This window comes from Cardiocondyla obscurior, linkage group LG25 (genome assembly GCF_019399895.1).
Source record: "Cardiocondyla obscurior isolate alpha-2009 linkage group LG25, Cobs3.1, whole genome shotgun sequence".
NCBI classification, from domain to species: Eukaryota; Metazoa; Arthropoda; class Insecta; order Hymenoptera; family Formicidae; genus Cardiocondyla; species Cardiocondyla obscurior.
The window spans coordinates 2,606,829-3,083,904 of record NC_091888.1 but is presented as its reverse complement, the minus strand read 5'-3'; the positions used below and the strand labels follow the sequence as shown (position 1 = coordinate 3,083,904).

The 477,076-nt window shown below is 38.3% G+C and overlaps 11 protein-coding genes and 2 pseudogenes across 13 annotated transcripts; 8 read left to right on the top strand and 5 right to left on the bottom strand.

Moving 5' to 3' along the window:
* Nucleotides 1-60,748: 60,748 nt before the first annotated feature.
* On the bottom strand, nt 60,749-358,668 carry LOC139111866 (fatty acid synthase-like). Of its 3 annotated transcripts, none has more exons than XM_070672436.1 (19): nt 358,256-358,656; nt 325,172-325,425; nt 285,806-286,037; nt 265,161-265,579; nt 264,740-265,033; nt 244,686-244,893; nt 215,668-215,828; nt 191,824-192,141; nt 191,271-191,758; nt 188,491-188,795; nt 163,176-163,574; nt 146,505-147,499; nt 146,175-146,425; nt 140,411-141,110; nt 121,332-122,160; nt 96,001-96,476; nt 77,899-78,153; nt 76,235-76,486; nt 60,759-63,225 (listed from the first exon to the last, which is right to left on the bottom strand). In XM_070672436.1, exons 1-19 carry the CDS (start codon nt 358,416-358,418, stop codon nt 63,121-63,123), a joined length of 7,104 nt encoding a protein of 2,367 aa, XP_070528537.1. In that variant the 5' UTR covers nt 358,419-358,656; the 3' UTR covers nt 60,759-63,120. The 3 variants fall into 3 exon arrangements, with proteins under 3 accessions (XP_070528538.1, XP_070528537.1, XP_070528536.1); XM_070672435.1 differs by having other exon boundaries at nt 60,760-63,225; nt 146,505-147,529; nt 358,256-358,654; XM_070672437.1 differs by lacking the exons at nt 264,740-265,033; nt 265,161-265,579; nt 285,806-286,037 and having other exon boundaries at nt 60,749-63,225; nt 146,505-147,529; nt 358,256-358,668.
* Nucleotides 82,996-85,199, top strand: LOC139111867 (uncharacterized). The gene has a single exon (XM_070672438.1). It carries the CDS (start codon nt 83,148-83,150, stop codon nt 84,081-84,083), a length of 936 nt encoding a protein of 311 aa, XP_070528539.1. The 5' UTR covers nt 82,996-83,147; the 3' UTR covers nt 84,084-85,199.
* LOC139111704 (uncharacterized) lies at nt 159,909-161,757 on the top strand (annotated as a pseudogene).
* LOC139111703 (uncharacterized) lies at nt 327,495-328,769 on the top strand. Its single transcript, XM_070672176.1, has 3 exons — nt 327,495-327,684; nt 327,933-328,168; nt 328,225-328,769. The coding sequence occupies exons 1-3, from the start codon at nt 327,495-327,497 to the stop codon at nt 328,675-328,677; spliced, it is 879 nt and encodes a 292-aa protein (XP_070528277.1). The 3' UTR covers nt 328,678-328,769.
* Nucleotides 358,669-363,477: 4,809 nt separating the features above from the next.
* Nucleotides 363,478-365,255, top strand: LOC139111739 (putative nuclease HARBI1). The gene is made up of 5 exons (XM_070672209.1): nt 363,478-364,258; nt 364,345-364,430; nt 364,602-364,724; nt 364,779-365,061; nt 365,137-365,255. Exons 1-5 carry the CDS (start codon nt 363,970-363,972, stop codon nt 365,253-365,255), a joined length of 900 nt encoding a protein of 299 aa, XP_070528310.1. The 5' UTR covers nt 363,478-363,969.
* Nucleotides 365,256-376,394: 11,139 nt separating this feature from the next.
* On the bottom strand, nt 376,395-377,597 carry LOC139111738 (uncharacterized). The gene is made up of 2 exons (XM_070672208.1): nt 376,763-377,597; nt 376,395-376,639 (listed from the first exon to the last, which is right to left on the bottom strand). Exons 1-2 carry the CDS (start codon nt 377,595-377,597, stop codon nt 376,395-376,397), a joined length of 1,080 nt encoding a protein of 359 aa, XP_070528309.1.
* Nucleotides 377,598-384,751: 7,154 nt separating this feature from the next.
* On the top strand, nt 384,752-385,153 carry LOC139111737 (uncharacterized). The gene has a single exon (XM_070672207.1). The coding sequence runs from the start codon at nt 384,752-384,754 to the stop codon at nt 385,151-385,153; it is 402 nt and encodes a 133-aa protein (XP_070528308.1).
* Nucleotides 385,154-402,130: 16,977 nt separating this feature from the next.
* LOC139111736 (uncharacterized) lies at nt 402,131-402,745 on the bottom strand. The gene has a single exon (XM_070672206.1). The coding sequence runs from the start codon at nt 402,743-402,745 to the stop codon at nt 402,131-402,133; it is 615 nt and encodes a 204-aa protein (XP_070528307.1).
* Nucleotides 402,746-402,748: 3 nt separating this feature from the next.
* LOC139111735 (uncharacterized) lies at nt 402,749-403,330 on the bottom strand. The gene has a single exon (XM_070672205.1). It carries the CDS (start codon nt 403,328-403,330, stop codon nt 402,749-402,751), a length of 582 nt encoding a protein of 193 aa, XP_070528306.1.
* A 52,985-nt stretch (nt 403,331-456,315) lies between these two features.
* LOC139111826 (E3 ubiquitin-protein ligase HUWE1-like) lies at nt 456,316-459,275 on the top strand. The gene is made up of 4 exons (XM_070672355.1): nt 456,316-456,874; nt 456,975-457,034; nt 457,107-457,411; nt 457,519-459,275. Exons 1-4 carry the CDS (start codon nt 456,766-456,768, stop codon nt 457,555-457,557), a joined length of 513 nt encoding a protein of 170 aa, XP_070528456.1. The 5' UTR covers nt 456,316-456,765; the 3' UTR covers nt 457,558-459,275.
* Nucleotides 457,655-459,514, top strand: LOC139111734 (E3 ubiquitin-protein ligase HUWE1-like). Its single transcript, XM_070672203.1, has 6 exons — nt 457,655-457,660; nt 457,729-457,774; nt 457,868-458,076; nt 458,919-458,955; nt 459,187-459,374; nt 459,494-459,514. Exons 1-6 carry the CDS (start codon nt 457,655-457,657, stop codon nt 459,512-459,514), a joined length of 507 nt encoding a protein of 168 aa, XP_070528304.1.
* Nucleotides 459,515-459,526: 12 nt separating this feature from the next.
* Nucleotides 459,527-461,747, bottom strand: LOC139111733 (uncharacterized). The gene is made up of 4 exons (XM_070672202.1): nt 461,673-461,747; nt 460,935-461,465; nt 460,616-460,836; nt 459,527-460,547 (listed from the first exon to the last, which is right to left on the bottom strand). The coding sequence occupies exons 1-4, from the start codon at nt 461,745-461,747 to the stop codon at nt 459,527-459,529; spliced, it is 1,848 nt and encodes a 615-aa protein (XP_070528303.1).
* Nucleotides 461,748-463,077: 1,330 nt separating this feature from the next.
* LOC139111732 (E3 ubiquitin-protein ligase SMURF2-like) lies at nt 463,078-465,904 on the top strand (annotated as a pseudogene).
* The last annotated feature ends 11,172 nt before the right edge of the window (nt 465,905-477,076 follow it).

The window sequence follows — 477,076 nt, the reverse complement described above, 5'->3', positions numbered from 1 at the left end:
TCTGACCACGTGACGTCGTGCGGTGACGTCAGCAGATGCTCACGTGACCATTTTTAGCGTCCTACCCTTTCCAGGGGCGAAGATATTGACAAAAACGAAAAAAATTTTTTAAAATCTGACCACGTGACGTCGTGCGGTGACGTCAGCAGATGCCCACGTGACCATTTTTAGGGTCCTACCCTCTCCAGAGGCGCAGATATTGACGAAAACGAAAAAGAAATTTTTGAAAATCTGACCACGTGACGTCGTGCGGTGACGTCAGCAGATGCCCACGTGACCATTTTTAGCGTCCTACCGTCTTTAGGGGCGAAGATATTGACGAAAAACAAAAAAAATTTTTTAATCTGACCATGACGTCGTGCGGTGACGTCAGCAGATGCTCACGTGACTATTTTTAGCGTCCTATTTTCTTCTGGGGCGGAGATATTGACGAAAAAAAAAAAAAAAGTTTTGAAAATTTGACCACGTGACGTCGTGCGGTGACGTCAGCAGATGCCAACGATGACCATTTTAGCGTCCTATTCCCTCCAGGGCAAAGATATTGACAAAAACAAAAAAAAATTTTGAAAATCTGACCACGAGATCGTGCGGTGACGTCAGCAGATGCTTTCGTGACTATTTTTAGCGTCCTACCCCTTCTCCAGGGCGAGGAGATATTAACAAAAACAAAAAAATTTTGAAAATTTGACCACGTGACGTCGTGCGGTGACGTCAGCAGATGCTCACGTGACCATTTATAACGTCCTACTTTCTCCATGGGCGAATATTGACAAAAACCAAATTTGAAATCTCAGCCACGTGACGTCGTGCGGTGACGTCAGCAGATGCCCGTGATTATTTTTAGCGTCCTACCCTCTCAAGGGCGGAAATATTGACAAAAACAAAAAGAAAATCTGACCACGTGACGTCGTGCGGTGACGTCAGCAGATGTACGTGATTATTTTTGCGTTTTACCCCCTCTCCAAGGGCGGAGATATTGACAAAAAGCGAAAAGAAATTTTGAAAATCTGACCACGTGACGTCGTGCGGTGACGTCAGCAGATGCCCACGTGACCATTTTAGCGTCCTACCCCCTTTAGGGCAAAGATATTGACAAAAACAAAAATTTTTAATCTGACCACGTGACGTCGTGCGGTGACGTCAGCAGATGCTCACGTGACCATTTTTAGCGTCCTACCCCTTCCAGGGGCGCAGATATTGACGAAAAACGAAAGAGAAATTATTGAAAATCTGACCACGTGACGTCGTGCGGCGACGTCAGCAGATGCCCACGTGACCTTTTAGCGTCCTACCCCCTCCAGGGCGGAAATATTGACGAAAAATTTTTTGAAAATCTGACCACGTGACGTCGTGTGACGTCAGCAGATGCCCACGTGACCATTTTTAGCGTCCTACCTTTACAGGAACGGAAATATTGACGAAAAACGAAAAAAAATTTTTTGAAAATCTGACCACGTGACGTCGTGCGGTGACGTCAGCAGATGCTCACGTGACCATTTTAGCGTCCTACTCCCTCAGGAGCGGAAATATTGACAAAAACAAAAAAGAAATTTTTGAAAATCTGACCACGTGACGTCGTGCGGTGACGTCAGCAGATGCCCACGTGACCATTTATAACGTTTTACCCCTCCAGGGCGAAGATATTGACGAAAAACGAAAAAAAAAATTTTGAAAATCTGACCACGTGACGTCGTGCGGTGACGTCAGCAGATGCCCACGTGATTATTTTTAGCGTCCTACCCCTCCAGTACGGAGATATTGACAAAAACGAAAAAAAATTTTGAAAATCTGCCACACGTGACGTCGTGCGGTGACGTCAGCAGATGCCCACGTGACCATTTTAGCGTCCTACCCATTCCAGGGGCGAAGATATTGACGAAAAACGAAAAAAATTTTGAAAATCTGACCACGTGACGTCGTGCGGTGACGTCAGCAGATGTTCACGATTTTTGCGTCCTACCCATTCCAGGGGCGAAGATATTGACGAAAAACGAAAAATTTTTGAAATCTGACCACGTGACGTCGTGCGGTGACGTCAGCAGATGCCCACGTGACCATTTTAGCGTCCTACCCTTTCCCGAAGCGAAGATATTGACGAAAAACAAAAAAATATTTTTGAAAATCTGACCACGTGACGTCGTGCGGTGACGTCAGCAGATGCGTACGTGACCATTTTTAGCGTCTTACCCTCTTTAGAGGCAAATATATTGACGAAAAACAAAAAAAAAATTTTTGAAAATCTGACCACGTGACGTCGTGCGGTGACGTCAGCAGATGCCCACGTGACCATTTTTAGCGTCCTACCTTCTCCAAAGCGGAGATATTGACAAAAAACAAAAAAGTTTTGAAAATCTGACCACGTGACGTCGTGCGGTGACGTCAGCAGATGCCCACGTGACCATTTTTGCGTCCTACTTCCTCAGGAGCGAAGATATTGACGAAAAACGAAAAAAATTTTTTAATCTGATTACGTGACGTGCGGTGACGTCAGCAGATGCTCACGTGACTATTTTTAGCGTTCTACTTTCTCCAGAAGCGGAGATATTAACAAAGAACAAAAAAAAAATTTTTGAAAATTTGACCACGTGACGTCGTGCGGTGACGTCAGCAGATGTTCACGTGACCATTTTTAGCGTCCTACCCTCTCCAGGGGCGGAGATATTGACGAAAAACGCAAAAGAAATTTTTGAAAATCTGACCACGTGACGTCGTGCGGTGACGTCAGCAGATGCCCACGTGACCATTTTTAGCGTCCTACCTCTTCCAGGGGCGAAGATATTGACGAAAAACGAAAAAAAAATTTTTGAAAATCTGACCACGTGACGTCGTGCGGTGACGTCAGCAGATGCTCACGTGACCATTTTTAGCGTCCTACCCCTTTCAAGGGCGAAGATATTGACGAAAAACGAAGAGAAATTTTTGAAATTCTGACCACGTGACGTCGTGCGGTGACGTCAGCAGATGCCACGTGACCATTTTAGCGTCCTACCCTTTCCAGTAGCGGAGATATTGACGAAAAACAAAAAAAATTTTAAAAATTTGACCGTGACGTCGTGCAGTGACGTCAGCAGATGCCACGTAACCATTTTAGCGTCCTATTTCCTTCAGGGGCGAAGATATTGACGAAAAACAAAAAAAAAATTTTTGAAAATTTGACCACGTGACGTCGTGCGGTGACGTCAGCAGATGCTGTGACTATTTTCAGCGTCCTACTTTCTCCAAAAACGGAGATATTGACGAAAAACAAAAAGAAATTTTTGAAAATCTGACCACGTGACGTCGTGCGGTGACGTCAGCAGATGCCCACGTAATTATTTTTAGTGTCCTACCTTCTCCAGGGGCGGAAATATTGACGAAAAACAAAAAAAAGTTTTTAAAAATTTGATCACGTGACGTGCGGTGACGTCAGCAGATGCCCATGTGATTATTTTAACGTTCTACCCCTCAGGGGCGAAAGATATTGACAAAAACAAAAAAAAATTTTTTGAATATCTGACCACGTGACGTCGTGCGGTGACGTCAGCAGATGCCCACGTGACCATTTTTAGCGTTCTACCCCTTCCAGGGGCGAAGATATTGACGAAAAACGAAAAAAAAATTTTTGAAAATCTGACCACGTGACGTCGTTCGGTGACGTTAGCAGATGCTCACGTGACCATTTTTAGCGTCCTACCCTTTCCAGGGGCGAAGATATTGAAAAAAACGAAAGAAAAATTTTTTAAAATCTGACCACGTGTCGTCGTGCGGTGACGTCAGCAGATGCCCACGTGACCATTTTAGCGTCCTACCCTCTCCAGAGGCGAAGATATTGACGAAAAACGAAAAAGAAATTTTTGAAAATCTGACCACGTGTCGTCGTGCGGTAACGTCAGCAGATGCCCACGTGACCATTTTTAGCGTCCTACCGTCTTTAGGGGCAAAGATATTGACGAAAAACAAAAAAAAATTTTTTTAAATCTGACCACGACGTCGTGCGGTGACGTCAGCAGATGCCCGTGACCATTTTAGCGTCCTACTCCCTTCTGGGGCGGAGATATTGACGAAAAAAAAAGTTTTTGAAAATTTGATCACGCGACGTCGTGCGGTGACGTCAGCAGATGCCAACGTGACCATTTTTAGCGTCCTATTCCCTCCAGGGGCAAAGATATTGACAAAAAACAAAAATAAAATTTTTGAAAATCTGATTACGAGACGTCGTGCGGTGACGTCAGCAGATGCTCACGTGACTATTTTTAGCGTCCTACCTTCTCCAGGGGCGGAGATATTAACAAAGAACAAAAAAAAAATTTTTGAAAATTTGACCACGTGACGTCGTGCGGTGACGTCAGCAGATGCTCACGTGACCATTTATAACGTCCTACTTTCTCCATGGGCGGAGATATTGACAAAAAACAAAAAAAAAATATTTGAAAATCTGACCACGTGACGTCGTGCGGTGACGTCAGCAGATGCCCACGTGATTATTTTTAGCGTCCTACCCCCTCCAAGGGCGGAAATGTTGACAAAAAGCGAAAAAGAAATTTTTGAAAATCTGACCACGTGACGTCGTGCGGTGACGTCAGCAGATGCCCACGTGATTATTTTTGCGTTTTACCCTCCAGGGCGGAGATATTGACAAAAACAAAAAAAGAAATCTGACCACGTGACGTCGTGCGGTGACGTCAGCAGATGCCCACGTGACCATTTTTAGCGTCCTACCTTTAGGGGCAAATATATTGACAAAAACAAAAAAAAAAATTTTTTTAATCTGACCACGTGACGTCGTGCGGTGACGTCAGCAGATGCCCACGTGACCATTTTTAGCGTCCTACCTCTCCAGGGGCGAGATATTGACGAAAAACGAAAAAGAAATTTTGAAAATCTGACCACGTGACGTCGTGCGGCGACGTCAGCAGATGCCCACGTGACCATTTCAAGTCCTACCCCTCCAGGAGCGGAGATATTGACGAAAAACAGAAAAAAAATTTTTGAAAATCTGACCACGTGACGTCGTGCGGTGACGTCAGCAGATGCCCACGTGATTATTTTAGCGTCCTACCCTTTACAGGAACGGAAATATTGACGAAAAACGAAAAAATTTTTTGAAAATCTGACCACGTGACGTCGTGCGGTGACGTCAGCAGATGCTCACGTGACCATTTTTAGCGTCCTACTCCCTTCCAGGGCGAAGATATTGACGAAAAACAAAAAAGAAATTTTTGAAAATCTGACCACGTGACGTCGTGCGGTGACGTCAGCAGATGCCCACGTGACCATTTTTAGCGTCCTACTCCATGGGCGGAATATTGACAAAAACAAAAAAAAAAAATTTTGAAAATCTGACCACGTGACGTCGTGCGGTGACGTCAGCAGATGCCACGTGACCATTTTGGCGTCCTACCCCCTCCAAGTACGGAGATATTGACAAAAACGAAAAAAAATTTTTGAAAATCTGACCACGTGACGTCGTGCGGTGACGTCAGCAGATGTTCACGTGACCATTTTAGCGTCCTACCCTTCCAGGGGCGAAGATATTGACGAAAAACGAAAAAAAATTTTTGAAAATCTGACCACGTGACGTCGTGCGGTGACGTCAGCAGATGTTCACGTGACCATTTTTAGCGTCCTACCCATTCCAGGGGCGAAGAGATATTGACGAAAAACAAAAAAAAATTTAAAATCTGACCACGTGACGTCGTGCGGTGACGTCAGCAGATGTTCACGTGACCATTTTTAGCGTCCTACCCTTTCCCGAAGCGAATATATTGACGAAAAACAAAAAAATAGTTTTTGAAAATCTGACCACGTGACGTCGTTCGGTGACGTCAGCAGATGCCCACGTGACCATTTTTAGCGTCCTACCCCTTTAGGGGCAAAGATATTGACGAAAAACAAAAAAAAATTTTTAAAAATCTGTCCACGTGACGTCGTGCGGTGACGTCAGCAGATGCCCACGTGACCATTTTTAGCGTTTTACCTTCAAAGGCGGAGATATTGACAAAAAACAAAAATTTTGAAAATCTGACCACGTGACGTCGTGCGGTGACGTCAGCAGATGCCCACGTGACCATTTTTGCGTCTTACTTCCTCCAGGAGCGAAGATATTGACGAAAAACGAAAAAAAAATTTTTTATCTGATTACGTGACGTGCGGTGACGTCAGCAGATGCCCACGTGACCATTTTTAGCGTCTACTTTCCAAGAAGCGGAGATATTGACAAAAACAAAAAGAAATTTTTGAAAATCTGACCACGTGACGTCGTGCGGTGACGTCAGCAGATGCCCACGTGATTATTTTTAGCGTCCTACCCCCTCCAGGGGCGAAGATATTGACGAAAAACGAAAAAAAAATTTTTGAAAATCTGACCACGTGACGTCGTGCGGTGACGTCAGCAGATGCCCGTGACCATTTTTAGCGTCCTACCTTCTCCAGGGGCGGAAGATATGACGAAAAACGAAAAAAAAATTTTGAAAATTTGACCACGTGACGTCGTGCGGTGACGTCAGCAGATGCCCACGTGACCATTTTTAGCGTCCTACTCCCTTCAGGGGCGAAGATATTGACAAAAACAAAAAAAAATTTTTGAAAATCTGACCACGTGACGTCGTGCGGTGACGTCAGCAGATGCCCACGTGACCATTTTAGCGTCCTACTCCCTCCAGGGGCGGAAATATTGAAAAAACAAAAAAAAAAATTTTGAAAATCTGACCACGTGACGTCGTGCGGTGACGTCAGCAGATGCCCGTGACCATTTTTAGCGTCCTACCCTTTACAGGGCGAAGATATTGACGAAAAACGAGAAAAAAATTTTTGAAAATCTGACCACGTGACGTCGTGCGGTGACGTCAGCAGATGCCCACGTGACCATTTTTAGCGTCCTACTCCCTTCAGGAGCGGAAATATTGACAAAAAACAAAAAAGAAATTTTTGAAAATCTGACCACGTGACGTCGTGCGGTGACGTCAGCAGATGCCCACGTGACCATTTTAGCGTCCTACCCCTCCATGGGCGGAGATATTGACGAAAAACGAAAAAAAAAATTTTGAAAATCTGACCACGTGACGTCGTGCGGTGACGTCAGCAGATGCCCACGTGATTATTTTTAGCGTCCTACCCCCTTCTGGGGCGGAGATATTGACGAAAAACAAAAAAGAAATATTTGAAAATCTGACCACGTGACGTTGTGCGGTGACGTCAGCAGATGTCCACGTGACCATTTTTAGCGTTTTACCCCTTTCAGGGGCGAAGATATTGACGAAAAACCAAAAAGAAAATTTTTGAAAATCTGACCACGTGACGTCGTGCGGTGACGTCAGCAGATGCCCACGTGACCATTTTTAGCGTCCTACCCCTTCCAGGGGCGAAGATATTGACGAAAAACGAAAAAAAAATTTTTGAAAATCTGACCACGTGACGTCGTGCGGTGACGTCAGCAGATGCCCATGTGACCATTTTTAGCGTCCTACCCTTTCCCATGCGAAGATATTGACGAAAAACGAAAAAAAAATTTTTGAAAATCTGACCACGTGACGTCGTGCGGTGACGTCAGCAGATGCCCTCGTGACCATTTTTAGCGTCCTACCCCTCCAGGGGCAAATATATTGACGAAAAACAAAAAAAATTTTTGAAAATCTGACCACGTGACGTCGTGCGGTGACGTCAGCAGATGCCCACGTGATTATTTTTAGCGTTTTACCTTCTCAAGGGCGGAGATATTGACAAAAAACAAAAAAAATTTTTGAAAATCTGACCACGTGACGTCGTGCGGTGACGTCAGCAGATGCCCACGTGACCATTTTTAGCGTCCTACCCCCTTTAGGGGCAAATATATTGACAAAAAACAAAAAAAAAATTTTTTTTAATCTGTCCACGTGACGTCGTGCGGTGACGTCAGCAGATGCTCACGTGACCATTTTTAGCGTCCTACCCCCTCCAGGGGCGCAGATATTGACGAAAAACGAAAGAGAAATTATTGAAAATCTGACCACGTGACGTCGTGCGGCGACGTCAGCAGATGCCCACGTGACCTTTTTCAGCGTCCTACCCCCTACAGGAGCGGAAATATTGACGAAAAACAAAAAAAAAATTTTTGAAAATCTGACCACGTGACGTCGTGCGGTGACGTCAGCAGATGCCCACGTGATTATTTTTAGCGTCCTACCCTTTACAGGAACGGAAATATTGACGAAAAACGAAAAAAAAATTTTTGAAAATCTGACCACGTGACGTCGTGCGGTGACGTCAACAGATGCTCACGTGACCATTTTTAGCGTCCTACTCCCTTCAGGAGCGGAAATATTGACAAAAAACAAAAAAGAAATTTTTGAAAATCTGACCACGTGACGTCGTGCGGTGACGTCAGCAGATGCCCACGTGACCATTTATAACGTTTTACTCCCTCCATGGGCGGAGATATTGACAAAAAACAAAAAAAAAAATTTTTGAAAATCTGACCACGTGACGTCGTGCGGTGACGTCAGCAGATGCCCACGTGATTATTTTTAGCGTCCTACCCCCTCCAAGTACGGAGATGTTGACAAAAAGCGAAAAAGAAATTTTTGAAAATCTGACCACGTGACGTCGTGCGGTGACGTCAGCAGATGTTCACGTGACCATTTTTAGCGTCCTACCCATTCCAGGGGCGAAGATATTGACGATAAACGAAAAAAAAATTTTTGAAAATCTGACCACGTGACGTCGTGCGGTGACGTCAGCAGATGTTCACGTGACCATTTTTAGCGTCCTACCCATTCCAGGGGCGAAGATATTGACGAAAAACGAAAAAAAATTTTTGAAAATCTGACCACGTTACGTCGTGCGGTGACGTCAGCGAATGCCCACGTGACCATTTTTAGCGTCCTACCCTTTCCCGAAGCGAATATATTGACGAAAAACAAAAAAATAGTTTTTGAAAATCTGACCACGTGACGTCGTTCGGTGACGTCAGCAGATGCCCACGTGACCATTTTTAGCGTCCTACCCCCTTTAGGGGCAAATATATTGACGAAAAACAAAAAAAAATTTTTTAAAATCTGTCCACGTGACGTCGTGCGGTGACGTCAGCAGATGCCCACGTGACCATTTTTAGCGTTTTACCTTCTCCAAAGGCGGAGATATTGACAAAAAACAAAAAAAAAATTTTTGAAAATTTGACCACGTGACGTCGTGCGGTGACGTCAGCAGATGCCCACGTGACCATTTTTTGCGTTTTACTTCCTCCAGGAGCGAAGATATTGACGAAAAACGAAAAAAAAATTTAATTTAATCTGATTACGTGACGTGCGGTGGCGTCAGCAGATGCTCACGTGACTATTTTTAGCGTTCTACTTTCTCCAGAAGCGGAGATATTAACAAAGAACAAAAAAGAAATTTTTGAAAATTTGACCACGTGACGTCGTGCGGTGACGTCCGCAGATGTTCACGTGATTATTTTTAGCGTCCTACCCCCTCCAGGGGCGCAGATATTGACGAAAAACGAAAGAGAAATTTTTGAAAATCTGACCACGTGACGTCGTGCGGTGACGTCAGCAGATGTTTACGTGACCATTTTTAGCGTCCTACCCTTTCCAGGGGCGAAGATATTGACGAAAAACGAAAAAAAAATTTTTGAAAATTTGACCACGTGACGTCGTGCGGTGACGTCAGCAGATGCCCACGTGACCATTTTTAGCGTCCTACTCCTTTCAAAAACGAAAATATTGACGAAAAACGAAAGAGAAATTTTTGAAATTCTGACCACGTGACGTCGTGCAGTGACGTCAGCAGATGCCCACGTAACCATTTTTAGCGTCCTACCCTTTCCAGTAGCGAAGATATTGACGAAAAACGAAAAAAAAATTTTTAAAAATTTGACCACGTGACGTCGTGCAGTGACGTCAGCAGATGCCCACGTAACCATTTTTAGCGTCTTATTTCCTTCAGAAGCGAAGATATTGACGAAAAACAAAAAAAAAATTTTTGAAAATTTGATCACGTGATGTCGTGCGGTGACGTCAGCAGATGCTTACGTGATTATTTTCAGCGTCCTACTTTCTCCAAAAACGGAGATATTGACGAAAAACAAAAAGAAGTTTTTGAAAATCTGACCACGAGACGTCGTGCGGTGACGTCAGCAGATGCTCACGTGACTATTTTTAGCGTCCTACCTTCTCCTGGGGCGGAAATATTAACGAAAAACAAAAAAGAAGTTTTTAAAAATTTGATCACGTGACGTGCGGTGACGTCAGCAGATGCCCATGTGATTATTTTTAACGTTCTATCCCCTTTAGGGGCGAAGATATTGACAAAAAACAAAAAAAAAATTTTTGAATATCTGCCCTTGTGACGTCGTGCGGTGACGTCAGCAGATTCCCACGTGACCATTTTTAGCGTTCTACCCCCTCCAGGGGCGATGATATTGACGAAAAACGAAAAAAAAATTTTTGAAAATCTGACCACGTGACGTCGTGCGGTGACGTTAGCAGATGCTCACGTGACCATTTTTAGCGTCCTACCCTTTCCAGGGGCGAAGATATTGAAAAAAACGAAAGAAAAATTTTTTAAAATCTGACCACGTGTCGTCGTGCGGTAACGTCAGCAGATGCCCACGTGACCATTTTTAGGGTCCTACCCTCTCCAGAGGCGCAGATATTGACGAAAAACGAAAAAGAAATTTTTGAAAATCTGACCACGTGACGTCGTGCGGTGACGTCAGCAGATGCCCACGTGACCATTTTTAGCGTCCTACCGTCTTTAGGGGCAAAGATATTGACGAAAAACAAAAAAAAAATTTTTTTTAATCTGACCGCGTGACGTCGTGCGGTGACGTCAGCAGATGCTCACGTGACTATTTTTAGCGTCCTATTTTCTTCTGGGGCGGAGATATTAACGAAAAAAAAAAAAAGTTATTGAAAATTTGATCACGCGACGTCGTGCGGTGACGTCAGCAGATGCCAACGTGACCATTTTTAGCGTCCTATTCCCTCCAGGGGCAAAGATATTGACAAAAAACAAAAATAAAATTTTTGAAAATCTGATTACGAGACGTCGTGCGGTGACGTCAGCAGATGCTCACGTGACTATTTTTAGCGTCCTACCTTCTCCAGGGGCGGAGATATTAACAAAGAACAAAAAAAAATTTTTGAAAATTTGACCACGTGACGTCGTGCGGTGACGTCAGCAGATGCTCACGTGACCATTTATAACGTCCTACTTTCTCCATGGGCGGAGATATTGACAAAAAGCGAAAAAAAAATTTTTGAAAATCTGACCACGTGACGTCGTGCGGTGACGTCAGCAGATGCCCACGTGATTATTTTTAGCGTTTTACCCCCTCCAAGGGCGGAAATGTTGACAAAAAGCGAAAAAGAAATTTTTGAAAATCTGACCACGTGACGTCGTGCGGTGACGTCAGCAGATGCCCACGTGATTATTTTTGGCGTTTTACCCCCTCCAAGGGCGGAGATGTTGACAAAAAGCGAAAAAGAAATTTTTGAAAATCTGACCACGTGACGTCGTGCGGTGACGTCAGCAGATGCCCACGTGACCATTTTTAGCGTCCTACCCCCTTTAGGGGCAAATATATTGACAAAAAACAAAAAAATTTTTTAATCTGTCCACGTGACGTCGTGCGGTGACGTCAGCAGATGCTCACGTGACCATTTTTAGCGTCCTACCCTCTCCAGGGGCGCAGATATTGACGAAAAACGAAAGAGAAATTATTGAAAATCTGACCACGTGACGTCGTGCGGCGACGTCAGCAGATGCCCACGTGACCATTTTCAGCGTCCTACCCCCTACAGGAGCGGAAATATTGACGAAAAACAAAAAAATTTTGAAAATCTGACCACGTGACGTCGTGCGGTGACGTCAGCAGATGCCCACGTGATTATTTTTAGCGTCCTACCCTTTACAGGAACGGAAATATTGACGAAAAACGAAAAAAAAATTTTTGAAAATCTGACCACGTGACGTCGTGCGGTGACGTCAACAGATGCTCACGTGACCATTTTTAGCGTCCTACTCCTTCAGGAGCGGAAATATTGACAAAAAACAAAAAAAATTTTTGAAAATCTGACCACGTGACGTCGTGCGGTGACGTCAGCAGATGCCCACGTGACCATTTATAACGTCCTACTCCCTCCATGGGCGGAGATATTGACAAAAAACAAAAGAAAAAATTTTTGAAAATCTGACCACGTGACGTCGTGCGGTGACGTCAGCAGATGCCCACGTGATTATTTTTAGCGTCCTACCCCCTCCAAGTACGGAGATGTTGACAAAAAGCGAAAAAGAAATTTTTGAAAATCTGACCACGTGACGTCGTGCGGTGACGTCAGCAGATGTTCACGTGACCATTTTTAGCGTCCTACCCATTCCAGGGGCGAAGATATTGACGATAAACGAAAAAAAAATTTTTGAAAATCTGACCACGTGACGTCGTGCGGTGACGTCAGCAGATGTTCACGTGACCATTTTTAGCGTCCTACCCATTCCAGGGGCGAAGATATTGACGAAAAACGAAAAAAAATTTTTGAAAATCTGACCACGTTACGTCGTGCGGTGACGTCAGCGAATGCCCACGTGACCATTTTTAGCGTCCTACCCTTTCCCGAAGCGAATATATTGACGAAAAACAAAAAAAGTTTTGAAAATCTGACCACGTGACGTCGTTCGGTGACGTCAGCAGATGCCCACGTGACCATTTTTAGCGTCCTACCCCCTTTAGGGGCAAATATATTGACGAAAAACAAAAAAAAATTTTTAAAAATCTGTCCACGTGACGTCGTGCGGTGACGTCAGCAGATGCCCACGTGACCATTTTTAGCGTTTTACCTTCTCCAAAGGCGGAGATATTGACAAAAAACAAAAAAAAAATTTTTGAAAATCTGACCACGTGACGTCGTGCGGTGACGTCAGCAGATGCCCACGTGACCATTTTTTGCGTCTTACTTCCTCCAGGAGCGAAGATATTGACGAAAAACGAAAAAAAAATTTAATTTAATCTGATTACGTGACGTGCGGTGGCGTCAGCAGATGCTCACGTGACTATTTTTAGCGTTCTACTTTCCCCAGAAGCGGAGATATTAACAAAGAACAAAAAAGAAATTTTTGAAAATTTGACCACGTGACGTCGTGCGGTGACGTCAGCAGATGTTCACGTGATTATTTTTAGCGTCCTACCCCCTCCAGGGGCGCAGATATTGACGAAAAACGAAAGAGAAATTTTTGAAAATCTGACCACGTGACGTCGTGCGGTGACGTCAGCAGATGCCCACGTGACCATTTTCAGCGTCCTACCCCCTACAAGAGCGGAAATAATGACGAAAAACGAAAAAAAAATTTTTGAAAATCTGACCACGTGACGTCGTGCGGTGACGTCAGCAGATGCTCACTTGACCATTTTTAGCGTCCTACTCCCTTCAGGAGCGGAAATATTGACAAAAAACAAAAAAGAAATTTTTGAAAATCTGACCACGTGACGTCGTGCGGTGACGTCAGCAGATGCCCACGTGACCATTTATAACGTCCTACTCCCTCCATGGGCGGAAATATTGACAAAAAACAAAAAAAAAAATTTTTGAAAATCTGACCACGTGACGTCGTGCGGTGACGTCAGCAGATGCCCACGTGATTATTTTTAGCGTCCTACCCTTTACAGGAACGGAAATATTGACGAAAAACGAAAAAAAAATTTTTGAAAATCTGACCACGTGACGTCGTGCGGTGACGTCAACAGATGCTCACGTGACCATTTTTAGCGTCCTACTCCCTTCAGGAGCGGAAATATTGACAAAAAACAAAAAAGAAATTTTTGAAAATCTGACCACGTGACGTCGTGCGGTGACGTCAGCAGATGCCCACGTGACCATTTATAACGTCCTACTCCCTCCATGGGCGGAGATATTGACAAAAAACAAAAAAAAAAATTTTTGAAAATCTGACCACGTGACGTCGTGCGGTGACGTCAGCAGATGCCCACGTGATTATTTTTAGCGTCCTACCCCCTTCAAGTACGGAGATGTTGACAAAAAGCGAAAAAAAAATTTTTGAAAATCTGACCACGTGACGTCGTGCGGTGACGTCAGCAGATGTTCACGTGACCATTTTTAGCGTCCTACCCATTCCAGGGGCGAAGATATTGACGATAAACGAAAAAAAAATTTTTGAAAATCTGACCACGTGACGTCGTGCGGTGACGTCAGCAGATGTTCACGTGACCATTTTTAGCGTCCTACCCATTCCAGGGGCGAAGATATTGACGAAAAACGAAAAAAAATTTTTGAAAATCTGACCACGTTACGTCGTGCGGTGACGTCAGCGAATGCCCACGTGACCATTTTTAGCGTCCTACCCTTTCCCGAAGCGAATATATTGACGAAAAACAAAAAAATAGTTTTTGAAAATCTGACCACGTGACGTCGTTCGGTGACGTCAGCAGATGCCCACGTGACCATTTTTAGCGTCCTACCCCCTTTAGGGGCAAATATATTGACGAAAAACAAAAAAAAATTTTTAAAAATCTGTCCACGTGACGTCGTGCGGTGACGTCAGCAGATGCCCACGTGACCATTTTTAGCGTTTTACCTTCTCCAAAGGCGGAGATATTGACAAAAAACAAAAAAAAAATTTTTGAAAATCTGACCACGTGACGTCGTGCGGTGACGTCAGCAGATGCCCACGTGACCATTTTTTGCGTCTTACTTCCTCCAGGAGCGAAGATATTGACGAAAAACAAAAAAGAAATTTTTGAAAATCTGACCACGTTACGTCGTGCGGTGACGTCAGCGAATGCCCACGTGACCATTTTTAGCGTCCTACCCTTTCCCGAAGCGAATATATTGACGAAAAACAAAAAAATAGTTTTTGAAAATCTGACCACGTGACGTCGTGCGGTGACGTCAGCAGATGTTCACGTGATTATTTTTAGCGTCCTACCCCCTCCAGGGGCGCAGATATTGACGAAAAACGAAAGAGAAATTTTTGAAAATCTGACCACGTGACGTCGTGCGGTGACGTCAGCAGATGCCCACGTGACCATTTTCCGCGTCCTACCCCCTACAGGAGCGGAAATAATGACGAAAAACGAAAAAAAAATTTTTGAAAATCTGACCACGTGACGTCGTGCGGTGACGTCAGCAGATGCTCACTTGACCATTTTTAGCGTCCTATCCCCTCCAGGGGCGCAAATATTGACGAAATACGAAAAAGAAATTTTTGAAAATCTGATCACGTGACGTCGTGCGGTGACGTCAGCAAATGTTCACGTGACCATTTTTAGCGTCCTACCCTCTCCAAGGGCAAAGATGTTGACAAAAAGCGAAAAAGAAATTTTTGAAATTCTGACCACGTGACGTCGTGCGGTGACGTCAGCAGATGCCCACGTGATTATTTTTAGCGTCCTACCCTTTACAGGAACGGAAATATTGACGAAAAACGAAAAAAAAATTTTTGAAAATCTGACCACGTGACGTCGTGCGGTGACGTCAGCAGATGCTCACGTGACCATTTTTAGCGTCCTACTCCCTCCAGGAGCGGAAATATTGACGAAAAACAAAAAAGAAATTTTTGAAAATCTGACCACGTGACGTCGTGCGGTGACGTCAGCAGATGCCCACGTGACCATTTATAACGTCCTACTCCCTCCATGGGCGGAGATATTGACAAAAAACAAAAAAAAATTTTTGAAAATCTGACCACGTGACGTCGTGCGGTGACGTCAGCAGATGCCCACGTGATTATTTTTAGCGTCCTACCTCCTCTAAGTACGGAGATGTTGACAAGAAGCGAAAAAGAAATTTTTGAAAATCTGACCACGTGACGTCGTGCGGTGACGTCAGCAGATGTTCACGTGACCATTTTTAGCGTCCTACCCATTCCAAGTACGGAGATGTTGACAAAAAACGAAAAAGAAATTTTTGAAAATCTGACCACGTGACGTCGTGCGGTGACGTCAGCAGATGCCCACGTGACCATTTTTTGCGTCTTACTTCCTCCAGGGGCGAAGATATTGACGAAAAACGAAAAAAAAATTTTATTTAATCTGATTACGTGACGTGCGGTGACGTCAGCAGATGCTCACGTGACTATTTTTAGCGTTCTACTTTCTCCAGAAGCGGAGATATTAACAAAGAACAAAAAAGAAATTTTTGAAAATTTGACCACGTGACGTCGTGCGGTGACGTCAGCAGATGCTCACGTGACCATTTTTAGCGTCCTACTCTTTCCAGGAGCGGAAATATTGACGAAAAACAAAAGAAAATTTTTGAAAATCTGACCACGTGACGTCGTGCGGTGACGTCAGCAGATGCCCACGTGACCATTTATAACGTCCTACTCCTCCATGGGCGGAGATATTGACAAAAACAAAAGAAAAATTTTGAAAATCTGACCACGTGACGTCGTGCGGTGACGTCAGCAGATGCCCACGTGATTATTTTTAGCGTCCTACCCCCTCCAAGTACGGAGATGTTGACAAGAAGCGAAAAAGAAATTTTTGAAAATCTGACCACGTGACGTCGTGCGGTGACGTCAGCAGATGCTCACGTGACCATTTATAACGTCCTACTCCCTCCATGGGCGGAGATATTGACAAAAAACAAAAAAAAAAATTTTTGAAAATCTGACCACGTGACGTCGTGCGGTGACGTCAGCAGATGCCCACGTGACCATTTTCAGCGTCCTACCCCCTACAGAAGCGGAAATATTGACGAAAAACGAAAAAAAAATTTTTGAAAATCTGACCACGTGACGTCGTGCGGTGACGTCAGCAGATGCTCACGTGATTATTTTCAGCGTCCTACCCTTTACAAGAGCGGAAATATTGACGAAAAACAAAAAAAAAATTTTTGAAAATCTGACCACGTGACGTCGTGCGGTGACGTCAGCAGATGCTCACGTGACAATTATCAGCGTTTTACCCTCTCCAGGGGCGAAGATATTGACGAAAAACGTAAAAGAAATTTTTGAAAATCTGATCACGTGATGTAGTGCGGCGACGTCAGCAGATGCCCACATGATTATTTTCAGCGTTCTATTTTCACCAGAGACGGAGATATTGACAAAAAACGAATAAAAAATCTTTGAAAATTTGACCACGTGACGTCGTGCAGTGACGTCAGCAGATGCCCACGTGACTATTTTTAGCGTCCTATTCCCTCCAGAGGCGAAAATATTGACGAAAAAAGAGAAAAAAATTTTTGAAAATCTGACCGCGTGACGTCGTGCGGTGACGTCAGCAGATGCCCACGTGACCATTTTTAGCGTCCTACCCCCTCCAAGGGCGCAGATATAGACGAAAAACAAAAGAGAAATTTTTTAAAATCTGACCACGTGACGTGTTGCGGTGACGTCAGCAGATGCCAACGTGACCATTTTTAGCGTCCTACCCCCTTTAGGGGCAAATATATTGACGAAAAACAAAAAAAAAATTTTTAAAAATCTGTCTACGTGACGTCGTGCGGTGACGTTAGCAGATGCTCACGTGACTATTTTTAACGTCCTACCTTCTCCTGGGGCGGAGATATAAACGAAAAACAAAAAAGAAGTTTTTGAAAATCTGACCACGTGACGTCGTGCGGTGACGTCAGCAGATGCCCACGTGATTATTTTTAGCGTCCTACCTCCTCTAAGTACGGAGATATTGACAAAAAGCGAAAAGAAATTTTGAAAATCTGACCACGTGACGTCGTGCGGTGACGTCAGCAGATGTTCACGTGACCATTTTTAGCGTCCTACCCATTCCAAGTACGGAGATGTTGACAAAAAACGAAAAAAAATTTTTGAAAATCTGACCACGTGACGTCGTGCGGTGACGTCAGCAGATGCCCACGTGACCATTTTTGCGTCTTACTTCCTCCAGGGGCGAAGATATTGACGAAAAACGAAAAAAATTTTTAAAATCTGATTACGTGACGTGCGGTGACGTCAGCAGATGCTCACGTGACTATTTTTAGCGTTCTACTTTCTCCAGAAGCGGAGATATTAACAAAGAACAAAAAAGAAATTTTTGAAAATTTGACCACGTGACGTCGTGCGGTGACGTCAGCAGATGCTCACGTGACCATTTTTAGCGTCCTACTCTTTCCAGGAGCGGAAATATTGACGAAAAACAAAAAAGAAATTTTTGAAAATCTGACCACGTGACGTCGTGCGGTGACGTCAGCAGATGCCCACGTGACCATTTATAACGTCCTACTCCCTCCATGGGCGGAGATATTGACAAAAAACAAAAGAAAAAATTTTTGAAAATCTGACCACGTGACGTCGTGCGGTGACGTCAGCAGATGCCCACGTGATTATTTTTAGCGTCCTACCCCTCAAGTACGGAGATGTTGACAAGAAGAAAAAAATTTTTGAAAATCTGACCACGTGACGTCGTGCGGTGACGTCAGCAGATGCTCACGTGACCATTTATAACGTCCTACTCCCTCCATGGGCGGAGATATTGACAAAAAACAAAAAAAAATTTTTGAAAATCTGACCACGTGACGTCGTGCGGTGACGTCAGCAGATGCCCACGTGACCATTTTCAGCGTCCTACCCCCTACAGAAGCGGAAATATTGACGAAAAACGAAAAAAAAATTTTTGAAAATCTGACCACGTGACGTCGTGCGGTGACGTCAGCAGATGCTCACGTGACTCTTTTCAGCGTCCTACCTCCTCCAGGGGCGGAGATAATAACGAAAAACAAAAAAAAAGTTTTTGAAAATTTGACCACGTGACGTCGTGCGGTGACGTCAGCAGATGCCCAAATGATCATTTTTAACGTTTTACTTTCTCCAGAGGCGAAAATATTGACAAAAAACGAAAAAAAAATTTTTGAAAATTTGATAGCGTGACGTCGTGCGGTGACGTCAGCAGATGCCCACGTGACCATTTTTAGCGTTCTACCTTTTCCAGGAGCAAAGATATTGACGAAAAAAAAAAAAAAATTTTTTAAATCTGACCACGTGACGTCGTGCGGTGACGTCAGCAGATGCCCACGTTACCATTTTTAGCGTCCTACCCCCTTTAGAGGCGAAAATATTGACGAAAAACGAAAAAAAAATTCTTGAATATCTGACCACGTGACGTCGTGCGGTGACGTCAGCAAATGTCCACGTGACCATTTTTAGCGTCCTACCCCCTCTCGAAGCGAAGATATTGACGAAAAACGCAAAAGAAATTTTTGAAAATCTGACCACGTGACGTCGTGCGGTGACGTCAGCAAATGCCCACGTGACCATTTTTAGCGTCCTACTTCCTCCAGGGGCGTAGATATTGACGAAAAACGAAAGGGAAATTTTTGAAAATCTGACCACGTGACGTCGTGCAGTGACGTCAGCAGATGCCCACGTGACCATTTTTAGCGTCCTACCCTTTCCAGGGGCGAAGATATTGACGAAAAACAAAAAAAAATTTTTGAAAATTTGACTACGTGACGTCGTGCAGTGACGTCAGCAGATGCCCACGTGACCATTTTTAGCGTCCTACCCCCTCCAGGGGCGAAGATATTGACGAAAAACGAAAAAAAAATTTTTTAAAATCTGACCACGTGACGTCGTGCGGTGACGTCAGCAGATGCCCACGTGACCATTTTTAGCGTCCTACTTTCTCCAGGGGCAAAGATGTTGACGAAAAACAAAAAAAAAGTTTTTGAAAATTTGACCACGTGACGTCGTGCGGTGACGTCAGCAGATGCCCAAATGATCATTTTTAACGTTTTACTTTCTCCAGAGGCGAAAATATTGACAAAAAACGAAAAAAAAATTTTGAAAATTTGATACGTGACGTCGTGCGGTGACGTCAGCAGATGCCCACGTGACCATTTTTAGCGTTCTACCTTTTCCAGGAGCAAAGATATTGACAAAAAAAAAAAAATTTTTAAATCTGACCACGTGACGTCGTGCGGTGACGTCAGCAGATGCCCACGTTACCATTTTTAGCGTCCTACCCCCTTTAGAGGCGAAAATATTGACGAAAAACGAAAAAAAAATTTTTGAATATCTGACCACGTGACGTCGTGCGGTGACGTCAGCAGATGTCCACGTGACCATTTTTAGCGTCCTACCCCTCCGAAGCGAAGATATTGACGAAAAACGAAAAAAAATTTTTGAAAATCTGACCACGTGACGTCGTGCGGTGACGTCAGCAGATGCCCACGTGACCATTTTTAGCGTCCTACTTCCTCCAGGGGCGAAGATATTGACGAAAAACAAAAAAAAATTTTTGAAAATTTGACCACGTGACGTCGTGCGGTGACGTCAGCAGATGCCCACGTGACCATTTTTAGCGTCCTACCCTTTCCAGGGGCGAAGATATTGACGAAAAACAAAAAAAAATTTTTGAAAATTTGATTACGTGACGTCGTGCGGTGACGTCAGCAGATGCCCACGTGACCATTTTTAGCGTCCTACTCCCTCCAGGGGCGAAGATATTGACGAAAAACGAAAAAGAAATTTTTGAAAATCTGACCACGTGACGTCGTGCGGTGACGTCAGCAGATGCCCACGTGATCATTTTTAGCGTCCTATTCTCTCCAAGGGCAAAAATATTGACGAAAAACAAAAAAAAGATTTTTGAAAATCTGACCACGTGACGTCGTGCGGTGACGTCAGCAGATGCCCACGTGATCATTTTTAGGTTTATCCTTTCAGAAGCAAAGAAATTGACAAAAAACGAAAAAAAAAATTTTGAATATTTGACCACGTGACGTCGTGCGGTGACGTCAGCAGATGCCCACGTAACCATTTTTAGCGTCCTATTTTCTCCAGGGGCGAAAATATTGACGAAAAACAAAAAAAAAATTTTTGAAAATCTGATCACGTGACGTTGTGCGGTGACGTCAGCAGATGCCCACGTGACCATTTTTAGCGTTCTACCTTCTCCAGGGGCGCAGATATTGACGAAAAACGAAAAAAAAATTTTTGAAAATTTGACCACGTGACGTCGTGCGGTGACGTCAGCAGATGCCCACGTGATTATTTTTAGCGTCCTACCCCCTTCCAGGGGCGGAGATATTAACGAAAAACAAAAAAGAAGTTTTTGAAAATTTGACCACGTGACGTCGTGCGGTGACGTCAGCAGATGCCCACGTGATCATTTTAAGCGTTCTACTTTCTCCAGAGGGCGAAAATATTGACAAAAAACGAAAAAAAAATTTTTGAAAATTTGACCACGTGACGTCGTGCGGTGACGTCAGCAGATGCCCACGTGACCATTTTTAGCGTTTTATTTTCTCCAGGGGCGAAGATATTGACGAAAAACAAAAAAAAAATTTTTGAAAATCTGACCACGTGACGTTGTGCGGTGACGTCAGCAGATGCCCACGTGACCATTTTTAGCGTTCTACCTTCTCCAGGGGCGCAGATATTAACGAAAAACGAAAAAAAAATTTTTGAAAATTTTACCACGTGACGTCGTGCGGTGACGTTAGCAGATGCCCACGTGACCATTTTTAGCGTCCTACCTCTTTCAGGGGCGAAGATATTGACAAAAAACGAAAAAAAAATTTTTGAAAATCTGACCACGTGACGTTGTGCGGTGACGTCAGCAGATGACCACGTGACCATTTTTAGCGTTCTACCTTCTCCAGGGGCGCAGATATTGACTAAAAACGAAAAAAAAATTTTTGAAAATTTTACCACGTGACGTCGTGCGGTGACGTTAGCAGATGCCCACGTGACCATTTTTAGCGTCCTACCTCTTTCAGGGGCATAGATGTTGACGAAAAACGAAAAAAAAATTTTTGAAAATCTGACCACGTGACGTCGTGCGGTGACGTCAGCAGATGTTCACGTGACCATTTTTAGCGTCTTACCCCCTTTAGAAGCGAAGATATTGACAAAAAACGAAAAAAAATTTTTGAATATCTGACCACGTGACGTCGTGCAGTGACGTCAGCAGATGCCCACGTGACCATTTTTAGCGTCCTACTTCCTCCAGGGGCGTAGATATTGACGAAAAACGAAAAAGAAATTTTTGAAAATCTGACCACGTGACGTCGTGCAGTGACGTCAGCAAATGCCCACGTGACCATTTTTAGCGTCCTACCCTTTCCAGGAACGAAGATATTGAGGAAAAACGAAAAAAAATTTTTGAAAATTTGACTACGTGACGTCGTGCAGTGGCGTCAGCAGATGCCCACGTGACCATTTTTAGCGTCCTACCCTCTCCAGGGGCGAAGATATTGACGAAAAACGAAAAAAAAATTTTTAAAAATCTGACCACGTGACGTCGTGCGGTGACGTCAGCAGATGCCCACGTGACCATTTTTAGCGTCCTACTTTCTCCAGGGGCAAAGATGTTGACGAAAAACAAAAAAAAAGTTTTTAAAAATCTGACCACGTGACGTCGTGCGGTGACGTCAGCAGATGCCCACGTGATCATTTTTAACGTTTTATCCTTTCCAGAAGCAAAGAAATTGACAAAAAACGAAAAAAAAAATTTTGAATATTTGACCACGTGACGTCGTGCGGTGACGTCAGCAGATGCCCACGTAACCATTTTTAGCGTCCTATTTTCTCCAGGGGCGAAGATATTGACGAAAAACAAATAAAAAATTTTTGAAAATCTGATCACGTGACGTTGTGCGGTGACGTCAGCAGATGCCCACGTGACCATTTTTAGCGTTCTACCTTCTCCAGGGGCGCAGATATTGACGAAAAACGAAAAAAAAATTTTTGAAAATCTGACCACGTGACGTCGTGCGGTGACGTCAGCAGATGCCCACGTGACTATTTTTAGCGTCCTACCCCCTCCAGGGGCGGAGATAATAACGAAAAACAAAAATGAAGTTTTTGAAAATCTGACCACGTGACGTCGTGCGGTGACGTCAGCAGATGCTCACGTGGTTATTTTCAGCGTTCTACCTTCACCAGAAGCAGAGATATTGACAAAAAAAAATAAAAAAATTTTTTTAATCTGGCAAAAAATATTCGTGCGGTTAAGTCAGCAGATGCCCACGTAACAATTTTCAGCGTTCCATTTCCACCAAATACAGAGATATTGACAAAAAACGATAAAAAAAATTTTCAAAATTTGGCAACGTATCATTGTGCGGTGACGTCAGCAGATGCTTACGTGACTATTTTCAGCGTTTTTCTTTCGTCAGAGGCAGAGATAGTTACAAAAAACAAATAAAGAATTTTTGAAAATCTGGCAAAGAATCATCGTGCGGTGACGTCAGCAGATGCCCACGTGACCATTTTCAACGTTCTACTTTCACCAGAAACAGAGATATTGACAAAAAACAAAAAAATTTTTGAAAATCTGGCAAAGAATCATCGTGCCGTGACGTCAACAGATGCCCACGCAACAATTTTCAGCGTTCTACCTTTACCAAATAGAGAGATATTGACAGAAAACGATAAAAAAACTTTTAAAAATTTAGCAACGTATCATTGTGCGGTGACGTCGAAACAAGCCCACGTGATTATTTTTAGCGTCCTACCCCTTCCAGGGGCGGAGATATTGACGAAAAACGAAAAAAAAATTTTTTTAAATATGACCACTTGACGTCGTGCGGTGACGTCAGCAGATGCCCACGTAACAATTTTCATCGTTCTACCTCCACCAAATACAGAGATATTGACAGAAAACGATAAAGGAACTTTTAAAAATTTAGCAACGTATCATTTGCGGTGACGTCAGCAGATGTCTACGTGACCATTTTCAGCGTTTTACTTTCACCAGAAGCAGAGATATTGACAAAAAACGAAAAAAGAATTTTTGAAAATTTGGCAAAAAATCATCGTGCGGTGACGTCAGCAGATGCCCACGTAACAATTTTCAGCGTTCTACCCCTTCCAAAGGCGAAGATATTGACAAAAAACAATAAAAAAAATTTTCAAAATCGGGCAACGTATCATTGTGCGGTGACGTCAGCAAATGTTCACGTGATTATTTTCAGCGTTCGACCCTCACCAAAAGCAGATATATTGACAAAAAACATAAAAAAATTTTTTGAAAATTTTGCAACGTATCATTGTGAGGTGACGTCAGCAGATCCCCACGTGTTTATTTTCAGCGTTCTACCCTTACCAAAAGCAGAGATATTGACAAAAAACAAAAAAAAAATTTTTTTTAATCTGGCAACGAATCTTCGTGTGGTGACGTCAGCAGATGCCCACGTGACCATTTTTAGCGTTCTACCCTTTCCAAAGGCGAAGATATTGACGAAAAACGAAAATGGAATTTTTGAAAATCTGATCACGTGACGTTGTGCGGTGACGTCAGCAGATGCCCACGTGACCATTTTTAGCGTCCTACTTTCTCCAGGAACGAAGATATTGACGAAAAACAAAAAAGAAATTTTTGAAACTTTGACCACGTGACGTCGTGCGGTGACGTCAGCAGATGCCCACGTGACCATTTTTAGCGTCTTACCCTTTCCAGGAGCGGAGATATTAACGAAAAACAAAAAAAAAGTTTTTGAAAATTTGACCACGTGACGTCGTGCGGTGACGTCAGCAGATGACCACGTGACCATTTTTAGCGTCCTACCCTTTCCAGGGGCAAAGATATTGACGAAAAACGAAAAAATAATTTTTTTAAATCTGACCCCGTGACGTCGTGCAGTGACGTCAGCAGATGCCCACGTGACCATTTTTAGCGTTCTACTCTTTCCAGGAGCAAAGATATTGACGAAAAACGAAAATAAAATTTTTGAAAATTTGACCACGTGACGTCGTGCGGTGACGTCAGCAAATGCCCACGTGACCATTTTTAGCGTCCTACCCTTTCCAGGAGCAAAGATATTGACGAAAAACGAAAAAAAAATTTTTGAAAATCTGACCACGTGACGTCGTGCGGTGACGTCAGCAGATGCCCACGTTACCATTTTTAGCGTCCTACCCTTTCCAGGAAAGATAATATTGACGAAAGACGAAAAAGAAATTTTTGAAAATCTGACCACGTGACGTCGTGCGGTGACGTCAGCAGATGCCCACGTGACCATTTCTAGCGTCCTACTTTCTCCAGAAGCGAAAATATTGACGAAAAACAAAAAAAAAGTTTTTGAAACTCTGATCACGTGACGTCGTGCGGTGACGTCAGCAGATGCCCACGTGACCATTTTTAGCGTCTTACCCTCTCCAGGGGCGGAGATATTAACGAAAAACAAAAAAGAAGTTTTTGAAAATTTGACCACGTGACGTCGTGCGGTGACGTCAGCAGATGACCACGTGATTATTTTTAGCGTCCTACCTTTTCCAGGGGCAAAAATATTGACGAAAAACAAAAGAATAATTTTTTTAAATCTGACCACGTGACGTCGTGCGGTGACGTCAGCAGATGCCCACGTGACCATTTTTAGCGTCTTACCCCCTCCAGGGGCGAAAATATTGACGAAAAACAAAAAAGAAATTTTTGAAAATATGATTATTTGACGTCGTGCGGTGACGTCAACAGATGCCCACGTAACAATTTTCAGCGTTCTACCTCCACCAGAAGCAGAGATATTGACAAAAAACGATAAAAAAATTTTTTTTAATCTAGCAACTTATCATTGTACGGTGACGTCATCAGATGCCCACGTGACCATTTTCAGCGTTCTACCTTCACCAGAAGCAAAGATATTAACAAAAAACGAAAAAAAAATTTTTGAAAATCTGGCAAAGATTCATCGTACGGTGACGTCAGCAAATGCCCACGTAACCATTTTCAGCGTTCTACCTTTACCAGAATCAGAGATATTGACAAAAAAAAAAATTTTGAAAATCTGGCAAAAAATCATCGTGCGGTGACGTCAAAACAAGCCCACGTGACCATTTTTAGCCTCCTACCCCCTCCAGGGGCGGAGATATTGACGAAAAACGAAAAAAAAATTTTTAAAAATATGACCACTTGACGTCGTGCGGTGACGTCAGCAGATGCCCACGTGACCATTTTTGGCGTCCTACCCCTTTCAGAGGCGAAGATATTGACAAAAAACGAAAAAAAAATTTTTTTTAATTTGACCACGTGACGTCGTGCGGTGACGTCAGCAGATGCCCACGTGACCATTTTTAGCGTTCTACCTCTTCCAGGAGCGAAGATATTGACAAAAAACGAAAAAAACATTTTTGAAAATTTGACTACGTGACGTTGTGCGGTGACGTCAGCAGATGCCCACGTGACCATTTTTAGCGTTCTACCCTTCCAAAGGCGAAGATATTGACAAAAACAATAAAAAATTTTTTAAATCGGGCAACGTATCATTGTGCGGTGACGTCAGCAGATCCCCACGTGTTTATTTTCAGCGTTCTACCCTCACCAAAAGCAGAGATATTGACAAAAAACAAAAAAAAAATTATTTTAAATCTGGCAACGAATCTTCGTGTAATGACGTCAGCAGATGCCCACGTGACCATTTTTAGCGTCCTACCCTCTCCAGGGGGAAAAGATATTGACGAAAAACAAAAAAGAAATTTTTGAAAATCTGACCACGTGACGTTGTGCGGTGACGTCAGCAAATGCCCACGTGACCATTTTTAGCGTCCTACCCACTCCAGAAACAAAAATATTGACAAAAAACAAAAAAAAAATTTTTGAAAATCTGACCACGTGACGTCGTGCGGTGACGTCAGCAGATGCCCACGTGACCATTTTTAGCGTCCTACCCTCTCCAGAGGGAAAAGATATTGACGAAAAACAAAAAAAAAATTTTTGAAAATCTGACCACGTGACGTCGTGCGGTGACGTCAGCAGATGCCCACGTGATTATTTTTAGCGTCTTACCTTTTCCACGAGCAAAGATATTGACAAAAAACGTAAAAGAAATTTTTGAAAATCTGACCACGTGACGTTGTGCGGTGACGTCAGGAGATGCCCACGTGACCATTTTTAGCGTCCTACCCACTTTAGGGGCAAAGATATTAACAAAAAACAAAGAAGAAATTTTTGAAAATTTGACCACGTGACGTCGTGCGGTGACGTCAGCAGATGCCCACGTGACCATTTTTAGCGTCCTACCCACTCCAGAAGCGGAGATATTGACAAAAAACAAAAAAAAAATTTTTGAAAATCTGACCACGTGACGTTGTGCGGTGACGTCAGCAGATGCCCACGTAATTATTTTTAGCGTCCTACCCCCTCCAGGGGCGATAATATTGACGAAAAACGAAAAAGAAATTTTTGAAAATCTGACCACGTGACGTCGTGCGGTGACGTCAGCAGATGCTCACGTGGTTATTTTCAGCGTTCTACCTTCACCAGAAGCAGAGATATTGACAAAAAAAAATAAGAAAATTTTTTTAATCTGGCAAAAAATATTCGTGCGGTGAAGTCAGCAGATGCCCACGTAACAATTTTCAGCGTTCCATTTCCACCAAATACAAAGATATTGACAAAAAACGATAAAAAAAATTTTCAAAATTTGGCAACGTATCATTGTGCGGTGACGTCAGCAGATGCTTACGTGACTATTTTCAGCGTTTTTCTTTCGTTAGAGGCAGAGATAGTTACAAAAAACAAATAAAGAATTTTTGAAAATCTGGCAAAGAATCATCGTGCGGTGACGTCAGCAGATGCCCACGTGACCATTTTCAACGTTCTACTTTCACCAGAAACAGAGATATTGACAAAAAACAAAAAAAAAATTCTTGAAAATCTGGCAAAAAATCATCGTGCCGTGACGTCAACAGATGCCCACGCAACAATTTTCAGCGTTCTACCTTTACCAAATAGAGAGATATTGACAGAAAACGATAAAAAAACTTTTAAAAATTTAGCAACGTATCATTGTGCGGTGACGTCAAAACAAGCCCACGTGATTATTTTTAGCGTCTTACTCCCTCCAGGGGCGGAGATATTGACGAAAAACGAAAAAAAAATTTTTTAAAATATGACCACTTGACGTCGTGCGGTGACGTCAGCAGATGCCCACGTAACAATTTTCATCGTTCTACCTCCACCAAATACAGAGATATTGACAGAAAACGATAAAGGAACTTTTAAAAATTTAGCAACGTATCATTTGCGGTGACGTCAGCAGATGTCTACGTGACCATTTTCAGCGTTTTACTTTCACCAGAAGCAGAGATATTGACAAAAAACGAAAAAAGAATTTTTGAAAATTTGGCAAAAAATCATCGTGCGGTGACGTCAGCAGATGCCCACGTAACAATTTTCAGCGTTCTATCTTCACCAGGAGCAGAGATATTGACAAAAAACAAAAAAAAAATTTTTGAAAATCTGGCAACGAATCTTCGTGTGGTGACGTCAGCAGATGCCCACGTAACAATTTTCAGCGTTCTTCCTCCACCAAAAGCAAAGATATTGACAGAAAACAATAATAAAATTTTTGAAAAGCTGGCAACGAATCTTTGTGCGGTGTCGTCAGCAGATGCCAACGTAACAATTTTCAGCGTTTTTCCTCCTTCAAAAGCTGAGATAATGACAAAAAACAATAAAAAAATTTTTCAAAATTCGGCAACGTATCATTGTGCGGTGACGTCAGCAGATGCCCACGTGACCATTTTCAGCGATCTACTTTCAGCAAAACCAAAGATTTTGACAAAAAACAAAAGAAAAATTGTTGAAAATCTGGCAACAAATCATCTTGCGTTTACGTCAGCAGATGCCCACGTAACCATTTTCAGCGTTCTACCTTCACCAGAAACAGAGATATTATCAAAAAACAAAAAAAAAATTTTTGAAAATCTGGCAAAGAATCATCGTGCGGTGACGTCAGCAGATGCCCACGTGACCATTTTTAGCGTTCTACCTCTTCCAGGAGCGAAGATATTGACAAAAAACGAAAAAAACATTTTTGAAAATTTGACTACGTGACGTTGTGCGGTGACGTCAGCAGATGCCCACGTGACCATTTTTAGCGTTCTACCCCTTCCAAAGGCGAAGATATTGACAAAAAACAATAAAAAAAATTTTCAAAATCGGGCAACGTATCATTGTGCGGTGACGTCAGCAGATCCCCACGTGTTTAATTTCAGCGTTCTACCCTCACCAAAAGCAGAGATATTGACAAAAAACAAAAAAAAAATTTTTTAAATCTGGCAACGAATCTTCGTGTGGTGACGTCAGCAGATGCCCACGTGACCATTTTTAGCGTTCTACCTTTTCCAAAGGCGAAGATATTGACGAAAAACGAAAATGTAATTTTTGAAAATCTGATCACGTGACGTTGTGCGGTGACGTCAGCAGATGCCCACGTGACCATTTTTAGCGTCTTACTTTCTCCAGGGGCGAAAATATTGACGAAAAACAAAAAAGAAGTTTTTGAAACTTTGACCACGTGACGTCGTGCGGTGACGTCAGCAGATGCCCACGTGACCATTTTTAGCGTCTTACCCTCTCCAGAAGCGGAGATATTAACGAAAAACAAAAAAAAAGTTTTTGAAAATTTGACCACGTGACGTCGTGCGGTGACGTCAGCAGATGACCACGTGATCATTTTTAGCGTCCTACCCTTTCCAGGGGCAAAGATATTGACGAAAAACGAAAAAATAATTTTTTTAAATCTGACCCCGTGACGTCGTGCAGTGACGTCAGCAGATGCCCACGTGACCATTTTTAGCGTCCTACCCTCTCCAGGGGCGAAGATATTGACGAAAAACGAAAAAAAAATTTTTGAAAATAGACCATTTGACGTCGTGCGGTGACGTCAACAGATGCTCACGTGACCATTTTCAGCGTCTTATCCTTTCCAGGAACAATAATATTGACGAAAAACAAAAAAAAAATTTTTGAAAATCTGACCATGTGACGTCGTGCGGTGACGTCAGCAGATGCCCACGTGACCCTTCTTAGCGTCCTATTTTCTCCAGGGGCGAAGATATTGACGAAAAACGAAAAAAAAGTTTTTGAAAATCTGATCACGTGACGTCGTGCGATGACGTCAGCAGATGCCCACGTGACCATTTTTAGCGTTTTATTTTTTCCAGAGGCGAAGATATTGACGAAAAACGTAAAAGAAATTTTTGAAAATCTGATCACGTGATGTAGTGCGGCGACGTCAGCAGATGCCCACGTGATTATTTTCAGCGTTCAATTTTCACCAGAGACGAAGATATTGACAAAAAACAAAAAAAAAATTTTTGAAAATTTGACCACGTGACGTCGTGCGGTGACGTCAGCAGATACCCACGTTACCATTTTCAGCGTCCTACCCCTTTTAGAGGCAAAGATATTGACAAGAAACAAAAAAGAAATTTTTGAAAATCTGATTACGTGACGTCGTGCGGTGACGTCAGCAGATTCCTACGTGACCATTTTTAGCGTCTTACCCCCTTCATGTTCGGAGATATTAACGAAAAACAAAAACGAATTTATTGAAAATCTGACTACGTGACGTTTTGCGGTGACGTCAGCAAATGCCCACGTGACCATTTTTAGCGTCCTACCTTTTCCAGAAACAAAAATATTGACAAAAAACAAAAAAAAAATTTTTGAAAATCTGACCACGTGACGTCGTGCGGTGACGTCAGCAGATGCCCACGTGACCATTTTTAGCGTCCTACCCTCTCCAGAGAGAAAAGATATTGACGAAAAACAAAAAAAAAATTTTTGAAAATCTGACCACGTGACGTCGTGCGATGACGTCAGCAGATGCTCACGTGACCATTTTTAGCGTTTTACCTTTTCCAAAAACGGAAATATTGACAAAAAACAAAAAAAAAATTTTCGAAAATCTGACCACGTGACGTCGTGCGGTGACGTCAGCAGATGCCCACGTGACTATTTTTAGCGTTTTACTTTTTCCAAAAGCGGAGATATTAACGAAAACCAAAAAAAAGTTTTTAAATATCTGACCACGTGACGTCGTGCGGTGACGTCAGCAGATGCCCACGTGACCATTTTTAGCGTCCTACTTACTTCAGGGGCGGAAATATTGACGAAAAACAAAAAAAAAATTTTTGAAAATCTGACCACTTGACGTCGTGCGGTGACGTCAGCAGATGCCCACGTGACAATTATCAGCGTTTTACTTTCTCCAGGGGCGAAGATATTGACGAAAAACGTAAAAGAAATTTTTGAAAATCTGATCACGTGATGTAGTGCGGCGACGTCAGCAGATGCCCACATGATTATTTTCAGCGTTCTATTTTCACCAGAGACGGAGATATTGACAAAAAACGAATAAAAAATCTTTGAAAATTTGACCACGTGACGTCGTGCAGTGACGTCAGCAGATGCCCACGTGACTATTTTTAGCGTCCTATTCCCTCCAGAGGCGAAAATATTGACGAAAAACGAGAAAAAAATTTTTGAAAATCTGACTGCGTGACGTCGTGCGGTGACGTCAGCAGATGTTTACGTGATTATTTTTAGCGTCTTACCTTCTCCACGAGCAAAGATATTGACAAAAAACAAAAAAAAAATTTTTGAAAATCTGACCACGTGACGTCGTGCGGTGACGTCAGCAGATGCCCACGTTATTATTTTTAGCGTCCTACCCTTTTCAGGGACGAAGATATTGACGAAGAACGAAAAAAAATTTTTGAAAATCTGATCACGTAACGTTGTGCGGTGACGTCAGCAGATGCCCACGTAACCATTTTCAGCGTCCTATTCTCTCCAAAAGCAAAGATATTGACGAAAAACAAAAAAGAAATTTTTAAATATCTGACCACGTGACGTTGTGCGATAACGTCAGCAGATGCCCACGTGACCATTATCAACGTCCTACCTCTTTCAAAAGCAAAAATATTGACAAAAGACAAAAAAAAAATTTTTGAAAATCTGATTACGTGACGTCGTGCGGTAACGTCAGCAGATGCCCACGTGACCATTTTTAGCGTCCTACCCTCTCCAGGGGGAAAAGATATTGACGAAAAACAAAAAAGAAATTTTTGAAAATCTGACCACGTGACGTTGTGCGGTGACGTCAGCAGATGCCCACGTGACCATTTTTAGCGTCCTACCTTTTCCAGAAACAAAAATATTGACAAAAAACAAAAAAAAAATTTTTGAAAATCTGACCACGTGACGTCGTGCGGTGACGTCAGCAGATGCCCACGTGACCATTTTTAGCGTCCTACCCTCTCCAGAAAGAAAAGATATTGACGAAAAACAAAAAAAAAATTTTTGAAAATCTGACCACGTGACGTCGTGCGATGACGTCAGCAGATGCTCACGTGACCATTTTTAGCGTCCTACCTTTTCCAAAAACGGAAATATTGACAAAAAACAAAAAAAAATTTTTTGAAAATCTGACCACGTGACGTCGTGCGGTGACGTCAGCAGATGCCCACGTGATTATTTTTAGCGTCTTACCTTTTTCACGAGCAAAGATATTGACAAAAAACGAAAAAGAAATTTTTGAAAATCTGACCACGTGACGTTGTGCGGTGACGTCAGGAGATGCCCACGTGACCATTTTTAGCGTCCTACCCACTTTAGGGGCAAAGATATTAACAAAAAACAAAAATGAAATTTTTGAAAATCTGACCACGTGACGTCGTGCGGTGACGTCAGCAGATGCCCACGTTATTATTTTTAGCGTTCTACCCTTTTCAGGGACGAAGATATTGACGAAAAACGAAAAAAAATTTTTGAAAATTTGATCACGTAACGTTGTGCGGTGACGTCAGCAGATGCCCACGTGACCATTTTTAGCGTTTTACCCCCTCCAAAGGCGAAGATATTGACAAAAAACGAAAAAAAAATTTTTGAAAATTTGACCACGTGACTTTGTGCAATGACGTCAGCAGATGCCCACGTGACCATTTTTAGCGTTTTACCTTCTCCAGGGGCGAAGATATTGACAAAAAACAAAAAAGAACTTTTTGAAAATTTGACCACGTGACGTCGTGCGATGACGTCAGCAAATGCCCACGTGACCATTTTTAGCGTCCTACCCCCTCCAGGGGCGAAGATATTGACAAAAAACGAAAAAAAAATTTTTGAAAATCTGACCACGTGACGTCGTGCGGTGACGTCAGCAGATGCCCACGTGATTATTTTTAGCGTCCTGCCCTCTCCAGGGGGAAAAGATATTGACGAAAAACAAAAAAAAAATTTTTGAAAATTTGACCACGTGACGTTGTGCGGTGACGTCAGCAGATGCCCATGTGACCATTTACAACGTTCTACCTTCTTCAAAAACAAAGATATTGACAAAAAACAAAAAAAAAATTTATAAAAATCTGATCACGTGACGTCGTGCGGTGACGTCAACAGATGCCCACGTGACTATATTCAGCGTTGTACTTTCACCAAAAGCAAAAATATTGACAAAAAACAAAAACAAAAATTTTAAAAATTTGGCAACGTATTATTGTGCGGTGACGTCAGCAGATGGTCACGTGACTATATTCAGCGTTGTACTTTCACCAAAAACAAAGATATTGACAAAAAACAAAAACAAAAATTTTAAAAATCTGGCAACGTATTATCGTGCGGTGACGTCAGCAGATGCCCACGTGACTATATTCAGCGTTCTACCCCCATCAGAAGCAATGATATTGACAAAAAACAAAAAAAATATTTTTAAAAATTTGGCAACGTAGCATCGTGCGGTGACGTCAGCAGATGCCCACGTGACCATTTTTAGCGTTCTACCCTCACCAGAAACAGAGATATTGACAAAGAACAAAAACAAAATTTTGAAAATTTGGCAACGTAGCATCGTGCGGTGTCGTCAGCAAATGCCCACGTAACAATTTTTAGCGTTCTATCTCCACATGGGGCGAAAATATTGACAAAAAACAAAAAATATAATTTTAAAAATCTGGCAAAGTAGCATCGTGCGGTGACGTCAGCAAATGCCCACGTAACAATTTTCAGCGTTCTACCTTCACCAGAAGCAAAGATATTGACAAAAAACAAAAAAAAAAATTTTGAAAATCTGGCAACGTATCATTGTGCGGTGACGTCAGCAGATTTTTACGTAATTATATTCAGCGTTGTACTTTCACCAAAAGCAAAGATATTGACAAAAAACAAAAACATAAATTTTAAAAATCTGGCAACGTATTATCGTGCGGTGACATCAGCAGATGCCCACGTGACTATTTTCAGCGTTCTATTTTCACCAAGAGCAAAGATATTGACAAAAAACGAAAAAAAAAATTTTTTAATTTTAACAACGTAGCATCGTGCGGTGACGTCAGCAGATGCCCACGTGACTATTTTCAGCGTTCTACTTCCACCAGGGGCAAAAATATTGACAAACAAAAAATAAGTTTTTGAAGTTTTAACAACGTAGCATCGTGCGGTGACGTCAGCAGATGCCTACGTGACAATTTTCAGCGTTCTACTATTACCAATGGCGGAGATATAGACAAAAAACAAAAAAAAATTTTTGAAATTCTAACAACGTAGAATCGTGCGGTGACGTCAGCAGATTTCGGTTGTCATTATCGCGAAATGTCTTGAAGTATATGCTAGAATTAATAGCGTACTCTTGCGATCTATTTTTATTCTTGCGCGCCCGTATAAACTCGAACGCGTGCAAGCGAAAGAACAAAGGTGCGCCTATAACTTTTTCTTAGCGACCACTCATGCGTTCTTTTTCAAACGCACGGGTTGCGAGCGGGATAGAGCATGAGAACGCCTCCCACCAAATTTTCCCCCGTCCTCTCGCTTCTCTCGGCGCTTCACGGCTCACGTACGCGCTCCGCGGTGTGGCCTGACGCACACCACGCTAGCTCACGCACGTTAGCTGCCGTCGCCGCAGAGCGTCAGGCCATTATTGCCGGTCAGTGTACAAAGAACCTTTTGTATTACAAGACATGTTAGATATTGCTGTTTATGAAAATTTTTTGTTACTTTATTTCATTATTTCTATATTATTATCAGATATCCATATACAAACTTTTGGAATTTCGTTTGTTCATAATTTAATTAATGTTTTTCTAGAACACTGTAAAAATTTATATGGCTTAGAGTTTTTTGTTTTTAATTTTCATATGTTATCTCATTTATGTGACGATGTTAATATATTTGGTTCTTTGGATAACTTTTCAGCATTTGCTTTTGAATCATATTTAGGTCATCTTAAAAAGTTAATAAAATCTCCAACAAACATTCTTCAACAAATTCAAAATCGTCTTGCAAAACTATTTGTAATACAAATTTACCTCGAAATAATATAGAAAAAATAGAACATGAACATGCGCTAGGTCTTCTCATAAACTCAAAGCTTTATAGTTGGAAAAAACAGTTTAAAAAAATATACTTTAACAATATAACTTTGACAGTTCATTCATACAATATTTCAAATTCTTATTGTAGCGTTGAAAAAGAAAAGATAGTAATTCAAATACATAATATAGTTACAACAAAAGATAAAATTTATATTATTGAAAAACAATTTCTCGAATATTTAGATTTATATTTTTATCCATGCAAATCATCAAATTTAAATATTTTTGTTATCAGAAACTTATCTTTGCTTAAAGTTTGGCCACTTCATACTAGTTTTTTTAGTAAATGCATTGTATATCCGTATAACAATACCTCGTTTGTTTCGTTGCCAATAATTCATAGTTTGAATAATAAACAATAAATACCAAAACTTTTGTATGAAACATATTTAATTTTTGTTAATTTTTCAAATATAATTATACTTTTTCTGTTTTTAACATAAAAATTAATTTTTTTACATTAGGCATACATGTAATTATTAATATGTGTAATACATAAAATAATAAATATTATTTTATTATAATTATATTAACAAAAATGTTATTATACTTACGAGAAATGTATGTAAGTATATTTTTACACATTAAAAAATAAATATTCTTTATAATGACAATATTTTGTTTTCTCTTTCTATTCCTCATAAATTATTAAACCGTCACAAATTCGTTACTACAAAGTAAAATAAACGGTTAGAAAATTACGTCTTTTTAACGTCTCAAAATGTCGTGATCGATCTGTGACATTAGTACGTCATTTGTCCGTCATTTTGACGTGATTCCATTGATCATTTTTGGTCATTCTCTGACCTATCTTTGACGTCGTTTTGACGTAGGTCTGTTAGCTGGGTAATTGATCACTGCGGATCACTAACCTCACACGTCAATCTCAAACTCACACGTCAATCAACAGAATCGATAACATCGATAAATCAACCAGCACCATCTAACGACGCGAAAACGAAAGGGACATTTTTCGAGACGTAAAAATGACGACGGAGTATCTTAATAATTTTATACTTGTAACCAAAATTAACATCGCGATATCTTTATTTATAGACCACGCAGCGAAATAATAAAAAGACTTTTATTATACAGGGTGTCCCAGTTGATGTAAAAAAGTTCTTAGTTGTAGGTTGGGCTTCCGAAAATAAGTAGAAAAGTTTTATACGGTTTTGTAAGTTAGGCGTTAATAACCGAGAAAATAACATTTAAAGATTTGACGCCCCCCGTGCAAGTAAGAACGCGCCGCTGAAAGCTACCGAGATGTTAGTGGACCTAGAGGTGTGGCTTATCTTACTCTATCCACAAAGAAATGAGTAATCTATGAATCTCTGTAAATAGAGTGGTGGTGTGGCCCATCCCACTCTATTTACAGAGATTCATAGATTACTCATTTCTTTGTGAATAGAGTAAGATAAGCCACACCTCTAGGTCCACTAACGTCTCGGTAGCTTCAAACGGCGCGTTTTTGCTCGCACGCGGGACGTCAAACCTTTAAATGTTATTTTCTCGGTTATTAACGTCTAACTTACAAAACCGTAGAGAACTTTTCTACTTATTTTCGGAAGCCCAACCTACAACTAAGAACATTTTTACATCAACTGGAACACCCTGTATAAGTCGACCATAATCTATACAATATGCCTATTAAGAAAGCGATTGGTTGAGCCGTTATTGAGATCCGGTAACCTACGGATTTCTCAAAACGTCGTCTCCCGTAATAAAGGCACGATAGTGCCTCGCTGCGCCTATACTTGGCGCGAAGCACTACCGTGCCTCTTGATATAGTGAGGAATATTAGTAGTTATTAAATCGCTACAGAATTCGCTACAAAAATCAGCCTAAAATCAAAATATGCCGTAGTTCTTTAATTGCTGCAGCGCTCGTATTTACGCGCGCCCGCCATTGTTGCGCGCGCAGATCTTCTTCACACAAAAAAATGAATTTTTGAAACAATGTAAATATGCAATGATCCAAATGATTTTTATCCTTAAAATAGCGCCGAGTATAAATATGTTTAAATGAAAAATAAATTATCCTTAGGAACAATTAAAAATATATTCTTCATTCAAAACTATTTTTATTTTATTTAAGAAAAAATATTTTTAACTCAAAATCAAATTTTATTTTATTTAAAAATAAAGTTGCATAGAAATAACTTCATATAATATATATATTCTATAAGTATTCTATATAAAATAGCTTTGTATCTACATAAAATAATCCTCTCTATAAAAAATTGGTTTTTATACATATAAAAAGATACATATATTCTATATAGAATCTATACAGAAGATATGTTCCCTTTTTTACAATATTGCAATGTATATACATACATGTTTATAATTTATGCCGAAAATTTATGTAACATTTACCATTTGGACCTGTTCGCACATGAGTTGGTAAGTGACTCTGTAGAGAGTTTTGTTTAATATAAACCCATTGCTCAGAAGGTGTAACTTTGTACGCTTGAACTAAAGTAGAGTATAATAAAGTTTCAAAATTTTTCAAAATAAAAGAAATACTTTTTGTATCATTTTCAAATAAAATAAACTTAATTTGACCAAATACAGGATATTCTTCAGTAAAATGAGATAATAATACCATTCCTATCTTATAATGAGTACCTAACACATCAGCCCATTTTAAAACATAAATTTTATTGATAAATTTATCGGGTAAAAGATGAATAAATTTGTCATAATTTTCAGCCAATTTAGTAGAAATAATTTTTCCAGTTTACTGTAAGTTTTGGTTCTAAGCCCTTTTGAGCAAGAAGACGGTGACAAAATTTTAATTGAGCTTTTTGAACTAATATCTCAAGCAAGTTTTTATAACAGCAATTGGCGCTAGCATATCGTATAGACGGTCTATGTTTTGCTTCAAAGCGCCAACATGACATAAACACTAAAGGTCCGATTTCTTCGCAACATTCATCATAATAAAGCATATTATGGTGTTTCGGTTTCAAAGTCTCATTAGAAAACAATTCCAAATATAATGAATGATGTTGAGTTATTATTCTTTTAAGAAATATCTTATCACTTACTCTTACAACAGGAGAAAAAAGAATATTAACAATTTCAACAATTACTTCATAAAAACGCCATAATAGCTTATCTTCAGTTGTAATGTAATCTCCGACCATAAGGCCAAAATGCCTTACAAAACACAGTGTCTCAGTAGCTGTAAATGAAAGATTTCCTTTTTTTAGATTTTTAATTTTAAGAACACTTGGTCTATTTGATGCTTTACAATAGCCATAATGAAATCCTTGTATTCTATTATTTAATTCGTCGATCGTAAAGCGCTTCAGTTCAATTAATTTTAGAATTAACAAGGACATGTCATACTTCCACGATCCTTCATCAAGATCATGCATTAAATCGTAGGCAATATTTTCAGTACAATGGAATGCCAAAAGGTCATTCCATATGCAATATGATTTTATACCTGTACTACTGAGGTCGTTTATGGCTACATCTGTAGCATAATTTTGTCGATTCCGTAAAAGAGACGGATTTGCTTTTGTTTGAGTATGAGACACAGTTTTGTGAACTTTACATCTTCGACAACAATAGTTTGCATTGAAAGAATTGCTAAATCCTAATACACTGTGTACAGCTTCATTATCACCTAAAAATATAGCAAGCGCAAAATAAACCTTTATTTCTGTAATGTCTACTATCACAGTAATTCTTTCCGTTTCAAGATAGTGTAATTTATGAAGAGTACGACAAAATAATTTATTATTTCCAAAATATTTATCTTGAGCATACGTTATTTGAGCTATAAAAATATTTTCGACCGCACCTCTGTCTTCAGGTGGTAAACAAGGTAAAAAATAATATAAAGCACCTATTTTATTAACGCCATTGTGAGGAGAACACGTATCTCCGGTTTCAAAATCATCATAATAACATCCAATAGGAAGCAGAAATTTTCCAGCAAATTTGGGCTTAATTTTTTCTTTCCATAATTTGGCTTGAATTAAATTTTCAATAACAGAGCCATCTGAGTTTTCTAATTTATTTATATAAGACATTATTTTATTAAAGACACCTGGCAATTCTAAAAATGCACGTAAAACTGTACGTATAGGAACAAATTGGCCATAAAGATTAATTGGCTCTATTGATGTAGATCCATATGAATGTTTTGAATTTAAAGATTGACCTATAATAAAAGATTCAGGTTTGATATAAGCACCGCATTTAGTAAATGTTTTAAATCTTAGATGTTCTGTTTCGAGACCGGAGTACATGTTTTTTAAACAATGAATTATTTGTTGTACTTCTTTAAGAATGTTATTTTTTTCAGTTGGATTTTGAATCGCATTAAGTATTTTTCTTTCTAGAATATCCAAATAACCATTACTGTCTACCATTTCAATCTGGTTTTCCACAATAAATTGAACATGCTGACGGGACATATTATCAATGCTATATAATTTAGCTAAAAATAAAATTGCACTATTTGTGACTGAAGTAATTAAATCAGATTGGGTAAAATTTAAAGATTCTTGTTTTGTATTAGTTATTTGGATATCGGAACATACATCAGCAGTTTTACTGTTATTTTCATCATGTAGAATATTTTCTACATTTTCATGCTTGAGACGTTTGGTGGCAGCAACCAAATAATTATGAGAAACCAAATGTCGTTTTAAAGAATGAAGTCGGCTAAATTTTCTAAAGCAATTAGGCTGAGCACATATAAGTTCACAAGTTAACAATTTATTTGAATGAAAAATTTTAATGTGAGCCACTAAAGCATCACATGTTTGAACAGAAGCATTGCAAACAAAACATATGAACATTATAAAAATATTTAACAAACTTAAATGACATATAAAAAGTAATAACCATACGTTATACGCAATATTTTATACTTACATTAATAATTCTATAAGTGAAAGATGAATATTATACCAGAGTATATTATTCTATTCACTATTCAAAAATAGTACCTGTATAAAAAAACAGAAATTTATTAGAAGTTTCTTGTATTTTATATACAAGAAATTAATATTAGTAGAAAATTATGTTATAAATAAAGCAAGATAAAGCAATAAATGTTTATATTCAATAATAGATACTATTTTTTCATAGTAGAAATATCGCAAAATAACTGTTTTTATATATATCATTATACAAACTAAAAGAAAATCGTTATCACATTTAATACTTTGGCAAAGAAATAAAACGCAATAGATAAAAACTATATTAGCTTTTATCGTTCATCAATTCAAGTTTTTTTAAAAAGCTTGTGACTTTCAGAATATTCATATCATCTGCAGTTGTGAAAGCATATAGAGCTTTTTGAATAAGTAACCATATGTGATCACATTGTGCAGTATAAGCAATGTCTAAAGCAAAAAACGCCTTGAAGCATATATCTAATGCGTGCTGAAAGTTTTCTAATTTATAACAGAAGTTATCAATTACAACGAGTATTTCATCTATTGCAACTACTTCCTTGCTAACATATAAAATATATGGTTGTGCAGAAGCAGATCGCCCAAAGTTATTATATGTATTTTCACATCTCTGCTTTATAAAGTTTAACACTTGGCCAGGAACCTGAAGTTATTAAAAATAATTTTTTTAATTATTTAACAGTAAATAAAGTGTGGCAAGAGCATACGCCTCACCACGAAAAGGGCTAACAACCGCCCTAGACGGCCGACGCCGTTTTCAAGATATACCGGCCGGAACAATGGAGGTTCGCCGGGCGACCACCGGCCCAACGATGGCGCGCGCCGTCGAGGTAAGAGTGGGAGCTCCCCCACTCTCATCTCGGCGGCTATATAAGCCGAGCTCACGGCAGAGCCAGTATCTTGTCTGATTCGAATCCTGATCCCGATCACATTCTCTAGCTCCGATAGGCTTCGAGCGCTCCCGAAGCCCTCTCTAGTACTCTTTGACTCGGGTGCTCCCGAGTCGTCCCCGGGCGCTCCCGGTGAGAGTCTTCCGCTGCTTTGGGCGCTCCCAAGGCAGAGTAACTTCAGGTTCCTGGAAACCTCGGGCGCTCCCAAGGCTCCACTACCGAGGCGACCGAATACCGCCGGCGCCCCCGGCTAGTCTGGGCCACCGAGATCCCCTGGACGGGCGCTCCCGTCCAGGCTATAGGATCTACCGTACGGCACACCGCCGACGACACCGCCGCGGTCGGGCGCTCCCGACTGCCGCTCTCCGGGTTATCCCGGACAACCTTCGGTTCTCTTGGACGGGCGCTCCCGTCTAAGCTTAGAACCTGCCGCACGACTCTTAGTCACCGGCATCGCCGCCGTCGGGCGCTTCCGACGGCCGCCATCTCCAGGGTACTTCGTGCCCACACGATCCCCCGGACGGGCGCTCCCGTCCGGCAACGGATCCGCCGCGCGACAGTCAGTCGCCGGCGCTGCCGCGGTCGGGCGCTCCCGACCGCTGCCCCTCAAGCCAGCCCGAGCAACCTCGGACTCGCCGACGGGCGCTCCCGTCGGCCTACACCGCAACTAGGAGCCCGAAACTATTGCGCTCTTACGAACCCTGGCTCCGGCAAGCCTAAATCCGGCAAACTACGCGACACCGAAGTCGCTACCGTTACAAAAGAATTTAGAAAGCTAACAGAATAATAGACCTTACTTTAACATGAGCGATAAACGCATCTCTGCTTTCTTTAATCGTAGGTTTAAATTTTTTTTTCTAAGATGCACCTGCCTACTAGGAGGTAAAAGCGAAGGAAGGCATTGCATAAGCAAAATATTTTTTGTTTCTACAAAAAAGAAACAAATATATCTCAATACATTAAATAAAAAACATAAAAATATGTTTGATATTAGTAATAGTTTAAAATTAAATAACATTAAAAAATATTACTTTTGTCAGTTGTTTTAAAATAAAGTTTCCATAACATTTTTCCTTCAGAATCTTTTACTAATTCAGGATTATTTTGTAAAATAAATTTAATTTTTTGAGAAAATAAATGCCAATTCGTAATTAAAGCATCCTCAAACCCTGGTTGACAAGATATTCTAAAGTCGATTTCAATCTGAATAATAAAATTAAACCGTTTAATGTGGAAATATTTGTTTACACTTATATGGTAAGATATAAGAAAAGTTTTTTTATAAAGTTAAAACTAAATTAATTTACAAAAAATTCTTACTAATTTATAACCTTCCTTGAGACGAAGAACAGTACACTCATTTAAATAAGTTTCAGCTTTAATATATTCTGCATTTTGTTGCTTAGCTAAAGCTCTTGAAGCTAACAATACACTTCGTCTATATTTAGATGTTATAGCCCATTTTTCTTGAACTTTGTACCATGGTTCATGTAAAGTTTTCAACCAGGTTAAAGCTGATTTTACTTTGTTTGTAAGTTCAATTTCACCAACTACAAAATATATATTGCAATACATTAAAAAACAAGTTAACAAAAGGATAACGTTACTTTATATATGTACATAAATATATATATATATATATATATATATATATATATATATATATATATATATATATATACAGGGTGTTCCACCTCATATTGACAAACTCTCAGAGTTAGATAGGTCTCGTGGATACAAGTCAATAAGTTCTTTGCCGTTTTACAAAATTCACGATAGTTATTGAGAAAAAAATTAATTTGTCTAGCGCAAAAGCGACAAGGAAGCTACGCGTGAGTGAGCGCGACAGACGAGGCGCCATTTGTCTGTCGCGCTCACACGCCCGCAGCTTCCTTGTCGCTCTTAAGTTACACATTTTAATTATTTTTTCAATAATGGTTGAGAATTGTACAAAATGGCATAGAACTTATTGACTTGTATCCACGAGACCTATCTAACTCTGAGAGTTTGTCAATATGGGGTGAGACACCCTGTATATTATAAAATAAATAAGAAACCTTTTTCAATAACAGATGGATTAGTCTTTTTAGAAATTTGAACTCTAGGAAGAAGATTTTTTTTCCTCATCCATTCTTTCAAATTTTTGGTTCTATCGAAAAGCTTTCCTCTTGCAAGACATTAATTATCTCCTTCTTCTTTTGGAGCAATATAGTAAACATTCTATAATATTAATACATTATTTATCAAAATGTTAATTACTTTAAACAATTAAACATTAACATACAAAATTAATAGAAAAGTGAAACAATTATTATGAGCATTGTACCTCTTCATTTTCAAACAAAGATAAAGTTTTATCTTTTAATATTGTTTGTTCATGTTTTTTGGGCCTGTAAATAAAAAGTAAAAAATAATAATATAAATAATATCTATTATGATTTTTAACTTCAAAGTAAAAAATACATAAACACAAGAACTAACTGGGTATTACGAAAAAGCAACCATTTTATTACGATATCGACAAGGGCTGTTCGATCTTCTTCATTCAAATATTTATTTCTTTTATAACTTTGAAGAACAGCTTTTCCTTCTAAACAATGTTCAAGAAGATTCTGTAAATCCTGAAAGTAACATAATCAAAATATTTCAACAATAGTAGCGACTAAATAAAAAATTTGCTATTTTAACGTGATTTAGATTTGTATCAGATATTAAAAAATGAATAAGTGATAAAGTGAATCTTGAATATCTATCAGATAAATGTTTTAAAAACTTCAATGATAAGAAAATGATTGTTAATATTAGTTTTTAATGTCGAATATGTATAAAAACAAAATTAATCAATTCTATATTGTTATTATTTTATACTATAAAAGCATATACAAAAAAGGTAACTTAAAAAGAATAATTTTAGTTAAGCAAAACTGAAATATTTAAATTTACAATTAAATACCCTTAAATTTACTCATTAAATTTTTTAACTCGTCATAAACATTAAATGCAGTTACTTTTTCCTTTGCCAGCATATTTGGATTTACCATTTTTTTGCTCTCAAAAAAAGTTAAATCATCTACTTTTTGTTCAATATGTCTTTCTTTTGTTTTTCGATTTTGTTCTTCGTTTTCTAAATTTGATTCTTGTTGTTCAATGTGTCTTTTTCTTGTTTGTTGATTTTGTTCTTCGTTTTCTAAATCTGATAGTGAGTTCAAATTCTAAAATAAAAAAATTAACACTCAATAAAAATAAAATTTTTAATGACATTTTAATTGACAGTTATACTTTCACAAAATTAATGAACATGATATCCAATACTTACAATATTATTTGAATCACAAGTATTAAAAACAAAGTCTTTTGACGTTGAAGGTTGTTCATGTAATTTGTTTGTGTTATTAAGAGTATCTAGTGCATGTAAAATGTGAGACATTGTTTCATCTTTGCTAAAAGAAATATTTTTCTAAAAAGAAATCAAAAAAACATTTGTGTCTCATTTACTCAAAATTTTAAAACATTAATTACTATTGAATCACTATATTAAACACTACAATTGATGTCAACTCGACAAGATATCTGTTCTGTGTAGCTAAACTGGCTAGTAATCTAAAAATTATTTTTTTATTTCGAAAATAAACAGAAAAGAACTAATGCAGCTACAACAAACAGATTTATTGTGAAATTATATCAATTACAATGTCTAATAATTAATAAGTTTTTATTTTATAGTTATTAAATTCATAAAAAATATCTCACCTCTATATCTGTTTCAATATTGTTGTTTTTCCATTTACTGTATTTTTTCCAAAATTTTAATTGCATTCCAAGAGGAAAATCTTTTAATATTTCTTTTGTATCTTGTTCATTTAAGTTTAAAAACAGATCAACATCTATTGCTTTATCTAAAATCATAGTATAACAAACAAAAATATTTTAATGATATATGGCACAATCTCACTGAGCAATTCTATGCATAGGTTATATTCATATTCAATGCAAATATTTTACTTACCTTTGAAAGTCTGCATAAGTTGTAAAACATTCCACGATTGTAATAATATCTCAATTAAAACATAATCACCTTCAGCATTTTCCATTTTTGTGTGATACGAGACACTGCACGACTACACGATTATACGGGCACCATAGCACGAGGCACGAGACACGAGGATACATATGTGACTGATAGAATAGTAACACATTAACGGAAAAACAAGTTGCAGATGGCGTGCTCTCAAAAGTATATTATTCTTGATACAAGAATAAATAGCTTTGGAATAAATGTGTCGCGTTTGTCATAACCACATAACAAGTTTCACTCAAGAAATAGTTCCTTAAGAATAAAATATATTTCACATAAACTTATGCGTTATTATAGCAAACGTAAATTGTGACCTAAAGTAAGTATTTTATATTTAAATTAAGGCAAATAGCATTCAAGAATAAAAATATACGTGAATCAAAGATTCATTTTTTTGTGTGTTGATATCCATTGGCTAATCAAGCCACATGATCTTTGGGGTCATGTGTGCGCCGTCCTTCTCAAGGTTTATTGGCTACAAGTCACGAAACTCTTGCGTACACGTGCGGACACGTGCGTACCATTGTGCCGGCTCACTTCTCGTTTCACATATATTTACCATCAGTGCGTATTATTTTTCACGGAAAGGTAAGCGCAAGATTTGTTTATATATATATATTTTTGTCGTTCGGTACATAACGGGACCGGTATACATATTGTATACGTTGATATACATTGATATACATCGACTTCTAGACGAAAGTTTTTAAATAATTTTTTATATGTATAATCAAAATACAATTATATGTACAAATTTTGTTTTTTTTATCTAGTGTTACTTATGAGTACCATTAAAAAATGTATTAAAAACTCGTCAAACATCGTATACATGTAGTAAAACGCAATATACATAGATTTAAAACGACCATAACCATTATATTTTATAATTAGTTATAATTTGTACATAATATATTCAAAATTATATTAAAAAAAAAAAATTTTTATACATTGTAACTTAATGGGACTAAAATACATTTTAAATATTTATTATATTGTTTTAATATGTAAAGGACAAATCATACTCATTAAATAAAAATGAAATCGATTCATGGTTTAATTTGAGCAAAAATTTATTTTTAAAGTCAAAATATTTATTAAACCGTAAATTTAAAATTAATTTTCCGGTCCCAATTTATACCAATACGTCGCAAATAACGGAACTCGCATGTGACGTTACATCGTATTAAAAATTATAAACTGTGTCGTAACGTCACATGCGAAGTCCGTTGTCTGCGACGTATTGGTAGAAATCAAGGCCGGAAAACAAAACTTTAAATCTCTTTTTCAGGAATCTCGATGCTGTAAATGAGCACGTAGTTGCGAGTGCACAAATAAACGCATACACTAGTTTTGTTTCGGTTAAAAAAATTTTAATTTCCAATCGTTTCGAGTTGTCATTTTGATTAAAACAAAGTGTAACAGTATGTTCATGTAGAGTTGACGGTAAAATGTTTGTATTAAACATTATGTATGCCGAATAGCTTGTGACGGCTTGAGATTTACATAATAAAAATGTTGTAGTCACGCAGATCGTATATTTTTACAATATCTGAGAGCATTTAAGTCACATTTGACCGGTACCGATATTTGTCGTTGCATCTAAGTAACGTGTCCCAGAATGTGACTATACGATGATGATTTAATTTATAAACTGTGTGCTAATGTCACATATTGGGACTCTTTACTTAGATGTAACGAGAAATATCGGTACCGGTTAAATATGACTTAAATATTTTACAAATATTTTCCGATTATTATTAAAATTTGCGATTTGCATGACTACATCATTTTCACTATGTAAAATTAAAATCGCCACAAGCTTTTCAACATATATAACGTTTTATAGAACCATTTTAGATTCAACACTACATGCTCATACGGTTACACTACGTTTACAATCAAAATGACATCTCGAAACATTTGACAAGTTAATTTTTTAGTCGCGAATACGAATTTAGTGTGTGTCTTAATACATGTATTTCGAACGACGTGCTTATTTACAGCGTTGATATTACTCAAAAAGCCGATTAATTAAGATCAGTTTTCCGGTCCTGATTTCTACTAATTCGTCGCAGATAATGGATCTTGTTTGTGACGTTACATCGTTTAAAACTTATAAACTGTATCGTAATGTAATTTACGAAGTTTATTGTCTGCGTCGTATTGGTAGAATTTAATATCAGAAAACAGAACTTGAAATATCTCTTTCAGAAATTTCAATGCTTTGAATGAGCACGTAGTTGAATCTGCACATGTTAACATCTACGCTAGTTTCGTATTCGTGATTAAAGAATTAACTTGCCAAACCATTCGAGGTGTCGTTTTAATTAAAAACGTAGTGTAAGCAAATAAGTTTGTAATATTGACGCTAAAATGTTTTTCTGAATAGATATATTAGTTGAGAGTGTCGTCATTATTTGTATTTTGCATTATAAGAGTGGTATGGTCATAATATTTTATCTGACTGGACCGGTCAAAAATTTTATTTATAGTAAAACTAGTGCAATAACTCTTTAGTTTACTAAAATTTAATGTCGGTCCCTATTTTATACTTTACATATATTATTTATGTTGGTACCGGTCTTTTTATTATACACACTATGTACTTAATTTCGGTTCTGGTATTATACATTGCATGTATTTAGATATACGGGTACCGGACTCCACATGTTACTTTATATGTGTGAGAAATACCGGGTCGGTCCTAGTAAGAGCCAAATTATCCATATGTATAATTAAAATAAAAATATATATTAATATTTAGCTTTTTTTTGTCTTTTGTTATTTATTAGTACCATTTTAAAATGCACAAAAAATGTATTAAACATGATATACATAAAGTAAAATGCAGTATACATAAGTTCTTTATAAACATGCACATTATATGTTTTAACTAGTTGCAATTTATATACACGGTATTAAATATTCTATAGAAAAAAAGAAATTTTTCATATATCGTAATATAATGGGACCGTAAAACTTTTAATCATTTTTTATAGTGACAAATATGGGTACCGGTCAATTAAAACATAAATTCTATAGAACTTCATAAAAATGTATGCTCTGTATAACGTCGAATATACAGGGTGTCCGGTTCGTTTTGTCACTCCCGAAATTTTGGGGTAGACAAGAATATTTTAAGACGAAAAGTCCTATACAATTATGCAAAATTCGTAACCGTTGATTTTATAAAAATTATTATGTCTCGGCGAATGAACGCTAAGAAATCTATGGGCTGGGCGCGGCGATGGCATTGTTTCGTTTTCTGCAGAAAGTAGCCGAGTCGAATAATACTGATTGGCGAGCGGGTTCGGCGAATGAGCTTTAAGCAACTTAGGGGCTGGCTGCGGCCGCGGCGGCGACGGTGTTTCTAAAGATATAATCTGAGTCAACTCAGAAAGAAACAATCACGTATTGAAGTCTTTGCGGCAAAGATGAAACGAATGCGCTCGCGATCATATGATACCGTGCCGACAAACAATTAAATGTTTCCGCGCTTCCGAAAGCACGATATTAACATTAACATATTATGCTGTCTTTAGGATTTCGGACATCAAATAAAACGTATTTTTAATATTAGGAAATTATTAATATTAAGATGTGCTATCATTTCCTCACTACCTAGCGGTAGATAGCATAGTGCGTTTTTTTTATCGTGGTATCCCCGGTAGGCCTAATCCACTGTCATTGTTTAATTTAAATTGTTTAAAGTGCCCTTTTTTTTGTTGCACGCAGAGTCGGGCCTTTCGAACAACGTCTTGCGTCGCTTGATGAACCATATGCGGCGTAATGGTAGCGAAGGCCGCAACGATGGCCTCGCGTACCTCGTTTACAGTGCCGTTTCGCTGAGGCTCAACTAAGTTTTTTATGTGTCCCCATAAAAAATAGTCCAGCGGAGTCAAATCTGGCGATCGTGGTGGCCAAATAATTGGACCACCACGACCGATCCACCTGTCGCGAAAGCGTGCGTCTAAAAGTCGGCGTACTCCTCGACTCCAATGAGCCGATGCCCCGTCATGCTGGTAAATCATGTTTCTCCTTGTTGTCAGCGGAATATTTTCAAGAAGAACAGGGAGCTCGGTGTCAAAAAAATATTTATAAAATTCGCCGGTTAAACGTGGCGGAAGAAAATATGGACCAATCTAATACAAATAAAAAAAAATTTTTGTTACAGAGTATTTAATAAAATAATTGTTTTTTTCCGTTTGTACTTGCCACATGATTATCAATGAGTCCCGCCCATACATTTTTATGGACCATCGATATTGAAAAGCTCCCTGTCTAATAACATGAGGATTTTCATCCGACCAGTAAAGGCGGTTCCTTAAATTAATTACGCCGTTTGGCGTAAACGTCGACTCGTCAGTCCAGAAGATAGAGTCTGGAAAAGATGCGTCTCTCCTGCTCTGTGCGAGGAACTCTGCAGTACGAACATTTTTTGATAATTATCATTCCTTCAAATTATCACGAATATAACAGTTAATAAAAATACTTTTACAGAAATACACCCGTGGTTCGAAATCTCTCGGTAAAAGTTGTTGCACACGCTGGTAATGAAACGGGTGCAACGCATTTTGCCGAAGAGTATGGTGTATCCTGTATCTCGACAAGTTTAGTTGATACGACGCGCGACGAATACTCATGTCCGGCTGATCTTCAAATAAATGAAGTATTCGTTCTTGATTTTCAATCGGAACACGTGCAGGTGCATTATTTATGTTATGCACAAAACACCCCGTTTGCCGTAATCTTTGTACAACCCGTAAAATTGTACGATTACACGGGTAATGTGCACGCCCGGGAAATTGTTCGGCGTAGATTTCGGCAGCACGATTCGCGTTTTCGCCGGCTCGTTCATACGCTATTATCATTTCCGTCAATTCTTCCGAGAATAGAGCTCATTCGCCGAACCCGCTCGCCAATCAGTATTATTCGACTCGGCTACTTTCTGCAGAAAACGAAACAATGCCATCGCCGCGCCCAGCCCATAGATTTCTTAGCGTTCATTCGCCGAGACATAATAATTTTTATAAAATCAACGGTTACGAATTTTGCATAATTGTATAGGACTTTTCGTCTTAAAATATTCTTGTCTACCCCAAAATTTCGGGAGTGACAAAACGAACCGGACACCCTGTATAACACAAAATTATCAAGTCTACATGTAAAGTAGAAATTTTAATAAAGTCCATAAAGATAAAGTTCAATTGCGTGGTACTGATATTTATCACAATATATCATACATCAGTTTTAGTATGTAACGTTACATCGTTCATAAAGGTAAAATATATTGTGTCATAACGTCACGTACGAAGCCTGATTTCTGTGACGAATTGTGTAACGAAAAACTGCGTTATCTCGCGGTTTCGGTGTCGGCTTACCGACCTGGCGATTTACCGATTCGCGAAAATTGGCGGTACCGACACCGTAATGAGTATTGCGTCGGCGCGGTTGGCCTGGCAACGGGCCCGTTCGCAAGTCTCAAGTTAGTCGCACGGAGACCGAGGTGCCGAACTCTGCCGACGGGACCGACGACGAGGTAGTGCGGAGGCTGTCGCCGACAGGGAAGACTTCTTCCATGGATTTTCCGCCCGTGAAGGGCTTGAGTGATTTCGCCGAGCGAGTCTCACATGAATTTTCCGCCCGGCGGGACTGACGACGAGGGAGAGCGACCGGCGAGCTGTTGAGAACGCGGTTATCACGTGCCGTACCGTGAGTGCCGTTTCGTGACGAAGGGCCAGGAGTCGCCCGGTATCGAAAAATTAATCATGTTTTAATAAACAGGTTCCGGCCAGGGGCTGGCAATCCTGAGCTACAGCTCTTTTGAGAAAATCGGCGAGGAGCTGCCGATCACCCACCGATCACGTGACCAGCACGGGGTGCCGGCGCGAGTACTGCATCAGCGCGGATTCAAGGACGGCGACGACGAATTCCGCCGCGCCGTGGGACCATACCGGCTCTCCGGGTGTATTCAGCCACCGAGGGAAAAAGCTGTAATCGGCGGAGTGTCGTGTTTATCACGACGTGGAACGTCGAGTTGCAGCCATCACGTGAAGACGGCGTGCGGCGAGTATTTGCGAGCGTGTTGCGTGGAGCCCCGGGGTGAAAGGGTCGAGTTTCGAGCAGGAATTCGCGAGTGTCGTGACACGTCCTGCGCGCGTGTTAGGAAAGTTCGGAAGCCGATCCGTTCTCGGTGGGGTACCGGGAAGTGGGCATTGTATCGCCGCGTGCCGGCAGCCCAAAGTATTTTTTTGCGTTCTTTTGCGTGCGCTGTGTATCTTTCTCGCGTTCCGTTGCGTATATCTTCCGTTGCGTTCCGTTGCGTATCTTTCTCGCGTTGCGTTGTGTATCTTTCTCGCGTTGCGTTGCGTATCTTTCTCGCGTTCCGTGTGCGTTGCGTTTACCCTATTGCGAACCGTATGCGTAATTTCTCTTCGCGTTCCGAATTTGATTTGTGCTAAATTATAGCCGGTGTGAAATTTCTTTTGTTTATTGCGTTTTTGGCAGAATCGCGGGTTCATCCCCGACTTCGATAATGAGCAATTTATGATTTATAAATCTTGATGTTATGGTTTTCAAATTTATTAAATAAATAGATTTAGCACAATATATAAAGTAACGTTATCCTTTTGTTAACTTGTTTTTTAATGTATTGCAATATATATTTTGTAGTTGGTGAAATTGAACTTACAAACAAAGTAAAATCAGCTTTAACCTGGTTGAAAACTTTACATGAACCATGGTACAAAGTTCAAGAAAAATGGGCTATAACATCTAAATATAGACGAAGTGTATTGTTAGCTTCAAGAGCTTTAGCTAAGCAACAAAATGCAGAATATATTAAAGCTGAAACTTATTTAAATGAGTGTACTGTTCTTCGTCTCAAGGAAGGTTATAAATTAGTAAGAATTTTTTGTAAATTAATTTAGTTTTAACTTTATAAAAAAACTTTTCTTATATCTTACCATATAAGTGTAAACAAATATTTCCACATTAAACGGTTTAATTTTATTATTCAGATTGAAATCGACTTTAGAATATCTTGTCAACCAGGGTTTGAGGATGCTTTAATTACGAATTGGCATTTATTTTCTCAAAAAATTAAATTTATTTTACAAAATAATCCTGAATTAGTAAAAGATTCTGAAGGAAAAATGTTATGGAAACTTTATTTTAAAACAACTGACAAAAGTAATATTTTTTAATGTTATTTAATTTTAAACTATTACTAATATCAAACATATTTTTATGTTTTTTATTTAATGTATTGAGATATATTTGTTTCTTTTTGTAGAAACAAAAATATTTTGCTTATGCAATGCCTTCCTTCGCTTTTACCTCCTAGTAGGCAGGTGCATCTTAGAAAAAAAAATTTAAACCTACGATTAAAGAAAGCAGAGATGCGTTTATCGCTCATGTTAAAGTAAGGTCTATTATTCTGTTAGCTTTCTAAATTCTTTTGTAACGGTAGCGACTTCGGTGTCGCGTAGTTTGCCGGATTTAGGCTTGCCGGAGCCAGGGTTCGTAAGAGCGCAATAGTTTCGGGCTCCTAGTTGCGGTGTAGGCCGACGGGAGCGCCCGTCGGCGAGTCCGAGGTTGCTCGGGCTGGCTTGAGGGGCAGCGGTCGGGAGCGCCCGACCGCGGCAGCGCCGGCGACTGACTGTCGCGCGGCGGATCCGTTGCCGGACGGGAGCGCCCGTCCGGGGGATCGTGTGGGCACGAAGTACCCTGGAGATGGCGGCCGTCGGAAGCGCCCGACGGCGGCGATGCCGGTGACTAAGAGTCGTGCGGCAGGTTCTAAGCTTAGACGGGAGCGCCCGTCCAAGAGAACCGAAGGTTGTCCGGGATAACCCGGAGAGCGGCAGTCGGGAGCGCCCGACCGCGGCGGTGTCGTCGGCGGTGTGCCGTACGGTAGATCCTATAGCCTGGACGGGAGCGCCCGTCCAGGGGATCTCGGTGGCCCAGACTAGCCGGGGGCGCCGGCGGTATTCGGTCGCCTCGGTAGTGGAGCCTTGGGAGCGCCCGAGGTTTCCAGGAACCTGAAGTTACTCTGCCTTGGGAGCGCCCAAAGCAGCGGAAGACTCTCACCGGGAGCGCCCGGGGACGACTCGGGAGCACCCGAGTCAAAGAGTACTAGAGAGGGCTTCGGGAGCGCTCGAAGCCTATCGGAGCTAGAGAATGTGATCGGGATCAGGATTCGAATCAGACAAGATACTGGCTCTGCCGTGAGCTCGGCTTATATAGCCGCCGAGATGAGAGTGGGGGAGCTCCCACTCTTACCTCGACGGCGCGCGCCATCGTTGGGCCGGTGGTCGCCCGGCGAACCTCCATTGTTCCGGCCGGTATATCTTGAAAACGGCGTCGGCCGTCTAGGGCGGTTGTTAGCCCTTTTCGTGGTGAGGCGTATGCTCTTGCCACACTTTATTTACTGTTAAATAATTAAAAAAATTATTTTTAATAACTTCAGGTTCCTGGCCAAGTGTTAAACTTTATAAAGCAGAGATGTGAAAATACATATAATAACTTTGGGCGATCTGCTTCTGCACAACCATATATTTTATATGTTAGCAAGGAAGTAGTTGCAATAGATGAAATACTCGTTGTAATTGATAACTTCTGTTATAAATTAGAAAACTTTCAGCACGCATTAGATATATGCTTCAAGGCGTTTTTTGCTTTAGACATTGCTTATACTGCACAATGTGATCACATATGGTTACTTATTCAAAAAGCTCTATATGCTTTCACAACTGCAGATGATATGAATATTCTGAAAGTCACAAGCTTTTTAAAAAAACTTGAATTGATGAACGATAAAAGCTAATATAGTTTTTATCTATTGCGTTTTATTTCTTTGCCAAAGTATTAAATGTGATAACGATTTTCTTTTAGTTTGTATAATGATATATATAAAAACAGTTATTTTGCGATATTTCTACTATGAAAAAATAGTATCTATTATTGAATATAAACATTTATTGCTTTATCTTGCTTTATTTATAACATAATTTTCTACTAATATTAATTTCTTGTATATAAAATACAAGAAACTTCTAATAAATTTCTGTTTTTTTATACAGGTACTATTTTTGAATAGTGAATAGAATAATATACTCTGGTATAATATTCATCTTTCACTTATAGAATTATTAATGTAAGTATAAAATATTGCGTATAACGTATGGTTATTACTTTTTATATGTCATTTAAGTTTGTTAAATATTTTTATAATGTTCATATGTTTTGTTTGCAATGCTTCTGTTCAAACATGTGATGCTTTAGTGGCTCACATTAAAATTTTTCATTCAAATAAATTGTTAACTTGTGAACTTATATGTGCTCAGCCTAATTGCTTTAGAAAATTTAGCCGACTTCATTCTTTAAAACGACATTTGGTTTCTCATAATTATTTGGTTGCTGCCACCAAACGTCTCAAGCATGAAAATGTAGAAAATATTCTACATGATGAAAATAACAGTAAAACTGCTGATGTATGTTCCGATATCCAAATAACTAATACAAAACAAGAATCTTTAAATTTTACCCAATCTGATTTAATTACTTCAGTCACAAATAGTGCAATTTTATTTTTAGCTAAATTATATAGCATTGATAATATGTCCCGTCAGCATGTTCAATTTATTGTGGAAAACCAGATTGAAATGGTAGACAGTAATGGTTATTTGGATATTCTAGAAAGAAAAATACTTAATGCGATTCAAAATCCAACTGAAAAAAATAACATTCTTAAAGAAGTACAACAAATAATTCATTGTTTAAAAAACATGTACTCCGGTCTCGAAACAGAACATCTAAGATTTAAAACATTTACTAAATGCGGTGCTTATATCAAACCTGAATCTTTTATTATAGGTCAATCTTTAAATTCAAAACATTCATATGGATCTACATCAATAGAGCCAATTAATCTTTATGGCCAATTTGTTCCTATACGTACAGTTTTACGTGCATTTTTAGAATTGCCAGGTGTCTTTAATAAAATAATGTCTTATATAAATAAATTAGAAAACTCAGATGGCTCTGTTATTGAAAATTTAATTCAAGCCAAATTATGGAAAGAAAAAATTAAGCCCAAATTTGCTGGAAAATTTCTGCTTCCTATTGGATGTTATTATGATGATTTTGAAACCGGAGATACGTGTTCTCCTCACAATGGCGTTAATAAAATAGGTGCTTTATATTATTTTTTACCTTGTTTACCACCTGAAGACAGAGGTGCGGTCGAAAATATTTTTATAGCTCAAATAACGTATGCTCAAGATAAATATTTTGGAAATAATAAATTATTTTGTCGTACTCTTCATAAATTACACTATCTTGAAACGGAAAGAATTACTGTGATAGTAGACATTACAGAAATAAAGGTTTATTTTGCGCTTGCTATATTTTTAGGTGATAATGAAGCTGTACACAGTGTATTAGGATTTAGCAATTCTTTCAATGCAAACTATTGTTGTCGAAGATGTAAAGTTCACAAAACTGTGTCTCATACTCAAACAAAAGCAAATCCGTCTCTTTTACGGAATCGACAAAATTATGCTACAGATGTAGCCATAAACGACCTCAGTAGTACAGGTATAAAATCATATTGCATATGGAATGACCTTTTGGCATTCCATTGTACTGAAAATATTGCCTACGATTTAATGCATGATCTTGATGAAGGATCGTGGAAGTATGACATGTCCTTGTTAATTCTAAAATTATTTGAACTGAAGCGCTTTACGATCGACGAATTAAATAATAGAATACAAGGATTTCATTATGGCTATTGTAAAGCATCAAAAAGACCAAGTGTTCTTAAAATTAAAAATCTGAAAAAAGGAAATCTTTCATTTACAGCTACTGAGACACTGTGTTTTGTGAGGCATTTTGGCCTTATGGTCGGAGATTACATTACAACTGTAGATAAGCAATTATGGCGTTTTTATGAAGTAATTGTTGAAATTGTTAATATTCTTTTTTCTCCTGTTGTAAGAGTAAGTGATAAGATATTTCTTAAAAGAATAATAACTCAACATCATTCATTATATTTGGAATTGTTTCCTAATGAGACTTTGAAACCGAAACACCATAATATGCTTTATTATGATGAATGTTGCGAAGAAATCGGACCTTTAGTGTTTATGTCATGTTGGCGTTTTGAAGCAAAACATAGACCGTCTATACGATATGCTAGCGCCAATTGCTGTTATAAAAACTTGCTTGAGATATTAGTTCAAAAAGCTCAATTAAAATTTTGTCACCGTCTTCTTGCTCAAAAGGGCTTAGAACCAAAACTTACAGTATCAACTGGAAAAATTATTTCTACTAAATTGGCTGAAAATTATGACAAATTTATTCATCTTTTACCCGATAAATTTATCAATAAAATTTATGTTTTAAAATGGGCTGATGTGTTAGGTACTCATTATAAGATAGGAATGGTATTATTATCTCATTTTACTGAAGAATATCCTGTATTTGGTCAAATTAAGTTTATTTTATTTGAAAATGATACAAAAAGTATTTCTTTTATTTTGAAAAATTTTGAAACTTTATTATACTCTACTTTAGTTCAAGCGTACAAAGTTACACCTTCTGAGCAATGGGTTTATATTAAACAAAACTCTCTACAGAGTCACTTACCAACTCATGTGCGAACAGGTCCAAATAGTAAATGTTACATAAATTTTCGGCATAAATTATAAACATGTATGTATATACATTGCAATATTGTAAAAAGGGGAACATATCTTTTATATAGATTCTATATAGAATATATGTATCTTTTTATATGTATAGAAACCAATTTTTTATAGAGAGGATTATTTTATGTAGATACAGAGCTATTTTATATAGAATACATACAGAATATATATATTATATGGAGTTATTTCTAGGCAACTTTATTCTTAAATAAAATAAAATTTGATTTTGAGTTAAAAATATTTTTTCTTAAATAAAATAAAAATAGTTTTGAATAAAGAATATATTTTTAATTGTTCTTAAGGATAATATTTTCTTCATTTAAACATATTTATATTCGGCGCTATTTTAAGGATAAAAAACATTTGGATCAATGCATATTTACATTGTTTCAAAAATTTATTTTTTTGTGTGAATATAAATATTATTTTAGATGATTTAAAATACTTTGACGTCGTTTTAGATTTTGTATATAACGTTTTATGTGGACTGTATGATTAAATGATAACCAGACAGACGGTCTGTGAATTACGGGAATAGGCTTAGCAATAATACATATAAAAATGATATGTGTACAAATGGTTTCATTAGGCATAAAAACCCATCTCCAGCGTGAGAAGTGAGAAAAGTAAAAAATCAATAAAAATACAAATAGGAAATGAACGTATTATCTTCAACTAACTTGTCTATTAGAATGTTTAGAACAAAGTTCAGTCTGCCTGTTCGAGACAGGCTGATTTTGTTTGAATTTCCTGCGCGGCCACGATCGCTGTCGGGTAACCAATCGTGTGCCAATGCGTGCGCCAATTGTGTAAGCGTTGGTGCGATGCTCGAGGCGTCTTGATTACGGAGGTTGATTAGCGATCGACGTTGTTGTTTGGTGTAGAGCGAAGAAAGATCGTTTAGTGTGTGCGCGAAGAAAGAGAACACGAAGCTCGGTTACGGCCATCTGGCTAAGAAGGAGGATAAGACCACGCTCACGTGGCTGATTTGTATAATAGCGTACAGTCTATTTGGCGGCGATAAGGTACCTGATTTTTCTTGTAATATTCGCGTTTCAGAGACATGTTAACTTTAAGTTTTTCTTTATCCTAGTGATCTTATTCATTGTTCAGATTTGTTTCTTTGATTTTGGCTTTTTCCACCTCCCATGCGGGAGTGGGTTTTTATGCCTCATAAATTCCTTATTTATTTGTCAAATGTGTATGCTTATTTCTCTTGTCTCTCCCATCCCTCATACACTACTGTTCAATACCGATGGCGCTTAATTTACAGTTCACAGAGCAAGTCGCAAGTATCCTGCATTCATCATATATGAAACATTGCCTCAAACAGATAAAGCGTATACGTGGTTATTGCACAGAAGCGGTGCTCGGACCGCGTTCTCCTCCTATTCTCTTTTTTGCATCAACCCGTGACTATCTGCCGCAACTTGGTGCACTCAAACCACACTGTTTTTCTCGATATTTCCTTTGCGTGTCGTCATTGAATCAACATTCTAACCGCGTCGTTCTGAATTTTTTACTAGCTAGTCGTTACCAAAAATCACAGGATTGTCACAATTGTATTACCAATGGCTTATGCAATCTCATGTTCGAAAGCTCTGACACATTCTTAGTACGTTTTTACTTGTACTTGATCAACTCATCTTGTATCAAGCCGATATCATCCTCGGCGATCAGCACTTTCTTTGTTTTGCTACTTGAAAAGCAACTTATATTTAATCGCCTTGGTGGCGCTAATATCCTGGAAGACTCAATAAATTTCTAATCACATGTTTCCAAAACAGACGTATAACAAATTATACGCACACTTTTACTACATTTTTTCTTGTTTCTAATTTTATTTCTATACTTAACATCTATTGATAAATATATTTATTTTATCGACAGTTTAGTTACTTGTTTAACTAACACAACACTTTCTTTGATCTTTTCATCTCTTCTCACTTATCTTTTTCCTGCCAATTTTTATCCCTCTCAATTACTTCTTTTTCTTATAATTTTCTCTTTTCTTTTATTCTCACTATTTTCTTTATCTTCCACCTTTTTTCTTTGTAAAAATTAATTTCTCCTTCCAATTTTCCTTTCATCCTCTCGTACTCTATTTTTCATGTTTCTATTACGTCCGGTGCGGCCGAATAAAATGCTAAAATCGAATCTTTTACTGTTTTTTTTATTTTTTTTTCTGTATAATATTGTTAAAACTACTGACGATTATACTTCTCCGTCCACGCAATTATTATCGACAGCTCAATCGGGATTATCATAGCCGCGACTATCATACTGTTGATAATTTTTCCGATTACTGTAATTATTATGCGGTCGGTAACCAGACAGTTTACATTTGATAATAGACAGTACCGCGTCCTCCATCACCGCCTTTGGGCAGAAAACAGTGGTTGCGCTCTCCGAGAAGCACAACCTCCAACCGCCCGTCCGCAACTTGTGGTGCGCCAGATAGAAATTTTTACGGGTCGCATGCTGGTGATTTAGCGGGTTACAGCATTTTCAGCGCTGCTGGAACACCCTCTCTCGGAATTTGCTGTACAAAAAGCACCCCCGTGAGTGGGAACATATATACAAAGGAGCGACGTAAATGTTACGAAAAAGTGAAAGGTTGCTAAACCCTCCCAAACTTGTACAAGCGTCAATAAAAAATTCTAAAAAAATGTCTTCTTATCTCTTTTTTTCTATTTTCTTTCGCTTCTTTAATTGCTTTTTGCCTTCTCTTTTGTAATCCAGTAATTTGTTAATAAATATAATTTTTACTCAATTTTTTTTTCTTTACTCTATTTCCTTTATTGAACGTTCCGGAACCTAACTAGATCAAACCAAATCCGCATAATAAATAAACATAAACCCGAAATTTCGGACATAACATCCCCTATATATAACCTTGCAAGTTCTCCTTCTTTTTCTTCTCTCACCTTACTTTCGTATCCTTTTTCTCTCCTGTTTTTGATTATTAATATTACAAACCCTTCTTTCCAGTCCTGTAGTCATCCCTGTTTTTTTCATATTCTTCTACTACATATCCCCCAAAGCCAATATCTTATCTCATTTTCTCATATTTTAATACTATATTTATTATTCCATTCCCCCATTCTCGTTACTTTTTCATCCTTCAATTTTCTCAAAACTTTTTTTATTTCTTCTTTACATATCCTACTGTTTCTATTCTTTGTTTTATTCTTCTCCTTCCATTCTTATCCTCCAACTCAGCCCCTCCAAAATTTTCCTAAAATACTTTTCTTATTTTTTCATCTCGATGTCCTCAACATTTTTTTCTCTCGTATAATTTATTATTTTTCACAATTTTTCTGTTAATTTTTTTTCTATTTTTATTTTTTTTTTGTTTTTTATCCTCATATATCCTGTTATATCATTTTATCTTTACCCTGTATTTTTTTTCTTTTCTCTCTCTTCAAACGTTTAGATTTCTCTTTTGCTTTCTGTTCTACTTATCTATAATTCTTATTTAATAACCCTGCCATATTTCTTTTATCATCATCTTTCTCCACCCTTTTCAGTGTCTCTACTATCATTTTGTAACTCCCTCCATTTTTTAATTTTTCCTTGCCTCTCTCTCTCTCTCTCTCTCTCTCTCTCTCTCTCTCTCTCTCTCTCTCTCTCTCTCTCTCTCTCTCTCTCTCTCTCTCTCTCTCTCTCTCTCTCTCTCTCTCTCTCTCTCTCCCTCTCCCTCTCCCTCTCCCTCTCCCTCTCCCTCTCCCTCTCCCTCTCCCTCTCCCTCTCCCTCTCCCTCTCCCTCTCCCTCCCTCTCCCTCTCCCTCTCCCTCTCCCTCTCCCTCTCCCTCTCCCTCTCCCTCTCCCTCTCCCTCTCCCTCTCCCTCTCCCTCTCCCTCTCCCTCTCCCTCTCCCTCTCCCTCCCTCTCCCTCTCCCTCTCCCTCTCCCTCTCCCTCTCCCTCTCCCTCTCCTCTCCCTCTCCCTCTCCCTCTCCCTCTCCCTCTCCCTCTCCCTCTCCTCTCCCTCTCCCTCTCCCTCTCCCTCTCCCTCTCCCTCTCCCTCTCTCCCTCTCCCTCTCCCTCTCCCTCTCCCTCTCCCTCTCTCTCTCTCTCTCTCTTTCTCTCTCTCTCTTAGTATTTTGTAAACATTATCGCTTCCTGTGCCCAAACCCTCTTAATTATTTTTACAGTTTTTTTATTTTCTTTTTTCTTCTATTAATATTGTTATCAAATAATAATTTGAATCCACCTAATCTTTTACCTTCAGCTCTGCTATTCTATTTTTTGTATCTTCGTTCTGTATTACATAATCTGTTACTGTCTCTCTTTTTTTTTGTATACATCTATTTTTCTTCTTTTTTGTCTTTCTTCACACTTTTGTTTAAAATTGAAAGACTTAACTTTTTTATAATGTTACATAACTTTATTTCTCTTTATTAATTTTACTGTCCCTTAGTTCTCATTTTTCTTTTTTTTTCTTTCTATTCTTTTCTCCTTTTTTTCTATTTTTGCATTGAAATTCTGCCTTTATCACCATCTTTGTCTTTTCTTCTTCTTTCTTTATCCATTCCTTTAATTAATTCAACTTCAAATTTGTATTTCTATTTACATTGACTTTCACTATTTTCTACCATTCTTCTTCCACGTTCACTTTTTTTGACGTCAGGTCTTACTCTTCTTCTGTTTTTTTTACAGTTTTTTTTTTATTGCCATAAGCATTCCCTCTATCGCACTTCTCTTTTTCTTTGCTTTTCTGCCATACATGTCCTTTTTAAGAGCCGCTTTGTCACTTTTTCTATCTTTTCTTTTTGCAATTATATTTTGCTTAGACACATTACGTACCACATTTTTAATTTTCCTAAAAATCTTTATCTTTAACCTCCACCCTGGCCACGTTTTAAAAACCAACCATGAATTTTTTTTTCTTTTTTCTATTTTTTTACTTTTTTTCTCACTTATTTTCTATTTCTCCCCTTTTTTTTAAAAAAAAACCTTACTGTTTTATTTGTTCCTTTTTTTTTTCTCATTTCTTTTCTTTATCTTTTTTCTTTTTCCGCTATTCCCGTAATTCAGTTTTTATCTTATCCTATACTTACAATTTGGTTTTTATCTGCATTTTTATATATTTCGTTTTTATTTTTTTTCCTTCTCTTCTCAATCTTTCAGCCTCCATTCTAATGCACAACTGTATCTTTTTCTTTCTTTCTATCAAACTATTTGATATCTATTTCTTTCTCTTTTTTATCTTTGTTTTTTTGGTAGGAATAAAAACTACTTCCGAACTGAATATAGAGATTTTAACTTCTTTAATTTAACAACGTTCTGTTTAAAAAACTTTTCGGACAGACTTTGTCTCAAATCTCTCACAATTCACAACGAATTGATACAATGGCTAAAACTTACTAACCGTTATTTCGTTGGATAAAGAGGAAGAGAGGTCTTGCCAAGACCTTTCACGCAACGCGTTTTATTTTTCCCTATTCATTCTAACTGCGAGCGAGCGCTGGGCGTGAGAGCTTCAGTCTACATAATTTCACATTTTTTTTCATATACTTCTACTTTTATTATTTCTTTTTCACTTTCATATTTTACCCGTACCATTCCTTTTCCCCTTTTATCCTTACTTTCTTCTCTCCTTTATTTTATCTTTGTTTATTTTTACATTTTTCTTTATTGTTTTTATCAAATCCTCTACTTAATTTCTCAGCTATTCTGATCCATCTTCCTCTATTCTAACTCACCTAATTATAATTCTTCTTTTCTCTCTTCACTTCTCTTCCTTTCTCTATCCAGCTCTAGCTTTTTTATTCTTTCCTCCAGCCTCTCTGATTCTTTTTTTCTTTTCCTCTTTACTTTTCCTGTCTTGCGATCTTGGAGATATCTATTTGTTAATTAACAAAAATATCAATATAAATAAAAACTATACTGTAAGTGAATGACTCAAATAATAAGTCACAATGGAATTATTAAGAAGTAAATGTGTAAGATGCGATAGGACACGATCTGCGATTACTGCGAAAACTCGGTGACGAGGACGTGAGTCAAGGGCTCAGCGGAGACCCAGCTAGAGAGTCAATTTTCCGACAACTATCAAAGCGAACGAATTTAGTCTGTATCCCATAACCAAATTTAATACAGAATACGCTGACAATACTGCCACTCGCAGAATCGTCTGACAACCAAATTTGTTGACTAATTTTTTACAAAAAAAATTATTTAAATAATTAAAATGACTTATTTTCGGCCTTTAAATAAAGTATCTGAAACCCCACAAGTTGATAGTAATAACTGTTTATCTGATAAAGCGCAGCTACCGCCAACTCTTTCTCTCGCGTAAGAACACACAGTAGATCTCGTTGAGCGTACATTTGACATGAAACGCTGCAACATTTAATGATATATTTTTAATAAAAAACTTTATTTTTTATTCTTATTTATTCGGCAAACAAAATTAGTTACATACATTTATATTAACAGAAATTGTTATATTGTATTTACTATATTACGTTATCTTTGTTATTTTGATCCTTCTTCATTAATAGTTGATATAACTTTGTCATGGTCCATTATTGTAATATGGTTTCCTTCCACATGATAAATTTCAACTTTACCTTCAGTTATCTAAAAATTTATTTTCTTGTTATCAAATATTTGTTATTTAAAAAATAATATTTTTATTAAACTGTATAAACTTGTTAATATAATATTATATTAACCTGGAATTCCGTTTTCAAAACGCGGCGTGGTAGAAGTACCATTAGTAAGAAAAAGAAATAGAGACTTATAGTGCTGAGATTGTGCAAAGAGGGATGAGAGAGTGAAGAGTTAAGAAATGTAGAGTAAAGGCAAAAAAGTAAAAATGAGGTTAAGTGTAAAAAAGGTGAATAAAGAAGAGAGTGAGAAAGAGAGGTGGGAGGGGGGAAAGAGAAGGTGTGAGGGAAAACAGCCGAGTAAAATAAAAAAAATATGGTAAATTGGAGGATTAGAAGGAAAAGAGCAGAAGAGGAGAAAGAAGAAAGAATAAGAAATAGGCGAAAAGGAGAGATAGATAAAAATGAGAGAAAAAGAAAAAGTAGAGAAAAGAAGGAAGATAGATGTTAGAATTTTCACTAATAGTTAGAATTGGGCCCTCCACGGGGCAGCACCTCGTGGCCAATCATTCCGGATTGATATCGACTTCCGCGTTCGATTGCCGCCTCCGATTCTTGAAGGCGATACCGGCTCGCGTGGGTCTTCCTGCCTAATCATCGTACAGAGTTTATCAAGTATGCTTCGTGTGCCTCACGTGTGCAGTTTTGATATTAATTCTCATTAACTTTTACTCATCGTGTGCAACTCATCGGCTTTGTCTCTTTGTGATCACACAACGGAACAATAGATTTGTTGACACTCAATTCGGTGTGCAACTCAAGAAAACTCACCGATTTTGCACACGGCTTAATGAGCCTCGTGCTAGTAGACCGGCAGCTTCTTCGAGTGCTCAGCCCGTATTAATTATCAAGAGACGCGGTAGTGTCTCGCGTCAAGTGTACGAAGTTTCGAGACTACCGCGTATATTTTACGCGAAAGACCGAGTTCTTGTCTGACGAGATTTTAAGATTTCTTTAATGGCTAAACCGTTTTTTTTTTTCTAACTTTGTTTATTCGAAAGATTGGGTTCGATTTTATTAATAAAAGTTTTTTTACTTTTTATCTATTTAGTCTAGGAGCTGAGTTATTGTATTTCAAATATTATATTGCCAATTTTCTTTTTCATTCTCGTCATCGTCGGCGTACTTTTCTTTTCTTTTCCGCGAGATAGCTGTATTGTTTTTTTTTATTCTGAAGCTTTGGTTATATTATATATAAATATGTATTGATTTTTTGTTTGCTCTGACGTTTTTGTTATATTATACATAAATATATTAAGAGACGCGCTATTGTTTTGCATCAATTGATTGATAAGTTCTGTATATTAATTAATCTTCTAAAATTAAGAAACAAATAAAACTAAAAATATAAAATTTAAAACAAAATGACTCAGTTTCCACAATAAATAGGAAAAAAAACTGTTACGTCCGAAGCCTAAAGTCAAGAGAGATTTAAGAAAATCGGAAGGTTACCGATGCAACAGGGCAAAAACTTTTTATTTCCGCTGATACAAAGGAAAGGACTGTATCGTTGCGGCAGAGGCGCACGTGCCAAGGTTTCGAATCTCGTGTCAACGCCTTAATAGGCGCTTTGACGCCTTTTCCGAAACGCGTGCGGTCTATGGCCCTTTAATAAAAGAATTTAATCTTATTTATTGGGATAGGGCCGCGCAAGTCTTAAGCAAATAAAAACCAGAGCCGGATTGTGTGTGAATGTAATTGATTTTATTGAAATGGTTTTACACTTTCACGGTAGACTATTGCTTAAATAAATGAATGTAATTTACAATTATATTTGTCTCTTGCTTTAAATAAAATATTGTATTATTGTAGATGTTTATGAATGTTCGCGGGTGTACAATTTTTCGGTATGAGTAACTTTACATATGGTTTTCTTGATGGATGTGTGAATGGCAGTGTGCGTGCAAAGTGTCGGCAGAGCGGGGGAAAATGGGAATAATGAGAGGTTCTAGGAAAAAAGGATGGAGGATGGGTTGACCCGAAGGGACAATTGCTTATCTCTGCTCTGTTGTTATAATGAATATGATAAAAGCCTGTCCAAAAACAATTTCTTTCAGGCTGTTCGATTGAAAATGAACATGACAAGCAAGGAAGCGATGTACGAAATTCGGGATTCCTTCCGCTTTGATAACCACACATATGAGGCACAGCGTAGTAATTGAGATTCACAATTGCAACATACTGGGGTTTTTCGGTTAGCGGGATATTGATAATTTTCTGTTTCACAAAAACGGGAACTCGGTGGATTGTTATCGGGAACGTAGGTAGAGAAGTTTTCTTCGGAGTGAGAAATAACGGTAGGTTGACGGGATATTAAAGTAAGAAAATATAAATCTGTAAACGGATAATAGTTTCCAGATTTTGAAGGAGGTTGAGAATTAGAAAGGAAAAGATGCAAATCAATTTCGAATGGGGGATAGATTAAGCCTTTGTCATTAGATTGAGAGGCCGTAGGAATGGATTCACAGCGTGGTGCCGTTTGAGTGATATCTGGTGTAGTGTAAGTAATTGTATTCGTTAATAAGCGCGAAGGAGTCAAATTAGATAAATTAAGATGTGTTGATGATCTAGATGGAACAGGTCGCAAATTTTCAGTTGGCTGTTGACGCGTTAAATTCATGAGATATGACACTATAATTTTCAGGGAAGTTTTATTAAATGTTGTGATGTCTTTCCTTTCTTTAAGATTTATGTTCTAACTCACATCTGTTGATGGTGGCTTGGAGTCTGGCGGTTTTTGTTGCAGCTTCCTCAGGGGTGAGGGGGGTAAGCTGAATAATGGTTTCGTATTTTTTATTCAAGTAAGTTGGTGAAGGCGTTGAGTCTCTGATCCACAAATGTTGCATGGAAATCTTCTATGAGATTTCTTCCTTCTACTTGTTTGTTCACGAGGAAATCGAGCAGAGTCACGACCTTAGTATTGTGATTCTAAATTCGGTAGTGTTTTCGCCCAAAAAGCGCGAGGCTTATATAGCCGAAAAAATCAAAGGGAGGGAGTATTGTCTCATCCTCTGATTTCCGCATTCTGTTTTAATTCTGATTCATTGTTCGGAATTTTTACGACACCAGTCGTCTTGACGTTCCTTAGCTGTTGCTGGGCACAATTTTTTATATATATATTATTTCCCCTGGTGATCGTTGCGGAACGCCTGTTTGTTTCGGCACCTCTATACGTTTTAGTTTTAGACAGATCCATCGTATGTCTTCATCTTAATATTTCTTATGGTAGAGACAAGGTTTCTGTATTCTTTATCTAGGGTAATAAAACCGAAAAAGGAGGTCACAGTGTCCATACCCTTGCAATGCAGGGGGATTTTTCTAAGTATCAGCGGTTGCGGGAGCCTTTGTCTCGTTTTACGACTTTCGACTGATTAGTCAAAAGCATGCTGCTCAAGGCGATAAATACACTAAGACCAATTTAAGTTTTACGACCGAATTATTAGCCGAAATGAGCTGTCCACTTCCGGATACTGGACGGGTTATCTCATAGAGTATGGGAAAAAATTTTTTCCCCCAGATTCCCTTTTAATAATTTTGATTGGTGACGCCTCCGTTTGCTATAGTGTATTATCTCAGTGTTCGTGGACCTTAGTTTTGGTCAAAGTTTTATTAAAGTAGTGTTCATTAAGGAAGCGATTACTCAAGGAATCGGCTTCCGACGTAAGAAAACAAAGGGATTTTTATAAATAAAATCGTACCCAATCTTTCAAATAAACCAGGTTAAAAAAAAAACAATTTAACCATTAAAGAGATTTCAAAATTTTGACAGATAACAACTAGGTTTCTAAAAAAAAGTGATATTTTGAAAAAACTAACTTTAAAAAAAAATGAAAAAAAAGCGTTAAATGTCCGAACTTTAAAAAAAAAAACAACAAAAAAATAGAAAAAAACTTAAAAACCAACAACCCCTACAAAAAAGAGGAAAAACGCAAAAAAAGGCAATAAAGGAATGTTAAAAGATTACATCATTGTTAATTATGCTACCGCCGCGGGGCAGCACCTCGTGGCCGATCGCCTCGGATCGATATCGATCCGTCGTTCGATTATCGCCTCCGATTCTCGAAGGCGTTGCCGGCTAGAGTGTCCCTTATTCATTCACGGTACAGAGTTTATCTCGTGTGCAACAAGAGTGCAGTGTGCTTTTCTCATTAATTTTGTCTTATTAGTTTGACTCATTTGCATTGTCTCAGCAAAATCGTCATCGCCGTGTGCAACTCAGAAAAACTCATCGACGGAATCATCTGGAAGAAATCATCAGGCAGCACGAGGCGTGTTGAACCTCGTGCTCATTTAGTCGTCAGCCTTCGCAGCCTAGTGACCCCTAGTAATTAATACAATTATACGTGGAGTATCATCTCATTGCAATCGCGGATCGAACAATCAATAGTCTGAACTCATAAAGTATCGTGAAACTCATCAGTGAACTCATACTGCGAATTTCTTTTATCTCGGCCACGTGAAAATCACTCCGTCTTTACGTGACTTGTTCGATAGCGAAGGACTTACACCCGCCCTCTCAACGATAAGAAAACCGGCAACGACCGCGTTGCTATGCTCGTGGCTAGTTTAACTCAATTCTAAATTCAATTCTCATTTATTCAGCTCACTCATTATACTCATTTTTATACAAAAAAAAAAATTGCTCAACTTTAAAGAATAAAAAGAAAAAATCTCAAAGAAAACAATAATATCAATAAAAAAGCGCCAAGTAAAAAAGTCAAAAAAAAACCTAAAAAATAAACCAAAAAATTTTTAAAAACGCCAAAAATAGAAAAGATAAAAAAATGAAAAAAAAACCAAAAAAGGTAGATTAAAATACAAAAAAAGTAAACTTAGGAATAAAAAGAAAAAATTGACTGCAAAATTCATAATGTCGACACAGAAACAAAAATAAAAAAAAACGCAACGTTAATTCTCTTTTTTTCTTTTCTTTTTAAAGTTTTTTTTTATTTTTTTATCTTTTTTGGTTTTTTATTTTATTTTTTTTGTCTTTTCTATTTTTGGCGTTTTTTTAAATTTTTGAGTATATTTTTTAGGTATTTTTTTCAACTCTCTTAACGCTTTTTTCACTAATAATTATTTCCTTTTTTTTTTGACTTTGTCTTTTTATTCTTTGAAGTTGAGCTATTCTTTTCTTCTTTTATTGCCTCTTTTTGCGTTTTTTCTCCTTTTTTGTAAAGGTTGTTGGTTTTTCAGTTTTGTTCTCTTTTTTGTTGTGTTTTTTAAAAATATATAATTATACGCGGTAGTAAAACATCATTATTGAAGCGAACAGACAATCAAGTAAATATTCATTTTAGACTGTAATCATTCATCTTACAAGTAAAGCTATGAAAGTGTCACTCTCCGATCTTTATGAAATTTGGATATGTTATAGTACATGAAAAACTATGGGACACGTATTTTTTTTTATCTACGGTAACTCATATTTTGAAGGTAAAATGACCCCTCAAAGATAGAGGGGTAAAATGGAAAAATTGCGATACCTTTGAGATCAGTAAAGCGATTTAAATGATTTTTGGTATAAAAGGATCTTTTGGTAAAAGACAACAATTGTTCTAGGTGTGTTGAAATTGGAAGTAAAAATTAGAGAGTAAACTGCCCCTAACTAACCTTCTTCTTGTTGCAAAAATCAGTTTTTATCTGATCAAAGTAAAATTTGACAAATTAATTGACAATTAAGTCATTTTTTTTAATGTACTGTGTAACGGTGTACCCGGCAATGCACCGGTCACACCATCAGCCGGACGCTGGACGTAAGACCGTCCGGCGGGGACCTGGGGCGCGGCGCGCTCCAAACATTTTCAAATTATTTATCAAACGCGAAATATAACGGCGGGATACCGACCACCGTTCCGCGGCTAAGTCTACGCGCGGGCTTAGCCAAATCCTTCCGAGCGCCGCCGAACGCGCTAACGACGCCGAGACTCGTCGTTTCCCGACCGTGCCGCAACTAGGACCTCAGCGCCACGTCAGGATCGTCACTATCTCCGCTGAGCCTCGGAAACCCGGTGTCATCGCTTTTTAAGTATAAAAAGGCAATACCGGAGCTCAGCGGGACCGTTCTTAATCCGCTCGTTTCAAAGCAGCATCTCCCGAACCGATCCTCGAGCCGACACTGGGGTAGAGAGCACTCTGTCTCAACCAGGAGATCCTGGGGCTCAATCTGATCAGAACTCCGAATTTCAGAACCGCCGGCACGGCCAGCTCGAGGGGTGGAGTAAACTCCGTCTCCTCCGAGAACTCTCGTACCTCGGCCACCGGCCTCTGCTATTCAAAAACTACAGAATGCTTTCGCACCGTCGACGACCACGGAGTGGAGTGATCTCCGTTTCAGTCGAGGGATCTCGGTTACGCGACACTGAGCAGGTGCATTTATCCCTGGTTTTGCGATCCGATACAATACGCCGCGATCGTCAATATTATTATTTGCGTGTTATTCAAACTAACCGTCGCGGCCTTTAACTCAAAATCGCGTCACCGACGATTACATTGTGATTCCACGTTTTCATGTATTGCTTGCGTCGATCGCACGTGACCGCCTCAACTCACGTGCACGATTAAACGCTCGTTATTGCAATCACGCCGTTACCGTATTGTTAAATCTTGCACTTTAACTATTCGCGTATCCGATTTGCGCTATATACATTTATACATCTTATTTATTTCGTATTTGTTTGATCGTCAATAAACGTCTATTTTGTTATCAAATACCAGTCTCGCTGTATAACCGGACCTCCTCTAATCGAATCCCGAAATCCCGACGAGCACACAGGGCATAGCTCGCTAAGAATTGATATTCGGTTAACCGGACAACGAGGTCGTTTCAATTGCATACATGGTAATTATTAAAAAAGTGCTTTATGCACAAAAATTGTTTGCACCAAGCACATCTTATTACTGCACACACATTGCAGGATACGCGCAAGATTTTTACAACAAGAAGGTCAGTTTAGGGGTAGTTTACCCCCTAATTTTCTGTTCCCATTCAACACAACTAGGACAATTGTTGTTTTCTATCAAAAAATACTTTTATACCAAAAGTTATTTAAATCACTTCACTGATCTCAATAATATCGCAATTTTTCCATTTTACCCCTCTATTTTTGGGGGGTTGTTTTACCCCCAAAATATATATTACCGCAAATAAAAAAAATACGTGTCCCTTAGTTTTTCATGTACTTTAACATATCCAAATTTCATAATGATCGGAGAGTGACACTTCCGTATGTTCACTTGTTAGTGTACTCAGTGCGAATCTCATTTCTTCGGATCACGTGCGCGATTACTCGGTCCTCATGTCACCTTCCTTCATTGAAAAGCTTAAGATCTCCTTTTCAATACGCACGATCTGTGTACGGTCACGTTAACACCTTCGCGGCGTAACAATATTTAAATTCGATACCTTAGATATATGCAAAGGCTGTTAGAGGAAAGGAAAACAAATAAAAAAGAAACCGGACGGGCAAAAACGGAGTAAAAAATAATTTAAAAAAAGAAGGAACACTGGGAGGTGAAAGGTGATTATAGACAGTTGTTGAAATTATTTAATTAATTAAATAATTAAATAGACTTAATTAAATAAGGATTCTCCGCAAGGCACTACTTTACGTCTAATAATTGTATCGATTATCTCGCATTTGATTCTCGCCTTCGATTTAAAAAATGCGATTTTGGCATGTCCCAGTCTCCTGCTTATCACTCTGTACACACTGTTTGGTAGTGCCGCATGTACGTTTTCTTTGTGCGTCTCTAGATTATTATCGCAAAGTATCATTGTCTCACTAATAATCCTACTCAAAACTCTGATTAAATCATCCGTAACAGATGTCTTTGTTCAACTTATTGTACAACTTTGATCGCGAGACGTGTCGAGCTTCGTGCTCAATTGTTCGAGTTTCCTTTTCGAACACGCTTGAATAGATTAATATAATGGCCCACATTCTGAGCTCACTTTTAGAGGCGCCTTTATAAAAGCGCCTCTAAAAGTGTGACCAATTTTAGAGGCGCGCTGCTAAAGTCGCCCGTATTCTAAGCACACATTTAGAGGCGCCTTTAAGATAGAGGTACATTTATGTGTACCATGTTATCTATCTTAATTATTTCGCGTTCAATGCCGCAAACTGTGTATTGTTGTGTTCTGTTGTTGCTGAAAATACGAAGCAAGGCTAAGAGCAAAGTAAGTATGTGTAAATGAAAGAAATATAATAATCGTTTAAGTGCTATAACTGATCGCTAACAGTTTTAATATTTTATATCGAATATTGTTAATAATGTTTATAATAATGTACATCGCGATATTGTAAAATAGTATTACAATCTTTTTTTATTACAAGTTATTTTCCGCGGAATCACGCGCTCGATGTACCGTGTTGTCTGACTGTTTTTTGAAAGTTTTTTTTACACGACTCGTCGTCTTTCCGAGTACGCGAGTATTAAACGTATTAAAAAAAAAACATCACGTGTTGGTCACGTAGATCGCCGATCGAACGAACGAAATAAATAAGGCTTTACATAAATGTACGCGGTGTCTAATTTATCCGCTTTGTACAATTTTATTTTTATAATTATTTCAGCACTTAAACGATTAAAAAAGATAAAAATCTGAAAAAATAATATGTAATTAAAACGTATTTTATGTTTCAGATGGCTAATAAACCAAAAAAAAGAGAAAAGTTTACGCAAGAGAAGAAATCAAAAATTTTAATATTTGTAAAAGATAACGCAACAATTATAGAGGATAAAAGTAGCAACGCCAAAACTCAAATTGCGAAAAAACAAAAATGGAAGGAGTTGGCGGAATTAATGACAGCAACAGGATCGGCAAAAAGTTGGGAGGAAATACGATCTGCCTATCGGCGTTGGAAAACGGCAGCAAAAAAATCAATAAGTGCTTACAAAAAGCACTTAAAGGGCACTGGCGGTGGACCATCCGTTGCAACGCCCTCAGAGACAGATTACGTCCTCTGCGATATCTGTCCTGAGGACTTTGAAATGGATAAAAATATCCACGACAGTGATGGCCAAGTAAGTTTTATAAAAAAATAATAAAATATGATATATAAATATATATTGCACTAATAATATGATAATATTTGTTACAAAGAAGCAGCGGTCAAACTATTACCGAAGAGTTTCGAGATGAGGAATTAATATTGGACCCTGCTACTGGGTAAAATACAATTAAAGATAAATTTTATAATTTTATTACTGTAAATAAAAGTTTTTATTATTTTATTATTATATTACTTGTTTCACATCTTTCATCCTTCTGGAGACGCTCAACAGTACGCAGTCATCGACATTGGTAACTGAAGAGCAGCCGGGTCCCTCCACCACCATCCCGGAGGAGACACCAACGAGGATAACAACACCGTCCTCGTTGGCTCTTAACTTACCGGCTGCCAAGAAAAAGAAGAAAGAGATGACTGCGTACGAAAAGGCATTGTTCGGACTCCAGAAGGAGAAGCACGATACGGCCATGGAGTACATGAAAATTGAACACGAAGCAAAGATAGAATTACTTTTGGCTGAAAAAAAAAACAAAAAAAAGAATTACATAAACTTCAAATAAAAGAATTAATGTTAAGAATTAAAAAATTTCAAAGCAAATATCTAGGTTTCAAAATTTATATAGCATGTACATAACAAATCTAATGCTTCATGGTCAACTTTCTTTCGTGCTTCCCCTTTAAAATTTTAATTATGTATTTTTGCTGCCACTTTACAGCACTGATAGGCAGATCGTATTTTCTCCCAACTTCTTGCCGATCATGTTGCTGTCATTAATTCGCCTAACTCCTTCTATTTTTGTTTTTTCGCAATTAGAGTTTTGGCGTTGCTACTTTTATCCTTCATAATTGTTGCGTTATCCTTTACAAATATTAAAATTTTTGATTTCTCCTCTTGCGTAAAGTTTATATTATAAAATATATTATAATGTTATTTTTTCAATTTATTTTATGTTTAGTTTTTTTTTGTATATATTTATAATGGAAATAAAATAAATTTAAGTATTAATTCAAAATTTAAAAATGTTTTTTATTTAAAACCAAATTTTTATTCGGGAAGTAAATGAAATACATGATTGCGAATACAGAGTTTTTCGGGATAGAATAAATCCGTTTGAACTTTACAATAAACGAAAATTTCGACATAGATACATTCGACATAGAAATTCTCGTTCATTGTAAAGTTTAAATGGATTTATTCTATCCCGAAAAACTCTTGGTTCGCAAGCACGTAATTCATTTACTTCCCGAACTTCTGCAACGTTATCAATCGCCTCGGCTAACTCCATGATTGATTTAGTTATGTATCATAATACACGTGCTAAATACCGAGTTTTTATTACACTCGCACAGCACTTTAATCACCTTTATATTTACGCGTATTTTTAAAATTGAAATTTTTTTTAATTGTTTTAATACGATTAATTTTACTACATGGAGTTTCGTTTACTCCTAAAAACTTCGCGTATATAGTTTTTTTGAACAAATTTAATTGATTAACGTTGCCATTAATTAGTTAAGTCGCAATATGGGTCCACCTGTCAAATCGCATGGGTGTCGCCATATTGGATTTTTGCTAAAAGTGCCGATAAATGTGCTACAGACCACATTTAGCGGCACTTTTAGCGAAAGCCTATAAATGTGCTATAAAAGTGGGTTCAGAATAGCTTTTTCGAGATAAAAGCGCACATTTAGGCTAAAAGTGACTGTCACTTTTAAAGGTGCCTCTAAATGTGAGCTCAGAATACGACTACTTTTATAAAACCAGAGCTCAGAATGTGGGCCAATCTCTCTAACCACTTACCTTTCTTAACAATAATTAATTAGTCGCACTCACTCTATCTCAATTTAACAAAAACTCATGCATACTCATAACACGTCGCGTGCGTTTTGCTCACACTATGCGAAGAACATTCCACCGGTTTTTTGAATCTGATAAAAGATGTAACCTATTTAAGACTGGACACTCGAGTTTCTGATTACTTAAATATTTTACAACAGAATAAAAATAAAGCTGACGCAAGAAAGAAAAAAAAGAAGCGGAAATTTGATAAGAAAGAATGAGGCATAAATCCGTTTAATATATGTAAAAGACGGATCGCCAAATGGGAACAAAAGAAACATAAGAGATGAGGCAAAGTTATTGAGCATAGTGAGCGACATAAAAGAGAAGATAAGTTAGGGGATAAAAAAGCTCAAAAATGATAACAGAGGGAATAAAAGTAGCTAGAAATGCTTAAAAGAAAGGAAGAGAAAAGAAAGTGACGAAGAAAAAAATGGACAGAATTAAAAAAAAGATAAGAAATAATCAGATAAGATTAGTAGGGTTGAAAATGAAAGAGAGGAAAAATTAGAAGTATAGAGAAAAGTAGTGAATATAGAAAAAATATTAAAAGAGAAAGAGAGACAGGAGAAGAAAAAAATGTAATATTAAAACGCTAAAAGTATGAGGAGCGAGATAAAACTGGATAGAGTGTTAGAAAATATATGAAAAGAAATAGAAGTAGAGGTGAAGATAAAGAAAATAAAAAGAATAAGGGTGGGAAAGATGGAAAAGGGAAAGATGGTGTTAGTGAAATTAGAAAGTGTCAAAGAGGAAGTAAATACAAAGTGTCCGCAACACAATAGAAATTATTTTGGAAATAATGTGGCTAATCAAAACAAATAGGAAAATTCTATACCATTTTGTAAAACTCTCAAACGTTATTAAGAGAGAAATTAAAATGTCTAGCATAAGAGAGACAAGGAAGCTGCGGGTGAGTGAGTGCAATAGGCGACGTCGCCATTCGTAGCTATTCGCCTGTTGCTCTCACTCATTGCAACTTTCTTGTTACTCTTACGCTAGACATTAAAATTTTTTTTTTAATACTAATCGAAAATTTTACAAAATGATATACAATATAATTTTCCTATTTGTCTCGACAAACTCTACTTATTCTCAAAATTATATCTATTGTGTTGCGGACACCCTGCATATTAGAAAACAAGAGTAAGTTAAATGAAACAAAAGTGTGGATGGAGAATCGAAGGAGCGGTTTAGCAAGGAAATGTTAAAAGAATATCAGAGAGAGAGAAAGGATAGGAAAGGCAAGATTAAAATGGAAAAGAGAAAAAAAATTAATTTTTTTAGGCAAACGGTGTGGAAGAGAGAACTAGAAAGAAATTTTTGGGATGTTAAAGAATGGTACGAAATGGTACCAAAGGAAGAATAGGTGGGAAAGGACAATGAATACAAGGTATAATGAAGAGTATGCGCTTATTAAAGGGTAGGGGGTATTGGGTTACTCGAACGAAGACTAAAATAAAGAGAGATGACAGAAATATGTGCAATTTAGACTGGAGGAAGAGATGTAAGCAAACAGGTACTGAAAGGAGGAAAATAGAAAGCAATGTTGGATGTGTGGAGGAGAGATTGAAACGTGGAAACACGTATGGGAAGAGTGTGGTAAGTAGAAAATAAAGGGTGGCTGGAAAGATTGAGTGAGGAAGATGATAGACGAGGAGGGGAAGGGAAAAGGATGAACAAAAAGATTGATGGAGTTTAGAATAGAGACAGAGAGGGCTGAAAAGAGGAAAGTGAAAGAGTAATAAATGGAGAAAATAAATAAACGAGTTAATGTAGAAAGAAAAAAAATGTGGTAGTGTAAATGAAAAATGAGGGCAAAGAGATGTGGGAGGTTCAGATGCGTGGAGATGGGGAATGAATTGAGAAGAAAATCGAGAAGACTTCAGAAGCGAAAGTTTGGGAAGAGAGCAAAAGAAGATTGGCGTGCACGATAGAATAGCAATAATTTTTTTAAATTGTATTTTGCAAAATAAAATGTTGAGCAAAAAAAGCAGAGAGGGTAGAGTCGAGTATAGCGAGTTGAGATAAATAAATACATGATAATTTGTAATGTATGTAAGAAAAGTTATAAATTTGTAACTCTATAGAGAAGAAATAAAAATTAATAATAATATTTTATTTACCTTGTGAAGACCATAATTCTTTTCAGTAAGGGAAACAATTGGAAATGTAGGTTTTAAAAACGTAATTGGTGATTTGATACGAGGTAAGGAAGATACATCATAATTTTGTATGGCAATGATATGATTGAAAACTGTATAATATATGTGTTTTTGATTTTCAGTAGTTAACAAATTTAATTTCATTGGAAAATAAGCATGAAATATTTTTAATTTTTCTTCCCATGTGATACATTTGTCCAATTCTATTACAAGCTGTAAACACAAAAATATTTATATTAGATATAGTTTATAAAATAAATAGTGTTTAGGATTCTTAGCTTTTATTTGTCATTTAAGTTTAGGTAATTCTAAAATATTTGGTTTGCTTTTTAATTTTATTGCCCTGCAAAGGTCAGTTCCTGTAAGACTCACATATGTGAGCATGTACGCATCTTTCCTGGAGCCGTACGTGTCTAATCTCGTATGACAACAGTAAAATATTTTCGGGAAGAACCGCTTCTCGAAGTTTCGATGCCTTTGTTTAAGATAAAGAATAGGACCACAGTTCCCTTGCTCAGCAATGGGTACCGCCAGTCTTAGCCTTGCGCGCTTACCACCTGCACCTCAAAGCCTATAACGCGCCTTGTGCTTTTACATATCTGATTGCGACTCGCAGTAGTCCTTACTATTTGCATTTTTAGCTCGTGCAAAGTTAATTAAATTAAATAATTATCTTTATCAAGACAGTGCAACCTCTCGTTTCTAAATTATAGTTTATCCTGTCTCTACCGCTTCCAGTCCTTTGCATAATCAAACATTCTTTTCTTATCAAATATACTAAATTAAAAATAATAAATGCGTTATATTAAAAAAAAGTGATATTACCACTCGTGAAACCATGAAACAAATTCTATTTGCATCCGCAAGAAAAGTGCTGTTTAAAAAATTCGAGAAGTATTATTTTTGTAGTAAATTTATCGCAACTGGAATCATATTCCTTTAACTCTTATTGACTAATGTTATTTGAGTCAAGACGTGTCTTATCTCTTCTAAGAACGAACAGTCCCAAAGATTAATAAACTATTTTTCGAACTTTTTTCTACGCAAAAGAACTGTTCCTTTGTTACTAGCAAAAGAAATGCTCTTGTGCTTTGCAGCGACTATGTTTCCGACTAATAATTCTCAGCTAGAACTTATGCCATACGCATGTTTTTTTCTTGCATTCAAATTAAAACTAACTTTATCACGTGCCGCGATATCTATCTGTAAGCCGCAAACTCACCTACGTCTGTATCTTAATCAAATTCAGATCTTTATTTTAACTCATTTTATTTGCTCGTGATCTTGAATATTATTACACATGTATATTGATTCACAATAAAAACTTTAAAATTTGCAAATATGAACTTCTGAGAATTATGTTACAAAAATTATAATTATGTTACACAAATCTTATATAATATTAAATTTTTGTATAATGTTCGATATATAACTTTGAATCTGAAAACTGTGAGTAGTCAATAAGAATTTGAGACAAAAAGTTATTATATTATTTTACAAAATTTGTAATTCTTATTGAGTAATAAATTAAAACGATTGAACGAACGAGCATCAAAGATGGGCAGATCAGGCGACGGCGAGTATTCTTTAGAAAAAAAGTAATTTTTGAATAACAATTTACTAACCTTGTTTCTTTCAATTGTCGTGTACATTTCCAGCAAACTAAGTAGTACTATATTTTGTAACTCTTCCAATGAAGAATAATTACAATATCGTTTAACACAAAATTTCATCTGATCAGGCGTACCATCTATTAATATTAACCGTCCTGAGAATTCCTTAGCTTCTAATAATCTTGCTAATTCGATAGCAATTAAACATCCAAATGAATAACCCACTATTAAAAATTTCTTTTCATCTTTCATCTTTTTCAACATGTGCTAAGCAAAAGAACATAATTGTATATATAAAATTATAATAATTTTAAGATTAATAATAATCATATATTAAATACTTTTCAACAAATGCTAAGTAACATAATTAATATTACAATTCTTTGATGACGTTAGATTAGTCAATTAAAATAATTTAATTGATTTAAGACACATTTTTATAATTTAATATGTCCGTTTTACTTCATATTTTGAGTTAACAATATAATGTTACAACAATACATCCTGCATTTAAACAAGATTTATTTTATTGAAATATCCAAAATTTTTTTAAAGAAAGTAAAAAAAGACATTAAATGTACGCATAGCGAATGTGTTGTATATATTAATTATTTTAATATGTAGATACAAAAAAAATTCTCTTTACAAAAATAGTGATATAAAATAAGTTTCAATTATAAAAAACCGTACAAAATTACTTGTATTAAAAAAAGTCTTCTCTTTAAAAATAGTATTAGAGAATAATAATATCAATTTCTAATTGTTAATAAAATAATAAAATTAAAAAACGCTAAACTGACATATAAAAAATTTGCGTGCTTTGAATGTATTCAACTACTTATTCACACCAAAAGATACTCACAGAGGGAAGTCATTTCACTGTTATTGTGCTGTTTTGTAGCGTACGTATTGAAATATTGAATAAAATCAAAGTTAATTTATAATCTAAAGTGATATAAGATACCCCAAATATGATACTAATAAACAGTTCCTAAAAGAGTACGTGACTCTAATAGAAGTAAATATTAGATACTTAGAATATTGATAAGGTAAAGACCCAGGGAAAGTCCCTTTATCCGACGGACAGAACAATGGCACAGCTAAGGCCTCAGTCTCTGGTGAAACGCATCCGAATGCAGAGCTCATAAGCACTGTCATAAAGAAGTGTATTGTATGTTACCCAACAAGTTACTAAATAAAGAATTAATAATCAGTATTAATTTAACTGTGAAGTTATTAATTCATTTACACCAACTAAACCACGTACCACGTATTTGAAAAACTTAACAAAACGAACTACTGATTAAGCGACAGACGGCAGGATTCCTCATCTATAGTTATGTAGACGACATAGCCATAGAGGTGATCGAAAAATTTTGTATGATTTTTGGGGAGCTCGTAGAAAAAGTGCTCAAAATCATGTAAAACTGATGCCAGGTTAAAAAACTAACGATTAACCCCAATAAAACTTTAGCAATAATGTTCACCAAAAAATACAAGCCCGAACCCATTAAGTCACAAAAACTATGGGAAGTAGAGCTAAAATTCCTTTTCTCACAAGGAAGGTTAGGCAACCCGAAAATTCAAAAAAATATGAAACTTTGTGTGCATGTAGAGTAGTTTATCCGTAAGACAAAACTATTTTTTGTTTGTGCTAAATTTCACTTTAAAAAAGTGAAACCACCCCTTACAAATAGAAGGGTTATTTGCTTTTTTCGATATAACTCGAAAACTATTTAAGATATCAAAAAAAGTTTTATACAAAAGTTTTACAGTAAAAACAACTAAACTTTACTGCAGTGACAGAATTAGATAAACAACATTTTTTAACAAAATTGTTTATAAAATTACAAAAAAAAAATTTTTTTTTTAATTCTATTATTGCAGTTAAACGGAGGTGTTTTTACCATAAAACTTTTGTATAAAACTTTTTTGATATCTTCAATAGTTTCCGAGTTGTATGGAGGAAAGTGAAAAACCTCTTCATATGAAAATACTTTATTTCCGTAAGAATTATTTTTAAGCCGCAGCTAAAAATTTTTTAATTTATTTGTTACTCTACATGCGTAAAGCTTATTATTATAAAAACAAAAATTTAATCAGGGTAATACGCTCAATAATAATAATAAGATTTCCATCAAAAAAAGTTAGAAAATCTTTAAATATTCAACATTGTGAAACTTTGTGTGCAATAATTCATCTTTAATATGAAACTTTTTTGTTCGTGCTCCAATTCGAGTGACTGATTATGAAATTGAAAGTAAATGTGAACTTTGCTTGATCTGTCGAATGACGAGAAATAACAACAAAAATGAAATGGAGTCAGGTTGTGTCAATAACCTTGTTAAACTTTCCGATTAACTTGATGCGGATGTTTCTGATTTTTGACACTTAAAATATTAATGAGGAAATTTGTATAAAAGTGTAACAATGTTTGAATTATAATTTCTATAAATTTGCATTGTTTTTCATTTATTTAAACAGATTATTTGTACGTACTTGAAACGTTTACATTTACTGTTTGTACATACGTTTCATAATTATACATTTGTAACGCGGTAATTTTATCGGTGGAAAGCTCGCCGGGAACCGGGGTACGAGTAAGAAGTGAGACGTAATTAAACGTGAAAAAGAAGTAAACTATACTTTATTATAAACTTAAAGATAAATGGTAACACAAAATAAACCTGTAACACAAAGTAAATCTAATGCTAAAGTTGCGCAGAAAACAAACAAAATACTATTAGTCGCTCGGCGGAACAGTACATGACCAGCCTCTATTACGCTAGTTGCCGAAGTGACGGATCAATCGGCGCTACGTTCCGTGGGTGAAGGTACACGGCCGCGAGCCGGCTGCGCGTGGTTCAAAATGGGCCCCGTGTCCGGAGGGAATTACGCGGTCGTGAGGTGGCGGCGCAGCGTGTAGTGCCAGCTCTCCGGGCCGTATTGTTCGGGCGGAACGGCGCGGTCACGGGTCGGCGACGTGGTGTGTACAATAAGTTCTCCGAGTCGTGTCGTTCGGACAGGAATACGTGGTCGCGAGTCGGCGGTACGATGTACGAGGTAGGCCGCTCAGGCCGTGACGGTCGGACAGGCTTCGCGGTCGCGAGTCGGCAGCGCCGGTTACATGGTAGGTCGTTCAGGCCGAGTCGGTCGGACAAGCCCCGCGGTTACGAGTCAGCGGCGTAGGATACAAGGTAGGCCGTTCGGGCCGTGGCGGTCGTACAATCTCCCCGGTCGCGAGTCAGCGGCGCAACGTACAGGGTGGGCCGTTCGGACTGTGGTGAGGGAGGTCCGAGAGCGCCCGGACGAAGGAAGGCTCGGGAGCGCCCGAGTCTCGGAGATAGCGGTATCAAAGGCCGGGTGAGCTCGGTCGAGGACAGGTTCGGGAGCGCCCGAGTCCTGGAGGTAACGGTATCAAAGGCCGGGTGAGCCCGGTCGAGGACAGGCTCGGGAGCGCCCGAGTCCTGGAGGTAGCGGTATCGAAGGCCGGGTGAGCCCGGTCTAGGACAGGCTCGGGAGCGCCCGAGTCCTGGAGGTAGCGGTATCTAAGGCCGGGTGAGCCCGGTCAAGGACAGGCTCGGGAGCGCCCGAGTCCTGGAGGTAGCGGTATCGAAGGCCGGGTGAGCCCGGTCGAGGACAGGCTCGGGAGCGCCCGAGTCTTGGAGGTAGCGGTATCGAAGGCCGGGTGAGCCCGGTCGAGGACAGGCTCGGGAGCGCCCGAGTTCTGGAGGTTCGGATGCTGGAGTGCTCTCCAGCGAGGAAAAGGTGCCTCGTCCGCGCTTGAGGCGGTTTATATACCCGTGAGCCCGAGAGTGGGGGACCTCCCACTCCCGAGCGGTCGGTGGCGGTGCGCGGTGTGGGCGGTTGGGCGGCCCACGTTACTAGCCGCGGTGGCTCGCGCTACACGCTGCGGGCGGTTGGGTGGCCCGCGATATTTAAGTAATTGACGGTGGCCGCGCGATTTTCTCTGGGCGATCGGTGGTGGTCGCGGCGCGGGGTCTGAGTTTCTAGTTTAGTGGCTTAGGGCCACACATTGTAAAAAGACATTTAAAAAAGACGGTATTTCAAATTGTCTTTTTCAAGACAGAAAACATAATTTTAAATTGTCTTTTTCAAGACAGAAAACATAATTTTAAATTGTCTTTTTCAAGACAGAAAACAGAATTTTAAATTGTCTTTCTCAAGACAGAAAACAGAATTTTAAAATGTCTTTTTCAAGACAGAAAATGGAATTTTAAATTGTCTTTCTCAAGACAGAAAACAGAATTTTAAATTGTCTTTCTCAAGACAGAAAACAGAATTTTAAATTGTCTTTCTCAAGACATTATTTATTTGTCAAAAAATTATTACGAAAATTAATTACAATCAACGTAAAATTATATATTTATAATATCAGTAGCACGGGTGTTTAATTTCGGTTATCATTAGTCGCGAAAATCTTAAAGTATACGCTATAATTCGTACTTTTGCGATCTATCTCTATCTCTGCGCGCCCGTATAAACACGAACGCGTGCAAGCGAGAGATCGGAGGTGCACCTCTAACAGTTTCGCACCGTCCTCCCATGCGTTCTTTCTCGAGATATTATTTATATATTTGTCGAAAAATTATCGCGAAAATAAATTACACGCAACGTAGAATTATATATTTAATAACATTAGTAACACGGGTCTTCAATTTCGGTTGTCATTATCGCGAAATGTCTTGAAGTATATGCTAGAATTAATAGCGTACTCTTGCGATCTATTTCTATCCTTGCGCGCCCGTATAAACACGAACGCGTGCAAGCGAGAGAACGAAGGTGCGCCTATAACTTTTTCTTAGCGACCACTCATGCGTTCTCTCTCAAACGCACGGGTTGCGAGCGGGAGAGAGCATGAGAACGCCTCCCACCAAATTTTCCCCCGTCCTCTCGCTTCTCTCGGCGCTTCACGGCTCACGTACGCGCTCCGCGGTGTGGCCTGACGCACACCACGCTAGCTCACGCACGTTAGCTGCCGTCGCCGCAGAGCGTCAGGCCATTATTGCCGGTCAGTGTACAAGTTGTAGAGTATATATATTACACCAGCAGAAAGAGAAGAAGACACATTTGAATCTGAAGAATGCATTATTGATGATGAAAATAAAACGATCGGTTTTCATTACAAAAGACAAGCTATTGAATTTTGGAAAAGCGGAAAAAAGACACGTCGAACTTTAAGTAGTCTACAAAACCGTTTTCACAAAGTTAAATCGTTATAACAACTACATAGATAAGAAATGAGTATAGAGAAAGGTGAAACAAATGCAGACAAATTTGCAGTTATAACGGAATATGTACTGCAAAAGTTTGAAGAAGCTTGTGATAGAAAAACTATTATACATGATATGAATTTAAGATTATGGGCCTTGAAAGCAAAGGATCAAGTGGATTTACCTGAATTTAAGGCAAGTAAATGGTGGATTTGGAAATTTAAGAATGTACATAGAATTGTTTCCCGTAAGATAAAAACATTCAAGACGCGAGTTACGCTTGAAAGTATAGAAAATGTACGAGATATCGCAGAATCGTTTGTTTCAAACGTAAAATCTAGCATTTCAGTTATTGGAGTTGAATTTTATAATGCAGATGAGAGTGGCTTCAACCTTGAAATACATTCTGGGCGAACATTGGCGAAAATAGGAATAAAAACAGTTGAAGCAACGGTTCAATCAGTATCTGCTACGACACACAGTTACACTATAATGCCGATTATTTCAGCAAGTGGAAGTCTTCTTTCACCATTATACTTGGTTTTAAAGGAATCTACTGGAACATTTGGTCCAAGAGTGAAAGAATTTCTTTTCCGTCTAGTTAACATCTATATTCATGCATCGAAATCAGGGAAACTTACATCTGAACATTTTAAAACTTGGTTTAGCGAAGTGTACCTACCGAGTACTGGTCGTAAAAGCATGCTACTACTTGACTCGTGGACGGGACACTGTCCAAGCCAGTTACAGCAATTGATTCCAAAAGAAAAAGAAGTACAATTTGCAACCATCCTAAAAAAGACGACAGGTATGATTCAACTTTTAGATGTGTTTGGATTCCGGATTTGGAAAAATTTTGTACGCACATTTTCAAATAATGTAATTTTCCAAGAGAGAGATGTCAATTTGCATTCCCGTAATGAAATAATAAAGTTGCAATCACTAACGCACAATCAGTGTTAGCGCGACCAGTCCGCGTTTGTGGCAATAAATTGCCGGTGGATGAGGGCAATTCTTAGGTTTAAAAAATACAGTCGCGTCCAATGTAGCTGCGTTTTGCGCAACCCGTCTTTAATTCTCTCAAGGGTGGAGAGATCGGCACGACCGATCAACCAACCGGTTACAGACGATTGTATGAAGATGTTCGATAAAGAGACAACTCTTTCTTTGTGCTATCGCGTACCAAAGCTGGTTTAAATAAACTACGACAAGTTCTATGCACGATCGTTTTCTTGGCGGTTCTGGTCGCGCGTCAAATTACTTCCTTTTTATATATCGCTCGCACAAAGAATTACAAATTTTCCCTTTCCTAAATTTCGTTCGTTACAATTTTGTATTTCCTTTGTCTTGTCTGGCCGAACGGTTACAAGTTCAAGGCTGATGCTGTTATGTTTTTTATTATCGCGACCGCTATCTTTTATTTTTATCGCCGTGTTTTTAATTTTCTCTATAGCGTTTACTCCTTCTTGTCACAATTTTCGCATTATTTCGGTCCTTACTATTATAACATTTCTTTAGTTTTCAATGGTCGAAATTAAAAAAATGCATTGAAGTATCAAATCTCCAACAGTTCGTTTTTTATAATTCCTACAATGGTGTTTGTGTGATACTTGTAATTTGAAATGTCGTTGCTAACATATTAATTACGTTTGCAATATTGAACGATGTCATATTAAAGAAAATTCTATCCAGAAAAGATCACAAACTTTTCAATATAATAATGACAAATAGCTGTCTTAAGTGAAACTGGGAATAATATTTCCGACATATTTTAACATATCAAGAGACGCAATAAAACTCATTTTTATTAAATAACTTGATATCATTTTTGTTTGCAATAATGTAATATTGTGTTATTCATGTGATAAATAAAAGAGTGAAAACTTCCACATCAAGTTAATCAGAAAGTTTGACAAGGTTATCGACACAACCTGACTCCGTTTCTTTTTTATTGTTATTTCTCGTTATTCGACAGATCAAGCAAAGTTCACATTTACTTTCAATTTCATAATCAGTCACTTGAATTGGAGCACGAACAAAAAAGTTTTATATTAAAGATGAATTATTGCACACAAAGTTTTACAATGTTGAATATTTAAAGATTCTCTAACTTTTTTTGATAGAAATCTTATTATTATTATTGAGCGTATTACCCTGATTAAATTTTTGTTTTTATAATAATAAGCTTTACGCATGTAGAGTAACAAATAAATTAAAAAATTTTTAGCTGCGGCTTAAAAATAATTCTTACGGAAATAAAGTATTTTCATATGAAGAGGTTTTTCACTTTCCTCCATACAACTCGGAAACTATTGAAGATATCAAAAGTTTTATACAAAGTTTTATGGTAAAAACACCTCCGTTTAACTGCAATAATAGAATTAAAAAAAAATTTTTTTTTGTAATTTTATAAACAATTTTGTTAAAAAATGTTTTTTATCTAATTCTGTCACTGCAGTAAAGTATAGTTGTTTTTACTGTAAAACTTTTGTATAAAACTTTTTTTGATATCTTAAATAGTTTTCGAGTTATATCGAAAAAAGCAAATAACTCTTTTATTTGTAAGGAGTGGTTTCACCCCTTTAAAGTAAAATTTAGCACAAACAAAAAATAGTTTTGTGTTACGGAGGAACTACTCTACATGCACACAAAGTTTCATATTTTTTTAATTTTCGGGTTGCTTAACCTTCTTTGTCAGTTAAATACTTAGAAATAATTCTAGATGCCAAGCTAAACTAAAAGCTTTAACTAGAGAATAAAAACAAAATCTACATATTTTTATAGAAATCTAGAAGAGCACTAAGAAAAAGTTGAAGACAAAAGCCCAATGTAGTCATGTAAATATATAAGGCCATACTGATACTTAATATTAGCTATATCTCACGTCCTTATTTTAAAGGTTGTTTTAAGTACAGTTTATTTGGTTTTAAACCAATTATAGAATCGTATTATCGTCTCAAGACATTGTTTAAGATAATCTTGAAATAAAAAGTAACTATGAATACTGGTCTATAATGAGACATTAATCCCAGTAAAGTTTTAAGACGAGCATACACATGGTTCCAAAGTTTTAAAAAAGTGATAGTGATATTTTCTCTTAATTCATCACTTTTCACATTTTTACAGGGATTAATATCGACCCATCATTTCAAAAATAGGAAAAAAACAACAATTTTTGCCGTCATTGATGGAAAAAAGCATAAAATTTTGGTTTAATATTTCTGGCGCCGTCGCGTCGCGCAACCGATACGAAATATCCGGCGTGCAATTTCACTAACAATGAAATAGTCTCAAATTTTTACTGCGTGCCTTATCTTGGGCCTGGCGTTAACAAACATTTATGAAAATCGAGCCGTTGGGTTCTCCGAGCGACGGGAACCCCCGGAGATAATATTAAGAACAAACGATCTCGCAGCAGATTCCTTCCATTTTTCCAAGCCAGAGTCAGTCTAACTACGTTAGTTCGACGACTAGTATCGCAGGCGTAAATCTGCTTAAGCTTATCGCGACTGTATTCAATAAAAATAGCATCAAGGAGTGACAAACAGTTTTCTTTATTCAGACCAAATTATATCCTAGCACTCGCGTTTTCGTGTTCGCAGTAACAGTCACTCTTTATAATAAGCGAAAAGTTTGACAGAAATATCGGTTAATTAAAGAATGTGTGCGTTTTTTGATCTCGTTAACGCGATCTATCTCTAAAGAAAAAAAATTAACTAGTACACATAAATGTACCTTTATTTTAGGCGCCTCTAAGTGTGTGCTTAGAATACGAAAATGAGAAAAGCGTGAGTGGAAGTATAAAAAATATATAATTGAGAAGAAGAGGATATTATTACGTAAATTTAAAAATAAAATTAAGAATAAATTTAAGTATTGTATTGTAAAATTTTGTAACTCCAAAGGGAACAATAAATATTTATCTATTTAATAAAGGAAAACCAAATGACGTTACAAGTGAGAATTATCTGATTTCTTATGCAAATAGGATGCAATTATTACCAATAAAAATTGATAATTGTTTAATTCGTATGTACACTGACCGGCAATAATGGCCTGACGCTCTGCGGCGACGGCAGCTAACGTGCGTGAGCTAGCGTGGTGTGCGTCAGGCCACGCGCGTGAGCCGTGAAGCGCCGAGAGAAGCGAGAGGACGGGGGAAAATTTGGTGGGAGGCGTTCTCATGCTCTCTCCCGCTCGCAACCCGTGCGTTTGAGAGAGAACGCATGAGTGGTCGCTAAGAAAAAGTTATAGGCGCACCTTCGTTCTCTCGCTTGCACGCGTTCGTGTTTATACGGGCGCGCAAGGATAGAAATAGATCGCAAGAGTACGCTATTAATTCTAGCATATACTTCAAGACATTTCGCGATAATCACAACCGAAATTGAAGACCCGTGTTACTAATGTTATTAAATATATAATTCTACGTTGCGTATAATTTATTTTCGCGATAATTTTTCGACAAATATATAAATAATATCTCGAGAAAGAACGCATGGGAGGACGGTGCGAAACTGTTAGAGGTGCACCTTCGATCTCTCGCTTGCACGCGTTCTTGTTTATATGGGCGCGCAGAGATAAAGATAGATCGTAAAAGTACGAATTATAGCTTTAAGATTTTCGCGACTAATGATAATCGAAATTAAATACCCGTGCTACTGATATTATAAATATATAATTTTACGTTGCGTGTAATTAATTTTCGTAATCATTTTTTGACAAATAAATAATGCCTTGAGAAAGACAATTTAAAATTCTGTTTTATGTCTTGAGAAAGACAATTTAAAATTCTGTTTTCTGTCTTGAAAAAGACAATTTAAAATTATGTTTTCTGTCTTGAAAAAGACAATTTAAAATTATGTTTTCTGTCTTGAGAAAGACAATTTAAAATTCTGTTTTCTGTCTTGAAAAAGACAATTTAAAATTATGTTTTCTGTCTTGAAAAAGACAATTTAAAATTATGTTTTCTGTCTTGAAAAAGACAATTTAAAATTCTGTTTTCTGTCTTGAAAAAGACAATTTAAAATTATGTTTTCTGTCTTGAAAAAGACAATTTGAAATACCGTTTTCTGTCTTTAAAAATAAGAAGTTGCATTATGCACACAAAGCCGTCTAATTGTGTTACGTTCCTGTCGCGATTTTCACTTGTTATCGTCGCGAGTATGTTGCTTTTTCTTCGAGCATCACTTTTCGTGGTGTCGTAGCAGTGCGCGGATATATCATCGAATAGTTTTTTGTGAATAATGGCTCCAATCTTATGCTCTGAGATACGAGGTCGCATCATCGGACAGTGGCAGGCCGGAAAATCAGTAGCAGAAATTGCTGCTGATATTCCGTGTTCTGTTCAAGCTGTTCGACGATGGATACGACGATACAATGAGGGCGGAGATCATGCTTTGCATGATCATCGCACTCATAATCGTCGTCCTCGTAACACCAGAGTAGAAGAGGACGAGGCACTCGTCGCTGCTGTTGTGGATCGTCCTTTTGGCACCGTCCAAGAGGCGATCAACAGAGCGGACGTCGCGGTATCAGACAGGACCGCCCGGCGACGTTTAAACGAAGCCGGATATCATTGTCATCGTCCAGCCCATAAAATCCCGTTGACTCCCGATCATCGGGATCAACGGGTCGCGTTTGCTTTAGAAAATCTGGTGACGAGCCGTGCGGAGTGGGAAGCGACGATATGGACCGATGAAAAGGTTTTCGTATCGTGCGCTGATCACAGGCCGCACGTATGGCGTCCAAGAGATCAACGGTTGGATCCAAACCATGTTGTGCCTCTTCACCGAAGTGGGAGGATTTCATGTGCTATGTGGAGGTGGATATCTGGCACTGCAATCGGAGAATTGGTGCACATTCCAACGCGAATGAACTCGACAGAGTATATTCACATACTGGAAGAAGTTCTTTTTCCTTCAGTACGCGCAATATATTCTGAAGAGGATATGCCAATTATCCGATTGGTGCAAGATAATTCCGCTGTGCACACATCACATGAAACGCAAGCGTGGTTTCGGAATCATCCGGAGATCCGCTTGATTGACTGGCCAGCTCGTTCACCAGATCTGAATGTAATAAAAAATGTCTGGGCGCAGATGGTTCTGCAATGGGAACCACGAAGGGAAAGGACGACGGCAGCGTTAGTTGATCACGCGATAAAAGTTTGGGAGGGTCTTCGGGCTCGACCAGATTTTCTCGCGAACTTGATGAGTTCGATACCTAATCGACTCAATCAAGTGATCGAGCGGTCCGGTTACTGGACCGATTATTAATTCGATGATCCGCAGAGCTTCGCCCACAAAATGGCCCTTTTCAGGGCCAACAAAACTCTCATACGACGAACATTCTTTAAGATTTATTAAATTGTTTTTTTAAAGACAGCGCTATTTTAAATTGTCTTTTTTAAGACAGAAAACGGTATTTCAAATTGTCTTTTTAAAGACAGAAAACGGTATTTCAAATTGTCTTTTTCAAGACAGAAAACATAATTTTAAATTGTCTTTTTCAAGACAGAAAACATAATTTTAAATTGTCTTTTTCAAGACAGAAAACAGAATTTTAAATTGTCTTTTTCAAGACAGAAAACATAATTTTAAATTGTCTTTTTCAAGACAGAAAACATAATTTTTAATTGTCTTTTTCAAGACAGAAAACAGAATTTTAAATTGTCTTTCTCAAGACAGAAAACATAATTTTAAATTGTCTTTTTCAAGACAGAAAACATAATTTTAAATTGTCTTTTTCAAGACAGAAAACAGAATTTTAAATTGTCTTTCTCAAGACATAAAACAGAATTTTAAATTGTCTTTCTCAAGGCATTATTTATTTGTCAAAAAATGATTACGAAAATTAATTACACGCAACGTAAAATTATATATTTATAATATCAGTAGCACGGGTATTTAATTTCGATTATCATTAGTCGCGAAAATCTTAAAGCTATAATTCGTACTTTTACGATCTATCTTTATCTCTGCGCGCCCATATAAACAAGAACGCGTGCAAGCGAGAGATCGAAGGTGCACCTCTAACAGTTTCGCACCGTCCTCCCATGCGTTCTTTCTCGAGATATTATTTATATATTTGTCGAAAAATTATCGCGAAAATAAATTATACGCAACGTAGAATTATATATTTAATAACATTAGTAACACGGGTCTTCAATTTCGGTTGTGATTATCGCGAAATGTCTTGAAGTATATGCTAGAATTAATAGCGTACTCTTGCGATCTATTTCTATCCTTGCGCGCCCGTATAAACACGAACGCGTGCAAGCGAGAGAACGAAGGTGCGCCTATAACTTTTTCTTAGCGACCACTCATGCGTTCTCTCTCAAACGCACGGGTTGCGAGCGGGAGAGAGCATGAGAACGCCTCCCACCAAATTTTCCCCCGTCCTCTCGCTTCTCTCGGCGCTTCACGGCTCACGTACGCGCTCCGCGGTGTGGCCTGACGCACACCACGCTAGCTCACGCACGTTAGCTGCCGTCGCCGCAGAGCGTCAGGCCATTATTGCCGGTCAGTGTACGCGTAGAGTAAACCTGTAAACTTTTTATTCATCGTGTGTAAATGTTGCAACTATCTATTTCACTTCGCGATTGTATTTTGTCGCGAGACGTGCTTTTGTTTTGCGCGCGATGCAACAATTATCTACGTATTACTTAATTAAACTTTGCCAGTACTATTTACATATTCAGATCAGTATACAAGGTATCCGCGATCAAGTAAAGAAGTTTTTAATAGTAGGTAATTTAACGGTAGGTAGATTGAGATGCTGGCCAGCGCGTTGAGCTGATTTTTTATTGACAGCCACCTCGAGCTGACCGTGGCTGGTAAAGGATCATCTCAGCCGAGCTTGAGTATCCAGAGCTCTTGTAGTAAGACCTTGGCTCTGATAACTACCGGTGAGATAAATCCCAGAGGATCAAATATCTGAGCCACTTTAGATAATACGAAGTGTTTTGTGAGTTGTTCCGACAGTAAACCGAATTTAGATGCAAACATAAATTGGTCTTTATAAGGCATCCATTTCAATCCGAGGAGCTTGGTTTCGCAGTCATCAGGTAAAACCGTTGCTGCTGATGAGTTCTGCCCGCAATCAGCTGACGCTGATGAAGACCTTGCTGCAACCATTAGGTTGCAGCAGAGATGTTGGCAAGCAGCTGATTGTCAGAAGCATGTCATTTTGCAAGCGGAAAACCACCTGCATTGCATAAGCCGAGCATATTACGAGGTATGTCTGTCAACTGTGAGATTGTGTCCGCTCCACCAAAGATGTCATCAACATAACGGCCATTCTTAATCGATAGCACATCAAGAAGAAATAGCTGCCCTCGTCGTCAACTAACTGAAGAAAAACTCTAATAACAAGAAAAGAAGCTGTTCTGGTACCGTAGGTGACAATGATGAAATGAAATGGGATCTCATTGAGTTGATCGTCGACTTAAAGAATGCGTTGGAGATCCCATTCTTCCTGGTGTACTTGAATTTGTCGATACATCTTTGTGATGTCTGTTGAGAAAAGAACATGGTGATGGCAAATCTAGATGAGCACATCCAAGATGTTTGGTAGCAAGTTTGCTCCAATGTGCATAATATCATTCACTAATTTGCCTGATAATGATGGACTTAAACCGTTGAATACCACTCTGAGCTTTGTCATTGAGTTATCTGGTTTTAGCACTTTACGATGAGACAAATAATACGGAAAAAAAGCAGATGAAACGTCAGATAAAACCTCACCCTAAACTCTTAACCTTTTTGACACCGAAGTGTCATGTGCCAGGTTATCCAGGTAGTTGGATTTACCATCCGCCACTCTCTGCCCGAGGTCCTCATACTCTCAATTTCCGGTATAATTAGCTGTGGTGAGCATCCTTGCTCTGGCGACGAAATAGTCTCCTCAAACAATTTAAAGCTGTCTGTTTTGAGTGGTCTAAAACTGATGGTAAATGCGTAAGTGGAATTCGCACAATATATCTTCCTGAGGAGTCCCGAGTATGTGTTGATTGAAAATGAGCTTCACATTCCTCTTTCATGACGGTGAGCGTTGGCTGAGTAGCCAACGGCAGTTCTTCTTGAAGCCAAAATTTAGTAAGCAGATCTTGAAGAACATCTTCTCTTTGAATTGTTGTCTGATAAGCATAGACAGATGATGAGCTGGTTACGTTGACCGGTTCGAGAATTATCTATTCAAAAACTGACAGTTGAACAATGAATGACATTGGAGCACTTTTGATAATTTGAAGCTTAATTATTTTGTCATAATGATCCGCTCCTATGATGATATCAATTGTCCGAGGATGGCAATAGTCCGAATCAGCGAGGCACAACTTGTCAAGATGCGACCAATGATGTTTTGGTACCTTGACAGGTGGAATCAAGGTAGTGACCTTCTTAAGAATATGAGCATCAATCTTGACTGTGTTTGATGAATGAGAGACCTTAAACGTTCAGTTGAACGTAACCATGAGTTTGAGATGATTTTGCACCTCCAATGCTTTTGATAGTAATTGCTGATGGTTAACGAGAAATGTTGAGCTGGCAGATGAACTGTTCTGATACAAAAGTAAGTTCTGAACCAGAATCAATAAGCATATGTGCTGAATAAGCGATCAATTTTGTTGTGGCTTGTGCAAGAGCTGTTCCGAGTAACGTTGCCTTGAAGTGAATCTAAGCTGGTCCGGTGTCAACGACTGCACCTTCACTCCATTGAGCTGACGTTGAAAGTGTCAAACGAGCTGTTCCAGAAGATGAGCTGGCTTGGCCGGGATTGTGCAGCATTGTATGATGCTTGCCGTTGCACGTTTTGCAGGTCTACGATGATCTGCAGACCTTGACGCTGTACCGCCTCAGGCAGTTAAAGCACAGACGGTTCTGTTTTGCCACCGTTCTTCGAGCCGCCGGGACTAATTGTCTGAACCGTTTACAGGCAACGATGAAGTGTGAACCCTTACAATGGTCACACAAATGAGCTGTAGCTCCATAAGAGAAGGCCGTTGTCCGTGAGGTTGAGCTGGCCCTTCGTTCTGCCGCCTTGAGTAGCACCTTCTTGGGCGTCATCACTGGCAACGGTGGTTTTGTCGTCTCGATTTGGAACAAGAAAAATTAAAACCGGAAAACGCCGCACGTAGCGCGGATAATAGACAAATTACCGGTCCGTGACGCGGTGCCACCATGACAATTGGCAGCCACCATTATAATTACGCGCGACACCAAAAGAAACGCGCGGTCTTGACGAGCGATCCGATAAATCGCAAACACATCGTTGTCTTGAACTGCGTAATAGCAGTATATTAATAAAAAATATTAGGTGTATGTACATATAAGTTTCCGCCGTTTGATCATAGTTGGCGCCACCAGTAAGTTTCGGTTAAAATTGTTATTTAAAACGTTGTTGTAAGATTGAACACCTATTAACAAATTAATCTTGACATATTAGTTAATTTTTATCAGAATAGTTTATTCTTTTGTGTGCGAAAATATCAAGTTTTGAACTAAATAAGCGTCATTTGCGGAAACTATTAATTTTTTTCTTCAATTTGAAGAAATCTGCAGCTGAGGCGCATTGACTGCTTATAAAAGCATACGGTAAGGCTGCCTTAAGTGAAAGAAGTTGTCGTGAGTGGTTTCAGAAGTTCAAGAACGGTGATTTTAACATCAAAGACAAAGAACGTAGCGGAAGGCCGAAAGTGTACGACGACGCGGAATTGGAAAAATTACTAAATGAAGATTCGTGTCAAACGCAAGAAGAACTTGAACTTACATTAAAAGTGACTCAACAAGCAGTTTCACATCGGTTGAAATCATTGGGAATAATTCAAAAACAAGGACATTGGGTTCCGTATGAACTGACGCCTGTCAAGACTTATCGGCAAACACTTAATTAAGAAGTTTTACCCCAGCCGCCATATTCGCCAGACATTGCTCTATCTGATTTCCATTTGTATCGATCGATGGCGCATGGTTTGTCTGAACAGCACTTCACATCGTATAAAAATACGAAAAATTGGATCGATTCATGGATAAATTCAAAAAGTAAAGAATTTCTCCGACGCGGAATCCGTATGCTGCCTGTAAGATGGTAAAAAGTAGTGTCAAACGACGGACAATACTTCGATTAAAACACAGGTACCGTTTTTTTTGTAACAAATGCCCAATTTTTTAAAAAAAACGGCGGAAATTTAATTGTACACCTAATATAATTGCTCTTTGCACACAAAATTAAAAAAAAAATAACAATGTAGGCTTTCGTGATATAATTTGTCCAGGATCCGGCGAAATAATCAGAACACTGAGAGATCTGGTAAACGATCAATTTATTCAGAGAGAGAGCCCCGATCCGCACGGGGCCGGTCTTTTTATCTTTTCTCCCGACGCTCCTACTTTTTCTATGTCGCCAATAGCGTCGTCTAATTATTTTGTTCGAACCTTTAACGTATTTTGGTCGTGTCGTCGACCCCGCGAACGGCCGTGAGTCTTTATTATTTAGCTGCTTTTTATAACAACACGCGCGCGGTCACAGCAACAATCTATTTATACCGCGAGTCGCCGATCTCGCTTCGTCCTAACTTAAAATATAAAATAATGCCTACAACAATAAATATAAAAAATAAAAATATACCGAATAGGATCGAACCGTCGATCTTAAATGTATTCAGATTACCAGTCCTGCTGTTCGTCGTTGCGCCATAGAAAATTGTTAATAGATTATTATACGCTACAGCTATCTCTATTGCAATAGAATACCAACAGTCTAGAAGAAGATGAAGAAACGGATTGATGGATGAATAGATGAATAAGATTTTTGAAAATAATAATTCTTTAACATTTTTTTATTTTTTGTATAGGTCACTTATTTTCAAATTGGCTTTGCAAAATTACAATTGGTTTAACAGAATTAACTATGCTTATTTTAGTGCATTAGAAGCTGGTCAGATTAAAATAAAAAAAATGCAAGAAAAATATTTTAATTACTAACGTTTTCATTAGCAGCGTTTTTAGTTGTAGGCCTGCGCCACTTTTTCCATTTGTCGCTTAACACTCTAACGGCAACAGCATATAGCATTCTTCTTTCCCTTCTAGCCTAGCGCGTTATGTATTACTGCTCGCGTTGTGGAGAGAGAACACGTTCTTGCCGGTAACAGCAATTGTTAGTAAACCGTTATAAATACAAGATCGGCAGTGACTGGAATTTACATAAATTTGTTAACCGGACTTCGCGGTGAAGTATTTCTTTTAATCTTATCAAGTCAAGACGGTGCAGTATAAATTAATAGCACGAGATTACCAACGTGCAACATAGTGTTCTCCAATTGTGTCATCTGTCATAAGATGTAACAACTAATCTTGGACATAATTCAAAACATCCTTACCATAAAATATTGATATAAAACATGCTGACACATACACGGATGTTTAAATCGTAAAAAGAATTAAATTTTTTAAGCTTTTAATCGTAATTTGAAGTGTCGTTTTCTTTGATATTGAATGCATTGAACATTAATATCAATTTGTGCGCCTAACCAACATAACCTGTATAGGAAACAAATATTTTGTAGGCAATTGTAATTTATAAAACTTTTTCGCATTTTTTATCTCAATCTGACCAGTCTTCAATGCATTATAACATGTACTTTATCTGTGTAAAAGAATTTTTAATTTTGTAAAGCCAATTTGAAAATTATTTTATTCTTGTGATAGATGGTAAAACAAGTAGGTTTAGCTTTCTCTTACAACTGTTGCAAAGTGATACTTGACTTTTCGTCTTACATTTTTAGCATTTATCTACAGTTTGTGGATTTGATACTTTGTTTAGACCATACTGTATATAAATTATAAAAAATAATACAAATTTGAAATAATTTGAAACATTTTACCGGCAACAAGTAAGCGGCGGACTTCATCACTGAATAACATTCGGTGGGAATATTAAGTGCATTATGTTGTAAACATGTTACAGAAGAATTAAATCGTGATGCTAAAGGCATATATACAGCTGCACATCCTTCAATTCCAGGTAAAAGAAATATATGGTTTTGATGCACCTCTGCTTTGGTATTAAGTTCTATAGCAATGTCTGGAACAAAGTCTGAATCTTTTATTTTTCGGATTATTATGTTTAAACCTTCCAAATTATTTGTATTAGTTTTAATTGTAGTGTGTATTTTTTCTTGTTCAGTTGTTATTGACATTTGTCGAAGTTTAGAAAAAGTTAAAGTTCTAATGTCTTCTGTTGTCAGAAATGTATCAAATTCTCTTTCTAATGTTTGTTTAATTTCTACTGCCATCATCGAATCCATACCTATTTCGGCCAATGGAATATTTGGAGGAATGACGTTTATGTTCTTCATTCCTATATTAATGCAAATAAAATTATAAAATATAATTGTAAAATAAATTTTTTGTTATTGTATTTAATCTCATATAATTACAACAACTGTTTACAATAAGTGTATAACTTACATTTAAAAAAATCAATGTAAAATACATAGTGTCTTGTATGAAATGACAAATATTCCGAGATTAGATCAAACTTATGAAAATAAATAAGAAAGTCTCATACTATTTTTAATTATTTTTATTATAAATCAAAATATAAATTTTTTTAACTTGCAAATAAAACGAATAAAAGCATTCCAATAGAAGTGATTGATACATTAGAAGTATAAATATTGATACAGGTATTATTGTGGCAATAAACTCCGAGATTCAAAACGCTTTCACACTTACGCGACAGTGATCGTGCGCCATTAAAAAATTTTTTGTTTGCTGAATGACTTTGGCACTTTGTTATTTACCGTTGTGTTGAAATTATGAATACGTGATTAATAAGTGCAGAAAAAAAGAGGTGTTATTGTTGTCGGCGTTAGTGAAAGATGAAAATAACAGCAAGTAATATATTTAAATTTGATGCCAATTTGGTCTCATATTTTACCTTTTTTCTGATATTTTAACAATCTGTGTTACTAAAATTATATAACATTTGTCGATTTCTCACGGCTTCTATAAATTTTTTTGTGTTAATTTATTCACACGCTGTATTGCTATTTTTCTCACTGGAGGTTAACAATTGAAATTGTACTTGCAGCATTTACCAAAAATATCACCGCAATCAACAGATTTATTGCAAAAATATGCTGCACATATTTTCGCAATTGTGGCGATTTTTTGCTTTTACACTTTTATCATGTCAACCATTATTATCATGTGATCACTTCTATTGGCGTGTTTTTATTTGCTCAGTTATACAAATTGTTTTAAATTTATATTACTGTAAATTATAAATTAATGCTATAATAATGTAATAGGTTTATTGAGAATGTAAGCGACATCAAAGTTCATATAGCACTCTTCTTACTATCAAACCAAATAGGTGTCAGATAATTATACGAAGAACCATTGTGCAATTAAAAAAAGCTTGATTGCGAATAATCGCTGGTGTCTGTTGTTCAGTCGAGTCTTTTTTGGTTTAGTATGTTAATAATAAAACCAAGTTATTAAACAATAATTTTTTATTAGCGTTCCACTACAATCACGGAATTAATTTCTTAACACATATTTCAATTATTGATAGATTGTTGCGCAATGGATTACGACTTTGATCATCGAACGCGATACCGACGTGCTGTGTTTCTTTTTGCTTAATTTCCGTTCCGTTTTTACTGTGCGGTGGTGCCTCAAGTACTGATTACTCTGATGAACTATTTTGGATTTTTGCAAAAATGTGCTTTTATCTCATTTGACACTCATAATCTATTGTGAATCACATTTAGACTTTCAATGTACGACGTCATTCTAAACTCACAAGGAAAATTAGGCAACCCAAAAATAAAAAAAAACATGATACTTTCTAGGCATGTAGAGTAGTTCATCTGTAACACAAAACTATTTTTTGTTTGTGCTAAATTTCACTTTAAAGGGGCGAAACCACCCCTTACAAATAGAAGGGTTTTTTGTTTTTTTCGATATAACTTTAAAACTATTTAAAATATCAAAAAAAGTTTTATACGAAAGTTTTATAGTGAAAACAACTATATTTAACTGCAGTAACAGAATTAGATAAAAAAAATTTTGTAACAAAATTGTTTATAAAATTACAAAAAAAAATTTGTTTCTAATTCTATTATTGCAGTTAAATAAAGATGTTTCTACCATAAAACTTTTGTATAAAACTTTTTTGATATCTTCAATAGTTTCCGAGTTGTATGGAGGAAAGTGAAAAATCTCTACATATGAAAATACTTTATTTCCGTAAGAATTATTTTTGAGCCGCAACTAAAAATTTTTAATTTATTTGTTACTCTATATGCGTAAAGCTTCTCATTATAAGAACGACTTAATCAGGTTAATACTCTTAATAATAATAATAAGATTTCCACCAAAAAAAGTTAGAGAATCTTTAAATATTCAACATTGTGAAACTTTGTGTGCAATAATTTGTGGAATGGATGCTTTTATACGCTGTGCATGGTGTGATGAATATTTATATTTTTAACATTTTTATGAAGAATACCATTATTGTACTAATTATAATCCGTAATTTTTAACACATCTACCGTTTTACACTTGAACATTCCTTACAATGTATAATTATGAAACGCATGTACAAACAGTAAATGTAAACGTTTCAAGTACGTACAAATAATCTGTTTACATAAATAAAAAACAATGCAAATTTATAGAAATTATAATTTAAACATGGTTACATTTTTATACAAATTTCCTCATTAATATTTAAAGAGTCAAAAATCAAAAACATCCGCATCAAGTTAATCGGAAAATTTAACAAGGTTATTGACACAACCTGACTCCATTTCATTTTTGTTGTTATTTCTCGTCATTCGACAGATCAAGCAAAGTTCACATTTACTTTCAATTTCATAATCAGTCACTCGAATTGGAGCACGAACAAATAAGTTTTATATTAAAGATGAATTATTGCACACAAAGTTTCACAATGTTGAATATTTAAAGATTCTCTAACTTTTTTTGATGGAAATCTTATTATTATTATTGAGCGTACTACCCTAATTAAATTTTTGTTTTTATAATAATAAGCTTTACGCATGTAGAGTAACAAATAAATTAAAAAATTTTTAGCTGCGGCTTAAAAATAATTCTTACGAAAATAAAGTATTTTCATATGTAGAGATTTTTCACTTTCCTCCATACAACTCGGAAACTATTGAAGATATCAAAAAAGTTTTATACAAAAGTTTTATGGAAGAAACACCTCCGTTTAACTGCAATAATAGAATTAAAAAAGAAATTTTTTTTTGTAATTTTATAAACAATTTTGTTAAAAAATTTTTTTTATCTAATTCTGTTACTGCAGTAAAGTATAGTTGTTTTTACTGTAAAACTTTTGTATAAAACTTTTTTTGATATCTTAAATAGTTTTCGAGTTATATCGAAAAAAGCAAATAACCCTTTTATTTGTAAGGAGTGGTTTCACCCCTTTAAAGTAAAATTTAGCACAAACAAAAAATAGTTTTGTGTTACGGAGGAACTACTCTACATGCACACAAAGTTTCATATTTTTTTTAATTTTTGGGTTGCCTAACCTTTTTTGTTAGGGAAACTTCGCCGCCGTGGAATTGTGGACGTCACGTGATCGGACATTGCGCCGGCCCATTGCCGTTAGTGTTAGTGCGTGTTAGCGTTAGCGAAGAAAATACGGATTAGGTCGAATATTTCCATTGTAAATATAGGTCTTTATTCTAAGTTTTCTTGTTATTTTCGGTCGGTGATCGTCATAGAATGTATAATTCGTGCGGCGTACAGCGAGTGTTCATAGTTAAGTTGGGTTATCTTTAGTCACAAAATCCGTTTCTTGTAATTAAAAGTTTATTTAGTCGGGTGTACAAAAAGTGCATTATGGCACATTTGTGAAAGTTTCTTATATTTTTGTTTTGGTAATTCTTTTGATTAAATATTCTTATCAAATATACGGTTCCGTATAATTGTACGGTAGAGTCGTGGGGTTTTTCCCCAAATAAATATTTGTTAAAGTTTTTTTAATTTTATAAGAAAATTGATTAAATTTCTGCACAATTACTTTGCCCGTTAATGAGATGTGTTAATCTCGCTCTGCCTAAAATCTAACACTCGCGTAATAGAGAGCGTTAGGTCTCGCTACGCGTACACTTGACGCTAGACACTACCATGACTCTTGATCCTTCTCTACCGCTCGAACCTCGTTGAAGTGTTGAGCCTACACGGACATAGCTTCCGCTTCAGTGTGTACGTAGACATCGTTTGCAACATATCTTCACTATTCCCCTATCATGCTGCAAACATGCTGCATGCCTCTTTTAGTTGGCATCGTTGGGAGGAAGTCAGAACGACGAGAGCTGAAAGTGCTTAAAATTGGAAGGATACCCTCCTGAGAACACCGGGAGTAGCAGAGATGATAGGATCACTTCGCACTAAATACTGCTCGGTACGAGCTAACAGTGTAACTAAGCTCAGACGCCACGTTAGGATTTCGATTGGCACGCGATAATTGCGCCAAACGATGAGTTACCAAAAAGACCTCAAAAGGCAGGTTTCCAGGAAAAACTAGCTGCAACATCGCGCGCAAAAAACGTGCAAGATTTCACGCGTGCACGCTGTTAGTGCGTGATCCTGGATTTTACTCGAGTGGACCCGAGCTTTGCGGCACTGTGACTTCTTGTAAACGTGTAACACGGTAATTTCCGGTCCGGAGAGCTCGTCGGAGACCAGGGCACGAGTATAAAGAAAACTGAGACTTAGGTTAATCGAAAATAAAGAATTTATTAATGAAAGAACGAAAGAATATTTAGTTGAAATAGTATACTTAATCTACGAAAGAAAGATATTTACAGAAATGAACTTAAGAATAAACTGTCACGAAAACGGCTATCTGCCGTGAGCTGGATTCCCAGAGATTGTTAGTGCGGGTCGCTTTCGGTCTTATCCTAGGTAACAGACCGCGTCGGTTATACAGGACTCCGAGGATTACAGAACGGGCCGCTCGGGCCGTGTCGGGCGCACGGGCTTTGCGTTCGCGAGTCGGCGGCGCGGAATACAAACCAGACCGTGAGGGCCGTGTCGGACGCACAGGTTTCGCGTTCGCGAGTCGACGGCGCGGATTACAAACCAGGCCGTGAGGGCCGTGTCGGGCGCACAGGTTTCGCGTTCGCGAGTCGGCGGCGCGGATTACAAACCAGGCCGTGAGGGCCGTGTCGGACGCACAGGTTTCGCGTTCGCGAGTCGGCGGCGCCGCGACTTAATTCAATCGTGCGTCGGAATATCAGGGCCGTGTTGGCGCGGGGATGCGAGAGAGAGTCGGGAGCGCCCGAGTCTCGGAGAGGTCGGTGTCGGGGATGGCCGGGAGCGCCCGGTCAAAGGAAGGCTCGGGAGCGCCCGAGTCTCGGAGATGTCGGTGTCGAGGACGGCCGGGAGCGCCCGGTCGAAAAAAGGCTCGGGAGCGCCCGAGTCTCGGAGATGTCGGTGTCGAGGACGGCCGGGAGCGCCCGGTCGAAGGAAGGCTCGGGAGCGCCCGAGTCTCGGAGATGTCGGTGTCGAGGATGGCCGGGAGCGCCCGGTCGAAGGAAGGCTCGGGAGCGCCCGAGTCTCGGAGATGTCGGTGTCGAGGATGGCCGGGAGCGCCCGGTCAAAGGAAGGCTCGGGAGCGCCCGAGTCTCGGAGATGTCGGTGTCGAGGATGGCCGGGAGCGCCCGGTCAAGGGGAGGCTCGGGAGCGCCCGAGTCTCGGAGATGGCGGTGTCGAGGACGGCCGGGAGCGCCCGGTCGAAGGAAGGCTCGGGAGTGCCCGAGTCTCGGAGGTGCCGGTGTCGAGGACGGCCGGGAGCGCCCGGTCGAAGGAAGGCTCGGGAGCGCCCGAGTCGTCAAGAGCGAAGTCGGTTTCAGAGGCCGGGTGAGCCCGGTCGAGGAAGTCTTGGGAGCGCCCAAGACCTGGAGGATCGGATGCCGGGGTGCTCCCCAGCGCGGAATAAGGTGCCTCGCCTGCGCTCGAGGCGGCTTATATACCCGTGTGCCCGGGAGTGGGGGCTCCCACTCCCGAACGGTCGGGTGGCGGTGCGCGGTGTGGGCGGTTGGGCGGCCCATGTTGATCGTTGCGAAGGGTCCGCGCTACTCGCCGCGGGCGGCTGGTCGGCCCGTGCTTAATTTAATTTAATTTAATTATGGACGGGACCGCGCGATTACTTTGGGCGAACGGTGGTGGTCGCGGCGCGGGATCTGAAATGTTCGTCGTGGCTTTCAGCCACAAACGCTTTTTTCGGCCCCAGTCGGATTGTAAACTTTTGACCGGGTTGTGCTTCGGAGCATTCGCTAGCGCGTTTGCGTGCTTATAAACGTGCGCTTGTTCTTCTTGTACACGTGCTGTTGCTTCACTTATGTATGCGCGTGCACTTGCTTATCTCGTGTGCGTGTTTTCCCGTCGAGCACGTTTTGTTCATTTGTGCAACTGTCTGTAACAGACTTTTTCGTGCCACAGTCTCAAGCGTTCCGTTCGCCAGATCGTAACAGTCCTGAGCCATGTCTGTATCCCGGATGCAATAAAGTGAGTTCAATTGGTTTGAATTTGTTCATTCTTCTCGCACGACAGCGAACAACCTTTTCTAAAGGTAGTCAAAATATATAAACCGTAAACGCTATACAATAAACTTAAACAATTTTTAACATAACAACATCGTAGTATTAGTTGATTTGTGTCTGCCTCATGAACATATTCTAAATTCAAAATGTCAGTATACAAGCCAAATTTTCGTCATTTTCGAAAAGTTTTAATTTTCTGCTTTAATATGAAAAAATCTGCGGCTGAGACTCATCGAATGCTCTCAAATACATATGGTAAGGCCGCTATCAGTGAAAGAACATGCCGAAAGCAGAGAGCCCAACTCGATTATGTGGTACATCACGCGCTCAAATTCAAAGGCACGTTCGTGTGAAGCTAGCGCTTCAAGTAGTATCGGATACTAAATTAAAATGGACATATTTCTTTATTTTATTTTTCTGCGCTGGAGGATTTGTAACAGCACAAATACCTTCAAATTTACCATCAACGTTTTTGATCGTGAATTGACAATTAAGATGTTTCTATCAGCTGAATTAGCAGCACTAGTTTAAACATTGTCCTTTTTTCTTTGTATTAAATAGAATTGGATATAATATTAGTAGAGTAATTATACTTAAAAATTTATTTATACTTTTTAGTATTATTATCTATTAAATAACAATATTAAAATTATTGTTATACAATATTCTGTAATAAATTATTTAAATAAAGATCATATATAAAATTGTGATAAAACTATATTACAATAATTATAATATTATTTTCAATGAAGTTGATTAATATAACTTATAGTCGAAGTGGGTTTATGTATAATTTTATATACAGAGTAGTCAAAAAGTATCGGACCCTACTAATATATTTAGTTAAGATCATTTTAGAATTAAATGTCCAATAAAGTTGTATGGTTTTAAGTGGGGAGTAAAATAATGACCTTGACTTTAACCTTGAGATTGAATTTGCAATTTATTTGGAGATTAATTTATAACGATGCACCGGGGCAGTGCACTGTTCCGGCCGAACAACAACCGGACGCCGGACCGAAAAACTGTCTGGCGGATACCCGAAACGCAGTGCGCCCTAAAACATATTTTTAATATTTTCCACACGTTGCAAATAATAACGGCGATGCCCCGACCGTAGTTCCGTGGCTAAGTCCGAAGTGCGGACTTAGCTGAATTGCTCCAAACGCCGCCGAACGCGCTGACGGCACCGAGGTCTATTGTTTTCGACCGCGCCGCAACCGAAGCTTTGGCGCCGCGATCAGGAGCCGCTCCGGCCCCGCTGAGCTCCGGAACCCGGCCATTATCTTTTTTTGATATAAAAGGGCGATGCCGGAGTTCAGTGGGACCGTCCTCGATCTGCTTGCCTCGTGCAAGGATCTGTTCGGAACTGGTCGTAAAAACGAGCCAACACCGAGATAAAGTGATCTCAGCCTCGACCAGGAGATCTTAGAGCTCGATCCACCTTAAAGGTATTTAGATGGTTTGAACCGCCGGCAAAGACCAACTCGAGGGGTGGAGTAGTCTCTGCCTTTTCCGAGAATTTTCGGTCTTTGATCACCGGTACTCAAGCCTACCATCGATTTTCCCTCGCACCGTCGCAAACACCATGGTGGAGTGCACTCTGCCTCAGTCGAGAAATCTCGGTTGCACGATGCCTTGCCGGTGCATCCGCTCCCAACGAACAACACGCGTAATCTTAATAACATCATTTCGAGTATACCCGCGTATATACATTGCTTGTTGCGTCTGCCGGCTTTTAATTGTAGCAATCTGTGTTAATTGGCATTTACCTGTCAAAGTTGTAAACGTCGTCGTTCGTCTCTAATACGCGATTATACACGTTTTACTTATAAGTTTCGTTACGTTCTCGCGTATTTTGTATTATTTGTCTGTTGAGAAGCTTTTCGAAATTGTATCCATTTTTGTAAAAAAGTCGGCACTTGCGACCATCGCTGCTTAACTGCGTATCCGTGCGCCCCGCATTGTTCCTGCGATCGTCTCGCTAGCGTATGTATGTTTCTCGCGATCGCCTATCCGGCGTTCGTGTATTTCTCGCGTCACTCGCGGTTTATACCTATGTCACGGTGCGCCGTGACATAGGTATAAACCGTTTGTGCTTCGCGACCACACATATTTGTAATCTGTATTTCTTTTTATTACTTAGAATAAATTATTGGTTTGTTAATTCACAACCCATCTTGATGCATCTATGGACCTAAAATCGATCGAACCCTGACATTTCCGTCAAGCAACCCGGGCAGAGCTCGCTAGACTGACATGCAGTCGCGAGCAAAATTAGATTGTTTCAAACTTTAAAATCTTAAAAGGAAATCCTAACATTTTATCGCAGATTCTAATTTATAATTGAAAAGTATATAACTTTTGTCTGAAAATTTTTTTTGACAAATGTTATCTTATGTCTTTAAAATGTTCTTAAAACTAATCCGGAAAATTGTTTTTAGAACACAAGTAAAATTTATAAAAAAATCTGTCAAACAAATGTAAGATGGTATAAAATAATTTGGTTGAACGGAGGAAATAATAAATGATTATTGAAAAATATGGCTGTACTTCCGAAAGGCCCCCATAAGCTAAGGAGCTGATTTTTTTTTAACATACTATATTAGGTATAATATAGCTAAATATAAAATATTGATTGCGGCAATTTAGCAGAGGCTAGGTAAAAAAAAAACCATAAAACTGATTCTTCTTATATCTTTGTAAATAAAGGAAATCTTGAAAAATGTTTCAAACAAAATCAGTAGTTTTTACAAAAATAACATTTTTGGTCCTATAAATTTTTACCGTACAACTAATAGTTTTCAAAAAAATGCTAAATGTAAAATATTGACCCCGGCAATTCTGCGCGTAAACGGCGACTTTCCAAGTGATAAAGATCCACGCGTATCAATTTTAATGAGTTGGGTTCGGTTAGTTTTTACAGTTGGGATCCTCCAAGAAACAGCGTGCTAAGCGCGCCAAGCAGGGGGCGGACAAGATGGCGGAGCGTCCGGAGAAGTTCGATCTTGGCCCTATAAACGGCTAAGACGGTTCTCCTCCAGAGGAATTTAAATCACGCCCGCCAGGCGCAGGACTTATTCATGCAAAGCCTGGCGGAGCGTGGTTGTGGGATTGGGATTGTCGCGGAGCCATGCTCCGTCTCGCCCCAGCATCCAAGCTGGGCTGGGGACATTTCAGGTTCCGTGGCAATCACATGGACGTCGCACACCCACCCATGTACAACAATAACATCCGGGAATGGGTGGGTGGCGATAAAATGGGAAGGTCCCATCATAATAGGGGTTTATTTGTCCCCGGTCCTCAATCTCGCCACTTGTGAAGCAAGACTCGAAAAGATTGGAAACTTTATCAGGGCCCGGCATTTCCTACCGATTCTCCTGGGGGATGATTTTAATGCTAAATCCCCGGATTGGGGATGCCCCCAACGAGATCGGCGAGGGAGACTCATGGAGGAATGGGCAGCTGCACTCGGCCTCCTCCTGGTCAATGAAAGAGCCGAAAGTACCTGCGTGGCGTGGCGGGGCAAGTCCATTGTGGACATTACGTGGGCAACACCATTTGCCCGTGGACTCGTCGGGCAATGAAGGATATTGACAGGCTGCGAGACATTACCTGACCATGTGTATATAACCATGAGTCTGTCCGCAGTCCGATAGCGCCCCCCCCCCCGACCCCCGTCTTCCAGGGAGGCATGTCGAAGGAGGCGGTAGGCACTACGCCTGTTAGATAGGGACCTCCTCACAGCTACGCTGAAAGGGGTCACCTGGTCCACCGACCTGCCCAAGAGTGACGTGCTGGAAGACGTGGAGTGTCTCTGCAACGCTCTGTCGGACGCATGCGACACCGCCATGCCACGAACAGCAGGACGCCCCTTTAAAGAGGCGTATTAGTGGACCGAAAAGATAGCGGCTTTACGCCACTCCTCCGTCTAAGCCCGGCGGGCGTTCCTCCGCGCCAGACAGCGTCGGAACGAATCCGCCGAAGCAGTTGCGGCCGACTATGCCTTTTATAGTGAGGCACTCCGGGCCCTTAAAACGGCAATACGCCAAGAAAAAGGAGCTGCGTGGTACGCGTTAATGGAGATAATAGAGGAGGACCCCTGAGGGCGCCCGTATAAAATCGTCACTGGACGATTGCGCCCCAGGAGTTTTCCCGTGACGAAGTCCCTCGACTCTGCCGTGGTCGAGGAGGTAGTAGCGTCGCTCTTTCCCCAAGAAACGGGAGAACGTATCCGGCAGGGGCCCGAGCCTATGGGTTTTCCCTGCCCGGGATGAAGCGACGCCAACCACGGTGTGGTCTAGGAAAAGTTGGCTCAGGCTATTAAGAAAGTCCGGAGGAATAAGACCCCGGGACCAGATGGGGTCCCGTGTGAGATTTTTTGCCTGTCCTCCAGAGTCCTGGGCCAAAGGCTCTGTCGCGTTTACACGCGGTTCCTGAAAGAGGGGGTATTCCCCCCTGTGTGGAAAACGGCTTCCCTCGTCCTTATTACCAAGGACGGGAAGCCACCGGGACAGTTATCCTCGTATCGACCGATATGCCTCCTGGATGAGGTAGGCAAACTCTTCGAGCGAATAATCGCCGGCTGCCTTATCCGGGAAACAACACAGGGGGGAATGGCGCAACAAGAGGCGCAGTATGGATTCCGCGAGAGAAAATCGACGATGGACGCAATTATGTCACTCAGGTTCCTCGCGGAATCCGTAAGGGAGAAGGACATGGTGTTGTTGGCGGTGTCACGAGACATCGCAAACGCTTTCAACACCCTTCCGTGGCGAGAAATTAAAGAGGCTCTTGAGTATTTCGGGGTCTCCTCATCCCTGCGCCGGGTTGTGAGCCAGTACCTGGATCAAAGGCGCCTGTCTTATGTTAATAGGAATGGGCGCCTCGTGGAGAAGGCTGTCGAGCGCGGAGTTTTGCAGGAGTCAGTCTTAGGCCCCTTGCTGTGAAACCTCGCATTTGACAAGGTACTTAGGACGGCAATCCCCCTGGGCTGCAAAGTCATCTGCTATGCAGATGATACTTTGATAGTAGCCCGGGGGGTCGATTGGGAAGAGGCCCACGCTCTGGCGCTGGTAGCCACCGATGTGGTGGTGTCAACGATATCCGGGCTGGAGTTGAAAATGGCGCCTCATAAAACGGAGGCAATGTATTTCTACGATGTCTCCTGGGGGCGCCCTCCCTCAGCCTGGATTGTTATAGACGGAGTTCCCGTCCAGATAGGGCCAAATATTAAATATTTAGGCCTCACGCTGGACGGGACGTGGACATTTGGGGACCATTTTAAAAATATGGTCCCCAGGATGGATACGGCAGCCATTACACTTGGCCGCCTTATGCCAAACTTGTGCGGTTTTCTTCTGGGCTTCAGGAGATTGTACGCGGCGGTCGTTATGACGGGCGTTCCGCGTTTAGATATTGAGGCCAAGTTCTACGTCGAACGTTATCGGCGTAGGACTGAAATGGCCAGGCAAGGGGGAGCTAAGCCCCCCGCCGCAGCGTTGGCCAAACTCCACCTGCAGAGCCGGCGCCAGATCATGGGCCAATGGGGCAGACGCCACCTGACACCTGACGCCCATAGAATGAGGGTGATTGATGCTGTCCGTCCACACTTTAAACAGTGGATGGATGGCGTCATTACCGAAAGAGGAGGACTGCCCTTCAGAGCGGCGCAGGTGGTCACCGGACATGGTGCGTTCGGTGACTACCTGTGCCGCATAGGTAGGAGTCGCACTCCTAAATGTTGGGAGTTCGACAAGCCGGGACTCGGCCGATCATACGTTGGCCGAGTACCCGGCATTTGACGGAGAAAGAATCGCCCTTAGGGCGGCCATAGGTATAGACCTCTCCCTTCCGGCCGTTGTTAAGGCCATAACAGAGGGAGAGGTCGAGAGGAAAACGTTCTCCTTCTTTTGTGAGGTAGTTATCTTGCAGAAGAAGGAGAATGAGAGGATCTGGCGCGGCGAAATCGCGCCGGACCCTCAGCAGGCGGGCGAGAGCAGGCAAGACGGCGAATCCGCCGCGCCCGCCGGGGGACTCCGGCGCATTTGCGTATGTGACCTTAAGGGGAGTGGGGGCGGGACGGAGTAATACCGTCCCGCAGGCAATCTTCCCTCCATATATAATCGGCCCTTTTTAGGGTCTGAGTAGGTAAGCCGAGTGCCGGCGATGACCTTGGGGGACGGGGGGTCCAATAGCTCCCGTAAGAGTGAGGGCCTTTCCGTTTCCCATCTGCATCGGCCGCGGCTCTGAGCATAGAAAAGGGTGGCAATATAGGCGGCTGGGAACCGTCTGCCGCCCCCTTGCCCAGAAGTGGGCGTTGGTGAGAGCGTGGTGGTCCCCTCTCACCGAGAAGTTAGATCAGAAAGTGGCCTGGTCACAACCAACCAACCGGGTGCTGGCTTCCCTCCGTTAAAAAAGAGGACACCCCGGCCAGGCAGAGGCCCCCGATCAAACAGGTGTCCGGCGATACGCGGGCGGTGCGGAGTTTGCAATACTTCCGTAGTTCCCGTGCCGCCCGCAAATCATTGCCTGCGCGAGGCCACCCGTGTGATTCTAGTGGGTATTGGGCAGCGAGTCAGCATAAGACTTGAGTCCCACATAACCCCCGGAGTTTCCCAAGCCGGTGGTATGCGTAAAAGCATTTCTACACGTTTTAAAAAAAAAGGTTTTTTACAGTAGAAAAGCTCCCCACAAGGGGGCCGAACATACTATTTGGTATTTTACAACATTATTTACACGCGTGCGGTTCTATATGAATTAAAAACGCATACTTGGCATGACCCCCCTACTTATTTCCTCCTTAAAAATAATTAAATTTATTTCAGATTTACCCAAAAATTTTTAAAAATTATTAGTTATACGGTAAAAACGTAGAGAACTTTAAGGGCGTATTTTAAGTTGCAGGCCCTACAGTAAGTAAATAATAACAGGGCGCCAATAATTAAATTGAACGTATATTTAATAACTACATTGGATGGCCTCCAAAGAAAACTATATGTATCGCGATCGGACGTCCTCCGGCTTTATGTGCTCAAGGCATACTGTCTTTCTAGCTACGACGCTTGGTAACGCCAAAATCACTCGATTACTACGCGCGCTAGCCAATGACGCTATCTAGTAGGCGCAGCGCACCCCTTCTTTTATATGTATCTGCGCGCTCTATTTCTAGGACGTCGTCGCATCGTCATTACAATCCTTACAGAACCAAAAATGTTTACTTTTGTAAAAGCGACAGGTTTTGTCTGAAATATTTTTCAAGATTTTCATTATTTACAAAGTGTTTGCAAAGAGTAAATACGCGCATGCAAGTCAGTCAAAAAAAAAGAGAAAAATTCGAGTCACAAACACTATATTTACAATGTACAAAATTAAGTATTACAATATATCGTTTTCTGCGTGAGAACAGAATCGAATTAACGATTTGATCAAATCAATGAAATATTAGACGAAGGGGCAATCCTTGTTTTACCGCGAGCCAAGGAATGTAATAGCGCGTCGAGTAAAGACCGACTTATCACAAGAAGTGCGAAAACGCTCGTAATGAGACTCTTTTTATAGTCGTGTCCTTCGAGAACGATCCATGTTATTAATAGTTTCCTCAAAATTTCTCGAAATAATTACGCGAACGTGTCGGAGTATTCACGCTATTTGTTATCATTTTCATGAAACGATCTCGAAGAATAAAGCTCAATAGTATATTTACGCGTGCATGTTCTTTCGAAAAACGACATCGAGAACACGTGCTTCTTCGGCGTGAGGCCACAACTGATGGCTTGTTTATGTGATCTGCGAATACGCCGATTATTTCAAAGCTTCTTGAACACAAAAATATAAGAAGAATCAGTTTTATGGTTTGTTTTTACTCAGTTCCTGCTGAATTGCCGCAGTCAATATTTTATATTTAGCTATTTTATACCTAATATAGTATGTAAAAAAAAAATTAGCTTCCTAGCTCATGGAAGCCTTTTGGAAGTATATTTAAAAATATATATATGTATAGTGTATCTTTATTGACGGAGAGGTACCTCCGTACAGTTCACAATCCGATCGCTCACTGACTCCGTTTCCTTTTGTCGCGATGCTCGATCATTTAGAACAAAAGGATCAACAATAATAAATAAATTTGCCCTTACACGATTGCTATCATATGTCAGCTGGCATTTTTATCAAGAGTTCTACGAATGCTGACTATCGATTACATTTGTTCTTGAGACTTATTTTTACACAATAGTTTCATGTTTTCTTAAATTGAATCCAAATTTGTAATAAAAATTATCATGTTTCGTTAAAAAAATTTTTTAGAGCAAAAAATAAATTTTTAAAAATTAATTTTTCAATAAAACATGATTTTGTACTACAAATTTAAATTCTACACAAAATGATAGTTTGACTTGTAATTGAAGAAAACTTTTGTCTGAAACATTTTTCCCAAAAATGTCATCTTGTGTCCATAAAAAAATCTTCCACATGAGTTTTTAGAACAATTTAAGAACACGCATATCATCTTAATGATACTTTTTGAAAATTATTTTAGACTAAAGTTATATACTTTTTAATAATCAATAAGAATCTGCAATAAAAAGTTAGGGAAAATTTTCGTTACCAAAACGCTGCGTGGTAAATGGGTATACAGGGTGTCCCACCCCATATTGACAAACTCTCAGAGTTAAATAGGTCTCGTTCATACAAATCAATAAGTTCTATGCCATTTTGTACAATTCTCAACCGTTATTGAGAAAATAATTAAAATGTGTAACTTAAGAGCGACAAGGAAGCTGCGGGCGAGTGAGCGCGACAGGCGAATGGCTAGGAATGGCGCCGTCGCCTGTCGCGCTCACTCACGCGTAGCTTCCTTGTCGCTTTTGCGCTAGAAAAATTAATTTTTTTCTCAATAACTATCGTGAATTTTGCAAAACGGTAAAGGACTTATTGATTTGTGTCCACGAAACCTATCTAACTCTGAAAGTTTGTCAATATGGGATGAGACGCCCTGTATAGGTATGTAATAAAAGTTGATGTTAAATAGTAAGGAAAAGGCGCAAGTAGAAAAAAGGGCTAGAAAGTGGAGATTAAAAAGGTAGAAGATGTGGAAGTAGAGGAAAGCGAACAGGGTTTGGTAAAAAGTGAAAGAGAAATGTGTGGAAAAGTAAAAGTGAGGTTGCATGAGAAGAAATGAAAGAGTGAGTAAAAGGGTAATTGATATGAGAGTGAGAAAAAGTGATAGAAAAGTAAGAAAAAGAAAAAGTAAGATCGGAAAAGTCGTGTATGTAAGAGAGGATAGAGAAATAGGATTTAAAATAAAAGAAGTGATCTGGACAGAAATCAAAGGTGGAGAAAAGTAAACAATAAAAAAAAGAAAAGAAAAACAAGAATAAGGTGCAAGAAATAGAAGTTAGACGAAAAATTAGTAAACTGACAGTAAAATAAGAAAATTAATGAAGTGAGCTTAGCACAAGTATAGGCGCAGACAAAAATAAAAGAATGACAGCAGAACAGAAGACCAAGAAAAATCAATGAAAAAAAGGAATAAGGTATGGATAAAGAAAAAGAAAAGCGATTTTTGAAAAAAAGAAAAAGATGTGGAAAAGAAAGATAACAACGATATAAGGCAAAAATTAATAGAACTGAAACAAAGGGAAGAAGAGTGAAGAAAAGAAAAAGAGGAAATTAAGGAGAAGATAAAGCATTTGGAATAAATGATAGAAGAGGTAAAAAATGAGAGAAGTAAAAAAAAATGGGAGGATTTAGAGAAAAAAATAAAGAAAATACAAAAGAAAGAGAAAGATAAAGTAGAGGCAAGTAAAGAAAATAGTAAAATAATAAGAAAAATTATGTAAAGAATAGAAAGATAAATGGGAGAAAAAGAAAAACTGGAAAGAAGGAAAAATGTGGTAATAAGAGGAATGAAAAAGACAGGAAACGTAGAAGAAATAAAGAAAGAAGTAGAGAAATTGATAAAGTAAATAGAGGTAGAAGTAAAATTCGAAAGAATTAGAAAAGTAACAACAGGAGATGAAAAAACAGGAGATATAATAATTGCAAATATGAGAACAGAAAAGGAAAAGGAAAAAATAATGCAAAATAAGAAGTTAGAAGGAAGAGACATATGGATACAAAAAGATAGAACATGGAAAAAAAGAAGAATTTAATTGGAAATTGTTGGAGATGCAATACGTACATACGTTCCTGTGTCGTGACTAACAAAACCCAATAGCATTCGTGACGCTGGAAGTCGCTCTAACACACGCATGTACACACGTTTTATCTAAATCTAACATACTGTATTCAATAAAAAAGTTTCTAATAGTATTTTATTAAACACAAAAGAAGTGGAATATATGTGCACGTGCTTATTTCTTACCCCTATTAACTTTATACTAATCATAATTCTAATAGAAATTAAGAAAGGTGGCAAGAGAAAAACAAAAAAGAAGGTAAGTTAAGATTGGGAAGAATAAAATAAATATACAAAAAAATGGTAGTAGTAGAATAGAGAGAAAGAAGATATAGTAAATGAAAGAAGAGACAGAAGTAAAAATAAGGAACAGAGAGAAGGAAAGGGAGGGAGTAGGGAGCGAAGGAAATAGAAATAGAAAAATAATTGAAAGATGGAAAAGTGAAGAAGGAGGATAGGAAAGAAGAGGAAGAGAAAGACAATAAGGAAAAAAAAAACATAAAGATGGGTTTTTGAAATGTAGCGAGTTTATGTATTAAGGACAAATAGTTCTAGGAGGAAATTAAATAATTATATACGGAGTGTTCAATAGTAAAGTATCGTAATTGCAGAAGTAGGTAGGGCTTGTCAAGACGAATAGAAAAGTTTTATACCATTTTGTAAAATTCTCAATGGTTATTGAGAAAAAAATTAATTTGTCCAGCGCAAAAGCGACAAAGAAGCCACGCGTGAATGAGCGCGACAAGCGAGTAGCTAAAAATGGTGCCGTCGCCTGCCGCGCTCACTTACGCGTAGCTTCCTTGTCGCTGTTGTGCTAGACAAATAAATTTTTTTCTCAATAACGGTTGCGAATTTTACAAAATGGTATACGACTTTTGTATTCGTCTTGACAAGCTCTACCTACTCTAGCAATTACGATACTTTACTATAGAACATTCTGTACAGTATTTTTAATAGAAACATAGCTCGAAGAAAAATTGTAGAAGAAGGTAATGGAAAAGCTGCCAAGTGAGTATATATTTGTAGCAGAAGCAGTAGACTACGAAAAAAAACAAGAAAAAGAGGGCAATGTGAGAAATGATGGTAACTCACGGGAGTCAGTAAAGATATACAGATAGTGAAGAAAGGAAGAGAAAAAGATACCTGAGAAGGAATTATGACAAAGTAGATAAAAGTGGATGGAATACATTAGAAAATGATAGGAGTATATGTGAATTTTAAAAAGAAAGAGAGATGGAAAATATTAAAAAACTAGATGGAAGAAAGAGAGAAGGGAAGAAGAATGATAATGGGAGGAAATTTTAACGCAAGGACAAGATGTAAGGGAGAAAGGACATAAATGAAAGAAGACAAAAAATAAGAAATAAGATAGTTAAAGAATGGAAAAATGATTAAAATGTAAAAAAAAAAGATAAAAATATTAGAAAAAATGGGATGGTCAATATTGAACAAAGAAATAAAGGAGAACAAAGAATAAGATTGGAGGTATGAAAGACCAAAAGGTGTATCGGTGATTGATTATATAATGGGTAATGAGGACACGTGGAAAAAGATAGAACAAATGGAAGTCGGGAACAAAATAGATTCAGTTCACTTTCTGGTGATAGCAAGAATAAAAGAAAAAAAAACAAAGAAAAAAAAGTCAGAAGGAATAGAAGGTTTATAGAAGAAGAAAAAAAAATTTGACGAAAAAATTGGAAAAATATGGTGATAAAAGTAAAAAATTGAATGGAAAGAAGTAAACAGAATTTTGGAAAATAAACAAGATAAAAGAAAGGGGAAACCCAATAGAAGTTTGTGAGATAAAAAATGTAGAGAAAGAAAGAGAGAGAGAGAGACGGATACGATCTTTGACTTTATGGAGTGAGAGTTAGGAGAATCTATCTGAGATAGAATACGCTCTAGAGACAGAATACGCTCTACCCGATTGGTTTGTTTGGTCAAAGAAGCGGAAAGTTTGAATGTTTGCATTAGGCGAACGGATCGAGAACGGTTTTGATCATCTTCGGCATCGCCTTTTTATAAAAAAAAAATTGGTGTTTCGTTGAGCGCGACCTTCCTTTGTTAGTTTGAATAGTCGCGGTTTGTGAAATAATAACTTTTAATTACGAAATTGATGAGGACATGAGTAATATCCAAAGGTGATTTTTGAACTGACGCCTTGAAGCGTCAATGTCGTTGGATTCCTCAGCCCTCTCTTTGTTTGACTGAATGGTATTTCCCATGATAAAAAAACATTTTTGGAAGACAACTGATGATTAATTAAGAGACTACCCATTTCTTATTTATATAAAACACGGTTAGGCTTAAGTAAACAGGATGCACATCCTGTTAATCTCATTTAATAATGCAATCGGTAACTAAATAAATGATACAATGTCGCGCGGCGTTTCACCCCCGTTTTTTCCCTAATTCCCACCCGCTCTCACCTGCCGCGCCCGACTTATTATGTGCTCCGCGCCAATTCGTCAAAATTCAGTAATTTCTTACTCGGTAACGGTTACGAATTTTACTAAATCATATCCGACTTTTCGATTTGTATTCCCGATATCTATCTACAGTTACCGGGAAGAAAACCATATTTCAAACACCCTGTATAATAACAGTGGTTAAATTTTTAGTGAAGGAGATATGACGAAAAAAGAAAATAATTGCTTTTATTAATTTTATTTACATAATTTACTTTATTTCTAATTGACATTATTTCTTAGAAATTATATATATAACGTATGTTGCACCGAAGCGGTGCACGGGGTCCGTCCTCCGGGTTTACACGTTACGGTGTATGAGGATGACGGCGATAAATAAATATATATATTATTTCAATCGTTTGATGTATGCGTTGAGTTTATTTCTCCTTCGTATATCGGTGATAGAGTTACGAGTCGCTATCTCGTACTCTCAGACTGACTTGCACGAGCTTCGGAGCTCGTGCATTTTATATTATTAATTTCGGTCTTATCAGCGAAATAGCAGAAGGAAGTGGCCGCGTGCCCTACTGCCTTCTCTTGATAGCGCGCGATGACGAAAGGCTGACAAAACTGCTTCTTAGGCTCAGCAGATTCCAACGGTTTGGCAATCTGCTGAGTTGTATAAAAAATGTAGCGCACGCGGTGGTCAATGACCAGCGTGCGCTGGCGGGTTACAACACGTAAAATAGACTTGTTAATTGCAAAATTAGATTTATTATTTTATTAATTATAAGTTTGGATTTATTATTCGGCGCGCACCATACGTCGCAGATGACAAAATAAAACTCTGCATCTCTGTGTAAAAAAAAATATTAACTGTTTGACAAAAAAAATGTTAATGTTATTTCTTTCGTTTTTTGTGATAATTTTTATGTTTAAATTCATACTACACCTTGTACATGCAAAATTCGCAGCATTTAATTTATCTATTGCGCACGAGCGCAAGAAATAACTCATTTTCTTTAACTTCTATCTAAAATCGTGTTCCTAACTTGATGTGTTGCAACCTTTTTGTCTACAATCGTACACGTTTAACTATTTAATGAACAGATTACCGAAAAGAGGGAAAAACTGTTATTATTGTTTGTGGAATTTAAAGCGACTTTTGGTATACGGTAAACTGAGAATCTTTAATGGAATGCATGGAAAAGCTAGGTGTGAAAAAGAGATAGAGAGATGTAAAAAGTTTATAAAAGTAACAAAATACAGGATAAGAATAGCAGAAGAAAAGTGTATGGAATTCTGAACAAATAGAGGAGTGAAGCAAGAATGCCCACTAAGTCCAATTCTATTTAATATCATGATTTCCGACCTAGAGGAGACTATAAAAAAAGAAAGGTGAAAAGGTATAAAAATAAAGACAGATAAGATATATACGTTAAGTATGCAAATGATACTGTACTCTTGATTGAAGAAGAAGGAAAGATGAAGACAATGATGGTGATTGTGAGCTGGAACAATATCTGGAAAAAAATGAATTAAAGTTAAATGTGAAAAAACTAAAATAATGAGATGTAGAAAAGGAAGAAGAAGAATAAAAAAGATACAGTAGAGATGGAAAAAGAAGAAAGTGAAAAAAGTGGATGTATATAAGTATTTAGAATACATGTTAAGAAGAAACGGTGGCCAAAAGGAACAAGATTGAGAGAGAAAATAAAAAAAGGCAGCGGCAGTCATAAAAGAGGTATGGGGCATAAAGATGAGAAAGTTAGAAGACGATTGATGAAAATGATTATGGTTTTTTAATGTTTTAGTTCAGTAAGTGTTAAAAGATTCAATTTAGTAATTAATCATGTCACCGCCGCGGGGGCAGCACCTCGTAGCCGATCGCCGGCGACGGATCGATATCGATCCGTCGTTCGATAATTGCCTCCGATTCTCAAAGGCGTTGCCGGCTCGAGGCTTATCAGTGTTCACTCAGCCGTGCCAAGCATCATCTCGTGTGCAACAACGTGCAGTGTGCTTCTCTCAGAATTCTTACTCATCGTTCAATTCATCGTTCAACTCATCGCCTTGTCTCCAGTACAACTCATCCAGATCATCTTCGCAGTGTGCAACACGCCAAGAATCTTCTGGAAGACATCACCCTGCAGCACGAGGCGTGTTGAACCTCGTGCTCAGTAGCTCATCACATCTCGCAGCGTGTGAACTCACGATTAATATAATTGTGACTCATTGTTTAAACTCAGTGCGAGTTCTCAAGAACAGTTAAACAGACAGATATCAATTTAAAGACTAACTCAAGCGTGAAACTCATTTATAGATTCTGTGCGGATCTCATCTACCGACCACGTGCTCAACGCGTGTCTCCGCGTAACTCGCATATTCGAAGGACTAACACCCGCCTTTTTGCGTTAAATAAACCAGCCACGATTGCGTAACATCCCCGCGGCGTTAATTGTAAAATCTCATTTTGTAATACTCATTTTTATACATTGAGAACTCATTTTTATACAGAAGTATATTAACAAGGTATGGAAGAGAGAGGGGTTTCCGAGAAAATGGAAAAAATAGAACATAGTCTCAATAATGAAGAACTAAAAAAGAAAAAACGAAGAATTACAAAAAGGTCGCCCTGACGCAGACGGCATACAAAGTATAAGCGGGAGTACTAATGGAAAGATTAAAGAAGGAAGTGGAGATAAAGGGGATTATGCCACCAAGTCAAACATACTTTAGGAAAATGTAACATTCGTATTACCCTCGCGATAAGCTCGCCGGAATCCAGGGTACGAATAGAATGACCGAGACGTGAGTGAACGTAAAATAAAAGTAATTTATTATATCAAAGAAGATAACAAAAATCAATCAGAATATTTACAAAAGAAAAAGAACATAAGATCTAATTAACATAATGGTTTGAAAACTGGTTTACAACAAAAACCCGCGCTGTGGGTAGTTGGACCGACCAGGCCGGGCCGGTGAAATAATTACTTATCGTTGAATACAAAACGGGTCTTAAAGGCCGACCGCACGTTCAGAGATTCTCGGTCGCGGGTCGATAATGCAGTGTACAGGAGATGGCCGTCCAGGCCGTGTCGCACGCACAGAGTTCCGCGGTCGCGAGTCGGCGTTGGGAGGCCGGGTGAGCCCGGTCGAGAGAGACTCGGGAGCGCCCGAGTCGTGGAGACAACGGTATCGAGAAAGCCGGGAGCGCCCGGTCAAAGGAAGGCTCGGGAGCGCCCGAGGTCTAGCGGTAGCGGTGTCGAAGACCGGGAGAGCTCGGTTAAGGGAAGGCTCGGGAGCGCCCGAGGTAGCTATAGTCTAGCGGTAGCAGTGTCGGTTTCGAGAGCCGGGTGAGCCCAGTCGAGGAAAGCTTGGAAGCGCCCAAGTCCTGATGGGACGGTTGCTGGAGTTGCTCTAGTGAGGAAAAGGTACTTCTTTCGCGTTCGGACCGGCTTATATACCCGTTGGCTCGAGAGTGGGGAAAACCCTTTTCCGAGTGGTCTGTGGCGGTGCGCGGCACGGGCGGATGGTCGGCCCGTGTTACCGGCTACGGCGATCCGCGCTACACGCCGCGGGCGGATGGTCAGCCTGCGTAAATCGAAAAATGGTCGGTGACCGCGCACATTTTTGGGCGATCGGTGGTGGTCGCGGCGCGGGGTCTGAAGTTCATGTCTTTGTGGCCTCAGGCCACAAAAAGAATGGAGACGATGGATCAAATATACAGGGTGATTCAAAACAAGTATATAGTCCCTGAAGGTACGTATTCTAGAAAAAATTCTAAGGCGATTTTTCCTTTTGCAAAAATTTATCTGAAGCCTAGTTTCGGAGTAAATAAATAAAATATTTAGCGTTTCACCGATCAAATACATGTGGTAGCCAGGGACGTCTCAATTACAGCGAGCGAGCGATCGGCAATTCGCGATCCGCTATATTATCGCGTAGACAAGCCCGGATTTGTTTTAACGTGTTCGGACTTGTTTCTACCAGTCTGAAAATATTATTTATTTAATTCGCGCACATAATCCGACATGAAAATTGCTCGATGACACAAAGGTTAAGTACGTATTAGTCGTTAAATCGTAATCTGATTTATTGCGTAAAAGTCGGTAGTAAAACGGAAAATTGTTAAATAATGAATTAAAGCAGATGTTAATCGTACGAAATATTTGGTTGCCCTTAAAAGGGCAAATTTGCCTTTTTCTGCTTTATAAGAAATATTCGAAGTGGCCATCGTTTATCCTTACGCAAGCTGCCCAAAGAATAACGCCAGGATGCGGATGCCTTTCTCGATTAGGGTATAATTTGGCATAATAATATTTTCAGACTGGTAGAAACAAGTCTAAACACGTGAAAACAAATCCGGGCACGTTAAAACAAATCCGGGCACGTCTACGTGATAATATCGCGGATCGCGAATTGCCGATCGCGAATTGCCGATTGCTCGCTCGCTATAATTGAGACATCTCTGGCTATCACATGTATTCGATCGGTGAAACGCTAAATATTTTATTTATTTACTCGGAAACTAGGCTTCAGATAAATTTTTGCAAAAGGAAAAATCGTCTTAGAATTTTTTTTAGAATACGTACCTTCAAAGACTGTATACTTGTTTTGAATCACCCTGTATGTTCTAAACTAACTTGTGGCGATTACTAGTACAATAAGCGGCCACCAGCTCGAGTAACGGCACGGCAATCGCCACTGTAAATCACAAATTAAAAATATTTTTGTTCAAATATATGTTTCTTTTTTTAATAATCCCTATTTTTTTGACTAAGCAATGTTAACTTATCTTTACACTTTTCTTTCTAATTCTTTTTGTGTATAAAATACAAACTTACAATTTTGTACACATACTTTAATGAATATATCTTATTAGATACATAGGGTGTGTAAAATATACAGTCATGGCCAAAAGTGTTTGCCATCTGAGTAAAACTTCATGTTTTGAAGATTACGTAAAGATTTAAAATGGAACCGCTGCGGGGCAACACCTCGTGGCCGATCGTTCCGAATCAATATCGATTCGGCGTTCAATTATCGCTTCCGATTCTCGAAAGCGTTGCCGGTTCGCGTATTCCTTACTCAATTACAGTTCAGAGTTTATCTCGTGTGCAACAAGAGTGCAGTGTGCTTTTTCTCAGTAATCTATCTCATCGGTTTGACTCATTTGTGTACAAACACGTGCGTTATCATTCACACTCCGCGTGATTTTTTTTCTCAAATCACGAAGGTATTACAACCATCCTTTCGTTTTGAACGATCCGACCACGATCGCGCTTGTCACCCTCGCTGTGTAAAATAGTTTATCTCATTTTTATACACTTTAATAATTAAAAATTATTTCAAATTCAATGTAAATAAAGTTTTACTTAAGTGGCAAATACTTTTGACCAAAGCTGTATATATATCTTAATACTTTATAAGAAATATACAAATATATCAAACGTCTTATTAATGTATCTGGCACTGTATTACTTAATAATTATTATAAAAGAGGTAAACCAATTAATCTGATTTTTTAGTTTATAAAAGTAACAAAAAATATTATTCTGTCATTAACGTTCCAAAGCACATATGTAAGTTGAGAAGGATAAAATAAAGAATATGTGTGCATATTTTTATATAATCATGTACAAATATGTTTAAAAATGCAATAAAAATAATTTTTTTTTAATTTTAGTTTTTTTTTTTTAATTTTTTTGGCAATTTTGTGGTTTTCATTTTCTAAATTTTAAAGCCCCGTAACTTTAGTTTTTCCCTATGTGATGAAACTTTCTAGGGCATTTTGGAAAACTCTAAATCTCAACTATACAAATTTTTTACAAAGAAAGTGCGACATTTTGGTTCAAAAATCGGCTTTATTGGCCCTTCTACTTTTGTAAAATAAAATATTATTTTTTGCCTTATTATGTATCCTCAGTTTTAGAAAATTGCATTTTGTCATAAACACCTTGTATATTAATGGTTATTTTGTAATAGTAATTACAAATGTAAATCTTTTTTTATTTGTTTATAATATTACGTACCCATGATGTGAGCAACAGTTTCAAAAATATTCATTGATCCACCTACTTTTGCTTTTTCAGCAACAACCATACTGCTTACAATAGTTCTTTCTTGTAGCAAAAATATTTCTAATGTATCCAAACAAGAAAGTATTCGTTGTTGCAATGTACCTCCTATAATCAGTTCTTTATTTTCTTCTTGCATATCAGCGACTAGTCCAACATCACCAATAGCACCCCATTGTATTGCTAAGGCGTGAAATCCTTCTTTTATTCTTTTCTCGCAGATTCTTTCCATTACGGAATTAGCCATCCCATAATTTGTCTGGCCAGCATTTCCTCTTCCACATGAGACAGAGGAAAAAACAACAAAATGTCGAAGTTGTGGACATATCGTTCTTGACAATTCATCCATTTGTTTTGTTAGCCACACTTTTGATTTAAATAAATCTTCAAATGTTTGCAGTGTTTGGTTTAAAAATATGTTGTCTTTTAAGACAACTGCAAGATTAAATATAGCATCTACCGGACCTTTATTTTCAGCAATCTTCAATATAGTTTCACAATCTTTATATTTTATATTATCATCAACTGTAACAACATGTACATCAACACCATAAGATTGCCACAAGTTTACTCTAGATTGCTGATAACCAGTTTTAATTCCAATTCTTGATGTTAATATTAAATTTTTTGCACCTCGGAATACCAACCAATCTGCTAGTTCTAAACCAAAACCTCCAAGTCCACCCAAAATTATGTAGGATTTATACTCTAAACAATAATACCGTGGATATGCAAGTAACGGAGTATTCAAAGGATCGTTTTCATTACAAACTTTTATTATTACCTATAAACAATTGGTTACAATATTACATATAATTAAGAAAATTATTAATTAAAAATATTTTACTCTTTTATCTTATTAAAAATATACCGTTATCTTATAATTTTTTAAAATATTATAATTCTTTCTCATATGTTTTGTTAATTATTATAATATTTAATTTTTGAAACGTTTTTTATTATAAAAATTTAATAATAATTGTTAATTTACAAGCAACAATTAAATTTGTTGTTTGTTTTTGTTAATCTTTAAACAACAGATCATTTTTTAATTATTTTTTATACTTTTTTTTAGTTATAATCTGTTGAAGCGCGTATTAGATATTCTCATTATTATTAAGTCTGTATGTTTAAAGAGCGCGCCGTCCTTAGAATAACTTGTCGTTTTGCCCGACGAGAGGCGTGATGTAGAGTCGTGAGTTCAGTAGACGGCTTAGTGCGCACTGAAAAACGAAAGAAAGCTTTGTAACACCAAAGCGTGTTAGCCAAGTGAATAAATCAAAAGTTTGAGATTAGACCTGATTCTACGTTCTCTCGATCCACTTTATCCCATACAAGAACATAAAATTGGCGCAACAACGTGGGGTTTCGAGCGAATACGAGAATCGAGAAAATAGTCATCAGAACACGAAGCAAGCACGAGGACACGTGGTGAGCACGTGGACGCAAAGATAAGCCGGTAGCAAAAGGATAGTTACATGTATCGAGAAAAGCCGTAGAGGCCAAATGGCAGAATTGAAAAAGTTACTGCACGCACTCAGATTAAAGGCCAGAAAACACGTATCTGTAACATCTTAAACTCGGAGGCAGACGATATTACGATACAACAGGTACAAGCACGAATAGAAAGGTTAAAGAAATTGTGGAAAGTTTTCGATAGCAATCAAACAGAGATAAAAATATTAAAAGCTAAGGATGAAAAACAAATATAGTAGATCTCGAGAGAAGAGAAAAAAGAAAGAACGGCGTTCGAAGATAATTATTTTAAGGTATTAGATAAAGCACATTCGATCATTTCGACGACATTGGTGGCAGCCAGCGTTACGCGAAATCCGCAGGAAAATAGAGATCGAAAATCATTTAACAACAAAGAGAATGTTAAATTGCCGATATTGACCTTACCTACGTTCGCCGGAGAATACGAGCAGTGGATGCTATTTAAAGACGTATTTCTAACGTTAATACATAAAAATACGAATTTAACGAACAAAAATTCTAATATTTACGGAGCCTTTTGAAGGACGAGGCGTTACAAGTAGTAAGCGGTTTAAATACGTCCGCTAATAACTATACGGTAGCATGGGAACTGTTACAAAGACATTATGAAAATAAGAAGCTTATAATCAATAGTCATGTCTCAAAATCATTAGAATTATCGGTGATTACGAAAGATAAGCATGTATCGCTAAGACAATTTATTATGCACATACAAACGCACGTTAAGGTCTTAAAAGTTTTAGGCGATTTGGTCGACAGTTGGGACACGCTTCTTATACATGTAGCGCGGAGCAAACTGGACTATTATTCGCAACGAAAATAGGAGGAAGAAATTGGACAGCGGAGAACGGACGATATGCTCAAATTGGAAGAATTTTTTAATTTTTTGAAGGAGAAATGTCAAACGCTTGAAATGTTGGAACAAGGAAAGCCGAAGAAAGAAATGTCTTTAAGAAGTTAAGTGAGAAAGGGAGATAAGCGTGTAACGCTAGCAACGACCGCACAGGTATGCGCCGTGTGTAAAGACTTTTATTATTTATACAGTTGTGCGGAATTCTTAAAATTAAATATAGCAGAATATATTGCGATTACGAAAAAAATATATATAAATTTGTCTCAATAAATTATGTCTCAATTACTTGAGAACATGACATTTTTTGAGGAATTGTAAAGCATCGAAATGTCGCAAGTGCGTAAGAGCGCATAACACGCTCTTACACAAGGAGCCACAGGAGCCGTCGGTTAGAGAAATTCGGGACAAGGCATTAAAGCCACGAGAAGCATTGGACGCATTGGTGTCGATGCATTGCTTTAGGAGTACAGAACTCGACCCGCAGCAGCATATGGAATTGACGGCCGGCGAAGATAATCGGAGATCGGGATTACAGATTATTTTGTCGACCGCACGCGTATATGTGCGAGATTCAAGTGACAAAAAACACGCATATAGGGCCTTGTTGAATCCTGGTTCTCAGTCACATTTCGTAACGGAAGAAGTCGTTCGACAGTTACGTTTACCCAGCAAGAGTGAATCAGCATTAATCAATGGCATTACGTGCAAGGGAACAGAGGTGGAGCGATCCGCCAAAGTCTTCATAGAGAATCTTTATTTCAGTTTCAAGGCGGAACTTGATTGTTTTGTACTTCCATAGATAACGAAGCGGCTATCACAGGTTCGAATTAACAGAAAACTTTTTAGCGTTCCAAAGGATTGCAAACTGGCCGATCCTAAATTTGACAAGTCTGGCAAAATAGACCTTTTGATTGGAGCGGGTCTTTTCTGGGAATTGTTGTGCGTAGATCAAATCAGAGAAGGACGCGGACGTCCTACCTGGTAAAAAACAGCTCGGATGAGTGATAGAACAAAAACTCATCAGCATGAAAGCGGAGCAGAACAGAAGAAAGACGACAGTCCTGTTAGCAATTTATCAAAATTTAGACAAATAAATCGAAAGGTTTTGGAAGCAAAAAGAGTTGATAGAAGACAGAAAACTCAGCGTACAGAAAGAATATTACGAAAAATACTTCAAGAAAACAGTTGCGTGAGACGAAAGCGGACGATTTATTGTGCGTCTGCCTAAAAATAAAGATGTTGCTATAGGAGAATCAAAGCCACAAGCACTGAGGAGATTCACGGCATTGGAGTGACGGTTCAAGAGGTGGCCGTTATTGAAACCAGAATATGCTCTATTTATGGAAGATTATAAGAGATTAGAGCATAAGAGTCAAGCGCCGATTGCGGAGGAAGTGAAGGACAGGGTGGAATGTTTTTTACCGCACCAGCCAGTTATTCGACCAGATAGTCTTACAACCAAGCTCAGAGTAGTCTTTGATGCATCGGCAAAGACAAAAAATGATAAATCCTTAAATGGCATGTTTTACCCAGAACTTAATCTACAAAGTAACTTGATGCATATCTTGATAAGATTTCGGACGCATAAACATATATTTACGGGAGATATAGCCATAATGTTTAGACAGATCTGGGTGGCAGAAGAGGACCGTCGATTGCAGCAAATACTATGGAGAAAGACTGAAGAAGAACCATTGAAAGCTTTTACGTTGAACACTGTTACATACGGTACTGCTTGTGCGTCGTTTTTGGCAATGCATTGTTTAAGGCAATTAACTGAGGAGGAAGGTGACAGATTCCCGTTGGCAAAGCAGGCTCTATTGGCGGATTTTTATATGGATAACGTATTGACCGAAGTGGACATGGTATCGGAAACGATCAAATTGCAGAGACAATTGGTGACTGTCTTAGCAAAGAACAAGTTTCACATGCGAAAGTAGAGATCAAACGATACAAGAGTTTCCAGAAGTTGAATGAGGAGAGCAGACCGGATGATACGTTGATATTGAATAAAGAGGCGTCGATGAAAACATTGGGAGTCCTGTGGAATCATAAAAAAGATATTTTACAGTACAACGCGAAGATAGCCGTAAAAGAGGGACGTATAACGAAGAAAGTTGTACTCTCGAAAATAGCGCAGATCTTCGACCCGTTGGGCCTGATCGCACCGATTTTGATTGTGGCCAAGATTGTGATGCAGCAACTGAGGATGTTAAAACTAGAGTGGGACGAAGAATTGCAACTGGAGCTTCGACAGTGATGGGAAAAATACCGAGCAGGATGGAGACGGTTGAATGAGTTTCGCATATCACGTTGTATAAAAAAGGAAAATTCTACAAGAGTAACAATTCACGGATTTAGTGATGCTTCGGAAAAGGCTTACGGAGCATGTATTTATACGGTCACTCAGAGTGCAAATAAAAAACGTTACAGCCGCTTGATTTTGTGCAAAGAGGCGGGTAGCACCTTTGAGAAAAATAACTATCACCAAGTTAGAATTGCTTCTCGCACGGCTCTACAAGATAGTAAAAGAAGCAATGAAAGATCGAAGAAAGGGAGTTTATTTGTGGAGCGATTCGACGATTGTTATTGGCTCGATCAGGATGTACCCCAGTAACTTAAAGACATTTGTAGACAACAGAATATCAGAAATACCCGCGCTTGGTCTTCGAGAGGCTTGGATGCATGTTTCAATGACGATGAACTCGGCGAACATCTTGTCCAAAGGAGCAACGGTGGACGAATTAAAGAATAGTGAATTGTGGTGGTATGGGTTTGTACGGCTGCGGGAGGGAGGACCGTGGCCAAAGCAGCCGAGTAGCGTAGCGGAGTTGTGCCTCGCTCATTGTCGGCTCGCCTCACGCAGGCATTATTTGCAACGCTTGCGATTGGCCTGCAGCCTCCGGTCAGTCGCTAACAAGCTTCGCACGAAAGCACTTTGCGTCTTTTTCAATTTTCATTACAAATATACATTACGAATAGTTTCTCGTTTCCAGAGTTAAGATCGCCCTTGACTACCGCGGTCTTTTCGCTCGCGATACTCCTTGCAAACCGCAGGTTTTGACCGCGTAATACCGCGACGCTTCGCTAGCACTCGCGATTTGTGTACGGCGCTTTGCGCCTGGTAAATAAAGAGTTAAATTGTGAATCTGTAAGAACGCTTTGTACAACTTTTTTGGCATCTTCACAACATTTTTATCGTCTTTTAAACTCGCCGGAACAGTGATAAATAAACTTCTTTTGTTATAAATAGTCGTGGTTCCTTTATTCTCTCCTCGTGTCGCGAGTATAATAATTGTTGTTGGTTCGAGTTACGGGTCGCTAACTCGTAACTCACTGACTTGCACAAGCTTTGGAGCTCGTGCATTTTATATTATTTACTTCAGTCTCGTCAGTGAAATTGCAGAAGGAAGTGGCCGAATGCCCTACTGCCTTCTGCTGATAATGCGCGATGTCGTAAATGTTGACGAGACTGCATCGTAGGCTCAGCAGATTCTAACGGTTTGACAATTTGCTGAATCTTTTATAAAAATTTGCGCACGCGGTGTGGCAATCACCTGCGTGACGTATCGGGTTACAACAAAAAGAAAATGGTTTAAAGATTTGATTTTGCAACGTCTAGTTTTTATTTTATTTTTTATACTTTTATACGGATTTTTTAAAGTTGCCGCAATTATTAAACACCACTTTTCTTGAACAGAAGAGTTTATTATATGTTTACAAAAATACTTTTGTACAGATTGTTTACAGTTGGCGCATTTTATTTGATACCACTATTTATGTAGAGAAAAGTTTTCTTTTAGAACGTTTATAGAATGCCAACTTGTCCAGTGAGGGTGCAGTTAACGATTTTTTAAATTTTCTTTTGTGAGAAAAGTAATTTTGTACTGATACTACTTATTTTGTAGTTTTTAAAATAAATCACTACAATACCTTGTTTCCCCAATATTAAATTTAACACCGAAAACCAACTTAAATAAACTTCGCTAATCCGTATAATTTTAAGACAAATTATTTATCTCTCTCTCTGTCTCTCTGTTCCTCTCTATTTCTCTGTCTCTCTCTGTCTCTCTGTTTCTTTTTTTCTCTCTGTCTCTCTGTATCTTTGTGGTAATTATGCACTTTAGGGAAGAAAGCCCCAATTACCTTGACCTTGACATATGTTGTCAAGGTCACTCTTCTGAGTGATCTTGAAGAAGTTTTAGCCGTCACTCGTTTTTTTAGTAAAAAGTTATAAACAATCAAAGTTTGTAAAATATGAGTGTTATTTGCAGTACAGTGACGGGTATAAGTGACGGGTATAAATAAATAAATGTTTTTTAAAGAAGCAAATTGTTGAATATTGAAGTTATTTTGTTATTATTTCGTTATTTAAAGAAGCAAATTGTTATTAGTTTAAACAGTAGAAAAATATACCAGTTATTTTTAGTTTATTGCAGGCTCATTAGATAAAGTACTTTTCGACAGAGGATATAACGTTACCATTATTTCAAGGAATTTGCATATTCGTTCGCGATACACATATTTACGCGATACACATAAATTCTGCTAAATAATGTACGTAATAACATTTGCAAGTTCCATATTTCGGTACTCTATGCCGAATATCATTTCATAAACGTTCAATGTTTTGAGTGTGAGCGCCTGTATTAGGATCTACAAAATTTTCACTATGATTCTCAACAAAATGTTCATAGTTGTAATCCTTTAAGTTGCTGTATGCTCTCCAGCAGTCATTATAAATAATACTACCCGGTGCAATAAAACGACGTAAGGCCGGAATTAACACTTTAGATGAACGCTTTTCTACAGGAACAAAAAACTTTCCACTACTTCGTTCAATTACTACAAACAGCCATTGATCAGAAATAAGACGTCTACGGTGATACTTGCGGCTTCCAAATTTAGCCTCATCAATTTCTACAATAACATTTGGATCACCAATTTGCTCTTCTGTGCGTGATAGCCATTGTGCCAAAAGCTATATAAAAGTACAAATTTATTTACTATTTTAAATGTCCATTATAAAGATAGATTCAATGTAGAAATAATAAAAAAACGTGCTACTCGATAAAAATTTATCCAATCAACTGCTGTATGAGATAAAATTGATAACTCTTCTTGCAAAAATAATTGTCGTGACGATTGAAGTAAAAGAAAATTAGAAATTAAACGACAAATTGTTTCAATATCCAGGGTAGCTCTTTCAAACAATGTATTTTTTAATGAACTGGTTTTAAAATTGCACACTTGTCTCATTTGTTTTCTGCCACGTATTTGTTTATAATAACTATTTGTACAATAAATTATTAATGAATATTGCTCCGTGTTTAAATGAACAGTTTTGTTACATCAAAAACATGTTATTTGACCACAAATAACTTTTTTTTCTGCCAAAAATGTAATTAGGTCTTTATAGTTATGCGTTAAATGAATAAACTCGTGGAACAACATAGCGAATGAATATTGGCATCACCAGTTTGAATAACCATTTGCAACTGAAGCAGACCTACCCAGATATAAACACGAAGAATCATAAATAATACTCTCACTTCTGTGTTTATACTTTCCCAGTTGGAATTATACAGTTATCGATATAATTTCACGCTATTAACGTCGATTGTGTGTCAAGTGAAAATTAATATGTCGTATACTATAGAACAAATAAATAGTAATTTCTGGCTTGCAGTTCAAGACGTTGTTGGTGAAGCAAAAACCTGGCCAAAATGTATTCAAGCAATGTTTTAGAAAAAGAATTTCAATCACCACAATCGCATGATAATTATTTATTTTGCATATTTAAATGTAATATCCGAAGATTTTTTACATGATATATTAAGTTTTTCATTAAATGAATGATATACCACTGATAGAAAGCTCGATGTAAAATTAAGGTTCCGTTAGTTAAACCACGAAATAAGTTTTCATTTTTTATAATTATTACATATTAGATAATTTTATTGAATTCCCTTTCGGGTTACAACTTTACAATTCTTCCTTTCCTCTCACACACGCATACATCGCTTCGTCTCTCACAATCATCCCTCCGCTCTTGCAATTCTCACACTCACTCCTCGCTCCCCCTTTCAACGTCTTCGTCCTCCCCCCGCATACTCCCCCGCACCCTCACCCCTCGCATAACGCTTTATAACTATGATCTCCTATTCTATCTCGCTCACTCTCTCCTTCTCCCGGACCCCGGCTTCCGAAGCACTCTCGTTTTATCACATTCTTTCCAATTATATTCTCTCCTGCTCCAACCCTTTTCTACTCATACCTCCCCCTCCTCTCTTCCTCCTCCAACCCCCTCCCCCAACTCCATCTCTTCCCCCCCTTACCGCCTCCTCTCTACCCTCCTCCCTTATCCTCTCCTCTTCTATCACTTCTCCCCTGAATTCTTGAATCTTTTTTAGCCATATCTCGCCCTCCTCTTCTCCGTCTATCACCCTTTTCGCCCAATCCCCCCATGTCCCTTCCGCTCCCCAGCTTCCACATTCTTCCCAAACATGCTCCCAAAACTTTTCCACCCTTCCGCATACCCTGCACTTCCTTCTCTCTTCTTTCTCCCAATATTTATTCCCCCTCATCTCTTCTCCCAATCTGAACCTCGCCACTCTCCTCCACCTCTTCTCTTTCCATCCCTTTTTTAAGTATCCCGGTACTCCTTGCGCTTTTACCCTCTCATACCATTTATTATAATTGGATTTTTCTATTCTCTCCTCTCTTTCTCTCCTCTGTTCTTCCCTGTCCCTTCTTTCCATCTCCAATATCCAGTCCGTTGTCTCTCCCAGTGTCTCCCCCCTTTCTATACTGTTCCTTTCTTTTTCTTCATAGAATAATCTTCTTTCTCTCTCCCATCCCGATTCCGCTTTCCCCTTTTCTTCCCTTTCTTTGATCTCCTCCCAGCATTTTCTCGCCAGACCGCTTCCCTTCCCTTCCTCCAATCTTCTCTCAAATCCCCACGCCCTCCTTCTCATTTTCGTCCTCAATTTTATTCCTTGTGTCTCCTCCAGCACCATGTATTCCGGCGTGCTCCTTCCAACCCCATTGTTGCCTCCATACATATCCTTTTGGTAATCTCTTCTCTATCCCTTTCCATCTCTTTTCCTCCACCCATGTCTCCAACAGGAACATCACGTCCCACTCGTTCAGTCTCTCCCAGAAATCCTTGTCTTTATTTCCTAGTCCCGCTACATTCCAAAAGGCAATTTTCAGTCTTTTACGGTTTTCCTTTTTCCACCCTTCCTCCTCTCTCTCCTCTGCATCTCTACCCTCTCTCTCCCTCTCTTTCCTCCTCTCCTGCTCCCCCTCCCCCTTTTTTACCTCTTCGCCTTCTCCACTATTGCCTTCCTTCTCTTTTTCTATGTAATTCTTCCTTCTTTCCTTTCCTCCCCTTTCCCCTGAGCGTCCTTCTTCCTTCTATCTCCTCTTCCGTCCACCAGGTCTTCCTTATACTGGTTCCACCACCACCACTTTCCTTCAATGTTTATTTTTATTCCACTTACCCATACCTTCCTTCCCTTCTCTCTTTCTATTCTTGCTATCTCTCTCATATTTCTCTCTATTTTTCTTTTCTCCCAGGATCTATCCTCCTGCATCCAAATCTTTGTCCCTTTTAGATTCTCTTTCTTTTTCATTGTTCTCTCTTGTCACGCTAACTTTTCTCGTCCGTGAGGGAAAGAGTCGCGAGCAAAAAGGGACGGCCGTGCACGGACGAAAAATCCGTGCACCGTCGTGACACGAAGGATAGGGAGGTAGGAGGGGTCGTGGTTCCTCAGCAGTATCCCGGCGCGGGACGGCACAATCTGGTGACGAACTAGTTTTGGGCGCCAGGCACGGGCCCAGCCGTGCCGATTCGATTCACAGAGGATATCTCCTCTTAATGATCTCCTATAAACTCCAACGGCCGTCGCGCGCGGGGGCTAGCTCATCCGAACGGAGAGGGGCGGGGTATCACAGATGGAATTTCTCGGATCGGCGGAAACGATAACACCAAATGATAAATGCGCGAACAGGGCGAGTACAATTTGCAGTTCGTTTATTAATATGCAACGGAACGAGACAATTACGACGAGTAACAAGAAAAATAACCATTTCCGTAATCGTGAGCGGGCTCGATCTTCGCGCAATCCCCTAGATCGTGGCTTGTGTTTTGAATCGCTATTAGATCGTCACGAGTATCTCCCGTAGCTCTCACGCCGGCCCTGACTGTTTTGGTGCCGGTCACGCGCCTCCCGTACACGTGGCGTGTTTTCGCGGGACGCAACGACACACAAGAATTCACGCGAAAGATCGCCTGTCGCAAACGAGATCGCGTGATTTCTTTTCCGACCTCGGCCGCTGCCGAGGGCTGTCCGTGCGGACGCGACGTACGACAGCTTCACAAATAATCGAATTAACCAACGCAAACAAACCGTCCCGGTGTGTCTCGCGGGGCCCAACCACCGGCCTTTAGACGCCTGTCGGCTGCCACTCGCTAACGTTACGTCCTTGTCTCGCGACAAGGGTTCACCAAAATAATCTAACGGGCCCGCATGCCCGTTTTACGTGACCGAGTATCGTCCAAATCCGCGTCGGTCTCCCTGGGAGGCGAAGAGCTGTACAATACAATAATTCCGCAATGCGGGTGGAAGATCTCACCGAATAAGCACGTCTTGACCTCTTGAGACGTCCTCGCTCTCCCTCGCACTTTCTCTCTCGCTCTCGCTCGCCCCAGTCGTCTTGGCTCACTCTCGCTATCGCTCGCTAATTCTCGCTGATCGCCCGTCTATTACGCCGGTCTACACGGAAGAGAGCGAGGACCGCGCGAATTTTTGGCATGAGGCCCGGCGTATCCCCACTCTCGCGCCTCGCGGATTTTTCCGCGCTACGTTGCCGATTTCCCGCGGAAGCCGCTGCCCTCACAGAGCCCTATCGGTACTAGCCGGTTGGCGCGGGTTTCGGATAGTCCGTTGTCGCAGCAATTCTCCCGCAGGTGGTTTTCGGCGTTGAAACGTGTAGGCGACAAGCCTCCTCCACGGTTCTCGGGATGAGTGGTCTCCCATCCCGGGCCCGTATCCGGTCACCCGTTCTTCCGGAAGTTTGCGCCTCCGCCTATGGTCCGCTCCTCTCGCTCCTCCCGCGGCAAGGACAGTCGGCAATCTCGGCAACATACGGTAACAACAAAATCCACCAACGCGATTGTTAATTACCGCCTCGAGAAAATATCGCTACATCCTCCGGAGATTTCTGCGAATCCTTTTTGCTCTCTTCGCTATCGCGATTCGTCCAGCGCCGCTGCGCCTTTGTGACGGCCGCGGAGAGCTGCGACGAAACAGCGAAAGCCGCCACGTCACACTCTTTATCCTCTTCATTTCTCATTTTTAGTAGTACTATCCCACCCCTCTCCCCTTTTCCCTCCTTTACCATCTTTATCTCCTCCGCCTCTATATCTAACTCCAATTTCCTTAATATTTCTTTCACCTCTCCTTCCATTTTTTTTATTTTTCGTATTCCTAATCCCTTTTATAATTACATTTTTTTTCCTTTTTTTTTTATCCTTTTTATCTATAATTTTCTCTAACTTTATCACTTTATTCTTTGTCTCCAAACTTTCCTTTCTTCCTTCCTCCACTTTTATTTCCAGTTCTATTAGTTTCCCCCTCATTATCTCCCTCTCCTTCCTCCACTCCTCTTCCTTCTCTCTCATTGTCTCCAGGTCCTTTTTCAATTCTCTATTGTCATCCTTCAACTCTTCTATTCCCTTTTTCATCTCCTTTCTCATTTCTGTTACTAACTTTAATATTTCACTCTCCATTCCTTCTTTTACCTCCGCCTCCTTTCTTACATCTATCTTTTTTAGCTCCATTCTTATCTGCGTTATCTCGCCCTCCTTTTCTCCTCCCCCTCCCACTCTTTTTCTTTTTAAATACTCCTCCATCCCTATCACACTCCCGCTTCTCTCTCTTCCCTCCTTCCTCTTTCCTTCTTGTCTCTTTTCCATGTTTATCTACTATCTCTTTGTATTGTTTTTCTCCTTGTTTCTCACCTTAATCCGATTCTCATGTTCTATTCCTTGCTATTTATCTCCCGGTGTTTTCCTCTATCCGTCTCCTCTTCTTAATATCCGTCCTTTTCTCTTCCTTTCTCTTTCCTTTTCTTACTCCCTTTTCTCTCCTCTTTAACTTCTCTATCTCTTCTACCAGATTTTATCGTCTCCCTTTTTATTTTCCACCCTTCCCCCCTTATCTCTCTTTATTCTACCCTTCCTCCAACCGCTCCTCCCTGTTCCCTTTGCTTACCTTCTCTCCCTTTCACTCTCCTCTTTCCTATCCACCGTCTTCCTAACCTCAAACTCTACTTATTTTCTTTTTATCCCTTTAACCACTCCCTCCCACTGTCCACCCACTTCGCCCTAATCACCCACTTTCCTCAGCCCTTTTCGCACCTCCCTCCTATCCTCTCTTTCTCCTAACCCTTCCGCGCTCTCCACTATCACTTCTTTAAACTTCCACAGTTCACTCTGACCACCTATACGCTGTGCTTCAGAAGCGAAAGTCTCCTAATTATTACATATTAAATGTGTATATTTATTAAATGTTTTTTACAAATTCGTAGGAATTTAGACGAAGTCGACGTAGTCGTACCTATAGTTACAGCGTTTATTTTAAAAAAATGTTAAATTTTAATTTTGAACCCCGTTAATATTATTACTGTATAAAAGAGACAAATATAATAACAAAATAATTTCAATATCCCAACAATTTGTTTCTTTAAAAGACATTTATTCATTTATATCCGTCACTGTACTGCAAATAACACTCATATTTTACAAACTTTGATTCTTTATAACTTTTTAATAAAAAACGAGTGACGGCTAAAACTTCTTCAAGGTCATTCAGGAGGGTGACCTTGACAACATATGTTAAGGTCAATGTATTCGGGGTTTACTCCCCTAAAGTGCATAATTACCCTCTTTGTCTCTCTGTCTTTATGTCTCTCTGTATCTCTGTCTCTGTAATTTCATAAAAAGTATTTTGTTTGGGGGTTTTACAAATACGTTAACTGCTTGGATGTATTACTCATTTTATTCATTATTTTAAATACATCAGATCATAATACATCAAAGAAAGAAAAAGCAACTAATAAATAATTTACTTTCAAATAATTTTACATATTGTAGCAATGGAGGTTTCCGGATAAAAGGCGCGTTGAGAGACAGCGTTGTGCCGACGTTTCGCAAACATTGCAGTTTGCATCATTAGGGCAGAAGCTCCGATACTGAGCTTGCTTGTAGTTTGGTGGTCCTTATATATTTACCTTTTTTTTTCATTTCTTTCGTTGTGATTAAATGAGGGGCAGTGTTTGTCGACCAATCATATTGTTTAATTGACCAGCTGATCAATGAAAGTCGCTGTCTTTCAACACGGCTCTTATCCAAAAACTTCCATTGCTACAATATGCAAAATTATTTGAAAGTAAATTATTTATCAGTTGCTTTTTCTGTCTTTGATGTATTATAATTTAATGTAAAAATTTTTTTTAATTGACCAGCTGATCAATTTCAACAATATGATTAGTCGACAAACACTGCCCCTCCCCCAATCACAACGAGGAAAAGAAAAAAAAAAGATATATAAAGACCACCAAACCACAAGCAAGCACAGTATCGGAGCTTTTGCCCTGATGATGCGAACTGCAATGTTTGCAAAACGTCAGCACAACGCTGTCTCTCTACGCGGCTCTCATCCGGAAACCTTCATTGCTACAGAAGTAAATAACGCAAAAGCTTAAAAACTAGAATTTTGCATATTGACTTTAATAAAGTTGTGTGAAAAGGAGATGGTCGGAAGCAAGGGGTAATATTTAAAAGTATTACCATTAAATTGTATAGGGTTAATTAAATAGAAAATGCACAACAGTATTCTATAAACACAGATGTGCTTAAATGATAGTATTTTCAAATAAGACATAAATATTGATTTAGTATTTTTTGTATCTTTAAAACTATCCATTTATCCACCTTGGGCCCAATGAAACTTCTGATCAGGATGTCACAAACTACATCATATTAAATTCAATTAATCGCGCCGAAGACCAATTTCATATGGTTTGATGTGGAGTTCTTTAAAGTGTGTGACGGTCGGAACGGCCGATAGCGAACGGCGCACCAACGCGCCACAAAACCCGTAACTCGCCAGACAATAAAGTAAGCCGGTGCGCGCGGAAAACCCAATAAGCCCCGAGCGCGAAATCTCCGGGCATTGCTAGGCCGCAGCTGACAAGCGGCGCATAAATTTAAAGAGCCGCGCGATATTTAAATGCAACAAGGACTTGTATATAAGACGAACTGCGCGAGTTCGAGTTATCACTTCTGATCCTTGCAATCGTAAGAGATTTTTACACCAGTCTATTCTCTGCCTCAGACGCACGACTAACAATACCACGAGATAGGGCTGTTGCCTCGAAGCACACTTAAGAAAAGAACCGCATACCGTTGCCGAGCAACCACTGCGCCAACGGCCTCAAGAAAGGGACCCTTAGCATGCCGAAAAAGAGGGTAAGAAGAGGACACCGCAAGAACAAGACCGCTCTCACTCCGGAAATCGTCTCGGACAGTCTGCCGTAACCGCCTTTGGAAACCGCCAGAACACCATAGATAACTGACATCCGCGTATACTCTTCGCAGTGTCCGCTCGTGGGAATTCTGCACCAGATCGGATTAAAGAAGCCTCTGCGGCATGCACATCTACAACTATTGAAGTAGAAGCCGCGACTGGGAAACTTTACTTCGCCGAGTTTCACTAGGCCTCCAAGGATCATTTCTCGCCCCAGATGACGTAAGAATGTGGCGCTACACGAGTCCTCGGTAGAAACCAGCAACCAGCGCCGCCAGCAGTGTTATCTCCAATTCCGCCTGCATCCTCCTCCGAAGCCGAGCTTCTCATCTTGCCCGGCGACGAGAAGTAGAAACCTATCTGCGTCACATTAATGACCCTACACTTATCTTACCGTAAACGGCGAGTACTGCTATAATCAAACTGAATCGAGTAAACTAACTCTTTGTTGCCGTGGGTTTTGTAAAAGCGTCAGTGGGAGCGATTTGAGCGATACCAAAAATCAACTTGTATACATTGTACATAAACCTTAATTTAAGAGAACTGCTAATTGGTCATTTATTTGGTTTACCAATCTTAGAACCAACTAAAGCACGCCATAAAGTATAAGTCAAAAAGTATCCTGATTTGGGAGAGGAAACTCACGTTGAAAAAGCACCCCAATAGGATAAGAATTCTATCATGTTCCTGTCGTTTATTCTGGGTAACGCTAAAAAAGGATTGATTTTTAGATGCATCACTACTTGTAGAGATAAGAAAAAAGAGAAGTAAGAAACGAGAATAACTTTAAAGCAAAATTGTAGCAAAAAGATTCTAATCGAAACTACCCTTAACAGTAACGAAACATCGAAAACCATCCTTACAAATCGCAAAACGATAATAAATTGTGTCCTTCAAAAATAATTATGGTAATAACTTATCAAAAAAAACCACTTTCATAAATGTGATATGGTTCAATTAATTAACAAAATTATCAATTTTAAACAAAGTTGAAGTTAATATTGTACCTAAAATTGAGTTTGCAAGCATTTTGCTAAACAACTGCGCTCAATTTGCTTTAGTCCCCGCCGGGTTAAAATGTCCTAGTTTAATAAAAATAGTACTTTTAATTATATTTTACTATTAATATGTACTTTTACTTTTAAAAGTCTGGAAAAAAAATTTTTTCTGGTTGTGAACAAGTAATTTTCATGTAAAAATACCTTTTTTTAGTGTATATTTATTATATCTGCACGGACTATAGAACATATAGACATGGAAGAGGAATGTCTCTAGTTTTCAACCGAGAAAAATATCGCCAAGAAGTGAGAACAAAAATGTAGTTACTTCTCTCTTATGGCTTACTATTCGAAAATGCGCATGCTCGGTTTATGCGCCAATTTAGGCTTAAAAGTAAGGTTATCAAAGATTATGTTATAAACAATTGAACGGTTTAAACTATTAAAATATTTAAACACGTCCAAAGAGAGTTTTATGTAATAAGTGTAATGCATAAAATTAATTACAATAAGAATATTTATTGTATTGTATGTGGTAAAAAAGACAAATCAGTTTCTTATTTACGGTGAGTAAAAATATATTTAATTTAATGTAAAGTAATGTGATTGTGTCATTGATCGTATTCTAATGGATATGTTGTAGTAAACTCCCTTCGATCTCACCAAGATCATTTATGATCCTTTGAATTGCGCGCGCTAACATGCAGGAAAATTAGATTTTTATTTGACAAAATGGCAGCATCGGCGTGTAGCGCATGTAAGATTCTTTTTTTAGGTCGGGTAGTAGATGTATGCGTCTTGCGTTTTTTACATTCGTTACTCTTTTGTTACTTGTGTGTCACGATCGTCTCTATTATTTCTTTCTCTCGCTATTATTAAAATATCTTGGTCAAAAAACAAAACAGCTTAGTGCCAGTAATTTTTCTAAACCCAACAGGTTATGGGCCCAGACACGTAAGTGGGCAGATCGCGCTGGAAAAACGAGTCTTAGTAGTGAAATGAGATTGCGAGAAGAAGGCACTCCGTTGAGTCTAAAAGCAATATGGTAGGAGAAATTAACACGAGGTACATTGAAAAGTTCGACGGGAAAAATTATCAGAGCTGGAAGTTCCAGATGAGTAATTGATTTATCGCATATGAAATAGCCGATGTCGTAGATGGAACCAGGTCGAAACCGGCTAACCTCAATTCAGTCAAAGAAAAAAAATGGATTAAAGACGACGCAAAAGCAAAGTTTCTCATGTCGTCGGCCATGGATAGTGAACAGATACACATAGTACTCTCCTGCCAGACAGCCCAAGATATGTGAGAAAAACTAGCTACAGTCCACGAACAAAAGACATAAACACATAAACTTCTGTTAAGTCAACGTTTTCACAAATATAGAATGCAGTCAATGAATACCGTAGCTCAACATGTGTTGAAAATACAAAATATGGCGCGACAACTTCAAGATCTTGGAGAGAAAATTCTTGAGCTGGTAGTCATCTTAAAAATTTTAGCGAGTCTGCAAACCAAGTACAGGAATTTAAGAAGTGCGTGGAGCAGTGTAGATCCTGATAGTCAAACAGTAAACTATCTTCAAGAAAGTCTTATAGAAGAAGAAACATATCTGGGGACAGACAGTGAAGAGACAACGGTTCTCACGGTTACAACTAGAAAAGACAACAAGGGCAGATCAAAAATACGAAAAATACACAGACAAACAAGGAACGACAGAACAAGAGAGTGGTAGAATGTTATCGTTGCCACAAAAAGGAGCATATAGCTCGTAACTGCAGAACAAATAGACAGTATAGTGGTGACTCAAGTCGCTCAGAGTCTCGTGACTACGCTTTGATAATTACACACGATCAAAAGCAAAAGAACAGACAAAATCATGACTCGCTTCTATTCACAAAAGAAATTAACATGATGTTGAAGGCCAAAGCTGAAGATACATGGCTGACACACAGCGGAGCGTCAGCACACATTACCTGTAGAAGAGACTGGCTGGTTGACTACAAATCAAGAAGCGATGGAAGCACTGTACATCTAGGTGACAATGGCGAATGTTCAGTCGTTGGTCAAGGAACAGTATATTTAATTTTTGTTATTTTTATCATGAAAAATTAACAATGCACATGCAAAGATATCTAAAATCTAGTTTTTACTATTTCTTTTGGCTTTAAATCACAATGTAAATGATGTAATTTTCTCTGACATTGATTGCGACCAGGGACCGGTATCCATTTGTACGTTTAATTACATACTTTATGTATTAAATAAATGTTTGAGTAAAAAATCATTTTTCAAAATTTTTGAGTATATTTTATATTAAATTGACCAGTGCATTCCCAATGCATTAGAGTACGTACTTTAATTGTGTAAAATAATTTTTATTTTTGTTTAACCAATTTAAAAAATAGTAAAAACTACGAATAGGTGATAAAACAAAATGATTTATGGTAACTTTAAGTCAATTATTTTTTTAACGTTTTATGTGGACTAACATACTTTTTATGCTATTAAAAAGTTTAATGGAGCGCTATAATTAGTGATTTAATAGCACTTAGTTATTAAAATTTTTTTTTTTATTTTAAGAAAATGTTAAGCGTTCAAAACAAAACTTTAAATTTAAAAGCTGTGTGTTTACAATAAAAATTTGACACAAAAAGTTATGTAATGTTTTGCAAAATTTGTAATCATTATTGAATAATTAATTCAAACTTTTGAGCGAACGAGCGTCAACAAAGCAAAAGGTAGTATTTTTTATAAAAGATAAACAGAGTCAGCGCACGACTATTGGCTAACTGCGCGTGCAATCATCTCCTGTCATTTACTGTTTACTTATTGTCGCGTGTTGATTCTGTCTATCTCCTCTAAAAAATACTCGCCTTTCTCTGCCGCGTTTATCACACAACTTTGTTGACGCTCGTTTTTTTAGAAGTTTGAATTAATTATGCAATTATAATTACAAATTTTGCAAAATATTACATGACTTGTCGCCTTGAATTCTTATTGTTGAAATACAGTTTTTAGATTTTATGTTTTGTTTGTAAAAATCTGTATATTGTGTTACAATATTTTTGCATATGTTAAAAATTATACCTTGCCAATATGTTTTCCAGCAGCCATATATCTAAAAGCATTTTCTATTTCGCTTGTGTCAAAAATTTTTCTACATAATGGTTTAATAGCGCCATTTGTTAAACCTTTTGTTATACCTTTCCACAACGTTTTCTTTTGTTCCAAACTTGCTAAATAAAACTTGTCTACTAAAACACCATAAAAATTGATTCCTTTATGAAAAATAGATGAATCCAATAAACTGTTGGAAATCATATCAAATTTTCCAATTTCTAAAAAACGACCACCATTTGCTAAACAGCGCACAGATGCTTGCAATTTTTCTTCGGCTAAAGAGTTCAATACGATATCTACTCCACGACCTTGTGTACATCGCATAATCATTTGTTCAAAGCTAGTATCTCGAGAATTTCCAATATTATTTTCAGGAATAGAGGGAAAGGTTTTTTGTATAAACTGTCGTTTTTCGACGGTTCCAACTGTTGTAAATACTTCACAACCTTCGTAAAGTGCAAGATTGATTGCGGCTTGACCTATTCCCCCAGTACCAGAATGAATCAAAACTTTGTCTCCTTTTCGCATTTTACCTTTCATGTATAAAGCATAATAGCATGTGCAATATACAACTGGAACTGTTGCTGCATCTTCCATTGTCCATTGTTCTGGTATGATCCAATTAAGATATTTGTCAGACAAACAAATATTTGACATACCCCTAAACCTAATAGTTAAAAATAAAATTAATTTATGTATATATGTATCTTATAACAGTTATGTTATATTTATACATACAAAATGTCCTAAACAACGTGTCGCTCCCAAAAACTGTAGGTAAAAAATTGAAATTGAAGACAAAAAGTCACATACAACTTGATAAAATTATCACCAGTTATTGAGATAAAAATTAAAATGTTTGAGCGTGTAAAGTTAACACCCCAACATTAAAATGGAATAGTACTCACTAGATTATTAGCTTTTTTTGAATGAGTATAAGAGTACTTTATACTTTTTAAAAAGAGTTCTGCGAATTTACAGCTACAATTAAAATTTGAAAAATGGGGTGCCAACTTTACACCGAAAATCGAGATAAAATAGTATTGAAAAGCGCAAATCCTTCATTTTGCAAAGTTTTAGAATACCTAATAAAAAAAATTTTTTTTTTAATGCCAAAATCCCAGTGAGAAATAGAACATCGAGTCGACATCGAAACGACGTAAATTTGATCAAATTTTATCGATGCAAAATTACATATCAAATATACATCGCGCGCTCATTCAGCCCACGCTTTCTTGTCACTCTCGCGTGTATATAAATTAATTTTTTTATTGAAAACGAGTAAGAATTTCAGAAAACGATATAGGACTTTTCGTTTTCTTTTTAGACGTTCTATCTACCCTAAAAGTTTGTTTACGTATGTTTGGGACACCCTGTATAAGAAATGTATAAGATATAATATACAGGGTGCCCCAGATCAGTGGACGATGCCGAAAATGATAGGTAGATTTAATCGAATTAAAACAAAAAGTCTTATATCATTTTGAAAAATTCTCAATAGTTTTCGAGAAAAAAATTAAAATATATAAAATGTATAAGCGTAAAAGCGACAGGAAAGCTGCGCGTGAGGGAGCGCGACAGTAGAATGACTAGAAATGGCACCGTCGTCTGTCGCGCTCACTCAGCCCACACTTCTTCGTCGCTCTTACGCGTACATAAATTAATTTTTTTCTTGAAAACTATTGAGAATTTTTCAAAATGGTACAGGACTTTTCGTTTTAATTTGATTAAATCTACCTATCATTTTCGGCATCGTCCACTGATCTGGGACACCCTGTATAAAAAATAAAAAATGTATTCAAATTTAATTTTTTTTTTTTTATATTAATATTAGAAAAAAAAATATATCAAATAAACATCAAAATAAAGACGATTCAATATCGATAAAACGTCAATTTAAAGACGATAAAACATCGAATCTGTGACCACAAGAGTATCGAAATTGATCAAAAAATTGATATTAATTTGAGATTTCGAATTGAGATCGATTCGACATCAATTCGATGTTCTATTTCTTACTGGAAAAAAAGTTCTTAAAAAATTAATTTTTGAGTCCAATAGTACTGACCACTTTTTCTGATTATTTGACGTATTTAGAGGAGTATTTGATAGTTTTATAAAATTTTATTTTATAAATAAAAATGATACAAAACTTTATCGAAAAATTTCAAAGTTTCGCGCGCGAAACGTTTTTGATAGTATCGAGGAGTACTGACCATGGTTTCGTACAGTTCTTGACGAGTTCTTACAAAAACTTTGATGTCTCGAAACAATAGTGTAAATGGTTTTGCAGGTACACGACGATCTTCTAGTCGTTGTCGAAAAATTTCAAAATTACGCGCGTGAAACATTTTCGACAGTGCAAAGAGTAAATAAGAAATAATGATTTCGTCTTAAAATAATGAAATAATCTCAAAAATATAGACAGATAAAAAAAAATTCTAATATATTTACCTTATAATGGATATACATATAATAGTGTAATATTATTTTTGTGTATACATGATTGTGTGTAGTGTTAAATGTTTCTTGTACTGAAATAATATTTCTAATCTTTTTTAAGCCGTCATACTTATACCAATGCAATCCAGTAAATGCAATTGCAACGTAATGACTCTGTTATGTTTCATTTAATTGCATGTTATAATTAATATAACTTATAACTTATAACACCGCAAAGTACATATTATTTATCATCTACCAAAATAGATTTTGACAATCTATCTAATGTCGATTCAAAACGAACATGTTTTATATAATTTGGATCAGTTATTAAACTCGTGTCTAAAAATACATGCGTCCCACATTCGTGCATCTTATTAACAATTCTATTGCATTGCATCTAATTGCAGTGGACTGAATAATTTAAGTCGTCAAATTTTGTGTCATTAATGGCTTCTTGAATATTTCTCAAGCCTTTTTTGATGAGTATATCTATATTAATATACAAACTTGAAAAACGTCTTGTGTTAATATATTCGCAACTGCTGCACTTACTGATTCTCGTTACAGTTAGCACTTCATAAAGAAATATATCAATTAAATGCGCTATGTTGAAATTTGCATTTACAAATTCAATTTGTCGTTTGGATAAACGTTTGCAAATATTTGTTTCCATTAATATTTTAGCTCGAGTGATATAATCCGCTGTAATAAGTTTTCCTCTACTAAGAATATTTTTCGATAGTGTAAATAACGGGTGATTAAAACGCTTCATATATTTTTTTTAAAAGTACTTTTCCTAACAGCGTGCATAATTATTTGAGTAAATCAATCGAAAGGGCATGTTTCTTTTGAAGAAACATGTACCCCATCAATGTGAGTGTTCACGCAAAAATTATCATTTTTTAAAACTGGGATTTTTATAAATTTGTCGGATCCAATATCATCTCAGTCGAAACAAAGGTATTAAGAACGACAATAAAGCTGCGGACTAAATGAATGTGACAAATGAATAGCGCCGTTGTCTCTTTTCGGGAGCGACACGTTGTTTGGAACATTTCGTATATGTTTTAATTTTTTGAAAGTAAAAATAGACGTTGGATGTACACACACTGACATTAATTAATTGACATATTAAAAACATAAATATATAAATGCAAAATTGGCATATATTAAATTTATTAAGAAATCTATTTTAAATACTTTCGTACACAATTTTAATAACAATAATTGTGTTACGTCCTCGGACTCCACATCTCCTTTTTTCCGACACCGTCGGAAACGTGTTTGGCCAGCGCCAAAACATTCTGAAACGTCTCGCACGTAAAAAAAACCCCGTCCGATAGAAAATCTTTAAGTTTTTTTTGCCACGTGTAATTCAGTGCTCGTTGCGTTAGCGAAAGTGCACCACTCTTTTGTTCAATTCTTATTTGATTCCCTACGAGGTTAATTACGAGGTGTTTCAACAATAATAATTTTTTTTTAATAAATGAGGTTTTTTGTTGCTTTATTAAAAATTTGTGACTTATTTTGTGTGATACTAATTCTCTTTGCGACAAAGAGTTCTCCCAGCCTAACTTTGCCTCTCTCTGTTTGGGTGAGCTAGCCCCCGCGCGTAGCGACAGTAAAATTTTCATTCTTCTCGCAATTTTAATGTAATTTTTCAATTTGACACGGCGAAGCTCGTGCTTAGTGTCCAAATCTAATCTAAGTATTTTGTAATTCACAGCATGTCGAGTCAAGCAGGAGGATTTCCGCCTTTTCCTCTCCGCTATTTCTTGTGTAAACGGCCGAGCGCGGATCACGAATCCGCGCCCAGCTTTTGTGATCTCGGCTTTCCTCCGCAAAGAGGAAAAAAACATGACAATTCGTAAAAAAAATTCCTATCTATGTATACAGGGTGTCCCAGTTGATTGTAAAAAAGTTCTTAGTTGTAGGTTGGGCTTCCGAAAATAAGTAGAAAAGTCCTATACGGTTTTGTAAGTTAGGCGTTAATAACCGAGAAAATAACATTTAAAGATTTGACGCCCCCCGTGCGAGCAAAAACGCGCCGTTCGAAGCTACCCAGACGTTAGTGGACCTAGAGGTGTGGCTTATCTTACTCTATTCACAAAAAAATGAGTAATCTATGAATCTCTGTAAATAGAGTGGGCTGCCACACCACTACTCTATTTACAGAGATTCATAGATTACTTATTTCTTTGTGAATAGAGTAAGATAAGCCACACGTCTAGGTCCACTAACGTCTCGATAGCTTTCAGCGGCGCGTTCTTACTTGCATGGGGGGCGTCAAATCTTTACATGTTATTTTCTCAGTTATTAACGCCTAACTTACAAAACCGTATAGAACTTTTCTACTTATTTTCGGAAGCCCAACCTACAACTAAGAACTTTTTTACATCTACTGGGACACCCTGTATACATTATTTGATGTAAAAAAAATTCTAGAAAATAGTATCATTTATCTATTCAAGCTCTCGCATTAATCACTAGTCAAAGAAAATTCTTTTGCTACGAGCTATTTTGCGTCTTCATAACTTTATATAGTGAACCATCTGATCTTTGTGTTCATACGCTTATTTCACATTGTACGTGCCGATTTTTTTCTGCACGCAGCAGACCATGTCACGCGTCGTGACATAATTGTAACTTGCTTTCATAGAAACTCACACGCGGTGATTCTTAGTGTGTTAGGTGACATTAAAGTAAAGTGCAATTCTTCAATTACTGTGTGTTCTGTGTATTTTCTATGCACTTGATCAACATACTTCCTCAAATTTTATACATTCTTGCAAACGCTCGCGTCAACATCTAATTTAGACTTCACATCGTCATATCTCGGTTTCTAAACTATGTACAACAAATGTAAAAACACTTTTGTTTCTAAATACGACCCTAAACTTTTTAATAAACATACTTAGAAGTTGATCACCGTTAATAAAATCCGACAATTTTAGATATTGGCAACTCAGGAACTCGCGTAAAGATACAAAATAGGTCTCGCTGCGTGCATACTTAACGCGAGACATTACCGTGTTTCTTGATTACATAAAGTATGTAAGTTAAAAATATTGTAGTTTTATTATTTTTTGTTTTCTTTTGAAACATTTCCTACCAACAATTAAATCTAAGTTAATAAAAATAATGTTAATAAAATAATTAATAAGTTAATAAAATAATTAATAAGTTAATAAAATAATTAATTACATTAATTATAAGATTTAAGATTAATTATATAAAATAATTTTATTATTGTATCAACATTAATAAAAACAATTTATTATTTTACCCTTCAGGAGATATCATTCCCATTATTCTTTGTCTACGTGTATTAAATCCTACAAATTCCAAACCAATGGCACTGAAAAAATTACTTTTGTAATCAGTTACTTCAATAGATTCGATGTTAATTTTGTTCGTAGCCAACATAATATCTTTGAAGTTAAGAGGCGCGTATATTACATTTATAAGATTTTCACATTCATTATTGGAAGGCATTCTGTTCTGTACCCAGCAAAAACTACTCAAATCTCCAGGTACCTAGTGTAAATACATACAAATAGAATAAATACTTAAAACAATAATTTATTGCACAATAAAGATTTATTTTCCAACGAACCATTTGCTTAATGCAAGCATTTTGTACGAGTTTTGGTTGTAATTGTGGTAATGGAAAATGTCTATAAGATCCCCAAACATGATTAGAACGGAGAACATTGATAGGCAAATCCAATTTTAGCTGTTCCATATATAACAGTTCTTGTAAAGAAAATTTAGGTGCTTTCTTATCTTGAATAAATATACTTTTAATCCTTTCTCCTCTTGATTCTTTTCGCAAACAATTAATAAGACCTAATAGGCCGCATTCGAAGTCTTTTGCAACAAGTATTATCTTTGCATTTGCGTTAATCTCTTTTTGTTCATTAATAATTGATTTCAATTCATTAACCCATGAAAAGTCATAATTATTTACATGTACAATTTGGTATTGAATTTTTTCAACTTTTTGTGTTTTTCTTAATAGTAAAAGTACTTTGTTATTTATTTGTTTTTCAACTATAATATCTAACTCATATGTTTTCAAACATGAATAATCGTAAATAACATCAAATTTCTCTAGAGTTAATAGAAAACCTTGTGGCATTAACAAAGACAATAATTGTCGATATAATTTCTTGTTATTTTTTGTTAAAATGTCATATCCTATGACCATTAAACAATTTTCATCTTTGGATAACTTAGTAACCACCGTTGTAGAAACATTCTCGGGTAACGAAATATCTAAAAAATTTTCGTGAGGAATTACAAGTCTGGTATAATGTCGTATTTGAGGTAAATCATTTAAAATTTCAGTTATAAATGGGGAATTTAAATCATTTTGTGTCACTTTATCGCAATCATCGACAAATTCAATAATTTTAACATTTATCATATTGCAACATTCAAGAGCAATATGTACTGACATCCTTATTGCATCTTGCAACGACATAGTTTTTAAATCGCGATAGGCAACAAATTTGTGATCTTCAAGAATGGTATTATTCTTTTTCTGTCGTCGTAATATAGGTGCAGCCGTAATACCATAAATTTCTATTCCTCCAGATATTACAACGTCTAAAAATTTGTAATAATGTACAGAGAATTCTGTAATATACATAAAATTTATTTATATCTGATGATTGATAATACAGGCCCACAAAAAAATTATTCTGTGCTGGCGATCTAACTAATCTAGTCTTATGTATTTTGGTCCGCTGAATTCGAATCTGACGTCAGAATTGCTCCATCACGTCTGAGTTTTTTTAATTATAAAAAATAAATAAAAATTTCGAAAATATTGAAATTCTAATAAGACTACGGTTCATAAAAAAAAAAGTTGCCAAAATCATATTTTAATATGTTTTCCAACATTATAAATTCAAAGTTAACCTAAAATTTAAACATTGTACTCGATTTATGATGTGAGCTGAATTCATTTTCCGGTTTACCGAGGTAAGAATGCCAGCGAAGATACACTGCCTTTTAAGAGGAGATGTAATGATGTGAGAATAAAATTGTGAAGTCTCCGACGATTAGTTGTTCTTGTCAAAGTCAGAAAAACTTTTCATACTTAGGCCTGTTATATCCCAAGTCTTTGGCAACAAGGAACTCAGATATAACCGGCAAGGTTCTGCACGCGCAAAGCAAAACCGCCGAATCTGCAGAACCTCGCCGATCAGGCTACTCCGGAATTTTTAATCGGCCGAGACAATTCAAGAACGTCGCGGTTGCTACCCGCAAATTGAAAATTGTTACAGTTTTTGACTTAATAACAGCTGAGTATATTAAAAACGGCCCGCGAACCGCCGCGGGTAGTTTTTACTTGATCAAACAGAAGGCACGTACTTCCGTCCGTACATCTATTTAACGTTCAAAGTATACAAAAAAGACAACGCCGAAGTAAAACAACAATTGAACTCTAAAATTCTGCATCTTTCATTTAAACTTCCTGTCCGGAGAACGGACTTTACAACACCGGCTACGGTGCAACAGACCTGAGATGGTATGATTGTTATCATTCCTAGGACGGTAAATTCATCTGCGATTAGAACAAAGTCGCGCGCGGGCCGTAAGCTTCACATCGAGCTAGGTCGCAATAATATTATGACTAAACAACCAAATTTTCAATACTCTAAAACAGGAATGCGCAATTGGCCGCCCGCGGGCCAGATCTGCCCCGCAAGGTTTTTAATCTGGCCCGCGATGTCCATGCTTATTTCACAAAAAAGTTAAAAAATAATTCAATTATTTATTTGTAATGCTAGACTGTTTTTCTTTTTTTTTTGTTTATCCATGTCAGTGATGCGATATTGCGATTAAGATCCTGAGTTACCAAAAGTGTGACTCAACAAAAAAGACAATATTGTTACGCTCGGTATACGGAGCCACATGAAGCTGCCGGCTCGCTCCGAAGTTTCGGTTCCCCGTTGCCAGGGGAACGAAGACTATTTATTAATTATGAATTGACAGTTCTGCCCGAGACTTTGATCGGTGTGGATGTAATCCCTAATGTAGTTCTGATATTAAATCGTTTTGTTCTTTTCTAAAACGTCTTTTTTTCTTTCGCCGAGCTCTAGTGCCGCGAGTGTGAGAGAGTGAGAGACGAGTGAGTGAGAAGAGCGAACGCGGAGACGCTCGCTAACCCGTTCCCGGCGTAACAATATGATAGTTTCGAGCCGTTGGCGCTGTCCGCTCTCACAACTATAGTTTAAAGTTGTTGACTGATGCATACTTTGGGTGCCTTCAGTGCTCGGTGCTTTCAGTGGTGGGGGCCATGTCTATCTTTTTCGCCGCTGTTCGGATGTATGAAAGAGATAAGACGGTTTCCTTCAAACATCTTAACTGCTGTTACAAACAAGAACACGGCTTTTACATTGGAAGTTTCACTACTAAGCACAATGGTAATGATAGCGATTTAAAGCTTGCGCCGCTGCGCCTACAATTATAGCTTTACTCCCACCACACGTTGTGACAGCGTCAGTGGCTACCTAGATTGCTACTGAACCAGTGAGCTAAAACACGTTTCTAGCGTCTCTCTTGGGATCTCGTTACAATAGTACGCAAAAATTAATTTTGCTCTGATCGCAGTACGCTCTTGATCTTGTTTCACCTTTCAATTTTATCTAATTACAGACACATTTAATTTTATTTGAAACGACCTGCTTTCGTCGCGTATATCGAATATCGGACTAGCGAGCCCGGGGCGCTCGTCGGGAATGCAGGATTCGATTAAGTAGGTCCGAATGCACTGAGACAGAATTTGGTAACAAAAGAATAACATTTATTACTATTTAACAAAGACGTGCGCTTGGTCAAGCGACGTCGATATAAATATGCGATAAGACAGATATGATAAAATGCGAGATGGACGATATACAATTACGCGGCGAGTACGTCGGGTCCGTAGATCGCAATCGATAGGACGCGTGCGCTACAATAAAGTTCACGGATGGTCACGGTGGGTGTCGCGTATCGGTGGGCGCAGTTTTCGGCGCGATACGTTGTCGAACGTAGATCTATAAAAGATCCTTTTTGGCAGGGCCGGCGGTACGCGGAACGTGGGCGTGGAACGGCGGGCGTGGTCCGCGTAACAATTGTATGTATGGTCGCGGTTTGTTAGGTGCGCGGTTTACAATGACTTCGACGGGGTGTCGGTCGCGAACGATCGATAGATCGGTGGATAGTGGATGCACCTTGACCAGTGTCGTTTAGCCAGAAAGTACTCGGCCGAGGCGGAGAGCACTCCACCCCGAGAATCACGACGGTACGAAACGGGATCTTGGTGCTCCGGTCTATTCGTAACGCAGACTTAGGATCAAAAGTCTTCGAAGGAGGCGGAGTGCGCTCCACCCCACGAGTCGTGAGAAACTGGTAGATCGGAACGAGCGGATCGTGAGCGCTAGGAGTTCCTGGCCGAGACGAAGATTACTTCACCCCATGGTTCGTGCTCTGGGATCGGTTCTTGTTCGCTCGAGAGCGAACGGATGAAGAAGGTGCCGCTGAGTCCCGACATCGACTTTTTATACGTAAAAAGTAACAACGCAGGGTTGCCGGGGCTCAGCGGGGCTTGTGACGTATTCCGACGCGTGACGCCGAGGCCCCTGGAAGCGGCGCGCTCGGAAACGACGGGCCTCGACGTCGACGGCGCGGTTCGGCGGCGCTCGGGATATCTCGTCTAATTCCGCGGATGGACTTAGCCGCGGAACGACTGCGAGCACGCTGCCGTTATATTTCGCGTTTGGTTTAATTAAAAATATAATGTTTGAGGCGCACTGCGTCCCGGGTCCCCGCCGGACGGTGTTGTGTCCGACGGCCGACAGATGTTGTGGCCGGAACGGTGCATCGCCGGATGCACCGTTACACATTTTATTCACGATGTCTGAATCAAAGCGTCGAAAAGTCGATATTAAAAACAGAGCGTTTCAATCAAAATAGTGTTATAGGTATATTGATAATAAACTTGGATAATCGGGCGGTAACTGCTTTATTATAGAGAACGCAAAATAAAAGAAATGTATTTCTGATTAACCCGCACGTGCTCGTTATATTTACTGAACTTAACTAACTGAAGAATAGGCAGCGACCCTGTCGTCCAAACGTATAACCAAAAATTTACCGCGCGACATCTGTATATATTTCACACATCAAATATGCTTCAAATAGACTGAAGAATTTTTTTTATACTTCCATCTTATAAAAATGCGAAACCAACATGTTTGATTTGCAACGAAACAGTTGCTGTGTGCAAAGCAGCAAACTTAAGTCGCCATTATGACACAAAGCATATGGCAAAATATGATAAAGATTTTCCAAAGGGTTTTTCACTTAGAACAGAAAAAATTAATAGTCTTTGTTCATCCTTCAAGCATTCTTAAATAATAATAAAACGCTTGATGTCTAAACAGGAAAAATGTTCTGAAGCATCTTTGCGCATTGCATGGATATTAGCCAAACATATGGTACCATTTTCACATTCTGAAATAGGTAAAGAATGATACAAATTTCAAATATAATTTTGTATAATAAACAAAAAATTGCTGAAATATTTAATAAAATTCCACTGTTTTGTGACTCCATAACTCGTAAAACTGAAATTTGCACAAATTCAGTTCATGAAAATATATTAACTGATCTTATAAAAACACAATTTTTCTCGCTTGCAATTTATGAATCTACAGATACATCTGATGTAGCACAAATGGCGGTGTTTGTTCGTTATATTTTAAATAATAATTATAAAGAAGAATTTTTGACATTGTTGCCATTGCATAATCGAACAACTGGTCAAATATTATTTTAAAATTTTCAACAATTTATGAGCAATAATGGCCTCTCATATGAAAAAGTCCTTTCTGTAGTCACTGATGGTGCACCAGCAATGATTGGAAAAGCAAATGGTTTTGTAGCACTTTTAAAGCAAATTAATCCTAAAATCATTTCATTACACTGCATAATTCATCAAGCAGTTCTTTGCGCAAAACTTTCGGGTAATTTAAAGATGTCATAAATAAAGTTATGTAACTCATCAATTATTTGAGATCTCATTCAGCATTACAGCATCGCTTACTTCGAGCTTTCCTTCAAGAATGTAATTCCGAATACACTGATTTTCTTTTGCATAACGATATACGCTGGTTAAGCAAGGGAAACGCACTTAAAAGATTAATTACTCTGCTAGATAAATTTTTGAATTTCCTTAAAAGTCGAAATACAAAATCTGTTATGGAATATTTTGAGTTTCTTTCTAATAAAAACAATGTTGTTAAAATATGTCTTTTGGGTGATATTTTTTCACATGTCAATGATCTGAATTTAACTTTGCAAGGAAAAGGAAAATTAATTTGCGACATGTGGGAAAAAATTGAAGTTTTCCAAAGAAAGTTAAAACTGTTTGAAAATGATTTAAATTCTAGAGAACTAATTCATTTTCCTTTATTAAAAGCACATTTTGATAACACTATTGACAAAATTCCACAGCTCGAAGAATACGAGAGTTTTTTGAAAGACTTGCAATTTGAATTTGCTTTCCAATTTACAGATTTTTGTCAACTTAAGGATTTATTAAAAGCATTGCAATGCCCATTTAGTTTTGAGACAAATGGTAATTGGATCAATATGGGAGTGCAACTATTTGATCTCGAGAAGGCTAAACTACAATTGGAAATTATTGAATTTCAAGAAAGTAATTTACTACGAGAGAAATTTGCCGAAACAAATGTTGTCAAATTTTGGATAGACACACTTCCTGAACAATCTTTTCCAAATTAAAAAAAAAATGTGTATTTTATTATGCACAATGTTTGGATCTACATATATTTGTGAAACATCATTTTCGAAAATAAATTTAATAAAAAATAAGTTTTGAAATCGAATAACTGATAAACATTTGCGCGATTGCATGCTAGTGGTTAATATCACTTACGAACCAAATTTTAAAAAATTGGTTCAAGATGGAAAAGCACATTTTTCACATTAAGTGTTTACAAGTAATTACCCTTATCTTAAAACTTTTATTTTTTTATTACAATATATAATATAAAATAATTAAAAATATATGAAATAACTAAATACGTAAAAATATGAAAAAGAGACAAAAAATTAAAAAACAACAAAAATAAAAAAAAAAACAAAAAACAAAAATAAAAAAAAACAAAAAAAATAAAAAAAACAAAAAAAATAAAAAAAACAAAAAAAATTTTTAACAAAGGAAATTGACTACGTCTCACCTCCACTTGGTAATTCCTGGATAATTCAAAGAAGACATACAAATGTAAATTTAATTTTATTAATATGGTCCGCGGTGTAACTTTAAATTTTACATTTGGTCCGCCAAAAAATTTAATTGCGCACCCCTGCTTTAAAAAAAGTATGAATGTTTTGTGATAACGTAAAAGTTATAATTTCATCGCTATAGTCAAATATATGTAACGCTGTATTACTTTATTCGATTTTATTTTACGTCGTTTGCTCTGCAAAGTACAATGAGGAAGTAAAATTTTCGGAACGAAAATTCTGTCTATCGGAATACGTGGTGAGTTCTTACAATTCTGGGAACTAATCAAATGCGATAGGCGTGTACATCGCGACCTCGTCGCTGAGTGTCGTCGGTCAACTTTGTTTAGTTTTGCTTACAAAATAATTCATTTCAAGCGTTGTATGGTGTTTATTTAGATATACAGGGTGTCCGAAATATTATTAACAATATTAAAACTGTGGGTAGGGAATTAGATTTGGAGACGAAAAGTCCTTTACGAATTTGTAAAATTCGTAACCATTATTAAAAAAAAAATTAATTTGTCTAGCGCATGAGCGACAAGGAAGCTGCGCGTGAGTGAGCGCGACAGGCGAATGGTTAGAAATGGCGCCGTCGTCTGTCGCGCTCATTCACGCGTAGCTTCCTTGTCGCTAATGCGCTAGACAAATTAATTTTTTTTTCAATAATTGTTACAAATTTTACAAATTTGTAAAGAACTTTTCGTCTCCAAATCTGATTCCCTACCCACAGTTTTAATATTGCTAATAATATTTTGGATACCCTGTATATTGTGTTTACCCATACATTCGTTAAAATCATCATCGTGTACGGCTTGATACGTAACAATGAATGTGTCCATTTCTTTCCATACATAAATGTAACGGAAATCCAGATATGTTTTGTTATATTTGTGGCAAATACAAAACAATAAAAAATCGTAAAAAAAACTAAAAAAATAAAAAATTTTTATAAGAGTTGTTTTGGTTTCAAAATTGCTAATCAAGAAACCAATTAGGTACCACATGCGATATGTGGTGCTTGCTATAATGGGCTATGTTGTTGGAAAAGTAATAAAAAAGGACGAAATTTATTAATTTTAACACCGCGAGGATGTTAATGCAAAGGTGGCCGTATCGTACGCGAATCGAGAAGGTGGTTGTAAAGTCCTTCGATGAGGAGAATCACGCAGGGAACAAGTGATTACGCACGTGTTCGTATGAGATGAGAATTAGCAATGAGTTTCACTGAGATGAATGTCCGCACAGTATTCTTATTGAGTATTCGCATTTGATTGTCTATTTGATTCACTATTGATTCTCTACTGCCGCGTATAATTGAGAGTACAAATTAGTTCGATCCGTTTTTTTGTGGTAAAAATGCATTTATTTCAAAACTTTTAGAACAGAACAGATTAATCAAAGTATTACCCATCATTGGATACTACTTTTTCCTATCTCTCAGGTAATTTTCGAATCCCATCGTTATAAAATGTCTCATCTTTTGAGGCGATCCAAATTAAGAGCCAATTTTCAATTTCTTTGAAAGTGTTACGTCCTGTAACTCCACATCTCCTTTTTCCGACACATGGTAGATAAAGTAGATAGTAAAAGGTATACCGAATGTATTGGGACCAAAGGAGACGGTTCTAAGTTTCCAGAAAAAATAATTCTAACTGACGGAATATCCTGAATCGCCAGATGTATAAAATAAAAGAAGGAACCAAAAACAATTGTGCAACAGATGTGGAATATAAAAAAATCGAAACGAAAAGATTTGTCAAAATATTCATAAAACATTAATAGCTCGGAAGGACTTGGAATATCTTAAACTAACAATAAAATGTCTGGCGGAACACGAGGGAAATTCTGGAAGAAAAACAATTCAGTAAAATCAAATTTCGCCGCGGATCCTAGGGATTAGAAAAAAGGAGGCAAAAAGCCTGTAATAATAAAAATTGGGATACGCGGCTGGAAACTATAAAACTCAGGCAGCAATTGCACGCTGCCGGTAAAAAAAGAGTTACCTAAAGCTTTTTCGAATCTGTTATCTGGAAGCTTGGAAGGGCTAAAACCATGTAGAGGGGAGCTCATAAACATTTTCTCCTGGACCAATAGATATCGGGAACTCCTCACCAAAAATTAGAAACTAAGGGCGAAAACTTAGAAAATTAAGAAGGGCGACCAATAATTGCGAAGACGGAAAAGTGGAGGAATAAGCCTAACAAATAGAATTCAAAATTTGGATAAGACTTAGAATCTGGCGCTGGTCCTCCCCTTTTCCGAGCTTATAAAACCGAGCGTCCCGACGACGCTCGCTCTCAATTCTGTTCTAAAAATCCAGCTTTCATCAGTTACTCAGTTATTCAGAAATTTCAAGTGTTGTGATAATTTGCTGTGGACGAAATAAAGAACCATCTCGAGATCTCATCCGAGTGAATTTGAAGACAACAAGTAGTAAGTGCTATCATTTATTTATTCCCCTTTTTCCTTTAACGGTTCCACTAAATAGTTTTATTTGATTTGTATTCATATATTTATATATGTAAAAAATGAAAATTAAGGGAATAGTCAGGGTGCCGTTCACGCTTAATTATTTCGTTATCTCTCCCTCGAATCCTCTCGTTTTTTCGGGTGCTTCAGCCTATCTAGCGGGTTTCCTTTTGTCGGGGGTTGCGATATGCCGCCAGTAAATGGTGACTATCAAAACCTTGACTTGAGTAAGGCTCCATTCGGCTAGAGGAACCAGAGAAGCTTGGGGTGACAGCGGAGAGATCCGAAAGGAGCTGTGAGACGTGATGCCCAGCCATATTCTCCTCCAAGATTCATTTATTAATTTAATTCATTAAAATGAAATCCTTTTAGTGGAATCATCGAACTTAAGAACCTTAAAGAAAAGCCGGGCTCGCCGAAATCGGCAAATTCGGAATCTGAGGGGCCTTATCCAGTCCTTCTTTATACAATATTTATTCGCGGCGGCGCCAGGGGAGATAAGAACCGACCCTCCCCGAAGAAGAGGAGAGAGGTCGTGGTCCCCTCAACCCCCAGCTCCCCCGACTTCGCCGGCTCCTGAAGAAGTTCCTCTGAACGTCGAAGAACCTAGGGAACTCCCCCCTTCTCCGAATACGCCGAGAAAAAGCGTCAATGCGACCGAACCCGAGCCTGATTTGGAGCAGTTCCGCCCTACGACTCCTTCCTATTCTCCGGACATCTCGATTCATTCTCCAGGAGCTGCACCTAGAGCATGCTCCTCTCCAATTCCGTCCCCGATACCTATTCCTGGGGAGCCTGAGGAGGTCGACTCCTTTGCTGATGACGACACCGTCTTTTGGCAAGAGTCTGACGGCCCAGAGCCTTCCCCCTCCCCCGCCCCGAGCGTGGAGTCCCTCGGCGGGCAAGAGGAACCCAGAGCGATCATAGATCCTCTCCTCGAGCTCCTCCGGAGGACTTGCTCTCCGTGGACGGATCCCGTCCCCGAAAGGGCCTTCACGATAGGCCCTGATTCCTTTGATCCTGAGGAGATCAGGAGAGAAGCCAGCAGGGCATCTCCTGATCAGAACGTCCTCATATTTTATCCCGGGGTGGAACACCCCTTCTTAGCTCCGATCAGGCTGATTGATCGTGTATTTCCGAGATCATCGGCCAGGATCTCGGAAATAATCGAGATCGACCTCGATTAAATATTATTATTTTCTTTTGAACTTTTCTTATGTTATTTTCCCGCGCACTTTTGTAAAATATAAAAAATGTGTTGTTTATTTAATTTAGTTAAAATCTCTGGGTTTATCATTATTATAAATTTTAATTATATCATCTCTATTTAACATCAATTTAAAAAAAAAAAATAAAAAAAAGAATGTTAAATTAAATCTCTTTAAAACAGATTTCTGAAATTTTCTTTTAATGAACCTTTTTAGCTCCATTTATTGCGAAAAACACCTCCGGTTCTTTCCCTGGGAACAAGAAGTAAAATTCTTTCCCTCAAAAGAACAAAAATCGCGCTAATTCAAATCTTTCCTCGTTCTAATACATTCCTAGCGCTTAATACGCGTGACGTTGTCTCGCACGCGTCACGCAAGAATTGGTAGTTGCGTCTCTCTCTCTCTACCCTTTACCTGCTCTCGATCCATTTCCTAGTCATTGAGAACCGGTAATCTTTCCATTAAAATTACTCCTAAACCTGACGTAACAAAAGAAGTGAACCGGTGGCCAGCCAAATCATGTTGCATTTTTGTAACAACCAGTAATCAAAAGGAGTGATGTTCGGAGAATACAACGGGTGCGGTAAAATATCCCACTTGAACGTTTCTAAATATCTTTTTACACATTTTGCGACATGAGGCCGATCGTTGTCATGCAGAAGAATAATCTTGTCATGTCGTTGCTCGAATTCCGGCCGCTTTTCTCGTAGTGCACGACTCAAACAAATTAATTGTAGTCTATAACGATCGCCCGTGATGGATTTCCACAATCATTCGATGCGCTTTTGCTGTACTTTTTTTCCAATTAAAGCAGAAAACTAAACCTCTCGCTGCTAAACCAAATGCTGCTTAATTAGTACAAAATTCGCCATATTCAATAGAGTAAGAAACAAGGTTCTTGACGGAAACTCTAAGCGAACTGTATTGAACATTGTTGACAGATGTCTAATCTCTCTGAAGTTTACCGAAATTAGCTGTTACTATATTTATTCGTAACAGCCAGGGCCATCTTATAAAAACGGACCGAATTAATTTGTACTCCCAATATATTAATTGATACGGGCCACGCACTTAAGGAAGCTGCCGGTCAACTGAGCACGAGGCTCAACACACTGTGTGCAGACCGGTGAATTTAGTTGAGTTGCACACGAAAATGAGTGTCAGCAGATCTTTTGTTTTGCTCTGATAATGAGTGATTAACAATGTAACGATGCCACCGGCGAAAAGCATCGTTCTCTGATAACAACCACCTGACGCCGGCACGACCATCCTGCCGGCGAAAATTCCAGGGCGCGGGGCGCTTCGGTAAGACCGATAAAATATAATTCGGGCGACAAGTCGTTTGTCGTTTGCGCGCTAAGTTCCGCGAGGCGGACTTATCCGAGAGACATCAGATTCGGCCGAACGAACACACAGCGTGTGGTACCGACGAACTCCACGCCAAGCGCCACGTACCGAGCTACCCCCCGTGTTCGCTTTGCGCGATATAAAAAGGAGAAATCGATCTATCCGCCACCGTTCTCGATCCGTTTGTCTAGACGCGAACATCCGATCCGACCGCTTTTTAGTGCGAGCACACAAACGAGGTAGAGTGAACTCTGCCTCGGTCAGGCACTCTTGACGCTCGTTCCGTTTTACTCTTTAGGTAGAAAACTAAGTTCGCGCGACCGGCTCGTGGGGTGAAGCGCACTTTGCCTCCTTTGAGCGATCTCGATCCCGTGTCAGCGATACTTAATAAATGTCTAATACATTATCCTGTCGCACCGTTGTCTACAACCGGGGTGGAGTGATCTCTGTCTCGGCCGAGCAATCTCGGCTACGACAACACCTGGCAAGGTGTTCCGTCCTGCGCTGAAATCTCATCGCGATCGCGTCGCGTCTCTTAATCCGCGCATATTCAATATCCCGCGTTAGACCACCGCGATAAACCACTCCTAGACGAACTATCTGCGTCACGAACCGCGCGCCCGAGTATATCCGCGATCTCGCACGGGCGGCGTCAATACGCCCGCCGAAATTATTGTCGCGATCCGTCTACCGATTTCAGCGTATCGATTTTGCAGATCATACTTTGTCACCGTGACCACGTCTAGCGTCATATACTCTGTATTAACTCTTTGTGAATAATTGACGCCGCGTCTATCACGCGTCCGTCAAGTTATTTAGTGTGATAATAAACGTTAATTTATTTGTCACAAATCAAGTCTCGTACATTCTCGACCCTACAATTTTTTCGAATCCTGCATTTTCGGCGAGCATACCGGGCCTCCGCCGCCTGCCCGATATTTGATACCACAGAATTACGGTCGTTTCAACAAGAAACAATAAGATGAGTTGAACGAGATGAGTAACGGTAAGTGAGAACTTGATACCACGAAACTGCACAAAAGAAGCACACGAAACACACGCTATGATCTCCGTACAATGATTACGAAGGAAGGGCAACGCAAGCCGGTATCTTCTTCAAGAATCGAAGACGATAATTGAACGCGGAAGTAGATATCGATCCGTAACGATCGGCCACGAGGGCTGCCCCGCGGCGGGCTCATAACTAACTACACTAGACTAAATTTCTAACATCTTGAAATAAAAAAAACTACAAAAATCTAAAAATTACTACTTTTGTATGACTAATGTTACAGAATTTAATAATATAATAAATAATAAAGCTCTTAGTATTACAAAATCTATTATCGAAAGAAACTAAAGTTTTCTTTTATCGAAATAGGAATAAAGAGTTTCAATGCAAAAAAAAGTAACAGAAAAACAGTACCGTATAAAACGGCCGCACTACATGTGCTCGCTACAAGGGAACAGACCATTCTGAGGGAACGGTCTGATGCAACTAGGCACGGACCCCGGAAGGTCCTTTTTTAACATTATTAACTTGGGGAAGAACCTTAAAGAATAGCGGCGCCGCCGCTGTTGTTAGGTGGTTAGAAAAGAAAAGTAGCAGGACGCGACATTTGACGATATTCGTCAGAGGGAACCGCCACATATTGTTTTAATATTTAAGTAATGATGAATGAACTAAAACCAAAGAATGGAGGATATTTATAAATTTTTCTAAGCGAAGTCTGAAGGCAGTGTTACTTCATAATACGAATAAATATGCACCAATATCGATAGCATACTCAGTAGTGCTGAAAGAAAAATATACCAATATTAATTAAGTTTAAAAGAAAATCAAGTATTTGGAATAACTAAAAAATTTGTGGAGATTTAAAAAATTTGTTTATGATTTTAAAACAGCAATCAGGCTTTACCAAACACCAATGTCTTCTATGTCTTAGGGACAGTCGAAATTGGAAGAACCATTACGTACAAACACAATGGCCGAAAAGATTCTCTTTAATTTCTAGTTTTACGAACATTATACACAAACCATTACTTCAAACATTCTTCTTCCTTCTCTTCATATTAAACTTGGTTTAATAAAACAATTTGTCAAAGCTCTGGACAAAGGTAGACAATGCTTTGAATACTTAGAACATAAATTTGCGAATTTGTCCGAAGCCAAGTTAAAAGAAAGAATTTTCTATGGTCTTCAAATTCGTACAATGCTACAGGACAAAACGTTTATTACAACAATAAAATATATTGAAAAAGTTGCATGACTTATGTTAAGTTTTTGAGAAGTAGTGAAAAATTCCTTGTGTAATTATAAAAGTAAAGATTTCGAAAAATGTAGCTAACATGGTTCAAAATTTTGGTGAATTAGTATGTTTAGTGAATCTAAAATTACATTTTCTCCATTCACACTTAGATAACTTTTTAGAAAATTTTGGAGATTACAGTGAAGAATAAGGGGAGCGATTCCATCAAGATATTAAAGAAATGAAGCACCGATATTAAGGACAATGGAATAAAAACATAATGGCTCATTTTGTTAGATGTTAAAAAAAGATAATATAACAAGGGAGAAATGTAAAAGAAATCTACTTTACAGGTCATTTAAAAATAAAGGAGTGCGTAAGCGCAGACGAAAGTAAGACATTATTCGATCATTTGGGTCAAGTTTGATCATAAATTGAGTACAACGTTTCAGCGGATCAAAATATATAAGACTAGATTAGTCAGATCGCCAGCACAGAGTATTTTATTGTGGGCCTGTGTAATTGTATTATAGTCATTCACAAAATTATTCGAACACTTTTAAATTTTTACGTTTAATCTTTGTATTTTTAACATGTGTACTGTTCGAAGTGGGCAATCGGTCGCTTATTCTGCTTATTTCTCGTTAAAATTTGTTTTTATCGCAAGGTAAAATATTCTTTCCGTTGTCTTATTTGTTTCGAATTTTTCATCTTGTTATTTTCACATCTATATTTGTTTTCGACGCTTGCCGTTAACTTTAAATCAATTTTACCTGACAATCTAATTCTTGGGGAACTTACCTATCCCTACTCGCGAAAAAGACGAGTCGCTAGCCAGACGAGCTATAGTTTACTTTTCCTCATAATTCATTTCTCACGCTTTGTAATTCGACGACAGTGTAATAGCAATCGCCGATAATCGTCCTTTTAACCCGTCAGGAAGACAATTACCAAGTGTAATTTCTTAATTTTTTTTTCTTGTAAAGATCTGCGGTTGCAATCGATAAACTACTCGCGTTCCTATCAGAAGATTTCCGTCGTGACTAGTCGAACGAAGAAGATTTTCGAATTTAAGTCTACAGAGATCTTCACAAGATCATTGTATGTGTGTTTACAGACTGTTATTACATTATATTAAATTTTGTTATTGAAATCACATTATTCCAGTTATTTGTTTACCGCGCCGAACTTGCTGAGTAACTAAGCGAAAATTTTTGTCCAACAGCAAACACGTACAAATAACAACAAAAATATATTTTGTTTTATAATGTTATACAATAGAGGTACTAATATTCCAGCTACTTTTTTCTTATTAATTTAAATTGTTTATAAATAAAAAGAAACACCATAACATAACGAACTTTTACATCACAAAATTATTTGGACACTTTAAAAATTATATTATATAACTAAATAAACAAACTAATAAATAAACTAAATTACCTTTAATATTTGGTGAGAAATACTTTATGTTTGATGACGTGCTGTAACCGTGTTGGTACAGAAAAAATTAATTTTTTTAGATAATTTACGCCAATTTTTTGCCATAACATAAAGGATTTCCTACCAAATATTAAAGGTAATTTAGTTTATTTATTAGTTTGTTTATTTAATTATAATATAATTTTTAAGGTCCGAATAATTTTGTGACGTAAAAGTTCGTTATGTTATGGTGTTTCTTTTTTTTTATAAGCAATTTAAATTCATAAGAAAAAAGTAGCTGGGATATAAGTACCTCTATTGTATAACATTATAAAACATAATATAGTTTTTGTTCAATCAACAGAAAATTAAATTAAATTGTTTGAAAGTATATTCCGCTTACTCGAAAATTTGTCTTAGATCGCGATCATTTCGGTGTTGTTTTTGTTTGTATATTATTTTTGTCGGTCTCCTTGGACCTCTTCGTGTTTATCGCTGCTTCGCTTTCTTCCTATTCAATCAGTCCATTCCGGTTTTATCTGGTTTTCCCTCGATCTTTCCTCGATTTCCTTGCACTGTTTCCTCAAAACCTGGCTCCATTCAGCGAAAGATCGAGCAGTTTTGCTCGAACTCCGATACTGTTCCTATCGAAAAAAGCAGCTCAACTCGTTCTCATCGTAGCTCTCTGTATCGCTTGAGACTACTCTTCTTTTTTTTGGTTTTCACCGCGTTATCTACGGTTTTAAATTATATTTGTAAATCGCGGAATTCAGTAATTTTTTGTATCTTTATTTTTTTTCTTGTACTGCAAAGATTCGAGTCCGCGGCTATAATCGGCTCGTGTATCAAGATCTCCGTCGTTCGCGTCAAGATCTCCGTCGATCGGGCGATTAATTTCGTCATTGGTTTGCTGCTGATGGATGTTTTTTTAGACATTGATTACTACACTGTTGCTCAGAGTGCGTCAGAATGTTTCGAGCACACCTGAGCTACGAAAAAGTTTTCTTTGCTCAATAAATATCTGAAGCAAATTGAAGGTATCCGATTGATTTTCCACCGTGCTTATATCTCCGTGGGTGGTGAATCTTATATTAATGTAATCGATATGCCGGCTGGCTCTCTAGCGACGGCGCGGCGTAGCGCAACACGCCGGGTTGCCGTTACTGCGGCGCTAACTGTGATAGAGTCAGCCGCCACAGTACACATGTTAAAAATACAGAGGTTAAATATAAAAATTTAAAAGTGTACGAATAATTTTGTGAGCGACTGTATGTTACTTACGTCTTTCTTCAATTGGGCAATTTTGAATTAAATTTATATGACATTTCGGATCAATTATCAGTTTGCGAATTTTTGTTGGCACAAAAAGACTTCGCGAATTTTGTCTTAAGATCATTATTTGTAACATATTATCCATAAATGCCACCCAATTAGATGACCAGGCGATATGACCATTTGTTCCTGTAATTGATGTACTTTTTAGTCCACGAAATAATCCTTTATATTGAAAACCACGAAGCCTTAGTTCTTTATAAATGTCTTTAGTACTCATTTTTTCATTGTCATGAATATGTTCCAAAAGATTACAAAACATTTTTTCATTGTTGATATTATTTGGAATTCGCACTATTCCAGTAACGATAACGTTATTTCCTTCAATTATTTCGAATCTGTTACTACCTAAATATAAACAATAATATTAGTGCAATGTATTATAACTCTAAAAAATGTATAAGATATAGTACTTACAAGAAGAGTGCACGGTTTGACTCGTCATCGATTTTGATCTTTTTTTATTTGATGAATTTATATAAAAAAAAGTTGATTTATGTTCAAGCTTTTCGTCCAATGTAATTTGTAACAGTATTTATTTCTTTTTAATTTAAAATTTAAAGAACCGTTATAAGGGCTAAACAATAGCATTGAAACGACCATTCGTGATTCCGAAGATCCCGAACTACGGCCACTGGGCGGGAATTTGCGAATCGGCCGGGAGTAGCTCGTCGGACTTCCGGGTTCGAAAAAATGGTCCAAATGCATTGAAATTGAATAAAGTAATTATATAACAATTAACAATTTTTTAACTAAGCGTGTATACAGTTGTTAGCGCCTATACGAGTATCGCAGAGCGAATCGCGGTGACAGTATTATTATGGACGGTGACACGGCCCTGGTACGCAAAAGACCGTGCAGTTTATCGCCGGAATCGAAATATACACAGTACAGATTCAGCGCGACGTATTCAATTGAGATACACCTGTGCTCGGTTAAGGCGGAGATTACTCCACCCCGTATATTGCGACGGTGCAACGGGATTGTCAGATGAATCAGCGGACCGATAACGGAGAACCGAGAGAATACTCGGCGGAGGCAAAGTTTGTTCTACCCCACGGATCTGTTAAACGACGTTGTCGGTTCGGAATGGGCCAAGAGGCAAGTTGATCATCTGATCGAGGCAGAGTTTACTCTAGCCCGGCTCTGTGCTTGTTCCAAGAGGCGGTCAGGATCGGATGCTTGCAAGAAACGAGCGAATCGAGAATAGTCCAAATCTTCTCCGGCATCGCCTTTTTATACGGCAAACAGGCGATTGCCAGGGGTATCCCGATTTATGGCGCTCGGTGCGGCGCGGATTGAAATCGTTCGGGCCTTGTGTCACTGGCGCATTCTGCGAGACTTGGTTTCAATTGGCTATGTCCGTGCTTCGGACTTAGCACATGAATGGTGGTCGGCATACTGCCGTTTTTCTGCGAGCGTTTTGAACACTTAAAATATGTTTGGTGCGTGCCGCGCCCGAACTCTTCGCGGGTCGGTTCTTTGAACTAACGTCTGGCCGGATTTTGCCGGACTGATGCATCTTTGCAGGGTGCATTGTTACAGCATATTTTTGATTGATGCTGTTAGTTCAGCAAGAGTGGACAGAGCTAGTAAGTCATAAATTCCAGGTTCAAAAACTGGGTTGTCTTTTTTGTTTTACAGGGTGTTCGCAATCAAGTAAAAAAGTTTTTAATGGTAGGTAGAACTTCCGTAAATAAATAGAGAAATCCTATACTATTTGCAATTAGGGAATTAATAATCGAGATAAAAATATTTAAAGATTTGACGCCCTCGTGCAAGTAAGAACGCGCCGTTCGAAGCTACCGAGACGTTGGTGGACCTAGAGGAATGGTCTATCTCACTCTATTTACAGAGATTTATAGATTACTCAAATCTCTGTAAATAGAGTAAGATAAGCCACACCTCTAGGTCAATCAACGTCTCGGTAGCTTCAAACGGTGCGTTCTTACTCGCACGGAGGCATCAAATTTTTAAATATTTTTATCTCGATTATTAACCTCTAAATTGTAAACTGGTATAGGATTTTTCTATTTATCTACGGAAGTCCTACCTACCATTGAAAACTTTTTTACTTGATCGCGGATACCCTGTATATTATTAAATATATAAAAAATAAATATTTTTTAAACATTCATTATTAATTATGCAAATTTATATATTTTTTAAATATTTTTAAATAATTTTAAATCGTGTTAAAAAATACGCTTTTTTCGTAATTTTACGAAAAAAAGAAAAAATTTCCTAACTATTTTAGAAATCTCCGGGTGTAATCAACGAATTTTAAAGCATAATAAACATGAAAGATGGGAAGAGGGACGAGATAGTTTGATAGAAAATCTTGATCTTTTTTTTGTAAAGTTAGGAAAATTGCGTATTTTTGAACACAATTTTAAATTATTTGAAAATATTTACAAAAATAAATAAATTTGCATAATTAATAATGGGTATTTGCAAAATATTTATTTTTTATATAATAAATATGTTGGAATAGGCGCTGGGAAGGTGACTGAATAAGCCGGGACACACTCAGTAGCGGGGATAAATAAACTTTTAATAATAAACTCGTTGGTGGCAAATCTTACACACATCGCCAGTACGAACGCGCACGGAAGAAGAAAGAGAAAAACAATAAGTAGTAGTGAAGTTTACGCGCGTTATATACAGAGGCCGACAGTGTTCCTTGGCAAGGCGCCCGCGCAATATGAACGCTTATTTCTAATAAAATAATATTAAAAAAAGACAACTCAGATTTTGAATTTGGGTTTTCTGACTTATTAGCTCAGCCTTCTTGTTTTGACAACAGCATTAATCAAAAATATGCTTTTCTTAGTCCTTATAATGGTCCTGTAAAATTTAAATTAAAAAAAAATTGTTACAAGGCGTATTAAATGGAAAACTCGAACACGAATCAACTTTTTTTATATAGATTCACCAAAAAAAAAGGAGAGCAAAGTCGGTGACCAGTCAACTGTGTACTCTTCTTGTTAGTGTCAAAAATCGTCTACAATTTTCAATGACTTTGCAGTTATTCAATTTTTTACCTGAATGTGGTGAAGATTGTAAATAAATACATCCAGGGTCTCTTATTTTAATCTTTCCAGGTAATGATTTCGAAAGATATGAGAAATATAGAAAAACGTTTCAGATAAACGTTATTTGATTCAAAGGAGGACACAACGTGGTACCATTATAATAATAAATAATTTATAAAGAGTTTCATTAAAAAAAATTTAAGGTGACTTTCTTGTCATTTACAAATAACTGTTCAAGATCCAATAGTACCATATTATGTCTCACTTTGAATCAAATAACTTTTGTCTGAAACGTTTTTTTGTATTTTTTATATCTTTTGAAATTTTTGTCTAAGGAGATTAAAATGAGACACCCTGTATAATCTAACAATGAGAGTTGTAAAATTAATAATAATGTAATTTATTTAATTATTTTTTCTTTTTATAAAATAGTACAATAATTAAATTAATTACATTATTGTTAATATTATTACAGAGATGTAAAAACAAGTTAAAAAAAAAGAAAAAAAAATACATTAACATTACTCGAACCAGCGATCCTGCGCTTACTAGACTAAAGCCGTTCGCGCTAAGCTACCACGCTACTTCGAAAATAGGTATAACCATTCGGTATTCAAACACATCGAAAATGATTAAACTTAATTTTTTTGCTTATTTTTGAGAAGCGCATCGATTGGCTCTACTAGATTAATATAAAAATACCAATCTTCAAACCCTGAGAGTTTGAAAAAAATTGGTGTTTTATTATCCTTGAACTCCCTTTGTAAGTTGTATATTTAATTTTACTTTATATCAAGAGATTGATATTTGTTAATTTTAATATTATTTACACATTTAAAAAACTAAAAAATTTTAGACTATACAAAGTTTTAACAGTTTTCTTCTCGCTCATTTGATCAAACGTTTTAATATATTACTCGATGTTTAGAGTACTGCATTGTTTGTATTTTGTGCATCGCGCGTTTGTCCAAAAAGACTGTGATACGCGTTGTTATCATCTCTGTCACGCGCGAGTTGTATGATCTAATAGCTGATCTAATAGCAGATCGATTTCTAGACCGCGTGATACTTTGCGCATTGTTGTGACAGTGGCTGGCTCGTCGAGCGTCCTCTTTTTCGGTCAAGCATGTTATTCTTTACGAAGAGGCATTGTTTTCAGACTTTCAAATCATTCATCAGTGACGTACTTCTGGCGCTATAATCATCCGAGATTTTTCTGGAAGTCTCGCATCGTATAAAACAGCCCGGTTTTAACTCGTCGCAATCAGTCGATCACATTCGCACCGCTGTATATATCGCACTGTAAAAGTTTCATATACGCTGTTTCTATATACTTGTGTCGCGATTCCACGGTCTCGTGATGATACGTATTGCAGAAAAAAGAATCTGCAGATTCTTTAAAACAAAGCTCACGTGCTACATTGCTGCATGTATTGTTTGTATAGTTTCTATATTCGTAGTTTGCGAAAATAAATGTCATGTAATTCGTAAAACTATTCCGCATTTTAGATATAGACTGTTGTGACTTTATGAATTCAACTGCTTTAGCGAGTTTTAACAGTTATTACGCTGCGAAGATGTTACCGCGATCGTGGCCGGATCGTACAGATCAAGAAGGCAGATATTAATCACTTTGATGAGGGAAACTTATACAGGGATCGTGTGATCGCGCTCGTGATCGTTAGAAATTATTCGCACTGAGTTTCACCTTTGAGTTCTTGCAATGTTTCTTGGCGATGAGTTTTCTACTTTTGAGTTTTTACTTCACAACTGAGTAATTACTAACATGTACAATTCTGTTAATTAGTACGGGCCGTGCACTTGAAAAGCTGCCGATCTACTGAGCACGAGGCTCAACACGCCGCATGCAGATTGATGAGTTTTCTTGAGTTGCATAATTGAGAATCAGTAAGCACACAAGGTTCACACGGTGAACTTTGTACGATGATTTAGCAGGAAGAGTTACACGAGCTGGTATCGCCTTCGAGAATCGGAGGTGATAATACTAGTCAACAAATTTAGATTTATTTTCTGCTTCGACAATAGGTAAAGTCAATTTTCACTAATTTAGATGCGCTGAATCCGAATGTGTTTGTGAAAATTGTTCATTAACTCTAGTTTCAAAGATGTAAGCAATTGAAACTCCTTAAAACGTTATTTTGGCTATTTTTGGTCGAGTGTAACTTTTCAACGAAACGTGATAAATGATTTGCAAACGTCTTAAAAGAAAACTTATATCTTGTATTTTATTAAGAATAAATTTACAATATTTTGACATTTTTTTTCAGGACGTTTTATTTCAATTTTTGTGAGTAAGCGCATCCACATCAAGTTAATCGGAAAGTTTAACAAAATTATCAACACAACCGGACTCCGTTTTATTTTTGTTGTTATTTTTCATCATGCGACAGATGACGCAAAAGTTCATATTTAATACTTTCAATTTCGTAATCAGTCACTCGAATAGAAGCACGAACAAAAAAGTTTTATATTAAAGGTGAATTATTGCACACAAAGTTTTACAATGCTGAATATTTAAAGATTCTTTAACTTTTTTTGGTGGAAACCTTATTGTAATTTTGAGCGTATTAACCTGATTAAATCGTTCTTATAATGAGAAACTTTACGCATATAGAGTAACAAATAAATTAAAAATTTTGTAGTTACGGCTGAAGAATAATTCTTATGGAAATAAAGTATTTTCATATGTAGAGGTTTTTCACTTTCTTCCATACAACTTGAATACTGTCCAAGATATCAAAAAATGTTTTATACAAAAGTTTTATGGTAGAAACACCTCTGTTCAACTGCAGTAATAAAATAAAAAAAAAATTTTTTTTTAATATTATAAACAATTTTGTAAACAAATTTTTTATCTAATTCTGTTACTGCAGTTAAACAGAGATGTTTTTACCATAAAATTTTTGTATAAAACTTTTTTTGCTATTTTAAATAGTTTTCGAATTATATCGAAAAAAGCAAAAAGTCTTTTATTTATAAGGGGTGGTTTCATCCTTTTAAAGTGAAATGTAGCACAAACAAAAAATAGTTTTGTGTTACAGATGAACTACTACATGCACACAAAGTATCAGATTTTTTTGTATTTCCGGGTTGCGTAACCTTCCTTGTTAGAAAACGATCGATTTAATCGTTGTTGAGATCCGGTAATCCCACTTGTTAGTGGAAACTAAAATATAACAATGCAAAATAGACAGATAGATAGATAAATGCTTTATTTTCTTGCTGGGTACATTGCGCGAATTTCCGCTCCGCTTATATTATTTTCTAACAAAAACAAAAAAATTAACAAACAACTTATTTTTTCGCAGTGTAGAAAGAGATAGAGAGACATACACAACACTCATTCCTCATCCTTCCTCATTCACCTTTGGGACCTCCCCTTCCGGCGTATTCTCTTTTTTTTCCTCATTCTCCTCATTCACATCTTCACTTACTCTTCCCCTTCTGACTTCCTCCAATTTTTTCATCCATTCTTCACTCTCACCTTTCTCCCCTAATATCACTCTTACCATTTCATCCCACCCTTTCTCTTCTCCCCAATCCACACATCTTGCCCACACATGTTCCCAAGTTTCTTCTTCCCCGACACATACCCTACACTTTCTCTTTTCTTCCCTTTCCCAGTATCTATTCCCTCTCATTTCTTCTCCTAGTCTGTATCTGGCCACTTTCTGCCACCTTTTTTCCTTCCACCCCTTTTTCAGATATTCCGGATTTCCTTCCTTCTTCACCCTTCCGTACCACTTATTATATTTTGACTTTCGTATTTTTTTCCACCTTTTATCTCTTTGCATCCTCTCTTCCTTTTCTATAAAATCTTCCCCTTTTAATTCCCTTTCCTCCCTCTTATCTTTTATCTCCTTTAGATTCCATCCTTTCTCTTTATAATATTCTTTCCTTTCCTTTTCCCATTTTTCTTCCACCTTGCCCACCTTCGCTCTTTCTCTTATCTCCTCACAACATCTTTTCGCCAGCTTCCCCCCTCTTCCTTCTCCAAGTCTTCTCTCGTAACTCCACGCTCTCATTTCTGCCCTTCCTTTCAATTTCTCTCTCTGCAGCTTCTCCCTCACCATATATCCCGGCGTGCACCTACTCACTCCTACAATCCACCTCAAATACCTTTCCTGCAATCTCTCCATTTCCTCCCTCTCCTTCCACCCCCATATCTCAACTTTATAGCTAACTACTGACCACACCAGCTTATTATATAACCATATTCTCTTCGCCCAATCCTTTCCAAATTTTCGCTTACCTAGACTCCACACCTGCCCCAATACTGCTGCTCCTTTTCTCATCCTATCTCTTATCTGCTCTCTCTGCCCTTCATTTGCCATTACCACATATCCCAAATATTTAAACTTTCTTATTTCTTCCAATTCCCTTCCCTTCCATTTCCACGTTATTCTCTTTTGTCTTCCCTCTCCTTTTCTGCATCTCATCACTTTCGTCTTTTCTATGTTCACTACTAGTCCTTTTCCTTCCATGTACTTCTCCAAACTTTTTAGTAATTCCATCATTCCAGCCTCATTTTCCGCCAGTATCGCCACATCATCCGCGTATGCCAGCGAGAATATTTTTTCTCTTTTTACCTTAATTCCTCCCCATCCTCCTTTTTCCAGTTCTTCGTCCAGATCTGCTATTAGCACTGTAAACAGACTCGGATTCAGCGGGCATCCCTGTCTCACTCTTTTATCCGTCTAGAATCTTTTTCCCTCCTTTTCTCTTACTCTCACCTTACTTATCGTTTCTTCCAATAACTCCTCACATCTCACCACCAATCGCTCTCTCACTTACCTCTCTCTCATAGTCTTCATCAGCACCTTTCTGTCCACTGAGTCAAACGCTGCTATCATATTTACAAAGGTCATCACCATTTTTCCTTCTCTTTTAGTCACTTTTTTATTTATCAAATAGTTCAAGACATAAACTTGGTTTATTGTCCCCATATTTCTTCTGAATCCTGTTTGACTCGGTGGCAGAATCCCCTTTTCCTTTATTTATTTTCTCAATCTCTCTGCCAACACTGCCGCATAAACCTTGTATGCTGACTGTGTCAGTGTTATCCCTCTATAGTTCTCCGTCTTCTCTCCTTTATCCTTTTTCCTTATCGGCACTACTATACCCTCCCTCCAGTCCCTAGGAAATCCCTCCCCTCTCCACACCCTATTACAAATTTCCCATAACCACCTCTTTACTTCTTATCTTAACCATCTCCATAACTGATTTTCAATTCCATCACTTCCTGAAGCTTTACTTTCTTTCAATTTCTTAATTATTTCTTCTATTTCTTTTCTCTCGATTTCCATTTCATCATCTCCTATTCTTCTTTCTTCCCCTCCCCTTACTCTCCACTCTACTCCCCCAACATATCTCTAAAGTGCCTATCCCATTCCCTTATTTTAATTTTTTTATTTATTCCTTTTCTCCTTTTTCTTCCCTTGTTTATTATCTTCCATACCTCCCCTTCCGTTTTTATTTTTTCTATTTCCTTCTCCCATTTTTCCCTCTCTTCTTTCTTTTTCCTTTCGCACAGCTCGTTGTATTTTCTCTTCTTTTCTTTATACCCTTTACCATCTCTTTCATTCTCTTACACTCTTTATCCCACCATCCTTCTTTTGCCTTTTCTTTTTTTCTTTCCTCTCTTTCTTCCCTCTTTATCTTTATCATCGTCTCTTCCACCTTTTCTCTCAGTTTCTTCCATCCCTCTTTTATCCCTTGCCATTCTTCCTCCCTCTTTCCAAAAATTCTCTCAAACTTCTTTTTTTCTTCTTCTGTCCAAATTCCCTTTATCCTTTTTCTTTTTCCATTCTTTTTCCATTGCTCTTTACACTTCCCTCCTCTTATTTTTACTATAATCGGTTGATGATTCGAGTCTATTTTATCTCCTATACTCATCCTTACCACTCTTTCTCTCGTATCCTTGTTTCCTATCACGTAATTAATTACCGACCTTCCCTGTTCTCCTATGTACGTCCACTCCCCTTTTTCATCTCCTTCTATGTTTCTATTAACAATTTCCCAACGCACCTCTTCCAACATCTTACAAAACTTCTTTCCCTCTTCATTCATTTTTCCATCTTTTGACTTTCTGCTTTCTTCTTCCATCCCACTCTCCATTTCCTCTCTTACTCTTCCCCCTTCCTTTCCCGTTCTTAAATTAAAGTCTTCTCCTATTCTTATCCTTTCTCCGTCCCTCCTCTCTTCCATCCACTCACTCAGTCTTTGTGTTATTCTATCCAGGTTCCTGTTTACATATAACCCTATCACTCTCCACCACTCCCCTCCCAACCGCACCTTCACTACCATCATACCCTCCTCCTTTTCTACCAATTCATCCCTTCCTCCCTCAATTCTCTCTCTTATTCCTACTATCATTCCTCCCATCGCCCTACCCTTTTTATTTTTTCTTCCCGCCTCCTGCATTTCCCATTTATATCCTTTCGGTAACCTTTTTCTTATTCTTTCCCACCCTTTTTCTTGTAGCCACGTCTCACTCATACAAATCATGTCCCATTCTTTTAATCCTGTCCAGAATTCTTCATCTTTATTTTCCAGTCCCGCCACGTTCCAAAAACCTATCTTAAAAATTTTCTTTCTTCCTTCTTTTTCATCCTCTTTTCCTTTTTACTCGTTCTTTTTTCCTTTTCCCATGTTTCCATTTGTATTCACGTTCTCGTCCTTCTTCTTCTCTTCCTTCTCCCTCGCATTATCTATCAACTCTTCTAAAAAAACCTCTCTTTCCTTCTCCTTTTAACTCTTTCTCTTTTAAATTTACTTCTTTTCTTCTTTCTCTTATTTTCCATTCTCTAAACTTTTCCTTTCTCTCCTCCCATATCCACAGCTTATCTTCTATCCATATTTTTATATATCCTACTCTTACTTTCTTTCCTTCTCTTCTTAATTTGTCTGCTTCCTTCCTGATTCTCCATTCAATCATCCTTTCCTTTTCCGTTAAGTCATCTGCTATCCATTTTTTCCTCTGCCTCAATTTCCCTTTTCCCCTTATAACTTCCAACTTTTCTTTTAAACTTCTAAGTTTCACCCATACCATACCCACTCTCTCCTTGTTCACCGCTCCTATCTTTGTCACTTCCTCTATCTTTACCTCCGCCCCTGTCACCTTGACTATTTCCTCTACTTGCTTTTTTACCTCATCTATCCCCTTTTCTTTTATTTCCACCCCCCCCCCTTATTATTATATTATTTTTTCTCTCTTCCCTTTTCATTATCTCTTTCTCCATTTCCAAAGTCTTTATTCTTTCCTTTAATCTCTTTATCTCTCCTAAATTTTCATTTTCTAATTGCTTCCCCCTTTCTTTTTTCTTTTTTCTTTTTCTTCTTCTTCTATACCCATTTTTTCTCCTCTACTTTCCCATTCTTTCACTCTCCCTTTCAATGCTTCTATTCTCTTCGTCATCATCTCTTTTCCCTTTTCCCATCCTTTTTTTAAATTTTCCATCCATTTTCTCATTTCCTCCTTACTCTCTCTTATTTCCTTTATCTCCTCTGTGATTATTCTAAATCGTGCTCTCATTTCTTTAACTATCTCTAACCACTCTTCTTGCAGTTTCTCCTGCACGTTCTCTATCACTTTCTCCGGTGATCTTACCACCTTCATGCTTTTCTTGAAAACTTCCAATTCTTCCAATCTCTCTTTCTTTTCCTATTGCCTTTCCTTCCTCTTCGCTCTCTCTTAAAAACTTCCATGATCGGCATGCTATTCGATCTTTCTCTCGCAAGGCTCTCGGCTTTTGTTGGTCTTCTTCCTTTTCTCTTTTCTGTATTATCTCCTTCCTCAATCTCCTCCTCTTTTCCCTTATCTAGATCCTCTTCCCTTTTCTCGCTCATTTTTCTACTATTTCTATCTTTTTATTACCTTCCCGATCTTATCACTTCCTTCCTTATTTTCCTGCTTTATCTTCCTATCCGATCTTTCTTTTATTCTACTTTCCGCTTCTCCCTCCACGCGGCGCCACTAATTTTTCTGTGGTGGACCCGACAGGCCTCGCGATGACCGGGAGCGCCGCCGCCGACCAATAGGCGGCCAGGAAAGAATATAATAAAGACATGTAGTATACTCACTATAGAGACACTCTCTCATAAGAATCTGTACACGCTTGTAACTCGTTCCGTAAAGAAAAGAAATATATTCTTAATTGTAATAGTTATAAGAGAACAGTGTAGTTAAATATACTCACCCGACATCCTGAGCATTCCGGTGGATAGACAGGACAGACTTAATTGTAGCAACCGCTACACTGTGTCTTTACTCCTAATCTCACTAATCTACTCCCTATTATTTCCTTTCTTCCTCCCTTATCCCTTCTTTCCTTACCCTCCCTTCAATTGCCCTTCTACCTTCCTCCCCTCTATCTCCCCTCGTCTGCCCTCTACCCTTACCCTCCTTTTCTTTTCTCTAAAAGACCGTTTCCAACCTCGGTCGCTACACTCACACGTCATTCACACTCACAACCGGAAGTAAAAGTCTAACAATGCAAAGTATGAAACATTAATTTTTGCACGCGATGTAAATTGCGCAAAAGGTTTAAATCGTCGATCGATAATCATAAAACACTGTCAGGTACGTCAGTATGTTTAGAACTGTGCATTTTAACGGACCAAATACGAGGAGTACATATCTTTTTCACTTTTCCTGTCGACGATGAGAGTAATAAGAATAATAAAAATAATAATGACGTCAACGTATCTTAAGCAAAAGTTTTACATTTCTATCCATCTTTATATTTTAGCTTTTAGGCCAAGTAAAGCAAAAATAAAAACACTTTTGTTATTAAAATTGACCCTAAGCTTTTTAATGGACATACTTAAAACTTGATTGTTTCAGCCGTTATTGATATCTAAAATAATCTCAGCTGTTGTCAACTTAACAACGGCGTAAAGACACATAGTAGGTTTCACTGCGCGTACACTTTACACGAGCCTCAACTGCTTTTTTGATATCTTCTCTACAAAAATAGTTGTAAAAAATAATTTAACAGGAACTATTTTAATAGAAAAGACATTTTTAATTGACGGTAATTTTGTACGTAAATTTAATAAACAATGTTTTTATGAGTAAAATTTACGACATTATTTCTAACATCTATTTGAAATGTTATCTTAAAAGCATGCAGTGGATGACAAACTTGCACTGCGCAAATAAGAAAAAAATTAAAATTGTGGATTTGTAAATATGCTACATATTGTATAAACACATTCTGTCTGTGTAAATTACAAGGTGACTTTTCTTGATTTAAAACATTAATCAAAAACATCGCAACTAATTTTTATACCTAAATTTTGACATCTTTACTACAAAAAATTAATGAAAGTTATTTTGGAGGTTAAGTAGAAGTCAATCACAAAGTTTATTCAAGCAATGTTCTTTTTATTGGCTATACAAATTGAAAAGTTATTTTCCACGATTAAAGTATGAAGGGCTTAACAAAGGCGGAAAACTATATCTTGTGCTCAAACTAAGTGCAAAACATTAAATAAATTATTGTCATAAAAATATAAATATTATAAATGTAAATAAAATGCTCATTTCACTTGCTTATTTCGCCTGCAGATCTTTGCTCATCTCGCCACCAAAAATTGCCCAATCCGTATGTCGTCGCACGGTGAAAAAGACAACAATTTTTCTCTCAAAATCAATAGTAAAATTCTCGATTTTTAAACGTTTATATCTCGTCTGTTATTGCAAAAAATGTAAAATATTGTGGAATTTTTTTACTTGTCTGCAAAAGCCGTTCCTACTCTTCAAATTTTTTCTATATCCCGGATCTCCTGTATATTGTTGCGCTTTCACCCAGTAAATGCGCTTGCGCCCGGTCATTCTCGTGAAAGTTTCTAAATTTGCACACTTGCCTAAACACTCGTTTGAATTACTGTATTTCCTCGTTCGCGTTAAAAAAAAAGTAACATTGGTTCTAAGACAAGAAACAAATTTGATTTTCAAACGAATGTTGAGCAAATACGGATACGTAAGTTCGTGTCAGTAACGTTGCGAGTCGGACGCGGCAGACGACGGCGGATGCATATTTTGAAGTGATAGACGAAATTATTAAGAAAGCAAAACTGAGGTATACTAAAAGATGCTAACAACAAGATTTTAGTATGCGTTGTGGCGAGAGCTTAGGCCCCACCACTAGACGGCAGACACCGTCCCTGAGGGGGACCCGGGCAGACACCGACCCGGACAATACCGAGCGCGCCAAACAAAGTTCGGCGGGCGACCACCGGCCCGACGATGGCGCACGCCGCCGAGGTAAGAGTGGGAGCTCCCCCACTCTCATCTCGGCGGCTATATAAGCCGAGCTCGCGGCAGAGCCAGTACCTTGTCCGTTCCGAATCCTAGTCACGAACGCACATCCTCCAGATCCGATAGGCTTCGGGCGCTCCCGAAGCCCTCTCTAGTACTCTCCGACTCGGGCGCTCCCGAAGCCCTCTCTAGTACTCTCCGACTCGGGCGCTCCCGAGTCGTCCCCGGGCGCTCCCGGTGAGAGTCTTCCGCTGCTTTGGGCGCTCCCAAGGCAGAGTAACTTCAGGTTCCTGGAGACTTCGGGCGCTCCCGAGGCTCCACCACCGAGGCGATCGGATACCGCCGGCGCCCTTGGCTAGTCCGGGCCACCGAGATCCCCTGGACGGGCGCTCCCGTCCAGGCCGTAGGATCTGTCGTACGGCACGCTGCCGACGACACCGCCGCGGTCGGGCGCTCCCGATTGCCGCTCTCCGGGCTATCCCGGACAATCTTCGGTTTTCTTGGACGGGCGCTCCCGTCCAAGTTTAGAGCCTGCCGCACGACTATCAGTCATCGGCATCGCCGCCGTCGGGCGCTCCCGACGGCCGCCACCTCCAGGGCACTTCGCGCCCTCACACGATCCCCCGGACGGGCGCTCCCGTCCGGCAACGGGTCCGCCGCGCGACAGCCAGTCGCCGGCACTGCCGCGGTCGGGCGCTCCCGACCACTGCCCCTCGGGCCAGCCCGAGCAACCTCGGTCTTACCGACGGGCGCTCCCGTCGGTCCAGACCACGACTAGCCGCCCAACCTATCGTCGTTCTAGCGAACTTTGGCTCCGGCGAGCCTCAATCCGGCGAACTACGCGACACGGCAAATCGCTACCGTTACAGCGTTAACATAAGGCTAAAAAAATGGAAAAAGTATATCAAGATTTTTTTTAATGACATTCCGTTTGATTAATCACTCCGAAACGACGATTACAATGAGACTAGTCCTGCTATCACGAAGAAGAAAGACGTGTCATAAAACTCCAAAAAAACGACAGAGATATAGGACCAGACAAGATATATGTAGAAACTCTGAAACTAATTGTTGACGCAGATGATAAAGGCCTAATGCTTGTAGAGAGCCTAAAGCGCGTGGCCGGCACCAAAACAATCAGGAACGACTCGCGCGTAACAAGGAGCCTCACTCGGTAAAAAATCTTTACTTTTGTGGTCACGAACGAACATTCAGACCTCGCGCCGCGACCACCACCGTTCGCCCAAGACTTCGCGCGGTCCCGTCCATACATTTAATTTACGCGGGCCGACCAACCGCCCGCAGCGCGTAGCGCAGACCACCGTAGCGGGTAACATGGGCCGCCTAACCGCCCACACCGCGCGCCGCCACAGACCGCTTGGGAGTGGGGTGTCTCCCACTCTCGGGCCCACGGGTATATAAACCGCCTCGAGCGCGAACGAGGCACCTTTTCCGCGCTGGGGAGCACCCCAGCAACCGATCCTCCAGGACTTGGGCGTTTCCAAGTTTTCCTCGACCGGGTTCACCCGGCTCTCGAAACCGACACCGCTCCGCAAGACTCGGGCGCTCCCGAGCCTTCCTTCGACCGGGCGCTCCCGGCCTTTTTGGATACCGTTGTGTCTAGGACTCGGGCGCTCCCGAGCCTTCCCTCGACCAGGCGCTCCCGGCCTTCCTCGATACCGTGGTGTCCACGACTCGGGCGCTCCCGAGCCTTCCTTCGACCGGGCTCACCCGGCTCTCGAAACCGACATCGCTCCGCAAGACTCGGGCGCTCCCGAGTCTTCCTTCGACCGGGCGCTCCCGGCCTTCCTCGATACCGTTGTGTCTAGGACTCGGGCGCTCCCGAGCCTTCCCTCGACCAGGCGCTTCCGGCCTTCCTCGATACCGTTGTGTCCACGACTCGGGCGCTCCCGAGCCTCCCTTCGACCGGGCGCTCCCGGATCCCCTTCCGACCGCTTTCTACCCCGACATCCGGCTTCGTGGGCGAATTACATACTGCGCCGAATATCCGCGACCGCGATACTCTGTCCGATCGACACGGCCTGGACGGCCGAGCTTGTACACTGCGCCGAATATCCGCGACCGCGACACTGTCCGATCAACACGGCCTGCTAATTTTGTACACTGCGTTTAGGAATACGACCCGCCGGAACGGCTTGGTCAGCCACCCGCCTGTAAATAGTTTTAGGACTTGTAGGAAGACGGGCCCTTTGCGTAATCCCGCTCTTAGCGTACTATTCTCCCTATCGTTTAGTTTTCTTTAACCATTTGTATAAATTGCCTACGTCATTTCTTTTGTTTTCAGTTATTTTGTATTAACTTGTCCCCATTATTTTGGGCTTTGCAATAAACTACTGTATTTTGTATAATTGATCACGTCTCGGTTTCTCTCACTCGTACCCCGGATCCCGGCGAGCTTTCCGCCTCCGAAATTACCGTGTTACAATTTGTTTGTGTTTTTGGTAATTCACCACTCGTGCCGTTAACAGGAGCGTATCACTCTTTTGTTAAATCCTTTTTTGTTCACGATGAGGTGTTTTAATAGTTAAATATTTTTTGTAAATAAATGACGTTTTTTTGTTACCTTGTTAATTGATTTGTAAGATTTATTTTGTGAGCTATCGATTTTCTTTACGACAAAGAGTTCTTTCAGTTTAACCCCGCCTCTCTCCGTTCGGGTTAGCTAGCCTCCGCGCGTAGCAACTACAGAATATTAATTTTTTTCGCGATTTTAAAGATTGTTTTTCGGTTCAATTGGCATGGCAAGGTCCGTGCTTGGTGTCTAAGTCAGATTTTTTCGTAAACCGTTTCTCTGCGCGTCGAGACAAGCCGGAGAACCCTTAACCCTTCTCTCCCCGCTACTCCTCTGGTATCCGACCGAGCGTGAATCACGAATCTGTGTTCGCTTTTTTTAACGCGCTTAAATTCGCGGGGAGATAAATCGTAACAATACATATATGGTCGTATTCTATGAATATCCTAGGTAAATGGAATAACAAGAAGGTGTACTAAAAAAAGACAAAGAATTTCTGACAATCGTTAAAGAACGCAAGCTGCAATACATCGGACACATTATGATAAGAAAACGCTACGAGATCCTTCGACTTGTCATCAAAAACAAGATTAAAGGCAGGAAATATGTGGAAAAACAGCAAATCTTGTGATTCAAAAATCTGCGACGGTGGCTCGGTCGAACATCTATAAAAATTTTCAGAAGTGCAGCTTTACGCACCATCATAGTCATTTGAATCGCCAACCTTCGAAAGGAAACGACGTCTTAAAAAGAGGAAGAAACTAATCCATTGAGATTGATGTGCGGAGATCTTGACGAACTTGAAGTCATTAACCCATGTGGAATCGTACAAGCGTGGACTTAGATTCATCCCGAACTTGTTGTTCTTCATCAATAACTTTCAAAAATAAAATATCACTTTCGACATTTTGCGCTTATCTGTGAACATGCATATACAACACAGTACTGCTTATAAATAAACTGCCTCGCCATGTTAAATACTGTACTGTGAGAATATATATACAAATCATGTTTTTAATACACACATTACTGTTTTCGTAAAATATCACACACATACATACACAAACACGCGCACTGACTCTATATAAATATAAAAAATAATTAAAAAAAAAGGTTAACTTTTAAGTCGTAAAAATTTACTTTAAAAATACTTCTTTTTCATCAAAATAAAACGTATTTACAAAATTTTAACAAAATCAAATATTGGCCGCTTTAGGAAGAATAGCCCTAAATCTTTAAGTAAAATTAATTTCAAAAAATTCAGAGAAATGTTAAATATAACATAAATAACGTACGAAATAAATTTATATAAAAATAACCACATAAATTTCAGATGACGTGTTAAAATATAAGAAAATGACAAGCGAATGGCTAGAAACGGCGCCGTCGCACTCACTCACGCGCAGCTTCCTTGTCGCTCTTACGTCAATACATTTTATACATTTTAATTTTTTTCTCAATAACAGTTGAGAATTTAGCAAAATGATACGGGACTTTCCTATTTGTATTTTCAAGTTCTATTTATACCTAAGAGATGCTCACTACTCAACTAGACGCCTTGTATAAAGGATAATTTAAAGCGCACTTAAGTATAAGGTAACACCATAACAATAAATTAAGACAGGAAAGTTCCGTTGTCTCCAGGTGTATGAGACCACAAAAAATATTAAGCATTACAAACTTACAAGAGAGAAACTTTCGGATGCAGACGTTTGGATTAGGTCTGCTATACGGTGTTGTAAAATCGTTTATGTCGCTAAACCGTTGCTTATGTTGTTGTTTTATTTAATTAGGCATATGATAAAATAAACAAATTTCGAATTCTGATTACACAGTTCTGCAAATTTTCAACAATTTTATGCTACTGAAATAAAACCTAGTACACTTTACGTAATTTTGGTCACTAAATCTAAATCTGGCCTTCGTTTTTTTCCATCACGTCAGAATTTGTAGATATGACCCATTTTTTATCTTAAATAATAGACGGAAAAATTAAAATTTGATTTCTAAGCATTTTGTAACAGATAGAGTAAAGGGTATCGTCATAAGTATTTTTTATTGATTTATCACTTCTCATAAAAAAAGAAAGTTATGTGAAACATTAAACAACACAGTGTTATGTCAGGGGTAGGAGTATTTTAAGAGTTTGTTAACCGCTTCTCGGATGCTTAGGAAAAGGCTCGAGAGCAGGTAGGGAGGAGGAAAAGATTTGGAGAGTGACGTAACAGCCGATCCTTGCGTGGCACGTGTTTAATGGTGCCACGCGTAAGCGCGCTAGGAATGGGTTCGAATCGGTCACGAGGTGGAGCTAGCGCGTTATCCTGGTTCTTTTTAGGGAAAGAAATTTAATTCTTTTTCCCTGGGACAGAATCGGAGGTGATTTTTCGCAACAAAGAATATTTAGGTTAAATTAAAATAACTAATTCTGGATTCTCAATAATGCAAGTCGATGAACTTAATATTAATTAAGTACAATTTTAGAATATAAAAACAAGTTAAATGAATTTAAAGAAATAATAATATAAAAAGAAAAAAGAATAGGGCTTAACAAAAGATACATTCTAAACATATTTTAAGAAAGAGAAAAAGAAAACGTGATAATTATTCTAAGCGTAAAGTAGAGAAATTAAATGTTAACAAACATGAGTATATGCGTATGTACATACATCGTGGTAGGTTGTGTATGAGCTTCATAGAGTTACTCTAGGTCAATCTCTATTATTTCCGAGATCCGGCTTGTCGACCTCGGAAATACTCCGTCGATGAGCCTGATCGGAGCTAAAAAAGGGTGTTCCACCCCGGGATAATAAATGAGGATATTTTGATCAGGAGTCGCCCTCCTGGCCTCTCTCCTGATCTCTTCGGGATCGAAGTAGTCAGGGCCTATGGTATAGGCCCTTTCCGGGACAGGATCCGTCCACGGAGTGCAGGTCCTCCGGAGGAGCTCGAGGAGAGGGTCTACGACCGCTTTCGGTTCCTCTTGCTCCTCGAGGAACTCTACACTTGGGGCGGGGAAAGGGGAATGATCCGAGCCGTCAGGCTCTTGCCAAGAGACGGTTTCGTCTTCAGCAAAGGAGCCGACCTCCTCGAGTTCCCCAGGATAAAGAATTGGTGACGGGATAGGAGAGGAGCATGCTCTAGGAGCAGCTCCAGGAGAAGATTCGGTGGAATTTAGAGATATATCGGGAGTGTAGGAAGGAGAAATAGGGCGGAACTGCTCCGACTCAGGCTCGGATGACGTCGGAGTTCTCGATTGCGGTGGTGCAGGTGTTCGAGGCGGTGAGCTTTCTTCGACTTCCGAGTGCTCGCCGTTAAACGGCGAGTTGGGAGGAGCGAAAGGAAGAGGCGACCATGGCCGCTCTGATCTTCGTTTCGGAGGTTCGAGTATGACCTCCCTTGGCGCCGCCGCGAACAGGAATTGTATGAAGAAACTCCGTACTAGTTCCCGTAACTCCCTAATCTTCCGGTTCCTCCGCGCTCGACTTTTCTTAATGGAGCGTAGGTTGCTCGATTCCACTAAAAGGTATCAATTTAAGATTAAGTTAACGAAAGAATTATAGAGGAAAAATGCTAGGGCATCACGTCGCATTCCTCCTTCCGGATCTCTCCATACATCACTTTAGAGATTCTTCCAGTTTCTCTGACCGGATGGAGCCTCACTCAAGTCAAGGTTTTGATAGTCACTATTTACTGGCGGCATATCGTAACTTCTGACAATAGGAAGCCCGTTAACCAAGTCGAGTCATCGGAGAACTCGAAGGACTTTAGAGAGATGGCGGATTTGTGGAATGCGAACGGCACCCTGACAATACCATCGTTATTTATTTCGAATATATATATATATATATATATATATATACAGGGTGTTTGAAATAAGGTTTCCTTCCCGGTAACTGTAGATAGATATCGGGAATACAAATCGAAAAGTCAGATATCATTTAGTGAAATTCGTAACCGTTACCGAGTAAGAAATTACTGAATTTTGACGAATTAGCGCGGAGCACATAATAAGTCGGGCGCGGCAGGTGAGAGCGGGTGGGCCTTAGGGAGAGAACGGGGGTGAAACGCCGCGCGACAATTGTCTATCACACCACGCGTTGACTCCTCCCACCCCCACCCCACAATTGTCGCGCGGCGTTTCACCCCGTTCTCTAAGGCCCACCCGCTCTCACCTGCCGCGCCCGACTTATTATGTGCTCCGCGCTAATTCGTCAAAATTCAGTAATTTCTTACTCGGTAACGGTTACGAATTTCACTAAATGATATCTGACTTTTCGATTTGTATTCCCGATATCTATCTACAGTTACCGGGAAGGAAACCTTATTTCAAACACCCTGTATATATATATATATATATATATATATATATATATATATATATATATAATTTTTAGAATTTTAGTGGAACCGTTTTAAAGGGGAGGAGAAAATAAGGGTTAAATAAATGTTGAGACTTACTTTTTGTTGACTTTGATTATCTCGGAGGAGTCCTTGATCCTTGGACGAGTCTCTTTATTTTCAAAGGGTACACAAAGGTGTCACAAGTCACTTTTAACACAAAGAGCAAATTTTCTTACGGAGATGATTCAGAGACTGAATGAGAGCGAGTCCCGCCAAAACACGCGGTTTTATAACTTCGGAAAAGGGGAGAACTAGCGCCGGGTTTTCATTTTTGAAAAAGTCAGTGTTCTTATTTGCCAGCCGTGTTCCTTCACTTTTCCTTTTTCTTAATTATCGGTCACTCAGTTCTCATGCCTTCTCTGATTTTCTTAAGCTCTAGTTTTTGCCCTTAGGTTTTTAATTTGTGGTGAGGAGTTCCCGATATCAATTGGCCCGAGAGAAAAGATTCGTTTGTACTAATCTCCGCCCGCATGGCTTCCCCTCCCAACCTTCCAGAATATTATCATTGACAGTTGGGAGAAAAAAAATTATTAAGGGCCCCTTTTCGTTATCACCGGGTCGCGTTTGTTTATGGAATCCGACCGCGTGTCATATTCTTACAATCGCAGGACTTTCGCGCCTTTGTTCTGCATATATCTCGGAGCCATGGTATAACTGCGATCTCAAGTGCTTCACTTATCGCCAGATATTCGATATTGATTCTAAATCGTTTTGGGACCCTATTAGTTTAATGTCCCTTGAAGAGTTTTCTGTTTAGATTTCCGTCGGCATCTATAGCGTGATTGTTTTAAGTTTAATTTAAGCATCCGGCAATAAGGGTTTCAGAGTATAAAATTATTTCTTCTGGAAGCTTGGAAGTTTTCTCTCGTCACCAAATAACCTCGGTTTACCCCGTTTATCTAATTTATTACTCGCGTGTCGGAAAAAAGGAGATGTGGAGTCCGAGGACGTAACAACCGTATTTCCAACTATACCGTTAATTGTCTTCAAAACGAAACGTGTGGACAATTTTCATGACTGTTTTTGAAATTAGTATAAAAAACTAAATAGAAAACATGTGTCGCAATACCCTTTACTCTATTTGTTACAAAATATCTAGAAGTCAAAATTGAAATTTTTTGTATTTTGCTTAAGATAAACGTTATAATATAAATAGATGTTGTTTATTTTGTGCTTTTCTTTTAGCATCACGTTTACAGGTGTTCGTCGCGATTATAATTACGGGCCGCTTAGTCGTAACTTACTGACTTGCACGAGCTCGGGTGCTCGAGCATTATATTGCCGACTGTTTGTCAACAGTCAGCGTTTCAGCGGAAGGCGGCGACCGGCCTAGTTTCTTCCGCTGATATTGCAGGTGACAAAAGTGCTGATAATAAATCAGTGTAGGCTTAGCAGATGGCATACGGTTTGGCAATCTCCTGAGCTTTAATTTTAAATTGGCGCACGTGGTCTCAGTCGCCTGTACCCGGGGCTCGAGTTACAATAGAATACATTCCGTTGTAAGAGACATCGTAAGAACTGTGTCATGCAAAATGTATTCAAACTATACGAATGGTGACTTTGTCATCAAATTGACGATGTATACTTTTTTGTATAAATTTTAACGATTTGCGGATTGTTCCGCGATTGATCCAGCAATCACCGTTCGGCTGCTAATAACCGGCTACTTGTCTGGCAGAACGACGGGGCATGCGATGTCTCTTTTTTAATCGCCGGACATATTAGGAGCCTGGCGACCAGCAAGCGAAGCCGCCGCTGCTGCGGCTAAATCGTCCAACGAAAACGGAAAGTTGTTACAAAATAAACTAATTTTTGTAACATTTACGCTTAAGAATTATTTTTCTCTCATAATTTTACTACTATGACCTATTACATTCCCATTTTAAGCAAATTTAGAAAATAAGAGAGAATATTATAAACATTTCCAAGTTGAAGTATTCGATCGTGCGATCAGTACGTTATTAATCACTCATATAACACTATGCCCGCAAAAAGAAAAAAATAAACGAGTAAATTTCTTGTTTAAATATCAAAATTGTGGCAAGACCCCGCTGCCCCGCCACTAATCGAGCGACTAGCGCTCTCAAAAACTAGAATCGCGCCGAAAGCGCACGATTGCGGCCGCTCACCACCGAAGGCCGAGGAGGTAGGGATACCTCTACCTCCGACCGACGGGTATAAAAGCCGCGGTCGCGGACGGACCGGCACCTGTCCCGATCCAGCTCCCACCGCGACCACACGGCCGCAATCGAGAGGCGATTCTTAGTCCAATACCGTCTCGGGGATTTATCCCGGACGATCCACAGTGCAGCGACTTGGGGGATTTCCCGGTCGTAATCTCGGGGTTGCCCGAAACACTGGCCATCGACTCGGGAGGGAAATTCCGGACGACTCCCGGGTGGCAATTCTATTCATGTCGGGAGTTTTCCGGACGACTCGCAGTGCAACGACTCGGGGGATTTCCTTGTCGTGATCTCAAGGGTTATCTAGAACACTGGCCGTCAACTCGGAAGGGGGGAAGGAGAAATCTCGGTCGATTCCCTAGTGGCAATCTTAATCGTCTCGGGGGGTTTCCTGGACGATCCTCGACACACCGACTCGGGGGTTACCTAGAGAACTTCTTCCAAGTCTAACATTTCCAGCGTCGACCCACCGTCCGCATTTATGCGCGAGCCCTGATAGCGTTGTATTTGCGACCGACGCGTTCTTACGCGTACAACCGACGTCCGTTTCGTTTGCGACCGACGTTGCTCCCGTTTTACTTGCGACCCCGCTTAACCTATCTGTTTGCGACCGACGCTTATTGCTGTTTCGCCTGCGATTCTGCGCTACCGATCCGCTTGTAATCGGCGCTTGCCGCCGCTCTGCATGCGACTCTTTCCTACCGACATGCTTGCCACCGATATTTGCCGCTGCTTGCTTGCGACTCCGCGCTGCGCTCGAATCTAGGGCAATTACCCCGTGTGCGACCGACGCTTATCACTGCTTGTTTGCATTAAACCCACGAGCACGTATCAACTCTCCGCGGACATATTGTCGACACTCACACTTCATAAGGGCTATCAGCCCAAGCATGTACATTTTGTAAATATCGAGAATAAAACTATAATATCTATTCAGTTCATATAAACCAGTGCACGGCTTCTTGTACTCTAATTTCCACCGAGTGATTCCAGGCCGAACAAAAGTTAAAGCGTTACAAAATTAATTAAATTTTTAACAAACTTTTTTTGCAGCGTTTCACATAAACAATGCGCAAAATATGCTTACTCAGCAGACGATACCTGTTGACAAATACAAGATACAAGTATCTTGAGATCAGCGTCAACATCGAGGCTAGCGAGTTTCGTGAAGATCGTTGTGAGCGATCATCGAGAAGAGGAGTTGTAAATATCACTCCGCAAGTAGAAGGAAATGTGTGAATATCGATGGACCATGCGGAGTATGCTTTGCAACAAATCAAGGGTTTATGCGATTTTGCAAACGTGGGTCCACTTACCATGTATTATAACTTCAAATAAAGATTTGTTACATTTATATCGGATTGTTACATTTTTAGTTCGCGATACATAAAATAAAAAGATAAATGTTACTTCTTTTATTTTGAGAAAAAGCGCTAAAGACAATAGAACAGACTTGTTGTAAGAGAAGATACAGAACACACGTACTTTTCAGAGGTATCAAATAATTAATTGATTCAGATCAATTCTTACACTTTTCTACGCCTCGACATTTACACCATAAAAGTTTGTTCCATAAACAGAATCAAACTCGTGCCGCTTGAATCTGCTGAAACGCGTATGATGATGACCGAACCAATGTTTAACCGAATGCTTAATTTTGACAAAAAAATTATTTTTTTTACATTTACAGTACAAAATCCATAAAAGTAGTCAAACAAAGTTCAAAAATAATCAATCAAATTCAAAATTTCTAAATTTGATATGTATTTTTCCAGACATTTATATAATTGCAAATTCTTATTTTTTTGCAATTACAGCACCATTTGTTACAAAAAAATTTAGACAATAGTTACGTACCTCTTTTCTTTAAATTTCGAATTTACAATTAAAAAGGGAATTATTTAAAAAATTATACCTTCCGTCCAACACTCAAAAAAAAAAGAGCCTGAATTATTTTTGGTACTATTTAAGAGATCTTGAGACAAATGTTGGACACATGTGTTTTGTTTTTTTATTTCAATGTGTATTTTTTGGGATATTTAGGTGGTCTTACTGAAATAATTTAGCCCAGGGATGCGCAACTATTTTCGGGGCGGCCAAATGTAAAATTTGAAGTTGTACTATAAGCTATAGTAACAAAATAAAATTAATATTTTTATGTCTTAATTATCTTTAATTTTTCTGTAAATTAAGTTTGGACATCGCAAACCAAATTGAAAAGCCTTGCGGGCAGGATTTAATCCGCAGGCCGCTAATTGTGCATCCCTGGTCTAGCCTATATACAAGGTAAAACACTTAATGTGACTTAACACTTAACGACTTTAAATTGCTCATAAATCATTTATTGCATAAAAAAACTTTCCAACAAAAGTTAAATAATATATAAGTGAAACATGTAATAGAGTAATTCGTTTTACGTTATCTTGTATTTTTATTGAGATATGATGGTCATCTTCAGTTTTTTAAATGATGTAACAACGTTTAACGTTTTTGTCATGTTCTACCTTACCAATCATTATAGAGGCACGAGCTTGAACCCAAAATTTTGAATATTATATACAATTTAATTTTATTACTACTCAATTATGCAAAAATTTGTTGCCATATTGTGGAATAGATAGCGTTGTCAATTATAAAAAAGAACAAATACCTTGTTAATGTCAAAGACAAAATGAGATTATAAAATGCCTTCAAACTTATACTTCTAATTTTTTTTGGCATACTAGCGTCGTGCAAATTATTTGTTCATTTTATGATTCCCTCTAATATGTCGTTTCTAAGATATAAAACTGAGGTAACAAAATTTAGATTAGTGTAACAATATTACCTTCTTGGATCGAGAGAGTTAAATTGATTATATTTTGTTTCGAAAGCACTGTAGCACGAATAAAATTAACATTCTCAAATACAATTGGTGTATTGAAATATTCTTGCTTTTTTAATGATGCAATCATTTCCCATATATAAAAAAGATATCCCATAGCGGGAAATAAATTTTTGTCATTAACAATATGATCAGTTAAATATTGAAATTCCTCATCATTTATATCAATATCTATAGCAATTTCTCTAGTAGAAATTTTTTTTTTGTCGCTATGTTGCATTACAAACATATCTTTGGAATGATCCCATCTGCAAAGTAAAATTAACAAAATCTTTGGCATCAAGTCTTTCAACAATATATAAAGTAATGTAAGGTCGTCAAAATATGTAAATACAAAAGTTTATTGAAAAAAAACCTTAAATTAACACGACTTTTACTTAAAGTTTTTCAAAGATTTGAAATTTTGCGGGTTAAACACGTTAAAACCTCTGGTTTCCATGGAAAACATCATTAAACTCTGTATTAAACAAATTTCGCAATTAAGATTAATTAGAGAAGGCTCTGATTTTTGTTGACAAAAAGATATCCGTTTTCAGCGATTTTTTTTACAATAAAAATTCAAACCAAATCTAAAAATCGCAACATACTTCTAAATTATTCTATAAAAAATTTACATTTAAATACCTACAGTAACGAGGTAGAACTGCATCAGTAACCCATTTAAAACAAAAGAAAAGTAGTGTGAAAATAAGAAAAAAAAGATTGCATTGGCCGAGTGACCGAGTTGCAGCTATATAGCCTGCTAACGCTGAACAATCAGTGTCTAACAAGGAGTGGTTTCCAAGTGCCAAAGCAGTTTTTTAATGAGCTTTGGCATGGTAGTAGAAAAGGAAAATATAAGATTACGCGTCGACGATTAGGTGTAGATACGCAATAGTTTTTAAAAAATCAAGGTTTAATATTTTCCGAGCGCGCTATGTACAGATGCTACGTCGAGTCTTTCAACAGTGTTTGGTTGGTCGTACGGTGAGTGCTTCAGACTCACAGTTCGAAGATTATGCGTTCGCGTCCCGTAATGTTAATTTTTTGAAATTTTTTTTTATTTAAATAATTGTATTTTTTTTACTTTAGTTGGATTAATTTGATATGTATTAAATATTTTAATATTTACTATGTTAATTAAAAAAAAAAAAAAAAAAAATTTAATTAATAAATATTTTCCAAATTAATTTTTGTTTCTAAAAATTAATTATTTATATATATATATAGCTATGTGAATCGTATACAGTGAGGACCGGCACAAAACATAGATATTTTTGCATACATAGATATACATCGACATGTAGATGAGTGTATCGATAAAATTTTTCATATATACTTCAATTTTTTCCAAGATATTAAACATTTTTATTATCGTATACTAATAGTACATTATGAGAACCAACATTTTGTTTTTTAATAACAGAATTGTATGCTTTAAATTAAAGTGTTTATACAGGGTGTCTTGTCTTAAGTGTACATCACTGTGGATTTAGAAAGTTATTGGAAATATAAGTTAAAAAATCCTATACTATTTTGGAAAATTCTCAACCATTATTGAGAAAAAAATTAAAATGTTTGAAATGTTTAAGCGTAAGAGCGACAAGGAAGCTGCGCGTGAGTGAACGCGACAGGCGAATGGTTAGGAATGGCGCCGTCGCCTGTCGCGCTCTCTCACGCGCAGCTTCCTTGTCGCTCTTACGCCTAATCATTTTATACATTTTAATTTTTTTCTCAATAACGGTTGAAAATTTTCCAAAATAGTATAGGACTTTTTTATTTATATTTCCAATATCTTTCTAAATCCGCGGTGGTGTACACTTAAAGCGGGACACCCTGTATATTCAGGGTAGTCCATTTAAATTGAGACATTAAAATATCTCACGAACACTCCGCTAAATCGAAAAATATTTCATACAAAAGTTGTATGTTTTTGAGGGGGACATCCGGTGGTGAATTTGAGTTTGACCTTGATGTCGAATTTGTAGGTCATTTAAAGGTCAATTTTAAAATCTTAAATAGAAACCCCAACTTTTTATTGCAGATTCTTATTCTCCATCAAAAAGTAAATAACTTTTGTCTGAAACATTTTTTCGAAAAATGTCAACTTATGTCCTTATAATGTCCTTAAACTGTTCTCAAAAATTATCTTCAAGATTATTTTAAAATAATAAGATAATATATTTTGGAAGAATATTTCATACAAAAGTTGTGTGGTATAGAGTGAGACATATTGTGATATTATTGGTTTGACCTTCAGGTGGAAAAATTATGGTCTTATTAAAAAATATGAAGTTGACCTTTACTTCACTTTAACATTCCATTAAAAATCTCTAGCAAAAGAACGACAAAAAATCTGCGGATAAATGATCGCGACAGGCGACGGCGTTATTTAGAGCCATTCATCTGTCGCAGTCAGTCACCAGCAGACATTTAAATTTTTTTCTCAATAACGGTTGAGAATTGTACCAAATGATATAAGACTTTCCTATTTGTCTCAACAAGTCCTACCTGTCTCCAAAATTATTTCTATTGTGTCGCAGACACACTGTTTAAATAACAAATGGAACGAACAAATGACAAAATCAATTGTTGCAAAAAACAAGATAAAAATGTGCATTTAGTATCACATTAAAGATATCTTTTTTTTATATAATTTTTCTAAATGTTTCAAAATTTATAAATAAATTATATTTTTTTTCGGTTACGTTTATTTATTTCTACTTTAAAAAAGAATATTTTACCTGATAAGGTGAGAAATCATTGGAGTACCGCGACTTACAGGAAATTGTATTTTTGGATAAAGGTTCGCAATTTGTGGTTGTAATCCTATATTATAAAGTTTCCCAATTGATTCTAAAAATTTCTCAACACTATTATTCTCATTACATATTGTTACATTTGTTATCGTAGAATGTAAAGAATCTTTCATGTGTTTTAAAATATTGTGGGACGATATCTCAATCGCTACTACGTCTTTTGGAATTGAGTATATTTTGTTCGTAAATATTACAGATGATGATAAGTAACTAGAATAATGTTTTGAATATAAAGGTAAAAGATCATTAGTACATTTATAAGCCGATGTAGTCAACCATTTTGAACTACAAAAAGTTCTTTGTGGTAATATTTGATTAATATATTCTTCACATTTACTTGCTGCGGGTATCATGTAACGACTATGAAAAGGTATATTGCCACAAGAAATTTCTTTTATAGTTTTATTATTGCCCTAAAAAAATATAAAAATTGTAAAAAATGTTTAAAAAAATATTTTTACTTAAATTAATAACATACCTGTAGTTTGAAAAGAAATGCTTTTACAGAATCTGTTGGTCCACTCACGATAAAATTTGACTTACTGTTATAACAAGCTATATCAATATCTGGAGGGCATACAGTTTTCATGGTTTCAAAATCAAGATTAACTTCAGCCATTGTACCGTTAATTATTTTTGACTCATAAAGTGCTAAGCCAATAAAATACGTTAATTGAATCGTTTCTTCTGCTGTTAAACATCCATCGGCATATGCACAGATCAGTTCTCCAATAGAATGACCGATTATAAAGTCGGGAAAAATACCAATGGATGTTAAAAGATCGATTATTCCTATCTGTAAAATGTATAATATATCTCTATGAAAATAACAAGATCAAATAATTACACCATAAATTTGCCGAAACTAGAAAATATATTGAACATTACAAACCCATGTAAAAATCAACAAACATGAACCTAAGTTCGCTTCGAAGCAGTGGGGGGGGGGGGTAGAACGTTCTTACGCTTAAAACAGTAAAAAGTTTATGTGAAACTGTATATGTGTGGACATAAGTTCGCTCCAATATGATGATATAATATGGTATGATATAATATGGTAATATTATACATAAAACTATTATCCAATCTCTGGGCCAAATAAACGGCGTTTATACTTCTAGCGTCGGACTGATTCTATCCGTGCGCTTGCATTTGCTCTGTGGCCCAATATTTAAAAAACTCATATTTAGATAACTTATACAAATTAACTAAAATGGTATGGGACTTTGTTATTTGTGTACCCGAGTTCTATTTATTCCTAACGGATCTGACACATAAAACAAAACACCTTGTATATACGCGCATTTTAAAGATTGATAAATTTTTTTAATTGTTTTATTACGATAATTTTTGCTACATGGAGTTTCAATTACTCCTAAAAACTTTGCGTATATCTATTTTCTTAATAAATTTAATCAATTAACGTCACTATTAATGACTTAAGTCGCGATACGGGCTCACCTGTCAAATCACATGGGTGGCGCCATATTGGATTTTTGTTAAACGTATCGCAAAATGTGTTACAGGCTACATTTAGCGGCTCATTTGATGAAAGCTTATAAATGTGCTATAAAAGTGGGTTCAGAATAGTTTTTTCGAGATAAAAACGCACATTAATGCTAAAAGTGACTGTTGCCTTTAAAAGTGCCTCTAAATGTGAGTTAAGAATTCGACCACATTTATAAAACTACATTTAAAAACGCCTTTAACTAAAAGCGCCTCTAAAAATGAGCTCAGATTGTGGGCCTTAGTCACTGATAATTTTCAATTTTTCCTGGGTTAATTATTTCAAAAATTTATAAAGACAGCAGGTATCAGATAGCACTACGCTACCACATTATTCGGCAACTAATGGAGCGGAAAAAATATGGTAGATACCTTTAAACGTAAAATAAAATGTATGATGATAAGTGAATTAAGTTTAACAGAATCAATAAATCAATTTTTATTCGATTATCGTTCTACTCCACACAGCACGATAAAACGAACGTCAGCAATATTATTTTTAAAAAGAAATTTCCGAACAAGATTTTCATAATTACGTTTACGTTTAATTAATGATAATGTTTATCAGACACAAAATTAGCAAATAGTAAATCATAAGAGAATAAAAATTGTAAATGTTAAAATTATTGAATTATTTTCTCAAGCGTCTAAAGAAATTTTATATGCTTAAATCTTTTATCATGGTAAATGTTATCAAGTACTTCTTTATAGAAGTGTTTACTACCTTGTTTTTTGCGAATTATAACGGGAGAATCCCTATGACGAAATATTTGATAAAAGACATCAGATACCTGAGAGATCTTTTATTAGCAAGTTAGTTACTCTCACCTAAGACACTGTTAAGAAACATTCTTTTATTAATTGTAATTTATATCTTTTGTTGTTTCTATTTTGTTTCTTTTATTAAACAATCAATTTTAAATTTATGTAGTGTGTGCATCTCTTTATTTTCTTCAAATTAGAACCTTTATAAACAACAATAAATTTCAATATAGATTAAGTAGTAATGATTACTGACTACAGAGGAACAAAAAATTGTTGGACTAAAAAGCAAATTGTTAAAGAAATAGTTCCAGAAATAACATATTTAGTAGAAATAACTTCAAACATAATTTGGAAAAGATATAACAATCAGAGAAGAGAATGTATTGAAGATACAAAAAAATTAAATAATAACACAAATAATAATTATAATTAAATGGACAATGTCATAACTAAAGTTAACACACCTCGTAGATCAGAGCGATTATTGCAAAAACAATTAAACCAAAATAATAAATAACTTAAATTGTTTCTAATTTCGTAGGAGAGAGTGCAGTAATTAAAAAATAGTAATAAATATAGCGTGATCATCTCATTGTCTCATTTTCACACCGAGATTCACCAGTAAAAAATAATGAGACAATAAAATGATATGGGACGAGTCATTTCGTTTCCGGCATCCGACTCGAGAACACCTTTCATTGTCCATACAGTATAATGAATAAAATATCATTAATTTAAACCTAGATTGTTAAAATTTTCTATCCATAATATTTCAATTTGATCTCTGTTTCGTAAATGTTGAAGTTTGTCGGTCAGGAATGACCGTTCTCGTCTCCGAGATGTTGGTGGAGAAAAGTTTTAAATAAGATTTGTGACCGTTTATTTCGCAGAATATATTCTGCAGAATGCAGAACTATAGTACGAATCAGCGATGTACAGAAGAATTTAAGTGCGCGCGTACGTAAACCGGTACTTTAAACTGAATGCTTTGACTTTTTTATCGAGACTCATCGCCTTTGTTTTCTATCGCGGTACTTATAGGTCTCCTAGCTTCTAGAAAATTCGCCATATTTCTGAAAACTTCTAAGTTCGTTGATCCGGTGTTATTGTTTTTGTCCCTACGTGTCACGCCGCTGTCTATATTTATTTTACATATTAATTCGAATTTCTTCGTTTTGTCCAAATTCTTTGTTTTATCGTCTTTTCTCGAACAATCTCATTATTTTTATAGAGAGTATTTTTAATTTAAACTATACAAGTAATACTTTTCGAGAAAATTATTGACGAAGTTGATGGTATAACAAGTTCAGAATGAATCTAGGTCCACGCTTGTACGGTTTTACATGTGTTTGTAATCTTTAATTTTTGTAAAAAAGTACTAAATTTGTTGATTTTGTTTAAAAATTAAGTTTTGAATACACTTTTCGCGCTTCTATACTTAGTGCTTTTTTATACCTATTACTTTAAACAAAAGTAATTTTGTGTAGATTTTATTTATTGTGTAGCAACAAATAAACATATAATTTTGTTTCATTATATTTTTTTTCTTAAATTTACTTTAAACCATTTTCGTTGTTTTAAATTAAATTTATATTCAGAATGTCCCGTCTCAAATGTACATCACCGCGGATTTAGAAAGATATTGGAAATACAAGTAAAAAAGTCCTATATTATTTTGGAAAATTTTTAATCGTTATTAAGAAAAAAATTTTAATGTATAAAATGTACAGACGTAAGAGCGACGAGGAAGCTGCGCGTGAGTAAGCACGACAGGCGACGGCGTCGTTTCTAACCATTCGCCTGTCGCGCTCACTCACGCGTAGCTTCCTTGTCGCTTTTACGCTTACACATTTTAATTTTTTTCTCAATAACGGTTGAGAATTTTCTAAAATGGTATAGGACTTTTTTACTTATATTTTCGATATCTTTCTAAATTCGCGGTAGTGTACACTTATGGTGAGACACCTTGTATATTATAATTTAAGCATTGTTACATTTTTATACAAATTTCCTCATTAATATTTTACAAGTCAAGAATCAGAAACATCCGCATCAAGTTAATTAGAAAGTTTGACAAGGTTATTGACACAATCTGACTCTGTTTCATTTTTGTTGTTATTTCTCATTATTTGCCAGTTATCACGCAAAAGTTCACATTTATTTCAATTTCATAATCAGTCACTCAAATTAAAGCACAAACCAAAAAGTTTTACATTAAAGGTGAATTATTGCACAAATAGTTTCACAATGCTGAATATTTAAAGATTCTCTAACTTCTTTTGGTAAAAACCCTATCATCATTAATAAGCGTAGTAACCTGATTAAATCGTTTTGATAATGAGAAACTTTACGTATGTACTGTGACGTGGCGGCTTTTGCTGCTTCGTCGCAGCTCTCTGCGGCCGTCACAAAGCGCAGCGGCGCCGGACGAATTGCGGTAGCGAGGAGAGCAGAAAGGGGTCGCGGAAATCTCCGGAGGGTATATTTTTAATTGTTCGAGGCGGTAATTAATGGTCGGGCTTTGGTTGATTCTGTCGTTACCGTATGTCATTGAGACTACGGGCGGTCCTTACCGGGGGAGGAGCGAGAGCGGCGGATCATACGCAGAGGCGCTAACGTCAAGATTAGAAGATGACCGGATACGGGCCCTTGATGGGAGGCTACCCATCCCGAGAACCTTGGAAGAGGCCAGCCGCCTACGCATCTCGGCGCCGAGAGTGACCTGCGGAGAAATTGACGCGACCGCGGACTATCCGAAGCTCGCGCCAACCTGTTAGTACCGATAGGGCTCTAGGAGGGCAGTTGCTCCCGCGGGAAATCGGCAGTATGGCGCGCTGAAAAATCCGCGAGACACGAGAGTGGGGATGTGCTGGGCCTCGTGCCGAAAATTTGCGCAGTCCTCGCTCTCTTCCGTGTAAACACGCGAGCCAAGCGGACGGCGAGATTTTGAGCGAGAGCGAGCAATTGAGTGACAGAGAGAGAGAGAGAGAGAGAGAGAGAGAGAGAGAGAGAGAGAGAGAGAGAGAGAGAAAGAGCCTACGGAAGCGAGCGAGAACGACAGAGCGAGGACCGTGCGAGGCCCAGTAGGCATTTGATCGGTGAGATCTTCCACCCGCATTGCGGAAATATTATTTTGTAAAACCCTCCGCTTCCCGGGAAGACCGTCGTAGGTTCAGACGATACTCGGTCACGTAGAATGGGCACGCGAGCCCGATAAATTGATTGCGGATCCTTGTCACGAGGCAAGGCTTTACATTAGAGAGTGGTTACTGATGGGCGTCTGACTGGCGGTGGCAGAACCTCGCGGAAAACACCGGGGTGGTTTGCTTGCGTTGACTAATTTTATTGTTTGCAAGGTTTTCGTACGTCGCATCCGCACGGACAGCCCTTGGCAGCGGCCGAGGTCGGAAAAGAAATCACGCGATCTCGTTTGCGACAGGCGATCTTTCGCGTATATTCTTTTGTGTCGCGGTGTCCCGCAAAAACACGCCGCGTGCACGGGAGGCGCGTGGCCGGCACCACAACAATCAGAGAAGACGCGAGAATTATGAGAAAACGAGATCTAAGTGAGATACTCGTTCGCGATTTAATATTGATTCTGAGTCGAAAGTACGATCTAGGCAATCGAACGAAGATCGAGCACTTTTACGATTATATTGATTTTTGTTCCTTTTTTTTTGTTATTTTTCATATTTGTTTCGTTCCGCTGAGCACAATAAACGGACTAAAAATTGTTAATCGCTTTGTTCGCGTACATATTATTTTGTGCTGTCGTTTCCGTCTGTCCGAGAATTCCGCCCGTTACACCCCGATTCTCTCCGTTCGGTGAAGCTAGCCTCGGCGCGTGACGGCGATTGAAATTAAGAAACCTTTTTTGCGCGTAGAATATTGCGTGGTGAAAAGTATCGGCACAGTCGAGCCCGTGCCTGGCGCCCAAAAACATCGGTAGTGAGACACTCCGTCCCGCGCCGGGATACAGCCGAGGAGACGCGATCCCTCTTCCCTCCTTGACCCTCGTGTCACGGCGTCGTACGGATTTTCCATCCGTGCCCGGCCTTCTCTTTTGCTTGCGACTTTCCTTCGCGAGGAGGAAAGTATAACACGTTACAGTACAAATAATTTTAGAAATGTTTGGTTGCAGTTGGAGAATAATTCTTTTGAATATAAACTATTTTCATATGTAGAGGTTTTTTGCTTTTCTCCATATATCTTAAAAACGATTCAAGATATCAGAAAATGTTTTATACAAAAGTTTTATGATAAAAGCACCTCTATTAAACTGCATTAACAAAATAAAAAAATTTTTTTTACTTTATAAACATTTTTGTTACAAAAAAAAATATTTTTTTAGTTCTGTTATTGCAGATAAATAGAGATGTTTTTATCATAAAACTTTTATATAAAACATTTTTTGATATCTTGAATAATTTTTGAGTTATATAAAAAAAATCAAAAAGCCCTTCTATTTGTAAGGGGTGGTTTCATCCCCTTAAAGTGAAATTTAGTACAAACAAAAAATAGTTTTGTGTTTTGGATGAACTACTCTACATGCACACAAAGTATCAGAATTTTTTGAATTTCCGGATTGCCTATTCTCCCTTGTTAATGTTATTGGTACTTGTATGGAACAATAGCATTTGAACATTCACATAAAATGTGTTGAATAAATAGATTACAGAACGATTGATTATTGATTGATGTTTGTTCCGGCAAATTTTAGGTTCGTAGGAATGAGGTAAACGAGTTAGGAAAGGTAGATTTAATTTTTAGAAAATTATGCACTTTATTTTTAATAGTTGTGTACAAATTTCACAACCGTGAGCCACGCGAATTTGAAGCAAGCGCGAATCGCGAAAGTGTAGATGCAAGCACACAAAATTGCTTTTGAAATATACTTAAAGTTGTCACGGTAAAAGGCATAAAGTGTCTTCGAGCAAGACTTAGGGCGTACTACTGCTGCTAGCAGATCGACGACAAGTGCTTAGCACAAGTTCTTTGTTTAAGCGAGGACGCAATCCCGGGGTTCCCGGCGATCTTAGAATCCGCAGGATCGTCTTGCGTTGCTTGCCGGATATTATAGTTTCTGATTTCACGATCGTTCGTGACGTTAGCCAGAGAATGGCACTGCGTATTTGCAGATCGTTATTAAGACGAAATGCGTGCTTAATCTTTGTCTGATGAAACAAAGAAAGGGCTAGCAAGAAGCGTGATCTTTTTAAAGTGCGTATTGGGCGACGCGACGGCGCCGGGAAGGCTAGGATTTCGTTTCCGATATTTATTAATTATTTTAAACTTATACAATGTTCAAATGCTACTGTGTCATATATCAACCATGCATGAAACTTTTCAATTATAACAGTTATAACTTTTTTTTATGTATGTAGCTCATAATACCAGAAAAAAAATTTGTACAATGTATATTCCCATAATTATATTGTACATTTATTTCTTGTGGTATTAACTACATATGTATTGTGACGTGGCGGCTTTCGCTGCTTCGTCGCAGCTCTCCGCGGCCGTCACAAAGGCGCAGCGGCGCTGGACGAATCGCGACAGCGAAGAGAGCAAAAAGGATTCGCGGAAATCTCCGGAGGATGTAGCGATATTTTCTCGAGGCGGTAATTAACAATCGCGTTGGTGGATTTTGTTGTTACCGTATGTTGCCGAGATTGCCGACTGTCCTTGCCGCGGGAGGAGCGAGAGGAGCGAACCATAGGCGGAGGCGCAAACTTCCGGAAGAACGGGTGACCGGATACGGGCCCGGGATGGGGGACCACTCATCTCGAGAACCGTGGAGGAGGCTTGTCGCCTACACGTTTCAACGCCGAAAACCACCTGCGGGAGAATTGCTGCGACAACGGACTATCCGAAACCCGCGCCAACCGGCTAGTACCGATAGGGCTCTGTGAGGGCAGCGGCTTCCGCGGGAAATCGGCAACGTAGCGCGGAAAAATCCGCGAGGCGCGAGAGTGGGGATACGCCGGGCCTCATGCCAAAAATTCGCGCGGTCCTCGCTCTCTTCCGTGTAGACCGGCGTAATAGACGGGCGATCAGCGAGAATTAGCGAGCGATAGCGAGAGTGGGCCAAGACGACTGGGGCGAGCGAGAGCGAGAGAGAGAGTGCGAGGGAGAGCGAGGACGTCTCAAGAGGTCAAGACGTGCTTATTCGGTGAGATCTTCCACCCGCATTGCGGAATTATTGTATTGTACAGCCCTTCGCCTCCCAGGGAGACCGACGCGGATTTGGACGATACTCGGCCACGTAAAACGGGCATGCGGGCCCGTTAGATTATTTTGGTGAACCCTTGTCGCGAGGCAAGGACGTAACGTTAGCGAGTGGCAGCCGACAGGCGTCTAAAGGCCGGTGGTTGGGCCCCGCGAGACACACCGGGACGGTTTGTTTGCGTTGGTTAATTCGATTATTTGTGAAGCTGTCGTACGTCGCGTCCGCACGGACAGCCCTCGGCAGCGGCCGAGGTCGGAAAAGAAATCACACGATCTCGTTTGCAACAGGCGATCTTTTGCGTACATTCTTTTGTGTTGTGGTGTCCCGCGGAAACACGCCGCGTGCAAGGGAGGCGCGTGGCCGGCACCCAAAACAGTCAGGGCCGACGCGAGAATTGCGGGAGAGCGAGATCCCAGGAAGATATCTGTGGCAATTTAATAGCCGTCCGAGGCCAAAGCTACGATCTAGGTGATCGCGCGGAGATCGAGCCCGCTCGCGATTAAGATTATTTGGTTACTTTTGTTATTATTTTCCGTATTTGTTTTGTTCCGTTGAGCTCAAATAAACGGCCTGAAAATTGTTCATCGCTTTGTTCGCGTACATATCATTTCGTGCTGTCGTTTCCGTTTGTCCGAAAATTCCGCCCGTTACACCCTGCCCCTCTCCGTTCGGATGAGCTAGCCCCCGAGCGTGACGGCCGTTGGAGTTTGCCGTGAATTATTAAGAAAACAAAACATTCGTGAATAGAATCGGCACGGCTGGGCCCGTGCCTGGCGCCCAAAACTATCGCGTTATGGGCTTACGCCGTCCCGCGCCGGGATACGGCCGAGGTTCCGCGACCTCTCCTCCCTCCCTTCCCCTCGTGTCACGACTGTGCACGGATTTTCCGTCCGTGCATGGACGTCTTTTTTTGCTTGCGACTCTCCTCCTTGAGGAGGAGAGAAAATAACGTGACAGTATATGAAATGTTACAACTTTCATTACAAAAAACTGAGTACATGCCTACGCTGTTACTTCATAATAAAATTTTATCATGCTTGATAAAATTTTATTATGAATTATGATGGAACAGTGGCACTAGACAATTTACATGGAATGTATAAAATACACAGCAGAAAGATTGAATAATATATTTCATTAAACATATTTTCCTTCTGGTATTAGCTACATACATAAATGAATAAGTTATAACTGTTGCACCGTGGCCGGTGCACGGGGTCCGTCCTTCGGTGCCGTCAGGAGCGCATAGGTTAAAAAGGATAATTTTAATGGTCTTTAGTCGAAATATATATACAGGGTGTCTCAGCCCATGTGTAAAATCCTATACAGATAGGTAGGTCTTAGGGAGATAAATAAAAAAGTTCTTTAACGTTTTGAAAAATTTTCAATACTTATTGAAAAAAAAATTAATTTGTCTAGCGCAAGAGGACAAGGAAGCTATAGGTGAGTGAGCGCGATAGGCGACGGCGCCAATCGCCTGTCGCGCTCACTTGCCCGCAGCTTCCTTGTCACTCTTGCGCTAGACAAATTAATTTTTCTCAATAACAATTGAGAATTTTACAAAATGTTAAATAACTTTTATCTATCTATCTGTATAGGATTTTACACATGGGCTGAGACCCTATATATATACAGTGTCCCAGACATAACGAAGGATACTGGGAGGATAGATAGAATTGATTGAGACAAGTAGAAAAGTTCCGTACCATTTTGCAAAATTCTCAACCGTTATTGAGAAAAAAATTAAAATGTATAAATTGTATAGGCGTAAGAGCGACAAGGAAGCTGCGCGTGAGTGAGCGCGACAGGCGACGGCGCCATTTCTAGCCATTCGCTTGTCGCGCTCACTCACGCGCAGCTTCCTTGTCGCTCTTACGCCTATACAATTTATACATTTTAATTTTTTTCTCAATAACGGTTGAGAATTTTGCAAAATGGTACGGGACTTTTCTACTTGTCTCAATCAATTCTATCTATCCTTCCTGTATCCTTCGTTATGTCTGGGACACCTGTATATATATATATATATATATATATATATATATATATATATATATATATATATATATATATATATATATCACCTTTATTTTGTACACCTTGTTTTTTTTTACGTCACTTGTTCACGCTCCACTCCGCTATGTAATCGCGTGGCCTCGTCTCAGCAAGACGTTTTATTTTTACCGGCACGCGACAGATCTCACGTTACGCATGTAAGGTGATTAGCAACTGCCTGTCGCTGCCGGTTTGCGGGTATTTAACACTGGCGCTTTGCCAGTGTTAGCAGATTGCATTTTCGTAACTTGGTTACTGGGTAATGCAGTCTGTTGTTCTCGGTACTAAGATCTCGCAACCCTTTATTCTAGTGATCTTTATTTAATCGGTCTTTTCAATTAAGATAGTTCCTCCACGACAATCCAGTCAAAAAGTTTTGGATTAGTACTATCGTTAAACACATTAGCTGTACTATGACTGTACGCTATATTTTTTTAACGTGATTGTACTTTCTTCACTACTATATCCCTTATACGTATACACACATACTATGAAATATAATTCTGTATGGAAATGTGGCAACGTCGCGTTATTCTTATTTTTATTTATCCTATACCTAATATACCACTCAAATTTAATGACAGTTTATACGCGCAGTAAATGTAAACAACTTATTATTGTTATTAAAATAAATAAATAATTATGGGTGATCGTATACGTTACAAAAGAAGATTTATTAAAAAAAGGTGTTAAATAAAAAAATTAAAATTAAAAATGCTTTAGAAAAAAAAAGAAAAGGCAACGATTTGTTAACAAATACTAGTAAAGCTAACCTATGCGAAGGCATTCGTATGGTAAATTTAAAATATTTGGGCAAAAAATTAAAATGTGTTAAATGTTTTGAAGTACTTTGCCTTGATAATATTGTACAAGAACAGCATTTAGGTCTAAATTCAATTTTAAAAATTAAGTGCGTTAAATGTGATACAATATCATTAGTTCCAACGGGTAAAATTCATTGTACAGCTGATAATAAATCTAATCATTCAGACATTAATACAGGCATTGTTTTTGGTAAGTGCAATAAATATTTATTTCTTATTAATATTAATTTAAAAAAATATATAACTTGAATTTACCTAAACACAATAATAGTTGAATGTATACGTAAAATTCTAATACTAATATAAATATGTTAATTACAGGTGCTATACACGCTGGCTGCTCCGGATTAAACAAAATATTAGCATGTGCCAATATTTCAACAATATCGCCACAAGTATTTAAAAGATATGAAAGAAAAGTTGGTCCTGCAAGCGAAGAAGCTGCTAAGGAGAGTTTTAAACGAGCTGCCAAAGAAGAGCGACAACTTGTCAATGAAAATATAGACAAGTTGTGTGAATTATTGTAAGTTTAATGCAAACCAACAGAGCTACGGAGTAACAAATTTTTTTTGTTTATAATTTTTTATCACTCGTATGAAAATGTTTTCGTTTGATTTATTGTCATTAACGAAACAGAGTTTTTTGTAGTCTATAATTTTTTTGAATTGTATATAATTTTTTGGACTTTATTATTGCCTAAACTTGCATAATTATTTCTATTCTTGTGTACATTGTAAATGCTAATTGTATATATTTTATAAAATAATTTTTATTTTTATACATTCCAAATAAGAGTGATTTAAAATTTATCGATTGAACGAACTCCTAGAGTGAAGTTCGATCTTAATTATGCTTCCGGTCTCGTCCGGATGGATATACTATGTAGTTATGCTTTCTGCATCAGATTCATAACAGTACTTCAAATTAAAAAAGCGCGAATTTCCTGCGCTTTCGTAAGTGTGGCGCTTCTCGCGGCCGTGTGTTTCCGGCCGGCACCACGTGGCGTCATATAGTTCAAAGCAGAGAGCTGAACTTTCGATCGCGGCCGGCCACGCGTACAGATGCAGAGGCTCGTCCGTGTGAAGCCAGCGCTTCGGCTGCCATCGGATAGAGGAAAAGGTCAGAGCTATACACTATCTGTCCTACTCTTTCGCTACGTCGTTGGTAACTCGGTAGTCTCGGTATCGCGCAAGCATGATGGAAACCGCTCAAATTCGAACGGCTACTCTTATTTGCCATGTACTATGAAACTTACCATGTTACCATTATCCATGTAAAATAAAAATTAAAAATAAATAAATTATTATTCATAAAGAATCCTTCTTTTTACAAACTAAATCACTTTTATCTCATAAGTTAGCAGTACGAAATAAGCAGAGTTAATTTTTATAAATTTGTAGCTTATTTATTGTTAAAAAGTAATTGGCAAAGAAAAAGTTCGTTACTCTCTGCTTTTATTATTATACATTTTTTTAATAATGTTCAAGTAAAAGAAGATGAAGTTGGTCGCAAAGGAATTTAATCGAGATAACGCTTTGTTGCTTATTTATCGCTAAATATTTGCCAAAGGAAAATATTAAATTGCTATTTTCTTTTCTTAGTTAACAAATTGATATCTTCTACGTAAACGCTCGTTATTAGGTAACGGTTGTTGCTATCGATTCGGGGTTTCAGATATTTTGTTTAAAAATTGAAAAGAAGTCATTTCAATTGTTTAAACAATTTTTTACAAAAAAAGTCACTCATCGGATTCGGTCGCCGGACAATGTTGCGAGTGACATAGTATAGTCTTTTCTTCAATATTAACATTTTTGCTAGTTAACAAATGGATATCTTCGAGATCGAGTGTCCAACTTTTATAATTTTTTTTTTAACAACGTTACAGCATCGTCCGACAACCGAATCCGATGAGTGACTTTTTTGCAAAAAATTATTTAAACAGTTTAAACTTTTTCGCAATGTAAAATTGCAATACTCAAATTTACAAAATTGTTAGAACGGGTAGAACATGAAAGTATATTGCATTAATTTCTTGCGCACCTTATTTTTGAAAAATTCTGTATAATTTCCGAGAAAAAATTAAATTTATGTACGCGTAAGAGCAGCAAAAAAGCGAGGGCTGAGTGAGCGCGCGATAGACAGCGGCGAGTATATCTTAAAGGCGATGGGCGGAATCCGCGCGTAGCGAGCGAGACGAGGCGACAACGCGCGTTGTCACTTAATTTCACTCGTGTGTTGTCATATCGTCTCGCTCACGCGTTGTCTCTTTGTCTCGCTCGCTACGCGCGGATTCCGCCCACGCCTTTAAGATATATTCGCACATAATAGGGCCCTGAAAAAAATCGTTTTTAGGTGTGTGTGCACACGCACGCACGTTAAAAACGATGTGCAAAATCCGACCGGCAACCTCCCCGTGGTGCACATCGGGTAATGCTAATGCCGACGGTATATGCCAAAATGCAAGGGTTACTTTAAATTGCTGTATCTTTGCAAAAAAAATCGCAGCAACTTTTCTTTTTTTTTAAATTAAAGAGAAAGGTTCAGACTTTATGTTTTTGCAAACAGAATCCATCCAAAAAAATGTAGCAAGTCCGTAAGTTCCGTTAAACTTTGTAATTTTTAATACCTTAAACATGTCCTCACATATTAAGATGTTATAGTAGTGAAAATGAATCAAAATTAAAATCGAACTACAGCATCTTAAAGTAGAGATTTCAAGCTTTTATTTAAAAAAAAATCATAATTTTACGATAATTTTTTGCGGAGTTACCGTTAGTCAAAGTTTGACAGTTTTTACATAAAATTTGTCTATGCTATATCATTTTTGAGCAGTGTATTTTCTGATAAATATATATGTTTTTATGAAATCATTAAAAAAAGTTTGTGATCAAAAAATATTGCAATAATTAAAAATTTATTGTCATAAAAATTTAGTTTTAAAATATTTCATAATATTGTATAGTTTAATATATTTTAATTATTCAATTTTATAATTAATAATAAATAAAAGAATTACGCTATAAAATTTATTCTTTTATGTCAATAATTATCAATTATTGTTATTAAACAAAAGTTGGGAATGGTTTTCCTTAAAAATATAAAATTGATTTAAAAATTTGCGCTATTTCTATTTGCTCCGACATTTCACTTGTGACAACGTTGCCACATCATTTCCATGCTACTAATCTTTATATCCCCTTCACAGATAATTATTGCAAAAACGAGTTATTTATTTTAATTTTTTATTGAAACTATGTGGTAAATAATTTCTATTTTTTTTATATTACCTGAATATAGTATTCTAAATAATAATAATTTTTCATAAAGATGGTGAAAGTCATTCATTGATAAATAAAAATAAATTGATCATTTTTCCACGCTTTCCCCATGCTACGTGCACAAATTATGTCATTTTTAATTGGATATATCTCATGTCTGATGTGGTAAATCGTCTTTAAAATTTAACAGCATGTGTATTATACATTTAATAGCTTTTATTCTGAGTTTTAAAAAATTCTTGAAATATTGCTTTCATAACCGTACTATCTTAAGTGGGTTGTTGATGTAGGTTTCTTTTAATTATGTTGCGAGATCTTATTCCGTGTTATTTACTTACTTAATCCTTACTTTATCCTATTATTGTATCGGCTTACAACATAACTTACATAATTCAAAAGTACCATGGTTGATACATGACACAGAAGCATTTTAACATTTACATTAAATATGTGAATTAGACTACTAAAATACTCAATCTTTCAGTAATCCAGCTGTTTATTTCACACATTTCTTGTAAATGTTCTAATGCTGCTGTTGTCATATAAGTACCAATAACGTTAATTTGTCTATCGAGAAGTTGCTGTAGCGCAACTGCTAACAGTGGGCCTGCTAACTTGAGGACGGTGCGAGTGCAGATTCGAGTCCCGTTTTGTACATTATATTTATTAATTTTTTAAATTTTTTATTTTATAATACCGTGTGCAAAGAGGAATTACATTGTAACAATGCTCCCGGAATGAGCATCGTTCCCGGAGAAGAACGGCCGAGACGACCATCCTCTCGGACAGGAAAGGGAGCGCGGGGGCTCCCGAAGAAACCGATCATTGAAATATGGGAATTGTAACGAGTACCGCGTAACGCGCAAAGTCCCGCGGAACGAACGTACCCGAGCGGCCCCGAGCTCATCCGATCGAGCGCGACGCGCACGGTACCGCGGAATACCGCGGCCGGCGCCACGAACAAGGATACCCCCGGACGTCGCCTTTTCCAGATAAAAAGACGAACTCGGGGAAGTCGCGCACCGTTATCGTTCCGTTCGCCTCACAGCAAACATCCGGACCGACCGACTCCTGGAGCAAGCAAACCAACGGGGTGGAGAGAACTCCGTCTCGGCCAGGAACTCCTGACGCTTGCACCACATAGGAATCTTCCTTACAGCCGAACGCAAGTCTAGACTCGTAAGACCGGCTCGTGGGGTGAAGCGCACTTCGTCTCCTTCGAGCGATCTCGATCCCGGATCTACAGTCGGTTTGCCAAGGCGAAAATATCCTTTCGCACCGTTGCACAAACCCGGGGTGGAGAGCTCTCCGCCTCGGCCGAGTACTCTCGGCTACTGCAACACCGAACAGGTGCTCCATCCTCCCCGCTGTCCGAACACCGCCTTCGCGTCGCGATCTAAACGTTAGGTCGATCACCGCGTCTCGCGCCACGTGCATCGATCAGGCCCCGCCCAGGCCCGCGACTCGGGGAAATATTCGCGCCGCTAGCCCCGCGATCCGTTAGGGCGTTGTCTAGGCGGATGCCGAAAACTTGTAACGGCCCGCCCGTCATAGATCCGCGTATATTACCGCCGTACCGATCCGGCGCATACTCGCGCCAATTACCGTGTTATCGTAAATCTTCTGTTAAATTCGTGTTTGTCCGGCGACGTCTCAACCACGCGTTCGTCACAATTGGCTTGTTGTACACTGTTTTATTAATTGAATAAATTCTCAATTAATTGTTACACACCACGTCTCGTGCATTCTCGGACCTATCAATTCTCTCGCGAATCCTGTCCGCCCGGCGAGCACGTCCGGGCACTCCGGCTTGCACGATATTCGCGGCCACGAATTACGGTCGTTTCAACATTTTTTTATAAATAAATTGATATTGCGCAATAACAATTCATTAGACTTAAACAAAAAGAGAAAAAAAGGAGTAAAGAAAAAGTAGTATAAAAATAAGAGGAATAAAAATAAATGGAGAAAGAATAAATGAGTTATAGAAACAGGTAAAAGAAATAGTAAAAACGACAGAAACGGATGTAAATATTTAGGAGGTGAGAGAGATAAGAAATAGAGATGAAAAAGGGATAAGGATAACGTGGGTGAAATTTGGGAATCTGAGAGAGAAGTTGAAGGTTTTCAGAAGAAAGGTAAAATTGAAAGGTAGAGGGAGTGGATGTTGAATGATCTAACAGAAAATAAGAAAAAGATAAATTAGAAGATAAGAAATGCAGGAGAAAAATTAAGGCGAGAAGGAAAGAAGGTTAGAACGGGGTATATGAAAATGTGGGTGGAAAACAAATTATGGGATGCATGGAGAAAAAAATTGCGGGAATAAAGAAAGAAGAAGGAGAGCAAAGAGGAAGATTTAAAAAAGTAGAAGAAAAAGTAGGGAAAAAAAACCAAGGTTTTTCAGGTGCAAATAAGAAAAGGGAAAAAAAAGGGATGCAAAAGTAGAGGAGAATAGACGAGAAAAAAAAGAGAAGAAAAAGAGAAGAAAAGAATGTAATAACGGGAAAAAAGAGCAAAAATATAAGACAAGTTTTTGTAACATAGTGAAATTAAAAAACAAAGACAAAAGTTATTGGAAAAAATTAAGAGATGGGATATGATGTACTTGAGTGAAACAGAGATACACAAGAATAGATAAGAAAAAGTAAGAAAGTGGCTAACAAAAAGATATGAATAAGAAATACAAGAAGTAGGGAAAAAAAGTAGACGAGAAGAGCAATGGGAGAAATTATAATGGGAGTAAGAGAAATAGAATAAAAAAAAAAAAACAAAATAAAAAAAGAATAATTGATGGCAGGAAAAGTAATCTTGGAAGAAGAATGGTGGAGATTAGTGAGGGTATATATAAATAAAAATGTAAAAGCATAATTAAGATTGAAAAAGAAAAAAAAGGGGGGAGGGAAGAAAGAGAGAGAGAGGAAGAGAGAGAGAGAGAGAGAGAGAGAGAGAGAGAGAGAGAGAGAGAGAGAGAGAGAGAGAGAGAGAGAGGGAGGGAGAGGGAGGGAGAGGGAGAGAGAGAGAGAGAGAGAGAGAGAGAGAGGGAGAGGGAGAGAGAGGGAGAGGGGAGAGGGAGAGGGAGAGGGAGGGAGAGGGAGAGGGAGAGGGAGAGGGAGAGGGAGAGGGAGAGGGAGAGAGGGAGAGGAGAGGGAGAGGGAGAGGGAGAGAGGAGAGGGAGAGAGGGAGAGAGAGAGAGAGAGAGAGAGAGAGAGAGAGAGAGAGAGAGAGAGAGAGAGAGAGAGAGAGAGAGAGAGAGAGGAGAGAGAGAGAGAGAGGGAGAGGGAGAGGGAGAGGGAGAGGGAGAGGGAGAGGAGAGAGAGAGGGAGAGGGAGAGGGAGAGGGAGAGGGAGAGGGAGAGGAGAGGGAGAGGGAGAGGAGAGGGAGAGGGAGAGGGAGAGGGAGAGGAGAGAGAGAGAGGGAGGAGGGAGAGGGAGAGGGAGAGGGAGAGAGAGAGGGAGAGAGAGAGGGAGAGGAGAGAGAGAGAGAGAGAGAGAGAGAGAGAGAGAGAGAGAGAGAGAGAGAGAGAGAGAGAGAGAGAGAGAGAGAGAGAGAGAGAGAGAGAGAGAGAGAGAGAGAGAGAGAGAGAGAGAGAGAGAGAGAGAGAGAGAGAGAGAGAGAGAGAGAGAGAGAGAGAGAGAGAGAGAGAGAGAGAGAGAGAGAGAGAGAGAGAGAGAGAGAGAGAGAGAGAGAGAGAGAGAGAGAGAGAGAGAGAGAGAGAGAGAGAGAGAGAGAGAGAGAGAGAGAAAGGAAGTCAAAAGATCGTAATCTAAACAGTAAAGGAAAGAAACTTTGTTATGTTTAAATGAGTTGGGATGGACGATATTAAATAGCAGCGTAGAAGAAGACAAAGGAAGGAAGTGAACATGCACGAGAGGAAAAAGAAAAACAATAGTAAATTACGTGCTCAGAAACAAGAACGCAAGAGAGAGGATAATAGAGTTGAAAGTAGAAGACTGAATAGATTTTGGTCACTAACCAATAACGGTACGAGCAGAAGGTATAGAGAGATTTAAAAAAAATAAAATAAAATAACAAAATAGGAAAAAAAGTAAAAAAGTGAGCTTAGATTGTGGAGAAAAGAAGATTTAGAGAATAGAAGTCGAAGGAAGAAGAGATAAGAAAGAGGACAAAAAAAGCATTGGACAAGAATGGAGGAAAGGAAGGGAGACGGTAAGGGAGGATCTGAGAAAATGGTGGTATAAAGAAGCAGAAGAAAAAGAATATAAGGAAAAAAAGAGGGATTATAAAGGGTTATGTAAGAAAAAAAAATAAAAAAGAATAGAAAAGTAAGAAAAGAAAATAGAAGAAGCTAATACAGAGTGGGAGGAATTGAAAATAATGCATACAGAAAGGAAAAGAAGAAGAATAGTGAAGGTAGGTATAGAGATAAAGAAATGGGAAAGATACTTTAAAGGAGTTTTGAGGGGAGTGTGTTAAAGAATACGAATGGAGAAAAAGGACAGAAAAGAGAATGAAGGAGAAACGAAATATGTAAGGAAGAATTGGAAAGAGTGAAGAAGAAGCTGAAGGATGGAAAAGCAACAGGGGAGACGGGATAGTGATTAAGGTTTGAAAATATGGGGGATAAGAAATAAGAGAATAGCTTTAATAACTATGTAACAGAATATGGAGAGCTGTTGGTCAAAGGAGTTAAGAGAAGAGGTGGTAGTGCCGATAGTAAAGAAGGGAAGAAGAGAAAAAGTCGTGGACTATGAGCGGATAACATTAACGCAGACGGCATATAAGACCTACGCGGTAGTGTTGGAAGAAAAAATAAGAGAGGAAATAAAGAGAAAAGGAATTTTTTTACCGAGTTAAACAGACTTTAAAAGAGAGATAGGAACGATAGACCAGATATATGTGATAGAATTATTTATTATTAGAAAAGTGGAGTTGACAGAGAAATTGATTATTTTATTTGTAGATACGAAGGAAGCGTTTACTCGATAGACAGAGAGAATCTGGTTGGAATAATGAAAAAAAGAAAGATAAGGGAAGGGTTGGTAATAAGTTGCGAAGACGTATAGAGGGACACGGTGAATAGGATGAGAGTAAAAGAGCAAAAAAGAGAAAGATTTTGGACAAAAAAGGGGTCAGACAGGGGTGCCGATTGAGTCTCTGTTTGTTTATCTTAATGCTGACAGACCTACAGTAACCGTCATAATAAAGTGACCAGCACATATTGTACATCTAAATATCTTAAAACTAATATTTTTAATAAAAAAAGGATGCTGTTATTGGGTTTTTCTGAAAGGTTTAGTGTCTCATCAAAGGTTTGTTACAAAAAATAGACGAGTATTTGCAGTAACAAAAACTTATAAGTTTATTTTAATAAAACAAGCATTTTTATATATAATAAAAAAAAGAGACCGCTTTATAAATCTTAATATATATTTTAAATAAGTCAAATTTAATATTTAGTATGACCTCCTTTGGCCTTAATAACTGCCGCCAATCGTCTGGGCAAGCTTTTAATTAAATTTTTTTAATAATTAGGATCGAGACTATCCTAAGCTTGCTGTAGCGCATAGAAATAATTATTTTTGTTTGTGACTTCAGTTTTGTTCACATTTCTGTCCAAAATTGACCATAAATTTTCTATCGGTTTCAAATCAGGAGATAGCAGAGGCCAATTAAGCAATTTTATGCGATGATAAGTAAAAAAATTCTTTGTTTTTTGGCCGTATGCTTGGGATCGTTATCTTGTTGGAAAATAAAGTTATTTTCGAAACCTAATTTGGTCAAAGAAATTTCTAAATTCTCGCGTAATATATCGATATAAGTATCAGCATTCATAATTCCGTCGATTTTTATTAATTGACCCACGCCTTCCCAAGAAAAACAGCCCCAGACCATAAATATTACCTTTACCATGTTTTATTGTTTTCTGAAGGTGACGATCTTCAAGTTCTTCGCCAGTTTTCCGCCACACTTGAAGTCGATGTTTGCACCCGAAAAGCTCGAATTTACTCTCGTCCGTCAAGAGAACTCGTGTCCAGAACTCCACGGGTTGATTTGCATACTTTTTTGCAAATTTGAGTCGCTATTTCCTATTTTTTTATTAATTAGAGGGCGCTTATGCGCGAAACGACTCCGTAAATTTGCTTCCCGCAGTCTTCTGCGCACTGTTCGATCGGAAATGAAGAGATTGAGCGATTCACGAAGGTTCCTAACAGTTACCTACGGATCTTTCTTTATCATTCGTATGATGTTTGCATCATCAAGCCAATTTGTGCTTCGCTTTCTATCTCTTCCAGACCGATCAGCCTCTGTTCCGGTAGTCAAAAATTTTTTACACAGTTTCTGGACTGCGCTTTTACTCTTCATATTTTTTAGCGATCTTCCGCTGTGAAATACCGCGTTTACAATCTTTGATAATCAACTTCCAAACCTGATAAGAAATTTGTCAACCAGCCATGTTCACTACCTTTCTATGTACTACTGCGCTTTGTTCGACATGTAAACAAAGAAGTTAGTCGCAGGTCGACGTCTTGTTTATACTTTAAGCGCGTTACATTGCGTTTACACATAATGGTTAAATAAAAATGCTATAAATTCTAAAGCGGTCACTTTTTTTTGTTATATATGAAAATGCTTGTTTAGTTAAAATAAACTTATAAGTTTTTGTTACTGCAAATACTCGTCTATTTTTTGTAACAAACCTTTGATGAGACACTAAATCTTTCAGAAAAACCCGATAATAGTATCCATTTTTTTTTTTAATATTAGTTTTAAGATATTTAGATGTACAATATGTGCTGGTCACTTTATTATACCGGTTACTGTAGATGAAGAATTGGAAGAAAGAAAATGGGAGCCTAAGAATAAAAAGTAAGAAATTATACTTTTTGGCATATACGGATAACGTGGCATTATTAGCGAAAAATAAAACAGGAATGAAGGGAATAATAAAGACGCTAGACAGATATGTGGAGGGGGATGATTTAGAGGTTAACGTGGAAAAAACTAAAGTGATGAAGTGTAAGAAAGGGGAAGGAAGACAAAAGAAAGTGAGTTGGAGATTGAGAAGAAAGGAAATAGAAAAAATAAAAGATTAAAGTATTTGGGGTATAAGGTATTGGCAAATGAAAAACATAGAGAACATATAGAAGAAAGGGTTAAGAAACAAATAGTAATGATAAAACTGGATATGGTAGTAGAAAAAATAAAATTTTGTAAGAATTGGAAAAAGAGAATGTGACTATTCGATAAATAAGTGTAAGCGGTGATTATGGGTGGAAATTTGGAGATGGAAAGAGAGAGAAGTTATGGGGTTAAAATTCGGGGATAGAAAGAGAGAAAAGAGGAAAAGAAGGTACAATACAGATATTTGTAGTGGGTAATAAGAATTACGGAAAGTTATATTTTCCATAACTTCTATAGAAAAGTATACACCAGGGTATATGGTAAAAGAGGAGGTACAAAAGAAAAAGTTAAAAGCAGGACTAAGAGCATGGAGATTTAAGAAAAAACTATAAAAAAGAAAAGGTGGTAAATTTACTAATATATGCTGGAAAGAAATGAGAAGAAAAACAAAAAAGAGAAGTGTGAAAGAAAAATGGGGGAAAAAAAACTTTTATGAGAAAAAAAGATGGAAAATAGAGGAAAAAAAAAAATAAAAGAAAAAAAAAGTTAAGAGGAAAAAAAATAATAAGAAAAGGAAGAGGCAGAAAGAAGAAGTAAGATGGGAAAAGATAAGAAAGTCAAGGTACAATAAATAGTATAGGAAAAAAAAGAAAGAGAAATTCTGAAATATCTAAAATCAAAGTGGAATGATGAAAGATGGCAGAGGATAACAAAGTGCAAATTAGAAGACAAAATGAGAAGAGAGAAGTCGTGAAAAGAGGTAGAGAAAAAGAAATATAGGATATGTTGGAGTGGAAAATAGACATGGGAACACGTGTGGAAAGAATGTACAAATTGGGAAAAAGAAAAGACGTGGCAAGAAATGGTACATGAAGTGTTAAAGACGGCAGGAAAGGAGGAGAGTTGGATGTAGATGCTAAGAGAAATAAGGAAGGAATAGTAAGAGAAAGTAATGAATGGAGCATGAATAAAAAATAATAAAAAAATACAAAGAACGGCGGAAGCAAGGGTCCAACGGGGTGAATTTGGAAAAATGTATGAATCGATGAATAAAGGAATACTTTCTATCTCGCTCTTGCGTGCGGCTGTAGTAGTAAAAAAGTAGTGTGGGTGGATAGAATGGCATGTTTTTATTAGTTTTTTAAAAATATGTGTTAAAAGATTACATAATGAGCATTGTTACCGCCGCAGGACAGCACCTCGTGACCGATCGCCGGTGACGGATCGATATCGATCCGTCGTTCGATTATCGCCTCCGATTCTCAAAGGTGTTGCCGGCTCGAGTCTTATCATTGTCGTTTCAGCTGTGCCAAGGATCGCCTCGTGTGCATCGAAGTGCAGTGTACTTTTCGCAGGAATCTTTACTCATCGCATCACTCATCGCTTTGTCTCATTGTGCAACTCATCCAGATCATCCTCACCGTGTGCAACACGCCAAGAATTATCTGGAAGAAATCATCCTGCAGCAAGAGGCGTGTTGAACCTCGTGCTCAGTAGCTCATCAGACTTCGCAGCGTTTTGGCCTCATAATTAAAATAATTGTGCGTGCAGTTCAGACTCATTGCGGACTCTAGATAACAATCAAAGGAACAGACCTCAACCTATAGTAAATCTCACTCAAAAACTCATCTACGAACTTAGTGCAGGTCTCATAGCGCGGCCACGTGCGTACCACGTCGTCTCCGCGTGATCGGTTCTTAACGAAGGACTTACGTCCGCATTCTCGCTGTAAGCTGTAAATAACTGGCTACTATCGCGTTGCCATCCTCGCGGTAACATTACTCATTTACTATTCAAAGCACTCATTTTTATACAATATTATACAATTTTATACAATACATTTTATACATTTTTATACTCATGTTTATATTTTGTTTTGTAGTTTAGTAATTTGAGAATGTGGACGATAAAAGTAAAAAAACATAATTATCTATATACAGGGTGTCCCAGATCAGGGGACGATGCCGTAAATGATAGGTAGATTTAATCGAATTAAAACGAAAAGTCCTTTACCATTTTGAAAAATTCTCAATAGTTTTTGAGAAAAAAATTAATATATATAAAATGTATAAGTTTAAGAGCGACAAGAAAGCTGCGCGTGAGTGAGCGCGACAGGCGAATGACTAGAAATGGCACCGTCGTCTGTCGCGCTCTCTCAGCCCACGCTTCTCGTCGCTCTTACGCGTACATAAATTAATTTTTTTCTTGAAAACTATTGAGAATTTTTCAAAATGGTACAGGACTTTTTGTTTTAATTTGATTAAATCTACCTATCATTTTCGGCATCGTCCACTGATCTGGGACACCCTGTATGATTGTAGTTGATTATTTGTGCAGTTTATAGTAATTTGAGTAGTAAGTAGCCTGTAAGAGAAAGAACGTAAGCAGAGTGAGATTTGTGATGTATTCCAGAAAGAAAATACACACCTTACATACAATTATGTTTAGTTTGTAGTTTTAAATAGCTTAGATTTTGGTTTAAAAATTGTAAGTGAAACAAAAGTCTGTGGTGTATCCCACAGAGAAAAATTACACACTACTGCTACTATTACTAATAAAAAGTTTAAACAAAAACATTACTTTACCTGTGTTCCAATAAAACCCAATAATAAATTAATAATATTATTAAAAATATTTTCTTTATTACTTGTTAAAACGTCTGTGAGTAATATGCCATATGATTTCAAAGCATTATCACATTTTCTAATTGCCTCAATAAACACTGGAAACTTTATTAACGAGCGACCTGTTAATATTAAATTATCATTATTACAAATTTGAATATAAGTTGTATAATTATACAGCGTATTTTTTGGTTAAATAGCTAAATTTGAAGATCAAATTTAGAATCTTAAAACATTTCTCAAAATATTTTATCTGAAAGTTTGCTTAAATACTCTTCCTTACAGAGATATTGACTTTTTAAATTTTGAACTATAAGACTGAGTAATATTGAAATGTTTTTTCTTTCTATTTTGAATATAAAACGTAATTGACAAGCTGGTTTATCAACACCACACAGGTTTTGCATTAAAAACAACGCTCTGTTTATTTTTACTAATTAATTTTTAGTTTATTGAATGCTTTCATAAAGCATTCCGATTTACCAACACGATCTACCAACGACTTACCAACTTGCTGCAAAATGCTAATCTATCTATCTGGCGGGATGTGATGAAAGGTAAATTGGGTTTTGACCACTGTAATATAATGTAAGTAAAGATATAAAAATTACATGTAATATAATATAGTTAACGGATATCGTGTTAAATAATATAGATTTATAGAATTTATTTTTATTTTCTATATAAAATAAAAATTTATTTTATTTTATTTTATTTTATTAAAAAAAATTTAATTTAATTTTATTCTATTTCTGGCATCATTGAAATTTACCTGCAAATTATAAATTGACCAAGTTAATATGAAACTGATGGATTTTTTCATCGCCTCTGCAAGAGATTAAAAACAAATGACTAATTTTATAGATTTTAAGTTTATAAATCTCGCAGGCCCATTAATGTTCCGCAAAGAAAACAGAAGGTAATTAATGCAATTCAACAGGCTCTTGTGGCAAATCCTCACACAAGCACAAGAGCAATTGACAAGGATTTGTACATGTCTCATGTTGCCGTTTACAAGACAATAAAATATTCTTTAAATTTTCATCTATTTAAACGGCATATAGCACAAAAACTTACACCTGGTGATATGCAACAAAGAATTAATTTTTGTGAATGGATTATAGACTGTTGGAAAATTTGTTAATAAAGAGCCGCAGAACTTGATATATAAATGTGTTTTATTTAATAAGATACGTCCGTCTCGGTAGAGCGGTCGGAACGGAATGAACAATAGAACGAATAATAAGAATAGCATTGTAAAAAGAACGGCCGAGAAGTCACGCAGCGCGAATATTGATATATGTGACTCACGGGTAACAAAAACAATCTAAGATAACTAACAAAGGAGGCTTGAGTTCGTTGATTCAAGACTTTATTTCTGACATAGACAAAGTAAGTTTATTAAAAAAATTATTTTTTGTTTATCACGAGGCACGGTAGTGCCTCGCGCCAAGTATAGGCGCAGTGTACCTGCCTATTATACGCGAGACCCATTTTAAGAAATTCGTACATGTTTGGATCTCAACAATGGCTGAACCGATTGCTTTCTACATAGGTTCATTGTGTAGATTAGGGTCAATTGATATAATAAAAGTGTTTTTATTTTTTCGCTACGTTATTTACAAACGAAGATATCGTGATATAAGTTTGCTTGCAAGAGTAAAATCACATTTTAACGTCGTCGACGACGAAAATGTCCTTTTCGTTTTCGCGCCGCTAGATGACATGGATTGATTTATCGACTCTGTTTATTGATGAGTGATGATCGCGTAATAAATATCTATTAAATATTACAAATTTATGTGAAACCGTACAAGCATGAACCTAGGTTTGTCTTGATACTTTGAATAATTTTTTGAATAAAATCTTCTCTACAAAAATATTAATACGATCTAAATTTGAAATAGACTTTACAATTTTTATTAAAAAATGCGCTAATCAATTTTAATATTTTTATAATAGTTGTGAAGCAGTTTTTTCTGCTGAACAAAGCCAAAGATTTTTCTCGAGAAACTCGAGTAGTAATAAACAAAACTAAATATTGCAAACCTATATAAAAACGTATGAGGCGTCAATGAGGCGTTAAATGTAATACTACAACGGAGAGACAAAAAAAATTAATTTGGTGCGTCTCACGAGTTTAGGCGTCGGATGGGGCCCATTCTATTTTCTATAATATTACAAACACATGTCGAACCGTACAAGTGTGACACAAGTTTACCCCGAACTTGTTATAGCATCAATTTTATCAAACATTGTTCTAAAAAGTATCGATCGTACAGCAAAAATAGATAAAACAAAAAACGTGTATTTTATGTACAAACTTCTATATAAAGGAACACGTTTAGAAAGCGATCGGTTAGACCGTTGTTGAGATTCAAACATCTCAATAGCTCAGAATAAAAAATCTCGCGTATGACACGCTCGATCACGCTGCTTGTGCACGTAACGCAGAACACTAACGTGTCTCTAGATTATACTATAACTACAAAATAAATGATATTCCCCCCAAAAACTTACCTTTTAAAAAAAAAGGTTTAAAAAAAGCGCCAAGTATAAGTGCGCGAGAAAAGCTTTCTTAAAAAAGTTTTTAAGCAAAACCAAAACTTCCTCCAAAAAGATTTTAACTACAAAATGAATGATATCCCCCCAAAAAATTGACCTTTTTTAAAAAAAAGGTTCAAAGAAAGCGCCAAATATAGGCGAGCGAGAAAAGCGTCCTCGAAAAAGTTTTTAAGCAAAACCAAGACTTCCCCAAAAAAAGACTCCCTTAAAATTATACTCCCCAAAAATAGACCATAAAATGTGTACTTTAATAACAAATACTCTTCATAAAATTAATGAGATCAAATAAATGCGCCAAGAACCTGAAGAAAATAGAAATTATATTTAAACAAAATCAAGATTCCCCCCAAAAAAGACTCTCCCAAAATAGAACATAAAATGTGTACTTTAATAATAAATACTCTTTATAAAACTAATGAGATAATGTAAAGAAAAAAAAAACTTGGCGCAGCGAAACCAAATCTTTAAAATCAAAAAAAAAAAAAAAAAAAAATTAAAATTACAATAAAAAATAAAAAAAAATAAAATAAAAATATTGAATAAAAAAAACTAAAAGAAAAAATAAGAAAAGAAACATAATTCTAAGAAGACAAAACAAAAATATTGAAAATGGGCAATGCAACAAATTTTTTGCTGTCCCACTTTTACAGATTGCGGACTGTTGGATGTATTTTAAAAATACTCTTTAATATACATCCAGTGTGGTTACAAAAATGTGATGCATAGCACATCGTAAAAAGCAAAATTATAATTTGAGATTTTAAAGATTTGGTTTCGCAGCGCCAAGTTTTTTTTTTTTTTTTTTTCTCATTAGTTTTATAAAGAGTATTTATTATTAAAGTACACATTTTATGGTCTATTTTTGGGGTTGTTGTAATACACTGAACGTTATTACTATAACTTATTACTATCTATAGAACATTAAACGTGTAAAAGTTGTTATTAAGATGTCTTTTAGACTTTAAACATCTTTAAGACGTTTTTAACCCATGCGTGTTGTGTGGATGCCATCAGTTTCATATTATCTTGGTCTATTTATGATTTGCAGGTAAATTTCAACGATACCGGAAACAATCAATTAAAAAAAAAATTTTATGAACTGACAAAGCCATTTTTGGTAATAATGGGTGCATAAACCATCATAACAAACACCACTATGTAAAGAACAATCCACATCGTACTAAAGAAATTAACGTTCAAGGCAGGTGGAACGTTAATGTGTGGCTTGGCATTATAAGAGATTACATAATTGGTTCTGAATTTATTCAGGGCAATGTTAATGCCGAATATTATTCCAATTTTTGTCTTCATCGGCTAAATAATCTTTTGCACGCTATACCATTGACACAAAGAATACAAATAATATTTCAACAAAATGAACATTCCGCTCACACTTCGCATTTAACAAGAAATGTTTTAAATCAAAAATTCCGTGATAAATGAACAAGGCTTCATAGTCTTCAGGAGTGACCACCACGCTCTCCAGATCTCACGCCCTTAGATCTTTTTGCGTGGGGTTTTAAAAAAATAAAGTGTATAAGACTGAACCAGTAAATTCAGATATATTAAAAAATAGAATACGTGATGCATGTGCCAAAATCACTCCTTGCATGCTGAGACAAATGCGAGAAAATTTTATGCGTAGAGTTGCTCTATGCTTCCTGAGGGCTGCAGTAGGGATTCAAAAAACGACACCCACGTCAGCGTTACAAATGGCGCTGTGTATTTCCCTTCTGGACCAGCTAATCATTCACAACGCCAGACAAACGGCATATAGACTGCACTGTCAGGGGGAGTGGAAGGATGCTGGGATTGGCCATACGGCGCTCGGCTTCCTGAACAGCCCTCCTTTCACGTATAAACAGGACAGAATCCCCAGGAAATACCAGGAAGGGAGAACCGCAGAGGTAATTATACCTTCCAGGGAACAGTGGAGAAAAGCAGACTTCTTGAACGGGTTGGGACCTGATGTATGGTTTACAGACGGCTCGGGAAAAGACAACCGCCATGGGGCAGGAATTTATGAACCCACGAGGAAACATAGATCCAGCCTGCCTCTAGAAGAATACGCCACGGTCTTTCAAGCCGAGGTAAAAGCAATCGCCGAGTGCGCGCGAAACAGATTGCTGATCAAATCAGCAGCAAAATAATATACATTGCTGAGATAGCAGAGCAGCAACTAATGCCTTAATAAAGCAAAGCACGGACTCGATGACGGTCTGGAGCTGCATGAGGGCACTAAGCAAGCTGTGGGAGACTAATAAAGTCACCCTAGTATGAATTCCTGGACATCAGGGCATACATGGCAACGAGGTGGGTGACGAGCTCGCCAAGTAGGGAACTTTAATGGAACCTGCGGGGCGGGACGTGTACGTCCCTTTTGTCATAGAAAAAAGGATAATCAGAGAGCTGCTTGACAAAAGGCACCGAGAGTCGTGGAAAAACGAACCGAGATGCCGGCAGGCAAAGCTCCTGATGGAATAACCCAAACCAGAGAGGACAAAAGAACTCCTGGCAATGAGCAGACAAAAACTGAAAATAGGGATCGGCCTATTAACAGGACACGGGACCCTCAGGGAGCATCTGCATACCCTAGGCATAGTGGAGCATTATAAGTGCAGGCTATGCGAGGAAGAAAACGAGGACAGTATACACATTCTGTGTCACTGTCCAGTACTGGCGATAAAACAATATCTATCCTGGAGAAAAATGTTTACAGACCCGGGACAGCTCAGAGAAGCGAGGGTGAACAGTCTGATAAGCCTGGCAGATCATGCTGGGCTGAGGACAAAAATTCACCCTCGATGAAACAGTGGGGAATCACAGAGGACCCAAAGGATCTAGGTGACCAAAAGGGACTCACACAGTCACACCCACTAAATTTACTACTACTACTGCTCTATGCTCGGAAGAAAACGGTAGTCACATCGAACACATATTATAAATTTTTATAAAAATACGTTATTTTTCTCTCGATTTTACTACTTTTTTTATTCTTTTTTTACCTAATGCTCAACGGCCTCCGGTCAATGTATGTACACAGAATTATTTAGCTAATTATTAATTAATGTCATGATTTAGTGGCAATTAACTTTCATTTTATATAGGTGTTCAAAGATTTGAATTATGTAATAGTCATTGTTACCGCCACGGGGGCAGCACCTTGTGGCCGATCGCCGGCGACATATCGAAATCGATCCGTCGTTCGATTATTTCTTCCGATTCTCGAAGGCGTTGCCGACTCGAGGCTTATATCTGTCGTTTCAGCTGTGCCAAGCATCACCTCATGTGCATCAACGTGCAGTGTGCTTCTCGTAGAAATCTTACTTATCGTGTCACTCATCAGATTACTCATTGCTTTGTCTTTAGTGCAACTCATCCAGATCATCCTCGCCGTGTGCAACACGCCAAAAATCATCTGGAAGACATCATCCTGCAGCACGAGACGTGTTGGACCTCGTGTTCAGTAGCTCATTAGACTTAGCAGCGTGTGATCTCATAATTAATATAATTGTGATTTTATTTAAACTCAGTGCGGACTCTAAGATATTTTCAGACGGACAGATCTCAATTTATTGTAAAACTCTCGTTAAAACTCATCGAACATTCAGTGCGGATCTCATTTATCGGCCACATGCTCACCACGTGTCTCCGCGTGATCGGTTCTAACGAAGGGCTTAACATCCGCCTTTTCGTGTTAATTTAACCGGCCACGATCACGTTAACATCTCCGTGGCGTAACTCTTAATTTTGTAAATAACTCATTTTTATACAATAGGAAATAAAAATAAATTTTATAAATCTATATTATTTAACACGATACCCATTAACCATATTATATTACATGTAATTTTTATATCTTTACTTACATTATATTACAGTGGCCAAAACCCAATTTTTTTTTATCACATCCCATCAGACAAATAAATCAGCATTTTGCAGCATGTTGGTAAGTTGATTGGTCGGTCGTGTCGGTAAATCGGTAGCTCGCCCCGGTCGCGAGTCAATAGGCAACCCGTCTTACTGATGTGTATGTTACGTCAACACCCTGTACAGTGTATTCCACAGTTTTCTTCACACTTTAACAAAATAGTAGAACTTAATAAAACAAGACAAAAAGATTTATACTGTTTTGCACTTATTGTGTTCAGAATTGCTTGAGCAATATTCTTATAAAATAAAAAATAATATTGTATGTTCAGTTCTAGTCCACTGCTTGTTTCGAGCATTTAAACAATGTTTCCGGCGCAAAGATATTTTACTGCTAACATATGGTATTTCATTATCTGCCTATTTGCACGCATGCATACCTAATCTTACTTGAAAATATTTAATTTTCTTTAAAATTTACCTTGCGCAATATTATACCATTTTTACCATTAACAAATAAAAAGGACTTTTATTATCTACATTGAAAATGCTTTTAACTCAGTTCAACCCTAGCAAGTAGAACGAACACACGTTCTTTACTAGTATTAACTAAAACCTTTGCGTAATTATTCGCTAAATCACTGTTCCGTTTTTAATTAATGCACTTTGCATCGGCTGAAGCAATCAAACTGTAAGTAGGCCCATCGAAAAGCATAGAATCCATTTTAATAACAAAAATGTTTTTACTTTTGTTGTACATAATTAAGTAACAGAGATATAACGATGCAAAACATAAAATGTGAAATTTTTGCTTAAGATACGTCGTCATCATTAAAGTATATGTGTGCATATACATGTACACATGAGGGATCAGATTTCCGCCACGTCCATGTCGTTGATCCTGGATAATGCTAAGAACTGGAAACTTCATTGTACTTTAACAATTAACTCAAAAAGTGCTGTAATTTGAAAAGAATAGTAAAAATAGTCTCATATACGTATACGATTAAACTATAATTACCGATACTCGAACCCTTATAGAGCAAAAACGGCTCGTCAAATCTTGTTGCGGCCATAGAAACTTTTGTTCAGAATAACAAATTCTAGAAGATAGCAAAATTTGAGCGAATTTAACCGAGAGCCATTTTCCATAAGACATGTGTGGGGTCCTTTGAAGACGTTTGTACTGTTAGGAATCGTCCAGCGCGAGAGTAAGATAGAAAAATATGACCATCCTTCTGTAATATCTAACGGTAACGAAGCGCTGGCTTCACACGGACGAGACTCTGCATTTGTGCGCATGATGTACCGTAATACAAGAGTTGGGGTCTCTGGCACGAGGCTCATCGGGCCTCGTGTATCATACTCAGTACATCACCACGTATGATGTTGTCAATGATTAATACAATCTAATGATGAGCAATGTTGCTTCAAGTAATCGACAATCGATGTTTCATTTTAAAATTAATCGATTTTTTACTCGATGTTATGTATTTCGTTTAAGTGTTATATCGATGAATATATATAAGTTTAATTAATCGAATAATTGATGTCAAAAGTAATGGAGTTTGAGATCGTCTGCAATAGCTATCGTAAATTATAAGAATTGATCAATCAAAGTTGACTTTAAAAAAGAATATTAAATGTATTTAAGTCCCGATTGTTCCAACTTTCTGGTAAATTTATTTATCAAGTAATCATAAGTCCAACTTCATCTTTTTTTTAAGTAGATAAAGATAGGAATATGTGTAGAATGGTTGGCACAATTAAATAAGAAAAAGGATTCACTGGCGAAGACGCGATTTAATTTATTAAAAAAAAAATAAGTGCACAAAAACGTGTTGTCAGTTTATCGGTCGGATCGTTAAGTCGCGCGTGTTGTTGCACCTGTGACGGTGCAGGGGTCCGTTCTCCCGGAACAGCCAGAGGCTCCCGAGGAGAGTGTATAAGATCGGCAAATAAATGTTCTTTGAGTTCACTTTAGTACTTCTTTTATTCGTCCTTTACTGGTACAGGCGTCGGGCAGCGTAACCGCGTCGTAGTTTGTTCACAAATAACCGCGGATGTTTGGCGACCGCAGGTTTTATACGCGACTGTTGCTAAGACGGAAAAGCAACAGTCAGCGGGTTTTGGGCACGTAGGTAAATGACCGTTTTCGGTCATTGCCTACGTGAAAACTGCAAGGCGTAAATCGATCATCAGATTCCGTCGATCGGACGATCCGATCGACGTCGGTTGTTAACCCGGCCTGCGCCTTCGCGGGCGCGGCCCTCTCGTTGCCAGGGTCGGGTTACAACAGTGTTTTTTTCTTATAGTCCTTCGTCAACGGTGTTTCGTATAAGACTCGTCTCGCTTGTCAAAAACAGCTGTATTTATAATAATATCGCTCGCACTGGCAGGTAACCGCCGATTCTTAAAATAGAATACCTTGTATTTACCGTTATACATATACAAATAATAACTAGCCAATTTTTGCCTCTTACATATGTTTACTTGACAAGTAAATTTGCAAGGAAGTTGGAACAAAATAGCCCTAATTCTTATAATATATGATGCACGGCAATTATTGTAGATGATCCTTTTATTTCTTTTTACTGATTCTTTTGAAAGAATAGCAGTTCTTAGTATTACATTTCTGTCTTTTGTGCACTGCTAGCTTTTGGTTTCGAACTGGTGTAAAGTGTACTGTAGTGCAATGATAATGTAATATTACATTTATGCTGTAGCTTGTTTGAGCTTGTTTCAGTTTATTCTCAGCGCAGCGAAAAAAACAAGTCTCATTATAATTTTATAACGTTTCTCTTATATTTAATTTGTAATTTATACTTGTTTTATTGAATAAGAATTTAATATTTTTAATTAGAAGTAAGTTTTTTTCTTTATTTGTGGTTTATAAAATTTTATTAACTTTTAAGTATTTAATTAAAAAATAATTGTACGTAAATTTTAACTTCAAGGTTGGTGTATAAGCAACATAACTACAAGTATTACTAGGCTTACAACAATGAAGAAAGCATAGAATAAAAGCGACGTGTGGAAACATTTTATAAAAAGAACTCAACCTTTTCTCGATGTATGCTCTGTACAAAAGTATTAAAGCATTAAGGTAATACCACAAATTTGCACAACCACTACAAAAATACACATAAAATGCATGCAGGAAAGCCACCGAAACAATTATCAATGACTCGAAAAGATGAGAAATAAACAATAAAATTAAATAAAAAGATACAGATCCAAAGTAAAATTCTTGCTACAAGTTTATGTCAAGGCGTAAAAATTATGGACACACAACAAGAATAAAAATGTTAAATATGTATATTCTTATTAGCATGGATATTTTTTGTTCTTTTAATTTTGTTTTAAAGAATTTGATTTAAATAAAAAAAACTTAGAGATTTGAAATAATAATAAAAAGTTAATATTTTATAGCACTTTAATGTGATTTAGAATGATATTATTTCTCGATATTTTTAATATAATATAAATCTAAGCATTGTAACAACTAATGTCATTATTTATGCTTGATTGTCTATGATTCAAAAAATAACTTTTTTTTTAAAAAAAAAGATTAAAATTACGGAATCTTTTTCATGCATAAATTCGTTTATGCGTCAGTTTTTATAGTTTATAAAGTAAATAAAATTCAAATTGTGCTGTATATAAAAAAGTGGTAAAAAACAATTGCAGCAACTCCAAAAAATCCGTATAAAATTATAAAAGGATGAAAAAAGAACTTGATCTTACAAAACCAAATCTATAAATTCGAAATTATATATAAAAAGAACAATAAAAATAAAAAATTTTTAAATGCAACTGGATATAGAGTGAGGGAAAAAATTTCTTAAAATTATGCAATTATTTGATACCATTCTTCTTGTATACAACAGTTTATTACTTTTGAAAAAGTTCTTTTGCACAAATTTCTTACAGTTGGCGCATTTAATTTAATACCATTATTTTTGTAGAAAGTAACTATTTTTGTAAAAGAAAGTTTTTTTATAGCGTTTTTGCACCGTCAATTTGTTCAATGTGTGTACACTTGATGTCATTAAAATTTTTTTTTTAAAGAAAAGGTAATTTTGTACTAATATAACTAATTTTATAGTTTGCAAAAAAATCACTAAAACACTTTATTTCCTTGATATTAAATTTAAAATCGAAAACTTACTCAAATAAACATCGCAAATGCGTGGAAATCTCCACCAAACTATTTTTCGCCAATCTGTTATAAAATATCTTATACGAAAACGTTCATTATTACGTAACGGTTGCTATTGACGTAAAATTTTGAATACTTTAAAAACCAAAAGTTATTTTAATTGTTTAAACAATTTTTTTTGCAAAATGTCATTTAACGGGTACGGTTATCAAACGATGTCATGGTGTTGTTAAAAAAAGAATTATGAAAATTAGACATTTAATTTTAAAGATATCTATTTGTTAATTAACAAAAAAGTTAATATCGAAGAAATGATTATACTCTGTCATTTGCAGCATCGTCTGACAACCAAATTCGAATAGTAACTTTTATGTCGCGAAAATTGATTAATCAATTAAAATAAATAGTTTTTTTCGAACTTTAAACAAGATATTCAAATTTTCGAATGAATAGCAACCACCGTTAACTGATAACAAGCGTTTTTGTAAGAGAGATTAATTTTTTAACTAAAGATAGCTCAAGATAATACTATCTCAGTTGTTAAAAAAATGATAAAAATTGAACACTTGGTTTCGAAGATATCCATTTGACAACTTATAAAAATGTCAATAAAAAACATAAAAAGTTATCAGAAATAATGAGAAACGAAGGAAAACGAGAAAGAATGTAAGAGAATGCAAAATCAAGCAAGAAAACAATAAAGAACGTGAGAGAGAGAGAGAGAGAGAGAGAGAGAGAGAGAGAGAGAGAGAGAGAGAGAGAGAGAGAGAGAGAGAGAGAGAGAGAGAGAGAGAGAGAGAGAGAGAGAGAGAGAGAGAGAGAGAGAGAGAGAGAGAGAGAGAGAGAGAGAGAGAGAGAGAGAGAGAGAGAGAGAGAGAGAGAGAGAGAGAGAGAGAGAGAGAGAGAGAGAGAGAGAGAGAGAGAGAGAGAGAGAGAGAGAGAGAGAGAGAGAGAGAGAGAGAGAGAGAGAGAGAGAGAGAGAGAGAGAGAGAGAGAGAGAGAGAGAGAGAGAGAGAGAGAGAGAGAGAGAGAGAGAGAGAGAGAGAGAGAGAGAGAGAGAGAGAGAGAGAGAGAGAGAGAGAGAGAGAGAGAGAGAGAGAGAGAGAGAGAGAGAGAGAGAGAGAGAGAGAGAGAGAGAGAGAGAGAGAGAGAGAGAGAGAGAGAGAGAGAGAGAGAGAGAGAGAGAGAGAGAGAGAGAGAGAGAGAGAGAGAGAGAGAGAGAGAGAGAGAGAGAGAGAGAGAGAGAGAGAGAGAGAGAGAGAGAGAGAGAGAGAGAGAGAGAGAGAGAGAGAGAGAGAGAGAGAGAGAGAGAGAGAGAGAGAGAGAGAGAGAGAGAGAGAGAGAGAGAGAGAGAGAGAGAGAGAGAGAGAGAGAGAGAGAGAGAGAGAGAGAGAGAGAGAGAGAGAGAGAGAGAGAGAGAGAGAGAGAGAGAGAGAGAGAGAGAGAGAGAGAGAGAGAGAGAGAGAGAGAGAGAGAGAGAGAGAGAGAGAGAGAGAGAGAGAGAGAGAGAGAGAGAGAGAGAGAGAGAGAGAGAGAGAGAGAGAGAGAGAGAGAGAGAGAGAGAGAGAGAGAGAGAGAGAGAGAGAGAGAGAGAGAGAGAGAGAGAGAGAGAGAGAGAGAGAGAGAGAGAGAGAGAGAGAGAGAGAGAGAGAGAGAGAGAGAGAGAGAGAGAGAGAGAGAGAGAGAGAGAGAGAGAGAGAGAGAGAGAGAGAGAGAGAGAGAGAGAGAGAGAGAGAGAGAGAGAGAGAGAGAGAGAGAGAGAGAGAGAGAGAGAGAGAGAGAGAGAGAGAGAGAGAGAGAGAGAGAGAGAGAGAGAGAGAGGAGAGAGAGAGAGAGAGAGAGAGAGAGAGAGAGAGAGAGAGAGAGAGAGAGAGAGAGAGAGAGAGAGAGAGAGAGAGAGAGAGAGAGAGAGAGAGAGAGAGAGAGAGAGAGAGAGAGAGAGAGAGAGAGAGAGAGAGAGAGAGAGAGAGAGAGAGAGAGAGAGAGAGAGAGAGAGAGAGAGAGAGAGAGAGAGAGAGAGAGAATTGATATAAGTGGAATGAGATGTAAGAATGGAGGTGTGAGAGGCGAGAGATGAACGAACGACAACAATGTTGTCGATGTTAAGTTTGAAACCGAGCAACGGCTAGCGGATGAAAATAATATTTGATCGAACAATAACATTTGTTGGAGTACACTCGTTTAAACCCAAGCAAATTTACAGCAATTTATGCTGAATACTACGTAGCTTATTATTTAACGCTTTACTGTGGTTATACAGTAAAAAGCCGTTGTATTCAAGTTTAGATCTTATGAGAGTTCGGTACATTTACAGTAACAAAAAGTAATCGGTACTCCACTACGTTCGCTTAAAAATTTTTAGTTTTTTATCGAGTTTAGACAGGAGGATCTAATAAGATTAATAAGATTACCTTATTTAATGTTAACGGAGAAATCTATTCTTAGGAAGCAAATTGTGTAACACAACAGAACAAGAGTTATTTAGTTTTAGATGTGGGTACTTTATGCCATTTAAATGTTGATTAAAAATACAGAATTTAGATTTTTCTGGAGCAAAAGGAAAGCTCAGATTTTCCAGAACACGAGAGGCTTCTTGTAATGTTCTGTTTAAATTTAAAGTTCTCTTGGTGAGGTAGCTTGAGACAGAATCAATTGCTACATTGTCCGCATATTAAAGCAGTATACTATTGTTAGTATTAAGGGACTCTAAGTCATCAGTATTGTGCAAAAACTCCAAAAATTGATTTACAGAAAACAAAAAAACAAGTATTTATTTGGATAAGAACCCCACAAAACTGTCGTCCATTTACACATAAACTAAACATTAATATTTCATAATAATAATTAATAAAGAAAGAAGTACTTAATAAGAAAATTTTACAGACGCGCAGTAACGCACGCTTCGTGCAACCTAAACAAATCAATCTTTTGAATTAATATATTTACAAAGAAACAAATTTGTGAGCAGACAACCTGACATAACTTAATTGCAAACGCTTGCTGTGCGCCGTGCGAATTATACAATGTATGCCGAGCACTGACTGAAAATAAAATCATCCTTTTAATGAAAACCTATATTTATAATGGAAATTTCCGACCTAACCCGTATTTCACACTTTCAACTCGGAACACGTTACTAACACGCACTAACACTAACGGCTACGGGCCGACGCAATGTCTTGATTATTTGACTTTCACGTGACGTCCGCAATCCCACGGCGGCGAAGTTTCCCTACGTTGAAAGAAAAGTCCTTCGACGTCCAAACTTCGTCGCCGTACAGAATGATCCCGTGAATCTTGAACCTCGTATGGCAAAAATAATTTGTTCGTTTTCCCCCGGTGATCCTGGTCAGTACGCCACGACGTATGTTTAGTGGCACGAGGCCGGCCCGTGCCGGCTCCTTCTTTCTCTCTTTCTTTCACTCTTCCATGTGGGCCCAATTACTTCGGTACGGTACTTAAAACTACAGGGAAATGAATTTAATTAACCTAAGGGCCTCCGTGGGGCGATATCTCAGAGTTCCGTGCCGCAGAGCACATGTACTTCCCCGTAAACCCACCGACCTACCGGTACAATATTCGGTTCAGACGTATTTGATTCTATTTGTCGTGGCTCGTGCCCAGGTAAATTTGGTCGTCGACGGCCGTCCTCGTCGTCCCCTCGGTAGCGCAGTAGCAAAAAAACTTTCTTCATTTTGTCGGCGGGCACCGTCTTGGACGTTGGCACTCTTTGGAAAAGATCGTGCCTTGCCTTGCTTTCGCCGAACACCCCTCGGAACTCCACTGCACCGGCGCGAGAACGCGTCGGTAATACATTGTGCCTTTCGAATCAAAAACCTGATATCCCGTAATCGGTACGTCAGTAAATGTCTTGATCACCATTACCGAAATCCCTATTTACTTACACGTTTTAGTATAACACGCATATAAAATCGGGCTGAAAACGCTATTTTGTGGTAATTCTCTGAATGCCCAACATATTTTGTCTACGTCTTCGAAACGGCAATGAACGCGTCGCTCGAATATGGAGTTATAAATAAATGACAAGGTACGCGAGGGAATTCCAATTTGCTTTAGTTTTTCAATAAGTATATTCTTTATATACATTATCGAATGCCAATCTAATATCCAGAAATACTGCAGAAGTCACAGAACTCGCTTTAAACGATCGTATAATAATTGCGTATAAAATAGATAAATTGTCAATGCAAGACCTATTTTTTCTGAAACCGAACTGCGAGTTGGCGAATTTTTTATAGTACTCCAGCCACCAGCTCAGACAATTATATATCATACATTTTATGGTTTTATATACACATGAGGCGAGAGATAACGGTCGCAACTTGTTTAGAAGAAAATTTAGGTATAAATAACATGATGTAATCTTTCCATTCCGGGATTAGAGATTTATTAATGAATAGTTTATTAAATATTTCAAAGAGGAACATCTGTCTTTCGCTGGGAAGTTCTTTAAGAATTTTGTAGTCTATACCGTCCAAACCTGGACTATTATGGGTTCAAGCGTATTGTAGAGCCGTTGTAAGTTTTACTATAGAAAACGGCTTGTTTAACACGGAATCTAATTTACAATTCTCCAAGCTGGGCGGACGCATAAATGTCCAAGGTGGGAAGAATTTTAACAATTAGATTCTAACTTTAAACTCGTTACTAACTGAAAATCTCGGAGAATTGTTACGGGCATTATGCCTGTTCTTAAAACTTTTTAAAGTCTTCCAAATAGTATTGGGGTCGGAGTCTCGTCTAAGATCCTTGCAGAATTTCTGGAATTTTTCTCTTTTTATGTTATGCAAATCAATTCTACATTTAACCTCGGCTTTTTTTAAATCTATAAAATCTTTACGTTTTTTACTATATTTGAATTAAAATAAAATGGCTTTTCTAAAGCTAATATGTCTCGTGCATTCGTTACCTCACCGCAATGCCGGGGGGAGAATGTGGAGTTTATAAATGTATGCTTTCTTACAATTACCTATATACCAATGAAAGGTAAAACCAAAATGTCCTTAATACTTTTTATGAACGCATAATATTTAGACGCGGTATCCAGGAAAGAGGCTTCGCAAAATGCGACGATAAAGTTTTCTTGACCTATCTACAAAAATTGAACCAATTAGTCTTCTCGGCGTAGAATCTGGGAGAACTACATTGTGAGAAAACTAACCTTATGTTTTCCATTTTCGCAAGTTCTAGTACTACCCCATTTAGAATAATGTGCATTTAAATCTTTTCAAATAATTGTAGAACCTTGAAGTTGATTAAAAAAATTAATTCACTCTGGAGAAGAGAGAACTCGATCAAGAGGCGCAAATTGCAACTTCGCCTCCTTTCCTATTTGGAGAATCACAACGGATTACGTCAAAGTGAGGAATGTTGATATAGTTGTCCACATCTAACTAAGTCTGTAAGAAGAGAGCTATGTCGAATAACTTTGACAGTCCTTTAAACTCGGGTAATTTATGTGTTAGTCTTCTGCTATTGCACTAGAAGATTTTGATTTCTACGAGAGCTGGTATTTAGCTAAGCTCTTCTTCTAATATTTTTTTAATGTATAAGATAATCTTAGTAACCGCGGATGAGCGGATGGGAAAATGTGTCACGTAATTGGATGGGGTCTTTGTGGAGAAATCATAGGACGCGATTTAACTACAGCGGAGCCGAAGAGTTTGTAGCTGCGTTGTTCCGAATTTGTCAAGTTCCGGAAAACTCTGCATAGATCTTGCAGGGGAACAGTTAAGTCGTGTTGAGTTGCTAGTGCTTCGTAAACTGCGTTCAATGATTCTGCGAGTCTCAATGAATGATGTGTTGTCCAACGTTGTGCACCGTACGATGTCCAGTTGTTGTTTGTAGGCCGGGCAGTTTCTATTCTTAGTTAGTGGGGTAAGGACCCAAGTAGTTAATACACTTAACCTCCTTCTCACACGGAAAAATTTTGAAAGGTTCGTGTGCAGAAGTACAGATGAAACACTTCTTATTGTAAATGCAGATTTTATGTATATGAATGAAAGATCACACTTGAAGCATAATTTGATGATTGATATGTATGAAGAAACAAAGGTCCTGGCTTTGTACAGTAGGACTGAAGCAGAAAGGGTTTGACATTTAAATTCTATACAGAAAGTTAATGAATCTACTCATATGTTAGTAACATTTTGTTCTTTTCTGCTTTTATTTACTATTTTTAATTTTCTTTCGCTCTTTCTTGTCCGCTTTCATTCTTTTTTGAATTTCCTTGTTTCTCTTGTTCTCTTTTACTCTTTCCCATTTTTTATTTTCTCTCGCTCCTTTTTGTTCTCCTTCGCTTTTTTTCGCATTTTCTTGATCTTCCTCGTTTTCCTTAGTTCTCTTTCGTCATTTTTTGTCTTGTTTTTTTCATGTTCTTTTTCGCATTTTTTTTCAATTTTTTTAGTTTTCTGTCGTCAACTTTTGTTTTATTTTGTTTTTTTTATTTTTATTTGTTTTGTGGCGAGAGCCCCACCGTCGCCACTAATATCGGGGCCGACCACAAGCCCGTATAGCGCTTGCATGGTCGAGCAGAGGTGAGGTTATTTCCCTTTCTTCACGACAGCAACGGTATGTAATCCGGCGTAGTGGCCGAAGTAATACCTTGTCTGGATCCAATCTTCGACCCGAACACATTCTACCGATTCTTAGGCTTCAGACGCTCCCGAAGCCTCTTGCTAACTGTTCGACACAGGTGCTTCCGAGTTGAATTAGGGCGTTTCCAATAAAAGCTCCGCTGCCTTGAGCGCTTCAATGTCAGACCGTTTTCTCAGGTTCCAGGTTTCTCCTGTACTTGCGGCCGGATACCTCCGGTCGCCGTCTGCCCCGGACACCCGTGCTACTGTGATCCCCCTGACGGGTGCTCCCGTCTAGACTGAAATCCGCCGCACAGCAATGAGCCACCGGCACCACCACGATCGGGCTCTTCCAATTGCCTCCTGAAGCACCCGGGAAACCGTATCCCGTACCAGAATTTACGAGTCACGATCGGCTCGGCCCCAAGCTTAGCCGCTCAGCTTTGCGGCGCACTACCTGCCCACCGAGCATCGGTCCACGCCCGATACCGTCCGCGCGGTATTCGCCTCCCAGCTCACACTCGCACGAACCCCGACTACAACAAGCATAATTTTGACACCCTAGCGACGCGCCACATTGCAACCGTTACAGTTTTTCCCGCATTCTCTCTCTCTCTCTCTCTCTCTCTCTCTCTCTCTCTCTCTCTCTCTCTCTCTCTCTCTCTCTCTCCTCCCCCTCCTCCCTCTCCCTCCCCCCTCTCTCTCTCTCTCTCTTTTCTTTTTTTTCTTCCTATATTTTTCATTATTACGCTTTTTATCTATCTTACTCTAAGCTATCCCGTTCTCTCTCTTCCTAGACCTTCGCTTCCAAAACGCTCTCGTTTATTCCATTCTCTCTTATTCCGCTACTTCTTTCTTTAATTCTATCCTACCTCCCCCTTTTCCTTCCCTCCTTTATTTTTCATTTTTTCTTATCCTTTCTATTCCACCTCACTCCTTTTCCTCTCCTCCTCCCTCTTCCACTTTTTTTTCTTCCCCTCAGTTTTCTCTTCTACCTCACTCCCCACTCTGAATTCTTGTATCTTTCTCAGCCATGTCTCTCCTTCTCTTTTTTCATTTAACACTTTTTCAACCCAGTTCCTCCATTTACCCTCGGCCCCCCAACTTCCGAACACCTCCCACACGTGTTACTACGTCTCTACTTTCCTTCCGCACATTCCACATAATCTTCTTTCCTCTTTTTTCCAATACATAGTACTTCTCATCTCCTCTCCCAATCTGAATCTTGTTAGTCTCCTCCATCTCTTCTCATTCCATTCCTTTTTCAGATATTTCGATACTTTTTGTTCTTTTATTCCCGCATACCATACATTATATCTCCATATTTTTATTCTTTCCCATTTTTCTCTCTCCTTTGATCCTCCTTGTCTTTCCTTTTTATTTCCTCCAACTTTCTGTTCCTCCCTCTATCGTCTCCCTCCTTTTTTCTCTTTTTATTATTATCCATCTCTCTCTTCATAGAATTCTTTTCTTTCTCTCTCCCATTTTAATTCCGCCTTCCTTCTTTCTTTTTTATCCTTAATTTTTTCCCAACATTTTCTCGCTAATCCACTTCCTCTTCTTTTTTTTTTTCAAAACCCCAGGCCCTTCTTCTCATTCTCGTTGTCAATTTGTCCTTTTGCATCTCTTCTATGACCATGTACCCTGGTGTTCCCCTTCCTATCCCTAATGTCCGTTTCAATAATTTTTTCTGTATTCTTTCCATTTTCTCCCTTTTATTCCATCCAAAGATTTCCACCCCGTATGCCATCACCGTTCATATTAATTTATCAAAAAGCCATATTCACTTTCTCTAATCCCTCCCAAATTTTATTATTTCTAACCCCCAAACTCTTTCTATTATTGCCGCTGTTTTCCTTGTTTTTTCTCTTACATGTCTTTCTTATCCTACATTCTTTATTATCACATATCCCAGATATTTATATTTTTTTAACTCCTCCACTAGTTTACCTCCTCATTTACACTTCACTCTTTGCTCTCTTCCTTTCCCTCTTCTACATCTCATTATTTTTTATTTTTCTACGTTTAGTTCTAATCCCTTTTTCTTCAAATATTCTTCCAACCTCGCCATCATGCTTCTCCTACAATCCTCTCCTTCCGCCATCAGCACTACATCATCCGCATAACTCAGTGATAAAATTTTTTCCTCCTTAACTTTTACTCCTCTTCATCCTTCCCTTTTCAATTCCTTTTCTAAGGCCGCTATTAATATATTAAATAGCAGTGGACTCAACGGACATTCTTGCCTTACTCCTCTCCTCGTCCAGAATTCCTCTCCCATCTCTCCCCTTACCCTCACCCTACACCTTGTTTCTTTATACAACTCCTTACATTTTCTTATCAGATTTACATTTATTGCCTCTCTTTCCATACGTCCCACAGCACCTCTCTATTTACACCATCAAATGCTATGGTCAGGTCCACAAAAAACAGCGTCATCTTGCCTCCTTTTTTACTCACTTGCCTGTTGATTAGGTAATTTAATACAAAACGTTGTCTATCGCCCCCATCCCTTTCCTAAATCTTACCTGTCCTTCTGTTAAAATTTTTTTATTCCTTTATTTCTTCCTTTATCCTTTCTTCTAACATCATCGCGTATATCTTGTATAGCGTCAGCATGATTGTTACTCCTCTATACTTCTCCACTCTGTCTTCTTTTCTGTTCTTTCTCACTGGTATCACTTTACCCTCCTGCTATTCCTTTATCCATTCTTTTCCTTGCCATATTTTGTCACATGTTCTTTTTATCCAAACTTCCACCTTTTCCCCACATATTTCCACATTTCTCCCGAGATTTCGTCTCTTTCTACCGCTTCCCTTTCTTTAATCTCCTTAATGCTCTCCTTACTTTCGCCCTACTCAATTCATTATCTTCCATTTCCTCCTTCTCACCTCTCTTTCCCTTTAACATTCTGTACTCTACTCCCCCCATCAATTTTCTGAAATATTTTTTCCACTCTCATCTCCATCTTCTCTTCTGCCCCATCATTTTTTTCTCTCTTCCTATAAGTTCCCCTATTTGTTTTTCCGTTTTTACCCTCTTCATATTCTCCATCCATCTTTTTGTCTCCTTTCTTTCTTTTTTCTTACATAATTTCTTATATTTTCTCTTCATTCTTTTTGTATAAAAATGAGTTCTAATGTATAAAAAATGAGTGATTGCAAAATGAGATATTTTATTTAACGCCGCAGGGATGTTATGCGATCGTGGCCGGTTTTATTAACGCGAAAAGGCGGATGAAAACCCTTCGAATATACGAGTTACGCGGAGACACGCGTTGAGCACGGGGCCGGTAGATGAGATCCGCACAGAATTTAACAATGAGTTTCACGCTTGAGTTAGTCTTTAAATTGATATCTGTCTGTTTAAATGTTCTTGAGAGCTCGCATTGAGTTAAACAATGAGTCACAATTATATTAATCGTGAGTTTACTCGCTGTGAGATCTGATGAGCTACTGAGCACGAGGTTCAACACGCCTCGTGCGGCAGGGTGATGTCTTCCAGAAGATTCTTGGCGTGTTGCACACGGCGAAGATGATCTGGATGAGTTGTACTGGAAACAAGGCGATGAGTTGAACGATGAGTAGCACGATGAGTAAGAATTCTGAGAGAAGCACACTGCACGTTGTTGCACACGAGGTGATGCTTGGCACAGCTAGACGAACACTGATAAGCCTCGAGCCGGCAACGTCTTCGAGAATCGGAGGCAATTATCAAACGACGAATCGATATCGATCCGTCGCCGGCGATCGGCCACGAGGTGCTGCCCCCGCGGCGGTAACATGAATAATTAATTAAATACAAATCTTTTAACACTTTTGTATTCCTCTTTTTCACTTCATCCTTTTCTCCAATCCCTTAATGACTTTCTCCAATAAACTTTATTTGTTCTTTCTTAAAATCAGTCTCGGTGCATCTACGGATCTTATTCGATCGGATCTTGAAATCCCGACAAGCGCTCCGGGCGGAGCTTGCTAAGACCGATATTCGGTCACGCGCAATTTAAGGTCGTTTCAAGAGAAGCTTCCATTATTGCTCACAATGGGACGCAAGAGCACCGTCTGTTTATGGATTTTGGAAAGACCATAGAGTCTGGGGGCTGATAAATCCCGTAGAGCCATTTTTTATGGTTTCTGAAGAGAGACCGGCATCTTTAAGAAGTGTGGTTGTTTTTGTTCTACGCTTGATGTGGGATTGTGTTTGAGTTTTCTGTCAGCATGGTAAAAGGTATAAATTTAAACTTGAAGACAAACAACATAGAATGTATCATATGTGCAAAAGGAAAAATAAAACAACTAACATACAAAAACTCGGAACATCGTGAGAAAGAGAAACTTGGTCTCGTACACTCCGACATCTGTGGATCGATGAGCATGGAATCGCTAGGAGAAGCTAAATACTTTACTACGTTTATAGATGATTGTACACGATATACTGAGACCACGATGCTTCGAAAACGATCAGATATCTTAAAAACATTAAAAAATTTTAAGAAACAAGTAGAAAAGGAAACCGGATCTGTTATAAAGCGATTGAGAACAGATAATGGAAATGAGTACACGTCTAAAGAATTCAAGGAGTTCTTGGAAAAAGAAGGCATCAGCAGGCAACTAACCGTAGAATATACGCCACAACAGAATGGCGTAGCCGAACGAGCAAATCGAACTTTAGTAGAAATGGCACGCTGTTTAATAATTCAAGCAAAACTACCAAATTCGCTATGGGCAGAAGCAATAAATGCAGCTACGTTTTTACGAAACAGATGTCCTACGAAATCTCTTAAAAACAAAACGCCATATGAAGCTTGGTTCGGAAAAAAACCACATGTTGGATTTTTACGTATTATAGGAAGTCAAGTAATCGCATCAAACAAAACTAGACAACGCAAGAAGTTTGATCCAAAAGGGAAAGAGTATGTACTCATAGGATATTCATATGAATCAAAAGCCTATCGACTATAGCAACGAGGTAGCAAGAAAATCATCAAAGCAAGAGACGTAAAATTCTTTGAGAATATCAACGAAATAATGGAAGATAAAATCCTTGTGAATCTAAATGAAGAAAACGATGATGTCAAAGAAGATGAAACGATAGAAAACGAAAAAGCTATAATCGAAAAAGTTCGTCAAGAGTCAAAAATAACCGAAACACCGAAACGAATATCTGAAACGTCAAAACGCAAACCAGGCAGACCAAAAATTATTCGAACAGGAAAACTCGGACGTCCAAGAAAAATGTATGCTACATAAGATATTACTACAAATATCAACATGGAAGATCCATTGACAGTTAACGAAGCACTCGAACGAGAAGATGCCGACTTGTGACTAGAAGCGATAAAGAATACGAAACCTTAACGAAAAACGGAACATGGACGCTGGTATCACGGCCTAAAAACAAAAAGATTCTTACAAATAAATGGGTATTGAAAATAAAGAGATTCGAAAGGAAACATCGAAAGATACAAGGCACGTCTAGTGACTCGAGGTCACACATAAGAAGCGGGTATCGACTATCAAGACATTTTCTCTCCAGTCGCACGTTATGAAATTATAAGAACACTCCTCGCAGCAGCAGTGGAGAAAGAAATGCACGTTTACCATTTGGACATAATATCACCTTATGTACAATGACCGGCAATAATGGCCTTACTCACTGTGGCGACTTATATTATAAATATATAATTTTACGTTACGTGTAATTTAATTATATAATTAAATATAATTATATATAATTAAAATTATATATTTATAATATAAGTAACACGCACACCTGACGCACACCACGCCAGCTCACGCGCGTTAGCCACCGTTGCCGCAGTGAGTAAGGCCATTATTGCTGATCACTGTACAAGGAAAACTAAGCGACGAAGTATATATGAAACAACCAGAATCGTTCACGTAAGAAGGCGATGACAGAATATGTAAGTTACATAAGCCACTATATGGTCTTAAACAATCGGGAAGAGAATGGTATAAAAGACTGGACAAATTTATAACTCAACAAGAAGGACATCAAAACAAAGCCGATCCATGCCTGTACATATTCAGTAAAAATAAAGAACGAGTCATAATGATAATATACGTAGATGACATTATTTTAGCATCAAAAAACTTGAAAAAACTAAACGATATAAAACAAAAATTAAAATCAGAATTTGAAATAGTCGATTTAGAAAAAATAACAGACATCTTAGAAATACGTGTAGACAAAAAAAAGTGATACAGGTAGCATCAAACTGTCTCAAGAAAAATATATAAATGACTTGAAGAAGAAATTCAACATGGAATTAGCTAAAGCAGCATCCACTCCAATAGAATCAAACACAAAGATTACCAAAGAATTAGGACCAGTAGATGAAGAAGAAAGAAGAAAAATGATAAATTATCCTTATAGAGAGCTCATAGAAGGCCTAATTCATTTGGCAAATACAACCAGACCAGATATAGTTTATTCTGCAAACACATTGAGTAGATTCTGTACAGACCCTGGAGAAAAGCATTGGCAATTAGCAAAACGTGTATTACGCTATCTAAAAGGAACGAAAACCTACGACATTAAATATGAAAAAAATAAGCAAAAATTAATCGCATACACGGACTCGGATTGGGCAGACGACACAGAAGATAGACGGTCACAATCAGGCAGCGTTCTAACTTTAACAGGAGGAGCAATAAGTTGGAAGTCTAAAAAGCAGCCTACGGTTTCGTTATCATCAATGGAAGCTGAGTACATCGCTTTATCGGAAGTGGGCAAGGAAATTATATACCTGAAAAGACTGTTTTATATGCAATTTTATGATCTTGTAAATAATCCGATAGACGTATTTTGTGACAATCAAAGTGCAATCGAACTTGCGAAAAACGCTGTGTTTCACCAAAGAAGTAAACATATAGATATTAAATATAACCATACGCGAGAATTAATTGATAAAGATGAGATTAAGTTAAATTACATAAGAATAGACTTGATGCTTGCTGACATTTTTACTAAAGCGTTGAGTAAAATTAAACATGATAGATTGATTGAAATGTTAAACTTAAAATGTTAAGATTATTTTATTTTTGTATTTATATCATTATGTGTTTATTTTATTATGATTTACATCGATAGAAAGAGTGTAAGAATAGATCGATGTACATATGTGCTACCATCTCTGATGGAAAAATATAAACTAGTATCGCGCGCATGCGAAATCTCGATATAATTTTTGGTTATAGTTTTTAGTTAATCTTTTATTCGACACAATGTAGCTGGTCGCATGTAAAAGTTATTATAAAAGAAGTTAAGCGTTGCATGCTAATGTGTCCTATTAATTTAATCCACGATTCCTGACACGTCCTAAACATTTTTTTACAAGATTTGTCGCACAATGTCAGCAAAACATGTTGCTTTGTGACAAAATTTTATGGGCCGACAAATCGACGTTTACGCCAAACAGTATTTTTAATTCGCGGAACCGTTTGGTTTGGGCAGACAAAAATCCGCATGTTGTTCGTCAGAGAGCATTCCAATACCGATGGACTATAAACGTATGGGCGGGAGTGATCGGTAGTCAAGTGGTAAGTATAAATAGAAAGAATAATTTTTTTACATATTTTATAATTAAAATATTTTTTTTATTATTTCTAGATCGGTACATATTTTTTCCCAGCGCGATTAACAAGAAACATTTACAAGAATTTTCTTGTAAACAAATTACCTGCTCTCCTTGAGGATGTACCGCTTGAAATAAGAAAAGACTTAATATTTCAGCACAACGGAGCACCAGCTCATTCAAGTATTCGAGTGCGTCAAGAGTTAAATGCGCTGTTTCCGGAAAGATGAGTAGGACGCGGTAGGCCAATTTTCTGGTCACTTAATTTGACAGTGCTGGACTTCTTTTTATGGGGGCACATAAGAAATCAGGCCGAGTCTGGCGAAATGGAACCATTAATAAAGTTCAGGACGTTATCGTTGCAGCTTTTAGAACCATTACCCTAGATATGGCACAGAGTGCAACGCAAAATGTTTTTCGAAGGGCCCAATTGTGTGTTGAAAAGGAGGGAGAACATTTCGAACAATTTTTGAATTAAATGTTTAAGAGTGAACTAGGCCTACCGGGGATACCACTATAAAAAAAACGCGCCATGCTATCTACCGCAAGATAGTGTGGAAATAATGGCACAGCATATTCTTGTCGACAATTTTGTTAATATTTTTGCTGGATAGCAAGAGGCTCGTAATCGTACAAGAGGATTCTTGTTTATGAGGTTTAATACATACCTACTTGTACTTATATCACTCATTTTGTTGTTGATTTATTTAACAATAGTATAAAAACAAATTTATTTACAACAACTCATTCCATCTCGACTTGGAATTCATCCAAATATTTTTTATATTCTGACTAGAATAATTCAAGCACGCGCTACGCGCGCATTATTTCGCAGATTGACTTAACTAAAATGTTCTTAGAACATATGCGCATGCTACTCGTGCGCTATTTTTAGAAAGGTCCCAATTACATTTTCTATCGAAAAAAAAATCAATGCTCTAACCTCTAACACTTTATTTATAAAAGCGATCTAACGTATGACATGATATTTTAAATATTGTCTAAAAGTAAGAACATTTTTGCCATTTTAGCTTGCAATAAAGACGTTAATCGAGCTTTACATACTGTTGCGGCTTTGCTTGACATGAAGTTCGCAACCAACGCGCGATGAAAAGCTGCTCATTCGCCGTTGTCAAGAAGACGTTTAGGAACAACAGCTGAGAGATTTCTGTGCAAGCTGTTGACATGTGCAAATGTATTTTTATTACGAGTGTTTTTCGTAAATAGAATTTATTCCTTTTGTAAAAAATGTCTGTTTTTTGTTTTGAGCGTGTATTCAGAAACTGTAAGCGAATATCCGGGCGTGTGCGCGACCTTTGAGCCAAAACGTAACAATACCGTTCAACAGAATATTTCTGTCATTTATAATTTCTCTTGCTCTAGGGGTTTAGAACTGGCACATTCTAAACCTAATTTTATTATAATCCATTAAAAAAGACATCCTATTTCTCAGAAATTTAATCCAATCATTAATAACATTTTTATTCCGTAAACTTCTTCTGTTAGATTTTTAGATGTAGTACAGAATGAGAAATTATCAAGAAATATCTAATCCAACAACAAATTAATATAAAAAGAAAAATCATCCCTATTATCACTAGTCTTTCTTCAATTAAATAGGACGCCGACTTTAAAATTCTTCTAAACATTAACAAATCAATTTTCAGATCAGCAAATAAATATGACTTACAAATATTTATTTTAAAACATAATTTTTTTAAAAATCCTGTTTTTATCACTATAGAGGCTTCACACCCACCAAAATTTTTGTATTCGAGATTTGCGAGTTTTCTTTATATCTAATATTTAAATTAAATAATATAAAATATATTTTGAAATTCTTTTTAATGACAGATAATTCAGTAACTTCTAGTCTTAATCACTTCATCACTGCTTCCAATTCTAGAGCTAAAAGATTATTGTGCTTAAAAATATATCTTTTTAATCTATATTTTATCCAAACAAATTATTTAGATGTAACCCACAAATCGTTTTTTTCTCGTGTTCAATTTGCACAATTTTTAATCACATACTTTTAAACCTACTTTCCTCAAGCTTGATCTTCAAATTCCTTCTAACTTTTCTATATCAGAGGTAAATGCAATTTTTTAAAAAAGTATTGCTCCTATTTCGCGAAAAAATACTCGTTTCGCATGGCAACTTCGAATCGAACCGCGCGACGTGTTCATTCTATATTTGAGTCGCCGCCTTGTTGCATTTTGTGCAATCCGTTGCACCTAGTGTACATTGTTAAATTGCGTCATGCGTTCTCCAAAGCCAAACGCACCCATGTTGGGCATGACGCCGGATCACGTGCTCGGTACGCGATCGTGATTTTTTCGAGTGGCCGATCCTCCGATTTCTGCACGCGGGCAAGATCTCCTTAGGCGTGAATTGTCTGCACATCCGTTAAGATTTCCGTCGCGTTGCGTTTTGTCAAAAAGGCAAAATCTTGCGTTTGCAGCCACCTTCAGTGCGCCGCTCTATCCAATCACGTGATCAGGCTTGTCCTGCTTCGTGCGCTTCTGTATTTTTTTGTGTTTAGTAAAATATATGGTGGTGAATTAAACTAATCATCTTTCATTCTTTACTTTCAACAATGCTCTCAGTAGTCGAACTGCGCCTAAATCTCTGTGCATACTTTGGTGGAATCGCGATTATCCGATTCAAGCGACGATCAACGTTGGTCGGTTCCGGCACATATCAATTCAGCGCGTGCTTCGTCCGCTCGTGTCCACGCGCGTACAATAATTGTTTAGAAATATAAGAATTTATTCAAAAAATCAAACTTGATTCTGTAAAAATACGACCACGTGTACCGTAAACGGCAAAAACCAGCCGACCGCCGCGAACCGCTCAACCGTCCGGCGCGAAGACGGGGCATAAAGCGCCCCGCATCCTTTTAAATCTATTAAGCGCTGTAATGAAGAGTACAGCATTCGGGCGACAAAGACGTGCTACCGCTAAAGTAAGTCCGGCCAAATCTAAAAACGCATAAAAGTAACCGACAAACAATATCGGGATTAATTCGCGGCGAGCCCACGATAAGCGTCACGAGACGAACTGCAAACGGATAAAAGAAACCCCACCGCTTCGGATTTCCTCCGTACGTGCAGTTTTCCGATATAAAACGGCAAGTTTCGAGGAACCCAGTACCTTTTTCCTGAAGTCTACCACTGAGACACGATCCAAAGTACTCGCGACCGAATCGTCTCTTTTCCGAACATTCTTAGAAAAGCTTTCGACCGGGGGTGCAGAATTCTGCGCCTCCGCCAAGTATCCTTGGCCGCTTTTTGTACTCCTTGCACCAGACTCGCCCGAATACCCTTGGCTGTAACGGGGCAAAGCGTGCTTCATCTCCACCTAACGTTCTAGGCCGGCACTTGGGCCCGGACGACGAGGCATCACACTTAGGGAAGTCCGCCTCCCGGCACCTCCATTGTACGGCATGGTACAGGGAAGAGCGTTTTCTTCCTCTGTAAAGGGTTCTCGACCCCCAACTGTAGGTACACTCTTCCATTCGATCCTATGCTCGCGTCAAAATTCGCCACCGACGGCTCCGCGCCACCGCAATCACACGTCGTGCTACCGAGTGCGAATTTGACGCATTACGCGACACCTGTACCGCGCGGGTTCTATTGTAAATAGTTGTACATAGGATTTAAATAAAAGTAGACACTTGACGAATGCAAACAGTCTTTTGGTATTGACTCTCCGCCGGATCCGCGAGCCCGTACGGGCCGAACAGCCGAACAATCTGTACGCCCGTTGTCCGGGAAAGCGGGGGAGTTACAATTCTTATTTCAATGCATGGTCAGATAAATCTTTTTGTAATTAAAACAGCACATACTTTAGTAGTTTTAAAAAAAAATATAGTGGTGAAGTCCTAACAATGGCATTCAAAAGTGAGACTGGCAACAATGTAAATAACCTGTTTGATTTTTGGAAATTTAAATTGCTTATATTTGCTTCAATAGTTCTAGGAGAATGTGAGTTCCTATATCTGCAGGAAAAAATACCATAGTTTGAAGCAATTTTGATTTGGACAAAAAAATGGCTATATTGACATCATTTCTTTAATGTTTTGTTTTAATATTCTCAAAACGTTTTTAAACTTGAAAAAAAAGCAATTAAATTTTAGAATCTCTATAACATTTTAATGTTATGTAATGAGAGATATTTACTTACTCATGCTAAACCATTGAGATTCTAATCCTGAAAATATAAAATAAATTGGTTTCTTTATGTATAAAGAACGTTCTATTTTATTAATTGTATTCTCAAATATCGTAGATCCAATTATCATAAATCCTCTGTAAAGGTGACCTTCTATATTATCACTATGAATATGATGTAGTAAAGATATGTATTCTGCATCTATTAATCGATTTCGTACCTGCAATTAAAAACAAATTAAAATGTTTAAATTAAGTGTCGAAATCGAAGGTTGAAAGTAGATTATATACAATCGAAACAAAAATTCATTACTATTTTGCAGAATTAGTAATAGTTATAAAATAATTGATTCAAAAGCCTGAGCAAACAAGAACCTAGAAAGCTGTGGAATGAATACAGAAAAAGAGTATTTTTTGAAGATGATAAGCAGGATTAGCGAGTGACAATAGTCAAACAGCATACTGCGAAGCAATAACGATACGCTCGAAACATATGACGCCATACTGAAAAAATCAGTTTTATTTAGTTTTACAACGTAGTGTTGTATTTTGGTGTTTTAAGAATAATTAAAAAGTCACAAATGGCGTAACTATTAAACTTGTTAAAAAGATTTCAAATGTTGACAAGCACAATAAATTCAAAAATATGCTGTTGTTATATCCCGAACCCCTGGCAACAGAAGGCTCGAGAATAATTGACGAGTTGCTGCACGCGCGAACCAAATCGCCAATTTGGCAGAAATTTGCCGATGAGGGTAACCCGGCGTTTTCGGCTGAGATGCGACGATTCGAGAACCTTCCCGGTTGCCACCCGTAAACTGCTAAGTGCTATGATTTTTACATAGTAACAGCAGACTATATTAGCGGGTGACCACGGGCCGCCTGCGGGCAGTTATAAAATGTATCTCTGTCACCGCGCATCGATATCTACAAGATGTAAAAAGGGGAACCAAAATAAAACAATTGACTATTGTTTGAAAAAATGATAATAACACATTCGGCGCGAAACATTTGATTAATTGTTAACGCTAAGAACACGAGCTGAATCAAAGAAATATCACTTGTATTTTCACAAAGAATTTTGTAACGATGCACCCCGACGGTGCATCATTCCCGGCTAAAGACCCGCCGATGGCACCGAATCGGACAGCCGTGCGGCGAAGAATACGGGGCGCGGGGCGCCCCAATATAAGTTAAATAAAACGACGGAGCATCAAGTCGTTCCGCGGCTAACAAGGGGAGTCCACGCTCAACGGAACACCGATTTTCTTCAAACTTGCAGGGTTTGAAGATTGGTGTTCCTAGAGATACTGGGTAAAGCCATTCGACGCACTACTCAAAAATAAGAGAGAAAAGTTAGTTTAAATATTTCGTATGTCTATAAGTACAGAACAGTAACACTTAATTTCGAAGCAGCGTGGTAGTCCAGAGCGGGCGGCGCAGGTCTAGTAAGCGCGGAATCACTGGTTCGATTCCCGTTATGTATTTTTTTTTTTCAAATTTTGGTATAAAATTTAACAATAATTGTCTTATTATTATCTTATTTTATTATTACATTATTATATAAAAAGAAGAAATAAAAATAACGCAAGATTATATTTTTTTACAAAGTTATTTATTTTAGTAATCATATATACATAAAAACAATATTATTAATTCTTAACATCGCATATCCCTGGGTGGTGTTTATCATAAAAACTTTTATGATAAAATTTTTATTTATCATAAAAAATTTTTGTTTCGAATGTTTTTATGACAAATACCACCCAGGGATATGCGATGTTAAGAATTAATAATATTATTTTTATGTATATATGATTACTAAAATAAATAACTTTGTAAAAAAATATAATCTTGCGTTATTTTTATTTCTTCTTTTTATATAATAATGTAATAATAAAATAAGATAATAATAAGATAATAATTGTTAAATTTTATACCAAAATGTGAAAATTAAAAAAAAAAAAAAAAATACATAACGGGAATCGAACCAGTAATTCCGCGCTTACTAGACCTGCGCCGCCCGCTCTGCACTATCACGCTGCTTCGAAAGTAAGTGTTACTGTTCTGTACTTATAGACATACGAAATATTTAAACTAACTTTTCTCTCTTATTTTTGAGTAGTGCGTCGAATGGCTTTACCCAGTATCTCTAGGAACACCAATCTTCAAACCCTGCAAGTTTGAAGAAAATCGATGTTCCGTTGAGCGTGGACTCCCCTTGTAAGTCTAAACGCGTGGACTTAGTCGAGCGGTTCCAAACGAGCCCGAGCGAGCCGACAGCACCGCGGCTTTTCGTTCCGGACCGCACCGCGACGGGAACCTAGCGCCCAGAGCGAGAAACACCGTTTTACCGCGAACCCCCGACACCTTCCCTTTTTGTATATAAAAAGGCGGTGTCGGGGCTGCCTGAGACCATTCCTGCTCCGTTCGCTTTCGAGCGAACATCGAGTCCGATACCGAGCATACACATTCACGGGGTAGAGCGAGCTCTGCCTCGACCAGGAACTCCTGGTGCTAACTCCAGTCTACAAAAGTGTCCGCGTGCTATTCGGCTCGTGGGGTAAAGACCACTCTGCCTCCTCCGAGTACTCTCGGTCCCAGAAATAGCCGTGATACCGCTGAAGCCTCCGATTTTTCTATCGCGCCGTCAAGATTACCGGGGTAGAGTAATCTCTGCCTCGACCGAGGGATCTCGGTTAATCGACGCTTTGTAGGCGCTACCATTCCAACCAAATCATAATCACGCGACCGCGTCATTGTCGATATCTCTTACCACGAGATAGTTATTCCGCACTTTAAATCTGCCGGCGTCGATTTAAACTTGTCAAAGCGAAGCGGTTGTATACATCGCGTTCCGTCTCACTCACGCCGTAACAACCACCGACGTTCTCACTCGGCTGCGGTAATCTGTCAGACCGTTCAGCGATTGTAAATATATACATAACGCGTATCATTCCGAGCCGCACAGCGATTTAATTTCGTAATTATTAATTCTACTACGATATCATTTAATTAACTGTATATATATATATATATATATATATATATATATATATATATATTCTATTTTCTTTATAATAAATCTAGTTTAAGATACATCCAGTCTCGAGTACATTTAGCGACCCTCTCAACTGAATCCTGAGATCCCGACGAGCGTTCCGGGTCGAGCTCGCTAGGCCGACATTCGGTTCCGCGGCAAACGGGTCGTTTCAATTTATTGATAGCACAATACACAATATTTAATTGTTTTTAAATAATATGTTGCACACGATTGCACGTGGCAAAAAGTTAATATAATAATAAAATCCGTGATTGCACACGATTAGATCATTAAGTATTACTCGCGATTGCACACGATAAATTTGGTTATTTGAATATTAACTTATCGTGACGAACGCCAGAAAGCGAGTGATTAAAAAATCATTGCTGTTGCTAGGCTAATTTTTTTCAATGCCTTTATTTTTTTGTTAACCGTTAGTTAACGAAGGCATAGGGTTACGAGAGTCCCGAACTTCGAAGAGTTTTAAAATTGTTTTACTGATCGACTAGCACGACCAGATAAGACACGTATCATAAAATAAGCGGTCTACCAACAGTTTAGATATAAAGATTCTTAAATTTCTAAATATGAAATAAAATAAAAAATGGTAAAATTTTAAACGACTATTGAACATATACTTCATTATTTCAGCCTACTACATCCGAAAGGTCCGAAGAACGGACCCCACAGCACCGTCTGCGGTGCAACACTGTAAACGCATCTGTCTTTATCATTATAAAATATGTGTAGAATAAAAACACACCGACTATAAAATAAGCTCAATACATATTATCGATATAACTTTTGTTGTTGTATCATTTGTCTTTTTATGTATATTTTATTATATAAATGTGTTGATTTTTCTTTTCAGGGTACACTTGACTCTCCTTTTCTCTTTTTACATACATATATCATTTAACTTAACGTAATCAACATCATACATTAACTTTTACATATCTCATCTTTAACAATTTCCATTACCGTTTCCACCTTTCTTTTTTACAATACTCTTTTTCTCTTATCTTTCTGAACTCTACCTTACATTCTTCTTTACCGACATCTTCTTTATCTGCAAATAATTCCCGCTTTACTTATCTACTACGCTTTCATTATTCTTCTAATACTTAGTCTAAGCGCCGCGAGAGAGAGAGAGATCACACCATTCCATCCCATTCATACTTCTTTTCTTTTCCATTCACTCCTTTTATTCCTTGGACCCCCGCTTCCGACGCTTTTCTCTTTTTAATTCCTTTATTCTCTTTCCTCATTCATACTTCCATTCACCCCAATTTTTTCCCTTGTCCTTTCCAATACGTTTAACCATTCCTCTGCCTTTCCCTCTTTACTTAAAATTTCCTTTATCATTTTCTCCCAACTCCTTCCTATTCCACAATCTACACATTCTGACCATACATGTTTCCATGTCTACTCCTTTTCCATACATATTTTACATTTTCTATTTTCTTCCTTTTACCAATACCTGTTTCCCTTTTTACCGATTACCAATCCCTTCCCCTAATCTAAACCTTGCTATCCTTTTCCATCTTTCTTCTTTCCAACCCTTCTTTAAATATTCCGGTATTCTTTCCCCTTTCACTCTTCCATAATATTTGTTAAACCTTGATTCATTTATCTTTTCCTACCTCTCCTCTCTTTGTAATTCCTTATCTTTTACTAAATTTTTCCACCTTATCTACTTTCTTATTCTCTTTTCTTTCACTTCTTCTAATGACCATCCCATTTTTTCAAAAAACTCTTTTCTTTCTTTTTCCCACTTTCCACCCGCTTTTCCTTCCCTCGCCCTTTCTTTTATATCCTCCCAATACCATTTCGTTAATTCTTCCCTTCTCCTTTCCTCCAATCTCATCTCGTATTTCCACGCTCTCATACCTGCTCTTCTCCTTAATTTTTTTCTCTGCAATTCCTCTCTTACCATATAACCTGGCATATTTCTCATTACTCCCAATATCCACCTCAGACATCTATTTTGCAATCTCTCTACCTCCCCTTTTATATATTTTATTATATATAAGGTGTTTATTTGACTCCTTTAAGGTACACATACTTTCGTATCCCATAGATTTTCTTTACATTTCTTTTTTCATAAACAATATTTACAAACTTAATACTTAACATATAAAACATGACATAACATTACACTTTTCGCCGCTTTTTCTTTCTTTTCTATTTCCTTTTCCTTCTCTTTAAAATTTCCTCCTTTACTTTTATATTTTTTCTGCTCGCCACCTTTGAACCTTTCTATACTTTCGCCTTACAACAAACCTTATCTCTAACTTATTTCTACTTTTACAATCTTCTGTCTTCTTGTATCAATTTCTGAAAATAAAAATTTTATCCTACGCCTTCTTACACCTCTACCTTATTAATTACGCGCCGAGAGAGAGAGATCACACTTTCATTCATACCTTAACCTATTCCGCCTTATTTTACCTTAAATTCTTACCTTGAACCTCCGCTTCCGACGCTCTTTATTTTACTTCTCTTTCCTTTTCAACCTCTTTCATACTTCCATTTACTCCTATTTTTTCCCTTGTCCTTTCTAGTGTTTCTAGCCATTCAACCCCCCTTCCTTCCCCTCCCAAAATTTCCTCCACCATCTCTTCGTATCTACTCTCGTTTCCCCAATCTATACATTCCTCCCATATATGTTCCCACGTTTCTTCCTTCTCAAGACACATTCTACATTTTCTTTTCTTCTCCCCCTCCCAATATTTATTTCCTCTCATTTCCTCCCGTAATCTGAACTTTGCCATCCTTTGTCATTTTTCTTCCTTTCATCCCAGTTTCAAATATCCTGGTATCCTTTCCTCTTTCACCTTTTTATAATTCTTATTTAACCTTGACTCTCTTATTTTTTCCCATCTTTCCTCTCTTTGCCATTTGTCTTTTTTTTTCAAATATTCCCCCCTTATTTCCCCTCTTTCTCTTAAATCTTCCACTTCTTTTCCAGACCATCCAAAATTTTTCGAAAAATTCCTCCCTCTCTTTTTCCCATTTTCCTTTACTTCTTCCCTCCCTCGCTCTTTCCTTCATTTCTTCCCAGCACCATTTAGTTAGTTCTCCTTTCCCTTTTTCTAGCCGTTTTTCATACTTCCATGCCCTTATCCCTGCTCTTCCCTTCAGTTTATCCCTCTGTAGCTCTTCTCTCACCATATATCCTGGTACATATCTTTTTACTCCCAACACCCATCTCAGGTATTTTTCCTGCAGTATTTCTACCTCCTCTCTTTCTTTCCATCCCCATATTTCTACTCCATAGTTGATAACCAACCATACCAATTTGTCAATTAACCATATTCTTTTACTCCAATCATTTCCGAACTTTCTTTTTCCTATGCTCCAAACCTGCCCCATAATTCTTGCCGCTCTTTTTACTCTGTCTTTTACATGCTCTTTCTGTTCTCCATTTCTCATGATCATATATCCTTATATATTTTATTATTAAATAGCATTTTTTTAAACAATGTTAAGGTGATAGCATGCATAATATATTTAATAATTCTTAAATATTAAATATGTTATTATTGGAAAATTAACTTATTTTAACTTGGCCCCGTTGGAAAGGCAGCACAAAAAGACTATTAATTAGATAATTTATCAATGTTTCCAACTCTCTTTGTTGCAAGTTCCTTCCTGCTTTCCTTCCCCCTTTTGGTCATTTTTTTCTGGTTTCTCGCTGTTTTTTCTGTTCTGTGATACGTTACCCATCTGTAATTTAGTTACGTGACAGCAAAAGTTCTTTTATGTGAACACAGTGCATAATTCTTATCAGAAAGTAATGTTCATTGTTATTCCATTTATTCTAGTAAACGACATACTGTTTGTAATATCTCAAGTGATCCACATGTACGGCTCACACTCAACATAGAGTTTGAGCTACTCCACATTGAGCTACGACTCATTGAGCCTTTATTTGCTTGAAGATCGGTCAGGATTAACAGAACCCTCCGTATCCCGGTGCAACACATTTAGCGCAACTCACAAAAAAAGTAATAGAATTATTCTTCATTAACTTTATAAGCTTTAGATATATTGAAGAACATTGTAGAAAATATTAAACGTATATATATTTTTTAACTGCTTATCTTATTGTTTGCGTTTAGAGGTTAAAACTACTTTTTGAAAATAATGAAATTTTGCATTTTTAATATCTTTAAAAATAGAAAATATATGAAAAAATGTTTTAGACAAAAGTTTTACAGTATTTTTTACTCTTTACAATGGAGTAATGACATTTTTAAAAATGTCTTTCAAAAATGTCTCTATCAGTGTAGCGAAAGGCCGATACTTCCATTCCGGTCATGTAAACGCAAAGTATATTAGTGATTGCCGACAAAGTGTTACAATCTATCAAGCCACTCTTTAAAGTGTTATAAAAAAAAAGAAAAGATAGGTTTCTTTATATCATTAACTCTATATTCTATACAGGGTGTCCCAGATATAACGAAGGATACTGGGAGGATAGATAGAATTGATTGAGACAAGTAGAAAAGTTCCGTACCATTTTGCAAAATTCTCAACCGTTATTGAGAAAAAAATTAAAATGTATAAATTGTATAGGCGTAAGAGCGACAAAGAAGCTACGCGTGAGTGAGCGCAACAGACGAATGGCTAGGAATGGCGCCGTCGCTTGTCACGCTCACTCACGCGTAGCTTCCTTGTCGCTCTTACGCCTATACAATTTGTACATTTTAATTTTTTTCTAAATAACGGTTGAAAATTTTGCAAAATGGTACAGGACTTTTATACTTGTCTCAATTAGTTCTATTTATCCTCCCAGTATCCTTCGTTATGTCTGGGACACCCTGTATATAAGATTTATCAACCTGCGACACGTAACAAGGCCATTTGAAAACTGAGCCATGCTAAAAAGATAACGCAGATATGGTCCCCGTGGTATTAATTTTTTCTCCGACGGTCAGTCTGCCTTATACCGTGCTACGTTACGCATTATATTATCATCATGTCAAATACATATATCATTATTATTTTATTCCTTGTGTACTTCAATTTAACTAATATCCCAACATAAAGTTATGACCGTTCTATACTTTTTTCGATATATCTCAGAATCTATTTAAAATGTTAAAAAATGTTTTATACAGAAGTTTGATGGCAAAAATAGTTCTATTTAATTGTAATAATAAAATTTTAATAAAAACTTTTAGCAAATAAACGAATTTTTTTAACAAAAAACTTTTTTAATCTTATTACTGCAGTTAAGTAAAAATATTTTCACCATAAAACGTTCTTATAAAATATTTTTTAATATTTAAAAGAAATTCCGAGATATATTGAAGAAAGTACATGGAAAGGAAAAAAGTATGGATAAGAAAGGAGAGAATTAATATAGAAGGGAAGTGATGGTAATGGAACAAGGACAAGAAAAATTTGGTGGATGGAAGAGGAGACAGAAAGAAAAGGGAAGGGCAGAGAGAAGCAAAGGAGGAGGAGGAAAAGAGGAGAATATTAGAAAATGGTGTAATGAAAGATGAAAGAAGGAAAAAAGAAAGAAAAAAAGTATGAAGAGAGAGAAGGAGGGAATAAAAGTGGCATTTTGGAATGTAGCAGGAATGCGAAACAAAGATAAAGAATTTTAGAAAGAAATAAAAGAATGGGATATTGTGTTTTTAATGAAAACGTGGATAGAAAAGAAAGGATTAAAGAAGATAAGAAGAAAAGTGCCAAGGGATTATATATATGGGAAGCGCAATGGGTTAAGCGAAAAAATAGAAAAGAAAGGGCAATGGGGGTTATGTTAGTGAGAGTTAGAAAGGAAATAAAAATGAAGAAGGAGAAAAGTTTGTAGGCGTTTATAGATTATAGAAGGCGTTTGTATGAACAAGGAAGAGGAGAAAAAATGGGAAGTTTTGAGAAATTGAATGGAATAGGAAGGAGAAAGAAAAGAGATGGTGATAGGAGGAGATTTTAATGCGAGGACGAGAAGGGAAGGAGGGAGACTAAAAAGATAGAAAGAAGATAAAGGGATAACGCAGAATTCAAAGGATGAGAAAATTAATAATGGGAGGAAGAGAATAATAAGAATACTGAAAGATGCATGATGGGCGGTGATGAATGGAGAGATGAGAGGAGATGAGAAAGAAAGCAAGACATATGAAAGGCCGAGAAGGGTATTGTTGATTGACTATACAGGGTGTCCCAAACAAGATGTCGCTCCCAAAATATACGGGTAGGAAATTTGAATTGGAGACAAAAAGTTAAATTTAATTTTGTAAAATTATGATCCGTTTTTAAGAAAAAAATTAAAATGTTTGGGCGTTAGAGCGACAAGTAAGTTGCGAGGTAAGAGTGAGAGCGCGAAAAAATGGGTGGAGTCACCGAGGGATGATAAGCGAGCGGCATGCGGCAAGCGGGAAGAAAAGAATGCAAGCAAGAAACGTTTGTAAGTAAAAAATATAACAATCGCGCTCGCGATTGAATTGAACAAAATTACGAACAAATTTATAACAAAATTAAATTTAACTTTTCGTCTCCAATTCAAATTTTCTACCCGTATATTTTGAGAGCGACATCTTGTTTGGGACACCCTGTATATTGAGAAATTGGGAAATGTAAGAGTGAATATAGTAAATGAAAATACGACAGAATAGACTCGGACCACTTCTCGGTAATAGTGCAGATAAAACCGGAGGGATTAGAAAAAGATGTGGTAAAAAGTAAAGGAAGAAGGAAATGGCAGTAAAATGAAGAAAAAAAAGCAGAATTTGAGGAAAAAATAAATGGATTATGGAGAAAGACAAAAGTAAAATGGAAGAATATAAGAGATAGAGTAGAGGAAATTCTGGAAAGAGAGCAGAAGAAAGGAAGAGAGATAAAATATATAAGGAAAAGAGATAAAATATAGAGAATATTGGAATAAGGAATGTAAGGAAGTAAAGAAAGAAGCAAAAAAAAAATTAAAAAAATGGAGAAAAGAAGAAAGAAGGAAAGAGAATTATAGAAAAAAAGAGTATAATGAACTGTGTAAAAGAAAAAAAAAGGAGGAAAAAAATGGATAGAGAAAGTAAAAAGGGCGGAAACAAAGGAGCAAATGTGGGAGGTAGTGAATAGAAAAATGAGAAAATGGAATGGAGGAAAAGAAAATATTGAAATGGAGAAATGGGAAAAATACTTGAAAGAAATACTAGGTGGAGTGGAATACAGGACTGATATGAGAGCAAGAGAGATGGATGGAGAGGAAGGATAAGAAAGCAGAGATAAGAAAGGAAAAAGTTATAAGGACTAAAAAACTTGAAAAACGGAAAAGCGGTAGGAAAGGATGGAATTACCGAGAAGGCATAAAAATATAGGCGGATAAAAATGAAAAAATGGGTTAAAAAAATTTGTAATAGTATGAAAAAAAGAACGAAAAATAAGAGAATGGGAAGAAGGGATAGTGGTGCCGGTGAAGAAGAAAGGGAATAGAGTTAAGGTGGAAGAATTTAGGGAGATTACAATAATGCCCACTTTGTATAAAATTTATGCAATGTTTTTAGCGGAAAAGATAATTGAGAAAATAGAGAAGAAGGCGATATTGGCGAAGGAGCAGGTGGAATTCAAGAAAGATAGGCGCGATGGACAATGTGTATGTGATAAATTATTAAATAAATAGACAAGTAAACAAAAAAGAAGGTGCTATTCTTTGTGGATTTGAAAGCGGCTTTTGATATGGTGGACAAGGAAATTTTATTAGAAAGTATGGAAAATGGATAATAAGAAAAGAACTGATAGAGAGGTGTATAGAATTGATGGAAGAAACTAGATTTAAAGTAAAGGTAGGAGAGGAAATAAGTAGGGAGTTCTGGACGGAAGAAGTATTAGACAAGAATGTCTATTGAGCTCAATATTATTTAATGTTTTGATGACGAACTTGGAAGAGAAAATGAGTAAGAGGGGATGGGAGGGATAAATATAAAAAGAAAAAAAGATTACACAATGAGCTATACAGACGATGTGGTGGTGAGGGTGGAAAATAAAGATGAGATAAAGAGTATGATAGCGAGTCTGAAAAAATGTATGGAAAGAAAAGGACTGATAATGGACACGGAGAAATAAAAAATAATGAAGTGCAGAAAAGGGAGAGGAAGAGAGAGAAAGGTGCAATGGTGATAGAAAAATAAAAAGATGGATGTAATAGAAGTATATAGGTACTTGTGGTACATGATGAAAAGGAACGAAATACAGGTGAAACAAGTGAGAGAGCGAATAAAAAAAGCGGCGGCAGTGATAAGAGGGTTACGAAAAATAGGTAAAAAAAATTTGGGAAAGATTGGGGGAAGAAGTTATGGCTTTTTGATGCGTTGATATAAACGATGATGAGTTATGGGGTGAAAGTATGGGGGTGGAGAAAAAACGAAAAGATAGAAAAAATACAGGAAAGATATTTAAAATGATTAATAGGAATAGAAAAAAGTACGCCAGGATACATGATAAGGAAGGAGATGCAATGGAAAAAGCTAAGATCATGGATGGGTAGAAGGGCATGGGACCAATGTGAACTCAGCACCCCACTTTTACATAATTAATTTTTCTTTTACGGAATTATTAGCATTTTGTTTGTAGTTGTATGCAGTAACGTTTATTTTGTTTGTAGTCCTGTTAATTATAAATTATAAAATGTTTAAAAAACGAGTCGCACTCGATAGAGATAATACAAATCGACTTGCACAGATCGCTAGAGAATCGTTTGTAGTTGTGTGTAGTAGCTTTGCTTTTGTTTGTAGTTGACCAGTTTAAAAGTTATTAATAATTAACATTATTGCAAAATGCCACTTTTGTCAATTTTTAAGATATTTAAAATCCGCTTACGCAGATCGCTAGAGAATCGTTTGTAGTTGTTTGTTGTGCCCTTACTTTTGTTTGTAATTAACCGGTTTAAAAGATATTAACAATTAACTTCATTGCAAAATACGAACATTGTTATTTTTTGCGATACCGCAAGGTAATATTAGGCAACGTTATTTTTACCGGTGATCGTTATTACTGTATCTGTTAATACTACGACTTGCACGTTCTATAACAACACCTATTACTAACTGTTTAATACTAAAATTAATACTAACAAAATTATAACTAATTGTTACTACTTTTATTAATATTAACACTAACACATTTATATTAATACTTATAATTACTTTGAATATTGTTAATGTGTTTTATGTTTTGTATAAACAAAAAAAAAAATAAAAAAAAAATATAATTATAAAAAAAATTAATAATATTTTTTTGTATAAATAAAATTTGATTAAACAAAAAAAATAAAAATAAAATTAAAAAATATAAAAAAGTCGTGTCAAATAACCGTCAGAAAAAAAGTTGCAAATTAAATACGTCGAGTGCGTGATTCCGCGAAAGAATTATAAATGAGATTGTAGCACGCTGATGCATTTGCTTAAATAAACTGAACTATGCTTTTGTTACTAAATCTCTTATTTTAATGTGTACAAAATCCTACATTATAGTTTCATCTAGATAAAGTTTGTGAAAAAGGTTTTCTGTCAATTAATTATACAAGTTTCATTTTTAACGTTGAATTTTTATTCATTAATTACTCGTATATTTTATACATTGATTACTACATTACTCTGACAAATTATTAACTTAATATTGAATTATTACATTAAATTAATTTAATTATTGGGTTATGTGTCTGCATTAATAATGAAAGTAAAAAAAATAATATTTACCATTAACAGTAGTAATAAAAATATTTTTATACATTACAAGGAAATGTCAAAGTATACAGTAATTTTTCTAGGTAAAAAAAGCCTTAACTTTAGTCTCCATAGCTTTTAATAAAGCCGAGACAAGATACAGTATTACCGAAAAGAAATTATTAGTTATTGTATGAGTAACAAAACACATTTAACAATACTTGTACGAAAAACAGTTAAAAATAATAACAAATTATAAAAATTTTATCTGGTTAATAAATGTAAAAGATCCTAACTCTAGATTAATGAAATAAATATTAAAATTAAAGAAATTAGAATGTGAAATAATTTATAAATTTAAAAAAACAAACTCTAACGTAAACGCACTCTCACGAATTTCAGTTAACACAATTGATTCATACTTTTCCCATTCATCATAAATTAATCTGTCATCTTTCAAAATCAGAATCAACAAACAGATAATAGTTAAAAATCAGATTGGTAAGCATACTAATGAAACAGTTTTATTTATAAAAATACCATCCAAAATTACTCAAGAAAACAAAATTTATATTCCTCTTTGTTCTACTTACCGACAATTTAGAATCTACTTGCATAATCTTATATTCAAAAACGACTACTATGTAAATATTATTCACGATTAGAAAAATATTACAATACATCTTGCCATTATTAATAAAATATTATTTGGCCGAAAAATTATAGGTGTATGTTTCCAAATATTTATCAAACATAAAAAATAAAAATAAAATTATTTATGATATTTTTTCTGGAATATTAGATGGTTACTACTCAACAAAAAAAAAACACTTCAAAAAATAAGACAAAATTATAATTGATCTAACGTAACAATTAACGTTAAAAAATTTATTGATAGATATAAATTTTGTCAAAATAATGAGCTAAAAACACAAAAATCGTAAATTTACTTTTTTCCATCTGAGTGATAAAAAAGGACCTACAAAGGAACAACCCAAAACCCGGGTCAAATAGTGGTTCCCCAAAGCACCGCTACAAGAGGCAGCAACAGAAACAGGGAAAACAGCAAACGCCTTCAGCTGTCCAGCTGCAGCAGTACTAGAATGAGAAAAAAAGGTACTGCCAAGATCGGCTAAACGAATCAGGTTGGACCACACCACTTGTAGTCTCTCTGAACGTTAGGGCAAGAGATCCAAAGTCCTAGATCAAGGGTCGTATGCTTGACCAAGAGTATTGTCAAGTTAACCCTCATATTGGAAAGTTATCCTGACAAAAAACTAAGAGCCTATTGTACGGATCTGGAGAGTGAGTTACCTAAGCACTACCGGATAATAGTACACGTAAAGCAACCAAATCTGCCTGCCCAAAAAGCTTTGAGGCTTTTACATAGACAAAATGCGGACTTTGGGGGTAAATCGTCATTTAAACGAACGAAAAAGAAGACGTTACAACCTCTCACTTTGCTCGCCTGGTAAGCAACTCATCCATAGAAGTCTTAAACACCAGTAATTTCAGACCTTTTTGCGGGACGGTACGAGCGATTGTAAAGCTGCTTTACAAGGACTGCAAGGAAGATTTCAAAGAGAGGGGAAATAAGTTTAGAAAAGCCGAGCCAGTAAATTAATGGCTCTTAATAATTCAAATAAGTTTGCATCACATCAAATGGGCCTCGGCAATTCTAGCTAGGAGCATGGCTTCGATACAGACAGATATAACATTGATACAGGAGCCTCGGCTCCTAAACAATGCTAGATTTGAGAAAAAGCGGTAAACTATACTGCGCTTGCTCAAACTTTAAATTCAAAACCCGTATTTTAATTAAAGAACTTAATGCTGTTTTATTAATACAGATTAGCGACGGAGATTAGACTACCATACGATTCAGGCTCTCTAACACCAATAAAGGAGCCAAAGAAATGATCATATGATCAGTTTACATGTTCTGCAGTTCCCAGAACCCACTGCAGAAAATTGTTAGCAAGGTGGTTGAAATTGCCAGAAAGAAAAAGCTAGAACTTCTTATAGATTGTGACGTTAACTCTCGTTGTATATCCCGTCACAAACCCTAGTCATATTAGTTGAGGAAGCACGAATAACAATCCGAAAGAAAAGAAGTTACACAAATTGATCAACAGTGCGAAGTTGACTAAACTTAAATAAAAAACCGAATTTACTTTCATGAACTCAAGAAGGCAAGAAGTAATTGATATTACACTATTCACATAAGGGATGCCAAACTTGGTGAAATACTAAAATATGTTATATAAGCTTTCAGAATCAAACTATTGGAGCATACGGTTCACTCTGCAAGCCGCGGCAATTCAATTATGGGAACAAAGCTTAAGAAACACCAGATGAGAGGTGTTGCATCGTGAAGGTGCCGTGGGGTCCGTTCTCCGGATAGCGTAACGGAGCTTAGTTAAAATAAAGATATGTTCCGTTTAAGTTTCTGTAGCTCTTTATTTTCCTTTGTCGATTTACAGTCTTCGATGCAACGCGTATCTTCTAATTCAATTTTTTAGTTGCGACTGCCCGTCCGGGCCGCGGCTGCCCCTATATATCTCCAGCTGTTGCTATGTCAAAATTCAAAGCAATTAGCAGAATCGCGGGTGGCAACCGCAACTGTCCTCGAACGTCGCGTTCCGGCCGGAAATGCCGGGTTACTTTGATCGGCGGTATTCTGCCGATCAAGCTAAACGGTCGCGCACGTGCGACATTCCGGCGTTATTCCCGAGCTTCTGTTGTCAAGGGCTCGGGATATAACAGAGGGCTACAAAACGGATCTAGCTGCTTAAGTAGTCAGAATCTTAATTGGATATCACACCAAATAAAATTTAGAAGAAGCAGAGAAGAGTTTCGGCTGCGTAATACTCGAGACCTACAAATTATTTACCTGGAGAATTTAATAAACCGTCCGACCAAGGTTTCATGGTGAAACAAAAGCAAGCTTAAGTTGATGACGAAACTTTTTTTCAACAAGGCAAGAAGTACCGGACAAGCTGGTCACTGAGAAACATTCAGATAAATCTAAAATGGTTACAACAAAGCCATGACGGCTGCCAAGCGTGAAAGCTGGTGAGATTTCTAGGGAAGTATTGAAAGAACTATAGAAGCCTTGACACTAAACAGAATTCTCAGCGCAGACCATAAGTTGAAACTGGGATGTCTCAAGCTCACAAACGGTGGCTACACAGAAAATGTGCAAAACACATTAAAATACTTCATTGAAACTCAATTTTCGGGATTTCAACCAAAACGGAAAACGATCGGCTGCGTAAAGTAGTAGCCCAGAGAAAATTATAAGTGCAGGGAATGGTCAATGGTAGCAAAGATCGCACGTTTTATGATTTGTTGAAAATTGTAAAAATAAGCTCAATTTGGAAAAAAAATGTCGTTTTTACTTTTAATTTAAAATTAAAACATTTATTAAAAATCTATGTTATATCAAAACAATTCTACGCTACACCGTAGCCTTTTTTTTATAAGCAATAAGAAAAAAATTTTTTGATTACCCCTGTCTCCAAAAAGTTGCTACCCGTGCAAAATGAAAGAGTTTTTGCGGGAATTGTTGTAAACGTTATATTAATTTTTTATATTTTTATTACTCGACAAATTTAAAGTTTTATTTATTTTGCAAAATACATTTTATTTTTGAACGAATGTATTTTCCATAATAATGGCACGGTCAATTCCCACAATTTACATTATTCGGCCACCGAGAATCCGCACTGGATACAGTAAGCGCATTTGCAAGTTAAGTGGTCGGTGAACGTTTGGGCGGATAATCTTAGAGACCACATCATTAGATTATATTTCATCGGTGGCAAGCAATACCGGAAATTTCTTAGACGGAATCTTCTTAATTTAATGGAAAATGTGCCTTTAGAATCACGTATTAATATGTGGTTCTAACAGGATAGTCATCCTGCGCACACTGCTAATAAAACAAGAAACTTGTTAAATAGAAAATTCGGTAATTGTTGGATCGGTCTTTACAATCCTCACGAATCGCCGTTGCGTTTTCCAGACCATACACCGCTGGATTTCTTTCTGTGGGATCACGTTAAACAAGAAATTTATGCTACGCGACCGAGAAGCGTAGAAGATATAAAAGACGGGATTGTTCGAGCTTGCCGTGTAATAAGTTCGCACATCTTACACTGGGTGCGTAGCGCAATATTGAGAAGAGCGGTATTTTGTGAGAGAATGGAGAGGGGCACTTTGAGCATTTGCTTAAGTAATAGAAAGATTGTGGACATATTGCACACAATTATATGTTAATAAAAGTTTTTATTCGCATGTACTTTTACGCAATATGACTTTAATTTATCTATTTAGCTTTATTATAAGATTGCATAATAGTTAATTATGCTACCACCGCGGAGCAGCATCTCGTGGCCGATCGTCCTGGATCAATATTGATCCGGCGTTCGATTATCGTCTTCGATTCTTAAAGACGTTGCTGGCTCAAGTGTCTCTTATTCAGTTACGGTATAAAGTTCACCTCGTGTGCAACAAGAGTGCAGTGTGCTTTTTCTCATGATTTTATCTCATCGGTTTGACTCATTTTTATTGTCTCGGCAAGATCATCATCACCGTGTTGTTGCACCGCACCGGAGCGGTGCACGGGATCCGTCCTCCGAATATTACACGTTCAGGTGTAAGGGGATGACGGCGTGTAGAAATAAATATCTTTGTTGATCGTTATTTATATATGTATTGGCGTTTATTCTTCCTGTGTGTTTCGATGATAGAGTTTCGAGTCGCTACCTCGAACTCTCGAACTGACTTGCACGAGCTTCGGAGCTCGTGCATTATATATTATTATTTTTTGGTCTTGTCAGCGAAATAGCAAAAGGAAGTGGCCGCGTGCCCTACTGCCTTCTGCTGATAGCGCGTGATGTCGAAAGGCTGACAAGATGGATTCTTGAGCTCAGCAGATTCCAACAGTTTGGTAATCTGCTGAGTTGTGTGTAAAAATGTGTCGCGCGTGGTGGTCAATGACCAGCGTGCGCTGTCGGGTTACAACAGTGTGCAACGCAGGAAGACTCATTGATGGAATCGTCTAGAAGAAATCATCAGGCAGCTCAAGGCATGTTGAACCTCGTGCTTATTTACTCGCCAGCCTTCGCAACCTAGTGATCCGTATTAATTAATATAATTATACGTGGTAGTATTATCTCATTATGAACGCGGACAGAACAATCAAGTGTCAGAACTCATAAACTATCGTAAAACTCATAAGTGAAACTCACAATGCGGATCTCATTTTGCGGCCACGTACGGATCACTCCATCTCCGTGTGTCTTGTTCTAACGAAAAACTATCACCCGCCCTCTCGATGCTAAGAGAAACGATCACGAGCATGTTGCCATATCCGCGGCTAGTTTAACTCAATTTTTAACTCATTTCTATATCATTTTTTATATAAGCTTTGATACTGACAAAGTAAGTTTAAATACGTGGTACAATATGGATACAGGCAAAAGTCCACTAAAAAAAACCTTATCGCGCCAAAAGTGGCACTTTTAAGGTGGTGTGGAAGTCCACATAAGTCCACAAAAAATACTAATATTAATTAATTCATATTTTTAAACTTGCAGGTACACGCGGTTGTCTTCTACGGCGCCGCTACCTATTAAGCGGAGCGTCAACTCAAGTTGCAATTGATAATTCGTCTCGTAAAGTAAGTCGTACTTTTATCTATTATGAATCATTCTTTATAAACTTGAATTTATTGGATCACTAAAACTATGAGGGAATAAATTAAAATTTGTTACTTCAGTGAAATATATGGGAGTTTATCTAGATGTAAAACCAAATTGAAAACTTTATTTAGACGAAAGAAACAATAAATTCTACACTGTTTTATGAGCCTGCAGAAGAGCTCTCAGAAAGATCTGGAGCTTAAAACCGTGTGTGACAATGTAGATATACAGAGTCATATTTTTACTAAGGCTTTTCTATGCGGCAGTGATCTGGTGTCCCAAAGTGAAGAAAAAAGAGATAAGGCACCTACTGAAAAAATTATAAGGAAGTTACCTTCTCAGGTAACAGTAGAAACTCATAAAACGACATCAGCGGCACAGAAAGTGGCATGTTATGTTTACTCTCAGATTTAATTAGTCATCCACACGCTGGATTAACGACGCACAAATTGTATTGTCAAGGGGAGTGGAGGAACATAACCCTCTCTTTTTGTATACACAAAACAGAATTTCCAAGAAATACTAGGAGGTGTTGCACCGGAACGGTGCACGGGGTCCGTCCTCCGGGGTTTTACACTTATCGGTGTAAGAGGTTGACGGCGAATAATAAATAATAACTCTCAATTGTTTAATATGTGAGTTTGCGTTTTATTCTTCCTGTGTGTTTCGGCGATAGAGTTACGAGTCGCTACCTCGTACTCTTGGACTGACTTGCACGAGCTTCGGAGCTCGTGCATTTTATATTATTAATTCCGGTCTTGTCAGCGAAATAGCAGAAGGAAGTAGCCGCGTACCCAACTGCTTTCTGCTGATAGCGCGCGATGACGAAAGGCTGACAAGACTGCTTCTTAGGCTCAGCAGATTCCAACGGTTTGGCAATGACCAGCGTGCGTTGGCGGGTTACAACAGAGGTGAAAACCGCAGAAGCTTATACCATCAAGAAAGTTTGAAAAATTACTAAACTTCTGAATAAAATTAAACCAGATATCTGGTTCACGGACGGTTCAGAAAAAGAAGATCGCAATGTGGCGGGTTTTTATGGACTATGTAAAAATATAAATCAAGTCTTCCCTTAAGAGAGCATGTCACGGTTTTTCAAGTCGAGGTGACAGCGATCCTCCAAATGCACAAGACTTTAGATTACTGAAAAGATCAGAAATAAGAAAAATCTACATCTGTTCGGACAGAAGAGTAGAAATCATCGCCCTCACGAAGAACAACACATGGTCTATGACGGTCTGAAACTGCATGAGGGTGCTAGTCCAACTGGGATAAACCAACTAAGTTACCCTAGTATAAACCTCTGGCTACCAGAGAATACTGACAACAAAGTGGTTGACGAGCTTGCTAAACTCGGGATCCTAGAAGATCCAGCGGAGCAGACAGTGCATGATACTAATTGCAATGGTAACTAAATTACAAATATCGATTTTACCGACAAAATATATTCTTAGCCTACTCTCGAATCTACACTTTTAATTTTGCACCCAGTCATATCGACGCGATGCAAGTTTGCGATTCATCCCAGGACCTTTGTAATGTCTATTTTATATAGACATTTTACTACACTTATGGTAATGAAAAAAATAGTATAAAAAAAGTTATTCTTACAATTAAAAAAGTCAATACAATATTTGCTTACGTCATCTAAAATAACTTTTACTCCTTCTTCTGTACGTCCAGATACAATTACAAGCCTAGGTAAATCATCATTCGGAACTCCACTGTTGATTTTTTTTTTAAGATTTGATTGTAACAATATGTGGCTGTTAGCACCTCCAAATCCAAAGGAATTAATACAAATATAACCACCTTCCCACAGTGTTGGTTCAGTAACAATCTTTATTCTTCCTTCGATAATAGCAGTCAACATTTTTCGCGGATGTTTATAATGTATAGTAGGCGCGATTATACCAGTTTCCATTGCTAATAATACCTGTAAAAAAATTGTATATTATCTACTTATGTACGCGTTATAATTTTAATAATATAAGAAAAAAAGTTATTTGGTACAATCACAATTGAAATATTGTTAATATTAATTAATTTTATTACGTATATACCTTTGCGATTTGGCAAAGACCACTGGCGGGTTCAGAATGTCCCAGATTCGACTTTACTGATCCTATCATTAAAGGAGAGTCTCTCTTAGTGCATAAAGCCTGATCAATGGCCATGACTTCTACGGGGTCACCAGCAAGAGTACCAGTTGTATGAGCTTCCATATATGATAACTTATTAGGTGAAATTTTACAATGCGCATAAAATTCTTCTAACAATAATTTTTGTTTTTTACACGATGGAAAAGTAATACCTTCTTTTTTAAAACCATCACAATTTGTTTTACCATGTATAAAAGTCGCATATACTCTTCTTGCGTTTTTAGCTTTTTGTAAATATATTACTGCGACAGTATCGCTACGCATATATCCGTTACCTTCCATATCATAGGGTTTACAATAACCATCAGCAGATAAGACACCTAAAAAAATTCGTTATTATTGATAAATTAAATTCTATAAACTTTGATTCAATGAATAAATTGAAAAATATAAGAAAAATATGCATTTTATTGCACTGCAATCGGGTGCACGGAGTTTGTCTTTCGGAACGATCGCGTAAGTAGAGTCGTGAAACGTGTTATAACCCGAATTCTTGAAGACGGAAGATCAGATTAAACCGCCGAGTTTCTGCACGTACCAAACAAATAGACGATTTTACAGAAACTCGACGATCAGTCCACAGAGCCACATCCGATCGAGACGTTACGACAGTTCTTAAATGTCGACCATTTCACGTATCAACAGCCGGGTGTATTAAAACTCGCTCGCGAGCCGCTTTCTGACAGTATGCATTATGCATATTCTGAGTTTAACATCTTTGGTGTTTGCACCACAAAGTGTACACTTAAAATACTTTGTAATACAAAAAAAATAAAGAAAACTAAGGACTATGCTAAATCTATTTTATTTATTAAAACTACATTGTATCCGCCGTTGGTCCGGAAGTAGAAAATAAACACTACTTCTAATCCATGGGGCAATGAGCAGAGACGAGAGAAGAACCTGTGGCGAAAGGAGCGCGCGGAGAGGGAATCTCATCGATGTAGATGCAAGGAATTGCGAATATGACTGACTAACACCTTTTTTTTCTCTTTATACGTCTCCACGCCACTGAGTTCTTTTTCACACAGTTCTCGCACTTCAAGTTCTTTCCCTGTCCCACACTTCGTTCATTACCTCCATGAATTAAACTCACATGTCAGCGGGCTCTTTGCACCGACACCCTCTCTGCACTAACCACTCACTATAGATTTTATATAAGTTCTAAGCAATGAAACCATGAGCAGGGTGTGGAAACGGGGAAGAACCTCTAACGAGAGGAGTGCTGAAAAGCATCAGACACTGCGATAAAATAGGAAACAGTGATTCATACACTGCCTATGCTTGGGAAAAGGAGACATTGACCATTCACGCGGGGTTTGAATCATGAAAACCAAACTGCAAGAAAAAAAAAAGAGTATGGACTCAATACTCACATTGCTTTTGGTTATACACTATCATACCCACACGTTAATAATTCGCATATCACACTAATCGCAACCCACATGGCATATTAAAGCGCATTATGTGGTGGGTCTGAATCGTGAGAGTAGATTGCAAGAAAAAGAAATTGTAAGTTCTTTTTTTGTCCTCACACCCCGCTCATTGTCTTCACATATTAGAATTCACATAGTATATGCGCTTATTCAACAATGCCTCTGTTTTCTGACAACTCGTTTTTATTGAACACTGAATCAAATTTAAACCAAATCAAGAATTAATTCGCCCGTAATACTAATTTTATATAAAATTATAAGTAAAGAATAATAATAAAAAATTAATTTTTAGCTGTTTTTTTAATTTAAGTGACAATAATTAATTTGCATGTAAAAACAAAGACAGTTTTTATAATTTTGAAAGTAAAGTATAATAATTTTGTAAAAATGGAAAGTTTTATTTTAAAAAACATAAAAGACATTTAAAATGCAAAAGTTAAAAAAATTATTTACACGCATAACATATTTTATAATTACAAAATTGTGAAAGCTTATTTAAAAACGCAAAAAATGTTAAAAATTAAAATTACACTTACTAGATATCATATAATTTTTTAAATTACAAAACCAAAAATTAAATAAAATAAAAAACCACTTATAATAAAAATTGACTTATACACATCTCAACATACACCCATTTTACTTAACATATAACATATTAAAGTTATAAAATTGAAATACAGCATTACACTAAAAATGTTAAAAAATTAAAATCACCACACTCATAACATACTTTATACATAAAAATTACAAAAAAAACTAAAAAATTTTTTTAATAGAAAAGTTAAAAATATTTTAAAACACACAAATTATATATTATCATCCTGTTCTATAATTGCAGCGATGTCGTCAAAAGCCGCTGCCAACAAAAGATTCATATTATCTTGCGCTCGATGAATATATGTAGCTTGGCCATCGTGGGGAATTACAAAAACGATAGCATTCTGTAAAAAATAAAAATTATTATTACATAACAAAAATATTTAAAAATTATATATATAATAAAACTAAAATATTATACGTACTTCAATTCCATGTCGCGGGATCCTAGCACGTACTCTATGTGATGTATTAAACTCTTATATGCCATATTCCGTTATGATACGCTACAGAAATAATTATAATAATAATAATTTTTAAAATAGTAATTTTTAAAAGTAATTGGTGATTGTATAAATACTCACAATTTTTAGTGGGTAGATAATATTTACAACAACAGTCTTCGTCTTTTGTATCACTTCACTTTACCGTAAGTACTTTACTTTACTTCACGAAAACGGTCAGTTGTGAAATGAACTGAACTACATTTAATAACGTCAGTGGACACAAGCATTCTTTATCAACTGTATTAACAGTGTAATGTTGCAACATGCACTCGTGTAAAAAGATAGCATATACCTGTGTGAAAGAGAAATAATATAATACGTATGATAATAAACCATTTAGCTCAACATTAAAACGTGAAAAGAAATAAGAATTTTGAAAGGGATAAATGTAATAAAATATAGTTTAAAGAATCATTTATTACTGTGACGTGGCGGCTCTCGCTGCTTCGTTGCAGCTCCCCGCGGCCGTAACAAAGGCGCCGAGAACTACCTGCGGGGGAATTGTGGCGATAACGGCTTATCCGAAGCTCGCGCCAACCTATTAGTACCAATAGGGCCCTGTGAGGGCAGCGGCTCTCGCGGGAAATCGGCGGCGTGGCGCGCGGAAAAATCCGCGAGACGCGGGAGTGGGGATACGCCGGGCCTCGTGCCGAAAATTCGCGCGGTCCTCGCTCTCTTCCGTGTAGACCGACGTGATAGACGGGCGATCGACAAGAACCAGCGAGCGATAGCGAGAGTGAGCGAGGACGACCAGAGCGAGAGCGAGAGCGAGAGCGAGAGAGAGGGCGAGAGTGCGAGGGAGAGCGAGGACGTCTCGAGAAGTCAGGGAGCGTTTATTCGGTGAGATTTTCCACCCGCATTGCGGAATTATTGTATTGCACAGCCCTTCACCTCCCGGGGAGGCCGACGCGGACTTGGACGATACCCGGCCACATAAAACGGGCACGCGGGCCCGTTAGATTATTTTGGTGGATCCTTGTCGCGAGACAAGGACGTAACGTTAGCGAGTGGCAGCCGACGGGCGTCCAAGGGCCAGTGACTGGGCCCCGCGAGACCTACCGGGACGGTTCGTTTGCGTTGGTTAATTCGATTACATGTGAAGCTGTCGTCCGTCGCGTCCGCACGGAAAGCCCTCGGCAGCGGCCGAGGTCGGAAAAGAAATCACGCGGTCTCGTTTACGACGGGCGATCATACGCGTGAGTTCTTGGGTGTCGTTGCGTCTCGCGAAAACACGCCGTGTGTACGGGAGGCGCGTGGCCGGCACCACAACATCCAGGGCCGACGCGAGAAGATCTAGCTCTCGTACGCTTACTTTAATATTTGTTATTTTTTTTATATATTTGTTTGTTCCGTTGAACACAATAAACGGATCATCTGTTTATGGTCGTGTCCGCGTACGCCTTATTTTGTGTCGTCGTTCCCGTTTGTCCGAGAATTACGCGCGCTATACCCCGCCCCTCTCCGTTCGAATGGGCTAGCCCCCGCGCGTGACGGCGATTCGAATTCGGTAGGAATTGTCGAGGACCGGATAACTAGTCCGAGATAAAAATCGGCACGGCGGAGCCCGTGCCTGGCGCCCAAAAATCGTGTTCATGCGAGATTCCGCCGTCCCGCGCCGGAATACGGCCGAGGTACCGCGACCCCTCCTCCCTCCTACCCCTCGTGGCACGTCAGTGCACGGATTTTTCGTCCGTGCACGGTCGTCCCTTTTTGCTCACGACTCTCCTCCTCAGGGAGGAGAGAATAAAAATTATCGTGACATTACATAGTTAACTTTTTTTACATTTATTATATATATATATAACATTTATTACATAGTTAATTAACATCCATATAACTTCATCCGCTATGAACAATAACTGAATATTAAAATAATAAAATATAATTTTACAGTATTACTTTTATTGCGTAACTCTATATGTCTTTTCAACACCATATATTTTATTAAAATATAAAAGTTAAGAATTCACAATTAATTATCAGCTGAAGCAAAAATGTAATGTATATACTTCGGAGAAGAGATATACCTGTATGAACAAGAAAAAATATGATACGCATGATAATAAACTTTTAATTCAGAGTTATACCGTGATAATGATTAAGAATTTTGAAATTTATTTTTTAAAAGAACAATATTATACGCCAAAAATAAGAGCTAATAGTTCGCAATCGATAAATTCCTTTATCGACTCTTATCGAAATTACAGTTGACACGTATTGCATTTGTCGCCTCAATACAATTCTTAGCAGAAGATCCGATGTTGGATAATTACGTATACTTGGTATTGATTTGTTCGAGAACAGTTGTTATCTTGTCAAATAATATGGTGATACAATCATCGAGATCAAGCAGCTTAAAATATGTTGACTCAGTCATCATCATCTGTGTATTGTCAGATTCAAGCCGCAGCAGATTTAAACCATTTATCTTGTAAAGTCGTGCTGTCACCAAATCGAGGTATACAAAATCTTGAGGGTTTCCAAATTTATTGTGGAGAAGATTTAAAATGTTCTTCAAAATTCATAAAGCGATTTCCATGTTTCGAGAGATAGCGACATTCCTTGACCTCGATTATGACCAATGACGATCTTAATAAAACTCGACGGGCTATCATTGGACAATATGACATCGTCTTCATCGGATAACTCAAAGTTTATCAGCACATTGCGGCCTGAGGCCATGAACAAGCCGTATAACTTCAGACCCCGCGCCACGACCATCACCGATCGCTAAAGAATATTGAGCGGACCCGACCATTTTTTGAAATAACACGGGCCGACCATCCGTCCGCGGCGTGTAGCGCACACCGCCGCAGCCGGTAACACGGACCGATCATTCGCCCGTGCCGCGCGTCGCTACAATCCGCTCGGGAGGGGGTTTCCCCTTTCTCGAGCCATCGGGTATATAAGCCGGCTCGAGCGCAAGCCGGCTACCTTGTTCCTCGTTGGAGAGCACTCCAGCAACAGCTCCACTAAGACTTGGACGCTCCCAAGCCTTTCTCGACCGGGCTCACCCGGCTCTCGATACCACAGTTTCCAGGACTCGGGCGCTCCCGAGCCTTCCTTCGACTGGGCTCTTCCGGCCTCTGACACCATCGCCACCGAGACTCGGACGCTTTCGAGCCTTCCCTCAACCGGTCTCTCTCGGCTCCGAATATCACGGACAATTTCACACATACCGCGCCGAAGACTCGCGACCGCGGAACTTGTACGTCCGACACAGCCTAGACGGCAAGACCTGTACGCAACGCGCCGAACACTCGCGACCGCGGAACTCTGTACGTCCGAGACGGCCTGGACGGCCAAACTTGTACCCCGCGCCAAAGTCCCGCGACCGCGTAAGGACCTGTCACGACCGTTGCGGCCTGGACGGCCTAGTCTGTATATTACGCCAGATAAATAGATACGCCGGCGCGGTCTGGTCGGCCCAAACTGTATAGCGCGAAGATTTGTAAGAAAGCGGGCTTTCTGTATAGACCAGCTCTTTAGAAATTATTCTTTTAGATCTCTATAATTATCTTTTGTAATATCTCTTTGATCTTTATTATTTCCTTTTGTAATATTTCTTTGATCTCTATTATTTCCTTTGTAATAAATTACTTTAATAATTTTGATCACGTCTCGGTTCTTCAACTCGTATTCCGGATTTCGACGAGCTTTACCCCGACGAAATTACCGTGTTACAACATTATCATTGTTTATAACGTTCAAATCAACCATATTTTTCTTAAAAATAATTTTTTATATAGACCAGGCCAAACAAATAATCAAGAGACGCGATAGTGTCTCGCGTCAAATGTGCGTGTAGCGTACAGACCTACCGCTCTCTATTACGTGAGTGTTAGATTTTAGACAGAGCGAAATTATTAGATCTCATTAACAGGCAAAAAAATTAAATTTTAATTAGAATCATTAAAAAGCTTGGGGATAACTTTAGTAATAAAAGTGTTTTTATTTTTGTTATTAATTGTTTAGAAACCGAGATATAATCAGGCGAATTCAAAAATGTAAAATTTTCTTTATTGTCATCATTATTAAAATCGCCCGAGAAAGCGAGAGGATTTGTCCGCTACCCTTATGTACAGTGACCGGCAATAATGGCCTGTCTCACTGCGGCGACGGCGACTACCGCGCGTGAGGTGGGGTTGTGTGCGTGAGGCCTCACCGCGGATCGCGTACGTGAGGCGCAGAACGCCGAAAGGAGCGAGAGGACGGGGGAAAATTTGGTGGGAGGCGTTCTCATGCTCTATCCCGCTCGCGACCCGTGCGTGTGAGAGAGAAAGCATGAGTGAACGCTAAGAAATTATTATAGACGCACCTTCGCTCTCTCGCTTGCACGTGTTTATACGGGCGCGCAAGAATAGAAGTATATCGCAAGAGTACGCTATTAATTCTAGCGTATACTTTAAGACATTTCGCGATTTTTGACAATCAAAATTAAATACTCATGTTACTTATATTATAAATATATATTTATACATTACGTATAATTTAACGTAATGTAAAAATATATATTTATAATATAAGTAACATGAGTATTTAATTTCGATTGTCAAAAGTCGCGAAATGTGGCGCACGCGGTGGTCAATGACCAGCGTGCGCTGTCGCGTTACAACATCCCTCCCCCCTAGGGGAAAAGAAAAAAGAGCGAGTATTATTTAACTCAATCTTTTTCTTTTTTACAAATTTATAATTTACAATTTTATACCTCCTCGTTCTCCGTCGCAGCGGAGTATTTTACCTTTGGTTTTAGTGTTCGCGGCGAAAAGGCAGGAATTTTATTTTTGTTACATTTTCTAATTATTGTGATGATTATGATTACAATGATGCTTACTGTTATAAGGAATGTACCGCCACTGGTAGTGTACACAAGTATTTTATGTACAGATATCTCGTTTGCTTTATCTATTTCGTTGTCTAACTCGTCGAGACTATTAGTTAATTGTTGCAACTCTCGCGGGTTAGATATAATTGTTTCGCCTTGCAATTCGTTTTGTTTTAATTGAAGATTTCTTAATATAATGTTTTTTCGGTCGAGTGTCAGGTTATATGCGGGTAAATGGGCCAGAACATGTGATTTATGCACGGTTTTGGTTCGTATCGTTATGTCAGCTGATATTACCTGACATTCGCCGAAAATAGTAAGTTTACCGATTTTATTTATTTTAATAATATTCCTCGGGTGGTTCAAACAAAATATCTGGATCTCCTGTTCTTCAGTAGTTGAGAATGTCCACAATTAAACTTCGTGTAGGGAGATCCATATGGTCGCTCTTGATAGGAGGTGTCGGGTTTTGCACTGCGTCGGTTGTTGATCCGGTCTCGTGAGCGCTTGTATTTCGCACGGGGCATTTGCATTTGCGTGGTATATCGGATGGCTTTGAGTGCACACGTACTGTTTGTCGCTGCGTTTGCATTTTTCTAATTCGGTCGTGGTTAATCTTAAATAACTGTTATTATCTTTGTCAAAAGCGATTATTTCGTTGTCTTTATTTACGACATTGAATATGTTTTCAATTTTATACACGGGAATTGCCGTGACTCTCATTACTTCAAAAATTTCATATCCCACTATCGGGAATTTTATAATTGTTGTTATCGCATTTTTTTTATAGTATGCGCTGATTTCAGCGTAATCGTGGATATTATACCAACTTTGTTCGTTAATGCGAAATGGGAAGTGATTTCCCCTTCTTAGTTTTCCTGCAGCTTCTTTTAGTTCCGCTAGTATTTTTTCTGACGGAAATAACCGCAGATTCAGCATATCGGATTTTGAATGTGTCAAGAAATCCGTGATGTCATGTACATCATTTAATGTGTCCGTGATTAGCGTTCTCACTATGGACACGAAATCTAATGCGTACAGTCGGCGTGTTATCTGGTCGAGTTTCCAGCTCACTGCTGCTGTCGCGTTAGCTAGATTTTTAATATGTTGGTCCATCTTACTTTCTGTTTCTCGGATGTGACCTATCGTTGTGTTCAGAATTTTTATCTGATTTTTTGCGATATGTTGCAAAGTTTGTTGTTGCGAGTGTAGTATTTCTAGTTGTTCCGCGATTTGTTTCTCGTCGTCTACGTCCATCAGGCCAAATAATGCTTTTCCCGCTTTCCCGACGAAATCAATTAGACCTCTCTTCTGTGTTGCGGACCCATATATAACTTTCAGCCGGTTTATTGCGGTTGTTAATTTGTCGTATTCGGTGAGCGTTGTATATAGTAGCTCGTTGCACTTGCCACCTATGTTTTCTTCATGTGCCTCATGAAAGTAATTGCAGAGTTTTTCTGCTTTTTCCGTGTAATTTTGTATTTTCTTGTATCGCTCTTCGATAGTTGAGACATCTGTCATAATTACGAACTTCCATGTAGACGTTGCTATTTGCAGAAATCCCTGGCTCTCATAATAGAATCCGGGGGTGTGTGTAAACCGGGCGAGAGAATACGGTGATGTGTGTGTATCCGTGTTTTCTCCTGAATTCCTGGCTTGCGTTACCGTGAACGCAAGTCTGAAAAATGAGTAGCCTTTTTTACTGTGTGTTAGTTTTGATTTTATATTTTTATGTGGAAGTGTCTGTCAGTGTCGTGGTGTCCAACGTCTACAGTGGGAACGTCTTTTTGATGAGGTGAGTGCATATTTTGATTAAAATTTCACTTATCTAAACTTTTTATTTTTTGCACATCTCAAGTTTTTCTTTCCTTTACTGCTGCCTTCTAATTTCAGAAACTTTTTAGTCTGTCTCGCGCAGTCTTCTAGAACGTACCCGTGTTTTAAAAAGTAATAACAAAAAATTTTTAATTTATTGTGTTTTTTTTTTTATATATGTAAGGATCTATCCTTATAGAGTTAATTAAATTACGCGCGCTATGAGATCGATAAGTCAGATCTCTGTATGAATGACTGAGTGAATGATTGATGTGGCGATCAGCGTGATAATGCACTTTATACTAATCAAAATGATATGAAAACTTATAAGAGTAATCCAGAGTCAAATTTGTGAATAATAACATTGAATGTTGTTTCTTCGTTATTTACAGGTAGGGATTACTAATTAGATTAAGCTTTTAATGTATTTTAATTAAAATAATAAAATATCTTCGTTATTTACAGAGAACCAATTCATGTTTTATTACACTAAAATAATATAATAAAAGAGATATTATATATTGTCACGATATTTCTTTATTATTCTCTCCTCCCGGAGGAGAGAGTCGTGAACAAAAAGGGACGACCGTGCACGGACGAAAAATCCGTGCACCGACGTGCCACGAGGGGTAGGGAGGGAGGAGGGGTCGCGGTACCTCGGCCGTATTCCGGCGCGGGACGGCGGAATCTTGCACGAACACGAATTTTGGGCGCCAGGCACGGGCCTCGCCGTGCCGATTTTTATCTCGGACTAGTTATCCGGTCCTCGACAATTCCTACCGAATTCGAATCGCCGTCACGCGCGGGGGCTAGCCCATTCGAACGGAGAGGGGCGGGGTATAGCACGCGGAACTCTCGGACAAACGGGAACGACGACACAAAATAAGACGTACGCGAACACGACCATAAACAGAGGATCCGTTTATTAGGTTCAACGGAACAAACAATTATATAAAAAAAAATTAACAAAAATTAGAATAAGCGCACGAGAGTGAAATCTTCTCGCGTCGGCCCTGGATGTTGTGGTGCCGGCCACGCGCCTCCCGTACGCACGACGTGTATTCGCGAGACCCCGCAACACAAACGAACTCTCACGGAAAATCGCCTGTCGCAAACGAGACCGCGTGATCACTTTTCCGACCTCGGCCGCTGCCGAGGGCTCTCCGTACGGACGCGACGGACGACAACTTCACATACGATCAAAGCAATCAACGCAAGCGAATCGTCTTGGCAGGTCTCGCGGGGCCCAGTCACCGGCCCTTGGACGCCCGTCGGCTGCCACTCTCTAACACTACGTCTTTGCCTCGCGACAAAGATCCACCAAAAAAAAGATACTAACGGGCCCGCGTGCCCGTTTTACGTGGCCGGGTATCGTCCAGAACCGTGTCGGTCTCCCCGGGAGGCGAAGGGCTTTACAATACAATAATTCCGCAATGCGGGTGGAAAATCTCACCGAATAAACGCTCCCTGACGTCCTTAGGCCGTCTCGCTTTCCCTCGCACTCTAGCTCTCTCTCTCGTTCTCGCTCTCGCTCTAGTCGTTTTCGCTCACTTCGGCTATCGCTCGCTAGGCCCTGTCGATCGTCCGTCTATACCGCCGGTCTATACGGAAGAGAGCGAGGACCGCGCGAATTTTCGGCACGAGGCCCGGCGCATCCCCACTCTCGCGTCTCGCGGATTTTTCCGCGCGCCACGCTGCCGATTTTCCGCGGGAGCCGCCGCCCTCACATAGCCCTATCGGTACTAATAGGTTGGCGCGAGCTTTGGATAGCCCGCGGTCGTGCCACTCTCCTCGCAGGTCCCATTCCAGCGTCGAGACGCGTAGGCGGTAGGTTTCCTCCAAGGCCCTCGGGATGGGTGACCTCCCATCCCGGGCCCGTATTCGGTCACCCTTTCTTCCGGATTCTCGCGCCTCCACCCATGGTCCGCCCTCCTTGCCCCTCTCGCGGTGCGGACGGCCGATACTCTCGTTAACATACGATAGCAACAGAATCCAGTACCGCGATCGTTAATTATCGCCTCAAAATCAAATACAAATCCTCCGAAGATTCCCGCGCCCCTCTTTACTTTCTACGCTATTGGGCTCGTCCAGCGCCGCTGCGCTTGTGACGGCCGCGGGGAGCTGCGACGAAGCAGCCGAAGCCGCCACGTCACAATATATATATATATATATATATATATATATATATATATATATATATATATATATTTCTTATACTATGTTCCTTATACTATGTGATGTGTTGATGGTGGTCGGTGTTTTTTAAATTTTCCTCTTGTTTCCAGTGAGTGAGAACGTACCAGCTACTTCGGGGTGTTATCGATGCGACGAGCCCCGCTTTGCACCCCTATGTTTGGGGCACAGCATAGCGCGGGCGTGCCTGCATTTTTGCCCGCGGTGCCGAAGCACCTATAGCCCGCGGTACTGCGGGCCGTGTTCCGTGGCCACCTTGTCGCCTAGCTCCACGGCGACAACGGTGCCCGAACACCTGGCGGGCCCGTCAACATCGGCCGGGGGGGAACCTGCGGGGCTGTCCCCCCCTGTATCTTCCGCCTATTAATGGCTTCCCTCCGATGGTCTGCAGGGAGCTTGTTACCGGGGGATGGTAGTGGAGGAACTTCCGGAGTTTTCCCATCTTCCTCCCTTCCTCCCGGTAGAGATCAATCATCCAGCCCCCTGCCATCGGAGGTGTCTTCGCAGGTGTCTTTGCCGGTGGAGCCGAGGACGCCGGACACTGATCCTCCGGCCTTGGATCCTCCTTTCAGATCTCCGCCCCCCGAATCGCCGCCGCCACCATATTCTTTGGTGGCTTACCGTTCGGGGGTGCCTGCGGCCCAGGATCCAGGGCCATCGCCGGCGTCCCCCTTTGAACTACGTGAGGTCATCACCCGGGTGGAGGACCGGGACCTCTGCGTGCGGCTCTCCGAGGACGGCTCTCGCACCGTCGACATCTTGCAGGCTGGTGAGTAATTTTTGATTCTTACTTGCTGCTTTGGGCTTCAAACTCCGTTCTTTCAGGCTGCTGATCCGTCGTCGAGTCCCCTCATCCAATGCTCCTGGGTATCAATTTTCTGTTTGTTCTGTGGCATGATTCTTCTTTCGCTTGCTCTCTCTCTGCCTGTTTTACCGACTCACCATCTCCTTTTCCTTTTAATGTTCAATGAATAGTTTTAACCGATTAGCGTGAACACGAATGGTTTTTCTTCCCTTTTTAATTGTATAATTTATTTCGCCGTGTTTTTCTATTACTATATACGGTCCTACCCATTGCGCGTCCAGTTTCTTTGATCGCCCTCGCCGTACTGATTCGTCGTGTAATAGTACGGAATCTCTGACTTTAAACGATTTAGGGTTTGTTCGTGTGTCGAAATTTATTTTTGCTTTTAATTTTTCTTCCGTCGTATATTCTCGTGTTTCAACGGTTGTATTTATGCTGACAATTTTTTCGTGCGGCGGGTTTCTACTGAGCGCGTCTGCGTTCGTATTTTTCTTTCCTGCCTTATGTAAAATTTCGTACGTGTATTTTTCTAATTTTAATCGCCATCGGATTAATCGTGACCCTGGATCATTCACATTAAAAAGCCAGGTTAGCGGTTTGTGATCCGTAATAATGGTGAATTTGGTTCTGTAAATGTATGGCCTAAAATGTTTAACGGCCCAGATTATGGCCAGTAATTCTTTTTCAGTCGTTGTATAATTCTTTTCCGCTTTATTTAATATGCGGCTTGCATAAGAGATCGGCCTGTCTTCTCCAATTTCACCTTGCGAAAGTATGGCTCCGATTGCTTGGTCGGAGGCATCCGTTGTGATTAAAAATTTTTTCGCAAAATCTGGGTAATTTAATACCGGAGCGGTAGTTAATTTTTCTTTGAGCATTTCAAATGCTTGCTGCTGCTCTATTTCCCACTTAAATTCTTGACCTTTTCTTGTTAGATTCGTTAGTGGCTTTGCTATTTTCGAGAAATTAGCAATGAATTTTCTATAGTATCCGGACAACCCGATAAAAGATTGAATATCTTTGATTCTTTTCGGAGTCGGGTAGTTTTTTACGATGGATATCCTAGAAGGGTCGGGCCGTATTCCGTCTTCTGCTATTATATGTCCCAAGTACAGGACTTCTTTCCGTAGGAACTCGCATTTTTCTGATTGTAATTTTAAATTGTGTGTCTTAACCTCTTGAAAACTTCTTTTAGCCGTTCATTATGCTCGTGGAGAGTAAGACCGTAGATTACTATGTCATCAAGGTATACCAGACACTTGATGCCTTGTAAACCAGATAAGACTGCATTCATCAGCCGTTGAAATGTGGCTGGTGCATTTTTTAGTCCAAACAGCATACGATTAAATTCGTAATGTCCCAGAGTCGTTGAGAAGGCGGTTTTATTCCGGTTCTTATCGTGCATCGGAATCTGATGATATCCCGATGCTAATTCTAATGTGGAAAAGTACTTTGCTTGTCCTAGTTGATCTAGTATGTCTGTGATGTTAGGAATAGGAAATGAGTCTCCAATCGTGATCTCATTTAATTTCCGAAAGTCCACCACAATCTAAACTCTAGGATTTCCATTTGCGTCAGCTTTTTTCGGTATTATCAGAATGGGTGCATTTCATTGACTGGTACTTTCTCGTATTATTTTTTCTTTTAACATTTTTTGTATTTGATTATTAACTTCTGTTTTATGGCGTTCGGGCAGTCTGTATGGTCAACAGTTTATTGGTTTCGCTTTTTCGTCCATGGAGATTTCATGTGCTACTGCGTTAGTACATGTTAAAGTATCTCCGTCTAAGTAAAATGTGTCACAAAAGTTGTCGCACATTTCTAACAGTGACTTCTTTTCTTCTTCATTTAAATGTTCGGTGCGTAAGGTATCTCTCAATCGTTTTTGTCGTGACTGTACGAGCTCCGAGTCACGCGTACCGCGCAACATGAATATCTCCTCTGCGTCAGCGTTTTCAATTCTTTTTATAGCAACGTTCGGCGTGCTAAAAACAATTTCGTTGTCCGAAGTATTTAATATACTTACCGGACAAATATTATTTATGGGTTCTACTAGGCAGCTTCCCATAAAAACCCCAGGTTTGCATATTTTTGCTTGAATGATTCCTACGTGATCAGTGTCAGTAATGGCTCGGCAAATTGTTTTGCTGCGGGGTGGCAGAATGATTTGCTCGTACGGCATTAGCTTGAATACGGCGTTACTCATCTTAAGAGTGCCCTTTTTTAGATCGCATATTGCTCCTTGTTTTTCCAGGAAATCCATTCCTAGTATTCCCTCATAATCCACGGGGAAATTGTCCTTTACAATATGTGCTTTATGTATTATCTCTGTTCGGCCTAAGTTAATTGTGGCTTTAATTCGCCCAAAAGTAATTGCTTTATGCCCGGTTACGCCCGTTAATGTTAGTTTGAGTTCATTTAAAGGGGTATTTCCCTTTAATTTCCCCACTTTTATTATTGTTATGGTAGCACCTGAATCCAGTAGGAAAGTTATTTTCCCTCGTTTTGCTTCTTTTACTGGTAGAGTGATTAATTTTAGGCCGCGCGCTTTTTCCTGTGTCATCATTTGCGACACTTGATGCTTCTTTACCGTTTGCGTTGCCCACGTTGTTGAGTAATTTTCTTCATCGCTGCTATCGGCGTCTTGTGTATATGCTCGTGTCGTGGTATTAACTTCACGTTTCCTACGGTTATTTGATGCTTCGCGCGTGGCGCGGGTCGGGTTTCGCGAGACCGTTGGTCGTCCGTGGATCTGCCAGCAGTCCTCGCGTATGTGCCCGTTAATTTTGCAATGCGTGCAATATTTTGCGGTCGCATTTACCTTTTCGTTTGCGTCGGCTCACGGTAATGATAATCGGTTTACGTGACGGCTATTTTTACATTCACGTCCCGTGTGTCCTCTTTTTCCGCATTTCTGGCAATTTATATTATTTCGTGAATTAACTGAAGGGTATGATTTTTCGCGTTCTGTATAAACCCGCGCGGGGGTTCCGCATTGCCTCTTTTCAATTGTAGCTCCTGCGACTGCCTCAGAGAAGGTTGCATAATTTCGGGAACGTATAATTGTTTGAAGATGAGAGTGCAACCCGTTTTGATAGGTGATCAGCACTTGCTTTTGTAAAGAGTTCCATATGCCTTATTTTTGTTCGTGCGAATACGCGGCATCATCACTCAATGCGTCGTATAAGTCCGTCGTTAGGCGGTCTGCTTTTGCTCCGAATGCTTGGGCGTTTTCGCCCGCTTGTTGCTTTAATTTAAGGAAATCTACTTGTAGGTGCATAGCTCCTTCTTTTTGTAAATATGCTTCTTCAATTGCTTTTATAAATTGCCGGAAATTTGTTATTTTCTTGGTTTCAAATCGCATTAGGGCGCGTCCCCTTAATTTTGTATATAAAACTTCGGCTAGTAATAACTTCACTTGCGTCGATTTGATTCTACGCGAGGCGAACTCGCATGATCTCGTAAAGTCGCGGACCTCTCTTGCGTCTCCGTAAAAGGTCGGGACTATCTTTACCGCTTCTTTTAATGACATAAATTCTTCCAAATGATCGAGTGTAAGTCCAGCGTCCTCGTCGTCGTCATCTTGTGGTAGTTGATCTATCATTCGCGTAAGTTGTAATTCGTCTCTTGGCACGCTACGACCGGCTTCCATTTGATCCATTCTTTTATTTATCTCTTGCATGGCTTCTAATAGCATAAGAGTGGTTTCGTTTTGCGAGGTCTCGGGTTTCGGGTTCGCGATAAGCGAGGAATGAGCGTGTTCGGATCGCTCTTCTTCCTCTGTATTATCTTGCGGAGGATTTGCACTACCCGAAGGTCCAGGATTTTCAGTCTCGTGTCCTTCGTCAGTAATTGTCAGCATAAAATTTTTTCCGTTAGCTGTGCGAATAGTTGTTTGTGCGGAGAGACGCGTTTGTCTGTCGGGTCTCTCAATATTTTCATACGTTGCTCCTGTCGGATCGTCGTCAAATTCGTCGCTCGAATCATTAAAAACGTCCGCATGCCATGTGGCAGTAGGTTTGTGGACGTTGACGGTGTCCAGCCGGCGCTACAAGTCGCGCAGAATAGGGGGTCACAATTTAAGACACAAAGGCAGACACTTGACAAATTCACAAACAATAATCAAATATATTTAACAAACAAATAAAGAAAATAACAAGCGATAATAAACACAATAAAAAGTAAAGTACAAATAATAAAAAGAAGCGATTCTCTCATTTGAGGAAATAAAAGCGGGTCGGTATAGACCGCGTTTCACTTATCTGTATTCCGCAACGGCGGAAGAATGCTGTCGGCAGCAGACGCAAGGAACTCGCAGTTCGCAACTTGCGGTTCGCAATTCGTGATTCGCAGTTCGCAGTTCGTGATTCGCAAGGGCCTGGCCAAGCTTGAGCACGCAGAGTAATTCGCACGTATGCACTCGATGCACAAACTGGAACGCGATCGACAGTATAAAGTATAAAATATAAAGTGTCGTGGAAGATGACAACTCAGCGATGTGCTCGTTCTGAAACTCGGAGGGACTCTGAGGGCTCGACTGACGCAACGAGCCCACAGAGCTATTGTTCAAAGAAAGTAAATCGGGAGAGTCCCGGAAGATTAGCCGGGGAAGTCCCGAGACAAAGTCCGTTCATGGAGTGAGTAATATTAAAAGAAAGGCCGCGGGATTAAAATTTGCTTCCTCTTCCGGACGGCCGGTAAAGTATGAGGTGGCGTCATCCGGCGTGTGACGTCGGAGGGATCCGCCACAGGTCTCGCAGCGTCGTGCTTTCGCGACATATTAAATTTCAAAAACTCGTACTTTGCGTTATGCGCGGTCGCGATTGTCTATAGCGTCTGCCCCAAAGCAGGAAGTCAGTCGTTCCGGTTTTTTGTAAGAAAAAGTTTCGTTCACTTACATTAATAGTATAGAATGCATGTTGTCTTCTGCTTGGTCTTTTTTTTTGCTTACGCTTGTGCTTTGGCAAGTACTGCAACGTGAGCTGCTTGGCTGTCTTTATTGTTGACGTTGTCCTCACCGTGTTTATTTTTCTGTTTCAGCCGTCTTTTACCAACAGCACCGGGCGGTGTAAAGGCGTCGCAGGGTGCCCTTTTCTTCGGGGGGCAGATCCCACCGTTGCCACCAATTTGTTGCACCGGAGCGGTGCACGGGGTCCGTCCTCCGAATATACACGTTTCGGTGTAAGAGGATGGCGGCGTTAAATAAATATATATATGTTGCAATTGTTTAATGTATGAGTTGCGTTTATTCTTCCTTCGTATATCGGCGATAGAGTTACGAGTCGCTACCTCGTACTCTCAGACTGACTTGCACGAGTTTCGGAAGCGCGCCAAAATCAAACTTTTTAATTTGAAATCTGTTAGTTACGTATGCAGAATGCATGACTACATAGTTATACATCCGGACAAGACCAGAAAGCATAACTAAGTGCCATAAATTTGTGTGATAAAAAAAAAAATAATTGTAAGCATTTTAAGTATAGGAAACATGGGTCAGCGACTTTTCATTACAGCGTAATGATCGTTTAATTAAATTGTCACAACGTCTACGATATAATAATTTAATTTTTGCAGTTTAGTATTAAATTTACAATAAATGTTTGAAGTTGCGATCACTAACGTTCTGACAAATGTTACAGCAACGGAGTAATGATTGCCGAGTTCTTAGAAATATTTCAGGCATCTGTCGGATGGTTTCAGATGCCTCCACGATGCGCGCGCCCAGATTTTTCTCGGATTCAATTTATTCGGAATAAATTAGATTTCTTATTGCACTCCAGACAAAGAAATCAAGAGGCGTTAAATCTCGTGACCTGGCAGGCCACGTCACGGGCCCGATCCACTTGTTGCCGAAAGTTTCTGTCTGATGATTGCAAACTTTAGCGGTAAAATGCGCCGGGGCACCGTCGTGTTAAAACCACATGACTCTTATGATTGCGTATGGTACGTTCTCCATAAGTTCAGGAAAAACTTACTGCAGGAATACCAAATAATTATGTCCATTGAGTCTGGCAAGCATGAGGTAAGGCCCGATTAAGAAATCGTTAAATATTCCTGCCCACACATTCACCGTAAAACGTTCTTGATGCCTATGAATAAAAATGGCATGTGAATTATTTTCAGCCCACACATGATTGTTGTGATTGTTAACGATGCCTTTACGCGAGAAGCTTGCTTCATCAGTAAACAAAACAAGAGCTGGAAATTCAGATTGGACAGCTGTTTGCTGCAGAAACCAATTAACAAAAGCAAGGCGAGCAGAGAAATCATTAAGTCCAAGAGTTTGCACCTTTTGCCGATAAAATGGATAAAACGCATTATCATAAACAATATTCCAAACAAGACTGTTATTAACACAAAGTTCATGTGCAACAATTCTGGTACTTGTGGACGAATTATTTTCAAATCGTTTTAATACCTTTTCCTCAAACTGTGGAGTACGTACTGACCTATTCCTCCCTGTCTTGTACATTCTCAATTGCAACGATCCCGTTTCTTTCAGACGTTGGTCAACGTTAACAAAAGTTCTTCGGTTTGGAAGTCTTCTATTTGGATATCTTTCTTGATACATCTTCCGAGTAAATACGGAGTTGCCTCCGGTAGCGCTAAACACAAGATGCATGTCTGCGTATTTCTTCCAAGTGCACCCATTGTTGCAGTTCATGATTATTTCACAGAAATAATTCCAGCTATCCGTTTCTCACTGTCAGCAGTACAGCATAGACTGACAACGTGATTACTAATAACTTCCGCGAATGAAAGACTTTCTAAGCACCTTTTGAGGTACACAAATAAATTGTAAACAAACGAGAGGCAAACAACCAATCTTGCGTTACTTGCATCATATGAGTTGTGACGATTCAATTAAACAACCATCACGCTGTAATGAAACGTCGCCGGCCCATGTTTCCTATACTTAAAATACTTAAAATCGTTCTTTTTTTTCATCACACAAATTTATGGCACTTAAAAGTGCTATTTAAAACGTCATTGTCGTAAGGTTGAACACTTGTTAACAAGTTAACCTTGACATATTAGTTAATTTTTATCAGAATAATATATTCTTTTGTGCGCAAAAATGTCAAGTTTTGAACCAAATAAGCGTCATTTGCGGGAACTATTAATTTATTTCTTCTGTTTAAAGAAATCTGCAGTTGAGGCGCATCGATTGCTTACAGAAGCATACGGTGAGGCTGCCTTAAGTAAAAAAAGTTGTCGTGACTGGTTTCAGAAGTTCAAGAACGGTGATTTTAACATCGAAGACAAAGAACGTAGCGGAAGACAGAAAGTGTACAACGACGCGGAATTGGAAAAATTACTGAATGAAGATTCGTGCCAAACGCTAAGAGAACTTGCACTTACATTAAAAATGACTCAACAAGCAGTTTTACATCAGTTGAAATAATTGGGAATGATTCAGAAACAAGAACATTGGGTTCCACATGAACTGACGCCGAGAAACATTGAACGCCGATTTTGCACATGTGAAATGCTGCTTACCAGACAGAAACACAAAGGTTTCTTGCACCGTATAGTAACTGGTAATGAAAAATGGATCTCCTACGATAATTCAAAGAGGATGAAATCATGGGTACCAACTGGCTATGCTTCAACATCTACATCTAAGCCAAATATTTATGGAAAAAACTTTTATTGTTTATTTGATGGGATCAGGTTGGTGTGGTATATTACGAATTGCTTAAACCGAATGAAACTATTACTGGGTTTGTCTACCGAACGCAATTAATAAGATTGAGTCGAGCACTGAAGGAAAAGTGCGCCCACTATTACTCCAGACACGACAAAATTATTCTCCTGCACAATAATGCTCGTCCACATGTTACGGCGCCTGTCCAGACTTATCTGCAAACACTTAATTAGGAAGTTTTCCCCCACCCGCCATGGTCGCCAGACATTGCTCCATCTGATTTTCATTTGTTTCGATCGATGGCGCATGGCTTGTTTGAACAGCACTTTACATCATATAAAGATACGAAAAATTGTATCAATTCGTGGATAAACTCAAAAAGTGAAGAATTCTACCGACGCGGTATCCGTATGCTGCCTGAAAGATAGCAAGTAGTATTGTCAAACGACGGACAATACTTCGATTAAAACACAGGTACAGTTTTTTTTGTAAAAAATGCCCATTTCTTTTAAAAAATAGCGGAAATTTATTTGTACTTCTAATAAGTATTTTAAAAACTATGGCTGAACAACACTAACATCTGTGAAAGAAGGTCAAAATAATTTTCCTTTCAATATATTTCAAGGTATTATTATTATTTGGAAAATTGTTTATTTTGTAAATAATAAACAAAATTGTTAAACGTATGCAGTATAATAGATCATAAATATTTACATACCTAAGTGATAAAACTGAAATTGTATATAAGGATGGAAGCATAAATTAGCGGATGCAATAATAGCCGCATCGCAATCTCCAGATTGAATCATTTCATAAGCTTTAACTACAGCAAAGTTACTTGAACTGCATGCAGTATCGATGTTATGTGATTGTCCAGTAACGCCAAGCCAGTGAGAAATTTTGTTTGCCATAACAGAAATATTGCACCCAGTCATAGATGGTCCTGCAAACTAATTATAAAATGTATAACATCTTGTTTTTACAATGTTACGTCTTCTACTTTACAGTTTCTTTTTTCAATGTAAAATTGAGAGAAAAATTAATTACAAAAAAAGTAAACCATAATCCAGTGGCATATAGAGATCTAAACATTGAATCTTTTACACAAAGTTTTTATATAACAAAAAAATTGTACGTGATATTGTTAGACGTTTAAAAATAAAATAAATCTATAAAAATTGATACCAGTAAACACGATCAATAGAAATTTGTCTGGACGTTGCGCGTTACAAAAAATAACTGAACGTGCCTAAGATAATACAAAAAACAAAGTTCAAAATTTAGGTAATATTTAAGTTCACGATCGAACGTCTGATAATATATAAAAGAGATTAACAAAAAAATATTTTTCTAAACTTATATCGCGCAGCGGATGCGACGTCTTAAAAAAACCAAGGTCCGGATGTGCCACAATTACAAAGGTAAAATACATGAATGTAAAGCAATAAAATAGAAACTCAGGCTACGAAACTATTTTATTGTGACTAAATGACAGTTCTGCCCGAGTCTTGAATCGGTGCAGTCGTTGTATCGTTTTGCATGCTCTAATTAAATCGCTCACGTTCTTTTTTATAAATCGTCTCTTTCTTTCGCGGAGCTCAAGCGCCGCGAGTGTGAGTGTGTGAGTGTGAGAAAAAGACGCGAACGCGGAGACGTTCGCCGACCCGTTCCCGGCGTAACATTTTGGGGGCTCGTCCGGGATGGCTACGCATGCGGCGAAGAGGAGGCGATCCCGTCAGGAGGATCCTGCTTCGTCTGAAACGGCGGCGTTCGAGTCGCTCCGCCAGGAGATGCGTCAGCTGCGGGTCGAGCAGGAGCAGAGGGAGGAGAGTCTGCGGGCCGAGATTCGTCTGCGTGATGATGCGATCACGAGGATGCAGAGCCGAATCCTGCAGCTAAGTCCCTCTAATAATTTTCGCGCGTCTCCGGTGTTCTTCCGGCGGAGGGGGGCGCGAGTTTCGTTCCGGATGTCCCTCCGGTTGAGGGTGACGCGCGTTCCGTGTCCGGGTTGAATTTGAAATTAGACACATACGACGGTTCCGTTCCATTGAAGGAGTTCTTCTCCCAATTTGATTTGATCGCTCGGGCGAAGCAGTGGGGACAGGAGGCGAGAACTGTTGCCCTTGTTTCTTGTCTTCGGGGTAGAGCGCGTTCGGTTCTCTGTTCTTTTCAAGATTTCGAGGGCATGGGCTACGCGGAGCTAAGAGCAAAGCTCGAGTTATGTTTCGGGGAACCGCGGTCTTCTCAGAATTATTATTTACTTTTTACAAATCGGAGACAGAAGGAGGGGGAAGATTTTGCTTCTTTTGGGACGGAATTAGAGCGGTTGTCTCAATTAGCTTATCCTGAATGTCCCTATGAGGTACGGGACAAGATCGCTTGTGCTCAGTTTATTTCTGCGTTGTTAGATGGTAGGGTTAAGAGAACGTTGCAATTAGAAGGAATCTCTTCACTTAAGAAGGCGATCGAGAGATCGAAAGTGATCGGGACGATTTTCGGGGAATCTTTCGATAGGAGAGTGTCAGGTTTTCAGGGGCGCGCGAGTTCTTTTAGGAATTTTAATTCTTTTCGTTCGGAAAAGTCCAGGGGGGACGTTAAGGAAAACGAAGGAAAGGGAGAAAATTCGGTAAATCCTAGGAAGTATAAAGGGAATAAGTTTTCTCGGGAGACGAAGGGGGGGGGGCTCGAGGAGAGTGTTGGCTTTGCGGGAAGCCAGGACACTTCCAAAATCAGTGCCCTACCCGTAAGGGAAACTCGGAATAGTCGACCTCTTCGGGGGGGGGTCGGCTAAAGTAAAGGGGGCCCCGAGAGAGTTATTTTCCAGAAGAATCGGTTATTCTTCACGTGATTTTTGTTTTGCAGGAAAAATTAATGGTAGGGAATGTAATTTCAGGGTTGACACGGGCTCTGATATTACTATTTTGAGTTCTAGGTTTTTCGGAAAAGGGAATTTAGTTTTGCAATCGCTTAGAGAGGGGCTAAGATTTCGATATCCTACAGGGGAGGATGTTTCCATTAGAGGAGAAGCTAAAGTTTCTATGGAGGTAGGAAAGTTTGCTCTTGAAATGAGCATGTTTGTAGCAGAGATTTCGGATGATTGCCTTCTCGGGGCGGATTTTCTGAGGAAGGTTGGTTTTTCCAAAATTTTTGACGAAGCTTTTGGTTCTTGTCGGAATTCTTTGAGGGTGGCCAGAGTCGAACAGACTTCCGGGGTGAATTCTTCTTTTCCTCAGAAGCTTTTTGAAGAAAGCTTGAAAGAATTAAATGATGAGCAGAAGAATGTAGCTTCTTTATTCTTTAAAGAATTTCAAGGGACATTTTCGGAGGAAATTGTTGCAGGGAATTGCGAATTAGTGAAACATAAGATTGATGTAGCGGACGCTCTTCCGATTAGACAGGTTCCTCGTCGGATTCCTTTTTGAATGAGGGATGAGGTTGATGGAATTATCGAAGACATGAAGAACCGTGGGGTAATTGAGGAGTCGCGAAGTCCTTGGGTTTCTCCAGCAGTTTTAGTTAAAAAAAAGGATGGGACAATTAGATTCTGCGTCGATTATAGGAAAGTTAATGCGGTTACGGTAAAAGATTCTTTTCCTCTGCCGAAGATAGATGATATTTTAGATCGTTTGGCTGGGAATTCCTGGTTTGCTACTCTTGATCTTAAGAGTGGGTATTGGCAAATCAGGATGGATCCAAAGGACAAGGAGAAAACGGCTTTTTCCATAGGAAAAGGACTTTGGCAATTCACTGTCATGCCTTTTGGTCTCACAAATGCTCCGGCAACTTTTGAACGATTTATGGAAAGGGTTTTAGAAGGGCTTCTTTCTAAGAGTTGTTTTGTGTATTTAGATGATGTGATAGTTTTTGGAAAAAGTTTCGAAGGACTTATGGAGAATCTTAATGAGGTGTTTCTTCGTTTAAAAAAATTTAATTTAAAAATCAATCCAGGGAAGTGTGTTCTTTTCAGTAGGAAAGTTAAATACTTAGGTCACGTGGTTTCTTCAGAAGGGGTAGCTACTGATCAGGAGAAAGTAGCAGCAGTAATAGATTGGCCAGTTCCTCATACGAAGAAGCAATTGAGAAGCTTCTTAGGTTTTTGCTCGTATTATCGGAGATTCGTGAAAGGTTTTTCTTCGATAGCGAAGCCACTTCATTATTTGACGGGAAATTTGGTGAAATTTTCTTGGACGAATGATTGTCAGGAGGCTTTTGAATCCTTGAAGCGGGCCTTAACTTCTCCTCCAGTGTTAGCGTTCCCGAAGGAAGAAGGTCAGTTTATTTTAGATACTGATGCTTCTGGAATAGGAATCGGGGTTGTTCTTTCACAGAAGCAAGGGGATGAGGAGAAAGTTATATAGGAGAATTAATATATATATGTGTTGACACGCGAGACTCACTCGATCACGGCCTGATCGAGTGACTGCACGAGGTTCGGCGCCGCGGAAGCGTTTCGCGAGCGAGCGAGCGGGCCAGTTCACACGGCGCTATTGACGAGGCGGTTGCTCGAAATTTAACATGTGTAAAATATTATCATTAAAACGATTGAGCGAATAAGTGACTGGTTATTATCAAATCCTACAATTGGGGGCTCGTCCTAATTTGAGAGTGCAAAATTGATACGCGATGAGAGAAGTGAGTGACCTTTCGACGAAGGAGCTAAAAAGATTTTTAAAAGCGAAAGGATTGTTATCTACCGGCACAAAATTAAAATTGATAAAGCGGATACGGGCTGCGGATCCTGAGGGTGATCAGGTTGCGGAGTGGGAGCGAGAGGAGATGAGTAAAATGCGGGAAGAAGAGTTCGATGCAGTGGTGGATCCGGAAGCGGAGAGTGTTGCAAGCGTCAGTATGGTTCGAAGGGAGGCCGATTTGTGCCGCAGAGAGAAAGAATTAGTAGAGAGAGAGCTAAAACTGGCTCGAGAGGAGATCGAGATGCTTCGACGGGCCGCGGCGAGGGCAAACGGGGTTGGAGAGGAGCAAGGACGTCGCGACCGATCATTCGATGATCTCGTGCAAAATAATTTTGAAAATGTTGGCAACGAATTGTCTGCGATCGTGCCCGTGCTTCTTAACTTGACGGAGGTCGAGCACCGCTCGCATGTTGACGCGTCAATTCGGAGCATACCGGGTGACAATTATGTGCGAAGGACGGCGGGTTTCCCAAGAATTAATATCACATCCGTGGCAGAGTTGATCGATTCGTTTGAGGGCGACTCGAAAAAGTATGAGATTTGGGAAGGACAAATAAAATTAGTAAGAGACACGTATAATCTAGATGACAGTGTTACGAAAATACTAATAAGCATGAAATTGAAAGGAAAGGCCAGAAATTGGTTTCACTCCAAGTCGGAACATATTCAGCTGTCTTCCGAGGAACTGTTACAACGGCTGAGACAAATGTTTCAGTCACACCCAAGCAAAATAACGATGCGAAAAACGTTTGAGGAACGGAAGTGGAGCAGACTGGAGTCTTTCCACGACTACGTCCATGAAAAAACCATCCTCGGAAATAAAGTGCCCATACCAAACGAAGAGATCTTAGATTATATCATAGAGGGAATTCCCGACGTGCGGTTGTGAGACGTAGCACGTATGCAGTCGTTTTCTGGTGTCGACGCCCTGCTGCGAGCCTTCGATAGGGTTTCGATGGAAAATTCAGAAAATCGGGCCGTGGGATGGCGAGCGGAAGGACGGAGTGACGGAGGCTGGCGCGGGGACGGCGGCTGGCGCGGGGACGGCGGCTGGCGCGGAAGCGGCGGTTGGCGCGGAGATGGTGGACGGGGGAACGCGTGGTCGTCGAGGCGTTGTTTCAAGTGTGGTCACCAGGATCACGTTATAAGTGACTGCCCAATGGGGCACGAAGGTATCAAGTGCTTCAAATGCGGTGAAAAAGGGCACATCGCTGCAAGATGCAACGGAGAAACTCGGACAGATAAGAAAAGCTGCGCCGTCTCGCGCTCCGTGTCGCGAGGATGTACGAAGATTGTTACGATTAACGGGATGGAGGTGAATGCATTGCTGGACACGGGAAGCGACTTGAGTCTGCTAAGTGAAAAATATTATTTAATGCTTGGTTCCCCCCCGCTTACTCGGGGATCGGTAAATTTTCGCGGAATGGGAGCCCGTAACGAGACAATGGGCTCGCTAGAAATTGAAATAAAAATAGATAATTATTTTTACAAGATTTGCGTACACGTGATTAACGATGATCTAGCGATGCATGAACTACTGATAGGTACAAACTTTTTGGACGAGGTCGAGTTAATAGTAAAAGGCGGCAAAGCGCATGTTACTCCTGTAAAAAACGAACTTCCGGAGGTATTCAATATCGAACTAATAAATAAAAACGACGAAATAGATCTTTCTTACATAACACACGACGAATACAAGCAAACGATTGTAGAGCAAATAAAAAATTACATACCCGAGCGAGTCTGCAAGCCCGAGCTCGAAATGACGATTATTGTAAAGGACGAGGAGCCGGTATGTCAGAGGGCGAGACGATTATCGGACTTAGACAGAAAAATGGTAAACGAGCAAATTGACGACTGGATTCGCGATGGTATTGTACAACCGTCTATTTCAGAGTACGCGAGTCCTATTGTTTTAGTTAAGAAAAAAGACGGATCCGTTAGGATTTGCGTGGATTATCGCAAAATTAATGAAAAAATAATAAAAGATCGATACCCTCTCCCTCTGATCGAGGATCAGCTCGACGCGTTACAAGGCGCGAAGATATTTAGCACTTTAGATTTGAAAAATGGTTTTTTTCACGTACCCGTTAGTAAGTCTAGCCGTAAATATACTGCCTTTATTGTGCCCGACGGCATGTACGAATTTCTGCGAGCGCCGTTCGGACTGTGTAATTCCCCAGCCGTATTTCAAAAATATATAAATAATGTCTTTAGGAATCTTATTCGTACACGCGATGTATTAATATATATGGACGATCTCATTATTCCGTCACGTGATTGTGAGAACGGTATTGAAAAACTAAAGCGCGTGCTTCGAGTTGCGTGCGACGCGGGGCTAATAATAAACTGGAAAAAGTGTGCATTTCTCCGAAATAAAGTAGAATTTTTGGGATATATTGTGTGCGACGGTCGTATTGAGCCTTCTGAGCGAAAGATTGCAGCTGTTAAGCGTTTCCCGGAGCCGGCTAATGTGCGCGGAGTTCAGAGCTTTATAGGGCTAACTAGCTACTTTCGCAAATTCATCCGTGATTATGCGAGTATTGCGAGACCGCTGACCGATCTATTGAAGAGCGGTGTAGAATTTCGTTTTGGGCAGTCGGAAAAGGCGGCGTTTGAGCGACTTAAAATACTTCTGAGCGGGGGACCCGTTTTGGGCTTGTATCGCGTCGGAGCAGAGACAGAGTTGCACACGGATGCATCAAAATGGGGCTACGGCGCGATTCTATTACAGCAAGATGCGCAAGATCGGGTGTTTCATCCGGTGTACTACGCGAGCGGAAGAACTACTTCAGCAGAGGAGAAGTATCCAAGCTACGAGTTAGAAGTTTTGGCAGTTATTAAAGCGCTTATAAAATTCCGTATATATCTTCTTGGAATCTCATTTAAAATCGTGACCGATTGTCGCGCGTTTGCGCTTACTATGAAAAAGAAGAATTTGTGCGTGCGTGTTGCTCGCTGGATACTTCTCCTTGAAGAGTTCAAATATGTGGTGGAGCATCGTCCGGGCAAAAGCATGGCTCATGTCGATGCTCTAAGCCGCAACCCGCTACCCGCTTGTTTACCCGTTGAGGAATGTAACGATGGGCTAATCGTGCGATTGAGAAAAGCTCAGGCTAATGATATCGCGATTCGCCGAATCGTGGAATCTGCGCGCGTGAGGGCGGTGGATGGATATTCGGTTCGGGACGGCATCTTATTTAAGGAGGTAGACGGGGATTCTCGCTTAGTTGTTCCGGCAGCAATGCAATCAACCATTATTAGAAACGCTCACGAGAGGGGACATTTTTCTATCGCTAAAACGGAGAATTTGCTAAAACGCGATTATTGGATAACCGGATTGCGACCTAAAATCGAAAAATTATTCGAAATTGTATCTCCTGCCTTTTGGCCGAAAAGAAGCAGGGAAGACAGGAAGGTTTTTTACACGCATTGGAAAAAGGAAGTTTACCACTGGATACATACCATGTGGATCATTTGGGGCCCCTGCCAACAACACAAAAGAAATACAAGCATATATTGGCCGTTGTCGACGCATTCACTAAATTTGTATGGCTCTATTCCACTAAAACTACAAATGCGACGGAGGTAATTGGGCATCTGCGTAAGCAGGCTACGGTATTCGGAAATCCTCGTAGAATAATTTCAGATCGAGGAAGCGCCCTTTCATCGCGCGAATTTCAAGAGTACTGTGATCAGGAAGCTATTGAGAGACATTTAATAACAACGGGCATTCCAAGAGCTAATGGCCAGGTCGAAAGAATGAATTGAGTGCTTATTCCACTGTTGACCAAATTGGCCGCTCCCAAGCCTCACGAGTGGTTTAGGCATCTAGACAGCGCTCAGCAATGCATCAATACAACCATGAGTCGTGCAACAGGGACTACCCCGCGTCGACTGCTTTTTGGAGTGGATTCGCGTCTAAGAGATGATCCAGAGATAAGAGAATTACTCGAACAGGAGATAACGCGCGATTTTGACGAGGAAAGAAATGAATTGCGAGAACAAGCGCACGAAAATATAACTAAGATACAAAAAGAAAATAAAACGAGACACGACCGTAAGAGAAAAGAGCCCAGAAGATATCGCGTGGGAGACATGGTTGCCATTAGACGCACGCAGAAGGGACCGGGGCTAAAATTCTCTCATCCGTTCCTGGGGCCTTATGAAATAACCCGTGCCCTCAGGAGTGACCGCTATATGGTACGCAAAATAAGGGAACATGAAGGACCAACTCAGACTTCAACAGCAGCGGACCACATGAAGCCCTAGCTAGATTATGACAGCGATTACGACACGGAACTCGATTCCGAGGAAAACGCGCAAAATTAAAGCGAGACATAATTAAGATTTTTTTTTATATATAATTAAGAATTTCTGTATATGATTAGACATTCGGGGCGAATGTAAGCGCAGAATGGCCGAGTTGTAGGAGAATTAATATATATATGTGTTGACACGCGAGACTCACTCGATCACGGCCTGATCGAGTGACTGCACGAGGTTCGGCGCCGCGGAAGCGTTTCGCGAGCGAGCGAGCGGGCCAGTTCACACGGCGCTATTGACGAGGCGGTTGCTCGAAATTTAACATGTGTAAAATATTATCATTAAAACGATTGAGCGAATAAGTGACTGGTTATTATCAAATCCTACAGTTATAGCGTATTTCAGTCGGGTTTTATCGAAGTCTGAAAGGAATTATTGTGTTACTCGACGCAAGCTTTTAGCCATTGTAGATGCAGTCAAATCTTTTCGTCATTTTCTTTTAGGAGGGAAATTTTTAATTTGCACGGATCATATTTCTTTAAAGTGGCTCTTGTCTTTTAAGGAACTCGAGGGTCAGTTAGCTCGCTGGGTAGTAAGATTACAACAATTTCAGTTCGAAATTGCTTATAGAAAGGGGACTTCTCATGGGAATGCCGATGGTTTATCGAGACGGCTTTATGAAGCGGAAAACTGTCGGTATTGTTTTAGGGTAGAGCAAAAAAGTCTTCCCGAAGGAGGCGAGACTGTGGCTCGAATAGTCTTCCAAGAAGAGGAGTTAGATCTTTGGAAGAAGGATCAGCGGGAGGATCCGAGTCTTAATGTTTTAATACGGGCGAAAGAGTCTGGGGAACGTCTTTTCCGTTCGGAATTTTCTTCTTCAGATACAACGGGAAGAGTTCTTAATTCATATTGGGATTCCCTCGTTTTTGGGAACGGAGTTCTTTATAAGAAATGGATAGCTCCAAATTTAAGGAAGGTGCTGTTTCAGTTAGTGGTTCCTCGTAAACGGATTAAGGGGGTTCTGGCTGATGCCCATGATTCTCCTTCGGTTGGGCACTTTGGAATCAATAAGACTTTAGATAGAATTCGGAAGCGTTTTTATTGGGTTTCTTGCAAACAAGATGTAGAGGATTGGTGTCGTTCGTGTTCGGTTTGTTGTTCAAAGAAGGGACCTTCCGGCAAAGGAAAATCTCCTTTGCAAATTTACAATGTCGGATCTCCGTTTCAGAGATTACAGATGGACGTTCTTGGTCCTTTTCCTATATCTTCTTCTGGGAATAGGTTTCTTTTGGTGATTGTAGATTGTTTTTCTAAATGGGTGGAAGCATTTCCGGTGAGGAATATTAGACCAAGAACGGTAGCTGAAGTTTTTGTTAGAGAAATTATTTCAAGATTTGGAGTTCCTGAGGAAATACATACAGATCAGGGACGAAACTTTGAGTCCGGTCTTTTGAAAGAGTTGTTGAATCTTTTGGGAGTTAGGAAAACTAGGACTACTGCTTTACATCCACAATCGGATGGGCAGGTGGAGCGACAGCATCGTACAGTTTTGGAATATCTTTCAAAATTTGTTTCAGAAAATCAAAAGGATTGGGATCGTTGGATTTCAATGTTTTTGTTAGCTTATAGGTCTTCGAAGCATGAGGTTACTGAGGTTTCTCCGGCGGAGCTTTGTTTTGGCAGGGATTTAAGGTTACCGTTAGATTTGACGCGGGGAATGCCTCCTCAGTCTTCTCAGTTTTCAGCTTCTCAAGGAGAGTTTGTTAGGGGTTTAAGACAAAGGCTTGATGAAATCCATTCTCAAATCAGGAGAAAGATGGCGGTTAAGTCCTCTCGTGTTAAGGCGTTTTATGACAGGAATGTTAGAGATGTTTTATTCCAAGAGGGACAGAAGGTTTGGTTTTTTAATCCTTGTAGAGTTAGAGGTAAGGCTCCTAAATTGCAAAGTAATTGGGAAGGACCTTACTTGATTTTGAAAAAGTTAGGGGAGGTGGTGTTCTGTATTCAGAAGTCGCCTAAACATAAGAAAAAAGTCGTTCATGCGGATAGGTTGGCTCCGTATTTTGAAAGGGAAAATTAAATAGATTTTGGGGGCCGTGTTTGTTTTTTTTGGGGGGGGAAAATTGATTTTTCTTTGAAAACTGCTTTTCTTCTTTTTCTCTTTTGAGGAGGAGTTTAGCTGGACGGGGAGGAAGGAGAATTTTCTTCAGGAGAAACGTGTTCCGCTCCGTTTCAAGATGAAGGAAGATTTTTTGTTAAGAAGACTGTTCTTCCCATGGTTTTTGATCTGTGGTTTTCCATGGAACGAAGGGCTAATGCCGGAACAGGAACTTGGGGAGACCTTGAGTCGGAGGGTCCACAGAAAGTTATGCCCCCCCCTTGTTTGAAGATTTTAAGAGGAGCAGCGGAATCGAGCTGGGAGCCAAGGACGGAAGCATCTTCGCGTTGAGGAAGATTCTTCGCGTCGCTTCGTGGAGTTCAAGAACTTGGACAGGAGTCCAAGGTGGAACAGGAAGCCACGGAGGCCCCCCCTGATTGTCGGGGCGACAATCTGGAGGAAGGGGGGGGGCAGTGTTACGCCCGGTACACGGAGCAGCGTGAAGCTGCCGGCTCGCTCCGAGGTCTCGGTTCCCCGTTGCCAGGGGAACGAAGATTATTTTATTGTGACTAAATGACAGTTCTGCCCGAGTCTTGAATCGGTGCAGTCGTTGTATCGTTTTGAATGCTCTAATTAAATCGTTCAAGTTCCTTTTTATAAATCGTCTCTTTCTTTTGCGGAGCTCAAGCGCCGCGAGTGTGAGTGTGTGAGTGTCAGAAAGAGACGCGAACGCGGAGACGTTCGCCGACCCGTTCCCGGCGTAACAATATTAACTCTGAAAATATTTTAGTGGAATCAAAGAACCGAGATACTATCAAGAAAAGTCGCAATGGAAGAAATCACCAGGTGCGTCGGTTGTGGAAAATAGTCTAGCGATTCTTTGTAGAATTTTTATTTACAAGGGCGCCTCGGCAACAATCACCGGCCACAAAAAATAAAAAAAAATATGGTCGTGGTATTTTGTTTCTCCCTCGCCGCCGCTATCTCTGATTAACAACGAACCGGAGCCATTGTTCTTGTTTGAGAAGAGCGCTCGGCGATCGCTATCTTTTTCCGCGCTATCGTCGCCAGAATCGGTGGATTTCCATCTCGTTCGTCTTTCATATTCTCCCATTCTCTCTTCCAGAACTCGTTCAAATGACTGTCGGGGATGCCTGGATAATCCTTCGCTCAATATATTTAGCGAATTTCCATATCCTGAGGACCCCTTTTTGGTTCATTCTTCCGTTTCTTTTCCGCGCTCTCTAGTTTTACGATCCTTCCTTGAACAATCACTTGAAGATATTGTTTTTCCGGTGAAAGGCGAATCCAAATTCTCACCTAAATCTGACTTCCCATCTTCTTCTTTTGTTCCAAGTATCGAGTTCGTCAAAGAGTTCGAAGAATTACAAGAGCCTTTTTAGCCTTTCCTCCTCCTCCTTCGGAAGATTTACACTATGTAGACTGATCCCATTTTTTAAGAGGTCTACACAGTAGACTCCGATCTATTTGATACTCTGATCTCAGGAGATAGGCAAGTGTATCGTTTCCTGATGAACACTTTTTTATTTATCAACGGAGGTGGAATTCCCGTTTTTGGCTCCGATCAGATTTATATACAAGGCATTCTCTCGATCTATTGCCCGTGTAATTAAAATAGTAGAATTAGATTAAGATTAAGCTATCCACAATTTTTGTTAAACACACACAAATACACTCATTTGTTGTTCTCATAAGTTTCTATTTCATAATTTTAATAAAATACAATTTATTAATTAGAATCTATCCATTTTCTTTCTACATCATTTATTTCACTAACGATAAATTTATATTCTTCTATTATTAAAAAAATTTTAATGTTAATTTAGAGATAAATCTGAACACATTAAATATTATTATATTTAAAACTTAATTTTAATTATAACAAACTTTTTATTATTTGGAAAACACTCCGCTAGTTTTATCCCAGGGAATAAAAATTAATTTCTTTTTTCTAAAAAAGAACCGACCACACGTTTTCTTGTTCAAAAACCGCTTTCCCTGTACTTTAACCTCGTCCTTTTTTATTACTGCTCATAGCCCATTTCTTTGGTTATCTTTGAGCGGTATTAAATAAAATATAAGTAATTAAACGTTGACATAACAACAATTTTCACAACTACTTTTTTTTATTAGTACTTTTTAAATTGCCGTAACTCAAATCTATTTTCGTTGCTCTGGAGAAAAAAAATAAATCGTATAAAAAAACATTTATTACGCCCACAATTAAAATTGGCGGTGGATTATTAATGATGTGGAGGGTGCTTTTTGTGAAATAGAGTAGATACGTTAGCATAAATTTACGGAAATATGAGTGCAGACAAATACATTAATATTCTAAATAGAATTTTAAGAGAACCATTAATAAAAATGGAAGATTTTTGTCTCTGAAGCGCTGCGTGGTAGATGGGTAAAGCATAGGTGTACAATAAAAGTCGGTAGTAAATAGTAAGAAAAAAGCGCAAGTGGAAGGAAAGAGCTAAGGAGTGGAGTTGGAAAAAGTGAAAAAGTGAGGAAATGGGAGAAAGGGTTCAGAGTTTCGGGAAAAGACAAAAAGTGGAAAAATATGTCTGGAAAAGTAAAAATAAGGTTAAAAGAGAAGGAAAGAGTGAGTGAGAGGGGAATTAATGAGAGAGTGAGAAAAAGTAACAAAGGAAAAGAGAGAGTAAGTGGTAACAGAATTAATCTAATTACGTGAAAATGCCCGAGATTTTACAGGCAGCGCGGGAAACTATCACGTGAGAAGTCGAGTCAACCTGGCGGCTGGAATGGGCCACGTGCCACCAGGATGATTGCGTCCGCAAGCGGTGACTGTTCACACAATATGAGCGGGCTTTAATTAAATGAGCAACGAGTAAACCGGCGCGGCGATTAACACAAAACGAGCAGTCTTAAAGAAATGAGTCGTATTCCGTATGTGAGCGCGCGTAGCGAGAAAGCCGTGAGCATGTGCTCGAGCACGTTGCTACCACGTGCACAGACAGTGAGGCTGTATCCGTGATTTTCCTTGAGCAGACTGCTTTACAAAGAATGAGAGAGATTCTCGCATTTCCTTACTAACACCGCTTGACCACCGGTTACCTTACGATTGAGTTAACACCACAAAAAACTATGAGAATTCAGAAACACTTCGAGAACCGTCCGTACGCACTGACATTCGAAACTAGAAGAAGTATTAGAACCGGCAAATGCCGCACGTAGCGCGGATTATCGATAAAATTACCGGTCCGCGACGTGGTGCCATCGCGTAATTATGCGCGACACTAATCAAAAACACGGTCTTACCGAGCGGGCCCGTTAAATCGCGAACAGTAAGATTTAAAAAAAGTATATGTAAAAAAAAGAATAGAGATGAAGGAAAAGTGAAGATAGAAAAGTAGGAATTTAAAGAAAAAAAAAACTCTGGAAAGATATCAGAAGGAGAGGAGAGAAAAGAAGAAAGAGTAAAAGAAAAGAAAGGATAAAGTGTAAAAAATACAAGTTAGGAAGACGGTGAATAAAGTGTCAGTAAGATAAAAGAACAAAGCAAGTGAGCATAAGCGCGAGCATAGGTGCAGACAAAAATAAAAGTGTAACAGCAGTATAAAAGACAAAAGAAAAAAAAAAAGCAAAGTGAGGAAGAAATAAGATATGGATAAAGAAAGAAGAAAGCGGTTTTTGAAGGGAAGAGAAGAAAGTGGAAGTTTGGGAGAAATCAAAAAATATTTTAAGAGAAGAAAAAGAGTGATCGAATAGGGAAAAAAGGAGAGTTTAGTCCGTTCAGCAAAAACAAGAAGACGGCATGATCACCGATTGAAAAAACAGATATAGATACAGATAGAGAGGAAGAGAAGGGGATTAGGGGAGAGGGGAGAAGGAAATTAGTGAAATTAATGAAGGAAATCAGAGTGGAGAAAAGAGAGAGAGAAAATTAAGAAAATGATGAAACACTTGGAAAAAAAGATAGAAGAGATAAAAAAAATAAAGTGAAGGAGCAAAATAAAAAAATTTGGAGAAAAGAATAGAGAAAATAGAAAAGGAAGAGTAGAAAGACAAAGGAAGGGTAAGTAAAGAGAATAATAAAGTAATAAAAGATAAAACAGAAAGAATAGAGAGGAAACTGGAAGAAAAAGAACGCCAAGAAAGAAAAAAAAATGTGGTAATAAGAAGAATGAAAAAAACAGGAAACGTAGAGAAAGAGGAGAAAGAAGTAAATAAATTGATAAAAAGAATAGGGGTAAAAGTAAAATTGGAAAGAATTGGAAAAGTAGCAATAGGAGATGAGAAAACAAGATATAATAATTGCAAAGATGAGCACAGAAAAGGGAAAGGAATGATTAATGCAAAATAAGAAAAAGGAAAATTAAAGAGATAAATGGATACAAGAAAATGCAACATGGGAAGAGAGAAGAATAGGTTGAAAATTAGAAGATGTGACAACAAAAGAAATAAAAAATTGAAGAAAAATCTGGATTGGGAGGAATAGTATAAATTTATATAAAAAGAAAATAATGGCGGTAAAATATAAACAAAAAGAAGATAGAAAGAATAATGACAGACGGGGGGAAAAAGGAGGAAGTAGGAAGGGAGAAAAATAAAAATAGAAAAAGAAATGAAAGAAGAAGGAGTGAAGGAAGAGAATAAAAGAGAAGAAGAGAAGAATGATGGCAAGAAAAAAAATAAATACGAAAGGGTGGCTTTTTGGAACGTAACGGGTTTTTGTAATAAGAACAAGGAGTTCTGGAAAAGCCTAAAAGAATGGCATATAGTATTTTCAAAAAAAATATGGGTCGAAGAAAAAAGGTGGAAAAAGCTAATAAGGAAACTGCCAAGTGAGTATATGTATACATAATGTGTATTTTTATATACATATATAATAATTATTAATATTTTTTACTATCACAGCAGTTAAATGAAGAGAGCGAGATCGACAGTGTCGATGATAAATTTGTTTCTAGTGGAACAAATAATGAAAAGCTTGTTTGAAAAAACAAAATTCATCGAACAACTCTCTGCAGATATCCCAAAACATTAATATTAGAACTATTCTTAACAAAAGAGTTCAAGGCCAAGCCATTCTACAATCTTATAAAAAAAAAAATAAAACATTATCCAGAAAATTAAGGAATTTTATTGTAGTTATAGTTTTATCGGACGTTATCTTAAAAATAAGTCAATTAATATTTTTCTTATTATCATATAGAGATCTGGAATAATTATATATTGTAATTGATAAATTACATTGAATATTATACAGGGTGTCTCATACTATATGATCCACTTGAAAAAAATACGTAGATCTTATTATTACGAGTAAGAAAATCCTGTACCATTTTACAATTTAGACATTTATTTTTGAGATAATAATTATTGAAAATTAAGTATACCCGACCGAATAAGAGCGCGCCGTTGGAAGCGGGCCGAGACGCTGGCATTACTTTCTGCCTCAGTCGGTTCGCACATTGGACGACCGACTGATAACGGGTACGACATGCGAGCGAGACGATGCGACGACGCTCAAGCGAGACGGTGCGGCGATACGTGAGGCGTGGTAAGCGACGTCTCTACAGTTACATAATTTTCTTTTTGTATATATTTATATTTTATGAAAATATTTATAATTTTTATGTTGAATATGCGTACAAGAGTAATTCTATTTAGACTTCCGTTTCCGGTAGCATGGGTACTTGACGTGAATGAATGTCGGGAAGAATAAAGTAGGTAAATGATTGAAAGCTAGGAAGGTTTTGGGGCGAGGAAAAGGTAGGGGAATGGATGTGTAAGAAGTGTGTTTGGAGGTAAAAGTAGTGAGTTAGGTAGAAAGGTAAAAAAGAGGAATTGATAGGGGGAAGTGAAAAGAGGTTAGAATAAGTTGCAAGATAGGATTGGGTAAGACATAGAGAATAGAATATATAGAGAGGGAAGTGTAGATAACGAAGAGGCGTAGCGCTAAAAGTTAAGTGGCGAAATAGTAAACGAATTAAAAAATTCGGTAAGAAAGAGTGGTAAGAAAGAGAGGGACAGATGAAAAAGTAGTGGAAAATGAGTAAAAGCATGAAAGTAGAAAGTATGGAGGAAAGAAGAAGAAAAAGAGAAGAGAAAGTAGAATTGAAAGGAGGAGAGAAAAAAGAGAAAAAAAAGTTAGAATTTTTATGTTGTTATGTTATAAGTTAGAAAACCCTTGAAGGTAAAAAAGTTGGGGAAAAAATAGGTCAAATAATTTATCGACAATCCGGTCTTTTAAAAAGGATGAAAAGAGGAAGGAGAGGCAGAAGGAGGATAGTGAATTAGAAAAGTTAGAAGTGTTTAAAAAGAGTATAAAGATTGGAAGATTGCCGGTAAAGGTGAAAAGTGGAAAAATAAATGGTGAAGGGAAGGAGAGGAAAAAGCAGTAGGAAAGTGTAACAGACATAGTGAAAGAAATGAGAGCGGGTATTTAAGCTATACGAAAAGAATTGAAAGAAGTAAATAAAAACAAAAAAAAAAGATTAAAAAATGAATAAAAGATTTAAGGAAAGAGTGGGAAAAGAAAAAGAGATGTTAATAAGGAAAATAGAGAAATTCGAGAAGAGAGTATAGGAAAAAGAAGAAAAAGGGGTTAAGAAAGTGATAGGGAAAGAAATTAGCTGCATAAGAATAATGAAAAAGATAGACAAATAGAGAAAAAGAAAATAGGCGAAGTTGTAGGATTAGAAGACAGTAAGATTGTTGGAAATAAAAAAAGAAAGGGAGAGAAACGAGGTGAGAAAAAGTAATGTAATTATAAGCGGGATGAAGATAAGAGAAAGACAAGATGCTTTGAAGGGACAGATGGAAGAGTTAGTAAAAAAAATGGGAGTGAAAGTAAAAATAGAAGAGGTAAGGAAGATAAGGGAAAAAAATAAAAGAGTTTATGAAATGGTGTGGGTTAGATTTGAAAAATTTAGAAAGAAATAAGAAGTTATGAAGAAAAAGGGAAAACTAAAGAACAAAAAAAAGTGGACAAAAAAAAGTAATGATATAACGGTTTATAAAAAAAAAGTAGAATGGAAAATAAAGTTAGAAGCTGAAAACCTGAAAAAAGAAGAAAAAAAGGTGAAGATAGGATATATGAAAATGTGGGTAAAAAACGCAATGTGGATTTGGGATAATTTGAAGGAAGAATTAATGAAATGAAAAGGGAGAAAAGAAGGAAATGAAGGAGAAAGAATGGGAAAAAAGGTAGAGGAAAAGAATCAGAAGGAAGTTTATTATATGTAAGCGGGGGAGAGAAAGAAGATAGAGGAATAACAGAATGTAAAGAAAGAAATATAGAAGTAAAAAAAGCTAATAAGATAATTATTAAGAATGTTATATCCCGAGCCCCTGGTAACAGAAGGCTCGAGAATAACGTAGAAGCCTCGCACGCGCGTGACAATTTAGCAAGATCGGCAGAATATCGCTGATCAAGGTAACCCGACATTTCCGGTCAAGACGCGACGTTTCTAGAACATTCGCGGTTGCCACCCGCGAATTGCTAATTGCTAAGAATTTTGGCTTAGCAACAGCACAGTATATTAATGGGTAACCGCGTCCCGAACGGACATTCATCGTTGTACTCGCATGAGGCTAATCGCTGTAAAAAGGGAACGAGTTAAATAAAACGAAGTGCATTTGTTCAAAGTCTATTTTATTCCCGTGCTTTACAACATATCCGGAGAACGGACCCCATAGTACCATTGCGATACAACAACTGGTGGCAACGGTGGGATCCGTCCTCCGGAATCAGGCCGCTGCTTCTCGAATTTATTTATCAGCGGGCTTGAAGTGAGGGACCTCTGAAACAAACAAGTGAAAAACCGTAAGGATTTATTCATAAAAAAGAAGAGGAAAAGAAGACAAGAGTACAAAAGCAGGCAGTGAAATCCGGATGTGCAACCCGAGCAACCACTGACCAGCGTAACTACGAGACAGCAGCCACGCAGATAAACAGTCAAGCAGATAAGCGGCCAAGCAGACGAGCTACTAGCAGAAAGACGCGTAAGCAGCCAAGCAGTGAGCAACGCGGCGATTATCAGACAAGCAGCATGCTACTACCGGCGTTACTGTAAGTTAGATATGTACATGTATAATTAAGGCAAAAAAACGAACCACTGTATGCATCGCGGCGAATATATTTTGCGCTGTCGCCTATCACGCCTCGCTTGAATACGCGGCATTACTAAATTTGAAACTCTGCGACCGATCTTTAAACAAACCCCAAATAGAACGGCAAACAATGCGGAACGCGCATTGTCCGCAAAATAACCGTAGACGAGATATTGGTCCGTGATAGCGAATCATACCATTTTACGAACGGAATCTCTCTCCCTGTTCTCATAAATTCTGATAACGCGAATCTCTCAAACTACTACAAAGAAAAAAAACCCGCAAATTTAACTCGGCAATCATCTATTGACTCGATAATAAATGAGTTATTCGCGCCCAAAGAACACCAATTTGTGTTCATGATGACTAATAACGGCGGAAGAAACAAACCCCCGCTAGCAAACGAGGAAGGCGCGAGCAGGCGAGGGTCACAGGGCGAAAATCCAACCGACAACGTGGAATCAGGCCCAAGCGGAAGGGCGGAACAACCTCCATACCCGCACTTATTACCATTCACCCAACAAAACATTAACGCGCCACGCAAAGACGTCGCGCTAATGATTATATTAGAAGCACTATCACTCACGGCCACGCGACTTGAAAAATTAGAAAACGAATTCATGGCACACAAATACAACGACGGAGCATTACAAGGTCAGAACCGCAACCGCAACCACGACGGCATCGTAGTTCTAACAAAAGCGATGTGCAGTTTTCGCTCGACAATCCGCGTCAGTTTTTAACCTTACAAAACGCTATTAGTCTTATACCGACTTTCGACGGGAATGAGAATCGCGTAAAAAAATTCATCAAGGCATGCTAATACGAGGCGCGAAAAGTGGATCCGGAAGATGAAGATGAGCTGCTTGTAGCGATACTATACACAATGCTCACGGGACGAGCTCTCTCGCGATTCGAGACAAAACGAATCATCAGTTTTGCGCATTTCATCAAAGAAATTGAAAAAAGCTACACACAACGACGAGATACGGCGCACCTCCAATTAGAGTTTAATCAGGTGCGACAACGCACGGGAGAAAGCGCGCAAACGTACGGTTTCCGAGCCGATTCTTTAGCAACCGAATTGTACGACGCTTTAAGTGAGGATCCTGTTATATCCCGAGCCCTTGGCAACAGAAGCTCGGGAATAACGCTGGAATGTCGCACGCGCGCGACCGTTTAGCTTGATCAGCAGAATACCGCCGATCAAGGTAACCCGGCATTTCCGGCCGGGACGCGACGTTCAAGGACAGTCGCGGTTGCCACCCGCGATTCTGCTGATTGCTATGAATTTTGGCATAGCAACAGCAGGAGATATATAGGGGCACCCGCGGCCCGGACGAACAGTCGCAAATAAGAATCGTGCATAGAAATTATAATTTAGTGAATCGCGTGAAGTGGCCAGCTGTAATTCGCAAGACAAGGATAATAAAAGAAATAAATCAACGTAATAAAAAAGACGACTTTATTCTTGGCACCCTTTCCGGCCCAGATTACACCAGTCTCTCCGGAGAACGGACCCCACGGCACCTTCCCGGTGCAACAATCCGAATTATTCGGCCGATGAAAAACGCGGAATCTGGAACTCGCTGCAAAAGCAGGTGCTACACAACTATCAAACGGGTTTGTTACCACATCTACAAACAATCGTTCGGTCACGTAATTACGCAACTTTGCAGGAAGCGATAGTAGGAGCGACAGCAGAAGAGAGACAGCGCGGCGCTCCCCCACGATCATACATAGAGCGTAACTTTTTATATACTCTGTCTAATCGCCCCCCCACCCGTGCCAACATGTAAGAAGTGCGGCAAACAAAGACACCCTGGATTCATCTGTCGCGCCAGTAGATACGCACAAAGATTTAATCTGCCGAGAGCCGAAAATACCCCGCGAAAAAATTCGGCAGATAAATATTGCAACTATTGCAACAAGAGGTATCATACGCGTGAAGAATGCCGTTAGCTAAAGAGAGACAGCGAGCCCTCTCACTAAACGCGACGCGATAACCGAGCTCCCCTGCAAAACAGATACGCGACCGCGGTGCATTCAACCGTACAGGAGGACAGAGTGAGAACACCGGCGAGGCAAGTGATACCGGCTGACACGCGCGGAAACAACGAACCGCGTTGTTACGAGACGCGACCCGCGCGTGACTATTAAGTGTCGCACATATCAAGCGACAACAAAAACCGTCATCTAGATTTGGTCACTCTGCCCACCCTACAGGCAGCAGGCGGAAAGATGACGTTTCTGCTTGATACCGGTGCGGCAATCACTGTAGTTAAAGTCGGATAATTAAAAAAAAATACACCGATTTATATGAACTCGATGGCGTTATTAACCGGCGTGACGGGTCACAAAGCAAGCACAGACGATCGGGACAACACGTGTGACGATCTACCTGCGGGATAGCACGTTCTCGCATACTATGCATGTAGACCCAACGAATTTCCTATCGCATTCGATGGAATACTCGGGATGGATTTTCTCAAGGTGCAACGTACTGTTTACGACGTCGAGAATAAACTCTTGATAGTTAATCGCGCCGCGATCCCGTTACGCCCGTATGTTCGTATGACGCTACCGCCGAGAAGCGAAACGATAATACAAGCTGTAACGAATAGCAACCAGATCGGGATAATATATGCCGATAAACCTGAACCAGGAGTGTTCATCGGCAATTGTGTGGTAGCTCTCGAAAATAACACGTGCAAAATAAGCGTGTTAAATACTAAAGAAACGGCCGTACCGTTTCTTACGCCCATCGTACACTGACCGGCAATAATGGCCTGTCACACTGCGGCGACGGCGGCTCCCGCGCGTGAGGTGGGGTAGTGTGCGTGAGGCCTCACCGCGGATCGCGTACGTGAGGCAGGGAACGCCGAAAGGAGCGAGAGGACGGGGGAAAATTTGGTGGAAGGTGTTCTCATGCTCTATCCCGCTCGCGACCCGTGCGTGTGAGAGAGAAAGTATGAGTGAACGCTAAGAAATTATTATAGGCGCACCTTCGCTCTCTCGCTTGCACGCGTTCGTGTTTATACGAGCGGACAAGGATAGAAGTATATCGCAAGAGTACGCTATTAATTCTAGCTTATACTTTAAGACATTTCGCGACTTTTGACAATCGAAATTAAATACTCATGTTACTTATATTATAAATATATATTTTTACATTACGTATAATTAAATTTTGGAATAAATTTCGTTTTCTGTCTTGAGAAAGACAATTTTAAATGCCTTGTCTTTCTCAAGTCAGAAAACAGCATTTAAAATTGTCTTTCTCAAAACAGAAAACGAAAATTATCCCAAAATTTAATTATACGTAATGTAAAAATATATATTTATAATATAAGTAACATGAGTATTTAATTTCGATTGTCAAAAGTCGCGAAATGTCTTAAAGTATACGCTAGAATTAATAGCGTACTCTTGCGATATACTTCTATCCTTGTCCGCCCGTATAAACACAAACGCGTGCAAGTGAGAGAGCGAAAGTGCGCCTATAATAATTTCTTAGCGTTCACTCATGCTTTCTCTCTCACACGCACGGGACGCGAGCGGGATAGAGCATGAGAACGCCTCCCACCTAATTTTCTCCCGTTCTCTCGCTCCTTTCGGCGTTCCGCGCCTCACGTACGCGATCCGCAGTGAGGCCTCACGCACACTACCTCACCTCACGCACGGGAGCCGCCGTCGCCGCAGTGCGACAGGCCATTATTGCCGGTGACTGTACAAACAGTGAATGTAAACGTTTCAAGTACGTACAAATAATCTGTTTTAATAAATAAAAAACAATGCAAATTTATAGAAATTATAATTCAAACATTGTTACACTTTTATACAAATTTTCTCATTAATATTTTAAGAGTCAAGAATCAGAAACATCCGCATCAAGTTAATCGGAAAGTTTGACAAGGTTATCGGCACAACCTGACTCCGTTTCATTTTTATTGTTATTTCTCGTCATTCGACAGATCGCGCAAAATTCACATTTACTTTCAATTTTATAATCAGTCACTCGAATTGAAGCACGAACAAAAAAGTTTTATATTAAAGATGAATTATTGCACACAAAGTTTCACATGTTGAATATTTAAAGATTCTCTAACTTTTTTTGATGGAAATCTTATTATTATTATTGAGCGTATTACCCTGATTAAATTTTTGTTTTTATAATGATAAGCTTTACGCATATAGAGTAACAAATAAATTAAAAATTTTTTAGTTGGGGCTCAAAAATTATTCTTACGAAAATGAAGTATTTTCATATGTAGAGGTTTTTTACTTTCCTCCATACAACTCAGAAACTATTGAAAATATCAAAAAAGTTTTATACAAAAGTTTTATGGTAGAAACACCTCCGTTTAACTGCAATAATAGAATTAGAAAAAAAAATTTTTTTGTAATTTTATAAACAATTTTGTTAAAAAATTATTTTTTATCTAATTCTGTTACTGCAGTAAAATATAGTTGTTTTTACTGTAAAACTTTTGTATAAAACTTTTTTTGATATCTTAAATAATTTTCGAGTTATATCGAAAAAAGCAAATAACCCTTCTATTTGTAAGGGGTGGTTTCACCCCTTTAAAGTGAAATTTAGCACAAACAAAAAATAGTTTTGTGTTACGGATGAACTACTCTACATGCACACAAAGTTTCATATTTTTTTTAATTTCCGGGTTGCCTAATCTTCCTTGTCAGTGTACATTTAGTGTAATGAAAGTTCGCACAAAGCCGCTCTGTGCTCAAAGATACCCGAAGCGAAGACAGCCGGATTATCAACTCTTCAAAAGGCGACTTCAACTCTGACGACAACGCTACGATTTCATGGTCAATTTCGACTTATTATACCAGCAGGTACAAATTTAATTGTAACAATTTTGTTACAATAAGTTAATATTATTACATTATTTTCATATTTTGTATAGGCCGACCACGGCGTATTAACACAAACAAAATACAAGAGATGGTTTGGAATAATCCGAACATCAATACGAGAACCGTGGCTCGGGATCTAGAAGTGAGTCAGGCAACAGTATGTAAAGCTTTAAAATCGGGTCACTTCCATCCCTATAAAATATGCATGTCTCAACAACTTTATATTGACGATGACGTTCGCAGATTGCGGTATTGTCGAAGACTCCTTAGTATAAGTGAGGAAGACTATTATTTTGTAAAATACATTCTGTTTTCAGACGAATGTATTTTTTATAATAATGGCACTGTTAACCGTCATAATTGACATTATTGGGCCGCCGAGAATCCTTACTAGATGCAGCAACGCATTCACAAGTCTGGTGATCTGTGAGTGTTTGGGCGGGTATTGTTGGAGACCACATCGTTGGATCTTATTTCATCGATGGTAAGATCGATGGCAAGCAATACCGGAAGTTTTTTAGACAGAACCTTGTCAATTGGACGGTGTGCCTTTGGAATCACGTATTAATATGTGGTTCCAACAAGATGGCCATCCTGCGCACACGGCCCATAAAACAAGAACCCTGTTGAAAAGAAAATTCGGTAATTGCTAGATCGGTCTTTATGGCCCTCACGACTGGCCGCCGCGTTCACCAGACCTTACACCGCTAGACTTCTTTTTGTAAGATCACGTTAAGCAAGAAATTTATGCTACGTGACCGAAAAGCGTAGAAGATCTTAAAGACAAGATTGTGCGCACTTGCCGCGCAATTAGTCCGCAGATTTTGCGCCGGGGATGTAGCGCAATATTGAGAAAGATGATATGTTGTGAGAGAATGAAAGGGGCTTACTTTGAGCATTTGCTAAAGTAATAGATAAATTGTGGACATGTTGCGCTCGATTGCATATTAATGAAAGTTTTCATTTGCATGTATTCTTAAGCAATATGACTTCAGTTTATCTATTTTGCTTTCATACTGACAAAATAGGTCGTAAAATGTGGTACAATATGGTACAGACGAAAGTCCACTTAAAAAAACTTAACGCGCCAAAAGTGGCATTTCAAGGGTAATGTAGAAGTCCACTGAAGCCCACAAATAAATAATAATATAAAATTAATTTTTTTAAATTGCAGATACACGCGATCGTCTTCTACGGCACCGCAATCTATGGAGCGAAGCGAAAACTACAATCGCAGTCGGTAACCCGTCTCGTATGGTAAGTCGTACTTTCATTTTCTCTGATTCACCCTGTATAACATGTTGCACCCGGACGGTGCAAGGGGTCCGTCCTCCCGGAACTTCTTCTTATTCCACGAGGGGCTCGTAAATAAAGATACACTTGTTTTTTCACTTTGAAGACTTTTTATTCTCCTTAAGATATGTTCCTTGGCTTCGGGCAGCGTTACCCCGTCGTTTCGGTTATCAGAATGACCCGCGGAAATTCGGTGGCCGCGGGTTTTATACGCGACTGTTGCTAAGGCGGAAATGCAACAGTCCGCGGATTCCGGGCGCGTAGGACAGTGACCGCGTTCGGTCATTGCCTAGGCGAAAAAGTGCAAGGCGTCGATCGGTCAGCGGATTCCGCGATCGGGTGATCCGATCGACGCTGGTTGTTAACCCGGCCTTCGCGTGCGTGGCCTTGCTGTTGCCAGGGTCGGGTTACAACATCCCTCCCCCCCTGGGGAGAAGAAAAGGGCCAGAGTTTTATCAGGGCCATTTTCTTCTGGTCGCAGTATACAGAAGCCATTACATTATTTGGTTGCTTAATCTAATTTTCTTGTTTCGCTTGTTATTCTAAACTTATGTCTTACACGGACGCGGTCGCCGTGGTTGGTTTTAGCATGCGAGGAGGCGGAGGGGGTTTTTTATTTTTATTATATTTTCTTATACCTAATATTACAATTACCGCAATTATAGCTACCACGCTTACGGTGGTACTGGCGCTCGCGGTGTACACGATTATTTCGTGTGAGGTGATACCTCCGGGCTGACTCACTGTGTTGTCCAGCTCACTGAGCTCGCCGCTTAACTTATCTAATTCTACCGGGTTTCTTATAAATGTTTCGCGTTGTATCTCTTTCATGTTCGTACCTTCCGGTAAGGCATTCGCGGGTGTAAGGCTTAGGTTGTACAGCGGTAAGTGAGTAGTTATATCTGTCTCGTTTGAAGCTGTTCTCGTACGTATCGTCATGTCGGTCGTGGTGATTTTGCATTCTCCGTATACATTCAATTTTCCCGTCCGCTCAATCAGTAGTATTTTGCTTGGGTAGTTTTTGCATTGCATGTGTATCTCCTGTGTGTTTATAGTCGAAAATAACCAAGCCTGCGGCTCGCTTAGAGTCATCCAAAACGTGGCACGCGACGTGAGGTGTCGTATGTCGCATTGCGTCGGTTGCTGCTCGGGTCGCGTGAGCGCCTGTATCTCACACGGGGCATTCGCCTTAACGCGATAAACCGGATGACTCTGCATGCATATGTAGTTTTTGTTCCCACGCTTACATTTCTTTAACTCGTCCGCGGTTAATAAGATATAGTTCGCGTTATCTCGGTCAAACGCGATAATTTCGTTGTTTACATTTATTACCTTAAATCTATTTTCCTTTTCTATGACGGGTATCGGCGAGACTCTCATTACCTCGTACGACTCATACTTGACGATGGGGAATTTTATAATAGTTACTATCGCGTTCTTTTTGTAATATGCGCTAATGTCCGCGTATTTCTGTATGTCATTCCAGCTTTGTTCGTTTACTCTAAATGGGAAGTGATTTCCTCCTTTTAGGTGCCCCGAGGCTTCCCTTAATTCTATTATTAGTTTTTCTAAAGGTAGTATGCGCAGGTTTATAATGTCCGCTTTTGCGTGCGTTATAAAATCGGTTACATCGTATACGTCGCTTAACATATTTTTAATTAATGCCTCTAATACCGACAGATAATCTATCGCGTATAGTCTGCGCGTCAGCTGGTCCAGCCTCCAGCTGATATTGCTCGTTGCGTTTGCTAAAACCTGTATGTGGTGTTCCACTTTATCTTCCATTAATTTTATGTGCCCTATGGTCGTGTTTAAAATTTTTATTTGTGTCTTGGCGACATGTTGTAGCGCTTCCTGCCGCGAGTGTATTATTTCGAGTTGTTCGGTTATCTGCTCTTCGTCATCCGCGTCCATTAATCCGAACAACGATTTTCCTACTTTCCCTACAATGTCTATTAATCCCCTTTTTTGTACTGGCACTCCGTATATTATTCGTAGTCGGTTTAACGCGACCGTTAGCTTATCGTTTTCTGCCGCCGCTGTATATAGTATCTCCTTACACTTTGCGCCTATCTGATCTTCCTTTGCTTTGTAGAAATTCTCGCATAATTCCTCTGCTTTAGTGACGTAGCTTTGTAAATTCTTGTACCGTGCTTCGATTGCTTCTGTGTCGGTGATTATTACGAATTTCCACACGGATTCGGTTATCTGGAGTTGTCCCTGGCCCTCGAAGTATAGCCCGGGTTCGTTCTCGAATTTGGTGATTTTGTACGGCGGTGACTGTTCACCCTCCGTACCGCCGTTTGAACCGTGTGCTGTGGCGAGAATAATTCTGAAAGGTAAATTATCTTTCAGTCTTATTATAACGCGACGCCGCGTTGGCTTTTTTTTTTTTTTTTTTTGAGTGCGCGAAGTGTCCCCACGTGTCTGAAGTTTCGTTTGTGCCGGCGAAAAGGACTCTATCGCTGAGGTGAGTGCATATATTCTATTTCATTCGTGTAATATTACGGTGTCGCCTTAATCTATCCCGTGAATTTTTTATGTTCGTCCCGTCAGTCTTCTTCTCGTGGTCAACGGGTACACAACGGTTTTCTTGAGTACTTGTTTTATTCTCTGACGTTAAGCAAAAAGTAAGAATATCGTGTTTTTGTTTCCGGGTGGAAAAAAAAAATTTTTTATTATTTTTTTTTTTTTTTTTGTGTCTTACTTCTAATTTCCTTATAATTACTTAAGTGTACTTATATCTACGGGGTGCTTATTTGTGATTTCTTCGTTTCCAGTGGATTTTCCAAGAGAGGCCTCCTTGGCATCGGGGGAGCGGTGCTTTCGGTGCCGCGCGCCCGGTTACATCGTGTTGTGCCAGGACCATCTCCTGGACCGGGCGCGCTACCAGCTTTGCGTGAGGTGCAGCGGTTACTTTGAACCCAGGATGTGTGAGCCGTGCTGCACCCCACGGACGCCGACACCGCCCCCGCCGCCGAGGGATGATTTTCGCTTAATATCGGTGTGGGAACGTCGCTACGACGTGGACCTCCGGGTCCGGGCGACGTCCACTGGCCGGGTCGTCTGGCCCCTCAGCAATCGTGAGTAGTGTTATTTTTCTATGCTTTGTCCGTCCTTTGGCTTGAACCCAGCCTCTTTGAGTCCTGAGGCTGGTGTCGATTGCCTCTGCCACTGGTCCCCCTGCTGTTTATTCCTTATCCCTATTGCTTATTTACTCCTGTCCGCCTCGCTGCGCGTGATCTCTCGCCGTCTTACTAATGGTCTATAAAGGCTTTTAGTCGGTTCGCGTGTACTCGCGTTGTTTTTCGGCCCTTTCTTATTGTATAGTTGACGTCGCCGTTCCGTTCGATTATTATATACGGTCCTACCCATTTAGCGTCTAATTTCTTCGATCGCCCCCTACGTACCGTTTCGTCGTGCAGCAGCACGTGGTCGCCTACTTTGAACGCGCGCGGATTTGTTTTTTGATCAAATGTAATTTTTGTTTTTTCTTTCTTTATTCTAGCGTTTTCTCTAGCTATCCGGTTAGCCGCGCGCAATCGTTCGCGTAATTCTTGCGCGTAATTTTCGTACGAATATGTTAGTTTGGGCACCGTGGTCAGTGCCGTAGGTAGTATTGCCTGGTGCCCGTACACGAGTTCGAAAGGGGTGAATCCCGTGGTTGTGTGGGGCGTGGTGTTATACGTGAACATCGCGTAGGGTAGCCACTCATCCCAATCGGTTTGCTCCTCATTTAGATAGTGTCGCAAGTATTCCGCTAGGGTTCTGTGCGATCTCTCTAGCGCTCCGTTTGTTTCAGGGTGGTAGGCGGTAGTTTGAATTTTGTTTATTTTCAATAGTTTACAGGTTTGTTTGAAAATTTCGCTTAGGAAGTTGGTCCCTTGATCCGTGAGAATATTCTCAGGTATGCCGTGCTCGAGAATTATCTTTGTCGCGAACGCCTTAGCCACGGTAGCCGCTTCTTGGTTTGGTAACGCGATAGCCTTGCTGAACTTAGTTAGGAGATCTTGAAATGTCAGCACGTATTTATTTCCGGCGGTCGTTATCGGTAGCGGTCCCACGATGTCCAGGGCGCATTTCTCAAAGGGTTTCCCTGGCGTGTCCGTTAATATCAGCGGCATTTTCGTTTTTCGGCTTAATTTGTTCTTTTGGCAATTTACGCATTTCTGGATATATTTCTCGATATCTTTGTTCATTCCGGGCCAATTATGGCGTAATTTGATCCTATTTATCGTGCGATTTACTCCCTGGTGTCCTCCCAGGGGGGAGTCATGATATTCTCGGAGTATTTTAATTTTTTCTTCCTCGCTGTACTTCTGTTCTTCGCCGGTCTCGTTTGTGCTGACTCCGATAAACTCCTCCGGCGGGTTTCTGCTGAGCGCATCCGCGTTTGTATTTTGCTTGCCCGACTTATGCACGATGTCATATGTGTATTCTTCTAATTTTAGTCTCCACCTGATTAATCGTGATCCCGGATCGTTAACATTAAATAACCACACGAGTGGTTTATGGTCCGTGATTATAGTAAAGCGCGTGCCATAAATGTACGGGCGAAAATGTTTTACAGCCCAGACTATTGCTAGTAGCTCCTTCTCTGTCGTGCTGTAATTCTTCTCTGCTTTATTCAGTATTCTGCTAGCGTATGCGATAGGGCGGTCTTCTCCTATTTCTCCTTGTGACAGAATAGCCCCGATTGCGTAGTCCGAGGCGTCGGTGGTAATCAGGAAAATTTTTTCGAAATTCGGATAGCTTAGCACAGGGGCGGTGGTTAGTTTTTCCTTCAATATTTCAAAAGCTTGTTGTTGCTCTATTTCCCATTTGAAAACGCTGTCTTTTCGCGTAAGCGCGGTTAAAGGTTTTGCGGTTTTCGAAAAATTTTCGATGAACTTTCGATAATATCCCGCTAGCCCTATGAATGATTGTACGTCGCGTACTCGTTTTGGCGTCGGGAATTGTTGTATTGCAGTTAGTTTAGATGGGTCGGGTCGTATTCCTCCTTCTGTTATTATATGCCCTAAATATAAAACTTCTTTCCTGAGGAACTCGCACTTCTCAGGTTGAAGTTTCAGATTATGTTGACGCAATCTTTTTAACACCTCCACGAGTCGCTTGTTGTGTTCGTCCAACGAGGCTCCGTAAATTACTATATCGTCGAGGTACACTAGACATTTTATCCCCTGTAGGCCCGATAGTACCGAGTTCATGAGTCGTTGGAAAGTAGCTGGCGCATTTTTTAACCCGAACGGCATTCGATTAAACTCGTAATGCCCCAGTGCCGTTGAAAACGCGGTTTTCTTTTTGTGCTCCTCGTGCATAGGAATTTGGTGATAACCCGACGCGAGATCTAACGTTGTAAAATATTTCGCGTTTCCCAGTTGGTCTAGGATGTCCGTGATGTTTGGTATAGGGAACGAATCTCCTACAGTGGCGTCGTTTAATTTCCGGAAATCAACAACTATCCGGAGTTTCGGGTTACCTGACGCGTCGGCTCGCTTCGGTACCACGAGTATGGGCGCGTTCCACTGGCTCGTGCTTTCGCGGATAATTCCCTCGTTCATCATTTTAGCTATCTGTCGATTTACTTCTTCTTTATGGCGCTCCGGCAACCGGTAGGGTCGGCAGTTTATAGGCTTTATTCCCGCGTCGTTATTTATTTCGTGCGCTACCGCGGAAGTGTGAGAGAGAGTATCGCCAGCGAGGTAGAATGTATCGCAAAAGTCTGCACAGATTTGCCGCAGCTTGTCTTCCTCTTCCCTATTTAAATGTGATATCCGCAGCTGTTCATGTAATGCTTTTATCCGTGTCTGTACCTTGCCGTCGCTTGGCGTGTCGCGTAACGCGAGTACCGGTGCCGAGTCAGCAAATTCCGTGTGGTGAACGACCAGTCGTGGCGTCGGGAAAACTACAGGTTTTTCGGTCGTATTAACTACGCTGACCGGGCACGCGTTGTCTATCGGTTCGACTAGACAATTCCCGATCAGGATCCCGGGTGCGGGCTCGTGTGCGTAAATTATACCCACCCGGTTTTCGTTAGTAATCGCCCGTACGATGGTCTCACTGCGCGGCGGTAACATGATGCGAGCGTACGGATGGAGCGGGAAAGTAACGCGGTTTATACTTAAGCGGCCGTTCTCTACGTCATACATGGTCCGCTGAGTCTTTAAAAAATCCATGCCGAGAATTCCCTCGTAATCGATGGGGAAATCGTCCGGCACGACGTGCATGTCGTGGTGCACGAAGGTGGTTTTGAGGCGGATCGTGGCGTTACATTTCCCGAGGGTTTTCGCTTTATGTCCCGTTACTCCTGTTAAAGCGGTCGAGCCGGAGAAAATGGGGTGGTACCCTTCAGTTTCCCACCTTTATCAGTGTAACCGCGGCGCCTGAGTCGACGAGGAAAGTAGCCTTTCCGTTCTTTGCTTGAAGGATCGGTAAAGTGACGAGATCGAGCTGTCGGCTCCGCGTATCTTCTGCCAGGTGCGCTATTTGGTAATCTCTCGCGAGTCGGGTCTCCTGCTGGCGCGGCGGGGCAGCGGTTCCGGGGCCGCTCCCTATCATATCCGTATTTGTTTCTCTCTCTTGGCAATGCGCGGTGTTGACTGTAGGGGCCCTCCTCGGCGGGGGTGCGGTCGGGAGTCGCGTCTAATGTTTTCACGGGGTCCCGTCTCGCGTTTCAGGCGTCGGCATTCCTCGCGCGTGTGCCCGGGTATGTTGCAATAGGTGCAATGTTTCGTTGTGGTATGCACACGCGGCGGATGATCGGCTCGCGGTAACGGGAAACGTTGCGCGTACCGGCTCGAGCGACACGCGAATCCCGCGTGTCCTTGCTTCCCGCATTTTTGACAAGCTGGCGGGGGGCGTCGCGGCGGCGGGTCTCGGTCCAGGAAGGATCGCGTCGGTATACCGCGTTGTCTCTCCTCCATGGCCGCCCCCGCGATGGCCTGTTGTAGGGTGGTATAATTCCGTGAACGGACGATCATTTGCGTGTACGGAAGGAGTCCGGCCTGGTAATTTTGTAACACTTGCTCCTGTACGGAATTCCAAATGCCGCGTTTCTCGTCATCCGAATATTTCGGATTTTCGCTTAAGGCGTCGTATAGTTCGGTCGCGAGGGAGTCGGCTCGGAATCCAAAAGCTTGCGCGCTTTCCCCATGTCGTTGCCGCAGATTGTTGAAGTCAATTTGCAAGTACGAGGTGCCCCGTCGTTGCACGTATGCTTCTTCTATTTCGCTTAGGAATTGTGAGAATCCGACGACTTTCCTAGTCTCGAAACGCGACAGCGCGCGTCCAGTCAGTTTCGTGTAAAGTATCGCGGCTAATAATTCACTTTCGTCCGCCGGGTCTATTTTCCTCGCGACGTATTCGCATGCTTTAATAAATTTTTTGGCGTGCGTCTCGTTTCCGTCGAAGGAAGGGATCGTTTCGAGGGCATGCTTCATCGACAGGTATTGCCGGGGGTTGTCTAGAGAGAATCGTACGTCATCGCGGTCCTGAGTCAGCGGTTCTCGTCGTGCGGCTGCCGGCTCCGATGTCCGTGTGGAGTGGAGCGGTTCTCGCAGCGTACTTATCTCGACTTCTACCCGATCTAGGCGTCTGTTTATCTCTTGTATGGCATCCAAGATCGTACTTAACGTATCGCTATGGGGTACCGGTGAGCGCCTCCGCGAAATCGGAGAAGGGGGTTCGGGCCTGGGCCGCTTTATTACCGTGTCGGCGGTTGTCACAGGGGTGCCGCCGGCAGCTTCCTCCCTTGACTCGCTCGTTCCGTCGCGATCGCCTTGGTCTGTTACCATAAAAATTTGTTCGCCGAGGTTCGTTTCAAGCGGCTGATTTTCATAGAGCCTTGAGGAGGTCCCTTGATTATCGCGGGTAGAGTTTCGGCCGCGTCGTCGCATTTCTAACTCGTCTACTATTTCCGCGGGATCAAATATGCTACTGTCGTATGAGGTAAGAGAGAATTCGCCGCGTTGCGATACGTCGCTGATATCGCTACCCGTTTCTTCTAATAGCCTCTTCCGGTCGCTTTTTTGCGTTTCGTCGGTAGGTTGTGCTAAATTTAGGTCGGTTTCGTCGCACGGTTCGGTTTCTTCGCGCGGATCAAATTCGGCTGAGCTTTCGCTATCGCTCTCTGTATTTAATGCCCGACGCACGTTATCGCGGATTTCGCGTAGGGCGGCGGTTGCAATGCTTATGGGGTTCTCAGGGGGTGGTCGCCGTGCCCGATGGCCTGATTCGCTATGTAGCCAAGATTCGTTGGCTACTTGATTTCGCAAAACGGAATCTTCGTCCGACATCGACTAGTCGGGTTAAAGTTTACAATAGAATTATATTTCGGACTTACACTAACGCAAGGTGTCGCATGGCGCAGTCTCTGCTTCCGGGTTTGTTCGTTGCCTTTCCCTTCCGGTCCTTGTCCACGGCTGTCCGTTCCTTTGCGTGGCTGCGACCGGGCTGCTGCTACCTCGGCTTATCTCCCAGCTGTTTGGCTTCTCCGGTGTCGAGTGCGTGCGATATCGGCAGAGCGGCTGCTTGCGCTGTCCTAGTCCTCTTCTTCCGAGTAGGATGAGTCCGACTTCTTACTTTTGTTTTATGTTTCAGAGATCTTCTATATGGCCCGTCGGGATAATTAGACGTCGCCGAAGCGGTGCCTCTCCGGGGGGCGGATCCCACCGTTGCCACCAAATTGTTGCACCCGGACGGTGCAAGGGGTCCGTCCTCCCGGAACTTCTTCTTATTCCACGAGGGGCTCGTAAATAAAGATACACTTGTTTTTTCACTTTGAAGACTTTTTATTCTCCTTAAGATATGTTCCTTGGCTTCGGGCAGCGTTACCCCGTCGTTTCGGTTATCAGAATGACCCGCGGACATTCGGTGGCCGCGGGTTTTATACGCGACTGTTGCTAAGGCGGAAATGCAACAGTCCGCGGATTCCGGGCGCGTAGGACAGTGACCGCGTTCGGTCATTGCCTAGGCGAAAAAGTGCAAGGCGTCGATCGGTCAGCGGATTCCGCGATCGGGTGATCCGATCGACGCTGGTTGTTAACCCGGCCTTCGCGTGCGTGGCCTTGCTGTTGCCAGGGTCGGGTTACAACAAACATATCTAATGTTTCATGTTCAACTTTCTTTTGTACTTCTCCTTTACAATTTTAAATTCCTTTCTTTCTTGCCACTTTCCAACGCTAGTAGGCAGATCGTATTTCTTCCCAACTTCTTGGCGATCTTGTTGCTTTCATTAAATCGCCTAATTCCTTTCATTTTTGTTTTTTCGAATTTTGAACTTTGGCGTTGCTGCTTTTATCCTCCATAATCGTACAATTCTCTTTTACAAATGTTAAGATTTTCGTTTTCTCCTCTTATTTTTAGTTTTGTTTTATTTTAAGTTGTATTAATTTTTTTTTCAAATTTGTATTATATTAATTTATATTAATAATTATAATAAAAATTACAAAAATAATTTTAATTTAATATTCTATTTTATTAAAACACAATTTTTGTTCGGGAAGTACATGCATTATGTAATTGCGAACCGCGAATTTTTCGGGATAGAATAAATTGTTTTGAAATTTTAATGAACGAAAATTTCGACAGAGATACCGGTTGTCCAAGAAATATGTGCGTTATGTGCTGTCGTTAGTGACAGCTACGTTAATTTCACTAGTAATTAGGAGAAATGTCTTGCACAAATTCCTGATGAAAATGATTGTGACCATGCTGCTCTTGTGATTCCAAATCACAGTTTAATGGTGCATGGTCAATTTCATCTTCTTCGTCATCGTCCTGATCTGAATCTGCGTCTACAACATAAACAATTTTTTTTAATACATATATTTTAATATTAATAATTACTTATGCAGGCGGAAATATATTTGAAGGATGAAATAATCTGGATCTTCTTATGAGCAAACTGTCAATCGTATCTTTATTTTCGAGAGAGAATCCCGATTCGCACGGGGCCGGTCTTTTTATACAGCAACGTCTTCTCTACTTTTTATTTTTGGCCAATCGTCCTATCGATACGAGAGTTTCGAATCTTAACGATCGCTCGTCAAGTCGTCGACCCTTCCGCGAGTCTCGTTGTTTTTGCCGGGAATAATAATACGCGATGTCCAACGATGTTTTGGTCGCAATAACAATATGTGTTTTATCCTGGCACTAACAGCCAAATATAACGTTCTTTTTAGAAAATAACTACACTTATTAAAAAATTTTAATATTACCATATGAATTGTTATCACGAAATTTGTTTCTGATATTGTATAAATCAGCCATCGCTATGATGGCTGCTTTGGCAGTATCCAGGAAGATCTGCATTCCATTTCGAAGTGCACGAAACATGCTCTGCCACTCTCCAAAGCAGCGTTCAACGATGATCCAGGTCCGTATATGGGATAAATTGTATCGCTTCTCAGAAAGATCTCGTTGTAATATTGCTGTAAGAAGGTATAATTTGCATGGGTACCCGGAATCTCTAAGCAAAATACCTTTCCTTCTGCCTGACTAAAAAATGAAAAATATACATTAATTTATAATTTAATATAATATTGTAACACGGTAAATTTCTCCGGGGTAAAGCTCGCCGAAATTCGGGGTATGGACAGAAACCAAGACGCAATTGAATAGAATACTAATTTATTACAAATATTTTAAAGAATGATATTTACAAGGAAAATGTTATGTTTCCCGCTGTGTCGCACAAGTTCGTGTGACCGAGCGTCAAGTCCCGGGTGTACAGAGTAAAATAGCCGCACTGACTTGGTTGTTCGTACAAATGCTAGGTGGTCTCGTGTCTAATCGTTAACATACAGCGAAACGGGGAGAGGCCGTCCAGGCCGTATCGATCGTAGACGTCTCCGCGGTCGTGAATCTTGTTGTCGGTGTACAAGTAAGACCGTTCAGGCCGTGTCGGGCGCGGTGTCCGGAGCCGAGTGAGCCCGGTTAACGAGGGAAGCTTGGGAGCGCCTAAGTCGGGTCGAGAGCGGTGGCTGAAGCCAGGTGCGCCCGGTTAAAGAAAAAAAGCTCGGGAACGCCCGAGGTGGATAGAGAGCGGTGTCGAAGGCCAGGTGAACCCGGTCGAGGAACAGCTCGGGGGCGCGCGAGCCTAGCAAGTATCGGTGTCGAAAGCCGGGTGAGCCCGAGGAAGAACTTGGAAGCGCCCAAGTCTCGGTAGATCGGCTTCTAGAAGGCTCTCCAAATCGGAATGAGGTGCGGACTTGCGTTCGAGCCGGCTTATATACCCAAGAACTCGAGAAAGAGAGAACCCTCTTTCGAGCGGTGTAGCGGTGCGCGGAACGAGCGGGTGGTCAGCCCGTGCTACACTCTGCGGGCGGATGGTCAGCCCGCGCTACATAATGCCGTTTTTCGGGACCGCGCGATTATTTCGGAACGACGGTTGGTAGTCGCGGCGCGGGGTCAAACGGTAAAACATGTTGTTAGTGGCCTTTGGCCACAATATAACATAAACTGTTTATACGATTACCTCAAACTCTTCCTTAAGGCAACATAAATCCCATATATGTGCGTCGTGAGCACTGCCTCTCCATCGACCAAAATTCGTCGTTCTGCATCGTACACCACCTAGATGCTTAACGAATAGAAACCCTTCCGGTTTATGTATAATGCAGCTTGCTCCTAATTGGGGCATTTCATTGATACATGTGTGCAACCAATACAGCCCACAACCGAAGGAAAACAAGCTACGTTAAAAAATTCTTCCTGGAGGGTTTCTATTTAAGGTGAGAATTTTACGAATTCTGGCAATAATCATGTCAGACCTCGTGAAACTGATGCGACGATTTTGGATACTGTTGGCTGCGATACTCCATGCAGATTCCCTGTATTTAAAATATTTTAGTTTAAAATTTTAATTAAAAAACATATTTAAAGTAATAAATAATAAAAATGCATTTAAATAACTTACCCAGTTCAGTTTGATAACATCCTTTCGTATAATAACGCAGAGTGATAAGGACTAGCAAAGTTGGTAGTATAACATTTTTCCTAATTGCTAGTGGAGTTAACCTAGATTTCACTAATGTTACCACATAACGCACACATTCCTTGGATAGCCGGTATCTCTGTCAAAATTCTCGTTCATTAAAAATTTTTAATGGATTTATTCGATCCCGAAAAACTCGCAATTCATAATCACGTAATGCATTTACTTCCCAAACTTATGCGGCGTTATCAACTTTGTTAGTTAACTCCATGATACTTATTTGGTTATATATCATGATACACGTGCTAAATACCAAGTTCTTAATACACTCACAACACTTTACTCACCTTTATACAGGGTGTCCCATAGTAAAGTATCGTAATTGCAGTAGTAGGTCGGGCTTGTCAAGACGAATAGAAATGTTCTATACCATTTTGTAAAATTTTCAACCGTTATTGAGAAAAAAATTAATTTGTCTAGCGCAAGAGCAACAAGGAAGCTATGCGTAAGTGAACGCGACAGACGACGGTATCATTTTTAGCTACTTGCCTGTCGCGCTCACTCACGCGTAGCTTCCTTGTTGTTTTTGCACTAGACAAATTAATTTTTTTCTCAATAACGGTTGAAAATTTTACAAAATGGTATAGGACTTTTCTATTTATCTTGACAAGCTCTATCTACACCTGCAATTACGATACTTTAGTATGGGACATCCTGTATATACGCGCATTTTCAAAATTAATAATTTTTTAAAATTGTTTTAATACGATTAATTTTATTACATGGAGTTTTATTTACTCCTAAAAACTTCGTGTATATCCTTTTTCTAAATAAGTTTAATCAATTAACGTCGCTACTAATTACTTAAGTCGCGATATGGACCCATTTGTCAAATCGCATGGATGCTGCCATATTAGATGTTCGCTAAATGTGCCGCAAAATGTGCTACAGGCTACATTTAGCGGCACATTTAGCGACAGTATATAAATGTGCTTTAAAAGTAGGTTGAGATTAGCTTTTTTGAAATAAAAGCGCACATTTAGGCTAAAAGTGACACTCACTTTTAAAGGCGCTTCTAAATGTGAGTTTAGAATACGGGTTAATGACTTTTGAGTGTATCTGTCTTCAAATAATTGGTACAAATTGTTTAAGTATGGTAACGACAGATAAGTCTGGCAGGACCACGACTTTTTGTCAAATACCATGAGGTACAAAATATTTATTGCTTTTGACAAGTTTATATAAGTGGTACTATTTAGTACAAACTCAGTTTTTTCAATTTCTGTATTTATTTTTATTTTATTTTTTTTTTAAGTTTGGGCTTTCCACGTTAACGTGAAGCTAGCAGCGCCACACTTTTTTTATGAGACATGGTACAAAATTATTACTAATGGTACAAATTAGTACAAAAGAAATACTAAATATTTTGATAGGTCTAAAGTAATTTTTCTGATATGATCCTGCTAACTTCACAGAAGTTTCCTCTGGCCATGTTTGTGGTATCTTACGTTTTGGTTGATTATTTTGTAAGTTTTTATATTTTATGTATTTTTTTCTATTTATGTCCCTGTTTCTCAGCAACCTCGAAGAAATTTATAAAATCAAAATTTTTCATTCTTTGAACAATGAGTTAGCTTTCTATTTCTAAATTTATTTTATTATATATTTATGCCATAAAAAATTAAATCGTGATGTCCACATACGTGAGTTTCCCACTTTAAGAACATAAGATAACATTTTTCAAAAAAATCTTTCTGACAAAAGTTACTTGCATTTTAATGTAAAATAAAAATTTGTAATAAAGAGTTGAAATTTCAATTTAATAAATAAAATAATTTTTGAATGACATTCAAACGACTATTCAAAGTCAAACCAATGATATCATCTTCTTTCTCCTTTAACGTCGTCATAAGTCTATCTAAAACAAATTTTCGTATTTCTTTTAGTTTTTAAAAAAGTTATTTGTATAAATTAAAATAGACCAATATGTATATTTCTTTTTATTTGCATAATTTTGTTATTTCATTACACTTAACGCAAGCATTCAGTGGCATCTTATTTTCGCAAGTTGTTAGATTATCGAACGGCACGCGATGGAGCTCACGTTACTTGTAAACAGTAACTTTGGACTGATTTGCCGGGTGACGACCTGATAGGTATTTCACTTTATCGCTGACTGTTCAGCGTCAACAGATTGCGTTGCCGGAACTCTGTCACTTGACCAATGCAACCTTAGTATTTCCAGTAATAAGATTTCGCAACCGTTTTTATTTTTTTTTAATTTTATTAATATTGACTTTTTTTATTCTAAATAGGTTTCTGATACAGTTTTACCTTAATGATTTGTTTTATTATTGCGATATTTTATGCAAAGTATCATTATTTATACTTCTTATAATTTGGGATTGCTTTACAACAGTAAGGAGTCACAAAACCCAGAGGTAGCCCAAAAAAATAATGGTCTTGATATAGATATAAAAAAAGACGATACAGTTAAATTACCATGTAGGTCAAAACGTACCACAAAACCTATTATTTCTTTTGTGGTCTTTTTACTTATTAACATTGTAAATGTTATTCGTTTATTTGTGATTTAGTTAAGATTGAACTTTGTATTATCTTTCTAATTTTAAATACTAAAAAGAAGGGTTTTATGTAAGCGCACAGTGACATGACTAAAGAGAAGGAACACTAGTAGTTGGAACGAAAATCGGTTCTGCGCAGATATATGAACTCTGAACTTAAAAATAAAAGCATAGTTTATTGTTATATTTACACTTAACAAAACAGTTTATATTTGTATATTTCCATACATCTCACCTGAGAATTCGCGCAGTTTACAAGAAAGAACGTTCGAGATTCAGGTATAGAAATTGCTGTTAAAACACTTGTTCTTGTTCCCTGTAATTCTTTGGGATTCATACCAGCGTCGACAATTGCCTCATAAGTATGTTCCAGTAACATTCTCAGTCCTGGATCCATTAAATGACCTTCGGTTGTAGAAAAATCGAAGAATTGTGCATCAAACTTATTTATATTGTTGACTGTACCAATTCGATGAGGCATATTAAAAACTGTATAATAAATAAACATGTATTATAAGTAATCTGTACAAAATATTGATGTAAAAAATAATCTGTATAAAAAGTTATCTTTTTTTTTAAAATAGTGATATAAAATAATTTCACCAATTTTTGACATACACGAACAAAATATATTAAACATTACAAACCCATGTAGAACCGTGCAATCGTAAACCTAGGTTCGAGACCAATATGATATAACGTGGTATATAACATGTTAATGTAAAGAAGAAAAAAACTTTTTTTAAGTCAAATAATTTTGTATGGATATCACTCATTTTGTAGTTTTTTAATAATAATCACACAGTTCGAACAATTTCGCATATACAGAGTGTTTGAAATAAGGTTTCCTTCCCGGAAACTGTAAATAGATATGGAAAATACAAATCAAAAAGTTAAATACCATTTTGTGAAATTCGTAAGCGTTACCGAGTAAAAAATTATTTAATTTTGACGAATTAGCGCGGAGCATGTAATGAGTCGGGCGCGGCAGGTGAGAGGGTGGGCCTTGAGAGAACCAGGGATTAACGCCGCGCGACATGTGTAGGGTGGGGGTGGGAGGAGTCAACGCGTGGTGTGATACTGCGCGCGTTATGAAAAATACTAATATATTATTCAGCGGTAATTTATTGTTTATAAACAAACAACCTTTCGAGGCTTGCGTCTGAGAATGCGTTTCACCTAACATTTAGTATGGTCGTTTCTGCTTATTTTTTCAACAATTAATATAAAATTATCTGATTATCGCGAACGTTTTTAACATTTTTCCAATGTTAGGAAAATGATGCGCTATCACTCACCTTGCGGTAGATAGCATAGTGCGTAGTGGTATCCCGGTAGGCCTAATCCACTTGTTGTTATGTTGTCAAAGTGATTCTCCTCCTCTGTCGTATGCAGAATTCGGCTCTTCGAACATCGCGTGATGCACATAGCATGTTCTGGCGAAACGGTTGGCCGCAATAATATTCACGCTCATTTTGCGGTACCATTTTGAGCAATTAAACTTTTGATGTACCCCCATAAGTCGCAAAACTGGGCTTCTGGGCCACGCTAATATCCTCCGCGCTTTCCGGGAATCTCAAATTTACCTCTCGCACTGCTCGACAGGAATGCTGGTGCTCCATCGTGCTGAAATATTATGTTCTTTGGCACATTTTCGAAGAACGAATAAAATTCTCGATACTCTAGCTGTCAATCTTGCCGGCAATGGACCAATCATTTAATTACGTTAACAAAATAATCTTTTATTTATACACTATTTGATTTCCAAGTATTCCTGCCCATACGTTTATGGAATAACGATATGGAAACTCCCTTCTCTAATTAGATCCGCCCAATATAAGGTATTCCGCGAATGAAATAATGTTTTTGTAAACAATTTCATCCGACCATCCGGAAATTTGATTGTAGAAAACCTTCATAAATTATGATAATAATTATGCTTTAAAAACTGTTAATATGGAAAGTTAATAAAATATGTGCCCGTGGTTCGTCTCGTGGTAACAGTACACGCTGATAATGATATGGATATATCGATTATATCGCACGCATCTGTTAAACACGCGCGCTGAGCGACGGCTCATTTCTGGGCGATCTTCAAATAAATTTAAAATTTGTTCTTCATTATATTCGCCGCCGTGCTCGTTGATGGTGCAAGACAGCCGTTTCCGTAGCTCCTTAACGGCATTTAAAATTGTTTTACCACACGGATAACGCGTGTCCCAGATATTCCGTAATGAGCCGCGAGCCCGCAAGCCCGTACGCCACATCATTTCTGTATACTTGTTCGTACATCTTATTTTTATTCACTTTTTATCACTTTGTTTAGCGTGACACTTTTTCAGCACAAGCACTAGCGACTGTGAAAGATTTCTTTGGCATTGGTGGAAAACAGAAATGTAAACAAACAGTATTGCTCCAGGTTTTCCGCGCGTACTGTTTGTTTACATTTCTGTTTTCCACCAATGCCAAAGAAATCTTTCACAGTCGCTAGTTAGCTTGTGCTGAACAAAGTGCTCACGCTAAACAAAGTGATAAAAAAGTGAATAAAAATTGTGAAGATGTACGAACCCAGCGAGTATACAGAAATGATAGTGGCGTACGGGCTTGCGGGTGAAAATGCTACTCGCGCAGCTCAAATTTACGCGGAACGTATGCCAGGACGTGCGCGTTATCCGTGTGGTAAAACAATTTTAAATGCCGTTAAGGAGCTACGGGAAACAGGCTGTCTCGTGCACCATCAACGAGAAAGTACACGGCGGCGAATACGTAATGAAGAACAAATTTTAAATTTATTTGAAGATCGCCCAGAAATGAGCATACGTCGCTCAGCGCGCGAATTGAATTTAACAACATATGAAGTGCATCGAACATTGCGGTATAATTCGATATATCCATATCATTATCAGCGTGTACAGCAACTGTTACCACGAGACTATGAACCACGGATGCACTTCTGTCAAGGTATTTTTATTAACTTTCCATATTAACAGTTTTTTAAAGCATAATAATTATTATCATAATTTATGAAGGTTTTCTCGCACAATGTCGTCAAAATACAACGTTTCCGGACAATATTTTATGGTCGGATGAGGCGTTGTTTACACAAAACGGCATTTTTAATTCGCGGAATACCTTATATTGGGCGGATCACAATCCAAAATTAATTAGAGAAGGGAGTTTCCAGTATCGTTATTCCATAAACGTATGGGCAGGAATACTTGGAAATCAAATAGTAAGTATAAATAAAAAAAAAAGATTATTTTGTTAACGTAATTAAAATATTTTTAGATTGGTCCGTATTTTTTGCCGGCAAGATTGACAGGGCTAGAGTATCGAAATTTTATTCGGACAAGTTTACCAGTTCTTCTCGAAAATGTGCCGCTCAAAACAAGAAGAAACATAATATTTCAGCACGATGGAGCACCAGCACATTCCTGTCGAGCAGTGCGAGAGGAATTAAATTTGAGATTCCCGGAGAAGTGGATAGGACGCGGAGGACCAATAGCGTGGCCAGCACGAAGCCCAGATTTAACGGTTTGCGACTTTTTTTTATGGGGGTACATCAAAAGTTTAATTGACACTCAGCGAAATGGTACCGCAAATGAGGTACGTGAATCTATTATTGCGGCCTTTGGAACCGTTTCGCCAGATACAGTGCTATGTGCATCACGCGATGTTGTTCGAAGAGCCGAATTCTGCATACGACAGAGAGGAGGTCACTTTGAACAACTTTTGCATTAAGTACAACAAGTGGATTAGGCCTACCGGGGATACCACTAAAAAAAACACGCACTATGCTATCTACCGCAAGGTGGTGAGGAAATGATAGCGCATCATTTTCCTAACATTGGAAAAGTGTTAAAAACGTTCGCGATAATCAGATATTTTATATTAATTGTTGAAAAAATAATAAGCAGAAACGACCATACTAAATGTTAGGTGAAACGCATTCTCAGACGCAAGCCCTCGAAAGGTTGTTTGTTTATAAACAATAAATTACCGCTGAATAATATATTAGTATTTTTCATAACGCGCGCAGTTTTTTATCACACCACGCGTTGACCTCCCACCCCACCCTACACATGTCGCGCGGCGTTAATCCCTGGTTCTCTCACTAAGGCCCACCCGCTCTCACCTGCCGCGTCCGACTCATTACATGCTCCGCGCTAATTCGTCAAAATTAAATAATTTTTTACTCGGTAACGCTTACGAATTTCACAAAATGGTATTTAACTTTTTGATTTGTATTTTCCATATCTATTTACAGTTTCCGGGAAGGAAACCTTATTTCAAACACCCTGTATGTTGAAACGACCGTAATTCTCGGGGCCTCGAATATCGGGCCAGCGGTGGGTGTCCGAATGTGCTCGCCGGGATAACAGGATTCGAGATAGAATTATTAGGTCCATAAATGTATCGAGACTAAGTGAACAATTAATTGGTTGTTTCTTCAATTAAGCAAATGACAATCAGACGAACGCGTGACTGAGACGTCGTCGAAAAGAACAATGAAATAACAGAAATTGATAATGTGACGGTATCGCGGTAATCGTAACGTTTCTGCGTCGGATCGATACGGCGGTTATTAATACGCGGATCTTCGGCAGGCAGACCGTTACAACACTTTCGGCAGCCGCCTAGATAACGCCCTAACGGATCGCGTGGTTAGACGTGCGAATATTACACGCGATCGCGAGCCTGGGCGTGGCTTTGACAACGTACGCGACGCGGGACGCGGTAGGCGCGATATATCGTAGATCGCGACGCGAACGCGGTTTCGGAACAGCTTAGGATGAAGTACCTGTCCGTTGTTGCAGTAGCCGAGAGTACTCATCCGAGATGGAGATCTCTCTACCCCGGTTTTGTGCAACGGTGCGAAAGGAAAATCGCCTCGGTAATATGATCGTAGACACGGGATCGAGATCACTCGAAGGAGACGAAGTGCGCTTCACCCCACGAGCCAGTCGTACGGATCGAATATTACTTTCGGTTAGGAGACTTCTATTTGAGCAAGCGTCAAAGGTGCCTGACCGAGACGGAGTGCGCTCTACCCCGTTTGTCTGCTTGCACTAGGAGTCGGTCAGTCCGGATGTTTGCTACGAGGCGAACGGAACAAGAACGGTTCTCGGTCTTAACAAATTCGTCTTTTTATACAGGGTGTCCCAAAGTCATGTAGACAAACTTTGGAACTAGGTAAATCTCGTTATTTTAAGAAGAAAAGTTCTTTACCATTTTTTATTCCGAGTAATATTAAGCGAGATAATAATTATTGAAAATTATGTCTTTTGGGCGGAACTTACTGCCCCCCACACCGCGCGGAGACGCTCTATCCATCGGTAGTCCCCAATCCTTGCGTTCTCGATCATCGATAAGAAAAATGAAGGCGCGCGGGGCAAGACAGGCGGTTACGATCGGCCCGCCTAGATAAACTGGTCTAAACCAGGAATCAAAGAAAGGCGACGACGCGTAACAATACAAAGAAAATTATCGATGATTAAGAAAGCATGGATTGGGGACTACCGACGGATAGAGCGTCTCCGCGCGGTGTGAGGAGCAGTAAGATCCGCCCAAAAACCTCATTTTCAATCATTTTTATCTCGCTTAATATTACTCAGAATAAAAAATGGTAAAGGACTTTTCGTCTTAAAATAACGAGATCTACCTAGTTCCAAAGTTTGTCTACATAACTTTGGGACACCCTGTATAAAAAAGGCGACGGCCGGGGGTATCTCGGCACGTGGCGCTTGACGCGATATTCCGCAGTACCGAACGCGGCGTGGTCGCTCGGCCGAGCTCGGAGCCGCTCGTGTAAGTCCGCTCCGCGGGACTTTGTGCGTATACGTTACAGGCAATACTTGTCGCGCCGATGATCGGTTTCTTCGGGAGTGCCCCGCGCTCCTCATCCTGGCCGAGAAGGTAGTCGTTTCGACCTCCGGCGGTTCTTATCCGGGAACGATGCTTCTTCCCGAGGGCATCGTTACAATATATAAGAACGAAAAAGCGAAAAAAGGATAAAAAGTGAGAAAAGACAAAAAATCTAGAGAAAAAAAACGAAAAAGAACGATAAAAAGTAAGAGAAATTAAAATAATTTCTCAGGAAGCAAAAGAGAACGAAAGGAAACAATAAAAAGTAAGAGAGAACAAAAAAACCGAGAGAAAATAAAGGAGAACGAAACAGAACGATAGAAAGTGAGAGAGAACAAAAAAGATCGAGAAAAAGCAAAATAAAACGTAAATTAACGATAAAAAATAAAATAATTAAAAAAAATTATGAGAAAACAAAAGAAAACGACAGAAAGTTAGAGAGATTAAAAAAAACCGTGAAAAAGCAAATGAAAACGAAAGAGAACAAAAGAAAGTTAGAGAGACCAAGAAAATGTGTCTTCTTCTCTTCTCTGCTGTTGTAATATACTCTACAACTTGTACATCGTGCGGTTCTGATGGATCAGCGAAATCAAGCACGTAATCATGTTCAAATGATGATATTGAACGTGTATCTTGACATTTTTGTATAATGTCACGAATTTCATTATGTACTTCAATTTCAAATGGAGTTAATGGTGTTTGTGTGATACATGCAATTTAAAATGTCGTTGCTAACATATTAATTACGTTTGCAATATTGAACGATGTCATATTAAAGAAAATTCTATCCAGAAAAAATCACAAACATTTTAACATAATAATGACAGATTGCTGCCTTAAGTGAAACTGGGAATAATATTTCCGACATATTTATACATATCAAAAGACGCAATAAAACTCATTTTTATTAAATAACTTAATATCATTTATGTTTGCAATAATATAATATAGTGTTATTTATGTGATAAATAAGAGAGTGAAAACATCCGCATCAAGTTAATCGGAAAGTTTGACAAGGTTATCGGCACAACCTGACTCCGTTTCATTTTTATTGTTATTTCTCGTCATTCGACAGATCGCGCAAAATTCACATTTACTTTCAATTTTATAATCAGTCACTCGAATTGAAGCACGAACAAAAAAGTTTTATATTAAAGATGAATTATTGCACACAAAGTTTCACAATGTTGAATATTTAAAGATTCTCTAACTTTTTTTGATGGAAATCTTATTATTATTATTGAGCGTATTACCCTGATTAAATTTTTGTTTTTATAATGATAAGCTTTACGCATATAGAGTAACAAATAAATTAAAAATTTTTTAGTTGGGGCTCAAAAATTATTCTTACGAAAATGAAGTATTTTCATATGTAGAGGTTTTTTACTTTCCTCCATACAACTCAGAAACTATTGAAAATATCAAAAAAGTTTTATACAAAAGTTTTATGGTAGAAACACCTCCGTTTAACTGCAATAATAGAATTAGAAAAAAAAAATTTTTTGTAATTTTATAAACAATTTTGTTAAAAAATTATTTTTTATCTAATTCTGTTACTGCAGTAAAATATAGTTGTTTTTACTATAAAACTTTTGTATAAAACTTTTTTTGATATCTTAAATAGTTTTCGAGTTATATCAAAAAAATCAAATAACCCTTCTATTTGTAAAGGGTGGTTTCACCCCTTTAAAGTGAAACTTTGCACAAACAAAAAATAGTTTTGTGTTACGGATGAACTACTCTACATGCACACAAAGTTTCATATTTTTTTGAATTTCCGGGTTGCCTAACCTTCCTTATTAGGGTTCTCATTGTGCTCATCAGCTCCTAACCAGTGGTCAAGCGGCGTCGCTCATTTTAAAGTGTGGGAATAGTTCTCATAACGAACAATAAACCGGCTCACGTAATTTCAACGGATACAGCCTCACTGTTCGTGTACGTTGTCGCGGCGTGCTCGTTCACGTGCGCTCATGGTATTCTCGCACGTTCGCTCAAAGAAACGAAATACGCCTCAAATTGTTTTAACGCTCACTTATTTTGTGTATCGTCGCGCCGGTTTCGCTCATTATTAAGTTTTGCTCAGAGGATCGCTCATTTTCGTGTGAATACTTGCGCGTGGTAGGCAATCATCCCGGTGGCACGTGGCCCATTCCGGTCAACCGATTGACTCGAGGTTTTCGGTGATACTGCGCTGCCCTTTCGAGCAGGGGCATAAAATCATTGTTAGCACACTCTCTAACACGTGATTATATATCTCCGTTTCTTAACAATAAACAACAAAAATAAAAACACTCTTATTACTCAACTTGATATAAAGTTTTTTAATGATTCTAATTAAAATTTAATTACTTTGCCCGTTAATGAGATCTGTTAACAGGCCCTGCCCAAAATCCATCACTCGTGTAATAGAGAGCGGTAGGTCTCGCTATGTGTATACTTAACGCGAGACGATACCGCGTCTCTTGATATATTTTACAAAATATTGTACATAAAATAAAACCAAATTCGATTTACAAAATTTATAATATATTTCAATATTTAATTTAATTTTGATAAATGTTGAATATTAATGCGTCACATTATATGTTTATGGTACATGTATGCAGGCGCCAATGATTTTATACTCATAAAATCTACCGAAAACAGTCTGTCTTCGACCTTCGTGAGTGCTAGTCATCGCGTAATTTGAACTTAATTGTTTATGTTCTTTATTATATTAGTAATATAATAAATTTATTATTAAATGTAGTAAAAGATACGCGCTGTTTTTACATGAAGTTATTTGATATATCGGGAGATGGCAGAGCTAGCGTGCAATCGATTAGTTATTTTTAGAGTGACCATCGAAGATGCGAATAACAGCAACGTTCAAGCAGATACGAAATTGCAAAATTCCTGCAAAAGAAGTAAGAAAGGAGTCGAGAGAAGTCTATTATTTAATCTCAGTAATTTTGGCATTGGCCTAGCGTATAGAAAGTTTAAAGTAGTTTGGCGTGTGAGAAATAGAGAGAAAAGTGTCGTCCCCTAACCTCTCTGACACGTGTTCGCCGAACGGCGGGCACGTGCTTGATTCAGCCACACAAAAAGACATAAATTTCCAGCATCTTGCTTCTGACGACGATAAGTCATTCCGATTAATTGAGAAGGAAAATTCATTTATAGAAGATTCTGGAGTTTTGAAACGATGCCAAGAGTCTACAGACGAAGAAGTTAAGACTACAATTAATGAGAAAAAACGATAAATACTTACAGTTTATCTCTCTCTAAGAAAAATATTTCTGGGACTCATCGATCGAATGGTATTTTGGTTAGCTCTTCTTCTTTAAATTTGGGATCATCTAACGCTCTCTCAGATAAAGTTACATCCAATGTTTTTCCATCATCTGATGATGAAGAAAATAAAGCTAGATACGATACTTCTTCTAAAGCACCGTTTACAGTACATTTTCGTCCAATTATTAAAGAAAATTCGCCTCAGCTGCCTCTGTTGAGCGTGAGCACAAAGCTCATTTCTGCTGGTATCAAATTTGAACAGGTAGTTAAATATAGCTATAATGATCGGAGAGTGTCTTTCACCTCCAAGACTGCGGCAAACAATTTGTTGAATAATAGCCTTCTCAAAAAGGTGGGATTAGCTGCATTTATCCCTAAATTTAAGATAAGCCGCAAGGGAATAATTAAAGGAATGCCTCTGAATTTCTTACTAAATATAATTAAGATTGCTATTGAAAATTTATTAGGTATACAAATGTTTCCGCCGTTTGATCAAAGTTGACGCCACCAGTAAGTTACGGTTAAAATTGTTATTTAAAACGTCGTTGTCGTAAGGTTAAACACCCGTTAACAAGTTAACCTTGACATATTAGTTAATTTTTATCAGAAGAGTATATTTTTTTGTGTGCGAAAATGTCAAGTTTTGAACCAAATAAGTGTTATCTGCGAAAACTATTAATTTATTTTTTCATTTCTTTGAAGAAATCTGCAGCTGAGGTGTATCGATTGAGGCTATCTTAAGTAAAAGAAGTTGTCGTGAGTGGTTTCGTGAGAAGTTCTAGAACGGTAATTTTAACATCGAAGACAAAGAACATAGCGGAAGGCCAAACAGACAGATAAACAAAGAGATCGAGCGAGATTTTGTTTGCAAAAAGGAGTTGTTTGTGAAAAAAAATCAATTGTTTGTGGAAAATCTTGTAAGAAAGCGCAAATCAGCTGTTCGACAAACCTGAATTCGAATTCGGTGAATTGTAATAGATTTCGCGTGCGACGTACAAATTTACGTATTGTAAGTACGCGATAAAAATTTACTCTTGTTTTTTTATTTGATCCGTTTCCTGTTCATTGCAAATTTCCCTCTCGGACTTTGATGAACGCGTGACTCAATATTAGAACGTTTTTTTGCACTGGGCATTTAAGTTCCCAACAATTATTAAACTAAAAGTACACTTCAATATTGCACAAAATCACTATACAGGGTGTGGAAAAAATCCCGGAACAACTAAATATCTCGAGAAATTCATATGGGATAAAAGAAAAAAAAGTACGTGTTTAATATTTTTTCGAGATATATTAAATAGTATCAAAAGTAAATCATCTTGTTCAGAATTTATTGTAATATTTTCAGCTGAAAATAGACAATAGAGATCTGCGGACCATCGTAGTGTCATGTACTCAATCTATAAAGACTATTATTTTATTATTCATCAAGATCTTTTTATTTGCAAATCCAAAACATTACAACTTGGCGACAAGGAAAATCATCTTACGAAAAACAGTTTCTTTACAATTACATTTCTTTACAAATCAAACAGCAAGATGCTTGATTTCAATATTAATAAACAAATTTTAGTTCTGTCTTCAGAGTACGGCGACACATATTAAAGATCTCATGAGTATTACCACTACAAACGATGTAGTGCGATTAAGAAATTCTCATGCCACAACAAAGTACGGCGTGAATTCAAAACCTTCACAAGAAATGTGTCATCCTAGAATTACAAAAAAAAAAAATTGTGTTTGACTCCGCAAGTAGTTACGACGATTTACGCAAATTATTAAGAAAAAAGGTTAAAAGTGAAAAATCAACTCGTGTTGTGTACAGTGACCGGCAAAAATGGCCTGTCGCACTGCGGCGACGGCGGCTCCCGCGCGTGAGGTGGGGTAGTGTGCGTGAGGCTTCACCGCGGATCGCGTACGTGAGGCAGGGAACGCCGAAAGGAGCGAGAGGACGGGGGAAAATTTGGTGGGGGGCGTTCTCATGCTCTCTCTCGCTCGCGACCCGTGCGTGTGAGAGAGAAAGCATGAGTGAACGCTAAGGAATTATTATAGGCGCACCTTCGCTCTCTCGCTTGCACGCGTTCGTGTTTATACGGGTAGACAAGGATAGAAGTATATCGCAAGAGTACGCTATTAATTCTAGCGTATACTTTAAGACATTTCGCGACTTTTAACAATCGAAATTAAATACTCATGTTACTTATATTTTAAATATATATTTTTACATTACGTATAATTTAATTTTGGAATAATTTTTGTTTTCTGTCTTGAGAAAGACAATTTTAAATGCCGTACGCGATCCGCGGTGAGGCCTCACGCACACTACCCCATCTCACGCGCGGGAGCCGCCGTCGCCGCAGTGCGACAGGCCATTATTGCCGGTCACTGTACATCACCTAGTTTAGGTAAAACAAGTGTTATTATAATAGAAGAAACTACAGAAAGTGATATAGCAAACAATGACAATATGGCAAGCGACGGAATTTGATTAAAATTTTTGTTGCAAAAAGATAGTTGGAAAAACTTTATTGAGCGTTTAAAGTTGTATTTCAGTGTCATATATATAAAAAACGATAAAAAGACCGCACAACTACTAACACAATTTAACGAGGAAGCGTTCAATTTGATGAAACAGCAGCACTGGATAAATTAATTTCACTTCTTTTAGAGATTTGGTAAAGATAATGTCAGAGCATTTAACCCTGAAACCATCCTAGATTATGGAACGATGTAAATTTAATGCAGCTAAACAAGAGATCAGTGAATCGTTAGTAGAATTTGCTGCTGGACTAAAGAAGCTCGCGACACATTGCGACTTTAAAAAAATAAAAATTACAATACGCAATCAATTTGTAACAAGAATTGTGAAACCATGATAAAAAAGCAGCGTTATTTCGAAATTTTTGGATTTGGTAATAGCATATAAAAAAGCCATTGCACGAGAAACAGTAGAAAAAAACGCAACAAAAACACTTCAAGTCCTAAAAAAATGGTCTACAAAAAACAAAATGTTTGCACTTCAAACCACCCGTCAATAAAATAAAGAAAATTGAACTAGAAGCGTTCCGGTTAAACGACAAACAAATCAGAAGCCTTTGTTCTCAGGAAATAAACATCAACTAATTTGAAATTCACGGATTCAAAGCATCGTGTATTTCTGTTGTGGTAAACCCAATCATACAAGTAAAGAGTGCCGTTTTCGAGAATATTCATGCCAAAAATTTGGCAAGAAAAGAAATTAATAATCAATTTGCAGAAGAAAGAATTTCACTGGTACAACGCACCAACAAGTTAAACAATTTCAAGACGACCATGGGCGAGTGAACAACGATGTAACAGCGGAACCTACACCGAATAACCGGATAAAGCGGATAACTGGAACAGTTATCACACAATAACAAAGGTACAATCGTTCTTATATTTATTTGGGATAGTTCGCTATTAGGTTACAAGTAAGCTAGCAACGTAGCATGTTACTCATGTTCAAGAAGAGTTGGCCCATCCGTTATTTAATTACTAATACTCAGTAAACTTATGCATAAACTATATGTTATTTAATATATCACAAGAGGCATTGCCTGTATAGACAGTAAACTCTCTTAAAGTATAGTATCAGATTTCTTCCATTACTGTTTAATACGGTCAACACATGCATTAGCATCCATTATTATACTATTTGCCTTTCAGTTTTCATGCGTGCCAAATCTCACATGAAGATAGGAAAAACCCATGCTAAAAGAAAAACAGTTCACAAATCTTTACGTTATAACAATTGATTCTGCTTTTGTTCTAAACAAAGGAAGAAACAGCAACATTTTGCACCAGCTATGCCTCACCGCCAGTTTTAACTAAGTTTTCGTTCGCACTATTTCGTCGTTTATTTGATTACGAGCATATTTTTTGATCCCGTGTACTTATTTTGCATACTGTCGTTTAGGGAAAAACCCTGTCTCGCAATACTATTCATTCAATTGATTCTAAAATTCTTTATAAATAAACCTTGTCATTTAGTAAAGTTGGCTATCAGTTTATTTCGAAATATTCTTGTCACTCCTCACAACTGCCGTTTTCGCGTTTCATATTATTTTGTACACGTTTCCTTTTCGCTTTGGTGGTGAAGTGAGAAGCGACTTTCAAATCTTAAATAAAAACCCCTTTTTTTGCAATTTTGAATTTTACAGGAAAAAGATGTAAATTTTGTCTAAAACTTTCTAAAAATTTTTTATTTTTTAAACTGTTTTTCATATACTTTTTGCGTAATCCAGAAACAACGATGTAGACAAAGTAATTTCAGTTTCCCTTGTAAGATTTTCAAAATGGCGATTTTTTTACGCTTGGCAGTGTGCTAGTCAAAAGTAAAGTTGTAAAACATTTTTTAAATATTTCTTGTGTTATGTAATTTAAAACATTGCGTATTTTAACTTTTAGATCATCAAAGCTTTTGACCTTTGTTTTCTAGACTTTACTTTTGAAATATTCCCACGATAAAGAAATCGATACAGCTTAATTCAATTGATCTTTAGTTGTCATTTTATTGCACTTCTTCAACCAATCCATCTTTTTAGGAAACAAATTTTTAATAAATTACGTACATTTAAAATGTTATGCAGTTGGGCCCCATTGTGTTAAAACAATGTTTGGTCAAATGCATCTTTAACAATCCTTTGTATTGTAGTATTATTTTATTTTTTATCATGCTTACGTACTCTTCAGCACTTTTATTGCCATCAATAAAAAATAGTCTTACAGTAAAATTGCATAAAATGCCAAACATTGGTTTGTAAAATACTGCATATGACAATCTCTTACCCTGTAGAGATTTTCATCAATCCAATACCTAACGTTATGCCGATTTACAGATCCATTTAATTTAAAAGTAGCTTTATTGAAACAACAATTCCAAAAAAAAATCTATTGTTATCAAGAGGCACGATAGTGCCTCGCGCCAAGTATAGGCGCAGCGTACTACCGTGCCTCTTACGCGAAACGAATTATTGAGAAATCTGTAATGTTCAGATCTCAACAACGGTTGAACCGATCGCTTTCTAATTTGGCTCATCGTGTAGAGATAAGGGTCGAATTATATCAGAAAAGTGTCTTTATTTTCCGTTTACGTAACTACGAACAGAGATATTGCGATATAAAGTTTTCTTTCAAGAATAAAACTCTTTTCGTCGTCGACTCCAAAAAACATCCTTTTCATTTTTGCGCCGTTAGATGGTGCGGATAATTTATCGATCGATTCATTGTCAGTTTATTGACATGTCACTGACGTGTGAGGTTATTAGTGATATAAAAAAGCGCCAAATATAGGCGCGCGAAATTAAAATTGCTACAAAATAAATAAAATTACAATTAAAACTAGACCCCCCAAAAAAAAATAAAATGTTTACTATAATATTGAATACTTTCTATTAAAGTTATGAGATCAAATAATTGCGCCAAGAACCTAAAGAAACTAAAAAATTGTAAACAGTACAAATCATGTAAAACCGTACGAAAGTAGACCTAGGTTTGTCCCAATGATGTAACATGGTAATGTAAAGAAAGAAAAAATAAAAAATCTTGGCGCTACGAAACCAAATCTAATGCGTAGCACAACGCAAAAAATAAAATTATAATTTGAGATTTTGAAGATTTGGTTTCGCAGAGCCAAGATTTTTTTATTTTTTCTTTCTTTACATTACCATGTTACATCATTGGGACAAACCTAGGTCTACTTTCGTACGGTTTTACATGATTTGTACTGTTTAAAATTTTCTAGTTTCTTTAGGTTCTTGGCGCAATTATTTGATCTCATAACTTTAATAGAAAGTATTCAATATTATAGTAAACATTTTATTTCTTTTTGGGAGGTCTAGTTTTGATTGTAATTTTATTTATTTTGTAGTAATTTTAATTTCGCGCGCTTATACTTGGCGCTTTTTATACCTTTTTTTAAAAAGAGGTAATTTTGGGGGAATTGAGAATTACGCAAATTCAATATTACAATAAACATTTTATGTTCTTTTTGGGGGGTCTAGTTTTGGGGGTAATTTTATTCATTTTATAGTAATTTTATTTTTATTATATCGTTACATCATTTTATTACAGAATCCAACGTGACTATTAAAATCATCTTTTAAAAGATCATCTACTAAATTAAGTTTGTACAAAAGATAACGATGCAAATTCAAAATTTTACCGCCAAACCTTTGATTTACATCGATCTGCCGGGCAACTTTTCTGTTGTATAATTAATAATTTTTTGATATAAAATAACAGTTTTAAAGATGTTTTTGTTGCAAGTAGTTTTAAGTCTTCCAGATGTAGGTTTATTTAAAAAAACCAGTGAGTTCAAAATAATTGATCTTCCGATAAGCATTAAATTTAAAAACATATTAACTGTCAGGGTAGGTTCCATTAAACAAATTTATAAACCCTTTGTATGATCTCATTTTAGCTCCGTATTTCCACATCATCAAGATAGTTTTTTTCATTTCTGACAAAAACGTCGATAAAAGTGGTAAAAATAGAGTTATGGAAGGAAATAGTTCGTAGCTGTGAAAGAATGATGAGTATTGTATAGTGGATGTGTAGAACACGAAGGCAAGAAAATAGTAACTGAATAAAAGTCAAAAAAAAAAGGAAAAAGAAGTTTGATCTTAAGTTGAAGGACTGCGATATAGGTTAGAAGATAAATCGGAATAAACCCGACTACTCCTCGCCAGTCTTGAGAATGAAATGCACTTCTCTTCCACCGCGTTCTTGGTGACTGGCCATGGCATTCGGGTCGGCGCTACTCACTGCCGCGAAACTCAAATCAAGCCAGATATTAACTCATGGCACAACAATTTAAGGTAAAGTCTTCTTTGTCTTAATCGAGTATTCTCGGCTGTCGGTCATTGAGTGCACCTCTTACTCAATGGGATCCGGGAACGTTAAACCCACAGTTACGTAGATCGCGTATTATAACACACAACGCCGACCGATGCACTAAGCTTGTGCCCCAAATCAACCGGTCGTGTGCGACCCAGATTCGAAACACCAGTTGTCTTGCGTATCGCGCATTTGTAAACAGTTGCAGAATCATCGCCGTTAACCTAGTCACGCGATAAGTACGCATTGTCACAATTTTACGAAGGCTAAAATTCACGTCGCTACCATTTGTACATAATTGCGTCTTATTGTAAATATTCATTAATTTATAACAAAACTTGTTAAACTTCAAGCACAGTTCTCCGATTTTCGGCATCAAGCCATCGCCAGCGCGAAAGAAAGAGAGAGACAGAGAGAGGGAGAGGAAGAGGAAGAGGGAAAGGAAAAAAGAGAAGAGGAGAGAGAGAGAGAGAATGAGGGGGAGGGGTGAGGGGGAGGGAGGGAGAGAGGGAGAGGAAGAGGAAGAGAGAAAGGGCGAGGGCAAGGGCGAGGAAAAAGGAGAGAGAGAGAGAGGGAGAGGGAGAGAGAGAGCATGGGTAACAAAAAAAAAAGAACGAGAAAACTTGCTCTAAAAGATATATAAAAAAAATTTTTTTTCTGAATAACGATAACGATAATAACGTTTCTTAAGCGAACATTTCACATTTTAGACTTTACATCATCTTATCTGGGCTTCTGCACTATGTATAAACAACAAAAATAATAGCATTTTTGTTATTACAATTGTTCGGTCGCATGTATATGCAACCGGATTTGAATAGCCCGGCGTGGGCATTGCGCTGCTGGGCAGCAAATGCCGATGCAAGCGCCACCGGTAGTGAGTGGTAAAAAGAAGAATCGAAGAGGGAAGAAGGAAGTAGTGAGCAGCGAGTTTTTGACACAGCAGGAGATCGACGCGAGCAGCAGGAAAAGAAAGGAAAGGAGAGTCACGAAACAAGCAGAGAAAAGGAAGGGAAGGGTGTAAAGGAAGGAAGTGTGTGGAGCGTAGAGAGGAGAGGCGCGGGAGAGTGGCCAGAGGGTCATCTTGGAAGGTTTAAGAGGAAAAGGTAAGCGTCAAAGAGCCACGTGCGTAACAGGCCGATGGCATGGCTGCTCGGCACGTGGCAGGCTTGCGCCTGACCGACGACGGCACTCTGAGTGACCTCGTCATTGCTTTATTGTGGGCTCTAAGCAGGTTTGCCGAGAGACAGCGACGGCACGAGAAGTGAGCTCGCTGGATCTCGCCGATTGCAAACAGAGCAAATGTTTATAAAGACATTGCGCGATTCTGTAAGCCGCATGCGCAGATGCCGCCGACGGGATCGCACAAGATGGCCTTAGGGCAAGAATTGCAACATATTCTGTATATATTATGATATGAATTTTTAAGGCTTTTCCCTCCTCCCAAGCAGGGGGAGGGTTTTTATGTCTAAAATAAATAACCTTTTTCTACCTGAATTGAGTGTCTCATTAGCATTTCCTCCCAGATACGCCACCTGCCATTCCTCATATCAATAGAACCAGTCCAGAATTATTTTACGGAATACAATTCATTCTTATTGTTAATTAAATAAACAACAATCAACCTCAGGCTTTTAATGGGCCTACATATAACTAGCTTTTGCCGTTATTGAAGTCTAATCTCAGCAGTTTTCAACTCGGATACTTGCGTACATATACACGGTAGGTCTAACTGCGCTTATACTTGAGATAAGACACTACTACGTCTGTTGATAAATGCTTAGCTAAACAGATTTGTTAGATTATAAGTAAATTTATGGTGTGTGTAAGTGTGTGTGTGATTATTATGTGAAGGTAAGAAGAACGGAATAAAAGAAAGAGACCGATAAAGATTAGAATTAAGAAAGATAATTTGAATCAGCGAAGCACCGCACAAAACAGAGAGTAAGAACTCCCACTACACACACATGTAGTAAGGACTATCTCGGTCCATAGAGTTTAGTATATGGTAGTCTGTCAGATTAATAACAAGTTTCTATGTAGTTGAAGAATAATAAAACTATAATTTCTACTAAGAAATATTTATTCAACCACGAATCCTAACATGGTAGCAGAGCGTGGTTGACTGGTTATAAAAAAACTGGTTTAAGAAAAAAAGGGAGGCACAATAATATATATTGCCGTCTAAAAGGATAGTGCAACAATCCGACGGCCAAGAGAGAACAAAGACAGGGATCTTAGAAAATCAGATTGGAAACTAAAATAAGGGTGAATGAGTCAGGATAGCCTAACTCGGAATTTGGAGAAGAAAAGTCCACCAGACGAATCACCATCCTCAGAAGAAATCAAAACTTCTGAAGAAGTCGACACATCCTCTGAAGAAACTGAAACCAAAGAGAACATTCAAAAGGAAACAATGACTGAAGAAATAAAGATTCAGTTGTTTAACGGCAGAGACTACAATATCTGGAAGAAAAGAATGCTGATGTATTTAAAAATAAAAAAGTGCGACGAAGTGGCAACCAGAGAAAGACTACCGACGGATAACCCAACGCAGTGGGATGAAAATAATTTAAAAGCAATGAATTACATTTACAGTGTGATCTCAAATGAGCAACTGGAATATGTGGCTAGTGAAGAATCAGTTTATAACATTTTGAAGAAATTTGACACATTGTATAAATGAGAATCAACGGCATTACAGATTTGTATAAGAAATCGCTTAGAAAAACTCAAGTTAAGAGGATACGAAGATTCAAGCACCTTTTTCAACGACTTTGAGAAATTAATAAACAAATTAAAAAATTCGGGAGCAACAGTATCCGAAAAAAAAAAGTAAACTATCTACTGCGTACACTACCAGATACTCTAAATTATATTGGCGATTTAATTGATGCCGTAAGGATTGAGGATCAAAATTGTGAATTTATTAAAAACAAGATAAAAATGTGAGAAATTCGAGAAAAGGGCGAAACAAGCAAAACAAAGTCAAGTGTGTTTAAAACAGAAAAAAAGGAACAAGATAAAATGTGTTATAAATGTGGCAAACCAGGACATTATAAAATAAACTGTCGAAGCTCCAGAGGAAATCGGCAAGGAGGTGCTCCTTCCAGAGGTAGAGGATATCAACAGCAGAATAGAAGACAATCATTTCCGCCCAGGGGAAGAGGAAACCGTTTCATCTCTCATCATGGAAGAGGTTGGCAAAATTATGAACATAATTATAGACAGCAGTACGGTCAGCGTGAATCAAACTACAACGAACAAAACAACGGAAATGAAGCGAGCGTATTTGGCGTAGAATTAAAAGGTAAACCTAATATTGAAAATCTAAATGTAGAAATAAATATTTGCGAAGAAAATAAGATTGATTGGGTATTAGACAGTGGATGTACGGATCACATTGTAAATGATGATAGTTATTTTGAAAATTCTGTAACTCTAAAGGTACCAATTCAGGTTAAAGTAGGCGATGGCAGACATGTGAAAGCAACTAAGATCGGTATAATAAACACATATTTTGTTGTTAAGAATAAAAAGAATAATATAAAAATAACAAATGTTTTCTATGTTAAAGAAATGGACAGAAACTTATTAAGCATGGCTAGAATAACACATAACAATAAAGTAATCTCAGTAGCAAATGTAGCAAAAATATATAACAAAAGAAATGATCTAATAGCAATTGCATTTAAAGAATATGAACTTTATAAAATGGAAAGTTATATAAATAAAAGAGAAACAAATGTAGCCGCAAGAAATAATATGACTCTTAAAGAAAAATTTCACCGAATGCTAGGGCACGTAAATTTTGAATACTTAAATAAAATGTGTAAATATCATGTAGCAGAAGGCTTACCTTCTGAACTTGAGAAAAATAATTTTAAATGTCAAATTTGCGTAAAAAATAAAATAAATAACAAATCATTTGAAAACAATTGCGAAAAGGCAAAAGAAATTTTAAAGATAGTTCATACTGATTTAAATGGACCACATAAAACTACCGGAGTAAATGGTGAAAAATATTTCTTGACATTCATTGATGATTATAGCAAAGCTGCGCGAATTTATAATATAAAATCAAAAGCCGAAGTAAGTGATTGTTTTACTGATTATATTAATACTATTGAAAATATGACCGGGAAAAGAATTAAAAAATTACGTTGCGATAACGGCCGAGAATATATGAATCGCGATATTTTCAAAATTTTAAGAGAAAAAGGTATTGTAATGGATCCATGTCCACCGTACGTACATCAGTTAAACGGAACTGCAGAGAGATACAATAGATCATTCATGGATATAGCAAGATGCTTGTTTAACGAAGCGAAAGTTCATCGTAGATTTTGGCCCGAAATAATTAAAACTGCGGCGTACCTTAAAAATAGAACTTTAACAAATACTATAGAAAATAAGACACCTTTTGAAATTTTGTCAGGAAATAAGCCAAATATAAATAATTTAAGATTATACGGTACCAAAGTATTTGTCCGAATACCAGATTTAAAAAGACAATCAAAATGGGATAGTAAAGCAGAATTAGGAACACTGATAGGATACGAGAACGTTGGTTATAGGATTTTAATAAATAACCGGTAAATTGTAATTGCTCGTCATGTAGATTTTGCGAACAAAGACAGTGAAATAATAGGGCTTAAAGATAATAAAAATGTACCATCTACTAGTTCACAGACGCCTCCAAAAATCACAATTCAGTATGATTCAGATGAAAGCAACGATAGTCCAAGAAAATATAGTACACCAAAATCAAGTCGTGGGAGTCCAATTGAAAGTCCAAACAAAGAAAGATTGCGTACTACATTATATGATAATTAATCAGGATCAAGCGATAGCGCACGGGAAGATTTAGATCGTGAAGTACGAAAATCCGAGCGACCCAAAAGAAAACCGGAGAGATACGGTGAAAATATTGCAAATACAAATTATATATATGTTAACTATGTAAGCGCAGATACTCTTTTAGATTATAATGAAGCAGTAAAATGTAATGAATCAAATATGTGGAAAAAGGCTATGGAAAATGAAATGAATAGTTTAATTAAAAATAATACGTGGGACTTAATAGAAAAACCGCATGGTAAAAAGATATTAGATTTAAAATGGGTATTTACTAAAAAGGATATCGATAAATATAAAGCACGTATAGTAGTTAGAGGTTTTCAACAAACAAACGAGATAGAAGATATTTACTCTCCAGTCGCTAAAACACAAACCTTAAAGATACTACTTTCTTATTGTTGTCAAAATGGTTTTTACATAAATCAAATGGATGTGGAAACAGCCTTTTTAAACGGATTAATTAAATCTGAAGTCTACGTCAAACAACCAATAGGTTTTGAAGACGGATCAGATAAAGTATATAAATTAAAGAAATCTCTATACGGTTTACGCAAAAGTCCACGAGCCTGGTATAAATGTTTTGATAATTATTTACAAGAATTAAAATTTAAAAGAAGCAAAAATGATTATTGATTATATACAAAATGCGCAAAAAATAATTTTATATATTTAATAATTTTCGTAGACGATCTTTTAATTTGTGGAAATAATCAAAGTAAAATAGATCGAATAAAAGTTAAGTTGTCTGAAAGATTTTCAATGAAAGATCTAGGAAAAATTAATACGTATTTAGGAATTAATATAAAATACGATGATATAAATAAAAGAATGACTTTAGATCAACAAAAATATATTGAATCTTTAGCAAACAAATATAATATTTTTAACTCTACATTATATGCTACACCAATGGAACAAAGTTTAAGAATTAAACCAGCACAGTCAACAAACGCGAGTATTAATTACAGGAACTTTATTGGATCATTATTATATATTGCATCAGGAACAAGACCAGACATTAGCTATAGTGTAAATTATCTAAGTCGATTTCAAAATTGTTACGATTCAACACATTATAAATACGCGTTAAGAATATTAAAATACTTATATGTAACAAAAGAAATGAAACTAATATATAAATACGGTGATGAGAAAAATATATTGAATTGCTTCGTAGATGCTGACTGGGCTGGAGATGAAATTGATAGAAGATCCACAACAGGATATGTGATAAAGTTATTTGAAAATGTTGTCTATTGGAAGACAAAGAAACAGGGTAGCGTTACAAAATCATCTACTGCAGCAGAATATGTAGCATTATCTGAATCAGTAAGCGAAATTAAAAGTATTATAGAATTATTAAAAGATCTAAATGTACAATTGCTTGAACCAGTAGAAATATATGAGGATAATTCCGGAGCAGTTACTATAGCAAAACTTGGAAATTTTACTAGAAATTCAAAACATATTGAAGTACACTATTACTTTGTACATGAAAATGTAGAAAACCAAGTTATAAAAATAATCAAAGTAAATACAGATGAAAATCTTGCAGACATATTAACTAAACCTTTAGGTAGAAATAAGTTTGAAAAATTTAGAAGTATGTTAAACTTAGATTGGTAAATAAAATATTAAACAAACATATTCTTTAAATAAATAAGTTCATAAAGCATTGTATTATTTTTTTGTAAAACACATAAATTTAAGGAGGTGTGTTAGATTATAAGTAAATTTATGGTGTGTGTAAGTGTGTGTGTGATTATTATGTGAAGGTAAGAAGAACGGAATAAAAGAAAGAGACCGATAAAGATTAGAATTAAGAAAGATAATTTAAATCAGCGAAACACCGCACAAAGCAGAGAGTAAGAACTCCCACTACACACACATGTAGTAAGGACTATCTCGGTCCATAGAGTGTAGTATATGGTAGTCTGTCAGATTAATAACAAGTTCCTATGTAATTGAAAAATAATAAAACTATAATTTCTACTAAGAAATATTTATTCAACCACGAATCCTAACAAGATTCTTTGTCCCTTTGTTTATATTTTACATTTTGTACAAAGTACATTTGCTTCAGTACTTTAAATAACTTAATCCTATATAATTATCCTACATTACGCCGTTCTTAATACATTCATTCTCTAATGTTTACATATTTATTTGTTACTTAATGATATTCTATGTTTAATTGTTTTTGCAAGATATTCGAGACCACTCACACACATCTTTTTTCTCAACAACTAAGCATTTAAGAGAAAAACGTTTTCAACAAAAGCTGTACAACTTCAAGGGGGCACATAATATGGTAGTATTAGTTTGATCTTGAAAAGTTGTTTGAATATCACATAAAGGTCATTTAAGATTCTTAAATGGAACTTAATACAAACATAAATTTTAATTATTGTCCTTGAGGTTACAATCTTTTCATTACAAATTTTGAATCTCGCTTAATATTATACTATAACATCCGCTCCTTCTCATTAAAATACTTTTACAATTTTTTTTTCTTTTTTACACGCCAATTAATTAAAATACTTTCTCTCTCTCTCTCTCTCTCTCTCTCTCTCTCCCTCCCCCCTCTCTCTCTCTCTCTCTCTCTCTCTCTCTCTCTCTCCCTCCCTCCCTCTCCCTCCCTCCCTCTCCCTCTCTCCCTCTCCCTCTCTCCCTCTTTGTTTTCTGAACCTCCGCTTCCGAAGAAATCGCGTTTTTTACATTTCTTTATTATTTTTCTTTTTTTTTCTACTTTTTATCTTGAAACGACTTGACTTTGTCGCGAGATTGAATGTCGGGCTAGCGAGCCCGGGGCGCTCGTCGGGATGCAGGATTCGATTTGAGTAGGTCTAAATGCACCGAGACATAATAATTAAATAAAAGAATAGAATTTATTACTAATTAACACAGACGTGCGCTTGGTAAAAGTCGCCAATATAAATACGTAATAAAACAGATAATTCGAGGTGGGCGCTAGATCACAGATTTCGCGGATGAATGCGCTGAGTTCGCCGATTACAATAGATAGAACGCGTGCACTATAACAAAGTTCGCGGATGGTCGCGGATGCCTCACGACAAACACGGTGTGTGTCGCGTATCAGTGGGTGCGATTATCGGCGCGGATCGCGGTCGAACGCGGATCGATGTGAGATCATTCCGATAGGATCGGCGGTACGCGGGACGCGGGCGCGGAACGGCGGGCGTGGTCCGCATAACAATAAGTTCGGGCGGTTCTCTTACGTTGTATGAAGGGCCGCGGTTCGGTACGTGCGCGATGACAATTATTTCGTCGACGTGTTGGTCGCGAATGATCGATAGATCGTGGATTGTGAATGCACCTTGACCAGTGTCGCTTAGCCGGAGAGTACTCGGCCGAGGCGGAGAACACTCCACCCCGAGGATCACGACTGTGCGAACAGGATCTTGGTGTTCCACCTTATTCGGATCGCAGACGTAGGATCGAGAGTTCTCGAAGGAGGCGGAGTGCGCTCCACCCCACGAGCTATTCGTGCGAAACGGTAAACCGGACCGAGCGGATCGTGAGCGCCAGGAGTTCCTGGCCGAGACGAAGTTCACTTCACCCCGTGGTTCGTGCTCTAGGAGAGGATCGTGTTCGCTCGAAAGCGAACGGACAAAGACGGTGCTGCTGAGTTTCGACATCGCCTTTTTATTCATAAAAAGGGATGACGCCAGGTCTCCGGGGCTCAGCGGGGCTCGTGATGTATTCCAACGCGTGGCGCCGAGGCCCTGGGAAGCGGCGCGCTCGGAAACGACGAGCCTCGGCGTCAACGGCGCGGTTCGGCGGCGCTCGGAATGTTTCGGCTAATCCCGCGGATGGACTTAGCCGCGGAACGGCTGCGAGTACGCTGCCGTTGTACCTCGCGTTTTCGGCTGATAAAATTAATGTTTGCGGCGCACCGCGCCCCGGGTCCCCGCTGGACGGTGTTGTGTCCGACGGCCGGCCAATGTCGTGGCCGGAACGGTGCATCGCCGGGTGCACCGTTACAATCTTTTCTATGTCTCTCCTCTTTCCTTATTTTTAATCCCCTCTCTCTTTTTCTTTCTCTTATTATCTGTCTCCATTTATTTATTCTTATTATTCTATTTTTTTTTCTCTTTTACTTAAACTCTCCTAGCTTTCTTATTTACTTATCTTCCTTTTTTCTCCTGATCTAACACTTTTACTATCTATTCTTCTTATTTTATCTTATTTTTTATCTTACATCTTATTACTTTTCTGTCTCTCATACTTTTCCCTCCTTTGTCTTTCTTCTTTTCTTTCTACATTTTCTGTATTTTTTTCTCTAAATCCTATCATTTTTTTTTTTATTTCTCTTTTTTCTCTTCTATCTGTGACCAACCCACAAGTTTGCCACTAATTATTCAGACGTAAGACCGATTAATAATATGGTAAACGATCACGGGTCCGCCGGCGGCTTTACTTTAGCCTGAGTCTATGCTTACGCTTATGATTACTTACTTTGTTTTCTTATCTTGTCACTTTACTCACCATCTTACCAATTTCTATTTTTTATATTTTTTCCTTCCTCTCTTTTTCCATTCTTTTTTTAAAAACTTACTTCTATATCCTCTCTTTTTCTCCTTCTTTACCTTTTCTTTCATATACACTTGCTTTCTATCTTTCTCTCTTTCTTCTTTTAACATTTTTTTTCACTTTCTCATTAATTCCTTTCTGACACATTCTTTCACTTTTTTGCCAAACCCTGCACCTTTTTTCCACTTCTTTCCTCCCTTTTCTTTTTCACTTTTCAACCCTTTCCCTCTACCTTTGCTCTTTCTTTACTATGTGACACCGACTTTTACTACATACCTATATCCTATACCTCTACCACGCAGCGCTTTGGAAACAGAAGTCTAATTGAAACTTACTATTTCTTATTAGATAATCATCTAGCTTATCTAACTTGAGAACTTTCCAAAATACTATAATAAAATATTTATTTATTGAGTACTTTTCGATTTAGGAGGTTCTAAAGCAGTTCTTTGATATAAAGTGTAAAATATCTTGTATGTTGCTATGTTATAGGGTAAATTGATCTGTAGGTATCATTTCAAAGTCAAATCAATTTTTCACTTAAATGTCTGTAGTTTTTATGAACGCTTTAATCAAGATACGTCGTCATTATTGTCACCATTATCGGAGAAAGTGAAAGGAATATACAGGGTGTCTCAGCCAATGTGTAAAATTTTATACGGATAGATAGGTCTTGGAGAGATAAGTAAAAAAGTCCTTTACCGTTTTGAAAAATTTTCAATAGTTATTGAAAAAAATAATTAATTTTGTAACGGTGCACGCGGCGATGCACCGTTCCGGCTACGTCATCGGCCAGCCACCGGACATAACACCGTCCGGCGGGGATCCGGGGCGCGGTGGGCCCCAAACATTTTATAATACTTCCATACACGCGACGCACAACGGCAGCTTACTTACCAGTCTTACAAAATCCGAATGGAAAATTGTTTTTAGAAGAACCATTTTTTATAGAAGATCTCAACCTATCAATTGACTCTGCTTGACCTTTCTCTAGTCCCGACTCAAACGGAATTGATTATAAAGTTTTTCAAACCTGCACCATCGAGCCAGATTGGCTCTTCTAATTCATTTTAATGTACTCTTTTCCTCTGGTACTTTTCCACATGAATGGATTTAGTTTAGTATCATTTTTATTCCAAAAAAGATTCGGACAAATTTCGATTTATCTCATTAGCTTAGTATGCACTTAAATTGCTTGAAAAAATGATTTATAACAAATTAAACTGGTGGACAAAAAAAAAGGGCATAATCTTTTTTTTTTAATTCGGTTTTCGTAATGGAAAATTCTGCTATGATAACTTATATTACCTTCACTCAGATCTCTCTCTCTCAGTTTCGAAAAACAGGAGACAGTAGCAGCTATTTTTCTAGACATCCAAGGAGCCTACGATAATGTTCTTTCTGACATTCTAATCAACTTTTAAAAATCTCTAAAGTTCCCTTCTTTATTTCTTAAATTCATCTATAATCTAGTACATAAAAGAGTATTTTCTATTAGATTTGAATCTATTAACGAGGTGTTAACTGTTTTTGAAAGACTTCCTCAAGGTTGCGCCCTTAGCCCAATTTTATACTCTTTCTGAAACGAACTGTATTCGCGCAACTAAATAACGTGTTAGCGAGTTCGACCCGGAGCGCTCGTCGGGATTTCCAGGATTCAGTTGCAGGTCGCTAGATGCAACGAGACTGGATTGTAGTAAAAAGAACTAAGTTTATTATAAAAAAGAAACCGAAAATAGAAATACAGATAAAGCTCGATAATAAAAACAACAATAAATACAAATAATACGAATAAGGACGCACGGTGGTGTTCGAGTATTTAATCGAGACGACACGCGGATAGAACGCGTGTTTACAACGGCGTGCGGCTTTAAACACAAGGTTGCAAAGTGAGAGCGTCGTGTGTTGATACGGCGGTACACGGAGTAAGTGAGAACGCTGCGTGTTATATATAAATGGTCGCGGCTTTTAATCGCGGTTTAGACAACACAGATTTAAAGGGACGTACAGATTGAATCGCCGTATCGTAAACGCGGATTGTACAGAATGTTTAAGACGGACGGAACTGACGCGTTCTCGGTGACGTATTTCGGTGTGTGACGGATGCATCTGCAACGTGTCGTTTAGCCAAGATCCCTCGGCCGAGGTGGAGATTACTTCACCCCGGTAATCACGACGGTGCGATGAGATAAGTAAGAAGCTACCTCCGCACCGCGGCTATCTCGAGACCGAGAGTACTCAAAAGAGGCAGAGCGTTTTCTTCCCCACAAGCCAGATAGTTCGACGATGTGGAAAGTAGACTAGTGCGAGCGCCAGAAGTTCCAGGCCAAGGGAGAGTTCACTCTACCCTAGGAAGATCGTGCTCGGTATGATTGAGGTGATTCGCCCGAAGATGAACGGATCAGGAACGGTACTTTACAGCCGCGGCATCGCCTTTTTATACCGAAAAAGAGAAGATGCCGAGGGTTCACGGTGCAACGGAGAAGACGGTATTTCCCCCTCGCGGCGCCGGGGTTCTCGTCGCGGTGTGGCTCGGAACGAGGAGCCGCGGTGCCGTCGGCCCACTTGGGCCCGCTCGGAATTGTTCGGCTAAGTCCGCACGTTGGACTTAGCTGCGGAACGACGATCGGTGTACCGTTGTTATTGTTCGAATTAAAATATGTTAAGACGCCCCGCGCCCCATGTTCTTCACCGGACGGCTGTTCGGTCTTGCGGCATCGGCGGGTCTTCGGCCGGGAATGATGTACCGTCGGGGTGCATCGTTACATCTCTATGTTTCCAACCTTGAAAAACAATTTTTAACTCCCGTGGTCTTTCAAGACTTCAATTTGCGGACGATGTCTGCATCTACTCTAAAAATCTAATTAAAATGTCGCTACTAATAACTTAGAATCTGGCGCTAATAAAGTAGCATCCTTCCTTAACGATATAGGCCTTTCGCTGGCTCCAAACAAAAGCGTTTTATGTCTTTTCAGTCGGAATGCTCATATAAGAAACGTCAATCTGTCTATTAATCTACAAAATACTTTAATCACTTCTAAAAAGTCAGTTAGATTCTTGTGAGTAATCTTCCAAACCGATTTAAAATGGAACGATCATATAAACAAAATCTGTCTTTCATGTATTAAACCTCTCAATATATTAGGCTATCTCCATTCTACTTGGTATGGAGCCAATCCGTCTTTACTTCTTCGTCTTTACAAAGCCTAATTCGCTCTAAAATTGAATATGCATTATTTATCTGGAATTATCTCCCGAAGTACCTTATGGCTCACCTTAAAATCATTCAGAATCGCGCAATTCTTACTGCAATGGGTTGTCAAAGGTCGACGCCTACAAACATTATCCTTGCTGAATCTAAGATTTCCTCTCTCAATTTCCGGTTTATGTACTTGGGCCGTAATTATAATATATCTAAAGTATTTTCTTTTGGAAACCATCTCTTAACTCTCCTAATGAATGACCTTTCTAACCTCTATAATTCCCTTACGTATGTTAGCCCTTTTCAAAAATCTCCGTTAGAATCATGCTATTGTTCGGTGATTAATTACAGTCGCTTAATTTATCATTGTAACGGCTCTTCCTTTATAGAAAATCATTTATATGCACTCTTATATTCACCATTAATCTCCACCAAAAAAGACAATTGTTATTTAAAATAAACTTTAACAAAATAAACTCGGTATTCCATAGCCTTTTTCTTATCTCATCTGACACAATCCACTATGCTACAAACGGCTCCAAACTCCTCAACAAACAGTTCGGCGGTTTCGCTGTTATAGTCTCCCTAACTAATTGGTCATTTGAAAGCAGATCATCTTTTGTGGCGTCAATTTTTACTTTGGAGGTGTTAACCATATAAGAAGTTCTTAATAATGCTCTTCTAGTTAATTTCCCAAAGATTAAAATATTCTTGGACTCTCTTAGTGTCTTCTCAGCTATTTCTTCGTTCAAGGGTTATAATAAGAAGTTTCCCCTTATTCTTAAAATTATTATATTGCCATACTTACTTTAACTTTAAAGTAAAAAATTAAATTCTATTAGATCTCTTCCCACAGGAGTATCGAGTTGAATGACTCTGTTAACCGTAAAGCCAAAAAACGCTACTTTCAGCGGAACTGACTCTCAAATCTTAATCCCTTTTTCTGATTTAAAAACTATACGGAAAAATAAACTGTTTAACTCTTTTAATAATTACTTGATAGAATCCAGCTACTTAAAAGACACACTTTTTCGAGTAGTTTTTCGAGCCCTTAAAACATCCCTAGTTTAAAAATATGGATCTCGATAGATTTGCGATTACTACTATAAATAACTTCAGAGCTTCTCGAACTTGTCTCGCTACAAACCTCTCTTTCTACAAGCTTATTTAATTTTTATGTTAATGTGGGTTGTATGACGAAACAATCAATCACGTCTTTTGGCAATACGGTTTATACAATAAAAAGAGAACATCTCTTTGCTTTTTTCCGTAAACGTAAAATAATGAGCCCCTATTGTATTACGGAGTTTCTCCATTCAATGAACAGGGAAATCCTTTATGAAATCATAGTTTTTTTTTTTAATTAACTTGAGGATTTAATTTAAATGCTTATTCCCTGTTTTTTAGATATTAAGTAAAGATTCTATACGGCTTATAATAATAATTTTATTACTTTATATTATATATTAATTTTAATTAATTTTATTATTTCCCTTGTAAATATCTAGAAACAAACAAAGATTTGTACTTTTCTTTTCTTTTTTATTCAAAATTTACGATGTGCAATAATTTAAGTTCATCTTTTTTCATGATTGTATTTATCTTTTATTTTTAGTTCTATTTAAGTACCTTTGTCTGCTTTCTCTTTTTATTTTTAAAGTTTTCTTTTGGATACTTAATATATTGCGTTATTTATAAAAAATTTTATTAAAAAAAAAACTTTCTTCTGTTTTTTTTATACTGTTTTTTTTCTCCGTACTTTTTTAATCCTTTTTGATTTTTATCATCCATGTTATCTTTTCATAATGTGTCTTGAGCTCCTATTAAAAATTTACCATTACTCTCAGTTAACATATAATTTACCCCTGCTTCTTCTTATCTGTACTGTTTTCCTTCTATATTTATTGTCCTATACCTTATCTTAACTGTTATTTCTTCCTCTCTGTTTTTCCTTGTTTATTTCCTAATTTTCTTTTGCACTTTCTTTTGTAAATCAATTATATTATAGTCTATAAATTTTTAAAACCACTCAAATTTTTATCCCTCAGTATTTTCGTTTTACTCTTTCAAGATTTTATTTGCATTATTATCATTTCTTTTTCTTTTATCCCCGCAATCCGTATCCTTTTAACCCTTTTTTTGTGATACAAATTCTGGTGTTAAAAATTCTTTGGTAGAGTTTGTTGCAATTAAATTAAATCAATAACACTAAAACCTTTGAAGGATGCAATTTATTGCTAGAGATTGTACAAAAAAGAATACACGGTTGTTTTAATGCAAACGCTGTATGGACTTGCGTTAGAACAGTAGTTCGAGCATCGCTGTTGGGAATTGCGCTCAAACGAGCAGCGCCTACCGGCGATATCACTTTACGGACGCACGGCAGCGCCGATCGACGACCAATCGATTAATTAATCTATTGGTCACACCATCATCATCTGATCTGCTCAACGCCAGTTCCGGTATCAATACTTATACGTTGGTGCTCAAAAATGACACATTGTGCGATTAGAAGTTAAGTCAGTGCAGTTATACGACAACTTAATTAGGCTACTTTTTATCGGACAGTCTCGTGATATTTAGATCAATTCAGAGTAACAACTCAGCAAGCAGTTACGCTGAATATAGGTAAATCATCACAATTTCTTACGTGCACCGCGAGGTTAACCGGATTCCAGATCGGCCACGAGATTTATATAATTTTATGGCATCTCAGACTCAGACTACTCGCCGATGCGTTTACACAATTGACAGTTCAATAACAAAAACGACACACCTAAAAAAAGTGACTGATGTCACGCGAGTGACACGTGATCAGTTTAAGACTGAATATTAAGACTTAATTTAAGAACCGCTATCGCGCATAGTGTTAAAATTAACGGTGATCTCCACACGTTTCCGTGCATGTATTAATTTGTATAATAAGAAACAAATTTCTAAAAAGCCGTTCTTTCGCGGTTTTAATTATTATTAAAAAAAGTTTAGGCCGCACCGCGCCCCAGGTTTTCGCTGCACAAGTGATTGATTTGGCGTCCGACTGGTGATCGCCGAAACGATGTGCCAGAATGCATCATTACAACTTTTAAAAACTTGCGAGTGTTTTATTATATCTGGAGAACAAAGTAATTTAGTGAGTATTGCCGGTATATCCCGATAAGTTCTACATATTCCAGGTAATGTTTTAACTACACATAAGTAATATAAGTATAAAATTACCTTTTTATAAAAAAATTTAAAAAAAACGCTAAGTGCACGTACAGCGGACAATTGGTGTTCTAAAAAAAAATTATTTTCTATAAATGTACTTTTGTTATAAACACTTTTTTTTTTTTAAAAAGTAGAGGTATAAAATAAATTGTACAAAATTACCCTTATTAGAAAACAAATTATCTCTACATAAAGAAATAGTTCAAAAAATTCCGTACAATAAAAGTAAAAAGGAAAAACTTTACGTTGCGAAATTAAAATTCTTAAATTAACTATAAGAAAAGTGAACGTGTTAACACACAGTTACAAATAAAATTACAAGTTATAACAACTAAAAAACACCTTTTTCTTAATTTTGTTTAATTCTTATTGTATACATGTATAGTCACACATAATAATATATAGAAAAGACCCCGCACATATCTTATGGAAAATGGCTCTCGGTTAAATTCGCTCAAATTTTGCTATCTTCTAGAATTTGTTATTCTGAACAAAAGTTTCCATGGCCGCAACAAGATCTGACGAGCCATTTTTGCTCTATAAGGGTTCGAGTATTGGTAATAATAGTTTAATCGTATACGTATATGAGACTATTTTTACTATTCTTTTCGAATTACAGTACTTTTTGAATTAATTGTTAAAGTACAATGAAGTTCCCAGCTCTTAGCATTATCCAGGACCAACGACATGGACGTGGCGGGAACATGAGGGATCATATTCCCGCCACGTCCATGTCGTTGATCCTGGATAATGCTAAGAGCTGGGAACTTCATTGCACTTTAACAATTAATTCAAAAAGTACTGTAATTCGAAAAGAATAGTAAAAATAGTCTCATATACGTATACGATTAAACTATTATTACCAATACTCGAACCCTTATAGAGCAAAAATGGCTCGTCAGATCTTGTTGCGGCCATGGAAACTTTTGTTCAGAATAACAAATTCTAGAAGATAGCAAAATTTGAGCGAATTTAACCGAGAGCCATTTTCCATAAGATATGTGCGGGGTCTTTTGGTTCTGTAACGTAAAATATTTTGTTGTTTTCTTACTTTGTACAGAACTTTTTAAACATATTTTTTTACGTAGAAATATTAAAATAGAGGACCTTATATTTACATGTATATGGTTTTAAAAACAAAGGATAATAATATCTTTAAAGATTTACAATATAACTTTGATGTGTACAACTTGAAATACTTTAACTTATGAGTATTTATAACAAGAAAACCATAAAACTATTTAACACACTATTTAAATTAATATAATGTAATATAAAAAGTTTAGTCGTAAATTACAAAAATCGTGTAACATAATTTTTAGTTTTCAATATTGTTTTTTTTAATTATTAGATATTATGTAATAATTATTTAAAAAATTAAAATAATATTAGAAATGTTTTATTCAGATTGATTTGTAAGTATATTTATTTTCAAAGGTTATAAATATTTTTTTAATAAGTTATCATAATGTTATTTTATATAAAAAGAAATTTATTTACAATTACTCCACCGTCCATGACCACTAAAACCAAGATCCACCTTGTTACAAAGATTTTCTTGAAGCTCTTTCAAATTGTTACTATTAGGAAATCGGCCAGCAATGCCAGAAATAACGATTTGTTCTTCAGAATCAAAGTTGGTGTGTGAATTCAGTTGATTCATATTTATTTTATGTAATGCAGATATGTTATATATTAAAAATTGTTTTATTTACTTTAAAAAATATAAACACTAATGTAATTGCATGAAATAAAAAACTCGCGGCATTTAAACTAATCAAGAAGATAGTCAAAACGTAACTAAGTTGCACGATTTTATTTCTAAATTTATTACTTCAGTCACACATGTTTTTACATACATATTAATGAAGTAGCACAATCGAATACTTAACATTAAACTTAATGTTTTCATAATGACATGGTTATATACATAAATATGAAATTATTGACGTAAATTTATATCAGTATAAAAATAACTTTTTAAAAAAAAGTAAAAAAAAGCTTTAAATGTACCAACACGGTAACAAGTATTTATTATCGAACTTTTTATAAACCCGAATTTAATAAAGGAAATATTATGAAAAAGAAATAATATTGAATAAAAACGTTAAAATGGAGAAAAAACAAAAACCCAAAGAAAAATACTCCAAACATATTAAAAATTTTTGCCAAATGTTTTAGTAGAATAAAAAAAATATCTTAAAAAAGAAAAAATAACTTAACTAAAATCAACGATACACACAAAAAGAACCGTATTTATATTTAAATGCTTATCACGTTAAAATGAGCTAGTACGCCGCTGAATTCGATTGCGTCGTATTACAGGATGAAGGACAGAAGACAGAGATCATCCGGGTTCAATGAGGGAATACAAAAAACGATTGTTCTGCAAAACATTATTAATATAATTCAACATTGTCTACTGATTTTTTATGATTAAAGTTTCACATACTTGTCACTAAAATCTTTTGCTTTGACTGTTTATAATGTAGTTTGCATGATTAAATATTGATAATAAAAATTATGATTACAGTATAATATTATTAAATAGAGAGAGAGAGAGAGAGAGAGAGAGAGAGAGAGAGAGAGAGAGAGAGAGAGAGAGAGGGAGAGGGAGAGGGAGAGGAGAGGGAGAGAGGGAGAGGAGAGGAGAGGGAGAGGGAGAGGGAGAGGGAGAGGGAGAGGGAGAGGGAGAGGGAGGGAGAGGGAGAGGGAGAGAGAGAGAGAGGGAGAGGGAGAGGAGAGAGAGGAGAGAGAGAGAGAGAGAGAGAGAGAGAGAGAGAGAGAGAGAGAGAGAGAGAGAGAGAGAGAGAAAGAATTGATATAAGTGGAATGAGATGTAAGAATGGAGGTGTGAGAGGCGAGAGATGAACGAATGACAACAATGTTGTCGATGTTAAGTTTGAAACCGAGCAACGGCTAGCCGACGCAAATAATACTTGTTGATCGAACAATAACATTTGTTGAAGTAGGCTCGTGTAAACCCAAGCAAATTTACAGCAATTTATGCTGAATACTACGTAGCTTATTATTTAACGCTTTACTGTGATTATAAAGTAAAAAGCCGTTGTATTCAAGTTTAGACCTTATGAGAGTTCGGTACATTTACAGTAACAAAAAGGAATCGGTACTCCACTACGTTCGCTTAAAAATTTTTAGTTTTATATCGAGTTTAGACAGGAGGATCTAATAAGATTAATATGATTATCCCATTTAAGGTTAACGGAGAAATCTATTTCTAGGAAGCAAATTGTGTAACACAACAGAACAAGAGTTATTTAGTTTTAGATCTGGGTACTTTATGCCATCTAAAAATTAATTAAAAATACGGAATTTAGATTTTTCTTGAGCAAAAGAGAAGCTCAGATTTTCCAGAACACGAGAGGCTTGTTGTAATGTTCTGTTTAAATTTAGAGTTCTCTTGGTGAAATACCTTAAGACATAATCAATTGCTACATCGTCCGCATATTAAAGCAGTATACTATAAAGTTCTGATTTTTTTAGATGTGAGAAGTCTAATAATTAAGGGTGTTTTTTTTTTTATTGGAGTAAAATGTAAAGATGGCGTTTTGAGGTCTAGCCCATTTGGCCGTACAAAGTACTTACATAAAAATGTGCCATACAAACATAACATAGTTTTCAAATCTAAAGCGCCACATCCAAAATCTTACAAAACATAACATTAATCAGAATTATATATCTTTTAAATGGTGAGGTAACATATAAGTGATTAAACATTACTAAGCTAATATAACATAGTACTACATTATAAAATGCTCTTATCGAAAGGAACAACGCAAAATACGCTTTTATGATTAATAAGAAACTTAGATTAACTTAAATGATAAGAATAATATCACAGTGACATAGTAGAACAACAAATAGATAATTATATAAAAATATCAATAGAGCAAACAAACTCTTCTAAGGCAGAGATAGTATCGCTATCTAAAGAAGCTAGCAAGTAATTCATGCAATTAGGAAGGAAGCTTTTGATTACAATTACCTTTTTGTACAGTTTTTCCCGTCGGGGCTCAAGTTTTTTACACTTCCAGAAAATATGATCCGGGGTTTCTTCTATATCACAGACATCACATAACGGAGAATCAACAATATTAAAGCAAAATAGGCTAGCTTTAAGGGAAGAATGCTCACTTCTGAGTCTATTAATCGAAGCTATCGCTCTCCTACATATATTATATCTTTTAAACCATGTATGCCTGGAGGAAGTGAGAAAATTATTGCAATAGAAAAAACCACGATTCGACGATTTCTTAATGGCCTACTGATACAGTTGGTCATTCATAAGACCCTTACTAACATTCCTCAGCTTTCCGGGGAATACACCAACCTATGTATCTCTATCCCGTTTGAAAGCATCTCTAGCCAACGAGTCAGCAGACTCGTTGCCCAGGATTCCTCTATGACTCGGAATTCAGATGAGTTCTACCTCTACCTTTTTAATTACTGAAAGAGTGATCAGCACTGATTTAATCCTCAATATAAAATAAAAACTTTGACGATGTTTAAATAGAGATTCTATAGCGGTAAGTACTGATTTCCAGTCAGAGAATATAGTAAATTTTCCCCACTTTTCTCAAGTCCTATTTCTGTAACGATGCCCCCAGAAATAAGCATTGTTTTCGAACACGATCCACCGGAGGCCGAGACAATCACCTTCTCGACCAGAATATGGAGCGCGGGGCGCTCTCGAGGAAACCGACCATCGACGCGATAATGTATTACCGTGTGCGCGCAAAGTCCCGCGAGGCGGACTTACACAAACGGCCCCGGGCTCAGGCGAGCGAACACGCCGCGTTTGGTACCACGGAATACCGCGTCAAGCGCCACGTGCCGAAATACCCCCGGCGTTCGCCGTTTCCGTATAAAAAGGCGAATTTGATCGAACTCTCACCGTTCTCGATTCGTTCGCCTAACTGCAAACTTTCGGACCGACCGACTCCTAGTGCGAAGCACAAAAACGGGGTAGAGCGCACTCTGCCTCGGTCAGGCACTCCTGACGCTCGCTCAAGTAGTCTCCTAAGCCAAAAGTAATTATCGATACGCACGACCGGCTCGTGGGGTGAAGCGCATTTCGCCTCCTTCGAGTGATCTCGATCCCGTGTCTGCGATCATAATACCGAGGCGACTTTCCTCTCGCACCGTTGCCCAAAACCGGGATGGAGTGATCTCCGCCTCGGTCGAGCAATCTCGGTTACTGCAACACCAAACAGGTGCTCCATCCGAATCTCTTCCTAACCGCGTTCGCGTCGCAATATCCGACATCTCGCGCCTACCGCGTCTCGCGTCTCGTACGCGCTCGAAGCCACGCCAAGGCTCGCGGCCGCGGATAAGATTCGCACGACCATCTCCGCGATCTATTAAAGCGTTATTTATGCGGCTGTCAAACTTACTATAACGGCCCGCCTACCGAAGATCCGCGTATCGATAACCGCTATATCGATCCGACGCAGAAACGTTCCTGTACACGCGATACCGCTGCATTTCTAATTCTTTTAATTTGTTATTTTGTTTGGCGACGTTACAACTACGCGTTCGTTACATTGTTATTATTTAATTGAATAAACTCTCAATTAATTGTTTAACCAAGTTTCGGTGCATTTAAGGACCTTATAAATTCTTCTCGAATCCTGGTTTCCCGGCGAGCCTATTCGGACATTTACCGTTGACCCGATATTCGAGACCCAGGGATTTACGGTCGTTTCATTCTAAAGCACAGAGTAGAAGCCAAGGCTTCTACACAGTACGACGATACAAAGCCCGCCGTTCTGAATTGAAGAAATAATAAGTTATTCATTGAAACTATCAAAAAACCTGCAAAAGGAGAATTTTTGATTACTGAGCCGTCTGTAAACAGACATACGTAAAAGGAAATTATATCAGAAAAAATTGAGCAAAATTCAGAGACCGCTCTAGATCCCACATGCTTAATATCACTTCCACTAGAAGTATTAACATTTGGTAGAAAAAAGAGAGCCTCATATGAATCAGAGTAACATAAAGAAGATTAAGAAGTAGGTAGGAATCTGAACTTGTCCTCCAGATCTAGAAATGCTAAGAATAAAAGGGAGTTATTGAATGCATCAACTGGACCCTGATATTCAATAATGTCCTTTAGTTTTTCTAAAAGAGCAATTAAGTAATTGCCTTCAGATACCGCCGATCTAAATAAAAAATTCCTAGCTAATTACTTACTTCTTATAAATAAAGGAGGTTCCCTAGACACATAAAAAATTACATTCAGAAGCGTACTCTTCCTGTACCCTATGGCCCACATTCTGAGCTCACTTTTAGAGGCGCCTTTAGTTAAAAGCGCCTCTAAAAGTAGTTTTATAAAAGTGGTCGTATTCTGAGCTCACATTTAGAGGCACCCTTAAAAGTGACAGTCACTTTTAGCCTAAATGTGCGCTTTTATCTCGAAAAAGCTATTCTGAACCCACTTTTATAGCACATTTATAGGCTTCCGCTGAATGTGCCGTTAAATGTGGTCTGTAGCACATTTAGCAACACATTTATCGAAAATCCAATATGGCGGCACCTATGCGATTTGACAGGTGGACCCGTATCGCGAATTAACTAATTAGTAATCGACATTAATTAATTAAATTTATTTAACAAAACGATATACGCAAAGTTTTTAGGAGTAAACGAAACTCCGTGTAGTAAAATTAATTGTATTAGAACGATTAAAAAAGGGGATAGATTGGTTGGAAAATTTGGAAAGAACAAGGGAAAAAAATAGAAGTGATTGAAAGTATGAAAGAAAAAGCGTCGGAAGCGGGGGTCCAAAGATAGAATTTAAGGTAGAATTAAGGCAAAACAATGTAAAGTATGAATGGAGGTGTGATCTTTCTCTCTCTCGACGCGTAGGTAATAGAATAGGAAAAAGGCGTAGATATAAGTTTTTACTTTCAGGAAACGGCTGTAAGAAGAAAGAAGATTATAAAAGTAGAAATAGTTTAGAGATAAGAATGAAGTTTGAAGATATATTTTATGAAACTGTAAACAGAAAATTGGGGAAGCGAAAGTCCCGGTGTACCTCTGAGGAGAAAATAAACACCTTATATATAGAACGATTAAAAAAAATTTTAATTTTAAAAATGCGCGTATATATAAAGATGATTGAAGTGCTGTGTGTAATAAGAACTCGGTATTTAGCACGTGTATCATGATACATAACTAAAGTATCAATTATGAACTTAGCCGAGGCGATTGATAACGCTGCAGAAGTTCGGGAAGTAAATGAATTACGTCCTTGCAAACCAAGAGTTTTTCGGGATAAAACAAATCCGTTTGAACTTTATAATGAACGAGAATTTCGACAGAGATACCGGCTGTCCAAGGAATGTGTGCATTATGTGGTAACATTAGTGAAATCTAGGTTCACTCCATTAGCAATTAGGAGAAATGTTATACTACCAACTTTGCTAGTCCTTATCACTCTGCGTTATTATGCGAAAAGATGTTATCAAATTAAACTGGGTAAGTTATTTAAATGCATTTTTATTATTTATTATTTTAAATATATTTTTTAATTGAAGTTTTTAATTATTATATTTTAATTACAGGAGATCTGCATGGAGTATCGCAGCCAACAGTATCTAAAATCGTCGCATCAGTTTCACGAGTTTTGGCAAGATTATTGCCAGAATTCGTGAAGTTCCCACCTCAAATGAAAACCCTTCAGAAAGAATTTTATAACGTAGCTCGTTTTCCTTCGGTTGTGGGCTGTATTGATTGCACACATGTGCCAATAAAATGCCCTAACCAGGAACAAGCTGCGTTATACATAAACCGGAAGGGTTTCTATTTGTTAAACATCCAGGTGGTTTGCGATGCAGAGAAACGAATTTTAGATATTGTTGCTCGATGGAGAGGCAGTGCTCATGATGCACGTATTTGGGATTTATGTTCCCTCAAGGAAGAGTTAGAGATAATCTTATTAACAGTTAATATTATATTTAATTAAATTATAATTTAATGTATATTTTTTATTTTTTAGTCAGGCAGAAGAAAAGGTATCTTGCTTGGGGATTCCGGGTACCCATGCAAACCATACCTTCTGACACCGATATTACAACCACAAAATCTTCCTGAGGAGCGATACAATTCATCCCATATACGGACCCGGATCATCGTTGAACGCTGCTTTGGAGAGTGGAAAAGCATGTTTCGTGCCCTTCGAAATGGAATGCAGATCTCCCTGGATACTGCTAAAGCATCCACCATAGCGATGGCTGTTTTATATAATATCCGAAAGAAATTTTGTGATAACAACGCATATGGTAAAAATAAAATTTTTTAATAAGTAATTATTAATATTAAAATCAATATATTAAAACAAATTGTTTATGTTACAGACGCAGATTCAAATGAGGACGATGACGAAGAAGATGAAGATGACCAAGATGTGGAATCACAGGAGCAGCATGGTCATAATCATTTTCGTCAAGAATTTGTGCAGAGGCATTTCTCCTAATCGCTAGCAGAGTTAACTTATCTTCCAATAATGTCAGCACATAATGCACATATTTATTGTACAACCGATATCTCTATCGAAATTCTCGTTCATTGTAAAGTTTAAACGGATTTATTCTATCCCGAAAAACTCTTGATTCGCCATTATGTAATGCATTTACTTCCCGAATAAAAATTTGGTTTTAAATAAAATACATTATTAAATTTTAAATTATTACACATATTTATTTTAATAATTCCATATAATGTACAAATAAACTATATAACATAAAATAAATAAAAAAAATAACATTATAATATATTTTATAATAAACTTTACGCAAAAGGAGAAAACAAAAATTTTAAATATTCGTAAAGGATAACGCAACAATTATGGAGGACAAAAGCAGCAACGCCAAAGCTCAAAATGCGAGGAAACAAAAATGGAAGGAATTAGGCGAATTATATAATCGAGGAGACTTTCTAGACATAAAACGTGTCCCTGAATTTCCCTGCAGAGAAACAGAAATCGGGAAATAATCGCTCCCCCATGGATCAACCCCCACCCGCCAATTAGATCTAATAGCCAATGATGAGTGAACAATGGATAAATCGATCACAGAATTATATTGATGAGATGCTCTATGAAATGTTGGCGAACTATCATTAATAGTAACTAAATCTGTCTCACTTAGAGCCTCCCATAGTACTTTACCCAATTCATTAGTTTGAGCAGACCCCCATGCCTCATTATGGGCATTAAAGTCTCCAACAAAATATACTTTTCCCGGAAACTAATTAAAAAATCTGATCCACTCATCACATGAAATATTTCTGTATTTAAGCCTGCTATCGACCATTATCATTACGCCGCCTCTCATCTGGTCAATACAGTTCTTCCTTATTGTGTCAAATCTTCTTATTTTACATGTCTTATTAGGATTAAGCCAGGTTTCTGAAAGTAACATAATATTGTATTCTATACTATGTATAGATAAGTCATTAACTTTAGATAATATGGAATTGGCGTTCCACTGCAAAATTTTGAACTGATTATTGAACCTACTGTCCTTTTTTGGTAAGTTTCTTACGTTCATCGTTAACATTCTTAATGTGTAGATCGATGGTCCTCCTTATCCTGTCTATCAATGTTTCACACTCAGGGGCTGCCAAATTTTCGTTGCAAATTCCAAATAAGTTTGGGTTGAACGATGACCTAGAACCTTCTCCTTTTCTCTCCTTTGATAGATGATCCACTGCAAATTCTGCATTATGAAACCAAGCAGAGGTTAAAGCGTCAGGTTTATCCGTAGATTTTTTCGGAAGAGAAGAAAAGTTCTTTAAGAATTTTTGTATGCTAAATACTTGAGGTTCCTTTAAAGGACCCCGCACATATCTTATGGAAAATGGCTCTCGGTTAAATTCGCTCGGTTAAATTCGTATATGCACACATATACATGTACACATGAGAGATCAGATTCCCGCCACGTCCATGTCGTTGATCCTGGATAATGCTAAGAGCTGGAAACTTCATTGTACTTTAACAATTAACTCAAAAAGTACTGTAATTCGAAAAGAATAGTAAAAATAGTCTCATATACGTATACGATTAAACTATTTTTACCGATACTCGAACCCTTATAGAGCAAAAATGGCTCGTCAGATCTTGTTGCGGTCATGGAAACTTTTGTTCAGAATAACAAATTCTAGAAGATAGCAAAATTTGAGCGAATTTAACCGAGAGCCATTTTCTATAAGATGTGTGCGGGGTCCTTTGATTCTCTTAGCTTCTTTGCTTCCAAGAAAGGTAAATTATCCACAGCCATAATATTCATAGTTTGTTCTTATTTTAAAGATTGTTTTAAGTACAGTTTTATTTGGTTTTAAACCAATTACAGAATCGTATCATCGTTTTAAGACATTGTTTAAAATAATTTTTAAATAAGAAGTAACTGTAAATACCAATCTATAATGAGATATTAATAACAGTAAAATTTTAAGACAAGCATACGCATGGTTCCAAAGTTTTAAAGAAGGGAAAGTGATCTGTTTTCATAATTCATCACTTTTCACATTTTTACAGGAATTAAAATCGACCCACCATTTAAAAAATAGAAAAAAAAACAAGAATTTTTGCCGTCACTCTGTATAATAAACGGAAAGTTTAACAGAAATATTGGTTAATTAAAGAATATGTGCGTTTTTTGATCGCGTTAAAGAAAAAATAATTAACTGGTACACATAAATGTACCTCTATTTTAAAGGCGCCTCTAAATGTGTGCTTAGAATACGGGCGACTTTAGCAGCGCGCCTCCAAAATTGGTCACACTTTTAGAGGCGCTTTTATAAACTCGCCTCTAAAAGTGAGCTCAGAATGTGGACCAAAGTCTTTACACACGAAGACCACGACATCTGTACCCACGTCTTCGTTCAAATTGATCGTCCAAAAAGACCACTTTTTTTGCTTCCGCGTGTAAATTTTTTTTATTTGCATTATAAATACATTATCTTATAATTTTTAGATAAATTCATCAAACGATTCAAGGCGATTGAAGGCACTGCAACGGATTATAGCAGTAATTCATTTACACTTAGTAAGTACATGTTTCATTACATACAATTAATTAATGATTCTTTTAATGTTATATACATGATTCTTTTTCTGTTGCAGGTTATTTACTTTACTCAACAATTCTGGACATTGAATTGTTGTGCTTCATTTAAAATTTATTTTTTATTCTGCGAGTTTATTGGTAAGTTTCATATTCCTTTCTACGCACAGCTAATATTTATTTTAATGTTATACTGATCTTTTTCTGTTGCAGGTTATTTACTTTATTCAACAATTCTGGACATTGAATTGTTGTGCTTCACTTAAAATTTATCCTTCGTCTGCGAGTTTATTGGTAAGTTTCATATTCTTTTCTACGCACAGCTAATATTTATTTTAAAGTTATATTAATCTTTTTCTGTTGCAGATTATTTACTTTACTCAACAATTCTGGACATTGAATTCTGACAATTAAAAACAAGGATATTTTGTGGAGAAAAGTAAGTAAGATAATATTAGTATAGAGTAAGAATGTATTATAATTTAAGAAAATTGCATTGAAGTAAATTATATTAACATATTTACAGAAATGGATGATTTAGATTTAATACTTATCCTAATCAACATGGGAACATTTTTAATGTTACAACATAGATGCAGAACAAATAAAAATCGTCGCCATCGACGCATTTGGGTACGACCTATTAATAAAAGAAGAAAAGAGCAAGGAGCTTATTATAATCTTTTTCAAGAAATAAAAAAAGATCCAAATATGTTTTATAAATACTCACGTATGACCTTACCAACTTTTAAGAACTTGATGGACATTGTAAATACAAGTTTAATAAAGCGTAGTCGACGAGCACTTGAGCCAGAGCAACGAGTTGCTTTAACATTGAGGTATATATATCTTAAAATTACTCAAAATTTAACAATATATATGTAAAAATAATTTAATTATTAATTTATTAAAATTAATGTTACAGATTTTTAATTGGAGATAAAGTTCCAACAGTTGCCTTTGCGTATCGTGTTGGATTATCAACTGTACACAAAATAATTAAGGAGACATGTGACGTATTTGGGCAACATCTTAGTAATACGTACCTACGATGTCCTTCAAGAGAAAAGTATCTTGAAAATGCTGAAGGTTTTTTGAAAGTGTGGAACTTCCCACATTGTTTGGGGGCAATTGATGGAAAACATGTAGATGCTCAATGTCCCCCAAATTCTAGAACTTTGTACTTTAATTATCACAAACGATACAGTGTCGTGCTTCTAGCTGTCTGTGATCACAACAATCAATTTACATTAATTGATATCGGTTCAATGGGAAAAAACAGTGATGCAGGTATTTATAGTAACAGCGACTTGAATGTTCAAAATGGAATGCTAGATATTCCAGAAGGGACGAGTTATTTAAGAGGATCCAATTTGGAAGTGCCGTATTTTTTTATAGAAGATGAGAGATTTCCCCTTGAAAACCATTTAATGCGGCCGTATTGTGGCAAATATCTGGGGGAACGCAAAAATGTGTTCAATTATAGACTATCGCGAACTCGTCGTATTATAGAAAATTCTTTCGGTATTTTAGAAAAAAAGTGGGGTATATACAGGGTGTCTAGTTGAGTAGTGAGTATCTCTTAGTTATAAATAGAACTCGAAAATACAAATAGGAAAGTCCCGTACCATTTTGCAAAATTCTCAATCGTTATTGAGAAAAAAATTAAAATGCATAAAATGTATAGACGTAAGAGCGACAAGGAAGCTGCCCCTGAGTGAGCGCGACAGGCAAATGGCTAGGAATGGTACCGTCGTCTGTCGCGCTCACTTACGCACAGCTTCCTTGTCGCTCTTACGCCTATACATTTTATGCATTTTAATTTTTTTCTCAATAACGATTGAGAATTTTGCAAAATGGTACGGGACTTTCCTATTTGTATTTTCGAGTTCTATCTATAACTAAGAGATGCTCACTACTCAACCAGACACCCTGTATAATACACCAATAGCTGCACTTCCTGACAATATTAATAAATATATTTTAGCGACTGTATGCTTACATAATTTTTTAAGAAATAAAGAAGGAAACCTTGTGCATTTTAAAAATAACGACAAAATCATAAACAAGACTGTAACTGATATAAAGTTTGCAACGGACATTAGAGATAGACTTGCCAATTTCTTTATGACTTCTAATGGTATGGTCGAGTGGCAATTTAACTATGTACATAGAGAAGAAAATCAAGATCTTATTACAGACATATAATTTTAGTTATTCAAATAATTACTTAAATCTTAAATTACATTCCGTGATAATATTTTGTATATAATAATTGACTATAGAATATTTTGTTATTTCGCAACACGACGAAAACAGTGCCAAATTAAGTGTGTTGTTTGTAGCGATTATAAATTTATATCGAGAGGAAGAGAAACTAATTTATTTGTATTAATATCAAACGTTGTTTTGCCCATAAGAACCATTGCATTTTATTTTATTCAATATGTAACATTACAATTAAGAATTATATTGCACATAATTGTAAACATAAATTTATTACGCAAACAGTTAAAATTAAACATTATATTACATATGCGCATCATACAATTTTTATAATTATAAAATAATACTGCGTTTAATAATACTGCGTTTGTTCTAAACCAAACAATACGAATTAGCCTTATAATAAACTTGCATAAACAAAAATAAAAATATAAAATATACATCTTGTACCTGCTTCGCTTTGTCTTTACTTGTTCCTCTTCCACAAAACATTTATTATTTCTTTTTTTTTTTGTTTATCATCATCTTGTAATTTTTTAAGTTCCAAAGAAATTACATTACAAAAAGCCGCATCTCCATCATCTTTTAATTCTTGTTTATTTAGATGTTTTAGAACAACTTGATTTAAGTTTATAAAACAAGATTCCAAATTTCTTTCAATTTCAAATTCTGATTTCAAATCTTTTTTATACAATATGTTAGAATTAAATTTTCCTTTTACATATGGAGATGGCTTTTTAAAACTGTACGTACATTTTAGAGAACTTGGAGAAAATTGTAATTCACTTGCAGCAGATGATGAGTGAGATGTCGACGGCTGATCTAGAGATATAATAGAATTATATTCCGAAGTCGAGGATAAAGATAAATTTGAATTTTCGTCACATTCAAGTGAGATTTCCGGCGTTGAACAATTTTTTAATGATGATAATAAATTTACATCAACTTCTTCGAACGGATTCTTTTCTCTCGAGAAATTTTGTTTTTCGTGTTGCATCCAATTCGATATTTTTTCATCTAAACATTTCTTTTCAAACAAATTTTCAAAAGTATTTGATTGTTCTTGGCTCCTCAAATTGCTTAATGACCTAAAAAAGTAAAATATTAATATAATGAACATATTATTACATAATTTTGGTAAAAGAAACATTTAAAGTAATAAATATCCAAAACCAAGATTCTCTCAGACAAAGATTTCTCAAAAAAAGAACCCCCCCCCTCTAAAAAAAAACCAAAACTCCTCTCAAAAAAAAGACTTCTCCAAAAAAATAATTCTCAAAAAAAACTCCTACAAAAAGACTACAAAAAAAAGACTCCTCCAAAATAGAACATAAAATGTGTACATTAATATCAAATACTCTCTATAAAAATAATGAGATCAAATAATTGCGCCAAGAACCTGAAGAAAAGAGAAAATTATATTTAAGCAAAACCAAGACTTCTCAAAAAAAGACTCTCAAAACCAAGACTCCACCGAAAAGAGACTCCCCAAAAATAGAACATAAAATGTGTACATCTTAGTTTTTTATTTTTTCGAATAAAATTGACCACTCGCAAAAGTTGAATGTATTTACCGACCGGTATTAAAATTATTAGTTATAATATTAGGCGCCTTGTTACAAAAACAGCACAAGCAATATTTATAACTTTAAATTGTTGTTTCTTTTAACAGTCGAGTGCTTCTTTGTGCGAACGTGTTGCGAGACATTAAGTGCTTTCAATTTTATATTAAAAAATGCGGTATACAGCTAGTGAGTACACAGATATGTTAATCTTTTACGGGATGGCTCACGAAAACGCGTTAGAAGCAGCCCGTATTTATCGCAAAAGATTTCCCAACCGAGCCCATCCAACGGTTGGGACAATTTTAAGATGCGTTCGGCGTGCGCGAAATACGGGTTTTGTCAGTGTGCAGAGACAACAGTTAGTGCAATTTGATCGCGGTGTTCGTCGGAACATTAATCGTGAGGAAGCAATTCTAAACGAGTTCGAAAATAATCCGACGAATAGTGTGCGGCGCGTGGCTGAAAATGTGGGTGTATCAAGACAATTAGTGCACTGCGTGATACGAGAGGATGGATTGCATCCGTTTCACTACCAACGGGTGCAACATCTTCTCCCACGGGACCAGATGCAACGCGCAATCTTTTGTCAAGGTATTTATATTTTTTCATTTCTTAAAACTCATTGTTTTGACAAAATACATGAAAAAGCGAATAAAACGATCGACGCGCAAACTCTTTTGTTAAATCTAATTCGAGCAATTCGTTGTTTTATTATCAGAATCGTGAATCTTGCAAGCAATTTGATCGTTTTCATTTAATTTGAAAAAAACATTTAATCTTGTTAGACAAGCAGGTCGATGTAAACGTTATGTACGTACACAATCGACGCGACAACATTTAGTCGACCTGCTTGACTCTAAATACGTTAAGAACGCGTATACATACATTTGTCTAACGAGTACATATATATGTATACTTTGTTATAACTGATACTTATAATTAATTTAATTTCTCAATTAATAATAATTAATAATGTATGTTGACAGTCTTTTTAGCTCAATGTCGTCAAGATGAGACGTTTCCTGACCATATTTTATGGAGCGACAAGGCAATTTTTACTCCAAATGGAATTTTTAATTCTAAAAAGTTCATTATGTGGCAACACCAAAATCCACACGCCGTCCGTCAGTGTGCCTTCCAATTTAGATGGAAGCTATTCTTGTATTTTATTTTATTAAAAGCATATAATTGTTCTATTTATCTTAAAAATTTGTTGACAGATTTTTGAAAATAAGTCTCGTGGGTTTCCTAATGTAATAGGAGCTATCGATGGATGTCACATCCCATGCAAGCAACTAGTTGGTAATCCCGTTGATTATTATAACAGAAAAGGTTTCCATTCCACAATTCTTCAAGGTAATTATTGTTATTAATGTATTTTGTATATATTGTATATACATATAAATACAATAGTAGATGATATGAGTAGAACTTAAATTCTTCACTAATATAGTATAAGTGATTCGATATTTTTGTACTTATTCCATATTGAATATATTAATTAATATTAAAATAAAATTTGTTAAAATGTTTTTAGGAATATGCGATCACACGATGAAATTTACTGATGTATTTATCGGTATGCCTGGACGTATGCACGATGCGAGAGTCTTTCGAAATAGCCCAATATTCCGCCAACTAGTTGATGGTAGACTTCACAATTACCATCTTATTGGGGATTCTGCTTATCCTCTTATGGTTCAAGTAATGACGCCTTACAGAGATAATGGCTATTTAACAAGAAAGCAAACATCATACAATAGAAAACTGAGTTCTATTAGATCTACAATAGAGAGAGCATTTGGATTATTAAAGGGAAAATTTAGAAGACTCAAATATCTTGAGTAGGGAATAAACACGGGTTCTAACCCAGGAGCGTTGAGGGAGGCGAGAGGACGGGGGAAAAAATCCGCGATGAGAGGAGCGCGGGTAGAGGTAGCCGTAGGTGGAAAGAGACCTGGGGGTATCTGTCACCCATTTATACCCCCGGCTCTCTACCCGCCTCCTCTCCACGGATTTTTCCCCGTCTCCTCCTCCTCAACGCTCCTGAGTTAGAACCCGTGTTTATTCCCCCTCACAACACCCCGCGCTAGCAACAACCGTTAATATATTACAAATACAATAAAAACTTACGTTTTTTAATTTTGCCGCATTTTTTTCACCGGCAGCAATTCGCTGTCCGCCAAAGCGAATTGTTTCACGTGGGTGCACAAGTTTATCCGCTTATCAAGTACATATCTGCACTCGTTACCCACGGGATTTTCAGAAACTGAACGAGGAGTTCTGTCAAATATTAATATTTTACCACGGCCGCTTTCACCACATAAGCGATTGTTTAAATATAAGCTAAATTGAGCTATACAGTTATTTTGGTGTGTACCACACCACACATCGCCTGCACTGAATGGGGTACGATCCCCCAACTCGTGACGCGCGAGAATGTGTACTAACGACGAGCACTTTTTATCCATTTAATTTTTTAATATATGTGTTGCACTTGAAAAAATCAGCATACGACTGACAGGCTACAGCTACGAGCTCACTGCAGACAGTCAGAAAGTAAAAACGACAGCATTTTTTTATCAACAGCAGTCCCGAAGGTGTGACATATACTCGTGCGAATCTTTTTACAGCGTTTAGCACGTTTGAAACTTAAGATGCATTCTTGCACATGATGTGAAATTATGAAATTATTTTATATTAAAAATATAAATTTGCAAATATTTTTTTCTTATAAACAATATATTTAATATAAACATTTTGAAATATAATATAAACATTTTAAAACATATGCTCATGCGAATCTTTCTTTGAAAATAAGAGCATTACAGACTGTCAGAAAGAAAGCGAAAGCATTTTTTTATCATCTACTATTCTAAGGTGTGTGACATATACCCGTGCGAATCACTTTAAGAAAAAATGCTGTCAAATCGACACGTGTTAAAAAATGCATCAATATGCAAAAAATGTATATATAAAGAGAGGCTGTGAGATGTAAATCTATTTAGTCGTGAAGCATTAGAGTTTTTGTGAGCCAATTTTCGTTATAAAGTTTTTTGTTTTTAAAAATGAATTCAGTTTATAACGATCGTATTGAAAATCATATTGATGTGACATATCCGGCCATTGGGGTAAGAACTATCATGTAAAAATACAAACTATTTTAATCAAAAAAATGTATCATAAAATTATAATATTTTTTTTACAGCGCATATACATAGACAGCGAACCGTTTCATGAGGTGCAAATTAAGCATGTTATAAAAATAAAAATTCCGCACGTACAGCCCGTAAGTCATCTTTTTACGCAAAAATATAATTAAATAATAAAGAATGTAGAAATAAAAATAATTTAATTTTTTAGGATTGGATTGATCCGGAAGAAATCAATATAAAAGGATTCATTAATATTAAAAAAAAAATATACAATAAAAAATGAACGCCATCGCGATAGGGAGTATAATAAATATATTTGGATGGGCCCTCATGAAGGTGGTGATATCTTCGGGCTGCGCCACATGTTTAATATGGAGGAAGACATCGCCTTTGCGCCGGAAAGTTGGAATTAGGTAAAAATAAATATATATATTCTTAATATATATTATAATTGTATTTTTTTAAATTTATAATTATATATTTTAGCCCCAAAACTTGATTTAAATTAAATTAAGATTAAGATTAAGATTAAGATTAAAAGTATATATATGTTTTAAATATTTTAATAATTATATATATTTTATATATTTTATATATTTGTTAAAAATAAAAAACATAATTTTTTTACATAAAAAATAATTTTTATTTTAATCTTCACAACTCCTCCTGACGCTACGACCACTAAGTGAATATTTTAAGGTGCTACACTTCATCACCATCCGCTAACATAAATTTGTTTATTAAAATTTTTACAACTCCTTTTGATGCTCCAGTTAAATATTTTTAAATACATTTTTGTAAAGCGCAATGCGTAAGATGATTATTAATAGGATCTAAAATATTTTGTAAGATTTGGCATCTTCATTATCTGCGTCTAAGGTTTCAATGATGCGGTCTTCTTTAACATCACCGTCGAGCATATCAGCCATGTACGTTTCTCATATCCTTTGATATAAGATGCCACACTTCATCGCCATCCCCGTTAACCTAAATTTTTTTAATCTTTATAATTCCTTTTGACGCTGCGACCACCAGTTGAATATTTCAAATACATTCTGTAAAGCGCAATGTGTAAGATGATTTCCACATCGCACAGTATTAATAGTATCTAAAATATTTAAAGATTCAATATCTTCATAATCAGCGTCTAAGGTTTCAATGATGTAATCTTCTCTAACATCGTCGTCGAGCATATCAGCCAACCATGCACATTTCTCATATTTTTTGACATATACAAGACGTGACACTTCATCACCGTCTACACCTGTTACAGCTGTTGTAATTAATTGTTTTGCCATGTTATATGGCACGGTTTCTTCTTCCCACGACAATGTATGATGATATTTTATTGTCCAAGAAATGCATGACTTTTCAGATTGCGCCAAAAAATTCCATGGCACTGAATTTTTAAAGATGTAATGAGTTAGAACAGTACCCTTTCTTAGCACTGCAACTTCTTTTACAATAAATCGCCGTCCAATATTAAAACCTTGAAGATCAACAAACGTTGGCACAATCATGATAAACGCGTGTTCGAAACAATAATGATGTGTAGATAAAATTGTTTCTTTATATATGATAAAAACTGCTGATATAGCAATTTTTATAAGACCTTGCGCACAACGTTAGACAGTGGACTATATTCAACTATGCGATCGTGTAAAATAAGACAATATGCGGTTGTATTTGCAGGAACATTTTCCTTGCAATCAAATTCTAATCGCACGTCTACAGTGGCGCTTTTGATTGACTCGTTCTGTCGAGAGCAATCGATAACAACAAATGGCCCATATGATAGAAATGCTGCTACATTGCAAAAAGCCTCATAAGAACTGTTGCCATAATAAGCTTTACGAAAACGTATATACATATCATAAAGAATGGCGTATCTTTTTTTGTCAAAATCTAAATTCAGATCATTATATGGATAATATTCAAAGTTGAGAAAAAGTTTCACATTCGTTAATTTACAATCATCAAAAATGGTTGATTTTTTAGACATAACGTTTTTGCGATCGGTTTGCAGAGCAAAGATAACGTATCGAGGCTTTTCAAGTTGCGTTGCAGCCTTGACGGCCCAAGAATGTTTTGTAGTACTCTGCAAAAGAGGATATTCATACAAATCCCACGAGCGAAAAGTCATGCTTAAATATCGCCCGCTATCCAAAGTTCGCAGCATGGATAATTTATTGACCTCATTTAATATGACATGAGATATTCGCCACTGTATTTTATGCAATTCAATTTTTGGTTCTAATTTCGAATTTCCTATAATGGAATTATTATCATTGCGAGCGCGTATTAAAATTAATTCATGGCGAGCGTTGACAACCACTCGTTTATAATCTTCACAGAAACCTAACAATATACTGAGGGGTACACAAAAATTAAAGAATCCTTCTGACGTAGTTGATGTTTCACTCCATCCAGCATTTTGTAGCATCACAGCATTATCAAATGTTAGCGATATATAATTTTTAAGAGTGCTAGTTATTCCAACGTTTCTGTTGCAATCAATTTCTACACCACTGAGTTCATAACGGATTTTATCGAACATAAACGCTACACAATTATTTCCGAGCGCAGCTGTTAACTTATCGTCAGGTTTTTTTATTTTTATTTTTCCCTCAATATAGAGAAAACTGTCACATGGCAACGTATACAAATCCTGTTGTTGTATTGGTATCCGTATTTCATCACTATATCCAAACGTTATGTTAGCATATGGGTTGTACGTATGAGTTTCAATGTTAACAATACTATTATCAAAGATCGGCTTATCATCAATAATCAATATATCAGCCATTTTTAGATGTTACACACAATAAAATCCAGTGATTTAAAAAATTCTACGTTTGATGTAGTAAGTTTTTTCTTCAATAATTGAACTCCTTTGGTGGAAGCTGTGTATTTAGTTTGTCTCACGTTTGACGTTTTATTCAAAACGAGCATCTCACACTAAAGTCGTCTCCGCACATGCAGTCTCACGGTAATTTCTTCGCCGCGAAAATCAAGCAATCGTCCGTTTTGATCTACAATGCGAATCGTCAAATCAGTAACGCTTCGTACGACGACTGGAAGGTAAATGATCTGTATTGGAGTTTCAGATATCTTATATCCAGGTGGAACCTTAGGTGAAAATTCATGTATTGTATGTACACGTTTTCCATTACTGTATGCACCCCCCGTTACACTGCATTCAATGCGAATAACATTTAGATTGATAATTTGTATCGGTGCGTCCGATTCATGCCAACGTAACGGCTCAAGTATGCGATCTGTTGAAAATCCTAACAACGATCCAATGTTGCATGGTTTGGTGAAATTTATTTGATAAATACACTTAATCTCGCTTTTCATCGTATTGTTATTAGCTCTAATCGTTAAAGGATAATCTTTTTCACCATTACCATATAAAATCATGTTCTTTGTAACATCATTGATATGAAGCTCGTCAAGCGCACGTTTTAGATATTCGGCAATATCGCACAGTTCATACGAGCCGTCGGGAATGGTGATACTTTTCTCCATCATCATCATCATCATCATCATCATCAGCATTATCGAAATAGAATGTATTATTTGATGAGTTTACATTAGGAATTGTAAAATATGTTTCAAAATCAGCCAGCCCGAGTTCATATTCTCCATTGCTTAAATTTATAGCAGGAAAGTAGCTCACCGCGAGGATACTACTTTTGCCTGATAACGTGAGCGTCAGCGACATGTTTAATACTGAGTTTACAGTGCATAATGTTTGTTCTTAAATTGTGCATTAATCGTCTGTAGAAACTGTAGACACAATTGCCCACAGGTGTTTTGATTATATCGTTGATATGGTAAGCGATTATATTCAATTTGTGTTGCGTCATTCCCCAGATATCGAGCAAGTTCTTGTGGCGGTCAAAGATTACCAAAACTATCAAAATACATAGCGCGATTTCCTCTTTTCGCATATGCCACCCAGTGGGTACCTAATCCTTCAACTTTATCTAAATTCACAATACCGCTCTCGTTTTGATGTATTCCCCCAATCGGTAAAGTGTCACGCATAAAAACGCCTTTAAAATATGGAATGCGCATGTGTTTCGCTAATTGTCGCAACTGTATATCGGTAGTAGCACCTTTGGGAAGTTTTAACGTCTCATCGGCGTTTTTTTTTTTTCCTTTCTTATTTCCATTATTTTTTCGAACTCCGCCACCACGTTTGTATGGAGCGAGATAAACACCGCGACCTTCCATGGCGTAATTGTGACGTTTCATTTTTTCAAGTTGGCGTTGTGAGGCTTTTTTATCATTTACAGCTTTTGCGATTTCTGCGGCTCCACTGGCGAGCGAACCGATAGCACCCAGTAAGGGCAGAAGCGGTATAACGCCATCACGTTTCGCTATCGGAAGTGTTCGTTTCTTCGCCGTTTTCTTCATCGTTTTCTTCAGCGTATTCTTCCTCGCTACACATAAGCCCATACCAAGTTTCGTTTTTGCTTTCATAGCTGCTCATATGGTCGTGGCTGCGGCCTTTTCACCAAAACTTGAATCTTCTGCGTTAATACGTTGCAGCGCTTTATTGGCAAGAATATTGTCAGCCACGTGGGGCTCTGCGAGATTGTTGCTACGTAAGTAGGCTATATCGTGATCGCGACAAGCCGCATCCAACGGATTAATTCCACGATCTCCTCTGGCAAATCGCTCGTTTAATCGAGTTCCAGGGCCACAAAACTGGTACCCGGGTATGTGCAATTCAAACGGAAGTGCGTTAATCGCTCTGTTTAACAACCCTCGCCCAATTTTCTTTGACATTCGACACAGTTTTTTATTAATGGCGCAGGACCGTCAACATGCGTTTCATAACTCAATAAATTATAATGTTTTAAACATCGACGGTATTGCTGAACATCTAAATTAACTTTTAAGTGTTCAGGAAGCTTATTCCAAAAATAGTCAATATGTTGTGAAAATCGTTGCAATAAGAATATTTTCGGACTTTGTTGTAGTTGTTCAACGGTTAAATTGCAAATATTACAATCGTCCGACAGCAGCAAAAACATATTGAATACTGAGCGTTTAATTTTTGTGCGCACAACTATAAATATATCAGCATGGATAATATTGATCTCATTTAGAAGGTAGAATGCGGTTCATACAGCAAGCGCCACCAATCAAGGTGGTGAATTTCGATGACAAGTTATTATCTGAGTGTGTGTTACGTAGACATGGAAATATGTTACCGAGTTCTATTCGCGCTATCATTTGTGGTCCATCAAATTGCGGCAAAACTAATGTATTAACAAGTCTGTTGGAAAGTCCGCATGGTGAACGATTTGAAAACGTTTATGTATACTCGAAATCGTTGCAACAACCAAAATATCAGTATTTGAAAGAGATATTGGCACCAATAGAAGAAATTAATTATTTCACATTTTCAAATAATATTGATGTTGTTCCATCGAGCGAAGCTCTTCCGAATTCTATATTTATTTTTGATGACATAGCATGTGATAAGCAGGACGTGGTAAGAGAATACTTTGCAATGGGGCGACACGCGAACGTTGACAGTTTTTATCTTTGTCAAACGTATGCAAAAAGACCAAAGCATCTTATACGTGACAATACGAATTTATTAATTCTATTTAAACAGAATGGTACAAATATAAAACATATATATAATGATCATGTTAACACTGATATGTCATTCGAAGATTTTGGTAAATTGTGTCGAATATGTTGGCAACAAAAGTATGGATTTGTGGTAATTGATAAGGACAGCGCTATTTCAAATGGTCGCTATAGAAAGGGATTTAACGACTTCGTGGTATCCTAATGTGATCAGTCGTTGTCGATACACCGATTGATAACTGTCAAGCTCGATATGAATAACAGCAGTAAACTTAAAAATCGAGAGATAATTGTGAAGAAAATTGCTCAAACGAGCGATTCGATTCGCAAAAAGTATCATGCTATGAAGACGGGAAAAATGGAAGAAGATATTGCGTTGGAGCGACATTTTAAACCCATCGTTGAGCCTCTTAAACAGATTGTAGAAAACACCGTTGGACACAGCGAAGTTGAATCAACCACATCAAAGAACAAATCATATTTTCCAGGAAAAAAAGATGTGTTAACACCAAAACAAAAACGATTAATTACCGTGTCTCCAATATCATTACCTGAAGAAAAAGAAGAAAGTAGATCAACACCAAAACAGAATCGATTAATAAATACATCGTTGATATCTTTATTGGGGAAAGAAAAAGATGAAAGTAGATTTACACCAAAACGGAAACGATTAAGTACAACGTCATCAATAACAGCATCGACTCCAATTAAATCAATTCCGATTAAATCAGCGCTAAAACGATTGCACACCATACAGTCTACATTAAACGTGACGCCTAAGTTCACGCAACAGCAAAATTTTTTATCAAGGAAACGTTCACACTCTCATTCCATTGAAGACGTTTTCGATACTGCGGACGAACCGCTGGTAACATCTATTCGACAAAAGTTGCAAACATCAGAAGGTTTGAAGACTCTTCAAACTCATTATGGACCGTTGGGACAAAAGTATCTAGGCGCTGTTTTGAGCGGAAAAAAATCCATTAACATCGATAGCGTTTACGGAGTTTATTTCAACGACAATGGAACAATGATTGGCAACAAACGTGTTGATTTAGATAAAAACGATAATATATTGATAGATGGTAAAAAGTATCCGGGAACAGTGGGACTTTATGAATTGATTTTTATGAGATTTCTCGATGAGAGCAGTTATACTGTGTCACGATATCTTCTCTCTTCAGCGAGAAGGAGAGTCGCGAGCAAAAATAGACGGCCGTGCACGGACGGAAAATCCGTGCACCGTCGTGACACGAGGAATAAGGAGGGAGGAGGGATCGTGGTTCCTCAGCCGTATCCCGGCGCGGGACGGCGCAATCCGATGACGAACTAGTTTTGAGCGCCAGGCACGGGTCCAGCCGTGCCGATTCGATTCACAAGGGCTATTTCCTCTTAATGATCTCCGATAAACTCCAACGGCCGTCACGCGCGGGGGCTAGCTCATCCGGACGGAGAGGGGCGGGGTATCACAGACGAAATTTCTCGGACCGACGGAAACGACAGCACAAAATGATAAGTACGCAAACAGGGCGAGTACAATTTTCAGTCCGTTTATTAATACGCAACGGAACGAGACAATTACGACGAGTAACAAGAAAATAACAAAATTATCGTAATCGTGAGCGGGCTCGATCTTCACGCGATCCCCTAGATCGTGGCTTGAGTTTTGAACCGCTATTAGATCGCCACGAGTATCTCCCTTGGATCTTGTTCTCCCGTAGCTCACGCCGGCCCTGACTGTTTTGGTGCCGGCCACGCGCCTCCCGCACACGCGGCGTGTTTTCGCGGGACGCAACCACACACAAGAATTCACGCGTAAGATCGCCCGTCGTAAACGAGATCGCGGGATTTCGGTTCCCGACCTCGGCCGCTGCCGAGGGCTCTCCGTGCAGACGCGATGTACGACAGCCTCTCAAATCATTACAGTAATCAGCACAAATAAATCAGGCCGGCGTCTCCCGCGGGGCCCAGTTACCGGCCTTCAGACGCCCGTCGACTGCCACTCTCTAACGTTAAGTCCTTGCCTTACGACAAGGATCCACCAAATACTCTAGCGGGCCCGCGTGCCCGCTCTACGTGGCCGGGTCTCGTCTGAGCCTATGCCGGTTTCCCCGGGAAGCGGAGGGTTTCACAAAATAGTATTTCCGCAATGCGGGTGGAAGATCTCACCGATGAAAAGCTGCCTGGACCTCGCACTATCTCTCTCCCGTCCTTGCTCGCTCTCACAGGCTCTCTCTCTCCGTCGCTCGCTTACTCGAAATCTCGCTGTCGCACACTCTCTCGCTCGCCTTAGCTATCGTCTTTTCGTCCGCCTACTTTGCCTGCTTACACGGAAGAGAGCGAGGACCGCGCGAATTTTCGGCACGAGGCCCGGCGTATCCCCACTCTCGCGTTTCGCGGATTTTTCCGCGCGCCACGCCGCCGATTTCCCGCGAGAGCCGCTGCTCTCACAGAGCCCTATCGGTACTAATAGTTTGGCGCGAGCTTCGGATCGTCCGCGATCGTGTTAATTTCCTCGCAGGTCCCTTCTGGCGCCGAGATGCGTAAGCGGCGGGTTTCCTCCAAGGCCCTCGGAATGGGTGGCCTCCCATCCCGGGCTCGTATCTGGTCATCCTCTAGTCCAGACGCTTGCGCCTCCGCGTATAATTCGCTCCGCTTGCTCCCTCCTCGGCAAGGACAACCCATAGTCTCGGCGATATACGGTAGGAACACAATACGCAAAATCGTGATCGTTAGTTTTTGTCTCGCAATTAAAGATAAAACCCCCGGAGATTTCCGCAGCCTCTTCTCGCTTTCCTTTCTATCGCGAATTTTCGCGGCGCCGCTACGCTTTTGTGACGGCCGCGGGGAGCTGCGACGAAGCAGCGGAAGCCGCCACGTCACAACTGATACCGATAAAGAAAATTATAAAAGTATACTCATGGCAATGAATGCACATAAACGTGACTACAATTCTCAAAATCAAGTAAAGAGTAACAAGGGTCATAAATATAAGAATATAATCGCTCCTGTGCTGAGTAAAAAAATTGGACAAGGTATACCATACGCTGTAACATTAAACAATAATAAAATCGATTATGTTCATTGGGATGATCCAAACGAGCTCGTAGATCGTCTTCGATTGCTCGAAGCCTCACGTTACGCGGGTCATAACGCTCACGACAATAAGATTTTATCAATTATTGAGGAACTTCGCGAAATGGGGCTTATTATAAATTGAAGTATGCAAACACAATTTAATAATTTAATAAATGCCGATTAACAAGTTTGGAACATTGCTTAAAGATGGTGGAGGAAGTAATACCAATCAACATTATCGATATAATGCGTTAGTTAGAAATTATGTGCGCAATAACGCTTTTTGTGTAACATCCACCGATTATGACGCGCGATCACGCAAAATTAAGCATGTAGCTGAACCTTCGGATGATGATGATGCTGTCAACAAACAATATGTTCAACAAAATTTACAGATTTTAAAGAATGGAATTGTGGAACTTAATAATAATGTTCAGCAGAATGTGCAGAATTTAAAAGATCAACTAAATGAACTGAATAAGAAAATAGAAATACTACAGAGTAGTCTACAGGTTGTGGTAAACACGCTCCGCAATAAATTTATTTGCGGATGAACAGAATTAAACAGCTGCCGTTGCCGTTTGCCGTTTGCCGTTTGCTGTTTTCGTTGCCGTTGCCGTTGCTGTTTCTATTGTTAATACCGTTTTTTGTTATCGTTTTCGGTGTTGCTATTGTTCATATTTATGAAAAAATTTTTTTAATAGTGCAGTAAATCTCATAGCTTTAAAAATGTCAAAGAAAATAAGCTCAGAAATACTACAATTGGTAAACGAATTGCATACACCGGCGAGAAGAAATTTTTCTCGAAGGCGTGTCATAGTGCGCGGGTATGATGACTTGTGGCAAGCTGATGTAGTCGAGTTGCACCCATACACACGTGTCAACCAACGTTACCACTACATATTCACCGTTATCGATGTGCTGAGCAAGCATGCATGGGCTGTACCGTTATAGACAAAAAGCGGTATCAAAGTTGCAACAGCGATTGCAAAGATCTTTCGCAATAATAAAAGATGTCCGAATAATCTTCAAACTGATAAAGGAAAAGAATTTTACAACGCAAACGTACAAAAACTCTTGAAAAAACATAATATTAACCATTATTCTACATACACTGTAATGAAAGCGTCAGTTGTCGAACGGTTTAATCAAACGCTTAAAAACGCTATGTGGAAAATGTTTACACTCAATGGAAATTATAAATGGCTTGATTCACTGCAGTAGCTCGTTTTGGATTATAATATGCGAAAACATTGAACTATTGGTATGCGATCTGTCGATGTTACCACCGCAAACGCAGGCAAACTCTTGGCAACGGCCTATAGCCGCCTAAAAATTGCTGCTCCAGCACGGTTTAAAACTGGTGATTCAGTACGTGTTAGCAAATTCAAAACAATATTTGAAAAAGGCTATACACCAAATTGGACTACGGAAGTATTTACAATCGTCAAAGTGCAAAAAACTAATCCTGTGACGTACTTGTTGGAGGATTCTTGTGGAAAACCTATCGCCGGAGGATTCTATGAACAGGAATTGCTTCACGTAAATAATCCTGATGTATATTTTGTTAAAAAAGTGTTACAAAAACGAGGAAATAATGTTTATGTAAAGTGGCTGGGATTTAATAATTCACATAACTCATGGATATGCAAGAATAACGTTTTATAAGAATTTTATATAATTAAAAAAATTTTTTTATGTACAATGTATAATATTGTTAACGGCGACTCAGGCGGCGGCCTCGCTCACACTCGTACACTACGCTGCAGCGCTCTCACTCTCTCTCACACTCACTCCGCGTCACTCCCGCCGTGAAAGAAATAACACAGACTTTAAGAAAAGAATGAATTTAATAGTAACCTCAACGTAACGACAGCGCCCGTCAACGTCACGGGTCAGACTAACAAAATTTTCTTTAAACAACAAGCTGTCCCCTAACAACGGGTGACAGCTAACTTGAGACTCGCGAAATATTCAAGACGAAGCTCTCCATGCCGAACGTCGCCGAGCTCGGACTTCACGCCGCTCCCTAACGGCGGGCTCCGCGCCGTTCTCTATACCGGGCGTAACACTGTCCCCCTCGTCCTTCAGATTGTCGTCCCGACAATCAAGGGGGTTCAGCCAAAACTTTCTTCTCGTGGCGGCTCCTGTTCTAATCTGGGCTGCTGCCCAGAGCACCGAACTCTACCTTCTTCTTCCCGCGAGGTCGAACTCTTCTTCGTACTCCTCCCAGAAAAAGGCCGGCCGAACCTTCTTCAGGACTCGACGACAGAGTTCCTCTTCCTCGCCGATCTTCCTCTCTTCATTCTCTCCTCTTTGCCCTTTCCTCCAGGGAGCTTCTCCATCCGCAACTCCACACGACGCTTCTCAATCTCTTCAAACATGGGGGGGGGAGGGAAATTGTTGTTCAGAATTCTTGCGTGGACCCTCTCGTCTTAAAGACTCCCCAAGTTTCTGTCTCGGCATTTGCCCATCGTCTCACGGAAAACCACACATCAAAAACCGCGAGCGAGACAGTCTTCTTTTCTATCCATAAAGATTTTCTATCCATGATGTCTTGAATTAATTCGAAGGGTTGTGAAAGTGTTTCCAGATGGAACCAGATCGTCGTTTCTTTTCACTTTCCTTTCTTGACCAGCAGACCCTCCTTAAAACGAAAATAAGAGCGCAGAAAAACTCGAAACAAATAAATTTACTTATTTCCTAATTTCCTTCGGAGGTTTCGTCAAAAATCGCCTTGAGAGTTTTAGCTCTCTCAAAAGCTTCCTTTAATCCTTTAACCGCTTCCATTTGAAGCGATCTTTTAATTCGCACGTCCGAAATCGCTGAAATAAATTGCGCACAAGCAATTTTATCCCTAACCACTTCCGTACACTCGGAATACGCGTACCGCGCCAATTTCTCTAACTCCGAACCGAATAAAGCGAAATCTTCCCCGAATTTCTGTATTCGGTTTGTGAATACCGAATAAGAATTTTGAGAGAACCGATTTTCCCCGAAACGCAATTCCAACTTAGATTTTAAATCCTCGAATGTGAAATTCGTCAAATCCGCGAGCGACTCTAGTACGGAACGAGCCTTTCCTCGGAAGCAAGACGCGAGCGCCAAAGATTGCTCCCGCACTCCCCAACAATTTGCACGCGAAACTAGCTCAAACTGAGCCAGGAACTTCTCCAACGGAGCCGTTCCGTCAAAATTATCGGGCTTCAATCTTAACCCGACCCCCGCCGGAAAATTTCCGCGACCAAAACTACTCCCGTCCCCCTGTTCATTCGGAACGCCAGTAAATCCCACCGGAACGCGTGGGCCCCTCTACCCCCACGGCCGGCACGCTGCACGGACCCGCTTCCGCGTTAACTACTGCGGAAGAAATCTTAAAACAGAGGGACTTAACTCTGTAATTTGCTGTTGCATCCGATGAATGACGTCATCTCTCAGCCGGATCTCCGCACGCAGCCCGTTCTCCCGCTGCTGCTGCTCCGACCGCAGCTGTCGCACCTCCCCGAGAAGAGCCTCCAAAGTGCACTCCTCCGCGGACACCGGTCCCCCCTGATGCGACCGTCTCCTCTTCGTCGATTGCGGCATGATCCCGGACGAGCCTCCAAAATTGTTACGCACGGCGACTCAGGCGGCGGCCTCGCTCACACTCGTACACTTCCTTGCAGCGCTCTCACTCTCTCTCACACTCACTCCGCGTCACTCCCGCCGTGAAAGAAATAACACAGACTTTAAGAAAAGAATGAATTTAATAGTAACCTCAACGTAACGACAGCGCCCGTCAACGTCACGGGTCAGACTAACAAAATTTTCTTTAAACAACAAGCTGTCCCCTAGCAACGGGTGACAGCTAACTTGAGACTCGCGAAATATTCAAGACGAAGCTCTCCATGCCGAACGTCGCCGAGCTCGGACTTCACGCCGCTCCCTAACGGCGGGCTCCGCGCCGTTCTCTATACCGGGCGTAACAATATATAATATATAATGTATAATGTATAATGTATAAAAATTTTTTACAACAGTATTTTATAATGCCCCAATGGTAATGTTTCAATAAAATCCTGTATAATATATCGTTTATCATCATATGGACTTAAAGCAGTTTTTTTCTCACGTATAGTATACACTTCGTGCAGCTTAGATCTTATACATGTTACAGAAAAAAGGCGCCGGTGGTTGTTGGCTTCACGCAAATACCACGGCATCCAGACAAGCAGCAACTAATATGATGAAGAAATCCTTGGATCGTACAGAGGATTGCTCGGTAAAAAACCGGCAGCGAGGAAAGACTGCGTCTTGCTCCCTCCTTCTCAAATGTATGCGCAAAAAAATGTGTGCGCAGCTCGAAATTCCGCAGGCAGCCAGAATAATTTATAGGCCGTTTAATGAGAAGGGTTTTGGCTTCTTCTTCTCGATACTGTACCAAGGAGAGAGTCCTCGGTAATCCTTCAAGTGATTGACTTTGGTCGTCCAGCGATTGAACTGCTGGAGAGTCGTTCCTTAGTCGCACGTGTTACTTAAACTCGGGGTCACCAATGTGAGTACTGTGGTAAGGAAGGAATCCCAGTACGCCACTATTACGTTGATACAAAGTATCTTCTCAACTTAGCAATCACTAATATATTTGATTTAACAAAAGGTTGATACAGTATAAATGTTCTCACTGCGGAGATCGGTAGCTCTCTGTGCTAACTTGAATAAACGTGTCTGTCTCCAGGGTATATATATGACATAGAGAGGAAACTCACGCGTTGCTATTCTAGAAATCTAACATGGCGCGCGATAGGGAATTTATAGTCCCTGCATAGTGCCTACACGATAAATCAATCCGCACCATTTAGCGACGCGAAAACGAAAGGGACATTTTTTGAGGCGTAAAAATGACGACGGAGAATCTTAATAATTTTACTCTTGTAACCAAAATTAACATCGCGATATCTTTATTTATAGACAACGCAGCAAAATAATAAAAAGACTTTTATTATATAAGTCGACCCTAATCTATACAATATGCCTATTAAGAAAGCGATTGGTTGAGCCGTTATTGAGATCCGGTAATTTACGGATTTTTCAAAACGTCGTCTCGCGTAATAGAGGCACGACAGTGCCTCGCTGCGCCTATACTTGGCGCGAGGCACTGCCGTGCCTCTTGATTTACCTTCTAGATTTGATAAATTTGTCTATAAATTGCATAGCTTGAAAATAAATAAATCCTCGTCTCGTGGGAGCTTTACTTCCACTTCTGGTTTCATTTTGTCGCTTTTTCTTTTCTTTAGAATATGCTTCTCTCAATCGAGTTCACCGGTTACAGCAAATACTCGCTAAAATGAATATGTAGTAAATTTACAATTATAATAATCAAATAATTAGTTAAAATCAGTATTTAGTTTTAGTAAAAAGATTGAATGAATAATTTATTACTAATATTGTTACACATTACAGAATAAACCTACGAGTTGTGCCCATAATAGATGATAGTTCCAACCACGAGTTTTCTTTCTTTATCACATCGCGATAATCCTTGCTGCTACTGTCATATAAATGTGGATAATTTTGAACTAAACTTATTGGACAATCATCAAATAATTTTTTTTTTTCATTCTCAAGGAATATTTCACTGTCAGGATTTTCATTTTCAACGTCATCATTTTTTCTATGACAATAATCGAAGTGATCGTCAGTCATGACAAGAGTCAACAACAGAAAAAGAATCATCAGTATAACATTAAAATAAATATTAGCTGTGCGTAGAAAGGAATATGAAACTTACCAATAAACTCGCAGAATAAAAAATAAATTTTAAGTGAAACACAACAATTCAATGTCCATAATTGTTGAATAAAGTAAATAACCTGTGTTGCGAAAGGAAATAAAGTCTAAACACGCGCTATTTACGATCACAAATTAAATTATATTTACAAAATTTATACAATATGTACAAGTCCCGCAACTAGCCCGCACAGCTAACGCGAATTACTCCGTCGGTTTGCTATCGCGACTTTCGCTTCTATCGCCGAGGCACTCGGACCGGTTTTTTTAGCGTTCGCACGACGCACTCTGTTTCGCGACTGCTCGGCGGATTCTCTGGCTCCTCGAAAACGCTCTCCGACTCCAGGAATCCACCGACCTTTTCCACGAAATACAAACAGCTCGAACGACTCGTGTTGCCAAACAGAGCTGTTCCCAAGCCGCGAATAGATGCCAGTACAAAGAATGATCAATAATCAAAAAAGCGAAAACACGTCGCGAGGTCGGCTGGCCGATCGCGGTCGGCCCAGCCACGCGGAGCAGCGATGATCGATCGCGAACAACCTGCAACAGAAAAAGATTAATATAACTTTAAAATAAATATTAGCTGTGCGTAGAAAGGAATATGAAACTTACCAATAAACTCGCAAACGAAGGATAAATTTTAAGTGAAGCACAACAATTCAACGTCCAGAATTGTTGAATAAAGTAAATAACCTGCTACAGAAAAAGATCAGTATTAAAATAAATATTAGCTGTGCGTAGAAAGGAATATGAGACTTACCAATAAACTCGCAGACGAAAGATAAATTTTAAGTGAAGCACAACAATTCAATGTCCAGAATTGTTGAGTAAAGTAAATAACCTGCAACAGAAAAAGAATCATGTGTATAACATTAAAAGAATCATTAGTTAATTGTATGTAACGAAACATGTCGTACTTACTAAGTGTAAATGAATTACTGCTATAATCCATTGCAGTGCCTTCAATCGCCTTGAATCGTTTGATGAATTTATCTGAAAATTATAAGATAATGTATTTATAATGCAAATAAAAGAAATTTAGATGCGGAAGCAATCTAACCTAGAAATATTTTGTGTCGGAAACTGGGGCAAATTGTAGAAGTAAGATGTAATATAAATTAATTTTAATTTTAATTTTAATTTGGTTAATAAACAATATCAATACTTACATATTGTTGCAAATCAAAGTATTCTTGTTCTATTCTTCGATATTTTCCAAAGTACCATCCAGGACGTATTTGCCATATTACAGCTATAACGGAAGTATGCTTATGGCCATGGATTATGGCTTTTTATGTAGATTGGAATATCGTGCTTCCATACGCACGCGCAGTAGGTTTTTGTCATCTGCTTATGGCTTTGCCATTTTGTGTGCTTCCAGCTTTACGCGGTCGCGAGTCGGCAACGCGGTGTACCAAGTAGTCTGCAATGTCCGGCGCCGGGGGGTAAAGACCGGTCGAGGAAGGGCTCGAGAGCGCCCGAGTCTTGGAGGCAGCGGTTTCGAAGGCCGGGTGAGCCCGGTCGCTGAGAGGCTCGGGAGCGCCCGAGTCTCGGTGTCGAGGTATCAGTCGCCGGGAGAGCCCAGTTGAAGAAAGGTTTGGAAGCGCCCGAGTCCTGGAGACAGCGGTGTTGAAGGCCGGGTGATCCCGGTCGAGGAAAGGCTCGGGAGCGCCCAAGTCTCGGTGTCGAGGTATCAGCGGCCGGGAGAGCCCGGTCAAAGAAAGGCTCGGGAGCGCCCGAGTCCTAAAGGCAGCGGTTTCGAAGGCCGGGTGAGCCCGGTCGCGGAGAGGCTCGGGAGCGCCCGAGTCTCGGTGTCGAGGTATCAGTCGCCGGAAGAGCCCAGTCGAAGAAAGGCTTAGAAGCGCCCGAGTCCTGAAGGCAGCGGTGTTGAAGGCCGGGTGAGCCCGGTCGCGGAGAGGCTCGGGAGCGCCCGAGTCTCGGTGTCGAGGTATCAGTCGCCGGGAGAGCCCGGTCGAAGGAAGGCTCGGGAGCGCCCGAGTCCTGGAGGCAGCGGTGTCGAAGGCCGGATGAACCCGGTCGAGGAGAGGCTCGGAAGCGCCCGAGTCTCGGTGGTAGCTGTTTCGGTTACGAGAGCTGGGTGAGCCCGGTCGATGTAGGCTTGAGAGCGCCCAAGTCCTGGAGGATTAGTTGCTGGAGTGCTCTCCAACAAGGAAAAAGTACTTCTCTCGCGTTCGGACCGACTTATATACCCGATGGCTTGAGAGTCGAGGAAACCCCCTCCCGAGCGTTCTGTGGCGGTGCGCGGTACGGGCGGCCGGTCGGCCCGTGTCACCAACTACGACGGTCCGCGCTACACGCCGCGGGCGGTTGGTCGGCCCGCGTAAAATGAAAGATTGGCGGTTACCGCGCGAATTCCTAGGCGATTGGTGGTGGTCGCGGCGCGGGGTTTGAATGTCAAGCTAGTTCGTGGCCTCTGGCCACAACATTTTTTTTTTTAACGCTTAATGTAATTTTCTCGTTTTAAATATGTTTAAAATTTATTTATTGTTAAGACCTATTCCTTTCTCTTATTTTGTTATTGTTTCTATTAATTCACTAAATTTGTTTCTATATTTTAAATGTACTTAACTAATATTAAATTTATCAATTTTTATAATTGAAAATCCAGAATCAGTTATTTCGAAATAATCTAAATATCCTTTGTTTGCAAAAAATCACCTCTGGTTCTGTTCCAGGGAATAAGAATTAAATTTCTTTCCCTAAAAAAAACCGAAATAACGCGCTAACTCTATCTCACAATTAACTTGAACCCATTCCTAGCGCGTTTACGTGTGGCACTTCAAAGCACGTACCACGCAAGGATCAGTAGTTACGTCACTTTCCAAAATCTTTTCCTCTTTCCTACCTGCTCTTGAGCCTTTCCCTAAGCTACCGAGGAGCGGTAAACAACCTTTAAAAATACTTCCATTCCTGACCTAACAGTACCCATGGTAACTTTTAAACAAAATAATTGGGAAAAATTCAAAAAAGCTACGCATTGTCATGTGTGTGAAAAACCGTTTGCAGCTGATGATACACGAGTACGCAATCATTGTCACTTAACTAGACGATACGGAGGACCTGCACACTCAAACTGTAATATAAATTATATAGATTCAAATCGTATTCCTATAGTTTGTCACAATTAATCAGGTTATGACGCACATTTTATCATCAAAGAAATATCTACAGCCTATGAGGGATCAGTAGAGCTGCTTCTCATTACAAAAGATAAGTATAGATCGTTTACAAAAAATGTGAAAAGTACTACTGATGCGAGAAATGACTGTATAAAATTACGATGTATTGATTTATTTATTTTTTTTAATACTAGTCTTGAGAAATTAGCATCTTTTTTTAATAAGGATAAACTGCGAGTGTCACGATGCGAATTTTCTAATTTAAGCAATGAAAATTTTGATTTATTAACACGTAAAGGTGTCTTTTCATATGAATATATCGATTCTATTGAAAAGTTAGAAGACACATGTTTACCACCACGCGAATCGTTTTACAGTTTGTTGACAGATGACATAGTATTCGAGAGCGATTACGCACACGCTGCAGATATCTGGCAACGATATTCAATTCAAATCCTTAGGGAGTACAGCGATTTATATTTAAAACCCGATGTCTTGTTGTTGGCTGACATATTCGAAAATTTTAGAGACAGCTGTATAACGATGTTAAAACATACGAATATTAAATTTGAACTTCTTACCGATATCGACATGGTTATGTTCATTGAACGTGGAATAAGAGGTGGATTGAGTCAATGCTCTAGTAGATATGCTCATGCCAACAACAAGTACACGCAGTCATATGATTTATTGAAACCATCAACATATTTGATGTATTTTCATGTAAATAATTTATATGGATGAGCGATGTGTCAACCGCTACCATATGCAGATTTTCAATGGATTGACAATGCTTCTAATTTTGATGTGATGAGTGTATCACTATATTTACCTGAAGGCCACATTCTTGAGATTGATTTGGAGTATCCGCAAAAATTACACGACGAGCATGCTGACCTGCCGTTCTGTCCAACGCCTGGTAAGCGATAGGACAAACTGCTTGCAACTTTATGTGATAAGAAACGCTAAATCATTCATTATCGCAATTTGCAACAATGTATTCATTATAGCCTTCATGTAACAAAAATATACCGTGTATTACAATTCAAGCAATCTCCATAGCTTCGCGTTTATATAGAACTTAATACAAAATCTAGAACGCTCGCTAAAAATAATTTCGAAAAAAATTTATACAAATTGATGAACAATGCTGTATTTGGCAAAACCATGAAGAATGTGCGTAATCACGTCGATGTGAGACTTGTAACACATTGAGAAGGAAGATTTGGCGCTGAGGCGTTGATCGCAAAACCAAATTTTTATAGTTGTAATATTTTTGCTGAAAATCTAGTGAAAATCTATTAAAATGCATAAATTTGAGGTAAAATTTAACAAACCAATTTATGTTGGTATATGTATTCTTGACATATTTAAGACATGTTTGTATGAATTTTACCATGAGTATATGCAACCTCTATATTATAATAAATGTAAAATTTTGTATACCAATACAGATAATCTCATATATCATATCAAATGTGATGACGTTTACCAAATTATGAAACATAACTTTAACAAATTTGACACGAGCGATTATGCGATTGACAATGCATATGGTCTTCCACTCGTTAATAAAAAAGTACCGAGTTTAATAAAAGATGAAAACAATGGTGCAATTATGACTAAATTCGTTGGACTTCGAGCAAAAATGTATGCTTTGAGAGTCGAAGGTAAAAAAGATACTAAAAATATTAAAGGTGTCAAAAGTAATGTCGTTGCCAAAAAGATAACATTTGATTATTACACACGATGCTTGAATGATGAAATAGAAATGACTCGTCAGTAAACATGTATAAGACCCAAGTTGCATGAGGTGTATACTATACGTGAGGAGAAAACTGTTTTGAGTCCATATGACGATAAGCGATACATTATACCCGGTTCTACTGAAAATTTACCATGGGGACATTACAAAATACCATTGTAAATAAAAAGTTTATATTTGTAGTGCTTGCGCCATCTCGGAGAGAAACTTAGGAACTTTAGATTTATGAGTATTACACTAGAGTCTTTATCTCTACTATTTACAGTATATATACACTTTATCTTTGGTGATTGGTTTAAATGGCGCCCTTTAGGACGTTTTCCACAAAAGGTTGGTTCGGGTCGAGAAGCGAGGTTAAACTCGTCTCTCCCGATAGGATATGTGGGGAACCATCAGAGTGACTCTAATCGGTCCCCACCGTTCATCCCCTGGGTATTTAATGGGCTCAGAGTCGGAAGCCGATGATGTGGCCCATGGATCGTTCTGGGTCCCGGCAGTGATCAGCCGCGGAGCGTGCTGGATGGTTGGCACTGGGACGTCTTCCGTCTGAGTCTCTTGTAACACCGGCAGTGGTCGAGGCGTGCTCAGTATATGGTACCTCGGGCTGGTCAGCCGGTAGGTCCTTATGTCGCCAGGCAGCAGTGCGACCTTGGGAGACTGTGTTAGGCGAGGTGGAGGTAGCCGCAGTGCACAGGGCGCCCAAGGTCAGAGTTCTATCGGTGGCAGCTTTGGCTGTGGCGGCTGCATTACGATCCGGGGGATCCCGGGGACCAGCGGCTGTCCTGGTGGGAAAACTTCCACTTTCAGGATCTTCGGCTTCTCCGGGCTGGTGGTACTGTCCGGCGATTTTTCCGCTGCCGGCTTACTTTTGCCCCGCCCTCGTCTGATCCGTTTCCACCTCGGTGCTCCAGCGGGAAGGTCCACGGAAACCTCAGTCTTCGCCTCAGTCAGCATCGACCTCCCAATGCAAGAGGAACTTCCAATTTGAAAAGCTCTCTGCAATTACAGTCAAAAATCGGCTTTTCGCTAGTACAGGTTTATCTGGCACTATCCTTTCGGATGTGCTCGAGACTCGCTAATTGGCGTGAAGCGAAAACCGGTTTCGGTCCTTCCTCTTATATACAATCCTTGCTGTAATCTGACTCGCGAGAGAATCGCGCTCCTAGCGGTGAGCTTTTAATTACGCGTGGTGACCGGGTTGCCGTTCGGTAGGCGCTTGTGGTGGTATGTACTACCGCCACAATATTCCATACTCATATGTATTATAAATAAAAAATGTTTTTATTTAATTATTAAAATCTTTACAAAACATTATTCTTGTGTATCCATAAGTTATGCGAATTATCAAATCTCAATCACTTTACATAAACATCATTTTCACGTTTTTTAACACTTTTTCAACGAGGTATACATTAGGATTATTTACGTAAAGTAATTCTTGTTTATAGAATTTCCTAGCGACGGGTTTTCTACAGGAATCCTCAAGCCGGTATGTCACGGGATTAGTTTTCAACACTTTGGTGATTTTAAACACCTCAGTGATCCAATTTGGTGTATAACCTTTTATAAATAATGTTTTGAACTTGCTTACACGTACTGAATTACCAGCTTTAAATCGTATTGGAACAGCGGTCTTTATGCGGTTGTAGATCGTCGCCAAGAGTTTGCCTGCGTTTGCGGGGGTAACATCGACAGATCGCATACTAATAGTTCAATGTTTTCGCATATTATAATCCAAAACGAGCTACTGCAGTGAATCAAGCCATTTATAATTTCCATTGAGTGTAAACATTTTCCACATAGCGTTTTTAAGCGTTCGGTTGAACCGTTCGACAACTGACGCTTTCATTACGGAGTATGTGGAATAATGGTTAATATTATGTTTTTTCAAAATTTTTGCACATTTGCGTTGTAAAATTCTTTTCCCTTATTAGTTTGAAGATTATTCGGACATCTTTTATCATCGCAAAGAATCTTTGCAATCGTTGTTCTAACTTCAATACCGCTTTTTGTCTTTAATGGTACGGCCCATGCATGCTTGCTCAGCATATTGATAACGGTGAATATGTAGTGATAACCTCGGTTGACACGTGTGTATGGACGCATCTCGACTACATCAGCTTGCCACAAGTCATCATACCCGCGCACTATGACATGTCTTCGAGAAAAATTTTTTCTCGCTGTATGCAATTCGTTTACCAATTGTAGTTTCTCAAAGCTTATTTTCTTAGACATGTTAAAGCTTTGAGATCCATTGCGCTATTAAAAAAATTTTATAAACAACAGTTGCAATAGAAATAATAATAGAGACGACAATGGAAACTGCAACGGAAATGATAACGGCAACGATAACGGCAACGGTAACGGCAACGGAAACGGCAACAGAAACGGCAACAGAAACGGCTGTTCAATCGTATTCACCATAAAGTGTGTTCAGCACAACTTGTACACTATTTCGCAATATTTCTATTTCTTTATTATGCACCTTAATTCGATCTTTTAAAATTTGTAAACTCTGCTGAACATATTGTTTATTGACCGCATCACCATTTTTCAATCGAGGAATAATTCGCGTTACCAGACCCAGTTCTGTTATTATTTTGCATCGGCTTTTGTAATTTCGCTTTATAATCTAGCAAGACAGTTTCGCTGTTTACGGTCCTTACCTATCGGTGTAACCGGTTAAATCTACACTGCTCAAAAATGATATAGCATAGAAAAATTTTATGCAAAAACTGTCAAACTTTGACTGACGGTAACTCCGCGAAAAAATATCGTAAAATTATAATTCTTTTTTAAATAAAAGTTTTAAATCTCTACTTTAAGATGCTAATAGCAAAGAAACACGGGTTCTACTCCGAGAGCGCCGAGGGGGCGCGGAGTCAGAGGAAAACCCGTGTTGTCAGTGCACCTGTTATCGGTGCACCTGTTATCAGTGCACTTGTTATTATTGCACCTGTTATCAGTGTACCTGTTGTCAAAGCACTTGTTATTATGAGAGGAGGGGGGGGGGAGGGAAAACCCATGTTTGTGAGAGAAGGGGTAACATATGTGTCACCAGGAAAGACGGGAAAGGGGTAACAATGCATCAGATGCAATGCGTCATGCGTTCTCCACGTACGTGTCAAGTTACGCGAACGTTATCATCTTGAAGGTAAGAAATGTGGCGATAAACTGCATGGAATGCTGTGAGAAGAAGATAACACATCGCACGTCACTGCGAGTGTTATTCATCTCACAAATTTTTTTTTTTTTTTTTGTTTTCCGTGGATGGAGAAAATGCAACTTACGCACACCCAGAGCCCGATTTCTCTGGGTAGTGTGGGACTCGCCGTGAAACGTGTGGCCAGAGGCCACGAGCTAGCTTAACATTTAGACCTCGCGCCGCGACCACCACCGATCACCTAGAAATTCGCGCGGTTACCGTCAATCTTTCAATTTACGCGGGCCGACCAACCGCCCGCGGCATGTAGCGCGGACCGCCGTAGCTGGTAACACGGGCCAACCGGCCGCCCGTACCGCGCACCGCCACAGACCGCTTGAGAAAGGGTTTTCCCCACTTTCGAGCCAACGGGTATATAAGCCGGTCCGAACGCAAGAGAAGTACCTTTTCCTCGCTAAAGAGCACTCCAGCAACCGATTCTTCAAGACTTGGGCGCTTCCAAGCCTACCTCGACCGGGCTCACCCGGCTTTCGTAACCGATACCGCTACCGCCGAGACTCGGGCGCCCTCGAGCCTCTCCTCGACCGGGCTCACCCGGCCTTCAAAACCGCTGCCTCTAGGACTCGGGCGCTCCCGAGCCTTCGACCGGGCTCTCCCGGCCGCTGATCTCGACACCGAGACTCGGGTGCTCTCGAGCCCTTCCTTGACCGGCCTTTACTCCTCCCGGCGCGGGACATCGCGGACGACTAGGTGCACCACGTTACCGACTCGCGACCGCGTAATTCTGTCCGTGCGACACGGCCTAGACGGCCTACCCTGTGTACACTGCGTTGCTGACTCGCGACCGCGTAATTCTGTCCGTTCAACACGGCTTAGACGACCTACCCTGTACACTGCGTTACCGACTCGCAACCGCATAATTCTGTCCGTGCGGTCTACTTTGTGCATTGTGATCACAAAACCCTGTCCACGCTACACGGCCTGGCCGGCCCACTCTGTATATATACGACTAATAGGGTAGCGGACCCTCATAGCAAACCGACTCTTCACGTAGACTGTGTTAAAAGATTTAAAATGCTAATTAGTTTTTTCACCGCCGCGAGGACAGCACCTCGTGGCCGATCACCGGCGACAGATCGATATTGATCTGTCGTTTGATATTTTGCCTCCAATTCTCGAAGGCGTTGCCGGCTCGAGTCTCTCAGTGTTCACTCAGCTGTGCCTAGCATCGTCTCGTGTGCAACGAAGTTCTTTGTGCAACTCTAGGAAGATTACTCATCGATCGACTCATCAGGAAAACTCAACCTAACCTAACCTAACCTAACGCTTTGTCTTCAGTGCAACTCATCCAGAGCATCCTCGCCGTGTGCAAACCGCAAAAAATCGTCTGGAAGACATCACCTTGCAGCACAAGGCGTGTTGAACCTCGTGTTCAGTAACTCGGTTGATCTCGCAGCGTGATTTCACGATTAATAGAATTGTGACTCTGTTAAACTCAATGCGGGAATACAAAGACAATAGAAGACTCTCGACTCCAGAATAACTCACTATCGAAAACTCATACTCAATTCAGTGCGGATCTCAAAAGGCGAACACGTGCTCACCTCGTGCCGCCGCGTGGCTCGAACACAAAGGACTGCCACCTGCCTTTTCGTATAATCTCAAACCGGCCACGATCGCGTACCATTCCCGCGGCGTTCTGTAATTCTCATTTTATATTTTTGTAAGCTCAGTTTTAATACAGACCGTGTATAAAAATCAAACTTATAATATGAGTTTTACAAATGAGAATTACAATTAACGCCGCGGGGATGTTACGCGGTCGTGGCCGGTTTATTTAACGCGAAAAGGCGAATGGAAGCCTTTCGAATATACGAGTTATGCGGAGACACGCGTTGAGCACGTGGCCGGTAGATGAGATCCGCACAGAATTTAACAATGAGGGTCACGCTTGAGTTAGTCTTTAAATTGATATCTGTCTGTTTAAATGTTTTTGAGAGCTCGCACTGAGTTTAAACAATGAGTCACAATTATATTAATCGTGAGTTCACACGCTGCGAGATGTGATGAGCTACTGAGCACGAGGTTCAACACGCCTCGTGCTGCAGGGTGATGTCTTCCAGAAGATTCTTGGCGTGTTGCACACGGCGAAGATGATCTGGATGAGTTGTACTGGAGACAAAACGATGAGTTGAACGATGAGTTGAACGATGAGTTGAACGATGAGTAAGAATTCTGAGAGAGGCACACTGCACGTTGTTGCACACGAGATGATGCTTGGCATGGCTGAGTGAACACTGATAAGCCTCGAGCCGGCAACGCCTTCGAGAATCGGAGGCAATTATCGAACGACGGATCGATATCGATCCATCGCCGGCGATCGGCCACGAGGTGCTGCCCCCGCGGCGGTGACATGATTAATTATTAAATTGAAATCTTTTAACAGACCGATAGTTTCTTTAATTTTCTGTTAATTTACTTTTTTTTTGTTTCATTTTGTATTAATTCTGTTCCTATTTTCGTTTATTTTATAATAAATTACTTTATTTTTGTGTTATGCACGTCTCGGTTCTTTAACTCGTACCCCGGTTCTTGACGAGCTTTCCACCGACGAAATTACCGTGTTACAAGCGGCTATACCGTACTAAAAACTTTACCGCAAATGAATATTGACGACACGAGAAACGAAAATGGCGAATGCTACTCTCACGCGGTCTCAACGCATACTGACAAAAACGCGGTCTCGAAACGTACTGACAAAACGCGGTCTCGACACGTACTGACGAACACGTGTGAGGAGATAAGAAGAATCAGATCGCGGACCAGGCGTTGACACCTCATATCTCCTGATACGCGTTTTTACGCACACGCATGCACACATTTATTCAATTTTAATATTACCTTTAATATACAGCCTCTTCCTCCTCTTCTCTTCCTTCTCCTCCTCCTTCTCTTCACTGCATATTAGTAATAAAAATGTTTGTATGAGAAGATGCGAAAGCGACACATCGTATCATACACATACGCGCGCACACGCACTCACATTTAATGAAGTTTGCGCCGTTTTAAATAAATAGTCTTCTTTTAATTCGGTGCTCTCATCGGAATCAACATATGATTTTAACTTTTTCGCGAGAGAACCGGCGTTATCATCATCATCAAAATTTTCTACGGTTGTGCATTCCGAATTTTCTACTGGATCGTGCAACCACCAGTCACCATTTATCGCACATAGTTCACTTTCTTCTTCTCTTTGACTCCAGAGAAAAGAGGTGGAACTAAATGATGAACGAGGTTCAACGCTCATCTCCTCAAGAGGAGGAGGGGACCCTGGAGGCGTCTGAGGTTCACATCTCTCCTCAAGAAAAAGAGGAAGTGAACCAGGAGGCGTCTGCGGCCATATTCGTTGCTTCTCTAGTGGAGGTGAAGCAGGACTCTCAAATAATGATGAGCGTGGTGATGCGCAAAATCCCACACCTCTCTCCTCTAGCGGAGGTGAGGCAGGACTCTCAAATGATGATAAGCGTGGTGATGCGCAAAGTATTACGCCTCTCTCCTCTAGCGGAGGTGATGCAGGGCTCTCGAGAGGTGGTGGTGATAAGCGAGACAAGCTTTCACACTCGGAATGCTAAAAAATGGTTTTTTTTTCACATCAAAATTGTATACCCAGTTAATGCGAACTGTATGTATGACACTAAAAACGACGAGCGCGAATTACCGAACTGTATGGATCCATAGCCAACGATGTACTACTGGTCGTGAGCTGTAAAACACAAAAACGTTTTATAAAAAAAAATGTGATGGGGGGTGTTTGAATCATACAACGTAAAAGATAATAGAAGTAAAACGTTTTGCACACGCAGGTAATGTGACCGTTCAAATAAGAACTGTTACACACCTCCGTGTAACAAAACAAAAAGATTGATTGCAAGTATGTTATAAAGAATCGTGGGAGCGGTTGCAATATCTGGAAATCAGAATGGGAATAAAAGAACTATTAAATGTGATATAAATGTTAAATGTGATATATATATATTTTAAAAAGGGAATCATATTACAATGGCTAATATATATCGGTTTAATCTCTCCACAATGGCTAGTATACAGTAAAAAACAATAGTATATGTTAGTAGCTATGTAATTTATGCAACTCTCTTTGACGCTGTGACCACCAATTGTACAATCTAAATACAATTTGCATCGCACAATGTGTAACATGATGACCGCACTATACTGTGTTAATACTATCTAAAACAGTTAAAGATTCGATGTCATCGTAATCAGCGTCTATGGTTTCAATGGTGTAGTTTCCGTTAAAATCAAAGTCGAGCAGATCTATTAACCATCCACGTTTTTCATGTCCTTTGACGTATATCTGGCGTGATAACACATTACAGTTATCAGTGTCATCGCTCCACGTATCAGTTATAGCCGTTGTAATCAGAGTCTTCGCAAGGTGATATGGGACGATTCCATCCTTCCAAGACAACCCATGATAATTTTTCATTAGCTACGAAATGCATGATTTATCAGATTTCGTGAGAAGATTCCACAGTACAGGACTCTCAAAAATGTAGTGAGCGAGAATAGTACCTCTTCTTAGCACAGCTTCTTCTTTCACAACAAATTTTTGTTCAACATGGAATCCTTGCAGATCAACAAACGGTGGCACAATCATGATGAACGTGAGCTTAAAACGTGTATAAACGTGAGCTGGAAACGCGTATGAACGTGAGCGGGAAACGCGTATGAACGATACTGATGAAATTCTCACTCTTTATACCACAATAACTGCTGACTGATACATTTTACATGATATTGCGCACAACGTTGGACAGAGGGCAATATTCAACAACACGATCATGTAAAATGAGACAGTATGCAGTAGTATTTGCAGGCACATTTTCTTTACACTCGAATTCTAATAGCACGTCCACAGTGGCACTTTTTATTGACTCATTTTGTCGAGAGCAATCAATAACAACAAATGGTCCATAAGATAGAAATGTTCTTACACTGCAAAATGCCTCATAACAATTGCAACCATAATAAGCTTTGCAAAAACGTGTATACATATCATAAAGAATAGCATATCTGTTTTTGTTAAAATCTAAGTTTAAGTCATCATATGGATAAAATTCAGAGTTGAGATACAGTTTTACGTTCGTTAGCGTACAGTCATCGAAGATAGATGATCCTTTTGACATAACATTCTTGCGACCAGTCTGTAAAGCAAAGATAAGGTATCGAGGCTTCTCAAATTGCGTTGCAGCTTTAACTGCCCATGAATGTTTTGTTGTACTCTGCAAAAGAGGATATTTATACAGGTCCCACGAGCGGAAACTTATACTTAAATATTGTCCACGGTCCAAAGCTCGCAGTAAAGATAGCTTATTGACATTATTTAATGTAACATGAGGCATCCGTCACTGTACTTTATGTAACTCAATTACAGACTTAAGCTCAGAATTTCCTTTTATTGAATTATTGTCATTGCGGGCACGTATCAAAATTAATTCGTGGCGAGCGTTGATAACTACACGTTTATAATTTTCACAGAAGTCTAATAATGCGCGAAGGGGCACGCAAAAATTAAAGAATCCAGATTTAGGTGTTGGACCATCCCATCCAGCATTTTGCATCAGCATAGCACTATCAGACGTGAGTAATACATAATTTTTCAAAGAGCTTGTAATTCCAACATTTCTGTTGCGATCAATTTTAACACCATTGAGTTTATAACGAAGTTCATCGAACATAAACGCCACACAATTATTTCCAAGTGTAGCCGTAAATGTATCATTAGGTTTTTTTATCTGCAATTGTTCTTCAACGTAAATATAGCTCTCACATGGTAATGTGTATAAATCTTGATGTTTCATAGGTATTCTTATCTCATCACTATATCCAAACGTAGTGTTAGCGTATGGATTGTATGTATAAGTGTCAATTTTTACAATACTACTGTCGAAGATTGGCGCACCTTCAATGGTTAATATTTCAGCCATTTTAAACGTTGCGTACAAGGAAACCAAATGATTTTAAAAATTCAATGTTCGATGCTGTAAGTTTCTTTTTTGGTAAATGAGTTCCTCTGTTGTAAACTATATTACTAGACTGCTTCACTCGCGGAGTTTCATGCAAAACGAGCATTACTGACTACACTTGTTTTCGCACATGTAGTCTCACAGTAATTTCTTCACCATGAAAATCCAGCAAATGTCCGTACTGATCCACAATGCGAATCGTCAAGTCCGTAATGCTTTGTACGACGATCGGAAGGTAAATGATATGTGTTGGTGTTTCCGATATCTTATATCCTGGTGGAACGTTGGGTGAAAATTCATGAATTGCGTGTACACGTGTGGCGTTGCTATACGCACCTTCAGTCACATTACATTCTATGCAAATAATGTTAGTATTGATGATATTTATCGGAGCATCGGACTCATGCGAACAATGAGGTTCGAGTATACGATTAGATGAGAATCCTAGCAATGAACCAATAGTGTGAGATTTAGTGAAATTTAGTCGATATGCACACTTGATTTTACTCTTCAACGTATTGTTATTAGCTCGAATTAATAATGGGTTATCATTATCATCATCAGTGTTGCGTGTTATGGTTTTTTTTCGCAGCATCAACGGAACGATGTTGTTTGAGTGCCCGCCGCAAATATGTAGCAATGTCATGCAGCTCGTACGACCCGTCAGGAATAATTATCTCCGTGTCATTATCAGTAAAATAAAACTTATTATTTGTTGAGTTTACATTAGGTATCGTGTAATACGTTTCAAAATCTGTTAGTCCAAGCTCATAGTCACTATCGCTTAAATCCACTGGAGGAAAGTAACTCACCGCCAGGATGCGACTCTTTCCCGAAAGCGTGAACGTCAGCGACATGTTTGATACTGACTGTAGACAGCCTAATACATATCCTTAAAATGTTTGTCAACTGCTCGTAGAAAAAAAAGACACAATTGTCTACAGTTGGTTTGATTGTAACGCTGATATGGCGAGCGATTATATTCGATTCGCGTTGTATCATTACCTAGATAATGTACAAGTTCCCGCGGCGGTCGAAGATTACCAAAGCTATCAAAATACATAGCGTGATTTCCTTTCTTAGCATATGCCACCTAATGAGTACCAGATCCATTGGCATTATCCAAATTTACGATGCCGCTTTTGTTGCGATATACTCCTCCAGCTGGTAATGTGTTACGCATAAAAACACCTCTGAAATATGGAATGCGCATGTGTTTTGCCAACTGTCGCAATTGTATATCTGTAGTGGTGCCTTTAGGAATTTTTAACGTCGCATCGACGTTTTTTTTTTCCTCTAATTCTAGTTTTACTTTTTTTCATAACACCAGCGCCACGTTTGTATGGAGCTAGATAAACTCCACGACCTTCCCTAGCGTGATTATGACGTTTCATCTCTTCAAGCTGACGTTGCATTGTTTTCTTATCATTTACAGCCTTGGCGATTCCCGCAGCACCGCCAGCAAGCGAATCGATCACTCCTAGTAATGGTAGAAGCGGTATAACGCCACCACGTTTAGCGACCGGAAGTCCTCGCTTTTTCACTGTTTTTTTAGCATTCTTCTGCTTTTTACCACGTAAGCCCATACCAAGTTTTGTTTTAGTCGTTATCGCAGCCCAAACAGTTGTAGCAGCTGCTTTTTCTCCAAAACTTGAATTTTTTGCGTGAAGATGGTGTAGCGCTCTATTTGCAAGAATATTATCAGCCACGTGTCGTTCAGCGAGATTGTTACTACGCATAAGCTATATCGTGTTCGCGACAGGCTTCGTCTAACGGATTAATACCTTGATCTCCCCTCGCGAGACGTTTATCTAATTGAGTTCCCGGTCCACAAAATCGATAGCCTGGTATATGCAATTCAAAAGGAAGTGAGTTAATCGCGCTGTTTAACAAACCTCGTCCAAATTTCTTTAACATTCGGCAAAATTTTTGTCAACGGCGCTGGACCGTCAATATGCGTTCGGTAAATTATAATGCTTCAAACACCTGCGATATTGTTGAATCTCCACATCAGCTTTTAAATATTCTGGAAGTTTATCCCACAGATAATCTATATGTTGGTAAAACTGTTGTAACAAAAGAATCTTTGGAATATATCGTAGGTGTTCCGCGGTTAAGCTGCAAATATTGCTGTTGTCCGACAGGAGCAAGAACATTTTGAATACTGACCGTATTGAATGTAAGCATCGCTATAAATTAGATAGCGTATGTATCATTCTTTTCATATTGATGATAGACCACGGTTCATGCAACACGCAATTGAGTTGCATGATGCGGTTTGCGCGACAAGCGCCACCAATCAAGGTGGCTAATATAGATAACAAATTAACATCTGAGAAAAAAGTTCGCAAGCATGGAAGTATGCTACCAAGTTCCATTCGAGGTATCATTTGCGGTCCATCGAACTGTGGTAAGACGAACGTGTTGATAAGCCTGTTGGAAAGTCCGCACGGTTTACGATTTGAAAATATTTATGTGTATTCGAAATCACTACAACAGCCAAAATATCAATATCTTGAAAAGTTATTAGCACCGATAAAAGAAATAGGTTATTATACATTTTCTAATAATAGTGATGTGATTCCACTGAGCGATGCTCTTCCAAATTGAATCTTTATCTTTGATGATGTGACATGTGATAAACAAAACGTTGTAAGAGAATATTTTGCTATGGGCCGACACGCAAACGTCGACAGTTTTTATCTATGTCAGACGTATGCAAAGATACCGAAGCATCTTATACGCGACAATACAAATTTAATAATTTTATTCAAACAGGATGGAACAAATATGAAGCATGTATACCATGATCATGTAAACACTGACATGTCTTTTACAGAATTCAGTAATTTGTGTAATATTTGTTGGCAACAACAGTATGGATTTGTAGTGATTGATAAGGATAGTGCGATTTCAAATGGCCGATATAGAAAGGGATTTAATGAGTTTGCACTATCATAACACAATCAGACATCGTTGAAACGTCCATCGAGTAAGCTGTAACAATCTCGATATGAAAGATAGAATTGAACGTAAAGATCGGGAGAAGATAGTGAAGCAAATCGCTCAAACGAGTGATGCAATTCGCAAAAAGTATCAAACTCTCAAAACGGGGAGAATGGACGAGAATATCATGTTGGAGCGATACTTTAAACCTATCATTACACCTCTAAAACAAATTGTTGAAAATACTGGCGGAAACACCGAAGTCGAATTAGTTATACCAAAAAATGAATCAACACCAAAACAGAAATGACTAATTACAGCTTCTCCGATATCACTATCTGATTACGAAAACGGATTATCGTCAGAACGCAAACGTCGATTAAACGCCTCATCGTTGATAACAACATCGAGTGATGATGATAATGATGATGAACACGGATCACCGCCGAAACGGAAACGTCAGTTAAACGCCTTATCGCCGATAATAGCATCGGCTCCGATGAAATCGACGGTAAAACGTTTACATACTCAACCGATATCATTATCTGAAGATGAATATGGATCAACACCAAAACAGAAACGGTTAAACGCTACATCAACTCCACTTAAATTAATGACAAAACGATCGCATATCTCATCGTCGTCATCGTTGAATAAGGCATCAACGAGTAAACATCAACGAAATGTAGCACATGATGTTTCACATGCTCATTTCATTGGCGATGTTTTTAATCATACAGTCGTGTAAAAATCGCAGCTCCAACGCGATTTAAAGTGGGCGATTCTGTACGTGTGAGTAAATTCAAAACGATATTTGAGAAAGGTTACACGCCTAACTGGACCACAGAAGTATTTAAAATCGTTAAAGTGCTGCAAAACTAACCCAGCAACATATCACCTGGCGGATTCTTTTGGAAAACCTATAGCGTGAGGATTTTACGAACAGGAGTTACTTCGTGTGAAAAATCTCGATGTATATCTCGTTGAAAAAGTGTTGCGAAAAAAAGGAAATAATGTTTTTGTAAAATGGTTAGGATTTAACAATTCTCACAATTTATGGATACATAAAAATAATGTTGTATAGTAGATACAGTTTTTTTATTTTACATTTATATACATTATTATATGTAATACATAAGTGTATATAAAACTGAGAAAATATACTAACTTTTTTTTTGTTATTGGGTTGTTCGGAAAGTCATTTCGTGAATAGTTTTTTCGTGTATTTTATAATGTCCCCACGGTAAAGTTTTCGTAGAACCGGGTACGATATATCGCTTATCATCGTATGGACTTGGAGCAATTTTCTTTTCGCGTATGGTATACACCTCATGCAACTTCGATCTTATACACGTCTGCTGTCGAGTCATTTCAATTTCCTCCCGCAAACATCGCACATAATCATCGAATGCTATCGTCTTTGCTACAATATTATTTTTTACACCCTTAATCTTTTTTGTATCACTTTTACCATCGACTCGTAAAGCATACATTTTTGATCTAAGTCCTATAAATTTAGTCATAATTGCACCATTGTTCTCATGTTTTATCAAATCGGGCACTTTTTTTATTGACGAATGGAATATTATATACATTGCCGGGTGCGTAGTCGCTCGTATCGGATCTGTTAATGTCACGTTTCATAGTCTCATATACGTCATCACACTCAATATAATATATGAGACTATCTGTGTCAGTGTACATTACTTTACATTTATCATGATACAATGGTTGCATGTACTCGTGATGAAATTCATATAAGCATGTCTTGGATATGTCAAGAATGCACATACCCACATAAATTGGCTTATTGAATTTTATCTCTAGTTTACGCATTTTAATCGCCACAAGATTTTCGGCAAAAACGCTACGACTGTGAAAATTTGGCTTCCCAATCAACGCTTCAGCACCGAATCTACCTTCCCATTGTGTTATAAGCTTTACATCAACGTGATTGCGTACTTTTTCCATGGTTTTGCCAAATACCGCATTGTTCATTAATTTATATAAATTCTTTTCAAAATCATTTGTTGCTGCAGTTCTAAATGTTGTGTTAAGCTCAACATATGCACGAAGCCATGACGATTAGTTTAATTTTAATACGCGATGTATTTTTGTAACGCGAAGACCATGACGCATACATTGCTGCACGTTGCGATAATGAATGATGTAACGTTTTTTATCGCTCAACGTTGCAAGGAGCTTCTCTTGCCATTTACCGGGTGGCTTATCGCGTGTTGGACAAAACGGTAGGTCAGTGTACGCATCATGTAAACCTTGAGGATATTCTAAGTCGACCTCGAAAATATAACCAACGGGTGAATCAAGCGGTACGCTCAGTATATCAAAATTACTAGCGTTATCAATCCATTGAAAATCCGCATAGGGCAATGGCTGGCACATCGCCCAACCGTACAAATTATTAACATCATAGTATATCTGTTCAAGATTTGAAGTTAGTAATTAATTATGTCACCGCCGCGGGGGTAGCACCTCGTGGCTGATCACCGGCGACGAATCGATATCGATCTGTCCGTTCGATAATCGCCTCCGATTCTCGCAGGCGTTGCCGGCTCGAGGCTTATCAGTGTTCGTTTAGCCGTGCCAAGCATCACCTCGTGTGCAACAACGTGCAGTGTGCTTCTCTCAGAATTTTTACTCATCATGCTACTCATCGTGCTACTCATCGTTCAATTCATCGCTTTGTCTCCAGTACAACTCATCCAGATCATCTTCGCCGTGTGCAACACGCCAAGAATCTTCTGGAAGACATCACCCTGCAGCACGAGGCGTGTTGAACCTCGTGCTCAGTAGCTTATCAGATCTCGCAGCGTGTGAACTCACGATTAATATAATTGTGACTCATTGTTTAAACTCAGTGCAAGCTCTCAAGAACATTTAAACAGACAGATATCAATTTAAAAACTAACTCAAGCGTGACACTCATTGTTAAATTCTGTGCGGATCTTATCTACCGGCCACGTGCTCAACGCGTGTCTCCGCGTAACTCGCATATTCGAAGAACTAACACCCGCCTTTTCGCGTTAATTAAACCGGCCACGACCGCGTACCATCCCCGCGGCGTTATTTGTAAATTCTCATCATTGTAAGAACTTATTTTTATACAATATCAAATAGGATAATGGTTTTGATTGATCATACGACTGTATATACTTGTTGTTGGCCTGTGCATATCGATTTGAACATTGACTTAAGCCGTCTCGAATACCGCGTTCAACAAACATAACCATATCAATATCTGTAAGAAGTTCAAATGTAATGCCAGTATGTTTCAGCATTGCATCTCACGTAAAACCAGGTAATGTATAATAATACGCTGGGTCGAGCCCATAACTCGTTATACAACTATCTCTAAAATTTTCAAATATATTGGCCAACAACAAAACATCAGTTTTTAAATACAGATCACTGTACTCTCCGAGCGATTGAATAGAGAACCGACACCAGATATCAACGGCGTGTGCGTAATTGCTTTCAGATACTGTTTCATCCGTCAATAAACTATAAAATTTTTCACGTGATGGTAAGCGTGAGTCGTCCAACCTTTCGATACAGTCAACGTATTCATATGGAAAAACGCCTTACGTGTTAACAGATTAAAAGTTTCCATCGATAAGTTATAAAATTCACGTCGCGAAAATCGCAATTTATCAGTAGTAAGAAAAGATGCTAATTTATTGAGACTCATATTAAAATATTTAAATGAATCGATAAAACGTAATTTTATACAATCATTTCTATCATCTGTAGTACTTTTAACATTTTTTGTAAATAATATATATTTTTCTTTAGTTATGGGAAGCAACTCTATCGCTCCATCGTACGCTGTTGCAATTTCTTTAATTATAAAGTGTGCATCATAACCTGATAAATTATGAAACACGATAGGAATGTAATTTAAATCCATAAAATTTAAGTTACAACTTGAATGTGCAGGGCCTCTGTATCGACCGGTTAAATGACAATGATCGCGTACTCGCGTATCACCGGATGCGAACGGCTTTTCACATATATGACAGTGTGTTGCTTTATTAAATTTTTCCCACTCGTCTCGCGTGAAATCTGCCATAGGTACAGCGTTCGATAATAGTGTCTTTACATCATGCGCTAGGACTCTTAGTTCCTAGGCAAACCATGCAATACAGTTATTATTACGACGAAACCGATACCGCGATAACGTTTCATCGTATGAGCAGCACACATAGTACCTTATGCTAAATGCCTTGTGATGTTGATAGGCATGTGTAGATGTTGTCGAATCATCATTTACCTTTTCCAACGTGCATTTAAAATCGGCGTAGACTATAAATGGAACTCGTTCTTTCCTTCTGTAGTTGCCAAAAGTTAGCCATTTATCATTATCGGTGGGCAACTTGATAGCACATTCGTTGATATTCTTGCACTCGACGGTATGTTTCTCCATCCTGTCACTCGAACTGAAGTATTGCAGACAGCTAAAAACATATATGTCTTTAAAAATTTATTTATTCAAAAAAAAAAATTATGAGTTGCAGAGACTATCTGATTAAGGTGTGTGCCAGATCCGATTGTAAAATGTTCCACGAGGTCCGGCGATGCACGAAATCGTCGTGCTTAACAGGCAGCACGTGCAAATTTGTCCACCTTACGCAGAATGAGGTGGACGAAGTCAACAACCATGTGCGGCTTATGACAGAAACGGTGTTTCTCGAAGTAAAACGTCTGGCATATTTACTTCGCGAGACGTACCCGCCGGATCAGAGGCCTCACACGTGCACCAAGAATTTTCTTGGAGGTGCATGTGGGAGTGCCTCTCCTGCGATAATGGAACATTCCCCAGAAAGTTGTTTTTTTTTTTTTTTTAAATTAATATTAATTTTTTTTAACTTACAGAGGATAACACGCCAAGATGCAACTTCTGCATGGTGCACCATTTCAAGGGGGTTCAGGCTTTAATTTGTGGTCACTTCTGTTGCACACCGTGCATGATAGTGATACCTTTCTCTATGCAGGGTCAAGTACCTAAACATCTCTGCACGGTGTGCAAACAATGGAAGGTGCAGATAAATTTATGTAAGTATATTTTAAATAAATTTTATTTATTATTTTTAATACATTTTATTTTATATTTTTTTTAATAATTTCTTTTTTTGTTTCAGACAATGACTAAAGACTCCGGAAAAAGACAAGGCAAACTGGAAAGAGACAGAGAAAACGCCGGCAAAAAAATTTTTTAGTTAATAAGTTTAGGTTAAGTTTAATTTTATATTTATTTTTATTATTTCATTTTTATTATTTCATTTTTATTAGTTTATTTTTTATATGTCTAGTTTGTAATTTTTATATTATATTCATTTTTATATTAGACTTATATTCTATTCTAAAGTATTTGCACACATATTTATTAGTTTGTAAGTTTTTGTTTTTAATAATTAAAAGATTTAATAATTAAAAAAAAGATGTTTATACATAAGTAATAAAATATGTTTTAATATAATATTTATTTTATATCTTAGTTTACTACCTTATATACTAAAACGTTATTATAGATAAAACAAAGTAGAAAAAAACTAATGATAAAACATAAAAAAGAAAATTACATAAAAAAATTAAAAAATTGAAAAATGGTACAAATATAAAAAACAACATAAACAAAAAAAACGACACAAGCAAAAAACAATATACGCTAAAACAACATAAGCAAACAAACAATAAACGCAAAAAATATAACATAAGCTACAGCAACTGTTCGTAATTGGATACAGATCGGCATACCGGGCACACAACTGTTAGAATTTGGTACAGACGCGGAGGCCCTTGGCACTTAAGAGCGCATGTATAACAGTACACGTGCCCGCAACTAGACGCCCCGAAAGTGTCCATCACTATTTCAGAATAACACACAATGCACTCCATTTTGTCTTGGTGCCCGATATGCCCACGTTGGCAGTCCGTCCTCGTACATCTGCTCGCCTTGTAATCTCCGCAGATGTTTGTATTTTGGAGAGTGCGTCCCACCTCATACCGCAATTTGCTTGATGTTAATCCAGTGGACTCGTAACGAGCCTGCTCCACGCTTGTTACATGCAAAAATTTGCATTGCGCGTTTGTGCACTTTTTATTGTGATAACTAAAACAATATCTATAAGTGTGCAAAAACGTGCAATAGCTATTAGAGCAGCTGCCTCGCTGGAAATCGCGGTATAGCTGTTGTTTTGCTAAAACAGAAAAATAAATATTATAACATGATTTAAGAAAAATTAAATTATTTTATAAATTGTATCATAATACATACCTTGTTCTCCAAAATATGCCATTTTTTTATTTTACTTCTTGGATTTTACTTCTTGGATTTTCTTCTAAGAGAGATCCTGCAGCTACGGATGTGAGACTGAGAATGAGACATGGTCACATCATCGTCGTCGTCGTCGTCGTCGTCGTCCTCGTCCTCGTCAATAAACAAAGAAAATAGACGCCGGGCCAATGAAAACGAAACGTGATACAAAAGATTCAATGATAAAAGACGCCAAAGATTTTTGTCGCATAGGCGTGTAAAAAGAATCGTCTATATCTAACGAAGGCATCTTGAAACGATTACTAGAAAAGCAGGAACGACACTTGACCAAGAGAAAAACGCAAAAGATTTTTTACAGCATTTGAAGCCCATAAAAAACGCAAAAGATTTTGGACCACACGGGTATATAAAAAAGAATCTAGCGATAGCATGTTACGCATCTGGAGACGATAACTAAAGAATGCGAGTGAGAGCGTGAAAGGGTGTGAGCGAGAGTGCGAATGACACTTGAACGCGATACCGAACGAAGAAATACAAATAGGAGTGAGAGAAATATAACGCAAACGATACATGGTGTTCAAAAGAAAATTTAACTAATGAGGATTTTTTACTGATTATATATTTTAACGATATTATGTTATACGAACGATCGATATGATGCGAGCAATGACGACGATGACGACGATGATGATTGCAATGAAGACGCCGGTGACGTTGGCTTTACGCAAAATTGTCCCTCTGTAATATTAAAATTTTTTACGGCTACTATTCGTACGAATAAAAATATTTTTTATTTTATTTCTCTTTATACTTACAGTAGCAAATAAACACGGGTTCTACTCCGGGAGCGCCGAGGGGGCGCGGGGTCGGAGGGGAACCCGTGTTGTCAGTGCACCTGTTATCAGTGCACCTGTTATTAGTGCACCTGATTTTATTGCACCTGTTATCGATGCACTTGTTATCAGTACACCTGTTATCGATGCACTTGTTGTCAGTGCACCTGTTATCAGGGCACTTGTTATCATGAGTGGAGGATGGGGAGGAAGCACCCACGTTTGTGAGAGAAGGGGGTAACATATGTGTCAGATGCAATGCGTCATGCGTTCTCCACGTACGTGTCGAGTTACGCGAACGTTATCATCTTGAAGGTAAGAGATGTGGCGGTGAACTGCATGGAATGCTGTGAGAAGAAGATAACACATCGCACGTCACTGCGAGTGTTATTCATCTCACGATTTTTTTTTTTTTTTTTTGTTTTCCGTGGGTGCAGAAAATGCAACTTACGCACACCCAGAGCCCGATTTTTCTGGGTAGTGTGGGACTCGCCGTGAAGCGGCTATACCGCACTAAAAACTCCACCGCAAATGAATATTGACGACACGAGAAATAAAATCGCGAATGCTACTCTTACGCGGTCTCAACGCGTACTGACAAAAAAACGCGGTTTCGAAACGTACTGATAAAAACGCGGTCTCGACACGTACTGACGAACACGTGTGAGGAGATAAGAAGTATCAGATCGCGGACCAGGCGTTGACACCTCATATCTCCTGACACGCGTTCTCACACACACATACACACACACATTTATTCAATTTTAATATTACCTTTTATATACAGCTTCCACCTTTCCCTCCTCCTCCTGTTCCTCCTTTTCCCTTCTCCTTCTTCTCCTCCCTCCTCCCTCCTCCTTCTTTTCACTGCATATTAGTAATAAAATGTGTATGAGAAGATGCGAAAGCGATGCATCTTATCATACACACGCACACACACGCACTCACATTTAATACAGTTTGCGCCTCTTAGCCGCCGGATAGCTCTCTCTATCCGACGGCTTCGGTGCAGTAACAGTTGTCGTGCCTATGGACCCGGCGCACAAGTGAAGCGTAGTCATAATTATACGCTTCTCCCCGTACACCGGGTTGTGTTGTAAAAAGTCCCACGACGCGGAACCTATGTCTCTATTATGCGCGGGGCACCAAGCCCACGCCGTGCTCAGCGGGGTGGCAAACCCCAATTCGCGCTGGCGTAAACATTTAAGTAATACAAAACGGCAAATCGGGGCCCTGCACTTTTCACACACGTCGACTTCTACTTCCATCGGCTCCATGGTCATTGTTTAAAATGTCAGAAGTTACTGACGGCTGTAGGCTCAAAGACAAAGGGCTAGAAAAAATATGTGGGGGTAATATAGAGTCATAGCACATCCGAGAACGTAATGTAAGAAACTTTTTATCTCATGCGCAGGTAATGTAACCGTTTGAAAAAGATCTATCACGCAGGTAATGTAACCGGTTGAAGAAGATCTGTTACATACAATTTTAGTCGATGACAAAGACATGGTACGCCTAAGTAATGTGTTTTAGTATAAGTATATTTGTAACAAAAAGCAGTACTAGTAATATGCTGAAAAAGAGATACAATATAAAAAAATTCTAGTAATATAACAAAAGATATCTATCGCGTAGGTAATGCAACCATACCTGTTACATACCTTCATACAACGAGCATCTCGAGAACGCAACGTAAGATTTTTTTATTAATCACGTACCGATAGCAACTATAGAAGCCCGTGGCTTCTCGGAAGATAAGAACGAGATGAAATAAATTAAAATAAAATAAAAGTATGTAACATATACAATTTTAATGAAATTAACGACAAAATACAGTATTTGACGCCTCAAAAAACAATACGATCGATAACAAACGTAATGAGTTCGCAATCAATGAGCACATTTTTATCATAAATGTCATGTAACAATTTAATCGCATCACTTTAATGGTAATAGCATCACGTCGTAAACTAGATACGAAATATTTAAATGTTTCACTAACAGCGTCTACAGTTTGTGATAGAGAGAAATAAACATGCTCAACGCAATGATTAATGTCAAATAGAAATAATACAGTTTGAAGTTTCATATATAAGTGTACAGTGACCGGCAATAATGGCCTGTCGCACTGCGGCGACGGCGGCTCCCGCGCGTGAGGTGGGGTAGTGTGCGTGAGGCCTCACCGCGGATCGCGTACGGCATTTAAAATTGTCTTTCTTAAGACAGAAAACAAAAATTATCCCAAAATTAAATTATACGTAATGTAAAAATATATATTTAAAATATAAGTAACATGAGTATTTAATTTCGATTGTTAAAAGTCGCGAAATGTCTTAAAGTATACGCTAGAATTAATAGCGTACTCTTGCGATATACTTCTATCTTTGTCTACCCGTATAAACACGAACGCGTGCAAGCGAGAGAGCGAAAGTGCGCCTATAATAATTCCTTAGCGTTCACTCATGCTTTCTCTCTCACACGCACGGGTCGCGAGCGAGAGAGAGCATGAGAACGCCCCCCACCAAATTTTCCCCCGTCCTCTCGCTCCTTTCGGCGTTCCACGCCTCACGTACGCGATCCGCGGTGAGGCCTCACGCACACTACCCCACCTCACGTGCGGGAGCCGTCGTCGCCGCAGTGCGACAGGCCATTATTGCTGGTCACTGTACATCTCCTAACGATAATTTGGTTATAGTGTCACTAGTAGTAATATTTACAATTGTTAAAGTTAAATCGCGAATAAACAGTGGTGGTGCTGCAGACGGTTGTTGAACAAAGAGCTTAACGGCCTCACGTTTTTCCATCAACGCTGTCCACGTAGCATGCGGTAGCAGCACAGTATTTCCCTTGGTATCGCCAAGAAGTAATTCCACATGTGATATAAGTCCAGCGTTGATACCAATGTCCAAATACTTGTATGCAGTAGGCGTTAAAGCAAATCTTCTCCCCAGAATACGGTGCGTACACTGCGGTGTGACCAAATTAAATAAAAAATACAATAAATGAATAAAAGAAAAAAAACAGATTTTTCTTATCACAATACTATATATAATACTTACTTCATGTTCCCGGCCAACGTGCTTGGTACTGGAGTGTAAAAATTCATGGTTGCAGCAGTATCTTCGAGACAGTAGAGTCCGTGCATGAAAGTTCGCAAACTGATAACGACACGTCGAGAATATGCGACTTTTATACTAAAATCCCCACCACAGTTATATGCGTCACTAATTAAAAAAAAAAAAAGTCATTAACTGAGGTCATCTCCTTCTCAGTATCGTTGAGGCTGTCCACACATATATTACATGCAACCTGATCATGGGTGCATGTGCGACGTAGCAATTGGAGCGCGGTAACAGCATCACAGTTGTCAGGTAAATTTCGCGCAAAAGTCCAATGGTTTGGATTGCATAAAAAAATTTCACCACACAACCCATTACCAACTGAAATGTTTATGGTGAAGCAAGGATCAAGCATTTGATATCGATCCAGAAATGTATCCACCCACGTATAACAGTTCACTGGATGATAGTAACTTATAAATGGAGGCAAGTCCATTCTGCGGCCGATACAACGTTGAATAGCAAGTTTTAGACCAAGTATTAGATCGTCAACGGAGCAAAGTTTATGTCGTAACGCGGCTCTTTGACCAATCGCTAAGTCATCAAATCTACCCGATTGTATAAATCTTCGTAATTTCGATAACCCGAAGAAATCCGAAACATTATCACGTATGCCGCGAAGAGAACAAAGTTTGCATTTCACTATATGGAGCGGCCACTCGCGATAACTGTGATGCATATCAATCGAAGATCGTCTCACAAACGGATCACAGGTACCCCGGACACCTAGTTCACGATTTCGTAGAAAACGAGTGATGGATTCTTGAGGTTTAAGCGGTGTAAAGTTTGTATTTATCACTTTGAAAAGTTTGTCGGCATCCTCATCGCTACGTCTATAAAACGAATTGTCCTCATATGGTAAAAAATCCATAGTTTTTTGTATATCACAAACACATTTTTTATTGTGAAGCAGTGCAAACAGAACATATGTTGCACGGAAATATTAAATACATTGGTTTATTGCAATTGAAGCACGATCTGCTATATAACGCGTTGTGAGAATTGATCTCATGTCCATGAATAAAAGTCATAGGTCCTCCCAAATCAGAGAATGCGATCATACACTCCGTGCAAACGGCAATAGCTGCACTAGGTGTACCATAGTACACATATATCATGCAATGCTTCGTGCTCGAAGTAAGTGCTTGAATATGCGCTGAATCCAATTCTTGTGAAATATGAATTGTCAGATCGTCACTTTGGTCACTCGCGTAATTACTATCGTTAGGCAATGGAGAGGCGTCGGACTCTGACGATGCTTCAAGTACCACTTCAACAGATGAAGACGAAGATTCATCAGACCACTCCATTATATTCGCAATGAAAGTATAATGATTTAAAAATCATCTAATAGAATTAATAAAGAGACCTAATGTATTTATACTACTCCCACCACTGAGCATAGTATAAATTTTGTAAGTAGCGGGGGCTTTTACAAATCGCAATACCTTATATGGAAACATCTTTCTCGGGGTGAGATTGCAACGTCATAGATGTGAACGTAAGAACCCTCCACAATATCACAGCACGATTATCAAACATGTGGTAAAATGTAATCATTTGACGCGTGCTAAAATGTTAAACATTGATATTCATTACCACAGATGTGCATTGAGGGCGCGGACAATAAACTCCTGCCACATGCTAAAGAGGTAAAATTTTAGATTTGTCATAACAGGCTACGATGTATCTGTTTCTCAAGAGTGAGATTACAGCGATATATATGAAACTGAGAGATTCAGTACGTGCTAAAATGTAAAACATTGATATTCATTACCACAGATGTGCATTGAGGGCGCAGGCAATGAACTCTCGCCTAATGCTAAAAAGGTAAATTTTTAGATTTATCATAACAGGCTACGATGTATCTGTTTCTCGAGAATAAGATTACAGCGATATAGATGTGAAATTGAGAGATTCAGTACGTGCTAAAATGTAAAAACATTGATATTCATTACCACAGATGTGCATTAAGGGCGCGGACAATAAACTCCCGCCAAATGCTAAAGAGGTAAAATTTTTAGATTTATCATAACAGACTACAATGTATCTGTTTCTAGAGAATGAGATTACAGCGATATAGATGTGAAATTGAGAGATTCAGTACGTGCTAAAATGTAAAAACATTGATATTCATTGTCACAGATGTACGCTGAAAGCTCAGACATTTGAGCTCACAATGCGTACTAAAGAGGTAAAATCTTAGATTTGTCATAACAGACTATGACAAATTCTTGTTCTCGAGATGAGATCGCGGTGTCGAAGTAGTTACATATGATATCAATAACACACGTCAATTCTCAAGAAGAGATCAGAGGCGCGTGTTAAAACGAGTATACGATAAAGATATCTTTGTCAACACGGCATTGTCGAGAGAACAAAGCGCTCTTATGAGAAACATATAAAAATCCATAATTGTCATAACACACGTGGTGAATCGTTTTTGAGATGCATATGCGTCACGTTAGAGATATGAAAATGAAAACGTTGACAAAATACTGCGGTATAAAAGTCGCAGAACATATGCGCGAGATTTTAGTATTCTTGTTGGAATCATAAAAAGCAGTATGGATCCTAGAGAGCGAGAGTTGTTAGAGCAAGCTGTACGATTGACTTCACACGAAGTGTTTAACGTATGGGAGCATCGGTGTTGCGAGTATATCGAGTCGTTGGAAGAACACGGGCGAAATAAAAGAGCGTGGTTATCAATTGGCGCACAACAATCATTGATTACTAGTATCGCACGATGTGAAAATTTAAAACATGTAACACGACAACGATTCATTCATGCGGGTGCTGGATATAGTGGACAAGAAGCTGAACTTCATTGGCGTGAAATTGATTCTGCTTTTGAAAATTGTATAGTGACTGATGCTGTTATCAATGTGAAACATATCGAGCCTCGACAGTTCTTAGAAAATGCTGGAAAAATCGTGCTCGAACATGTGCGTTATGTTATGCGCAAACATCATAATGTAAAAGTAAATGCAGTTTTTAATGGTGAATTTGTATCAAGTGATAAAACTGCGAACAAAAGCGTGCACATGAGAAACAGTGAACTTTTTAGCTTATCTGATTTAGAAGAGTGGTATGAGTCGCGTGTCATGGAGCCTATTCTTGTCTCGCTGGATGAGTTTCAAGAACGAGATAGCGGATGGGCGTTATCGCGTATACATAACCCCCCAAAATTACCTTTTTTTAAAAAAAGGTATAAAAAAGCGCAAAGTATAAGCGCGCGAAATTGCGAAATTAAAATAATTACAAAATGAATAAAATTATCCTCAAAATTAGATCCCCCAAAAAAAACATAAAATGTCTACTGTAATATTGAATACTCTCTATTAAAGTTATGAGATTAAATAATTGCGCCAAGAACCTAAAGAATCTAGAAAATTTTAAACAATACAAACTATGTAAAACCGTAAAAAAATAGACCTAGGTTTGTTCTGATGATATAACGTGGTAATGTGAAGAAGGAAAAAACAAAAAATCGTCGTTTTATTTTGCTCGCCCGTTGTCGTTTCGTTTCGCTCGCGCATTGCCGCCTCGCCTCACTCTCTGCGCGCTAACTCCGCCCATTCTCTTCAGAATACTCGTCGGTGCTTGTCTCTCGCTCGCACAGCTCGCAGTTTCTTTGTCCCTCTTACCTATTAATATTTTATTAATTTTCTCGGAAACGAATAAGAATTTTACAAATTGCTATTAAACTTTTCGATTTTTCTCAACGCGTTCTACTTACCATTAAAAATAAAATACACTGGTCTGGGACACCCTGTATGTCCTAATCTAGTCTCACATCTGACTCTGTCTTTGACTCTGATATCTGTTTCATTTATGCAACTTTGAAATCTAGCCACCAGGAGTGCTCGAGAAATTTTTGCGTCGCTAATTACTCGACTTCGACCGAAATCATTGAGCGCACACAGACACAGCCTTTTATTTTTGTGCTAATGTTGCTTAGTATCAAATTTGTGATCGCTGTTTGTATCACGTCCGGTACTAGCAGCGCCTGTATTGTACCTACCTGCGTGTTTATATTAATGAGACTGTTATGTTTTATCTATTACACGATTGAATCCTGCAATCCCGATGAGCGCTCTGGACGAAACTCGCTAAGCTGATATTTGGTCCCGTAAAATATAAATCGTTTCTTATGTGACTTCTAAATCAACAAAATTATTGTAATATATCTATTTACAAATACATATCAATTTTTTTTCACACTTTCTCCGGAAGTAGAAACATTACCAAATAAATGAATAAAATTAATATAATAATTCGATGTAAAATTAATAATTGATTGAAGAATTTCAGTGAATAAAAATAACAATTCTTTAACATTGTGCATATTAAATTGACAGAAAATCTTTTACATAATCTTTATTTAGATGAAACTTTAATATAAAATTTTTATTAAATAGTATTCTAGAATTATTTGTTGTTGACTCAAGGTAAAAAGTACATCCAAATATTTTGATTTTGAAAAAACTTTATATAAATGTAGGGGTTGATTATAAACAAATGTAAAAAATATCCGTAACGGCCCATAAATGTTTGTTTCGTTTACACAACGCGAAAGACTTTCCAACAGATGCTCGAATCTGAATTAAAATCTAGCTAATTTAACGACTCTACAACTGAAACACCGATTATACGATTCTATTACGTACGCCTTTATATTTTCTTCGACATATTTTTAGAATTATTTGAAATATCGAAAAATGTTATATACAAAAGTTTTTTTGTAAAAAGACCTCTATTTAACGATATTAGTAAAATTAAAAAAAAATTATTTTTTGTCAATTTAGAAAAAATTTTGTTCCAAAAAATTTAAAAAAAATTTTTTGTTAATATAGTTAAATAGAAGTGTTTTTACCATAAAACTTTTGTATAAAACATTTTTCGATATTTCAAATAATTCTTAAGATATGTCGAGAAAATTAAAAAAGCATTTTACCTATAAAGAATGATTTCAGTTCTTAAACCCGTTTATGGACCGTTACGAATATTTTTTTAATTTATCTAATGTTTACTCTTACATGTGTATAAAGTTTTATAATTTTCTGAATTTTCCACTTTGCGATGTTCCCTTATAAGATTTTCAGATTTCAATAACGGTTAAATTAATCGCTTTTTAATTAAGTAAGTTTATTATAAAGCGATTAATTTATATGAGAAATGTGTTTAGTTTATTTTTTACGTATTATACAAGCGGAGATATCAGTGATATCACGATGCAATCGTGAAATTAGTGTTTCGGGACAGCTGCCGAGAAGTACGCGGCATCGTCACTAGGAGGCGTCGCTCTCTCGCATTTAAAATGCATTTCAGCCAGAATATAAACGGACCCGGTAAAGAACTTAATCGTCGAGTTTTAGACTAATATATTAAAAAGTTTCTGTTGTTAACCAATTTCTTTTAAAAGATGTGTGAGGAGGGGGAATTTTGGTTTATTGTGGTATATTATTATAAAATTTTTTTGAGATATTTAATCGAATAATTATCGGCTTTTTTCAATGTCTCCTTTGGTAGGAGATTGTTTTGGATCTGTAATGGGCGTTTTGGAAGAAGAGTTAGAGGCTAATTCTTCGGTCGATTTTAAGAATGTTTCTTGATATGGAAAATGGCCGCTGTAAAGTTAGCACCTCATTTTCAGAATTTCGAAAATTATTTTACAGTACTATTAGCACTCGCGAGAGTACTAGAGTTCCTTTTAGTTATACAGAGTACCGATAATTTACATTTAAAAGATGAGGTGCTAACTTTCCGTAGCACCTCAAGTTGCAAAAAAAGTAATTTTTTTACGGGATTTTACAGTACTTTAAGAGTACTATAGTTCTTGATACTTTTTATATCGAGTACTGCCGACTTAAAATTATTAAACAACTTTTTAAACTCATCGTCAGCACCTCATGTTTGTAAAGTGTGATGAGGTGCTGACATTTCCTAGCGGTTTTTTGGCAGTACTCGACAGATTTAATATAGTACCGATCATTTCAGTTTGTTTTATCGAGAGTACCATTCGTTGAATACGTTTAAATAATTTTTTAAACTCATCATCAGCACCTCATGTTTGTAAAGTGTGTGCGCGGCTCGGAACCGGAACCTACCGCGGCTTCTGGTGCATTCGGGTTTTTTCGTTTTTGCGCGAATGCGGACTTAGCCGTCGGAGCGGTTTCTCCGGCGGTCTTAGGCTGACAATGAGTCCGGGGCTACGTTCTGGAATTTTAATAAAGGGGTGGGCGCGGTGCGCCCGTTTTCATTCTGCCCGGCGGATGGTCGGCCGTGGCAGCCGGTCGGTGTTCACGGAACGGAGTGCCTCCGGACACCCCGTTACATTTGTAATTTTTTAATTTGTTTTTGTTTTTTTTTATTAAAAAATTTTTTTTTGTTATTACGTTTTTATATTCTTTTATTTATTTTTTGGTACACAGTTAAGTGCATTTAACATAATATATTAAATGCAGATTTACACGTTCTATTTTAGTTACTGGCTCACGTTTTTTTTGTAAGTCATCGTACTTGTACCAATGTGTACCGTCATATGTAAGTGCAATATAGTACCCGTCGTCTTTTTGGTTATACCAAAAGTTGGTTTGGTTATAATAAAATTTACACTGCGCAAAATAGATCATAGAGTCCAAAAGCACCTCGCGTTCGGACAGAACAATTGAAAGGAAACGATTTAGTAAAAAAAAAAAATAAAATAAAATAAATATATATTTTAATAATCGCATTATGAAATAAAAAAAAAATTTTTCAATGATTATTATTCTTTTTTATTAATTTTCAATTATTAGATATAAATACAAAAAGAAGTTATTGAAGTAAAGAAAATAATTTTTATCAGTGCCAAAATGCATCTAGAATTTTATTTCAATTTCACGCGATACTCGGTTAGTTCATTACTGCGGACAAAGTGGTACATGAGACAGCATTATTTTTGAGGTACCAATCGAGCTGACAAAGGGATTAAATCGCCGACGTAAACGCGCGCGGTGCATTCGGCTTTCTTCATCGCGCGCCTACCGCGATACTTAAGTGGTAATCGTTGATGATTTGATTGGCCGCATTGAGATGTTCTGGGTGCGATATATGAGCGCGCATTCTGAGCAACGATTCCTCACAATCAGTCGTAAGGGTCAACGGCCCGTTGGGCCGACTAAACCGAGTGTGCGACGCATATACGAAGCGGACTGAACCTTGCCGCCACCGATTTCTTATTTAAATCACGGCCGAGCTCACAAATCACCGCTATCGCATTCCATTAGACAGCCCGGAATCTAATAAAACTTCTTCCTTCATCATCCCGCACCTCTTTATTGTATGCGTATGCTTGACCATTTCGACCGTGATTACCGCGCACTATTTATTTTTCTACCGGCTCGCCTTTGTACTCGCGCGATAATACCAAAAATATGATATTTTAATGACCGATGTCAAGTGTCACTCGTTCAACTACCCTTTATCGCGTTCGGCGACTGTATGCTTAATTATACTAACCAAAGAATACTTCTTAACGTCAATTAGTATTTTTTTTTTAATTCTAAAAATGGTATTTTACAACACAATTGTTTCTTTATTTGTTTATCTTAAAAAGCGCGATAAATAATTTTCTTCACGTTAAATGTGCATTCTACAGATTATTTCGAAACTATCCCGTCAGGTTTAACTGCTTAATCACGCTAATTAGAAAATATATTTCCTAATATGAGTTTTTAATTTTACTATTTTATCTTGCTCAAAAATCATACTGTTTTATTTTATATAAATGACAAAAATTTGCTTTTCTTTCGATATGCAACTAATTTTTCTACACCGAGCACATATTCTGCAGATCTTAATGCAATGAAAATATCCAATATAATCATTATTCTTCTTAATCTCTCGTGTAAAAAAAATTTAGTCGGCAATCGCCAAAAAAAGCAATTTCGATGACATCAACGTGCCGCTGGCGACGCAAGAATGTTGACATTAATGCTGTTTACTCAACAAAGTAACAGATTGCCGTATTAATTATTGGTGATCGTCAGACTCGCTGTTCAGCGCAATCATTTTTTATAATTTAACGTTCGATTCGATCACGTCGCTCCGAGAGATCGAAATTTAAATTGTGCACCTTGCACTTTCGAGAAATAAAAATAAAAGAAGCAACGTGATGAGATATGAGTAAAAAGCGTTACAAGTAAGCGTCAATATCTGAAGTATGTACTTTCTTTCAGAAAAATAAGGAAATATTTTAATCAATTAAAATTACGAAATATTTAAGTTATAAAACTTTTTGACGTTTAAATTTATATCGTTTAATTAGCATCGCGGAATAACTTTCGTACCGACTACTCAGATCAAAAATTCTTATTAACGCCAACATTGCTCAATGCAATGATTGACACTGAGACGTGTGACCAATTACGTTAAAAAGCACCGCTTATTAAGCATGGATTATAAGTCTCCGAGCATTGGTCAGCCAAGAGAGAAAAAAAAGTCGAGGCGAAACAAGACATCAGGCGAGGCCGGGATTTTTTTTCGTTGCGTCGACAGAAGTACTTCGTGTCGATTACATATTCCGCGTTTCCTCAACTACCGCAGCCGACAGTCGCGCAATTGCTCAAGTCTACTATAAGAGCATGAATAATCATTGTTTTGAAGGTGTTACTCAGTAATATTTCAAGCCGATCGCAGAGATTAAAATCTTCTCTCTAACATAGGCAAGCAATGTATCACGGAAATAAATACAAGTAAAATTTTTAACTTAAAAAAAAAAAAAATAATTAAATTTTGAGCAGCAAAATTATTCTGTATTAAATCATATTTTATATCTATTCTATTACTCTTTATATAATTGTAGATTTATGTGGAGCCGCTATCAAGAAAACTAGGGCAGTTTAGATTTATTAAACAGTCTTTCTCGCGCTACCGCTGTACCGTTAGCGTTGTAAAATTGCATTATTTAGTGCGTGTCGCTTACAAGCTTCGTAATTAAATTAATAATTAAATTACAATATACTCGTAATCGTGTCGCGCGTACGTAGGCACTCGCACGGGTACAAATAAAATATTCAAACTGATATATCGTTCCGTGCGATTTCAGGCTAGTAATTTCACGTGTGCGTGAAATGCATATGTACAAACGTCAGCATACACGTGTATATACAAACGGCGCGTAACGCACGTAACAGGGTTGGATTAATAACTGTATCTAGCAGATATACGAAATCAGGAAAACGGATTAAAGTCTGAAATCTCGACAGCTGTCCACTTTAAACATGAAGGGAAGAAATAAATTCTGTGAAAGTAAATAAGAAACTGCTACTCTATTAAAATCAATTAAATATACTAGAAAATATTTATTAATAAAAAAAAATTTTTGCCAAGACGTCTATCGTTCAAACTGAAAAACCACTATCAAGGACCATCGCTAAGTTTAACACAAAAAAAAAAAAAAAAAAAAAATTAATACCAAAGAAATACGCGGCAGAAATAAAATTCTCGAATAAATACAACGTGTTTAAACATATCTGTGAGACTTCTCGACACCCCCAAAATTATCATTATCCATTATTCTAAACAATCTAAACTAAAGAAACGTTACGTAGAGGCATAGATTTTCCAAGGATCGGAATGCGGCCCTGCACGGTACGTACACGAGAGATCTTGTCGGATGCTCGTAAACCGGAGCTTTACGGCGTTTTGTATGCAGTATTTAACCCTGAATTTATATCCCGTCAGGGCTCATTTATACCGGGCGTCGTCGCGGCCGTCTTTAACGGCCGCGGCCTGTTGTTGTAGTGTTCAGTAATGCGCGCAATTAGATAGTAATTAGCCGTGCTGCGCGGCCGAGCCCCACACGGGTTTCGCGGCCCTCGCGGGCCCGATGCGCCCGCGACGTGCAAGCGTTTTCCGAGCGAGCGAGCGCGGCGGGTAGTCACGCGCTCGCTTAGGCCGCCCGCTTCGACCCTCGGGACGTTTTGAGAAACCATTTCTCTTTACGGCCGCATTTTTTCCCCAGCCCTGAACGTCCTTTCGGCCCGTGGAATAAATCACGCCGCGAATAATGCCGCGCTTTCTGTTTTGTGGGAACCGTTTCGCGAGAAACAACGGGTCTATCCTTATGCAACAAGCCAAGCGTGAAGTAACGCACTTAGACCCGAAATAAAAACTCGAGTATTGATAAGTATTAATCTGCCGGAAGCATGATTGGATTTATACGCGTTACGCACATGCATCGAACCAACGACTCGAAGAACTGAAATTCAATCGAGATAACGTAGAAAAATAAATAGAGAGGAATGAGAAAGTTATTTTTAATTCTTAAGTACTTTTGCAGCGCGGTTAAGGGAACCTTAAAATCAAGAATGCATTATAAATTCAACATAATAGGTAGTAAAAACGTTACTAAAAGGGTAATATTATCATCGTCCGTGCTGTTTAACATCGCGCGCACGTACGCTGCGCGGCGATATAATTTTATTAAACGCGCGAGAGTGTATCGTGGGAAACGCAGCGGAACGTTTGCCGACAATACTTTCGTATTATGTAGAAGAGACGGGACCGCGCGAGACATTATTTTCTACGATGTGCATTACTCGGGTCGTCCGTTCTTAACGCCGAAGGGCCGCTATTCATTAACCTGGTGCATCCTTTACTTCCTGATCCTCGATGTCGTAGCCGATTCCTGATTGCTCGTGGTCGATCTCATCTTTTCCCGTTTATCAGACCGAAGGCTTAACGGTAATCGTTAATTACAAATCTTCGATCGCCATTGACGCGGACGGCGCGTTAATCTGCGAGCCGCATTCGATATATCAAGCCGCGAGCAATCGGCAAATCTAATTGAGCTCGACGATCCATAAGGACAAAGTAGCCGCGACTAAGCTGCGGCTATATTTCGCAGCGATCAGAATTTGAGGGTGGTTGAAATACGGTTGGAAATTATTTCAAATCAATATTATTAAGACGCTAATTATATTAATACGAGTAACGTTAATTATACCAGCGCTATTGGGAAGATTGCTGTTTCGTGGAAGCGAGTGTCGCGAAGGCGACGACATTTTGTTTGGCCAATTAATAAGTAATTAACCGTTCCACGGTAGTTGATCCGTATCAACCGGGAATAAACTGGTCGCGTATCGCGATTTTGATAAAATAGGAAGAGAAATAATAATCTATCGCGCTTAATGGACTACCAATTAGAAATCGTTCATGCGCGTAGAGCTAATTACTATCCCAGCAGTAACGATGCCCGGGATGAATAATAACCGTCGATAGAAATACCGCTCGTTCGTCGATAACTTGTTGAATGCTGATGCATTGCGACACTTTATCGCGGCATAACGTACCGGTGACTCAACGCTTGCTCCATCAAAGATTCTCTACAAATTTCACCGGCGAAAGTACGTTTATATGTAAGATCTATCTTGAAAGTTTGCGATATCATTCAATCGCGCGCGGCGTGACAAGTGTTTAAAAAGAAATAAAATAAAAGATTTTCTCCGAAGGATATTTGAGGTCTGCATTTATATATAGTCGTTACACGAATCCCATATGAAGAAATAGATAAAATACTCGGAATAATATTTCATATCTCCAGACACAGATTGAGTCACGTTTTGATTAAAGCACGATTGAGAATATACTTAAACAAATTGTGAGAAACAAAATGTTATACCCGCGAAACGTAGCAGTAATAAAATATCACGAAATATTCCGTGATATTATAAACGCGCAACGAAGCAGAATTTTATATTGAATATTTCTGCTTCGAACATTATAAAGTCAAATTAAAATTTATTTTTTCATCGAACGAACGAGTAAACGGTACATAGGCGTTAAATATCGAATGGGATCTTGTACTTGACGCGATCGCATTTCGAATGCAAAGACACGAGGGTACGATATGCACCACTACCTGTCGACACGAATCTCAGCGTCGAGTGATAAAACGACGCACCGTGGCCTTGGACAGAGCCGCGCATTATTAAAACAAACATCAAGCCCGTGTTCCCAGTTGGTGTTGGACGCGAAAAATTTAATAATAATTTCCATAAAATAATTTTGTGTCTGCAACTACGACTCCTAATTAATATAATGCAATAATAATGCAACTGCATTTTTGAAATAAAAGTGCCATTAAATGAATTTTGTCCGATTGGAGAATTTAATGTTATCGTACGCCGAAGACTCGTCTCTCTCGGTAATGGCTAAAGAGAATGAGCCCGCAGGAACAGGAACGAGAGAACACCTCGCTTATATAATCTCAAGAGTGACCCGCATAATTATTTGTAAATGCCGTATCAATACCGATGAGGTGCCGGCATAAATTTTCGCCGGGCGTTAAGCGTGTCCGCGAGCTATAATCCAATCGCATTTCTTTGCCTGGTTATCTGGTGAGGAAAATGCTACAGTGATATCTGTATACGTACGGACACACGTATGTCCCGGGGTCTTTTCCTATTTCTTTTCTTTCGTACTTTCATTCGCAACCTTTAGCCCAGCTGAGACATGTTAAAATTATATGATACATCATCGGTACCTTGCTATTTCTATCTGCCTATTTTCGTTACCGTTTAACGCTTCCTTTCTAATTTATTCGATAGGTAAATCAAGAGTCACAGAATTTTCACTGTTCACTGCTTTTACTTCGTAATTACGTAAGCTATTTAATTTGATTGCTTGACGAACGAGCTTCAATTCTTTTTCTTATACATTAGTACGCCGAGCCGTTTACTCTTATCTTCTTCTTTCAAATATATTCCGTGTGGCCCTGCCCCGCGCGATTCCTTTCTCACCGATGTTTTTTTTTTTTTATTTATTTTTAGTTACTTTTTCAACTTCTCGGTGATGCAACTAGTATACATCTTCTCGAGATCTTCCGCTTTCCTCACCTCTTTGCGCCGATTTTAGTTTCAAGCCACGTTCTCGTATGTAGCAGATGTGATTGAACCGCGGAATTATTTATCGTGAAACAAGGAAGGAAAGTTATGGGCAACTTACGAGTTACGAGGATGCCCGGAGACATTCCCGCTCTCGAGCGCATATGATTTTAATGGAAAAAGACAACGTATAATCTGCGCATTGAGCCACGTACGTTTGCAAAACTATTGCAATAATAATTGTCCGCGCCAATCGCGAAACTACCGCTCCACATATGCAAATAATAATGAAAATTATCTCGCGTACTATTTTTAACAAGACACTCTTCAAACACCGCTCGCGATAGTCACGCATCCAGTAAAATTCCTTCCCCGACGCTTTTCGACGCGATGCCATTTTCAAAAGTCTATCAAGTCTCGCATCTAATTATTTTCCGACCCGTTTTAGTATAAGCCGACTCTATCTACCGTGACCGTCGAGGAGAAACGTTGAATTTGTCGAGCACGAGAGCGGCGATGCGTCGTCTTATCGAACTGTTCCAAAGTTCTCGCGCGTCGACGCCACGCTTTTGTCAAAAGAGAGAAGAAAGGGAAGAGAAACGGCCGAACGTTACGAGACATAAATAGCTTTCGCATCGTAAATTATAGATTAATTTCCAATCGCTAAGCATCCTACAAATCACGTTATTAATTAGCAAAGTAGGTATAGACGTGATAGGCGATTCCTATCTTCTGGTGTTTAACGCGCATATTATCCGTAAATAATTTCGTCGCAAAATAATTAGCAGATATCTCGCGTTTATCTCTTCGAGATGCGAGGCGCCGGAGAGCCTTGATAAATAATCACGCTACGCCGGCTGACTGAATGTCTGGGCGGATGTTGCATTTTAATGAAGCGTAAGTACGATCGATCCGTGCAAGGATCTCGGCGGTCCTTTACTTTTTCACCCATTAACCTGACGCGCGGAGAGTACTGACCGCCTGATCGCGCGAATAAAGGCTGATTACGTCACTCATAAAGTGTTACGGCCCGATTAACATCGTAACAAAAACACCGGCGTATTAAAGCGTGACTTTACATCTGATACAGACTATGTCTTAATAAAATATATAAATCCTCGCGATCCTCGGCCCGATACGCGAAAGCTACGCGTAATCAGCCGCGTTGCACAATTTCCGACTGTGATACCAAGACATTTAATGTAACGTAGATTAACAAACATATTAATACAACAGAATGCCGAGTGAATAAATTGTCTTGTAATAAAATTGATATAATTTCCCTAAAAGTAATAAAAAAAAATAATATAAAATAAAATTAAAAAATTAAATGTAAGATATTTCTTTTTAAATAAATATTTTTATAAAATATTAAACTAAATCAGTAATTAAGACGAGTGCCGATTCGAAATGCAGAGCACGTTCAGAATAATCGCTGCACGCTGAGCTTCTCACGTTCGCATTGCTCGCAAATATACCGTCTCTTCCTTTATGTAACATTCGTTTGATTCGCCATAAATCGCAAAGTACGCGGTCGTCATTATTTACCCGTAGAACCAAGCGATAAAAGCCCCGGTTGGCGGTAGCGCAACCGTGCGGAAGCAATGCGCGATTGCGACCGCATTGCAGACATATATCGCGCGTCGTCGACGAGCATATATATCGTCGACCACGCACGCATGCAGCATACGATGCGTCGAAGTAGACTAGTGAGGCTTCGATAGGCAAACAGGTGGGCAGCACGGGATTCTTGGCACTGCGCTATCGGGAAAAATCGCGGCCACGATAATCAAGAGCCCACGTGACCACCGCTTTTTCACCGCCACGCCGACTCTCTTGTTCTTAAACGTAATACTTTCATATTGGTGCAATAATGTTACTTGCGCATACGAATATTTTTCGCGTGTATCTACTAATGTGGGTATTGTGGGTATAATGGACAATACCCGTTAACATATAATGTATACTATTTAAAAAAATTATTTTTTGAACCGTGTCTAAATCGTTCTTAATATTATGTATAGGTCGAGTAGCGATATACGTATCGTCTGTAAATATAGAGGTATCTATGATAATATGTTTGCCACACGTACGACATTTTGAACTTATGTTTCTCATGTCGTCAATGGCATGTTGTATGTACTGAAGGCCTTGTGTTAGAAGGATATCTACATTTACGCTACATATTGTAGTTTGCCGTAAATCGGTGTAATCGCACGAGCACGATTTTTTTTAAGTGCAGCAGAGCTCATTTTTGAATATATGTTCTGCTAAATGAGCGACATTGCAATTAGCATTTAATACTTGCATCTTACGCGTGTATGTTGTAACTGCATCACGAAATAGAGGTAAATCTTGCAAGATGGAAGCTCGCTTATTATAATCTGCAGCAGTTATTTTTCCTTTATTTAAAATAGATTGAGCTAATTCGAAAATATTGTCAGTAGATGATTGTATATCGTTTTGATATATTTTGTGCGTTGCAATGCCATTTATTACTAATTGCAACAATGAGTCAAATGCACAAGTTTGCTGCAATGTTATTGTAACTGTAGAGTTGGATGAATAAAACAAAGAACACAAATGATTTAATTGTTTGTTAAAATATATAATTAATAAAAGAGATACACTTGGTCTTTACTGAGTGGCTGCTCGAATGCATCTGAAGCGCTCCGGTTTATTTCGTGGCCCGTTGGCCCTCTCATTCCTTTGTCTTATAATCTAGGGATACTATTCCTATCAAGCACGTACTAATGATTCATTTGAATCTATATCTTTTATCCTCATGGTTCATTACCCTCTTCTTGACTCCGGAGCACGTTCTATTTACTTAATATCATATTTCTATTTAACACACTCATTTTGTCTCATATTTTAGTATAAAGTTATTTCTCAACAGTAACTACTCCTTTTGTAATAGGTTTACATTTACTGCCATTGATCATCAGAGGTAAGTTGAGTGACTTTATATTTTTTAGGAAATCCCACTCTGGACATTTGTCTAAGTATGATAGCTTACTTCGAGTTTTAGCGATAGATTTTACATCTTCTTGACATTCATTTTTAATACCATTTGAACGTACCAAACCGTGCCAGTTTTCAGTAATGTTCCAAGTGTATTTATCGTTACAGTCACTCAAACTTTCTTCAGAGTCGACGATATCATTTTTATAATTTTTTATTGATTTGTTTAATGGTTCTGCTGTGTCGTTATTGCTATTTGTTATTAGTGAATTATTTGTGTCCTGTTCGTTACAGTCACTCAAACTTTTTTTGGAGTCGACGATATCATTTTTATAATTTTTTATTGATTCGTTTAATGGTTCTGCTGTGTCGTTATTGCTATTTGTTATTAGTGAATTATTTGTGTCCTGTTCGTTACAGTCACTCAAACTTTTTTTGGAGTCGACGATATTATTTTTATAATTTTTTACTGACCCGTTTAATAATTCTTTTATTTAGTTATTGCTATTTGTGATAAGCAAATTATTTGTGTCCTGTTCGTAATGACTTAATGAAATTTTATTTTTAGCGTCACCAGTAGAATTTTCGCTATTTTTGTCTCTTTTATTGCAAGCCAAACTGATTTTTGTATTAAGGTATTCCAAATGCTCAATAACAAACTTGTCAACTCTTATTGGATGACGATTTTTGAAACCACGACATTTTAGATCGAAAAACTCCGCTTCTACCAAAGAAGAAGTGGCAATTTCTTCAGATGTATTGAAGTATGGACGCATTATGCCTGTCCATATGGGTAGATATGGCAGTAAACGTTTATTTATTTGTTTCGCAAACTCTACATTGTAACAAGCATTTATAATGTTGCCGTTTTCTGATTCTGTTGCAATCTTTTGTGCAGAATCCAGTATATATTTACTCCGTTCTACCCAATTAGTAATATCACAATTGGTTTCGTGAATATTAAATTCAGTTTCTGTGTTAAAATATATGCGCTTTAAACTGTTAAAATATATGCGCTTTAAACAATAATTATAAATTTAACTTTAAATAAGATTGAATCAATTTACAAATAAATAATTCTTAGTAGACCGGATACGCTACGTGACTTTGTGTCAATTAGATAAGCAAGGGAATAAACCTCTTAAGACAAAGGTCCGGGAAGCCCCTTTCTGTCCCAAAGATAAAACTAATATCGGGACTACCTCACTTGAAAAAGAGTCGTCGTCGGGTACAGACGTGTCACATTTTGAAACCTCCTTAAATACAGTTCTATATTCTTTTATATTATTTTATGTTATTTTATAAAGAGTGTGTAAAACCAAAGTTAAATATATATACCAGTGTTTGTGAAATAAAGACTCTTTTTTATTACAAAATTATCCACGCGCCCAAAAATAATTTTACATGGTAGCAGTCCGTGGTTGGAAAATCAAAAGGTGTTTACCACAATAAAAGTGAATGCAACTTGGCTTCGAAGTTGATTGGAACGATATTAAAAAAATAACCAAAGGAACTATTACAAAAATAGTTAAAATTAAAAACAACATTCAACAAAAATCAAACACTGAGTTCGGAATACAAGAATACAAAGAAATGGCTGAAGAAATTAAAATTCAACAGTTCAATGGACAAGATTACAATTTATGGAAGAAGCGGATACTACTTTATTTAAAATTGAAAAAATGTGATGAAGTGGCAATCAGACCAATGCTATCGTCTGACAATTCTACAACATAGGCTGAAAGTAATCTTAAAGCCATGAATTACATTTATTGCGCCATATCAAATGAACAGCTCGAATTTGTGAGCAATGAAGAAACGGCTTACAATATACTAAAAAAATTTGATGAAATGTATTCCAGAGAATCTACTGCGATACAAATTTGTGTGCGAAATAGACTGGAAAAAATAAAGTTAATGGATTATGATGATTCAAGTGCATATTTTACAGACTTTGAAAAATTAATAAATGAACTAAAATCATCAGGTGCCACAGTGACAGAAAAGGAAAAATTGAATTATATGCTACGTACGTTACCCGAGTCGTTAAGTTATGTCGGAGACTTAATTGATGCTGTAAGAGAGCAAGACCAGACATGTGAATTTGTCAAAAACAAAATCAAGATGTGGGAAATACGCGATAAAACTGAAGAAGGAAGGAATGTGACAAAATCAAGTGCTTTTAAAGGAGAAAAAAAGAATATAGAAAAAAGAACGTGTTATAAGTGTGGTAAACCCGGACATTTAAAAGCAAACTGTCGTGCAAATGGATCAAAAGGAAGTTATAAAACTCAGAATTCAACAGAACAAGTGTATCCACCAGAAGGGGGCAGCTTCAACTACAGAGGAAACAATTTCAACACTCAAGGATATTTTCCGAGAGGAAGAGGAGGATATTTTAATACACGTCAGATAAACAACCCCAGAGGAAGAAGAATCATGCAAGCCATCAGAAGATATAATCAAAATAGAAACTTTAATAGAGACAGTAATTGCAAAACAAATACCAGCGAATCAAGCGTCTTCGAAACCGAAATAAACGAAGGTAAGCAAAATATAGAAATTATGAATACGGAAGTAAATATTTGCAACAAAAAAGAAATTAATTGGGTGATAGATAGCGGCTGTACCGATCATATTATAAATAATGATACATTTTTTGATGAATATGTAACTTTGCAAAAACCGGTAGACGTTAAAATAGGCGACGGAAGATGTATTAAGGCAACAAAAATAGGAAATATTAAAACAATCTTTATAAATCATGAATCAAAAGTACCAATATTAATTACAAATGTATATTATGTAAAAGAAATGGACAAAAATTTACTAAGTGTAGCAAAAATAACAAATAATTTTACAGTAATAGCAGCTGGATATACAACAAAAATTTACAATAAAAAAAATAAATTAATTGCCGTAGCATATAAAGACAATGGATTGTATAAATTGAAAAGTTTTTTTATAAATAATGAATCAAACATTACATCAAGAGTAAATAATGCTATCACACAAAAAGAAAGACTACATAGAATACTAGGACATGTCAATTTTAAATATTTAGAGGAAATGTGTAAAAATAAATACGTAAATGGAATACCGGAAAAATTAGAATCTGATCAATTTAAATGCGCTACCTGTATTAAAAATAAAATGCATAACCTTCCCTTTGAAAATCAACGAACAAAAGCCAAAAATTTATTAGAAATCATACATTCTGATTTAAATGGTCCTCACCAGACAATAGGTATAAATGGAGAAAGATATTTTCTAACTTTTATCGATGACTTTAGTAAAGCAGCAAGAATATATACAATTAAATCTAAATCGCAAGTATATGATTGTTTTGTTGATTATGTAAATAATATTGAAAATTTAACTGGCAAAAAAATAAAAAAATTAAGATGTGATAATGGAAAAGAATATATTAATAAAGACATATTTAATTTTGCAAGAAATAAAGGATTCATAATAGAGCCGTGTCCACCATATGTTCACCAATTAAATGGCACAGCTGAGCGTTATAATAGAACCATAATGGATATGGCAAGATGTTTGTTAACTGAATCAAATTTAAGTAAAAAATTTTGGCCTGAAATAGTTAGAACTGCGTCATATTTGAAAAATAGAATCTTAACAAATACAGAAATTAAAAAGACACCTTATGAAATTTTAACGGGAATAAAACCAGACATTAAAAATTTGCGTTTATATGGAAGTAAAGTCTTTGTAAGGGTATCGGAAGAAAAGCGTAACTCAAAATGGGACCGTAAAGCAGACCTTGGTCTATTATTAGGATACGAAAATGTAGGATACAGAGTTTTAATAAATAATAAAATAACAATTGCTAGACACGTAGATATAATAGAAGATGAAGAAAATTTAATTGGATTTAGTAATGATGAGAATAACGTTGCTTGCGAAGAAGAAGATAATAATTTAGGTAATGACACAATTATAATTAGTTCCGATGAAGAAATGGATTTAAATCAAAGCTTTAAAAGACAGAATAAAGTAAGGAAATCATCAAGAAATAGGAAAAGACCAGATAGATATGGTGACAATATTGCGACAGATTTTGTATATGTAAATTATGTAAGTGCGGACAGTCCTCTCAATTATAATGATGCTATAAACTCAAAGGAAGCAGACGGCTGGAAACAAGCCATGGATAAAGAAATAGAGTGCTTAAAGAAAAATAAAACATGGAATTTAGTTTCGTCACCAACAAATAAAAAAATTTTAAGTGTAAAATGGATATATACAAAGAAACCAAATAATTTAAAAAAGGCTAGGCTAGTAGTTCGAGGATTTGAACAGGAAGAAAACTTAGAAGACATATATTCACCCGTTGCAAAGATACAAACATTAAAACTTCTATTAAGCTATTGTTGTCAAAATAAATTATCTATATTTCAGATGGATGTTGAAACAGCTTTCTTAAATGGTAATATCAAATCCGAAGTATATATTAAGCAGCCACAAGGTTATGAAGATGGAACAGAAAATGTATGCAAACTAAATAAGGCTTTGTATGGGTTAAAAGAAAGCCCAAGATTATGGTATGAGTGCTTGAATAATTACTTAAGTAAACTAGGATTTGAAAAAAGCAACAATGATTATTGTCTTTATATATTAAATTGTAATAGTGATAAGATATACTTAATAGCGTTTGTGGATGATTTACTAATTTGCGGAAAAAACTTAACTAAAATAAATCAAATTAAAGAAGAATTATCTAAAAAATTTATGGTAAAAGATCTTGGAAAAATAAAAATGTACTTAGGAATAAATATTATATATGATTTAAATAATAATAAAATGACTCTAGATCAATCTGATTATATAGAATCACTTGCAAAAAGATATAATATAGAAAACTCAAAAACATTCCAAACTCCAATGGAGCAAAACTTAAAGTTAGAACCAGCACAATCAGTAAATACAAGTATTAAATATAGAAATATAATTGGAGCATTACTGTATATAAGTACCGGAACAAGAGCTGATGTAAGCTATAGCGTTAATTATCTTAGTCGCTTTCAAAATTCATATACAGAAGAAACACACTTTAAATATGCCCTGAGAATTTTAAAATATTTATATCAAACAAAAAATCTGAAACTAACGTTTGAAAAGGGTATAACATATGAACCTCTTGAATGCTTTGTTGATGCTGATTGGGCTGGAGACATAGTGGATAGAAAATCCACAACTGGGTATGTGATTAAGTTTTATGGCAATACTATATATTGGAAATCCCGAAAACAGGGAAGTGTAACGAAATCATCCACAGCCGCCGAATATGTTGCGTTATCAGAAATTGTAAGCGAAATTAAAATTATAATAAATCTACTAAGAGATTTAGGAGAAATTATAGATAAACCAGTAAAAATTTATGAAGATAACACAGGAGCAATTGCATTAGCAAAATATGGAAATTTAACTAAAAATTCTAAATATATAGAAGTACATTCACACTACATACATGAAAATTATAGTCAAGGAATAATTGATATTATTAAAATAAATACGGATGATAACTTGGCAGATATATTCACTAAATCTCTTGGTAGTACTAAGTTTAAGAAATTTAGAAATTTGTTAAAAATTATATAATCGTTTTCTTTTTTTTAAAGTATAATTTTAAGGAGGAGTGTTAAAATATATGCGCTTTAAACTGTTAAAATATATGCGCTTTAAACAATAATTATAAATTTAACTTTAAATAAGATTGAATCAATTTACAAATAAATAATTCTTAGTAGACCGGATACGCTACGTGACTTTGTGTCAATTAGATAAGCAAGGGAATAAACCTCTTAAGACAAAGGTCCGGGAAGCCCCTTTCTGTCCCAAAGATAAAACTAATATCGGGACTACCTCACTTGAAAAAGAGTCGTCGTCGGGTACAGACGTGTCACATTTTGAAACCTCCTTAAATACAGTTCTATATTCTTTTATATTATTTTATGTTATTTTATAAAGAGTGTGTAAAACCAAAGTTAAATATATATACCAGTGTTTGTGAAATAAAGACTCTTTTTTATTACAAAATTATCCACGCGCCCAAAAATAATTTTACATGGTAGCAGTCCGTGGTTGGAAAATCAAAAGGTGTTTACCACAATAAAAGTGAATGCAACTTGGCTTCGAAGTTGATTGGAACGATATTAAAAAAATAACCAAAGGAACTATTACAAAAATAGTTAAAATTAAAAACAACATTCAACAAAAATCAAACACTGAGTTCGGAATACAAGAATACAAAGAAATGGCTGAAGAAATTAAAATTCAACAGTTCAATGGACAAGATTACAATTTATGGAAGAAGCGGATACTACTTTATTTAAAATTGAAAAAATGTGATGAAGTGGCAATCAGACCAATGCTATCGTCTGACAATTCTACAACATAGGCTGAAAGTAATCTTAAAGCCATGAATTACATTTATTGCGCCATATCAAATGAACAGCTCGAATTTGTGAGCAATGAAGAAACGGCTTACAATATACTAAAAAAATTTGATGAAATGTATTCCAGAGAATCTACTGCGATACAAATTTGTGTGCGAAATAGACTGGAAAAAATAAAGTTAATGGATTATGATGATTCAAGTGCATATTTTACAGACTTTGAAAAATTAATAAATGAACTAAAATCATCAGGTGCCACAGTGACAGAAAAGGAAAAATTGAATTATATGCTACGTACGTTACCCGAGTCGTTAAGTTATGTCGGAGACTTAATTGATGCTGTAAGAGAGCAAGACCAGACATGTGAATTTGTCAAAAACAAAATCAAGATGTGGGAAATACGCGATAAAACTGAAGAAGGAAGGAATGTGACAAAATCAAGTGCTTTTAAAGGAGAAAAAAAGAATATAGAAAAAAGAACGTGTTATAAGTGTGGTAAACCCGGACATTTAAAAGCAAACTGTCGTGCAAATGGATCAAAAGGAAGTTATAAAACTCAGAATTCAACAGAACAAGTGTATCCACCAGAAGGGGGCAGCTTCAACTACAGAGGAAACAATTTCAACACTCAAGGATATTTTCCGAGAGGAAGAGGAGGATATTTTAATACACGTCAGATAAACAACCCCAGAGGAAGAAGAATCATGCAAGCCATCAGAAGATATAATCAAAATAGAAACTTTAATAGAGACAGTAATTGCAAAACAAATACCAGCGAATCAAGCGTCTTCGAAACCGAAATAAACGAAGGTAAGCAAAATATAGAAATTATGAATACGGAAGTAAATATTTGCAACAAAAAAGAAATTAATTGGGTGATAGATAGCGGCTGTACCGATCATATTATAAATAATGATACATTTTTTGATGAATATGTAACTTTGCAAAAACCGGTAGACGTTAAAATAGGCGACGGAAGATGTATTAAGGCAACAAAAATAGGAAATATTAAAACAATCTTTATAAATCATGAATCAAAAGTACCAATATTAATTACAAATGTATATTATGTAAAAGAAATGGACAAAAATTTACTAAGTGTAGCAAAAATAACAAATAATTTTACAGTAATAGCAGCTGGATATACAACAAAAATTTACAATAAAAAAAATAAATTAATTGCCGTAGCATATAAAGACAATGGATTGTATAAATTGAAAAGTTTTTTTATAAATAATGAATCAAACATTACATCAAGAGTAAATAATGCTATCACACAAAAAGAAAGACTACATAGAATACTAGGACATGTCAATTTTAAATATTTAGAGGAAATGTGTAAAAATAAATACGTAAATGGAATACCGGAAAAATTAGAATCTGATCAATTTAAATGCGCTACCTGTATTAAAAATAAAATGCATAACCTTCCCTTTGAAAATCAACGAACAAAAGCCAAAAATTTATTAGAAATCATACATTCTGATTTAAATGGTCCTCACCAGACAATAGGTATAAATGGAGAAAGATATTTTCTAACTTTTATCGATGACTTTAGTAAAGCAGCAAGAATATATACAATTAAATCTAAATCGCAAGTATATGATTGTTTTGTTGATTATGTAAATAATATTGAAAATTTAACTGGCAAAAAAATAAAAAAATTAAGATGTGATAATGGAAAAGAATATATTAATAAAGACATATTTAATTTTGCAAGAAATAAAGGATTCATAATAGAGCCGTGTCCACCATATGTTCACCAATTAAATGGCACAGCTGAGCGTTATAATAGAACCATAATGGATATGGCAAGATGTTTGTTAACTGAATCAAATTTAAGTAAAAAATTTTGGCCTGAAATAGTTAGAACTGCGTCATATTTGAAAAATAGAATCTTAACAAATACAGAAATTAAAAAGACACCTTATGAAATTTTAACGGGAATAAAACCAGACATTAAAAATTTGCGTTTATATGGAAGTAAAGTCTTTGTAAGGGTATCGGAAGAAAAGCGTAACTCAAAATGGGACCGTAAAGCAGACCTTGGTCTATTATTAGGATACGAAAATGTAGGATACAGAGTTTTAATAAATAATAAAATAACAATTGCTAGACACGTAGATATAATAGAAGATGAAGAAAATTTAATTGGATTTAGTAATGATGAGAATAACGTTGCTTGCGAAGAAGAAGATAATAATTTAGGTAATGACACAATTATAATTAGTTCCGATGAAGAAATGGATTTAAATCAAAGCTTTAAAAGACAGAATAAAGTAAGGAAATCATCAAGAAATAGGAAAAGACCAGATAGATATGGTGACAATATTGCGACAGATTTTGTATATGTAAATTATGTAAGTGCGGACAGTCCTCTCAATTATAATGATGCTATAAACTCAAAGGAAGCAGACGGCTGGAAACAAGCCATGGATAAAGAAATAGAGTGCTTAAAGAAAAATAAAACATGGAATTTAGTTTCGTCACCAACAAATAAAAAAATTTTAAGTGTAAAATGGATATATACAAAGAAACCAAATAATTTAAAAAAGGCTAGGCTAGTAGTTCGAGGATTTGAACAGGAAGAAAACTTAGAAGACATATATTCACCCGTTGCAAAGATACAAACATTAAAACTTCTATTAAGCTATTGTTGTCAAAATAAATTATCTATATTTCAGATGGATGTTGAAACAGCTTTCTTAAATGGTAATATCAAATCCGAAGTATATATTAAGCAGCCACAAGGTTATGAAGATGGAACAGAAAATGTATGCAAACTAAATAAGGCTTTGTATGGGTTAAAAGAAAGCCCAAGATTATGGTATGAGTGCTTGAATAATTACTTAAGTAAACTAGGATTTGAAAAAAGCAACAATGATTATTGTCTTTATATATTAAATTGTAATAGTGATAAGATATACTTAATAGCGTTTGTGGATGATTTACTAATTTGCGGAAAAAACTTAACTAAAATAAATCAAATTAAAGAAGAATTATCTAAAAAATTTATGGTAAAAGATCTTGGAAAAATAAAAATGTACTTAGGAATAAATATTATATATGATTTAAATAATAATAAAATGACTCTAGATCAATCTGATTATATAGAATCACTTGCAAAAAGATATAATATAGAAAACTCAAAAACATTCCAAACTCCAATGGAGCAAAACTTAAAGTTAGAACCAGCACAATCAGTAAATACAAGTATTAAATATAGAAATATAATTGGAGCATTACTGTATATAAGTACCGGAACAAGAGCTGATGTAAGCTATAGCGTTAATTATCTTAGTCGCTTTCAAAATTCATATACAGAAGAAACACACTTTAAATATGCCCTGAGAATTTTAAAATATTTATATCAAACAAAAAATCTGAAACTAACGTTTGAAAAGGGTATAACATATGAACCTCTTGAATGCTTTGTTGATGCTGATTGGGCTGGAGACATAGTGGATAGAAAATCCACAACTGGGTATGTGATTAAGTTTTATGGCAATACTATATATTGGAAATCCCGAAAACAGGGAAGTGTAACGAAATCATCCACAGCCGCCGAATATGTTGCGTTATCAGAAATTGTAAGCGAAATTAAAATTATAATAAATCTACTAAGAGATTTAGGAGAAATTATAGATAAACCAGTAAAAATTTATGAAGATAACACAGGAGCAATTGCATTAGCAAAATATGGAAATTTAACTAAAAATTCTAAATATATAGAAGTACATTCACACTACATACATGAAAATTATAGTCAAGGAATAATTGATATTATTAAAATAAATACGGATGATAACTTGGCAGATATATTCACTAAATCTCTTGGTAGTACTAAGTTTAAGAAATTTAGAAATTTGTTAAAAATTATATAATCGTTTTCTTTTTTTTAAAGTATAATTTTAAGGAGGAGTGTTAAAATATATGCGCTTTAAACTGTTAAAATATATGCGCTTTAAACAATAATTATAAATTTAACTTTAAATAAGATTGAATCAATTTACAAATAAATAATTCTTAGTAGACCGGATACGCTACGTGACTTTGTGTCAATTAGATAAGCAAGGGAATAAACCTCTTAAGACAAAGGTCCGGGAAGCCCCTTTCTGTCCCAAAGATAAAACTAATATCGGGACTACCTCACTTGAAAAAGAGTCGTCGTCGGGTACAGACGTGTCACATTTTGAAACCTCCTTAAATACAGTTCTATATTCTTTTATATTATTTTATGTTATTTTATAAAGAGTGTGTAAAACCAAAGTTAAATATATATACCAGTGTTTGTGAAATAAAGACTTTTTTATTACAAAATTATCCACGCGCCCAAAAATAATTTTACATTCTGGATTTTCTTTATCGTCATTATCGTCAATTTTTTCTTCTTCATCCACAGCTATCATAATTGTGAAACGACCTGTTTGCGTGGTCCTCGAATAACGGGCCAGCGAGCCCGGGACGCTCGTCGGAACACAGGATTCGAGTAGGTGAGGTCGAGAATGCACCGAAACGGAATTAATTAACAAAGAACGATTTATTCCTCAACAACGACGCTCGCTTAGTCAAGCGACGCCGAGAGATATATATATATACAATCAGAATATGAACATGATAAAATGAATACGTGTGCGGCGCGCGGATACAATGTGCCGGTGGGCGCGTCGGCCCTTTCGATCGCGGATCGATATAACGCGTGCGCTATACGTATATTCGCGGATGGTCGCGGATGCACCACGTGAGGCGCGGTGGTGGGCGCGGTGTTCGGCGCGTATCGTCAATTTCGGGATCGGTCCTGACGGAAGGACCGGTGGCACGCGGGCCGCGGGCGCGGAACAGTGGGCGCGGTTTACGCCGCGGATCGTAGATCTCGCGATCGGTTCTGCCGGGCGGACCGGCGGGACGCGGGCGCAGAGTGACGGGCGGGGCCCGCCGTGCTATAGATCGCGATACAATTGATCTCGTTTTACGGTCGGAAATATCGCTGCGTTGGTGGACCGCGGTGGACGCGATGCGCGTGGTCAGGATGCACCTTGCCTGGTGTCGTTAGCCAAGAGTTCTTGGCCGAGGCGGAGATCTCTCCACCCCGTGGATCACGACGGTGCGACGGGATCTTTATTGCGTTTCGAGTCTTTCCGTGCCGCAGACGTAGGATCGAGAGTCCTCGAAGGAGGCGGAGTGCGCTCCACCCCACGAGCTAGTCGTGCGTTCGGTCAGAATTCGTAACGAGAGGATCGTGAGCGCCAGGATCTCCTGGCCGAGACGAAGTTTGCTTCACCCCGTGGTTTCGTGCTCTAGGACGGATGTTCGCTCGAGAGCGAACGGATCAGGACGGTCCCGCTGAGTCCTGGCGTCGACTTTTTATACGTAAAAAGTGACGGCGCAGGGTTGCCGGGGCTCAGCGGGGTGCGTGACGTGTCCCGACGCGTGGCGCCGAGGCCCCGGGATGCGGCACGCTCGGAAACGACGGGCCTCGACGTCGACGGCGCGGTTCGGCGGCGCTCGGAGACGCTCGGCTAAGTCCGCGGATGGACTTAGCCGCGGAACGGCTACGCGTTGCCGTGCTGTGCCGGCGTTTAATAATATAAAGTTTGGGGCGCACCGCGCCCCGGGTCCCCGCCGGACGGTGTTGTGTCCGGCGGCCGGCCGTTGTTGTGGCCGGAACGGTGCATCGCCGGTTGCACCGTTACAATTGTTTCAATTTTGTTATTGATATTGGAGTTACCTTTTATTACATTATCTAAGTAACTCATACGCAGATCAGCAGGCACTGCTTTTCCGTCATTTGTGCAGCCTATACCTTTGCTTAACGCTACAATTAACGTCGACTCCATAAAGAATTTTAATTCTTTCAATGATACCATTTGATATGACTAGCTAATGCAGCGTAAATTGAATGCTCGCAATCTTTTATCTTTGGTTTTTAAGCATTTCCATTTAGCTACCATATTAATTAAGTGACTAACATCTAATCGAATGTAGCAACTTGGAATTACGCTATTGTTACTTAATATTGCAGTCATGTAACATTTTTGTAAATAATCTCGAAGGTCAACGCATTTTGCAAAAACGTTCGACACTGCAATCAATATAGCCCATCCGAAATCAAACAACAGTACGCGGAACAGGAATATTTTTAGCTATAGTGTTCCTTAAGAAAAAAGAAATAATTATAGATCGATGATCGGCCGAAATCATTTAAAATACCGGCACGCTGCCGTCTTTGCTTACGAGTACGCACTGATATAAAAATATTGGAGGATCTTGAGATGATTTGTGTTTTACCAGGCTACCTGATAGTTAAGAAGGCGTTTCGATCATTTTTACATCTGGTTTTGTACATAAGTTGCTGTTCAGGCATCCAATATATGCAATAAAAAGGTAATAAACTAATGCTGATAATTGAGCCTGCGTACTTACCATATTTTGCGTTATGTAATAAATTTAAAACAGGATTACTAAATACTAACCCATGCTGTTTTAGTTATTTTTTTTTCTTTGCTTTTCGCAAAACCGCAGAAAAAGGGAGTATCGGAAGATTTTTGTCTCCAAAATCTTTTAATCGCTTTGCCTCTTCACGGCGAAAAGTAATAGCATTTTTGCGCTGCTTAATCATGGCATCAGCTACCACTCCAAGTCGTTTACCTTTGAGATGCCTTTTTTTTATATTAGTATGTAATTGCAGACATAAGTTTTTTATTTTACACTTAAATATTACATCAGTGTCATTCACTGGCATTTTGAATAATAGGCATTCGATTGTTGCAGCACACTTTATACAATTACCTCTGCAATATACGTAACAACGCGCTTCATTACTAATATATACTTTATGTGTTTTAAAACTAATAACGCAATCAAGCTTTTGCTGCTGCCAAAGCTTTTCGGCTACGATATCAGTCCAACCAAATTGTAAAACCGAATATACGCGATTATTATATAATTTTTTTATTGGCTTCATTAACTGCTATTTTTCCGCAGAAATAATAATGTTAAATTTTTTGGAATGTAAAATTTGAGAATTTGAAGTGTTTATTAAGTAGAACTGTTTGTTGAATCGCGAGCGTCACTGAATGTATGTCTATCTTTTAAATTAATATTAAAATGACGCTGCAAAATATCATTATATCCATTTCGATTTTGGCGTACAATGACATAAATATGTTTGGCTGAAATAATTGAATCACGTTCACGCATTTTATCTAAAATAGTACTATAAACACGCGCAGTTGGTGGATATGGTTTTCCGTCATTGTCAAGAGTACGATAATCGTCTTTTAATAGCATTTCTAAAAGAATCGTTTTGTCGTACATGATTATTAATAATTAAAGAAAAGATAAATAAAAGTACCAACTTTTCTATAATTTTAATGAGATACAGAAAAGATTTATAAACACGCAAGTAATGTGCAAGCGCAAATTTATAACGTTTTGATATAAACGATGCGGGCAGTGACTCTCGGTACGAATCGCTACTAACATAAGACGCAGTCTGTGCTCTCTGTAGTTCTGACTTTCTGATATTTCTACCCGTTACCAGTTAACAGTGCTTATAGATATGGGTGGAGGCACGATCGTCTCGTCTCGAGTCGATACGATAACAGTCGAGTCCGCTTTCGTACCCCCACGCGTCGGTTTAACAATAAGACAATCGTGCTCGGCTGTTATCGTATCGGCACGAGACGAAACGATCGTATCTCCACCCATACCTATAACAATGATGGAAATTTGGCTCCCAGCAGCAGCCGGCCCGCGTGAATCACGGGCACATGTTTGTTTCCAGATTGTAATGTATATTAGAAATATTATCATTTTAATTGTTTAAACAATTAAAATGACTACTTTTCAATTTTTTAACAATGTATCGGAAACTCCGAGTTAATAGCACTAATCGAGTACTGTGAAAAAACCGCTAGGAAATGCCAGCACCTCACACTTTACAAACATGAGGTGCTGAAGATGAGTTTAAAAAGTTGTTTAATAATTTTAAGTCGGCAGTACTCGATATAAACAGTATCAAGAACTATAGTACTCTTAAAGTACTGTAAAATCCTGTAAAGAAAATTACTTTTTTTGCAACTTGCGGTGCTACGGGAAGTTAGCACCTCATTTTTTAAAATGTTATTTATTAAATGTAAATTATCGGTACTCTGTATAACAATTATAAGGAACTCTAGTACTCTCGCGGTTGCTAATAGTACTGTAAAATAATTTTCGAAATTCTGAAAATGAGGTGCTAACTTTACAGCGGCAGGAAGATGTTGTTTTTATATTCCGTAACCGAGTAGATTTTTGTCATTACAAGAATTATGAATTTTTAACAATAAATGTAGTTTTACAAATGTGGTCTTATTAAGAGCTCACATTTAAAGGCACCATTAAAAGTGACGGTCCCTTTTAGCCTAAATGTGCGCTTTTATCTCGAAAAAATTATTCAGAGCTTACTTTTATAGCACATTTATAGGCTTTCGCTAAATATGCCGCTAAATGTGGTCTATAGCACATTTTGCGGCACATTTAGCGAAAAGCCAATATGGCGGAACCCATGCAATTTGACAGATGGGCCCGTATCGTGATTTAACTAATTAATAGTGACGTTAATTGATTAAATTTATTTAGAAAAAGGATATGGTCGAATCTTTTTGTCTTTGTCCTTCCTATTTTACAATAAACTGAGCTTAGTTCGAGTTAATTATACGTTCCTTATTGTAAAATTTATACCGCAATTAAGTAATATATGTTATTATCAATAAAAACTAGATTTAAAGATAAAAAATTTAATTGCGTAATAAAGTTTAAAAATCTCTACTTAAAATTAAAAATATACAGAGTGTCTCAGCCCATGTGTAAAATCCTATACAGATAGGTAGGTCTTAGGAAGATAGATAAAAAAGTTCTTTAACATTTTGTAAAATTCTTAACTGTTATTGAGAAAAAAATTAATTTGTTTAGCGCAAGAGCGACAAGGAAGCTGTGGACGAGTGAGCGCAACAGGCGAATGGCTAGGAATGGCGCCGTCGCCTATCGCGCTCACTCACGTATAGCTTCCTTGTCGCTCTTGCGCTAGACAAATTAATTTTTTTCTCAATAAGTATTGAGAATTTTTCAAAACGTTAAAGAACTTTTTTACTTATCTCCCCAAGACCTACCTATCTGTATATGATTTTACACATGGGCTGAGACACCTTGTATACAGGGTGTCCCAGATCTGTGGACGATGCCGAAAATGATAGGTGGATTTAATCGAATTAAAACGAAAAGTCCTGTACCATTTTGAAAAATTCTCAATAGTTTTCAAGAAAAAAATTAATTTATGTACGCGTAAGAGCGACGAGGAAGCGTGGGCTGAGTGAGCGCGACAGACGACAGTGCCATTTCTAGTCATTCGCCTGTCGCGCTCACTCACGCGCAGCTTCCTTGTCGCTTTTACGCTTATACATTTTATATATTTTAATTTTTTTCTTGAAAACTATTGCGAATTTTTCAAAATAGTAAAGGACTTTTCGTTTTAATTCGATTAAATCTACCTATCATTCACGGCATCGTCCACTGATCTACTGATCTGGGACACCCTGTATATTAAATTATTAAGTTAAACCAAACATGAAACTTACCATTCTTTACTTGTGCTATACTTTTTATGTATTAAATCTGTTGGAATAATGTCCAACAATCTTTTTGTTATTACATCGGCTGCTGCATTAGACGCTGTACACACTAATACATTCCTCGTTGGAAATTTTTTGACAATCTATCAACAAAAAAGTAAAATAAAATAAAGAATTAAAAAAAAAATAAAGTTTACAAAAAATACATTACCAAATGTTAAGTATTAAATGCAATAAATTACTTGATATATAGTTTCCACTAGAGTTGCGGTCTTTCCAGTACCTGGTGGGCCAAAAATGATATAAGGTGCCGGATAAGCAGTTTTATTTAACTTATTTATTTATTTATACAAGAAGTTTTTAGAAGTAAACAAAACTTTATGTAGCAAAATTAATTGTATTAGAACGATTTTTAAAAATTATCAATTTTGATAATGCGCGTATACAGGGCGATTTAAAATAAGTATATAGTGCCTGAAGGTACGTATTCTAGAAAAAATTCTAAGACGATTTTTCCTTTTGCAAAAATTTATCTGAAGCCTAGTTTCCGAGTAAATAAATAAAACATTTAGCGTCTCACCGATCGGATACATGTGGTAGCCAGGGATGTCTCAATTTTCATTTAAAGCAAATGTAACATTAAGTACATTTTTTAATACTTCTTGTTTTAAAAAATTTTTACACAATTGAATCAAACAATGCATTAATTTTGGATGCAAGAGATGTATTCTTGTTACAACTGCTTGAAAAAATATGTTAAATTTATTAAAGAATTGTAAAACATATTTTTAAAATAAGAATTTTGCCTTTAAGTCTATACTTTGCATAATACATAATAAGTTTTCAGTTAAACTCGATTTCTCATTCACAACCATGTCAGTCAAGAAATGTTTTATAGTATCCCAAGTCTCTAAAATTTCTTCAACGCACATATGACGAGAAAGCCATCGCGTTTTACATAATCTTAATAGTTTGTGGCTTGTTTCTTGAAAGCAGTCGCAAAATTCAAGAAAAATTGCTGAGCGCTTGGGACTACTATTAACATAATATAACGTTTTTTTAATAAAATTCTCGTAAACATAAGGTATTTTATAACATGCAGCATTTGCAATCAACGCAATAGAATGACATGGACATGAAAGAGTTAATATTTTTGAATTTATTTTTTCAAGCTGTGTTTTAAATGATAATTTTTTTCCTTTTATTACAGCTGCACTGTCGCATGATAAAGCAACAATGTTTTGAAATGGAATTGTTAATTTTCACATTTTTGTTTTGAAAGCATTAAATAATTTCTTTGCATTGAAATCTTTTGCATCTAAATTTATTAATTTTACTAATTGCGAATAAATATTTAGTGTTTTTGGATCAACGTATCGAACGTGAAACGTCATACATTTTTTATTTGTAATATCTGACGTTTTATCTAAAAAAATTGTAAATTTTGTATTTTGTAACGTTTCTACTATGCGATTTGTCTTGATTGAAGCTAAAACGTTCAAAATTATATTCAAACATTTTATCGCGCTTAATTTCATACTTTTCAAAACATCGGGATCTTTCCCTACACCTTGAAAATAATTCAAAATTATTTTGGCAGTATCAAATAAAATATTTTTATCGGCAATTAACGCGGCATATCAAATTTCCGCTATTTTTTTTTCGATTTTTGAAAGACAAAAATGTTTTTTAACGTCTATAAAGTGAAACAGCTACTTTAGCACAATCGAATAATTATAGTTTAAATTTTTAATTTAAATATTTGTGGCAGATCCCACCGACGTCGCACTCCGGATGACACTACCGGCTGCCTTGCCGACCGTCCAGCAAAGGAAACAATTACTCATACTGTGGCCTTTCTTTTAGCATTATTTATTTCGCGGTCTTTCTTTTAACAACCGTTTAGCAACGGCTAATCTCTCGAGACTTTCCCGGTCCATATTCTAAAGACATCGGTCTTGTAAGCTCGTTGCATCAGCCGAGCCCCCAGAGTTCTTCTGACTTTCATTGCGAGCGCATCGACGAGCTGTCGTCTTTCACGATACTTGTCATTTTTCGTTTTTTGTTCTCGCGTACTAGTCCGTGCATTTTTATCGAGTGTCTCAGTGTTTTAAGTACTGCATTTCGAAGCCTGGCCAGGCCACTTGCGAGCCCCATAGCGCCTTGCTACCGAACAGCTTCTTTCCGCCCTGCGAAACTCAGATAAGTCTGCAAATTGCGCCACGATCTATAACGGTCACGTTCTCGGTTCCTCGCATGAGAGGACCGTTTATTCCTTACTTTATAATATTATTTTCTTTGTTCATGTTTATTTGTTTGTAATTTCTTGCTTATATTTTATAAAATATATTTGATTGTTATTTTGTTACATAAGTGGTTGCCTTTCTGTTTTACTTGTGTGAATTTTGCTTAATTTTTAACCCTCCTTCTGCGCGACTTGTAGCACCGGCTGGACACCGTCAAAGTCCACATATTTAGTGCTCTTGTGTAGCTAAATAGCTAAATAGTTGCTTTATTGCGGATTTTGTTACTCCAGCCATTTTTGAAAAACCAATGGCCGTATTGACTTAAAATTATGCCCTGTGTGTCTCGTCCAGATGGAACTAAGTAGTAGCATGCCTGCACGCTCGTTGACCAACAGATTTTAAAGCACAAAATGAAAAAATCGGGTGGCTCCATCTCGCGGAGCTCGCTCATACGAGCTTGCCGATTTTCCGCGCGATCTTCATCAGTACAAAGCATGACACAAATCGCTTTAAAAAAGGGGATGGAATTCAGGGAAAAAAGGAGATGGATGGGCGTCCATCCGGACGAGACACCAGGCATAATTATAATCGAATTTTACAGGTAAGTTCGTTCAATTTATCAATTATGCCCTATGTGTCTCGTCCGGATGGAACTAAGTAGTTGTTCAAAGAATGCGATTTGTTGCAAGGAACCGGAACAGTTGTTTAATTGAGTATGTAATACAAATTAAGGGAATTTATAATAGTGAATACTGGAACAAAAACATAGTACTGCTATAAACAGCCGAGTACAAAAAAACCGAAAAAGAACTTTGAAATTAAGTAAGCAAAACCGCTCTGCTAAAATCTTCCGGGTTAAGAAGCGGCCTATTATAAGACTGGGCAAATACTCTGAATTCGCCAGTCCAGCCCGCAGCTCTCTTAATGATATCTGTAGAGACTTTTCTTAAAGCGACTACGGATGTTGCGGCGTGACGAGTGCTATGGGCAGAAAAAATCTTGGTATCTATACCACATTCTTCTAAAGACAAACGGATCCAGCGACTGATTATCTGAGAAGAGACTGATTTATGTGGCTTAGAAAAAGAAATAAAAAGAGAGTCACAAGACGAAGGTCGTAGATCCCTTGTGTATTTCAAGTAATGCTCCATAAGACGGACAATGCAAATATTTTCGTGGTTAGAGAAACGAGAAAAGGTGTCATAATTAACTGTTACGCAATCTTTTAACAGTTGTTTATTATAATAATTTATTTTTATATTTTATTTTTATATTTTAATTTATTATTTTATTTATTTAATTATATTATTTTTTATCATATTATATTATATTATATTATATTATATTATATTATATTTTATTTATTTATATATTTGGCTGTGTTGAAACGCTCTCAAGACAAAAGTCTCTACTCAGAATTTGTTGCGCCGTAAATTTTAATGTAAAACTCTTACTCTGTTTTGTTGCTCGAATGATACAACGATTTTTATATGTACACCAATAAATGCGGATTAATTTCATATAATTTTTTAATAGGTTTTTCTGTTTTTGTGAAGTCGTTATACTCGATCTAGCAATTGTCTTTACGCAACGTAATAGCAGTGTAATGACTTACTGATTCCGTTGTCAATCTTGTTCGCAGTAACGTTTTGTAATCAAAAAAACCCATTAGTTATAAATCACTTTTTTTATCTATAGGATTTGCAATTGTTCTTGTCAAATCTTGTAGCTTTAAAGATTTTGTTGCTGAGATATCGTAGGTACAAATATCAAATATTACAATAGAACCTAAATTTTTACATATTGTAATGTTACGTCAAGAGGATAATTATTTAACTCGATATAAATTTTCTTTCAAGAATAAAACTCTTTTTGTCGTCGACTCCAAAAAACGTTCTTTTCATTTTTGCGCCGTTAGATGATGCGGATAATTTATCGATCGATTCATTGTCAGTTTATTGACATGTCACTGACGTGTGAGGTTATTAGTGATATAAAAAACCGCCAAATATAAGCGCGCGAAATTAAAATTACTATAAAATGAATAAAATCACCCCCAAAACTAGACTCCCTAAAAAGAACATAAAATGTTTATTGTAATATTGAATTCGCGTAATTCTCAATCCTCCCAAGATTACCTTTTTTTTAAAAAAAGGTATAAAAAAGCGCCAAGTATAAGCGCGCAAAATGAAAATTGCTACAAAGTAAATAAAATTACAATCAAAACTAGATCCCCCAAAAGGGGGACTTTAATGTGAGAACGGGAGAGGAGGGGGGATTATGGGACGATGAAAATAAGGAAGAAAGGAAAAGGAAACACAGGATAAAAAAATTACAGGGGAAGGAAGAAAATTCTGTAAAATTCTGGAAGAAGCGGGATGGGGAATAGTCCATGAATGTACAAGGAGAGATAAGAGGGTGAGTGGACATATGTGGGGAGGAGAGGGAAAACAGTGATAGATTATGTGGTTAATAACGTGGAAACAAAAAGAGAAATCATAGAAATGAACGTGGGGGAGGAAGTGGATTCAGACCACTTGCCGTTAATATTGACGATAAAAGGGGAAGGAGGAAAGAGGAGAAGTTGTAAGTATGGAAAGAAAAAGAGTACGAGACTAGACTGGAGTGAGGAGAAGAGGAAAATATTCAGGGAAAAGTATGAAGAAAGAAGGGAAAGAGAAGATAAAATGGAGGAAAATTGGAAAAGTTTTAGTAAGGAATTAAAAAAAAACAAAGAAATTAGTAAAAAGAGAAATAAAAAAGGAGGTGGGGGAAAAACCCAAAGAAAGATGGTGGGATGAAGAATGTAGAAGAAAGAAATGTAAAGCTAAGGAAGAATTGCAAAAATGGAGAAAGGGGAAAGGGAGCGGGAAAAACTATAAAAAGGTGAAAGAAGAATATAAGAGGCTATGTGAGAAGAAAAAATTGCAAGAAAGGGTGAGGTGGGAGAAGGAAATAGAAAAGATTAGAACAGAGGAAGAAGTGTGGAAAATTGTAAACAAGGGCAGAAAAAGAGGAAGGAAATAGAAAAAAAAATAAAGATTGAAGAATGGGATGAATACTTTAGAGAGATTCTAGGTGGAGTGGAATGGAGAGTTGGAGGGGAATTGGGTAGAGAGAGAAAGGGGGATGTGGAAGAAGACATAGATAGAGAAGAATTTGAGAAAGTAATAAGAAAATTGAAAAAAGGAAAAGCAGCAGAGAGTGATGGAATTGAAAATGAGATCTGGAAATGGGGAGGGGGAGAAGTGTTACGTCAGGAGAATTATATTTTTATTAGATGGTTATTTGAAGGAAATCCTCAGGAAAGGAGGTATTCGTGGGTAAGGTAGGGAGTTGACGCACCACCGAATTTTGCGTGGGATTCGAGATTCGAATCCACGCTATTTTACACGCAGATTAAATATTCAAGAATTTCGGATTAAGATTGAGCGCGTAGTTGGTTTTTTTTTTAGAGAAAGGAGGTGAATCCTTATTCTCTGGGATAGAACCAGGCGTGATTATTTGCTTATGGAGGATAATGAGGGTAATTATTAAATGATTAACTCAGAATTTTCAAAACAAAATTAACAAATTTAATACTAATCATTACGTTTAAAATTATAAAAAAGATTGATTGTTTTGGCAGGCAGAATTTACAATTTTAACATTAGTTGTTTCGATTTAAAATATAAAAATAAATTCAACGTTCTGGCAGAAAAAATTAAGAAATAAGAAAATGATTTAAATCTAATTAATAAGTATAAGTTTAACATTGTAATAAAAACCGAGTGTATTTACAGAAATGACTGTGTGTGTGTATGTGTATATGTATAAATGTCTTTTAACAAAATATGACGGAGAATCAATCCAGCGTGATCTCCTCGATTTCCATCACCCTCGCTGTAGTTCTCGGGAAAACGAGATCGACTAGGCGCATCGGGGCCAGGAAAGGAACTTCCACCCCGGAGTAATGAATAAAAATATGAGAATCAGGAGCAGAACGTGCGCCTGTCTTCTGATCTCCTCGAGTTCAATATGGTCGGGGCTGATGGGGTAGGCCCTTTCCGAAACAGGATCTGTCCACGGAGTACAGACCCTGCGTAGGAGCTTCAGGAGAGGGTCTCTAACCTCTCTTGGTTCCGGATGCTCCTCGAGAACCTCAATACTCGGGACGTGAGATGGAGGTTGATCGGGGAAGTCTACTTCTGGGAGAGAGATGGATTCATCTTCGCCCAGAGAGTCAGCTTCCTCGGGTTCAAACGGAAAAGGACGCGTTGAGAGAGGAGAGGAACAGGCTCGTGGCTCACCTCCGGGAAAACGTGGTTCGAAGATGAGGATGAATTCGGAGTATACGATGGAGTCGTGGGGCGGAATTGTTCCGATCCCGGCTCCGTGGACTGGTTTGAGAGATTAAGATCGCCGGCCGATGTTTCGAGTTGGATGTTAGGACATTCCTCGGGCGGGATATATCCGAATAAAGGCTCCGAGTCTCCGTGGATAGGCGACGGTGGCGGAGGGCCTGGACGTGGAGACCACGGTCTCTCTTCGTTGCGCGCAGAAGAAACAAACACCTCCTCGCTTGGCGCCGCCGCGAGCAGATATTGAATAAAGAAACGGCAGACCAACTCCCTCAGATTCCGTATCTGTTTATTTCTTCGCGCCCGGCTCTTCTTAATCGTTTTCTTATTATTGGATTCCACTAAAATTTGTATTTTAATTTTATTTGAACAGAATTTTACGAGATTAACAAAGAAAGGGGCGAAGGAGACTCGTCACCGACGATTTCCAAAGCTTTTAACTCATCCATGAATGAATCTCCGTAGTTCATTTCTGGCGAGAATCGCTTGCCGATTCCTTAGCCGTGGATAGTCGCCAAACTTTCAGCAATATTCTGCGGCGTGAACCACCGTAAATTGCTGGTTATTCGACAGCGTATCTTATCCGATATTCGGAAGCAGATTTTCTCACACATTCGATTTACCACGGAATCCAACGGACAGAATCAAAACTCCGGAACTTCGACTCGGACATTCCTTCTCTCTTTGATTGAAATTAAAGAACACTTGATTAAAACAATACATTTAGTGGAATCAATTTTCGCGACAATACATAATGAATCGTTGAGACTTACTTTTAGGAGATCTTCTCGATGCTTCTTCTGCGATCTTGCACTGAGTGACACTCACGATAGTTTTACAGAAACTTATGCGGCTGTAACTGGGATGCAAGAGAGCATGCTCCGCCAAAACACAAGATTTTATATGCTTTGAAAAGGGGAGGACTATTCCCGAATTTTCACTTTTCTGAAACTCAAATCTTTTATTTGCTGAGCTTGTTCCTCCACTTTTCCTATCTTACAATTATTGGGCATTCGCACCCCATCTCTTCTCTATTTTCTTAAACTTCTAAGTTTTCGCCCGTAGTTTCTAGATTTTGGTGAGGAGTTCCCGAGATCCATTGGTTTTTAGGAATTAGATGTCTACAAGATACTTCCGCTTCAAGGAGTTATCTTTTTCGAGTTTTCCAGAATTTTATTATTATTTTTAAAGAGAGATGCTAAGGAAATTTCTACCATCCGTACGACGCATTGTTACCTGATTTTATTGCTTTGTCTGGACCACATACTCCGGTAATCACGGGCTTCTCACGCCCTTGGTTTTTCTAAGACTCAGGATTTATGTGCAATTACATTTTTAAGAAAAAGTTTTTTTTTTCCTGTGATGGACAGGCTATCAGAGTTGAAATATTTATGAGCTTTTAGGTTTTGATTTTTTTGTTATGTCTAGATAAATTCCTTTTGTCTGGTTTTCGTTGGTGCCCGTTTACAATTTGTTGCATGTTTTTTATGCTTTCACGCAACAACTTGTTTCGGAATATGTTAATGTTTTATGAATTGTCTTTCTGGAAGGTTCTGAAGTTTTCTTTTGTATTACAATGGACTACGGTCTACCTTCTCCTTAACTAAATTTTCTAATATATGTCGAAAAAAAGAGACGCGGAGTCGGAGACGTAACAATTATAACAAAAATTTTATTTCAGATTTACTAATGAAAATGTAATTGTCACAACATTGAGTAAAGTTAAAGCCGGAAGTGACTTTCAATTACAATCGATGTCTGCTCTTGTTAGTAAAATTTCTAGTCAGGCATTTTTTTTGCAAATACTTAAGATTATTGTGCAAATAAGAGAAGCTGTGCGCTTAGCAAGCACCAAAAAAACATGTATGCATAAATAACGTTATTATAATTTATTTCAGCAATATATTTTTTATATTTTACGATGTTTAGCATATTTACTAATTAAAAAAAAAATTTTTTTAAGCTAATCAAACAACGGAGGCAGCCATGGATATGAGCACAACAAGCAATGCATCAGAAACCAGTAACTTTTATACTTTTAAATTTATTTTTAATTAAATTTTTTTATATTTAATATTAATATATTTTGTTATAGCTGCCACCATTGCGGACACTGATGTTTCTATGAATACAACGCAAACAACAAGTACTTTAATTCTTGATAATGCAAAAACGTTGTTCTCTCGCAACGGTAAGTCGAGCACATTAATCATCATTATTATAATATATTTGTTCTTATATTTTAATTTTTGTTCTTTTTTTTTTTTTTTTTTTGAAGAGAAAGCCACACTTCCATTGTTAAGTGAGAGTTTAGTATTAGGTAACTTGTGGGAAACCCTTAGTGCTTGCTTACTTGAATTAGAATATACTCCTGATCATCATGCCGTTCTTGTTTTACAGGTAAATTAATTTAAATCTAAAATTTTAATTGAATTAAAAAAAATCGTTATTGAATCATTTTTAATTATTATATGTACGATATAAATACATGCTTTATAATATTACAGCATGCGGTGGAAGCGTTCTTCTTAGTGCACTCGTCTTGAAGTACGTCTTGAGATCGCGACAGTCGTCTGGGAGCGACTACCGAGAATCGAGAAGTGATATCAGACTTAGCACCAGTCTCTCCGATATATTTAGATAATGAAGGTACTTCTCAATCGGAAACATCTTCGATTCATGCTTCGTGGGACACGAATATTACACCAATTTCGCAGACAAAAATATTGCCACCGGATCAACTAAAGTTCCTCAAATTTGCTGGTATGTATTAATCTCGGTATTAATTAATAAATGAATATCAGTTGCTATTAAAAGTAAGCTAATTTAATGTAATAATGTGTTTTTTTCGTACAGAAACACACAAAACTGTGCTTAACCAAATTCTACGGCAAACTACACACTTACAATTAGTAAACGGGCCATTTTCTGTATTATTGGATCATACAAGGGTGTTAGACTTTGATGTGAAAAGACGTTACTTTAGAACGGAACTTGAACGAATAAACTTTTATATGTTAAAAAATAAATTTGAAATTTACGTTCGTAGAGGCCACGTTTTTGAGGTTTATTTATGAAGCTTCGTCGAAAAAATACTGATACATGGAAAAATTGTTTTTACATCGTTTTTGAAGGTAAAATTTGCTAATGTTAGTAGTAGGTAGGCATAGCCGCAGTTACACACGGTTAATCTATCTCCGGGTAGACACTAAAGCTCAAGATACAAGTCTTCTTCCATTGCGATTGCCATATTTTTAACTGGGAGCGCTCAGAGCATCGATTGTCGGTCCAATTATACTTTTTTTTTTATATTACTTTTTCTTTTTGTCGGGAAGAGCAGCGGAAATAATTGACGCGATAATCAACGAATCATCGCTCTTTTATATCCGTGTAATGACCAGGTGTTAATAAAATGTACCATGACAGAACGTTGAAAATTTTTTATACTGCACGTTTTTTTTTTGTTTTTTTTTCTTTTCTAGTGCATCTTCCGGTTAAAGATTGCAAAAATTAAATCCGGAATTTTTTTTTACTTGAGATTAATGTGTTTTAAGAGCGAATTAAATGGAAAAGGATATTTGTTTTTGTATTAATTCTGGAATATTTATTATTAATTATAATTAATTATACACTCTGGTTTTACACATTTTGTTAATAATTAATTTATTTATATTACACACCGCGATACTATTTTATTTGCTGCACTTAACTTTCGTGCATTTCTATGTTCCGGCCGGACGCTCAGCTTAACACTTCGCTCTGGAGCACACCCCCTTTTACGGCAGCAACTTTTCTTCTCGCGTTTTTATCATTAATTCTTTTTTATTTTGGATTTTTTTACGCTTTTATAAAATTATATAAATTTTATAAATACTTGAGTACTAAAATGTACTTTAAATTCTAAAAGGCGAAGGACAAGATGCAGGAGGATTGTTGCAAGAGTGGTACGTCATTATTTTGAGAGAGATCTTCAACCCAATGTATGCTTTGTTTACTGTCAATCCTGGCGATCGAGTAACATACATGATAAATTTATCATCGCATTGTAATCTTAACCATTTGTCTTATTATAAATTTGTGGGTCGAATAATTGGTGGGTTTTATTCTATCGTCACCAAAAACTTATTAGAGCCAGATGATTTCACTATGTATCTTGAAACTTTTTCTTTTTGTAGCTAAGGCTATTTATGATAATAAACTGTTAGAGTGTTACTTTACACATAATTTCTATAAACATATACTTGGCATACTTGTAAAACATACTGATATGGAAAGCGAAGATTATAGTTTTTACAAAGAATTAGTTTATTTAACAAAACATAATATTTCCGATTTGGGTTATGAACTAACATTCTCTACAGAGGTAAGAGAAAAGAACAATTATTTTTACGTAATTTTTTTTAAATTGTTTTTTAATTTCTAGTAGTAGTAGTAGTAGTAGATTTGTGGGTGTGACTGTGTGAGTTCCTTTTGGTCACTTAGATCCTTTTGGATCGTCTGTGACTCCCCACTGTTTCACCGAGGGTGTATCTTTGTCCTCAGCCCAGCATGATTTGCCAGGCTTATCAGACTGTTCACTCTCGCTTCTCTGAGCTGTCCCGGGTCTGTAAACATTTTTTTCCAGGATAGATATCGTTTTACCGCCAGTACTGGACAGTGACACAGTATGTGTATACTGTCCTCGTTTTCTTCCTTGCATAGCCTGCACTTATAATGCTCCACTATGCCTAGGTTATGCAGATGCGCCCTGAGGGTTCCGTGCTCTGTTAATAGACCGATCGCTATTCTCAGTTTTTGTCTGCTCATTACCAGGAGTTTTCTTGTCCTCTCTGGTTTGGGTTGTTCCATCAGGAGCTTTGCCTGCCGGCATCCCGGTTCGTTTTTCCACGACTCTCGGTGCCTTTTCTCAAGCAGCTTTCTGATTATCCTTTTTTCCATAACAAAAGGGACGTACACGTTCCGCCCTGCAGGTTCTATTAAAGTTCCCTGCTTGGCGAGCTCGTCAGCCACCTCGTTGCCATGTATGCCCTGATGTCCAGAAATCCATACTAGGGTGACTTTATTAGTCTCCCCCAGCTTGCTTAGTGTCCTCATGCAGCTCCAGACCGTCATCGAGTTTGTGCTTTGCTTTATTAAAGCATTAATTGCTGCTCTGCTATCTGAGCAGATGTATATTTTTTTGCTGCTGGTTTGATCAGCAATCTGTATTTGCGAGCACTCGGCGATTGCTTTTACCTCGGCTTGAAAGACCGTGGCGTATTCTTCTAGAGGCAGGCTGGATCTATGTTTCTTCGTGGGTTCATAAATTCTTGCCCCATGGCGGTTGTCTTTTCCCGAGCCGTCTGTAAACCATACATCAGGTCTTAGTCCGTTCAGAAAGTCTGCTTTCCTCCACTGTTCCCTGGAAGGTATGATTACCTCTGCGGTTCTCCCTTCCTGGTATTTCCTGGGGATTCTGTCCTGTTTATACATGAAAGGAGGGCTGTTTAGGAAGCCGAGCGTTGTATGGCCAGTCTCAGCATCCCATCCACTCTTTCTGACAGTGCAGTCTATATGCCGTTTGTCTGGCGTTGTGAATGATTAGCTGGTCCAGAGGGGAAATACATAGCGCTACTTGTAGCGCTGTCGTGGGTGTCGTTTTTTGAGTCCCTACTGCAGCCCTCAGGTAACTTCCCTGTAGGCTCTTCAGTAGGTTCTTCGTCTCCACTTTTCCCACTCTGGGCCACCATACCACTGCTGCGTATATAAGTCTGGGTAATAGCACGGCTTGGTACAGCCATAATGCCACCCTCGGCTTGAGGCCCCAGGATTTTCCTAGTGCCTTTCTACAGGCTCAAAAAGCCGTGTAAAAGTTTTTCCTTTTGTCCTCCAAATGGAGTTTCCAGCTCAGTTTCGTATCTAGTAAAACTCCCAGGTATTTCACCGAGGTTACGACGTTTAATTTTTTTCCCCTCAGTTTTAAAGGCTTGATGGGTTCCGGTTTGTATTTTCTGGTGAATATTATGGCTGAGGTCTTCTCGGGATTGACCGTCAGTCCCTTAGCCTGACACCAGTTTTGTGTGATCTTGAGTGTTCTTTCTATGAGCTTCCCAAGGATCGGTAGAAATTTTCCTCTTGCTATTATGGCTATGTCGTCTGCATAGTCATAGGTGAGGATTCCCGCTGCTTCTAGTTTGCTTAGCAGTTTGTTTACCACAATGCTCCACAGCAGTGGAGAAAGCACTCCTCCCTGTGGGCATTTTTTTGTGGGTGTTCCTTGGACTGATATTTCCCCATGCTCAACGTTCAGTCTCCTGTTCGCAAGCATACTCTGGGTCCAGTCAATTAGTGCCTCTGATATTCCATGTTTGGTCAGTGCTTTTTGTATCACTTTATATGAGGTGCTGTCGAAAGCTCTCTCAATGTCCAAGAAGACTCCCAATGCGTAGCCCCAGCTGTTCCTCCATCCGTCCCACTAGTCGGTGCAGTGCCGTTTCCGTCGACCTGCCCTCCCTGTAGGCGTATTGACAGGGGGCCAGCGGGTTTGGATCAATGGCCCTCTTTTCAGATATCCATCAATCAGTCTCTCCAGTGTTATTAAAACAAAGGAGGTCAAGCTGATGGGTCTGTAATCTTTGGCTACTATGTGCCCGTTTCTCCCCGGCTTGAGTATGAAAACTACTCTAGTTCCTCCCCAAGCTTTTGGAACGTATCTCAGGGCTATACTAGCCCTGAGTATTTTTGTCAGTGGTCCCATCAGCACCCCCAGACCCTTTTGTAGTAGGGCCGGAAATATGCCGTCTGGTCCCGCTGCTTTATAAAAACCGAATAAATTTATTGCCCATTCTATTCCCTTAGGGTATACGATCTTGGCTGCCAGTGACTATTCCCTGGGTTTGTGGATGTCCCTAGGCTTTTCTTTTGTGCAGCCTGTCTTATTTTGACTCGTTTGGAAACCCGGAAAGTGAACTTTTATTAAGTGTGTTAATGTGCTTTGCACATTATCCGTGAATTCGTTATTTGGTAGCTTTATACAGTCCAAATGCGATTTTTTATTCGTGCTGAGGATTTTGCTTAGTCTCGAGGCCTCTACTGTTTTTTCGATACTTTAACAATATTCCTTCCAGCTTTTGCGTTTGGCTTTGATAATGGCTTTGCTGTATTTCCTTTGGGCTTGCCTAAAGCTCTCCCAGTGGGCAGCTCGTCCAGTGCTTTTTGCCTTATTGAAGAGACGTCTTGTGGTCGACCTGAGCTCTTCCAGCTTTTGGTTCCATGGGACTTTGGTCTTACCATTCCTTTGTTTCTCCGGGCAGTTGTTCTCATAAGCCTTGGTTATTACCTCCTCAAGGCTCTGTGCTGCTTTGTTTAAATTATTTTTAGTCTGGAATCTGGTTGGGATCCTGGTTACTTGGGCAGTTAATTCCGCCCTGTAGTTCTTTCACCTGGTTTGCCTCGGGTTCTTTTCCCATGTTATCTCCGTTTTCGCTTGCAGGGTGTAGCGTATGCTTCGGTGGTCCAATTCCGAAGGTTTATTTAAGACCCTCCAGTCTCTCACCAAGCTCGCCAGATCACCCGTGCAAAGCGTAATATCAATAACTTTTTGTCTCCTTCAGTCCATGAATGTAAAGTCATTGCCTCGGTTGAAAATGATCAGCTCTGACCGAACAATGAATTCATGTAAGTTTTCTCCCCTTGGGTTGATATCCGTGCTTCCCCAACTTAAGTGATGGGAGTTTGCGTCTCAACCCAAGAGTATTTTACATTTTTCGGTCCTGGCCATTTCAACCAGTTTACTCATACTTTCCTGCGGCGGTGGTTCCGGGGAGTTGTAGGGCATGTAGACTGACCCAATGTACAATTCCTTGGTTTTCCCGTTGATGTTGCAAGGTCCGATCCGTATCACCGTCTGGTTTTTGTCGCTGACCTGTGGAACTAAAATCACATTAAGTTCTTTTATCAAAATACAAGTTCTAGGCTTGGTGCTTGAGCGGGCATAATATAATTTGCCACATTCTCCCAAGCCTTTTACAGCATTATTTATAAGCTAAGACTCTTGTATCAATGCTATATCTGTTTGCATTATAGCCATGCTCCTGGCTAAGATCGCCGAGGCGCCTTTGCTATGGTGCAAGTTGATTTGGGTTATTGGGAAGCCGAGCCCGGCCATTTCTAAGCCGGTCCAGCCTCCCCAATCGTCTTTCTCCTCTCGTCAGGACTCTCCTTGCGGTTTTTGTCAAGCAGCTTTACAACCGCTTGACCCGTCCCGCAGAAGGGCCTGAACCTGCAGACTTTCAGTGCCTCGAGGGATGTCCCCCCCACCAGGCAAGCGAAATGGGAGCCTGTTTCGTTTCCCCTCTCGCTCCCCCGGGTGACGAGCCACTTCACGGTTCTGAGATCCTTGTTCTGTCTGTTTAGGAGCCTCAAGGCTTCCTGGGCAGACAGCTTCGGTTTCTCTACGTGCACCACCAGGCGATGGCGCTTTGAAAGCTCCCCCACCGGCAGCACACGCAGAGGTCCCGCCTTCAACTTGAAGCTCAAGGCCTGGCTTTTCAGCCAGTTCCCGGTTTCCTCGTCGGTGCAAGCGAACACGAGGGCCCCGTCCCTCTCCCATGACCCGGAAAAGGTCGGGGCCCTCGTGCCCTCCGGAAGCTGGAGGATGCTCTCCCAGATCACTTTCCTGATCCGGGCGACCTCCTTAGCCCCCAACTTCTTGTCAGAATAGCCTTCTAATACGAAGGGTAACCTGACAATTCCCCTGGCTGCCTGGGCATGTAATCCCTGGTCAGTGACCTTAGATCTCTTGCCCCGGCAGTCATTGGGACTGGGAGTCGTGTGGTCCGACCTGGTCCATTTGCACGTCCTAGGCCGGGCTCCACCACCCCCCCCTTTTCCTGAGCAGCTGTGGTTGATCCAGGGGAGTCACTTACTGCTCCCCCTGCAGCTGCTTCTTCAAGCGGCGCCTCACAAGCCCCGCTTTTCTTATTTTTGGTTTTGAGACGGTCTTCCGAGGGTCCCGCCCCATCCCCAAAGTTATTCTCCGATTAAAGGCTCTCTTCCGAGGCCCCGCCCTGGAAGGTGTTATCTATATTTAAATTTTGTAATTCGTTCGGTTCCATATAGTTTCCACGAGTGACGCGGAAGCGCGGTATCACCCGGGCAGAGCCGCGTTGCCCGGGGCTTGGCTTCTTACTCGTGGATTTCGCCCGGTGTTCAGGAGTGACCGTTCAAGACGCAGCTCCCCCTGCGCCACGCAGCCCTCGGCACGGTCCGAACACCTTGGCTTGGGTGAGCCACTCCTTGGTCACCGGTAGCACAACCCGCCCCACGTCTTCACATTCATTTATACTCTCCTCGCGGAGAGTCCCATGCACCGAGGAGAGCCCGTTTATAGGGATCCTCTTCAGTCATATTCGGGGCGGACTAAGCCGATACAGCAGAGTACGCCCCGTTAGCTCTTTTATTCGCCGTGAGGCAGGCGACGGAATCCCGTCCGTCACCAAACTAGTTGATTTTTTCCGTTCTCCCGGCTAAGCCCACTCACCAACGGCAAGGTCTCGTGGCTCTCAGAGTGGGTTTTAATTTCTAAATATATTGTTTTTTTTGTTATATATGTTTTTAGGTTAACGAATCTGGCGTCAATGACGTGCGAGATTTAATACTAAATGGACGTAATATAGATGTTACAGAAGAGACCAAACTCGAATATATTAGGCTCGTATGTCAAATGAAAGCAATTTGTAAACAGTAAGTAAATTTAAAATTCTTTAATAAATTTATTACAATTCGCTCTGATCTAATCTATAATTTGCTTTAACGTAACCACTGTTTAATTGCATTCTTATTATTGTATTTTAAATCTCTCTTTACAGATTAAATGCATTCTTGGAAGGGTTTTATGATATTATACCTAAACGACTGATCTCTATATTTAATGAAAAAGAACTTGAACTATTGATCAGCGGCTTGCCTAATATAGATATCGAGGACCTTAAAGCAAACACCGAGTATCATAAATATACTGCTACATCTTTACAGGTACATTAAAAAAAATTTAATTTTGGAATTTTTGTTTATTTTTTTTCTATTTTATTTAAAAAAAATTTGAGTTATTTCATGTTTTACCATTCCTCCCCCCACTCTCTCAACAGATTCAATGATTCTGGCGTGCATTACGAGGTTTTGATCAAGCAGATTATGCAAAGTTCTTACAATTTGTTACTGGTACGTCCAAAGTGCCGTTACAAGATTTTGCTGCGTTAGAAGGCATGAACGGCGTACAAAAGTTCCAAATTCACAGAGAGGACAGATCAACAGACAGACTACCATCTGCCCGTACTTGGTAATTATATAAAGGAATTATATGCATTGTTTGAAACGTTTAAGTATAAATAAATTTTATTACGGCAAAATAATACAAAATTACATTAAAACTGTATTGTTTAATTAGTTTCAACCAGCTGAATCTGCCAGTGTACGAGACATGTGATAAACTACGTACAAATTTACTCAAGGCGATTCACGAATGCAGCGAAGGATTTGGATTTGCATAAGCTTGTTGGAACGCTGTTGTCACATATTGTAGCAGTTTATCATACATGTTTTGTCCTGCCTGTTCAGAGTAAACATTAAACGAGAACTCGCTCCTGTATAATTACGCGTTCATACGTTCATGCGTCCAATAGGAGAAATTAAACAATTAGATTGGCTCATTTTTTTATGATTCATTGTTGATTTTACTTTAACATTGTACAGTGTTACTTTAATACATTAATACATATATTGTTTAATAATTAATTTAACAAAAAAAATTGATTTATTGTCTTACTAAAATATTCGGACATTAAATTATAATAAAATAAAATTAATGTTTTTTATAAAAATAAAAATAAAATTAATATTTCGTTGGATAACCTTCTTGATCTAATACATATTTTAACCTTTTAGACATATTTAAACAAATTTTTTGCAAGTATTGCAAGTATCTCTTTCTTTTAAACAGAGCGCAGGATCAATCGCGAGGTGATTCTGGATAGTACTCAATAAGATCGAAAACGGGCGGACAACCGACCGGATGAGGAATCAGTGACGTTACGCCGGTCTCGCGGGCGAAGGAAATTTGCGGAGAAGCTTAAGAATATATGTTTTCACTGTTGCGTCACGCTTACCGAAGCGTTGCTTAATTATCTTCCCCAAGTAATGGCAGGATAATTCAATAGCGCCGTCTGATAATTATCGATTCCATTAGCTAAATGTACTATAAAAATCGTTTCTTCTGGCAGGGTTTAATCTGCGACACGGTCGCAAAAACACGCTAATTATGTATAAAGTTTTCTCGGTAACGGCATATGCGCGTAATAATATCGACTTTAATGTGACTAACGAAAAAATTCAGTTTTTAATTTAATCTGTCAAAGGATAAAAACAGCTCGTGGTTGTTTACATTTTCTGGCATTTATAAAAAATGTATTTTTCTTTTTATTATCTCCACAGATTATTTGAAACTATTAAAATAGATTCTTTGGATAACGTTTAGAAAATTATTTAATTCGTACAAAAAAAAAGAAAAAAAAACTTATCTTGTTAGTCAAAATTAACTTTGAATCTAATAATATTGTTACGCCCGGTATACGGAGCAGCGTGAAGCTGCCGGCTCGCTCCGAAGTCTCGGTTCCCCGTTGCCAGGGGAACGAAGATTATGATTATTTGTTAAATGACAGTTCTGCCCGTGCCTTGAATCGGTGCAGTCGCTGTATCTCTGCATGTTCTTATTAAACCGTTCGTTCTTTTTATAAATCGTCTCTTTCTTTCGCGGAGCTCCGGCGCCGCGAGTTAGTGTGTGTGAGTGTGTGAGAGACGCGAACGCGGAAACGTTCGCCGACCCGTTCCCGGCGTAACAATATGTTAACTGCTTTTTCGTTTTGCTGGGCACATTTAAAACGTACGATTCCGTGGAAATATTGAACGTAAGAAACACAGTTTTCAGAGTCTATTTACTTTGGAGTTTTGGTCCGCGCGAGCGAAGGACTCGGAGGAAACTTTTATTTCTCGAAAATCGGAATCGGAATCGCCGGCGACGAGCTGATGGCGGAACGAGAACGATCGCTTTAATATTCAACGTTCGTAATAGCCGGACATGAAGTTTAGGATTCGTTCAATTATTCAAATCACTGCCTCGTTAGGTCGGTCTAAATCGAGATCTCGGTTTTGTCCGGAGGTAGCTTGGGAGGAAATCTAAATTTGCTCGTCGTGCATTTAAATGTTACATACAAAAGCACAATTTATATATGTACCAACGAGGCGCGACCGCCGATACCTAATTGATAGCGAGCGCCACTTCGTAATCGATCAAAATTAAAGACAACATTAAAGACTCAGCGCCGATGGTTATTTCGGTCTTTCTCTGCTCTTCTTCCTTCCTCCCCGCCGTTTTTACGCCGTTGAGAGTATCGTTTTACTAAAAAAAAAATTTTTTAAGGAATTAGGAGGGAAGCTGGGAGATTCGTTCGCGCCGGCAGCGCAAAGCTTTCTTAGAGACTTTAACGCCCGTTGCCGAGCTTTAAATAATGCATGATCAGCCAGTCAAAAAATAAGCGACCGAGAGAGCCGGAAGGGAGTTCTTTCCTTTCTCCCGTCGATCGGTATGCCGGAAATGAGAACGTAGACAAGCAGACGCCATTCATTTCTGATTCAGACGGAACGTTTGCCGAGATATACAAGATCAGCTCGGCGAATCGCGTACGTGATCGCGTTTAATGTCGCAAATTGACGGAATTCGGCTCGAGCTTTTCAGGGAATGAACGGTGAAGAGAAAATTAATTATTCGAATATATTTCCAAGGCGAATTAGGCTCTAATTAGGCGTAAGAAAATTTAACACTGTTATACAACGTTAGGACGAGGGATACTCGGACACGAATTGGAAGTCTTGGTCATTTTCACGTAGGATTGCCTATTCGGTGCTTAATCGGCGCTTGATTAAAAATTACAGATTAAAGCTGCCCCGCGAAAGTTTTCGACCCGACTCGACTGACCAAACCGTAACTGAATTTTGTAAACGTCCTCGGACTACGCTAGCTAAATTCCTTGAGTAGATAATCACGAGGGTGGCATATACTTCTGTATCCTTCAAGTACAAGGAAGTACAAGTCCGGCCTTCTCGTCTCAAAATACTTCCGCTTAAAACCAGCATTACCGTGATTAATTTTAAATCATATGTTAACTGGCAGTTTTGTTATTATTTATTTAATTAATTATCTATTAAATTTTATAAGTAATTAAACTGGTATACAAAGGAAAACGGTAATTTTAATATGCGACAGCGGCCGATGGGGTTTTAAATGCGAAACACTTGCGGAAACGAAGAAAATTTCAAATATGAAAGACGACGTTTTTTTCTCTTAAAAGTCCGCGTGACGTGCACGTCGGGAGATGCATCTGGCCGAATTACATTGTTCATTTTGTAACACCCCCCTTTCTCCCCTCCGTGTGGCCGGACACGGTCAAGCGACTCGCCACGATATTCGGCGAGTCGTCGCGTGCGTTCAGGGCCGACCGGGGTGTCGCAGGAAGGAACGAAAGTACTTAGAGTCTCGTGTCTTTTCTTGTCGGATATTTACATTTATTTTTAGATCGTCTATTTACAATATGCTTATATACAGATGTTCCGCCGCGGTGCTTATCGTACGGGCGACGTAAACAGAGTCGCCGGCGGTCGCGCGAGTTTCGCTTTTCTCTACGTACGTTTTTATGACGCGGCGCCTATCGCACGGGTGACGCAAACGGAATCGTCGTCGGTCGCGTGAATTCGCGCGCGTTGGTACAATAATGTGCCCTCCCTATGAAGGACCGCGGTTTTCTCTAGGAACGGGAGCGCGGGGGGCAATCGCCAGACACTCAGCCGGGCGAAGTACTTTCTTTACCTCGGATTGCGCCGCGCTCGTTAGGAACCGCCGAAGCGGCTGGAAATGCTGCCCGGGTGTCGCCCACGGGATAAACCGAGAACATCCCGGCGGAGGCTGAAACGCGCTACCATTATCGCTGTGGCCGGCGACAGGAGCTTCGGAGGAAAGGAGGCGGTGTCGCGGCCAAGAACTCTTGGCGAAGGCCGAACGCTCGACCCTCGTGCTAGCGACTTCCTGGGTGAAACAGTTTGTCTATGAAGCTACCGAGCGGAGGCGCAAACGGAGCTCAGTGATCAGAACTGCTCTCGATCGCTCGGTACTCGACCTTTTTATTCGGTCTTTCGCGTGGCCCGGAGCTTCGGGTTCCCGGGGTTGGCGTCGCAGCGCTCGTCACCCCAGATCGTTAAAGAAAGTATTAATTTTTCGCGTTGCCAGGACGGTGGTACGCTACCGATAACGATGCGCGTTAAACTTTTACGGTGTATTAAAAAAGGGTCGGGGCGCACCGCTATTCATCGGACGATGTTCGGTCCGACGGGCCGGCCGGATGTTTTGCCGGGGCGAGGTAGGTGCCTACCTCGTTACAATTTTCTCACACGCGCGCCCGTGCGATTAATTGTCGGCGAAACTCCGAACCGTGGGCGCCGGCGAGTATTTAGCATAAAATGTAAAATAAGCCGCGACTCGGGTATAAATTGTATTTCCATTAGGAGGGTAGCAGGAACGCGGGTCGGGTGCATTTGAATACGTGCGGATTAAAAATCAAGAGGCACGGTAGTGCCTCGCGCCAAGTATAGGCGCAGCGAGGCACTGCCTCTTATACGCGAGACGACGTTTTGAGAATCCGTAGATTACCGGATCTCAATAACGGCTCAACCAATCGCTTTCTTAATAAGCTTATTGTATAGATTAGGGTCGACTTATATAATAAAAGTGTTCTTATTATTTCGCTGCGTTGTCTATAAATAAAGATATCGCGATGTTAAATTTGGTTACAAGAGTAAAATTATTTAAGATTTTCCGTCGTCATTTTTACGTCTCGAAAAATATCCCTTTCGTTTTTGCGTCACTAAATGGCGCGGATTGATTTATCGACAGTTTGATTGATTTATCGACTATGTTGATTGACGTGTGAGGTTAATGATCCGCAGTGATCCGTTAATTAAGATAAGTGTGACTAATATTATTTATTTAAATGTTTACGTCCCCTTTTAAGTTGTAAAAATAATAAAAATTTTTTTATTTTAATTAATTTACACATATTTGTATTTTTTAGCATGCTATTATGTTCGGAAAAAAGAAACATGTAGATGTGCAGTTTTATACCGAAGTCGGCGAAATTACTACAGATTTAGGTAAACACCAACACATGCATGATCGCGACAATCTCGCAGCTGAACAATCGGAACGAGAACTAAGACATAAATTAAAAACTGCTTTTAAAAGTTTTTGTGAAAAGGTATGTACAAATTTATTTTATTAACTTCATGTTATCGCATAATAATATATATTTGTGTTGCATTAAGGTTGAAGAAATGACGAAGCAAGAAATAATATTCGATAATATAAAAGAGGATTTTATTTCTTTTAATCTGTTTATTATTTTTTATCAAGAAGCAATAATTTAGAAAAGTCTGTCTCATAGTTTGCTGTGACATTAAAAAAAATGTATGAAAGATACTCAAATTTTTATCTGTAAGGAATATTGCTAAGAATGTTCATGTTTATTATTTGATTTTTCTGATTATCGTTAATACATGTATATTGTTTTACACAGGTTACTAAGACAAAAAATAAAGAAATAAAGGAAGTAAAACAAATTTCCTCCAAAAAAATTGAAGAAGAAACTGAACAAATAATGAAGCATGCTCAGAAACTGATCGATAAAGCTGAAACTGATAAACAAGGTGCACTAATAGCATTTCGTACCGAGAGTACAAAGCAGGTGAAAAAAATGATTATCGAATCTTTGTGAAAGTTTTTGAACATTCAAACACATTTCATACTTTTACAATATTAATTTATGTAATTTATTCTGTAGATATACAGGGTGTTCCAGATATAACGAAGGATACTGGGAGGATAGATAGAATTGATTGAGACAAATAGAAAAGTTCCGTACCATTTTCTCTACCGTTATTACTGAGAGAAAAAAATTAAAATGTATAAATTGTATAGGCGTAAGAGCGACAAGAAATACGCGTGAGGTGGGCGCAACAGACGAATGGCTAGGAATGGCGCCGTCGTCTGTCGCTCACTCAGCCCGCTTCCTCATCGCTCTTACGCGTACATAAATTAATTTTTTTCTTAAAACTATTGAGAATTTTTCAAATCAGTACAGGGCTTTTTCGTTTTAATTCGTTAAATCTACCTATCATTTCGGCATCATCCACTGATCTGGGACACCCTGGCAACATATATACAGGGTGTATCACCCCATGTGTCGAATCCGTTAGAATAGACAGAACTCGGGTAGACAAATAAAGTCCCACACACCATTTTTGCAAAATTCTCAATGGTTATTGAAAAAATTAAATTTGTCTAGCGCAAGAGCAACAAGGAAGCTGCAGGCAGTGAGCGTGACAGGCGAATGGCTAGGAATGGCGCCGTCGCCTGTCGCGCTCCACTCACGCGTGGCTTCCTTATCGCTCTTGCGCTAGACAAGTAATTTTTTTCTCAATAACCATTGAAGTGCAAATGGTGTGGGACACCCAGCCTTTATTCCTAACGGATTCGACCTTCAACATATATACAGGGTGTTCAGTTGATGTAAAGTTCTTAGTTGTAGGTTGGGCTTCGAGAAATAAGTAGAAAGTCCTATACGGTTTTGTAAGTTAGACGTTAATAACCGAGAAAATAACATGTAAAGATTTGACGCCCCCGTGCGGTAAAGAACGCGCCGCTGAAAGCTACCGAGACGCTGGAATACGGCCCATCCACGCGACTTTACAAAAATCATAGATTGGTCGGTTCGGTTCTTAGGCGAGTCGGAGGACGGCGCGCTTGGGTGAGGAAGCGACGACGCATGGTGAGGGAAGAGGTTTGGCCGTCCGAGAAAACACAGTTACGCTATTATCGCGTTAATGTATACTATCTATTCAAGCATCGAGCAATGCGCGAAGGGAGTGTAGGGTTTATTTTCTATTCGTGTTCGCGATTATTTACTTGCGTTAATGTCTTTATTATTATAACTTTAATAGATAAGCAACCTGATGAATAAAGTATTATTTTTTAATTGTTTCGACTATGGAAATTCTATTATTACGGTATGAAAACGCTATAGTTTCCACACCACCTCGCGAGGTAGATAGCTTGGCGCGTTTTTTTTTAGTGGTGTCCCCAACAGATTTAATCCACTGTTAAAAATTAGTGCACTAGCTGCTCAAAATGGTTGCCCTGTTGTTGAATGCATAATCGTGCTCTTTGAATAATTTGACGAGTAGCGCGATGTGCTACGTTCGGCGTAATTGTATTAAAGGCCACTATGATGTTTTTGCGTACCTCCTCTACATTTACGATCGCGCACATTTTCCACTTGATTTTTTATGTATCTCCACACAAAATAATCAAGGACGTTAAGATCTGGAGATTTTGCTGGCCACGAAATTGGACCATTTTGGCCTATCCACCGATCCGGAAAGTGTCGATCCAAGACCATTCGCGCGCGACGTGAATAGTGCGGTGGTGCTCCGTCGTGCTGGAAAATCATCGTTTGCCGCATTTGTAGAGGAAGCTCCTCTAACAAAATTGGAAGATGATTTTCCAAAAATCGCGCGTATCTCTTCCCACCGAGGCGCGGAGGCAAAAAGAATGGACCAATCTGCAAATTAATAATACAAATATTTAAAATTTGGTTTTTAATTATAATTTTTATGTAAAAAAAATACTTACTACTCTGTTGCCAATTATTCCTGCCCAGACGTTTAACTTCCATTTAAATTGAAAGGCACACTGACGGACGGCGTGTGGATTTTGGTGTTGCCACATTATGATATTGTTAGAATTAAAAATTCCATTTGGTGTAAAAATTGCCTTGTCGCTCCATAAAATATGGTCAGGAAACGTCTCATCTTGACGACATTGAGCTAGGAAGACTGTCAACATATTATTAATTATTATTAATTGAAGTAAATTAATTATAAGTATCAGTTATAACAAAGTATACATACATATGTACTCGTTAGACAAATGTATGTATACGCGTTCTCAACGTATTTAGAGTCAAGCAGGTCGACTAAATGTTGTCGCGTCGATTGTGTACGTACATAACGTTTACATTGATCTGCTTGTCTAACAAGATTAAATGTTTTTTTCAAATTAAATGAAAACGATCAACAAGTTGCTTGCAAGATTCACGATTCTGATAATAAAACAACGAATTGCTCGAATTAGATTTAACAAAAGAGTTTGCGCGTCGATCGTTTTATTCGCTTTTTCATGTATTTTGTCAAAACAATGAGTTTTAAGAAATGAAAAAATATAAATACCTTGACAAAAGATTGCGCGTTGCATCTGGTCCCGTGGGAGAAGATGTTGCACCCGTTGGTAGTGAAACGGATGCAATCCATCCTCTCGTATCACGCGGTGCACTAATTGTCTTGATACACCCACATTTTCAGCCACGCGCCACACTATTTATCGGATCATTTTTCGAACTCGTTTTAGAATGCTTCTTCATGATTAATGTTCCGACGAACACCGCGATCAAATTGCACTAACTGTTGTCTCTGCACACTGACAAAACCCGTATTTCGCGCACGCCGAATGCATCTTAAAATTGTCTCAACCGTTGGATGGGCTCGGTTGGGAAATCTTTCGCGATAAATACGGGCTGCTTCTAACGCGTTTTCGTGAGCCATCCCGTAACAGATTAACATATCTATGTACTCACTAGCCGTAAACCGCATTTTTCAATATAAAATTGAAAGCACTTAATGTCTCGCAACACGTTCGCACAAAGAAGCACTCGACTGTTAAAAGAAACAACAATTTAAAGTTATAAATATTGTTTGTGCTGCTTTTGTAACAAGGCGCCTAATATCATAACTAATAATTTTAATACCGTTCGTAAATACATTCATGCTTTTGCGAGTGGTCAATTTTATTCGAAAAAATAAAAACTAAACAAAAATTATACAAAAAAACGAAATAAATTTTTATTGTAGAATTAACACACCAAAAAGTTGAATGTATTAACCGATAATAGAACTTCCATAAATCAAAATAATTAAAAAATAATACTTTATTCATCAGGTTGCTTATCTATTAAAGTTATAATAATAAAGACATTAACGCAAGTAAATAATCGCGAACACGAATAGAAAATAAACCCTACAATTTCCTTCGCGCATTGCTCGATGCTTGAATAGATAGTATACATTAACGCGATAATAGCGTAAACTGTGTTTTCGGACGGCCAAACCTCTTCCCTCACCATGCGTCGTCGCTTCCCTTACCCGCGCGCCGTCCTCCGACTCGCTTAAGAACCGAACCGACCAATCTATGATTTTTGTAAAGTCGCGTGGGATGGGCCGTACTTCCAGCGTCTCGGTAGCTTTCAGCGGCGCGTTCTTACTCGCACGGGGGGCGTCAAATCTTTACATGTTATTTTCTCGGTTATTGACGCCTAACTTACAAAACCGTATAGGACTTTTCTACTTATTTTCGAAGCCCAACCTACAACTGAGAACACTTTATATCAACTGGGACACCCTGTATATATACAGGGTGTCCGGTTCATTTGTCACTTCCGAATTTTGGGGTAGACAAGAGTATTTCAGGGCAAGAGTCCGATACAATTATGCATAATTCGTCACCGTTGATTTTATAAAAATTATAACGTCTCGGCAAATGAACGCTAAGAAATCTATGGGCTGGGCGCGGCGATGGCATTGTTTCGTTTTCTGCGAAAATAACGAATCGAATAATAATGATTGGCGAGGCAGGTTCGGCGGGCCGATAAGCCTTTAAGGGCCGGCCGCGGCGGCGATGAAGGGTGTTTTATAAACTTGCGGCAATCATGAAAAACGAATGCGCTCGCGATTGTCTTTTTGAGTTGACTCCAGATAACATCTTTATAAACACCGTCGTAGCCCTAAGTTGCTTAGAGCTCATTCGCCGAACCCGCTCGCCAATCATTATTATTCGATTCGGTTACTTTCTGCAGAAAACGAAACAATGCCATCGCCACGCCCAGCTCATAGATTTCTTAGCGTTCATTCGCCGAGACATTATAATTTTTATAAAATCAACGATATTTTAATACCTCAGTATTAGACTTTCGTCTTGAAAAGTATTCTTGTCTACCCAAATTTCGGGAAGTAAGTAGCTGTATACAGGGTGTTTCGGATCAATGGACTTTTCCGAATATGGTAGGTAGGTCTCATCCAAGACAAATCGAAAAGTCCAATACCATTACAATTTTCGCAATAACAGATATGAGTATATCTTATCTGCCGATTTCAGGCGGGTATCGGTGCCCCTCTCCCCACTCGACGCATAGATTGGGCTAGAGGCGTAGCTTCAGTGTACGCGAGCGAGGCGAGGCGACGACGCGCGATCGAGGCGAGACAACGATGTACGCGAGCGAGGCGAGGCGACGACGCGCGACCGAGGCGAGACAACGATATACGCGATCGAGGAGCGAGACAACGATGTACGCGGCGAGGCGAGGCAACGATGTACGCGAGCGAGGCGAGGCGGCGATGTACGCAGGCGAGACGAGGCGACGACGAGCGAGCGAGGCGAAGGCGACTATGTACGCGAGCGAGGTGTAATGAATACGCGCGAACAGGCAATTACGATTTCTTGTTTAATTATTTGATAATTTCGGTAGAAATGCTATCGTTTCTACTACGTTTGAAGTAGGTAGCTCAGTGCGTTTTAATGTGGTCTCCCCAGTAAGGCCTAATCCGCGGAAAGCTCAACGCAAAAATTACCGAAGTGCCTCCCCTTGTGCTTGTAGGCACAGTTCGGCTCTCCGAACAATTTGTTGCGTTGCTCTTTCCGCTATGTCAGGCGTGATCGTATGGAAGGCCGCTATAATTGCATTGCGGACCTCCTCAACTGTACGATCACGCATATGTTCTATTTTTGCCTTAATGTGGCCCCAAACAAAATAGTCCAGCACGTTCATGTCCGGGGAACGTGCTGGCCTATGGCCCCTCGCCCCATCCACCTATCAGGAAAATTATTATTTAATACATTTCTCGCGCGACGGGAAAAGTGAGGCGGAGCGCCGTCTTGTTGCAGGATCATTTTATTCTTAAAATCTAATGGAATGTCTTCCATAAGTATTGGCAGAGTATTTTGCAAAGTCTGTATATAACTCGCCATTAAGCCGTGGAGGGAGAAAGAACGGCCCGATCTGAAATATGTCAATACTTTGCAAATTTAATTATAAAATAAATTTTACGCATTAAAAGTACTTACAACTAGACTTCCTATTACTCCTGCCCATACATTTAGTGCCACCGGACTTGGAGGCGCCCTGGCGAATGGACGCAGATTTAACGTGATCCCACAAAACGAAATTTTGGAATTAAATATTCCGTTTGGGGTGAACAACTTCATCCGTCCATAATATTTCTCCTGAAATAGTTCGTTTCGCCGGCACTAGACAGAAATCCTACAAGTATTTAATATATATATAAGGTGTTTATTTCTCCTCAGAGGTACACCGGGACTTTCACTTCCCCAATTTTCTGTTTACAATTTCATAAAATATATTTTCAAACTTCATTCTTATCTCTAGACTATTTCTACTTTTATAATCTTCTTTCTTCTCACAATATTCCTGTAAGAAAGTAAAAACTTATATCTACGCCTTTTTCCTATTCTATTGCCTACGCGTCGAGAGAGAGATCCACACTTCCATTCATACTTTACATTGTTTGCCTTAATTTTACCTTAAATTCTATCTTTGGACCCCCGCTTCCGACGCTTTTCTTTCATGTACTTTCAGTCACTCTATTTTTTTCCCTTGTTCTTTCCAAATTTTCCAACCAATCTATCCCCTTCCTTCCCCTCCCAGAATTTCCTCCACCATTTCCTCCCAACTAATCTCGTTCCCAATCTATACACTCCTCCCATATATGTTCCCGTTTCTTCCTTCTCCAAACACTATTCTACATTTTCTTTTCTCCTCTTCCTCCCAATATTTATTTCCTCTCATTTCCTCCCTAATC

Bases quoted from the DNA above. Each gene is read 5' to 3' on its own strand.
- LOC139111826 (XM_070672355.1), top strand. From the start codon at position 456,766: ATGTCTGCTCTTGTTAGTAAAATTTCTAGTCAGGCATTTTTTTTGCAA. The intron at 456,875-456,974 runs GTATGCATAAAT...AATTTTTTTAAG, and splicing joins AGCAAGCACCAAAAAAACAT to CTAATCAAACAACGGAGGCA. The intron at 457,412-457,518 runs GTAAATTAATTT...ATAATATTACAG, and splicing joins ATGCCGTTCTTGTTTTACAG to CATGCGGTGGAAGCGTTCTT.
- LOC139111738 (XM_070672208.1), bottom strand. From the start codon at position 377,597: ATGGCTGATATATTGATTATTGATGATAAGCCGATCTTTGATAATAGT. The intron at 376,640-376,762 runs GTAAATTAACGA...GTTTTCGTAAAG, and splicing joins ATCAACCATTTTTGATGATT to CTTATTATGGCAACAGTTCT.
- LOC139111867 (XM_070672438.1), top strand. From the start codon at position 83,148: ATGAGTATAGAGAAAGGTGAAACAAATGCAGACAAATTTGCAGTTATA.
- LOC139111733 (XM_070672202.1), bottom strand. From the start codon at position 461,747: ATGGGACCACTGACAAAAATACTCAGGGCTAGTATAGCCCTGAGATAC. The intron at 461,466-461,672 runs GTAGTTTTCATA...TGCACCGACTAG, and splicing joins AAGCTTGGGGAGGAACTAGA to TGGGACGGATGGAGGAACAG. The intron at 460,837-460,934 runs GTGAAATACCTG...TTGAGCCTGTAG, and splicing joins AATTAAACGTCGTAACCTCG to AAAGGCACTAGGAAAATCCT.
- LOC139111737 (XM_070672207.1), top strand. From the start codon at position 384,752: ATGCGATCTGTCGATGTTACCACCGCAAACGCAGGCAAACTCTTGGCA.
- LOC139111735 (XM_070672205.1), bottom strand. From the start codon at position 403,330: ATGGCTGAAATATTAACCATTGAAGGTGCGCCAATCTTCGACAGTAGT.
- LOC139111703 (XM_070672176.1), top strand. From the start codon at position 327,495: ATGTACGAACCCAGCGAGTATACAGAAATGATAGTGGCGTACGGGCTT. The intron at 327,685-327,932 runs GTACACGGCGGC...TAACAGTTTTTT, and splicing joins CGTGCACCATCAACGAGAAA to AAAGCATAATAATTATTATC. The intron at 328,169-328,224 runs GTAAGTATAAAT...AAATATTTTTAG, and splicing joins GAATACTTGGAAATCAAATA to ATTGGTCCGTATTTTTTGCC.
- LOC139111734 (XM_070672203.1), top strand. The intron at 457,775-457,867 runs GTATGTATTAAT...TTTTTCGTACAG, and splicing joins AAAGTTCCTCAAATTTGCTG to AAACACACAAAACTGTGCTT. The intron at 458,956-459,186 runs GTACGTCATTAT...TTCTTTTTGTAG, and splicing joins GGAGGATTGTTGCAAGAGTG to CTAAGGCTATTTATGATAAT.
- LOC139111739 (XM_070672209.1), top strand. From the start codon at position 363,970: ATGAACTTAGCCGAGGCGATTGATAACGCTGCAGAAGTTCGGGAAGTA. The intron at 364,259-364,344 runs GTAAGTTATTTA...TTTTAATTACAG, and splicing joins ATGTTATCAAATTAAACTGG to GAGATCTGCATGGAGTATCG. The intron at 364,725-364,778 runs GTTAATATTATA...TTTATTTTTTAG, and splicing joins TAGAGATAATCTTATTAACA to TCAGGCAGAAGAAAAGGTAT.
- LOC139111866 (XM_070672435.1), bottom strand. From the start codon at position 358,418: ATGAATCAACTGAATTCACACACCAACTTTGATTCTGAAGAACAAATC. The intron at 265,034-265,160 runs GTATATACGTAA...ATTTTTTTACAG, and splicing joins GTCTTTGCCAAATCGCAAAG to GTATTATTAGCAATGGAAAC. The intron at 147,530-163,175 runs GTAAGTAACATA...TGTATATTACAG, and splicing joins TTGCCCAATTGAAGAAAGAC to AATTCTCTGTACATTATTAC.
- LOC139111736 (XM_070672206.1), bottom strand. From the start codon at position 402,745: ATGCCTCATGTTACATTAAATAATGTCAATAAGCTATCTTTACTGCGA.